Raw genomic sequence first — 576,716 nt, 5'->3', positions numbered from 1 at the left:
CAACCCCCATTGTTCTACAAAGTACTGAATGACGCAGCTAACAACACACTCTTTAAGTTTCCCACCCAACAATCTTAGGAAATATTAAAATGTAATGGGAGAGTAACATCAAGGGTGGAGAGTTAAGATTCAAGTTACTATCTAGCTTAGGGCTGAATTTGTGTAAGATGTCCCTGTGTGGTGCAAACGGTTAAGGCCTTGACTACAGGCCAGAAGGCTAGAAGTGTGAACTCACCTACACTGCGTGGCAATCTGCTTCAGGAAGGTCACTGCCTTGAAAACCCCACCGAGGAATGCCACTCTACCAACATGGGTTTGCCATGATGGCGACTAACTACAACAAATCCATGGGTAAGCACCGACTGTCAACCACTGCTATGTAATGGTGAATGCTGGGGTGCGGATGCATCTTGGGCCTCTGAAACCTGGGAGAAGCCTTTGGGACCCGAGAGTCTGTTGAGAGTGTAACTGTTAATTCCCCCTGTGAGCAATCATATATGACACAACACACTGCCCTAAGGAGCCCTGGCGGCGTATTGGGGTAAGAGTTGGGCTGCTGACTGCAAGGCGGGCAGCCTGAAACCATGGGCGAAAGATGATGTTGTAGCTTCCTTAAAGATTTACAGCAACGCTCTACATATAAACCCCTCCAGGGGGACGGACAACAGTAAAGTGGGTGAAGGGAGACACCAGTGAGTATAGGACATGAAAAAATAATAATAATTTATAAATTATCAAAGGTTCATGAGGGAGGGTGAAAGAGGGAGGGGGAAAATGAGGAGCTGAGACCAAGGACTCAAGTGGTAAGAAAATATTTTGAAAATGATGGTGGTAACAAATGTACAGGGCACAATCGGCGTAGGTATGGATTGTGATTAAGAGCTGTATAAACCCCCAGTAAAATAATTAAAAAAAAAAAACCCAAACCATAGCTCTACTCTGTCCTATAGCATCGTTGTCAGAATCAACTTGATGACAGAGAACTTGATTTCTGATATAGGGTTTCCCAAGTTGGAATTTTTTTGGGGTTAATATTAACTTTTTTTTAAATTAAAAGATCATTTTATTGGGGGCCCTTACAGGTCTTATAACAACAATCCATACATCAAGTGTATCAAGCATAAGTTGAAATCTTTATAGGAACAGACCAGGCTTTTTCTCCTGCAGAGCAGGTGGTTGGTTTAAATTGACATCTTGGTTAGCCATCAAGTGCTTAATCACTGCACCACCAGGGATCCTCATAGAGATAGGGCTCCTAATAAAGCAAACAACTCTCTGGGTGCTTCTCTGGTTGTTCACAATAGGAGCGGGCTTAACCCAGGTGTCAGAAAGGTATGCTGACTAGGTCCAGGGAGTGCAGCCTGGTTCTTTATAGACGCCTTTCTGGCCCTGGGTTGTAGTTCTGCCAGAATGATTTGCTAAACCACAAACTTGCAAAGTGACTCGACAGTTTCCTATGCAAACAGGCACAAAAAACCTTTGCAGGGATTGGTTGATTACCAAGCAAATTAGGTGACTGTGGCCTACTAAGTGGACTGGTCAGTTTGTGGTCTTGGTGGAAGTAGGGAAATGTCATGCTATTGGAGTGGGACCTTGCTACCATCAAGACAAAGAGCTGTTCACACTGGTGCCATCTGTCTCCAGCTGGTGAGGCAGCAAGAGATGGCATAGAGATGGCAGGAACATGAGTGGCAGCAGTGAGGAGACTGCCAGGAGACTGTGAGATGACTGTGGTGGGCTTCTGAGTCCATAGGGGAGATAGTTAAGCATGCCTTTATGCAAGAATGGAGTGCCTCTCAGCACATGTTAGTGGCACCACCGAGTTCTAACAATTGCCTGAGCCCGGCAGAGGCTGAGTAGGCTAACCTGGCAGAGACATGATTTGCCTGCATGCACAGCCAAGAAGGAGCTGAGAGCTGTCTTGATTGGAAGTTGTCCTAATTGACAAACTGATCATGTCCTAGTAATCCTGATGCTGAATAGTAGCCTGCTATTTTTCTAACAAACCTTAAAATTGTGAGAATTGTCTGAGTTGTGTGTGGCCATTGCAACAGTGATTAAACACAGCGGGAAGTAGAGCATACAGGGTGGTCGTGGTGGTGTGGTTGGTGTCTGAATTGGTAAAGAGGTTGCCAGTTCATCTTATAGGAATTAACCTGGAGCTGGTGGTGATTCTCCTCATTCCACTTAAAGTTAGAGGACCTCTGAATCTGTTAGGTTATAGCCCTGCTCCAGGTATAATATGTTCAGTGATTAGACTATGTTGTTTTAGAGAGCTGCTTATGTCTGTGAATGTTGGTAAATAAAATTTGCCAAAATGTGTATTGATAGCTGCATTGTGAAGCATTTTCAGATGATGCCAAATGTACATAGCATGTGGAAGTAGATTGCTATGGGGGATTTGAGGGTTCACATATGAGCAAGAAGTCAAGGTGTTGGAAGAATTAAGCACCTAAACATTAAAAATTGACAGGTGTTAGGAGTAAAGTTTTTTTTAAAAAGTTCTTTAGGAATCTGTGTCTTGCAGTAGGCTGTGAATTCTTTGTGGGCTGGGATATTGTTTTGCTTAGTGTTGTATCACTCGGGCTTTGGCACCTAGAATGAGAAACTGTGTGACTAAGTGAAACTGCATCCACAATCAGTGCTCATGGAAGAAGCAGTTAAGAAATCAAGTGATGCATTGCATTGGGCAAATCTGCTGCACAGATCTCTTTGGAGTATTGAAGGTGTGCCTGTCTCATGTTATAGTATTTTAATCACCTGATATGCATGTGACAGTGACAATGGATAAGGAAGGCTGGAGGATTGATGCCAGTGACAAGGAATAAGGAAGGCTGGAGGATTATGGTGCTGGAGAAGAATTCTGGAAGTTCAGCGGGCTGCCGGAAGAACTAACAAAACTGTCTAGAAGGCAAGATGGTGAGATTTTCTCACATACCGTGGACATGTCAGGAGAGAAGAGTCCTTGGAAAAGGACATCATGCTTGGTAGAGTCAATGAAAACGAGAAAGATCCTCAAAGGGATGAATTGGTGCAGTGGCTGCAACAATGGGCTCAAACACACAGTTGGGAGGATGGTGCTGGGTTTCCGTCCTTTGTACACTGGGCGCTAGGAGTCGGAACCGACTCAAAGGCACACAACAACAACAACACAGTAACGGTGTAGGACAGAATAAAGGAAGGTGTAAAGAGTGTATGGCTGTCCCTGGCATGCAACATCTGGACCTGGGAGGCTGTTTACGGCACTTCCTGAGCCCCCCCCCCGCTACACCCCCCACGAACAGCTAGAATATTAAGCACTAAAGATACAGAATCGCAATCAGAAATACTTAACAAAAGCACCTCAAGTTCGCTCAACTCCATCCTCCCACCACGGACGCTCACGCACGCAGGTCTTCGCTAAGTGTCTGGTAGCTCGGTCGACCTCAACCGAAGCGCCGGAGCCCAGGTAAGCCCTCGGCCGGTGAGCTCGAGGCCACCTGCGCGCCGCAGGGTGCACCTCCGAATCCCAACGAGTTCAAGCCCAGCACGCCACCTCCACGTCCGCCGTTCCCCGTAGGCTCCGCTACGCCCTCAGCGCGCATGCGCCGGCCGCGTCCCGGCGCTTGTCCCCAACGGCACTCCGTAGAGCGCCCCGGGCGAGCTCCACGTCGGCCGCGCAGGCGCCTTGGAGCGAACTGTTCACCTGCTACCGTTGTCGCCGCCGCCGCCGCCGCCGCGGCTGGATGGGGGGCCGAGGCCAGCCAGTGGCACCTGGAAGCAAGAGACGCGGCGGCGGCGACGCACACTCCTGCAGGACAAGTGTCCGGAGCTGCCGGCGAGCCCAGAGAGGAGGCGACGAGGCCCGGCCCCTGCAGTCCCTGGCGTAGGGAAGGCGCCGCGGGCGCGCCAGTGACTCCCTGGACACCCGCCCCTCAGGTTTCATTCACACTCAGGACCCAGGGCTGCGCCATGTTTAAGAAACTGAAGCAGAAGATCAGCGAGGAGCAGCAGCAGCTGGCGCTGCCTTTTCCTCAGGTAGGAAGACTGTCGCTCGCCCTCCCCATTTCCCGACACCCTCGCGGGAGAAGAGAAGTTCCACCGTGACCCTTGACCTCGAACCTTCGGACTTGGTCCCGCCCCGGACCCAGAGTGAGCTCTTGGAGGCCCGGGTCCTCGCCGCGCCTGACCCCGGCGCCGCCCCAGAACGCGTGGCTTGGGGTGGGGTGTGTGCGTGTGGGCGGATCCTTCGTGCATCTACCTACGTGAGAGTGACCCGCGGGCGTCCCACCCCAGTCTGAGATGGGGGACAGCCTCTCGGAGCTTCCTCGAGTGGGAGGATCTCCCGATCCCTCCGAGTGTGCCACCCGTGGAAGCGGGTGGGAAGTCCCTGGTAATCTTTGACATCTGATGAGTTCCCCGTACCCACCTTGGACCCAAAGTTGTGTTCGGAGGGGCGAGGGTCCAACCGGACCGCAGACCCATGCAGATCGGAGGTCGCTTAATTGCAAACCTGGACTCCTGGGTGAGGCCCAGGGGTCGCGCCCTCTGGGGCAGGCTCTGCACCGGCGCGACGGGGCGGCGTGGCTGGCCGGCCTCCAGCTTCCGAGCCCGTCACGAGTTAGTCACTTCGCATACCTTAGTTGATCCCGAAGACGCGAGGGGCCGATTATCGGAGGCCTGGCCAGCCCGGTGCCCTGTCCACAGCATTTCTCCTCTTGTTTCTACAAGCTTGCCGTGCTGCACGCTCCGGTTATATTTGCGTGTCGCTCCGAGAAATGTCGGTTCCTAGGGGAAAGGGGGCGTGTTAATTTAAAGAAACGGTCTTCAAAGTGCTCCGTGAACATAGTTTGACGCTACGAACGCCTTGTCTGCGAAGATTAGTGCTCCTGTTGTATATTCTCCCCAGTCTTCTTTAGTCTCAAGAGGTTTCGCAAACCTTTTTCTAATTTTAGAGTTTCTAGTCTTTGCATGCTGTTACAGTGAAGTGGGAGTTTTGACATACTCAGGAACATTTCTCATTTTTTTAAGCATACACGTTTACCTTGTGTTTAAACAATCAGTACGCTGAGTTTATTCAAATCCACATTTTACAGTTGCCCTCTTTAAAATTTAGTTTGTGTAGAGTAAATGAGCTGCTCACTGCAAGGCCATCCATTCGAATCGACCAGGTACCCTGTGGGAGAAAGGTGAGGCTGTCTGTCTCAGTCAGTATGTCAGGCTGCAGAAATCCAAAGCTCACTCCTATAGGATCGCCCCACAGTGAGTCGGAATCGAGTCGTGGGCATTAGGTAGTACTTGAGAAAAACACTGCAAATCGACATGGAGAGTTTGTTCATTTTTCTAAGTAAAGTGAAATGATCAAAATTTAAGTAGTAAAAGATAGCAATTTTTATATGTTCTGTTGTAGTCTTTTTAACCTTACAAATGGGAAGATCAAAGTGAGGCAGGCCTGGGCCTGCTAGGGAATGTAAGGCATTTTCATGTATAAAAGGTCATTGATCCAGGCTTTCCAATCTAGGAAAGAAAGAAATTTAGGATGTATGAAAAACATAGCTACATGGATTTTCATTTCACCACTAAAATAGGGAAGAACTGACTAGAAGTGTTGAACAGCAGGGAATTGGTAAAATGGTATCAGGCATTGGATTAATTATACAGTCTTAACAAATGCAAATATTTATTGAATCCTTAACTATGTGCCAGGCAAATATTTTACCCAAATTATTTAATCCTCACATCAATCTACGGGGTAGATAATAACTGTTACTTCACTTTTATACACGAGAAAGCGAGGCTCAAATAAGAAGCTTGCCTAGTGCTCTTCACCTGTTCTCACAGGAAACTTATTAACACAGAAATAAGTTTGTGTTAAAAGATTAAAAAGCATGTGACATGTGATAAGAATTTTGTGGGGAAATAGGTATCTTTCTTATGTGATCATGGTCAAAGTGATTTAGGAGGAGCTCTCGCGGCATCATCGTGGGTTGTAGATGTGGTTAGGAGTTGACTCAGAGGGAGGAAACTGAGACCTGTTCCAGTGAAGATTTACAGCCTTGGGAACCACGAGGGCTGTTCTACTCTGTTGCTATGAGTAGGAATCAACCTGGTCGCGGTGAGTTTGATTTTAATTTGGATAGTCTTTAGGTGTTGGTGAGAATAAAGCGTTCTCTTTCTGATCAGTGATGACGTGTGTGCATTATGAAAAGGCATTGTTTTTGTGCAGTAAGAAAGATTGTGTTTAGAAATGCACCAATATCAGAGCGAGTCAGAGGCGTCGGGAGTCCACAGCCTAGCCCTGCTGCAGTGATCTAGTCTTTGGTGAGACATTCCTCCGTATCAAATAAAACACTCCGTGTACAGAAGATTGACAACAACCCTCTGATAAATACACCTGTTTGACTACAAAAATTTATCAAGAAGAGAAAAAGAAGTTGTTAGTTATTACATACTAGTGGCAACTTACCTGCTCTAGTCCTAGCTTCCCAGCTATTCTGAGCCCTCTGGGAATGGTAACTTGCGGATATTTGTTCTCAGAGCATTAAATTGTTCTCTCAAGAGTTCATTAAAACAGAAGACTGTAGTTTCAGGGGGCATATCTGTAGTTTGTTACTAGAGAAGTTTCTCTGACCATGAAGAGTTAATTAAAACAAAACCTTTTTGATGACAATTAAATTGCATGTGTTCCTATTTTCCTAAGCAAAGGGTCTTGAGTGTGTGTACTGTGGCCTCATTTTGACACAGGGTCAACGTTTTTGAAGACACAGCCTCTGTTTAGGCAGCATATTCTTGGTCTGCTTTTTGTAGTTGTTTTGTAACCTCCTTGACTGTGTGCCCTATATTTTTCTTTTCCCTTTTTCTGAGATGGTTAGGGCTTAAAACAAGAGACACAAATATATATTACTTTGTGTAAAATAAAGTCAAGTGAGGGATTCTGTAGTGCACATTAGTGCTTTAACAACATTTTTGGTGTTCGAGTCTTTGAAAGCTTATTTGTGCATTTCTCATTCTTAGTTTGTTTTCCATAGCTGAGCTTGCCTGATAGGTATGGTTCAAGTAGTGTAAGTTGTCAAGTGTAGATAATTGTGCAATAAATGAACTCAACATCACAACCATAAAAATTTCCAGTAATAACGCAGACATCGAATATAATTGTCTAAAGTTTTGAAAACATAGCCCAAACAAGACAGCCTCCCAGTAGTGTCCAGAAATAGATGTTGGTTCATACTAATATCATTTGTATTTGTTCAGCTCTGATGACTAAAACTAAAGTTTAAATCAAGATTCACTTAACTCTTTTGTAGCAGCAAAATATCTACTTTAGAGTTTCTAATTTCTTGCAGAGATAATTCAATTAAAAATTAGATGATAATGTATACACTATAAAAATACATGTTACATGAGCGAACGCTGAAAATGAAGTCAGCCTTTTAAAAATACTGCTGAAATTTGAAAACATTTAGTCTTTTTTGGTTCATGGAGATAAAAATTCAAATAACATAGATGGGTATAAGATAATTTTTGCTTGTCTTGCCTGATTTCTATTTATTAGAAATAAACTCTTTTGACCATTTCTAATTTCTGTTTTTTAATGATTCTCTTTGTAAATATTTTAATTTCTAAATGCTTAATCTCTACTTTGCTTTGTCAACTGTCAGCATTTGTCATGAGCCTGAAAACTTTGAGTCTTCAAATGCTATATACACATATATACACACATAAACACATGTATACATACACACATATATTCATCTTTTATTCTTGATTTATCTACATTAGGCACCATGTCTTGACTTGCAATTTGTAAAATGGAGAAATTAATAGACTTTAAGTTTCTCTAGCTCTCATTAATGCTTCCATTTTCCACACTAAGTTACATAATTTAAATTGTCACTGTGTATATTGCTTTTTTCTCCGTTTTTAGGATGCTTTGCCACTTAGTTTATAGGTTGAGTCTGAAAATCAAAAGCCAGGGAACAATATTTAAATATTCTATAGATAATAATTCTCTATAAATTAGGAAGTATATTTAGAGTTATAGAAAAAGTGATGGAATTTCTATGTTAATCATGCAAAGGGACTTAAAGAAGTTTGTGGAAAAATAGAATGAAAAGATACTGTTTTCATTACTTTTAACAGACGTTCAGTGCCCTCCAAAGTACTTGCTGTCCCATCGCTGGTGCTCACTAATGGTCTTGTCTCTACACATTTACCTCTGAGCTTCTTTATGTAAGTGGTATCATGCAATATTTGCCCTTTGGTGACTGACTTAATGTTTTCAAAGTTCTTCCACGTGTGTAGCATGTATTAGGACTTTGTTTCTTTTTATGACCGAGTAGTATTTTGTTGTATGTATGTTGTCACATTTTATTTCTTCATTTGTTGATGGACATTTAGATTGTACCCGCCTTGTGGCTATTATGAATGGTGGAAATTGATGCTTTTAACTATAATGCTGTGCTTGTTACTTTATTTTAGATTTCAGTAGCAACTTGTGTTTCAGAAGTACATTGTTTGAAAGCTGGTTTCTCAAAATTCTGAGAGGATAGGAACTATCTAGACTTTCTCTGTTCTGTTGTTTTACTTGTTTTTTTTCCCTGTAGTCCCTTGTTATATATTTATTCATCTTGGTCTCTTCTTATTTTTTTTCTTTTAGAAATACAGACTCAGGATATTATTGGTTGCTAATTTATGTGTTTGAAGAAGTAGGGGCTGATATATTTAGATAGTTGGTATAGGTTTCCTCTGCTCTTAGCTGTTACTCCCGTGTGGGAGGTCTAACTGTGAATGTGAGTCGGGAGTATGTGGGACCAGGCAAGCAGGCTTCTCTCCTCTGCCAGCCCAAATAAAAAGGGTCCTACTTTGAAAGGTGGCTCCAGAGGTACATCGTGAGAGTTAAAGGGCGTGCTACTTATAATTATTTAGAACATAAATCATTGTAACTTGGAACTGCCTTGGACAACCTGGAGTGTATAGTCACTCTACTGCTCTATGGCATTTACTTAGCCCTGCTGGTGGAGCTCCATCTCCCCCAGGCAAATTGCTCCCTCTATTTGGCAGATAGTTCTTTTTTCATCCTGGGGATGTGTTTGGGTTAACCCCAAATCCCTGTTTGGCATGCAAACTCTTAATGAACCCCGTGAGAGCAATAATGGGAACAATACTCTTTCAGGCCTAGTATTCTGAACCTGTGATCTTTTTTTGTCTTTCCCTGTTGGAAAAAGTGGCTGCTGCTTACCATGTTTGGAATCATGGCTATTTTTGCGCTAATTTTCCACCAACTTGGATCCCTTTGCCTTTGATTCCTTAAATAATTGTCATTTTCTTTCTTTCTGACCAATTTGAATATTTACCCTCCAACTTTGGATTTACCAATTAGTCTTCATGGCATGATGCACTTATGATTTTTACCTTTTTATTTTTAAAGGTTTTCAGAGCAGATCAGTTTTCCGTTTAGTAATCCCTACACGTTTTGTTTCATTCATTGGTTGCAACCCCCACGTGTAGCTTCACTCTGTGCACTTCCTTTTTGTGTTTTAGTTCCATTCCTTTGGATCTCAAAGGGCTGGTTGTTCTAATGTACTTCCCTAGTGTTGTTGATCACCCGTAGGCATGTCTCTCCTTTGGCTGAAAACTGACTCATGAGTGTGAGTTACTTTCCAGACTTGAAGAGTGACTGAGCAACTTAGTGTTGGGGGTTCCACCAAGTGTCTTTGGGGCCTTTTGCTTTTAAATGATTTTTGTTTGACCTTTTTCTTCCACTCTACCCAGGATCTTCTAACTTAATCCCTTCTAGAAGTGCTGGTAGTGGTAGCTGGGAACCATCTAGTTCTTCTGGTCTCATGATTGTGGACATTTATGTTTGTGTGGTTTATTAATCCTTTGGTAATTGTTTCCATACATCCTCAGTTTTTTAAAACTCTTCTTTCCTTCAAATATGGAGAGACTGTAGTTGCGCTTTAAGACTATAGTTCTTTTTACTGTAGATATTTTCTCTCCTCTTAAAAAGAGTTTTTACTAATTTGTTCTTTGTTTATACTTTTTAATTGTATTGGTGGTTTGGGGGAGACGGAGGAAACAAACAATAGTGTTCAGTTTATATTGAAATAGAAACCTAACTATCATCATGTAACTCTGAAATATTTGACTTAGGTAATAGCTGCTCAACAAACATGTATGTCTTAGATCAGCGGTTCTCAACCTGTGGGTTGCAACCCCTTTGGGGGAGTCAAACAACCCTTTCACAGGGGTCACTCGATTCATAACAGTAGCAAAATGACAGTTATGAAGTAGCAAGGAAAGTAATTTTATGGTTGGGGGTGTCACCACAACATGAGGAACTGTATGAAAGGGTCATGGCATTAGGAAGGTTGAGAACCACTGTCTTAGATTAAACTCACTGTCATTGGGTAGATTTTGACTCATAGCAGTCTTTAGGACAGAGAAGAATTGTCCTTTTGGAGTTTCAGAACTTTAAATCTTTGTGGGTGCAGACAGCCTCATCTTTCTCCCTTGGATTGACTGATGGGTTGAAACAACTTAGTAGCTCAGAGTGTAGCCCACTACATCAGCAGACTTTATTTTTCAGATTAGAAAAAGTGTTATCTGATTTTTCCATCTTACTTTGCAGAAACTGTTTAGGTGAACATTTACCACTGTGCCTGAACTTTAACAATAGCCAGTGTTGAGAATAATACTCCACACATTAAGGAGCCCTGGTAGTGCAATGGTTAAGTACTCAGCTGCTGAGTGAAAGATCAACAGTTCAAATTCACCAGCCATTCCTTGGGGAAAGATGTGGCAGTCTCTTTTCATAAAGATTAGCGCTTTGACAGTTTGTAAGTTCTACTCTGTTTTATAGAGGCACCATGCATCAGAATTGGCTTGATAACAGTGTTACTCTCTTAATTTTAATATTTTTATTGACAAATAACTCACATATCATACAATTAAATAGTTTAAACATATTAAAGAGTTGTGCATATATCACAACTTTTTGTACTCATTATTTATTTCTTTAAAAAAATCATTTTATTGGGGGCTTATACAACTCTTATCACAATCCATACATACATCCAGTGTGTCAAACACATTTGTACATTTTTTGCCATCATCATTCTCAAAACATTTTCTTTCTACTCATGACCCTTGATAATTTATAAATTATTATTATTTTGACATATCTTACACTGTCCACCATCTCCCTTCACCTACTTTTCTGTTGTCCTTCCTCTAGGGAGGGGGCTATATGGAGATCCTTGTAATTGGTTCCCCCTTTCTACTCCCGCTTCCCTCCTCCCTCCTGGTATGGCCACTCTCACCACTGGGCCTGAGGGGTTCATCTGTCCTGGATTCCCTGTGTTTCCCATTCTTAGCTGCACCAGTTGTACTCGTTAGTAGTTCCTCATTTTCCCCCAACCTCTCCCACCATAACCCCAAGAAGCTATTAATCCACTTATTGTCTCTAGAGATTTACCTGTCCTGGGTTTCATAGAAAGAAAAATGCACCAACCCTTCCCCTCCAAAGAAACACACCCTTGTCCCCCCCACCCCCAAACAACAGTAACAAAATATTGCCAAACCTCAATGGAATACTGTTTTCAACAGAAAATGATTAAATCTGTAACAAATTGAGAATGAGTCAAAAGAGAACAAATTGTAAAAGTGATAGAATTGAGCTGGGTTGCATGTATGTTATGTTAGCTCATTTGCCAGTGTGCTTAGTTCTTAGCAAGGCTGTTCACATGCGTGAGCAGCAGTCAGAGGGCAGTCCCTGACTGGGGCTTAATCCACGTGGAGACCCTACAAGAGGATGTTGGGCTTCCTTTGTCATCCGTAGCCTTCGCTACTGGGTGCTCAGAATTTAAGCTCTAGAACTATTTCTGCTTCAGTCTTGGCATTTATTATTGTAAATCTCTGGATGACACAGGCTGGCGTACTTCTATTTGGACTTAGTTGATGAAAACATTTTTTCTTTACTTAGCATCAACTGTTAGATGAGATTTAGCATGAGAAATAGCTAATTTTTTATCTATGTAATATACGTTTACATTTTATTGGATACTTTGTACCAAGCAAATAAGAAATCATGATTTTTAATGCGGTTCTTAGATAAACTTTTGTTTTCATTTTATTAAAGTGATGCATTACATTATATGGAAAGGCCAGGTACTGCTAAAAAACCATAATGTCAAAACAAAACAAATCATACATTATTTGCCTTAACCTTCCTGTTCCTTCTGGGTTCTTGTTTCTCTAGATATTTAACTCCATATTTCCAAATATTAAGCTTTAGTTACTATTTGGTTATTTTATACATTTGAAAGACTATTTCTTAACATGGTAGATAATTTTGAAAACATTGCTTCATTGTTATCCATTTGCATTGTTGCTGTTCAGAAATCTGCTACTGTAGTTCTCTCTGGAGGCTTTAGGGTTTTTCTTAAATGTTTGTCTGAAATTTCATTGTAAATGTGCGTTTTGTTGTTGTAGTGGACCTTCACTTGACCCTTTGACTATGGAAAGTTTTTTACAGTTAAATCCTTGAGAGTTTTTAGATATAGTTTCTTTCCTTTGTGTTCACTTTTCTCTCCTGGAACTCTAGTTAATTACATGTTATGCTTGCTAGATTTATAATTTTCTTTCATGTCCTATTTCTGTGTTTGTTAAGAAAATAAATCATTTTATTGGGGGCCCTTATAGCTCTTGCATCAGTTGTATCAAGTACATTTGTACATATGTTGCCATCATCATTTTAAAAACATTTTCTTTCTACTTAAGCCCTTGGTAGCAGCTCCTCCTGCCCTCCAACCCTCACGAAACCTTGATAAATTATGAATTATTATTGTTTTCATATCTTATACCATCCGCTGTCTTCCTTCATCCATGTTTCCATTGTTTGTCCCTCTGGAGGTTGGGGTGTGTGTCGAGCATTGATTGTGGATTCAAGGAAGATCGAATCCCTGACAACTTCAATCTTTTCTCTGTTTAGCAAGATGTTACCTATTGGTCCAGTTGTGAAGGTTTGGGTATGTGAGTAGTAAAATCCTCAGCCCTGCTTCCTGAGAGTTGACAATTAAGACCTACTGTATATACTAGAGTTTCAGTCGACCCGAATATCAGCCGAGACACCTAATTTTACCACAAAAACATTCTGAATGTTACTTTGAGGACTAAGGTGTACCTGCCCCAAGTCATGGTATCTTCAAATATCTCATATGCTTGTGAAAGTTGAATATTGAATAAGGAGTATCAATACATTTGAATAATGGTGCTGGCAAAGAATAGTGAAAATACCGTGGAACAAAAAAACAAATAGATCAGTGGTGAAAACATACATTCTGGGTTGTTAATAGATTGAATTGTGTTTTCCCAAAATATATTTTGTAATTACAAAACTTTATATCTTTGATTAAAATCCCTTTTGGGAGTGGGTTTTCTTGGTATGTTAATGAGACATTAGGGTGTGTCATGAGTCACTCTTTTCAGATCTGAAAGGAGATGAATGAAGCAGAGATGGGATGGTAAGTGCTAAGCCATATGAAGTCACCAAGCAACCAGTGAACACAGACAGAGCTTCTTTTAGAGCTGACAGAGAAAGCCTGACTCAAAGCTGGTGCCCCGAATTTGGACTTCTAGCTTCCTAAATTTAGAAGAAAGTAAATTTCTGTTCATTTAAACCTCCTGCTTGTGGTGGGTCTGTCATAGCAAAGCTGGATAACTACACAGAATTTATCCGTGGTGTGGGAAGGGACAGAGTAAAAAGAAGTCACGTGCTTGCTGTGCTTGTGCCGGAGCAACGCTTCATCCATTTGGGACATACCTGAGAACTGGGAAATCAACGAGAACACCTGAACAGCCAAAATGTCAAGGTCACCAAGCTCACATTCTTTAGCTAATAAATTACCAATAAGAAGAAACCAACACTAATTTCTTCATTAGAACCTCATTTAGAGCTTACTTTGTAGATAATTCCAGTAAAAGTTATCTAGTTTTTGAACTAGTAACAGGCTAAAATAGGTGTAAGAAATGTTATTATGTAGCACGTTGACGGGTGACAGCTGACCGATAAATATATAACATAAACATTTTTATATTCAAACCCAATCCACTCTGTTGCTGTTAATTGATCCCAACTCAAGAGCAATCCTATGGATCAAGTAGAACTGCACCACCGAGTTTCCAAGGCTGTAATATATAGGAAGCAGACTTGTCCCATCTTTCTCCCTTGGAGCTGCTGGTAGGTTTGAACTGCCATCCTTTCAGTTAGCAGCAAAATTTAACCTTATGTTAATTTTGTCCCAAAAAATGGAATTAGTTGATTTTGTAAAGCTAGTTTCAAGACAAACCTCATTGGTACCCGAGGAGGTTGTATATAAAAGGAGTTTGTAACGTTCATGGAAAATGCATGTTTTGAAAAATTATGCATGAATCTCAAGCTTCTTTTTTTACACCCAAATAAACTCATACTAGTTATAAGGTGTTTGAGCAGAATCTAGTTGGAAGCACTAATAAAGCAATTTGAAAGGTGCAGCTCCTATGAGAGCAACATGAACTCTGCTAAAATTGAACAAAAACAAATAATCAAATTTATGATGAAGTTTGAGTGGAAGAATGGTGTAATTATTGATGCTCTGCAAAAAGTTTATGTTGACAGTGCCCCAGAGAAATCAACAGTTTGCCCCTCCCCACCAGAAGAATTTAGTTCAAAGGACAGCACTGAGTATGCAGCTCCAGGAGAGGGACATATCTGATTGGAGCACACAGGAGCAGATGAAAGGGGAGGAGGAGAGAGCAGAGCACATCCTGAGCCACCAAGCCTTGAGGACAATGTTCCCGATTAGAGCAGCCAGTCCACAGACAGGACCACATGGCTGGCTCCACTATGCGACACGACATCCCTCATTGACCCTTAGCAGCCTTATAGGGGACAACACCAGAGACACAGTGTGGGAATTGTATCTGATCTGATCCGCCACATCAAGGCAAAACACTAAGGGGTGCAACAGAACAGCAGGAGAACAAAGCGGTGAGGTTCCCAGGGAATGACAAAGGTGGACTTTGGGGCTAGGGCTTGGTGCCCCAACAGACTGGACTGGAAAACACTCCTAAAGGCCAACAAGGCTTGAACTAAGTACAAGCTTTTCTTTCTTGTTTTGTTTTGTCATTGGCTTGTTGTTTTGTTGTATATTGTGGCTTGGTTTTGCTCTGTCTTGTTTTTGTGCATGTTATTATCTCTGCAGGTCTGTCTAAATAAGATAGGCTGGATGATCAATCTGGAGGAGAAAACAATGGGACCGACAGTTCCGGGGGGTCTAGGGAGAGGGGGGAAGTGGGGGGAAAGGTAGTGGTGTGAACAAACCCAGGGACAGTGGAACAACAAGTGATCCAAATCAGTGGTGAGGAGGGTGTAGTAGGGCATGAACAAGGGTAATGTAACTAAGAGGAATTACTGAAACCCACATGAAGACTGAGCATGATAGTGGGACAAGAGGAAAGTCAAAAGAAATAGAGGAAAGAGCTTGGAGGCAAAGGGCATTTATAGAGGTCTAAATAAAAGCATGTCCATATGTAAATATATTTATATATGAGGATGGGGAATAGATCTATGTGCTTAACATAAATATATATATATAAATATATACACATAGACCTATTTCCTTATTATATATAAATATATTTACATATGTACATGCCTGTATTTAGACGTGTACACATGCCCATTTGCTACCTAGTTTTTTTCCTCTATTTCTTTTTACTTTCCTCTTGTCCCAGTATCATGTTCGGCCTTCATGCAGGTTCCAGTAATTCCTCTTGTTTACACTGCCCTTGATTAAGCCCTACCAGGCCTCCTACATACACCCTCCTCACCATCCGTTTTAGACCACTTGTTTCCCTGAGTTTGTTAACACCATCTGAAAGCAATTTTTAAAGCTATTGGTTGAAGCCCATTTAAAGGTTGTGAAATCATTTTACTGCATTGGGAGCAGTATTTTTTATTTTTCTCCCTCTCCCTCCCCCACAATTTTTTATTTTTCAAATAAAAGAATAAGTTAGAAAATCTCTTGTCACAAAGGTTAAGATTACTCTATAAAACAGTGACTTAGCTATGTGAAATGGATTTTTGTTTGTTGTTGGTTTTGATTTTTTCTTGCTGTGGACCCTAGCCCCAAACCAAACAAAAACAAAAATAACAAAGAAACACTGTTCTGAAGAACGCTGAGGAAGTGTGTGCTTAACCCAGTTCTTGCAGTGCGTAACCTGGGCAAACTGCGTAAGCATTCTAAGCTTCTTATTTTCTCATCAGGAAATTGGAAATGATATCACCTGTCCTGCTTACCTTTCAGGTTGGTTGAGAGAATCAAAAGAGATAAAGTATTGAAAGCACTTTGTAATTGTAGCCCATTTATTTATTTAGCAGTGTCTGCTAACTGCCAGGTGCTGTGCTGGGTATTGCATTTGTTTTGAAAGGTAGTTGCAACCCCTGTAGCACAGGGTTTGAAAGATAAGTACTCCCAAGGTGAGAGTATTGTGGTTACACACAGGAAGGTTTTCTGCATAGAGTCAGGGTGAAACCTGAGTAGTTTTGAATGATAGTTAAAAGTCATAGTAGGGGACAAGACATTCAAGGCTTACTATTTGTATTTGTTTTCCACTGTTGCATGATATATTACCACACATTTAGTACCTTAACTCAGTGTATTATTTCACAATTCTGTAGCTCGTAAGTCTGGAGTGGAGCAATTGATTTCTCTGTTCAAGGCCCCACAAAACAAGGTGTTGTGGAGGCTCTGCTCTCATCTGGAGCTCAGCGACCTCTCCTAGCTACTTGGCCGTGGTGGAATTCAGTTCCTTTAGGTGTGGGACTGAGGCCACAGCCTGTTTACCAGGAACTATTCACAGCTCTTAAGAGAATGCCATAATTATTTTTGTCACATGGTCCCCAAAGAATTTTTGCTTTTTTTCCAGGCCAGTAAGAATGCATTTCTTGGCCAGAGGCTCAGGTGATAAAGTTGGATCGACCCAGATAATCTCCTTTGGATTAATTAAAAGATCAATTTATTAGTAAGATGAAACACATCTGCAAAATCCCTTTTGCTATAAAATGGTGACTTCTCTAGGGGAGGGATATCTCATCATATTCACAGGACAGGGGATCTTGGGGGAGGTCATCTTGGAATTCTGTCTGTAACACAGACTAAAGTGGCTTATCTCATTCTGAAATTGAGACCCATGGTCAGTTAGTAATTAGTTGGTGGGTAATACAATATTAATTGTGAGCCTGGATCTAGCCATCAGGCTTCCTGAAAAAGAGTTTAGAAATTTGTTCTCAGAATGACTGTGAGAATTAATCAGCACAAATTTGGATAAACTTAAATTCCTTTATATTCTTGAATGAAGGATAGCTCATTAAAGACTAGGCATCTGGGACAGGTGTTCAATGTACAGTTAGTTCTTTCTGCAGTGTTTATATACTTTATAATATCACTTCCATCACCTCATGAGGTTCTTACTGTTACATCTTCAGAGGAAGACCAACAGGTCAGTCAGGTCTCACCACGTCCTGTTACTGTTCTGACTAGGACGTACCCTTCAATTTAAAACATTCATTTGTTATTTTTAGATTACTATTATAAACTACAAAATTTGATTTTGTCAGTTTACCCACAGCTGATGAAGCTCTTAGTATGGATTAGACTCATTTTACGTGAAGGTGTAAGGCATAGGCTGAGTTAAAAAATGTACAGTGAGAATATATTTTCTAAGGATGGAAACATTACTGTTTCAGGCAGCCTTTCCTGCTACCTGGGTATTTTGGATAACTAAATCAGCAATCAGAAGAGTTCTTCAAGGTGATTAGGTTACAGAAGGAAGGGTTGGTTTGTAAAAGGCTATTTCCTCTAGTCTAGCACTTTTCTAATTATTAAAAAAAAATTCCCCCTCGGTGCCCGTTTTCCTAGAAACTCATTTTGTAATCATAGATATAAATGGAGCTCTTCTTCCTGCCTTCTTCCCCAGAGTGGCATCCTTTGAGGCATCTGCAGTTGGAACCTAAGGACTAGCTAGCAATATTTGAACACTGTGGCTGTGAGTTTTAGGTGGATTTGCTGAATTTGCCTCAACTAAAGTGAAAGCTATTTTAAAAATCCTCTACACAGTTCTAATTCATCTCAGTCCTGGATAAATACTGGACTGTTTCTGTCTTTTGACTACTGTGAATACTGCTGCAATAAACACTGGTGTCTAAGTAGCTGAGTGAGTCCCTCTCCTGACGGCTCTCGTGGTACAGATGACAGAAGCGAGGATGGCCTTGACGGAACTAAATTAACTGGCATCTCAGTAACCAACTGGGGATTTGAGAAGTGGGGAGGTGCTCTTTACACATATGAATTTCATGGTATTGGATGTTAGAGCCTTTAAAATGTGAACGGAAAACATTAAAAAATAAATCTTTGATTTTAGAATTAATTTTGATTTATAGAGAAGTTATAAAGATGGTTAAAAGAGATTCCATACATTCCCTCACCCAGTGCCATTATCCCTAATGTTATCACTGTAACATTACACGTAACAACCCTGTTTTATAGTTCAGAGCACACTGCCTTCACAAAGGAAGTGTGAGCTGAAATCATGGTTGTGGTTTGTCACAGAGGCAGCCCAGGGGTCCAGTACATAGCCTGGTTGATTATGTTTTCGTGATCTATTTCTTCTTCTCATGTGTGCTCTTTCCTTTTTCATATCTTTGAACTTGGACTGAGAGAAGGACCCAAATGAAATAGTCAATGTAGTCTTTCTAATTTGTACAATTATTTTAAAATCTAGGCATCCTCCAATTCATCAACACCAACAAGAAGTAGAAGCAGGACATCTTCAATTACAGAGCAACTTGATGATGGTACACCCGATAGAGAGGTAAGATTGGAGTTTCTCTAATATTTATTCTAAAATGTGATAATTGATAATACAATAGGAAATTATTTTTACAGATCAGTAATTTAATTCCTAGGTATTGTTTTTATTAATAACATTTTTAAAAAACAGGAGTTATGGTTCTGTAAAGTGTGTGTGTGTGTGTGTGTGTGTTTTAAGAACCTTAATTTGAGAGGATAAATACTCTGCACTTAGTATATCAAGTTTTGTAATCTGCTAACAATAAATTTGTGTGTTCAACCTAGCATATAGGAAAGAGCCCTGCATTTTCAACGTAGTAAATGGAAACTCATGAGTAAAGGAAGTGGTTCTGTATAACTAGCCACTGCCATTGAGGTTAGGTATTTGCAACGCCCAGTGCCCCTGCCCTGTGACGGACAACAGAGATATGGGAAAGTGGACACAGCACACATTTTCAAATCAGTGAATTATTCCAAAGTAAGTCTAGGGAAACGATGCCCTAGGTCAATACTATATGCTCCCTCCTCCCCCTCTCTTCAAAAGATCACCACCAGCCTTTGCTGTACTGACTTCTTTTTCTTTATAATTTTCCACTTCAGTGTGGGTTCTAAGTGTGAACATAGTTATACATTCAGGTGGCTTATTGCACTGAAAGCCAAACTGCCTTTGAGCCAATTTTGACTCACAGCCACCTCTATAGGGCATTTGAGACTGTAAATCTCTCAGGAGCAGACTCATCTTTCTTTGTTTTTTTCACATTAGACAGGGTGGTTAGGAATCCAGGGCCTCACCCACTGCCGCCAGGCCTCCAGGGGTTGCTTCATAACTGTTTTGGCACACAAATGCCTGCACTTTTGATAAATACTAAGGAGTAGTATAATTGGGAAAAGCTTGTAAATAGTTTGACTTATAGAAGATAATGCTGACTGTTTTCTGGAGTGGTTGTACAAATTTACCTTACCACAAAGAGTTTATAAGAATGTGTAGTAGTTTTTTATAATTTGAATTTGAATGTCTCATGCCTAATAAATAGATTGATCATTTTTCACTTATTGGCCTTTTTCCAACTATTATACTCCTTTGTACAGTACTTGTTGAAGTGTCGAGCCATTTAAAATAAATAAATATTTTTATTGGGGACTCTTACAGCTCTTATAACAATCTGTACATCCATTTGTATCAAGCACATTTGTACATATGCTGCCATCATCCTTTTCAAAACATTTTTATTCTACTTGTGCCCTTACTATCAGCTCCCCTTCCCCCCCTTCCTCTACCTTTTCACCCTTGATAAAATATAAATTATTATTATTGGATACTGTTGTTTATCACATTGCCTTTCTTACTGATTTTTAGGAGATTTTAAAAATGTAATGCATTTTTCATTGATATATATTTGGCAGCACTTTTCAACTCTGTGACTTGCCTTTTTATCTTCTTAATGGTGACTTCTGATGAAAAGAAGTTCTTCATTTTAATGTACTCCAATTTATTAAAAAATTATAAAATATTTTATTTTATGACTAGTGTTTTTTGTTTCTTGTGAAAATTCTTTTACTACCCTGAGAATATTTTTCTGTATTATCTTGTTTGCTTTTTATATTTAAATATATACTTGGAAATTATTTTCCAAGTGGACATTAAGTTTCATCCACCGCCCACCCCTTAGCTCCCCGAGTCTTGTACAGGTGTCCTGTTCTTTCCATGCTCCTCTTTGTGTTACCTTTTCAGAAATTAAGTGTTCATATTTGAATGAACTTGTTTCTGGACCCTGTTCTAGTCTTTGGTTTGCTTTATTTTTAATCCAATACCACACTGTCTTAAAAATATAGCTGTCTATTAAAAACCCTGTTTTCAGTAGAGAAGATCCTTCTACCTTGTTCTTCTTTAAAGTCTTGATAGTTCCATACACATTTTAGAATCAAATCCTTAGGCTCCACAAAATTAACTCGAAATGAAACACAGATATTTACAGCAACAAAATAAACCTAAAGGAATTTTGATTGAGATTGCAGTGGATTTACGGATTAATTTAGAGAGTTTCAAAATTACAAATAATTAAGGAATCTTCTCAGCATTACAAATTGAGCTGCAGTGCATTGTAGGATGAATTTCTAGGAATGAGATAACTGGGTCAAAAAGTGTGTGTACATTTAAAAACTTAATAGATACAAGAGGGCTTTAAAGGGTTCATGAAAAGTATAAAAATAATAAATTTCAGGTAATTGATAGGTCTTACTCTTTTTTAGTAGGTGTTCATATTTACCTTATGCCTTTTTACTTTTCTAGGATAGCAGGATCACAGGATTCTCACCCTCACCTACTGTCTTAGTTATCTAGTGTTGCACAAATGAACAGCCTTAACAAATACGTGTTTCTTTTTTACTGTTTGGGAGGCTGGAAATCCAAATTCCGCATGCTGGCTCTAGGGAAAGGCTTTCTCGGTTGGCTCTGAAGGAAAGAAAGCCATTATGTCTCTAGGTTCTTTTCTTGGGCGATCTTCATGCAGCTGGGCATTTTTCTGCCCCCATCTTAGATTCTTGGTTTTTCTGTCTAATCACTTTTATATCTCAAAAGAGATTGACTTAAGATATGTCCTACACTCCTGCAACTTTAACATAACAAAGATACCATATCCCCAAGTGATTTTATAACCACAAGCATAGAGGTTAGGATTGACAGTACATATTTGCTCGTAGAGCTGGTGGTGGGGAATGATGACACAGTTCAGTCCTTACCTTCCACTCTGTGACTTTAGGCAACTTACTTTACTTCCAAAAGCCTCAGTTTCCTCATCTTTAGAATTGTGAGTATTATACATATCTACTCTCAGGGTTGTTATGAGGAACATGAAAATACTATGATGTGTGAAGCACATACAAATTGTAGTTATTATTAAATAGAAAAAAAAACACACTTGAGCATCACAGAAATTAAGCTTTGTGGGGAGGCTAACACCTTCTTCAAAATACACCTGTAAATGGAAATTTGAAAACAAATGCTGTGAAGGCAGCCAATAAAATAAAATTTTTATCCCCAGGTAAAATTAAGGGATATAAATTTACTTCAAGTAAAATGAAAGATAACAGCAACCTGGAAAAGGTTTTAAAGCAACTGTCTTCAGTAAGACAAATGAAGGAATCATTTATTTAAGAACATAAAGTTGTGATGACAAAACAGAATACCCCAAACTGTTCCAAAAAACCAAAGCTAAAATAGATAGCTCTGAGAAAGAATCCATGAGAAATTCCAGAAGTAAAATAATGGAAATCAGAATAAAATTCAGACTGTTGCTACCCCCAAGGAAAACTAGAGAATTTGAGAAGAATGCTGAGCGAGTCTACCCAGAACAGAGACAAGATTAAGTCCCCCCAAAGACAAAGCTCTATGGATGTAGATCTGCCTCTCTCTCTCGCTCTGTATGTGTATTATAAGACAAGGTGGGTAGATTGAAAGTTTTCAACACGTGGAATTTTAAGTGGTCCTCTTGAATGTTCAAACACATAGCCAGCATGTTTCAGTGAGGGCCTAGGCCAAAGAAGTAGATTAAATTCTGCTTTAACTTGGGACCAAATTACGTTTTTGAAGGTTTTATTTGGAAATAATTATAAATTTGTGGAAGTTAAAAATAATGTATATCTATAAGGAGGCCTCTGTAACCCTTCAACTAATTTCCCCCAAATATGACATTTTGCACAACTGCAGTACTCTATCAGCAGAAGGAAATTGACATTGGTAAACTCTGATATCCTCAGTTTATTCAGATTTCACCAGACTTAAGTGCATTTTGTATGTGTGGTCTGTGTAATTTTATCACATTTATATATTTAGGTAGCCACTACCATATAAAAGTGTATTTTATTATAATTTTATAAGTGCAATTCAGAATTGTATGTACAGGAAATAATATATATATAAAGACTAGTATAAAGGAGCGTCCAAAAGTTTGTGAAAAAACTCCATTATTTTTCAATTCTATTTTCTATGAATTTTTGAAGTTCCTATGTACTGTAGAATTTGTCCTTAAAACTTACTATAACTTTCAATTACAAAAGTTTATTCCATATATAATTTATATATGTATGCATGTTTAAATAATGATTATTAATAGTTTTATGTGTTTTATTTTCCCTGTAAATCTCCATGCTTTCTTTTTAAATATATGAAAATGAATGGCTTAACATTTATGGAAGTTATGTGAAGGCTTTGTGTTCTTTACCATGCTTTTCTTTTTTTGGTCGGGGTGGGTATGGATTCTTATACCAAATTGCCAGAGAAGTTGTGTGTTATGGTGCCTATTTACATAAGTCATTTGCATGTCAGTAAGCAAGTTATTGTAAATTGAACTTTGAGGTCCTCTGCTGACCCACACGTCTTCCTTTCTGACCTTCCCCACCGATGCAGCATTTTACTTTAGGTGGGGCAGTGGGCAGGGGCGGGTGGCTCATGGTAGCCTCAGTCCACAAGGCTGTTTACACAGTGTTGTGCATGCTGAGTGGTGAGAACACTTTGCAACATGCTGTTACTTGTTTTTTATGGTTTGTTTTATTTTTATGCCCCTGCTTATTACACTGAATGAGACAGCTACTAGCCGGGATGATAGCAGAGCCTGCTTTTCTCTCTGAATATACTATTTTTGCTTTGGATCCCTCCAAACAGCTTAAAACACAGAGTGACAGTGTGGTGAGTTCTTCCACCGCTTTCTGCCTTCCCATTGTGGGGAAGCAAAGTCATTTGGTAATTCTAGACGCAAATTTTTAATGTTGCTTGCTGTTTACCATCACTTAAACCAACTTCAATGTCCTGTTGCTAACACTGCACTAAAAAAAATTAAGAAAAAGATGCTGAATTCTGATGGCTGGTGTGCTTCTTGCTCATTTTTTAACAGCAGCAAAATTACCAGTTTTCGTTAACGTAGTAAAGACTGCCTTCACTTGGTCTGAACGCATACGTTTTCCTCATACGGGAGCGTCTTGCTCATTACTTTTACGTGCATTGTTAGGCATCCATGTTGTGGTGTTGGCGGGAGGCCTAGAATGTTTGGAGACCTAACACACATTAAGGGAAAAAATGTGTCGCTATGTAAATGCACAATTAAACGACACTAAATAGGTAAGAAGATTCTACTGTGACAAATAATTTTCTTCTGGTAGAGTAGTAGTTTTCTGTGTATTAAAAATATGAAAGGACATACTTAATAACTACTTGCCTTCTTGCTTAACTGGTTAAAGTTATAAAATTTTGAATCTTGTTTTATATAATTTTATCTCTGGAAAGTAGATGCTCCCCCCCCCCTATTTTAATGTAGCCTATAAGATCTTAATTTAGTACAATTTAGAAATTTAGAGATGTTTTATTGTCTAGTAAGGGTAACTTTTGGTCACAGTGGACACTGAACCCTCCATTAATTGTAAAAGTAATTTGTATTGTCAAAAAGTGCTATAATAATTAGTGGAGGCATTATAACTGATTAAAATAAGTACTCAAAGAAAATTAAAGATCTCTAAGCTTATTTACCATATGTACTCGAGTATAAGTGCAGCTGAATATCAGCTGAGGCACCTAATTTTACCACAAAAACTGCATAAAATGTGCTGAAAAACTCAGTGTACACATGAGTATATATGGTCCTTTTTGTTTTTGTTCAGATAAGAGCTCAATTTTCTGCTAGGAGTAGAGGGAACCCATAACAGTACTTAGACCACAATAAAAATTCAGTGAGGGGTAATTTCATTATGCGTTTACCGACTGCTAATGCTGCCTTAATTCCGAGTTTTAAAAACTGAATCTCTACTTCACAACCCAAGATTTGCCATATCTCTAGTGCTCAATGGTTCTTGAAAGATTGGATAAATGTAACTGAAGACAAATTTGGCGGAGACCTGCGTATGCTTTTAAGTTAAATATGTGCAAATATCCTGTGAGCTCAGTGTTGCCTCTGGGACACCAACTGAACCTTGATAAAGGTTACGCTAGTTCCTCAGGCTTCTTTCTGGGAGAAGGCCCGAAGAGCTTCTTTACTGAAGCAGTGATTCCCGAAGGATTTAATAACCATTCATTGAGTCCCTACTACCAACCGAAATGTTAGCTCCTGGGGCTGAAGGAGGAAAATGCTCTGCCAGAGTTAATAATTTAGTATAGAAACAAACAAGTCGAATATCTACTTGTGGTAGATAGAAATTAAGGCTGTGTTAGCCGTTCCAGGAAGCCACATGGAGTGTCACAAGTAAAGGGACACTTGAAAGTTGAAAGATGGATTGTGATAAGAGTTGTATGAGCCTCTAATAAGACGATTAAAAAAAGTATAAATAAAATGTGACCAAAAAAAAGAAAATTAAGAAAGTTGAAAGCTGTGCTGGGTTTTGCCAGGTGGAACTTGGGAGAAGGTCTTCCAGAGAGTGACAGAATCTCTCATTTTACTTCCAGAGATTCATGATTTAAATGTACAGTATATGTTAGGCTAAGACGGATCTGTAGTGTGCTAAGGCCTGCATTGATTCTGCTCCATGGAGTGATACATGAACTATGTATGAGGAGAGTTCAAAAAGGTTAAGGGAAAATAGGAGAAAGAGATAATGCAGCTTTTCAACAAATGTTTTTCAGCCCCTCTCTCATATGGATAGGGGAGTTTGTTTAATTACCATGTTTGATATGGTAACATGGAAAACAGTTTGTAGACTGTGTTTTTGCATGAATCACAATCATGTGCCAACTTATTTACTTTACACTGAGTATGGACTGTATTGCCCCCCTTCCCTATCTTAAAGGGGTGGGGAGATAAAGGAACTCTTTCATTTCCCTTCTTGTCAGTGTAAGTGCTGGTTACTTTTGAGTGTACTGACTGGTCAAGACCTGTTGATCTTAAAAAGTATATATTTTTATTTTCTTTTATGCAGTATGCTTTTAAGGAGCCATGGTGGTATAGTGGTTATGTGTAGATGTATTGGCTGCTAACCACAAGATCAGCCATTCAAAACCACCTTGGGAAAAAGACGAGGCTTTCTATGTAAAGAGTTAGTTTTGGAAACCCACAGGTGCAGTTTTACCTTGTCCTATAGGGTCACGGGTCACTATGAGTCAGAATCAACTCAGTGACAGTGAGTTTTTTTGTTTGGTTGTATAGTGGACGATGCATTGGGCTTCTAACCACACTGTCATCAGTTCAAAACCACCAGCTGCTCTGCAGCAGAAAGATGAGTCTGTCTGCTCCTGGAAAGATGTAAAGTCTCAGACACTCAAAAGGGTAATTCTTCTCTGTCCCATAGAGTCGGACGAGTTGAATTGACTCTATGACAGTGATTTGATTTTGGTTCTTAAGTATAGTATACTTTTAGGGCTGGAAAGCATTAATTGTGATACCACTCAAATATATTCTGTGTATATTTCTAATTCTTTAAATAGTAGGGAACAGGACGTTAAAAGGTAGTTCCTATATTTTCCAGTCTGTAACTTTAATTAATGTCTTGAATTGGTGAAATATGAGAACTTTAGAAGTTTTGTAAATTGGAAGGCCTGCTCTACTAATATTTAAGAATAACCAAGATTAAATATTTGTTCTTGGTCATTGTCGAGATGAGGGGAAATGTACTGGTGCTATTTTAACTACCACCATATTGAAACATGACTACAAGATGCTTCTGTTTGAAACTTGGAAATTACTTTATTGGGGCCACCTTTGTAGCTCTAATTTTTAGACAGATGGTTAGTAAACTATGAATGCTTTATAGAATTTTGAATCCCAAAGAATCTGATTCATTCCCATGGAATCAGTAGTAGAATGTTGCTTAATTTAGAACAATCCTCATATCAATGGACCTAAACACAAGGTTTACACATTATAAAGAAGATATTTTTAATTAGAAAATTTTCTGAAAATTGTCCTAACAGTTTCATTTAGACTTCTGCTTCAAAAGAACACAACATATTTTTCAGAGCTTAGCCCAAGTACTTTGGAGTATTGTGTCATTGTAGGGCACAATTGACCTTAGAGTTGTTTTCTGCATTCTCAACTTGAAAGAGCTTGCTAACTGAATCCGTGATATTAATTTTGTCATGAGGGGGGAAAACTGGGGACATCACAATGTGGAGAGGTATAGGATGCGCTTGAAATAAACTCACTACGTACTAATCTTTGCTCTATTTAGATAGATATACATACATACGTATAATACAATGAAGCAAATTTTCTAAAATACTACTATACTAGTTTTACCCTGCATGAAAATATTCTTATAAATGCAGTTACTAATTTTAATATCTAAATGTATCCAATTGGTCTTAACATTTTGTTCATAACAGTTTTCCGTTGTTAGTTTTGTGTTTCTCTACAATGAGCACCTCTTTCTTCTCCTCAGAGTGCATCTGTCCAAGCCCTGAAGTCTCCCGACAGTATAAATGGAAGTGAACCGGCTGCTCTCCTTCAGGTCTGCTACTAATGTGATTTTAAATGGCAAGTCATTTCAGAGCATTGATCAGTGTGTGTTAACTAGTAGTTTTGACTTGACCCTGCAATTATAATGTCCAGTCTTTTGATCCAATATATAATATATGGTCTGCTAATTGTTCTTTGGGAAATTAAGAAAATAAGATCTGTTCATGCTGTATGTGCATCATTTGTATATAATGTAAGAGTTTATATATATATATATATATTTTAAATAACATTTTGTGATTTTAGTGAAAGTTTACACAGCAAGATAGGGTCCCATATGACAATTTCTACATGAGTTGACTAGTGACATTAGTTACATTTTTACATTGTAAAAATCAGCTTTCTCTTTAATTGTTTGTGCTCTGGTTCTGCTTTCAGTACTCTCGTTTCCCTGCCCCCGTGTCATCTCATCATCTTTGTTCTTTGATTGAAATGTTGCCCTTTTCAACTAAAAACTGATGGTTTTTCATTAGAGCACTGATCTACAACATCCTTTGTCAATCTGCTTTTCTGCTCAAAGGTGATCTCAGGGATTGTATTGATTCATGCTTTAAAGCGTCTCCCAGGACGATCATCTCAGAGTCCTTTAGTTTCATTTGGTCCAGATAGTCTGCCCACCACCCCTCTTTTTTTTTTTTTTTTTTTTAAGAATTTGAGTGTTGTTTTATTTTTCTGTCCCATTCTAATAGCAAGGGCCATTTATGCGGTCCTGGTCAGATTGGTCAATGGCAGTAAGCATGCACCACCTGCTGTCGTGCTTTTGGTCTTGAGGTGCCCTAAAAGCATTCTTGGAAGGTGCTTGATTATATCTGAAGAATATCTGTAGTTGTGCCCACATATATCTGTATTTACACATACATTTGTGATTGTAGTTCCTAGGTCCTGTTGCGTCAGTTCTGACTGTGAATGATGATGTGAACAGCGGAACGAAGCACACCAATCCTGTGCCAGTCTTACAGTTGTTGCTGTGTTTGGACCCATTGTTGAAGCCACAGTTTCAGTCTGTCTCTTTGAGGGTCTTTCCCATTTTCACTGATCTACTCTATCAAGCACAGTGTCCTTCTACAGTGACCGAAAACCACAACAAACCACTGTCATCAAGTCAGTTTCAACTCGCAGCGACCCTGGATAGGATTTCTGAGGCTGTAGATCTTGATGGGCGCAGGGAGCCTCATTTCTCTCCCTTGGAACAGCTGTGGGTTTGAACTGCTGACTTTGTTGTTAGCATTAATTTTAACATTAATGGCAGTGAAGTGAAAAAAATTTCAATGAACGATGGCTTCATAGTTATAAAAGATTATAGAGGGAGTTATATTGCAGGATATATGTAGTTACATAATTTGGATGGAGGATTTGAAGGAAATGGGGTTTCTTTTAGAATTTGCTTTATTACAGACTGTTTTACTAATAGAGAATTTATCTTTGTTTTAAAATGTTTTTAGGAGAGTGGCACTCAAGTGACATTCTTTTGACCTCTTTCAAAAAGAAAGAAAATTTTCACTTGAAAAAATGAAATCAAATAAAGAAAGAAAACTTTTCAGTTAATTCCAGACATAGTGATAGCAATATTTAAGATGGGCATTTGCTTGTATTGCCCATAATTACTACCATTAGTCTGAATCTAATATAGAGCAATACCTGGGAAATGAATATTGACAATTTGATTTATAAGATAATGATTTATAAACTAAACATAGTCAAAAAGTTTTGTCTAGCAAATGTATGAATGAAAGCTTCCAAAATTCTGTAGGCTGACAGCCTTCAGCGGAGATCCTCTTAGGTTTCAGGAAGGGGGAGATCCAGGTTCTGAGAAAGCCTATATCCCTAGACCTGTTGCCCCCAGTCTTGATTCCAAGTGCTCTCCAACTGTATCATTTCTGTGAGTAGCATGCTGTTGTTATTAGCTGCCATTAGGTTGACTACTGACTCATGGTGACCTCAGGTGCCATGGACTTGACCACTGTGATCCCATAGGACTTTCACTGGCTGATTTTCTGCAGTGGATCCCCAGGACTTTCTTCCTAGCCTGTCTTTGTGGAAGCTTTGCTCACACATTCTCCGCATAATAGCAACATGTGTCTCCACTGAAAGATGGCTGGTAGCTTTGCATGAGGTTGGATTTGAGTCTCCCTCAAGGAAGGTATTAACTCTACCAGTGAATCCCCAAAGTTCCTATAGGTGTGAGGAAAGGCCAAAGCTAAGACAAAAGGCAGATTGCTTATTATCTTAACTTTACAAAGAGGTTTCGCTCGGTAGATTTTCAGTAGTGTAATACTGACCAAACTAAAGTTACATGATTTACTCCTGGCCCAAACATTCTGAGAGAAGCCATTGAAAACAAAACATCATAACATAAAATGTATATATATAAAATATAAAAACACATATGTGATGTGTTCATTATACAGTTTTCCAGATTCTCACCAACCAAACACAACTTTGTTAACCACACAAAATCAAACAACAAATTACTTACACCCCAGAGGTCCCTGTTACGTGTCCTTCCAGATTTTGTGCTCACCCTCATGGGTAACCACTATCCTAATTTTTAAGGAGAGAGGTTAATTTGACCTGTTTTTAACTTTATAAAATCAGAAGCCTCTTTTGTGTCAGGCTTCTTTTACTTACTAATCTGTTATTGTTGTGACTGTACATCATTCACTCTCATTGCTGTCTAACATTCCGTTAAACTACATATTTAGTGTTTATTTAATCTGTTCTGTTATTTATAGTATCAGCAGTAGGAGCTGTTTTGTATAGTGCTTAGCGCACTTTATAGTATAGATCTTTACTGAACTTATTTGCACATTTCCATTGTGTACATCAAGATAAATTGCTCGATATGTTTAACTTTAGTAAATACTAGTGTAAAGAAGAAGGAAACATTTGCTTTCAATTGATAGCTGATGTTTATTGAATGTCATAGCTAGGAATGATTTTAAGTACGTCATGTGTTTCAGTGTGTTACTTTTCATCATTACCCTGTGATGTGAGTGATGTGGTTATATCCACGTTTTACATATGATTAAATGGGCACAGAGAGGTTAAATAACTTTCCCAGAGTCATATACGAGGGAGTGCCCAAAAATAAAACAAAAGGAAAAAAAGTTCTGCTGGGTGGAGCTTTCATCTTATGCACTCCCCCTCCCCCGCCACGCTCCTGCCCCCTAGGTGAGCGCCTAGTAACTAACTCTGAGTTAGTGCACCTAGTGCCATCACCTCGGAAGGTTCTCTCTGGTAAATGAATTTTTTTATAAAAGGAGTTTCACTTGAACCTCATTTTTCATGATGGCCGATTTAAGAGAACAGTCTGTGACTGTGAAATTTCATTTCCTGCTCGAGAAATATGCCACAGAAACTGCTGTGATTTTTAACATAGCTTACACTATGGAAAAAACTCAAGTGTAGGAGTGGTTTTCTTGTTTCAACAAATGTGGAATGTCAATGGATGACAAACCTCGTCTGGATGTCCATCAAAATCCTGAATGGATAAAAATGTGCACAAAATTTGTTCACTTGGGCTGGAAGACAGACAGCAGACCATTGAAGAGCTGGGGGAATTATCTGGACTATCTTGGAGCTTGGTTCAGCGACTTTTAATGCAAGATTTGGGAATGAGAATGGTCACTGCGATATTTGTACCTCGGGTTCTGACTGACCAGGAAAAAGAGCTGTGCTTGCAAAGAACAGCTTTGAATTGACCCAGATTTTCCCCCCAAGGTCATTACTGGTGACAGACATGGTGCTATTCTTCTTTTTTAAAAAACATTTTATTAGGGGCTCATACAACTCCTATCACAATCCATACATACATCAATTATGTAAAACACATCTGTACATTCTTTGCCCTCATCAGTTTCAAAGCATTTGCTCTCCACTTAAGCCCTTTGCATCAGGTCCTCATTTTTGGTGCTATTCTTATGCTCCTGAAAGCAACATCAATCAAGCCAGTGGAAGACACCATCGTCATGTTTCCCCAAAAAAAGCTTGTCAAGTGAAATCACGGATCATGACATTGCTCATTTGTTTCTTTGATGTGAGGGGGGTAGGGCTTTTGGAGTTCATTCTACCAGGTCAGACTGTTAATCAAGCTTTCTATTTAGAGGTTTAAAAAGATTGCATAACAGTGTGTGATAAAAAAGGCTTGTTGTGTGGCAGATGGGGAACTAGTTTAGCCACCATGACAATACACTTGTTTATGCAGCCATTTCAGTGTGCCAATTTTTTGGCAAAAACAACATGGCTTTCTTGCCCAATGCACCTTACTCACCTGATTTCACTCTGTGCAACTTGTTTTTACTTCCATGAAAGAAGAGGGACATGAAAGGACAGCAATTTCATACCATAGAAGAGATGAAGAGTAAAATGAGGGAGGTCCTGTCATCCATCCAAACACATGAGTTTGAAAACTATTTTCAAGAATGAAATAGCAGATTTGACAAATGTATTATGCGTAATGAAAAGTACTTTGAAGGTGATAAGGTTGTTTTGGGGCTTGGGGAAAGATTTCAGGGATTTTTTGGGGGTACCCCTTCGTAATTAGTCAGTAAAACTAAGACTTGAGTTCAAAATGTCTGACTACAAAGCTAAGTATATGATATAAATATAGCACTAACATTATATGAAATGTGGGAATAAGCATGTATGTGGTATTGTTTAATTAGTAAAAGTAATTTTTAATGCATTTTATTAGGGGCTCATACAACTCATCATAATCCATACATACATCAATTGTGTAAAGCACATTTGTATATTTATTATCCTCATCATTCTGAAAATATTTGCTCTCCACTTAAACCCCTAGCATCAGCTCCCCATTTCCCCCCACCCTTCCCTCTGTCCCCTCCCTCATGAACCCTTGATAATTTATAAATTATTATTTTGTCATATCTTGCTCTGTCCAACATCTCCCTTCACACACTTTTCTGTTGTCCGACCCCCAGGGAGGAGGTTATATGTAGATTCTTGTAATCGGTTCCCCCTTTCCACACCAGCCCCCTCCACCCTCTGGGTATCGCCACTCTCACCACTGGTCCTGAAGGGATCATCTACCCTGGATTCCCTATGTTTCCAATTCCTAACTGTACCAGTGTACATCTTCTGGTCTAGCCAGATTTGTAAGGTAGAATTGGGAGCATAATAGTGGGGAGGGGAGAAAGCATTTAGGAACTAGAGGAAAGTTACATGTTTCATTGTTGCTACCCTGGCTGGTCTCTTCCCCGCGACCCTTCTCTAAGGAGATGTCCAATTGCCTACAGATGGGCTTTGAGTCTCCATTCCGCACTCCCCCTCATTCACAATGATATGATTTTTCTGATGATGCCTGATACCTGATCCCTTCGACACCCCATGATCACACAGGCTGGTGTGCTTCTTCCATGTGGGCTTTGTTGCTTCTGAGCTAGATGTCTGCTTGTTTATCTTCAAGCCTTAAGACACCAGACACTATATCTTTGGATAGTGAGCACCATCAGAATTCTTCACCACATTTGCTTACACATCTGCTTTGTCTTCAGCGATTGTGTTTGGAAGGCAAGCATTATGGAATGTCAGTTTAATAGAACAAAATATTCTTGCATTGAGGGAGTACTTGAGTGGAGGCCCAATGTCCATCTGCTACCTTAACTCTAAACCTATACGTATGTGCACATAGATCTATTTCCACATCCTCATATATAAATATATTTACATAGGTACATGCCTTTATTTAGACCTCTATATATGCCCTTTTGCCTCCTAGCTCTTTCCTATATTTCCTTTTACTTTCTTCTTGTCCCACTATCATGTTCAGCCTTCATTTGGGTTTCAGTAATTCCTCTCAGTTACATTACCCCTTGATCATGCCCTACCAGGCCTCCTATAGCCTCCTCACCACTGATTTGCATCACTTGTTGTTCCCTTGTCCCTGAGTTTGTTAACATCACTTCCTTTCACCCCACTTCCCCTTCGCCCATGTCAGTCCTGTTGTTTTCTTCTCCGGATTGTTCATCAAGCTTATCTTATTTAGACAGACATGCGGAGATAATAACATGCACCAAAACATGACAGAGCAAAACCAAGCAACAAAATAAAACAAAACAACACCAACAAGCCAATGACAAAAGAACAAAACAAACACAATAGGAAAGAAAAAATAATAGGAAATAAAAACTTGTAGTTAGTTCAAGGACTGTTCGTTGGCCTTTAGGTGCGTTTTCCAGTCCAGTCTGATGGGGCCCCAAGCCCTGGCCCCAAAGTCTATTTTTGGTATTCCCTGGGAATTTCATTGCTCTGTCCCCTTGCTGCTGTGTTCTGCGCTCTTAGTGTTTTGCCTCGGTGTGGTGGCATCAGATTGTGCACAATTCCCACACAGTTTCTCCAGTGTTGTCTCCCGTAGGGCTATGGATCAGTGACGGATGTCGTGTTTCATAGTGGAGCTGGCCATATGGTTTTTTCTGTGGATTGGCTGCTCTGAGCAGGAATCTTGTCATCAAGACTTGGTGGACCAGGATGTGCTCCACTCTCTTTTCCTCCCCCTTCGTTTGTTCCCGTGTGCTCTGATTAGACATGTCCCTCTCCCTGAGCTGTAGATTTCAGTGCTGTCCTCTGAAATAAATTCCCTGGGGGAAGGGGCAGGTGTACACGTAGTTGGGATTGGGCCCGGCCCCTCAGACCTCTCCACTGGTTCCCTACTCCACGCCGGCATGTTGCATTCACATCTTTGAGCACTGGGTTAAGTCAGGTCCGTCTTTCCCTGTGGAGATATAAACAATACCCTCCCCTTAGGTGAATTAGATATAAACAATAATCCTCCCCTTAGGTGAATTAGTGCCCTGTGCCCCTGCACCCATTTCTTTTTAGTAAAAGTAAAATTTTAAGAGTATCTATTTTAGTTTCCTTTCTTTAATAATAATGGCATCTGCTATTGTTTAATTGAAAGGAGCCCTGAATGAGTTGCTAACTGTGGGATTAGCAGTTCAAAAAATCCAGCCCCTGCCGGGGAAAGCCAAGAATTTTTTTTGACTTGCAGCGCTGTAAGCACTTTATACAAAAGACCTTCAAAAAGTTCTTGGAAAAATTCTATTTTTCCATTAATCTTTTCAAGCCCACGCCCCTTCAGCCATATGGAAATCTTACAAGATAGGTATTATAACCATAATTTTGATTAGCCCCATTTTACAGAGGGACAAAGAGGACTGGAGAGGTTAATTAATTTGCTGAAGGTTATATAGAACATGCTGAATCACATTTCTAAGCATAGATGTGCCAGTTAAATTTATTCGCTTCTGAGAATGTCTTTGGCATTATTCGCTAGCTTCTCACGTACCCGAAAACAATATAGCTATTTCTAGTGTTCTTCAGACTTGCTTTACTTGTTTGTCCTGGTCCAGGTTATAAGAAGTTTGTCTGCTATGAACTGAAAAGTAATTTCCCTTATGGGTCAGAAGAGACTGGCACTGGAGTGCTTTATCAGGAAGGTGATTCTGATGGTCCTCTCTTCCAAGGCTTCCCTTCCCCTCCCTACTCCGGATCATGAAGGCAAAGTTAGCACATTTGGAAAATAAACTCAAGTACAGTATCAAGATTAAGTTACTTGAATCTTACCACTGTGACACTGTTAACTTTTGATGTTTGTCCTACACAATCTAAGTGTAGAGGTGTTTGTCTAAACATGTATTAATTAGAAAAATACATATGATTACTTTAAATAGATATTGGTGTGTAGTATCAATATTATTTCATAACTTTATCACCTCTCATGTGATAATGTGTCTCTTTCCATGTACTATAATTTATAAATGCTTTCTTTAGTGGTGATCATTGGTTTGCTTCCAGTTTTACCATTATAAACAAGTTCTGATAAAGCTCTTTGTGCAGATGGAGGGGATGGGGTGAGGTATGATACCACATTATATTAATCTCATTTTGCCTCATATGATTATTAAATCTCTAAGATCTGAGTGAAAGTGTTTGCTTTTTAGACTTGTATAATAAAAAGGGTTTTTTTGGAGGTACCTTTTGTCTGTGTATGACCTCGGTCTCTTGTTAGTATTTCATGCCTGTCATCATTGGGACTCACAGGTGACCATGCTGTTGCTCTAATGAGAATGAGTTTCTAGGAAACTTCAGTTTAATGCTGTGTACTGTGACCTGAACACAAGAATTCTGCTTACAACAGTTTGTTGAATATTGCTGTATCTTAGGGTCATTGTTATGTGTCATCATTCAAACAAATTAACATTAAGCCTTTGGTGATCATGATTTTAAAACATCAATCTTACTGATCATTGCAGAAAGACACGAGTTGGACCTGTTACTACTTAATTTTCTTGTTAGGAGACACAGTAGACATACTGGCAGATAGGGCAGCGCTGGGTGTCACTGCTCTGCCAGTCTCACCAGATAAAGTCATTTGAGTTCACTCACATGCTTCCCAGTATAAAGGGCTTCAAGATTTTCATGGAAAATTGGAATAGAAACGTAATGGAATTTCCTCACAAACTATTTAAAGCCTCCTGTGTATAGATGGTCACTGCCCTCATAAACCTCACAGCTCACCTTGAGGTTGGCTGGATGGTATACTTTTCTTCTTTTTCATAGAAATGTGAACTGAAGTCAGTGACTTGTTGGTTTACCCCACTGCTAGATGGCAGCCCTGACACTACATCCCAGTCCTCTGACTCCTGGGTCAGCTATTTTTCGGAAACAAACGGAGTTCTTTTATTTTAAGGAAGCAACATAGTATGTAAAATGTCAGGAATATCATTGGAATTTGTTAATTTTAATAGGCCAAAGGGGATAATAGATGCGTAAGAGTAACAAGTACATCCTGTTTTGTTTTCGTTGTAGTCCAGTGACTCACAGTCTTTTGCACAGAAGCTTCAGCTCCGGGTACCTTCCATGGAGTCTTTGTTCCGAAGTCCCATAAAGGAATCCCTATTCCGATCTTCCTCCAAAGAATCCTTGGTACGAACGTCTTCCAGAGAGTCCCTGAATCGGCTTGACCTGGAATGTTCCCCCCCTTTTGATCCACCTTCCGATATGGAGAGTGAAGCGGAAGACTCACTAGGGAATTCAGACAGTCTCAGCAAAGAGCAGTTAATTCATCGTTTGAGAAGAATGGAACGAAGTTTAAGTAACTACAGAGGAAAGTATTCTGAGGTAAGAGCAAGACCCTTTTGCCGGTGGGAAAATAGCTTTGCTTTATTCTCTAATTCATAATAAATATCACAACTGCTCAGTTATCATCATACTAAGGTACTGAAGACCAAGTTGTTAGACCAAAATTAACATTTCAAAATGGAGGTTGACTGCATCAGGTCACAAAGTGGAGGATGATCATGTTATCACATAACTGCCACACTACATCTTTGTATAATATACAGTGATGTGAATTTTCCCTTAACTGCCAAACTATGGAGAATCTTAAGTATCACATCGAATCTTAAGAATCAGTGCCCACCTCAGTGTTTCTTATTTATAGACAAATGTCATTAGTGTGCAAGTAGTTGGATGGTAGATTTTTACTGTTGTTGTAAATGTTACATGTTGTATAATGAGAGAGTTGATAAATGAGGAGGACTCTATTGCTTTTACTCTTGTGGTTGGATAGACTATTTACTCCTTAGATACCCTGGTTACTAATGGTAGGTAGCCAGTGGCAGTATCTCGTTAAAGACTTTCTGTGGTCGTGGAGGGACCTTATAGAACGACTCTTGGTAAAATTGTAGGGACTGTTTCCTTCTAGTTCTCACTTTCTGTGCCCTGTCTTTCCTGGCCCTTCTCTTCAAGGTCTCAGTGCAGCTCATCGTCTTTCTTCCTCGTTCATGCCCTAACTGCCGGGTTTCCAAAACGAGTTCTCTTGGCCATATGTTTTCCCATTCTGACCTCATGTAGATTTTAGGTAGTGTGATTATCTGACGGGCTTGATTCACTTTCATCATACATACATTTAAACTTTTAGCTCTGTGATTCTTTTAACTTTTGATGCTGTATGTGTACCATCAAGGAGTTGGGAACTAGTGCTCTGCCATCTCCCTTTTCCTTCCTTAAGTAGCATAGAATACTTAACATTCATGGGGAATGACTGTAAGTGCCCTTTCTGAGCCCCCTCCCTGGCATGTCGAGTTACAAGGTACTCAGGAATGCCTTTCTGGAGTAAGTTGCCTATTTTTTGGTTGCATAAAGCCAAAAAAAAAAAAGTCTTTAAGGTTTTCATGTGCTTTGTAGCTTGTAAATTATTATAGGAACATTAAGTAATTTAATGTTCAGGGTTATTTGTAAGGTTGGACATATTTTATATTTCCAATTATGGCTAGAATATGGCTAGTTTTATCCTACAGCCCCAAACAGCAAATACATTTCAATAAAACATCTTTTTAAAACTATAAAATTCTAACAACATAGGAAGGGATTACTAGGCTGAAATTCACAGTCAGACTGGAGCCCAGAGATGTAAATGGAGACTTAAAACCACCTTTCTCATGAGGCACTTGCAGAACTTGGCAACTTTTTTCCTTTACATTTTTTTATATAATTGTTTTCACTAAAATTAATATTGATATGTTTAGTTAGATATATGCTATTTTCAATAACTTTTAAGTTTGAAGTAGGTGCTATATAATTTGAATTGAAGTGTGCTAATTCACTGCATTTTATACTTATAGTGCTATTTAATTTTGCACCGGCCCTGTGAAGTGGATGTTAATTAATTAGCTCTAGTTTGACGGAGACGCAGTCACTTGCATAAAGTCCCCTGGGGAGCAGCTGGCAATCGGGATTGGATTGTAGAACTGTGTGGTGTTTCTGCTTTTCTGTGTACCTCCGGAAGTGTCAGGCAGCTTGACTGGGGATGAAAGGCGCTCCTTTACCTTCGTCATGGAGCTGTGATGTAGTTGCCATAACCCTGTCTTCACCATTCCTTGCTACTGTAGTTCTGAATGTACAGAATTTTGTTCTTATAATACACTATGGTTCTTACAGTACAGAATTTTGCTGGAAGTATTGTGGTTGTCATTTGATTGATATCTTCCCCATGCCGCCCCCCGCCCCACATGCACACACATACACACTCCTCTTTTCAGTTCCATTTTCTTGGCTGTCCTTAGGTAATAGGAAAAGCAGCTCCTGCTCGTACAGGTTTGCCTTTAGTGTTGTTGTCTCCATTGCCGACCTCACCTTCCATGGCTGTCTGCCTTTTAACTGAAGACATTAGTGAAAATCCTTGGGGCGCACAGCAGCCATCCAAGAAAAAGCGTGGGGACAGCTTCTCTGTTGAAAAGGAGCCAGGATAGAACAGTGCTTTATGGTTGCCAACCTAACGCCTAGCACTTCAAACCCACCAACCGCGTCTTGGGAGAAAGATGTGCGATACCGTTTTGTAAGGAGGATTACAGCCTTGGAAGCCTCACGGGTTGTTCTACTTTGTCCTGCAGGAGAGCGATGAAGTGGAATTAAGTGATGGGAACAGCTTCCGTTTTTTCTTTCCTCTCACTGTGTACTTATTTCTTTACATTTATTCCTTCTTGCTCTTATTTTTAAAACAGTTTTTATTGGGACATAATCCGCACAGACAATTGAGCTGCTTGAACCACTGTGCCGCCAGGAAGCCTTTCAGACAACTAGAACTCCTAAACTTAACTCACTGCTACTCAGTGATTCATTTATAGGCTTAACAGGATTTGTTCATCTATAATTTTATCAAGTGCCAGAATGTACGATTAAACATTTCTTTAGGTTCTGAATGACCAGTTTTAACCCTTGATTATGAGTTGGCAACGTTAGAGATTTTCACAGGTCCTATAAGCAGTGAAAAGGAGCCCTGCTGGTGCTGTGGGCCAGATGTTGGGTCACTGCCCCCAAGGTCAGCGATTCAAACCTGCCTGTTCCTTCACGGGAGAATGTTCTCTCGGCCGTGAAGATTTACAGTCTTGTAACATTATATAGGATCACTGTAAATCAGAATTGAGCTGATGACAGTGTGTTATGATGAGAAGGAATTTTTAGAAATCAAACACATGGTCTGTTAAATCTCAATGCAAAAAACCACCTGGAGAACTTGTTAAAACACCATTTCTTGCCGCTGATCCCTCCTGCTAATTCTGATTCAGTAAATTTTGGGTGGTACTCATGAGTTACTTTTTAAAAGAAGCTTCCAGGTGTTGCTGGTTTGTGGTCTGTGGCAGCAGCTTGAGTAGGCTCTTGTCTTTAGGCAGATTGACTGTAATTCCCACTTATGAATTGGGCTACTGAAATTTAAAGAGCTATGTATGTAAAGTTAAGTCAGTTAGCATTTTTATGTAGAGAGTTAAATTACATTTTGTTTTCAGAAATGCATTCTTCTGTGTTACTTAGTTTCAATGATATATGCATCATCTAATTTGGTTGAATTGTCTATGAAAGAACACTTCTGATTTATTTTTGTATTTTCAGTAAGAGATGTTTTAGAAAGTTTAGAACAATTAACTGCATTTGTTTAGAAATGACTAATGTTATTGGTGACTTTTTCTTTATTTTAGCTTGTTACAGCTTATCAAACCCTTCATAGAGAGAAGAAAAAGCTACAAGTAAGTGATTCATTGGCTGTGATAGTGATTCATTTAATAATTGTAGAGTAATAATTTTAATATTAAAATGTCTTACATCTAAATATGATCATTTAACCTCACTTCACTGTGACTGGGGTTTTGATGAAGTGAGGAAGAACATACAACTTTCCTCTACTTCTTAAATGTTTCCTCCTCCCCCCACTATCATGATCCCAATTCTGCCTTACAAATCCAGCTAGACCGGAGGATGTACACTGGTACAGATAGGAACAGGAAACACAGGGAATCCAGGGCGGATGACCCCTTCAGGACCAGTGCTGAGAGTGGCGATACTGGGAGGGTGAAGGGAGGGTGGGGTGGAAAGGGGGAACCGATTACAAGGATCTGCATATAACCTCCTCCCTGGGGGATGGACAGCAGAAAAGTGGGTGAAGGGAGATGTCAGACAGTGTAAGATATGACAATAATAATTTATAAATTATCAAGGGTTCATGAAGGAGAGGGGAGTGGGGAAGGAAGGGGAAAATGAGCCAATTCCAAGGGCTCATGTAGAAAATGTTTTGAGAATGATGATGGAAACAGATGTACAAATGTGCTTGACACAATGTATGTATGTATGGATTGTAACAAGAGTTGTACAAGCCCACAATAAAATGATTTTTTAAATAAATAAAAAACCAAAAGGAAGTGAGGAAGTCTCAGGATTGTACCTCAGTCAGGGATGGGTTTGCTCCTGCAGTGTCTAACAGGCTTGGATTTAAAGCATGCTTGTCTATATCACGTGTTCCTGAATGTCCCAGTCTGCAGGTCTCTTCTTTATTTCAGTAGAAAGGGACACCCAACCTTCTAAGTTTTCCCTTTTACTTCATAAATACCTGCAGAAATCTCTATTTCTTATAATTATATTGAAGTCTAAACCCAACCATCCTCTCTTATAAAAAGAATTGTTTCCTAAGATTACTGCTTGTAAAGCTCTTGGTGAAGTGTGTGGGGAGAGGATGCTATTATGGTTTTCTGGACGACCTGCCTTAGTCCCACTGTGTGACCCAGTGACCAGGCCTCTAAAGTACCCAGAGCTCAGTGGGAATACCTACTGTGCTTCAAAGAATGCTATCAGTTTGATGTGTTATTTGTGAAGTATAGGTTTATTATTTTTAAATACAGCGTGTTTTAAAAGGAATATTTATTTAAAACACTTTAACATTTTAAAGGAGCTGTGGTAACAAGTTATTTATTACTGATTAACTTAATTTTTCTATAACAAATAAAAATTATATTACAAAAAATTTTAGATAGACAATATTTTTCTTATACATATGAAGTAAGTCTACATTCTAGTGTCTTGTCGATATTCTGTGACTTCATTCTCAAAGGGTAAATTTTTTTTTCCTTTTTTAAATTTTAACAATTTATTAGGGGCTCATACAATTCTTATCACAGTTCATACATACACATACATCAGTTGTATAAAGCACATCTGTACAGTCCCTTCCCTAGTCATTTTTTTCTCCTCTTTTCTTTTTTTACATTTTATTAGGGACCCATACAACTCTTATCACCATCCATACATATACATATATCAATTGTATAAAGCACATCCATACATTCCCTGCCCCAATCATTCTCAAAGCATTTGCTCTCCACTTAAGCCCCTTGCATCAGGTCCTCTTTTTTTTTTTTTTCCCATCCCTCCCCAAAAGGGTAAATTTTATAGGTCTGGTCTGGTATGTTTCTGTGATTTGTCTGTGGCTTTCATTTCTGCATGTACTTACGTAATACTGCCACTAAGAGGCGATAGAGAACTGTGCTTTCATTGTGGCAAGCTTTCTAATTCCAAGACTCACTGCCAGTGAATCTTTTCTGACTCACAGGGGCCCTTACAGGACAGGGTAGAACTGCCCTGTGGGTTTATGAGAGTAGAAAGCCTCTTCATTCTCCCACCAAACTCTAAGGATGTTAGAAATAAAATGCAAAAGATTAACATTCATTTCTTTCTATTTTTTAAAATCATTTTATTGGGGGTTTGTAAGCTCATCGCAATCCATCCATCCATCCATCCATGGTGTCAAGCACATTTGTTCATTTGTTGCCATTGTCATCCTTTTTTTTTCATTTTTTAAAAAGCCATCATCATTCTTAGAACATTTTATTTCTACTTGAGCCCTTGGTATCAGCTCCTCATTTTTTCCCCTTACTCCCTCACGAACCCTTGATAATTTATAAATTATTATTTTTTCATGTCTTACACTGTCCGACATCTCCCTTCCTCTACTTTTCTGTTGTCCGCCCCCCAGGGAGAGGGTTATATGTAGATCATTGCGACCGGTTCCCCCTTTCTACCCCAACATCCATTTCTATACATGTATATATGCCTCTGTGTGCACACCTAAAAACCTTATTATTAAATAAACATCTTTTCAATAGCTCCAATGAATTTTAAATGGTAAGTTTTGCCAACACAATTTACCAGTGTTGTTTGTATTAGCTACCATTCATTGATTTCTTATTGTATGCCAGGTATTTTGATGTATTTAGTCTTTACAGTTCTTTTGTAAAATAGCTGATAGTGCTGTCCTCACGTTGTCCAGGTGAGGAAGCTGAGAAGAGTGACTTATACGGTGTGTGAAAGGAAGGGAGGCAAGTCAGGATTCATTTCATGGCTGCTCGATTTCAGAGCACATGCTTTTATCCACTGTAGTGTGGTTTTCCTAGTTTTCAGCTTTGTGTCTTTTCTAATTTAAAAACCTGTATTAGAAAGCCTACAACAAAACCCTACATTTATGGCTTTAGGGAAAACACCTTTGTTTTAAATTTATTTATTGACCAGTTAGGAACCTGGTGGCCTAGTGGGTTAATCATCAGCCTGCTTAACCACAAGGCTGGAGGTGGAAACCTACTAGCTTTTCTGAGGGAGAAAGATGAGGCTGTCTGTACTTACAAAGATTTATTGTCTACAAAACCCTGGGAAGCAGGGTCCTTGGAGAGTTGCTATGAATCAGAATCAACTTGGTGGCAGTAGTTTTATGGTTATTGACCAGTTGACTGGTTGCTGTGCCAATTTATGGTGGCTCTGTGTGTGTTAGAGTAGAACTGGTATCCAAAGGTTTTCTCATTAACTGATTTTTTTATTAATAATTTTATTGGGCCACTCTTGAAAATCTTGTGACCATCCATTATTCATTTGTTTTAAGCACCGTGTACATATGTTGCCATCAACATTTCCAAAACATTTTCTTTCTATTTGAGCCCTTGGTATTAGCTCCTCTTTCCCCTCCACCTCCATCCCTCATGAATCATTGATCCATTATATATTATTGTTGTTATGTCGTGTCTTATACTGTCTGTTGTCTCCCTTCATCCACATTTCTGTTATTCGTTCTGCTTCAGGGGTGTGTGTGAGCTATATATCCAACCTTGTGCTCGCTTCCCCCTTTCTCCCCCTCTCCTCCTCCCCACCTTCCCCTGCCATTCCCACCATCCCTTACCCTCATGCTATGGCCACTCCCACTACTGTTCCTGAGGGCTTTGTCTGCCCTGAATTCCCTGTGTCGAGAGTTCTTATCTGTACCTACATATGTACTCTGGTCTACCCGGATTTGTAAGGTAGAACTGGGTCATGGTAGTGGGTGGTGGGGTGGGGGGGGGGGGAGGAAGCCTTGAAGAACTAGAGGAATGATGTGTGTTTCGTCGGTGCTATACTGCACCCTGGTTGAATTGTCCGTTCCTCGTAACCTGTGGGGGGGATGTCCAATTGGTCTAGGTAGCTAGATCTTTCCTCTGAAGCACCTATGGATGGACTAAAACTTCTAACTTTTTGATGACCAGAAAAGCACGTTAACCATTTGTACTACCCAGGGACTCAAATAAATATATAAATATGTTTGTGACCACAGTCAGTATACAAGATGGCTCAATGGCACCGTGGCTTCATTTTTGACTTTTTCAGCATAGTCATATCTGCAATATATGTAATCCTTTCTCAGGATATAGTAATTCCTCAGATGTAATACTTTAAAATAATACTTTTATTTGAGTGTTTTACCAATACTATGTTATACATTTGTTTGAACCAGTTTTTTCTTTCTTTGTAATTCAGGGCATATTAAGTCAGAGTCAGGATAAAGCACTTCGGAGAATTGGAGAATTAAGAGAGGTAAGTTTACATGATTAATGCTTTGAAAATAATAATTAAATCTCATATTTATCTTATTGTATAAGCTGTGGTAGTTTCATAGGAACTTCATGAGCTAGATAGTAATAATTTACTAACGTAGCTATTTCAGTTACCTTATGCTGCTATAAATAGAAATGCCACATTTAGTAAGCAGAAATGCATTTTCTCATAGTTTATAATCTAGAAGTCTGAGTTTATGGTATTAGATCTAGAGGAAAACTTTCTCTGTTGCCTGGAGGAAGGTACTTTTTCTGTGTTTCTGCTTCCTGCTTCCTTGATGGCCGGAACTGCTTCTTTTTGGGGTGCCACATGATGTAGCTGGTATTGATGATTTCTTAGGCCCAGTGTTCTCCACCCCTGATCTGGATGACCTCGGAGAACAGAGAATTATTTTTAAACCTTGAGCGCAGATGTAAGTTTTTTGCTGGACTTTGGACTTGGCTAGGTCCCCACTGTCTCTTACTTCTCCCCCTTGTAATGAGAATGGTTGTTACCTTGTGCTTTTTCCACCACTATACTTTGAAAATAGGTAATTTGTAATTTAGGTTTCATGGATTTTCAGATGAACAGGAGTTTCCCTCCAGTATTTAATACACTTAATGTTTCATCCTTTTTGATTTGGGTGATTTAGAAGATGAGATTTTATGCTTAAGGTTGATATAAGCCTTTTGGAGATAATATGATGGGGTGAATATGTTTTGCATGGGTGAAAGACATTAATTTTGGGGGCCAAAAAGGGATTATCATGGATTGAATTGTGTCTCCCCCAAATGTGTGTTGCAGTTCCCCACTTTTGTGTCTGGGTTTATATTCCTGTTTGGGAATGGATTGTATTTGTGATGTTAATGAGGCAGGATTGGTGATGGAGTAAGATAGGTGCCCAGACACATTAGATCTCCACGGAACTAGGAAATAGACTTTGAAGAGATAAGGATTTTCTTCCAGAGTGTGCAGAGAGCAAAAGCCTGCCCCTAGAGCCTGTCCTTGAATTTGGACTTCTAGTCTTCTAAACTGTGTGCAAATAAACTTCCGTTTATTAAAACCATCCACTTGTGGTATTTTTGCAGTATTAGGTAACTAAGAGATTAGCCTATAAGATTGGCACCAATTCTTACAGGCTTTTTTTTTTCCATTTTATTATACATAAGGTCGCTATAATTTGGAACTAATTTGATGGCAGCTAAGCACAATGACGTTCTCAGTTAGGCGGCAGGTTTGTGGTTATTTACAATGGTATCATAGCTGGAGATAAAGGAATACCTGTGTTGTTTCTTTTCTTTTGCTGCTTAGTCCTTCTCCACAATCGGTCTCTGAGGGAGCTATGCTGAAGACTGTGCTACTGGATAGGCAACAAGCTTCTGCTTTGTCAGTAGATGAGTAAGCACCCACGTGATTTTCCTCATTGCTGGCTTTCAGTAGAACTCTGTCTCTTATCCACCTTTACCCTAACCTAAATTACAGAAGCAGCATTCCATCAATAGGGAAAGAGAAAGGGCTGTCTGATAGTGGGCCCCACCTGGATTCATCTTCTCAGTTGCAGGTGTTGAATGAGTTAGAAGATTGAGAGACTAGAAGTTGACCTTTCAAAAAACGTAGTTCTCTGAATATCCCAGGTGTTGCCAATTAGATTTGCAAACTCCTCCGTCACCCGGCCTAGTGAGGGATTAAATAGAAAGGCAGTTGAAAGACAAGGTAGGTGTAAGTGGCCTTTCGGTTCTGCAGTATGTATCTGTTATTTCATTCAGTAATTTCATCTTTTTGTCTTGGGAACCACGAGAGGCACGGGTTGAGTTCTAGTTCTGTTCATGATCTGCATGCCTAGATTTGTTTTATCTTGCTGCTGTAATAGGTTAACATAAACTTCCAAACAACATAAATTTATTATCGTTCAATTCTGAGTTTTGAAGTTCTCCAGGGACGAAAATCAAGTTATCAATAGGACTGTGTTCCTTCCTGGAGGAGATTCTGTTCTCTTGCCTTTTCCAGCGTCTAGAAGCTGCCCACGTTGCCTAACTCATGGGGACCTTCCTTACATTTTCAAAGCCAGCAATCGTACATTACTCTGACCCTGAACTCAGGGAGTGTCTTTGCCTTTAAGGACCCTTGTGAATAGAGTGGGCCCACCTACACAATCCAGGAGAATCTCTCTAGTTCAGCGCCCTGATTGAACCTCATCTGCAAACTTTCCCCTGCCACATTCTCAGGTTTTGAGGAATAGGGCATAGACAGACTTCTTTGGGATGGATTTTTCTGCCTTTCCCAGCACTTTACTGAAGACTCTATTTAGTGAAGTGGCCCAAGAGACAACTAAGAAGTGAAGAGGAGAAACGGGGATACAGATAGAGGCCATAGAGTAAAGGCTTGGGTGGTACAACCTAGAACTGTCCCTTTGAATGTCTGAGGCAAGTCTTTCCGGGAACAGACTGCTTCATCTTTCTCCTGTGGAGGGATTGGTGGGTTCACACCACCCACCCTGCAGTTTTAATCTCCAGTGCTTGAACCTCTGAGCCAGCAGGACGCCATGCACAGTTTGCGATGTTTCCAGTCTTCCCCCAGATGCCATCTTTATAGGCAGTTGAGGTCTCAAAGCAAGCCTCAGGGAGGGAGAGTTCATATTTTGCCACCAGAGATCACCAGTGACCATGATGGATAACATAGGAGTTATATTAGAAATAATAAGTGAAATAGAGGTACAGATATTAGTTACCTTCCAGTCATCAGAATTTTTCTCTAAGGAAACATTCAGAAAGACCTTGCAAAAAAATCTAGAAATAAAAATGCTAATTCCAGGGATTGTGAAAAAGGGAATGTAATCCAAACGTTCAGCGTAGGAGAAATTTCAAATTAGTTGTTTTAATCCTAATATGTATTATTTTAGAGTCAATTATTATTGTAATAAAAAAGGATCAGGTAGGATAGAGAAGAGTATATGTTGAAGGCAAGTCTCTTTCTTAATCGGACCTGGTCTTACTCTGCTTCCCAGAGATTACCCTGAGCAATAATGTCTCACGTATTTATTCATAAAATTATATTTGTGTAGCCATTTTAGTCTATGGAAGATATTTCACAATTACTTTATACTGCAGTATACGTATTCCTTATAAAAAGCGGCCATCTAGCAAGGAAGCAACAAAGCTCACATGGAAGAAGCACACCAGCCTGTGATCACGAGGTGTCAACAAGATCAGGTATCAGGCATCAGAAGACCCAAAACAAAAAACCATATCATTGTGAATGTGGGGGAGTGAGGAGTGGAGACTCAAAGCCCACCTGTAGACAATTGGACATCCCCATACAGAAGAGTCACAAGGACGAGATGAACCAGGGTTCAGTGTAATACTGATGAAACATGCAACTTTCCTCTAGTTCTTTAATGCTTCCTCCCCCGCACTATTATGTCCAAGTTCTGCCTTACAAATCTGGCTAGGCTGGAGCATGTACACTGGTACAGATAAGAGTTCTTGACACGACACATGAAATCCAGGACAGATAAACCCCTCAGAACAATAATGGGAGTAGCAATACCCTAAGGGTAGGGGGAAGGTGGCAGGGAGAAAGGGGGAACCAATCACAATGATCAACGTACAAACTGCCCCCCACCCAGGGGGACAAATAACAGAAACGTGGGTGAAGGGAGACAGCGGACAGTTTAAGATATGAAAATAATTATAATTTATAATGGGTCACGAGGATGGGAGGGAAGGGAAGGGAGGGGGAAAAAGTGGAGCTGATACCAAGAGTTGAAGTAGAAGGAATATGTTTTGAAAATGATGATGGCAACATAAGTACAAATATACTTGACACAATGGATGTATGGATTGTTATATGAACTGTAAGCGCCCCAGTCAAATGATTTATCTATATAAAGCATGCCTTATCCTGTGTCCTAAAGAAGCCAGTTCTAATCAAGTTAACTGGAGGGGACATTATTGATAACATTCAAAAACAGGTAAATTAAATTGAAAATGTTTTCTAAATCATTGCTGATGTAAAGCTACACTAGAAATACAGTTTATGTAGATTTGTGAAAGAAAGTTCTATTTTCAGATTAAAGTTGTCAGAGATTTCATATTACTTGCATCCACATCAAATGCTCATGGAAGCAGTCATTAAGAAATCAAATAATACATTGAATTGGGTAAATCTGCCACACAGGATCTCTTTAAAGTATTGCAAAGCAAGGATGCCACTTTGAGGGCTAAAGTGTGCCTGACCAAATCAATGGTATTTTCAGTCATCTCACATGCATGTGTAAGTTGAACATTGAATATTGAAGACCACAGAAGAATCGATGCATTTGACTTAAGGCGCTGGTGAAGAATGTAGAAAGTACCATGGACGGCCCAAGGAACAAACACATCTGCCGTGCAAGAAGTACAGCCGGAATGCTCCTTAGAATCAAAGAGGGTGAGACTTCTTTGGACATGTCATCAAGAAGGATTAGTCTCCGGAAAGGACATCATGCTTGGTAAATTAGAGGGGCAGTGAAAAAGAGGAAGGACATCGAGGAGATGGATTGACACAGTGGCTGCAGTAATGGGCCCACTCTTAAAGAGCAATTGTGAAGATGGCACAGGACTTGGCAGTGTTTCTTTCAGTTGTCCATAGTCGGTCACTGTGAGGCTGAGGTAACTTGATGACACCTAATAACCATAACAATAATTGGCAATATGAACTGTGAATCTTTTTGATACCATTATGGCTGCGTGCTGATGACCTTCCCTCATCTGGAGGGTTTTTCTTTGTCTAGTTTAAGAATTAATAAAGGGATTTCTATTTTTTTCTTAAAGTTCTTTTTTTCAAAAAGATTTTTCTTCCATAGTGTTGCATTGTATCAAAATGATTACATAGTTGAAGTTGGCATTCAAACTCTTAGATGGTAGTAAAGCTTAAAACATTTTTCCCCTTAGAAAACACTAAATTTTAAGATTAAACTACTAGTTAGTATTTAGCATCACTTTTGAAAAACGGAAAAAAATTAGTTACCTTGTTGGATTGTATGTAAAACAGAAGGACCAGAATGGCGAAGGGACTTGACTTGAAATATGTCCTTTGAGTCGTTTGAAAAGCTTTGGTAATGTTACTTGAGAAGACCAGGGAATGTCATTATTTATTCAAGTATTTATTAAACCAAGCTGACTAAATAGCCACTTTGTATTTATACTTGTATATATGTTATTAGATATAGAATACATGAAGATATAGAAAGAAAATTCTTTGCCTAATGAAATTTATTTTCTTTAATGAGGAACACATATACAATAGGGCTTAAACAATTCCATTATCCTTCAATCCCATTTTCCTACAAACTTTTTAAAGCCCCCTTATGTGCACGCATGGCAAACATAGAAACTCCCACACATAGCACTAATATCATGTGGTGAAAAATTCCATGAAGAAAAAGAAAACAAGTGTGAAGGGATTACGAGTGACAGAGGGCTCAGCGATGGAGGGACGTTGGCTGCTCTGTGGACAGTGGGTCATGAGGAGGTGAGAATGGAGCTGAGATGGAAGAGTCTTGCAGCAGTCGTAATGGTAGTAATCGAAGGGGTGGGAAATGATCAGATTCTTGACCTGCTTTGAAGGTAGTGGCCACAGGATTTGCTAATGATTAGACCTGAGAGAAGAGAGGGGATCAGTTGATTATGACGTTTGGTCTGCGTGATAAGTGAAGAGTGATGCCATTTGTTGAGATGAGGTTTGTTGGAAGAAGAATAAGGATTTGATTAGTTTCAGAGTTTGGAAACGATATCATATGGAAAAGGGTGTAGGTTTATTTTTGAAGGCCATGAAGTTCTTATTTTTTAAATAAAGGATCATTTTATTGGGGGCTCTTACAACTCCATACATCAATTGTATCAAGCTTATTTGTACATATGTTGCCATCATTATTTTCTAAACATTTACTTGACCCTGACCTTCTCATGAATTTGAGAAAGAGCTGATTTTGTTTTGTGTTTTGAAAAAACAAAACAACCACAGAAGTGGGAAGTTGACTCTCAATAGGGAGGCCCCATTCTGGGTCTAGTGGAGCCCTGTTGTGAAGATGTAAACAATTGGTTAGCTACCCTCTGGCTCTGGTCAGATCTAAGCAGGCACTTGTTAGCATCCTCTGCAGCTGTAGTCATTGTTTACAGGGTGCTTGGCAGAATTGAGGTCCTCGGGTGGCATACATGGTTTGATCTCAACTACTAACTTGAAAGTTAGTGGTTTGGATTTACCTAGTGGCTTCATGTAAGAAAGGCGATGTACTTATGTCAATATTATAGCCAAGCAAATCCCAAGAAGTAAGTTGTACTCTGTAGCACAATGAGATCTTTGTGAGCTGGAATTGTCTTGACATAAGTATTGATTGGCAGAAAAGGGTACAAGGAGAGAGAAGGATATGGTTAAAAAGGACTGTGGCGAGGACTTGTCCACATGACGAGATGAAAACATGCAAAACCTGGAAACCATAATGTAAATTAAAAAGCTTTGTGGTCTGTTAGCCTTGCTTATAACAGAGTTCAGTATAATATGTTGTGGAAAATTATTTAGAAGAAATAAAAAGTCCTGAATTGTCATTAAGGAGATGTATTAAATGAAGGACAATGTTTCCCAGATGTTTAGATTTATAGACCAAAAGTTTCTTCCAGAAATATGGTTGCTCTTATTACCATCACTGCATGAAAGAAGGATCATATTAATATTAAAAGTTTTAGGGATGATATATTCTCATAAAATACACTTTTTTAAAATGAAAAAAACAAAAAAACAAAACAAACTCCAAAATGAAAACCCGCTACAGTAACCTTTTGGTTATATTTTATCATAAAAACTTGACTCTGGACCTGTCCTGATCTAGTGTGTGTCCATCCGTCCAGGTGTCTTTAGTGGGGGATGCAGTAAAGAATGTGCCTAGATACCATGGGCAGCGTGGGTGTGGAGGAGAGGGCAGCTAGTGCTAGACCGTCAGGCTTTTGAGAAGACATTTGAAACTATATAAGAGGGAGTTGCTGTAAATCCTGGAAAATATTGTTGATGAAACTTGTTCTAGCAAGTGTGAGAGACTGATTAGAGAGAAATAATTGAGGTAAGAAATCTCTCTAGAAGGCTATGGAAAGAAATTAGTCCTCTAAAACTATAGGTCTAGGATGTGGTTTTAGTTTGGCTTTGAAGAGGACTTAACCATTGAAGAGTAAATGATAAAAGGATTTAATTACATTCAGAGTTCAACAAAGAAAAGTAAAATGGGAATTTGAGTATTTTGAAGTCAGGCAATTAGAAAGGTTAGAATCTTGGGAAAACTGGAATTTTTTTAAAAAAACAATTTATTGGGGCTCATACAATTCTTATCACAGTTCATACATATACATACATCAGTTGTATAAAGCATATCTGTACAGTCTTTGCCCTAATCATTTTTTTCTCCTCTTTTCTTTTTTTACATTTTATTAGGGACTCATACAACTCCCATCACAATCCATACATATACATACATCAATTGTACAAAGCACATCCATACATTCCCTGCCCCAATCATTCTCAAAGCATCTGCTCTCCACCTAAGCCCCTTGCATCAGGTCCTCTTTTTTTTTCCCCTCCCTCCCCTTTCCCCCCTCCCTCATGTGCCCTTGGTAATTTATACATCGTTATTTTGTCATATCTTGCCCTATCCGGAGTCTCCCTTTCCCCCCTTCTCTGCTGTCCCTCCCCCAGGGAAGAGGTCACATGTGGATCCCTGCAATCAGTTCCCCCTTTCCAACCCACTCACCCTCCACTCCCCCAGCATCGTCCCTCACACCCTTGGTCCTGAAGGCATCATCCACCCTGGACTCCCCGTACCCCCAGCCCTCACATGCACCAGTGCACAGCCTCTGCCCCATCCAGCCCCGCAAGGTAGAATTGGGATCATGGTAGCTGCGGGGAGGAAGCTTCCAGGATCTAGGGTGGGGGAAACTGGAATTTTAATGGGATATCTAATGAACTGTGGTTAGTCATCTTTAGTGTTCTGAAAAAGGTAGGAATCCTTGCGGCATAGTGGTTGCATGCTGGGCCACACTCTGCAAGGTCAGCAGTTGAAAGCCACCGGCAGCTCTGAGGGAGAAAAGAGGGGCTTTGTACTCGCGCAAAGAGTTAGGGAAACTCGCAGGGACAGTTAGACTACTTTGTCCTATGGTCTTGCTATGAGTCAGCATCTACTTGAAGGCAGTGAGGTTTTTGACAGATTCTGAAGTACATGTAGGTAGAAGCCGAGAGGGCAACAGACTGCACTTGTAGGGATGGATTCCAGTAGAATCAGTGAAGGGCAGTAAGGAACTGTAAGTGAAGAGAACTATGTAACCAAGACCCCTGAAGCCATGGAATTCAGGTGCCTCAGGAATTAACCCTATCACCCAAAATTCCATCTTCTTGAGTCAATTCTGGAATTTAAGTGACCCTGTAGACCAAATAGGCAGAGACTAGCAGAGGTGCCTAGTCTAACGGAAAAGAAAAGCTTTTGATTTTACTTAGGAAAACCTTTAATGACATCAAGAAAGTCTTCAGGTATTTTCAGGAACTTGAAGTTTTATGGTTTGGAGATCAACTAGCTCAGCTTGTTCATTTTACAGATGAGGAAGCTTGTGATTTCAGCTATTACTGTCTGTTTTTAACAGCTGAGTTTTTAGTCAAGAGAATATAAAACAGTGGTGAGTCTCAAGTTGGATAAAGTTTTTGTCTTACATGTGATTAATTTTTATTTTTCCACATTATTATCAGCTCAGCAGAAACTGGAGTTTAAAAAATACCTTTCTTCTTGAGTGTTCATATTCTTTAAAGAACAAAAGTATCTTAAAAAATATTTTAGGTACTATTTATTTCCTAATTATAGCTCTTGAAAGTGTATCTTAAGATAAATGCATATCTGGTATTGATCCTGTTCTTAAACTTGGAAAATTTTAAGTTTGTGTTTTGTTTTGTTTTTTAATTTTTGTTTTAGGAGCTTCAAATGGACCAACAAGCAAAGAAACATCTCCAAGAGGAGTTCGATGCGTCCTTAGAGGAGAAAGATCAGTATATCAGTGTTCTTCAGACTCAGGTAAAGGTTAAGAGAAAAACTGGAATTTTTGGATAAAAAATTTTGATGGTATTTAATAGGTTCAAAATCATACCAAATATGACCTATTTTATAGCTGTCTTTTCTCAGTTAACTTTAAGTATATAACTTTTGATTTATTGTGTCTTTTGGCAGTCATATCATAGATAAAAGCAACTCTAAAAACCAGTTGCTTAGGGAATGAACTTCATCCCCCCCACCTCCACCCCCCGTAGCAAAAATGACCTAATTTATGCTGTTACCTTTTTGTTTAAGGAAAGCACCAATGTCCCAGTGCCACAGTTTATCATGATTTTTTTTTCTGACGAAGAGTATATTTCCTCTAGGTCTCTCTGCTAAAACATCGATTACAAAATGGCCCGTTGAATGCTGAGTCACCTAAACCCCTGCCCCAGATGGGGTCACAAACTGATGGGCTCCCCGAAGAAGAGAATGCTGCGCAAACTGCAGAGCCAGCAGGTATGTGCCATCTTGGCAAAAGTAACTTAGGAAACCCGAGGGGCGAGGGCTTGTGCTGATGGCCTTTGGCTGGTAGGAAAATACAGTGTCCTTGAGCATAACTTTTCCAGAAAAACGTTGTTTTTCAGTTCTTTGTTGTTATTCAAGATAAAGTAACTAAGTAACTTTTCTCCCCTAAATGTAGAATTTATTGTTTCTATATTATTCTCTGCTCACATATCTACAAATACAAATGTTATTTAAAATAATGTCTTCTAAGTAACTGTTTTAAGACTGCTTTATAGTCTGTAAGTAATACCACATTTTCATTGTAATTGAAATTCATTTGCTGTGTCCAAGATGATTGAAAATGCTATTTTTAGTAATTTGGATATTTTAGTTGGTAAGGAATATGACATACGCATTTCTACATTTGAAGGATCCTGTACACCAGCAGTTCTCAACCTGGGGGTCGCCACCCCTTTGGGGTCAAACAGCTGTTTCACCGGGGTCGCCTGATTGACAACAGCAGCAAAATGGCAGTGATGAGCTGGGAATGAAAGTGATGTTATGGTGGGAGGGGGGCCACCACACGAGGAACCGTATGAGAGGGTCACGGAATTAGGAAGGTTGACAACCACTGCTGTACAAGGAGGCTTCAAAAGTTCATTGTTTTTAATTCTATTTTTCCCACAGACTTTTTAAAACCCTCTATAGTTGCACTAATATTTGTCAATTATTTAGAAAAGAAGGAATGTTTAAAACTGTAGTGGTCCACCTGTCCCTCAAGATTTTGAGGTACAAATTCAGTAAAATTCTCATCAGCCCCCTTCCCCAATCTCTTTTTCTAAGATTTGTAGTGAATATATAGCCCAGTCAGATTAATGAACTTGGCAGCTATTCAGCTATTCTATAAAGGGCCCTGAAAGTCCCCTGGGGAATGAAAACATTACTCTTAAATGATGTAAAGGGACGGGGAAGTTATCAGTGCTTCTCTCCAGAAAGGATTCATGTGGTTGAAAGGAACACGTTCTTAATTCATTTGGTGTAAGGCCCTTAGGAGTACCTTCGAATGACAAAGGTTGGATTTTGCATTCTCTTTTAGGGAGTTTGAATTCAGGGGGTAGTGTTAGCCAGCTATGGAGTGTCCTTTGCATTTGGGGATGGCAGTGAGCTCACTCCCTACACTGCTTCTTCAGATAGTAAACCATGAGGAAGTAGAGGTCTGGAAGGGCGCCCTCTTCTGGCGCTGTCTGCAGACTGGGAAGTGCTGCCATACCAGAGCCCTCCTGTGCGCCACAGGCTGTTCTCAGCGAGGCCGCTTTTCCCTACCAACGGCCTCCACTTACGCCGCTTTATTATTAGCAGTGGGAGATGGAGCTTCTTCTAAAACACTGGAAACACTTCAGCAAAGAGTGAAGCGTCAAGAGAATCTCCTTCAGCGTTGTAAGGAAACAATTCAGTCACATAAGGAAAGATGTACACTGTTAACCAATGAAAAAGAAGCACTGCAAGAACAACTAGATGAAAGACTTCAGGAACTAGAAAAGATGAAGGTAAAGCTGTGCATGAGTTTTCTTCTAACTTGTTAAGCCCCGCAGATGTAGAGACACACGGGGGCTCAGCATTGCCCAGCCCCCCTTGGCCCCCGGATTCCTTCATAGATGATTGAGCACATGTCCGTCTTATCTTTTCTATTCTTTTTAAACAGCTTTAGTGACACATAGTTCATGTATCTTACAATTCACTGCTTTGAGTATATTAAGTTGTACAATCTTCATCACTGTCAATTTGAGAACATTTTCTTCATTTTTGTACTCATTGTTATAAGTGCCTCATTTCCCCCCAACCTCCCCTAAGAAACTTCTATTCTAGTTAATTTCTCTGTCCTGGATTTCATTTAAAAAAAAAAGTCATACAGACTTCCCTTCTTCCTCATTAATGAGCTTCTTTTCTTCAGAACATTTACCATACTTTTGAAACTTTCTGTGTATTTTTCTCTTAAAATAGACTAAGAACTATCTTTTCTATTATAATAGACTAAAAACTATCTAAATTAGATAAAATGTTAGAGTTCTCATAAGAGCAGAAGTATTGCTAGAGATGGAAATGAATTTTTAAAATCTTTTTAGGAGCTTCATATGGCTGAGAAGACTAAACTTATCACTCAGTTGCGTGATGCAAAGAACTTAATTGAACAGCTTGAACAAGATAAGGTAAAAAAAGCAAAAAAGATTTATAATACTACTAATTGTCAGGGGGCCTAAAATTTTACTTTTGAAAACAGTTGGAAGCATTTAAGCTTCTGCTTCCCAAAATTATCGCAGCTGCTTCCATGAACAATCTTTTTGATTAATTTCTAGGTTTACCTAACTGTTAACATTAGTGTTGTATCATGTGAGGCTGGTTTTCTCTGACTTTAAATCCTGGTTAGATTTATAGATTAAAATCCCTGCTGCCAAGGGAATGCATATGTATAATGCATTTTTACTTTTCAGAGAAAAGTTACTTACAGTCAAGGCATGTTGAATGCAAATGGTAATTGTTCTTTCAAATATAAAAGAAACAGACAACAGCACTCAAAGAACTTGTCTAAAACATAAAAAAATGATCATGGTTGATTAGCATAAACAGAAGTCTCTGTCAATGAAATTTCAGCTCTTTAGATGAGATTGGAAATTGGAAGCTTGAGCAAAGGATGAGTTTTACCCCTGACAGTTTGGAGTTGGAGCAGCAACTGTAGCTATGGCAGCAAAGACGACTGAAAAATTCACCAGCGAACAGTTTCGAATCCCTGTCATTCAGTCCCCAGTTCTAAGCAGCTGCCAGGTAGTTCCACTGCCTCCACCATTTTCTAGAATATACTGCTTTTTACCGTGGTGCTCTCAGTGGCCATTTAATTAGGAGTGTGTCAGAGTTATCTTCCTATTAAAATGAACAATTTTAAAATTCTCTATCTCTCTCTATATATTTAGACTTATTTGTTTGTTACGCTATAAAAAATTTAAAAGCCCACTTGAAATGTTTTCTTATTATCGAAAACTTTAAAAATCTACAAAAATAGAAGAAATTGGTACAATGAATTACTGTGAGCCTATCACTCAGCTTCAATAGTTACCATCTTATGGCCCATCTTGTTCCATTAATATATCCACAGACCCATTATTTTTCTCAAACCAGGATTGTTTTAGGATAAATCCAAGAAATCGAATAATTTCTTCCTTAATTATTTCAACAGACTTAAAATAAAGGACCTAAAAATGAAACAAAACAGAAATATATTATCATGATCATAGCTAAAATTGAACAAGAATTCTATAAGATGTTCTAGTAGCTAGTCAGTTTCAGATCTTCCTTATTGTTTTTCTCTTCTTCTCTCCCACTTTTTTCCTTTGTATGAATCAGGATCCAAAAAAAGCTTTTTCATTGTAATTAGGCTCTTCTTTTAATCTGTAGGTTCAACTGTCTTTTCTTTCTCTTTTTTTCCTTATAATTTGTTTGTTGCCTAGATTGAAGGCCACAGTCTTGTTTTGAAATGCTAACAATGTCCTGCTTTCCTGGATGTTATTTAGAAATTTTAGATATCTGGAAGAGTCAGACACTAAAGCAAGGGTCCACAAATACTGGACATAAGATAAAATCCTTCTTAAATTCACAAAATAAGTTTTTCTTAAAGGCATGAAATAATTGCCATAAAGCCTAAATAATTTTTTAAGATACTGGTAGAATAATTGACTTTTTTCCCCACTAGTCCCAAAATGACTGATTTAATGTCTAAATTTTAGTACCCCCAACTTCCTGGTACTCTTTATTTCTAGTTCAAATCATCCAGAGAGAGGTAAGGACATTAGCAGCCAGCAGCTTGGAGTAGGGGGATTTCATTGGCGTTAGTAAGGGAGTACTGAAGGACTAGAGACTGTCACAGAGAAGAGAGAAGCCAGGTGGAACTGTGCCATAGCCTTAGTGTGTCCCAAGCCCCTGAGGCTATCCCCATGTCACTGCACTGATGAATAGTTGTAGTTATGTTGGCCTTGAGCCAAGTACAAAAGATTACAATTCATTCTTTATAAACAGTTTAGTAAGGTAAGGAACATTATAGTATATTTTTCAAAGAATTATAAAATAAACCTTTTAACCAAAACATGTTATAAGCTATTACCCTTTAAATTAAAAAAATCTTATGCTACTGTGCCAAAAAACCAAAGCTATTATAGAATGAAGAACAGAGCACGGTTTGTGAAATATTGAAATCATTCCTAGTACTTTATTTAGTAAGCAGTATGCGTTTTCTGCCTTTTAAAATAAGTTGGATTTGTGACATCAGTGATACAGTTTTGTCATGCAAATACTGATGGAGCCTGCACTTTTGTTCAGGGAATGGTGATAGCAGAGACAAAACGGCAGATGCATGAAACTCTGGAGATGAAAGAAGAAGAAATTGCTCAACTTCGAACTCGTATCAAACAGATGACTACCCAGGGAGAGGAATTAAGGGAACAGAAAGAAAAGTCTGAGAGAGCTGGTAAGAATTCAGGAGTTACTGTGTTATGTTGAAGCGCAAAAGACATTTTAAATGCTTGATCAGTGTTTTAAAAATTGTTTCAATTTTATAAAATTAAAACCCTTTATAAGACCCTTTATAAAACACTGAACTACTCTTTAAAGGAGCCATGCAGAGTATGGTAAACTGTGGCCTTTGGACCAAATCTGACCCAAAGTGTGTTTCTATGTAGCCTTCAATCTAAGAATGACTTTTGCTCTGTTTTAAATAGTTGGAAAAGAAGAAGTGACAGATTGTAGGTGACCTGCAAAGCCTAAAATATTCTACCTAGCTCTGTACAGAAAAAACTTTGCTGACTGTGCATTTATAATTTTCAAATTCTCCAATTAAGTGACAGCATGCTAACTCACTTAACAAGTGCTACTTTGTAGCTACTGTTTGGCAAACAGCAAGTATAAGATAAAACGGAACCCACTAGTCAGTGTTAAGCCGACAGCGTTCTGTTCTGCCACGGTAAGTCATAAAATACAGGCAAAGGCAATGCTGTGTTGTGCTAGGAAGGGGAAAGTATCAGAAAGAGGAAACCGCACAGGAGCATTGGTGCCTCCATGCCATTAAGGATGTGAATCTTGAGGAAGCCCTCAAACAAGGAGTGTAGAATAGGTTTTAACAGAGCGGGGTAGAGACGCACACCTTTTAGAAGGTACAGACAGCACAGTGAGTGTGTGAAGCAACCTAAAATCCTGCTTGATGAAGTGGCCGACGCCGTTGGATTGTAAAGGAAGTAGCCATTGGATCTCTCACGTGGTTAGCTGAGTAAAAGAGAAATGAAATGGGAACTCAAACTTGGAAGCAAAGACAGCAACCCAAGTTCGAGGTGCTGAGAGCTTTAACAACTTTGATAAGGACGGGGATCCTGGAAGGAGCCGAAGGATAGACACTCCAGAATTTGGTATCTGATCAACTTGGAGAAGTCAGTATCTAATATGATTTCAAAGTGTTAAGCTTTAGAGACTGAATGAATCATGTTCGACAATAATTACAAAGTTGGAAGAGGAAAGCTAAATGGAAAGTTGAGTGTTGGAGTGGGAGGGATGAGGAGTTTGCTTACCTACTTTGCGCTGATTGTGAGCTTTGGGAATAAGAAACTGGAGAATCTCTCAGGAATTATTCATGAGACCCGAAGTCTATGGTTCGTTCATAGGAGAAGCTGCTTTCTCCCAATATTAGCTTCTCACTGATTACTAGTAATGGTAGCAGCAGTAGTGGCAGCACCGAGTAAGCCAAATATGTGAAGTTCTTACTACATTCTCTTAACTGACTCAACAGCACCAGGCTTCCAGTTACAACCACCATCATCGCTGTCAGCAGATTCTCACTAACCAACACTTTAAATAGCATTTGCTTTAGGCAAGGCACTGCAAAAATGCTTTAGTTGTATTTACTTGTTTACTTACAGTTCATCTCACCCTTTAATGAGATAATTACTATGCATGATTATTCCTATTTTATAAGTGAAAAATCCTAAAAACATAGAAGTTAAGTAACTTGCCTACATGTACACTCAGAGATGAGGGGAGCACATGAATCCAGGCATCTTGATTTTATAGTCTGATCTCCTAACTATCGAAGTCTTAATTTGACAGAGAACTACATGCAGAGTGGAGGGGGTGGGAAGAAGTCACCAAAGACATCCTAAGAATTATAGATGGCTAGGCTGTTATTGTTTTTTAAATCACTGTTTTAAGAAGTTGGGGAGGTAGAGGATGAAGATTCTGAAAAAGTTTTGAATATGGTGAGCTTAGATTTGAGGAATGCTGTTTCAGAAATGATTTTTTAAACCAGATTGTAAGATGTTAGGATAACAATAGGTAACATCTCCCTATTTCCTTGCAGTTGTTATTTATGTTGATAAAATGGTTGGGGAGCTTAGTTAATTTGTTTTAAGTAAACCTAAGAAGATTTCCCCTCAGAGAGAGTTGATCACATCTTTCAGAATGTAGTTGTCCAAGACTTGGTTGCCGCAGTTTGAGAGTGTGAGACACAGGTGCACTGGGGTGTTTCAGGAACCAGAAACCCTAATGTATGGTCTCAGCCTCTCAGATCAAGCGTTTCCATTCTGAGGCCTGCTTTCGTTGACTAATGTTGTGTAGGGATGAAGTTTCCTTTTAGAATTGGAGCATTCCTTGTGAGGAATTAAAACCCATGAGTAAATACCATGTCAAAAGAGGATATGATTAAAAAGTAGAAAAAATAAAACAGTTAATTCACACACAAGGTAAAATCTTTCCTGATAACGAATTCAGTCAAATCTTAGTAGGTCAGCTTTCGTTTCCTTTCTTCTCCAAAATATAGAAGTTATATATTTAGTCATTAACTGTGATTGACCTAATACTATATGTATATTTAATAGCCTCCACATATTTTTACAAACCAATAAATGTTACAATAAAAATAATACTTATTATTTAATAACTACTTTTTTTTTAAGTCATTGGACCATATGGTTATAAGTGCTGTCATAGATACTTTAAAAAGTGTACCTGTTGGGGGACAGGAGAGAAAAGAGGAGCTGATGGCAAGGGCCCAAGGAGAAAGAAATGTTTTGGAAATGTTGATGGCAACAAATGTACAAGTGTGCTGAATACAACTGAATGATTGTTATAAGATTTGTAAGAGCCCCCCCAATAAAATGATTAATGATAAAAAAGAAAACAAAAAAGTAAAATTAATTAATAACTTAAAAATATATACCTGTAGTCATAATTTGGAGAGAGAATGATGGAAATTGCAACAGTCTAGTTTCAAAGTGAAGATATAGTGCATTTTAAACCCAAAATGGAAAATAGTTTTGTACATGGTTTCATTTACCAAATGGTGTTGCATCTAAGCAGAGCTGTTTCAATACAAAATGGTAATTAAACAGCTGGTATACATATAACCAAGTAAGAGAAGAAATCCAAGAATAGTACTACAAGTAAGTAAAGGTCAATGCCAGGAAAGTAGGATTTCCATTAATATTCTCTGAACAACATATAGCTTTAAGAGAATTCAATTGCTTTGCTAAATATTTGCCTTTATTTAAAAATTAGATTTAAAATTCCAAGGTTAGAAACACAAGGATATGCAAGGAAACATAATGACGGTTGAAGAGGAAACATTACCATCCTTAACGCTTGCAGTCAATAGGAGTTATAAAAGTAAATGTAGCTACATAAAACAATTATCAAAGGTTATGCACTCTCCTGAGGAATTTTCAACTGTAGAAACTTTAGCTCCAATGTTGTTAGTATTTCTTGACATGTGGATATTAGCAGACAAATAACTTCTTCCTTTGGCTTGCTTATTCTGGACCACAGAATTGGCTCCAGTACATTCCCCACTATAACTCTTGGAAAATAATATATTGCACTGTTCCTCATAGCTTCTCTAGATGAGCTGATACCTACCATATGTTAAAGGACAAAGGACAGCTGAATATTTCTAATTTAGAAAGCATAATTTTATAATAAAATATGAAATGAGACTGAACATGCATGCATGCTTGCTCAGAATGCTGTATCAACCCGTGCAGTTGAATACTTTTCTGTCTAGTGTGTATACATATTAGGCATTTTTTTAAAGTGGGACACTATAACATTTTTGATTGTGTTAACATTATTTTAGTGGATAAAGATCAAAAAGTAAATGTTTGTTACAAAAACTTCACTGTAACTATTCATAGTATTCCTTTCTAGGTATTTACTTATAAATATGTGCAAATTGTCATATTTTCCAGGAACCAGATTTTAGAGAAGGCTGGTGATTTCAGTTTTAAGAGAGCAGCGCTCTGTGTCATGTGCTGGGTACTATGTAATTGTCTAGGAACAGACGCCCTCAGGGCAGCACGAAGGAGACTATTCATGCTATGGAATTATTCCACAAGTGTAAGGGTCTTTAAAGAAAAGAGGGAAAGAAAAAGTGCCCCCACAATTGGAAAGCAGAGAAAATGAAAACATGTCGCATCGTTTCAGTGCCTTATTAGTTTTTCTCCCAATCATCAGTTTCACATTATGGGGATCATGTTGTGCGTGCAGTTTGGTCTGCTGCGCCCTCACCCCGTGCAGCACTTCGTCAGGAGCACTCCTGCGTGCTGTTAAAGCACTAACACTAGCCACGGTGTCACGGTGCGTGCACATCGTTTCCTTACCCACTTCCCTGCTGGTCAACATCTAAATCATTTTCGCTATAATGAATACTTTGACAACTCTGTGAAATAGCTTTTTTCACATCTTTGATTCTTGTCTCAAAATAAATTCTGACCCATGGTCTTGTTTTGTTAGTGACTTTTAAGTTATTTAAATATAGCCATCGCAAACAACAAAAAATAAGAACCCATAGCTCCGCTGCCCCACTAAAAGGCCCTCGGCTCTGCTTACCCAAAATGAATAAATACATTATTCTGTTTGAATTAGGCACATTTCTGGAGTACACTGAGTTTTATAAACTCCGTCTTTGCTGATACTATCTGGTTTGTATGAGTGGCTGCATTTAAAAACTTGAATTAACTCATAACATTCTTTGCTTTTTTATTGCCATGTTGTGTTTGTGCAGGAAATATGTTTTTTATTCCTTTGTAATGTATAGGCCTGATCTATCAAGGACTTTCAGTGGACACACTTTCTGAGGTTTGCAGTGGCCCTCTAGAGAATTTATGTATTTAAATAATGTATAAAATTCACGCATATTTCTATAAGGCAAAACCAAAATCACTTATGTATTTTAGTGCTTTGCTAGCTGTTGATAGTTTATGTATAATGGAGTTTTCTTGTAGTCTTAAGTCTCACAAAACATCTTATTTTTGTGCATCCACACATGCCAATAAGTGAATCACGGTGCCTTTCCCAAGCCTTGTACGAACAGGACTGGGGTAAGGGCTGTTTCTTCTTGTCACAAGTACCTAGACTGCTTTACCAAGAAAATTCCATGTTTCTCAGGCAGTATAAATTTAAGAGTCAAAAAAACAATTTAAGAATGCTATGCTAGATCAACTGTCTGGTGGACAAATTCATTACTTTAAATGGAATTAAATTTTTACTCAGTGTAAGAATTGATGTAACAGTCACATTTATAGCTAGTTGTTTTGTTGGGTTTTTCTATGTTGTTATGGATTTAGTTCTGTCCCCAGCCAATGTCACTGTGTTTGGAAAACATCAACAAATAGAGGAGCACATTTCTTAACTATAGGGTCATACTTAATTAAATTCACTTAGATTTCACCTAATGTTTTTTAAGATCAACTTGATAGTCTCAAGATATTTGATAACTTTCATGGTTAATGTAAGTAATGCCATTTTCGACATAACTAAATGTTTTAAATGTTAAAGCTTAGTGTGTCTAGAAGGTGATTCTTGTTATCTACTTTGGAAAATAGTTTTAAAACGGAATCTCCATTGCAAACATACTTGCTAAGTTTCTGAAGGCCCAGATTTACACATAAGCACTGCACTAGCTGGTGTACGCCGCTGGGTGGTGGTGGGATTTTGCTTTTCTTTCTTCTGTTTTTAAAAATCATTTTATTGGGGGCTCGCACAACTCTTATCACAACCTATGCATCCATCCATTGTGTCAAGCACATTTGTTGCCATCATCATTTTCAAAACATTTTCTTTGTACTTGAGCCGCTTGTTTTTCTATATCTAAGCACAAACCGAAAGGAAAAAAAAATCTTACTACGACAAAGTAGTAAGTATAATGAGTAAGTATATTCTTACTCATTGCTAATTTATTTGGGAATCACAGGTCTAAATAGCATCAACTTTTTTCAGCAGAGCTGCTGGTGGGTCTGAACCACTGATCAAAATTTTGGTTATCAGCTCGACGCTTCCTTGACATTGCCACCAAGACACCACCGTGGTTTTCAGAATTTCTGATTGCGGGGAACTCTTTACTCTCTTAAAATGTATTGAAATGCCAAAGAGTTCTTGCTTATGTGCATTATATTTATTAGTAATTTATAGTATTAAAAATTAAAACAAGTTTTGACCTTTTTGTTTGATTCATTTAAAATAGCAGTCACAAGTTCCTTACATGCTAGTATAAATAACATTTTAATGTTAAATACCTACATTTTCCAAAACAAAAAAATACTGGAGTACCATTGTTTACATTTTTACCCATCTCACTGGGTGATGTAATGAGGAAAGGTAAATGTTCACGCCTGCTTCTGCATTCAATCTGTTGTGATGTGTTATTTTGTTTGAAATGCATGAAGAAAATCTCACCTCAGGCAGATAGGTATTTGTAATGGAGAAGACCTGGCAGACACCCTGGCAGACACCCTGAAAGGGTCTCTAGATCTCCAGGATCTTTGGGCCACACTCTGAGAACTTCTGCTTTAGACTTTTTATTCACATGAAAAGGAGTTTTGATTGGATGGGAGTTATTTTGCTGCTTTTTCTGTGATTTGAATTTCTTTAATTTGGTAGCCCGACCTATGTTTTTAGCAGTTTTTAACCCATGAGATGAAAATATAAATTTATTCTCAATACCCTTGACTTTACATTAGCAGTCTTTCCCTGCTTTGGCATCTTTTTTATTCCTAGTGGCCCTGGAGGTGGTTCTTCTTAGTGTAACAGTAGTAAAATGTTCTAGGTGAGTTCAAGGAGACCGGGGTACTAGTCAGAGCCTCTTTTGTTACTTGGTAAGGATGCTGAGAATGAGGAGAGGGAAAGTAATGGGGTGGCAAAAGCAAATCCCATATTCTTCCTAGATTTTCCTAAGCTTTGGTTCTTAACTCTGTCTCCTTTTACAACTTCAACTGCCTTTTTGTGAGGATTTCTTTATGCCACCCAGTGTCTGGCATACGATGGTCAACATCCAATAAATATTTGTGGATGACTGTTGGTTTGACTTTTAAGCTGTAGAATGCCAACCTTTCTGATCTAACTCTTGAAGTGAATATTTGTCTGTTTTTATAATGTCAGTGGATCTGAATGAAAAGTGAGGGAGTAACAAAGAAGGCCTGCCTGGGGTGGTTTACTTCACTGACAGAGAATCAGGCTTAAGATTCATAGTTTGTTCTTAGATATATTTTCAAAGTTTTGTGATGTTATTTCTCTTTTTAGTAAAAATTGCCTGAGATACATTGAATTTTGCTTTGGAAGAACACACGTGTTCTTGCAATATGCAGTAGCAGTTCGCAGTTCATGCTTAGGCTTCCTGTTGATGTGTGTTTTGTCCGTGGTTTTCTGCATATTCTTGCATGTTGGCAGAAGTCTTCTCAGCTGTGGCTGATGCACGCTCATTGCCCTTTGCTGCCCTCCACGTACCCTCAGTCGATCATTGAGAGATAAATTATGCAGACATTCAGAACATCTTTAATATTTACATTGAAGTCCTAGCATAGTTGTACTTTGCAAAGAGTGAGGAATTCACATTTAGAATATTACAGGCTTTGGATCCCATTTTACCGTGCTTGGTGATTTGAAGACCAGAGGTAAGTTTATTTCTGCTTAGCATAAACTCAGTCTATGCTCCCTAAACAGTCAAATGGGACTCACTGTTGGAGGCAGGATTCTTGTAAGAAAATGACTTTGTATAGAGTATAGAATCCAAAATGAATTGGAAATTGGTTGCTATATGTGGATATATGAGGGGGTGTACCCCTAAGACCCCAGAATTCACTCTCCCCCAACAAAAGCTACATATCTATCTATCTATCTATCTATTTATTTTTACAAAACAACCTTTTTACCTTCAAAGTACTCTCTCTATTACACTTCATACATTTGTCCATCTGCAATTCCATTCTTGGAAACATTTTTAAAACTCTTCTATTTGGATGGCTGACAACACTTCCCTCGTTTTTTCTTCACCTTTTCTGTGTCGTCAACTCATTGCCCTTTCATGTCCCTCTTCATTCATGAGGACAAAAAGAAGTTGCATGGAGTGAGGTCAGGTGAGTAAGGTCTGTAGGACAAAAGAGACATGCTGTTTTTTTTTACCAAAAATTGGTGCACTGAGATGTCTACATGAGCAGGTGCTCTGTCGTGGTGGCAAAGCCAGCCCCCCATCTGCCATAAATCAGTCCTCTTTTTTTGGTCACACACTGTTATGCCATCTTTTCTGAACCTCTAAATAGAAAACTTGATTACAGTCTGACCTGGTGGAACGAACTCCAAATGTACCACAAGTCGACATTTTCGTCTGTTTGGGAAGTTGATGGGCATCCAGAACGAGGTTTATAATCAATCAATGTTTCACCTTGTTGAAATGAGAAAAGCACTCCTACATCTGAGTTTTTCCAATAGCGCTGTCCTTGTAAGCTGCGTTCAACATCACAACAGTTTCTGCGGCATTTTTCCCGAGCAGTAAACAAAATTTCACAGCTGTACTTTTTTCTCTTACATCAGCCATCACAAAAAAATGAGGTTTCAGTGAAGCTGTTTTTACAAAAAATTCACTGTGACCAGAAAGAACCTTCCCAGGTGACACTACTGGGTGCACTAACTCAGAGCGTGTTGCTCGATGCGCATGTAGTGGGGAAAGGTGAGCTACATTTGGTTGTTTGTTGGGTACTTCCTCATATGCAATTAGTTTCACTGCTCTTTGTTTTAATTTTTTGTTACTTGAAATTTCCTTAAAGCAAGGTGGCGATGGGAAGCAATATGGGTTTTTGTAGGTCTTTCCAAAGTATAATGGATACTGCATTTTGTTGAGAGTTACAGGCCATCAGTAATTTAGAAATTCTTGTTTAGTAAGTTATTATTATTGATCAGATAATTTGAACCACTTCAACATTCTTAGTTTTAAGTAGTATTGCATGGTGTTGGTTGTTCCTTAAATCTGATTTTATAGGTCTACCATCAGATCTATATATTTATATTGACTTTACCATATGAGAGAAAATTTGGATTTCTCAGTTAATTGAACTTGAATGAAGATATTGAATTAAAAGAATGCAACCTGAAGCTGTAGGGTTCTCTGACTTGATGACAAAAAAATGGGAGAAAAATTAACTCAGATGAACAGAACTATGGAATCAGAGTTAGCCTACCTCAGTCCTATGTGGTGGAAACAGGTGAATTAGGAAAATGTTTTATATACTCTAGACTACATAAGAGAATATTTTAAATTTTGCTGACTGTGGTTTAAACTATGGCCTGAATATTATATCTAAGGGGAAATACTGGAATATGGATTTTTTACAGTCTGAGAAAGTGAGAGAATTGCCTACTTTTTGTGCTGTGCCAGATTCCGCAATTTTAAAAAGTGAAAACAAGGGAAATGCACTTGGTATTGATGATATCTAGTTTTGTTTATTCTACTTAATTGACAAAAGCTTTAAATTTAACTCTACTTTGTTGGAAAAGTGTCAAAGAATTATCTCAGGCTCTTCATAGCCTGATTTTAGATATTTCTGGGACTGCTTTGAGAAGTGCTAAGGCACTGTTCTACAGGCTGAATCAAAACAGAGCATGTTCAAATGGCACCCAGACATTCAAAATACAAGTAATTTCTTTTTCCTTCATTTTTTCTTTCCCAGATTTAAATGTTCAGCACAAACTAAGCTGTGAGCATTCTGTTGTATAAACTCTTCCATTTGATTAGACAGTTTACTTGACTAATTATATTTTTTAAGTGAGGAAACTAAATTATTGTTACTAGCTGGGGTTAGTGTTTTCTGTTTCCTGGATACTAGAATTTGGAGTAAAAGAATATCAGAGTAAAACAGAATGTTTAATTTTCCCGTATGTTTTATTTTCCAACGTATGTGTGTTTCAGGATTATCTTCTTAGCGTTTGTATGCAAATACTAGTGTTGCTTTTTAAAGTAAAATCTCTAAAAATAATTTCAGCTAAGTAATACATTCCTTTGAAATTTAGACTATCATTTGGTCAGAGAAAATGAGTAATATATTTTGTACTTATAAGGCTTGTTAAGTACATAAAAATATATATGATTTCCAGATTTTTTTCAATATTGGAGCAAAGTTGTATATCCTACTCATTACTAGAATTCAGTCTTTCTCATGCGTTTTTAATGGACCTAATGAAATTTACCGTTAAGAAAATGCTGTAGAACAGATGTTTATAATTCTTATACACAGACCACTGTTTGTGCAGCCAAGTTGTGGTTAATCAAAGGCCTTTTTTCTAAGATGCTATCGATTGGGGTTCCCACATCTCGTATACTGCTAGGACTGAAAACACTATCCAGACCTCAGCTTTGTTTGTCATTCAATTTTCCCTGGACAGAACATTTCACGATAGGATAAAAACCCACACGGAACTTGATGCTTCGTTTTTATTTTATCTGTATGGTAAAGGAAAGCCTGGAGTTTCTATTCTGTAAGTGATTAAAGGAAATGGTCTAGCTTAACAATAGTAGTAGGATTTTTACCATATATCATCATGCCTGTGTGTATGCCTGTGTGCTGTGCTGGTATGCACATATGCGTATGCACATGCACACACACATATACATACAAAAATACATACGTACACACATATATGGGTACCAAATGGCCCAGCTGCTATCTAATTGTGTTTGGCGCTCTGTCAGTTAGTTGGCCTCCTTAAAGACCTTGTTGCTGTCGCCTAGAGGATTCTATTGCAGTGCTTAAACTCTTAAGTTTTCTCACCCAAAAAACTCCCTGATGTATCAGCTAAAGGTTTCTTTGTAGTCAAATGAAAACTATCTTAGTTTGCAATTGTAGGTTTCATTTTAAGATACACTGCTTGACCAGTACCTTTTTTTCAAAAATCCAGTTTTGTATGATTAAGTTTTAAAAACAAGCTTTAGTAAATAATAAAATTTGTGTTGTTAAAAATACCTAAATGAAGAAACAGTAAACCAAAATTCATGGTCATCCAGTCAATTCTGAGTCAAAACCAAACGGAAGAAACCTCCTCAAACTCACTGCCACAGAGTTGGTTCTGACTCACGGAGACCTTGATGGCTCTGTGGCAGGGGTTCTCAACCTTCCCCGTGCCGTGACCCTTTCATACAGTTCATGTCGTGGCGACCCCCCAACCATACAATTGTTTTCATTGCTACTTCATCACTGTCATTTTGCTACTCTTATGAATTGGGTGACCCCTGTAAAAGGGTTGTTTGACCCCTCAGAGGGGTCGCGACCCACAGGTTGAGAACCACTGCTCTGTGGGACCAGATAGCCTCATCTTTCGCTCATAGAGTGGCTGTTGTGTTTGATAGTTGCAGTTAGCAATGCAGTGCTCAATCTATAATGAATGGAAAAGTCACTATATTGTACAGAAAGAGAGGTCATTTTTTCCTTTGAATTTAATATTTGTAAGGACAGTGGCAACGAATTTAATGTACCCTGCCAGTTTCTGAGTTTAGGTTCATGTCCAGCCCCAGTGCTCAACCATAAATTGATTTTAATGAACTTGAGCATTCCTTGTGAGTTTATTTAATAACTTAGAAATCTCTCTGACTCAAACCATGGAGTTTTTGTGTGTCCCCCTCTCCCGCCCCCCACTAGTCCTGCTACTGCTTCTCTTAGTTCCCACACCCTGAATGTAAAGTTCTTGGTCCAGAGATTGTATTTCTTGCAATCCTTGTCTTCTGTTTTCATTATAGCTTTTGAGGAACTTGAAAAAGCCTTGAGTGCAGCCCAAAAAACAGAAGAAGCACGGAAAAGAATGAAAGCAGAAATGGACGAGCAAATTAAAGCGATTGAGAAAACGAGCGAGGAGGAGCGCATCAGTCTCCAACAGGAATTAAGTCGGGTGAAGCAGGAAGCTGTGGACATTGTGAAAGTAAGAGAAAGTCTGGACTGAAGTGAACGATAGCAGTGTTTAAACTTATTTTTTATGTTTTCCTAATATGTATTGGCTGTAGAAAAAATTACAATAATTATTTGAGACCATGATGCTCAGGATGTAAGAAAAAATAACTTTGGTTATAGAAATGAATTTAATAGACAATTTATTGGGCTTTTAAAGCATTGCCTTTTATCTAGTGGGTCTCACTGAGCTGTGCCTTCATTGTGTTACAGCTTCTGTTCTGTGTCCTTAAAGCTGGGCTGACTCACTGCATCTGCAGATGCTCCGCAGAGCCTGACCACGAGGCACCTGCTTAACGTGTGCTTGAGGAGGTGCGGGAGGAAGTGAAGGAAGGGCTAGGCTGGCCCTTTCTAAAAAGCTCATTATCACTTGGTACTGGTGTCACTTTAAAAAATACAAATAGACCTCAATTTCAAAATTGACTTCTTGGAAAAGTTTAAAATTTTTTTAATTCTATACATTTGCATGCTTTAAGAAATGTGGCCCTCTCATTATCAGGGCCCTTCCCTGCCCCCATCTCTTCCCTACCCATGTTTTTCTGCTTTGGATTTTGTCTTTGTTTCTTCTTGCCATTTTGCCTTTGCTGACACTAAGCCCATTTTATCCTGTTCCTTTACTGATGCCTCACTGGATTTCCATCACTAACTTGGTCAAAGTCAATTCTAGATTTACACAGTTAAAGGTTTAGGTTTCAGAGCTGCAGTTTTTTTTTAATTGAACTTTAAACATAGTAGAAATTGTATAATAGAAATTATTTTTTTAACTAGTTATTGGATTTATAAAACCTTAACTCTAATTGTTTGACTAAATATATATATATTTCAAGTTAGTTATATGATATAATAAAGGGATCACCATGGATTCCTAACAACTTAATAAATTATTTTGAAAATCTATAATATAGGCATATGGTATTAAAAATCAGAAGGTAAAAGATTCTTTGTACTGTGCCATTGCTTTGTCTGACCATTGTTATTGTACTCTAGTTTAAAATTTTTTGTATTTTAACCACTTGATTGACATTTAAGTCATATCATGTAATTCAGTAATTTAAGCATATTGAAGAGTTATACAGTCATCACCATAGTGAATTCAGAACATTTTCATCATTCTTATACTCCTTATTATTAGCTCCTCATTTCCCACCAACTACCCTAGTCATAACCCCCCAAAACTCTTAATCTAGGCAGTTTTTAAAAAAATAAAGCAAAATTTTGGTTAATATTAGTCACTGCACAAGAAAACGTGAAATACTGTGAGATCAATAAAAGAAACAAATTTGACAACAAATCTAAAATTACACACTATTACCAATAGCATAGAAAAACCTAAAGAAAGTGTGTAAAAACAATAATTAAAAAAGTTATGCTAGAGATTGACTTTTTAAAAAAATAGTTGTATTGGCATATGCTTCCTATATCATACAATTCATTCATCATGTTAAAGTTTGTGCAACCGTCACCACAAGTTCAGAGCATTTTCTGATTGTGCTCGTTATTGTTTGTCTCCTCATCTCCCCAATCCTCCCTGCCCTACCCCTATCCAGTTACTGTCTCTATAGATCTACCTACCCAGATTTCATATACAGAAAAATCATACTCCACTGTACAAAACCATACAAAGAAAACAAACAGAAAGCGCCACAATAATTACTGGACCAAACATAGAAAAACCTCTCTCTAAAAGAAAGAACATTAAAAACGGAAACAACTTTTAAATGGGTCAAAATAGAGATCAAATGATGAGTCTTACATTGTAACCTAACTACATCTGCCATAGTAGACTTCCCAGTGCTTTCTCGGGATGCGAGCAAAAGCTGTTCATATCCCTCCACTGTGGTCAGAGCGGATTCAATGGAGACTGGTTGGGATCATGCAAGTGGATTTTTGGCTTCTACTGTCATCCAAAGCCTTTTGCAAACTGGGTGTTCACAATTTAAGCTCTGATGCTATTTCTTCCTTTGTTTGGCTTTTATTATTTGTAATCCTCGATCACACAGGCTGGCGTGCTTCTTCATGTTAACTTAGTAAACACTGTACTTAGGTGGCTGCTGTGTTTTGAGACAAGCCTTTAAGACTCCAGATGCTATTGTAGTACCATAGTGAGTTCATTTAACCTACCTGCAAGATTAATTAATAACCCTCTATTGGCCTGTGGTCAAGAGGCAGCTAATGCCTAATTCACTCTTGACTCTGAATGGTTAAAAATGGCAGGTGGCATCATGCTGTAAGAAAAAAAATGAAAACTTATAAAAATAAAATGGGAGTTTACAAGCAACATCAGCAATTTCCAAAGTAAATGGTCATGGGTCAGCAGTTACAGAGAGAGGTGAAGGCAAAGTGGCCATATGTGGGCCACTACAGAATGACTGCCCTCAGGAGGACTCATCCATTACGGCTACACCAGGGTGAATGGAGGTGGGTTACTACACTGTTGTTTCTGACAGCTGGCACCATCTGATTTCTCCTCCACACTTTACTTTGGCACCCATGTCTTCTGGCCGGGCCATGTCATAAGAACATATTGTTCTTAGATTGGGGTTAGAATTAAGTATGAGCCCCAAATGCATTCGTATATTTATGGTCTGTATATGATCTATATACTACTCTAGTTTTATAATAGGTTTTACTATCTGTAGCTAATTTCTAACAAGTCAGTTCTGAGTCATGTCCACACCTTCAGTGTCAGAGTAGAACTTTGCTCCATAGAGTTTTTAAAAGCTGATTTGCTTGGGGTGGAAACAAACCACGAATCTTTTGGTTGGCAGTTGAGTGTACTAACTATATAGGTGACTCCTACTATCTGTAACACCACCACTCACCGCCATTGAGTCAATTTTGACTCAATGGGCTCTATAAGACAGAGTAGGATGGGAGAGGGGAGGGGGGAAATGAGGAGCTGACGCCAGGGGCTTAGGTGGAGAGCAAATGTTTTGAGAATGATGAGGGCAATGAATGTACAGATGTGCTTCACACAATTGATATATTGATGGATTATGATAAGAGTTGTATGAGACCCTAATAAAACGATTGAAAAAAAAGACATAATAGAACTACTCCTTAGCGTTTCTGAAGCTATCTTTTTTATATATATACTCTTTTTATTGATAGATCTTACTCCAGTATATTCTTCTCTTCGCTTCCAGTTCTGTTGTTCAATCCCATTGGGTGGGGTTATACAATCATCAATGCTATCAACTCCCTCCCCCCACCACTTTCCATACCCTCAGGGAACTGTCGTCACTCCTGTCTGTCTTTGAGGGGTCGTCTATCTTGACTATCATGTACTGAGCAATCTTATATAGACAAATGCACATATGCACATTTGAAATGATTAATGAGTTATATCACATGTAGACCTTAATAGTAAGGGGAGGAAATCTTAAAGAACTAGAGGATAGTTATGTAGTTCATTGGTGCCATACTGAACCCTGGATGTATCTTCCGCTCCCTGTGGCACTTCTGAGAGGGACTCTTCAGTTGTCTTGTTGGAGTTAGAGTCTCCACATCCACTCCCCTTGACATTGATTTGGTTCCATGATTTTTGAACTTCTGACTTATTCCCATTGACACCTCATGATCACACAAGCTGGTGTGCTTCTTCCATGTGGGCTTTGTTGTGAAGCTATAAGTCTTTACAGGAGTAGACAGTCTTGTCCTTCTCCTGAGGAGCAGGTGTGGGTTTGAACCATTCACCTTGCAGCCTGATGCTTAGTCCACTCACTGTGCCACCAGGTCTCATTTACTATCTGGTAACCTCTGCTTCCTCTTTAGGAACGATCCGTACAAGAGTCTTCAGCTTCTGGGAATGAGAACTGCAGCTCTTCCTTTTTAAATGAGCTGTGAAACATTGCTTCTTTTTCTTTTAATTATTGAAACTGATGACTGATACATGTGGGGAATATGTCTTGGCTTTCCTCTTAAGTTATTAGTTAATAGCTAAAATGTTATAAAGTACTTATTGGATCATATGGATCAGTCGAAGAGCTATATATTTTATTCTGAGTGTTTTTATTTTGTACCGTTGATTGCTTATCAGAAATCCTCAGAGGAACAAATCACTAAGTTACAGAAGCTTCATGAAAAGGAGCTGGCCAGCAAGGAGCAGGAGCTGACCAACAGGTTTCAGGCTCAAGAAAGAGCATTTCAGGAACAAATGAAGGCAGCTCTGGTAAGTGTCTATGCTTTGTAAAGCGTCATAAAAGAGTTATCCTCTCATCCCTGCCTTCCTCCCTGCTGTGACCTCCTGCTGAGAATTTGCCTTTTCACCCCAGATATACTGAATCAGGGATATATGAGACATGTGTGTATGTATGTATCCTAGAGCGAGATACACAAATTGCCAGGGGATCATGTTAAAATAGAGATTGTGATTCAGGTTATTTGGATTTGAAATGCAAATTCTCAGTGGGGGTCATAACCAGAATGAACCAGTGCAAAGCCTTCCTTCAGTTTGAGATTGGGCCGCTGGAAGCCTTGACCTTCGGGAATGCAGAGAGGATTGGAAGTAGACCAGAAAGAGGCCCCCAAAGCTTGTTATTCGGTTATGTATGAAAACTAAATATCCTGACCAACCAGTTTTAATCAGTTTGTTTTCCTCTCTCTCAGTCCCACCCTAACAGTAAGTAATGATTAAGGAGAGAGTAGATAGGCTGATGAAATGGCCAACCAATGACTAGATAATTCAGGAAGCCTGTGTAAAAACTTCCTAATCTCACTGTACTCAGAACTCAAGACTCAGAAAGATTCCTCTAAAATGTATTTTAATGAAGAAAAAGATGGAAATAAGTAGTTTTCCTTTTAAGTAGAATAAGCACATTGGTGATCTTCAATCCATTCGTTGTTTAAAAAATTAAAAGAAAACATTGACCAAACTAAGTAAAACAGCCAAAGAAGCAAATATACTAAAGAATTATTAGAATAGTATGTGAAAGTTTAAAAAAAACCCTACTTCTTCAATTGTAGATACAAAGTTACCATTAATGTAAAAAATGTAGTTTGCTTATTTTTATAAGAAGTGTTCATAAAATCAGTAAAATAGTATACATGATTTAAAATGCTCCCAGTGTCAAAGGATGAGAAATTACTGTTTCAATTTCTGTTCTCCTATCTATTTTACCCACTCTCATTTAGCTCTGGGTTTCTGAGGTGTTCCAGTAGCACTCTCCCTTTAACGGAGTTAGCAGAGTTCACCAGTCTTCTCTTTGGGGCAAATAGGAATGTGGCCTTGCAATGGCAGTTGGGTGAGGTTAGAGGTTTAGTGTGTTGTCATTAAGTTTATATGTATATAGGTACCTATTTGTATATTGTGTTGGTCCAGAAGGGATTTAAAGCAGTTTACAAGAGTGCTTGGAAACATAATAAGAAAACAAAAATTAACCATGTCTTTAGCTGTCGATTCACTGACCCCACGCACGGCAGCTCTGAGTACAACAGAGCAAACACTACCTGGTGATGCGCTGTCCCCACAGTTACTTGCTAGAGAGACTGCTGTGATCCTTAAGATTTTTCATTACCTGACTTTTCACAGTCGGTTGCCTGGCCTTTTCCCCTAGCCCATCTCAGTCTGGAAGCTCCACGGACAGGTGTTCAGCATCAATTATTACAACACCCAAGCCTCCTCTGCCAGATGAGTGGTGGCTGTGCTTGAGATGCATCCACTAGGACTTAAGCCTGGCTTTCCTGATAAAAGGAGAAAATTCTACCTCTGAACTACCAATGCACCCATAAATCAAAAACCCCGTAGAGAAATTCAGAGTCAAATGGATATACCCGAACTAGAGAATGATTCTAAAAAAATATTTGTTAATGTATTATGAGGTTTTCATACTGAGGTAAAGGACCTTTTTAATAAAAGAAACTAAAACATTTGTTAATCCTGTGTCATAATAACTGATACATTCAGATATATTACAAAAAAAAAGAATAAGGTATACACCTATTTACCAACACATCCATACACATGGCCCTTCTGGCTTCCCTGTCTGCTTAGTTTCTTAAAAGAAGTTATCTTTGAGTTGATAGTCAAAGTCTCACAGACTGAGATTCCCTTCTTATTTTTATTGGCATCTAGGGGTGCATTGAAAATTTAGTATACATTAAACATAGTATGCTTAAATATTTTACAATGAATTTTTTCATATTCATCTACCTATTTATAACATGGTACAAAATATTTCCCTAAGGCAGCATGTCTCGCCAGAATGTAGCTCTCAGATGGTGATTGTTGGAGACTGAAAATATTGCTGTTGGCAACGTAAACCCTAAGCAGTAGGTGTAGATAAGTAAGCTCACTTTTTAAAATTGGAGTTCAAAGTCATCAAATGTTCAAAGTACTTTGTAGAGATTCTCTTCTCAAAACAGTAAACACTTATAATGTGAAAATTGATATATCACAAGGACTAGTGAAGGAGAAACTTTTGAGACTTTGATGAAGTTGTAGGGGAGCCCAAATCATTGAAAATAAGTTATGTAGGAAGCTGTGCATTAGGTCAGTAGTTCAAAACCACTACGAGCTCCTCAGGAGAACGATGAGGCTTTCTTCCTGCTTAAAGAGTTACAGTCTCAGAAACCCACTGGGGGGCGTGGGGGGGGCGGTTCTACCCTGAACTGTCGCTTTGCTGTGAGTTGACAACTCGGTGGCAGAGTTTTCTGAAAGATTTGTCATTTATTTCTTTAATCTATGTATTCACAAGTGATCTTCTGATTTTATATTTAATTTTCCTGGTGTAATGAAAATTTAACAGCCTATAACAATCTAGTTTCTAGACCTCACATTGAAATATGAAATTGTGAGTGTAGAAGACTAGGTGACCCTTCACATTCAGTGGTGTTTTGCAAAGTATTTTAAGTAATGGAAAAATAGCAGACATTAGTAGGGTTACTGGAACAAAAATTTTCATATAAATAGTAGTTGTGGCAAAGATTGGCCAGACCACACTGGAAAAATTACACTGCTTTTCTGCAGATTAGAGCATGGGAGGAGAGAGGGCGGGGGAGGGGAATACTGTCTCCTCACAGGGCCAGTGTGAAGATGAAATGAAATGATTCCCGTGGAAGTGCTTTGGGAACGGTGAAGCTTTATCTGGTCTAAGGTGGTATTATTGTTTTTGGCACAGGAAAAGAGTCAGTCAGACTATCTGAAGATCACCCAAGAAAAAGAACAGCAAGAATCTTTGGCCCTGGAAGAGCTAGAGTTGCAGAAAAAATCCATTCTTGCAGAAAGTGAAGATAAACTTAGGGAGCTTCGGCAAGTGGCGGAGACTTACAGAACTGTACGTATCTAGAGCTGGAGGTCCTTGTGTGTGAGGACCGTGGCTGCTGTCGTCAGAACAGTGTTGTAGAGAAGCTTTGGTTTTACTCGGTTAGGCGGACGCAGGCATGCACCTCGTTTTTAGTGAGCACTATTTACGGGAGTGGTTTGGGCTTTGGGCTCCCTGTTTGCTACATGGTGGTCCTGATTCTGCCTTCAGCTGGCTGATTTCCATTAGTCGTCCACTCTGCTGCTTTACCCGAGGCGCTGCCTCCTGATTTCCAGGAAACTGCCTCACTTTGTAGGCAGTACTTCCTCAGCCACCTTCCTGCCTGAGCAGCTTCATCTCATGCCACATCCTGAACAGAATCCATTCTCTGCTTATATAACAACTTAGCAATACCAATGCCCTCCTTCTGCACTTATATTTTCCCCAGTTTTTCCATGTTAAAAATTATTTTGAAATGAACATGTTTACATATATGACTCACTATGCTGTTTTAAGACCCTCTGACCTTTGCTTTTTGGAGCTACTTTGTACACTAGTTTCCCAGGGTCTGCATGTGTCATGTAGTGACGTTGATTGTAGTCTTCAAATTGTGCAACTGCCCTCACCGCCTTATTGTAGTTATTCTCCTCCCTTAGACAGATGCTCACTGCCCCTAATGTTCCTGTCTAATCTTTCAAGTTGCTGGTGTTTTTGATCGTACGTAGATTGTTCTTAAAAGAGCATAATGTTCAGGGCATACATTTTTAATTAGTAATGCTAAACTATTATTTAAGTGTTAAGATTTTTTTAAAACATTTTATTAGGGGCTCATACAACTCTTATCACAATCCATGCATATACATACGTCAATTGTATAAAGCACATCTGCACATTCTTTGCCCTAATCATTTTCTTTTTTTACATTTTATTAGGGGCTCATACAACTCTTATCACAATCCACACATATACATACATCAATTGTATAAAGCACATCCGTGCATTCTTTTCCCTAATCATTCTCAAAGCATTTGCTCTCCACTTAAGCCCTCTGCATCAGGTCTTCTTTTTTTTCCCCCTCCCTCATGAGCCCTTGACAATCCACAGATTAAGGGATATTTTTAGCTTAAGGCTGTAAGATTATCTCAGGGCAGTGACTTCAGAAGTTCATCTTAACTTCCTGGAAGTTTAGAGTCCATGAGAATTTGAAACTCTTGTCTACATTTCCCCCTTTTGATCAGGATTCTTTTATAAAGTTCCATCAAATTTTCAGCTATGGTAACTGGGTAACATCAGTTCTTTTGAGCTCATGGCAACAGAGGCAGCTGTTCATGGAAGGAATTATTCTCACATTCCATCCCCCTCCTGTTCCTGATGTGTCTCCTTCCTCTACTGCTCCAGATGAATAGACGCCAGGCGCTGCGCCTTGGAGTGCCGCTTGCAAGGAGCAGAGAGGTACAACAGACATGTCGTTAGACCTACCGACTGAGCTATCCTGTGAAACCATGATCCTAAACAACTCACAAACCAAGAAACCAAATCCCATAGAAGCTTTATGGTTGTACATACAACGTTTTGTCATACACTCTTTTTGGGAGGTGGCATTGTTGTAAATAAAGCTATTACAAAATTTATCAATTCGTTTTTTACAAGTGCTTTTTTAGTATTTTTGCATTGAACTAGGCAGTAAAACAATTAGATAAAACCTCTTATAGCTCTACACTGTTGTATTTTCCTATTGGTGACATGTGTGAAAGGTGGCATTGAAGAAAGTAGTGGGTACTTAGGAGACCTTATTCATCTACTTGCAAGCTTTGTAAATTATTATTAATAATTTAAATTCCTCACCTGTCACATGAAGAGAATGGATTTGGTAATTCCTTACGATCTTATTCTGATTACCACTGTTACAACCCCCAAGCCCCCCCAACCCCCAGGCCAATAAATGGTAGTTTTAAGTTTACAGAAACATTGTGGCGAACATATAGAGCAGGGGTCCTTAAATTTTTTAAATAGGGGGCCAGTTCACCATCCCTCAGACCCATTGGAGGGGCGGACTGTAGTTTTTTTTAAAAAAAATGTATGAACAAATTCCTATGCACACTGCACATATCTTATTTTGAAGTAAAAAACAAACAGGGAAGAAACACCCAGCGGACTGGATAATTGTCCTTGGCGGGCCACATGTGACCCGCAGGTTGTAGTTTGAGGACCCCCTGATATAGAGAGTACTGTATATTCCCTAGTCATTTATTAACATCTTATAGTGCTAAGGTAGGAGAGTAAGTAAAACAAATATTGCTATTAAAGTTCTAGTGTGTATATATATAGTTGATACCAAGCAAAACACGTTTAAACATACCACTGAGATCAGTGGGTAGTTGCAAGTGGTTGTTTGAATAATATACTTGCCTTACTTTCATTAAGGTGCCTTTAAAAAATATCGTCAAAACAGTAACTTCTGAAGGGGTCTACTGAGCCTGTTCAGTTCAAGGCAGAGCGGTCAGCTCAGAGGGCTACAGCAACTGTTTTGTTTTTGTTTTTAATTCTCAAGGGATAATGTTGATGGATTTTTTCCTCCCCATACTATGAATACATCTTAATCACATTGAAAATTGCACTGGTGAGAAAGACTGGGAGAGTTGTGCTGAGGAGTTTTTCCTCCTGGCAGTGCTCTCTTTGCGGCGAGCAAGGGCTGTCCTCTAAGAATTGTTTGGGAAGTCTTATCCTGTCCACTCAAAAGCCCTCATCTTGCCCCTCAGACAAAACAAACGAACAAAAACTCAACAGTATTGAAAAGGAACACAACTTGAGTCCCTTGTGATGCCCAATGGGGTAAACTGAAGAAAGAAGTATATGGGAAAGACGTGTAGAACTAGAACCACCAGCTTTGGGAAGTGTGTAGACCTGGATGGAGGCTATGTCAGGAAACATTTTGATACTTTGTAAAGATAATTATTTTATTTGGTTTTGTGCCAATACTTTTTAACATATCTGAATATCTTTGTTATCATTGATAAGCCCATATAGATACATTATTATAAACGAAATCCATATTTCATGTTAGGTTTTACCTTGGTTGTGTTATAATAACTCTGTGGGTTTTGAAAACTGCAACGCCAGGTGTCTAGCATAGTGGTATCATACAGAATAGTTGCGTTTTCCTAAAAATGCCCTGAGCTCTATCCTCCAGACTCTTTCCTGACTCCCTGGCAACCAGACGTAGGACTTTCTCTCTTTAACATTTTATGGTTCTGCCTTAACTTTTTTCTTTGAGAGTCATGATGGATAGTGTGTGAGATAATAGTAATCTTTGGTTAAACTTGTTTCTTTTAAAAAAAGCTATATTAAACAATTTTGGGGTATAAAATTAGATATATTATATCCCCTACCCCCAAAATTATGAAAGCAATAGAATACTACTGTACACTTTATAAAAAAAAACATCCTCTTCCTCCCAACAGTTACAGGAGCCCTAGTAGCTTAACAGTTACACGCTTGCTTGCTAACCCAAAGGTCAGCAGTGGAAGCTCACTGGTGGAACGGGGGAGGAAAGAGCAGATGCTCTGCTTTTCTAAGACACCCAGTAGAGCAGTTCTGCTCTATCCTAGAGGGTTGACTCAACAGCACACAGTAACCACAGGTAGCATATGCACTTTATGATTTATTTCTCTTTTCTTATCCATGTCTGCTCATTAAAATCATTACCAAAATATGCAGAGAGAGTGAAATTATGAGTAGAGTTCTGTTCTTTGCTATAGGAGTTCTTTATCAATTTAATATAGAGAAATTTTTGTCCTTATATTTGATGTGATATGTAGTTATTTATCAGAATTTAAATATTTAGGTGCTAGGCATCATGTCATGTATGCTACTGTTAATAAGTAAGTATATATTTTGATAACGTATCTGTTTTTATTAACAGAGAATTCTTGAATTGGAAAGTTCCTTGGACAAAAGCTTACAAGAAAGCAAAAATCAGTCAGAAGATTTAGCTATCCATTTGGAAGCTGAACAAAATAAGCACAATAAAGAAATCACAATTATGGTTGAAAAACACAAGACAGAATTGGAAAGTCTAAAGCAGCAGCAAGGTAACCTTTGGACTGGAAAACTCGAAGCCTTCAAGCAACAGCATCAGGCAGAAATAGAAAGCCTGAGAGAAAAGTATGAACAAGAAAAGGAAACATTGTTGAAAGACAAAGAGATTCTTTTCCAGGCCCACATAAAGGAGATGAATGAAAAAACTTTAGAAAAACTTGATGTGAAGCAAACAGAACTGGAATCATTATCTTCTGAACTGTCTGAAGTCTTAAACACCCGTCAGAAACTGGAAGAAGAACTTTCTGCACTAAAGGACCAGGCGGACAAAGGGAAGCAGGAGTTAGAGGCCAAACTGGATGAAGAGAGAAACCTTCACCAGCAAGAAGTTGGCAATATCCTTAAAGAACAAGAGGTGTCATTTCAGAAAACTGAGAAAGCATTGAAAGAAGAAATTAATCAACTTGGGCTTCTCTTAAAGGAAAAGGACCAACATTTGAAAGAGCATCAAGCTCATGTGGCCAACTTAGAGGCAGATATTAAAAGGTCTGAAGGGGAACTCCAGCAGACTTCTGCTAAGCTGGATCTTTTTCAGTCATACCAGAGTAGCTCTGATGACCAGGCAAAAGCATATGAGGAACACTTGGCCCAGTTGCAGAAAAGGTTGTTAGATTTAGAAACAGAAAGACTTCTTCTCACCAAACAGGTAGCTGAAATTGAAACACAGAAGAATGATGTTAGTACTGAGTTAGAAACTCACAAAACCCAGGTTCAGGAATTAATGCAGCAACTTGAAAACCAGAATAGTGAAATGGAGCAAAAACTAAAATCCCTAACCCAACTCTACGAGTCCAGACTGAAAGAGAGTAACACAGAGCAGGAACAGACAAAGCAAATCGTGATGGAAAAGGAAACTTTAATTTTACAAATGAGAGAAGGACAGAGCAAAGAGATTGAAATACTTAAACAGAAATTGTTAGCCAAGGAGGACAGTATTAGTATTTTGAACGAGGGATATGAAACCAAATTTAAAAACCAAGAGAAAAAGATGGAAAAAATTAAGCAGAAAGCCAAGGAGATGCAAGAAACATTAAAGAAGAAATTGGTGGATCAGGAAGCCAAACTTAAAAAAGAGCTCGAAAACACTGTTCTAGAACTTAGTCAGAAAGAAAAACAGTTCAATGCCAAAATGTTGGAAATGGCCCAGGCTAACTCAGCTGGAATCAATGATGTGGTGTCAAGACTGGAGACAAACCAGAAGGAGCAAATAGTAAGTCTAACTGAGGTGCACCAGCGAGAACTCAGGGAAGTCATCTTAAACTGGGAGAAGAGACTTAACCAGCAAGCTGAGGAACTTCAGGAAAAACATGAAGCCCAGTTACATGAAAAAGAGCAAGAGGTGGCAGATCTGAAACAAAAGATCCTCATATTTGGGTGTGAAAAAGAAGAGATGAACAAGGAAGTACTGTGGCTGAAGGAAGAAGGTGTGAAGCGGGTTACGGTATTAGATGAAGTACAGGAACAGTTAAAGCAGAAGTCTGCTCATTTGAATGCTCTCTCGCAAAATGAAAATAAACTGAAAGCACAACTTGAAAAACTAGAGGTTGACCTAAGTCATTCTCTGAAGGAGAATAGTCTTCTTCAGGAGCAGCTAACTGAACTAAAGACACTGGCAGAGCAAGATAAGCTGAAGGTTTCTCAGTTGACTGACAAGCTAAAAGCCACAGATGAAGAATTCCAGAATTTGAAATATTCCCATGAACAAAGCAAGAAAAATCTAGAGGACAAAAGCTTGGAATTCAAGAAGTTGTCAGAGGAACTAGAAATACAATTAGATATTCACTGTAAGAAAACGGAAGCCATGCTACAAATGAAAACAAATGAGCTTGTGGACATTAGCAATAGGAAAATTAATGCCATTCTTTCTAGAATTTCACATTGTCAACTCCACACAAGTAAAGTTAAGGAGACACTACTAATTCAAACTTGCAAAGTTTCTGAATTAGAAGCACAACTTAAACAGCTAACAGAAGAGCAGAATGCACTGCAGAGTTCTGTTCAACAGGCTACCTATCACTTAGAAGAGAAAGAAAATCAAATTAAGAGCCTGAAGGCTGACATTGATGGTCTTGTCTCAGAAAAAGAGGCCCTACAGAAGGAAGGAGGCAATCAGCAACAAGCCGCCTCCGAAAAGGAGTCTTGTATCACACAGCTAAAGAAAGAGCTCTCTGAAAACATCAATGCCGTCACCTTGATGAAAGAAGAACTTACGGGGAAAACATCTGAGATCAGCAGTCTGAATAAGCAACTCACTGACTTGAGTGATCAACTTCAGAAGAGCGTCAGCCTAACAGAAAAAGAAGCCGCCATTTCCTCACTGAGTAAGCAGTATGATGAAGAGCAACGGCAATTGCTGGAGCAGGTGCAGGATCTGTCTTTGAAAGTTGACACTCTGGACAAAGAGAAAGCCTCTGCTCTTGAGCAGGTAGATCAGCTGTCCGACAAATTTTCAGAGTGGAAGAAAAAAGCACAGTCAAGATTTACGCAGAATCAAAATACGATGAAAGAGTTGCAGATGCAGCTTGACTTAAAAACGAAGGAAGCCAGGGACAAGGATGAGCAGCTAAATGTATTAAAGGAAGACCTTGACCAGCAAAATAAAAGATTTGAGTCTTTAAAGGGTGAAATGGAAGATAAGAAGAGTAAGATGGAGAAAAAGAAGTGGAAGTTAGAGACTGAGTTAAAAACTCAAACAGCAAGAATTGTGGAGTTAGAAGAGCATATGACTCAGAAAACAATGGAAATTGAGTCCTTACGTGAAGTCCTTAAAAGTTGCAATCAACAAAAGGATATGGAACAGAAAGAACTGGTTCAGAAACTTCAACACATCCAAGAGTTAGGGGAAGAAAAGGACAATAGGGTTATAGAAGCTGAAGAAAAAGCATTAAGACTTGAAAAGCAACTCTCTTCTGTGAAGTCTGAACTTGAAACTCAGAATAAAGAATTGGAACGTGTGACTTTAGGTGTGCGGAGCAAAGAGGAAGAGTTAAAGGCACTTGAAGGTAGGCTTGAGGCAGAAAGTGCTGCAAAATTAGCAGAACTGAAGAAAAAGGCTGAACACAAACTTGCCGCCATCAAGAAACAGTTGTTATCTCAAATGGAAGACAAGGAGCAGCAATATAAAAAAGATACAGAAAGCCATTTAAGTGAGCTAAATACAAAATTACAAGAGAGAGAGAAGGACATTCTCATCTTGGAAGAAAAACTTAAATCAGTAGAACATTTACCACAGTCAGAAACACCAGTTGTTTCCAAGTCAGCAAAAGACGTGGCAGTGAGTGCCAGACAAGAAGCAGCAGATGCTGAAGGTGGTTTGCCTAAAGTACACGAAGAAACAATCCGGGATTTACAAAGGAGTTTAACGGAGAAAGAAAAGCTATTACAGAGGCTGGAGCAGGAAAAAGAGGAGACACTCTCTTCTCATTCTGAAGTTCTTTGTAAATACCAGGAACTCTTAATAAAGTTAGAACATGCTGAAACAAAGCAACATGAGGATCAAGTCATGATAAATCATCTGAAAGAAGAACTTGAAGAAAAAAACGCGAACTACGCCTTAGTAGTATCCCAGCATATGGAAGGAGGAGGGAAAAATAACACAGGAGCAAAGCAGTCCTTAGAAAATGTGGTTGATGATGTCCAGAAAACTCTCCAGGAGAAGGAGCTAACCTGTCAGAGCTTGGAGCAGAAGATAAAAGAGCTGGATTCGTGCTTAGCAAGAGAGAAGGAAAAACATAGAGTTGAAATGGAAGAGTTGGCCTCAAAATATGAAAAATTGCAGGCTTTTCAACAACACTTGGATGGAAAAGATAAATCCACAGAATTTCTAGAAGAAAGTGCTGAAAACACATCAAAATCACATGTGGTCCGAACTAACTTACATGGTAACATGGAGACCCAGCACAATGACCTGGAGTTTAAGTTAGCAGGGGCTGAGCAGGAGAAGCAGAGGCTGGGCAAGGAGATTGCTAAATTGCAGAAAGATTTTCGAATATTGCGGAAGGAGCATCAGCAAGAACTGGATATAGTAAAGAAAGAATGTGAGAAAGAAATGGAGGAGAGAATCAAGTAAGTTTGATTTTAGCACGAATACTGTAAAGGCCCCACCCAACCTACTGCTACCCAGTTGATGCGGAGTCAGCAACCTTCCGTAAGCTTTCTGAGGCTGTGGATCTTCATGGGACTAGATGGTCTCATCTTTCTCCTGGGGAGCACCGGGGTGGGTGGGGGTGGGGGTAGAACCTCAGACCTTGCAGTCTTCTTTGAGTTCCCCCCCCTTTTCTCCCCTAAGGTAGTACTGTACGCTCCTTCTATTCTGCCCTATAGGAAATGCCATTCCATAGCCATCAAGTGGGAAATCATTTTTTGCTTACAAGATTATGTTGTTAGATATATACCCACTAATTACTTTCTTTTAAAAAATTATTATTAGTATATAATATAGTGAAAATATAAAAGGGGAAAGAAAAAGTCTTCTAATCCCCAGGACCACTCCCTTGAGGTAATTGTTTTTATATCCCTCCAGAAATTTTCTGTGCCTGAGCATGCACATATATGTCTAAATGTGCATGTATGTCCTTAGAACTTTTTATACCAGTGAATTCAAATTGCATGCAGTTTTTTAAAATCATTTTATTGGGGGCTCATATAACTCTTATCACAATCCATACATCCTTCCATCGTGTTGAGCGCATTTGTACATTTGTTGCCCTCGTCATTCTCAAAACATTCGCTTTCCACTTGAGCTCCTGGTATCAAAGCTGCATACACGGTTTTTGAAGACCAAGTAGCCTTTCACATTTTGCTTCTTTGTGTGGTAGCAGTTAACTTTACAATTTTATTACTCAGACTGGAGCAAGAAGATCTCGAGTTGAAGCACAATTCCACATTAAAACAGCTGGTGAGGGAATTTAATACACAGCTAGCGCAAAAGGAGCAGGAGCTGGAAATGACCATCAAAGAAACCATTGGTAAGTAAGAATGTACAGTCAGTAAGGATGAAAAATCAGAATCAGCAGGGGCTATTTATAATTTAAACTTACTCTTTTTACGCTGTACTAAGTGCTTTAAGCAATTAAAGGCAGGAAAAAATTACTCTCTCTCTCCAGTTCTTATTTGGGTTGCCTAGCAGTCATCTACCTTAAGGGGAGGAGGAGTAGGTAAAAGAAACTGCAAAACATTCATTACCTTGTAAAGAAGCCTCTGCTCAGTGAAGGGGGATATTTGATCACTGTTGGCCTGGATGCCTCATTAAACATTTTATAATTATAAAAATGGATTTTTGTAAACATTAACTTGGAATGAGGCTTGGGACTGGTGGGAATATTGATACTCTTACCTAACATGTTTTCTTGTGTGTGCTCATTTTTTACTCAATAGGTAAGGCCCAAGAGGTGGAAGCTGAACTTTTGGAAAGTCACCAAGAAGAGACAAACCAGTTACATAAAAAGATTGCAGAGAAAGAAGATGATCTAAAAAGAACAGCCAAAAGATACGAAGAAATCCTTGATGTACATAATTTTTTTTTCACTCAATCCCCCCAAACCTACCTGTAATAGATTTCGTGGTAGTGCAAAAAAAAAAACCAAAACAAAACAAAAGGATGTGTCATCAGGGTTCCTGGTTTTCTAATGTAGAGGGCTTTGGGGTCAATATTTTTCAAATTAGTGCTTTTGTATTATACATAGAGTTCATAAAGAGTCTAATTGATGTCTGACTTCCATCAGGATTGTAGCCTTCTGATCAGATTCTGCTAACCAGGCAATGCAGTCTCTGCTGGCACTGAAGTAATAGTGAATCATTAAGGGCAAGAATAGCTTCCTGTTTCAAACTGAATTGTGAGAGACCCAGACCAGTTAAGAGTTGAGAGTTTGTGTGTTGACATCTATGTAATTAGTGTTTGTTTGAGTGTGACTGGTTATCTCAGCTGGGGTCTTGCAGGGAGTACCAGTTAAGGTTGACTTTATTACAGGGCCCTGTAACATAAGAGGAGGCCTGGTGTTGTAGTAGCTGTAAGTTGGGCAGCTAACTGCAAGGTCAGCAGTTTGAAACTACCAGCCCATCTGTGGGAGAAAGAGAGGGCATTCTATTCCTGTAAAGAGTTACAATCTTGGAAATTGATGGATAGTTTTTCCATGTCCTAGAGCAATGTCCTAGACCCCTTTCACAGGGGTTGCCCGATTCATACCAGTAGCCAAATTACAGTTATGAAATAGCAATGAAAATAATTTTATGGTTGGGAGGTCACCACAACATGAGGAACAGTATTAAAGGGTCGTGGCATTAGGAAGGTTGAGAAGCACTGTCCTAAAGGGTCCTGGTGACGTGATGACAATGAGTTTTGTTTTGTTTGTCTATTGGTTTATTTGGTGGGCTGTTAGCCACAAAGTCAGCATTTTGAATCCACCAGCCAGTCCATTGGAGAAAGGTGAGACTCTGTACACCCATACCATTTTACAGCTTCAGAAATCCAAAGGAATAGTTCTGTACCATCCATAATGTCCTATAGGGTCATTATGAGTAAGAAATGAGTTTGGTTTGGTGTACTCTGTCCCTTCCTAATTTTCAGATGGTTTTTGTTGGTTTCAAAGAGAAAAAAGATTGATGTTGTTGGAGAGTAGGGGGGCAATGGAATGTATCAGCTAAATCTTAATGTATTTACTGATAGTGGGTTGTTAATGTTATTCTTGTGTCTGAAGATAAGCCATGGATACTAGTGAGAGTGATTTCAAATGGAAAATGATTACATTCTTGATTAGCTTGCAGACTTTTTAGTTAGTCCTTATTTCATTATATGCTAAGAATGGTTTTATGACTAAGAATGTGCAAATCAAAAGAATCACGCCTCAACTAACTACGGTCATAATAGAACTCTGAAAAGGGAGCGGTTTCTAGTAATATTTCTAATAGAATTGCACTGTTTCAAATTCAGAATATGACACGTGCCTATAAATACCAGCCTTTATCCTTAAAAAATAATTGGTTTTTGTTGAGAATGTACTAAGCAAACACATAGCTAATCCAAGGTTGTATGTGTGCAGGGCAGTGGCTTTCATTCTTCACGCGGTGTGACCGTTCTCTTGTTCTTTTGCTAGGTGGTTCTTGCCCCAGTAACATAGTGTCTGTCTGACCCTCCAAGCTGCGATTGTCAGTTTGATCCCAGATTGAGGGATGCTCTAATGATTGATTGCTAGTGCATGATACCCAAGACAGGCATTCTTTGCTAGTTAAGCTAGACTATGTTTGGTTTTTAAGAAGCCTCTGGGAATATTTTTTTATTTAAGGTTGGAGCTTGACAGTGGGGTTGGAGGTTCATCAGTTTCCATTGCTCTGGAAACTCTGGAGTCCAGAGGAATTTGAAATTCTGTTCTGCATTTTCCACCGTTAGATCAGAATTCTTTTTTAAAAGATCATTTTAATGTGGTGAAGAAAGCTGATGGTGCCCAGCTGTCCATCATTCTTCCTTCCTCTGGACAGGGGAGACCAACAGTTGCTCTTTAGGTGACTACCCATGCGCTCTGAGACCTCAGTTGACACTCCTCAACATGAGAGAGAGCATAGCATTGTCTTTGTGGGCTGTATCTTACCACTTGACCTTTTGTGTTCCCCAAGACTATGGTCCTCCTGAGCCTTGAAGCCCAGCAACTCATTCCCAAAAAGCGTTTGATTGTGTCTGAGAAGTTTTCATATCTTTGCCCACTTTGCTCTACTCCATGTATTTGCAACTGAGGTAACTACCCATGACAAATAGATTCTGTCAGACCTACATCTTTTTGGATATAGTCCCATCCTCCCACACACATTGGAAATTGGTTTGTATTTTCGTGATTTGGTTTTTGGCATATTAGCTAGTCTTCAGAATCACTTTCTATGCATAAAGATTCAGTTTACCTAGCTTCTCATTTATTTATTTTTTATTCTAAAGTGGGACGGTTACCCTTTCTTCAAGGAACCCAGAAAGCGTTTCACAAAGAAAATTACAGGAATTTTTCTTAAATTAGAAATAGTGCTTTGAGGATTTTCTAATTCTTAGAGGGCCTGCTTTAGGATGGTATCATACAAAACCATCAGAAAACGCATCCAAACATAGCTAATTGTCATGCTACAGATCCGAATGAAGAGTCATAAAGAGCATTTGGATTGACACAGACACCCACATAGGAAATTCTGCGCTAGAATAAAAACAGTGACCAAGACTGTGGGCGGTAATGCATTCGCAGTTACTTCTAGATGGTATTTCAGGGCTGGAAGCCAGGTTAATGTGTGCCTCACTATAGAAATAGCCAAGGAGTCTATGCACCAGAGATGTTTGCTTTGATATGTTGAAGTTAGACTTTTCAAATATCCCATGGTTCATTGACTTACTTTGTACCATAGGGCTTAACTATCTGTTGTTGAGACTTAAATGTTTTGATGTTGTTAAGGCAAATCAGCATCAGATATCTATTTGTGGTGGTTTTCCCTGTTGAATCTCTTATTCAGCAAACACTTCTTCATTACTCAAATCTGATCAATACTCAAATTCTAAGTGTTCTTTTGGCATGTCGGGTACTGCAAGCTTTATAGATGAGAGGAGAGGTCTGCGTTGCACTGTCTAATAAATCACTGCAATTGCCAAGACAAAGAATGAGGAAATTGACCAATGGGCAGCAATATCTCGCTAGGACAATATGTATGTCAGTTTTTTAAGTAGGATCATTGAGCTAGTAAGTCACATACTGTTTCCTAATGCAGCCTTGTCTGTTTGGGGGAAGTTAAGAGGAATGGACATATAGTTGTTACTGAACACATTGGATAAAAATTAGTATTTTTTTTTCTCCCAAATAGCATTTACTTAAAACATTTTAAGCCAAAGAACCTCTGGGGCGACAGAGGCAGGAGATACAGGTCTTGCTGAAATCAATTTAAGAACCGTCCCATGATGTATAAGACTCATCCAGCTCATGGCTGTCATGTCAGTTCTGATTCATAACAACCTGAGGACTGTGTAGACCTGGAGTCCATCCAGAGGGGGTGACAAAAGTCCAGTCTTCTGTGAACAACAGGTTTCCAACTGATGGAGCAGTGCTGGCTCCGTAAATCTAGTCCTCTAAACCTCTAGTCCAGTGGGTCTCGGCCTGTGGGTCGCGACCCCATGGGAGTGGGGGTAGGTTGAATGATCCTTTCACGGGTCGCCAAAGACCATCATAAAACACTTATTTCCCATGATCTTAGGAACTGAGACACCGCTCTTCTTTCCGTCTCCAGGGAGGTCCTCCCTCATGCAAGTCCACCCATGTACATGTACCCGGCGTGAAGACTGACCCATACTACACCATGCTTCAAGACAAAATTTCATTTATTTGTCATTAGAAATAAGTATTTCAAAATATATAATTACATGTTGTTTTGTGGTTAATCACTATGCTTTAATTATGTTCAATTTATAACAATAAAAATACATCCTGCATATCAGATATTTACATTACAATTCATAACAGTAGCAAAATTACAGTTATGCAGTAGCAACGAAACTAATTTTATGGTTGGGGGTCACTACAACCTGAGGAACTGTATGAAAGGGTCGCAGCCTGAGGAAGGTTGAGAACCACTGCTCTAGTCTGTGATGATTTGAAATCAGCTCAATGACAGTGGATAGTTTATTATAATGAATAGTTTCTGGAAATCACATCCCAAGATAGGAAAGGCCAAAGTCCTTAAATACAGGTTCTATATTGTTTGCCGTGGTACTGATGTACACTTAATTGTTGCTGTGCCGAATCCTGGTAGTCCGAGTTCAGAAGTAAATTAAGTGCTGGCTAGTTGCCTGGGGTAGAAACTAACTGGAAGTGCATTTAGGAAAGTGGAGTCTTAGGCATCATCAATAGCATTAAAAAGACGTGGAATTAAAATTGTGGCATGAAAGATACTGTCTAGAGCACAATATTGAATGAAAAGAAAACCACTGAACTCATACACTTTTATTTTTCCCAACAGAGATAGTTTTGTCTGTACTCTCTTGACTCTTCAACGTTCCTTTGACAGATTTATTTATTAACACATTACCCTTTTTTTTTATCTTCAAGGCTCGGGAAGAAGAAATGACTGCCAAAGTCATGGCCCTACAGGCTCAAGTTGAGGAGCTGCAAAAGAAACACCAGCAAAGGCAACAGCAGGAGGAGAGCCCTGGCCATGATAAAGTGAGAGGACCTTGCGTTGGTTTCCCTCATTTCTTGAAAGCACTCACATTTTCATTCTTTGCCTTGCCTGCTCACATGTATACGTACTTTATTTCATCGTCACAAAAACCTTGCAAGAGAGAGATTCTGGCTTCCATCTTCTAGGCATGGGAGCTAAGGTTCAAAAGGTGAAATAAATGGTTGAAGTGCTCACAGTAAGTGTTCAGTGGGAATTTAGACCCCACCTGCTAGACTTCAGTACTTAGTCATTTTTGTTACACCAGTATTTCTCTTTTCCATGGAAAATAGAGAGGAGAGTGAACCATATAGACCTTGATAACTTATATATATATATATATATATATATATATATATATATATATATATATATACACACACACACACAGCGACGGATGTCTCTAACACCGACGGATGTCTCCCTTCACCCACTTTTCTGTTGTCCATCCCCTGGGAGGGGGTTTTATGTAGATCATTGTGATTGGTTCCCCCTTTCTCCCTCTATCATCCTTTACCCTCCTCTTATCTCTACTCTCATTTTTTTATCCTGCTCTAGATTCCCTGTGTTTCCAGCTCTTATTTGTACCTGTGTACATGCTCTGCTCTAGTCGGATTTGTAAGGTAGAATTGGGGTTATGATAGTGGCAGGGAGGAAGCATTAAAGAACCAGAGGAAAGTTTCATTGATGCTATAATGTACCTTGACTGGCTCTTCTCTTCCTGTGACCCTTCTGTAAGGGGCTATCCAATTGTCTACAGATGGACTTTGGGTTTCCACCCCGCTTTCCCCCTCACTCAAATTGATATGATTATTTGATCTGGGTCTTTGATGTCTGATACCTGATCCCATTAACACCTCATGATCACACAAGCTTATGTGCTTCTTCCATGTGGGCATTGTTGCGTCCCAGCTAGATGGCTGCTTGTTTATCTTCAAGTCTTTAAGACCCCAGATGCTATATCTTTTGATAGCCAGACACCATCAGCTTTTTCCCCCACATTTGCCTATGCACCCATTTTGTCTTCAGCAATCATGTCAGGAAGGTGAGCATCATAGAATGCTGGGTATTAGAACAAAGTGTTCTTTCATTGAGGGAGTACCATATTTACCCATGTATAAGAGTTTTTCAGCACATTTTTAATGCAGTTTTTGTGGTAAAATGAGGTGTCTCAGCTGATGTTCGGGTCGGCTTATACTTGAGTATGTAAGGTACTTGAGTGGAGGCCCAGTGTCTGTCTGCTACCTTAATACTTAACATATAAATATGTGCTCATAGATCTATTCCCCTATCATTATATATAAATATTTTTACATATTTACATGCCTGTATTTAGATGCCTCTATAAATGCCCATTTGCCTCCTAGTTCTTTCCGCTATTTTCTTTTGTCCCACTATCATGTTTGGTCTTCATTCAGGTTTCAGTAATTCCTCCACGCTATATTGCCCTTGATCACGCCCCCTCAGGCATCCTATACCCTCCTTGCCATAGATTTTAGATCACTTGTTTGTTCCCTTGTCCCTGTGTTGGTTAACACCCCTTTCTTTCTCCCGCCTCCCCCTCTCCAGTGTCCCCACCCCAACCCCCCAACCGTTGGTCCTGTTGTTTTCTCCTCCAGATTGTTTATCTTGCCTGTCTTATTTAAATAGACATGCAGAGACAATAAGCACAAAAACAAGACAGAGCAAAACAACAAGAAAACCAATGACATAAAAAGAAAAGCCTATAAAAGTCTGTTTGTTGACCTTTAGGAGTATTTCCCGGTTGAGTCTGATGGGTGCCACACCCTGGCCCCAAAGTCCATTTTTGGTATTCCCCAGGGACTTCATTGCTTTGCTCCCCTTTCTGCTCTGTTGAACGCCCTTAGTGTTTGGTGGCATCAGACTTGGCTCACGAAGCCCCGAGGGCAATATTCCTGCTCAGCAGCCAATACACCCACAGAAAGGACTGTAGGGTCGGCCCCACCATGAGACACAACGTCCCTCATTGACCCATAGCACTGTGGGGGCCAACACTGGAGACCCAGCGTGGGAATAAACTCTTCTTATCAAAGCATCAGCTAATAGCAACACATGAAAAGAATTTCCCTTTATTCTCTGCACAGCGTGCTTCCTTTTTCCATGCGGTTGCCATAGTTGGGAGTTTGGTGAAAGACCCTCATTTGTTTTTCTGTGTGTGTGCTTCTTAGACTATGATATTTTATGTAACAAAATGTACTAGATTTAAAAACAGATCTGGAGGTTGGTTTATCTCAAACCTGACCATGCCCTTAAGACTGTAACTATGGTTTCTGATTTCCTTACATTACTGTTTTGTGTTCATTGTTTATTTATTTTTAAAGTTGCACTCAATTTTTTTCCCCTTTTCATTTTTAGGTGACAATTGAGGAACTACAGGTGAGACATGTTTTTCACAGATCATGATTGAAGGTGGTATATTTTCAGGAGCATGCGGTGCTTTAACTTAAGCATAAAGGAACTATTTTTTAAAATCATTTTATTGGAGGCGCTTACAGTTCTTAGCACAATCCATACATCCATCCATTGTGTCAAGCACAGTTGTACATATGTTGTCATCATCATTCTCAAAACATTGTCTTTCTACTTTTAACAAGGAAAATAATTTCCAAGCAGTATAAAAATAGCGAGGCAATGAGGGAAACCCATGTACATTTCAGATTTAACGCTTTGTTTTTTCAGACACAACTAGCACAGAAGACTTCTCTTATCAGTGACTCAAAGTTGAAAGAGCAAGAGTTCAGAGAACAGGTACAGACTCATTGGTATCCTTTATTTTGAACTAGCTTCCTTAATTCATGTTAGGATGATTTTATATATCATTTACTTAATGTGTTAAAAACCGTTTATTTAGTAGATGGGTGCATAGCAGTACAGTTGGAGATGAATTTAATGGTTAAATCTTCAAGTTCTTTCTAAATACATAGAGATAAAAATCTTGATAATTGATGGGTGTATGAACATTAATTGTGCTATCCTTTTGAGAATGTTTGAAATTTTTCATAATCAATTTTAAGAAAAAAAATTAGTCTGTTAAATCCCAGTGTTGCCTTATTATTTATTTTCTGTCCTTCCCGTAGTGTGCGTTTTTCATTCACTCTCAAGATTGTCACTTTAATGTTCCCTTCTTTTCACAGCCTCACATCTTCAAAACTGTAGCTTAATAATTTTTGTTTTTATTGTGATAAACTACACATCACATACAAATTACTATTTGAACCCTTTTGAAGTGCCCTTTTCAGAGACATTTGGTGTATTCACAATGGTGTGCCATTACTGTCTAGTTCAAGAACATGTTCAGCAGAACAAGAGGAGCAAACCCCGTAGCTTCAACTAGCCACTCCTCATTATCGCCTTATTCCAGCTCCTGGCCGCTAGTACCTGTTAATTTGCCTTCTAGCACTCTGGATTTGCTTATTTTGAATATGTCATATAAATGGAAGCTTACAATTTGTGGCTGTTTTATGGCTGGCTTCTTTCATTTAGCATAATGTTTTAAAGGCTCATTTATCAGCATTTTATTCCTTTATATAGCTGAATAATATCCCATTATATGATTATTCTACCTTCTGATCGATTCACCAGTTGATGTTGACTTATTTTTATCTCCAGGCTGTTGTAAATAATGCTCCTGTGAAAATCTGTGAACATCTTTTCTTTGTTTGTTTTATTTGTTAGAACATTTGTGTTCACTTCTTTTTAATAGAATTGCTAGGTTACATGCCGCATCATTTTTTTTCACGTCCTTGCTTGTAGACATCATCTTCAAAACCATAACACACTCACTGGCTTTGAGTGGACGCCTACTCATAGTGACCTTTAGGACAGAGTGGGTTTCAGAGATTCTAACTCTTTCCAGGAGTAGAATGCCTCCTCGTTCTCCTGTGGTGGTTTCAAACTGCCGACCCTGCGGCTAACTGCCCGAAGTATAGCTTCCTATGACACCACGGCTCCTAGACACCACACTCGGGGGTGTGAGATGCTCCCTCAGCTGGGTTTTCATTGGCACCTCCTGATGGTGTTGAACACCTTGAACTGTGTCTGTTGGCCCTGTGTAGCTCTTCTTTGGTGTCATGTGTATCCGAGTGTTTTGCCTATGCCTTAATTGGGCAGTTTGTCCTCTTTTGTTGTGGAGTTATAAGAAATCTTTATATATCTGGATTGTAGACCTTTATCACCCATTTTGCCGGTTGTCTTTTTCCTTTCTTGCGAGTGTTCTTTATACAGGGTTTCAGATTTGATGAGGTCCAACTTGTCTCTGGTTGCTGCTTACCCTTTTGATGTCATCTGTAAGAAAAGTTAACATATTCATTCTGTCTCTAGCATTTAGATCATGGCTCCAGTAGTTTTTTCTTTCCTCCATATGGTTTCCATATAATCTTTTGATATTGTCTTTGTTATTTTTAGATTCATAATTTACAAGACCGTTTAAAGAAATATGAAAAGAATGTATATGCAACAAGTGTGGGAACACCTTATAAAGGTAAAAATGCTCTTATCTTGGTATCCGAAATTATCTCTTAAGTGCAGAGTTATAGATACATTTTATTTTTCTCTTTGTTTATCTATATTGTTTAGTGACTATATTTTACCTTTGAATTAACTAATAACATTGAGTTGTGGAGAAAGAATAATGGTACTCTAAAACAAAAAGTAATGCATGTTTGTAGTGGAAGAAGAAAATCACACCCGTGTAGCTAGCTGTATGTAAGTGAAAACTGCAAGTTTTCACTTGACTCTTCACTCTCCAGATGGACCCCGTTAGCAGTTCATGTATGTTTTTCAGACTCCCATGTATCTGTGTACCAGCATTCTTTAAAAACAATTTTTTATTAAATACTTTTTTGGGGGGCTCTTACATCTCATCACAATCCATGCATTCATCCAGTGTGTCAAGCACATTTGCACACATGCTGCCGTCATCATTTCGAAGCATTTTCTTTCTACTTGAGCCCTTGGTATCGCCTCCTCATTTCACCCCTCCCTCCCCTGCCCGCCTTTTCTCCCCCCCCCATGAACCCCTGAGAAGTTATAGATTATTGTTTTCATATCTTACATTGCCTTCTGTCGCCCTTCACCTACGTTTCTGTTGTTTGTCCCCCTGGGGGAGGGAGGGTTATATGTTGATCTTTGTGATCGATTCCCCCTTTCTATCCCCTACCTTATCCTCCTGGTATCTCTATTCTCATTGTTGACCCTGAGGGGTTTATTCCCAGTGTTCTGGGCTATTATCTATAACAGTGTGCACATTCTGGTCTGATCCGATTTGTAAGGTAGAATTGAGGTCATGATAGTGGGGGGAAGGAAACATTAGGGAACTAGATGTAAGTTTTGTATTTTGTCGGTACTATACTGCACCCTGACTGATTCATCTCTTCCTTGTGACCCTTCTGTGAGGGTATGTCCAATTGTCTACAGATGGGTTTTGGGTCTCCACTTCACACTCCCCCACCCCCTCCAATTCACATTTGGTATGATTTTGTTCTGGGTCTTAGATGCCTAATACCTGATCCCATCTTCACCTCATGATGATCACACAGGCTTGTACCAGCATTCTTAGGTAATCTTGTGCGTGTACTCACAGAGATTGATATCCTTGAGATGTTTCTAGGTTTTTTTAGATTGTTACAGTAAAGCTGTAGTTACTAATTTTATTTCTTCTTAAATATATTTTTGTTGTTATTGTTGTGCATATACCTAGCCCAAAAAAATACTAATTCAACTTTTTCTATGTCTTCAAATTAGTGGGTTTGATGATATTCTTTGTTTTTAATTTTTATTTATTTGCCTTTTAAAATCATTTTATTTGGGCTCTTATAGATCTTATAACATCAGCTGTGTCCAGCATATTTCTCTATATGTTGCCATCAGTTGATGATGTTCTCTATGTGTGTAGCCATCCTTCTTCTCTCGTTTGTTCCTCTCCATTCACATACACTTAGCTTCCGCTACGGCTCCCGTTCATCTTTCCAGTTGCTCTTGTTGGTTTGATTTTGTACAGATCTTAAAAGCGCAAAATGCTCCACGCAGACCATCTTTACTATTACAATATGTAATTTGAAATCATGATTTAAGGAGAAAATAATTTTAGAAGAGTCATATTTAAGATAGGGAAATTAATTGGAAATGGTTTTCCCTTGGTTCAAATAATGCATGGCACGCACACAGGAGTATAAAGATGAGCTGGGTTTTATTGTCTTCATGCATTAAGAATAGTTCCATTTTGCTAAGTGGTTTGTAACGCTTCCAGCTTTCACTTGGGAGGCACCTAGTGCCTCAGTCAAAGCCATTTAGCTTTCTTTTGTGTTTTTCAAAGCACTTACCATATATACTTGTGTATAAGCCGAGTTTTTCAGCACATTTTAATGCAGTTTTTGTGGTAAAATTAGGTGCCTCGGCTGATATTCAGGTCGGCTTATACTTGCTTATATATGGTACTTGTTATTAAGAAGTACATAAAATGTATAGAAATTCTAATCCAATTAAACAAGGACTTGCTTTGGATTCTTTCCAACCTTCTCTTTAAAAAGAAGAGAAAACCCACGAGCGTTGTAAAATTTCCTGTCATTGTAGGCAAGACCTGCCACTAAGATTCTACTCCAAAGCTAAGTCAACTGTGTGCCATCCTCAGTGTGCAACTCTGCTGAGTCGGGGCCCGCGGCACGTGGAGAGTAGTTCATTTCAACCTGAAGGTTTTCTGCACCATTTCTTACACTTTATGTGATCGCTAGCATACACCCCGCACTGAGTGTGCAGCACTGTTCTAAATATGTTTTGTGTATCAGCTTATTGAAGCCCCTTAGCAACTCAAGCAGCATGGCTCCATGCACGTACACTGCTCCTGTTACCATGTTGCTCTTTAAAGAGGCAGAAACCAGTTACTACCCGAGTCCTGACCCTGCAGTTGAAGGAACAAACTGGTTCCCGTTCTTTAGGAGTCCCTGTGTAAATAATATATTAGGTTTTTTTCTGCTTGCTTTTGAAGTATGTATGATGCAATCACAGTATAAGTGTTCTCGTGTGACTGGTTTGCATATTTTCGCTTAATAAAAGTTTGTGGTGTTCATAATGTAATTCGTGCCTGTGGTTCACTCATTTCTATTTTATTAATTTTAAACACTTTTAATTTTTTCTAACTTGTTCTGAGGAGCATGTTCCTCACAGATGTACCTGTTTATTTTCTAGGCCTGTATATTAGTTAGCTGAAAGGTGATTTCCAGGAGTGGATTCAGGTCCAGGTTTGAGGGTATCTAAAGGTCAGAGCCTCAGATTCTGCCTCTTTCTGTGAGGCCAGCACGGCTGGTCTTTTTTTTATGATTCTGAATTTTTGTCACATATTTTTCTCCCGCTCTGTGTCAAGAATCACCTGAGGATCTATTAGCAGCGCATGCTGATGACCGTGCAGGAGTGTCCTCTGCCAAACCCATCAGTGGGTGTGCTTCCATACTCCGTCCCCCATCTTTTCAACTAACCGACCTGTGTGTGTATTTACTCATCAGTTATTGTTGGTACTGTTTTTGCAGGATTGTGTATATAGTGTAATATGTATTTGCTATGATTGCCTTTTCTTGAGTGTCTGTGTATTCAATATGGGGGCTTTTTAAAAAATCATTTTATTGGGGACTCACTCAGCTCTTATCACAATCCATCCTCCATTGTGTCAAGCACATTTGTGCCTTTGTTGCCGTGGAGGCTTGTATCTAATGCTTTACTTCCGGTCATCATGACTGTGCTGAGTGAAGGTGCCTCCATCTTTCTTTACCTATTTTGATGCCAGCCGTTCCTCCCACAGCGCTCCCCTTGGATAATCCTTTGTGACAGTCACACACAGCACTCACGGACATACTTACGTTTAAGGGGCTTTAGTAAGGAAGTTGACAGGTTACCACAGGCAGGGTCAGTAAACGGAGAGGATACGTCTAGAGATCCACAACGGGGCCTCTCCTCCACTAGCAGCCACTCTCTTCTTTCGTCCCCAGCCTCTCGGCTATGTGGTCTCCTGATGCTGCCTCCACGAACCAGCAAGCCTGCCTGCATCTCTGCCTTAGAGTCTCCTCTGCTCAGTCTCATCGTCTCCTTGCCTCAGCCTTAGGTCTCTGCTTGGTTCCTTTGCTCTGTCCCAAGGTCTCTGTGTCGCAGCCTCTGGTGCCTCTGCCCTTAGCTGCTGCCACTTCACACGGAGATCTCAAATGTGTTCCACTGGTGGCCCTTCTTCCTCTGTAGCCCTGGGGTTTCTCTCCACGTGCGTGCCGTCACTGCGGTGGCTCATTCTTATATGAAGGTGGGTTTTTGTCTTTCAGCAGGTCTTACTTCCAAAGAACCAAAGGTGGCTATTTAAGTCACACCCCCTACTAAAATGGAAACTCAGGACATATCTCACCTTAATCCTGCTCCCCAGAACTTCCCCACCTAACTGGGATTATAACCACAGACAGAACGGCTAGAATGAACAGTACAGCAGAGAGGAATCGCGGCTAGAGAGGCGGTGTCAATTGACTCCATCTCAGTCGTCCTTTCCCTCGGTCATGTTTTCACACTTTGTAAAACATGTCTTCTGGTACACGTGGAAAGTTTTCTCTAGAGCCATGCAACTAAGAGTGCAATTGCTAGTTCAGAGGTTCTTAACTTTTTTACATATCCTTAGTATCGGTCACACTAAACTATTTTCTATGTTGTTGTATAACTTCTCCCTTAACTAGCAGTAGATGAGAGAACCCATCCCCTTGGAGATTTTTACTGTGTCAGTGATCTCAGGGGACGTGTAGTGGCGTCTCATTGTCGTCGTGCTTTCCATTATCTGTCTCTTAAGAGAAACCAATTAATCTAGAAAGATGTTAATATCAGTTATTACAAAAAGGTAGAAACAAAATGGAGAAAATGTGAGAAAAAGGGCAGAAAGCTTTGGAAGTTGACATCCACAAATACAACACCAAAAGATAAAGTTACCAACCTGTGATGGAAAGGAAGTCTTATTTTCTAGCTCATTTTGTGGCCAATCTCTTAGCTCTTTGTTGCCTTTGATGCCTCCATGGCCAGGAATGTATTTCCACCGACTCTCCATGACTTGGGAAGCTTGATCCATCTTCTCAGATTCACTTCGGTTGACTCCATCTCTTCCAAAGGCTGATTGTTATCCATTTTGTTTCCAGTTACTAACCCATTCTGTCACACCTTTGATGACAAACTTGCTTTCAGTTTTAATGACGAGTTTATTCATATTTGGCCGTTGGCTTGTTCAGTTGCTTTGTGAGCTGCCCTCAGTTCTGTTTGGTTAGTCCGTCGTGCAGAAGCCTCTCACTCACTCTCTGTGGGTTGCCGGTTCCCCAGCAAACTCTGCAACCAGCTCGTGCACCATTTCTCCCATTATGGCTGCAGCTGCCAGCAACCTCAACTGTGGGAATGTGCTCCCCACCCGGCCAGAGTCCTGTCCTTATGGGTCCCTGGAACTCATGTCAGATTTTCCACCAAGGTCACGACTCCCGTAGTCCCTGTGGTCTTCAGTTCCAGCAAGAATACTTCTTAAAGGGGCACTTTGTATTTCTTGGTGCCTGACGGGAAAGACTCTTTCCATAATCATGTAATTGTGTTACTCAGACCTAATCCGTCCTCTTCACTTATGGTTTTAACACCCTTGGTGACTCTCTTTTGTGTTTTAATTTTAATAAGGCATTTTATTGGAGGCTCTTACAATAATCCATGCATCAATTGTATCAAGTAAATTTAGTTCTATTATTTCATGAGCTGTCATGCAATGGTGATAGTCATATTTTATCATTTCTTGTACATGTGTTAGCTGGAATTATTCTATACATACAAAGTCTCACTTGCTACCAATTTGGTTACCTTGAACTACAGCTCATACAGGCAAATCAGAGTAAATGCTTGACTCTATTTCTTTATTTACTGGTTTTCAGAACATGGAGTTATGTCCTTATTTCATTTGGCTACTTTTAAATATTTTATTGTGTGGCAATAATAGTGTATTCAGCCATTCTTTAATTAATGCTCACTTGTGGTGTTTCCAGCTTACTGTGATCATAGAAAGTACTGCAATGAAGGGCATGCACATAGTCATCTTGTATTTTAAAAAACCCAATCTTGAATAATTCTTTGAAATGGAATTGCTGGATCAATTGGTAAAAAGATATTGGGTAGTTTTGTTAGATAAGCCCCAAATCTTCTCAGCTATTGTACCATTTTGCAGATTTATCAGTAATGTTTGAGAATGCCTGTTTCCCTATAGTTTTGCTAACATTGCTTTTTCACACTTTCTTTTTGACCCGTTTAATAAATGAGAAGTAGTATTTACTTTCTTTTTTTCCCATCTTTTTATTGGGGGCTCATACAGCTCTTATCACAATCCATACATACACCAATGTGTAAAGCATATCTGTACATTCGTTGCCCTCATCATTCTCAAAACATTTGCTCTCCACTTAAGCCCCTGGCATTAGCTCCTCATTTTTTACCCCTCCCTCTTTGCTTCCCCCTCCCTCATGAACCCTTTATAATTTGTAAATTATTATTTTGTCACATCTTATACTGTCTGACATCTCCCTTCACCCACTTTGCTGTTGTCCGTTCCCTAGAGAGGAAGTTATATGTAACCTCCTTGTAATTTGTTCCCCCTTTCCAACCCACCCTCCTTCACCCTCCCAGTATCGCCACTCTCAGCACTGGCCCTGAAGGGATCATCTGTCCTGAATTCCCTCTGTTTTTAGTTGCTATCTGTACCAGTGTACATCCTCTGGTCTAGCCAGATTTGTAAGGTAGAACTGGGATCATGCTAGTGGGGAGGAAGCATTTAGAAACTAGAGGAAAGTTGTATGTTTCATTGTTACTACACTTCACCCTGACTTGCTTGTCCCCTCCCGGTGACCCTTCTGTAAGGGGATGTCCAGTTGCCTACAGATGAGCTTTGGGTCCCCACTCTGCACTTCCCCTCATTCACAATGATTTGATTTTTTGTTCTTTGATGCCTGATACCTGATCCCTTCGACAGGCTGGTGTGCTTCTTCTATATGGGCTTTCTTGCTTCTCAGTTAGATGGCCGCTTGTTTACCTTCAAGTTTTTAAGACCCCAGATGCTATATCTTTTGATAGCCGGGCTCCATCAACTTTCTTCATATTTGCTTATGCACCTGCCTTGTCTTCAGTGATCGTGTCAGGAAGGTGAGCATCATGGAATGCCAGTTTAATACAACAAAGTATTCTTGCATTGAGGGAGTACTTGAGTGGAGATCCAATGTCCATCTGCTACCTTAATACTAAACCTATAAATATATGCACATAGATCTATTACCCCATCCTCATATATAAATATATTTACATATGTACATGCCTCTATTTAGACCTCTATAAATGCCCTTTGCCTCCTAGTTCTTTCCTCTATTACCTTTGACTTTCCTCTTGTCCCACTATCATGCTCAGTCTTCATTTGGGTTTCAGTAATTCCTCGGTTACATTACTCTTGGTCATACCCTTCCAGGCCTCCTACACCCTCCTCACCACCGATTTGGATCACTTTCATACAGTCAATTTTTACATGTTTTGTTATGGACAGAGTTGAGAACTGTGAGAAGCTTTTTATGTATTAGAGATAGTAACTCTTCATGATATAAAAAGCAAACCAAACCCTTTACCACTCAAACTCATTTCTACTCAGAGAAACTATAGGACAGAGTAGAATTACTCCATAGAATTTCCCATACTGTAAGTCTTTGGAGGAGCAGCTGGTGAATGTGAAATTTTTACACACACACCACCATCACCACTCCGACCCTGCAGAGAGGCTGTTGATTTTGAACCACTAACTGTAGTCAGCAGTCCAGTCCCGAACCTTCTGTTCCCCCAAGGTCACTTCTTCATCTTGTTCTCAATTTATCTGTCATTTTCTGTGTTACTACTGTCTTATGACACTGAACTCCCACGATGAACAGGGAAGTGTTCCATATTTTGTTGAATTTACAAATGAAACCATCTGAACTTAGACTTAAAAATATATGTATGTATATAGATAAATTGATAGATATTTTAAAATTTAGATTCCTTACACCTTTTTAATTTTATCTAAGATGTATTTAATTTTAATTTTGTTGTTTCTGCTTTTATATAGACTGTTTAATAGTCCTTTCTCAGATTACTTTTCGACTTGGACTCATAGTCTGGAAAGACTTCACCTTCATTTCTAGTACTTATTGTTTAATAGTGTTATGTTTACAGGTCTGATGCACTTGGCTTTTCTCCTGGTGTTAGTATTAGGGATAGCACCAACATTTGTGTTTTCCTTTTGGTTCTGTAGCTGTTTCAATACTACTTAGTATCTTTTCTCCATTTATTCAAGATGCTGATTTAGAGTAAATTTTGAGGAACCAGATATTCTTAATTTTAGCAGTCTTATTAATCAACATTTTCCTCTGTTTGTACATTTTTCTTGGCCTTTTTACTGAAAGTCTCCTCCAACCCCAGACCCATAGAAATGTTCCTTAATCCCCAGTGTTGTAGAAATAGTCTCCTGAATATTCTAAAAAATTTTTTAGTTGTTTTAGATAATTCAATATACCATTTAAGTATAATTGCAATTTGTGCTTGGTATGAGATGGGGGCGGGGAGTCATTTGTTTTTCATTTGAAATAAATTCCCCCATTAAGATAACTAGTTCTGAGGGGAGAGAGGGGGTAAAAAAGAGGAGCTGGGGCCAGGGGCTTAAGTGCAAAGCAGATGTTTTGAGAATGATGATGGCAACAAATGTGCAAATGTGCTTGACACAATGGATGGATGTATGGATTGTGATCGTCGTACGAGCCTCCAGTAAAATGATTTTTTTTAAAAAAGATAACTAGTTCTAAAAGTATAATTTATTGAAAAATTTATACTTTTCCTTCTGATCATTAGAAGTATATCACTTATTAAGTGTCTATTTTTAAGGTTCTTGTGGATATGATGTGGGGTCCACTTTTGGCTTCATTCAGCTGTGCAAGGGGGAAGGAGAATACAAGTCCCCACTAGTCCCAGGCCGATTGCTTCAACACAGATCTGACATGCCTGCATCCTCCTGTTTTACTTTACCCTATTCTGAGACTAGCTGGCTCTTCCATGTTACTCTACTTTGCTGCTGGGTTTGGTTATTCTTTTCAATGGCCACAGAGAACTCCCAGACAGTACTTAGGAATATGGTGGGTTTTAAGGAAATTAACCGGCTACAGGAAGTCAGGACCAGAAAACATTAAGGCTGCAGTTCTTTTATCCACCAGGCATCTTCTGAGCCATGCGAGTAGGCATGTCTCTCTCTGTGTCTGGTCTTCAGCATCTTACACACGCCTTTGGCCTCTGCTCTGCTCAGACAAGCGTTTCAAAGCTCCTTTAGCTTTGGTAGTGCTTGAGGGCACTCTGAAAGCCAGCCTTCCACCTCGTGCACTCAGCGTCCCGCATCCCAGGGCTAAGAAGCCCGTGGCTCCGCCTCTTGGTCTTGGCATTGATCCCCAGCAACCTCTTCTTGGAGGGATCTTGAACAAGGTCCACTGCCGGCTCATGTTTTCTGGTGAGTGTGAGATTATTCCTTCCTACTTCTGAGATGGCCTGCAGAATGATAAAACTCATCAAGCTCTGAGTTAGAGTCCTCTGCATTTTATTTACATGCTCCCATCCAGTCATTGGGTAACAGTTACAAAGACTACTGCTAGAAGAGCAATACTAAATCCTTTCACCTCACTCTAGGTCTGTTTCTGGGGCCTCTAATCGGTACTGTTGATCAGCTTGTCCAGGTATGCTCTGATGCCTTCTGTCTTAGAATTCTCTAGAGAAGCAGAACCAGTGGAATGTGTATATGTGCATGTAGAACCACACACAAAGAGAGATAGAAAGATAATTACTTCAAGGCTCGGGTGCTTTAATGAGTGTAGTACAATCTTTGCAGTTCCCGTTAAACGGCTGGGTAGGACTGTGCAAGTGCGAGGTGTCTGGCTTGCTAATAATATACAGAAGTACATGGCACCCGTGGGGGCTGAGCACGCAAATCGGGTCTTTTGAACTACAACAACAGAATTAGTATTGTCATCTCACTAGGTTGAAATTTAAGCCTTCTCAAAAGCAGGAATGACGAGCTCACAACCAGCAGGAAGGAAAAGCCAGAAGCAGAGCATGTCCTTTGGATCCAGAGATCCAGAAATCCCTGTATGTTGAACGCTCTCCATCCAGGAGCCAGAGAGCGGTGACATCAAAGGAGCAACAGAGGCAGCAGCAGGAAGGAAGAACCTGAGGAGAGTAGCAGCCTTCTTAGCCATAGGATGAGTGAGACAGCAGTATCTCTGGGCAAGAGACTCCCTTGCTTGTGGAATGAGGTGCCTCCTGTGCATTTATCTCAGAAGCTAGAGCTGCTGACTCAAGCCAGAGCTGAGCACCTTCTTCATGATGCTTCTGGTGAGGCAGAGTGCCTTTTAGGAATGTATTGGCACTGCCAAAAGAACTTTGTAACATTGCCCAAATGGGGTAGAAGCCAAGGTGCTAGAGACTGAGGACCAGAGAGAGGTGTGTGTCCGCATGCATGACCAAGAAGAGGTGCTCCTCTGACCTAGGAAGTACGTACCGAGCATTTCTGATCCTGATTTGTAAACCGTAGACTTCTCAAATAAATGCCACAATCATGAGTGTCTTCTGTAAATTTGGTGTGGTCATTACAACCCAGTGGCGAAGTAGCGAGAGCTGTAAGAGGGGCCCTGGGGTCAGCACTGGGAAAGAAGCTTGGAACCTCTGACTTCCACCTCCTAGAAATAGCCTTGGACTGCTGTTGAGTTTGATTCTTATGTTCTGTTGTGAAGTCAAGTCAGATGCTGCCCTTAGGACAGTGTTACAGAATACAACTCCCAAGTATGATGATTCGGGACAGCTTGGTGACTTTGGCAGTCTTGTATCCTAAGATCCGTATGTGAGATGACAGAAAGAGTATAGATTGAAGAGATTGAGTGAGTTCTGACAAATATCTGTTGCCTAGAAGCGAAACATACTCTAAAGGGTGGGATCTTTTTTTCTGTGAAAGATCATTTGGATGTTTATAACATCATTCATGGGCCTTGCTGGTCAACTAGTTAATTAACTCACCCCTGAGGTGTTGGCTGGAGCTGCTTCTCTTTGGTGAAGTTTGTGATATTAGCTGGTGTAGGTGATTTTTTCTAAGCCTTATATGGCAGTTTGGAGGCTCCCCAATCCTACCCTAAGGAAACTCTCTTTAGCAGATTAATTGACTGACTGTATTATATTAGATTGCATTATGAAATAGTCACTAGTCCAGTGCTTGGCACATATAATTAGCCTTCCCACTGTCTTATTTAATGGCTTCATGAAAGTCCCTCCTTGGCTTTTCTTTAAGAATGTCTTAACTCTTCTTAACTCTGGGAAGGTCTGCATATATTTTAGCATTTCATACATTTAGAATTAGTTTGGTAAATTACACACAGCTGGAAGAATTTTGATTAGGACTGCACTGAATTTATAGAAAACTTAGAAAGAGTTGGCATATTTATAATACCAGGTCTCCAGTCTATAATCCTGATATATTTCAACATTTACTTAGGTCTTGCTAGATTTCTGCCAATAGTGTTTATTGTTCTGAGTAGTCATTTTGCACCTCTCTTGTTACATGTAGTCATAACTGTAATTGCAAGTGTAGAAATTGGTTTATGTTTTCTTTTTTCTGGTTAAACAAGTGGATTTCTGTGAGGCATTCTTGTGTGTTTCTGAAGAAATTGAGTAAGCTCGCTTTAACTATATACATATCTATAACAGATTTAGTTGATTAAGGTTGTATTAACTATAATTAAGTGGCTTTTCCAGTTATAACTTTTGGAATTTGGCCCAGATGAAGTATGGTGTTAAAAATCTTGAATAATATCCAGATGAAGTTATTTGGAAAGCCTCCTTCATGGGGCCACTGGGTAAACAATTTGGCAAGAATCGTTATATGAACAATAACTAATTTCCACTCTAATTGCTGAAAACCCAACATAAGAACTATAAGAAGAGAAGGTTCTGTATGCCGCTATTTGGGAGAAGGCAACAAGAGATGTGTATTAGAAAGCAGAGTTAATTGATTTTCTAGGAAAATGGTTCTAAATGTATCATTTTTTTCCTTAAAAGTAGGAAACATTGGAAAGCCTTGTGTTTTGTGTAGACCTAGGAGAATAAAACAACTAAGTATCACATGCAGACTCATATTTTTGGAGAGGAAATACTAACATATATTGGCACATATACACATATATTATTTAGGTTTCTTGGAACTCTGTATTGCAAAGTATGATTTACGTGAATTAGGTGATCTGAAAGTACACCCATTCCTCTTATTTATTGACATGGTTAGGTTCCAAAGACCAGGTCGCTGTACGGAAATGGGCAGAACATGAAAATGGAGGATGGAGGATGATGGAGGATAGCCACATCAGGCCCCAGAATGAAGGGCAACTATGTCATTATTGTTAAATTACATAATTTCATAAAGCCAAACTGCTGCGAAGCACGAGAGAGCCATCCCAGCTGGAAATATTCATTGCTCACACCTTGACATCCCCAGCGCCAGCCACAGCCAAAATAGTCCTAGACTTTTTACCGCTGTCTACATGTGAAATGTCACATAGTGAGATAGTCAGTAAGGAGTGGGTGCATAGACTTTTATAAAATGAAATACTACAGATATATGTGATGTGAGCTTAAAGGATGAAGACCAAAGAGGCTCCTTTTTTTTCTTTTTTATTTCTAAGAAAACATACTTTCTTTTAAAAAAATTTTTTTTAACATTTTATTAGGGACTCATACAACTGTTATCACAATCCATACATACATCAATTGTGTAAAGCACATCTGTACATTCTTTGCCCTCATCATTTTCAAAGCATTTGCTCTCCACTTAAGTCCAAAGAGGCTTCCTTTGTCAACTTTTTTTTCCTTCAAAAAAGATATTTTTGTGTGGTGAAAATACATGTAACAATATATTCACCAATTCAGCAATTTCTCCAGGTATGAATCAATAGCATCGGTTATATTCTTAATGTTGTGAAACCATAACATAAACTCAATGGAAAATCTTACCCTTCCTTCCTCTGTCCCCCTCATAACTACTAAGCACCTCTGGATTCTGTATGTTTGCTTATTTCATACCCGTAAGATTGTACAGTGTTTGCCCTCCAAGACGGTTTTATTTTGCTCAGCATCATGTTTTCAAGGTTTATCAAATGTTTGTTCAGGTCGTGGGCTTTATTTATTTGTTTTGCTTATTCATGTTGTTGGCCTTTTTATTATTGAGTTGTGAGAGTTCTTTATGTAATGAAGTTCTAAAAAGTTTGTGGGAAAAAATGAAACTAAAAGATAAAGGAATTTTTTTCATGAAATTTTGAAGCCACCTCATATATAAGTCCCTTTAGAGATACAGTCGATCTTCATAGTTCACAATTCCATGTGTGGATTTCACTTGCTCACTAAAATATATATTTGTAACCCCAGAACCCGGTGCCTTTGGCCCTGTGTGGAGATGCAATGAGGGAAAATACATATTAGAAGGGAGAAAATGTTATGGTGGAGGGTACACTTTCCCCTCCTTTTCCTTAAACTTGTAAGTTCGTTCTCTGCTCTTTGAAATGATGTAAATCGTGTTAAAGGCTGCCTAACGCTCTTGCCAATTGCACAGCCTAGGAAAGTTTCCTCAATGATGTGGCAGCCCTCTTCCTGAAATGCAGTCCATCTCGGGAGATAGCATCCCACACCCAGATTCTTGCGTGGCCAGGCGTGTAACTGCAGCTGGCAGGCTTACCACGAGTCATAAAGATAGGAGAGATTTATTGATTTTCTTTAGAGAAAGGCAGTTAGCACACACAGGTAGCTATTTTACTTATCAGATGGTTCAGGGGCGGAATTCTTGCTTTCCCGGTCCTGGCTAATGTATCTCATGTGCAGCCCCCGGTGGCTGTCATTGGAGACTTGCGTACGGCTGGGATGCAGGTTTCTGAAGAGCACGTTCCAGACGAAGGGAGGTGAAAAGAACTTGCCGTGTGCTTTGAAAATCCGCTGATGGAAGCCCCCTGGAGCACAGCAGTCCAGTCCCACTGCCTGCGCAGTCGCATACATTCCAGGCGGAGTGACACAGCGCTGCACGTTCTCCTGCTGCCAGGCTCCTTCTTACTCGTGAGGACATCCATATGGGAAAGGGGTCACAAAAAGGATAAAGATCTGTCTTTGACATCTTTTTAGCAGATTGCCTGGGTTGCACGTTCTGGCATAATAAAACCGTTTTCTTTCTCTTTTACTTTTGTCAGGGGTAGTGGGGGATTTTTCTCTTTAAGTATGCCTCCTTGTCGATGCAAAAAGAAAAGTGAAAAATCTGAACTATTAAAATTGCTATACTAATTCTTGCATTCTCTCCTAAGAGAAAAACATCCATACATAATGTGATATAATAACACGATAGTATGTTCTGATTTAATGCTAATACAGAGTAAAGCCTCTCTTTGTTCCATCGGTTGCTTTTTAAGTGTCCAGTGTCTAAGTAATAAGTACTTTGTCTGGTTGTGTTTTACAATTGGGTCTGTTTTTTTCATTCGACAGGTGGCAATTTGTACCATGCCGATGTATCAGCTTTTGGAGAACCTACCGAGTTTGAGTATTTGCGAAAAGTGCTTTTTGAATATATGATGGGTCGTGAGACTAAGGTATAAAAATCATGTCTGGTGATTTGGCATGGGGCTTCATTTGATAGGAAATATGCCTTACTCTTAATATATCAATCGATACAAAATATTTCTTATCATCAGGCCATCAATTTTAATTGTAATAGGCAATAGGTAATAGTTATGTTATTGTTCTTCTTTGCTCCACAGATGTGAGTTGACAGATTTAACTTACATTTGTTACATTTATAAAATACTGTTGTAAAAAATGTTGTTTCATGATGCTAAATCCTGAAAATTTAAATTTCATTAACTCAAGAATAGTTTGGGGGAACATATGGTTATTTCTTTGCTTCAGATCTTGATGTTTAGGAGAATAGATTCCCTTTACAAAGAGACTATCGAATCGAGTGTATTCAAAATGGTCATAGTTAAGAATGACTACTTAAGAAGATTTAGAAATACTGTAATCATTTAAAAAAAACCCATCTCTTTGTATATAGAGAGGAATCATTTTAAAATTACCATACCATGTAAGTGATATTGTGTGGCTAACTTCTTTTCTTGAATGTTACATTTCTTGAATGTTACATTTCTTATAAGGTCCTTGAATGTAGGGGCTCTCCTGACTTATTTGTATCCTTTGTAGTATCTTAAACTCAGAGCCTTATCTATATTAGATGTTTGGTAATTGAATTGAATATTCTGAATTTAACTGAATACATTTAAGGAAATTGTTGAACCATTCTTCAGGAAAAAAGTTTCATTTAAAACAATTTATGGTGTTGACATTGTTTCAAGTTTTTTCCTTCATGGTATTTTACTTTGGCTAGGAAGGGGATAATTAATGGGTTTTGTATTCTTGGAAGCAATTCGTGATTTAAAATTATGTGTGTAAATATTACTGCTTTCTAGGATGGTTAACCAGTTCACACATCCATTTGGCAAACACACCTAAAACTTAACAAGAAAATCTCTTTAAAGAGCGATTATAAACTTACATAGATGGGAGAGGCTGATAAACCCCAGGAGTTGTAGGGTTAGAACTAACTTGGCTCTTTAATATCTAATTTATAGAAATATTATATTACATCAAGCAGAAAGTGGTGCCTAATATGATCCTAAATCTGAGAGGCATATATTCCTTTACAGTGCTTTAGTAGTTTTCCCTAATAGTTAGTTGTTGTTTTTAATTCAAAAGATAACTAAAACCAAGTTTGTCCTTATCTTTTTGAAACAAAATTAATATTTTGTGGAGTCTTTATTGGACACAGCCTGGATTTGAGGTAGGGTAGATAGTTTAAAGTTGCCTCGTTATTTCAGTCATACTTGGAAGCTTCCAAAAATTCATGGAAAAATAGAATTAAAAGATAATGAAAATTCTCCATGAACTTAAAAAAAAAATCCCAAACACTCCTCCTATCTTTAAACAAGAAAAAGAAAGCCACCATGGTCATTATTGAGTCTAAAGCTGCATTCCCGGTGTTATTACCCAATAAATTATTTAGCCACTGTTTTGATCTGTGAAATGAAGAGACTGACGGCCTTGGTCTGTGTCTTCTGGAGGTTGTGAGCTCTGTGGGATGAGATCTGTACAGGCTGTGAGTCCCCTGAAGAGAGGTCCAGCAAAAATGTACGACGTGTTTGGGGCTGTGCCAGTTCAGCCAAATCTAAGCTTCCCCTTTTAGAGTTCTTCGGTTATTTGGGGGGGTGCCTTTGTACCTCAGAGTGAGGGCAGCACCACTTACTACCTGACGGGCTCGTGCTGAGCAGCAGGGTCTTTTCTCTGGTGTTGATTTTCAGCCATCGCAGTATTTCGCTGGCAACTAATAACAACAGTTGTTGTTAGGTGCCATAAGTCCGTTCCGACCACCGTGACCCGATGCACATCAGAAGGAAACACTGCCTGGCCCTGCGCCATCCTCACTATTGTCCTGAGCCCATTGTTGCAGCCCCTGTGTCTGTCCATCTTGTGGAGGAGCTTCCTCTTTCTTGCTCCTCCACTATACCAAGCATGATGTCCTTCTCCTGGGATTGGTCTCTCCTGACAACATGTCCAAAGGATGTAAGACAACATAAAGAGTCGTCTGTCATTTTGCCAACACTTTTTACAGTAATGAAAATTGTCATCAGTATTCAGTTTGCTTTACTGCATATTTATGAAGCACTTCCTCCATGGGGCTCTTTATCGAGCATGATGATTGCTAGAAAGCTGAAACCTCACACTTTCCCTGACATCAAGGGTGAGACCTGGTGTGATGCAGACTCTCGGAAGAGAGGTACAGAGCCCTCACCCTTCTTTGTGGGAGGGCCACAGCGTCCATTATGGGGAGGTGGTGTATGCCCCGGGCTGTAAATGACAGGTTCAATTTGAAAGATGAGCTCGGTGAGAAGCCTTGCCCGGGCAGAAGGTTTAAAGCAGGGCATCGAGTGGGGGTTTTCGGAATGATTTGTCATATGGTTCAGATATACATCTGGTCCGTGATGTGGGCATGGCGCCTGATAGTGCTGCACAGAATGAGGACAACTGCTTTCAGAGCTGACCTGTAAACATGGAGGGCAGCCCTTACATTTGGAGTCAGGGCTGACAAGGTCAGAGTTGGTTTTCAGGCACAACTTTGTCTTTTCTTGTTTTACCCACTTTCTGAACATTATCAAAGAATTTGAACTGGAGACTACGTTGTGATTAGAATGAGCTAATGTTGTGCCTTCATGATTTGCTCACCACCTGCAGTTGTTTCTTGTCTGGCAGACTGTATATGTATCCTACCTGCGTTTCTCCGTCTGCTTTGTACATGGCGTCCTTATTGTATGAGGCAGATGACGTTTTTGAAGAAGAAGAAGACCACATATAGGACACACATTCTGACAGTGTGGTGTTGAGTGAGTTCCCTTCCGTTCTTCAGCCTCGGTGCTGCTTTTTCTTGGGGTTTGGTCATCTGTATTATTATTGATACTGACAGCCTGTGTTCCTCTTCAGTAAGAAGTCTTTTCTATCTTAAGCTTGACTGAAGGGGCCTCTTCTAAACCAGGTGGCTCACTTCACCTTTTTCCTCTCCCCAGGGCCTTAAGGTAGAGAAGACAGTTTGATTTCTTTTCCACATTGTAGTGAAGAGCCTGGGCTTCTCTACTAAAAGGGATTTTGGACAAGCCAGGAAAGAACTTTACTGGTAATCAGCTGTAAATTTGGACAGCCTATGAACTGGTCTGGAACTGTGTAGAGACCACTAGCCACAGGATTTTGTTTTCTGTTTTCAGACATGCCTGTGTGTGTACACACATGTGATTTTGTAGTCAACATAAACGGCCCTCTGGATTCTTCGAACTTTGTAAGCTATTGAACTTAGAGAAATGTTCTAGTTGTGAGCCCTTTAGGCTCCTTCCTAAAAATAATCGGTATAGATGATATTGTAGGAACTATTTTAAATTGTGTTAATTTTTAAAGTATATACTGACATATTTACAAGATCTCTGATCTCTTGTCATTTCATGTCACTGTGTGTCTGACTTTTAGACTTCTGTGTAATAAAGATTGTTTCCTATCTGGACAACAAAATGTGAAGGATGAGGGCTTCAGAGAAATGCTTCTGGAATTCTCCAAGAACTAAGTTGATTTGAGGGGATGTTTTCTGAGCACTGAAATAGTAGGGGCAGGGATAAAAGGAAAGGGAGGCTGAAATCTGTGCTGTGTGTGGCTTGTATGATTGAAGAAGAGTGTTAGTTGATCTAGTCATTGAAGTAAGCGCTAGTAATATGTACAGGACCTTGCCTAGACAGCATGTAGCGGGCATCTTTTACATGGTAAACAGTTTTGTCCTTCATGAAAATAGTCATAGTTTTTTCCCCCTAATGATAATGAGTTTCCAAATATTTTTATTCTTTTATGTCCTGTTTTCCTTGATTACTACCCCCAGCTCCTCAGGTGGTACCCCCTCTCGGTAGCCTTAGTGCACATGCATGCACTCCCATGCACACACACGACCATGAACAGAGAATGTTCACGGAGTCAGTTCACTCACTGGGTTGCCCTTCCATCCGATGTAGGAACCCCAGGAGAGCACTGCCACCTGATTTTATATGTAAAGCCTGAACTTGTTATCCTACTTATTTCATAAGCAATATCTTCTTTCCTCTTTGTCTTCCTCAAAACACCTCATCTTGATACAAAATAGGGAGTTTCAACCTTTGAGGAGAATTTTCCACGCACTTATGGGTGACAGTCTGACTTACGGTATCTTTACTTAGATCTGCACAATTTATGATCTTGTTTTGCAAGTTACCATGTGTAATGTTTTGATTCATCATGTTTTCTACCAAACAAAACATCTTGTGTTTATTTAAAATGTACTTTGTATTTCTATTAGGCTGATGTTCTGCATGTCTTGACAAATACCTACTGAGCATGTTCATGTTCATGCAGTAGCCCATGTTTATGAGATATATGATGTGATTTAGTTAAAGAGGAACTTGGGGGTATCTAATTCTGATTATATAGAGCTTATATCTTGGCAGTGTATCACTTATTAGATAGATATATACAAAGAAACCCCTTATGAAATGAACCAGTAATGAAGTTGCTTCTTACTAAGACCAAGAGCCAGAGAGTTAGAATTGTAGATGCTCTGTGCTATTGTAATTGCACTCTTTAAGACATATCGACCCAGACATCGTGAGGCGTCCTTTCAAATTGAACCCTGGTGCTGGCTGCCATTTTCTTGATGAATACCTTCACATCATACTTCTTTGGCCGTGGCTTCCATTGAAAGCACTACAGAACTCCACCAGCAGAACATGTCAGAATGGGCTGAGACTTCGCCTGCTTCCATGTCTACTAAGTGATTGTTTCATTTTTCTTTAGACCATGGCAAAAGTTATAACCACTGTTCTGAAGTTCCCTGATGACCAGACTCAGAAAATTTTAGAAAGAGAAGATGCTCGGCTAATGGTAAGCTTTAAAAGTAGGCTTCAGATCAAAGAAGATGTTATCTCATCTATTTACAATCTCCTTCACTCAACAAACACTTGGAGTTTGGTAAAACAAACTACAGGTTTTTGGGTTTTTTTTAATCCTTATTGTATCATGGCTTGAAATATGAGAGAGAATCTATATTGAGAACATGTAATCAAAGGAAATGTGACTGGTTACCCATAAGGGAAAGAACAGATGCATTTAATAGCATATCTGAGATTGATCCCCATGTATGCCATATGGGGTTTCCAGAACTTTGGGTGCTTCTGCAAAGTGCAGAGACAGCCATTCGCCCAGCGTACTCAATAGTCACGCCTTCCACCAACCTGGGTCTTGGGATCATTGCTTTATAGCTTGCAACTTACTACTCCATTTCAAGTGAGTTCTAAATACAGTAATTCTTGTTGGAAGGATGAAGCATATTTGAGCGTTGATACAGCCAACTATGGGAATGTAGCCAGAAGATGGAATTATTAAAAACCATTTGTGTAAAGTCAGCTATAAGTGAGAAATGCACTAATTCTCCATGCCTAACTCTTTGCCCTGCATCAGTACAAAATGATCCACTTTAGTCAGTATGAAACCCTTTGAAGTGTGTGCCCCGACTCTGGTTCTCTCCATGGCTTACTTAGCCTATGTGTGAGCATCACCAGTCATAAGGATTAAGCCACTCAATAGCTTTCCCCTGGAGTATTTCATTTTGCTTCTGACTGAATGTGTTGTTAAAGATGTTTAAATCTCCCTATTTGTTCTGCTTCTAACCCATTGAACTCAACCACATACTTGAAGTTAGCTCAGAGGAGGGTTTTCCCCCTTCAAGTGAATGATCCCCAGTATTTAACCATTGTGACACTGCTTCCCTCTGGCTGTTGCAGATGCTCCATCCTGAGGGGATCTGAGTGCCAGGCACCTTCTGGCAGCCTCTTTTTGCTTTTACTGTTGATTCACAATATCCCTGACCCCTGTCCCGGTACACTACTGGATAGTGTATTATATACTGATTGTGTACTTTCTGAGACAATTTGATTATTTTGATTAGCACTGAATCCTTTTTTTTTTAAATTGGTGTGATAAAATGTATAAAGCAAAAAGTTTGCCATTTTTACATGGACAATTAAGTGATACTGATTGTGCTCATCATGTTGGGCTACTATTACTATTTTAAGCATTTAATTTTATTTATTTATTTATCTATCTATCGATTTACTTATTTTAAAGGCTCTCCCCCTAACATCTTGCGGCCTAGGATGCATCGCTATACTACTGTATGGTTGCTTCTGGTCATTTATATAATTTATATTATAATATTATTGTAAAGAATTGTGTCACAATGACATACACCCTTGATTAATAAAGATATGGGGTTTGAATTATAGCACAGATCTAATTTTAGAGGAATATAGTCGCTGGGAGTAAGTAGAATTTATCGTCATCACAACTGTATATTTGTGAAAAATAAAAGTTTCCAAAGCAGTTTGAGCCTGTGCACCCTGTTCTGTTATTCTGGACCAGTGTAAGAAAGTAGTGTTAACTAGCAGAAGATAGCTTTTACGTATGTGTGTGTGCATGTGTGCACAGATACGTACATGCTCACTCTCCATGGGCTCTTCTTTAGCATGTTGGTGTGGGAGTGTGACACACTTTCCTTGCCGTGGTGCGGCACATTTATGAGGAGCTACTGCGTACTGCGGAGCCACAGTGAGGGTTTGGGTTTTGGACAGACACCCTGGGGAGCCCTGCAATGGCGCCTGTGATAGACGCACCCCTCACACACACACATGGCACCTCAGTTGGCTTTATTTGGAGGGCCGCTAATGGAACTGGTCAATGTAAATAATGAAACATGGAAGAAGCCTTTTAAAGCAGTTTGTTTTTTTTTTCAAGTTTAGCTTAAAAACATTTTTTAAAAACACTTTAAAAACATAAAGCTTAAAAAAAAAAGAAAAAAAAACATAAAGCTTTCCGATTCTGAATAAAGTGGTTCTTTGTTCTACTTAGGGGTAAAATGGTGGCTGACTGGATCTTGCGGAAATAATTCATTCTTTTCCTAGAGGCTGAGCTGCCCAGAAAGTCCTGTTCTCTCCACTCTTCTTTGACGTTGAGTCTCATTCATCTTTATTTTCTGCTTGTGAATGAACTCACTCGTTGATGACTTACTCTTCTAGATGCTATAGAGGATATCGGAAATTAAAAGACATGTTTTGTTAACTCCGTGGACCTTTAATTTAGGAACTTGGGAAAAATAACATCCATGAATGACATACATGAATTAAAGATATTCCTAAGGAATATAATTCATATAAGAATTAGATGCGTAGGAAATAGTTTATAAAGAATACGAAGTGGGAGGTGATTCCAAGAAAGTAAATTAATGTGAGTTGAGTTTTCTTAATCCGAGATTCTCGGTGCAGTGACTCGTGATGTTTTGTATTTGATCAGGCTTACTGGTGACTGAGGAAGTTGAGTCGAGAGTTACATTTGCTTTCAGATTGCCATCATAAAGTGAGCACTGAGAATCAAGCCTCTTGAATTTCAAATTATTCCATGTTCCTGAACAAAGAGCTATGTGTAATGCTCATTAGAATAAACCACTGCTAAACAGTGACTTCTCCTTATTAGAAAGTGTGCACAATAAGATTTAGGAAAACAAAGAGATTATTAAGTAATGATTTAACAGCTATTGTCTGTTAGCTTTAAATGTATGTTCCAGGTGGATGTTTTCTCTAATTTGTTGTCAATGTGCAGCCTCAGTTTCCTTTCTATTAAAATCGCAGCTTTGGGTGGGTTTTTGTTTGTTATTATTTTGTTTTTAATTTTGCCTGTGAAATGAAAAACTGGTATAAAAAATCTCCAGACACATTGAGGCTCTGGCTCCCCAGTCTGTTGGTATTCGGGATGCACATACTGAGAGACAGCTGGAACTGTGCTTGATACGGACACTCTGTAGCCCCACTAGCGTGTGCATTGTTTAGCAGGTATGGCCGGAGGAATACATTCTAAAATCTTTGCTTTGTGATTCAGATGCTTATACCTTGACTTTGTGGCATGATCAAGTTTTGTATGCCTGCTAGGTATTTTTCAATCTGTTTTCTGTTTATACCTTCCCTCCTCCAGTGAATCTTGTCTCCTTGTCTAAAAAAAAATCCCTTAGCAATTATTAGAGGTGTTTTCAAAGCTCAGCCTTATTTCATGAGCCCCTAGACGACCGCCTATGGTGTCTCGAGAAATAGACCTGAGAATCTACTTCTGAAAGGTCTTGAAAACCCTGCAGAGAAAGTCCACTCTGTCACGTGGGGTTGCCATGAGTCGATACTGACTGGACAGCAACTAACAAAAATAACAACTTCATCCCAAGAATATATTTCTTAAGTGAGACCCTGTCACCTATCATGTGAAATTTACAGAGCATGACATCTGGTCTGTTTGAAGATTGTGATGTGTAGAGAAGGTTTTAGTGCTTTGCTTTTAACGGAAAAGTTGGTGGTTTGAACCCCCTAGCTCCTCTGAAGAAGGAGGTGGCATTCTGCTTCTGTTAAGATTTACAGCCTCAGAAGCCATATGGGAGCAGCTCTGCAGTTTTTATAGGATTACTAGGAGGATAGAAATGCTAGCATTAACTTGTTAAGAAAGTTGAGGAACCAGAGAATAATGCCGGCACTGGGGTTTTTGGTCATAGGATAGCTGGTGGTGATAATGCTTAGGCACCGTGGCAAAGTGTCGAACTAGTCTCTGCTGGAGAATGAACTCCTCAGCAGGACAGGCAAGTCAGTGTAGAGGGGACGCCATCTCTACCTCAGCCTCCCGCAGCGTCACTGTGGTGAGAGCCTCGCTCTCATTTACTCAGCACAGCTGCGTGACTGGCCCGCTCGGTTTCATCTTTTTGATCCTCGTTAGTACAGTGAGGGTGTTAGTCTGTATTGTCCCTGAGATTGAGTTCCCTCTGTAGTATTAAGCTAATAGTAATTTTTTTCATGTTGAGATTTGTTACAAGTGAGAAAACATTTGCATTAAAATGTACAGTAGGCAGACTTTTTAAAAAAAAATGACCTTAGCAAATGTGCATACTTTCCCCTGGAGCAGCCTATCCTTCCTGTCAGTTTTTAGCCTCTTGTGGCTGGTCCTGCATCTGTGATGTGCTTTGGTGGTGTAGTGGACTACGAATTGAGCTACTAACCACAAGGTCTTCAGTTCAAACCCACCAGTGACTGTAGGAGAAAGGTAAGGCTATCTACTCCTGTGAAGATTTAAAGTCTCAGAAGCCCAAGGGGCACTTCTACTCTGTCCTACAGGGTTGCCGTGACACGATGCCCGGGTAGAGTGGACAGGACATTTGAGTAACAGGACAGGCAGGAGTGAATGCAAAGTCTTTGGCTTGTCAAATTGTTTTTTACTGACTAAAACTTCCATAGAATTATACCCATTTTTTAAAGGGCATTATTATTTCTTGTTTGGGATTATTTTATTAGAAAGCCTGACAGTAGTCAATAGATCATCTCTTAGAATTAAGATAATTTAATAGTTGCTAGCAATACCTTTTTCTCTCTAGATCTTTTCTGAAACTTATTTAAGCTAGAGAACTATATATTTCATGACTCCATTAAAAGATAACTTTCTTTTTTGATTAAATGTGTTGGCTACTTTTATTCTCACCCACTCAAGTTACTTTTAAAGGTTAGTCTTCTCTTGACTTTGATTCCAGCTGAATCTTGATCAGTCCCTGCCCCAGTCCAGTCTTATATTTTGTTAACTTTTACTCACTTTTCTCCTTTTGGTTGGAATTTTAGTAAACGCTCCCAAACTCTCAAGCCTGTTGGGTGTAGATGTTTTCCAGAGCAACGTGAGGCTTACCTTACTCTGTTTGTGGGCCCAGGAGATGCCTGCAAGGTGCACTCGGGAAACAAGTGCAAATGAAACTGATGCAGCTCCTGTCAGATATGTGTGTTTCCTGAGGGAAGTATGCACTATGTGGTCATCGTAAGCCGCATCACAAACACGTGTAGGAATAGGTTTCGTAGAAAGGGACGCCTCCATGAGCTTCAGCCTCCAGTCTGGTCCTGCCTTGCTCACATCGCATCTGTAAACAGTAGAAGGAATGTCCTGAGATTTCCAAACTTCATAAATCTGTACCTATCCCTTGATCACTACTTATTTTTGGAACTATGTGCTATCTAAGAGTTTGCTTAGTCCACTCGGTGTATTTTTATATTACCTCGCACACCTTGATCTACCTTATTTTTTTAATAGCTAACTGTATATGATAATGTGAATATTCTACAATTTAGTCCACCTATTTCCTATTTATGGACACATAGAATGTTTTCAGTTTTCCATTATTACAAGTTTAGATATAAAGGTACATCCTGATATATACATTTTTCTATATACTTCTGTACCTTTTCTAATATGATGTTTACTCTATTGTATTATGTGTTGCAAGTTTTGTTTTCCAGTTTGTCTTTTGATTTTGCTGCTTTGTACTAACCTCACATTAAGTGTAAAAGATAAATGAGGCTTCTGAGATTGGTCGCACCCTTCAAGCATAGATTCAGATTTTATAAGCAACCTCGATGTCTTGCTGTCCGAAAGCATACCATTAAGCTAGTAGATGACTTTGAATTATGACTGTCTCAAAATAAAACATAGGCTTTTTTGTTTAAGAAGGTTGGCTGTGGTGTGAACCATGAGATTGGGTCCCATGGCGGAGAAATTTCTGCTTATGTCATCATACCTGACCCCTACTGTTGAATCACAAACCTGTTCACTAGGGATAAAATTGCCCAAGTACGAGTGAGTGTTCAACATAAGACCAATTTCATTTCCAATTTGTCAGCATTTTCAACAAAACTTTTGGTGGTAAATTGAGATGATATTAATAAAATTTTAATTGATATTTTACTTTTATAAAGCAAGTCATCACTCCCCAATTTATCTAGTATATCAGTATAAATTAAAATGTGATGTGTACTTTTAATTACATTAAAATTTTAAAATTAAATTTTCAAATAAAATCTCAGCTACATAGTGTTCTATTTACTTCGGATAGCTAGAAGTATTACATATTCCTTAATACTTAGCCTTGACGCTCTGGATCTGGGGAGATTTGAGAAAAATTTAAGTACAGTCTGTTTAATCACATGTTATCTGCGTCACTTTAAGTTTTAAAACTAACCCAATCAGCTTTTTTCTTCCTGGCTTTGTAGTTACCTTCACCTCGCAGTGGTGTCTTCTGAGTGACCACCAGTCTGTGCTTAGTTAGCTTGTGGGTGAGTGAAGAAGAGTGTCTGTGTCTTTTGTACACAAATCAACTGTTTTGCATGTTATTAACCATTTTGCTTAAGTTCTTTTGCTTAATTAACACGTGATTATGCCCTGGGCTAATTGAGAATTATTTCCTGTGATAATGCTAATACATAGATTCTGATTTTCTGTTAATTCTGATAGCTTAACACTCACCAGGATTTTTATAATTACAAGAAATTACAGTAGTTGAAAGTTTTACGGGAGCTCCTAGAAACCTTGTTAAAGGTCCAAAAAAAGTATTGTGAGCTTTATGTGTTCTTTTGTTTTTGACTTTCCAAGAATGGTCTTTGAAGTTAATAATTTTCTAGATAAAAGATATGTGGTGCCTTCACAAAGTCAGAATTAAAAATACAGCAACACCTATTAGAGTCAAGGCTAGCCTGAAATAATGGAACTCTTAGGTTCTTCAAAATAGCTGCAATTTTTTTGCTTTTGTTTCTTGAACTTCCTGAGATGTTTCATATGTTTTGTTTTCTTCCTAAGATGGTTTTAACTTAAAAATCATACATTCATCCTGAGGACTCACTTAACTAGCCATCTTTCCTTGAATGTGGCTGCTTTTAACATGTTATTACGACTACACGGAGGCAACCACACAGTTGACTGTCTTTACCTTTCAAACACTCCTTCCCACTCACCCCCTCTCTGTCTCTTATCTCTTCTGTTCAAAATTTAGTCTCCTTAAGCCTACAGCAGTTCTCCTAATCAGTCCGACAATGTGCAGAATTATTAAATCAGACAGAAATGTCATTTCCTGCAACATCTCAACCTGAGGTTTCAACATAGTAACTGGCAAAGGAATTTAAACTTGACACAAATCTATTTCTTATCTTCAAGTATCTCGGCTCAACATGATTGTTGAATTAGTTTCACAGATACAGGCAGCCCCTGCGTCATGGACCTCCAACCTACAGACAATTTCTGCTTGTCCTTTAATGTTCTGTAAATTTGCCCTTCCTTTGAAATGATTGAATTGGCCCCTGTTCCCAGCAAATTCTTCGTCACAAGCACCTTCCCTTGCCGCATATGCAGCCCTTCCGTCATTGAAACGACTTGGAGCCTCTTCTCGAGCTTCCAGTGAGGCTAAATAAGACCCAGTTTACATCTGTTCTGACTCCCTGCTCGAAGCTCACAGACAAACGTAGGCACTGATCTAGTGTACAGTCCAGGGACGCCTGCACATCATGAGTGACTGGCTGCAGTGCTCATTTACAAATGGAGAAGGCTTTACATTTCTGTCTCTTTCCACTCAATATGTATGAACCATTTGTTTTTGTTACATAATCTTACTTGGTAATTTTAAAAGCAGAAATTTTTAACTTCATATTTGATCCGATTGACTACTGGGTTTTATAATTTTAATACAAGAAGCCTTCTTAAGAAGGTTTGGACTTTGTTTCTCATAGCAGTGTATGTTCATTAAATTCTGGTGAGGTTTAGCTACTGTTTGCCATGGGAGAACTGCAGTCGGTAGAAAAACTCCATCAGGCAAGCGCCTTCTCCTCCATAAATCAAGTCTGTAGAACTGCAGCATTACAAGATTTTGTCAAGTTTGCACGATTGCTTCGGAGTTTCTTACTGAGAACTTGGCAGCATTCGATGGAAAGGCTGCCGTTCCAAATTTCCTGTACAATTCCTGGTTCCAGAATGGCTGACTGTAGGTCAGTTTGACTCCTTCTAAGAACATTCATTTGCTAAGATTTTTTTAAGATTCAACATTTGTTGTTTCTTCTTTGCTGTAATCCATAAGTCACAAAATTTAAATGTCTCTTCATTTGAAAATGAAGTCTACCAAAATAACTGACTTTGGAAAAAATGTTTTTTCTTTAATTCTCTTTTCCTTTTTCTTTTTCAGTCATGGCTCTGATCTTCATCTTGAAGAAGTAGAGAGTGCTGCTGGGCAGAAGCCTGCTGCTTGGAGCCCTGTCCACATTTGTACTTTGTTGAGAAGGATGCTGTTTTTCAGGGCCTCGCATAGTCAAACGCCTCGCACAGAGCTGACGTTGGCCCACAGATCGATTTCAGACTTCCTTTAGAACAGATTTTTATCACGAGAGAAACGGTGACAGGACTTTTCTTTTTCCTTTGGTTTTCTGTTGGGAAGAGTTTTCTGTTGTTTAAAAGCTATTTTTAATAACTTGATTTATGAGCTCACTTAATATCCCTTCTATTCCTTTTGCCCTTTTTAGAGAACTGCTCGCTTTCCTATTTATTTTTAAGATGATTTAAAAAAGAGACTTGTGCAATACATTTTGAGGTAAAACTTAGTGGCTTTTTTTCTAATAAATTAGAGCATTTAATTGACTATTTTATCCAGATGGATTTGAATTTGATGGTTTTGAATATTGGCTGAATATTGGCTGAAGACTAGCTCTTTAAGCTATGACGTGATCAATTAAATGGCAGTACCTCATTGTTTACTTAGCTTTTGTACTACTTTTCAAAGGAAAAATTCTACTGTAAATTGTAAATAGTCACTACACACTTGTTTGATGCAGATCTGTGACGCTGTCAAAGTCACCTCCAAGGAACAGAGAAATAAAGTCTATTTACTGTACAGCTTTTGCTTAATGTGCTCCTTCCCAAGTTGAAAGTTATTTCAGACCGTCAAGAATCTGTGTTCTGTCTACATAAATGTAGTGATGTTCTATTTCCAGGATACCCAAATGCTGAACATTGGGAAGGATTTTTGTTTTGTTTTGTTTGAAATTTCAAAATCAGCATGAACAAGTGAGAACATGCATGGAAGTAAATTCTTTATGGTTTCTGTTTGAGCATGCTGCCATCCTGGGGCTGCCTTGTCTCTTAGAGCAGACGCACTTGGAACGTGTTTAAGCTCAGTGACGTGGGAACTGGTCAGGGTTCCACACACCTTTTATTGTCTAGGAGAAAATCTAGGTGTTACCTGCCCACCTCAAGGTGAAAGCTCAGTGTCCTGCACAGTCTGCACTGGAGGGCTGCTTGTGTACCTTGCGTTGTGAATGGTAGATGAGACTTCCAGGGAGCAGACGACTGAGGGGTTTTCCATAACCCATAGCCAACTCCTTTGGGAAGCAAGGGAAAGAGGATCTTAAAAAAGAAATTCCAAGTTTACTTCAATTTCCAAACTCATCCCACTGAAAGGTTTCAGACAGTGGCTATGTTTTCTTGCTCTTTCTCCTGCAGCCCCAGTGGTTACCCAGATGAGATGGACTTCTCCCTTGTGAATGGCGAGTGTCAGTGTGCTCCGGCTCTTCCATTGCTAGTGAGCGTGATTGTGTAGGACAGATGGCTCTGTCTTTTTAACCCACAAATCTCCAAGCGAAGTTTGAATCAAGATGCTCTCACGGTGGTGGAGATTTGGGCATGTTTTAGGGAGGAGGATATTTGTGTTTTGTGACCAAGCAAGAAGGCAATACAATATTATGATCCAGTGAGCACACTCTGGTGATTGACTTCTTGGTTCCTATTCTGCACTCCCTCCCGGCATTTGGCTTATGCCTCCTTATACTCTCCAGGTGACTTGGCAGGACTGCGTCCACGAGGGGCCAGTGTCTCTCCCCACTCAGCTGACATTGGCTGTTGGCTGTGTGACTTAGTTTTGGATGGGTATTGCAAATGCAAATGTGAGCGGGATCTTGGAGAGCCGGTACCCCCAAACACTGAGGTGGCAAAGCTGTTCTGGAAGAGACTTCACTAGAGGTGCACAGAGTAGTGTGGGAACGAGGAGGAGCATCTAACAAAACCTGGAGGGAAGGGCACCAGATCTGAGTCCCACAGGAGAAGCAGGAGGGAGCCTGCGAGGCCCCGGAGCAGCGCGGGCAGAAGGCACAGCAGAGGCATGGAGCGAGGAAGAGTCAAGCTTGTGAGAACCCGCAGTGAGGTGCTTGGCCGCCATGGTGCGTGGAACGCAGGTGTGGGAGGTGGGGCTAGAGGTTAAGGGTGACAGGCTCCTTGCCTAAGGTTCCTGTGTGGTACAAAAGGTTTGTACTTGACTGCTGTCCTAAAGGCCGGATGTTCAACCCCACCCAGCGCTGGAAGGAAAGATTGGTGATCTGCTTCCATCAAGGTTACAGTCCAAACCCCACGGAGCAGTTCTCCCCTGGGACACTTGGGATGACCACGAGGCAGAATCAATCGACTTAAAGGAAATGAACCACAGCCTCCCTTGCTATTTTCCTGATTTCATTCTAAGAGTAACCAGAGACAATTATAAGAGAGCCTTAGAGGTTTTCTGCTCAGTCACCCATCTCCGGCCCTGACAACAGTAGCGTTGGCCGGTGTGCACTGTGAAAAGTGAGGTGCCCGTGTGGTGTCCCGTGGCTCCGGCCCAGTGGGACAGGCAGAAGTAAGCCGGCCCTCAGAAGGAGAGGGGCCTCGTCAGACGTTTCTGTTGTGTACGGGACCTCGGGAAGCACCCCATGGCTTGCTCCCAGGCGGGCGAGATTGCAGCCAACTGACCTTTGCCCCGGACGCCTGCTGCCTAAACCTCTTCACAGGCCAGGATTCTGACCAGAGTCCTGGCCCCATGGCCCACTGCTCAGGCATCTGCAGGACCCATGTGCGGATACCACTCCTGAAGTGGGCCATCTGTAAATGAGTGTCCCCGAGGCAGCCGAATGACAGTATGCAGGAAAGCAGGGCCGAGGAACTCCCTGTCCACCAAAGGCCACCTGGACATGTACGATGTCATTCCCAGGCTGTGTTTGGTCAAGCATTGCATTAGCTCACCCCGAATGGGATGGCCAGAACGGCTTCTCTCTGGGGAGGCGTGTGACGTTAACTGTGGGCCGGACACTCCCCACCCCTCAACTAGACGGTGGGGGCTTTGTGCCTTTCATGAGTGCCGTGCACTCCCCCATGTCCCCTCTACCCATTTTGGATTGTGGAATGATTGCTGAGCAGCAGGAACCAACCGACTGTACCCCTGGCTTCTCCAGCATCTCACAGGAGGTACCTGAGGACCTGCACCTGGGCTCTTCCTCAGGACGGTTATAGGCAAATCCCTGCAGCAGAGAAATGGCTGGCATGTAATAGGAGTTCAGGAGCCCTGGAGGCATGGTGGTTACATGTTGGGCTCCTAACCACAAGGTCAGCAGTAAAACCACCAGCCACACCAAGCAAGGCTTTCTAGTTCCATAAAGGACAGTCAAGCAAACCCACAGGGGCAGTTCTACCCTGCCCTATACGGTCACTATGTCTGCTGCAACTGGGTGGCAGTGACCTTGGTTTTTAGTTGTAGGCTTTAATGGGTGTGAAGGCCAGGTATAGTGGGATGGAGCAGTTCATTGATTCCCCTAAAATGCCTAGTAGGGATTCAGCCACTCTGCTGTATCTTTGCCAGACATAACTAGTCAAGCTTGTATCAGTATCTATGGCCATAATAACTGCCTTCAAGCAAGCATTGATTTCACCTGAGAGTGAGACTGTGTCCGTGGTCTCCGCTGGACAACTGTAGTCTGCCACATTCGCTCACACCTTCTGAGGGGCGCACCCACTCAGGAGCTGAGCAGATTCAGGGTGGCTGCAGTCTGGGCACCCGGATCCACCTCAAGGTCTCTCTTACCCTTCGCTAGGCTGCTCAGCCCCATTCCCGGGGTGCAGCCAGAGGGGCAAGAGCCGACATGGAGCCCTGTAGACACCTTTGGGAACTTCTAGGTCACACGTAGCCAGTCTTGGAATTAAGCCCACTGCCATTGTGTGGACTCTGACTCAGAGAGTGTGCCCATGCTGCTAAGTGTCACCGACTTGTCCCGACTCCTGGTGACCTCCCAGGCTTCTTCCTCTCCTGAAGTTTCACAGTCCCGGACACCCAAATGGCAGTTCTCGGCCCTATTGAGTCACCAGAAGTCGATTATGCTTTGTGAATCTTTACAGGAGTGGGCAGCTGCAAGAAACTTGTGGGTTTGAACCACTGACCTGTGGTTAGCCATCCACAGCTTACCCAGCATCACCGCCCAGACTCTGTAAAATCAGAATCAAGGGCTGAGGAAACACCTGTTGACTTAGTGGAAGGAACCCCAAAATCACACCGTTGAGAGTGAACCCAGTGAAGGGTACAAATTTGGGGCACCTAAATCTGGATGCAATCAAGTTACCCAACCTTCTCAACTCCATAGTTACTTCCAATCTCTGAAGTGACCCAGGACATAAAACGCATTGACCATTCCCAGGGATGCGTACATGATTTTCTTTTTCTTTTATTTAAATCATTTTACTGGGGGCTCTCACAGAACTTATAACAATCCATACATCCAGTAGATAAATACATGATTCTCAGACTACATCCCATGGAGCTTGGGGTTCCCCAGAGGATGTATGAGGGAACCCTGGAGTTGCGGGGAGGGAGGGGTGGAGGAGGGCACAAAGGCAGGGCTCTCTCTTCACTTAACACTTGTTTCATGTGTCAGGATTCTACTTAGGCATTTTGCTCGATGATCGATTTTGCTATCCAAAACCACAGATTAAAGTTAGGAAGTTTCTCTCCTTGGATGTTTGCAGATCAACGGGGAGAGGAGGGTTCAGCGCATACGCCCGGGGTCCCTGCATCCCTGCTAGCTTCGCTGTACTTCTTTCAGGCTGCAACTTCAGCCTTCCTCAGTGGCCACGACCAGAAAGAACGCCAGCAAAGTGCTGATTTTATGATTCCTACAAGTGTCACCCATATGTGAGACATTTCTTTTACAGATGACTTCCAGGGAAAATGCAAGTATGGCTTTCTCCTTGGAAATGGAAACTTCAGGGCGAGTCACAAGAATTGCTACTCGGGCCCTGGTTCATACAGGCTCGGGTTGATCCGAGTACAGCATGTCGAAGCCGGTCTGCGACCAGCACGCGGCTTCAGACAAGTTCTCTCTGCCAGTCATGCTCTTGTCTTGGACTTGTTAAGGTGCCTTCCAAAAAAGAAGTACGAAACATTTTGTGCCCTGGGAAAAATACGTTTTTTGAGGTCAGATCTAATAGCTAATTTTTTGCAAAACTCAAGTGGCCATCTTCTAAAGCCACGAAAGCTTAGCAACAGCTGTCCGGGAAGCTTGCCCCACTTAACACGACAGTTTTTAGAAGAACCAAGGTTAGGAAGGCCTCAGATGAATTGAAGACAGAAAGCTCAGAAAGTTACAGTGACTCTTGTGGGGACTGCAAAGGAGGTCTTTGTGTTAGTCTGGGTGGACTAGAGAAACAAATCCAGGGACACTCATGTATGTATAAGAAAGAGCTTTATTTCGAAGAGTAAGTGTATATTAAGAAAACATCCCAGTCCAGATCAAGTCCAGAAGTCCGATATTAGCCCGTATGTCCAATACCAGTCTGTCAGTTCCTTTTCAGACCCATGCAACACATGCAATGATGCCAAATGCAGGAAGCTCACAGGCCGGTGGGTGGAAAGTCCTGTGGATCCGCTGGTGGTGGAAGCATCTCAGCACTGGCGCAGGTCTACATTTGGCTCCTCCAGCTCCAAGGCTCTGGCTTCCATCAGCATAGCTCCATGTGGCTTGTCCGCAGGAATGTGTAGCAGAGAGAGTGTGGTCCTCTTTCCAGGAGAAAAAGAGAAAGTTCATAGAATCCTCCTGGTGGGTGTTACCTTGTGACCTGATTGACAGGCTAGCCCCCACCCCTTCGCTCAAGTTGACAGGAGATGATGCAACTGCCACAGTATTTTTGATTGATTTCTCAAAAGACACAGGACGATCATAGGGCGTATGGCAACGTTTTAAGGAAGTTAACTGCATTGGGGAGAAGAGGGCCAGCAAGTTGTGTGGAGGAATTCAACCCCCGCTCCCCCTTCCCATTCCCAAACCCCAATCAGGCCAATGCACCCGCTGCTGCTTCCAGGGTAGCCAGCAAGGGCTGGTCGCAAGACTTGTTGGGGAGCCTTGCCCCCATTCACCTTACAGCTCTGCTCTTTCCCCTGAAGCCTTTTCATATTTGGTTTCGATCTCCCAAACTGGAAAAACATTGAACCTGATTTGAGCACCTCAGGGATGCCGGAGCTGCCACTGTGTTGGGGTATAAATCGGAGAGTGCCGAATTTTGGGGGGGCATAACTGATGCAATCATCACCTTTAGAGATACAGAAATCTAGATGAAGACGTCAAGAACAAAATAGCTTCATCGTTTGATGTTCTGGGTGGATGAGGATGTCTGTGATATTGACTTCTTCTAGTTTGTGGAATGAGTTTCTCTCTTCATCGGTCCTTCTAGGAACTAAGTACCACATTCAGGTCCCAGGAGGAGTAACCTCCTCATCCTCATCTGTCTGCAAGCATCTCAGGCCTCGGTGCCTTCTTTCAACCACTGCCCCACAATGCATGTGCCCAGAAAGGGCCAAGGAGGGAAGATGAGAGGCTGACAGTCCAGCCGTGATGAGAGACGTGGGTGCTTCTGTCTCCCCAGAAGCCTTCATCAGATACTAGCCCATCACTGGAAACAACTCAAATGCACACCAACAGGCGGATGAAGAAATTAATTGTGGGCTACTCATGCATTAGCTATCTAGCCCCCAAAAGAAAAAGAATGTACAATTGCTTCATGTGGACGTAATGTTGGGCAAAAGACCACCTCCAAGGATGACATCGTAAGGAAGGAGTCGTGTGAAGCTAAGATGGCTCGGGGCTGGCTGTGGCACCAGTCAGTACCTATCGACTGACCTCAAGGGTAGCCGTGGTAACAAAGCCCTGTTTCCACAACGATCAGCCAAGGAAATGCGATGGAACGGCACTGCTCTCTGCGCTCTGGCCCGTGGAGTCCCGTGAATTGGACATGACAGCTGGTTCCTGGGTTTTCAGCATGGCCTTTTTCTGTCCGCCAGGCTGGCATGGGTTGGTCAGTGGGGAGCCCTGTCAGAAAGCATGCCAGGCTTCTTGAGACCCACGCACAAACCACCCCATCCCTGCGCCATCACTTCGTCTGTGTCCTATCGGTCTGCAGCAGTGATGGGTGCACCAGGCCCTCTGTCCTCTGACCTTGGGCTAGCTAGCTGTGCTGGTGACCTCCGTGGCTCTGCTCCTGTCGGGCTTTACCTGGATTCTCACAGGTCTGTGTCTGCTTAAGAGCCTCCTGATCGTCCTGATCAGTGGTTAGAGCTGGAGCTTGTTGGCAGGCCTGTAGCCAGTCACATCTAATCCTGTTCGCTGATTGCTGGAGGTGGTTTTGTGTTTACGGTCCCTGGGTGGCAGCCTGTCTCCCCGGCGGCAGGCAGGAGCGGCTGGCATGTCGATGGCAGTGTGTGGGCCAAGCCAGAGCCCTGCTGTAGGGTTGGATGCTGCAGGGTGACTTTGGCCAAGTCACCAGCCCAGCCTCCACTCACTGCTGATCCACACACCTTTCCCCTCGGCTTCCCCGCTGACCATCATCAGTTCCCCTCTGTGGACCCCGGGGAAGCAGGCTTGTGCCAGCTTACACCGTGGCTGCACCACTGCACCTGGTGGAGTCCATGGGTGGCTTAAACGGTTAAGCACTAGACTACTAACCCCAAAGGTTGGTGCTTCAAACCCACCCACAGACATCTTGGAAGAATGACCTGGGGACCTGATTCCCCCCAAATCAGCCCCTGGAAGCTCTGATGCACATGCCGTCTCCATCATGAGTTGGAGACGGATGGCTGGATGTTGGTTATTGCTGGGGTGAATACTCAGGCTAATAGCCGCCACCACTGTCCCTCTCCTGGGCTTTCCCTTTATCTTGTGAGCCAGTTTGAGACGTGTGTGTGTGTGTGTTCTGTCTCATGTCTAAAAGAGCCCTCACTAATTGTGTGTGTGTGTGTTTTCTGTCTCATGTCTAAAAGAGCCCTCACTAATTGTGTGTGTGTGTGTTTTCTATCTCATGTCTAAAAGAGCCGTCACTAATTGTGTGTGTGTGTGTGTTTTCTGTCTCATGTCTAAAAGAGCCCTCACTAATGGCATGCTGCACAGACTAGCTGTGAGGTTTAAACACAGCAGCATAATCACACTTAAGCAAGTAATGCTCAGTGAATGGTAGCTAATTGTTACTAGGGTTTATTTGTTTAACAGCTTTCGGGGGTATTTTTTTTTAGGCTAATGTTTCTACTACTCCTTTTGTCACATTTATTTTCTACACCCACCGGAGAGGGGCTGAGGGGGCTGCCGGCCCAGGGCTCCAGTGGGCCAGCCGTGTCCCGGGTCCCCCCGGCACTGTTCCAGCCTGTGGGTGACAGCTCATTTTCTCTCTTTGCTGATAGTTGTCTGCATCCAGTTTACACACGGGCATTTCCAGCAAAGCATCCCAAAGGCCGCCATCCTCAGAAAGCCGAATCCACATGGAAACAATGGCAACCCCCGAAAACGATGGTGTCAGCTTTCCAGAGTGGGCCCAGAGTCTGAAAATGTGATAAAGGGGTTATTGTGCATCCCGGCTTTTCACACAAGCATCGGAGGAGATTTAACTCAAGGAATAATAAACAGAGGGAGGCCGGCTAATGCAGAGCAGATGGGCCAGCGCGGCTGCGCTAAGTGTTTCAACATCTTGCCTGTTGGACCTTTGGACTCAAGATGACTCCAGGCTGGTTTGTTTGACACACACGCGCGTGCACGCGCACACACACACACAGACACACACACACACAGTTGATGTCCTTGGGGAAGTGGTCAATGAAGCTGTTTGGTTTATGGAGCCGTTGTCCACGCAACTATTATGTGGCAGACTTTGGCATACACTGATTACATCTTGACCACAGTCCCATTCGAGAGGTGGGGAAACTGAGGCTCAATGAATGTAAGGCCCTTGCTGAAGGGGACACAGCTAGCAGGATAGCGGAACCAGGATTGGAACTAGGTCTGTTGTATTCCACATGCCAGGGGCAGGCCCACTGGGATGAGAGGGGAGCCGTAAGAAAGGTGAGTTAGGCCTTGGGCTGCTAACTGCAAAGTCAGTGGTTCAAGCCCACAGGCTGCTCCTCAGGAGATGGATGAGGCTAACTGTAAAGATTATAGTTGGAGTCTATAAAAATGTACAGCCTCATACACCTGACAAAGGGTCACAATGAGTCAAGATTGACTCGATGGCGGTGGTTTTGTGGTGTGCATGAATATATATATCTCAGTCGCCCCTCATCCTCAGTCAACCACTGTGTCAGTGTAATTTCCCATTGTTTTATGTTGTATATAAGTGGAATCATCACTCTGGCACATGTACATGTATGTGCGTGTATGTATATGTACATCTACTCAGAGAGCATGCTCTGGTGGCACAACGATTAAGTGCTTGGCTGTTACCTGAAAAGCTGATGGTTGGAACCCAGCCTCAGGAGAAAGATCCGGTAGACTGCTCCCATAAAGATGCCGGCCTGGGACTCCCCAGGGCTCTGACGCTCCGGGGCAGCCGGCGTTGGTGCAGACATGGCCAAGTCCAAGAACCGCACCACGCACAGCGAATCCTGAAAGTGGCACAGAAAGGACATCAAAAAACCCAGATCACAACGATAGAACTCTGTTGAAGGGGTGGACCCCGAGTTCCTGGGAAACATGTGCTTTGCCAAGAAGTGCAAGAAACTCGGCCATGGGTACTCGCGCCGAGGCTCTAGGCCCTTGTGAAGTCCATGGAGGCCAGGCTAAGATCCCTTGGGCGTCAACCGTAAGCTCAGATGATTGGTCTACACCACCCACCCCAAGCATGGCAAGCAGGCTTGGTCACATATTGGCAAGAGTCTGAGGCTCTGCCGGCTCAAGGACAAGGTGAAGGCCCAAGGCTTTGATTCCAACTCAAGCTCCCAAAGGTGCCAAGGCCCCACCAAGTACAGTTCTCCATGTGAGGCTGAGTGGGACTGCCATCTGCTTGCAGCTGGTATCCTGTGCTATTTGTACAGATAACCTAAGGTGGGCAACAACAAAAAAAAGAACCACCATCCCCCCCCGCACATTGGGCCCGACCCAGTTGCACTCTGTCCCACGGGGTTAGTGTGGATCGAAAATAGACTTAGTGGCACCTCAACAGCAACACCAAAGGGGTGTGAAGGCTAGATGGCCATATCGCTACATGTGTAAAGTGCACTAATGTCTCTACCTGGGAGGCAACGCCACCGTCAAAATAGTGAAGGTGTCTGTTACCCTCAGACGTTTCCTCCTGACTCTGTGTGTTTCTACCCTCCCACCCCTCATGCCCAGTCAACTACTGAAGTGCTTTTTGTCACCAGGATTTTCCAGTCTTACAGAACTGGAATCATAGAGTATGCACTAGACTCTGTCTGTCTTCTTTAACTCAACATAGTTACTTTGAAGTTCATGCAAGTCATTCCTTTACGTGTTGAGCAGCAATCCCGGGTAGAGTGCAATGCAGTGAATCGTACACGATGGCTTTTCTTGCCACCACCTCTGTTATACCCACCAAAGGACCTTCATTTTTCCTGCTGGGCCTGGGTAAGAAGATGGGAGAAGATATTGATGGAATTATATGAGTCAGCTATGAGTGATGGTTAGTAGCAGAGTTGCTTTTGAGCCCAGTTATGCTGGGAATAAAAAGAGCCACCTCAGAACGAGGTGGTGGGATGAATCTCACTCCCAGCGAGAGAGGAATGGAGCCTATAATCTGGACCCTGAGATCCCTGAGCATGAAACCTCCTAGGTGGAGGAGCTGGCTGTGACACCAGAGGCGCAGCAGCCACAGAACCAGGAGCCAGCACCTGAGCCAGAGCCGTGGACCTACGTACACACAGAACAAGTAGAGCCCAGTGCTTTGGGGCAGGAAGCTGGCTCATGGAGTGGGGTGCCTCTGGACAGTTAACTTGGGGAACTGGTCTCCTGACCACAGAGCTGGCGCTGAATGCCTTCAGCTTGAGGCTGGTAGTCAAGGGGCATGGCCGTTGGACATGTATCGGCAGTCCCAGAAGTGCTTCATAACATTGTCTGAGCATGGCAGAGACCAGGCCCAGAGGCAGAGGGTCAGAGCGAGGCCTGCCTGCGGGCACAACAGAGAAGAGACTGAGCAGCGGTACCTTGAGCGTTCGTTTCTCTTGGGAACTGTCAACTGCTACCTTCCCTAAGAGTCACGAGCATCCTCTGTGAGTTCTGTGTGGCCACTGCACTGAGTTGTAGACCCCTACTGGAAAACAGAGAGCGCTGTGAGAGGGACGCCTGATATCAGAACTATTAAGGTTGAAGGATGGAGGCAGGTTGGACCTCTGTCTTGTGGCAATCAGCCTTGGGAACTGGAGGAGGCCAGAAGCGCCCCCCCCCCCGCCACACACACACCATTTTTACACATCTGTCCTGTCCTATTCTCCTGTCAATGGGTATTTAGGCTGCTTTGAGTCTCTGGGAAATCAGCTTGCTATGAAACCTCGTGGACAAATTTTCTCATGGATCAGTGTTTTCTCTTCTCTAGGATAAATACCTAGCAGTGGAGTGGCTGTAGCATCAGACACATGCACGTTTAGAATTTCCAAAGCTGCCAGACAATGACCCAAAGGAATCGTGATCTGGCTTTCCATCCCCCAGCAATGTATGTGTTCCGATCCTCCGCATCCTCACTGGCACTTGACATAGTAGGTCTCCTTCGTTCGTGCCTTTTTTATGCATGTGCAGTGGTTTCTCGGAGCCCCCGGGAGTGTAACTGTTCACAAACTCGTTGGCCAACCAAAAGGTTGGGGGCTCAAGCCCACCCAAAAGAAAGGTCTGGTGATCGATTTTCAGAAAAATCAGCCTCTGGAAGCCTACTAGAGCACAGTTCCATGCGATGGAGTTGATTTGATAGCAACTGCCCTGATGACTCGGACAATTGAGCGCGTTTTCATTTGCTCATTTGCCATGTAACTGGATCCTTCCGTATGGATGAGTTCAAGTCCTTGGCCTATTTCTCAAATGGGTGGTTTCTTTTGCTTTATTACTGATTTTTGAGAGTTCTTTATATATATTGGATCTAAGCCCTTCCAGTTTTCTGCATGATCACAGATCCAAATCATGCTCAATCTCCCTGCTAGGTTTTGTAGTGAGAGGGGAGGCCGTACTGATGCTTACTCCTCTAGCCTGAGCCAGACCTGGCGGCAAGGTTTGCCATCTGACATCGGTTCTGAAGCTCTTGGTACTGAGAGACCCTCCTGGGCAGACACAGGAGAAAGACGGGCTTTGAACTCACACGAAGAGTGACGGTTTTGGAAAGCTACGGCGGCACTTGTCCCCTGTCCTATAGGGTCGCTATGAGTCGGAATCAACTCGATGGTGGTGTAGACCAAGGTGCCACATACTGTCCGGACCGTGGGGTTTGCTACTTCAGTGCTCATGTTTCCTTTGGCCAAGTTTATGGAGACTCCCCCACGCCCCCTGCAGAGAACATGCCCATAGTTGGAAATGAAAAGCTGAACATTTCTCCTCCCTGAGGCTCCCGTTGTCCTTAGGGTGGAATTTTCACGGACTGTACAGCCAGCTCGGCCTCAAGCGCATGTTCCTGCTCCCTAGCTCCTCCCTTTCCATGATCTCTCCTCCAGGCTCAAGAAATCTTTGTTTCCAGACTTAGGAAAGAACCCAAGGGTCATTCTGTATGTTTTCCAGAAGGTCACTGATGGGCGAAGGCCCCCAATGCCCACCTCTGAGACCTCAGTCATGTGCGGTTGGCTCCCCACTCCCGCCTGTGAGCAGACTTCTGCTTCCTGGGATGGCCTCCCAGGCCGACTGGCCCACCTTAAACATCAGCTCTGTGCTGGGAAAGGTGGGTTCTGAACCAGGTCACTGGCGGGGCTTACACCAAGTTAAAAACCCCACAACCACCAAAGGAGAGGAAGGAGAAAGGAACTAGGAAACCATCTTCAGGGCGGAAGGGATTGCTTCCAGGCCCCCACCCATGCTCAAGACACCGAGGTGCATGGGTTAGGATTTGCATCTAACCCCTCCCCCAACTCTCTCTCTCTCTTCTCTCTTCTCTCTTCTCTCTTCTCTCTTCTCTCTTCTCTCTTCTCTCTTCTCTCTTCTCTCTTCTCTCTTCTCTCTTCTCTCTTCTCTCTTCTCTCTTCTCTCTTCTCTCCTCTCTCCTCTCTCCTCTCTCCTCTCTCCTCTCTCCTCTCTCCTCTCTCCTCTCTCCTCTCTCCTCTCTCCTCTCTCCTCTCTCCTCTCTCCTCTCTCCTCTCTCCTCTCTCCTCTCTCCTCTCTCCTCTCTCCTCTCTCCTCTCTCCTCTCTCCTCTCTCCTCTCTCCTCTCTCCTCTCTCCTCTCTCCTCTCTCCTCTCTCTCTCTCTCTCTCTCTCTCTCTCTCTCTCTCTCTCTCTCTCTCTCTCCAGTACACGGAGAGCCTCTCCGCATGATTTGTAACACTTCGTGCAAGGTAATGCTGTGTACATTGCATCTTATGCTCCTTTTTAGCCTCTGGGGGATCGTTCTGACCACTTCCTTGCTTGTACAAACATTGTCCTCCCTGAATATCTTCAACCTGCGGTGGTTTGAGTCCGTGGAGAGGGGACCCACGGCTCCGGAGGGCCAATGGTACTCCCAGGAGGAAGGCACGTTCCTAAAGGATGAAATTAACCACCAGTCTGTCCATCTTCATCTACAGCAGCGGTTCCCACCTTCCTCAGGCCGCAGCTCCTCCTGTGGTGGTGACCCCCAACCATCAAATGATTGTCGTTGCTACTTCATCACTGTCATTTTGCTGCTCTTATGAATCAGGCGACCCCTGTGAAAGAGTTGTTCGACCCCCAAGGGGGTCGCGACCCAGAGGTTGAGACCCGCTGACATACTGGCGCACAGAGGTAGGAGAGGCTGTCCAGCTTCCTGTAGTGCTGGGAGACCATTGTTTCCCAAATGCTCCGCAGCCAGAGGCCACTGAACCGGCGACAGATAAGCAAGCTAACCACCAATTTTTAGGTAAATGTTTTCAGTGTCTCATCAAACATTTAGAATTGAGATGATATTCTGAATATTTATATGAGGGAAATATTATTTGTAGTTAATAATGTATAAGGTATCTACATCTGAGCCTATTATTTATGTCTGTTTCACAATGAGGCCTTTCCCACTTATTTCTGCTCATAACTGCAGATGGTTTTGATGAGCGCCCAGTGGTTATTGGCTCCCTGGGAAAGTAGAGCGAGCAGTGGGGCCGCGTGGTGGCCACCTCAGAGGAGAAGGAAGTCAGGCGGGCTTCAGACTTCCCTGTCATGCTGTTGGCCGTCAGATGCCATCAACTCTGACTAACCACGGCCCCAGGGGACAGAGCAGACCGGGCAGAGGGTCACCCAGGCTGTCACCTTTACAGGATTAGACGAGCAGGGCCTCCTACCGAAGAAGAGGTGGTTGGTAGGTTCAAACGCATGAGCTTTCAGGTAGCTGCCGAGCATTGACCCTTCAGACTTCCCCACCGCAGCCCGCAGGCCAGTATGACTGGCTCGGGATCCACACATCCTGGAGGAGAGAGCACGTGGCACTACGTTACATACCGCGCCAGCGAAGACTTGCTTACGTATAAAGACAGTGAGCTTATCTTGAGACCTACAAGGATTCGACGGTGATAACCAGCCAACGGAGAGAGGAGTCGAAGTGAGAACGAAAGGACAGAAGGGACGGGTGGAGAAGTGAGTCCTTTAAAGACGGAGGTAATGCGGTCGGCCCTGGGGACGTGCCTACACATGTATGCTCAAACGGGCTATACATGCACGCTCAAAGGGGTGACCTCTGCAACAGTCAGGAGGACGGGGAGGGGTGGGAGACACTGGGGCGCCCTTGTGTCTGTCCATCTTCGTATACAGCCCTGCTGGCACAGTGGGCAAGCACTCCGCTGCTAAGGGGAAGGTTGGCGGTTCACGCCCACCAGTCGTTCAAAAGCGTGCGGAGAGAGATGGCAGACTACTTCTTGGAAACCGAATGGGACAGGTTCTACTCTGTCATGTGGAGTGGAAATGGGTCAGAATTGACTCGACATCCATTACGGCATTCACCTTTCAGAGCAGAAAATCACTAGCTACTATATACTCTGAGCATCTATGATGAAAATAGAACGAGGCCAACAACATAAGAGTTTGAGAATGGAGACCTTAATGTGTTGGAAAGTAGCATCTTCCATGTTGACGATAACGTGGGTGCAGAAGCCATTGTGCTCACAGAACACGGGAATCCTGAGAGGTTTAGCATCAGGAAAGGGCGCAGCAGCCTTACATGCTTTCCCCATACTTCTTCATCCGTGTGCGGTGTTCAGTCATCAGAAGCTGGCGTATATGGAGAACAATGTGGCATCAGGACTGGAGGACGGCTGATTAAAAGTGCAGTATGCAGATGCCACAACCCTGCTCACCGAAAGCGCTGATGACGATCAAGGGTTGCGGCCTTCAGTACGCAGTACAACTCCGTGTCAAGAACAGCGGAATCTGCACAGCTGGCCAATAGGTAGCGTCGTGACAAGCAAATAAAAGACTGAGGTCACCAATGATTTTGTTTCGTTTGGATCCACAATCCAGGCTCATGGAAGCAACCATCAAGAGATCAAAAGACGTGTTGCATTAGGTAAATCTGCTGCACGAGACCTCTTTAGAATATTGAAAAGCAAGAATGTTACTTTGAGGGCTAAGGTGCACTTGACCCCAGTCATGGTGTGTTCAATTGCCTCATATGCATGTGAAAGTTGGACATTGAATAAAGAAGATGGAAGAAGAATCGATGCCTTTGAATGGTGGTGCTCGAGAAGAATGCTGAAAGCCCCCTGGGCTGCTACCAGGACAAACTGTCTTGGAAGAAGTCCGGCCAGAGTGCTCCTGAGAGGCAAGGATGACAAGACTGTCTTCCCTACTCTGGATGTGTCGTCAGCGTATTTGGAAAAGTAGAGGGGCAGCGAAAGGGAAGGTTTGACACCAGGGCTGGAACGATGGGCTCAAGCTGGAGTCCTCGCGAGGAAGGCTCGGGACATCACGTCCCTGTGGGCCAGCACCGACTCGATGGCCCCGAACAACAACGTTGATGACCTCGCTTATTGGAAGCTCAGCTCGTCCTCGGGTCCGTGGGCTTCTTTTCATTGTATTAAGTACAAAAATATCCATATATACGTAACCCTTTTCTATGATTAAAATAGCTTGTGTAGACAAAATAGCTTGTGTGATTCTATTTTTTAAAAAAATACTGTCTTTTCAGAGCGGTTTTAGGTTTAGCGAAAAAAAAAAAAATCAAGGAGAATGTAGAGTCCCCCTAAGCGCCCCTCGCCTCTCTGTTCATAGCTTCCTCTCTTATTCACCTCCCGCACTGAGGTGGCACATTTGTCAAATAATCGATAAGCCAATAGTGCTACATTCTTATTCACGACAGCTCTTAGTTTACTTTCTGGGCCACTCTGCGTTTAACCCTTTGTGCGGCCACTTGTGTTCACTCTCTGTTGTGCTGTCCTGTGGGTGTTCAGAAAAGCATCATATCACACAGGTCTGTCGTGACAAAATCATAGTGTCACTGCCCCCCCCTCCCCCAAAAAAGCCCTGCGCTCCACCTATTGATTCCTTCCCTCTCTCTTCCTGAGCTCCTGGTAGTAGATCTCATGATGGCCACTATTGTTTTGCCTTTGTCAGAGTGGTACATGGTGGAATCAGCCTTTTTGGAATGGCTTCTTTTACTGAGCAATATGCAGGGAAGGCTCCAGTATGCTTCTCTTTTCTATAAATATGTCTGTCTACATATCTGTCTCTAGGAGCATGTCTATTAGTAAGGTTTTTTGGAAATTTGCTCACCTAATAGAGTGAGCTTTGGTAATCAGTTTAAACGCACGTGTGTGCATGCACACACACACACACACACACACACACACTCGCCCCTTCTTTGGACTTTTGATCAAACTAAATAATTCACTGCCATCACGTGGCTTCTGATCCATGGTGTCCCACCCTTTGAGGGTTTCTGCGACGGCCAGTCTCAATGAGAGCAGACGGCCCATCGTTCTCCATGGAGCAGCTGCTGGGCTTGAACTACTGAGCGGTCCATCATTAGGTTACTTGGGCATATATTACTTGAGCGGGAAGAGGTGCTCTTGTGGTTTTGTTTTACGTGAAAGAGCTGACTGCCCTGTCTGGAACATCAGGATAGTTGGTTCCTATTCGACATGTAGCCGAGATGCTAAGATTTTAGTAGGAGATACCTGGGTGACGCATGGGGTTAGCTCATTGGTTGCTAACGGACAGGCTGGAGATGCCTGGGTGACGCATGGGGTTAGCTCATTGGTTGCTAACGGACGGGCTGGAGATGCCTGGGTGACGCATGGGGTTAGCTCATTGGTTGCTAATGGACGGGCTGGCACTCTGAACCCACCAGTCTCTCTGAGGGAGAAAACAAGACAGCCGGAATCCATCACGATTAACATTCTACCATGTCAACGGGTCAGTTCAGTCGACAGTTGAGAACACAGTTCCTTGTAAATACCACAAACAATACTCCATTCTGGGGACAAAGAGAAAAAGTTGCTGGAGAGACGGAATGAAAGAAAAAAGTATTACGAATTCCGCTTTGGGCAAGTTTCCCTAAGAGATGGTAGCTGAGTAGGAATTCAAAGGACGGACAGGAGTTTACCAGATGTTTTCCGCTCGCTGCCGGCAGTCACTGGTGGAGGTGCTCGGTTGGCGGACTTCTGTGTGTGAGCAGAGCGGGCACCAGCGGTCAGAGGCAAAGAAGGCTCACTGGGGCTGGCCTTTGGAAGCCGGGTGTTGTGCACACATCTGCTGAGACGGCGATGGCAGCGGTGACAGGCTTCTTTCCTGTGTGCCGTGTCTGGCATTTTCCTGCTTTCCCTTCGAAGTGTGGAAATCACAGAGGCAGCAAAGGGATGGTTCCCTTTGATGTGGGATCCTGGATGGTTCATCTCATGTATTTACACATTAACGTATCAGTGTATAGACCAAATTGCGTAAACTGCATGCCTTAAAAAAATTGCGTAAACTGCATGCCTTAAAAAAAAAACAACCTCCCCAGTCAAAATCCATAGTATTTTAGCACATCCACGGTTGAGAGGGGCAGGAACCTGTTCTCACTCTTTATCATGAGGTGGATGGAAGTCAGGGCAGAAAACCCTGGTGTCTGGCTGCCGCTCACACACACACTGTGGGCCCGCCGCGCATCCTGGGCACGGCTCGTGGGAGTTGTTGAGGGCAATTCACTACCATTTTCAGTAGCTTTCCGTTGGGGGCCTGGCCATTACCTTCTAGATGCGCAGGAAGTTAACTTCATGGGAGACTCAGCCTCTCGCTGCAGTTCTTCTGAGCAGTGTCACTGTGTGATTTATTGCAGTTGTTTAAGAATACGCATCAATGTTTGATGTCTTTGGTTGGAAAAGGGGCTGGCACATCCAAGGACAAGCGGTGTTTGTGTCTGCTTTGTTTCCTGAGATCGAAAGACTGTAGTTAATTACTAACCACTTTGACTTTACAGGAAGGCAGACAAAGTTTCCTGCCAACGCCACATTGCTTGGATTTCTACTGCTGGAATGGATTCCATTCTTTTATCAACAGGGGGGACCATCCTCTCAGTCCCCTTCCTGGTAGGCTAGACAGGTAGGGTCCTCTTGTAGCCATTAACCCCAGATGTTGATCAGAGCCAGGTGCTGTTGGGTTCGTCCTAACCCATGGCGACCCCGGGGGTCAGAGGAGGCCTGGACTCCTTAGGGTTTCCAATGGCTGCCTCTTTGGAAGTAGATCACCAGGCCTTTCTTCCGAGGTTCCTCTGGATGAGCTCCAACCTTTGGATTGGCAGTCAAATCTGTTCATAATTTATGATGCCTAAAATGCGGACAAGGCAGGTCTAGGCTCTACAGACCGCAGAGGGGAGATGCCTGGCTTGGGGGAGGGGCAAGGGAAAAGGTTCTGAAATGGACCAAATTCAGTAGGTGCACAAGAGCTAAAGACAGGAGTGAGGTTGAGTCGCAGGATGGAGAACAGGTTCAAGAGGACACGCTAAGATTCCAGGGCCCTGTGGGGGCCACAGAGAGGGGGTGCTTTCAGTGCGCGAAAGATGCCCAGATATGCTGGTTTCCGCACCTGTGTTTTAAGAGCGGGATGATTTCAGAAGTGCTCTCTTCTTGTCTCTCGTATGGAAAGAATGCGATTGGGGCAGAAGAAAATAGGAGGAAAGGAAATTTTGGGTGGAGAAGGAAATGAATATTTCTTTCTTTTTTAAAAATACATAATTTTATTAGGGGCTCATACTGCTCTTATAGTACATCCATCCATCCATCGTGTCAAGCACATTTGCACATTTGTTGCCATCATCATTCTCAGAACATTTTCTTTCTCCTTGAGCCCTTGGTATTAGCCCCACACTACCCCTCATTCACAATGATCAGACTTTTTGTTCTTTGATGTTTGATACCTAATCCCATTGACACCTTGTGATCACACAGGCTGGTGTGCTTCTTCCATGTGGGCTTCATTGCTTCTCAGCTAAATGGCTGCTTGTTTACCTTCAAGCCTTTTAGATGCCAGACGCTATATCTTTTGATAGCTGGGCACCATCAGCTTTCTTCGCTATATTTGCTTATGCCCCCATTTGTCTTCAGCGATTGTATCAGAGAGGTGAGCACACAATGATATGATTTTTTTTCTTTGATGTCTGATAACTGATCTCTTCGCACCTCATGATCACGCAGGCTGGTATGCTTTTTCCATGTGGGCTTTGTTGCTTCTCAGCTAGATGGCCGCTTGTTTACCTTCAAGTCTTTAAGACCCCAGATGCTAAATCTTTTTATAGCGAGGCACCATCAGTTTTCTTCACCACATCTGCTTATTCATCCGCTTTGTCTTCAGCGTTTGTGTTGGAAGGTGAGCATCATAGAATGCCAGTTTAATAGAAAAAATATTCTTGCATTGAGGGAGCACTTGAGTGGAGGCCCAATGTCCTTCTGCTACCTTAATACTAAACCTATAAATATATGCACATAGATCTATTTCCCCATCCTCATATGTAAATATATTTGCATGTGTACGTGCCTTTATTTAGACCTCTATAAATGCCCTTTGCCTCCTAGCTCTTTCCTCTATTTCCTTTGACTTTCCTCTTGTTCCACTATCATGCTCAGTCTTCATTTGGGTTTCAGTAATTCCTCTTGGCTACATTACCCTTGATCACGCCGTATGAGGCTTCCTACATCCTCCTCACCACCGATTTAGATCACTTGTTGTTCCCTTGTCCCTGGGTTTGTTAACACCACTACCTTTACCCCCACCTCCCCATCTCCTATGTCCCCTGGAACTGTTGGTCCCGTGTTTTCTCCTCCAGATTGTTCATCCAGCCCATCTTATTTAGACAGACCTGTGGGCTCATGCAACTCTTATCACAATCCATGCGTACATCCATTGTGTCAAGCACATTTGCACATTTGTTGGGAATGGACTTTTGTAAAGGCATTAGATCATTCACAGAATGTTCTGGAAGCTCTGCAAAGTGGCTTGGGGCAGCATGATGAATGAAGTCCCCATTTGCATGCTGCTACAGTGCTGGGCGTTGGACTCAAACAGGATGTCTGACACTGAGGTCTCTCAGCACAGCGGAGCCCTCCCCATGCTCCTGCCATGATGGATTCCGCATGAAGGCTGCTGCTTCCCCGCTCTGGAACCAGATTACCAGTCTCACATGACTCTGTCCGATTCGTGGAAACTAGTCACATGCCTGCACCTTAGCTGCAAGGGAGTCTGGGAAACGCTGGAGGGATTACGATGGTGATGGTCTACATAGCAAAGAGCTAGACAGCCAACACAAACGTCAAATACCCACCCTAGTTGTTTTCAAAATGAAGGGAGGGAGCCTCGGAGAGATGGAAAACACCCCCCATGCCTGCACGGTTCAAGGGCAGAGTTGGGATTTGAACTCCAGCCTCTGCCGTGCTCTTTTCCCAGGCTGTGACTCCCGGTGTGAGTGATGCCTGCTGCAGTTCGGGTACTTGTAGAACTCGGACACTTGAGGGAAAGGGAGGGGAGCTGGCAGGACAGGGATTGAGCCAGGGGACCAACCACATGGGAGGTCATCTGGAGACATCCCGGCAGACCACAGACTTCCTTTAAATCTCCTTCACCCTCATGCCTCTCGGGTGGCGGGAGGAGAAGTCTTTGTTTAAATGCTCTCTGGTGCAATTTGGGGGAGGAGCTGCTCCCAAGGTCAGACAGAGGGAGAGAAGAAGAATGGAAATATCAGTTGGGCTCGCAAGGTACTTTCCACCAAATGTTTTTCCATTCTCAGTTGACTCCGTCCGAGTTTATCTCTTGAGCATATTTGAAATATGGAAGTGACCTCGGCACCTCCTAATCTGGAAGGTCATTCAGACCAGCCAAGAGCCAGAGGGAAGGGGACACAGGCCTTGCCTCCCAGGCCAATGGAGGCCCTGCCTTCAGAAACTTCCTGGTACGTGTGGCTGGACTGGAGGTTCAACCATGGCTTTCGGTGTTCAGGGGTTACCTGTCTTTTCAATGTAACTCCCACTTGGGTTCTACCGATGGCTTGTCTGTTACTTTTATGAATTTGTTTCCATTCAGTCTGTAGATGAGGAAATCGAGCCCCTAATACATGTGAAGCAACTGGCCCGAAACTTGGCACCTGTTGAGTGGCAGAGACGGGCCAGAGCCAAGGCAGCACTGCCGCCACAGAGCCACCCTGATGGCAGGGAGCACTGCGACAATCCTGCCACCCCTGGGTGTGACTCAAGAGACGGGCTGTGGTGAGGGCACATCTTTTCTGTGGTTCTAGCCACACGAATGTGGCTATCTTTTCTGATCTCAGCATGGCAAAGGGGTGTGCATTCATTTCTCACTGGGTACCCGAATTGCCCAAACGGTTGTGGCTTGGCACAGAATTGCAGCCTAATCGTCGATGGTCAGGGATTTGCAAGTGGCTTGTCTCAATGGCTCTGGCTGCAGGTCTCTCATGAGGCCACAGAGAAGATGTTCCTGAGGACCAAAGTCACCATCAGGCTTGTCTGGCCTGGAAAGCCAGCTACTGAGTTGGCTCCCTCCCAGGGTTGGCGAGTTGGTGTGGCTTGTTGGTGGGAGGCTTCTGTTTCTTTCCAGGAAGGTCTCTCCACAGGGTCTTCCTGACATGTGCCCCGCCCCACTCCACAATCGACAAAAGTAGAAGAAACCAGGCCTTTTCTCGCCCGTCCCAGTGACACTCTATTCCTTAGACCAGACTGAGCAGGAAAGAATTCATCTCCGCAGTGTGAAGGGTGGTGTGTCAAAAAATGTGCGTCTGTATCTTACAGCAACCGCAGGGGTCGCCCTGTCTCCCAGACCCACTCCCCACGATGCTGCTGAGGCGCCCCTCATGGCTTCACCAGAGCCAGGCTTACCTTGTGCGGCGTCTCTTGTCGGTACCACAGGTGTGGATCCCATGGACAGATTGGGTCTCGAGGGAACAAAAAGAGAAAATTCTGTCTTAAAGACACTATTCAAGTAGAGACCAGGGGCCATGGGCCGAGTTGGGTGTAGGACCCTGTGAGGTGGGAAGGAGGGAGCACCCCATTCCCAATATATCCAGGTAGCCAGGACCCTGCTGCTTTATCTTGAGGCATAAAACAAGGGTGGGGGATTACCTTTTAATAACATCTCAGTGAATCGTCTTGAGGCTGCGTCTTGTCATCTTGGAGATGTTCTTTCTCTAGGCCTTGGGGTTTCCTCTGGTAAAAGAAGGCCCATATTCTTTCTTGCCATTCGGTGCCATCTAGTTGACTTCAACTCCTCGTGACCCCATGTGACAGTGTAGAAATGCCCCACAGGGTTTAGTGGACTGTCGCCTTTCCTGGGCCAGCCTGCCTGATCTTTCTACTGCAGAGCCCCTGGGTGGGTTGGTCCCACCAACCTTTCACTTTGCAGCAAGACACTTAGCTGTGGCACCATCGGGATTCTTAGTGGTACTCCAAATGTCTGTCCATTGGGTCTACTTTGCTTTGAGTATCAGAACCCCTGCCTTGAGGCCATAGGATGCTACACCTCCTGTGTGGGTCGTGCCCCTGGCATCCCAGGCAATGTGACAAGGCTCAGTGCCCTGCTCCTCTTGCCCCCACAGTCATGGTGGCCCCTCCTCACTGCCGTCAAATCGATTCCAACTCATAGTGACCTGGTAGAGCATGTCTGAGGCGGCCTATACTTACGGAAGCAGAGAGCCACCACTTTCTTCCACAGTGCTGCTGGGGGGGTCCCACTGAGAAGTCTGATGCTTACCCAACGGAGCTGCTGGGGGGTCCCACTGAGAACAGTCTGATGCTTACCCAACGGAGCCGGCAGGGCTTGTTCATAGTGGTCCCCAAGGTGAGAAAGGAAAAGCCGTTTTCTATTCCTCATGACACCTCATCCAGGGGTGCCCTGGTTCTTAATGTCACCCCCTTAGAGGCACCCCCCAGCCCAGGGTCCATTGGCTCCAGCAGGGATGGATGCAACAGGGCTGGCTCAGTTAGATCTCAACCCAAGCTTTCAGCAACGACTGAGTCAGCTTGTTTGCATCCCAGGGGCTTTGGGGCTTCCCAGTCAAGGGGTGTAGTGGCGGACAGTCCCAGTCTCGCTACTATTTTATTTTAAGCCCTCCCCACTCCAGTCTTCAAATCTTCGGTGAACCTCCTGGCATGTGAAATACCCCCGACATACCATCCACACAGTATACAAGCCACCGCAGTTCGACACACCGACATCGAGCGGTGAGCAGATCATCGAGACGCTGAGTTATAAGAAGAAGAGTGTGCCATCGGGATTGGGGGGGAGGCTTATTAACAACCTGCGGTGTACAGAGACACAACCTTCTTGCTGAAGGTGTGGAGGACTTGAAGCCCTTGCTGATGAAGATAAAGGGTCACAGCTTTCAGTGCGGCCATGACTCAGTGTCAAGAAGAAGTAAATCCTCACAACTGGACCCATAGGCAACATCATGATAAACGGAGAAAAGGTGGAAGTTGTCAAGGATTTCATCTCGCTTGGATTTTAATCACGGTGCTGGCGAAGGATATCGAAAGTGCCACGACTGCCAAAAGAACAAACGAGTTTGTCTTGGAAGACGCACAGCGAGAATGCTCCTTAGAGGCAAGGATGGCTAGACTCCGTCTCACGGACTTGGACATGTTAGGAGCGAGCAGTCCCTGGAGGAGGATATCGTACTTGGTAAAACAGAGAAGCAGCTAAAAAGAAGAAAGCCTTGCATGAGACGGATCGACGCTGCGGCTGCAGCAATGGGCTCAACCAGAAAGCAATCGTGAGGCTGGTGCAGGACCAGGCGGTGTTCCAGTCTGTTGTACATGGGCCTCCCCTGCGCATCAGAACCGACTCGACTGCACCCAACAGCAGCAGCAAGTCCAGCCGTTGAGTAAGTGTGATGAACACTGTGTCAGTCCAGGTAGACCAGAGAAACAAATTCATGGACATTCATTTGCATGTAAGAAAGAGCTTTGTATACAAGAGCAATTGAATATTGGGAAAACATCCCAGCCCAAATCAAGTCCATAAGTCTGATATTAGCCCATATGTCCGATACCAATCTACAAATTCCCCTTCAGATTCATGCAACACATGCAAGGATGCCAAATGCAGGAAGATCACAGGCCAGTGGGTGGGAAGTCTTGTGGATCCAGTGGTGGTGGAAGCACCTCAGTGCTGGCAGGGTTCTCCAGGTGGCTCCTTCAGCTCCAGGGCTCTAATGTAGCTCCATGTGTCTTTTCAACTAGAATATCTTGCTGGGAGTGAGCCAGTGTCCCGCCTCCAGCAAGCTATTTATCTCCTTAGCACCTCCAGATGGAGTCATCATACTGCGACCTGATTGACAGGCTAACCTCCACCCTTTCACAAGTTGACACCAGATTATGTAACAACCACAAACACGTATTCCTTGCAGCTTCAAGCACTCCCAGGACAAGAGGTTTTAGGCTTTAAAACTTTCTAGGTGAAGGAGCGAGATGGTTGTTCTCACGTGCATGTTACACAACAGACAGGAGCCAGCACCCAGCCCTTATTGTCTGAAGAGTAGAGTTGGAATCCTTGTTCAGCGACTTGTCCTTCTTTGCTGACATTTACATCTATTTAGAATTTGGGATACACTAAGGCCACCGTAAAGATGAAATGGAAAGAACTGTACCTGCCCTTAGATAGCTCCCAGCGCGTCATCCTGCCTGCAGCTCTCCATTGCTGCGTCCTAGACACCTGGCACTCAAGCAGCCAACCTCCGATGGACGGATGCAATTTGGGGTTCTTAGGTTGTAAGACTTCTGTTACTTCTGAAGGACAGTAAAGTGGATCTCTCTCTCCCTTTCCCCCCAAGTGATACGGATAAGTATATTCGAAGTTCTTTCTCAGCACCTACTGCACACAGAAGCAAGTAACCATGAGATTCCAGTTCAGGTGGACCGACAAAACGTAAGCTAGATGTAAAGTGCTGTCTTTAAAACACAGATTGTATTTTGAGGCAATTAAAATGATTTCATTTTTGAAAGCTCAAACTAAAAAGAACAAAAACCACATATAGGACCATTATTCTATAATTGTTCTGTTTATTCTAAGAAGTCTTTTTCCAGAGACAGATAGCAAGCTGGTCAAATTTATACTTGAGACGTTTATCTATATTCAACCAGAAATTTTACAGGCCCATCCATTAGTCTCAACTTTGATTAAACAAGAGCATTTTCCGGATACTCTGAAATCACACCTCTTCTATGTCCCTCCTTAAGAAATGCGTAGTCAACAAGCAGCAATAAACTGAGTTTGGCTCATGTGCATTCAGAATGGTGTTGCCAGCAGGCCAGCAAAGCATGACTCAATCTGAGAGCAAGCCTCACCAGCACAGGGTGAACATGTTCTTCCCAATACGAAAGCTAGTCCGAACAGAAAAGTGGGTGAAGGGAGACGTCAGAGAGTGTAAGACATGACAAAACAATAATCATTTATAAATTGTCAAGGATTCATGAGGGAGGGAAAAATGAGGAGCTGATACCAAGGGCTCAAATAGAAAGCAAATGTTTTGAGAACGTAAAATTTGCCTGACACAATGGATGGATTGTGATAAGAGTTGTATGAGCCCCCAATAAAATGACTTTAAAAAAAAGAAAGCTAGTCCCAAAAGGTCTCAAGACTCTGCAGATGTATCATTTCTAAATCACAGTGAAAGGAACTTAGTACCACTGACCGACCTTGCTTTTTACTCTTTGCCTGAGGGATTGATATCTCACTAAAAATTGGTATTGAAAGAACAGAATGACACCTGCAGAAGGAACGATTGTTGTAGGGACAGTACTGAGGTTGCTTGTTAGAGGCATATTAAGCTCTCTGAGTATGCAATGGTTGTACCTTATTTATATAGAACATTGCTCCAATACCATGGAAACGGAGAGCAGCCGCTGGGAAGATCTCTCACTCAATGTTCAGAGATGAAAAGGTTAACTATTCTTTCCATTGTTTTCTGTAGGTAAGTCTTTTCTCATATTGAAATCTGATGGCAATTAGTTTCTGGCGTTTTTACAAGCTACTGTGTGAACCGGAGGCTGAATGCCATCACTCTGCAACACACAGCGACATGGGGACTCTTCCACCCACCAGTTGTGGCGCACTTCCTAAATATACCCCACAGTCCCAGTTTTATTTCTGTCCAGGACCTGAGAGTCAAGGATCGAATATGAGCACAGGTACAAAGAAGCAGCAAGATGGCAGTCAACAGACTGTGAACTTGAAAACAGCAGACCCAGTGAGGCCGGTGAAGCCCAGCTACAGCCCCCTGCCAGCCCTGGGCGGAAAAGGCACACACGCCCCTCTGCCCATCTTGTTCTCTCCCACCATTGAGTCTCTCTTACACACACACACACACACACACACACACACACACACACACACTCCATAAAACCCCACTGCATTTAAACTATGGAAATGTGGAGAGAGCAGACTGGACGATGGTTGTCAGGGTCATGGTTTGTTTTGCTTTCCGCCAGCACCCACCAGGAGCTTTGGAAGCACCAAGAAACTCAAGAAGGTTTTTGCCAAGAAGGTTCTCAAATGACCCACGGGAGATTGAAGCCCTTTAATTTTTTCATTTTCCCCTCCTTTTTTACTCTTACGAGCAGCATCTGCCAACCCCACTGCCATCAAGTCAATTCTGAGTCCTAGTGATCCTACACAGGCTCCTGAGCCGGGAAATCATTGTGGCAGCAGACAGCCCCGTCTTGGCCACGAGATGCACTGGTGGGTCCGAATCACTCGCCTACATTGTGGTTACAGCAGCTCAATGCCTAACGCACGGCACCCCCACGGTCCCTTCAAATAGAAGTAGTGAATTAAGTAGCAAAATAATGTGTCAAACAGGGAGCATTTCTCAGGTGCTTCCCCTGCACAATGTACTTGACGGTGTGTTCACCCCAACAGCAGTCTCTGGGATGAGTCTCTCTATAAAAATGGGGAACTGAGGCTTCAAGAGGTTAAATGGCTTCTCAAGGCAACATGCCTGATAATGGACTGAACTGGAAGTCTGCGCCGCGGAGTCTGTGAGCTGCTTTCTAGAAACAGCATCCTTTTACATATTGTTATGTTTGGGCAAGGGGAATTCTATTTTCAATATTTAAGCTGAGGATGAGCACGCATCTTCCAAACGCACACCCCGGTGCACAGACCTGTCCTAGCCATATGGTGGGTACCGAAAGCCCTTTCACTCAATTCGGATGCCTGGCCAAAACCAACACGCACACATAAAAATTCGGTTTGAGCATGAAAACACGTCGGAAATATTGCGCCCAATAACAACAGTTGGACTTTTGGCTTATGAAATACTTCAGGGGGAAAGCATTTGCTTGAATCTTTGTCTGCTATTAGAGTTGGAGGTTTGGCTATAGTATTTGCCCTTCCCCTGAACTCTGGATTTCAAAAACACGTGGAAGTGTGGTTTGTCTCATGTATGAAAACGGAGGCCAAGCAGCTTGTGAAGAACTGACATCAAGCCGGCATGCAGCTCAGTGACTGTCACTCGGAGAACGCTCGCCAGAGAGACTGCGGACCCAGTGCTGTACGCAGCCGGCTGGCTGCCTGGGCCCCCTCACCTCTGCGCTCAGGCTGCTCTGTGCACAGAGGAGGGGCAGGGCTTTGTCGCTTGATCCACATCGATGTTGATGTGGGTTCCCCTTCTCTCCTTGTGGTCTGAATGCCGAGTTCCTTCCCCTTTGGGGGCTGAGGGCTTTGTGAGCCCTGCTCCCCATTCCCGTTTCCACCAGGCTTTCCCTCTGAGGCGCGACCTTGGCTTTCTGAGCTGCCATCTTCCATGTGGGACAAGCACGATGGACACAGCGGCGGCTCAAACATCAGAGCTGGAAACACAGGCAATCCAGGACAGTTAAGCCCCTCAGGACCAATAAGGAGAATAGTGATACTAGAAGGGGAAGGTGGGGGGAGAAAGGAGGAGCCAATCACAAGGATCTACATATAACCCCCTCCCTGGGGGACGGACAACAGAAAAGTGGGTGAAGTGAGTCAGTGGTCAGTGTAAGACATGAAAAAATTTAAAATAAATTACCAAGGGTTTACGAGGAAGGCCAGGGAGGAGGGAAATGAGCTGATACCAAGGGCTCAAGTAGAAAAAAATATTTTGAAAATGATGATGGCAACCTATGTCCAAAGGTGGTGGCCACAATGGATGGATGGATGAATTGTGATAAGAGCTGTAAGAGCCCCAGTAAAATGATTAAAAACAAACAAACAACAAGGGGCTCCAACCTCAGGACAGTTGTGAGGCGGCCCAGGACCGGCAGTGTCTGGTAGGTGGCCGTGCGTCGTCAGAACTGACTCGAAGTGCTCCACAGGGAATTCCAACAACCCAGAAGCACATGAAGAAGGTACAAACAGCGCCTGCTCTCAACCACACATGTCCCTGGGGGGGGGGGGGTGCACACTTCGAAGCGCTCAACTATAAACCCAACAGCCGCAAGTTCAAACCCACTCAGAAGCCCCGCTGAAGTCAGGCCCGCTGATCTTATCCCAGAAGGTCCCTCGCAGCCTTGGAAACCCGGGGAGCAGCTCTCCCTGCACACGTGGGGGGTCGCCATGAGTCAGAACCGCCCGCACAGCAACCCGAGACCTCAACCAGGACCTCGATCTGCCTGTGCAGGGAGCTTCCTGGTTTCATGCGCACGTGCACAGATTACCAGCAAAAGCACAAAGCGGTTGCCTTTCAGTGGACTGTGACTGATGGAGACTGATCCCCGGGCGTGTCACGGCCGACCTGTGTGCTGTGTGCTGGTCGATAGCTAATCTTTCTGAAGCGGATCGTGCGATCTTTCTTCTAAAGAGCCCTGGTGGATTTGAACCTTCAACTCTAAGGGCAGTGCCAGCCACGTCAACTGTGTGCACCACCCGTGGTCTCCTCGGGTAGCATATGTTGCACACACGAAGGTTTTCCCAAGTAAGCTCACGGAGAGTTGCCCTCCGTCTGCTCTGGGCACGTTCCGGGTGCGTGCGGCAAGTTGCGCGCCATCCTCTATAACTGGCTGTGTGAAGTGCCGACTTAAGCAAGTCATGGTGATAATCCAAGACTGTGCTTTGATAAGAACCAAGCCGTTAAGTTCTTCAGGGTTAATGCCAAGGAAGACACGGTCACGGTTGTTGGCAGATGTCCTGGGCCCCCGGAGTGACAGGAGGTGAACTGATTTTGTGGGCCTGTGCTTTGATGGATCAGGTCGCCCTGAGCTGGCGTGGACGGAAGGCCGTGAGTTAGTGGATCTGGTTCGGTTTGGGAGGGAGAAGTGCAATGTTCCTGAAGAGTCCCTCCTGTCCTCGTAGCCCCATGGGAGGACTCTTGCAAGCCTACGAGAGGGACCCTCAGGATAACTAGTGACAACGCTTGCGGTGACTACAGGATGGGGAACTGAGGTGTTGTTCAGCTCACTAAGCCACCAACTTGCTGACCTGTCTCGATGTTCCCAGCCCTGGGAATGGGGTGAAGAATGGGAATCAAAGGCGTAGGGGTGATCTGTTAGAGAGGGGCAAGCACTCCTTTAAGATTTCAGTCCCTGAGTAGTATGGGCTCTCTTCCACCTGACTGGACCCTGGCTGGGGTGGCAGAGGGAAGGAATGTAGGGCAGGGGGTGGTGATCACGGCAGACCATTATATGGTGATGCCACAGGTGTTCACGTCAGAGAAGTGTGGAGATTGGCCCCTGCTGGCGACAACAGAGAGATGGAGCCAATGTCTCCAGGTCTACTGGCACCTGTAAGCCGCTTGGGATTGGGTCCCTCAGCAGCAAAGTCTGTTGGGGCCTCCATTGGGTTCCATTGGGTCTGCACTGAGTCTGTGGACGACAAGGCACATGAGTGATGACAACCAACAGAAAGGGAGCAGCAACCACACTCGCTCCAGATGGTCACGTCGGGGGATGTCTTCTTCTCATGCATCCTTCTCTCTGCCCTGACCCTGAGGGGGGAGGGGAGGGGGGAGCTCGGCACAGGGAAAGGTGTGCATGGTGGGAAGTCAGTGGAACAACAAGAGCACACACACACACACACACACACACACAGCCTCTGAGCTTTTGTAGGAGTAACTCCTTTCTTACACACGTTTAGTAATTTCCAATGGTCTACTGTTATATAAAACAAAAAGGTTAGGAAAATCTGTATGCAAACATTTTGAACATGTATCTAATTGTTTTCTTATGATTAGTTCCTAGGGGGTGACTTCTGCGGGGAAGAAGGATTTAAAATAGAATCAAATCTTGAATACGTTGAGGCTAGCATTGTGGTATGTTGTTTGGTTCCAGCAAGTCAGTCCCCCTCCTAGCGACGTTATGCACAATGGCACGAAACACTGTCCATCCTGCGCTGTTCCCACCATTGTTCCTGTGCCTGAGCCCATGGTTGGCAGCCACTGTGTCAAACATTGCAGCATAGTAAACGGAGGAAGAGGCGATGTGTAAACTTGGATGGAAAGTCCAAGGACCTATCAACCGGCAAGGAAGTTAAAAGCAAACCCACTGCCCTTGTGCAGACCCAAGCCAAACTCCCAGTGAACCCGCAGGACAGAGCAGAACTGCCCTCTAGCATGTCTGAGACTATCGATCTTTATGGGAGCAGGAGCCTCTGGTGGATTTGAACTGTCGACCTCTCACTGCCGATGCTTCACCCACTACACCAGCAGAGCTCCCAATTCAGTAATAGGTATAATATGTTTGAAGAAAATGCATTCCTTAGGAGGTCCTCTGGCTGAATTTAATTAGATGTAAAAACTGTCACCTTACCAAATGAAGACCTTGCTGATGGAAGTTTACGAAGGAGTCCTCAGAAGCGGCCCTCTTGGTGGACGCCTGATAGAAACACCAATTCACCTAACCTTTTTGGAGGGCAGTTTAAGGAAGCCCTTCGCCAAGAGAATGCATGGGTCCCCAGACTCAGGAATTCTACTCGTTGGAATTTATTCTGCGGAGATTACAGAATTGCTTACTGATGGTCACAAAATACAGCAACTGGACAGTTCACACCAGAATGTTTTGACCTCCCGCAATGTCTGCCTACTGAGGGAGGTGCATGCTACACGCCCCTTCCCCACACAATGGAAACACAAGCAGCCATTAGCCAAATCAATTGTATCAATAGGGAACAGTTCTAGCACATATTACTAGTATATTTTTTCCTGTCTCAGCCTTGACTCTAGCTAGAATGAAAACAGTACCCCGAGAGCACTGAGCTATAAGCCTGTGTTAAGCTGCATATGGAGCGATGGTAAAAGCAAGGCCCGGCAGGGTGTGCGTGGCATGCTCATGCGTCTGAATGCACAGACTATTTCCAGAAGCCTGCTGAGAAAGTGGCTGCAACTATTGTTTCTAGGAGCAGGAGAATGAGAGGACATCGACTTGCTTTTCATTGTACACTTTGGAAACGTTTAAACTAATAAATGACTCAAATACGTATGAGCAGTTGAATAAATACAGGCATGTAGCTGTCATACTCTTCTGTCTTCTCGCCAACTTCCCTCCATTTGTCATCCCGATCCTGCGATGACAGAGAAGCCAGAGGCCAAGGAAGGAAAACCTCTTATTCCAAAGATTCTTGTCTAGAAGGCAAAGCTTTTTCTTGAGACAAACCTGGCCTTCCACTTTGAGAGTCCTACATTCCTTCAGGCTCCTCCTGAAAGATCTGAAGACATGAAGCCTTCTGGTAGACTAAGGGGTCAGGAGGCCTGGCTCACCGCCTTATCGATCAGTGAGGTGTCTTTTCTAGTGATACAGCCGAGTCAATGCCCACAGATTTGGAAACCTTAGCAGAACACTGAAAATTGCTGAATAAAATAAATGAATAATGGATGGCTGGGTTGGCAGGAAATAAAATAAACATTCAGAGGCTGGAACTAATGAAGAAAAAAACTCTACCAGGATAAGTGAGTGCTGGAGTTGGCCCTGGCCTCTAGAACCAACAGACAAAATTCATTAGGACTCAAACGTAGGTGCCGTCCTATTAAACAGAAACAAGTAAGCAAACAAACAACCCCCAACTCACTGCCACCGAGGCAAGTCTGACTCCTAAGGACCATCAAGGGCAGACTAGAACAACCTCTTTGGGTTTCTCAGGCTGTAACTCTTTAGGGGAGCAGAAAATGTCATCTTTCTCTCTCAGACCCATTAGTGGTGTTGAACCTGTGCCAGCGGGGCTCCTTGTAGTCAGTTCGGAGACCCGGACATAAAGCTGAGTCCCTTTAATGGGCGCATACAAAGAAAACTTGCTCCGTGGAGAAAGACTTCCTGCCTTGGCTTTAGCTCTGGGTGGGATGAAAAAAGGACCCCCCGGCGACTCGTGGACCGTAAACCTGTGTTGGGATCTATGCAGAGCATGAGACAGTCATGCTGCAACTGCAGGTTAAAGTAGGAATGGGTCCTTTCGCCACATTCATTCAATCTGTATGCTGAGAAACTCGTCAGAAAGCTGGCTCATCTGAAGAGAAGAGCGTGGCATCAGGACTGGGGGAAGGCTTGTTCACAACCATGCGATATGTGGGGACACGCCTTGCCTGCTGAAAATGAGAAGGCCGGAAGCCTTTGATATGGACGCCAATTCCATAGAAATAAAACCCAAATCCTCACCGTCGGACCTGTAGGTCACATCATGATAAATGGAGAAAATGCTGAAGCTGTTAAGGATTTCATTTTTCTTGGGTCCACAAGTCAAGGGAAGTCAAAGTAATCAAGAGATCAAAAGATGCATTCTGTAGAGTAAGTCTGCTGCACAAGACCTTGTTAGAGTGTTGAAATGCAAGGATGTTACTTTGAGGACTAAGGTGCGTCTGACCCAATGCTCCATTTCCTCATATGCATGTGGCCATGGAATAAGGCAGGCTGAAGGAAAAGGTGTGCATTTGAATTATGGTGCCGAGGAAGAATATTGAAGGCACCATGGTCTGCCAAAAGAACAAATACGCTTGTCTTGGAAAAAGCACAGTTAGAATGCTCCTTAGAGGCAGGGATAGCAAGACTTTGTCTTATATGCTTTGGACATGTTATCAGGCGAGATTAGTCCCTGGAAAAGGACATTGGCCTTGTTTGGTAGGATAGAGGGCAGTGAAAAAGAGACCTTTGATAAGATGGATTGACAGAGTGCCTGCAGTAGTGGGTTCAAACATAACAATGCTGTACAGAGGGTCAGTGTGGATCAGAACCGACTCAATGGCACCTAACAACAACAACAACAACAACAACGAATGGATTGGCTGTGTCCAGGCAATGTGCAGAAGCAAGCACAGATAATTTGTGGAGGAACATAGTTTAACAAAAGAACATTTCCAAATACACAAACTCATAACCCGAATTACAAAACACAGAAGGAACCAAGTTACAGCGAATGCCAACAAACAGAAACAGAACATTGCAGAAACAGGATGTTACAGAAGCAAGATAGAACTTTCAGAAACAGAATAGGCAATAAGGAAGTGCAATTTAGTCACAGAAAATAAGAGAAAGTTGAAGTGTGTTTAAGGAGCAAAAGGCTATCAAAATTAACAAAGAGATTAAAAAAAGAACTCAAAAGAGAATTTAGGTAAGAAATTAAAATATAATAAAAATTATAAATTTAAAGGACTGGTTAAACAACACATTATACACAACTGAAGAGTGGAATTAGTTACCCGAATGTAAACATGAAGAAATTACTCAGAATGCAGACTAAAGAAAAAGAGGGAGAGAGAGAGAACTTGAAAAGATTAAAGATGTAGAAGACAGAGCAAGAAGGTCTGAAATATGTTAAATTGGAATTCTAGAAAGATAGACGAGACCATAAATTGAAACCCACTGCCAATTGATTTACAACTCAGAGCGACTGATTTACATCCAATTGATTTACAACTCAGAGCGATTCTTACAGAGTTTCTAAGGCTATAGATCTTTACAAGAATAGATCGCCTTCACTTTCTCCCAAGAGGATTTGAACCACTGACCTTGCAGTTAGCAGTTCAGCACTGTTCTGCCTGCACTACCACAGCTCCCATAGAGAGACCCAAACAAAACATCAAACTCACTGCCATCGAGTGGATTCCAACTTAGAGCACCTCCACAGGGCTGGGGAGAGCTGCCCCTGGGGGCTTCCAGAATGGGAACATTTTAGGGGAGTAGAAAGCCTCATCTTCCTGAGCAGCCAGTGGTTTCGAACTGCTGGCTTTATGGTTATCAGTGCAACACATAACCACTTTGGCACCAAGCAAAATTATCTCTGAATGCTCCAGGATTGGAAAAAGATTCAGGCAGCCTAGTGAATTCCAGGCAGAACAAAAGAGTTAGAGAATGTATCATCAATCTTGTTCTGCATTTCTGTATATTGCGTTATAATAACTAAGATATTTATAATAGCTATCACCTTCTCAGTGGGCTCTCTTTAAGCATCTTATTTTAAAACCACTACCTCCTCCTCCACCCTCTCTGAAAACCTTCAGTGTTTTTCAAGCACTGCGTCCAGCTGATCTCCTTCCTATGTTGACTTATTTATCTTCCTCAGGGCCTTGTGGTTACATGTTGGACTGTTAACCCCAAAGCCAGAAGTTCGAAACCACTAGCAGCTCCTCGGGAGAAAGAAAAGGTTTTCTACTCCTTTAAAGAGTCATAGTCTCAGAAACCCACAGGGGCAGTTCTACCCTGTCCTATAGAGTCCCTATCAGTTGGCATTGACTCGATGGCAGTTAATTTGCTGTTTATCGTTATCAGTAAAAAGGAAGCTGAAGGGAAAACACAAATAAACATTGTTCAGTATTTTTCATCTCTGAAATCCCAAGAACCTCCAAGAGCGTCAAATATCCTAGGCACTCAGTAAACACTTATTGAAAGAGTGAGTGGCAAATAGCTAATATTTAAAATGATTTGCTGTGTTCCATAAATTGGGCTTTGTGCTCCACACAGTAGTTTTTACAATCATTACAGCAAGCTTATGAAATTACTATTATTCGTATATAGAAGAGATGGCTTCAAAAAGTTCATGGAATAATGGAATTAAAGACAATGGAATTTTCTCAGGAATTTTTTTGAAGTCCTTCCCTCTCACCCCATTCCCATAATTGTGTCTCTTCTCTTATGTATGAAGTGGGGTTGGGGGAAGGGTGGAAAAGGAGTCACAATTCCAAATAAAAAAGCCCTGACATCAAAGAACAAAAAAATCATATCATTGTGTGCTCACCTCCTCAATATGACCGCTGAAGACAAGCGGGTGCACAAGCAAATGTGGTGAAGAAAGCTGATGGTGCTTGGCTATCAAAAGATATAGCATGTGGGGTCTTAAAGGCTTGAAGGTAAATTAAGCAGCCATCTAGCTCAGAAGCAACAAAGCCCACATGGAAGAAGCACACCAGCCTGTGTGATCATGAGGTGTCCAAAAGATCAGGTATCAGGCATCATCAGAACAAAAAATCATATCGTGAATGAGGGGGAGTGGAGAGTGGAGACCCAAAGCCCATCAGTAGGTTAATTGGATATCCCCTTACGGAGTGTCATGGGAAGGAGATGAGCCAGCCAGGGTGCATTGTAGCAACGATGAAACATACAACTTTCCTTTAGTTCCTAAATGTTCCCTCCCCACCCTCCACTATCATGACCCTAATTCTACTTTACAAATATGGCTAGACCAGAAGATGTACACTGGTACAGATAGGAACTGGAAACACAGGGAATCCAGGGCGGATGATCCCTTCAGGACCAGTGGTGAGAATGGTGATACTGGGAGGGTGGAGGGAGGGTGGAATGAAAAGGGAGAACCGATTACAAGGATCTACATATAACCTCCTCCCTGGTGGACGGACAACAGAGAAGTAGGTGAAGGGAGATGTCGGACAGTGTAAGATATAGCAAAATAATAATTCATAAATTATCAAGGGTTCATGAGGGAGGGGGGATCAAGGAGAGAGGGAGAGAAATGAGGAGCTGATGCCACGGGCTTAAGTGGAGAGCAAATGTTTTGGGAATGATAAGGGCAATAAATGTATAAATGTGCTTTACACAATTGATGTATGTCTGGATTGTGATAAGAGTTGTATGAGCCCCTAATAAAAATGATTTTTTAAAAAGCCCTGAAAAAAGAAAGTCCCACAATAATCTAGCGACCACACTTGACCCAACCTAGGACATTATGACACTGTTGTTGTCGTTTCCAGGGGGCGCTGCGGTGCAGTGTGTTACAAGATGTGCTGATGAACCCCGGAGCTGCCCCACAGGGAGAGATGAGGTTTGTTTCTGTTCACACTGATAGCCTGGGGAATCCTCAGGGCAGTTCTTCCCTGACCTGTAGGGTCACTATGAGTCAGAATGAGCTAGATGGCACTGGGGGCGTATTAGTGTCCTCTGACTGCTGTGACAAAGTGTCACAAACTTGGAGGCTTGTCACCAATCTATTATTTCACAGTTCTGAAGACCAGACATCTAAAATGGGTTGGCAGGGTGAGCCTCTAGGCTCCTAGTTTCCCATTTCCTTGACTTTTCTATCTTCTAGAGGCCAAGCGAAGGTGTTCCTGGTGGAGTAGTTGGTTACACATTGAGCTGCTAGCCACCAGGTCAGCAGTTCGAACCCAGCAGCCGCTCCATGGGAGAATAAGGAGGCGATCTGGTCCAGTAAACATTTGGCGTCTTGTAAACTCAAGGGAGCAGTTCTTTTCTTCTTCATGGGTTGCTATGAGTCAGAATCAACCCAACAGCTGTTTTTCTTTCCGTTTTTAATGCTACGCACCTTGGTGGGACAAACGTGTTGCTAACTCCCAAGGGGAAACAACTCCGAGGGAGAAAGAGGAGGCTCTTGTTTCCTGAGTTGACTCAATGGCTGGAGGTCATGGCGTTCCTCGGCTCCTGGCTCCTCACGCTGGCCTGACTTCTGTCACGACCTCTCCTTTCCCTTACGAGGAGCCTGTGACTGTATTCCACCCACCTGACCATCCAGGAGCATCTCCACATCTCCAGCCTCTCACCTTCCTCACACGCACCACCTGTTTACAAACTCATAGGTTCTGGGAATAAACACAGAAATGTTTTTCGAGACTAGCATTCAGCCGATCACAGGTGCGAATACGTGCACAGTGTGCTATCTGCTTCGAGTTTTGTTTTATGGGATACATCGTAAAGGGTCAGGGCAAAGACCCTCAGGGAGATAAATGGATCGACACTGTGGCCGCGGCAATGGTCTCAAGCGTGACTTTGATTATGAGGACGGCGTAGGACAGGACTGTGTTTCAACCTCAGCCTGTATCTTCCTGATAGGATCGCTGTGAGGTTTACACGGAACAAAACAGGCTATAGAAACGTCTTGGTACAGGCAGGTGGTAATGGTCCTCCCTAAACTGCCCAGCCGAGGGGCGCCCATCGTCACTGACACGTGTCCCAACCCTCCCTTTCGAGGTCCTGCTGAGGCACCACCACGAGGAACAGCTGGGGGCTGGTCAAGGAAGAAGCAGCCCTTCCAGAGGAGAGCAGGCCACGGACCCTCCCCAAAGAGTCCAGATAGAGCCTGCACATGCTCCCTTCACCCCCTTCTCCCCGGAAAGAGCTGAGGGTGTTTCCCATTGCATGTTAAGGTGCTGATAAAGAATTGCAATCCGAACCTAATGAACACCGAGCCAAGCAGCCTGCCTTCAGAACCTTAGGTAACCACGAACCTATTGGTTGGACCTAGTCCTTGAGCATTCATGGGATAAAGAGATGCAGCCCCAAATGAGGAACAAATGTATAAGAAAAACAAAAGTTGGTAGAGAAAGGAGAAAGTGGGGTGGGGGAGGGGTGTGTGGACATGCCAACTGATCTTAAAACGTTGCCAAGCCTCATGCGATAGCCATGCTGTTTCTAAGGAGGCAGGTCACCCCCTCAGCATCGCTCTCTATGGGCGGGGGGGGGGGGGGCAGCCCGGGAAATAGCGCAGCACTATCTCTTGCCTTCTTAGGAACAATGCTTTCAATAGCTGTGTTTTTTCACCACAGGAAGGAAGTCAAGTTTGCCTCAGGGAAAAACCGATGGAAGATTCTAGCAAAGGCGGATGATAGGAAAGCCGATAGTGCCTGCTGTCTGGTCCGCAGCCAGTGCCGCGGTGGTGTCACTGGGAGTGTGGGGGTGGGGTGGGGGTGCGGATGGGGGTGGTTTGGTCACAGCCAGGTAACGCTATCAGAGGGTGACACCAAGATGCCTGTTTCTAATATTTCTTACAGTGTTTCCACAGGTTTTTGAGTAAATAGTTTTGAGTTAGTTATGACAGCATAATTTTTTTTGGGGGGGGCGGCGGGGGCTTAGTTTATATGTATGACTTTACCTATAAGGCTAACACTCCATGTGGATTGATTTACTTTTTGACTCTTCTATGCACACCGGTCGGAATTGTCGTTCTTGTCCACTCACTGCGGGTGTTGGTCACGGGTTTCATCTGTGGCTGTCCGTGTTTTTATGTAGTCACAGATTTGGTCAAGGTTTCTGGTGTTTTCATGGCAAAATCGTGGCAAGTAGCATTTGTGAGCCTGTATCAAGAACTTTTTTGGAGAATGAAGTTATGCTTAAAACAAAGAGCCAAATAAAAGGCTCCGCTTCTGATGATGCTGTATTCAATATAGATGGCTTTGACAATTTTATTGTTAGTATTAACTTAATCTAAGAAAGATTACATGTCGGCAATGAGCTATTATATTTATCTCATGTTATTCACTGGTTAAAATTGATTCTGATCATTGATAAGGACTGTCTATGGTCTGAGTCAGGAGGAGGCCCTTGGGTGTGGGGGTGTGACACCTGGAATTATTGCACCAACCCTGGTGATGCCCCTGTGTGGTATCAATAATGTTGTTCAATAATTTCTATATTATTTGAGTCACTTTCTTTGGAATGGGCACAAATATGGATCTTTTCCTGTCGGTTGGCCAACATTTTTTGGCATAGATGAGTGAACCCTTCCAGGGTTGCCTCTTCCACATATTCAATTGGAACAACTCAGTGCCACGGACCAATCCAAGCATCCCAGTTGGTGTTCCATCAGTTCCTGCGCCTGGCCTTTCACCGGGCCTTCGGTGTGCTGGAAGTTCCTCCTGTGCTACTCCTGAAATGGTTGAATGTCAACGAATTCCTTTTGGTACAGTGACTCTCTGTATTCCTGCCATCTTCGTTTGATATTTCCTGCATCAGGCAATATCTTGCACATAGACTCCTTCAACATTGCAACTTGAGGTTTGAATTATTTCTTCAGTTTTTCAGATTGAAAAACGCCAAATATGTTCTACCCCTTTGGTTGTCTACCTCCAGGTTTGTGTGTGTGTGTGCACATTTCATTACAATACTTTACTTTCTCTTCTTGGGCTGTTTACTGAGATTCCACACCTGGAAAGATCTGTGGTTTAAGCCCTTGTTAGCTGATGCCAAATTGTTCATTTCTCTACGACATCATATGGTCACATGCCCAGAAAATCCAATGCAGAAGTCCAAGTTTCTTCTACGGAGGGTGCTCCCCAGACCAGTCCGCCTAACAGTCTCCAAAAGAAGTATTTGGAAGGCAGATTCTGGGTGTGCACGCCTAGAAATTCTGACCCTGAGTGTTTGTGAATCTATGTTTTATAATAATTCTTTTAGGGGTCTGATGTACAACCAGGTTTGAAAAAAACATGTTTTGTTAAGTCGTGAGAAAAATGAGGCTTTCTACTCCCGTAAAGAGTTCCAGTCTTGGACACTCACAGGGGCAGTCTTACCCTGCTTTATCGGGTCCCTGTAAGTTGACATAGAGTTTGGTTTTGTTAAGCAAAATATTAGTGCTATCATTTTCACCTGGGGTTTTAGTTTATGGAGGTAGAAGTGAGTGAGTTTCAGATCAGTGGTTCTTATCTAACCCTTTTGGGGTCCGCCTTGCCATTTACCAGGAGCCCGAGGGCTGCAATGACTAAGTGCTCAGCTGCTAGCCAAAAGGTTGGTGGTTCGAACTCACAAATTGCTTTGATTACAGTCTTGTAATTCTAGGGAGTAGTTCTTCTCTTCCACAGGGTCACTGTGAGTCAGGATCGACTCAATGGCAATGGGTTTGCTTTTGGTTATTGTTTAAGAATCCATTGAAGTCAATGAATGGTTCCGTAATAAAGCCTACACACACATTTCATATACAATCCACGATAGGTCATATTAATCTTCCCTTGTTGCTCTGTAGGGCGTAGTGATTTATGAGCTGGGTTGCTAAAAGAGGAGGCTTTGACCCCCATGCAGAGTTACAGTCATGGAAAGATACCAGGTCAGGCCTACCCTGCCCTGTAGGCAGCAGTGAGTCAAAGTCAACTTGATGGCACTGAGTATTGGTCGCTACAACACTACCACAGATTCAGTGACTTAAACAAGCACACAGTTCTGAGAATGCCAGAGGTCAGAAATCTGACCAAGGTCTACCTGGTTTATAATCTGAGCACCAGCAGGATAAAATCCTTTCTGGAGGAGAATGTAGTTCTTTGCTTTTTTCTGGCTCCTAGAGATCACCTCTCATTCCTTGACTCCTGGATCCCTTCCGCCTTCTCAAAGCCAGCAGTGCAACATCTCCCCGACTCATCTTTCACCATCCAGTCTGGCTCACTGACTATAGCCAGAACGAAAGAAAGAACCCCTCCCCAAGGTTCCAGTCGACACTCCCTGCTGCCATCACGTTCTGGCTCACAGTGACCCCATAGGTCAGAGGAGAACTGTTCCCTAAGGTTTGGGAGTCTGTAACTCTTGACGGGAGCCGACAGTCTCAACTTTCTCCTGGGGAGCCGCTCATGGGTTCAAAGCGCTGACCTTGTGGTTAGCGGCCCAGTTTGCAATCCATTACACCACCAGGGCTCAGAAAACGTCCCCTGCATTTTTGAAGTCTCGTGATTAGGTTGGACCCAATTGGATAACCCGGGATAATCTCTGCCACGTTGAGGTCTTTAAGCTTAATCACACCTGCTAAGTGTCTTTTGCCCTGCAAAGAAACATAGTTGCAGGCTCTTGGGGATTAGGGTATTGACTTCATTGGGAAGGCTATCGCGCTGACCCGTAGGATTGATGCCCTAAATTAGAAGCCTCTGTCCTCAATTCTGTTCATTAGAAATGTTTTTATTGCTGAGGAATTGTATGTGGCTGCAGTGACTTCCACGTTAGGAGGGCCAATTTTCTCATGTCATACAAAGTCCCTGAGGTGGGTTCCCCAGGTGAGGCGGGGCAGCTGTGGGTGCTGGAGTAGAAGTCTGGGCAATCTTCTGGTCTGTCCTGCAAGGTAGCTCCCAAGATTGCTGCCACATCTCCAATGTTGTCTTCTGCTGTCCAGGCAAGAGGAGGAAAGGCCAAGGGTGAAAGTCTTAGACCAGCTGTGTCGACCCACTTGAAGAGCCTCCTTCAAGGCAAAACGAGGAAGGTTTCTTACACATAAGCAGACAACTTGTAGGACTGAGTCACTGGCTCTGGGGGATTGGAACCATGGTCTTGAAGGACACCAAGGTCAATTTATGTAATCTGGTTCACAAAGACCAGTCTCTATTCCCTCCTTTGGTGACGAGTAAGTGGGGTCTTAAAAGCTGGCGTTCATCCATCGATGGTGGAACGATTGGTCTCGCTGTATCTGGAGGAACGGAGAGTGGCGAATCTCGGAACACACACAGAAACAATGACTCTCGTGGACCCATGGGCCACGAGGCCATGCGTCTTCACAACCCCAGCACCAGAACTAGATGGTGCCCGGCTACCACAACCAACTTCTCTGGAAAGAATCACTCCAGAAGGTTTGGGATAGAGTGGGAGAAAAATGTGGACTAAAAAAAATCAAAATCCTTTTCCGGCGCTTACGACCGCTCCAGTGATCATGCCTCTCGCAAAGGATCTCCTTCATCCCTCTCCTGGAGAGGAGAAGAGGACAACACACAGGAAGAAGCGCCTGGGGCAGAGCCCCAATTCCTACTTCATGGGTGTCAAATGCCCAGGCTGCTATAAAATCACCACGGTCTTCAGCCATGCACAAACAGTAGGTTTGCGTGTCCTCTGTCAGCCTACAGGAGGGAAAGCAAGGCTCACAGAACGATGCTCCTTCAGACGGAAGCAGCGCTAAAAGACCCTGATCGAGATGAGTGGGAAACATCTAATAAACCCATTCTGGATACAAAACAACAACAACAACAATCAAAATCATATAAGGGTACAGGCTTACTGGTCAGTAAGAGGCTTGTGGTACCCCCCAAAATGATGGCCCTTAGTTCACCCCTCAGGCCCAGAACAGAACTCAGCCCAGGATTAGAATGATCAGTTGTTTAAGATCAAAAGAGCAGCATTTACCCCAGAACAAAGTTCAGAGGGTTGGGGAAGAAGGAGGAATGGGAACAGGAAACAGGGCAGAAGTAGGATGAGTGATGATACCAGAGGGAATTCCAGTCGATGAGTTGAAACAAAGGAACACACACACACACACACACACACACACACACACACACACACACATCTCCCTGAGAGCCCCTGCCCAAATAACATATGCTTATATCTCATTGGCTAGAACATTGTCACCTGGCAACTCTGTCTGCAAAAGACACCGGACAATGTAGTTTTGTTTATTTTTTAAGCTAGGCCCTCACACTGAATCCCTCACTCAGGGGTGTATCAGTAAGGACAAGGGCATACGTAGGAGCCACTAGCGGTGCCTACTGCCTACGGAAACTTGAGTTTCGTTTCCCACACTCTGAAAGCATCCTATTTCACTCTTATACAACCAAAAACTCAAAGAATGTTACAGTTTCCTTAACAGTGTGCTTCCAAACGGCCTTATTCTCTCACTAGGCTGCTTTTTCTTCAAGCACTTCTTTCTTTGAACAGACTTTAACCACTGACCCGGGCCTGGCCCTGAGCTGGGTCTGTGCCTGGCTCTTCATAGAGAGTGTTATAGGGACAGAGGGATCCTGCTCCCCATGAAAAGGTAAGTGCTGAGATACGGCAAGATATAGTGACCCGTGGACGGTTGAGTACAATTGGGCAGCTAACAGTCAGTTTCAAAGTTCAAACTCATCGCCTGCTCTTGGGGGAGAAAGAAAAGGCTATGGATCAGTCTCCTCCATGCAGCCCGGTAAACCCAGTATCAGGTCGCTATGAGCTGGAATCAACTTGCTGGCTTTGGGAATTCATGGGAGAAAGGGGCCCAGGAAGCAGAAGGGATGAGTTGAGAATTGTGGCAGAGACTAAGATCATGCCAGTTGGATCAGAGGGGCCAGGGCATCCCAGGAAGAAAGAACAGCACTGGAGATTAGGGGCCCTGTGGAAATCCCTGCTGAGCGAATTTAGGGAGTCACTGGAAGTTTGGGGGGAATGCAGCGTAACCTGTGTATTGTGTTTACCAGTAGCCAGGTAAGCATTTAAAAAAATCATTTTATTGGGGCACATACAACTCTTATCACAATCCATCCATTCATCCAAGGTAGCCACACATTTGTACATTTGTTGCCATCATCATTCTCAAAACATTTGCTTTCTGCTTGAGCCCTTGGTATCAGCTCCTCATTTCCCCCCTCCCTCCCTGCCACCCCTTCTCATGAACCCTTGATAATGTATACATTATTATTATTTTGTCATGTCTTGCCAGGTAAGCGTTTTACAGGTAATGACACAGCGGGAGGAAGGGGTCCAGATGGACAGGCTAGAGCCTGCGCGCGATCCTTCTGGCAGGTTTCTCCGGTTCTTGCTGAGGTCTGAAACCGAGGGGGAGAGAGACCGCCCGCGGGACCTTCGTGGGTCCCCAGTGTCCCAGGCCGGGCGGGAGCCGCGGCCGCCCGGGCCCTTCCCGGCACTAACTCGGGCCGGAGGGCGCAGTGGGCGCGCGCGGCCCGCAGAGGGCGCCGCCGCCCCGTCCCTCCGCGCGCCCGCCGCCGCCGCCCGGGCCGCCCACCCCGCGGGCGCGCCTCCCCGCAGTCGGAGCCGCCCGGCCCGGGACGCGCTCGCTCCCCGCGCGCCCACTCCTCAGCCGCAGAGCGACGCCGCCCGCTCCTCGCTCCCGCGCTCGCCCTCGGCCCCCGCGCGGTCGCTGTCCCCGCGGCATCGGGTCCAGCTCGCGCCCGAGCGCAGGGAGCCGGCCCGCGGAGCCTCGGGGCCGTCGGCGGACCGCCCGCGCGCTCGGCGCCCGGCTCCGGGCAGAGGGGAGGGCGGCGGTCGGCTGGGGATGGGCGGCCCGGCGGCGCGGCCGGGCGCCGGGGGGCTCTGCGCGCTGCTCCTGGCGCTGGTGGTCGCGGGGACCCCCGCGGGCGCCTACAACCTGGACCCGCAGCGCCCCGTGCGCTTCCAGGGTCCTGACGGCTCCTTCTTCGGCTACGCGGTGCTGGAGCATTTCCACGACAACACGCGCTGGTGAGTGTCCCCGCGGGGCCCGACCCCGGCCCGCTGTCCCCGGGCCCCCCGCCGCCGCCGCCTTTCCGGCCCCGGCCACGCCGCCGTCCCGAGGGGCCGATTTAAATGTCTCCGCGGCGCGCTGCTCGGCCGCGGGGGGAGGCGCGGAGGAGGCAGGGCGCCGGGAAGCCGGGTCTCCAGCTCGGAGTGCGACCCGGCCGGCCCAGCCGGGAGACCCGGGGGAATTGGCTCCGGGCCTGGCAGATCGACCCCGCTGAAGTCTCCCGCTGGCCGCCGAGGAACTCCGCCCCGCCGATCGGGGCCGTCCCGGGCCGGGTCAGCATCCTGACCACGCATCGGGTTTGACTTCTCTGGCCCCGCAGCGCACTGGAAGTGCAGTGGCCCCGGGAGTGGATGGGGTGGGTTAGGGCGCAGGGAGGCGAAGTGGGGCTCACAAGGACCCAGGGTTGGGGAGGCGGGGAGGTGCGTTGGAACTCAGAGAGCCCTCCATGCTATGGACGCAATGCTGAAGGGTGCTTTGGGGGAGCAGCCTGGCCTCATCTCATGGGGGACCCCAAACCTGGAGACACGTCCTAGAAGCGTTAGGAGAGGATTGGGTAGCTTTTTGAAGACGTCCTGGAGTCTAGTTGCTCCCGAGTTGAGCGCCCTCCCAAAGGGTGGCTCTGCAGAAAGCTAGCAGTAACTGAAGAAAGAGAAGCCCCGCTTCAGATGAAGGTGGTGACTTCCCGGAGCACCCCGCAGGACCAGAAGGAACGACCAGTTCCCACTGTCATTGTCCACTGCCTCTTCAGAGCGTTGGACTGGGTAGTTCCTCCATCCAAGCTCTCGCCCCAGTGGGAACACAGGTGACATCCAGTCCGGGCTTGGTTTTCTTCTGGAGGCAAGCAGCGGGCATTGCTGAGAGGGCTGGTTCTACCATTGGACAGAGGTCGATGGAAAAGGGTGGTTTGTGGAGCCCAGTACTGAAACATTCTCGGAAAAATAGTGGGGACTGCGTGGCCTGCCAGCCCATTAACAGTCATGGTGTTTAGGAGCGTCGCTCCAAGAGACCAGCTTTTAAAAGTCCCCCTGTTCTTACCATTTCTCTGGGTTGCTGAGCTTAATGCCAGACTGGTTTTGGCTTTTCCTATCACACTCAGGCCCCCAGGGGAGTGTGGACCTGGTAGGGAGCTCAACCTGGGCAGACCAGGCAGTGAACACAGCCCCCAGCCTTTCCCTGGGGGTTTCCAGACCAAGCACCCAGCACGTGGAAAGAACTGTCAAAAACAGAAAGGCTGCTTGGGCAGAGGGCTGCTGGTGCCCTCTGGGGTCGCCCACAGTGAAGCAAGCACTGGGATGGGGGGGCAGGGGCAACTGAGGGTGTCCAGGGTCCTTTACGTGCAGGAGGGAGAGGTGCCAGGACCTCCTCCCCTGGTCTGGATGGGTAGAGCCAAGAGGGAATCTAATGTTCAGGCTGCTTTGAGTCTCTCGCTCTTGTTTCTGTCTGTCTCGGTTCTCTCTCTCCACACTAGTTCAGGGGATTTGGCAAGTACAGGAACAGACTACCAGGCTTAAACACAGGGAGGGTTGTGGGACTGGGTAGTAGTATTGGTGCAGGGCCAGTGGGTGGAGGACAGGCATTCCAGGTGCCTTGGCTCCTCGCCAGTCCTCCCTGCTTCTGATAGACCCAGCGCCTCTTTGTAGTGGGGGCCCTTCCCCATGCCCTCTGAATGACCAACTACTCGCTACCGAAATCGCCCCAAAAGGAATCGTCCCCTCCCATCCATTGCTGTCAGTTTGACTTGTGATTAGCTGCTGTTAAGTTGGCCCCCAACCCATGGGGACCCCTGACTCATGGGGTCCTGAGACTCATGCTGATGCCCGCCCCTCGCTGTGGAACAAGATGCGGGGCTGCAGATTGGACCCCTGTGATCTCAGGGGTTTTATTGGCTGAGTTTTGGAGGTAGATTTTTTGGAAGTCGATTTAGAACCCAGACTTCTTAGTTTTCCCTCGTCTGGAAGGTTTCCTGAAACCTGCTCACCGTCAGAGCAACCTGCAAGCTCCCACTGACAGATGAACTGGGGCGGTGTGTGGGGGGGGCGGGGAGGTGTGGTGGTGGCGGCGGCGTATACATGAGGTGCACTGGCCGGAAAAGGGGTCTTGGGCATGGGAGGCAAGGATTCTGCCATTGGATCCTCAATGTCCTCTAGTTTTGTCTTTAAGTTTTCCTTTTCTTTGTGCTTTCTGTATCCTTCCATCTTTTGTTTCCAATCCCTGCCCCCTTTTTCTTCCCCGAATAACCCTTTCTTGCCTTTAGAACATGACTGTTCTTTCCTGCCGACTGTGTTGTTCAGTCTTGGAAAGGTGACCTTCCCAGGAAGAGACTTCCACCGTCTCCTTCAAACAAAACACTCATGGCCATCGAGTGGGTGCCGACTCATAGCAACTCTACAAGACAAGGACGGCTGCTGTGACTGTTTACGGGAGGAGAAAGCCCTGTCTTTCTCCTGAGGAGAAGCTGGTGGGTTTGAACTGCTGACCTTATGGTAGTGGCCTGATGCATAGCCACTGCACCACCAGGGTTCCTGATTCCCTCTTTCTTGACGTTCCCAGTGACTGACTTACTAGGAGGCTGATGAAGTTGAAGGAGCCCTGGTGGTGTAGTGGTTACTCATTGGGCTGCTAACCATAGGTCAGCAGTTCAAAACCACCAGCTGCTCCTCAGGAGAAAGACAGGGCTTTCTACTCCTGTGAAGAGTTAGAGCTGCCTTGGGAACACATGGAGACCGGTCTACCTTGCTGTGAGTCAGCACCAACTCGATGGTCGTGAGTGTTTTGCTTGAAGGAGACCGTGGAAGTCTTCCTGGGAAGGCCACACTGCTAAGTTCAAAGCCACCAGATGAGGCTTTCTTCTCCTGTAAAGAGTTAGTGTGAGAAACCCACAGGGCAGCTCTACCCTTCCCTCTAGGGTGGCTAGGAGTCAGAATCGAGTCCGTGGTCGTGAGTTTGAGACGAAGCTAAGGCAGGAGTTTGAAATGCAGCAAATCCCCTCAACTGCCTAGGTCCCTGCCAAGACGGTGTGCCTAATTTTGTACTCATCTGTTACATTTTTACTTTGATTAAACATAACCTCACCAAATTGATATGCTCCAGGCCCTCTGGAGTCTGGGTTACTTAGCTGTCAACTCTAGAGATGACTGATGGTCCTAGTGACCCATCATTCGTCTCCTCCTCCCAAAGACTACATAGGTTGTTTCGAGTTATTCACGATGATCAACAACAGCTGGAGTAAGCATCCTTCCAACTGGATCCTCACAGACATCCTTAATTATTTCCTTGAACTAAATCCCAAGGCTAAGGCTTGTTGGGTCAGAGAGGATGGGGCCTCTGGGGCATTTTCTCTGTGACACCAAAGTGCCCATAGAGCCAAAGTGGGCATGTTAGAGACATTCATGAACTCACTCGGCCCGAAGTCCGGGAGCCCCTTACCAAAGGGCTCTGGTACAAACCCACAGGACCCAGGCCCATGGCATCAACAAACTCACAGGGACCCAGTAGGCTGTGTGAGACTTTGTCCATCTTTCCAGTGAGGGAGCAGGCAGTCTCCTCTTTCATGAAGGCGAGCTGCAAACATCTAAATGAGAGCGGGAGGTATGGCAGGAAAGGGAAAAAGGATATGTTGAAACCTTGAAAGGAAAAGAGGACCAAGGTAATTAGACCTTGTACCTGTGCCTTTCTTCTTGAGGAGGAAGGACTCTTTGGCTCTTCAATTCAGAATTTTGTGGTTTCATTGTTTCATGCTGATCAATCACCCCTAATACATATGAGAGGTTGTGTTGATGAATGGCTAGGCCTGGAAGGAATGTGCTGGAAAGGTCAGGGTCAGACTCTGGCAGTGTGGAATACGAAGGTGGATGAACTGAGGGGACTCTGTGTTAAGGGAACTCCGGTGCCTACTCTGAAGCATATGTATGTTGTGTGTTTATGTGTGTGTGTGTGTGAAATTAGTACCTCCTCTCCATTCCCATAAGGGGCTCTGGTATCACTTTGGGTAATCATTGGACTGTTAACTAACCGCAAGGTCAGTGGTTTAAACTTACCAGCCGCTTCATGGGAGCAAGATGAGGCCATCTGCTCCCATAAAGAGTTACAGCATTAGAAACCCTATATAAGGTCGCTACGGAATAGACTCAATGGCAGTGGATTCAGGGGTGGGGTGGGGGAGGGCAGGGCACAATCTACTTTTATAATCTTGTTTCACCAAGCCTGGTGACTCTGAGTCCAGCTTCTGCAGTGGTATCACACTGAGAAGGGAGCCCTAGGCCAGCCTCTTTCAGCAGGCTAGGCTTGAGTTGTCCCTGTGGCCCCCTGGTCTGGGTGGACCAGAACATCCTGGGCAGGGTCACAGATAATGTTTTGCCAACTTGGATAGCCACAATCAAGTGACTCGGTTTCTTCTTTTCCATCAACCCAGAGGGTGTCTGCGGAGCTTCCTCTCCTCCCCTCCTCCCTCCCCGGGTCTTTGGGGTGTCTTTGAACCGCAGCGGTGGGTGCCAGGGACATGGACAAAGCTGATTTCTGTCCCCCTCCCATAGACACGGGCTGGTTTCTCAGCTGCAGGCTGACAGCTGTAACACCCTGTGTTATAAATAAATGCAGTGGCCGGCTGCTGTCCAGGCTCTCAAAGCTAGCTGCTTCCCACCGGTCCTCCCTGCCCCTCAGCACTGGGATCGGAAGTGCTTGGTGTATTGGCTTCCTCTCTGGTGATGCACTTCCTGCCCCATCTGGGAGATGGTCAGACACACATGCATGCATAAGTGCACACACACACACACACACACACACACACACACACACCACGGCTGTGCTCTCAGTCAGGTAAAGAGTAAATGCTCAGAAACGGAAGGGGCCCCAGGTGTCTGTCGTTGTCAAGGTTGTCCGAGCAGCCTTCAGGGAAGGGTAGGTTGCAGGGAGGCGCCCCACCCAGAGGGAGAGCAGTGTCTTCTGTTTGCATTAAGGCTGAGCCTGAAAAGAAGAAGCCACACCGTTTTGCTGCACAGCCTAGTCCTGTGGCGACTGATTAACCAGATGCATCGCGGTTGGCATCACCGTGAATAAACATGAACCGAGAGTGAGCGCACAGTTCCTCACACACACATTGCCCATGTTTTCCGTGCTTGAAGCTATACGTGGCTGGTGGTTTCCACGCTGGACGGCACCGAATGGTTCTGTTCTTGCGGAAGGTGTGGTTAAAGGGAGTATTTTAAGGGAAAGAGAAATACAAGAAGAAAAAGCCATCCTTAGCATAGATGAGTATTAAAACAGGGGCGGGGTGCTTAACCTTAACGAAAGTGTAATGATGGGCTCTCATTTCCTCTGGGAGCTCAAGAAGGAAACATTGGGTCCCAGTCTGAGACCAAGAAGGTTATTTCTTGCGGCCTCAGAAACCAAAGCCCTTGAGTGGATTCTGACTCTTAGTGACCCTCTAGAACAGAGACTGTCACTCTGTACAGGATAGGAAGCCCCATCTTTCTCCTGCAGAGAGCTGGTGGTTCTGAACTGCTGACCTCGCGGTTTGAAGGCCAGTGCATCAGGGAGAGAGGGGGATACTGTGGGTTCCTGTGTGGGAGAGGCTTGTCCTGGGGCAGCCACAGCTTGTTCAGAGGGGCAGGAGGAAAACCCTGTGGTGGTAGAAAGTTCTAGGTGGGGGAATCCTAAGATCACAAGAGTGTTCCAGGGGCTGGCCTTTTGTTGTCCTGACTGCTCATCTTTGAGCGCACACCCAGAAAGCGTGGTGGTGCCCCTGCCCCTTCTCAGAACCTTTATGGTGGGGGTCTTTGCTGACTCCTCCTGCCCCCTGCCAGGCTTTTTTTTGTGTGGGGGCGGGCATTGTCACTCCAACCCCCAGTCTGGATCTTCAGGACATGGTGCTGTCAGAACTCATTCCTGCTTCTCCCTTGCCCTGCCTTCTCAAGCTTTCTGGAAGGGATGCTTTGTTTGTAAGACCTGAGTTCAGAGGCGGTTGGTGTGGGAGGGCTTGGGGGTACCCTGAGGGCTGCTTCCAGCTATTCCTCTGAAGCTCTTTAGAAACTGGTGAGGGTGCTGTTTCCTGATCTACTGCTGCACACCCAGCTGAGGGCAGCGCCTGATCACTTGCCCACCCCAGGGAGCTTCCAGAGCAGAAGACAGCTCTGCTCAGCAGGTCCTTACTGGCCAGTGTGAGCCTGTGAAGGTCCAGGCTGCAGCCAGCCCCAATGCCCTGTGACGTGTTGCTGCATCTCCTCCAGATAACTTCTACTGTGATTTGTCTGGGGGTGGAAAATGTTGCTTTTACATTTCTCAAAGGCAGCCAAGATGGTCTCTGAAATAATTTGCTTTCAAAGGAGTTGCATGTAACTTAGAAGGAAGGAAAAAACAAAACAGAACAGCTAAATATGAAACCCAATCAGCCAGTCTTTGTCAGGGTGTTTCAGAACACAATATATATTCTGCAGTTGAGTCTTTGCACCAGCCTGGTGAGTGGTGCTCAGGTGTCAAGGAACCGAAGTTAAACAGGATTCTCTGCCTGGTCTGAAGTGGCCCTCTGACATAGGGGTCGGTGCCCATCTGAGTCTGTTCAAGCCAGAGAAGTGCTCCTGGCGGTGTTGGGGATGAATGGTGGTAAAGCACTCACTCACCTGCTAACCAGAAGGTGGGCAGTTTGAACCCACTACCTGCTCTTCGGGAGAAAGATGCCGCAGTCTGCACCCCTAAAGTTTTACAGCCTTGGAGAGCGAGTGGGGCAATCCTACCCTGTCTTACAGCACTGCTATAAATTGGAATAACCCGACATCTATAGGTTTGCTATTTCAGTTTAATGTCTGTGTCAGTCTGTCCTGCTGAGGTGGCTTGCATGTTGCCATGATGTTTGGATGTTATGTCACGATATTTCAAATACCAGGAGTGGTACCCAGGAAGGCAGGTCTCAGCAGTTTCCAAACTAAGACAGACTAGGAAGAAAGGCCTGGTGTTCTACTTCTAAAAATTCTAAAAATCTGTAAACTCAACTCACTGCTGTCTAGTCCTGGGGGTGGCAAACCTTTGAGGGGCAGAGCCAATCCTGTCCCTCAGAGCAATTTAAAAATTATTTGAGAGCCATAGTATATATTTACCAATCAAATCACTATTATCCAAATAATATCCTTTAAATGAAACCATGAGTTTTATTTCCATTTTCAATTTTACTTAAGAGCTGCAGGTATGTCCTGGAGGAGTCACATTATGGCTCAGGAGCCTCAATTTGCCCACCCCTGGTCTAATCGATTCTGACTCCCAGTGACCCTATAGGACAGGGTAGAACTGACCCTTGGGTTTCTGAGACTGTAACTCCTTATGGGAGTAGAAAGCCTCCTCTTTCTCCTGCAGAAAGGCTGGTGGTTTTGAACTGCCGACCTTGAGGTTAGCAGCCCAATGTGTAACCTGCTACACCACCCAATGAAAAGCCTATGGATCACAACAGGGTATGGTCTGATGTCCTGCTGGAAAAAGAGCGCTCTATTCAAGGAGGCACTCCGTGTACCCAGTGATCCAAATGTGCAGGTGAGCTCATTAACAGTCGTGAACATGGTGTAGGACTCAACATGTTAAGAGCCATGAACATGGCGTAGGACCGAACGTGTTAACGACCTTGAGCATGGCATAAGCCTGGGCCAAGTTTCCAGCTACTGTATGGAGGAAGCAGGACTGGGCAGGGAGGGAGGGGTGCACCCCCGGATGCAGATCGGACCCCATCTCAGCCCTCAAGGGAGGCAGGCAGTCTCCCCACTTTCCCTCCAGCTTCAGCGCTTTGCCGGGGCTGAGAGCCCCGCCAATGCAGCGGGTCCTGCAGGGGCTGCAGCAGGAGGCTGAGGCTGACTGCGCTGGGCGATGCAATGCAGCACCAGTGCCCCCCCTTGGAGCCCGGATGGACTGAGCTGCAGCCAGAGCTTGAGGCAGGCGGGGCCTCATTGTACCTTTGCTCCCCCTTGTTGCACTCAGCACATGGTTTTAGGGTCGCATGGGGGCTGTTGGAACGGACCCACTACAGCGGACCCCAGAGTGCTGGTATCAGCAGACTCAGAGGGTGTGGGAGTCCCAGGTGAGGGAGTGGCACCTGTCCAAGGGCCACCAGGTGCTGGTGAGCGCCCACTAGAGGGGCCAGCAAGATGGTGCACCGAACCCGGTGAACCATAAACTTTTTAAGCAAGCAAGTTTGGCGACCCCCCCCCCCCATACAGACTAGTCTTTTACTGTGATCTTCCTACTGGGATAGAAGGGAGACTTAAGAAGTGGAAGTGAGTCCAAGACCCAGGAAAATTCTAGAGCAGTGGTTCTCAACCTGTGGGTTGCGACCCCTTTGGGGGTTGAACGACCCGTTCACAGGGGTCACCTGATTCATAACAGTAGCAAAATGACAGTTATGAAGTAGCAACGAAAATAATTTTATGGGTGTGGGGGGCGGTTACCACAACGTGAGTAAAGGGCCTCAGTAATTTAAAGGTTGAGAACCGCTGCTGGATTCTAGAGTCTGAAACCACAAGCTTACTAGGTCCCCAGAACCTTTTCCTTCCCGCTCCCCACTTCCGCTTTCCATCAGTATCCTCTTCTTCCTCTCTCCTTTCTCCTCCCCCTCCTCTTCCTCTTGTCCCCCTTCCTCTCTTCCTCCCCCTCCTCTAACCCTCCCTCCACTCCATCCCTCTTTCCTTCCTTCCCTTCCCTCCCCCTCCCCTTCCTCATCTTTCTCCCTCCCCCTTTCTTTCCTTCCTTCAGTTTTGAGAGCAGAAAGCATTTTTGTTGTGAGTTTCCCGGGGTGGGGTAAACAGTTGCTGGACGTTCCCAGAGGTGCCTCAGTAGAAAGATCTGTCAGTCTGCGTCCGAAAAACCAGCCGTTGAAAACCCCCTTCTGCACAGTTCCACTGGGGCACATGAGAGGTCGTCGGGGGTCAGCAAGTCGAAAGAAAAAGCAGTGCGTTCCAGTCGGCAGAACAACAGTTAGCCAAGCCCCTCCGACTCACTCCCTGCTCGGTACTGTCCAACTCCCCACAATTCCCTCCTGTGGACCGACCCCGGGTCCCAGCAGCTCCCTGAGCCTCCTTTCCTTTGCCTTGCTAAGCAGAGTGGACGGCAGAGCCAGGCTTCATCCTCAGCTGGCGGGCCTTGGGCCTGGACCTTTGTCCCCCAAACTCGACTGCCTCTCAGATCAGGCATTTGAGTGTGGGGCTTGCATGCCCCCCAGAGCCCTGTCTTTGAGGTTCTGTCCTGCCCGGTTTTGCTGGAAAAGTTTTGGAACTCCCCCCCACCCCAGGCCATTCTTTGTAGGTGCTCTCTCGTGATTCACTTGCTACCTGTAGGGAATGTGAGAGGTCTTTCTGCTTTCTTGGTGGAGCCCCTTGATCCCTGTGTGGCCGGTGGACTCTCAGGGACATTTGCAGGGCCCCCTCCGACGTGTTAAGACAGAAGGGTCTAGGAGAGACAGGTATTCCTGAATATCCCGTGTGTCCACCCTAGCCTCTAGGGCCCACTTTTGCTCTCATTTCCCCATCCGTTTTGTTGCCCTGCCGTGCACCCCCACTTATTTAAGAAGCTCTGCTTGGAGAGCAGATGGCCGATGTAGCCCTGGTGGCCGCTCCTCGACTGTGTCTCTATGAAGCAGCCGTTGTCAGGCTCTCTGTGCCCGTGGCTGACAGGATGTGAGAGAGGAGCACAGATGTCTCCAGATATCTGAACATAAAAGGGCCCGGGTCTAATCTCCAGCTCAGTGCCTCCGTTGATGTGTTTAAGACTCTCCCACCCTTTCCCCCAGTGACTAGGGAAAAACTGCCTCACTGCGCACAAAGCCACCTTGCTGGTGTGTAGCAGACACCCAAAGGCAGGGCTGTGCAGGGTGGTGCAGGCTCTCGGCACCTCTTCTGTACCAGGGTGGGTCCCAGAGAGAAGTCCCAGCCTTGGGAATGGGCCTTTCCTGCCAGATCCGGGCTGTCCGTGGTGAGAGGCGGCCATATTGGGGGCTCCAACATCAGCCGCCCCTACCCCGCTAGCCTGCCTTCCTCACCCCCACTGAGGAGCTGTGGGCGCATGGCAAGTGACAATAGCTGTTCGCTCTTCTGTCAGAGGTAGTAAGAGTCGTTCTTCCACCAGGCGGGTGAGGACGGCTACGAAGATAACAGGCACTTGATGCATGTGAGGAGCCACTTCCATTGAAAGGAGCCCAGCGTTGTTGTGCTGCACTGGGCTGCTAACCACAAGGTCATCAGTTTGAAACCACCAGCTCCGAGAGAGAGAAAGGCAAGGCTTTCTGCACCTGTAAAGAGTGACAGTCTTGAAGACCTACCCTGTTCCTTCGGGTTTTTAGGAGTCGGAATCCACTTGATGGCAGTGAGTGAGTTTCCGTTTCTATCATTAAGGAACCTGGCGGCTCAGTAGTGGGTCACACGAACCTCCAACCACCCACAGGAGACAGTGAGACTTTCTGTTCCCATGGAGACGTACAGCCTCAGAAACCCACACGGGCAGGTCTGCCCTATCCCATAGTGGCCTGCTGAGTCTGAATCGCCTTGATGGCAGCGAGTTCTAGTATAACTTGGATCTGACTTTCAAACATCTGTCTCCTGATACTGATTATTCATTTTTATCTGGACTTGATCCGCTAAAAGAGTTTGCACTCACTTGTTCATTCGCTCATTTATCGAATGTTGGCGTGCCTGACTGAGTTCAAGGAGCCTAGTGGCACAGTGGTTAAGCACTTGCCTGAGAACGGAAAAGGCAGCCCTTTGAGTTGCTGTACAGGAGGAAAGACCTGACAGTCTGCTCTTGTCGAGGTGGCCAGGAAAGCCCCGGGGGAAGTTCTGCTCTGTTAGCTAGGTCACCAAGAGTCAAGATCAGCTTGGGGGCCCATGATGACATCAGCACAGACTACAGAGGTGATTGAACTCTTCTTTCAGATCAGGCCTTGAACACTTTACTCTCACCATACCTAAGTTGGCTCATTTAATCCGAGGCCATGGGGCGGTGGATGCTACATCTGTCCTGCTCTTCCTTCTGTTGGTTCTTGCAGAGGCTTGAGGTGGGTGTGAGGCCACCCAATTAAGGGAAGCTCTGGCTCCCATCTCAGGCTCTTGGTAAATCAGGAAGGCAGGTCTGTAGTTGAAAAGGGTGGTGATGTCTGTAAGGATTTAGACATCCTTACATCCTTAAGGAGGAGGAGATGGAGATGGGAGGATGGAGATGGGAGGATGGAGATGGAGATGGGATGAGATGCTGCAGGTGATGAAGATGAAGTAGTAAATGTAAAATACCAACTTATTTGTTATGGAGAAGACAATCCTAAGAAGCCAACAGCAAGCCTGGAAGGCTTTTCCTCGGGTATACCAGAGGAGAACTTGCCACCCTCTGGGTGAGACCATTCTTCCCTCAAGACTCCTCCCCACCCCTACCCCGACCTCGCCACCTGCATGTTGGACCCTGTTGAAAGCTTTTGTCCTGGTTGCTGGTGAGATTCCTCAGAGGGACAGAAAGGAGACTGGTTATCTTGTTCTGCTCCTGGGGGTTTCCTGTTCACTCCGTGCTCACAGTCCTTTTGCCACGCCTCCTCTAGCAGCTGCACCCCCTCAGTGCCTTTGCCAAGACCTGAGCCCCTGGGTAGAGCACTGACTTCTGAGGACCCTCTACTCCCTGACAGGGTGATGGCAGGGAGGGGCATGTTGCCTTTCCAAGGTGGGATGCAGTCTGCACCCCTGTTTCCTGGGTGGGCACGGAACTCCACAGTGTTTCCTGGATCACACCCCTTTCTTGACCCTTCTTTACTCCAGCCTAGGCTGCTGTGGTGGGTGATGGGCTGCTAACCGCAAGATCAGCAGTTCAAAACAACCAGCATCTCTGTGGGAGAAAGATGGGACTTTCTACTCCCATAAAGAGTTACAGTCTTGGAAACCCACAGGGGCAGCTCTCCCCTGTCCTATAGGTCGCTGTGAGTCAGCATTGACTCCAGGCTGAGTTTGAGGGACCCATGGTGCTGGTATGGGAGTGACGGGAAATGGCAGAAATAACAATGGCTGTCATCGTTTTGGGATGCCAGAAGTCGGCACAGCGAGTCCAAGTCATTGGCCAAGGTTATCCAGCAAGTGTATTGCAGGGGTTTGAACCCTAGAGGGTTGACTATGGAACCCCTGCCTTATGCACCATGGTGCAAGCTAATCTGGCTCCTGTCAGGTTGCTCTGCTGGCCCCCTCCAAGCTCTTGCCCCAGAGCCCTAGGGAGAAAGGAGAGACACCTGGATTCCTCCTGTTTGAGCTCTTCTCTCAGTTCTTGGGGGATGAAAGATCCTACCCTACTCTCTTGCAAGTCAGGTCCCCAAAGCACTTAGCTGTCTGCCCTTACCTTGTATGTCTCTCCCCAGCTACATGGTACATTTGTTTTTAGCTTTGTTTTAAAGACAACGAAACTGAGGTAGGGTTGGAAAACCTGGGGAACTTTCTCAAGGTCATACATTGAGAGAGAGGCTGTCCCAATGCTAGGTGTGAATGGTCTTTTAGGATTCTTTCTTCTATCCACTACAACTCTCTCATGTTAGAGCTCTCAGTAAGTTTGTGGACCGGGTATATCAGCAGAAAGGAAGGAGGAGAGTAGGTAGCTAGAGGAGTCATAGGAATAGTTCTCAGCTGTAGAGTTGGATTTTGGGATCGAACTTGGAAGCAATGAATGAGTGATGGTGGTACCACAGCCTGGTTCCTTTCAGAAGGGGCATGCCTCCTCTTAATGATGTGTCTACTGTCTGTTTCAACAATACTGATGGCCAACAAGCCACCCTAAAACCCTGTGCTCCAAACACCTCCTGTTTATTAGCTCATGGTTCTATGGTTGGCAGTTGGGTGGGTTCAGCCGGATGGTTCTTCTGCTCTCAGCTGGGCTCACTCATGCATCTGTAGGCAGCTTGAAGGTGGGGATGATGCACAATTACCACTGCTTCATGCGTCTCTCATCCTCTGCAGGTTAGCTTGGCCTTGTATACCTGACAGGCTGGGAAGGGTACCAAGAAAAATCTTCAAGGCTAGGCTTGAAAGCCAAATCTTGCTCTTTCTGCTATATTCTGTTGGTCAATGCAAGGTATAGGCTGAAGGAAGAGAGGGAAAAAGCACATTCTAGTTATTATTATTGATGGGAAAGGCTACCATTCACATTGAAAAGGGCGTGGATATAGGAGGATGGAGAATTGTGGCCACATTTGCAATCGTCTATTGGTGATACAAGCATCCTGGCCACCTCAGGATTCCGATACTCAGCTGAAGGTCTTCACAAATTTCTGTCCAGCACACCAAGAAAGGGTCCAGTGTTTTAAAGACCTGTGAGCTCTTGGCAAGGAGTGGAGCAGGGAGAAGTTGGGGCCGAGGCAGTTGACTTACTGCCCAGCATTCTAACAGCTTGTGAACACTTCCTTTGTACGGGGGACTGTGGTAGGTGCTTTATAAACATCACGTCTTCAAACCTTTCAAGAACCCCTGATTAGGTGTAGACTTTTCCCCTCCTGTTTCACGGAAGAGGAAAACCGAGGTTCAGAGTAGTTCAGGAACTTGTGCAGAGTCACACAAGCTTGTCAATCTTAGAAGCGGGATTTGAACTCAGTGTCCTTGTCAGTGTTCCTGATACTTCATCATCCGGATGATCTTGTCCTCCAAGTTAAGAATCTGGATGGAATTATTAATTCTAAAACCCTAGGAAGAAATACCTATCCGTGACTCAGCACCGGGAGCCTCAGTTTCTCCATATGTAGAATGAGAAGCCTTCCCGGTTCCCCATCTCCCATGAGCAAGTGTGGGGTTCCTCAGGCAGTGAGGTGTCCACCCTGTGCCATCGGAGGGGCTCCCCTGACACCAGCTGTCCCTCTGCTCAAGCCCTGCCCTTTCCTGCCCAGCCAGGAATGTGGGGCCATTCCTGGAGCTTCACCACAGGAGACACACAGTGATTGAATTCAGCTCTTGTAACCCAACTGTGGCTCCCAGGGGAAGCATTGGCTTCCGGATCAAATGCATGAAAGCAAATCTAATGGGCTTAAGGTTTTTAATCCCCAGTTGTTGTCCTGGGCCTGACTGTAATTTCGCTTGAGGAATCCTGGCTGTGGCTTAGGGGAGAGGGTGGGAGGGAGCCTTCCAGACATGGTCAGTTGAGAGCTTTCCTCCTGGAAGGCCACTGTGGGCCCACTCGCTCTAGCCCTGCTCTGTGGGAAATCGGAAATCTGCCTGCGGATTGTTCTCAGAACAGGAGAGCTAGGCTCAGAACAGGGAGGTGGCCAGAATGGAGGCTTTGCCTCCAGCTGCATGACACACAGGTCAACTGAGGAAATGACTGTATTGGAAAAAAAATGGTGCTATAAACAGCTCAACACAGGACATTTATATGTAGGACATTTAACCTGTCACAATAGGGACTGAACGGGCCAGGAAAGAGCACACCCTTGCACTTGGGCACCGAGTAACCTGCAGGGACACTCAGCACATTATCCAACACCTCTGGGTAAATGCAGACAGGGCTTCGAGCGTTTGCCGCTCCACCCCAGATGCACTGGGCACATACGAATCACCTGGGGTTCTTGCTAAATGTAAAGTTCGATTCAGTGTCTTTGGGGTAGACATGCAAATTCTCAGCCATCAGGGGACTGAACCAGATGGAGTTTGGGGTCAAAGACACACAAAACTGCCTGGCAGGATTGTCCCAAGAAAGAAATCAGATAACTCACGGACTTCCCACGTACCTTCAGTGGGCAAGGGACAGATTGCCCCTCCATTCCCAAATAGGCGAGTGAACTATTCATTAAAAGAGACCTCTGCTTAAGAAGCCGACTGCGATTCTTTTGGGGCTACTGGAGACTGATGGGGGTCAGTTCTAAACTGAAGCCTATCTTTTGACATAACGGAGCTTCCAAATCAGTCATAAGCTTTCAGGCTGCCCACTGCGTCTCCTGTCGGTTTCTTCAGGAGATAGCCTATTATGTACACTTTAGAGAGAGGATCCTCATTCCCCACTGGCCTCCTTTTCCTCCTCTTTAAAATGCAGGGTGTTGATTGGGATGGGCTTGGGTGAATGTGTACACAGTGGAAGTGTCAGTATCCCTCCTAGAGCTACTTACTGTGAAGATTAAATACTGCCTCACATGAGCGGAGCCTAGTCCCTGCCCACCGTTGAGTGCCTAAGCCATGCTGTGCTTCAGGTAGGCATTTGATTTGGGCATGAATTATGCCCTGCTCAACCTTGGCACTAGCTTTGGGGCGCAGTGCCTTGGAGGTAAGCTCTCTAGGGTCCACTGTTGACTTGATTGGCCTGCAGATTGTTGTCTCTGAACCTTGACCAGTGGTCCTGTCTGAAATTTCCAGATGGAGGATGCCAATTTGGGAGGCTCATTAGAGGAAGAGCGTGGAGTTTCTTGTGGCTATTTCCCTCCCTCTGTCCATCAGGAAGGGTGCCCTGCGGGTGCTGTGGATTAGGCGTCAGGCAGCTAACTGCAAGACAGGTGGGCAGTTCAAACCCACCAGCTGCTCCCAGGGAGAATGACGAGGCCGTCTGCCTGCTAAGGTGCCCAGCTTCGGAAACGCCACTTGATGTCAGAACTGACCCGATGGCAGTGAGCGCGGCTTGGCGAATATAACACGCTAAGAACTGCAGCGTTCTGAGTGAATGAGCAGATTCTAAATTGACCCTGAAGTTTTTATTCCCCCACCCACTTGGGTGGGATAGGAGAACCTCGCGTTCATACCGGCCCCCAAATGAGTATGATCCTTCTTCATCAGTGGAGGTACTTACTGCGCACGTTTGTCCTGGTGGCGCCGTGGTTACACTTTGGGCTGCCAACTGCAAGGTCAGCTCAAAGCCGTGCAGTGGGAGACGGACAACGCCTTCTACTCCCGTAAAGAGTTACAGCCTCGGGAATCCACAGGGGCCGCTCTACCCTGTTCAAGAGGGTCCGTGAGTCGGCATCGACTCGATGGCAGAGTTTGGTTTGGAGTCACCTGGGGCCTTATTAAAAGGTGGGTTGGGGATGGGGCAAGGGTCTGCCTTTCAGTCTTGCTCGTGGGTGTCCTCAATGCTGTTGGTCGGAGGACCACACTTGGCGCCCTCGGGACGGTAAGGCTCAGCTTGATGATTGATTGTAGGGGGCCTGCTGCTGCTGGGGCACCGGGGCCCTTTGATACAGACACCCTCGTGCTGCTGCCCAGAGCGGAGGAACCTCTTGTCAGGGTCTTGTTAGCAGTGAGAGGAGAGGCTGTGGGGGGGCGGGGGTGAGCTGTCGAAGTGGCTGTGATGTCTCTTTCCAACTCGGAGGATAAGGAGAAAGAAAGCAGATGGCATCTTTTCAGTGGCTTGGCTTGCCCTGCACCCTGAGCCCCTGCCTGGAATCTCGCTATCTCTAGGGATCCAACAGGCGAGCAGCCAGGCGAATTAACTTCAGATAGACATGCTCTTTGCACTCGTTAGCCGGCCCCAGGCTGCCTGGCCAGCGGCCTAGGTAAAGAGCTGCATGGGCTTCGGAGGAAGCCACCGTGTCCTGTCAACACACAGATGCTGCCCTGCTCCCAGGCCCCCCAGGAGCGCCCTGCACACGTGCACACACACGGCTGCCTGTCCAGTCCCCCGGCCCAGGATATGGGCAAAGCCCTCTTTTCTGACCACTGATTAGAAGTTTGGGGGGACGGGGGCGGGGGTGGGCAGCCATTGCTGTTAGAGTCATTGTATACCTTGGGTGAGGAAAGAAAAAAAATCACTCAGAAGATCTTGCTTCCACTTCAGGTTTTTTAATTAGTCCCCCCCCCCAAAAAAAAATCAGTGTTTCTACTCCTCTAAAGAGTTTCCATCTGGGAAACTCACGGGGCAGTTCCGCCCTGTCCTATAGGGTGGAGATGAGTCGAGTGGACTCAATGGCAGTGACTTTGAGTCTCGTGTTGACATTTCCGATCATCTGCACCTTTGTGTTGAACAGTTTACTCATCAACCACCCCCCACCCCACCCAAGAGCTGACCCTCCCCCTGTCTGGATTTCTCTTCTTGTGAATGCCTCTCTTCCAGCTTACCCCGTGCAGACCTGTCAACTGTCCAGCCCTTCCTTGATTCCGCCCCTCCCACCCCCCATGAGATTTGGATAGGAACCTGGGGTAGCGGCCCTGACTGAAGTGGCCAGAGCTCTGGTGCACACATAGGGCTCTGTAGAGGAATGGCTAGTGGCTTCTTGTGACCGTTGGCCTGCCCCGGTTGGTGTTTGTGGGATTCCCTTAGCATGAATTGCAAGTGCCTTTTATTCCTTGTGCCTGGAGCTGATGTGAGCGTTTGGAGCCGGTTTGGGGAGAGCTTGCGGACGGTTTCAGCAGTGGGGTGATGGCAAGCTGCTAATTCTTCTCACCTGTGAAAACAGGACTGCCGTTACAGAGAGCCACGCCGGGCTTGCCCCTGTCGGTCTAAAGCTCGGCCCTAGCAGCAAGGGGGACTCAGATCCCGCCATGTGGCTTTCTTCTCCTTCAAGCCGTACTTGGGGGGGGGGGGGTCCGTGGGTATTAAAGATGGTGAATTCGAGCAGCCGAGGACCAGCCTTGCTGCCCTGGGGTGGGTGGCAGAGGCACTGTGGTCTGTCGTGCTTCTGCTTGGGGCTTTTGTTGTGGCCCACCATGAGGACACCACAGAGGCACTAAGTGACCTGGGAGAGCCTGGAGGGATAGCTTCCAGACCATTCCTGAGAAGGGGCAGAGCATCCAGCTGCCCTCATGACGGTGGGGCAGGCTCTTTGGACACCCCGGCCAGGCTGCCTTCTCTGAGCTTCCACACACAGCCTTCAGGACTGACCAAAAGAGGAGCAGCTCCAGCAGGTGGGTCTCCCTGGCTCAAAGATCCCGTGTGTCATGGCGGGGCCCTGGAGGGCCCTTCCTCTGGAGTCCAGCACCACGGTGTGTCTGCAGCCAGATTCGTGTGGGTTCCCATGTGGGCATGGCCAGCCTTTTTGGAAGACCTGTTTGAAGCCTCAGGCTTCTGCCGTATGGCCTAGAGGGCCACCTTGTCTGTCCACTGCATTTAGCCAGCCAGAATGTTGGTAGGTGGCAAGGTCATTCTGAATCAAAGGTTGGGGTGACTGGGTGATTGATTGAGACCCCCCAGGTGCAGGTAGTTTTTGGAACAGGGTGAGGGGAGCCTGGGTGTGCTTCCCACACACCTGGGGGCAGCATAGGGTCATCTCACTGTTGCTGGTCACCTTTTCCAAGAGAACTCACTGGACAGGGCATTCTATTCCCAGGCACACGGAGGGGACATACTTTTCTGATGTGCCTCAGTCTTACTCTCTAGAGGTGTAGGTGTTTACTAATGGGTGACTATTTAGTCCCCCGCGCCTCTGTGTCTCTGCAGACAAAAGCGTTGCAAAATGACTGTTGTTGAACTATCTGGAGGAAAAACAACGGGACCAACAGTTCCGGGGGGACTTGGGGTGGGGGGGTTGAGGGAGTAAGGAAGTGGTGTTAACAAACACAGGGACAAGGGAGCAACATGGGACCCAAAATGGTAGAGAGGGGGGAGTGGCAGGCCTGGTGGGGAATGATCAAGGGTAAGGTTGTGTAGAGAAGAGGTATACTCTAGCCCAGGTGGTGACGAAGCATGGTAGTAGGGCAGGAGGAAAGTCAAGGGAGATGGAGGAAAGAGCTAAGAGTCAAAGGGAATTTATGGAGGTCTAGACAAAGACATGTACATGCAAATATATATAGGAGGATGGGGAAATAGATCTATGTGTCTATATTTATAGGTTAAATACTAAGGTGGCGGAAGGACCTTGGGCCTTTACTCAAACACTCCCTCAATGCATGAATACTATCTCTTAATAAATTGGAACTCTATGATGCTCACTCTCCCGACACAACTGCTGAAGCCAAAGTGGGTGAACAAATAAATGTGGTGAAGAAAGCTGATGGTGCCCGGCTATCAAAAGAGATAGTGACTGGGGTCTTAAAGGCTTGAAGATAAACAAGCGGCCATCTAGCTCAGAAGCAACAAAGTCCACATGGAAGAACACACCAGCCTGTGTGATCAAGTGGTCCTGAAGGGATCAGTTATCAGGCATCAAAGAGCAAAAAATCATATCATTGGCTGCACACCTCCATGATAGGATCGCTGAAGACAAATGGGTGCATAAGCAAATGTGACGAAGAAAGCTGATGGTGCCTGGCTATCAAAAGAGATAGTGTCTGGGGTCTTAAAGGCTTGAAGGTGAACAAGTGGCCATCTAGCTCAGAAGCAAAAAAGCCCACATGGAAGAAGCACACCAGCCATTGCGATCACGAGGTGCCAAAGGGACCAGGTATAAGGCATCATGCAAAAAAAATATATATGTGTGTATATGTATATATATGTGTGTATATATATATATGTATATATATATACCATATTGAATGAAGGGGGAAGTGCAGAGTGGAGACCCAAGGCCCAAGTGTCGGCCAATGGAGATCCCTCATAGAGGGGTTTAGGAGAGGAGATGGGTCAATCAGGGTGCGAGGTAGTACCGATGAAGAACACAGCTTTCCCCCAGATCCTGGATGCTTCCTCCCCCCAACTACCATAATCCAAATTCTACCTTGCAGGGCTGGATAGGGCAGAGGCTGTACACTAGTACATATGAGGGCTGGAGGCACAGGGAATCCAGGGTGGACAATACCTTCAGGACCAAGGGTGTGAGGGGCGATGCTGGGAGAGTGGAGGGTGAGTGGGTTGGAAAGGGGGAACTGATTACAATGATCCACATGTGACCTCCTCCCTGGGAGAGGGACGGCAGAGAAGGGTGGGGAAGGGAGACTCCAGATAGGGCAAGATATGACAAAATAACGATGTATAAATTACCAAGGGCACATGAGGGAGGGGGGAGCGGGGAGGGAGGGGAAAAAAAATGAGGACCTGATGCAAAGGGCTTAAGTGGAGAGCAAATGCTTTGAGAATGATTGGGGCAAGGAATGTATGGATGTGCTTTATACAATTGATGTATGTATATGTATGGATTGTGATAAGAGTTGTATGAGTCCCTAATAAAATGTAAAAAAAGAAAAGGAAAAAAAAAGAAAGAAAAGAAAATGATTAGGGCAAAGAATGTACAGATGTGTTTTATATAATTGATGTATGTATTATATGTATGGACTGTGATAAGAGTTGTATGAGCCCCTGGTAAATTGTTTTAAAAAAATGACTGTTGTTTGTGACTTTGCTGCTAAAAGCATTGAGGGATAACTCAGTTATTTAGGATCTCTTTGAGACTCTCTTGAATCTTGCACATCCCTGTGATTGTCCTTGAACCTAGTGCTTTTATTATTCTAAAGTTAAGAAACTGTGACTAGTTAAGTAACATTTGCATAGATAAGAGTTTAGGAAAGTTTAAGTTCTTTGATTTTTGTTTTTGTGACCAATTCCCTTGTGTAAGAAAAATATAAAATCCAAGCTTCAAATATACTTGGGACTTCAATCCATCAGATTGGAGTCCTCCCGATCCCATGCTTTGTACATAGCTCTTTCTTTTCCTTTCATCCGCACACCTCAGTTCGAACCCAGCTTGATTCAGGATAGCTGGTCTAATCCCCTGTATAGAGGTGAGTTGTGGTGTCCTCCTGGCAGGCAGCTAGCAGTTTGGGGCAGCTCACCTTCCCATTGGGCACCAGCTTAGGGGCTCCTGCTCTTTGAAAATCAGTGTGGATCCTGGGTGAAGTGTCTCCTTCCAAATGGTTCATAGCTCAGCACAAACGGTGCTTGAGGGGCGGTGGTTAGTGTTCTGTACTATAGATCTTCGGTTGACTACTTTCCGGAAACAACGCATAAAACTGTAGGTCAAAATTGTTTTTGTAACATTTGGAGGGGAATTTATTGCCGTCTGCACCCTCCCTCCCCCCAGTTCTGTACCCCACACAGACCAAAGTTATCATTTCCATCTTCTTGGCATGTTCTTGCTCCGTTCCTGGGGCGCCCACCCGCGAGGCAGCTTGAAGGCTGCAGAGTTTTGTTATGACTCCTGCTTATATGAAAACCCCAGGCCCCGGTGGTGGCGTCGTGGGTTCTGTGTTTGTCTGCTGACCAGGAAGTCAGCTGTTTGAAGCCACCAGGTCCCCCCCCCCCCCCCCCGAGGGAGAAAGAGGAGGCTGTTTACCTTTGTAAAGAGTTCCATTTTCAGAAACCCACAGTGGCCGCTCTACCCTGCCCTATAGGGTCGTGTTGAGTCAGGATCGACTCAATGGAAGTGAGTTTAATTTTATAGAAAAAACATCGATCCTTATTTGGGGTTGGGATATAGGATGCACTTTGTAATTCCATACTGCTGGTCAACGAAAAAACAACAATCCTCAGTGGTTGCCACTGAGCCGTCTGGAGGTGTTCCAGAGTAGAAATGCTCCAGAGGGTGTTCTGGGGTGTAATCCTTACAAAAGCCGATCACCAGGCCTTTCTTCCGTGGATCTGCTGGGTAGGTTTGAACTGCCCACCTTTTGGTTAGTCATTGAGTGTCAACGGTTTGCATCACCCATGGGTCTCTGGTGCCGCTCCTACTTAACTGTTTCCCTACTTAACTGTTTCCCTTAACTGTTTCCACCTGTGGGTTCACAGGGATCATAGTAAAATGACAGTTGCGAAGCAGCAGTGAAAGTAATTTTATGGTGGGGGGGGGTCCCCACCACAGGAGGAACTGTATGAAAGGGTTGCGCCATGAGGAAGGTTGAGAACCCCTGCGCTAGATGCACAGGCTGTGTGTGTGCTTCAGGTGAGGAAGGAGGGGAGACGGAAGAAAAATGACATTGTCAAATTTCTCATTTCTTTATTCACTTATTTTTTTTGTTTTACATGGGAGAATAACACAAATTTGAACAGGAACCCATATTAGAAGTATACAATGTAATGAATGGTTACAATTTGTGTAAATCCTCTCTGAAAAAGAGGACATTAGCGATAGCCCTACCTCCCGAATCCAAACCTCCTTTCCAAAGGTATCGGTTACCCTGACTTCTCCACATCGCAGTTAACGCGTGCCTGCTTGGAACGCTAGCTAGGTGAATTCTCACAGCGCGTGCACGATTGCACCTGTGCGGCTGCAGCTGAACGCAGCTTATTGGTTTGCACTGCTTAGCTAGAGTTCCGTGTGTGATTCTGCTGGTCCATACCCGCCATCCGAAACTAGAGCATGTCTATGCAACCTTTTGCACCCTGGAAGGACATGCAGGGAAAAAGCGATTAGCATAATTTATTTAGAAAAACTTTCGAGTGTTCCCAGACCCAGAAGCCAACCCACAGCCTCATTCCAAATAACACATAAAACCTACAATAACCCAGGCGCAGTTGACAGCAGTGGCAGGCAGCTCAGTGCTGAGCTGCTGGGCGGCGTCCGGGAGGGAGCTGGGAAGACACGACGCTCACGGCTAGGGGTGTGCACTGCGTCTTGAATAGCCCGCTGCAAAAGAGAAGCCAGTTTTGCTTTCTTCCTCCCAGCATAGCTAAAACCCTTTCCAGATTTCATTCCGCTGGTGAAAACCGTTACTGATGTCGCTCTTTTGGAAAAGCGATGCAGTGAAAAGCCAGCCTTTGAAAAGCAGCGGGGTACATGTATCGTGATTTAATTTCATTTCACATTGATGGGGCGTTGGCTTTCTTCTAGGTTTGGCTGTGACATATTCATCTGTGTATATTTCTGTATGTCTGCCGGCAGACACACGTATGCGTACATTTCTATCGGGTATATTCCGAGAAATGGCCTATGTCTGTAAGCCTACGTTCAGGGTTCTTAGCCACTGAGCAGTTTTTGAAGGTGGTTCTATGATGGTTCTACAGTGCAGGAAGTTCAAGTTGCTCCCTATCCATGGCATTTTCAATGTTTTTGCTCTTAGCCTTCTGATAAGTGTGAAGTGGTATACAATTTGGGTTTCCTTGAAAATGAATATGATTGAACACTTTCTCAAATGTTTATTGCCCACTTGTATTTGTGTGTGTGTATGTGTGTGTGCGCGCGCAGTACTTGTTTAAGGTTTGGGTCCATTATTCTATTGATTTGTCTTATCGATTTGTAGGAGTTTTATTTTTCTAGATTCTGGATGGGAACTCTTTGTTGGTTGTATGTTCCAACCACCCTTTAAGCTTTTAATGAGCATGGAGATGATATCACAGGTTCATGTAGGTGCTCTGTACCCACAAACCACACATACATACACAGACACACATAGACACAAACACAGACACACACATAGACACTAACACACATATGTACACACAGCCACACATATAGACACACATATAGGGACACAAACACATACACACACACACACACACACACACAAGCACCATGTATCGTGCTGATCTCTTTCCAGTGAGCATGCAAATAGAACCCCGTGGCAGGGTGAAGCTTTTTACCCTTCCTTCTCCTTCCAGGTGCTGCCCGTGACTGAGTGTGCTTTCTTTTTGACGTGCAGGGTCCTTGTGGGTGCCCCGAAGGCCGAGTCCAAGTACAGCACGTCCGTGAAGTCCCCCGGGGCTGTGTTTAAGTGCCGAGTCCATACCAACCCTGACCGGAGATGCACCGAACTGGACATGGCTCGAGGTGAGCGGAGCTTTGTGCTGACATCTGTGGGTGGATGTCACGACCAAGGTGGACTTGGTTTCTAAGCCCCTCACCCTTTCTTTTTCATACTCCGGTGGGTTCATCATCACTCACCCATCCATCCATCCATCCATCCATCCATCCATCCATCCATCCATCCATCCATCCATCCATCCAACCATCCATCCTGCCATCCTGCCATCTTCCCATCCATCCATCCATCCATCCATCCAACCATCCATCCTGCCATCCTGCCATCTTCCCATCCATTCATCCATCCATCCATTAAAAATATGTATCAAGTAATCATTACTTACTAAGTGGTGAGTTACAACAAAACAAACAAGGTTTCTACTATTCTGCATCTTGAATTTTAGTGGAAAGGAGAGACATTAAAATATACTGTATATACTCGTTTATAAGCTGAGTTTTTCAGTACATTTTTATTACATTTTTTGTGGTAAAATTAGGTGACTCAGCCAATATTCGGGTTGGCTTATACTTGAGTATATCCGGTAAGTAATTGAGGGAGAAGAGGCCCAGAGGGAATGTGGGTGTTGGGTCCAATGCAGATTAGAGGGTCAGGAAAGAAGTGACCTTTACACACCTGGGCAAGTAGGGAGGTAGCGCTTCCAAGCAGAGGAAGTGGTGTGACATTCTGAAGCATGGAATTCAGACAGTGCAAGTAGAACAGTGATCAGGGGGAGACTGGGTGCAGATGAGTTGGCAGAGGCAGACTGGGGCTGATTGTACAGGGCTTAGCCGATCAGAGTTAAGTGTTAGGGTTTTATTTTACATGCAACGGGAAGGCCATGAAAAACAACGGGAGATTTTGAATTTTAAATAGGGATAGCCACAATCTGGTGGATTTTAAAAAAATTCATCTTTTGCCCAGCTGGAAGTTAATCATTTTATTAATCAAACAGACCTGCCTGAGTTCAGAGCATAATCCTTCTAGTTGGGAGTACAACAGGTTTTACCTTGAGAAGATCAAGTTAATAGCAGTAAGTTCATCAGAGTATGCTTAGCACACAGTAGGCATTCAGTCCATAGAAGCAATTTTATTAATAATCACTTCAAACCCTCACTTTTTCCATAGTACTTTTTCATCATGATCTTCTAAAATAATTTTTTTAAATGAGTTACCGTGATTTTCTATAGTAGGATGCTTCTCACACTGACTGGTTTGATTAATAAATTCTAACACATAACACACTAAGAAGCTTGCTTTAGGACATCAGCCAGGGCCCTGCTTCCTTGATTGAGGAAGTCTTGCTGTGAGAACTTGCTTGAATCAAAGTGGACAGAGGGATGGAGTTGATTCATATTTGTTTGCAAACTTCTTAACTCTTCCTGGGTTGATACAAACCTTTGGGCTCGGGCCACCTCTTGCAAAGCGTTCAGCAAAACATTGATCCTTCACCCATGTCCGGTCTTCTCTTTTTCCTCCAGGGAAGAATCGGGGCACCCCCTGTGGAAAGACCTGCCGGGAAGATAGGACTGATGAGTGGATGGGTGTGAGCCTGGCTAGGCAGCCCAAGGCTGATGGCCGAGTGCTGGTAAGTCATGTACTGGGGGTCACCCTGGGGCAGGGGACACTCTGAGAAGGAATGGCTTTGGTCCAGTAGGAAGGTCACATGGCACAGGGACAAGGGTGTGATGTAGAGGCTGCCGATTCTGAGCCTACTCCTTGGACAGATGATTCATGTTTTTATTTTTCATCTGTCAAATGCCAGTAATGTGTGGCCCGGGGTGATGAGATGGTGCTATTCAAAAATGATGGATGAAATATACCAAGGCGCATCAGTCAGTCTGCGGAAGAGTTCTGTGATCCTTTAATTCTGTGTTACAAGCCCTGCTTGCATGTAAAGGGTGCTTTGTAAATCTCACTGATGACATGCATGTTTTGGGGCATGGTCTTTTAAAAATGAGGTTAATCTGCACAAAATACACCGATTCCTAGAACACAGGGTTGGGTTTTGGTGATTGTTTGCACCTGTGTGAGCAGCGTCCCATCAAGAGATAGAATGCTTCCATCACCCCCCAAAGTTCTCTTCTTCCTGTCAGCATCGCCCTCTGCGAGCAGCCACTGGGATGCTTTGTCTTACCACAGACGACTAAAGCTTTCCAGAACTTTCTAAGAAAGAACTCTCAAGGCTGCTTTGACTCCAGGTTGACGTTTCAGATGAAGCTAACTTGCTCTCGGCCGCAAGTAATTCATTTCTCTTGTTTATGAAACGACATTTTGTGAAGTATATGGAATCATCTTGAATTAGCCATTTGTCTCTCAAAGTGCATGTGTGACGTGGTGCTTGGGGGAAAGGCCAGGAAAGAGCCCAGGAGGATTTCCCATCTTCTCAAGCTGCCCCGCCCACAGGTGATCTTTCCATAGATCAAAATTCACCTGCATATGTGTGATGTAAATCATCTCAAAATAAATCATATCAAATTGATCAGAATGAGCTGGAAGTGGAATTCCTCAGTCACCCTGGCCACGTTCCGAATGTTCCACAGCCACCTGGGCTGGCGGCTGTGTGTGGGACAACCGGGAGGGAGGGTCAGCCCATCGCCACAGAGTGTTCTGGACACAACCCAAAGTGGACTTTCTAATCGTGCTGGAGGTGTTGTGTTTTTAAAGACGTTGTTGTTGTTGTTGGAGTCCAAAACTAAAGTGCTCCACTCGCTCAGCTGTGGGGGGACAGGGCGGGAGAAGTTTCTCCTCTGTGCATACTCATGCAGCTTCTCTGCTGCACCTGAAGCTTCCCGTCGGTCCTCCTCCTCCATGGCGATAACCAGGGCTCGGACTTTGTGGGCCTTCTCTTGCCATCCTTCGGCATATACGTGAAAGCCTGAGCCTGAGAAGAACAGAGCCACCGGCAGCCACTTCTTGTGGGCTTTCCTTAGAGGGCTTCGCAGGATGCTGTGCCGTGACCCAGTGGGCTGTGCGCCTATGAAGTATATCCCCAGGTTTGCCTTGATTATGCATCTAGGCAAAAATTCTTCCTTTACCTGTCTGAGGAGCCCACGCGGATGTGAAACCTCTCCATGGCAGACGCTGGTCACCCCCAATCCACCCTTCATTCCTGAGCACACATTCAGCATGTCCCAGGATGTGGGGGAGCAGGCCAGCCCCCCGGTGGGGGGCGAAGCAGCTGGAAGGGGTCTCACCGCCATTGCAGGGCCTCCCTTGGGGAGCTGCTGCAGGTCTTGTGGAGGTGGCCTCCTCCCACCCTCCGTGTGTCCCGTCCCGTTTCCACCCTGGAATCACTGCCACCCGCCCAGCCCTGGCGCCCCTCCAGCTCGCTGCATTCCTCCTGACCCTGGCTGGACGACTGAGTCCCAGGGGGCCAGACGCGCCTGCCCTTCTGCAGAAAGAACAGGGAGAGGCTGATTCACGTCTATAAATCAAAGGATGGCCTGTGGTTGTGATTCAGACCACCCCCCAAAACAGAACAAAAATGAGGAGACTGTGGCTGGCGGCCACAATCTTTCTAAGAGGCTGGAGTCTGGCAGCAGAGTGGGCTCCCCTCTCCAGGGATGCTGCGGCCGAGAACCTGGCACCAGAGGGCCTGGCAGAGGGTCCCCTGTGCCTGCAGAGGACCACAGCAAGGGGTGTGAGAGATTTAGCAAAGGGAACGCAGGAGGCCGAGCTGGAACACTGGCGGATGTTGGTGCTGGGGGTAATTTCACTCTAATTAATTCCACACTGAGCTGTTTTCCTCATGTTTTGCGCAATTCCCGAATCGCGTTTCGTAGGCGCTGCTCTGTGAGTGCTGCAGGAAGAGGCGGCACCTTGCACCGCCCACGTCCTGCCTTGCTCTGGACACACGTGCTCTCTTGGTCAGCAAGGTCTGTCTGAATGCCCCCTCTTCACCCCCCACTCCCCATTTGGGCTCTGCCCTCTTCATGAGGCCCAACCTGATGCCCCTGCCCTGCAACTTCATCCACAGGAGGAACCCAACTGACAGTACTTTGTATGGTGTTTCTGGTGTGTTTTGTGAGGGTGTCCTTTTTAAATGGGAGCCACTTGAGGGCAGAGACTTGAACTCTTTACCACTATTGGTGCCTGGGGCGAGCTCCCAAGGAGTGTTGTTCACAGGTTCGTGGCAGTGGTGGAGGTGGTCGTGGTCACGGTGCTGGTCGTGGTGGTAGTGATGGTGGTGGCGGCAGCGGTGGTTGTGGTGGTGGTCATGGTGGTCGTGGTAGTGATGGTGGTAATGGTGGTGGTTGTGGCGGTGGTGGTCGTGGTGGTCGTGCTGGTGGTGGTGGTGGTCGTGGTGGTCGTGGTGGTGGTGATGGTGGTTGTGGCGGCGGTGGTGGTGGTGGTGATGGTCATGGTCATGGTGGTGGTGGTGGTGGTCCTGGTGGTGGTGGTAGTGGTGGTGATGGTCATGGTCATGGTGGTGGTCGTGGTGGTGGTGATGGTGGTTGTGGCGGCGGTGGTGGTGGTGGTGGTGGTGGTGGTGGTGATGGTGGTGCTAGTGGTGGTGGTGATGGTCATGGTGGTGGTGGTGCTAGTGGTGGTGATGGTGGTCATGGTGGTGGTGATGGTCATGGTGGTGGAGGTGGTGGTGGTCGTGGTGGTGGTTGTGGCGGCGGCGGTGGTGGTGGTGGTGATGGTGGTGCTAGTGGTGGTGGTGATGGTCATGGTGGTGGTGGTGGTGGTGCTAGTGGTGGTGGTGATGGTCATGGTGGTGGTGATGGTGGTCGTGGTGGTGATGGTGGTCGTGGTGGTGGTGATGGTGGTTGTGGCGGCGGTGGTGGTGGTGGTGGTGGTGGTGGTGATGGTGGTGCTAGTGGTGATGGTGATGGTCATGGTGGTGGTGGTGGTGGTGCTAGTGGTGGTGATGGTGGTCGTGGTGGTGGTGATGGTCATGGTGGTGGAGGTGGAGGTGGTGGTGGTGGTGGTGGTGGTGGTGATGGTGGTTGTGGCAGCGGCGGTGGTGGTGGTGATGGTGGTCGTGGTCGTGGTGGTGGTCGTCGTGGTGACAGTTGTGGTGGTGAGGTCTTGTTGAATCGGTTCTGACCCACAGTGACCTCATGCACCATCCTCTGGATTGTTCCTCTGTTGGAGCCCATTGGTCCAGCCACAGCATCAGTCCATCTGATGGAGGCCCTCCCCGTTTTCACTGGCCACATTACCAAGCACAATGGCCTGCCATCCCCAGGGACATTTACTTCCTCCTCACACACGAGAGGAAGTTTCCAAGGACCATCCTTGCTTCCAGAGACCATGTGGCTGTCCTCCTTCTGAGACAGATTTGTTTCTTCTTTGGGCAGTCTGTGGGCAACCTGTTAGCATTCTTTGCTAACAACCAAGGAGTGATGTCTGAGAATGTGTTTGAATAACAAAGGGCTGCTCTGTCAAGGTTAATTCAATTAGAAATGGAACTGGGTGGCATCTTCTCTTGATCGTTGGTTCAAAGTGACTGATGGCAGTGACCACTGGCAACAAGGTCACAAACGTGGCCACCAGGTGTGCATTTCAGCCATGGAGGTTTCCTGTCAGCAATTAGCTGATGCTCTGGCCTCTCAAGTCTCCCCATCAAGAGCTGACTGGGAGGCAAGCATAACTTGTTCGAATTACAGTAGGCGGTTCTTTGTTTGGCAAACATGTTTCTGAGAACACGGGAGGTGCCCGGGGAGTGTGGTGCATTAGAGCTGTGTCCCCAAGGGTGGCCTTTTAGAAGTCCGGTGCCAGGCTTGGAGACGGCAAAGGGAGGGTGCATGCTTTTTGAAAAATGGCATCTGGCACTGATTCCAAGGGAAGAACAGCTGAGCACATTTGAAAGTTGTGCCGGGAGGGAAGTGTCTCCATGACCAAGGGTGTTTCCTGGACAAAGGACACAGCATCCACCTCCAGCAGGGCCCAGGGCAATGGCCGGCCGGGCAAACAGACATTGCCTTAGTATCTGCCAGTCTCAGCTCTTTGCCCATGGTGGCCCTTCCGGCCTTCTCTCAGGAAATGAGGACGCTGGCGTGAACAGACATTGGGAAGGGGGTCAAGCTGAGCTTCCTGAGTTCAGAGCCCGCGTCGGGACTTTTTGGAAATGTTCTCACCGCCTAACCCTGTGATTCTGGTGTGAAGATGACATTTTAATACACGGGGGGCGGTGGGGGGAAAATCACTCCTTACCAAGACCAACGACCAAACCCTGCCTGAACATGGCCTGCTTCTCTTTGGCCCGAGTGGGCAACTTCCAACGGTGACGTGCGATCTTCTACTTTTTCATCAGTCTCCCGGGCTCAGACCACACAGCCTACCAGCCTCGAGATGCTGGCTGGACGGAAGCCGTGCTCTCCAGCTCCATCTCCTTGTCATTTCCTTCCTCAGCATCAGGCTGCCCCTATCTCTCCCCCGCTTCCCATCTGCTGTTTGCAAAGTTGCAGGGTACGTGCTGCCTCCACTCCTGTTACTCATTTCCTGATCGTTGTGGCTTTAAGGCAACGTTTTACTGAATGATAACACACAGACACTTGTTCACCGGGGCAGTCTCACAACAATACCCCGAGCCCCACATGGTCCCCTCCGTGGCTCTCTCAGTCCCTGCTCCTCTCTTTGGAGGGGGAGTGTTCTGGGAGTCTGGGGACATCCCAGTCCTGACATCGGTCAATCTTGTTCCCAGCCTCCTCCCCATCAATCACCGCGCTCAGCAGCCAGAGCCTGGCCTGGGCTGTGTGGGGTGGTCCTGGAGACAGGATAAAAGCTCTGGCCAGTGTGTACCTGGGGGGAGCCGGGGGTGCCTCTGTGGTCCAGCCAACAGGAGGGGCTCAGTACCCACCCCTGCCCTCCCCAGGAGGGATGTGCTGTGTCTAAATCACAGAAAAAAGCCTTTTAAAATGAAGTGTTCCATTTTCTTCCTTTTTTATCCCCTTTCTTCTTTTCGGAGGTAAAACAATTCATAACCTGTAACGCGCCAGCTTCTCAGACTTGTGGTAAAGCTCCACCCTCTTCCTTAGAGCTGTCTATGAGCAGGTCTTGCTACTTTCAAAGGTTGCTCCCCATTTGCTGTCTGGCTTCCCAGCTCTGCCCCCTGTGTTTTTTCTTGCGCCAACTCATGTGGAGACATGGATGGAGTCGTTAGTGCTTGGAGACAGTCCTTAGGAGTCTTGTTTTATCCCCAGTGGATGTGTGTGTGTGTGTATCACGATCACTGGGGCTACGTACAGCCCTTTCTGTCAGTTATATTCGGGCCACTGTTCCTTGTTTCCCATTCGGCTCCTGCCTCTGGCACTCTGGTCCCTGACCTCACAGAACGCTGTCGGCTCAGCTTAGCATGAATTGCAGTCTGGATGCTGTAGGAATTCTCCGAGATTGCTCCTTAAACAGTTTATGGCCCTTAATAAAATGGGGAGACAATAAATTAGGCACGAAATGCAGCGAATCCTGCCTCATGGGCGCCTCGCATGCATCTGACTGTCAGAGACGGTGCCATGGTCAACATCCGCCTCTTGTTAGTGTCCCCAACACAGGAATACCACAGAGCACGGAGGCCCTAGCAGCCAGTAGCTTGGCTGCATCATAAAACCAGACCCATGGTCGTTGGGTGGGCTCTGACTCAGAGCCACCTTGCAAGACAGCAGAGAGCTGCCACAGCACCCCCCCTCCCCGCTCCCCAAGGGGTCCACAGCTGAGATCTTGACGGAAGCCGAAGGTCACGTCTTTCTCCCGCGGTGCCACTGGTGGGTTTGTACTGCTGTTCTTGTGGTTAGCAGCTGAACGCTCACCCACAGAGCCCCCGGCCTGCCTTGAACCCATGGACTAGAGCATAACGCATTGACCCACTAACTAGGTAATATTAAGTGGTTCCAATTTGTAAGCCCTCAGAATCGAGGCAGACCTGCATGTTTTTAAGAGACACATTTAACTGTGTAGCAGTGTGGAGTGATTTGGGTTCCTGGGAGGCACCAACATGTTCCCAGGGGCTGTTAGCCCAGAGGTAGGTGGTCTGTACTCTCCCACCAGCAGTAGCATGGAAGAAAGACCTGGTAACCTACCTGCATAAAGATTACCGTCAAGAAACCCTGCGGAGCTGTTCCACTCACTCACACTGGCTTGGCATGAGGCAGAATGGGTTTGGTTGTTTGTTTGCTTGTTTGAATGGACTAGTTATCTACTTAGTAAGATCTTGTAATAGGTTCCCCCCTCCCTAACTTTCTGCTTCTCAACTGATTGTGAAAGATGCTGTTTGGGCACACAACTATCCCTGGGGGGAGGCGCGAAGGTGGCTCTCAGTATAAAGCACCCCCCCCGCCCCCCCCGAGCCTGTTTTATGCAGTTTACTGTTGCCACAGGGGAAGAGGCAGAGTGTGTGTACTCTCAGGTGTTGAGGACCACTCTCAGGGAGGCCCCTTTTGTGGGAGGTGTGGGCCCTGCTGGCGGGGAGGTTGGTGGGCAGTGATTACATCGTGGAGTGTCATCAGGGATAGTGGGTGCTGGAGAGTCTTTCCCTCACTGGAGGCCCCTGGGTGCTCCCTTTGCCCCCAGAGTGATTATTTCAGGGGTCCTGGGACCTCTGGGAAGGGCTGGAGGCGCAGCAAGCAGTTTCCAGACCTACCTCAGGTGGTGGGTTTCCTTGGCTTCGCAGGAGGGGGTTGGAAGTTGTCTCTAAAGAGACAAGCCTCAGACCCCATGAAACCCCCCTGGCTGTACTAATGGGCTCTCTGGCATAGCACTTGCACCGTCTGATTCTCAGCCCCTTTCTGGAAAGTGAGTTCTAAGACAGGCCCCCCTGTTTCAGGGCTGCCTCGTGTGTCTAGGTCCGTTGGTGTTACACAGCCTGCAAAGACACACACTGACTTCAGGGCGTGGTGACTGAGATGGTAAAAACTTTCCAACAATGTAACCACCGATGCCATTGAACAAGTTGTATAGGAATTGTTAAATGAAAACCAAATCTGTTATATAAATTTCACTAAAACACAATAGAATTTTATTTTATTTTAATTTAATTTTTTAAGCAAAAGGGAAGAAATGTATTGGAGCCCATACAGGAAACCCTAGGGGGGCCCAGCATACCCTACTGTGTAGGCATGCCCAGCAAAGGATCCTACCATTCACTGTACCCCCATGTCCCAGAGGGAGTCCCCTTGAGCCAAGCCCCAACCCCCCAGGACTGGCTGTGGGTATGGATGAGAATTTCATTTTAAAAAAAGGTTTTGAGCTGCCATCTAAGATACAACTATTGATATGTGTCCTGGAGCAACAGAGAGTGAAGGAAATTAAAGATGTGAGGAAACAGTGACTACAAAGGACTAAGGGACCATGCATACTACCTGGAGACCAGTAAAACTAGATGGTGCCCGCCACCACCATTATGCACTTCAATCAGGATCACACTGGACAGAGGGGGGCAAAAGGTAGAAGGAAATAAAGAAACAAGGACCAGACTTACTGGTCTGATAGAGACTAAGTGGACCTCCTCAGACTGTGACCCTTAGACACCGTCAAGCCTGGAACTGAACCCACCACCTGGGAGCCAACTTCCAGAACAATCAGAGAGTCTATAAAGCAGACCCTATTAACACCCTCTAGGAAAGTCCTGCTCCGTACAATCAACCACACAAGACCAAAAGGGCAGCATTTGCTTCCAAAGGAAGCGCAGCAGGATCAGGAAAGAGACTAACAGATAGGAAGGGATCATTCTGAAGGGATCATAGCTAATGTCACAAAATAAAATCCATAGACATTGTCGAATGGAAAGTATTTGCTTTGTAAACCTTCACCTAAGGTCATTCTCCTCTGGAGCTGCGGGGTGGGTGCAAGCTGCCAGTCTTTAGCCACAATGCCACCAGGGATTCCTGGCATATCATTATCTAGAAGGAAATGTTGGTGATGGTTTTCTTTTCATATTTACATATGTCAAACTACACGCATCTCAAGGTATACCCATTGTGTTTGGCCGGGTTGACTAGAGAACCAAATCCAGTGACACTCACATATGTGTAAGAAAGAGCTTTCTATCAAGAAGTAATTATACATCCAGAAAACATCGCAGCCTAATACAACTCAAGCCCACAAGTCCGACACTAGTCCATCTGTCCCCCTTCAGATGCACAGAGTCACATGCAATGATGCAGAATGCAGGAAGATCACAGGCCTGGTCTGGGGGCCCAGGTACATGTTGGGTGATTGTTCTACACTCCTCCCTTTCCTGTCTCCTAGCCTTTCTACCTCCAGCGTGCATCCTGAAGTCCCCTTTCTTGTATCTCCACCACACTCCTCCAGCCCAGGCCAGCAGCATCTCTTGCCTTGACTCTTCTTTCCATCCCTGTCTACCTGTAGTCCCCACCCAACAGTTGAGTTCGCTTCTCAAACTGGTCATCAGATCATGCCACACATCTGCTTAAGGCTCGCCATTCACTTCCTTCTGCAGGTACCCTAAGTTTATCCTATGTACGGCTCACAGGGTCCCCCAGGTCCTCACCCTTGCTGACCTCACCTGTCTGACCTCAACCCCTCTGCTTCTACCATAGTCACACCAGCCCAGGTGCTCGCATTTCTTTTCAACCTGCTAATCTTTCTCACTGCAGCCCCCTGTAACGGAGAACCTCCCTCCCACGGAGCCAATGCCGACTCATAGTGACCCTAAAGGGCAGGGTAAAACTGTCCCTGCAGGTGTCCAAGATCATAACTTCACAGGAGTAGAAAGCCCTTTCTCCTAAGGAGGGGCTGGTGGTTTCGAACTGCGGACCTTGTAGATTGTAGTCAAACCCATAACCACTACGCCACCAATGCTGTTCTTATGGTCTCTCTCCTCCTGGTCACATCAAATCTGTATGAGGACACAGGGGCTTGCTGCTGTTCAGTAGTTTTTCAAAGCTCAGGGAAGCCCCAGTGTGCGCTGTGGCTGGGAGGGAGAGGGCGCGGGCCCCCGGCTTCTGCTGTTGATCCTCCTACAGAACAGCTTGGCACTACCATGTTCGCTTTGCTGCCTTGTGGGGCCATCTTTCTGCTCTGAAACCCAGTCTGTCTCTTCAGGCCTGTGCCCATCGCTGGAAAAACATCTACTATGAAACGGACCACATTCTGCCGCATGGCTTCTGTTACATCATCCCGTCCAACCTCCAGACCAAAGGCAGGACGCTGATCCCCTGCTACGAAGGTGAGTGCTGACGGATCCTCCCACCTGCTCCTCCTCCCTAAACCAATGTTTCCCATGGGAAGCAAGCACTACTACCTCCTTGGGCTGCTGGGACAATTGGGGAGAGGGGGGAGGGGGGACGGCTGCCAAAGCAGATACCTACACTTTACCCTGATCATGGGCTGTAATATGAAGTTTTTAGCTGCCAGAGCTGGCATTGAATAACACCCCCCCACCCACACCCCAGAAAAGGGGCAGCAGGCCAAATAAGTTTGGGGTAACATATGTCCTGAATGATCCTGAGCCCCCTCCACCTTTCTCTGCAACTTCATCTCTAACTAGTGGCTAGCACTGCTCCCTAATGGCCTTTGGGGAAGGCAGTGCCACTTGGTACCTGACGTCCTGCTTGAGCAGTGAGGCAGGCAGGAAGGGGACCATGGTTTCCGGCCCTGCCCAGCTCGCCCTTCTGTGCCGCAGATCCACAATCAGTTTCTATCAGCCCCCATGACCAGAATTTCGACTGTCAACCAACGACCAAACCAAACCCTTAGTTTCAGATGCTCCGGGGCCTTGGGGAAATTCCTGCATCCTCTCTGGACTTCAGAGAGAAAGAATTTTCCTTTGAAAGTCACTGGTTGAGCCAGCTGCTTTCTATCATCTCCTTCAGCCCCAAAGGACCATAGGCACCTGCATAGCTCCTGACCGCACCTGCAGCCATGTGCCCTGCGGCTGTGTAGAGAGATGACCCAGGAATCAAAAGCACAGGAGGCAGCCACCTCGACAGAAATGAACCCAAACCACCCAGTGTTCATACCCCAAGTCTGGCTTTCCTTCTCAGAACCCTGAGGGGTGCCTGGAGACAGGGCAGTGTGTTTGCCGTGTCGAGAGCTCCCCACCAAGGGGCTCCGAGTCTTGGAAGGAATCTGTTTTCTCAGGCTTTCTGCTTAGAACCATCCAAGGCCCGGGCACTGAGGACAATTGCGTCTATCCTGATTAGTCAGGCCAAGGGAGAGTGTAATGGACCAGAAAACGCAACTGCTTTCTCTTGCTTGACAGCTTATGCTTCCTGGTTTGCTCAGCCTAATCCTGAGTCAGCTGGAAACCGGCTCCAATTGCTGGGCTGTTGCCATTCTGATCTCTCCCAAATTGTGTATCTGCTTTGACATCCCTGTGTTGGCGTCATGCCCACGTTTCCTCGGGGCCGTGCTGGGGTTTCCTAGGGTTTGAATTCCATCATCACCGAATGGGACTTTGAGACATGCTCTCTGGACGCAGGCGCGTTTGTGTCTTGAGGTGACCCCTCCAGAGTGCAGGTGGAGGCTCCCAGGGCCAGAGCAGGGCTCTCTGCTAAATGGCCCCACAGACTGAAACTACCAGGAACCCCAGGGAGGCAGCAGAGGCCTTATGGAAGGACGAGCTGCCATCTGTCCTTTGTCTCTTCCGGCCTCCCGTGTCAGCATTTGGCAGCTCAGGAAACCGAGCTCCGGCCCTGTTTACGTTGGTCACCCTGGTCGGAAGGAAAAGAAACTCGTATCTTAACAGGGATGATAGTGTCATCCGTCAAGAGCGAAGGAGAGGTAACGGAGATTCACAACGTGTCAAGGCTGAAAGTTCAGCTTACTTCTGCTTTTCCTTCAGGAAGAACCAGTGGGGAGTTCGGGCCACCAGGCTGGGGGGAAAGGAGGCAGCCCCTGGATGGCCCACACTGGTCTGCAACGTGGGCGGCACCTCTGTTGCCTCAGGAGACAGCGCACGGGACGGGACAAGGGGAAAAAGCTGTCCCCAACGCTGCCTCCCCATACGGCCACTCGAACAGAGAGCCCAAGGGTGGCCCTGAAAGATGGGAGCGATACTGAGCGAGGCTTCGGGGTTAGCAGGAGGCCCGTGTGGATCTCATTTGATCCTTACAGAAATGGTTTGTTTGCTTGGGTTGGGAGGACACGCGGTCCATTTGGGAAACGATTACAGAAACCCCCAGGAGAGAGTTCTGGACATACGAGAGGGAAACGGCGGCAGCTCCCAAAGGGGGGGTGGTCAGGCAGGTCCCACTGTGGGCAGTTGGAGCTCAGTGCTGCCTCCCCGCCCAGGAGGGAGGGGGTGACCTCTGGGAGACAGGGCAGAACACACAGGTCAGAGGTCTCCTCCATGGGGGCAAGCGGGCTGGGGGGGGGGTGCTCTTTATCCTTAGGGCACTTTTGGCCTCGGTGGCCAGAGGAAGCCCCCAGGAAGGAGCTGTGGGTGCTGAGAGACACGGGAAGGACCCAGGGGATCGGAGAGGGCACTGGAGACCTGCTTCGTTCAGCGTGGCTGCTGTTCTTCCGTTCCAGACGAGGAAGCCGGCCCCGGAGTCAGTCGCTCAACAATGGACGAACAGAGCTTTCTCAATCGGCTGACCTCAGCAAATCCCTTGGCGCCCCAGTGGGGATTTCCGATCGTTTGTCTTTAGGGATTTCTGCCTTGAAAGAAAAGGAAAGAAAAGCCAGCCAGTGGCCCACCCCTCCTGTACAGAGTGCCAGGCTCAGGGGTAGTGGGCCCTGCCCTGCAGGGGGACTCTGAGGAGCCTGGGCTCTCGGCAGTGAGTCCGGTTTCTCCGTTTGTATTCTAAGCCAAATCTGCTTTTGCCCTTAAAACAGCCCCTTCACGTGGAAAGACTTGGTGATGCCAGAAACAAAGCTCCCTGCCTCCAGGTGGGGGCGGACCCTGTTGTGGTGACGGCCATGGAAGTACTCAGAGCTTGCAGGGGCTCTCGGATGCCACCAGCCTCCCCGCTTTCCTAAGTTCTGGAGAAGGTGGTGCGACTTTCCCAGGACTGAATTGACTTTTTACCCGGTTACTTGTGGGGCCTCGCATGGGAAAGATAGCGTAGCATGGCAGCTAAGAGCATAAACTTTGAACCCAGAGTTCCAATCCTGACTCTGCCACTTGTTGGCCGCATATCCAGAGATCATTTATTTAGCCATTTGTGCCCGACTCCCGTTTTGAAGAGGATTGTGAATACTTATAACCGCCCTTAGAACAGTGCTTGGCATTTAATAATTGGAAACACACACACACACACACATTAATGAATGGATGCACTACACCCTATCCGCCAGTTTCCTGTGAGCAGATTCTGGCTGGGGTGGCCTCATGAGGGTCAGCGCAGAGCTCTGCTCCATAGGGTTTTCAGGGGACGGGGTTTTGGAAAGGAAATCGCCAGGCTGTTCCCCAAGGTGCCTCTGGTTGGACTCAACTGCTGACTTTTCAGTTAGCCACTTCACACGTTTGCTTAGCATCTGACGCAGCAGATGGAATCCGTATCTGCGTACATATCTACTACATGCGAGGCAAGTAAGTCTTCATCGCTGTAGAGTGCTCCCTTTGTCCCTCAGGAATGACGCAGACGTGCTTAATCTTACTTGGTACCAGTCACACCAGTAGACAGAACCCAAGGGACATAGTTCCAATGCTCAGGAAGGGGAAAACGGAGAGGGAGCATGGTGTTTTAAAGTGGGAGAGCCTGTGGGGAGAGGCTTCCAGAGCCAGGGAAGGTGACATGAAGGCAGGATTGTCTCATTTCACAACTGGAACAACTTGGGCCCGCTCAGCGGCGGCGGCCTGTTGGGACCCACGGAAGGGAAGGCCGGTGGGAGGCCATCCATTGTTGGCCATGGCTGTGGGGCCCCTGCGGGGCGACAGGGCCTGCTTTCTCAGGATGCACTTCTGGTGGAGGTGGAGGGGTGGGAAGACCACGGGAGAGGGGCAGGGGGCCCATTTTGGCGCACGCTACAGGCCCCTGCCTCGTGGCTCCAGGCATGTGTGTCCCTAGCCCTCCAGAGGGGATGGAGCCTGCCCTGTCTCTGAAGTGGAGCATATCGGGCTAGTGTGAGCAGCTCATGAGAACACAAACACGGGGTGGGGGGAGCCTCTCAGAGGCCGCAGGTGGTTGTGTGGTTGTGGCCTTGTAGTGGGTGTCCAGAATGGGATGTTAACCACAAGGTCAGCAGTTTGAACTCACGTAGCTGCTCTGTGGGGGAAAGACGGAGCTTTCTGTGCCCACACAGGTTTAGAGTCTCAGAAACCCAAAGGGAACCGTGCCTTCTGTCCTACAGGGTCACTAGGAATTAGAATGGACTTGGTGGCAGTGGGTTTGGTTTTGGGCTTTAGGGGTCCCCATGAAGATCAGTTGAGTTCTCTTCGGAATGTCAGCAGGCTGGTTGAAATGTGTGGGCATCTTTTCAACATGTCACAAGCTTTCCCATCCTTGAAAAAGTTGGTCTTTGGTTTGGCACAAAGACGTTTTTCTCATGATTATCAGGTGTTTCCTGTTTCTGGGTGGGTGGGAAATGCTGCCAGCATGTCCTGTCCAGAACCAGGAAATGGAGAGGGAGTAGGAAACAGAGAGGAATCTGGGCTGTGTAGTGAGATAAACGAATGGCGTTTACCTCCAAGTCTAAACAGTTTATGTTCGCTATGGGAACAGCGCGGCTGCTGCCACATGCCGTTTGGTTTTGTAGGAACAACTGAGAAAATAAGGTTCCATACGACCACAGAAGGGGGAACGGTTTGTAAAATAAGGAGCAAGCACTATAAAACGGTTACTATTAACCGAGTCAGGAGAGTGAGGCCGCCCCAAAGCTAAGCGGGGAGATGTTAGAACACGAAGCAGAGCGATGACTTTCATCCTTTGCCCTGGAGCTCACAAAGGCAACTTTCATCCTTTGCCCTGGAGCTCACAAAGGCAAGCGCCCAGAGCTTGGCAAGCCGGAGGGAATCGATGGAGTCAGCTTTCTAGTGTGACTAAAAGCCCTCACTAGTGCAGGCTAAAGACTTCTCGGTAGTGTACTTAGTTAAAGCACTGGACTGCTAAGGGAAAGGTTGGCGGTTCAAACCCACCAGCGACTCCCGGGTGGCAAACTGGTGTCACTCGGTTTTTATAAAGATTTACAGCCTTGAAAACTCTGCAAGGCAGTTCTTCTTTCTCCTACAGGGTCGCTGTGATTTGGAGCCGGCAGGGGGGTGATGGGGAATGATTTGGGAACAGCTATATTAACAAAAAAGGGTTCAAGATAAAAGACTGATCTCGGAATGTGATTAGACGCAATTGTATGCTGAGCCTCATTTTCAAAATTGGTCCTACCAATCTCAGGTTAATCCTGCGGAGCCCCATGGTGGTGGCAATGGTTAGCACTCTTCTCTCATGTGTTACCTGCAAGGCTGGGGGTTCGCGTCTACTCAGAGGGGCCTCAGAAGAAAGACACGACGGTCTGCTTTGGCACAGCCAGCATCGAAAACCCTCGAGCACACATCTACTCTGACACCCGTGACACGAGGCAAGGGGGTGACAGCTGGCAATGGGCTCCCAACCGCCAGGTCAGCAGTTAGACACCGTCATCAATGGCTGTGAGTTTGGGGGTTTTTTTGGTGGGACCTAACCCAGTTCCCCGCTCAGAGTGAACACCTAACCATTGTGGGTTATCTGATGGGCTAAGGATGCCTCTGGGGACATCGTGGCTATGGATTGAGTTGCTAGCTGCAAGGTCAGCAGTTTGAAACCACTAGTGGACCACAGCAGCTGCTCCTCGGGAGAAAGCCGAGGCTTCTACTCCTGCCAAGACTCAGAGTCTCAGAAACTCAGAGGGGCAGCTCTGCCCCATCCCCGTCCTGTAGGGTCGCTGTGAGTCAGAATGGTCCTGATGGCCATGGGTGTGGCTTTTTGGATCTGGCTGACTTTCTGTAATGCTCACTGTCTTACGGGCTCCCAGAAGGTGGCCTGCAGATGCCTCTGCAGTGATCAGATGTTGGGTAGGAAGCTGAGCATCATGAAAATGATTTTTAGAGCCCTTGATAAAAGTATAATTTCTTAAATACCTTTGAAGACGTCATTTGCACAATTTTATTTGCTTGGCAGGCTCTCCTCCCCCAGCCCCCCCCCCCCCCACTTTGCAGCCGATCCAAAGCTTAACTCTTGCCATGCTTAAATGGTAAATTTGGAATTAATTACTGGAGTCTCAATTCATCAAATGTAAGTGTGCTTTAAAATTGCCCCTGGTATCCCAAGGATTCTCCATGACCTCCTTGATTATTTGGAGAGGGACGGATGGGACTGGTTTTTAATTGATATTTTTTTTATAGCTCTGCCCATCCTGGGTTTCATATACAGAAAAACATAGAGAACAAAATGCAGAAAAACAAAACAAAACAAAAACACACACACTGCATCCTGCGTGATGGCAGGTTATTCACATCCCTGGTCTGTGGTCAGGGGGATTCACTGGAGGCTTCAACCATGTGTGGACCCTGCGAATGGATTTTCGGTTCCCTCTGTCATCCATAGCCTCCCGAAAATGGCAAGTGTTCACTCTTTAAGCTCTGATACCATCCCCTCCTTCGGATTTGGATTTTATCATTCACAATCCTTGGGTCACACAAGCTGGTTGTACCTTTTCCCTGTGGGCTCAGTTGATGGTCTTTGATTTCTAATGTGCTTTTGCCTTTCCGAAGCCTGCGATAGATTTCTCAGGAATGAAACAGAGCATTCAGGCAAATGAGGGGAGTCTGCCTCCCTGCCCCTCCTCCCCTTCTTATGCTGGAGGAGGAGTGAGCCCTGGCGGTGTAGTGGTTAAGCACTGGGCTGAGAACCACCTGGTGCTCGATGGGCAGTCTGCTTCTGGACCTATGACAACCTTGGGTACCTATGGGGCAGGTAGGCTCCCCCCTGTTCTGCAGGCTCTCCATGAGTCGGAATCAACAGGCCGGCACACAGCAACCACTTTGAAGGCAGTGTCTCCATAGGGGGTGAAAATCAGTCCATAACTATTGCAAATGAAAAGCAATGGACTCATTTTGTTTTGTTTTTGTTTTGCTTTGGAGAAAACCATAAAAGGCTAAGTTGATCTGTTTAAAAATTCAACGACAAGCCCCATAAAGTTTTATTAAATAAAGAGCTCCACATTTCCATAGGACTTTATGGTTTCCAAAACACTTTCATAAACATTATCTCATTTAAGTAAATATAGCAAATTAAAAACACAAAAGCATATTCGGCTCTATATGATAGCCATTTATGGCAGAAAGACAAGGTGACGGAAGGCAAAGGCGGGTGGTCCAAGGAACCAGTCAGGGCTGGAAGGGGGAGGCCAAGGACTTCTACCCCAACCAAAGCCTGCCCCCCTTCAGAGTTAAGCATTGTTTTTTTAAATCTCAGGAAAAACCACATTTGATACTTCAATTGTGGAGCCTTGGTAGGTGGCATAGTTGTTGTTCATTGGGCTGTTAACCTCAAGGGCAGTAGTTCGAAACTACCAGGGGCTTCTTGGAAGAAATAGGAGGCTGTCTACTCTCTTGAAGAGTTATAATTTCAGGAACTTGGAAACCCACACTGTCCTATAGGATTGCTATGAGTCAGAATTGACTTGATGGCAGTTTGGTTTGTGTTGACAGCGAGTGAAGTGCTGAGAAGTCAGAATCCACCAGCTTCTCCTTCGGAGAAAGGTGAGGCTTTCCACTTCTGTAAGGACTTGCAGGCTCAGGAACCCCAGGGGGATGTTCTTCTCTGTCCCAAAGGGCTGCTGTAGCCATGGAAAGCCCATGGGAGAGTCTGCTTTGTCCTGCAGGGTCACTGAGAGTCAGAATTTCCCTGGCAGAATTGGCATTAAAGTCTTCATTTTGGCCACAAAAGGTAAAGTTCTGTTTAGATGGAGCTGGGGTTCTTTTTTCCTAAATTTTATTTATTTTCCCGTGGAGACTACCTATAACAACACAAACGGATTACACAACATCTGCCAGTACAGTGATATTGATCACACCGCCCCCCCCCCACTTTCTGAGTTGTTCCTCCTCCGTTTCACATAAACTCACTGCCCTCCCGCCCCAGGCTGCTGGCTGATCTCCTGAGGTGCTCTTGTCAATTGGATCCCACATGCACAGGTCGAAAAAGAGCATGCTGCTAAGGCAGACTAGTTCAGCGAAACTACTTTTGGTTGTAAGCTTTTTTTTTTTTTCAGGAGATATTTTTAGTTTAAAGAGTAAAGATGATCTCAGGGTGTTAGTTTCAGGGGTTCATCCACCATCCATGACCCCCCAAGCCCAGGATCCATGAGAACTTGAAATTCTGTGCTCGTTTTTCGGCCCTTCTGACCAGGATTCTTGTATGGAATCTTTGATCAAAATGTTCAGTAACAGCAATTGGGCACCATCCACTTCTCCTGGTCTGCCAAAGAAGGCACTTAGCCACACATACCAGATCCTCTTCCTCTTCCTGCCTCTCCTTCCTCCAGCGCCCGAAGGTGGAGAGAGACCAATCGGCATGTCCTGGGTAGTCATTTGCATGAGTTAGGGTTCTTGGTGGAATTGGACCGTCTCATGTGGGCGGTCACCTTCTTGGGAAGGATGAAAGATGATGCAGTGTCCTTACTGAAAGTGGAACTCATGCCTGCATGATTTCTTGCTTCTAAAGAGGGGAAGCAGGACTTCGCTGAGAGCTGGCAAGATGGGTCTCTAGATTCTCAGGTAAAAAGGAACTAGTTAAAGATGAAAAGAGAAAAAAGAAGTTTTAAGGACAAGAAAAGCGTCCCTGGAAACGTGCGTCGTGAGGGCGGCATGATAAGTGGCAGAAGGGTCAGGAACCTCCGCCGGGTCCTGGCTAAGGTTGCCGTGTGGCTTTCAAGAAACCACGCTCCTCTTTGAGCAAGAGAGTCCTTATCCGCCCAACGAGTGCACAAAATAACTTGGCTAGAATTTGTGAGATCACCTCTGAAGAGCTTTCTCTGCCTCAAACGCTACTTTCTACTTCATTGTAAGGTTCTGGCTCTAACGCAATTTTCTCTCCATGTTTGCTCTAGTCTAATTATGAATTACTTTTATAAAATCCACCCCTTCAAACGCTAAACCTTGTGATTAGATGCTGTTATGAATACAGTTATGTCCCACCAAATGTGTGTTGTACATCGTTACCCCTGTGCCTGGGGTTCTATCCTCCCATTTGGAATGTGTTGTCTTTGTGAGCTGACTGTTGGCGAGGTCAATGTTGAGCTATAAAAGAATGTGAGCCAATCAAGTAGAGAAGAGATGGGTTAGATCGGGAGCGAGGAAGCTTTTTTTCCTGCTGCGATCCATTGGGATATTTCTAACATTATTCTCGGACCATAAAGCTCCACCACGTAATTAACTCACTCCTGATGAGATGGATGGACACAGGGGCTACAATCATGGGCCCAAGCCTAGAAACAGTTGTGGGACTGGCCCAGGGCCGGAAGTGCTTCATTCTGCTGTGCTCAGAGTCACTGTGCATCAGGACCAATCAGAGGGCATCTAACAACAATGACAACAAGCAGCAACAGTAACCACGTGATGGCTGGAACGGCTTCTCCTTGGTAAGGCGAGTGATGTGAACTTGCATTAATGAGTTCTTGGGCTGTAGGCAGCCTTAGGGCGAGACCTTCCCCAATCCTGCATTATATACATGCCTTTCTATGTAAAATCTCCAGGGAACTAGGAAGCAGAAGCTGACCAAGAGGAAGCCTTCCCCTGGAGTTTGCGCTGGGTCACTCTGCGGGTTAGGTATTGGGCTACTAACTGCTAGGTCGTCAGTTCAAACCCTAGGGGGCAAGATGAGGCTGCCTGCTTCTGTACAGATGCATCATTTGCAAAACCCTGTCGAGCATCACTACGAGACAGAATCCACTTGATGGCAGAGGATAGTGGGAGAACCAGCACTCTGAATGCCCATTTCCACCCTCGTAAACAGGGAGAATATAAATTAGCTCGTGATAGCCATCCACTGTGGTATTTGTCACCTCAGGACTTTATGACCCGAAGGATGGAATGTGGGGGTGACCTCTGAGGAAGGGTATTTCCTTCGGTGTCAGCTGTCCAAGTTGATTCCATTGCTATGATGTCAGACAGGCCCACCCTCCAACGCTCCTACTCGTTCTGACACTAGCCGTCCCTCCCACTCTGTACGTTTCAGCTGGGCTCCGCAATGCGTTACACTGCCACACAAAACTAAAAGGCAGTATTCCCTATTATGGGGTCTGTTGAGGAAGTTAACCAGCTGTAAATGCGCAGGCTACAGCTATTTGGATAGGGTAGCCTCGTTTCTGCTGTGCCTAAAAGCAGGCCTCTCTCTGGACTTTGGCTTCTTAGCCACAAGACCCTCTGGCCTCTGCCCTGCTCATTCAGTGTTACAAAGCTCTTGTAGGGCTGCCAGTAATTTCCCAGAGGGAACACCACTCCACTTCACCATCAACTTCAGCCTGAAAGCAATCAGCTCTAACTCCACGGGTCAGCAAACTCAATTAAGTGCCAGGAGGCACCCCACTGCACAGGTCAGCTTCCTGCCCAAAGGCACTCAGCTTTACTTGGGAGACAGGGGAGTCCACTGCTCTGCCTCATGCGTTGACTCTTGGTTCTGTTACTGCCATTCCTCTGCCACTCCTCCATTGCTCCTTTGGTGTCAACGCTGCCTCCTGGCTCACGGAGGTGCAATGTGCTGAGATCCTGGGGTACGAAGGATATGCTCCACTTCTGCCTCTTCTTTCTTTCGGGTTGTGAGCTCCTCCCTTCCTGGTGTATGAGATGGTTCAGATACCCCACAGGAGGACACTCATGATTGATAATCACTCACAGCTGATTGACCCAATTCTTTCAGTAGCTTCTCCCACCTTGTTACCCATCCCATTGGGGACAGTCATCCTGAGGGTGTTGTAAGCACTAAGGATAGATGAGCCAAATTCAGCAATTCACTGCCCTGTAAGCTTGATGGCCGTGGCCCCTAAATTGTTGCTTGCTTATTATTTAGTCACACCTCTCTGGAAATTCAGAACTATTTTAAGATGGCTGGTAGTGTATGTTGGAGCCAATTCGGACCCCGGGGACCCCGGGTGTGCAGCGTGGCAATGCCTCCTGAGGTTTGAGGGCTGTGGGACCCCTCAGAAGCAGATGGCCTGACCTGTGTGCTGGGTGCCTCCACGGGGGCTCATAGCACCAACCTTTCAGCTGGTACTCGGGCTCTCTGTCCCCTAACGCTTTATGCCATGCCTGAGCTAAGGAACTACGGACTAGCCTTGAATAATGAAGCTTTCCCAAATGAGTAATCACTCACTCCTGCCATGGAGTTGATGCTGATTCATAGCGACCGCTGCCCCAGGAGCAGCTGGTAGTTTTGAACTGCCAACCATGAAGATTGAAGTCGAACACGTAACCACTAGGCCCCAGGGTTCCTAAATAAGTCATAGAATGAGAAATTATGACAACAAATCCCAGGAATTCTGCTGGCTCCATTCAATTCAAGGCAGAAAAATGAGCTCAGAAGGTTATGCGACCCCAAATGGGTCATTGCGATGCATTTTCTTGAAGGACGTGGGACAAACCGCGGGGACTAATGGTGAAGAAGTCTGAAGAAAATAAAAAACTGCACTGGAGAGAGAGAGGACCAGGATCGTGGAGTCGAGGAATTTTTTTCTATCTCAATCTTGCCGGTGCACCCTACAGCCTCAATCTCACCCCTTCAGACATCTTCCTGTTCCCCAAACTTGGAGAACACTTCCAAAGATACACCTTCCGAGCCCCTCGAGGAAGCCCACGCCATTGTTTCAGCAACCGTGGCATCAATTGAAGAGCATCTCGTTCCTGGAGCAGGGCCTAGAGCGATGGGGACACTATCTTCAGACCGGTGTAGACCGAGATGCAGAGTGTGTTGAGAAACAATAGCTTCACAGGTTGCTCTTGGTGATTTTGTAGAAACAGTTTTGTTTGTTTGGCTCGCTGTCTTTTCGGTGGAACAGCTTCATCTTTACTGAGGCTGGGCTTTGGGCAGGGGGCAGGAAGTGACCCACCCCATCTGCAGCCTTCTTGAATGAATTAAAAGTCCTCAGCGCAGGCTCCAAGCTTCTGAGTTGTGCATTGTGAACATTTGGAAACGAACGTGCCGTCCTCCCTGAATTGCCTCCTGTTTAGACAGGGTTTAGGAAAACCAGCAGCTGAACCAGGGAAAATACTACCATTTTTAGACTGGAGGAGCCATTCGGCCCAAATGCATTAAAGTCTGTGATGCAGGCCAGCTAATTCTGACCCACCCACAACAGAGTTTTCCAACCCGTTCCTGACTTGTCCGTGCCGCATCTCTGACTTCCTAGTCTCATCCTTCCCAAAGTCAACGGAGCTGGATTCATGACAGCATCTGTCATCCGCTGTCATGCCAAGCCCCCTCCTCCCCTGCTTCTCCGGGGTGGATAGAAGGTTTCTTCCAAAATGGAGAGGATGTGAGCACAGCACAGCCCTCTCGGGGCTGGCCCACTTCCTTGGGCCGATGGACATGCCCAGGGATGACAACCTGGGGCGCCTCACAGCCTTTGTGTTGGTGCAGAAGTTTTTCCTGGGAATGTAGGCGCCTGGAGGCCCCACCCTGGGTCCCTCCACCCTGTACTTCCTGGACTTTTCAATGGATGGGGTGGTGTGTGACCTGGCCTCTCTGGATGCTGGAGGGGGAGGGGGGGCGTGTCCTTGGGCTCTGCACTAACTCCCTTTACAAAGCTTGGTGGTGGAGGCTTCTTGCCATCTCAGCTCTGGGCAAGTGTTACCCCCACTCACAGAATGGGTAAGCCATGCTGGAGCCCGGTGCCTGGCCGCTGTCTCTTGGGCACAGTTTGGTTGGTTTGGAAAGGGGCAGGTTGTGCTGGGTGCTGAACTTGGGTTTTGGGAGACCTTGGCTCGCCAGACGCTGTTGCTGCGTCTCAAGGTGCCAGTGATCAGGAATGAGCTTGGCGCGTGTCTGTAGAGGGGCTCAGTTCAGTTTCCAGAGGGGTCAGGCTGCAGAAGAGGGGTGGACTTCAGCGCAGGCATAGTGACCTCATCTGCTGCGGCCAAAGGGCCTGGGTCTCCTGGGGTGACTGCTGTCATTTGTGGCTCCTCACAGGTCTCTAAGGACAGACCATGAAGGGTCAGGTTAGGGACCAGGCAGGGATTGGAGGACTGAATCCCAGCTTTCTACGCACCTCCTCCCGAAGTCCATGTCAGCATAGAATGGCTGAAAGTAGCATCAGGTAGTGCTCTGGTGGGAAAGCACCCATCTTGGAGTCTTTGTCCTTGTCTTGTACATTCCCTACCCACCCCCACCCCACCTCCCCACAGACCTCTGTGACTTGTGGGACCGTCAGGTCTGGAGCCCAGTTGTACCCAGAACACAACTCTTTTGCAAGTGGGGTTGGGATGCAGTTCAGGGAGCCAGCGGGTGAGAGGGAATCACGGGGCAGGAGTGGAAGGTCAGAGCAGGTCAAAGTTCAAAGGGCAGGGGCCCGGGAGCTCAGGGACTCATGGCAGGACATAGCCATAAAGCGCTCTCTCACAGAGGACAGGGTGCTGTGCTAGCTCAGAGGTCACGGGGAGGCTGCGTCTTTGGAGGCAGCCTCCGATCCGATCCCTGTAGCTGCACATGCTGAAGCCCCTGCCACCAAGAGACCTTGAGACCATTTGCTTCCAGAAGATGGAAGATCCCCAAGTCATTCTTCCTCGTGCGCTGCATTGAGGGGGCAGTACTGGGGCGCTCCGCCAGCTCCGGGGTGGGGTTGGGGGCCCATTTCCTTTGTCCTTTTTCAAGAGTTAACAAGAGTTAACAAGTGGGTGGTTGACAGAGTCCTTGGGGGGGGTGGATGTGCTCCCGCCCACTCCCCCCCCCCTTTTTGCTAGAACCTTCCAGCTTTATATTTAACATAACTGTTTGGGTTGGAACATTTTGATTCCATGTCGTTGAGGCGTGGCTGGCTTGTAACTGCACAAACCCTGCTCTCAGCGCCCCCACTCCCCCACCCCCGCCCCCTGCAAGGTTTTTTGCACACAAGAAGCTAGTGCCATTTGTCTCCGGCTGCTTGCTGGCAGGCCTGGGAGTTCCCCTTGTAGCAACAGGACCAGGCTCAGAGGGCTGTGCTAGCCCTCCCAGGGAAGAGGAGGACCGCAATTGACATTCCTTTGTAATTTAGCCTTCGGTTAATGGCCCCTGACTGGAAAACATTACCAGGCTGGGCTGGCGGTGAGGGTTGTTCCAGCAGAATCACTCCGCTTATTTCCCCAGAGCCCTTTCCCCCATCGCCGCAAGCAGACGCTCCAGGAAGTGGCACAGTGGGGCGATCGCGGCTTCCTCGCTCCCTTGTATTAATTATTGTGTTTTAGAAATAATCATCGTGCTTTCAGTGGTGGAAGATACCTGCCAAGAGCCCAGGGTTGGCGTGGGGGTCTCTGGGCTATTTGCTGGGTGGCCTCAGGAGGATGGTGCTGGGAAGCAGCCCAACATTCAGTGTCGAGCAGTGTGCATGTTGAAGGCAGTTGATTTGAGCCACTTGAGCTGAGCATCAAAGGTTCCCTGGTGGTGTAGTGGTTACGACTTGGGCTGCTAACCGTAAGGCCAGCAGTTCGAAACCACCAGCTGCCCCATGGAAGAATGATGGGGCTTTCTACTCCTCTAAAATGTCTGGGAAGCTCACAAAGGCAGTTCTGCCCTGCCCTATGGGTCCCTGTGAATATGAATTGGCTCACTGTGTTAGGTTTGAGTCGAGCATCCATCTGGCCCCCACAGCTGGTCCCTGCCCTAGGTGGTAGAGCCTTTGAACCTACTAGCTGCTCTGGGGGCAAAAGATGTAGCAATTTGTAGCAATTTGCTTCCTTAAAGATTCACAGCCTTCAAAACCCGATGGGGCTATGGAACCCCATGTCTGTTAAGACCCCTGGGATTTCCACTCGTACACTGTGGGCTTGGGCCTTTTTCCGGGAGATTCCACACTGGGGATGGCCGCATCCTTCCATCCCCGGGCGCCTTCTCCGCTCCGGGTCCTGTTAAGGATCCCCATCTTTTCTGAAGTCAGTGCAATGATGTTCACTAGCCTCCCACCGAATTCCCAGCATGAGCCTAGGCCGTGCGCTAGGGCACTGGGCAGCCTCTCCCAGGCCACCAGAGCCAGGAAGGCCCTCGGGGGCTCAGAGTGGTAGTCTCCCCTCAGCCACCCCCCCTCCACGCCTGTCCCCCTGACTTGGCTGCCCTGTGCTTCTCTCCCTTACGCCCCCTGCAGAGTACAAGAAGAAGTACGGCGAGGAACACGGCTCCTGCCAGGCCGGGATCTCGGGCTTCTTCACCGAGGTGGGTAGTGTTCCTGTTCCGCTTGGTGAGAGATGGTGATCCCCCTTGGGACTTGGGTTCCCCTGAGACTAGAGCAGTCAGTGGGTAGATTCATATCGTAACATCAAGGGGGATGTCAGAATGGATACTTAATTTGGAGGACACCCCCACCTTCATTTTTTAAAAAAGCATTTTATTGGGGGCTCTTACAGCTCTTATCACAATCCATACGTCAATCCATTGTGTCCAGCACATTTGTACATTTGTTGTCATCATCATTCTCAAAACATTTGCTTTCTACGGGAGCCCTTGGTATCAGCTTCTCATTTCCCCATCCTCCCTCCTCATGAAACCTTGATAATTTATATATATATATAAAATTTCTTTTTCATGTCTTACACTAACTGTCGTCTCCTTTCACCCATGTTTCTGTTGTTCGTCATGGTGGGGTGGGGGTGCATGTGTTATACATTGATAATTGCGATTGGTTCGCCCTTTCTGCCCCCACATTCCCCCTTCCCTCCTAGAATCACTACTCTCATGATTGGTCCCCAGGGGCTTATCTCTCCTGGAGCTCTTATCTGTGCCCGTGTGTGCGCATGCTCTGGTCTAGCAGGATTTGAAAGGTAGAACTGCCCAACCCCATTTTGCTTTGGGAAGCAGCTAATTCTGAAAATGGTGGGAGGAAGGGATTCAGAGGGGTGTGAGTGAAACCACATCGATGGTGCTGCATTGCGGGCTGCTGGTAAGATGTAGCAGGCATATGAGCTTCACCTCTCCTTAGAGGGGAGGGGTGTGCTTTTACATATAAGCCACCATTCTCTTCCCTACATCCTGACAGACCACACCGGGTGCTTCTGTGCCTAGCGCAGATGTAGTATGACCGTTGGCTGGTAGTGCCTGTAAGAGCTTCTTTTGTGATTCTCATCTGCTGTTACTCTTTATACTCAGTCTCCCTGGTGGCACAGGGGTTATGTGTTGGGCTTCGAAATGCAAGGTCAGCAGTTAGAGACCACTGGCTATCCCTGTGGAGAAAGATGGGGCTTCCTGCTCCCGTAAAGAGTCAGTTTCTGGAACTCGAATAGGCGAAGACACCTGGCTCGGCAGCCTCACGCTCAGGGCTACCCTGCCCGACAGGGTCTCCATGTGTTGGAATCGACATGATGGCAGTGAGTTTGCGCTTTGGTTTTCCACTTTGATGACCCCCGTCTGCCACTTGCAAAGTTCCCTGATAGGCCATGTCAGTGGCACCGCCATCCATCTAGTTGTTCCGATCCATCCCGCCACTGCCACTATTATTCCCCACTCCCACCCTCCTCCTAGAAAACCCACCTCCATGCCCTGGAGATACAGTGGCCCCACGTTGGTCTCCCTGTGCCCGTTTGGAACCCCCGACTGTGGGTTTTCTGCACAGCCGGCTGTAAATTCAACGGCATCATTCTTACTCCATGACTTCTTCCCATTGCTGGCGGACTCACACCTAAACTGCATGTCTTAGCCCAGGGACTGCCTGTGATGTCCTCTCCCGCCTTCACTCTCTTCATGAGAGCCGAGAGCTGCAGGAGGGGACAATGACCTTGAGAAAAGATAGCTGTGGTTTCCAGCATGTTCTGAGCAGTGTTTTTACTGAGTTGGGGTCAAAGCTGCCACCTTGGTCCCAGAGCCCGTTTAGCGTTGCAGGCCCCGGGAGGTGCAAACTGCACCCAGCGGCTCCTCAAGTTGGCTGATGGAGCCGCCCTGGCGGTGGCTAGCCCGCTGCTTCTCCCAAGGCCACAGCCATGAGCCCCGGGGTGCAGCACAGCTCAGCTCTGACCCGCACAGGGTTGCCGTGAGACGGCAGCTGGCTTCTTTAAAATGAAGAGAAAAGAGGGAGTTGGAATTGTGTCTCGTCCAGAAGAAAATTTAGAAATTTTATTACCCTTCACCCTGAACCAATAAATATGAAGTATGTCCTCCCCATTCCTAACTCTCTTTGTCTTTGGTGACTCTTATTATTTAGTCACGTGATTAAAATGTGTGTGCGTGTTTCTGTGTGTGCCTGTGTGTGTGCGTGTATGCCTGTGAGTATCTCTGTGTGTTGGCGTGTATGTCTCTGTGTGTGTATATCTATGTGTGACTATGAGTCTCTGTGTGTCTGTGTGTGTGCGCCACTGTGTGTCTATGTGTGTGTGTGACTATGTGTCTGTGTGTGTGATCTCTCTGTGTCTCTGTGTGTGTATGTCTCTGTGTCTCTGTATGTCTCTGTGAGTGTCTGTGTGACTGTGTGTTTGTGTGTGCGCGTGTCTGTGGCTTGGTGAGGGTTTGCACAGCAGGGCACGTGTCCGTTCAACAGTTTCCGCACAAGTCGTTCAGTGGCATCGGTTACATCCCGCCCAGCAAGTGACCGTTCTCATGATTTTGCTCTGGTTGTTCCGGTGAAAGTCCTTTTGAAGACCTTCCATTCCAGGCAGAGCTCCATGCCATGTTCCAAGAATGGCACCACCTATCTTAGTGTCCGGCAAAACAAAACAAATCTTGTCTTCTGACAGCCTCCTCACATCTAGCAGCCAGACCTTTCTTCCCCTGAACAGCGAGCCATTCCTCTCCACCGCCACTGCCACCCGTGAATGTGAGCTGCAGCCACCTCGCTCCAGCCCACGTCGGAAGGCTCTGCCTCCTGGCTGCGCGCTGGCTTCCTAGCCACCTATTTCCCACCCGCAGAACGACCTTTTCAATTTTTTAGAAGCATGAGAAATACCACGTGACTCCTTTGTTCAGCCCTTCCAGTGTCTTTCCATCATACTTAAATCGGATTCTTTCCCATGGTCTCCCAAACGCTACATAGTCTGGCACATTTCTACCTGTGAAAGAGAAGAAAGGACAGGGGTGTCACATCCGACCTCCGCTAACTTTACATGAAAACCCACGGCCATCAAGTTAGTGTGGATGTATAGTGACCCTATAGGAGAGGGGGGAACTTCCCCTGTGGGTTCCCTTTACCAAAGGAAGGGAGACTCAAACTCCCTAATAGCTGCTCCCAACGCAGACGTCTATGAGGCTGAGGTCAGACATGCTCCCCCCTCCCAATTCTGACACCAACTGCTACCCGCCCCCCCATCTGCTTTTCAGCTGGGTTTGATAAATTCATCCCAGTGACCACACACAACACTCCTGATTGTGGGTCTTGTTAAGGCAGTTAACAGAGTACAAATACTTAAGATACAATTAGACTGCCTCTTCTCAGCTGTGCCTAAAGGCAAGACTTTCCCTGGTCTTTGGTTTCTCAGCCACAGGGCCCAATGACCCCTCCCCTGGCTTGTGCAGGCTGACAAAACGCTTTTTAGAGCTGCCAGTCAATGCCTAAAGGGCACCCCATTTGCCATTAGTCTCAGCCAGCAGGTGCTCAGGTGTAGCTCCATGGGTCAGCAAACCCAACTTCCCCAATTAAGTGCCTGGAGGTACTCCACTCCACAAGCCACTCAGTTTTGCTTGCTCTGCGGGCTAGATGCCAGTCTGTCTGCCGCTCTGGATCTTGGATCTGCTCCTGCTGCTCCTTTGCTGTTCTTGCCGTGGCCAAGCTTTGGCCTGGGTGGAGGAGGGTCGATATGCAGGCATGCATGTGAAGTCCAAAGGGCGTGCTCCCCTCCTGGGCCTTCTCTCCCTGGTAGTGAGCTCCTCCTCCTGTGCGCTTCTGAGCCGGCTCCGTTGACACCCCAGCAGGATGGCCATCAGAATCAGTCCTGCTAGCAATCAGTCACTCACATCTGAATCCTATCAGTGTCTCCCCCTCTCCTCTTGGCAGAGACTGACTAGAAGAGCCACATTACATCATTCATCGCTCTACCTTTCCAGTCCTATTTATTATCGGGTGCCTTCCAGCTGCAGAGACTCTGCTTGGAACAGGCAAAACTCGTATGCAGTCTGGCACTGGAGGCTCGTAAGCGTGGCTCTGGGCACACAAGTGTGCATCTTTCTCGAGGAGACAAATGTATATCAAATCTGAATGTTGGTATGTGCTGACAATTGGACTGTAAAACAGTTTGCCAGGTGGCCTCTCCCCGTTGGTGGGTCCGACCCCACATCCTCTCACCCACATGTCACCTCTTGGCCATTTTATTTTGGAAATGAAGAAAGCATATTTTATTCTATTGTTCCTTGCTCTGCTTATCTGTGCAGCTTCATGGCCTTTTAAAATACTGGCCATTTGGATCCTCCCCGTGCCCCCCCCCCCCCGGAATCTTCCTGCTGCTCTGGGGAGAAAGACACGGCTTTCTACCCTCATAGAGAGTTACTGTCTTGGAAACTCACAGGGACGGGTCTACCCTGCCCTATGGGGTGGCTCTGAGTCAGAATCGACTTGATGAGAGTGTTTGGGGTTTTTTTTGTTCTTAGTACATGATATATATTTTTTGTTTCCTATGTTTTACTGATTTTTAGAAAGTTGGTACATATTTTTGACACTAATCTTTTGTCTATTATACAATTATACAACCCAACCCAAAAGTAAACCCACTGCCAGTGAATTGATTCGGACTCAGCTTGACCCTGCAGAACACAGTAAAACTGCTCCTGTGGGTTTCTGAGGCTGTAAGTCTTTACAAGAGCAGAGTCTCATAGTCCTCTCATGGAGCGGCTAGTAACTTTGAACTGCTGATTTTGTGGGCAGCCACCCAATTCACCACCAGGGTTCCTTGTTCCAGGCACACAGAGTTTTACAAAGTTTTTGGACAAATGGAATTACGAGGAAATGGCATTGTTCCATTGTTTAAAGTCTCCTAGTATATGTTGTAAAATTTTTCATCATTCTTTTATTTATCTTTTAAAGCCTATTTATTGTGTCTTCATCCAATTGACATTAGGTATTCAGATTTGGTCAAATCTATGTTTCCCCTCCCCCTGGACTATTATCTTGCCTTCTTTACCCCAAGGATATGAACATATCCACCTGTGTTCTAGTGCTTTCGTGTGTTTCTTTTAAAAGAAATATATTTAATACATTTGGAATAACATTTGCATAGATTACATGTAGTAGAAACCAGCTCCATCGTTTTCCTGAATGTCCAGCTGCTTGTTCTGAAACTGGTCTGTTAACCAGTGAGAGGAGGATTGAGAATACCATCCTACCCTCTGCCAAGCTCACTCCCTTCTGCCCTCTCAGTGACCATGTAGCTGTGCCACTCCGGTGGCTCTTGTTGTCCAGCGAGCTGCAGTCCAGTTTGACTCCATCCAATGGCACTGTGGAGCAGCCTGTGTGCGTGCGTGCAGAAGCAGGAATAACCGTGTTGGAAGAAAGGCTCTCTGGGCTGGGTGTGTCCGGTGGTTTGGAAGTGGGAGGGGCTGGAGGGAATCCAGGTTGGAGGCAGCCAGACTGGCGGAGGTGATGGCAGTAGGAATGAAATTGGCCAGGGGAGGCAGAGAATGTCAGGAAGCATCCGTGAACTGGGTAACCAGGGGACTGCTGGGTAGAGGAAGGAGGTGTTGGCCCAGGGTTCTGGGCAGTGGTGGTGCCCAGGGGCACTCACCTGAGAGGTCGACTGCTGAGTCTTGATTTTAGACCAGTGGTGTTCGAGGTTCATTGGACGCTCATGCTGCCGTTATTGGGAGATGCTTGGATGTGTGAGCTGGAACTCGGGTTGGGTAAGAAGCTCAGCTTTGGCCATTGCCAGTAACTCTGAGCGGGCTGAGTGTGTTTGAATGAGAAGACAGCATGGGGCTAGGGGGCGGGGTGGAGGGGATGCCCCAGGTTAGGTGGTAAGAAGAGAGAGGAGATTCACTTCCATGAGCAGTCAGCGGGAGGGCACGGGAAGAGGGTTTGGTTGGAGGCCCATGAGGGGAGGGAGTGTGGTGGGGACACCCAGGGTGCTGTGCAAGCTCAGGGTGACTGGACGGGGACGAGGACCCACTTCAACTCCAGGCTCTGGGACCCAGACCCCGAAGAATGGTGGTGCTCAGCGTGAGCCTGCCGGGCTCAGAACAAACGGAAATGGGCATGTTCTGTACAGGGAGTGGGAAGGCAGACCCTCTGACCCCTGGCTGCTCTGGGCTCCGGCCTCTGCTTTCGTTCCCAGGCTCTTGACCTCCTTACACAGGGGTTCCTTGAACTCATTACCTCCTTCCTATCTGGGACTCCAGCTGTTTGAGGCTGAGCAGGAAATGTGCATGAAGGGGTCGGTCAGACCCTGCTCCCCTCCCCTCTCCTCCCCTGCCCTCCTGCTGACCTCATCCCTTGGACCTTGCCTTGGTTGTGAGCTGGTCAGCTCTCCTCACAGGGCAGGCAGCTGCTTCCCGGGCTGGGCATGGTCCTGTGGCCTTCCTGACATGCCGTGTGGCCCTGGAATGTTCAGGCCCACAGGGCCGGCTTGACCTGAAGGTCAGTGACCCAGCGGCTATCAAAGCCCTTGAGTTATGGATACCGCATGAGCTTCAGCTCGTCATTGCGGATAAGGGAGACTTGCTTGGAAACTCTGTTTGTTTTTTTGTGTGGAATAGGATAACAGAGGTGGCAGATAGTTCACAGCAGCAAGAGAAGATTCTGTCCCCGGTCTCTTAGAGCATCCGCCTCGGGGTCCTGTCTGTATGTCTGCCGGGTAAACTGGACTCACCATGACAGGTTGAGAAGACATTTGGGTCGAAGTGTGACCTGCACAGTCGACTCTGGCAGATCCCAAGGATCTTTCTGGCCCCGGAATTCTTGCCGACTTGGTGTGCACAGAGAAAGGCCCGCGGGTTCTTGCAGGGCACACCCAGATAGCCTGGAACCTCGGGGGATTCTGGGCATAGTCCCTTGAGAAGTCCGCAAACGTGGTTTGGGCTGCAGGGACCTTTGACTTGTAGAGATGCACGTGCTGATGCTTGTGATGGTCGTGTTGGTTGTTCTTGGGAGGTGGGGAGCAAGGCTCCGGTAACGCTGTCTGGCACTGTGAGCGGTCCCCAAGGGCACACGCCTTTCGCATACTGGCAGAAGAAGCCACGCAGGGGCATTTTCAGGAGATCTCTTTTTCCTGGCCTGTGTCCACAGACTGGAGGGTCACAGCTTGGACTCTGTTTAAGGGGGAGGCAGCTTACTGTTAAGAGGGGAGGAGAGGAGATGGAGGAGGAAGAGGAGGAGGAGACGTAGAAGAAGAAAAAGGACAACTATTGGTTTTAAAGATTTTTGAGAAGAGGGATTACTTTGTTTGAGAGAGGAGATGGCAAGGGTCTGCTAGAGGCCCCCGCTTTAATTTTCACCCTGGATTAAGCCAGACCAGGAGGCAGGCAGGGGTGGGTAAGGTGTAGTGTCCTCATCTTCCATGCAGGAGACCTGGGGTTTGACTCCTGACCACTGCACCTCCTACACACCCACCATCCGACTCCGTCACTGAAAGCTTGTGTGCGGCGATGGCCCTTAACTGGTGTCGGCGGTGGTTCCAGACGAGGAAGAAAGGCCAGGTTATCTACTACTGATGATCGGCCAGAAAACCCTGTGGGAGACAGTGGTCCAGCCAGCATCCTGGGCATGGCACAAGACCGGACGGTTTTTCATTTCGTGGAGGTCATCGGGAACCAGGGCTAATTCGAGGGCAGAATACCAGCCACAGGGCCACTTATGGGGAAGCATGTAGAGAGAGCCTTCACAGGCCTGTGGAGATGTTTAGGCATCGGCCCGACAAACCCACAGAAGGAGAGAGCGCTGCACTGTGTACAGGACTGGTCCCGAGCATATCGCTCACCGTGCTGTCTGGTGCCCTCTGTGTTTGGACAGGGATTCCAAATTCCTTTCCAAGCTCAGGGCCAGGGGAACAGCCTCTGTCCTCTGATGAACTAACTGGTCACATGCCTGCCCGGCCACCGTATCTAGAGCAGGAGTCCTCAAACTTTTTAAACAGGGGGCCAGTTCACTGTCCCTCAGACCCGTTGGAGGGCCAGACTATAGTTTAAAAACTATGAACAAATTCCTATGCACACTGCACATATCTTATTTTGAAGTAAAAAACAAAACTGGGCAAAAACACCCGGTGGGCCAGATAAATGTCCTCAGTGGGCCGCATGTGGCCCGCGGCCATAGTTTGAGGACCCCTTATCAAGAGCTGGTGCGGGTGAGTGGAGGAGGGATGAGTGAATGGATGAAGGCGCCGCCGTGTTCTTCTTGGGATGAGTCCGGAGTGCAGGCAGTGATCGGTTTTTATAAAACAGCAGGCTGATCAACAGCTTCTTTCCAGGGGACGGGATCCCAGCAGCTCACGGCACAGTGCTCAGCCGTGCACATGCCTGGACCACGCCTTCCTGAGTGAACAAAAGCAAACCTTTCTGGCAGAAATCCCACCACCGTTTCTTCCCTGACACCCTTCTGCGTGTGCCCCTGCCCCTGGTTAAGGCTGTTCGCCAGGTTGACCACCAGGTAGGGGTTAGTTCAGAGGACGGTATCGCCATGCTAGCAGCCACCTTCTCGCTGGCTTGTGCTCTCTCTCTCTTCCTTCGCTCCCCTTTCCTCTTTACTTGTTTGTCAGGTTTTTTTTCTTGGCTTTTGCAGGCTCTTGTGCTCTGGGCATTGAATGATAACTTTATGACTTGTCATCAGGAACTCGGAGTTTTTGAGACAGGCCTTACCCTTCAGGGACTTGTCAGAAACCACTGCTTCTGACCATGTGAAGCTAGCTCTGCCTGGAAAGGTCTGATGGTCAAGGTTAGCAGTGTTCAGGGTCAGGGAGAGACCAGGCCGAAGGCAGCCCTGCTGTGTTCAGCAGTGAGAGGTGTGGCCCGTATAGCGCCCACCTCCATGAGCCTGTGTGACCTTCACCCTGGGGGCGGGTTTATGCACGCCAAGGGGTCTCCCACCGAAGCCATGTCCGCTTTAACCCTTTTCGATACTGTCTTTTCTGCTCTATCACGTCCATGCTGCTCCCCCTGACGCTGCTCTATCGAGGGACTTCATTTACTCCGTGTCTGGTGTTAACTCTCATATACTGTATCACCTTGGCTGGGGTTTTGAAAATACTTTTTACTACCTTGCTGCAGTGTGTGGGGTACCAGCCCCCACAATCGAATGGGTCCAAGGGGCGGTTGTGTAATTCAGGGGTAAAATTAAAGAGACATCAGAAAAGATAAGGCATGCAAGTGCTCACCTTTGGGACTGCCATGACTTCAGGTCCACGCAGAGAGAGAGAGAGAGAGAGAGAGAGAGAGAGAGAGAGAGAGAGAGAGAGAGAGAGAGAGAGAGAGAGAGAGAGAATATATTTCCAACCAAGGCTTATACACACTCTGGGGGTGTTCAAGCCCCCCTAATTACAGGTAACCACATACGTAACAAAGCGGGCTGCCCCCTAACCCTAAAGGTCCCCGAGTCCATAGGAGGGGTAGCCTAACACCAGTGTCGGGAACAGGTCAGGGGGAGCGGCTATGCACACGTCTGCCTTGATAGTTAAAGCTGCCGACTCGATGGCAGTCTGCCCCGTGCTTGTAAGAGGTAAGCATCAGGTAGCACTCATACAGGAGGATAAGTGGGGAACAATATTAATTATGAGAATGTGATTGAGACTCATCTCCAACTCACCTTGTGCTACCAGGACTTCTTTCATGAGTCCCATGCCCAGGAATCCCGTGTTCGGGATCAGGTTGGTTGTTTTCCGTTCCCTCCTTTGAGGCTGCTACAGCCTCATCTGTGGACAGAAAGGCAGGGACCTGGTGTTGGAAGCCTCCTGCCATCTTGTTCAGTATTGCCATGCCTTAACTCCCGGGCTCCCCCACTTGTACAATCAATCCCATAGTGCCCTGGGGCATGGACAAGTGTTTTTGTTTTGTTGTCACGGAACTGAAAAACAAACAAACAAAACAAGGGGGCTTGGTGGGATATTTCCAACCCAATACCGAGTTCTGTGCTGTGTCCATGGTTCTCACTGCACCCCTGCACCCCTCTAACCCTCCAACTTTCTTCCTGTAACATGGGTTTCTCTCTGGTAGGAGCTGGTGGTGATGGGTGCCCCAGGGTCCTTTTATTGGGCTGGGACGGTCAAAGTGCTGAACCTGACGGACAACACCTATTTCAAACTGAACGATGAAGTGATCATGAACAGGCGCTACACTTACCTGGGTGAGTACCTCGGGAGACAACAGGTCAGAAAGGGGGCACGGGCAGGGTGATCACTGTCAAGCTCCGAGTCATTGCTGTTTAGGTGGGAAGAAGGCTTTTTATCGGCTTGTTGTTCTAACTTGCTGCATTTTAATCACGGCACCTTCATTCTAGCTCCCTCCCTCTCCCCAAAAGGTAGGGAGAAAAAAATGCAGGGAGACAATCAGAACGGTGTGATTTAGCAGAAGAGCCAACAAGTGATCCACCCAGAGGAGCAGACCTTTTGTGTCCTAGACTGTAACTCATTTGCAGGGGTGGAAAGCCCCATCATTCTTCCTTGGAAAGGCTGGTGGTTTTGAACTATTGACCTCATGGTTAGCAGCCCCGCTTGTAACCATGACACCAGGGTCGTTGTCTTTTTTGTTTCCTTATTTTCAGTGAATGCTCAGGTGCCAGGAGATAGATGGGGAGTTCAACTCCTGTAATGTGTTGCCGTCTCGAAAACCCAAAGGGCCAGTCCTGCCTTGTCCTAGAGGGCCGTGACCAGTCCTATTGGGCATGGACTCGTTTAGTGTGTTTGCTTGGGTTCAGATGAAGAATGAGCACACGGGAGCACAGTGAGTCCCGGTTTGCCGTGGGCGTCCCTGTGCTGTGAGCGAAGGAGGGTCTGTTTCCTGTGGCTGCAAGTCGTAATAATAGGAACCAGAGATGATCATGACAGGGGGCCACCAAAGCTGAAGTTTAATTAAAGACCGAGGAAATTTTCTCTTGTTTTCTCAGCCTTTTAAATCTTCTAGAATGGAGATAGACACCGTTTCACATAGCAGCCCCCAGGCGATACACCAGAACCAGGCCGTTTCTGTTTAAGACTAGAGATCGGTCATTTTTCCTTGTGCAGATCACAATTAAAAGACTCTCTTTCTTTAATTCAGGCCCTACCTGCTGTAATTCAGGCCGGAAAATGAAGCTAAATTTGCAAGGTGTAATGATGAGGAAGGAGGAAGGAGTGGATCGGTGGTAGAATTCTTGCCTCCCAGGCAGGAGACCCGGGTTCAGTACCTGGTCAGTGCACTTCACGCCCAGCCACCCCCTGTCTGTCCGTGGAGGCTTGTGTGTGGCTAAACAGGAGTCGGTGGGACTCTCAGACCTAGGGAATGGACTAAGAAAGACTTGGCCACCTGCTTTCCAAAATCAGCAAGAGAAATCCTGTAGATGGGAATGGTCTTATCTGCTGGCCAATCATGGGGATGGAGTGGGACCAGACAATGCTTCATTCTGTTGTGCATAGGGTGTGACTTCACAACAGCTTCCAACAACACCAGTAACAAGAAAGAGAAAACAATAGGCCTTCACACTTCATTTGCATGATTTAAGAGACAATACATAATTATACTCTATCACTGGAATAGAGCTTCCTTGAAAAATGCTAGAGACACATAGGCCTCCCTATCGGGGGGATGTGCAGAGTCCCCGAGAATTGCTAAGTCATGTTCCCTCTTCTGTCTGGGTGTTGCTGTCATTGTTCGTTTGGCTCAGTCGCACAGGCCCAGAGATATTTTTGCTTGGAGACTTTGGGGTATGTACTACATTGCTTTCCCAGCTCCTCATTATCCGTATTTACTTAACATATGCCAGGCTCCTTATATTGATTTCTTTTAGTTCTTGAAACAACTTCATGACGTCATAGCTGTTGTCATCATCATCCCTACTTTATAGGCAAAGAAACTGAGGTACAGAGAAGTGATCTCGCTTGTCCAGGGCACAATGGCTTGCAAAGGTAGGGTTCAAGGTGGTGGTTCCTAAGCCCAGAGTCTAAGTGCCATGCTGCCACCCTGGCGTGTTGCTGAGCTCGATCGACTAGAAATGACTTCAAGATGGAGAGCATGTCTCACATTCCAAGACTTGGGTTAGTGCCTGGCATACGGGGACTGAACACATCAGTGTGAGTGTGTTAAATCAGAGCAAGAAGGGAAGGCAGAAGAGCGCACAGTGTGGATGGTGGCAGGCTCGGGGGTTCCTCCCTGTGTACAGAATGGAGCCCCTTACCTACCATATGGGTTAACAGGACCCTTTGAGGCTCTGCTACCACCCCTAATACTCTTAGGTGAGTGGGCCCCGGTCTGAAAGAAACCAGTGACCCGGGGAATAAGATGGATTGTAAACGTGCTGTCACCTCAACCCAAGATGGCTTATCGTCCCAGCCATCAGGGGTTGGCCAGGTCTGGGGAGCATACGACAGGCTGGACAGGCCTTGAGGGGTCTCTCGGTGCAGACGGCAAACATGTTTGCTGCTAACAGGAGGTTTTCATCAACATGTTGACATCACCCATTGGCTCTTTGAAAGAGAGGCCTGGCGAGCTACTTAAAAAGCAAACCGCCAGCTACTGAAAGATCTGCTCTGACCCACATGGGACCACGGCAGAGGAGAGCGCAGCGTGGACAGTGGCAGGCTCTGTGGTCGGTCCTGTGGTGGAACGGACTCCATGACGGCAGCACACGCACAAATGTGCCCGGTACAATGGATGCGTGGATTGTTACAAGAGATGTAAGAGTCCCCGGTAAAATGATTTATTAAAAGAAAAAAGAAAGAGGAAAAAGAATACACTCAACAGCGGCTGGCTGTTGGACAGTGTTTGTTGGCCGGCAGAGGACTTTCAGCCTGTCTGCAAGGTTCTCTGACGAGGCTCAGACAGCTTTCTCCTTTGTTTCAGATTCTTCATGTGTCTAGATTCTGTAACCTCCCACCCACTCATCATCCGCTTCTTTTGGTCTGGACAGGGAGTGTGGCGTAATGGTTAACAGTGGAGGCTGGGGAGACTCAGATTGGAGTCCCATCTTGCTGTGTGATCTTGGCCTTGTAGCTTACCCACTTGTCCCTGTTTCCACGTGGAAGTAATAATGGAGGGTGGACGTGAAAGAAGGATCATTATACTACTTTCCTCACAGAACTGTGAAATTAAAGAGAAAAGTATTTAAATACACTTACAAGATACCTAAAGACATTCACAAGAATGGTCCTAGTGGCTTTATTCATAATAACCCCAAACTGGAAGCAACCTGTGTTAGTCTGGGTAGACGAGAGAAACAAATCCTTAGAAACCCGCATGTATATAAGTGAGAGTTTTATATGAAGGGTAGATGCGCATTAAGAAAACACCTCATGCTTACCTGGCAGGGAGATACCCTGATCACAAAGCAAACATCCCCATCAGTCCAGTCCAAGCCCATAAGTCCGGTATTAGTCCACATGTCTGATGCCATTCTATAAGATCCTCTTTAGACTCACAAAGCACATGCAATGATACCGAATGCAGGACGACCACAGGCCAGTGGGTGGGAAGTCTTTGGATCCAGTGTCATTGTAAGCATCTCAGTGCTGGCAGGGGTCTCCACATGGCTTCTCCAGTTCCCAGGGCACAGGGCCTATCAGCGTAGCACTGTGTGTCTTGTCAGGTCTTTTCAGTAGAGCATCATCTCAGGGAGTGAGAAGAGAGAGACAGCGTCTCCCGCCTTCAAGGAGGAAATATAGGTGTTCCCAGAATTCTCAGAAGGCCATGCCCCCACAGAGACCTCATTGGTTTTATCTTGACTGACAGGCCAGGCTCCACCCTTCACTCATACTCCTCAAACTGACACCAGATTATATAACTACCACACAACCCAGTGCCTAAGAGCAACATACATGAAGATGTGATGCTGCACCCAGGCAATGGAACACCTCTTTAGCAGCTACTCCAGACACTGTATGGAGTGCCGTCTAGCGCAGACAGTGCTCGAGACTGGGAAGCAGTGATAGGAACTAGAGTGTGGCTACCTGTGGTGGGTATTGCCTGGGGAAGAACCTGAGGGAACCTGCTGCCGTTATGATTATATGCTTGTATTGACTTTCTTGGACTGGTTGATGGCTAAAGAGTATGTGTGTGTACACTTAGCAAGCTCTATATTTCATGTGTGTGTGCTTTATAAAAGTTATATCTTAAAAAGATAACAGGTGTGGCGCACTTCTTACCATACCTCCTCCATAGAGGACACTCAGAATGCCCTCTTTCTTGCTCGGATGTCCTTGCGAACATGTCTTTTGTGAGCTGGGCCATGTCCGCATGAGAAGACTGACAGCTGCCATTTGTTCTCTGTGTTCTTGGAGAGACCGGGAGGGAGCTGTCTCCTAGGGAGACATGTTGCAGAAACACGTTCCTCTAATGCAGAGGTTCTCAACCTCTGGGTTGTGACCCCTTTGGGGATCAAACGACCCTTTCACAGGGGTCGCCTAAGACCATCAGGAAATCTGTTTCCTGATGGTCTTAGGAACGGAGACACTGCTCCTCTATCTGTCTCCAGGTGGGTCCGCAGATATGCTGAGCTGGTGAGAAAGAAGCTGGCTCAAACTTTGCACTGAGGTTGGCTTTCTCCGCAGACTGTTGCAAAATGTAGCGAGGTAGTTTCCTGTTGTTATATTAAGACTGCTACCCATGCTACACCGTGCTTCAAGACAACATTTCATTTATTTGTAATTGGAAATAAATATTCCACAATATGTAATTATATATTGTTTGTGTGGTTAGTCACTGCTTTAATTATGTTCAGTTTGTAACAATGAAAATACATTCTGCCTATCAGAAATTTACATTATGATTCATAACAGTAGCAAAATTATAGTTTAATGAAGTAGCAACAAAAATAATTTTATGGTTGGGGGTCACCACAACAAGAAGAACTGTATTGAAGGGTTGCGGCATTAGGAAGGTTGAGAACCACTGGTTTAGACAATTTACTAAAACGTTGAATAAATGACAGAAAAGGAGGTTGAAGTGAAGTAAAACTAATTTGAAGGTGGGGGCCCTACCACATGAGGACCTGTATGGAAGGGTCTCGGCATGAGGAAGGGTGAGACCGCTGCTCTAATGGATTTTTAATTTTTGTTCCTTGTCCTCTCCCAACCCTCCTTCCCTCGGTTTCCCCGGCATCCTGTTCAGGCTATGCGGTGACCGCCGGCCACTTCTCTCTCCCATCCACCACCGACGTGGTAGCAGGTGCTCCACAGGATGAAGGCATCGGAAAGGTGAGGACAAAGTCAATGGACTGGCCCGGTTCAGACGGACAGAGGGTGGCATGTGCCGCTCTTATGGTAGAAGTTTGCTTGCTTAGACCCGAACATTCTCCTAGGTAACTGGCCAGTAAGTAAGAGCTGAAATTATGAGCAGCCCCCTGACTCACTTTTTGCAGCCACTGGGAAGATATTTTTTGTGGGTTAATCAGAGTGTAACTATTGCCCTGAGATCTCTTCAGTCTCAGTGCTTTCTTACCACATTCTCACGGAAGGTTTTCTACGCTTGATTTCTCAGTGTGGGGGCATGGGAGTGGGGTAGGGGGTGGGGCGTGTGCATGAGAGTTACAAGATTGACCCCTGACATCATGGCACCCACCAAGCAAATGACACCGAAGGCTTCCAACTTCAATGCCCCTTATACCAGTCCTAGTTTGACTTTACCCTCATTGATCTGGTCTACTCTCTGGTCTTTGGGGTTTTATGTTCCACCCAGAATCTCATATTTATTTTCCAAGTATTTTGGATTTTGAAGGCTGATTTAATGCAAAGGCTGGCATGGGACTATGTGGGTCTGGCTTTCCCTAAAGTATCCTTCCCAGAGTGTAAAGGACCTGATGGTGTGAGGACTGAGTCCCTTCTGGAATTGTGACTTCTAAGGGCCCGAAGTGTGAGCAGCTGTACCTGCGGCCTCTTTAGCTTCAGGGTATGCTGGAAATCCAGGACCAACTTCCTCCCCAGGAAGTCGCATTTTTAACAAACTCTCTGGGTTGTTTGATGGGAAAGACTGATCAGAGGAGTGATCTTTGGAGCTGAGCGCTCAGCGATGTTCTGTGGTGTAGTCTGGCCCTGCCTCCCAGGGCATGTTCCACGGTAGAGTCTGGATTCTGCAGAGGCAGGCCCACGTAGTCTGGGGCCCCCAGTGTTTGGAGCCTTCAGCCAGGACGTCAGGATGATAGAGGGGCTAAGGCCCCTCCAGCCGACTGCTAGACCCCAGCGTGCTCTTGACACCCAGTTCCCTGGATCCTCCTGGGCAGAGGTTACGTCCTCCTGCTCACATTTCTGGAGCAAATCCTCACTGGAGCAAACCATTAATGTGCTAAGCAAAAGGTCGAAGGTTCGCATCCGCCCAGGGAGACCTTGGAAGAGATGCCTGGTGTTCTCTTTCCATCAAAAGCTCCGTGGAGCAGAGTTCTCCTCTGACACACATGGGGTCACATGGGTTAGGGTGACCATGAGTTGGACTGAGCTTCTTGTCACCTCTGGCAGTGGTTCATGTTTCTGGAGCGGGTTCCTCCTACCCCTCCCCCCACCCCGCCCCATGCCGATGTTTTGGAGAAAGACTGCAAACACCACCAGACCCAGAGGCTTGGAGCCGGGTGGGCAGGGCGGGCAGGGGAGGGAGGGTGCATGTGAAGGAGGATAACTTCAGGACAGGGGTGGAACCTTTCCTAGTCGCATGACTGCCGCTGCAGGCTGAGAGAAAGCCGGCTGGTCATCTTGGGGAGGAACCGTAAGCAGCGAGGCCGGCCCTGCTGTAGTTCTGCTGAAAGTCGGGCTTACAGTTTGGCTCCCAGCAATGTGGATGGAAGCCTGAGAGCTGGCAATGTCAGCCTTGTCTCCTCATGAATAGCCGAGAACCCGCTCTAATTGTATTGTTTTCCCTCCGGGTGGCTGTCACGACTGGCTGATCTGTGTCAAGCTTTGGGATAAGAGCAGTGTTTATTGCTGACAGGGCCTGGCAGAGCCACTGCATCCAGCCAATTAAAAGAAGCATGGGAACGCGCCTTTGAGCTGGACCCCGGGGGAGGAGCTGGGAAACTAGCCGTCGTCGATCAAGGAGTTGACGCTGCTGAATTCCCAGGGACTGTGACTGGTACACACTCGATTCTCAAAGACCCCAGGATGGACCTCTGGCCACCACAGCTGTGATGGTCATTCATTTCTGGGGCCAGGGCACAAAAACTTCCTCATGAAGAGACAGCTCCCTTCCCTCATGGGAAAGTTCATGACCCGGTTCCCGTAAGATGTAACTTAGTAGATTCAGGAAGTTCAACCTAAATGGGAGTGGGTGGTATCAATGAACATATGTAAGGTCCTGAAAAGTCTCACAGTAAAGAAAGTGACCTAATATTGTAACATCCCCAAGACTAAAGGGACGTTTCCCCTCATAGATTCGATGCCTCAGGGATTCGGCGAGATCTCTCTGGCAGGACTGTCCTGTCCGACGCCCTGGTCTTGTGATATCTGTTAAAGTCCCAATGAGTAGAGACACGGACGGAAGTATGTCAAGAAAGGACAAAGTGACTGTTTCTAGGGGTTGAATGACTTGCTCACGAGTTGGAAGGTTCTTGAACCACACTGTGCCCTGGAGCCCCTCCAGGCTGCGGCTCAGAACAGTGGGGGTGATTCCCATCTCGGGATTGATGGGCACCGCCTTCAGTCGGGCTGGTTAAACAGAGTTCTTCTGTCTTGTTCATTGTCAGCAGCATGCATAAGCATGCCTGCCGTGGGCATGGTCCGGTGCGTCAACAGAATTTCCAGGAGGATGCCCTTAACTCTCTTTAATCATTATTGCGATCCTAATCATTTTCTTAAAACTTTTTTTTTATTTCACAGGTTTACATTTTTAGAGCTGACCGAAGATCAGGCACCTTAATTAAGATTTTTCAGGCATCGGGTAAAAAGGTGAGATCCTTGGTGTCAGTGGTGATTTTCTGTTTGAGAGATGTGACCGTTGGGAGTCAGTTTGTGATCTTGTAGGAAACTCATCTATAGGCCTTCCCTGCCCCTCTGTGGCCGTCGGTCCTCTGCGACCTTCTGTTCTCATCAGTGAGCGTCGTGTGCAGATCCGTGGCATGCACGCATGCTGGTTTGAGGAAACATTACGTAGTCAGGTGGGTTGGACGTGGCCAGGTGACAGCGCGGTTTCAAAGGTTGTCCATCCTCCAGACAGCGATCGGAACGACTGTCTGCTCTCTGCCTTGGTCCCACAGCATCCACTCGCTTGTGTCTCTCTCATACACATACACACCCCTACCTCCAGGGAGCGCGTACAAACCAATTCCTGGGGACGGCGACTTTCAAAGAGGTGTGCGAGTAAGTGGTTCTCCCTGCCCGTCTCACCTCTCCCTCTCCTCCCCTCTCCTCCCCTCTCCCCGGCCCTCCGGTCGCTGTGGCCATGGAGAAGGTTGTCAGAGACCAAGCACACACACTCACCCAGTTCCTCTCCGTACTTTACAATGTTGTCTCCCCAGGGAGGCTGCCCTGAAATGGGTCCCGGGCGAGGCTTCATCTGCCTGGATCGTCCCAGGCTCTCCTTTATTCTTGCCATTTCCTGCTGGCTCCCATGGGCTGCGCCCTAGTTGCTGCTCAGGTTAAGTCAGTTCAGGGCTCCTTGCCACAAACGACAGCATGTTTCCTGGGATTCTGGGCCACGGGCACCAGAGTGTGGCACCGTGGGCTTGTCCACACTTCTCGAGAGGGCTTTATGCCGTCACGTTCGGGGACTGAAGAGCTTGAATGTCTGCTCGGATTGCCCTGTGATGACGAGAAGTGTCTGGGGCTCCCCCAGGAAGGGACAGACGGACCCAGGGATCTGTGCTCCCAGATCTGGGGTGGGGCTGCCTTTCCCTTTCTGGAGGACGCTGCTAGCCCCCTCCTGGCACCATCCCGTGGCCGCCTCGCCATCCTGGCCTTACCTCATGGTCCTCCTGCCTCTGCTTCATTCTCTGCGAGCGCTGCCCGGTCACCGTCTTTCAGGTTGTGATGGAGTCCGCTCTCTCCCACAGTGTGTCTCATCCCACTCTTTGCCAGAGGAAACGAAAAACTGCTTTGTGATTGGTCGCTTATTGTCTTCCTAGGAAAGGTCATGACCCCAGGCTGTCCAAGGATGGGGTTAGCTCTCCCCCTCGGTCTGGAGTCCTGCGTCTAGAGGAAGGTTCTTACTGAGCCAACCACTGGTCTGCTTCTGCTCGGTAAACTACTTTTTCCGGCTAGAATCTGGTCAGAGAGTTGTGGCTTTTACCGTCAGGACAAAAAGAAAAAGAGAGGAATCAGTGCCGGTCTCCTTGGTCACGGTGCATCCGATCGAAAGTCCCAGTGAGCGTGCAGTTTGGAGGTTAGCGCAGACACGGGACCCGCCACACTCGTAGGCTGGTGGGAGGGCTCTGCTCTGGGAACACGCACCCCGAAGCGGGTCCTTGCCAACACTGAATTTGTGTTGCACCCACTGAGTTATGCGAAGCGCTTGCCTATCAGAATGTAGGAAGCTTCTTGAGCAGGAATTTCTGATATAACCTGAGGAAGACGCCAAGTTCAATAGCCACTGGAACGAAACAAATTGTCCCCCTGAGGCCCAGCCCGAGAGCCCTGCCTGCGGCTTTGCTCCCTGGGACCTTATTCACATGCACCAACTTCCCCCCTTTCTGAAGCACCCAGCATGGGGACGGGACGCTGCCAGGGACACTGGTCTAGTGACTGGCAACTTGCTGTTTGTTCTCCCCTGCCCCCCCTCCCCCCGTAGGAATCCACTCGACGCCTTCCCTGTGCCTTTCCGCCTTGCGAGGCAGGGTGGTGGTGAGGGTAGAGGGGTGGCTGGAGGGGAGGCGGCCTTGGCATGTGACTGGGGAAGGGTTCTGGGCAGCACTTCAAAGTCCTCCGCCCCAGGGTTCACTGCAGGAAGTGAGCTGGAGTGTCCACCTCTCAGACACCCGGGTCAGCCGCCAGCAACTCCGCAGCGGGTGGACATGCTGGTGTGCGCAAATCTAACCACAGGCAGCCCTTGGATTCGAAAACCATTCTTTTAAACGGTGTTTGCTTCTTACTATTGTTTTTTAAAGCGTTTACTTTAATTTTTTAAAACGGTTTTATTGGTGCTTCATCCATCCAATCATTCAGTCTCATCCAGAAGAGGTGTGCAACGATCACCGACCGCACAATCAATTGGAGAAGTTTTCTTCTTCCTCGTACTCAGGGAAGTTATTAGTTAGGAGTATAATGATTCTTACCGCTTTTCACTTGTCACAAAAATATATGTAGCAAAACATTCTCCAATTCAACACCTTCTACATGTTCCGTTCGGTGCGGCTGATTATACTCTGGGTCAGGCCACCGTTATTGAAATCTTCTTCCACATCATTCTACCACCGTTAGCACATCATTATGTTTTCACGTGGATAAGTGACCAACCTTGAAAGAAAATAAGCAATTCAAGTCCAGTCCTGCAGTTCTGACGTCTCTGAAATGTGGGAAGGGGACCCACTCTGGGTCAGCTTTCCTCAGGATGACCTTGGAGAAGCCAGTCCTTTCGCAGGATCTGTGAGCTCTGCTTTGCTACAGTCTCACTACTCCCTATTGCTGCACAGACACCGAGGTCGAGCATCACGTGCACGTGTCAGCACACTTAAGCTGTCACTCATTTCCTCTCCCACCTGTTATGTCTCCTGCCTGCATCGCTTAGATAATTGTGTTTGAGACCCCTGATTTCAAATCATGCACACTGAATTACATACTGATGATGGGTCAGTCAAGATCTATGTGGGTATTAAAGATGATTCAAGATCACCCACCTGCTCTGTCCTCTCATCTGTGGAAGCGTCTTGTGGCTTGTACCTGTCTCGGTCATTCCAGCTTAAGCAGCCTCAGGTTTCCACTGGAGTGGGAGAGGCGAACCTATCTCCCACAGTCACGGTTGCTTGTGTGCCTGGCTTGCCTCGTGACAGCTCCGATTCCATCTTGCTTGGCTTTATGGAATGCCTGATGCTCCAGGCACTTGTATTAATTAAGGCTACAACCTGCATTTGTAACCCTGGCTTGCATTTTTAGAAGCAGCGCCTCTTTCTTGGGGATTTTGTCCTCTCCTAGTCAGGGCTCCAGGGAAGGAGACCCAGAGCCAGTGAGCTCTGGGATCCTGTAGGTTGGGGCTCAGCACTGCTGCCAGAGACTCTGGGGAGGGAAGTTGGGGCTTTCACGGTGGGCCTGGGCATCTTGGCGTCTGGGCGTGAGGGCAAGTGTTTCTAAGGCCAGCAGCCGGAGGAGAGCAGGGCCCTGTGTGAGAGGCCAGACACTGAACACTTTGTTGCGACTGGGCTTGGTTGCAGATGGGCTCCTACTTCGGCTCCTCCTTATGCGCAGTGGACCTGAATGCTGATGGCCTCTCCGACCTGCTGGTGGGGGCCCCCATGTTTGCTGAGATCAGGGACGAGGGGCAGGTCACCACCTACATCAACAGAGGAAACGTGAGTAGGGTGGCAGGCAGGGTGGAGGCGCGGAGTGGGAGGGTGCCGGGTGGCTACTCGGGAGGCTACGAGACACATCTTCAAGAAGCGCAAAGCTCCCTGAGCGGAACATTCCAAGCAGTGTTGCAGACGCATTGCTCCAGGGGTCGGGAAGAGTCTTCGTGCGTGCCGTGTGCGTGCACCGGGGGCTGCTCCTCTTGCTTCCTGTGAATGATTTCAGTGTACTGTGCACCTGGTAGGAGGGACCCACATATTTCAAGTGATAAACTGAAGCCCCGGAATGAAATACCTAACCCACACAGCTAGCAAGTCGTGGGGCTGGGATTTGAACCCTAGCGGGCTGGTTTGGGAGCCTGCACTTATGCTACCTTTCTAGGAATGCCCCTCTGCCCAGGGAGGGAAGCAGAGTGTTTCTTCAGAAAACACACTGGCTGGGAGGACCCTGATGGAGGACGAGGCATTAGAGCCAGGCGGGAGGCCAGTTATAAGCATCTGGACGCTCATGTGCACTGTTAAGTTACTTTTCCTCCTTCCTGCCATGCACTCCCTTTGCCTGGATCCATACATTCCTGGGTTTGAGAGTCCTAGTGGTGCGGGGAGGAGTCCTGGTGGTGCAGTGGTTACCAGTTGGGCTGTGATCTTCAAGGCCAGCAGTTTGAAACTGCCAGCTGCTCCGCAGGAGAAAGACGGGGCTTGCTACTCCTGTAAGAGTCAGTCTTTGAAACTCACAGGGGCAGTTCTACCTTGTCCTGTAGGGTCGCTATGAGTCCACACCAACTTGCTGGCAGTGAGAGAGTTGAGGGGTGCTGGGGTGCAGTGTGACTGCCCAGCATGGAGGGGCTTTGGGCTGTGGGAAGATCGCTGAGGGAGTTATTGCTGTAACCCCGATAGCCCTCATTCTGTGGGCCCAGACCCTAAGAGGCAGACCTGTGAGCAGGATGTGAGGGGACCCAGGGCAGGTGAGTGGGGGTGGGCCGGAGAGCTGCCCACCCACAGAGCACAGAGTGGGGGGCGAGCAGGGAGAAAGCAGAAACTGTGCAGGTCCAAGAAGTCAGAGTGCTCAAGAAAGGGGGACATGGTTCAAAGGGTCCTGGCCCCGCCAGACTTCTAGCTAACACCAGACCCTGCTCACGAGGTCATCATTGGGAGAGTGAGCAGGATCTCAACTCACTGCAGTTCCACACGACACAGCAGCGCTGCACCCCCGCCCCACACCCCCGCCCCGCAGGGTTTCAGAGGGCGTGAATCTTTACAGGCGCAGACAACCTCAGCCTTCTCCTTCGGAGCAGTGGGTGGATTTGAACTGCCTGTCTTTTGGTTAGCAACCAATTGCTCTAACCTCTGTGCCACCAGGGCTTCTGTGAAGCACACAGAGGATGTTCACAATGGATCTGTCATGTTGGGACTTGGGTGGTTTCTAGTTTTCTCTTTATCCAAATTGGGGGGAAAAGAAATCAGTGAAAGTGATGCAAAGGGCTTAAGTGGAGAGAAAATGCTTTGAAAATGATTAGGGCAAAGAATGTACAGATGTGCTTTATGCAATTGATGTATGTATATGTATGGATTGTGATAAGAGTTGTATGAGCCCTAATAAAATGTTAAAAAAATAAAAAAGAAAGTATATTTTTAAGCAGGATTCTGGGTGCCCCGGTAGTGGGGAGGGGCGGGATGAGGGACATTTAATTCCAATGAGGGGAGCAGGTACCACAAAGAAGGAGAGATAGCTTCAAGAGGGGTCGGTGCACATGCACCAGAGCCCCATGTTTTCTGGGGTGCTTGCCAACCAGTGGGATGTTGGCGTCAAAGCCCAGAGAAGATGCTGCTTGGACCTGTTGCAGGGGCTCCTGGTACTTTCATGCCGACTTACATCCCCAACAGGGGACAGAGAGAGACATGGGGTGGGGGGCATTGTGTAGATGAGAACAAGGGCATTCAGTGCCACTGGCCTGTCCAGAGGCCACTAGCTGACCTTTCCTTTTGCAGGACATGGAACAGTTGTGGGAATGGATGTTAACTCTGCTCAGGCTGCAAGGTCACCAGCTCCACTTATGCACCCAAATCATGGGTGGCATTTTTGGAGAATTAAAATGTGCCCTAGACCTAGTGGACCCATGACGTCCATATACCTCCATGTCCTCCACCCCCCCCCCCCACCTTTCCCATCAATCTCGTTCATTTTTTTTAAAAAAATCATCATATTGGGGGCTCTTAGAGCTCTTATAACATTCTGTAATCAATTGTTTCAAGTACATTTGTACACATGTTGCCGTCATCATTTTCTAAACATTTACTTTCTATTTGAGCCTCTTTTTCCCCATCAATTTCTTAATTCTGAGTGGTTGCCACTCAAGAAGCTAAGAAAATGTACAGCCACTGAGATGATTCTGACTCATAGGGACCCCGTAGGACAGAGCCAAATTGCCCTTGTAGGTTTCTGAGACTGTCACTCTTCCCGGGAGTAGAAAACCTCGTCTGTCTCCACAAGGCGACGGGTGGTTTCGAACTGCTGACCTTGTGGTTAGCAACCCAACTCAGAACATGACAGGGTGTTCACATTTCTGCTGAGTTTCATTGTGTGATCAATGATTGCACCACAGCCTAGGGGAATGGAAAGGATGGAGACGTTGGTGCAGGTGGACCTGAGTTTGAATCTTGCTTCTGCCACTTTCTAGCCTGTGGGATAGGGACAACAGCTTGATGTTGGTGGCTCAGTCTTCTCATCTGTAAAATGGGGAGAGTCCTGAGGTTTTCTTCACCTTATGTGTTTTAAGTGAGGAGAGGGATATACAGGGCCTGGGATGCTCCCTCCCCCCACCACATTAATAGAAGGCCGACGCATGTATTTGTGTTGCGGAAAAGGGATTTCAAGAACCCATGGGATCTTTATTTACATCCTTATTGGTTTTAGGTTGCAAGTTGTTGGTGTTCCAGCAAAAACGCAAGAGTTGGTCATGACAAAAATCAAGACTCTGCTGGGATGGTTTGAGGGTGGCTGGTGGATTCCGATTGCCTCTACTCTGGGCAGGCCCTACCTCTAGGCTCTGAAGCATTCCATTGGTCACCTACTGTGACAGTCACATGTGAATGATTGGAGAGTAGGGTGGGGATGCTCGGGTGGGTTCACTGCCACCACGCACCGGGGAAGTACATGTGACAGCAGGCACAGTTATGTTCAGGGCCCCCAGATCCAGCCCCAGCCCCAGCTAAGAACTTGCGGGTGTTTGAGATTTCTGAGCCTTGACTCCCTCCCTCAAGACTATCAAGACCTCAGACCCATGAAGTTGAGCTGAGTCTGACTTAGAGCAGTCCTGACAAACACCTTTATAATCTTGAACCCAAGACACAGGAAGACAAACAAAGAAACAAAGCCACACATACCTTTTCCAAACAACTTCTCGGGGCACACGCTCTTCCGTAAGGAATGCTGAGCTGCTCCTGCTGACAGGCTGGTTGGTGTCATGACCCACTTGGCCCCGCTCCTCCCTGCTAAAGCGCATGGGAGCGTTTTGGCGGCTCTGGTTCTGGTTCTCGTTGTGCACCAGGAGAGAGAAGTTTGGCCCTGTGGTTCAGCCCAGGTATTTCCATGTCGATGGGTGTGAGCCGGGAGGGTGGTGCTCTGAACCCTGGCTTGTTAAAATTGTGCTTTTGGTTGGTTCTGCTTTTATTTTATTTTCTGTTTCCCCTTCATCCTGTTTCCCAGGGCGTCCTTGAGGAGCAGCCGGCCCTGACCGGGGACAGAGCCTACAACGCACACTTTGGCGAGAGCATCGCCAGCTTGGGCGACCTCGATGATGACGGCTTCCCAGGTCAGTGGGCACAGGGCACTGCCTCGCTGACCTCTCACCACACACACCCCAAACCGTGCACCTGGCTCAGCCCGCGTGCATCAGCCCCGTCAGCATGCTGGTGGGTGGGAGGAGGGGTACTCTCAGAGAAGTTGTTCTCCATCGGGGGACCCTTCGGGCTTCAGCCTGAGCTGCTCTGAGTTGTGCTGCTGAGCCATCATCCCTGCTGGTCGGCGTCCCGCTCTTTGCTGCGTGTGCGGGGTGGACGTGGACATTGGGAACGGTCCACTGGAGGTGAATGTGGCAGAGAGACTCAAACCAGCTTCCTCTCCCCACAGTCTTCTGCTTTGGGGCCTTTGTCCCTCCACCCGCCACCACCATATGTTAGTGAAATGAACGAGGGGTGAATTACACTTTATCTCCCTTCCTAATGAGAAGTGGCTGGGATGACGTTTGAAGCAGGGTGTGTATGTGTGTCTGTCCATCTGTGGAAAGCAGTATCCTTCTCGGCCTCTCTGCTCCTCCCTCTGGCCTCCATTGACACCATCTCTCGTGGTGGAGCCATGCGCAGACTGGGGCACTAATGTTGGGAAGGACTGAGGCGGGAGTCAGTGAGGCAGCTCTTGCCTCAGGTCAGGTCTTCTGGCTCTTTTATCCCTTCCAACCCTGGGCAGAGAGAGCTTCTTTCAGAGAGTGAGACCCCCATCTCCCCATCAACCTCACTTCTGCAAACACATGACAAAGGGGGAAGAAACGAGAGGGCATTAGGATGCTGGAAGCTTTGTTCTAGAAGTTGTTGGCTTGTGAGAGTGACCTTTTTTTTTTTTTTGATGAATTGAATGCCATTCTAGAAATTTCCTTGATCCAGGAATTGATTTGACTTCCTCAGTCATTTAATAATCATCACATACAGACTTTACCATTTGGACAAGACAGACATGAGTGTGGGCTTTATATTTGCAAGTCATTTGTGGTTGGGTCATTGATTTTACCTATGAGGAAGAGATAGGAACTTTTCTGCAAGTAGACTTCCTACCTCGCTAATTTTCTTTCTGCTCTGATGCTGTTGCTAAGGAGCCCTTTGGGCACTATCGGGTATCACATTGCATTCAAACAGCAAGGCCAACAGTGCAAACACATCAGCCATTCAAAGGGACAAAGATGAGGTTCTCTGCGCCCCGGGAAGATATACAGCCCCTGAATAAGATTGCCGTGAGTTGAAATTGACTTGGTGGCAGTGGATTTCAAGTGACTCTCCATTACCTAGTGATGCTGTAACTACAAAAGGGTGTTTTTAAAAAAAATCATTTTATTGGGTGCTCATACAACTCTTATCACAATCCATACATACATCAATTGTGTAAAGCACATTTGTACATTCGTTACCCTCATTATTCTCAAAACATTTGCTTTCCACGTAAGCCCTGGAATCATCTCATTTCCCCCCTCCCTCCCTGCTCCCCGCTCTCTTATGAACCTTTGATAATTTATAAATTATTATTTTTTGGGGAAAATATGTTTTACTTCTGAATAATAAATTTAATTTGTGGACCCAAGTAAATGAAGTGCATATAGATATGCTTTCCTTAAGAGCTCAAAGTAGATTTTATAATTTGTTCCTGCTTAAGGAACAAATGAAGTTATATATACATATTATATATATACATATATAAATCTTAGGCTTATGATCTCTTAAGCTACTTGCCAATGGTGAGAAAGGATTGTTATTTCTCAATCGTACATCTTAGAAAAATGACAGAACGTCTTGTAACAATTTTAATGTTATGCATAAAACTTTTAAGCATTATATTTTGAGATCTTTCCTCTTGTCTAAAGGTCCTTCCAAAATTATTAAAAATCATTATATTGGGGGCTCTTAAAGTTCTTTAAAAATTTTTTTAAAAACATTTTATTAGGGGCTCATACAACTCTTATCACAATCCATACATATACATACATCAATTGTATAAAGCACATCCGCACATTCCCTGCCCCAATCATTCTCAAAGCATTCATTCTCCACTTCAGCCCTTTGCATCAAAAGGGTGCCTTTAACAGACAGAATGGACTTTTATTCCATCACAGCTCGAAGTCTGAATTCAAGGTGTCAGCTCTCGGGGAAAGCTTTCCTTCTCTGTTGGTTCACAGATTGGGAGGAAGGCTCTGGTCTCCCTTTAGCATCTGTGGCCCTTGAGATCGCCACATGTCTCTGCATTAGTCTTCTCCTGGGTCTAGAAGGTCCTCAGCAGAGGGACCCCAGGCCCGAAGGACACTCTGTTCCCAGCTCTTCTTTCCTGGTGGATCTGCGGTCCCTCTGTCTGCTCCATTCCCTCCTTCCCTCTCTTGTAAGAGGAGCGGTGATGTCAGCTGCACCCCAGAGAAACTCCCCCGAGGTCAGATGGGACAGTGACCTGAGAAAGAGGACTGCAACCCAACGGAATCCTCTTAGAACTGAGGCGCCGATCCCACCAGATCTCATGGTGGGGGATGATTGCATCATCGCATGACTGCCAAACCACTCAGACAGACTCATGACCCTGCCGTTGGCACATATTTTTATTTTTTAGGGAGGGGGAAGGAGAGAGATACATTTCTCTCCATGACAGAGACCATGTGCCTACTTTAATGACTGAATAATCAACCAAGAATTTTCTGATACCGAGGGGCTTAGGCATGACAGCGGGAATTGGGAAACTGCCGCTATATTGTATCATTCTTCATGGCTCTACTCATCGTAGCGATTTCTCTCCTTTCAGATGTGGCCGTTGGTGCACCCAAGGAGGATGACTTTGCGGGGGCCGTGTATATCTATCATGGCGATGCCAGTGGGGTCATCCCTCACTACTCAATGGTAATTGATGAGCTAGTGATGTGAAAACTGTCCACCCAGTTGCCCGTCCATTAGTTCGTTCATTCATTCATTCAGCACGTAGCAAACCTTTGCTATGAGCAAGATGTTAACAGTACATAGAATTGTCCACGAGTTCTTAGGCTTCCCCCACTCTAGTGACGGGATAGAAACCATTGATACTGTTTATTAAATACAGAGCAGAGTCAGCAGATTCTTAGGTTTTCTCATGTTTAGGGACTCTGGAGTCTTGCTGTCTGCGTATAGATCGCAATGTCCAAATTTCTGCCAGTGGAGTAGAGCTATTTATTTAAGAGGGGGAGGACTTCCTGTCTTGGTTATTCCCAGAGGTCAGTCACCTATGTTAGGCCAGGGACTATGATTTGAGATAAAGTCTAGGGAGACAATGACCCAGAAAGGCCACGAGGCCTTTATCTCAGGGAGGTAGTCACACTTGGCATCAAACAAAAGAGCTAGTCAAAGCCCTGGCCTGGCGACCCAGGCTTGGGAACACGGAAGTGGTGAGTTGTGTTTTTTTGCCGTATCAGCATGGCGTTCAGTCTTGCTGATGGTGTCAAGCCCAGCCCCTGGGAAAAAAGGAAGTCACACTCCCCGCAGAAGCGCTGCCAGGATATCTGTGGACGTCTGTATCTAGAGCGGAACAAGCCAACGTCTTTCTCGCAAGTGACAAAAGAAGACGCTCAGCATCAACCGACGGCTGTGATCGCGAATGCTTACTTACGGAGCACGGATTGTGTGAGAGCCATGTCCCCACTCGTGTTCACAGATCTCATCACAGAGAAGCTTACTAAAATGAGTTCCTTAGCTTGACTATTGCTAAGGACACAGCACTTTTAACTGACTCTTCTCTTTGGGGCTATGACTTGAAATAGTAAAGTGTCAAAACCCTGCTCATATGGCGAAGGCTGTGGTCAAGGTAGAAGATTCACTTTGCAGTTTTAAGAGGCAGTGGGTCAGTGGTTCTCAACCTTCCTCATGCTGCGACCCTTTAATACAATTCCTCATGTTGTGGTGACCCCCCCACATAGGATTATTTTCATTGCTACTTCATAACTGTAATTTTGCTACTGTTATGAGTCATCATGTAAATATCTGATATGCAGGATACATTTTCATTGTTACAAATTGAACATAATTAAAGCATAGTGATTAGTCACAAAACAATGTGTAATTATATATTGTGAAATATTTATTTCTAATGGCAAAGGAATGAAATTTTGTCTTGAGGCATGGTATAGTGTGAATAGCAGTCTTCTCACTGGGTCCTTGTATGTGGGTGTATCTGCATGTGAGTGGACCCACCTGGAGACAGATAGAGGAGTGGTGTCTCGGTTCCTAAGACCTTCGGAAATAGGTGTTTTCTGAGGACCTTAGGCAACCCCTGTGAAAGGGTCGCTCGACCTCCGAAGGAGTTGCGATCCACAGGTTGAGAACCGCTGGAGTAGATAAACTTAAGCACAATATTTTACATTCTTGTTTTTCCCTGAAGAAGGTAGAACTTAGGGGGTTGGGTGGGTAGTCAGTTGCCAATGGACTTTTGGGCTCCATCTTGCGGTGCCTCCTGCTCAGCAACGTGGCAAGCCTGCCAGGTCTTAGTTCAGGAGCTGCTGGCCATGTTTCCCCTGCCCTGTCACTCAGCAGTCATGCGAGATGGATTTTCTGTCTCTCATCTCCCAGGCGACTACAGCACTTGTCCACGATCACCAACTAGTAAGCGACCCTATGGGCCTCGAGACTGTAGCCAGCTTACTCCCAAACCTGCTACTGTACCCACTATTCTCAACCCCACCTTGGACAAAGAAGCCCCTCCCCCAGCCCCACCCCACCCTCTGCCTCTGGAAGCCCAGTAGGCAAGTGTAGTCAGGAACGTGTAAACGGGATGCTGTTGGTAGTTCAGCGGTAGAATTCGTTCCTTCCATGCAGAAGACCTGTGTCCAGTTCCCACACCGTGCACGTCAAGGGCAGCCACCCCTCGCTGTCCTCAGTGGCTCGTTGCATGCAGCTATGGTGCTGAACATGGTAGCTTTCAGAAGACGCATTGGGGGGAAAGGCCTGGCTAGCTATAGCCCCAAATCAGTCCATGAGAGGTCGGAGGACCCCAGCGTTCTGCCCCCTACCTGACTGTGGAGACTGTGGAGGACGTTTGTTTGTGGTGTTGTGCTCTGGGTCCCCCTGAGGTGGGACCCACTTCATGGCACATAAGACAACAGATGTAAATGTATTTGGGTAGGAGGCATCCTCGGGGGAGGTGAGGGGTAGTGGGCTACGTTCGGTAGATAGAGCAAGGGGAGCAATGGCCTCTTAGGTGGCCATGGCCAAGGAAGAGGGCTCTGGCCACAGTTAGCTGTGAGAGCTGCCCTGGGCCGGGAACAGTCTCCCCAGGGTGGGGAGCTGCCAACCATTCCAGACCACCGCAGGGTTTTGTTCCAGGCTTCCTCCTGGAAGCTTGCTCCTGGACTTCGGAAGCAGATCACACTGCCGGGAGGCAATCTGGGAGGGCCCCTCTCTTTCCTCCTCCTGCCTGCCTGCCCAGGGCCTTCCAGTGTTTTGTTTTGTTGCTGGGTGGAATCCCTGCAGAGAACTGAAGTAGAAATGTTGTGGTTAGCATGGAGTGTCCTTAGTAGGAAGCAGGGCTCAACAGCTGGAGCCGTCCTGCCTTGGTCAGCATGCAGGCTGGCATGCTTGGCGTCGGCAACGAGAAGTGGGTTTGAGCTCTTACACGCACGCGCGCACACACATACACACACACACACCACCCCACCCCCAACGCCCCGCCCAAATCCCCCAAACCTGAAACCTCGATGAGTCTCCTTTTCGAAGCTGCTAATACGAATGTGTATGATACTGCCAGTGCTTGAGGGGAAAAAGAAGCCTTTCCTTCCTCGGGGCCCGGTCCTGGGACAGAGTGGGTATTGTGTGGGCGAACTGGAGGCTGGCTCTCTGGTTCCAAGAGAAACCCCGTGGGCACTGCCTTTGCTTTGCTTTGGCCCATGTGGGTATTATTTCTGTTGGGTAAACAGTGAGATCGGGCCTCGGCTTCTTCCCCGGTACTCCTTCACTCTCGCCCCTTTCCCAGTGGCCCGTGGGAAGTGTTGGTTTTCTCAGTCCCAACGCCCCTGGGCCTGCCTGCGCCTGCAGCGGCTGTGACCTGGGGCTTCACCGGACACTGCGTGTAAACCTGGTCAAGCGGAGGCTTTCTGAGGCGCCTGGTTTTCATTTAGGGTTATTAGCACTGAGCAGACTTATCTTCCTGGCTTTATAGCTTAATGGCCTGCAGATGTCTGTGGGCTAAACTAAACCTGCATCTCCCTCCCCCCAACCATCACTACCACAAATGGACCACCCCTTCACTCTTCTCCCTGTCCCGCCGCAGTCTTGCAGAGAAACGCAATCCCTGGGCAAGCTGCTGGGAGCATTCCTGGGCCGGCCTTCAGGGCTGCGCTGGCCAGCTTCCGTGTGCGGTTTTGAAGTCCCGGGCAGACACACGTGCATGTTTGTTTAGATGGAGCCATGTGGGTTGTGGGGCACTGCCTGCAAGCATGAAAGCCCTTCTGCAGTGTTCCCTGCAGCGCTCTGATTGGTCCTTGGATGCTCTGCCTGGTCTCTGTTGGAAGCTTCCCTACATGTCAAGCGACCCCTCAGATCATTACCAGGAGGGCTGTGGGGAGTGTGGCTCGGGCTTTTTCCTCTGTGGATCCTATGGAAAGCCCCGCCCACCCCCTCCCCCCATCACTTTTTGGCACGATGGCTTAGTAAGGAGAAGGGCAAGGAGAGCAGGGTTCCCAGCCTCTTCAATAGCTGTCCATTCTGGTTCTGACGTAGGAAAGTGAAGCATTTCTCTGGGCATCTGCAGGGCGGGCATCAGCGGTAAGTGTCCCTTGGAAGACCATAAAGAAAAAGGGGGGAAGGATGAGGTCAGCTGCCGGATGGTGGGGCTTTTCTGACTCTGGAATCTCGATGTTTCAGTGGTACCCTTTGTATGGGTGCCTCATGGTCCCCACTTCAGCTTGAGGAACCGGCGGCCACAGATAATTTTGAGCCGGGCCCGTGCAGCCTGTGTTCATGTGTGTTGAACTTAACTGGTGACTAGTCCTAAGCACCATATGGTTTGGCCCGGTGGAGCTGAGCTTCAAATGAGGCTGATCATCAGATTTTAAATACTTTCCTACAGCTGACAAACCTTTCAGGACCAGGGAGGCTGAGGTTGACTTGGCCAAGGTCTTTAATCCTCTTTACAGGAGAGAGTTGAGGCTGTGGAGAGTTACGGCTTAGAAACCCCCAAGGGAAGTTCTCCTCTGTCCACCAGGGTCTCTAGGAGTCAGAATCAACTCAATTGCAGTGTTTGCTTTGAGTTTTGATCTGTGGTTGGAACTCACCTGGCAGCTCCATGAAAGAAAGGCCTGGCGAACTGCTTCCATAAAGATTACACCGCCACGACCGCGACCACCGTCGCCACCCCCACCCTACCCCCACCCCCACAGCAACAACAAACTCTATGGAGCAGTTCTACTCTGTAACACACGAGGTTGTCTTGCCTTGGAATTCACTTGATGGAAGAGAGAGAGAGAGAGAGAGAGAGAGAGAGAGAGAGAGAGAGAGAGAGAGAGAGAGAGAGAGAGAGAGAATGAGAATGCTCAGAACCTGTAGATTCTCCTCTACTTGACTTGCTTGAGAGTTTCCCCATGGTCATCTCTTCCGGCTTGGTGGGTTAATTATTTGACTATCTAGGGAAGATCCTTCAAGAGTGCCTCTTAGGAGGGGTGTGTGAAATCTTTAGTAAATATTGGAGTTGCACGAGATCAGGCAAATATGTTCTTAGCATCCTAGTCAGAGACACAGGTGGTAGCTGTGACTAAACAGAGACCCTTCGCCCAAAACGGAAGAGACGCTGTGTTCACCTTGAACTTCAACATGTGACAAAACTTGATCCCACGAGTCTGGGTGGAACTTGGGACAATTTTTGAATGACACCACTGGGCAAAGGCGAAGAATGACAAAGGCATGTGTACTCTTTACCTGTCCACTAGAATGACCTCCCTCTTTTATTGATTGAGAGCTAAATCTGTCTTTCAGCACTTTCAATACCAAGTGTCCCAGGGAAGCTGGGATACAGGGGTCACGGGTTTTTATTTGTGCCTGTGACCTCTTCTGGCAACTGAATTTCCCTATGATCTGTTTCAGAAACTGTCTGGGCGGAAGATAAGTTCAGTTCTGCGGATGTTTGGCCAGTCCATATCCGGGGGCATTGATATGGATGGGAACGGCTACCCTGGTAAGCTGTTTTTCTTCAAGGTAACATGAGATACCCTAAGATAAATGCTGGAGGTAGAACAATGTCCAGTTTGTTCAGTCATTATTGCATTCATTGAAGGCTAGGAAAATTCCTATGCCAGTATAGGAGTGTGTTGCCCGGTGTTTGGTTTTAAGAGAAAATTACCAGGGCAAGTTTATCTGGGGATTTAAAATGATCTAGTGTGAAGGGCACTTCACAGAAAGTTCTGTGGCAGTAATTCTTTTTAATGAAGAAGAAGGTGTTGCCGTTTAAAAGGCACAGCTCAGAAGGAGGTGCAGGGCCCTTGGAACTCACTTCCCTGGTGTTTCACTATCGTTGAGGTGCCCCAATCTGGAGGGGTAAGAGGGGAAGTGGAGCTAAACCCCATTAGCCCCCAGAAAGTCGAGAGAGAGATCTGACAGGCAGGCAGATCTTAGGCAAGCAAGCTAACTGTCCCTTACCATTCGTGGCTGTCTGGCTTGTCCTCAGAGTTAATTAATGCCTGGTGGTCCTCGAGGTTAATTGAATAAAAATGTATGATCAAACCCCAAGCCGGAGTCACATCCGGTTTAGGTCAAGTTGCCCTGGCATCAGGGTGCTGGAGGTGTCTGGAGAGGTGGGGAGGGGAAACAGATCAGAATTTGAGAGAAGCTCAAAGTATTACAGAACTCGGAAAAAGAAACAATTTCTCGGAAAATAGAGGTCAACCTGCCTTTGTAGACAAACTCTCTTTCCACGGGAAATGCCATGGACCGGTCTGGGTAAACGAATGCCGTGCCGTGGAAGGACCTGAGTCTGCGTTGGTTAAGGCGTGAGTTTCCATCCCCCCTTTACAGGGCCAGGAGCAGGACTGGGGAGAGGGCGTTGGTGCTGGCGGATTAGTTCCAAGTTAGAGCCTCATGGGTCTTTTTGTGTTTGAGAAGGCAGTTCTGGGCCATTCACGGTCACCACGAAATAATACCTTATATTGGATTAGCGCTTTAATGTGTGCAAATTGCTTCCATCTGCAGTGCACATCTTACAGTCAACCTCGTAGGTAGGTAGGAACGGATGGGGCTATGGTCTCCCTTTATAGACAAGGGGAGCCGAGGGGAAAGGGGGCCGAGACCCACTGTGGTGGGCGTCCAGCCAGGCTTCTCAGTAGTCTGGCTGCTTCTCTGTGCATCGGGGACAGATCTGCTCATATCTGACATTCCTACCGTGCTTTGTCCATAAGGGGATCACAAATGAGTCAGGTTAAAAAGATTCAACTATCCAGTCCGTGTTGGAAGGTTGAAAAATAACCAGCACATCCACAATCAGAAGCTTTAGCAGCTGCACATCAGGGCCTCCTCTGTGAGCTCTCACTGCATGGCTGCGAAGTCAGTGCTGTGGATTCAGACGCTTGGTTCTGTGCAGGCGCAGTGGAGCCCCGGCACTGTCCGAGGGACTGATGTGTCGGGGAAGAAGGCAGGTGGTGGAGTCATGTGGCATGAAGAGTTTGCGCATCCGTAAGGCAGAGCTGACAGACATTTCTATGGCAGCTCTGCGGTCACTACTTCTGAAACGAAAGGGATCAAGGAATAAATATCACTGTTCCAGTTAACACGTATGCCCCTGGTTGATCGTTTACCAAGCGTTTTCACATATGGTAACCCGATTTAAATATCGGCTTTGGGAAAAGATGGCTGTTATGTGCTGTGGAATCAGTTCTGACTCACAGTCCCCCTGTGGGACAGAATAGAAGGCCCCTCATGGCTTTCTGCAGCAATTCTGGTGGCGTGGTGGGTTGGCTTCAGGCTGCTAGATGCCAAGTCAGTAGTTCCAAACCACCAGTAGCCAATGGGAGAAAGACTCTCCATTCCCATGAAGAGTTACAGTCTTGGAAACCCGCAGGGGCAGGTGTTGGCATCGACTCGATGGCAGTGATTTGAATGTTAAGGCTTTCTAGGGTTTCTCTTCACACACGAATCTGTCCTGGATGATGTGTAGCTGGGATGCTACTTAGCGAAGAACATTGTGAGACTGTCTTCCTTATTGACTCATAGGTAAGGGACATGTCCCTTAGGAGGGACATCATGCTTGGTAAAGTGGAAGGTCAAGGGAAAGCAGGCAGACCTCAATGAGACGGAGCGTAGCTCCAGCAATGAAGGGGCGCAGACACACAGACAGCGGTGGTGAGGATGACTCAGGACGGGCTGTGTCTAATTCTGGAGGGTCCCTGTGAGCTGGAACTGGCGCACGGCCCCTGACAACAACCCGCTTTTCTCTTGAGGACCCAGCAGTGGATGGGAAGCACTGGCCTTTCAGTCAGCAGCTGCATGCTTAGTTAACCATTGCACTGCCAGAGTGTCCTTGGACGAAACTGCGGGGGGGCGGGGAGGGGAATCATTATCCCCACTTTCCAGACAAGGAAGCTATGGGAGGCTGAGTGACTTTCAGGGTGCATCGGGTGAGTGGGGGAGCAACGAGGTGCTCTACAGAGCCTTGAGCTTTTCCCAGACGTCCTTCAATTCCAGTCTGCCTCTCTCCCATTCCGCACTGACCAAGAGAAAGACGGTGTGAGCCGTGCATGCGGTTTAAGTTCCTTGTACATGCACAGAGCAGTTCAAGGAAAGGGGTAAAATTAATTTTGATACTGCTTAATAATTCATTTCAATAATGCTTACATGGCCTAATGCTGATCAGGGAAGCCGATAGGTCACCTCAATGCACAGTCAGTATACAAATGATTCCCGAGAAAGTTAACTCTGGGGCACTCGATCATTGAGACCCAGTGTGCATTTTATACTTTGAATTGTCACAGGTGGGTGGCCAGCAGCCCGGTACACTGCACAGCTCTGATGCTTACTTATGTCGTATGTAGCCCAGAGAATGGCCGTCGGAGGCTCTGGGCAGGGCGCGCTCCCTTGCTGTGTGGTCCCTCACTGTGGGGTGGGTGGAGACAGGCGTCAGCGAGTCTCTGAATGCTGTGAATTCTTGTTTTCAGATGTAACGATCGGAGCCTTCATGTCCGACAGCGTGGTCCTTCTAAGGTGAGATGCTTCCCTTGTGCTTCTCGAATTACACCCTCCATGGCCGAGGGGTGGATGCCCAGGGGCAGTGGTCACCATCGGTCAGCTCTTCCATCTGTCCCGTGTCTTGCGGGCAGGAGGTAGGAGTGTGACTTTCATTTTCTCAGTTTTGTTTGCCATCCTCGATCCCAGAGGTGAACCTGATGGGCCTCACATGGTTTATGGGCAGGACATGATAGCATTGCTCAGGCTTCCAGGGACGGTGGGGGGGGGGAGGGGGGGCGGTCTGAGCCCTTGAGATTGCCCATTTGTCCATGGATAGCCCCTTGCATGAATGTCCTCTGCAAAGCGACCTTTGTAGGGGCCACAACACCAAAGGGGCAGAGAGATACCTCTCAGCTCTTCACCTGTCCCCACACCCTGTCTCCTCACGGTGAGTCGGTCCCCACGCACAGTGTCCAGTGGGGGTCCTGCGCTGTGGTTAGCCCACACCCCACAGACCTGGAGCGGCTGCCCATTCCCCCTCAGGCTTGATGGTCGTGAATGCAGCCTTGTTGAAGCTCAGGCATCCTGAGCTCTCTCCTGCAAAGGCTCTGGGGCTCGCCAAGCCCTCCAAGAACCATCTTCAAGCGTTTCCAACTGTGTGAGTCAGAGGCGGCAGAATTCCACTTGGAGCCAGCTCTTAGCTTTTGTTAATCACCTCATGGCAGAAGGTTCTGGAATGGAGCAGTCGGAGCGTAGAGCTGGAAGAGGAGGCCCCAGAGGCATGGGCTTCCACCCGCCAGATTCTCCTCATTCAGCAGTGCTTCCTCCTGGACCACCACTTTGGGGCTACGCAGCCTCACCTTGGTGGGGGTGATGCCCCTGTGGGTGGGGCTTTATAACCAGGGAAATGACTGGACTTCAGAGAACTCTACTACGACATGGAATGGTTGACGAGGCAGGACTGACCCCAGGAGGTGAAGAAAATGAGCTTTGGGCCAGTTGGCCTGGGTTCAAGCCACGGAGGGCCGTTTCTAGGCGCGCTTTCTGAGAAGTGCCCTGTGTCTGGACGCTCATGTGTTAAACAATTCTCCATTGGCTTCTCCTGAGAACTGAATGAGGAAACTCACATCACACATCTAGAACAGTACCCGTTTCAGCAACTCTGACACAAATTGGGTTAAGTTTGTCTCTTTAAATTCTGCTTGGAGTCTCCCCGCCCCCCCCCGGGGGGTGCCACAAACAGTTCCATGCTCAGGGAGAGGTTCTGGGGAGGGCCCCTTGCTAAGGTGACCAGATGTCCCGCTTTTGGTGGGACAGTCCCAATTTTTAACAATCTTTCCCACGTCCTACGGCGTTTTAAAAAAGTCCCGATATTTTGAAAGAATGCACAAGCTAAGGTATAGTTTTCGGCTACCATGTGGCTATTTCGCCAGGATATGAGTTTTATTCATGGTGTCCTGCTTTACCAATGTTAAAATCTGGTCACCTTACCCTTGGCACCCAGTTCAACTGAGACACCTCAGGGATGCCACCAGTGGGTGTCATCTCAAGGGCAGCTGGCGGGGTTCTGCTGTCTGTGTCCCCCAGGAGGTGACTTTGCTGCAGTGAAGCCTCCCTGGCCCTTCCTTTCTTCCTCCTGGTGCCTGGGGCCTTGCTTTCCTTACCATTTGCTCCCTTCCCGCAGGGAAGTAAGTCCGCCTTCTTGGCTCAGCGGGGTACAGTTCAGAGGTAAAGCGGGTGGTCCCTGCTGCTGACTTCACACTGCGCTTTGTAGAGGACTCACCACCCTGCGCACCTCACTCTGGTTTGCCGAGATCCCTCCTGAGCGGAAGCACATTCTTGGGCTTCCGTGGGTTGGGAACGGGCCCTGCTAAACCAGCGAGTAGTCCTTGGCTGGAATGAGCTCCAATCCAATGGGGCATTCTCGCCCCCCGCCCCTTCCCATGCTGACGAGGAACAGCCTTCTCAAGAACTTGGCTCTTGTGGTTGTTGGTCTGTGAAGACCCTTGCAGCTCATAACCACCCCAGGCCAGAGTCGAACTGCGCACAGAAGGGTTTTCAGCGGCTGGGCCCGATGGCCAGGCCTTGCTTTTGAGGCCCTGCTGGGAGTACTCGAGCCTCCAGCCTGACAGCGAGCAGGTGAACCTGTTAACCACTCGCCTCACCTGTGCGTGGGTGTAAGCATGCCAGGGAGTGAAAATGCCGGATGGGAGACCCCAGGTCCCAACCCGGGCAGGAGCAGAGCATTAACAGGGACGGAGAGATCTGTCCAGGACAGTGTTGGGGAGAGCATGTGTGGAGAGAAGAGGGGTTGGGGGAGAGCCAGGGCAGGTGCCCACACGAACAAGAAAGTGGAGAAGCGCGGTTGGGGCAGGAGCAGGGGGAGCGTGTCGCGGTTGTGTGGTCAGAGGGACCCATTCTGTCATGTATTAGGCCAATACTCACCCACAATTACCTGTTGAGATGCAGTAGGTGTCAGATCTTGGGGATACAGTGGAGAGTGTGCAGGCTTACTTCCTGGTTTTTATTCTAGCCAACCCCCCCGCCCCCCCCCGGCACCCCCAAGAAAATCACATGCCAGAGAATTGATTCGGCTTCTACAGACCCTCTGCAAGTTTTCTTGGCTGTTATTTGGATGGAAACGGATCTCCAGGCCTTTCTTACGCAGCACTTCTTACTGTGGGGGTTCAAACTGCTGACCTTTAGGCTGCCTCATCCAAGGCCCGGTATTTCAGGCCAGGGGAGATAAGTAAATTACAGTGTGACTGAAGTGTGGTGAGTGCCAGAACCTGTGTAAGGCACTTGATGTACGTTAACTCTGTTGTCTTTCTTTTTCCTTCCCCTGTTGTGTTGCGGTATGATTTACGTACAACAACACGCACCCCTTTCAGCATGGTTAGATGCATTTTGACCAGTCGCTGAGTAACTGCCCCGCCCATCAAGATAAAGAATGTTTGCTTTTATTACCCTAGAAAGCTTCCTTTGGTCTCTGTTTAACCATGCAGGCCAGCTCCATTCGTTTCGGTCACCGTGGGTCAGGTCTGCCGGTTCTAGTACTCCACGCAGATGGGATTGCTCAATATGCTCTCTTGTTTCTGGCTCCGCTCACATGCTAGCATGTGTCTCCGCTCACCCCTGCTGCTGTGTTCTTTGATATTATGACTGAGTAGGGGTCCAGGTAGCGACGGTCTGTACTGCGGTTGGTTCATCCATTCCCTTGTTCCCGGAACATAGGAGAGGCCTGGGGGAGAGTGTAAAACTAAAGGATGATGGAATACCAGCCCTTAATCTTCATAACCACCCTGCGACAGGGGCGTTTCTTACTGGTTGCCTTTGAGTTGATTCCGAGTCCCAGAGGCGCCCCTTGTGTGCAGAGGAGAACGATCCAGAGGACTCCCTCGGCTCTGACTTTCCGCAGCGGATCTCTGGCTTGTCTTCTCAGGCAGTCTGGGTGGGTTCCGACCGCCAACCTTCCTGTAGTCCAGTGTTTAACTGTACCACCCAGAGACATCATCATCCTCATTTATACATCCCCAATTGGATCTATAAGGAAATCAAGGCAGGTAGTTTTCTTCCCCACCCCCGCCCCAGATTGTGCTGAATGACATGAGGATGTGAAAGCAGGACCACGTGGTGCAGGACAGTGGCATCAAGCGCAGCTGAGAGGGGCCGGCAGGGTCGAGGGAAGGTCTTCTCCTTTGGTGGGAAGGTCTCTGGGCCGAGGGTGGCGGGGCTCTAGAGAAGTGGTGGGGCCAGAGGCAGACGCCTGTGGGCGGAGGAGAGGAGGAGGAACCAGAAAACATACTGTGGATCCTGACTGCCTTTCCAGAAGCTTGGCAGCTAGGGAGCAAATGGGACTGGCAGATGATTCAGGGCAGGCCCTCCAGGGAGGAGAGCTCGGGGACCACGGTGCAGATGAGGGGAAGGGGCACCTGAGGAGACATAGCGGGGATGGGATGCCGAAGGTGGGGTGTGTGGGATCTGGAGCAAAGATTAGGGGTGTGGAAGGGGCTTTCTCTCTGGAGCCCCATCTCAAGGGACAGGAATGCGGTCAGGGTGAGGCTTAGGCTGGAATGTGGATGAGGGGTGAAGCTGAGGGTGACCACATCTGAACCCTCCCATGAGGGCATTCTTGGAGAGTGGGGGTTGGGGTGGAGGAGTGGTTTTGGGGAGGGGGCATGGAGGAACCAGGGATGGGATGGCAGGGCAGATCTGCCAGGTGAGGCAGGTGGGATCATCAGTCAACAGGCTGCAGCCCACTAGCCTTCAGCTGATTGAGCTCCCTGCCAGCCCACAGCTGCGAGGCAGGCTAGTGTGAGTGTGCCCTATCTCGGTTTGGGTGGGATCGGATAAGTGAAGGTGAGACACGCACATGCACACCCACCTGTCCCTTCTGTACCGAGGAAGCGAGCCCCCAGTGAATGTGCAGGTTAGGAAGGTTTTGGGGCCTGCAGCTGAGAGACAATCTTCCAGAACCGAAAGCGGCTTTCGGTGCTACGGCCGTGACTTGGCTCCCTGGCAGTCGGTGACCCCGGAGGTGCTTCAACAGCCTAATGAAATCCCCAGAGGTCTAGGTCTTTTCTTCTGTCCCCATGTCTCTGGCCTGCAGGTGGCACCCACCTTGCAGGTGGCCAAAGTGACTCGAGAAACAGCAACATGTCAGGGGTTGAAAGGTCCCAGAGCCATCAGAAAGAAGTAGGCCAGCTACCGGCTTTTTTTTCAAACAAGCTTTAAAAGCACTTGCAGTCTGTCCTGTCCTTGGGCGCCCTTTGGCAGGTACATGTGGGGCTGTGGGACATGCAGGGGTGCGGCTGGCCCCAGCCCTGCCCACAGGAAGTGTGCTTGACTCAGCCACGGTCTGAGCTCAGCAGGGAGGGCCGTCCTGTGTTAGGTGACCGGTGCCTGATGCTCTGCTTTCGGAGGTCAAAGGAAGGGATGAGACAGGCCGATGAGAGATTTCTGGGCGTTTCCGGGCCAAGAGCAACACTCGGTGTTGAAGAGCTGGGGTTGAGGGCACTGACTTGGCAGATGTCAGAGAGAGGGGTGCCTGTGAGGGGCCCTGCTGACCATTCCAAAGGGTTCTATTTTAACACCTTCACGGGGGTGGTTTTGTCAGACTGCCTGCCTCTTTCTGCTCACCCCATCTTCTGCACATCCTTCCTTTGAGGAGAGAAACTGGGCGTCCTCTCCAGTGAGGTGGCCCCTGGGGTGATGTGACATGACAGGCTGGGCATGTCTTCTCAGCAGGCCAGGGACTGGGCAGGCGGGGGCTCTCTTAGGGTGGAAGTAGTGGGGGATGGTGGGTGGCATGGGTGACACAGAGACCAACTGCTTGGTATCTAAGCCTGTGAAACAGATCGGTGCTCCTGTGGGTCTCAGTCTTCAGGTCTGCTCTGGAAAGCACCCCTTTAGCAAGGATCTTGACCATCTCCTGGTTTCATGCTGGGCATCGATCCCCAAGGTTGGCAGTTCGAAACCACCAGCCACTCTGTGGGAAAAAGATGGGGCTCTCTGTTCCTGTGCAGAGTTACGGTCTCAGAAACCCACAGGGGCAGTTCTTCCCTGTCCTGTAGGGTCTCTGTGTCAGCATCAACTGCGTGGCAGCGAGAAAGCAGGAAGAAACTATCAGTATAAATGCGCTCTGATCTCAACTCCGGATGGGACTGCAGGCTGGCCGGGCAGATATGGAACTTGACCGTTGCTAGTCACCTTAGTAGGTGTAAGGAGCTCTGCCGTACTGTGAGCTCAGCGTTAACTGCTCAGCATGCAAGGTCAGCAGTTCAAGCCCATCAGAGGCTCCAAGAGAGACAGAAGAGGTTGTAAAATAAAGATGCCCAGTCTCAGAAACCACGCGTTGGAACAGACTCTCTGTTGCAGCGGGTTTCAGCGAGTGTGGGCTCAAGGGTCTCAGCCCTGCATTGACTGGGGGCAGACCATCCACTTCCTCACTTATTTCCTCTTCTCAAAGGGTGAATCCGAAGAGAATGTTTCAAGAACAGTGGTTCTCAACCTTTGTAATGCTGTGACTCTTTAATACAGTTCTTTGTGTTGTGGTGACCCCCAACCATATAATTATTTTCGTTGCTACTTTACCACTGTCATTTTGCTACTGTTATGAATCGGGCAACCCCTGTGAAAGGTCGTTTGACCCCCAAAGGGGTTGTGACCCACAGGTTGAGAACTGCTGGTCAAGACCAACCAGGATGTTGGACTTCTTTCAGGCACCACTACCCGGCTTCCTCTGGGTGCACAGCTGGGCTTGCTCGGAGACACCCAGGCTCCTGCCTACTTTCCACAGTCGCTCCAAGATCCACATCCCCAGCAGGGGTGGGAGTGGTGACCTCACCTAGCCCCATCTGTGTGGACTGTCCCCTCATTTCCTTCTCACCAAGGGTTTCCTCCCTGTCCTCTTCCCTGGCTGTCCATTGTCATTCCCATCTGTCCTGTCCTGTCCTGTCCTCCCTGAGGCTGCTCTTTGTGGGAGCAGCATACACAGAGAGGTCATTGTGCTCAGGCTGCTAATGCCCCTTAATCTCATTATGTACCCTCAGGGGTGTGAAGGCCAGGGGCCCTTAGAGGTGAAAGGATTTCATTGTGAGGGCAGGGGCAGGGGGAGCAGGTTGAGTCACAGCTTAGGTGAAACTTACCTGAGCAGGTGTTTGCAGTGGGAGCAAAGTGGTGCTATTTTCTGTCCCCTTGTGTTGGATGCCCGGGGGCAGCCCCTGGGAAGCCCTGGTCTTCATGGTGCCTGTCCAGCACACCCTGGGGAGGTGGCCCAAGTCAGGGACAAGTGTGTGGCTCTACATTTAGGTTCATTTGGTCCTAAGGCTGGGTGGTGGGGAGAGTTGATTTCTTCAGCTGTGAAATGCTCTGATGTGATCAATGGGGACTCAATTACCTAAGAGCATCCAGGCAGTTCAAACCAGTGGTTAGCTCACTCAGCCACTAACCCACAGGGTGGCAGTGGGAGTCCACCCAGAGGTGCTGTGAAAGGAAGGAAGGAAGGAAGGGCTAGCAGTCAACTTTTGAAAAAAAAAAAAAAAAGAGTCCCTGGAAACCCTAAGTGGGTTTCAGAACTGGCAACTTTGCTTAAGTCCAATGGATCAAGTTCTCCTGGAGAAAGACCAGGGACATTGTTAGCAGTATGTGACGGGAGGCATTGGACCCCTTCCATAGGCCTGGGACTTGGTTCATGCTCACAATGTCAATCCAGGCGTTGGCGCTTCTCTGAACGGGCATCTCTTTCTGGAATTGCGCTGTAGAGATTTCTCTTAAGCATATGCACATCTTCCTATTAAAATGGAACTGGGAACTTAATGGGGTGAAATTTTAAGCAACCCCCAACATCTGGTGGTTCATTTATGGCTACAGCCAGGTGGGCTTTTATTAACCACCGACTTTGGCTTTATGCTTGTGAAGTCGCACGTTCATTCTGCAGGAAACAGGCTACTTCCAAAACCAGGAGAAATATGCACGGAGCACATTGACCCTTCTCTGGGGGAGGTTCACGCCTTCCTGAGCTGGGGGGCTGCGGGGCTCTCGGCAAGGATCCTGCCAGTGAAGTCTGTGTTTGGTTCCACAAGCCGCCCCTCAGCACAGCTAACCTCCCCCCCCCCCCCACTTCTTCTCTTGACTCACAGGGCGAGGCCCGTCATTACCGTGGACGTCTCCATCTTCCTCCCGGCCTCCATCAATATCACGGCCCCTCAGTGTCAGGATGGGCTGCAGCCTGTGAACTGCCTGAACGTCACTGCCTGCTTTCGCTTCCACGGCAAGCACGTTCCGGGAGAAATCGGTAACGCACCTCGGAACCAGGGCTTGGGATGCTGCTGGCTGTGGCAGGGTGGGCGGGGTCCCGGGGTCCCCAGGGGGTTTCTGAAGGTCCCTCCTGTTGTGTGTCTGGGCTGGTTTGTGGGCAGCAGGCCTCTCCGGGTGTCTTGTGGCCTCTGCAGCTCCCTTACCTTCTCGCTTCTGACTGATCCACGTGTTCTCAATTTAACCTAACCTCCAACTCGAGGCTTATAGGGTGGGATCCAACAGCCTTTCTTCAGCTGTCTAGAGGCCACACTGACACCTCGCTGCTGCCTTGTGGACTAGTCCACGTGAGAAGCCATGGACTTGGGCGTCTCCTCTTGAGCTTTCAGTGTCAGCCAGATGCCAGGGGGCTGGACGCCCTGTGCTGTGAAGTGGGATGGAGTCCAAGGCTGGATGGGGAGCTGCCGAGTTTTCAAAAGACCTAGCTGGTTTGGCAGCCTCCGACTTTTGACAAGAGGCAGGCATTGCCCCAGCGCAGGAAGCCTTCCCTGCTATTTCCCTGCCTCACTAGCCCAGCTTCAGAGCCTGTAGGAAGCCCCAGAACCAGACAGGCTTGTGGTTGATCAGAGTGTAGAGCATGTGAGGGCCCCACGGAAATGAGTCCGGGGCAGTTGTGCATTGTAAGAGTGGCTTTGTTTTTACTTGAAAGACTGATTCAATGATAGAGAGTAGAATTTCAGGAAACCACATACCACCATGACCAAAATGGGGTTTGGCCACCCTAACATTTTAAAAACATGTTTAATATCATGAGTGACTTCTCGTGTGATCCTGGACCAGCAGTATCGGCATCACCTGGGAGTTTGTTAGACATGTAGACTCCTGGGAGCCGGCTCTGACCTGCAGAGGCAGAATCTACATCCTAACAGGATCCTGTCACCCCTGAGATTGGTGCACCTATTGAAACGTGAGAGGCCCTGAGGTGCAGTACACTCACACATGCCAGGTCAGTCCACAGCTCTTTCTTAGGGCTTTCACCATATTTAAAAATCTGCTAATCCTTCCAGGCTGTGCCACGGGCAGTGTATCGACCTCCACAGGAATTGAATAAGCTCACCAATGAAATCTTGTCCTGATTTACATAGACTGCCTTTAAGATGCACTTAGTATGCAAGAGTCAATGTAAACATACCTTCGTCTTGTCTTTGGAATCTCTTTGTGAGGGAGGATTAGCAAAATGTTTGTGCACAGCCCGGTGAGCAGAAAGAAAGATGCCCGAGGTCACACAGCTACCAGTGAAGCTGTGGGTCTCATAGGACTTCGTTTTTGATTTCTAACAGCTGCTCAACCACCCCTTAATTGTCTAAGAGTAGTTTCTAGGGAAAAAACAAACAAACACCTTTCAGGTGGTCCTGAGACTCGTGTGTTGGCCAGCTCATTAGAGGGCATGTGTCCTATCTAGGTTTAACTCATGATGTAGTCAGACCGCACTAAAAAAGACAAAAGAAAACCATGTAAAAAGAATGACAGAATTGCAAATTAATTCTGGGGCACATAGAAAGTTGCAGCACTGTTCTAGAACTTGAAATGGCTGCAAGCAAGCCCATGTTCCAGCAAGTGTGCATGTACCCACGATGTATCGCATGCCTCCAGGCCCAGGCCTAGGCCCATGGTGTCAATCCTGCCCCGCAGAGCGTCTTATGGGAGATGGAGAGAGTTTCTGTTCTTTGTGTGCATACAATCATGGGACTCTGCATTGTGAGCAACGTCATGGTGAAAGGATCAGATAAGCAGAGCAGCACTTCCCAGTTGCTGCCCATCTGACGCCGGCTCTTGGCCACCCTTGCATTGTCAGAGTAGAGCTGTGCTCTGTGGGGTCTTCAGTGGCTGGTTTGGGGGAAGCCAATCTCTAGATCTTTCTTCCAGGCACCTCCAGGGGAATGGGAACCTCCGACCTTGACCTTTCAGTTAGCACCTGAGCACGGGAATCTACATGTGCCACCCAGGGACAGAGCAGGGACTGGGGAGAAGGAGCCAAGAGGCAGTCTTGAGCAGGAGTTAGTTCAGAACAGGAGACACGTGCTAGAGCAAACAGCTGAGGTGGGTCTTCATGAGCTGGGTGAGGAGGAGGTCTGGTGTCTTCCCTTGCCATTGGTCCGGCACAAGCCTTGTGCTGACCAGTGAGCTGAATTCCAGTGAAGGTCAACCCTCAGCCATGACCTTGGGACTGTTGGTGTATAATTGAAGGGACATGCCAGTGGGTGACATGTAATACTGTAGCTCATAGTGAGATGGAGCAATCTGGTTAATAACGGATGGTAACTGCCATTGAGTTGGGCCTGGGGCATGCCAGCCTAGTGCATACTGGGATCAGACTGTTGTGATCCATCTGATTTTCATTGGCCGGTTTTGGTTCCAGGAGTAGACTGCCAGGGCCTTTCTGCTTAGTTGGGAAGCTTGTTGAAACCAGTTCAGCATCATAGCAATATGCAAGTCTCCACCAATGGACGTGCGATGCCTGTGCTTGAGATCCACTGGCCATGAACCAAATCCAGGTCTCTCACCTGGAGGGCAAGATGTCCATCACTGAACCACTGCTGCCTCCCTATATTAACCCAGGGGAGTTCATGCTCAGCACAAGTTCACAAGTCCACCCCCCACCTGTCACACAGGTTCCTAGATGAAATCAATCAGCCCTTTACATGTTCGAGAGGATGTTTCCCCACATTTACTTAGGATTCTAAAGGATGGCGTCAGGAGGGGCAGCACAAGAAAGTACCCGCAACTGCCATTTCTCTCTCTCTCTCCCACTGGCCTGCAGGGCAGGGCCTTCTTCCCCTAGTCTTCTCAGTAGAGGCAGAAATTGACCACAAACGAGCTAGTTGGAGGTGGGAAGAGAAATGGTGAATAGAGCCATGGGTGACCATGTGGAAATGTGACTGGCAATGAGGTGGAGGTGGAGGTGAAGGCTTGCTCATCCGGAAGCTGTATTGGTCTGGCTGTGGGTGAATTATTTGAGGGTTCAGCCAGCCTGGAAGGCAGCCCATTGGCTCTGCCAGGTTGAGAAGCTCAGACCCTCAGTCTCTAGGTGGGGCACCCCAAGGAGCACAGAGAAGCCTCCATTCTCTCCAGGCTCACCAGTTGGAGCTGGCCAGCTCAGTGTCACTTCTCAGGCCTTTGGGAAGCAGTGGCTGGTGCCTCAGGCTTTTGAGCCTTACCATTTCCATTGCTGTTGGCTGTGGAGGAGTGGTGGTGGTGGTAGTGGTGGTGGTGGTAATGGTGATGGTGATAGGTGGTGGTGATGGTGATGAGTGGTGGTAGTAATGGTAATGGTGATAGGTGGTAGTGATGGTGGTGTTCATGATGGTGGTGGTGGTGATGGTGATGGTGATAGGTGGTGATGGTGATGGTGATGAGTGGTGGTGGTAGTAATGGTAATGGTGATAGGTGGTGGAGGTGGTGGTGGTGGTAGTGGTGGTAGTGATGGTGGTGGTGATGGTGGTGGTCATGATGGTGGTGATGGTGATGGGTGGTTTTGGTGGTGGTGGTGATGGTGATGGGTGGTGGTGGTAATGGTAATGGTGATAGGTGGTGGTGATGGTGGTGGTAGTGATGGTGGTGGTGGTAGTGATGGTGATGGGTGGTGGTGGTGATGGTGATGGGTGGTGGTGGTGGTGGTAATGGTAATGGTGATGGAGATAGGTGGTAGTGATGGTGGTGGTGGTGATGGTGATGAGTGGTGGTAGTAATGGTAATGGTAATGGTGATAGGTGGTGGTGGTGGTGGTGGTAGTGATGGTGGTAGTGATGGTGGTGGTGGTGATGGTAATGGGTGGTGGTGGTGGTGGTAGTGATGGTGGTGGTGGTGGTGGTGGTGGTAGTGATGATGATGGTGATTGTGGTGGTGTCATCCACTGTATGCATGGTGAACAAGTGTCTGCATTTCCGGGGCTGGGACTGCCATCAGAAGGCTGTATTTGGGCCGTGCAGCTGGTGACTGTGGAACTTACAGGTGTCGGTAGGATGCTAGGTGCTTCTGAACGGCTCTAAGGTCCTGATGGAGGGCCAAGCTCTTCAGTTGCAGGACATGGTGGGTGGGCTGGCTTAGGGAACCACGAGCCATTAGACATTAGAGCCTGGCCCCTTTGGTTTCTTTCCCGCCCCCGGGAGGCCTGGGGGGGGATTTGAGCATCCACATAGAGAAAGAGTCCAATCACCTCTTCATTTCCAACTTCAGCAATGGGGACCCAGCTCCTGGGAGCCGTGTCATGGGAGTGAGCAGTGGAGATCACCATTTTCTTAGGATTGTCAGAACCTAGAGACGGGACCTCATAGGGATGGGTGGAACCTAAGCCTCTGAGAGGTTGGGAGGGTCAGGGTGTGTGTGTAGGGGGGCGGGGGTATAAACAAGAAGTAACTGCTGTTGGAACCAATTGCTGGGACACACTGATGCTGGGTTCAGATGATAAGAGTAGGAGGCGGGTAGGAAGGAATAAGCCCATCCCCTGCTCCCACCTTGCAACCTCCCCCGGATGGTCCATTTTGGTAGAGCCTCAGAGGGAGCCGCCGGCAGAGCAGGAATGAGGTCTACAGAGTCCCAGGCACACGGCTTGGCAGAGGAGAGACAAGGGTGGCTTTGGGGCTGAGAGGCACCGTTCACTTTTTTTTTTAAGTCATTTTACTGGGGACTCTTAGAGCTCTTATCACAATCCGTACATCCATCCATTGTGTCAAGCACATTTGTACATTTGTTGCCCTCATCTTTTTCAAAACGTTTTCTTTCTACTTGAGCCTTCAGTATCAGCACATTCACGCACATCTCACCCGCCCTTTCTCATGAACCCTTGATAATTTATAAATTATTATTTTTTTCATGTCTTACACTGACCGCTGTCTCCCTTCACCCACTTTTCTATTGTCTGTCCCCCTGGGGGGGGGCTATATGTAGATCATTGCGATTGGTTCCCCCTTTCTCCCTTCACCTTCCCCTTCTCCTCTTGGTATCACTACTCTCATGAGCGGTCCTAAGAGGTTTATCTGTCCTGGATTCCCTGTGTTTTCAGCTCCTATCTGTACCTCTGTACATGCTCTGGTCTAGCTGGATTTGTAAGGTAGAATTGGGGTCATGATAGTTGTGAGGAGGAAGTATTAAAGAACTAGAGGAAAGCTGTGTGTTTCATCGGTGCTACACTGCACCCTGACTGGCTCCTCTCTTCCTTGTGACCCTTCTGTAAGGGAATGTCCAATTGACTACAGATGGTCTTTGGGTCTCCACTCCTCCCTCCCCCCATCATTCACATCAATATCATTTTTTGTTCTGGGTCTTTGATGCCTGATACCTGATCCCATTGATACCCCGTGATCACACAGGCTGGACAATGTTTACCTAACAAGCCAGCAAAGCTCCGGGCCAGTGTTCATGGAGGGTCTGAAGTGCCTGGGGCTCACTCAGCCCCCAAGTGGTTATTAAGCTCCTACCACGTGCCAGATTATATGCTGGGAACTGGACAGAGCCCCTGGCCTCTGGAGCCGGCATTCCAGGGGAGGGAGGCCAATAGACCATGGGGACAAGAGTGAGTCAGGTGCCCCTCACTCACTTTTCTAGAAACGTGTGTGTTTCCTTCCAACAGTGGGGGGTCTTCCAAGCCAGTAGCCGGAATAAGATGGAAATGGCGAGACCTCGTCTCCAATGCCCTGCTGCTGCTCCCAAGAACATCCTAGACCGCATTTCATTAACCACCTGAAAACCCTGAATGTTACTATTCATCACCTCACTCATGACCTGGTGGGGGAGGCAACATGACAGTCCTCTGGTGGGGAATGCAGGCCCAGGCGGGCTCCACCCCTTACCCAGCCTGTATCCCCTCATTTAAACACAACACAGAACTCAAACTCGCTGTCAGCAAGTTAATTCTGACTCATAGTGACCCTGTAGAACAGAGTAGACCTGTCACTGGGTTTCCAGGGCTGCAGATCTTTACGGGAGTAGAAACCTGACCATTCTCCTGCATACTTACTTGCTGTTTTGCCAGCCAGGTGGACACTTAAGCTTGCCTGGTGTCCTCAGGAAGCTGCGGATGGAGCAGGCAGTTCCCAAGCAGCCTGGGCGCTGACTGTGTCCCCAAAAGGTTGAGCGCAGCAAGCCAGGAAGCTAAGAGTCCCGTGGGTCTGTGTGCTGCCCTCTCACTGCTCCCTCTGCCTGTGTTCCAGTGGCCACCTGGCAGCCTGGCAAATCTGTGAGCCAGCGGAGTCCAGGCCCCTGTCTCTGGACCAGCAGTTGAGCCCAGGTTCTGAGCCCAAGGTCTTCCAAGCCAGTAGCCGAAATAAGATGGAAATGGCGAGACCTTGTCTCCAACGCCCTGCTGCCACTCCAGGGCTGCTTTTCTGCCCTGGCAGTCTTTGCACACCAAGAACTTTCTCTGAGCAACTCAGGGTCTTGGGCGCAGCATGGCCATGGAAGATAAGGGACATCTCATGTTAAGTGAAGAGTGGGGTAATGAATAATGATCCTCATTTTTTGGGGGGGAGGATGTTGGGGACGGGGGAGATGCAGTAAAGCTCAAACTGCCACCTCGTCCAATCTGACTTACGGAGACCCAGTGGGGCAGGGTAGAGCTATCCCTGTTGATTGATTGCTGAGACTTTAACCTTTTAAGGGAGTAGAAAGCCTCATCTTTCTCCCACAGAGCAGTGGGTGGTCTGGAGCAGCTGACCCTGCTGTTAGCTGCCCAGTGCATTACAAAAATAGGCCCCCAGGGCTCCTTTCAGGATGGCTAGTGAAGTGGAATTGTTTCCCCACCCCTTCCTGGGGCACCTGTAAGGAAGCGCTGGAAGGAGAAGTTACTAGAACTTCACAGCTGAAGTCTCCTTCAACTGGAGAACGGGAATGAGTCAAAGCCCACTGGGAGGAGAGAGCAGAGCCAGAGTCGATGCCAGAGAGCATGTGCCCCGGCGGCGGCAGGGGGTGGGGGCCTGGAGAACCAGCTGGGGGCATTACTAGACATGACATCACTCGATGGGGGTGGACTCAGGCTGCAAGGAGGCAAACCTGGAGAAGCAAAGTGTGCTGTTGGGAGCAGGCCCGAGTCAGACCCGGCACTCTCCCCGGGCGGGTGGGCGGGATTGGCCGGCAGGAGGGGCTGCTGCCAGCCTGAGTTGGAATAGACCAGACAGCAGCAGGTCTGGTTTTTGGAGGTGTGGGTTTGCCGGCTCACATCATGCTGACTCAGGCGGCCCACCCTCCTGGGGTCCCCCAGCCAGCCCTGCTCTGAGTGATGGAGCAGAGCACTGAGGGGCTGCCTCCATTCTAGTCGGCGCCTGCCCCCACCCCTACCCCCCAGGGCTGCCTCCCTGAGCTGGAGGTGGGAGCGGTTCAAACCACAGGCCAGGCGCACTCCGCGCTTCCAAAGCTGCCCACCTCCTCTGGCTCGGGCACGATTCCACAGGCTGAGGGGCCTCATGGCTGTCATCTCAAAGAGGGAGCCAGATGTGGAGGGGACTGCTTCGTGGGTAATTTAAAATGTCAAAACAAATCGTCAAGGAGCCGGTCTCAAGTAGGCCGATCCCAGACGATTGCGCTTGGTGACTGGGGAGCGTCCCCTGGGCCTGGGGTTGCCTGTTTTCACAGTGAGGAGATGGACACTCATAGGGGAGTGTGGGGTGAGCCGGGCAGAGGCAGCCTCTGCTCTGCTCGGATTCTGTCACCTCGGAAGGGCTGGCCCTCCTCTAGGCCGGGAGGGGGGAGCCCTAATGGTGTAATGGTTGCCCATAGGGCTGCGATCCACAAGGTCAGCAGTTCAAAACCTCCAGCTTCTCCCAGGGAAGAAGACCAGACTTTCTACTCCCCATAAAGAGTTGCAATCCCTGAGACCCACAGGGGCAGTTCCCTGTCCTACAGGGTACTCGAGGACAGTGAGTGACTGAGGGAGGTTAGGGGGCAGCCCCTGGGTGGTGCCAAAAGACCACCTAGGTGTACCCTAGATTAGAAGAGAGGCCTGGTGACCCCAGAACAACCATTGAATACCTGTGGAGCACAGCCCTGCTCGGACCCACCAGGTCACCAGGTGCTGGGCATGTCGGGCGTGGGATGGACTGGGCCTCTAAGGAACTGAAGTTGAAACTTGAGAAGCTCTGACCCGGTGCTTGGCCCACACTGAAGGCCGGTTCCTTTCCCTCTTTCTGCTCTTAAAAATGACTTTTTTGGGACTTTCCCAGAAGCAGATCCTGCGTGGAACATGCATTTACCACCAGTCAGGCGGTGAGGGGGGGGGCGTCTGATGAGGGTCGTTCCATTGCAGAGTTACCCCAGCGGGCAGTGTCACGGGGAGCTGGGGGGCTCTGCGCAGGGTAGGATACACCTGGGCGTCAGCTCGCCCAGAGTCAAGGAAGCCAGGGCCCTGCACTGACTGAGGGCTACTTCGGGGACACTAGTTCCGGGCACACCTGACCAGCCTTGTGTGTGCTGGAGCCATTGAGGAAGCCCTGGGAGGGTGAGGCACCTGTTGGCCATGACACTTGAGCTGGAGAGTGCAGAGGGGGCGGCAGTGAGCATCTCTCTGCTTTGCCTCCTGTGTTCTTACATGCTCACCCCAGGCAAGATAGTCCAGCCCTACTGCTCTCCCCATGAGCCCCTCCTTGAGGGAGGGCGGGAGGGCATGGGCTGCAGAGGAGACCACGAGCAGGAGTTGGTCCTGTTGCTCCCACCCCAGTGGGTGTGCAACCCTTGTCCAGGCCCCCCCACCCCCCTGTTTGCTCTGGGAGCCCTTGCCTTCTAAAGGATACTTCCTGGGCTTGGCTCCTCCTGGTGACCAGCCTGCCTTTGGAAATCAGCTGTTGGCCGAAAGAAACAAGTTGGGGCAGACTTACCCCGGCTGACCAGAAATCGGCCAGCGCTGGCACAGACCCCGAGGATGGCAGAGGCCCAGGAAAGCCATTAGGTGCTGTAAAAATTCACTCCTGGGCAGTGGGACTGTGTCTGTCCCTCTCTCCTCATTCATGCCCCCCCCCCCCCCCCCCGGTGGTTAATCCCTTTGAAGTTACTAAAAGCCAGAGTCATCTCTGCCTCTGGCTTCACAGGCAGAGGCCTGGGCAGGAGCAGTGCTGGTGCAAGAACACGAACAACCCCCCCCCCCCCAGCCTGAGAGGCTGGTCTAGGGACGGGGTCACCTGTAGCTCAATAGCTTGGCAAGTTCGTGGGGGAGGGGAGGTGGGGGTGAGGGAAGGTTCTCATACTATCACTTGTAACAGCACTTTCCCCTTGGGTTCAAAAAGCGCTGTGGAGGGACTGGTCTCTGGAATGCTCTTCTGTGGCTGAGAAAAGCAATGATCTGGGCCTGCTGATGCTAAAGTCATCTTCCTAGTAAAACTCACGGTTAGGCATTTCCTAACCTTTCAGGGATATGCAGGGGACCAGATACATTCTACCTGTGGCTTTGTGTCTTCAAGTCCCAGTAGGCACTGCCGCCTGGCATTGCATATCAGGTCCAGGTGAGGTATGTCTCTCTCAGGAGTGACTCTTCCCCCAGGTCCTGGGGGGGGTGTGTGTGTGTGGTGTCACAATTTTGATAAAGCCATTGCCTTCAGATCACTGTGGCCTCATGGCGACTCCCTGACAGTGTGACAGCTGTCGGGTTTTCAATGGTTGGATTTTGGGGGACACAGTGCCAGGCCTTTCTTATGGGCACCACTGGGGGTTCTCCAATCTCCAACCTCATTGGCTTGGAACTGGGATTATGAATAGTCTCAGAGACTCCTGCTGAAATAATAGCCAAAAAAGCCAAGCCTGTTGCCAGTGAGTAGATTTGGATCCATGACCCCATATGACACAGAGTAGAACTCCGGAGAACATTTAAGCTTACCAGCTTTGTGGGAGTCACTATGTGGATTTGAACCACTAACCTATAGGTCAGTCACCCAGCTCGAACCCTTTGTGCTACCCGGGGACTTGCTGAAATAAGAAACATGATAGAGTGCCCGATGCCCAGAAGTACGTTCAACTTCAGCCTTCGTCTGTGACTTTCCGTGAGCATCAGCTCCGTGAAGTAGGTGGGCATGGATGGGCAGCAGCCGTGCCTGTCACATAGTGCTTGGCTAACTCTGGAGACGTGCCTGGCCCCGTGACCCCTGTGGCTAGAGAGCCTGACTCAAGATCCAGGAGATGAGTTTAGAATGACCCCAAGGAGTTGCTCCCGGTGTTGGACAGACATTGCTTTACACAAGGTACACAGCTTCTGGCAATATTCTGTGTGCTCATTGTCTTGTCTGCTTCTCGGAACACTAACCTGGGTTGGACCCAGCTAACTTTTGGTGCATGTTTTGGTGGCTTAGTTGATAAGCTATGAAGTTTAATGTCACATTGGCGTGAACCTGGAAGGCAGGTGACCTCGTGGGCTTCTCTGGAGTTTGTGAGCACCTTGGCCACCAAGCTGGGCTGCCTGGGTGGTGAGAACAGCAGCAGTCCCCCTAAGGGGTGGAAGGCCAGGGGTCTCATAAATTGGGGACATGGCCCTGGAGTCTGAGAACCCCTCTCAGGTGGGAGTAGAGGTGGCCTTGTCACCACCTGTCTGTCACTGCTCATGTTTCAACCTCTTGTCTGTTGGCAGGCCTGAATTATGTTCTGACGGCTGATGTGGCCAAGAAGGACAAGGGCCAGCCCCCCAGGGTCTACTTTGTGCTGCTGGGAGAGACCACGGGCCAGGTCGCAGAGAAGCTGCAGCTGGTCCACATGGAGGAGACGTGTCATCACTACGTGGCCCATGTCAAGGTCGGTCCTTTCTTCTGGGTCTTCAGACTTTGACCTTGACAGATGTGTACTGGGACAGGTGGGAACCTCTTTAACCGGGCATTCCCTAGCCTCTGGCTTGCACCGTTTTATTTGACAAGGCGCAGACTATTCTCTGTTCTTTTAAGAGCAGAGTCGGAGAGCTTTGTATTTATTCACGGAGCCAGCCCCAGCCCCTGGTGGGAGCTAGTTTCAGCCTCTGAAGCGAAAGCAGGAAGCCAGCGAAGGCCTCTAGCCTCTATTTTGGGAGGCGTTTTTTCCTCTCTGGCTATGAGGCTTGAGAGTCTTCTTAGAGGAGTATCCCAGAAGCGCTTTTCCCGGGGATGTGGTGGTGCTTGATCATACTGTACCTGATGCTTTCCCCAGTGGTCTGCTACATGTTTTAAAATGGATTTTCACCCTTGATTACTTTCCGTTTACTTTAAGAGTTCAGTCCTCTCCCCTGCCTGGCCTAAGTACGTTTTCGAATATCTTTCGCCTCTGGAGATTGGTTCTTAAATGCACTTGGCTGCGAATTTAGGTCAGCTTTGATTAGCCAGAGAGTGGCCTCTGCACAGGCGGGCACCCGTCTGCTGAGAGTCCCTGCCTGGGGTGGTGAGAATGCCAGCCGCTGACCCAGCAAGGAAGAACCTGTGTGGGCCATGCCACGTGGAGGGTGGGAGGCAGGCAGGCTGTGCCCGTATGTGCGTCTCCGTTTCTGCATCTCTGAAAGGGATCTCCACTTTGAGAGGTGGTCAGAGAATCCCATTCCACAATGCATATAGCACGAGGAAGCTCGCACGGTTCTGACATACCTAGCAGCAGCCACTCCGTAAGACGAGTGTTAGGTTGGGCCACGTGTAATTGCCAATATTCTAACATGTTTGACTAAGGAAAATGGCCATTTCATATAGTTGAACGTAATGGGATTAGCCAGTGGATCTCTGGCTGTTGGCAGAAATAGTCCGCAGATTGGAAATGAAGTATCGTTCTATTATGGGCTTGTTAGTGACTCAAGTAAGAGACCTAACAGCTGCTGCTGTGTGCTTCTGGGAGGCACAAAGAGAAATGCCCACACATCTGCGGGCACTTGGCCTGGCTGGCCTGAGATGATTTCAAGTGAGGCTGGGTCTCCCGCCAGGACGCGTGCTGGGGCTTGCCTGGCCCAGCAGCTGCCACGAGGCCCCAGGTGAAGGCCATTTATAAAGTTGCTAGTGCTCGTGTGAAGGCCCCCAGCCACTCACCACTCCAGGTCTTAGATGACGGCTTGTGGGTGCTCAGCACAGGCTCGCTTGTAAACATCCCCAGACCTTTCCAGACTTGCTGGGGACAGAGCGTCTTCCTTTGGGCCTTCTCCCACTCCCGTCTGTGCTACAAATGTGTCCCTTGAGACCACGTGGCAACCTTGGCCAAGAAGTTGCCCTGTGCTCCTTGTTGACTGTGAGAGAAGACTGCAGGGTCTGCAGGCCTTTGCTCAGTGCACAAGCGGAACAGGGCTGAGGGACAGGCCAGAGACTGGGCTGTGTCCGTTGTGGCCCCTATGGGTCACCTGAGGAAGAGCAGGGCTGCCTAAGCAGCCAGTGCTACTATGTACCCTGATAGCAGATAAAACTATAGGCCTCTCTGTTGGTGTAGTGGTTATGTATTGGGCTTTTAACTATGAGGTTTGCAGTTTGAAACCACCAGCCACTCCTTGGGAGAAAGACTCTCAGAAACCTGTAGGGGCAGTTCTCCTCTGCCCTGTAGTCGCATGAACTCAATGGCAGCAAGGTTTTTTTTTTTCTTTTTAAGTTAAATTAGAATTTCAGAGAAGCAACTAGAAGTTTTGTTAGAACAGTTCTGGCCTGTGTGAGCCAGAATACCTCAGGGCTGTCATGTTTTCCTCCTGTGACAGGGCACTGTCTCACGACTTTTCAGTCTCCCTTCTCGTGGATGATCCTTAAGTTCTCCTGTTCTGACAGACTCCCCCACTCTTCCATCATTTCTCTAGGTACAGTCCTGCTGGTGCACGTCTCCGGAGGCATCCTTGCTCTGGGGTGGTCCGAGGAGTGTGGCAGCAGAGGGCAGGACTCAGGGCAGGACGCCCAGTGTGGGCTTAGGGTGAGCAGGAGATCAGGCCTGGACTTAGCACAAGTGAGAGACAGTTGGCCATTTCCTCGTGCAAAGAGGTGGCAGCTTCTGCGACCTTAGCATCAATGAGGCAGTGTCCCTGTTAGTATCGAGGTAAGATACTTGGTAACCTGTGCTATCTTGTTGGGTGCCTTCCCATCTGTTACTGACTCTCCTACACCGTCCATCCTCACAGAAGGGCTTGGCTGCTAATCAAAAGATTGGCGGTTCAAACCCACCCAGAGGATGCACAGGAGAAGCCCGGGACCATCTGCTCTTTCTGACCATGTGATGAGGAGAACCACCCCTTGGGTGTCTAGGCTGTAACCTTGACACCAGCAAGTGGCCAGGTCTTTGATTCCATGCAGCCCGGAGAGCCTGCTGCTTAGAAGTGGGGCACTTGGCCATTAGGCCACCAGGGCTCCTTTTGAGACTCACGGCGCCTGGAGACAGAAGGACAGTCCTGCTTGGTAAGGTGGAGGGGCATCAGGAAAATGGATAGGCGCAGCGGGGCAGTAATTGGCTCCAATATGAAGCAGGCACAGGACCGGGCAGTGTTTCATTCTCTTGTGTGTGGTGTCGCTGTGGATCGGGACTGACCTGACAGTACCTCACAACAACTCCTACAGGGAGAGTCTCTTTCCTGGTAGTCTTGTGTGGGCTGTGTCAGAGGACCTGCGTGGGGCGATGGCTGAGCCGGTCCTCAATTGGGCCCAGCTGGGGCTCCCTCAGTGGCTGAGGCGGGCAGCCCGGATGGGGGTGGGGGTGGCCCCGGCTGGCTCCTGGGAGCAGGGCTGAGGGCCTGGGAGCTGCTAGCCAGGACAGTTTATAAAAGCACAGTGTCTACGCCACCAGGGCGATTTCTCCTTAGGACCTGGCTTGCCTTCCTTTATAGACAAGTCAGAGAAGATAAATAAAAGTGGGCTGGCTTATCGAGCACCATATGGCTTGCAGACAGGGCAGGCACTGAGGGGCGGGGTAAGCTTTGTTTAGGCTATCTTTAGGTCTTTTTCTTTAAGCCCAGTCCAATCGCCCCCACCCCCCTTTTCCCTAGAAGTTTTCAGCCCATATATGGCAATATGTATCTATATCGTAAAAGACTGCTTGGGCTCACACCTGCCTCCGGGGCTAGATATGACGCATACAGGACTCCATTCCACTCCCAGCCTCCAAGACCGGGGCCTCCAGGGGTACAGCTTTGTGATAAGCCACAGCCTCTCGGGGTGCCGTGTAAACCTTGCTGTGGCCAGTAGAGAGGAGGCAGCCTTGGCTGCTTCCTTAGCCTCTTTGCCTCAAACTTGACCCCCCTCCCAAATCAGGCCAATGCTGGGGGTTGCTCCCTTCTCCCAGGACCGTGGTTTGGAGACCTCTGGTCATAGGTGAGTCCAGGCAGCTCCATCTAGGCCAGAAGGTCCACTGTACCTGCCTTGCAGTTCACCGCCGCAGCACGTGTGCCCTGGGCTCTGGTCAGGCCCATGGTCTTCTCTGCTGGCTTCTTGTGTTGTCGGGAGGCCCGGTTTTGGTCCTGTCCATTACAGCCGTGTGCCGCCTGTGTGGTGTCGGCAAGTGTTTTGACTTCACCCCACACCTCCTGTGGTCTTTTATTTGACATTTACCATGATATCAATAGACCTTTTCCCTCACATAAACGAATTTAAAGCAGGGATTTTTATGCTCCGTTGGAAAAAGAAACCAAATGGTCGTGTGCCAAAACCAGAAAGTAAGTCTAAAAATAAAATTATCAGAGACACAACAGTGTCCGCAGACTCTCGCTGGATGCTCTCCCCATGTCATGTAAAGGGTGCTGTGGAGTGTTGGGGATGCGTTCAGGGCACCCAGGTACCACACTGGGGCTCCCTCTGGAGGCTGGCAGGACTGATAGGGGCTTGATCATGGATAGCTTTCCAAAGAGGATGGAGATTGGGTGCCATGGGAAACCATCTCATGATGGTGCTCAGCTTGAATTGGCGGGTGCACTCCTCACTCCATTGTGGTGAGCCTGGTGGCACGATGGTTAAGGGTTTGCCTGCTAACCAAGAGGTTGCTGGTTCAACACTCCTCAATAGCACCAAGAGCAAGACCTTGTAATCTGCTCTCATAAAGTTTACAGCCAAGAAAAACCCCTTGAAGCCATTCTGCACTGTGACACGGGGTCACTCCGAGTTAAATTCGACTCCACAGTGCCCACCAGGCCACCCCACCATGCCTGCAGACAATTCTAGCTGCTCTTCAGGACTCAGCCAGTCCGCGGGTATTGGATGTCCTCAGTGTCCTAGCCCCGGGGGAGGCTGCCACCAACTTGTTCTTTCTGTCTCTTGGAGCTCACTGTATGCTGTTCAACTCCTGATTGGAGGAAGCTGAAACCCAAAACAACAGAAATCCATTGCCATTGCGTTGCTGCCGACACACAGTGAGTTCTATATAACACAGAGGGCTGAGCTCCATCGGGCTGCCCTGCCTGTATGTCTCTTCCATGACAAACCCTTCAGGTAGTAGAGGAGTGCCAATGGTTTATGCCAACAGGGACTAGCCTGGGTGAGGTCCATACTAGGCCAAGCCTAGCTTGTCAGACTGGACCTTGTTGAAGGGACTGATTCTGTCAGCTGGACTGTGCGGTCCCTGAGGGCTTCCTGCTCTGTGGACCTGCTGAGGGGGAGTGACTGACAGCATGAGGCAATGGAGAAGCAATTGGTTAACACATGGCGTGTGCTAAAATCTAAACCCAAGCATGCCCATGACTGCGACTTTTATGTGCTTTCTTCACCTGGTGACCTCAGGGCCTCACCTCGGATACTTGACAGTACCTTGAGAAAACTGGCCCCTTCTGAGAACAGGTGTTTTGGGGCAAAAGAGTGCCTCTTCAGGAGCCGGAAGGCCATGGTGTCTGTTTTGAGTCCAATACAGGTAGAAGCCCAGGCAGCTGAGTAAGGGGTCCGTGACAAAAGTCATTCCCTAAGGTGAGGACCTGTGACACTTCTGGAGAGAGGCCTTCAGATAAGTTCTGCCGAGCAGACGCAGGTGCCAAGCAGCACCCCCCTCCGAAACCCCCCATGAGGATCCACACTGGACAAGGGACTAGGGGGACGTTGGCTTCTCCGAGCAGCTCCAGATATTCATGAGACGGTTCTTTCAAGTTCCTGGAAGAATTTTTTCAAGCGACTTCTAGTGGTAAGTTACTGCAGCCCCTTCACTGTTGGGGAGGACAGGCGCTCTTCCTGGCAAAGGACAGGATCGCACAGGTCACCAGTCTTTGCTGAGGTCTCTCACTGGGCTCTGCCCAGGCCTTTATTTCATTTCCATTTGCCCGCCCGGCAAAGGGCTTCCGTCGAGAGGACACCTGCTTCCCGCCCAGAGAGTGCTGTATATGTATATTCGCAAAGCGTCTGCACCTACTGGGAACCACCTTCCAGGGCTGCTGCTTGATTACGTTAGGGAAGCTGGGAGTTACAGAAGGCAGCATCTCACTGCCGCTGCCATCCAGTCGATTCCAACTCTTTGGAGTAAGCGAGCCATCTGAGTGAAGAGAAATGTAAGGAAACCTCCAGAGCTTCCTCTTTCACATGGAAATCTACATGCCAAACCTCCCGGGCACCTTGATCATCTAGAGGAAAACCTGGAAAAACCACGGGATGTGGGGGTGGTGGGATGAAAAAAGTAGTATATGCACATTGCACATTGTTAAAAAGATTTAAAGTGTATTGAAAGATACCCAAGGAGGGTTTCCATTCAAATACTCCCTCAATGCAAGAACACTTTGTTCTATTAACCTGGCATTCCATGATGCTCACCTTCCCGACACGATCGCCGAAGACAAAGTGGATGCAAAAGCAAATGTGGCGAAGAAAGCTGATGGCGCCCGGCTATCAAAAGATACAGCATCTGGGGTCTTACAGGCTTGAAGATAAATAAGCGGCCATCTAGCTGAGAAGCAACAAAGCCCACATGGAGGAAGGACACCAGCCTGTGTGGTCATGAGGTTCAGACATCAAAGAACAAAAAATCCTATCACTGTGAATGAGGGGAGTGCAGAGTGGGGACCCAAAGCTTATCTGTAGGCAACTGGACATCCCTTTACAGAAGGGTCATGGGGGAGGAGACGAGCCAGTCAGGGTGCAGTATAGCAATGATGAAACATACAACTTTCCTCTAGTTCTTTAATGCTTCCTCCCGCCACTCCCCTCCCACCCCCCACTCTCATGATCCCAATTCTACCTTACAAATCTGGCTAGACCAGAGGATGTACACTGGTACAGATAGGTACTCGGAACACAGGGACAGATGAACCCCTCAGGACCAGTGGCGATACTGGGAGTGGTGATACTGGGAGGGTGGAGGGAAGGTAGAGTAGAAAGGGAAACCGATCACAAGGATCTACATATAACCCCCTCCCTGGGGGACGGACAACAGAAAGGTGGATGAAGGGAGATATCAGACAGTGTAAAACATGATAAAATAATAATACTTTATAAATTATCAAGGGTTCATGAAGGATGGGATTGGGTCAGTAGGGGAAAATGAGCTGATACTAAGGGCTCAAGTAGAAAGCAAATGTTTTGAGAATGAGTGATTATGGCAACAAATGTACAAATGTGCTTGACACAATGGATTATGATGAGAGTTGTACGAGCCCCCAATAAAATTATTTTTTTAAAAGAAAGATACCCAAGGGAATCTTTCATTCATTCCATTCCTGTCTGAAAGTCAGGCAGTGGTTGGTGTCTCTTCGGAGTTTATTAATCAGGAAGACACAGTTGTAGTGTGTACATCACTTCCTGGTGTGCAAAGATGGTGACTATGTGCAGACTGCCGCACACCTTTTCATCTTTCTAAGTCTACCTGTAGAAAGGACACCCAGAATTTTGGTAAATCTGAACAATACAATTAGGCGCTTGTTGAATCGTTTCTGACTCACAGTGACCCTGTATACATACAACCCAACCAATCACTGCGTGGTCCCATGCTAACTTTGTGGTCTTTCCTAGGTTTGAGTTCATGGTTGGAATCACTGTACTAATCCATCTCGTTGAGAGTCTTCCTCTTTTGCATCGACCTTCTACTGGACCAAACATGATGGCCGTTTGTCCTGATCCCATGCCCAAAGTCCAGGAGACAAAGTCTTGCCATCCTTGGTTCTAAGGACAGGCGTTCTGGCTGTACTCCTTCCAAGACAGATTTGTTCTGAAATATTACCTAGCAATAAAATGCACTGGACTACTGTTATGTGCAACAACATGAATGCATCTCAATGGCCCTTGTTAGTGAAAGAACCCTGACATTAAAAAGGCAATACAGTATGATTTCAGGCATGTAACACTGGGAAGGACACAGTCGAGCGGCAGAAAGCAGCCAGTGGTTTCCAGGAGTCAGGGACCGAGGCAGCGAGTGGGAGTTGACCGCCAGGAGGCAGGTAGGAACTTTTTGTGGAGATGACAATATTCTAGATCCCGATTGTGGTGCTACCTGTGCCGCTGTGTGTACGTGTCCATGAGAATGTACGCTAACCTGTTGTATAGGAAACGTCTCGGTGAGCCGAGTGTTTCAACAAGTGCATCTTCTGGAGCTTGTTCCCTGTTGGTGAATGTTCGCGCTCTCTTTTTAAAATAGCTACAAGGCATCCTGCTGAAAAGCGATCCCCTGATTTGTTTAATGTGTCCAGGGAGTCTTTTAAATGTCAGTTCCAGTTCATCTGGATCTTGAAGAATTTTGTCCCCACTTTGCTGTGCATTGTTGGCAGGCAGCCTGCCTTGGGAAGGGGGACAGCCCCTCCTGAGCAGAGGAACTGAACATGAACAAAATGGCCCCTCCTGCTGTGGGCTTCCCCGCCTCACCATGGACCACAGTTGCCTTCCAGTGGATCACAACGCACGGAGGATAGGATGCACAGGATAGAATGGCTCCGTAGGTTTTTCAAGGTCTGTGATCTTTCAAAAGCAGGCACCGGTGGGTGAGTTCGAATCGGCAACCTTCAGTTGAGTGTTTAGCCCTTGGCACCGCCCAGGACACCTTTAACTGCCTTAGATCAGAGTGCCCTGGTTGTGAGTTTGTTAGGACTTCCAGTGGGGCAGCAGGGTGGAGCCCTGGTGGGCCCTGGAATGGCCTGGGGTCCTGTGTTCTCCAGGTGAGCTGCTCACTTAGAAGCAGCGACAGGGGCTCTGAGCCATGCGGTGTCCAAGGAAAACTGGGGAGTCCTTCATTCCTGCATGCAGTTCGCTTTGCTTCTTGGGCAGGTAGCACAGTTGCAGACCTGTTTGCTAAAGGGCTGCTGGAAACAAGGCAGGAGAAGGCTGGGCCATGTGGATTGAATATGGGGAAGCCATTGTAGATTGTACGCGGTGTGATGCGTTTGTGTTGCATGGGTGCCACTAAGGACTGGGCAGTGGGATTGGAGGCCACGCTGGAAATGGACCCACTAAGTTGCTTTGACAGCCTCCTCTGGAAGGGTGCGTGAGCTGGTGCCCCTCATGCCTTGGGGCACTGAGCTCTTTGTTGGGTGGCGTGAAGGACTCTTAGTCTCCTGGGTTCGGCAAAGGGAAGAACAGTAATTCTAAACCAATGGCTCTGCTCACCTCAATCCTTGTGTGAAACTAGATCACTATAAATGAGTAATGCACAGAGCCATGCAACGGAAATCAACATTAAATGATTTTATCAGAAATTTATGTGTACTTTGTATAGCGAGCATTATGGGCGGATTATCGTTTTTAAGAGGCCATTTTCAGTCTGTAGTTACTTCCATTGGGTTTGTCTGTATACTGCTAGTGCTGTTAAAACACCAGTATTCTTTGGAATGATAATTCTTTTGAATAATAATCAGGATACTCGGTAAAGTAGAGGGGCCGCAGAAAAGGAGGGAGACCCTCAATGAGATGGTCGACTCAGGGGCTGCAAATTCGGGCTCAAACACAGGAAGGACTGTGAGGATGGCACAGGCCAGGGCCATGTTTTGTCCTGTTGGTCATGAGTCAATTTTGACTTGATAATACTTAACAACTAATGATAATACTATCCCTTGATAATAGCTCTTATCATTTTGCTTTCATCTTTACTGCGAGTCATGGATATCTAAGTGTGACTATAAAAGATTACAAAGACACCCCTAAAACAAAACACAATGCAACAAGACCAAACCTCAGCTTAGGTATTCCTTATGGGAATGAGTCCCTTCAAAGCACTACGTTCTAGCAGTCCCTCTGGCAGACTTTCCTTTTCCCGAAAGCATTATGAACACCCTTGGGAACAGCACATTCTATCCTCGGAGTTGACTTGTTTTTTGGACTCCGTGTAGCTAGATTTCTCTGGTGATCCTCTCCAGTAGATACTCATGAACGTAGCGGGAAAATGAGGCGAAGAATACGGAAATAGGTAGTCAAGGATGTAGTACATAAACTCCCTTTGAAAGTGATTCTAACAGAAAAATTCCCACAACATTCAGCATCACGGCCGTGGAAGAGCTAAGGTAACCCCCGCACTTCAGGCCAGTCACTGCCAGTCATTCATGTTGCATTGTCTCCCAGCAGGAAACTGCACTGTCCTTAACCCTACCTCGCCCCCGGCCCCCATTTCACAGGTTAGAAGGCAGGCAACCTGCAGAGAAGCCGAGGAACTGCCTTGGTCCTGTAAAGCTCACCCGTGTCCAAGGTGGGCTGGTACCTGTGGCCGCATTTACCACGGCTGACCTTTACTCTCGCCTCCTTCTCAGGGTTCTCCGTTGCCTTGGTGATGTTGTGTTGGCTGTTCCATATTGTGGATTCGCCGGACTAAACACGCATGCCCTCTGTAGTTAGTGATCACCTCTCTCCTCCTCTTCCCTCCCTGGGAGCCACCAAGCGGCGTTTCATTCCGCGCGCGCAGGCTACTTGTGTACTTTTCACTTAATAGTGGTTTCATGCAATGTTTGTCTTGTGATTGACGTATTTCACTCAGCCGAATGGCCCGTGGATTCACGCGTGTCCTGAGAATCTTAGAGGATCCACGATTACTCTTTATCATGGCACAGTAACCCGCTGTATGTTGGTAGCACAGTTTGTGGCTTCAATCATGGGCACGTGGGTTGTTTCCAGTGTTTGGCTATTGTGAGTCACGCCGTAACGAAGGTGGGTGCACGTATGTCTGTTGTGTTACAGTACTTACCGCTCGGGGATTCATAGCTAGGATCGGGATGACTAGATCGTGTTTCTATTTCCAGTTTTGGAGGAAGTGCGTACTGTTTCTATAGTGGCTGTCCTGTCCTGCGGTCTTTCCAGAAGCGTCTTTGCATTTCCGTCTCCTCAGAGCCTCGCTGGCTCTTGTGGCTCTTCATTCTGATAAAGTGACGTCATTTTTGCCAGGGCAAAATGCTTCTCGCTAACAGCTTGTGATCATGAGCCTCTCCTCACGTGTGTGTTAGCTGCCCGCACCCTGCTTCTCGGGTCGAGTGTCTGTGTTCTTTGTCCACTTTAAACTAAATTGTCTGTTGTTGAGGCATTGCGATTGTCTCTAAAGTTTAGAGATTAGGCCCTTGTCAGATACGCTGTTGGCAAAATGCCCCCTGGTGTGTAGGTCTTTTTCTTCCCAGCGAAGCCGTTTGGCGCACGCAGGCGTGCACAGGTCTGCTAAGAAGTGGTGGCAGCACTCAGGCCACGCCTTGAGCTGCACACAGGTATTTGGTTGTTTCTCAAGCCTTGTTACCTTCCTGTTCTCTGGGCTTTTAAGTGGAAGAATAATGGGAAAGTCACATTGTGGGACCAGGGTAATCACTGGACCACGGCTTTCCAGTGTTCCCAGTTGATTTCGAGTCGTTCTGCATTTTGACCGAGTTCATTAGACGGCTCCATCGTTTCCGTTGAAAATAATGCAAGAGATTTCCATTCACTTGGGTCACATTCCTGCCCTCGTTTCCAGGTGTACACCTTGAGATTCTGTTCCCAACCCTGTAGGCACCGAAGAGCAATGAAGAGCCAACGGTTGCGTTGCTTGGGGAGCAGAGAGAGTTGATGAAGGGGAGAGTAATGCTTTCCACAGGACTTATAAACTGTTTAGACTGGCGACTTTTTCTTGGCTCTGGGGACCGAATTTGACCCAGCTCTGAATAATGTGGAATGGACTGTTTCCCAAGCCATTTTCCAGCTCTTTGATTTTCTTGTTTGGTGACTTGGTCAAGTAGGGCCTCAGGACTGCTCCTGCGCTACTTTTACCAATTGCTTTCCTGTCTATCAAGGTGGCCCGAAATCATATTCATATACACACATGTATATACATGCACACATACACATCTATATGTATGTGTGTGTATGTATATATATATATATATATATATACTTCTGCTTGTCCCCTCCACTCCTTCCCAGACAATCAATCAATCTCTAAAGTCATTTGGGGAATGATCTGGCCTAATTAGTGGCATGGTACAAGGTGTGACAGGCCATGAATCATCCTGTGTTATATCTGGTCCACCTCAGAACACTCCCTAGCACTGCCCCAGTCCGGCCTCTCCACCTCCTGGTCACATAGTCTCCAGCTTGGGAAGCAGACCTTTGCTGCCGTCTTCCTCCCCAGGAAAACCTTTGGACCTGAGCCCTGCCCTTCCCAGAGGCCCAGGGTGGCCTCAGGATGAAGATGAATGAATGTGAGAGCGGACTTAGCCAGGGCAGCTCCCTGCAAAAGCAGAGTGACACGACCCCAGCACCTGTGTCTCCGTGACTGGCAGTGGTAGGGCGGAGTGACTTTGAAGCCAGGCCTGAGAACGGAACCTTTTGTCGAGGTGGGATGGGAAGATGGGCAGTAGAGGACAGTAGGAGAGCTCTCCTTTGTGCTGTGCTCCATGTGAAGGTTGGTGTTGATAACGAATCGGTGAGAGGCGATCCCTCCGCCAGGTAAGGGAGGCGGCGCGTCTATTCAGAAAGCCGTTGTTCAGAGGAAGATGTCCAGGTAGCTGAAGATTTCCCGCCGAGCCCTGGTGGTGTATGGCTGTGTGCTGGCCCGCCAACTGCAAGGTCAGTAGTTTGAAACCATCCGCTGCTTCTCCTGCCATAAGGAGTTCCGGTCTCAGAACCCCCGGGCAGTTCTACCCTGTCTCTGAGGGTCGCGGTGGCAGTGAGCTTTGTTCGGGAGGTTTCCCGAGGGCCTGGCTTCCTCGGCTTTCCCTTTCCTTTCATCAGCGCTGTGTAGACACCTGCCGTCAAGGACGCAGACCAGCCCCTGGAGCCTTCCTGCCGAGGAGTCAGCTCGTTGTGCCCATTTCATTAAAGAAAAGCATTGTGTTGGTCAGTTTCCTTAAACAGATCCTCTTCACAGCTCTAGTCTCCAGCCACTTTCTCTGCAAGCATTGGCCAGGTCTGAAGCGGCTGGAAGTAAAACACATCACGATGACACTAGACCAACACGAGTTTGAACTGGAGTAGACATTTGACGACTGGCTCTCTCTCTGTGGACACACACACACACACACACACACACACACACACCAGTAAACATGCATTCATATATATGGATCGACACAGTAGCTGCCACGGTGGACTCATTTACCAAGGAGCCTCAATATGACACGGGACCAGGAGGCATTTTGCTCTATTACATATAAGGTATCTGTGAGTCAGGCCAACTTGATGGCAACCAGCAACTACATGCACACACACGTGCATAAACAAACATCTAGATTTCATACTAAAATATTTTAGCTTAAAATATTAGACTTACAAAGAGTTGCAAGAAGGAAACAAAGAAATCCCTTATATCCTTCACCCAGATTCTCCCAATGTTAATATTTGATCACACTCAGTTTGTCATTCTCTGCCTGTTCATATTTTAAAAACACAACCGAGAGTAAGTTGCAGATAGGACACTCTTACCCATAAATACATCAGTATATGTTTCCTAATCACCGAGACATGCTTCTACATAACCACAGCACGATTATGGAAATCAGGAAATGAACGGATGCCTTCCTGTCCGGAAGCTACAGACTCGTTCAAGTTTTGCCAGCTGTCCCCTTGATGTCCTTCCAGGAAAGGAGAGGCCTGGGTCACATGTGGTGTTTGGTTGTCATGTCTGTTTAGCCTCCCGTCGTTTGCAACACTTGCTTGGCCTCTGTCTTTTATGACCTTGAGGTTTGTGAAGACAAGAAGTCAGCTCTTTTATAGCATATTCTTCAGGATGGGTTTGTCTATGTCATCATAGGTCAATCCTGGGCATAAATTCTCTCTAGCAACACTATGAAATGTTTGTTTTAGCATATGTATGTGTATATACATATACATAATGTACTTGTCTATGCATTATAAAAATGCATATGCATAACTTATGTATGTGTATATTATATATATGCAGAGATGTGTGAATATGTATGTATATATGCATATATATATGAAGGGGCTTTGAAAGTTTGTGGAAATATTGCAATTGCTTTCTTTTTTAAACTTTTTTCCCCCAACAGTTTTATTGGCACGTAGTTTATGTATCATACAATTCAATATTTCAATCATATCAAGAATTGTACAATCATTACTAGATCCATTTTAGAGGATCCCCCCAGCCCCGCCCATGGTTACATCGCCTTTAAAATGAGTTATGCTATCAAAATCCACTCTAGAGATTCCTCCCCTTCCCCCTTCATTATTTACTCCTCAAATTCCTATCACCCCCCACCTCTTTATCCCCTATGTCCCCTTGTATCAGTTATTGTAATTATGCCTCCATTCCTCCTGTGCGTCACCGTTGGGTTTTGCCTTTGCACTGTTATGATTTTATCCTCACCACCTTAGTGCAATTTTGTTTTTTATTGTTTTCTTTGTAAACTTTCATTGTGACTTGGGTGAAGGTGTACAGAATGGATCACTCCTTTTCCCTTCAACAGCGCGCGCGCGCACACACACACACACACACACACACACATGCGCAGTTTCAGCTCATCCATTCCAGTCTCCTCAGTGCATCATCACTGATCCAGCTTCCCCCCCAGTGTGTCCTGTTTCCATTCCCTCTGCTTTCCTCTCCCTCAGTCCTTCGGTAGATGCTGCCCTTTGATCATCAGCGGTTTGCTTTTTCTACCACAGGGGTGAGTTCAGTTCTAGAGGTGGAGGGTGGTGAAGGGACCTAGTCTCAGATGTGTGTGGGAAGTGTCCCAGCAGTCTCTATATGACCAAGAAGCCTAGTCTCTTTTTTATGATTTTGATTTTCACATTTTTGCCCACTCTATCCAGAACCTTCTAAGGTGATCCTTTCCAGAACAGCTGGTCGTGGTGGCTAGGCCCCCCTCTAGATCTTCTGGTTCGGGGTCATGGAAATTGATGTCTATGTGGTCCATCAGTCCATTAGACGGACTGTTTCCATGTGTCTCTCCATTCCTATCACAGGCCAATATTTGCACCTTCGATGGCTGCTCAGCCTGTAAGGCCCCAGTCACGATTCACCAAAGCAGGATGTAGAGCACTGTCTTTGTGGACAACCCCATGCCAGTTGACCTTGGTATCCCCTGAGACTGTGGTCCTGAAGCCCCAGGCCCTGCATGACTCATTCCCTCCAGGAGTAAGATTATGTCAACGAGTTTTCATCACTTTGCCCCTGCATGTTCCTCCACACTCATGGGTATATTTGCAGCAAAGGTAAACATCTTCATACCACTGTTCTCTGTCCAACTTACACAAGTTCCTAGGGGAAAAAATTACATTGTCTTTCAATTCCATTTTTCCAAGCATTTTTTGAAGTCCTCTATAGACATACCACATATATGCGATAGCTATCAATAAAACTTGCAAAATTTTCCATTTAAATGTATGAAGTGGCATTGATTACATTCGCCATCATGTGCTACCATCATCACTATATGGATTTCCCACATCTAGTTCCCAAACAGAAAAGCACACCTCTTCAAGTAGAATTCCCCTTCCTCTAGCCTCTGGGATTAGCAATAAGCTTTGGTCTCTATGCGTTGCCTCTTCTAGATAGTTCATACAAGTGGGATCGCAAGATTTGTCCTTTGGTGACTAAGCCTGCCACTTAGGACAGTGTTTTCCAGGTACATCCATGTCATAACATGTGCCAAGACTGAATTTCTCTCTCGCTTAGCTATGCCACATGGTGTTTATCCAGTCATCTGTTGGTCCCCTTGGCTTCCGCAGAAGCATCAGTTCGGAATTCCATTCAGCTGTCAAAGGTGGAGCCCTGATGGGGCTTAAGCACCTGGCGATGGCATTTTCTCACATAAGGCTTCGGGAAAGTTGCTAGTGGCATGGTCCCGTGGCTCAAGTGTGTGGTTCTCTTAACCTTCCATTTATTCAAGAAGTCTGCTATTCCCCGGGAGCGTCCATTCTGGTGCCAGGAGACAGGCAACAGAGAGCATAAATGATGGTGTGCTAGGAGGCGATGGGAGCTATGGGAGGAGAGAAGGCAAATGGAGTAAGGGGAGGTGGATCTGAAATTGGGAGCAGGGGTGCTGGTGGTCGGGTGCCCTCACTGAAAAGATGAGACTCTAGCAGAGACTAGGAGGAGGGGTGGCGGGGTGGCAAAGCAGGTTCCGGGGAGGTGTTGGGATAGAGTTCTGCCGTGTCTGCTGTGTTTGAGGAAGAGGATGTGGCTGGAGCAGAGGAAGGGGAAGCAGCAGGCAGTGGTGAGAGGCCTGCGTGCTGGCCTTCCCAGGTCAGGGGGAGACTGTGGCTTTTGTTCTGAGTGAGATGGGAGCTCCCTATGTCACTCGCGAGCAGAGCGGTGACATTTCCATGGTCAAAGACCGCCCTCCCCCCTACTCTGTGGTTGTGTCGAAATGGACAGTAGAGAGCGAGGAGATAGAAGCAGGGGAAGGAATGGTTGGGAGATAATTAGGGGAAGAGATAGGTGTAGAAAAGGTGGTGTAGAGAAGGGGTTAATTCTGCATGTCTTTGAAGGTGAAGTGTAGGAAGGATTGCTTGTCAGGTATGAGAGAGACAGAGAAGCTGAAGGTGACCCCGAGGCTCCGTCTGAGCCACTTGAAGGATGAAGCTGTGATTTGAGCTGTCTTCAGTGCAACCACAAACCCTAAGGGCACAGTGGGTAACACATTGGGCCGCTCACTGCAGGGCCAGCCGTTCGAAACCCACCCCCACCCCCCCCCACACACACACCAGCTGCTCCGGGGGAGAAAGATGACTTTCTAGACATGAAATCAAAATAATGATGTATCCTTGATCAAGGATCCACGAGGGTGGGAAGGTGGGGGAGGGAGGGGAAAAAAGAGGAGCTGATACCAAGGGCTCAAGTAGAAAAAGATTGTCTTGGAAATGTTGATGGCAATATGTGTACAAGCGTGCTTAATTCTATTGAATGATGGATTGTTGGAAGAATTGTAAGGGCCCCCAATAAAATGATTAATTTAAAAAGAAAAAGAGGTCCAGCCGCGGCAGCCTGTAAGGGCGGTTGGACCTTGTGCTATAGGATTGCTATGCGCTGGAATTGCCTGGCTGGCAGTGAGTTGAAGTTTGAGCTTCAGTGGAGATGGGGCAGGCGATAGGAGGAGCAGGCTTTGAAGAGATGATTGAGAGTTTGTTGTTAGACTTGCTGAGTTTGAGGAATCCAGTAGACGTGGATGAACCCTGGGGGTGCACTGGGTTATGCCTTGGGCTGCTAACTGCAAGGTTAGCAGTTCGAAACCACCAGCTTCTCTGAGGGAGAAAATTAAGCTTTCTACTCCAGAAAAGAATTGTCTTGGTAACCCACAGGGGTAGTTCCACCCTGCCCTCTACGGTCGCTGTGAATTGGAATGGGGTCGATGGCAGTGAGTTTGGTTTTTGGAGTGTGGAATACATTTGGAAGGGATCCCTGGTGATGCAGTGGTTAAAGTGCCAAGCTGCTAACCAGAACATTGGCAGTGAGAACCCACCAGCGCTCCACAGGAGAAAGATGTGGCAGCCTACTTTTGTTGGGATTCCAGCCTCGGGAGAGCCGTAGGGGCGCATCTGCCCTGTGCTGCGGGGTCCTGATGGGTCAGGACAGTCTCAGTGGTGGTTGATCATGAGACATTGGATGGGGTGTGTGGGTATGAATGAGTCTATAGTTTGAATAGTGGTCTAAGCTGATGGTTCCATTTTGGGAATCATGAGGAAACAGATCACATTCAGAGCCATGATATCCTTAGGGAAGTGAGGGAGATAGGAAAGCGGAGAGGACCAAGAATGGGGGGAGGGGGCGAGCCCCAGCAACACGAGGAACATCTTGTCCTCCTGAGATCACCATGGCCGCCTTTGTGGAGCTCCAGAGCCAATGTCTCTTAGTTCCTACGGTGCGGGCAGAGGGGCAGGAGAAAGGGCTCCCACCAGCTGCTCCCTGCCTCTTTAGAGCTCCTTCTTGAAGTACAGTAAAGCCTGTGGAAGCCAGAACTTGCTCAAGGCTGAAACTTACCAGAGAAGGAAGGGACAAATATTTTCCATTAAAATAAGTGGAAGAACACTCCCAAGATTCCAACCCCGTCCGAGGCAAAATGACCTGCAAGCCCGGGTAGACAAGGCCCTCTCATCGAGTTCCACCCTCGCAGGTCTCGCTCTACCACCTGACTGGTTCCTACTTCCCACTCGTTGACCACCCGTGTCTTCATGCAGTGTGGAAGAGAGCGTTTTCTCTCGGAACCCCTGCAGTAGAGAGAAAGTCCAGGAGGACTTTCTGTGGCGGTGGAGATCAGCTAGCCGTTGTGGTTGGCCACAACCACGTGTGACTTTGGAACACCTGAAATTGCCCTAGTGCCCCCGAGGGGCTGAACGTTTGCTTTACATGTAAACCTAAACCGTCACTTGTGGTCAGCGGCTACTGAAGCTTGGCTCTGAAAGGAGACAGTGGAAGGGAACTAGGTTGTGGACACATCACACCACGTGCCGAAGGGATGAAGTCAAGTAGACCGTTCCATTTTGCAACTCACGGCATCACCGTAATCTGTAAAGATTCAAGGCATGGTACATCGTCTCTGTCGTTGGGAACATTCACACACAGACCTCTGTGTCTACACACAGACCACTCACAGGGGGGGGGGGTGGAGCGTCTTAGAACGAAGGTTGGCTTGTTCCCTTTGAGTTGACCATTCAAAAAAAACCACAGCCTATTCCCTGTTTCCTTCCCAGTGGCGTGAAGCTAGCAAAGAGCAGTAGCAAGGATGGAGGCAGTTGCCGCACACTCTCAGGTTGTAGACACATTATATCTTGCCGTATGCTGGGCCCCTTCCTCCAGGTGCGCTTAGCAGTGCTGCGGGGGGAGATTGCTGTCCCAGCTCAGTGTATGTGAGGCACATGAGCGGCAGCGCTGCCCCGTGCAAGAATGAACCGGGCTGGGCTGGGCTGGGCCTGTCCGAGCTCTGCCGTGTGGTTTTGGACAAGTTGCTTCCCCTTGTGAAGCTTCCGTTTCTCCAGCTGGAAGTGGAGGGACTCAGCGCTTAAAAACCTACAAGCTCTCCTGGCCGCTACTTCGGACTCGTGGTAACCACGTATGTTACGGAGTAGAACCACGCCGTGGGACTTCCTTGACTGGTCTGTATGGAAGCTGTTAGCCAGAGTCTCTCATTCTCACTCACTGACGTAGAGTTGGTTGTGCCTCATGGGGACCCTGAAGGACTGGGTAGAACTACCCCTGTGGGCAGTTCCGAGACTGTCATCCTTTATGAGAGTAGAAAGCCCCATTTGTCTCCCGAGGAGCAGCTGGTGGTTCTGAACTGATGACCTTGTAGTTCATAACTCAATGCGTCACCACTTCCCCACCAGGGCTCCTTCTGGGTGTGTTCAGATCAGCAGCCTGCACCACCCAGTACTGACTTCAACACGTCAATGCTGACGCATAATGACGCATCATAGGGGTCTGCTAAACATCGGGGCCCTTTCATCTCTCTTCCCCTCCCCCATAGCCTTTGTCTCCCTAATGACTGCTGTTTGAACCAGATTGAGAACTCGTTTCATAGGAGTATGGAGAATTTTTTTTGGGGGGGGGGTAATGATTAGAAACAGATGGGGAGAAGAAAATAGAAAGTCTGGAAGAAAGAAATAATTGGGATGAGAAGAAGGCAATTAATTGGTAAGGCATCCTCTCCATTTCCCTTCTCCACCGGGCACAGCAAGTACGGGGTTCTTGGCTGCCACCAGGTGCCCGGTTTTTGAGTGGGGACCCTGTCCAAATGCAGCTGGACTCCGCTGGTGGAAAGCCTGCAAGTGTAACTCACGCCCAGGGGTGCCACACTCAGTGGAGGAAAGATGGACAAGAAAAGGCCCCAGAAGTGACAGGTGAAGAGGCCAGGGGTGGAGACCATCAGCAGGGACTGAGTCAGGAGTCTGAGCAAGCAGACTGGCGGGACCTGCACCCACCCCCTCACGCTGACTGAAAAAACTGGATCAGAGCCGTGGACTCCTGTTGCCTGTCAGCGAACCGCTGATGTCACTGTGACCTGGTGCAGCTCCAAACCAAGCCATTTGCCATTGGCTTGGTTCTGACCCATGGTGACCCCCTGGGTGTCAGCACAGAACTGTGCTCCACTGGGTTTCTCTCTGTAATCACACATTGTTAGTGTCAATTCGGTGGGAGTTTATGTTCTGGATCATCCACTTTGCATTCAGCAGTTTAAAACCACCAGTCAATCCCCCAATACCGTTCACCTGTTCGTTCACCCGTCTCTCTTACCTGCCGTTTTACCCACGTTAACTACCACCTGGAAGCTGTCTGGACCATGGCTTTTGTCTTCCCTCCCTGACTCCCCTCACCTTGACAATCTCCAAAGTCTGTTCCCTTTGTATAATTTTTTCCCTTACCCCTCCCCACCCCCACTGCCTTAGAGCAGTGGTCTCATACAATATTTGCCCTCATATAATTGGCTGATTTCACTCAGCGCCATACTCCCCAAGCCCATGCATGCTGTGGGGTGCTCCATGGTTTCATCATTGTGTTTCTGCGATGCGTAGTACCCCGCTGTGTGTCTGCCCAGGGCCCTTTATCCGTGTTTCCACTAGGGAGGTTGTTTCCACCTTCTTGCTGTCGAGAGCAGGCTGCAGTGGAAGTGGGTGTGCATCTGTCTGTTGGTGCCACGACATCATGATTTCAGTGGCTGGTTTCTCTGAAGTAGTTCTTCAGGCCAGTTCTCCCCCTCCCCCACCCGGTGGTGCCTCTGGGTGCATTCGAACCCCCAATCTTTCAGTCGGGAACAAAATGCATTAACCATTTGTGCCACCCACGGACTCCCCAGTTCACTCAGCTGCTTGTTGGTAGAGGGCAAGGGCGTGGCGGCGGCAGGCTGGAGTTTGGGCTGTCATCTCTTCTACATTCACTGCCCATTGCTTGGAGGAGAGTGTCCTCAGCAATTCTGTTTCACTTCCCTGGAATGTTTGGGGTGTGGCCATGTCAGGAATCTATTTTCCTTCCCCCAACAATAGGAAGCTCTTAAAGGACAAGTTTTATTAAGGGGAATACTTGTAAGTGGGGCTCCGTCTCCTTCCCTGAGTATGTCCCCTCGATGCAGAGAACAGAAACCAGCTTATAGATTTGAGGCACTTTCTGGGAAGAAAATGATGATCACATTTTCTAAGTCACCATATTGAGCCTTCTTTCTACTTTCAAGGGTCCCCTTTTCGCCGCTGACAGTTGACCAGTGGGCACCAGCCTCCTGGGTGACGCCTACTTTCAGGGACAAGGAGCATCGGTTGTGTGGAGTGAGTGTGCTCCAGGTAGGGGAAGGGTAACCACCTTCCTAGAACCAGGGACCTGTGGGTGCTGACCACCCTTCCAAGCAATGCTCCCAGGTGGGGGCTGGTGTCTTTGCACAAGGCAGACTGCCTCCCCCACCCCCCTTAGAGATAGAGTACTGGTAGGTCCCAGGAACTGAAGGGGATCCAATGGGCTTCCCTGGGGATGTGTCCGGAATGGGATGGAAGCTGCTCCTTTATTGACATGTGTTAGGGCCTATGTGGATGAAAAGAAGAAAGCTAGTAGTAATGCGAACAACAATAGCGGTCATTTGATGAATGCTTACTTGTGCTGAAGGAGCCTTGGGGTGTAGTGGGTGTTGGGTTGGGCTGCTGTCTGCAAAGTTGGCAGTTTCAACCCACCAACTGCTGCATGGACGAAAGAGGAGGCTTTCTGTCCTGTAAAGACTTATAGGACTCAGAGAGCAGGGCTACCCTAGCCTACAGGGCCACTGTGGGAATCGACTTTATGGCTGTGTCTTTTGTCTGTTTGTTTGCTTGTTTTTGTTTGTACTGTGTGGTTTCTACAGGTGTTCTTTCCATTGTCATCCTTAGAAGATCCAGTTATATGTCATTTTGTTAATGTATGCACACAGCATATGTGCTACGGGATTGACCAGTTCGCTCAGCCTCGCGTCCTCTGGTTCATTACATTGTGAGGTGTTGTGCAGCTTCATCTTGGCTCTGTAAGGTTGCGCAGTGTTCCCCGGTGCATACATGCCCTAGCTTGTCTATCCGTTCTTCCACTGATGGGCATCTAGCTGGTTTCCGTCTCTGGCTGTGGGGAACATGAGTGTGCACGTTGTATTTGTGTCGTGGCTCATTTCTGTAGGATCGATAACCAAGGAGAGGGATGGCTGGGCAAGCGGTCTTGCTGTTTCCCTCTCTGCGACTGGTGGACAGCTTAGTGGCGGGGCAGCGCACCTAGGCAGGATAGTCCTGGGGAAGTGGGGGTTCTGCTTCCTTTTGTTTGCTCTTGATGAGCTGGTCCACCTCTTCCTGGTTTATCTTTGGGCATCGACTGGTAACAAAATAGTTGCCACTTAACTTTGAGAAAGTTGGAGACGCTATACTGACTAGCATGTGTGGAGCCCCCGTCGGGGACAGGGAGGCAAAGGTGGGAAACCCTGCCCTCGAGCAGGAGAAGCACAGGGGTGCTTCACATCCGCATGGTCTGATGTGGCCAGTTTTAGGATCAGCCTCTCCCCACCCCATGCTCTCTATTTTCAGTTCACTTCTACAGGTGCCACCGACAAAGTGAGCAGATGTCCAGGCATGCCCGGGGCTGCCCCAGTGTTTGCAGTTGTCCTAGCACCCTTATTAATAGCCACCCCTTCCTGTTTGGGTGAGAAATGATGTGTGCGCACTCAGTGAGGGGGCACCCACTGCATGTCCGACACTGCCTCCTGGTGTGAGAAAAAGATAGCCCGTGAGAGACCCAACCCTGCCTTCCAGGAGCCCTAGGGCTGCTGGGACTATGTACCGAACCTCGTAGCAGGTCGGGCATGCCCGCTCTTTCTCAGCTCCTCCATTTTTCCCATGTTGCTCCCTTCCCATCACTTCACCGGCTTCAACACTTACCTCTCTAGGTCCAGCTTCAGGATGATGGCTGCCCACCTGCCTGCTTCTGCTGCTCCTTCCCCCTTCCTCCCCCGCCCCCCCACAGGCTGTCTGTGGCACCAAGGGTCCAGGCTGCCTAGGACCTCTGCTGACCTTCCACCTGTATGTGTGGTACTTGGATGGAAGTTTAGAGTTGTCAGCTGCCTTCAAGCTGGCCCCAACTCACGGTGATTCCTTGCACCGTGAAATGAAAGGCTGCCCGGTCCTGCGCCATCCCCACAATGAGTTGCAGATCAGACTCTTGGACTCCACCGGGTTTTTATTGAGTGGTTTTCGTTGACTGGTCCGAAGGCCTTTTATCCTAGTTTGTCATAGTCTGAAACCTGCTCAGGAGCCTAGCAATACCTAAGCCTCCACTGAGGTGGGTGGTAATTTTACACACACACACACACACACACACACACACACACACACACACAGACACACACACACCTATAACCAGTGTGGACCCATGTCTAAATAAAGAAGTAATATATATAGACAGAGAAGTAATTGCTTTTCGGGCAACCTCTCCCCGTGGGTGTGACCTCAGCAGGGAGGAGGCAGGCGGCAGCATTTACTCCCCGGGGAGAGTGTGAGGCTAAAGGGAGCTGCTGCTTGCCAAGGCTAAGCTCAGCACCAAGGACATATGCAGAGACGTACAGGAAGGGCCGGCTGTGGATCCACTGGGTGGAATGTCTGAGCAGGTGTCCTTGCCAGCCCTTGGTGATTTTTGTTTGTGTTTTGAAGGGCAAAATAAAGACCCACCAGATGGTGAGTGTGGAGTCGCACATAAGCTCTGTGCCTCCCTCTGCTTGCCCCACAGCCTTGTATGGAAGGAGGGAGGGAGCTGAACAATGTCAGGAAATGGTCCAAGGCTGCCTCTTTAAGAAAAACCCAGGCTCAGCAATTGCCTTGCCTGGAAGCTCTGCTGTGGGACTGGTGGGGAGGTGGTGACCCCCTAGCAGGGAGTGAGACTTAAAGCGACTTGATTTATAATTGGGGGGGCGGGAATCAGGGACCACACAGCCCGGATTCTTAGGCAATGGTGCCTCCCCTCTTCTGCCGAGAACAAGAAGTTCTTCCTCTGGTAGAAACTCTTAGGGCAGTGCCTTCTAGTGGAAATGTCACACGAGCCACATTCAAAACAGAACAGAACAAACTCAGAGCTATTAAACAGATTCTGACTCACAACGATGCTCTAGGACAGGGTTTCTGAGACTGTAAACTCAATTCGGAAGTAGTCTGGGGAGTGACGGGTAGTTTCCAGCTGTTGACCTCGTGATTAGCAGCCCAAAGGTAAGCCACAAGGTCACTGAGGTTTCTAGAAGAGCCCCACGTAATTGTCAATTTTCTGGTAGCCACACTGAAACATAAAAAAAAAACAACAACCAAAAACAGGTAAAATTCACATTGATCATGTAGATGATTTATGTAACCCAGCGTATCAAAAATATGTTCAGTTCAAGATGCAGTTGATATAAAAACGACGAATGCAACGTCTACATTCTCTTTTGCCCTAGCTCTTTGGAATTCGGCGTGCACCTTAGCCACATTTTTCGAGCTCATTAGGCGTGTGTGGCACACTTGGTAGAGCGCTGGACCGCTTGCTGGAAGGCTGGTGTGTGTGCCCAGCCAGAGAGGCCTCAGGAGACAGGACTGGCCGTGTCCTTCTGAAAGGGCGCAGCCTTGACAGCAAAGGCAGGTGTGGGTGGGCACCAGTACCCACAGCCGCTGAATCCAGGCTCGCTCACGGCCGCCTGACCTACGGTTTCCGAAGCCACCCTCCCACTCAGTCTTTCACTTACCACCAATCTGCCAGCCGGGTCCACTCTGTCGACTTGCATGTGTCGACTTGCATGTGTCGACTTGCATGTGTCGACTTGCATGTGTCAACTTGCTGGAATCACGTCACTGACAATTCAGATGACAGTGGTGTCACCCATGGTGACCTGGTTTTGAATCGAGGCGGTGAATCTTCATGGGATCAGACCGCCTCTCATCTTTCTCCTTTGGGGGGGGGGTGGCTGGGGGTCCAAATGGCAGACCTTGAAGTTAGCAGCCCAATACCTACCCGACAGCAGGACCCCTGGGGCTCCTGACTATTGGCAAGCGGAGCTGCTGCAGGGGCCAGAGTGTGCTCATATGTACGGGCGTTTCCTTAATCATCAGCTGCTGGAAGTACAACTTCGGTCCCCTGAGGTTCTGAGAAAGATTTTGTTAGTCATAAAGGTTGCCTTCCTCCAGGGAGAAGAAGCGCTAACCCGAAGTTCATGGGAGTCCACCTGCCTGTGAAGTGTTCTCAGTTCTTCCAGAAGCTTGAGGTGGGCTGGGGGGCATCCAGTGGATGGAAATGCCAGCACCCCTACTTTCAGCCTGCACATTAGCGAATGCAGTTTGCTGGTGATCAAGCTTCCTGCTTGGTTTGGGGTGACAGAGTAGGAATTCAGAGGTCCAGATTAGCGGTGTTGGGGCTGAGCTCTCTGGGGCTGATAAGCGGTGCGGAGGAAAGAGCTCTCTGGGGCTAAAGAGGCCATGCTTCCTAGTGTCCGTTTCCCTCACCTGTGGGCTCAAGCACAACCCTTCCAGGGTCTCATTTGTCACCCTGTTGACACCCAGGAGGCCCGGAGGGCACAAAGGGCGGATGAAGAAGCCAGCCAGCACTGTTCCTGGGTAAGTGCTTCCTGTGTTTTCTTTGGGGGGAGCATTTCCTGTGAGTCCCGGAGCATGCTCACCACCTGTAAGGTTCGCCTGGGAAAGGCAGCCTGTGCCTTTCATGGGGAGTATCTTCCTGCAGCTGTTCTCCTGGTGGGATTCCTCCTAGTCTCAGAGCAGAGGGCCTCTCTGGGGTGCTGGCGGCAGCTTATCTCAGACAGCTGGTCACCATCCAGGGTAGGATGGTGCAGATGAGGATCTTCTTTAGGCTGAACCCCAGGGCCCTGGTGTCACAGTGGGGTGTGCATTGAGCTGCAGAGCCCACCAGGTGTTGCTAGGGAGAAAGAGGAGGCTGTGTGCTTCCACGGAGAGTTACGGCATAGGAAGCTGACCAGAGCTCTTCCATCCTATAGGGTGGCTGTGAGTTGAATCAAACTGATGACAGTGAGGTTGGTTTGGGGGATGCTGAACCACAGCCCAGCTCTGCTTGGCGACAGCCTCCACTCCTAGCTCTCTGCCTCTCAGCAGCCACAGACATCTGTCTCTCCATGGCCCCCCTCCCACCAACTTCCTGCTTCCTGAGGCAGCATCCTTTGCTCTTCAGTTTGTGATTCCATCCGGGAGTGATCCACACTCTTTGTTTCTATCCCTTTGGAAGGAGAAGAAGCTGAACCAGCCCTTTTCCCTCTTTATCAGCAGCAGGGGAAGGGGAGATGCCAACAACCAGGATGCCGTAATTCCTTCCTCTTTTACCCATTCCCCCAAGTTGCTTGTAATCACTCTCCCACCACATTGGAAATTCTGAGTTACACTGGGCTGCCACTCCACGAAGCCCTCCAACCCCATTGTTTCTCCCTCCTTCCATCTTCTGCTTCCCTTCTGCCAGCTCTGAAGAAAGATGCTGGCATGTAGCAGATCTGTATCCTGGTAAATTCACGAGCCAAAGAGTCCCATAGAAGTAGCTTCCACTAACGGAAGGCCAAGAAGTGTACATGGTATCAAAGAGGTGTGGGGTACTTTCACTGATGACAAAGCTGTAAAGAGCTCCTAAGAGATGACACGGCTCTGGCGTCAGGTACTGTCTCTTTGCTCACCCTGTCCCCAATGCCAAGCAGAGGCACTGACATTGACCAATTGCTGAATAAATGTCCATCAGACATTAAAAGAAGCTGGACTATGTCTAAGATGAACAAAAGCCCAGAATATTCTCCTAACGAACATTGACACTCAGGACAGTGATCCATTTTGAGTTATTTTAAAATTTTTATATTGTCCAAGATATTCTAGAACAGTTGTGAATAAAATGATTCTGTTTGGTTTGTCATCATAACATAGTCTAAGACCTGTCAGGGCATGTGAAACACATGGACACCTTGGAAAACCTACATTTTTTAGGCTCTGAGTTTCAAATGGGCAGGGATCCATCCCTGCCCCCCCGCAATGTGGGCTCATCAAAATGAAATTTTAGGCAAAGCTGGGCATTGTTGGCAAGCCCTCTCCAGGTCATGCTCAGCATGCACTCTGCTTACCCAGCGTAGTCTGTGGACAGAGAAGCCCGCTTCACCGTTCTCAGCACACACGCATTGTTCCTGCTCTTCAAATTACTGGGTCGTTCTCCTTCTCCCCTATTGCTCCCATGCAGCACTGGGTGTCATTTCTGGAGGGCGAAGCCCCAGAGGTGGCATTTCTGGGTCATCGTTACAGCCGCTGTGTTCCCTCTGGGTGGTGGCTTTGGTCATCGATACCAGTGGCTACAGTCAAGTCGACTTCATGTCATGGCAAGTCCATGCATGTCAGTAGTATCAAAAGCTGATTTCTGAGGAGAGTTTGGAGGAAGGCTTGTTTATTCCTCAGTGAAATGACATGAAGAGAAACCTGCTGAGTGCTTGATTACGCCTATTTTCCAATTGCCATCAAGTGAACCCCTGCCCCCAATCTGTGTCAGAGTGGAACTGTGTTCCATGAGATGTTCATTGGCAGATTTTTCAGAAATAGATTAGCATGTCCTTCTTCCCAAGCATCTCTGAGGGGACTTGAACCTCCTGCCTTTTGGTTGGCAGCCACGAGTGTTGCATCACCCAGGAGATCCCTTGGTTCTTGGTGCTGTTCTCTTATCCCATGACACCCACCTGGAAGTTTGGCCTTGTACTCAGCAGACCCTTGGCTTGGTGATGCTTCACGCACCCCTTTCTGCATGGTACCCATTCTCGCCTCGGTTCTCTGGAGGATCTAAACTAGTGCTGGGTCAATAGGCACATATACATGTAGAAAGACATTTACCTCAAGGAGATGGCTCACACAAATTGTGAACCAATGGTTCATGCATGTGGAGGGGCTGGCCCGTCACAAGTCCGTGGGGCAGGTGGCAGACTGGAGAATTCTGCCGGCCCATATCCCAACAACTGGGATCAAGAAGACCGAAGGGTTGAGGATGGAGGCCTTTGGCAGAGCTTCCGTGGATACACAACTCACTGCTTGCTCAGACCCGATCCCAATGTGGATGAGGAGGATGACACAGACTCTGTGAACCCGTTGGGAATCATAGCCTGGCCAAGCTGACACGTGACATGAACCCTCCCGATTCTTCCTTAGCTTGTGCTGCTGTAACAACAGTACCACTACTGGTTGCTTTAGCAAACAGAAATGCGTGTTTTGGAGAACGGCAGTCCGAATGTAGGGTGCTACCTGTAGGCTATCTGAGGGGAGGTCCTCGCTGCTTTTCTGCTGTTGTCTATTGGTTCCCCAGAGAGCTCATGTAGTGTGGCCTCTGTCTTCCCCATGTTGCCTGTTTCTCTGTGCCTACACTGTTCTTTTCGCTCGCAGAGATTGACGGAAGACATACCTTTCCTGAGTATACTTCACTTACAGTAACAAAACCCACTCCCAAATGAGATCATAGCCACAGGCATATGGGACAGGGCTTATAATTCTTATTTGGGGGGCACCATTCTGTGCACAGTGATTTCCCCAACCTGTCTGGCAGCGGCTGTTCTTATGGAAGTGATCGTGATGACAGCCAAGTGGCTGTTTAAGCCATGCAGACAGCATCGAGAATATGCTTCTCTACACCAGTCTTTCCCAGTGCCTTTTAAATGGATGATCACAGACTGTGCCCCAAACAGAAAGCAAGACAAAGTTTGTGCTCAAGTAAAATTTGGAATATGTTGCAGTTCACATGTGACAGGTTTCATCCATACTAGTAGGCATTTTCCAAAGGAAATCCCCTTTTCTCTTGAAGTTTAGACTTTACACCTCCATCTCTCCCTTTCCCGTAGACTTTCTTCTTTAACTTCACATTTTTGATAACTGGGAGAATTTAGAGCAATTTCAGATCTAAAGTTGTTTTCTAGCTTGTTCATTGATGAGGTCTATTGAGAGGAATGGCGGTTCTAGATCCAATCTCTAGGGTCCCCATTTATAGACTTTCATCAGTCCTGTGTGACTTCATTGTTTTTGCTGTATTTATAGTGAGTGACCTCCTACACTGGAAAACCTCTGTGAGCCCATATTTCAGGCTAAATTTAGCTGGACTTGATGCAGATTTGATTGATTGCTGGTCTTAATGGACAAAAACATGATACTCTCTCCTTCTCCCCTGTCATTAAATTGTTATTGATTCACGACCAACGGAAACAACCACTGGATATGTGGGTGTCTTTTTAAAAACCGTGATGCATCACCAAGATGGATAAGTTTTCCCCTCGAATTCAGTGGGCAGCTGTGAAATGACTAGCAGGTGCAAACGCTGGACTGGGTGTGGGCCCTGCTGGTCCTTGAACTTTGGGACTCAAAATAGGATTCCCAGGACCTGGCTCACCTCCCCAGACTTAATGAGGAGAAAGGGCCTAAAAGAAATGTACAGGATTAATAGCCATTTAGAAATGCCAGTCCTAAAGGGAAGAGTGGGAAATGGGAGTTGGGGTCAAGGCCTAAATGAAGTTAAGGAGCTTGAACAACGGGTTGGCTTAGGGCTCCCAAGAGCTTGCCCGATGTGATGGCTGACCAGACCTGAGGGTTGGATATCCTGCAGGGTTAAGACGACAGAGAGACATAAATGCACTGAAGCATGACTTTAGCTCTGCACTCTCCAGCCTGGTGACCTGAACATATTTATCCCCTCCTCGGTTCCCCAGTTTCCTCTTCTGTAAAATGGAGGTCACATGTAACTGTAGGGAGAATTAGCAGAGATCACAGGTTGCTGAGCAGCCTAGAGGGTGTAGTTGTGTTCCTTAGGGGTCCATTGACCCCTCCTTCTCTAATTTCCCAGGGAGTCGGAAGTGTTACTTTAAATTCTGGTTAAAGGACAGGTTGGCTAATGCCACCGGGGAGATGCTTCATAATGTGTATGGCTCCAGGCTGGGGTAGGGTTAGGGGAACTGGGGAGTAAACAGAAGTTTCGCTGTTCCCTTAAGACACTGTAACGTAATGGGCGAAAAGTCAGGCCACAGAGGTCAAAGACATAGGTCATTGCCAACAAGTCCCCGGGCTATGCTGGTCTTGCTGGGCTGAGGGTGACACTGTGGGACCTTGGAAATCATTATCTAGAAATGCAGGGGACCCATGAATAGTAATGGGGTTTGCCATATATTCTAGTAGTTCTTATCAATTACAAAAACAAAAAATGAAACTCGGTGCCATTTTTTGAGTTGATGCCATTAAGTTGATGCTAACTCATAGCAAACCTGTAAGGATGCTGGAAAAACCCTTTATGGTGGGTACATACCCTGAAGGTAGCAACTCTGGTCTCATAGCTACCTGTCACCTGTCTGTCTACCAATCTTATAACATACTTTTGAATTTTTGAGAGTTAAGATTTATGAGAAGATTCCAAACTAGTACATGTATATAACTTTTAAAAACCACATATATATATATTTTAAGCATTCAGCTAAAAACTAAGAATTTATCTGATTTCAACATGAATTAGTTGAATATCCTAGCGTTAGCTCCTTTTTGGCAAAGAGTAAATCAAAAAAGAACAAAAATAAAACCCCACACCCACTGCCATTAAGTTGATCCCTATTCTTGGCAATCCTGTGTAGAGTTTCTGAGACTACAAACCTTTAAGGGAACAAACAGCTTCTTCTTTATTCCAAGGAATGACTGGTGGGTTTGAACTTATGATCTTGCTGTTAGCAGACTAATGTCTAACAGTGTCACCTAAGTAGCTGGCTTAGGCTGGGTTCTCCAGAGAAGTAAAGCCAGTGACGCTTATATACTTTTGAGTGTACACAAAAAACCTCACTGCCATCCAGCCAGTGCTGATGGCTGAACTGTTGTTTTACAGGGGTAGATATGGGAGTAGAAAGCCCAGTCTTTTCTTGCAGAGCTCCTGGTGGTTGCGAACTGCTGACCATACAGATCACAGCCCAATGTGTGACCACTATACCACCAGGGCTCCTCTGTGTACATATAGAGAAATTTATATAAAGAAAGTGGCTCATTGAGGGAGGGGGGAGTGGGGAGGGAGGGAAAAAAAAGAGGACCTGATGCAAAGGGCTTAAGTGGAGAGCAAATGCTTTGAAAATGATTAGGGAAAAGAATGTACGGATGTGCTTTATACAATTGATGTATGTATATGTATGGATTGTGATAAGAGTTGTATGAGCCCCTAATAAAATGTAAAAAAAAATACCAACAAAAAAACAAAACAAAAAGAAAGTGGCTCACATAGTTGTAGAAGCAGGCAAGTCCAAGTCTGAGTCAGATGTCAGGTTGGAGGTTTCTCTTGGCTTAAGTAGTTGCAGGGGTTGATGAACCCAAGATTGATAAGAAGGCCATGGACTGGTCTGTGCAGAGGTGAATAATCCAAGGTTGACAGGTAAATTGACAGGCCACTGATGACTGCTAGGATTGGCAAGATGTCTTCCAGGCCATTAGCTCAAGTCCAAAGAACCAGAGGTCTATGAGCTAGATGCTGGATCCAGACCCCCCCAAAAATTAAGCAAACTTTTCCACAGTGTCCACTTTATATTGGGAGGATTAAGAAGACATCCTTTCAATTGATCGCATCAGGACTGTGATCTAAGTAAAGGTGTTGCATTCCACCCGAACCCTCTTACAACTGATTGCTCATAGCAAATCCCATTATAAAAATGATTACATATACCATGGCGGATTACTAGGTCTTAACTGCCATTCTGTGTATCTGCTAAAAGTCCCAGTCCAGCCACGTTGACACAAAACCTAACTATCACAGTGGAATAAATAGTGGGGGTCCCGGGGAGGTAACTAGTCTCCAGTAAAGGTTAGTTAGAGAAGACTCTGTAACGGGTGAGTTTCATCTATGTATCACTTATATCTATTGCTCATTCATTTTTGTAGATAAAAATTTGCTGTCTCATGAAGTTTCTAATCATCAGAGAGACAGATTTAAGCAGGAATCATCGGATTCCCTGGCACTAGCACTGAGAGGGCACTTCAACTAGATACTCTCTGAGTACCTTACGCCTTGAAAGTCCTGAGCTTCTCTTAATGGCCTTGACAGACTTTTTAGAGACCAGAGATTAGCTTATGAATGGTGTGAAGCTCCACTTTGACATAGTTGCCAAATGAGCATCTTCCTCCTAGTTCTCTCTCTCTCTCTCTCATTCACTGCCCTCAAATCAGTTCCAACTCAGTGACCCCGTAGGGCAGGGTACAACTACCCTGTGACGTTCTGAAATGGAAACTCGTTACAGGAGCAGAAAGCCTCATCTTTCTCCCATGGAGGGGGTGGTGAGTCTAAATTGCTGGCCTGTGGTTGGCAGCCCAGTGCATAATCTACTACACCACCAGGGCGAATCTAATGATTCCAGGTGAATGAAATCCTGGTCATATGTATGTACACAAGGCCCTGTTCCAGACTTTGGGGGGCCCTGGTGGAGCCTTGGTGCCATTGTAGGATAAGCACTAGACTACCAACTACAAAGTTGTTAGAAGACAGATGGGGTTGTCTGCTTTCTGGTAAGAGTGACAGTCTTAGAAGCGCTATAGAGGGCCGCTATGAGTCAAACTGTCTAGCTGGCAGTGATTTGGGGTAGCCCAGTGGTTCCGTGCTAGGCTGCTAATTTCACGCCTGGCACTTTGAACCCACTAATCACTCTGCAGGAGAGAGATGTGGAGATCTGCTTCCAGAAAGATTACCGTCTTGGAAGGAAATTCTACCCTGTTTAGAGGGTCACCGTGAGTCAGAAACAACCCAACAGCAACGGGTTTGGATGTCAACGAATAGGGTGATGTAGATGCTAAAGGAACATGCATGCAACATAAATAGCAAGGGCCTTGCAACTCAAAGGACAGTCGGGAGTTTTGTAACTATCTACGGAACTGGGAAGGGGAGGCTTGCCGCGGCCTGGGGTTTGCCAGATGGATGAGTTCAGGAGATGGCATTGAGGAGAGGGGAGGCCTTCCAGGGAGAGGAAACAGAACAGGCATGGCAGTGTGGGAGATGTTGGGACACCTGGACAGGACAGACCGTAGTTCCTGGGAGCCAGGTAGTGGCCGAGCCAGAGGCCAGATCTGACTTCATGAGAGAAGGCTGGGATTACAGAAAGCAGTTTTGTGAATGAGGATTCCCGAGTTAAACCAGTGAAAGTCCTGCATTCCTCTGAGGATCTCATGATTACAGAGAGAGCTCCTTCCAGAGTGGGGCTGGTCAGAGATTCTGCCGTGCCCTGTAGCAGCCCCCATGAGCCTTCAGAGCCTGTGCATGCTTGCCCTGGGCTTGGCCAGGCCTGACCTTGGCTGACCGCCTTCCCAAGAGCACAGCAAATACCCCAAAGGGCGCACCCCTCCAGTGCTTGGCAGCTTTCCCCAGAAAGCATTAGGGGCCTGTGGTCTATTCTGGCTACTGCTCTTACACGGAGAGTGTCTCTAAGACCGTGAACCAGATCACGGCTGGGCGGGACACGGGGGCAGGGCTGGGGCAATGGTGCAGTTGTGACTTGTGAAGCACCGAGCAGGCTTTTCTCCTAAACCACAGAGAGGCGTTGTGTTTGTGGAAGTGGACACATGGGTGTTGCCTCTGCCTCTCAGGTGGCTCTCTTCCTTGCCCCTTGCTATTCCGTTGTGAGCCCAACCCGGGAGGCCAGGAGCTTCCTAGAGGCTGCGGCTCCCCCTCTGGAACTGCTCTGAGGCAGATCCCTGGGAGCAGCCGTGCCTTCCTGCCAAGGCAAACGGTGGCACTGGGGAGCGCCCTCCAGGTTTCCTCAAATACAGAAGTTCTTGGTTGAATCTTATTTTAGTTTTAATTGTCAAGGGGAAATAAGGACGGAGTGGAACAGCTGCAGGGAGCACAGAGGTGAGAAGTGCTTTTGAAAATAACTCAGCAGTGGTTCTGGATGAGAATCCAAGTTATAAGAACCTACTGATGAGAGGTGGACAGAAATAAAAGGGCTGCTTAAACCCTCCAAATGCAGGCTCAGACAAGGCTGTCTGGGTTGGATGCCAGCAGTGTATCGGGGCACGAGCCTTTGGTAAATTACACCTATCACTCTCCAATTTCTCAAGAAACAGGGGCTTGCCGGGCCAGAAACACATGACCCACAGTCTCTGAGATGGAAATGTGGACATGGGGGTACAAGGGCAGGGGGGCTAATTTAAAACAGGAGAACCAGCCCAGCCATAGTCCCTGGGGGGTTGGTGGCAGGGAGGCATCTCGTAAGAGGGACTTGCTCAGGGGAACAAAGGATGAATCACAGTGTGGGTGCCCAGGGCTGCTACTCCCCTGCGTGTGGGGCATGGGGGGGGGGCTGCCAGGGCAGGCAGGTCAACTGCAAGCGCATCCCACCTGGGCATTGTCCAAGGCACTGCCAGAGGGCATGGGCAGAGCCATGGCTGTGTGGCGCTGTGGTCTCACAAGACTCCATCAGGCTGCCTGTGGTTTAGGTTCAATGAGTGAAATGATTAAGCGAGATCCAGTAATTGGTCCAGGTAGCTGAGCTCATCCATGCCTGCCTCACTCACAGGAGCGCCGGGTGTGAGGTTATTTCAGTGACTAGACGCCCTGCCTGGACCCGAGCCCGAGGTGGGGTCAGGACTTGGCCCAGGGGAACCGTAGCCCTATGGTTCTGTGATCCAGGTCTGTGGCTCATGTTATGAGGCCCGTGGTTCTCGTGTTTTAGTGTGCATCAGAAGCGCCCAAGAAAACAGATGGCCGGGCCCACCCACCGAGTAGGACGAGGGCGGGACCTGTAACTACTTGTCTGTCAGTTTGTCGTACTGTGGTGGCCTTGGTGTTGCTGTGGTGTTGGAAGGGATGCCACTGGCATTTCAAATGCCAGCAGGCTCACCCAAAGGGAACAGGTTTCAGCAGTGTTTCCAGGCTAGGAACAGACCGCAGAAGGAGCAGGCTGTCCACTTTGAGGAATTGCCACTGAAAACCTTCTGGATAGCATTGACACGGAATGTCCCTCGGAGGCAGGGACGGTGAGACTTTGTCTTATGGACCTTGCACATGTTATCAGGAGAGACCAGACCCATGAGAAGGACATCGTGCTTGGTTAAGGAAAGGGGCAGGGAAAAAGAGGAAGGCCCTTTACCAGATGGATGGGCCCAGTGGCTGGCTGCAATGGGCTCAAACAAAAACTGATTGTGAAGATGGGGCAGGACCAGGCGGGGTTTGTTCTGTTGCGCACAGGGTCGCTATGGGTCCTAACCAACTCGATGGCACCTCACACCACCAACCACAGGGTGCAATCGGGATGTGCATTTCTAGCCAGTTTCTGGTGATGCTGACGCCGCTGGTCTGAGAATCTCACACCGAGGGCCGTTGACGTGGGCTGCAGACGGGGCCTGGGGATGGGAGACCTGCTGGCAACTTCAGTCAGGACAGAGGAAGCCAAGTATGACCCCCGGGGCTGGAAGGTGGCAGAGTTAGGTGGAAGACCTTGCACGGCCATGCTGTCTCAGGCGAGGACTTGCCTGTCTTTGTTCCGTTTTGTGCCTTCGCCTTTGAGCATCTCAGATATTAAGAAGGGTGGCTTACCGCACGGCACCTCTGATTGGAGAAAGAGGGACCCCTGAACTGCCTGCCACGATAACTCGAGATCGTGGGGTTCATAACTGACTTGCACAGCTCATTGAGATCCACCTCAGAACTTCGCCCGCTTTCCCCTGGGTTCTATAATTCATCGAAAAAGCCACACAGAACTCACTGACCATAATCACTATTAAAGGGTTGATCAGGGAAGTCAACAAGTTACCAGCGCACTGTCCCGGGATACAGTTGTTCAGTCACAGCATGTTACAAAGTTCTCTTGGGGCTGCTAATAAATGTCCCCAAGGGACCCCACTCTGCTGTAAGCTTCAACCAAAGACACTCAGCTCCAGATCCCTGGGTCAGTGAAGCCAGCTTCCCGAATTAAGTGCCCAGAGGCACCCACTCCACAAGCCAGCTTTCTCCCCCGAAGTGTTTACTTAGCTCTGCTTACTCTGTGGCCTGGGAAGTCGACTCCACAGCTCACACTCTGACTCCGGGTTCCGCTCTTACTCTTCTGATGCCACAGCTGTCTTCTGCATCCAGGAGGTTCCCTGCACAGGAATCTCGGGGTCCATTGGATATGTTCCATTCCTGGCTTTGGCTGGTCGTGAGATCACCCCACCTGCTTCTCAGAGAGCTCATTTTATACCCAGCAGGATGTCCATCTCAATGTATTCTGTTAACAGCTACTCGCAGGTGAAAATATTCAGTGTCTTCACCTTATTACCCAGACCCATCAGGTGGGAGTTAGAGATTTTGGCTAAAAGAGTCACGTTAAGTAAGTTCCTGCCTCTGCCCCATCACTGCCTATAGCATTCAGTTAGAATCTGCTGGATTCTGTACTGTGAACAAGTCCAAGGGTCCCTGAGTCTCTGAGCATCTAATTGAAGCCAGTTGGAATGGGGCAGAAACCATTTCTTTTGTGTATTCCAATGAAGGTAGCTCTTATCTCACTCCTGTGTTTTTGCAGAAGAGCTTGAGTGGCAGAGTATTAATTACTAAGAGCGTTTTAAAGTTCTCAATACTTAGATAAGAAATGTACCGTGTGTAAGTTCCCACGTAAGAAGCTTACTTCAGGGAGAGTTTACAACGCAGCGTTTGACCATCGGCCTGGGTGTGGAATCCTGGTTTCCACTGGGTGCTTTTGAGCCAGGGATGTGACCTTCCTGTGCTTCGGTGTCCCCACCTATTAAATTGGAAGAGTATTCCAAAACCACAACTTACTGCCATCACATCAAATCCAACTCATAGCAACCCTATAGGACAGAGTAGAACTGCCCCTGTGGGTTTCTGAGACTGAAAGCCCCATCTTTCTTCCACTATGGCATGGCTGTGGTTTTGAACTGCTAACCTTGAGCTTTGCAGCCAAAGGTTTAACCCACTCTGCCACCAGGGCTCCTTGGGAGAGTAGTTAGAACCTAAGTAATAGGATTTCTGTATGAAATGACTAGGTTTTCCGATCATCGAAGATCATGTTTTCCATGGTCTTGGAAACCGTAAGGGGCAACGCAACCCTACCCTTTAGGGTTACCACGAGTCAGAACCACCTTGAGTTATAGTCTAGCGAAGCGGTCCTCAACCTGTGGGCCGAGACCCCTTTGGGGGGCGGGGTGGAACGACTTTCACAGGGGTCGCCTTATCGATAACAGTAAAAAAAATGACAGTTGCGAAGTAGCAGTGAAAACAATTTTATGATTAGGGGGGTCACCATAACATCAGGAACCACATTAAAGAGTCGCAGCATGAGGAAGGTTGAGAACCACTGTTGGAGGGAAAATGTACTAGAGGGAGGGAAAATGATAGCGTAATAAAATCCTTTAAGTTTCATAACACAGTCTACAAAGATCATGTTGTACCCCTACTTTGCAGTTGAGGTCTTGAAAGCTCATGAACAGCCAACTGGGGTGCAATTGTTGGTCTCGATCTGGCGGAAAGACGGAGTGAAGGACACTGAAAATACAATGCAGACAATTCGTCCAGTGGACGGAACGGACCAGGTGCACATCCACCTCCGTGACCCTGAGACTAGAAGAACTAGATCGTGCGTGGTTACCCCCAAAAGGCCCGGATAGCGTCAAAGAAAAGGTGTGGCACAAAACTCAAAGTCAGGAAAGAGAACAGGTTTGCTGGTCAGATTGGAACTGCTGACACTTCCGAGACCCTGCTGGCCCTTGGCCGCTCTTGCGATCTGGAACTGAATTCACCCTTGTTGCTCAACCTTCGGGCCCCAGATAGGCAGCTCTGTGCAGGGCACAGTAACACGACTGAGGTGCACACAGCTTAGAATCAGTCATCGGCCATTGGTTACCTAAGGACTAAGTTCAGAAGGATTAGGAAAGCGGGTGGGTGGGGGCGGCGGGAGGAGAGAGACAGGAAACCCAGCGAGGAAGTGAGATAAGCGGAGGTGCCTCGAGGGGATTGCAGTGGATGAGATGCATCCGCGAGCGCATGCATGTTGTATGCGTTGTTGGACATGGAATGATGGCCTCTTCGGTAAACCTCACTCCATCCACGGTAAGAAGTTTCCTGCGGATGGCTCCTTTCCTCACCCCCTCTTCTGCTGGCCTTCAACGCTTTGGGGGCGTACCATTTGGAGGCATTGATTTACATTCATCGCTCCACAAATATGTGTCCAGTGCAGCTCTGAGCCAACAGGGTGGGCAGAGGCCGGCATGGTGCTTCTGGGCCGTCGCAGGCACCTTCACCCTGTTGAAACCTCGGCTGCATCCAAGGCGGTGTTAAGATGTATTTATATTTGGCACAGGATTTACAAAGTCTCATTTAAGCCACTGTCTTACAAGTGAAAAGTTCATCCCTGTCCACATCCTGTCTCACTCATATCGCAGTCAGAGGGGATGGGGAAGGAAAAAAAAAAAACAACACCAGGAGAAGATTTGTTGTAAACGTTTATGTTCCATTTATGTGACGTTTGTTTTCAGTTCTGGTGTTTTTCATAAGGCGGTGTTTCTTTCAAGACTCTTAACAGTGTATTTCCTTCGCCTCTGCTGCGCCCCACCGACATTAAGCTCTCCTATTTTTAAATCATCTCCGTGTCCTCCGAAGAGCTAGCTTTAAATAATGGCTGGAGAGGCTCCAGGTTAAGTAGAGATTAAAATCCTATTGCTTTTTGACCTTTGGGCGAGGATCGAGCGTGGTGTAATAAAATATCAGTCCCAAGAGCCACCTTTACCCATTTTTTCCTATTATTCTTTCCTGTTATTCTGTATGCATGCAGCACCACAGCCAAGGATTGTTACATTAAGATCCAATCTCAAATTAAAGTTTAGGGCTTTAACCAATAAACTGTAGAGCGGCTGCCCTCCTGCTGAGATGGGTTCTCCTTTCTTCCTGAACTTCCTGAGCTGGCACTCGATGGTTCCACAGTCGATGTCTTATTGAGCCTCTGGAAAGTTCCCGATTCCTCCCTGCCCGTTTCCCCGCGGCATTGGGAGTGGTAACGGCAGGCCTCTTGGGGTCCCAGGCTCTGCAGCTGCATCCCTCCGGTGCAGAAGAGGAGCTCCCCACGGGGTGGGGGTGGGGGTTCCACTCGGTCCTCAGCCCTGCCAGGCAGTGCTGGGCTGCGGCTGCATTGGGACAGCGAGTCTATGCTGGCACTGGTCTCTGGCCAAGGGGATGGACTGCCGACATGATCTTCCCTAGCAAGGTGTGACCCGCTTGTCCAGGCTTAGGGAACTGGAGCACATTCTCAGAACCTTCCAGAGAACCCTTGAGTCAAGACTCGTCAGGAAGGCAGAGTTGCCTGCCATCCACAGTTGCGTTTGGGGTGTTTGGTAATTCAAGGACACCAGCTGTGAGCCTCCTGGTGAGAATCGAGCATGCTCTGGTAGACAGACTACCTCACCTCGAGGAGCCTGCCCGCTGTGAGCGAGCGTGGCTCAGCCCGGGGCTGCCCCTCTCTCACTCTGTCTTAGGTTTCCTGGTTCTCAGCAGCAGATTCGAGAGCACCCTGTTGGCTGAGGTGCTGACAGTGCTGGGCACTCTGAGGAGGTGGACAGGGACACCAAGTTGCTGTCTGCCTTCCCACTGCCATGGAGTTGGTCCCAGCTCATAGCGACCCTGTGGGACAGGGTGGACTGCGCCTGTGGAGTTCTGAGATGGTACAGATTTCTGAGACTGTAAATCTTTATCAGAGTAGAAACCTCCTCTTTCTTTAGAGGATCAGTGGTGGTTTCAAACTGCTGACCCTGCAGTTGGCAGCCCAACATGTAACCGCACCAGAGGTCCTTCAGTAGATATTAAATAGCACATGTCACCAGACCCACAACCTTACTAGTGCTTTTTTCAGGCCAGCTTTCTCTGTTGTCTCCTATTTAAGGGGACCAAGGTAGGGAGAGTCACCACACTGGCCCTGGCCTTAGTGACTAGTGCTAGCCGTGTGCCTCCCACACTTGCCACTATGCTAAGCTCTTCCCTCAAGTTCAGGCTACTGATCCCCACACACCTTTGTGAAACACGTGTGCTATCCCTATCGTGTTTTTATCCATGAGGCCATGTAGGGCCTTTGTGCAATGCTTTGTCACCAGAGAGCAGTTGAGGCAAAGTCTGAACCCAGCTACTGGGTTTAAATCGCTGACCTTTCACTTATGGCTCAATGCTTCACCTATGACTCCACCAAGGCTCCTGAAGAAGTTAATTGCATTCACCTGCAGAACGTTGAGAACACCATGTGATCCTAGGCAGTTACAACACTAAGAGAGTGGCCCGTGGAAGGTCCTTCCGGGATCATTAGGACAGAGAAAGGGGGAGGACGGCTTGGAGCCTGGTCGAGTGCTCATGCCTGCCAAAGCCAGGCACAGGCATGCCAACCACAGTTCGCGCCCATGAGCAAAGTGAAGTAGAAATTGCAGTGTTGGGGCAGCACGCTCCTTGCAGCAATAAAGGGGGCTGCTGATCATTGTTCTGAGCAGGATCTCAGGAACCCGTGTGCTGCTGGATGCTGTGTGGCCCTTTCTGACCTCCAGGCTGCCTCCTGCCCTCTAGGACCTCAGCGTTCAGGGAGGCCGCCAAGGGTACGGTTCCAACTTGGCACAGGTAGTCAGTATAGGCAGAGCTAACGGTGTGGCAAGAGCCACATCCAGAGAGCCACATCGAGTACCACCTACGATGTTGCTGTAACCCCCCTTATGCGTGAAGCAAAAATGTCCGTGTTCAACTCTACGTGCCCAAGCCCCTGCTTCTCCTTTCTTCCGTGGGTAGGAACGCCTTGAGCTGCAGTTAATTTCATTGCACATAAAAGGCTGCCTGGCTGGACATGGAGTGACTATAACCGTCAAAGCCAATCGATGGCTTTGGGACCCCCTGAGCCAAGGCTGGTGCGCACACCCGAGTGACTGACAGTTGCTGGAGCCGCCAGCCTTTCTGTGTCCTTCAAAGGCAAAGGGTAGTCTTGGGCTTCCCGGAGACCCTGAAGATGTGATTGCACAGAGCCCAGGACCAACAGTGGAACCAGCTATTTCTGCCCAAATGGGTCTGTCCCGCCCTTTCCTCCACGTAGAAGCACTCTTAAAATGGCATGGAGGAGAACTGGAAAGGGTGTAGGTCACTTCGGTGGCCTCTGATTGGGGAATAGCCCCAACCCCCCTTCTTTTTCTTTTTCTCTTCTGTTCGATGGAGGCTTCTTCTGCATTTTCTCTTTTAGCTCCGTTTTTAATTAGCTCTCGGGGCAAGAGGAGTAGTTGAGAAGCCTTCGGTTTCCACATCTGTGGAGCACTGCCATCCATCGATTCCTCTGGGAGGACGGCTGAGCGAGCAGAGCGTGCGGAATCTCAGCCAGTCTGTCGAGAGACGGACGCGCTTGGATTTACTCACCAGAGTCGCCGATCAGAGTGTGACTATGGAGTCCTCTGCGATTGGCTCATCGGTGGCCCCCCTGGAGAGCGTATCCCCGATTGTCTTGTGCTCTCGTTTTCACTTTGTATTGGAAAATTCTGGGATTCCTTTTTTGCTCGGTCATTATTGACGCTTTAAAGAAAAAATGTCGTTTTAAAGAATTCTTGCTATGTAAGCTCAAGCCCAAACATGGTTTCTCCGTGAGGAAAAGAGATCGAACAACCTCTGTTATTTTCAGTTGCCGGGGGAATCGGGAGAGGCAGCTAATGGAGGCAGAGAGGCTCTGTGGGGAAGGCAATGGTCGGCCTCCTCTCTGCCTCCGCTCTTGAAAAACGTGCGTCAGTGTGAGACACGTCTGCTGGGGCTGGGGAACTTTGAAGTGTATTCCTTGGTGTTGCTAAAAATTGTGATTTGTTGCTGGGGAGTTTGGCGTGAGCTCTTTACATCGGGATTTGCATGTCTTAAAGACCAAGAAACGGGCTTCTTTTAGAAGGGCCTGCGTCGTTAGATGGACAGGGAATGACCCGGGACTTTTTGGTGAAGTGAATCGGAACCCCCATCCCCAGATGGTCTACAGTTATAAATGGTTTCTTGGTAAACATTTTTAAAAAACATATAAACTGTAACTCAGACAATTTTTACATAATCACCAAATATAATATGTGTGAATAATAAAACCCCGAACACCAGACTGCCACTGAGTCGATTCCGGTTCATAGTGACCCTTTAGGACAGACTAGAACTTCCCCTGTGGGTTTCCAAGGCTGCAACTCTTGACAGGAATAGAAAGCCTCATTTTTGTCCTGAGGAGCAGCTGATGGCCTCAAACTGCTAACCTTCTGGTCCAGCACATAACCTATTACGCCACCATCAATAAATAATCAGTACATTGGGAAAATAATTCTAGGTCATGAAAATTGGCTGGGTTGGTACACAGGAAGCTGCATCGCCCTTTCCATTCCAAGGGTACCTTGATGGCTTAGTGGCTGCGAGTTGGATTGCGATCCACAAAGTCAGCAGTTCAAAACCACCAGCTGCCCCTCAGGAGAAAGACAGAGCTTTTTATTCCCATCTCAGAAACTCACAGGGGCAGGTCTACCCTGTCCTATAGGGTTGCTCTGGGTCGCCATCAACTTGACAGTAAGTTTGGCCTGTTGGTTTAACTCTATTCCAGATGCTAGAAAAATAAAAGATAAAGCATTGTACCTCTTATCAGTATCAGTTGAAAGTTAACGACCTGTCTCCATGAGAAATGCTGCATTTTATTGCCCTGTTTGAGCTGGGGCCGATGGTGCTGGGCGTCAGGAGAGGCCTGACATAACATGGATTAGTGCTTCCCATGTGTGACAGGGCAGGGAATCCTTCTGCAAACCAAGTTGTGTACTCTTTTATTCCACCCCAAGAAAAATAAGTGGATGGAAAAACCAGGATGGCTGGGAGGAAGGGCTTTCCCTTTTCCTCTAGGAGGGAAGGAAACTCTGACGGTGGCTACGCCTTGGTTGGGAAGTGTCTTTGGTGAGTCCTTACACGTGACTGGCTGATTCATTTGGTCCGCTGAGCCTCAGGCGAGGTGATGTAACCCGGGCCGTAACTCCTAGGGAGGGGGGAAAGGCAGTACTAGGCCAGGCCTCTGACGCTGCAAGATGAACAGTCTTGGCCGACAGCAGACGGCGGTTTGCAGCTCTGTGTTGTCATTCTGTTTTAAGGGTGCATGGAAGCATCCTCTCTTTCCTCTTCATCTCTTCCTTTGTCCCTCTCACGCTTTCCTCCCAGATGTGCTTCTCATTCTGCTCCCCGGATCAACTCCAGTCCGACTTTTGGAAATTCATGGGGTGGAGGGTGGGGGGGTGGCATGGGGGCTGCCTGACGCAGATTCAGGTTTCTCTTTTAGACTTTGAGGTTGGCAAGGCAGAGTCTACAGTGTGCCTCTCCCCTCTTCCCGCTCATCCCCCCTCCCCCAATCTTGGGTGTGTGACTTTGGGCAAGTTGTTTATCTTTCCTGGATCTCATCTGTGCCCTGAAGCTAATTCCTACTTCAGTGTGCTGTTTCAAAGCTAGAGATAGCAAATGCCGAATGCTGTTGGACAGCCCAGGCTGTGGAGAGATGGTTAGGTTTTATTTGAATGCTCTAGAAAGCAGGGGTGTGGCAGGAGATGATAGGCCTCTTGCTTTCTTTCTCAGCAGAGCAAAATACAGGCACACGATTTGCCATTTCAGTGGTGGTGTTCAACATACTCATCATGTCAGACATCACCATTTCCAATTTCTCCATCATCCCTTTTTGTTTCTTCGTTTTCCTTTTTAGTCATCGAATTATTTTTTCTCAATTGTGGCAAAATATATACACAACAAAACATTCTCCGGTTCAACTACTTTTACATGCATCATTCGGTGCAGCTGATCGCGCTCTTTGGGTTATACAACTGTTACTCACATCCTTTCCCAAATGACTCCTCCACCATTAACTTTAGACTCAAAGCCCTCTACGTGGCAACGCTTCTTCCTTCACCCATGGTAACCATTGGTCAAGTTTGATTTCTTTCTTGCTTTCTTTTTAGGAGTTTTCTTGATATACTTTTCACATGTCATACATCATCCTTGACCTACGTTCAGAGTCCCTGGCTACCTTTCTTTCTCCCTTTCTTCCACCCACTGATAAAGCGGAGTGGCGTTTTTGAAGCTCACGCTGGCTCTAGCAGAAGAGAGTGGATTGGGGACCGGAGGACGAGTGTGGGAGCAGGCAGCGCAGCCAGAGACTGGAGGCGGTGGGCACGATGCAGGGTCAGGGGCAATGGAGGGAAGGCCCTGGGAATGGAAACCTTAGGGAGGAACAGGTCCAGTTTGCGTAAGTTTAGATGGGAAGATGGGAAGCAAAGAGGACAGTTGAGGTTGAATCTCCATTTGGGAGCTTGGGCACAAGTGGACGGTGGTGCCTGGCACAGACAGTCAGGGGACTGTGCTCACAGGGCACTTCCTGGTTGGCCAGCGCGTGGGAAATTGGTAGAAAGAAGGGTGGGGTGTCAGGGGGGCCTGGAGAATGACGGGTACAGTAGGACCGGCCACATTTCACTTCTGTTCCAGCCTCGAAGGGATCGTGCTTTTTTGCCATCTACCTCCACGTCTATGGAGACTTCTGGAATCAGGGTGGGCAGCTGTGAATCATGTCTGTGAAACAACACAGTCTTGCAAAAGCATTATAGGTCCCTGATATAGTCACCTTGTTACCACCATAAAAGACACCAGTCCCTTCCCACCCTCCCAAGAGATGTCTGCTTTAACAGAGAGAACAAAGCAAAAGCTGAGCAGGAGTTGGGAGCCGGTGCTGATCGGGTTACAAGTCGGGATGCTAATAACCATAAGGTCAGTGGTTAGAAATCACCGCTCGCTCCTCAGGAGAAAGACGAGGCTTTCTAATCCCATAAAGAGTTGCCATCTGGGATACCCATGGGGGCAGTTCTACCCTGGGCTATAGACAGGGCCCCATGAGTTGGCATAGACTAGAGAGCACTATGTTTAATGTTCGGTTCTGAAGCAGGAGTTGAAGTTGGGACAAGCATTGGAATCTGGGCATGTTCTCAGAAATGAACGTGCTGTAGCCACATGACAACTAAAGGAGGCGGGGTTGGGACTCCCCCCGCCCCCCGATTCTGCCTTGGTAGGTAGTAGGGGTCAAGGCCACATGGAAATCTGTGATTTGGACCAGGTTGAGAGGCATGCTGACCCTGGAGGGTTTTCCTGCAATCAAGTCCCTTCTCTGCTTCTTTCCTCCCCATTTAAAAAAGAAAATCATATTGGTGACAGCGTTCCCATTTCCTGTTCACAATTCAGACTTGGGGGTGGGGGGACGGGATGAGAGGCCAGCAGCTTCCCCTCCAAAGAGAAAGAAATCCTTCACGTGTTTTATGAGTGTATGCTTAAAATAACTCCGATATCAGTAAACAAATGCCACAGTGACAACGACGTATTCCTGAAATTATTATCCAAGTTAGAGCCCAGATAAAAGCCTTTGGCAATTGTGTAAAGAATATTTCAGGGAGAGAAAGAGAGGCCAGAATTTATAGGGCCTAAAAATAGCAGCTGAAGTGCAGCTGTGTTTAGCTAGTCAGGGAACCTGTTGAGTCGAGACAGGCAGAGGGCTGTATTTCTCCGGCCCTGAGGTCACTTGTCTTGTTTAAGAAGGGGCAGCAAACATTTCCAAATAGGGCTTGATTTTTAAGGGAAGGAAGATGGCTGAGTATATATATATGGTAGTTCTTGTTGTCTTCGCTCGCTCTTCCCACCTCCTGTTCCGCCCCAGCCCCCTCCAAGGACAAGGGAGAAGCATCTGGTTTTCTTGGAAGCGTAAGCAGCGCCCTGGGTGGCAGACTTCTGGATGACCCCAGCGGTGGTGTTCGCTGACCTCACATTTGGTGGCAGCCAGTCTTTGGAGGTGGGGGTGGCAGCCATTATTTGGTCTTAGTGGGTTCTGCAGAAACCTTACAGGCCAGTGTCTTTTACTAATATAGATCATAATCTGCAAACCTATTTGATTCCCTTTTAGAAAAAACAAGCTACTTGGAGCCTTCTGGCAATTAAACTATTTTGTATTATTGCCCCAATGCTGGATAAAGTCTAGGTATCTTGGGTGTAGGGTCATAATCTCATGGGTTATCTTAGTTAATTGGCCTAATAACATGTTTGACACTTCTGCTTTAATTCCCAGTACAGTGGGTAGTGCCTGGGGTCTCAAAAGGCATGAAAACAGCCTATGTTTGACCTCTGTTCACCTGGAGCTGCAGAGGGAACGGAAGCCTCAGGGGTAGGAGTAGAATCTGGACTGTCTGACTAATCCCACGAACAGCCGCCTCCTTCCCCAGGAGACCAGAAGACCTGGATGGTGCCCGGCTACCATGATGGAACATTTTGATCCAAGACTCTTTGAAGAATCCTGATCAGAAGGGAGGTGGGGCAGCAGAAAGAATGAACAATTCTCCAATTCCAGCCATGGAGGCTGGAACCTATTGCTCTGAGATAATTTTAAACCTTGGATCAGAGTATCTCTTGATTTCATCTTAAAACAATAGCTTAACTTATAAGAAAGGCCTACCTTGAGCATTATACTCTTCTAAGAGCTATAACTCAGGGATCCAGTTGGCCACAACATCTTGAAAGCTTCGATAGAAACCTTAGGGGCCAGAGATTTATGCTCAAGGGGTGGGGTTGGGGAGAAACAACTCAAACGAGTAGGGTAAGAGTGGTTGCATAAATGGAAGAATGTAATCAGTGCCTCACTAAATCAGGCAAGTAGAAATTATTGAATGTGTGTGTATCTTGTTGCGCATATTCTCAACCCCAGAGCAAAATTTAGAAAAACAAGAGAATATCATTTCAACTTTTATAAACAATTCTGCAGAAGCTCCTTGCCTAGGAAATTTATAATTATTCTGAAACCAATGGACTTAGCAGTCCTTGGTGTACAGTGCATTGTGATTGTGCTCCGAGCTATTGGGGGAAGGGAATTAAAGTTGTATTAATTAATATATTGGGGGAATCAGTTGGTTATTTTGATTTGCTGGAGTAACCAGGCATCCTGTGCAGGGTATCAGGTCCCTTCTGGTTTTTTTCTTCTGTGACCCACGGAGGGAAGAAGCACCTGGCTGGCAAAGTTGAGTTCTCAGGGTGTCGACTGTTCTGTTTTGCTGTTGCACACCTGCTTGTGACATTCGCTCCCATGCTTCCTCTCCAGCCCCAACCCACACCATTTCTCCTGCCTTTCTCAGAAGCTGTTGTGGTGTCGAGTGACTCACCCATGGCGCGGGGGGTGGAGAGATGAGGAGGTGCCATACCCAGGGCTCAACATGGGCACATTTTCCTCTTCCATGAGGACACCTTGGGCTGAAGATACCGTATCGGCACCCTCAACTTAGCACATGTCACATGGTGCACCTGGGACAATGTCTAAAGATGGCGTTGGCTGAGGTTTGAACAGCAATGAACTAATCTGATGCTTCTGATACTGAGGATGGCCTCTCTGTCCCAGGTTCAATCTTGGCCCGTGGTGGGTATTTGCAACCCTTGGCCCAAGCACTCTGAACCGGGCATTTGTGGGACTTGAGCTTGCGACTCAATGCCCGGGAGCCTGGACTACCGCTTGGGGAGAGGACCTGTAAATCCCAGCGCAGAGTTCAATGATGGGCGCTGTTCATTTATGATAAAGAGGAGTTTGAGGCTCGGGTATTTGAGGTTCAATCCAAGGGCCATGTTGGATCATTGTTCCATTACCCACTACACCACCACAAAACCCCAACCAAACCAAACCAAACCAAAATCACTGCCATCAAATTGATGCCAATTCATAGTGACTCTAGAGCAGGGGTCCTCAAACTTTTTAAACAGGGGGCCAGGCCAGTTCACTGACCCTCAGACCATTGGAGGGTGGGACTATAGTTTAAAAAATACTATGAACTAATTCTTGTGGGCCCAGGATGAGTCCGCTGCTAAGCAGGACAGGAAGTGGTGGGAAAAACACCCAGCGGGCTGGATAAGTGTCCTCGACGGGTCGCATGTGGCCCGCGGGCCATAGTTTGAGGACCCCTGCTCTATAGGGTAGAACTACAGGGTAGAACTTCAGACCTAGTATGTCCCAGATAATCTTTAATCTTCAAAGTAGCTTTGTGAGGTAAGAATTGTATCCCCAAGTTATGAGAGAAAGGAAGCTCAGCCCTCCCCCCCCCCGCCCCCCGATTACCTAGCCAATCACAGTAGAGCAGGCTGAGCATATTTGTGATTTAGGGCCAAGCAGATTCTCCTTCCTTTATGGTAATTGTGTTCTTCTAGGCTATTAAAAGATATAGCATCTGGGGTCTTAAAGGCTTGAAGATAAATAAGTGGCCATCTGGCTGGAAAGCAGCAAAGCCCACATGGAAGAAGCACACCAGCCTGTGTGGTCATGAGGTGTCGAAGGGATCAGGTATCAGGCATCAGAGGACCCAAAACAAACAATCATATCTATGAGAATGAGGGAGGTGGGGGTGGAGTGGAGTCCCAAAGCCCATCTGTAGACACAGGAGGGTCACAGGAAGGAATGAGCAGACAGGGTGCAATATAGCACCGACAAAATGTACAACATTCCTCTAATGCTTCCTACCCCCCCCCCCATTATCATGGACCCCATTCTACCTTACAAATGCGGCTCAGCTGGAGCATGTATACAGCTACAGATAAGAGCTTTGGACACACCGAATCCCTCAGGAACAGTAATGAGAGTAGTGATACCGTGAAGGTAGGGGGCAAGTGGGAGAGAAAGGGGGAACTGATTGCAATGATCGACATATAGCCGCCACCCCCCACACCCAGGGGATGGCCAACAGAAACTTGGGTGAAGGGAGACAGTGGACGTGTAAGATATGAAAATAATAATAATTTATAATTTATCAAGGGTTCATGAGGGTGGGACGGTGATGGAGGGAAGGGAAAATGAGCTGATACCAAGGGCTCAAGTAGAAAGCAAATGTTTCAAAAAGGATGATGGCAACATAGGCCCAAATGTGCCTGACACAGTGGATGTATGGATTATTATAAGAGCTGTAAGAGTCCCCAATAAAATGATTTTTTTAAAATAAAATAAAACAGATGGGGGGGGGGAGGGTGTTCTTCTCTCAGTCAGAGCCTGAGGCTGAGTCCCAGCCTGAGAAATCCCTCTTAGACCCAGTTTCTCCCGAGGAGACTAGTCCTACTCTTCGTGAATCATGGGGGTGTCCTTAAGACAGATCTCACTCCCAGGCCCATCAGCTGTCATATCTCTGCCCAGCCCTTAGAACCCGTGGAAGCTTGAGGTCCTGTTCAGGCTCATGCTGCCATTTGTGGGGCTGCCACGAGAGCACAAATAGAGGACCACTTAGCAAATAGATAAATATTTTGTTAAAGTAACGTGTCAGGATAGCAGTTAAGTAAACTCTGTTCTAAGCCTTGGCAAAATTGCCGTCCTAACAAACTGGCCGGTCAAGATCAAGCTTAGATCCCACCCCCCAGCCCCCCACTCTTCACTCCTCAGAGTGTAGTACAGAAATGGGTGGCTTGGGGAGAACTGGCCACTGACCCACCACCTCCTCTCTGGCATTCCATCTGGCTTGGGCCGTGTTGCAGCGGGCCTCCTGTGGATGAATGTGAACAGCCAAGCCAGGACCATCATGCAGGTGTGTGGACCTGCATCCAGACTCCACCCATTGTCAACAAAGGGCTGCCCCCTGGGTGTAGTCACCCCTGGGGAGATGGGGCTGGGCAGGGAGACCCGCCTCCAACCTACCCTCTAAGAGCAGATGCAGGCCTGTTTGGGCAGGAGATGGGGGGAGGGGTGTTGGTGTTCAACGATTGGAAACCCTCTGGAGCTCACAGTTCTCCTTGGACACAGGGGGCCCCCAGGAGTCAGTCTCCGTGGGAGCAACTAGAGTTTGGACTGGGGACCTGGAGAAGGGAGGGTGTGGGCTTATGCCCGCTACCCACAGGCCCTACCAGAGAAGGGGTAGAGTGTGCTCCTCCTGAGCCTGCCCCCTTGTTCTGGGGTCTTCTGACCCAGGTGTCAGGCTGGACCAGTCCGAACACCTAGTGGGTGGAAGGGACTGCAGAGGTCAGGTTGGCTGTCCCTCTCACCTTACAGAGGCTGATCCTGGAGAGTCAAGCCCCACTGCCCACCTGGGCCTGGAGTCTTGGCCCCCTGAGTCCCCATCCCACCTGGGGAGCCTGCCACGTGCACACCGGCTCTGCAAGCTGAGCTTTTCTGAATAAACCCCAGGGGCATTCTGAAGTGGTAGCTTCTGAGGTCGGGCCTGAGTGGGTGACTGGCTTGTGTGGGCTCTGCTGCACGGATATCATTTCAGGGCACAGTTTATACAAAGCTGTATGCTTTGAGGATGGATTTCTAGCGTTCAAGTCTCCAAAGCATTCCTCACCAGCTTATCTGTGTTTCTGAAACTCCTAGATCCTCAGTTTTCTCAACTAGAAACAGACTGGGGGTGGGGCAGGGTGGGTGTGAACTGCTGGTTGAAAATGCCATACTGCCCCAACTCCTCCCACAGCGACTCGCTTTGCCTATGGTGCGGTTCCCCACGCTCACGAGGCCCCCTTGAGAAAGGGTTGCCACTCATTCAGTAAATATGGACAAGAGTACCAGCCAATGGTGTGCTGAGAGCTGGGGATTCACCGGTGAATGAGAGGTGGAGATTCCTGCCCTGGTGAAGCAGGCATGGCCTAATGAGATCCATGGCAGGCATAAGACATGTAGGCATCGCGCCCAAACAGATATGCGTTCTGAAAAGAAAAAAGTCAATAGGAGGAATGATGGGGTCATGCCAGGGTGAGTGGTCGTGTGAAGCAGTGCAGGCAGGACACACACCTCAAGCAATGGGAGCACAGACATGAAGGAGCTGAGGGAGGGAGCCAGGTGCCAAGGTCTAGGGCAGGGGCGGGGGCTTTGTTCTGCCAAGGGCCATTGGATTTTGTTAATGCCATTCTGACCCAACATTTCATTAACTCACCCCTAGTGTGATGGCCGGAACTGCCTCTCTTGGATGAGGCACCTGATGCTAGCTGGTGTTGATTCCCTGCGACTTACACAGCCCTGGGCCCCGCATTCCCACCCCCTGCTCTAGGGGACAGCAGAAGGAATAGCCAGTGCAGAGGCCCCGGTGGAAGTTCCCAGTGACCCAGGGACAGCCGGGACCAGGGCAGCTGGAGCAGAGCGAGGCAGCGGAGTGGTGACAGCTTGTTGGCTCCTGGAAGGCACGAGGTGGCAAGTGACGTGGCCCTCCATACCTCATTCCCATGTCTCCTTGGGCCCTCAGATGGCCTCTGTCTTGTCAGGTGTCTCTACCCTGAGCCCCAGACCTCTTAACCTCCCACATAGGCTCCACCCCCACTGCCTGCCCTGAGCACCTTGTATGCCCTGCTTTGCATTTTCCTCTGGGTCCAGGTGCCCGTCTCGTACCTGCCGGGACACATGGCCTTCTGCAGCCCCCTTAACAAAGGGAGTGATGATCCTGCCAACCTTTCAAGCAGGGGCCAGGGTCGTGGGCAGCCCATTTCTGAGTGGGACTGGCTGTGGCCATCCTGCCTTCCCTTCTTGGTATGCCTGGACCTCCCCTCCCTATCACCCCACCCAATGGATGGAACCTTGGACCTGTCCCCAGGCCACTTCAGGCCCCTAGTCCTCCTGACTAGCCATGTCCCGTCTTCAGCAGCCATAGAGGCCAGGAGAGGAGAACAACTCTTCCAGGGCAGGGTGGAGGGCCAGGGTGGAGGCCAGCTGGGTGAGGGTGGGGGCTAGGGAGCCAACAGGAAGGAGGGAGGGCTGGGCTTTGGTTCCCAGTCATGATCTCTCTCCCCTGGGGGTTCTGGGTTCAGTCCGGAGACGCATTGTTCCTGTGGACGGGGCAGCTGGAGTCTAAACATTTAGCTACGGCCATACCAGCCCTTGTTCGTAGAAGCGTGGTACAGACACAAGTCAGGCACTCTCCAAGTGACCTCCAGCCTGCTCCTGGGCATCAGCCTAGACAGCCTGCTGGGTGGGTGGGTGGGGAGAGCTCTTGCCAAGGTGTGCAGATGTCCCCCTTTGCGGCTCAGTGGATGGGCCCGAGGAAGTTGGGGAAGTGCGAGAGGAGGCTCTGCATCAGAGTGTTTCCTAGTGAGTCAGAACACCCCCCCTCCCACCTAACGTACCCCCACCCCCCGCTACTGCTCCCCCACAGCTTGGTTCCAGGAAGGCTCTGTCTCGGGAACACTGTCTCCCTTTGTGCCCCACGGGTTATCGGGGAGGCTCAGAGGAAGGCCTCACCCTCCTGCCTGCCCTGCTCGGCCCCACCCAGTGCTGCCAAGGGAGGCTCTGGTGCTGGGAGAGTTTGCTTGGCATCCCCTTAGCCCTGCCTCCCGGGTCTGCGATTTAGGGGCAATGCGGAGACCCTGTGCCCTGCTGAGGGTGAGCGTGTCCATCTGGGAAGGATCCATTTTTGTGCCCCCCGCCCCCCACTCACCTCCTTTTTCTCGTGTGTCTGTGTGAAAGCTCTGTGTATTTTAAAAGGCTATTTGCCTAATGGCCCTGGAATTTATTTGCTGGAAACCTCTTCCATTTTCATATTCAGTTCAGACCTTGGCTGCAGTGGGGCGGGGGGGGGGGCGGGGGGGAGGGGAGGGGTTATGTAACCCGGTGTGGAATGAAGCCCATTGGCATCTGGGGTCTTTCCTCTGCACCCCACCCAGAGCTGTTCCTGTGAGGGGGTGAGGGAGCCCCCTGGAGAAGGCACACCACTGGTCCATAAGCTGAGCTTCTAACAAAGACCCACGTCCCTTCGTCCCTTCCGCTTACTTTCCATTGCTGAGAATGAGTCCTGGCCACACCTGGCTTCAGAGGCTGGCCCCAGGCAGAGTGGTCCCCTCAGTGATCAGGCCGTGCAATGCTAGTGATTGGAGATGGTGGGGAGGGGCGCACAGGAGAGGCAGAAGTGAACTCAGCAGGAAGGAAGGCCTGAGGGGCAGTGTTGACAAGTCGCCTCCATGCGAAGTGGGTGCTGGAGGGATGTCAGGGACTGCAGCAACGAGAAGAGATGGGAGAGCATGAACTTGGGTTCTTTCCATCCCATCCGCGCCAGGAAGATGTGGTTGAGCAAAACTGCCTGGTGGTCTCACTCCACAGCCTGAACACACCGTGGCTGGTGGGAATCGAGCACTCCGTCTGCAAAGGCAAAGCGAGTCAGAAGAAAAGCATCATTGGTGATGCACGGAGGAGGTGGCTGGGGCACCGCTTCCTGTGTTCAGGGCAGGGCAGGGCAGGCTCCGTCTGGGCACAGCCAACTCCGATGAGGAGCCTCCTTGCTTTGGGTCAACCAGGGTTCCCTTGCTTCGGAAGCAAGGTAAGCACAGGCTGACTTGTGCTTACTTACCAACCCATAGTGAAAATACCCTTTTTTTTAAACTGCATCAAAGATTCTGCTTCTTTAATGTTAAAAATCCAGTACTTGAGAGAAATATGCTTCAACTACCAGTTGTTTTTTTGTGGCAACGTTTGCAAACACATGGAAAATGTGAAATCAGAGGCGTGGGATAATGTCATAGCTGCTGCTAATTATGTCCTCCTAAGTGTGAAAGCTCTTTGCTATATTATTGTCATCTTGCATTTTATTAAATAGTCGTTGCTTTTGAAGAACCTTAGTGTACTGATAAAAGGTTGGGCAATAGTATCACATTTATATTTTCAAAAGTTTTACATTAAATATTGCTATGAAATTACAAAAAAAAAAGATTCTGCTTTAGCTAAAGGAAGGGTTGAGAGAGAGAGAGAGAGAGAGAGAGAGAGAGAGAGAGAGAGAGAGACGACTATTGCTCACCACATCCAAGATCTGGTGGTGAAATTATTCACCACACGTTAGCAGATTCAAGTAAGCCTGAGCCAGAAAGACTGGGAGCTGGTGTTACTCAAGCATCTGATCAGAAGCCAGGAATAAACCGCCCTCTCTTCCCCTCACCGGAAATGGGGAGCCAGCTCAGGGCCAAGGCCAGGCCACTGGGCCCCCAGTCTGACCAAGGCTGCTACTGCCATACATGGAACCACGGGTGCCACGAAGCCTGGGAACAGACCTTGGGGCCATTGGTGCTGAGTCACCTGCAGGCCCCTGGAGCAGGCACTTGAGGAGGTAGAGCAGAGGTGGGTGGAGACAGGGCCTTGGCTCCACTCCTGCCTAAGAGGCCAGGCTGCTGCTTCCTGTGCGGTCCCATCCTGGGAGTGAGAAGAGGGCCCCCCTGAGGAGTAGGGAGTTGGAAGGAGATGAAGGACACCCTCTGTCGGAGGGCACCTGAGCAGAGCGAGGGGACAGCGCACAGCTAATGCCGTCCACTGTTCTCATCAACCTCCTGCAGCTTTTCTCCTGCCGACCTTTCTTGGGTAAAGAACCCACAGGTTCCCAAGCTTCTTTGACTTACCACTGCTTTACAGAAAAAAGAAAAAAAATTACTCAGTGCCCTCCCCAGCCCTGGGCAATTAAGAACTCTTGGGTTGTAGCCCACTGTGTTGGTCTGGGTAGACTAGAGAAGCAAATCCAGAGACACTCATGTGTTTAAGAAAGGGCTTCATTTACAAGAGAAATTGAATATTGAGAAAATATCCCAGCCCAGTCCAGATCAAGTCTGTAAGTCTGATATTAGCCCATATGTCTGATACCAATCCCTAAAGTTTTCTCCAAACTCACAAAACACAGGCAATGATGCCAAATGCAGGGAGATCACAGGCCAGTGGGTGGAAAGTCTTGTGGATCCAGTGGTAGTAGAGGCATTCTCAGCACTGGCGTGGGTCTCCACGTGGCTCCTCCAGCTCCAGGGCTCCAGCGTAGCTCCATGTGTCTAGTCCACAGGAATGTCTCATAGGGAGTGAGCATGTGTCCTGCCCTCAGCAAGTTATTTGTCTCTTTAGCACCTCCAGATGTGGTCATCAAGTGGCGACCTGATTGACAGGCTACATTCCACCCCTTCACTCACAAGTCTCAAATTGACAACAGATTATGTAACAACCATACCCATAATCCAGGATAAAGTGTAGGTATCTGCTTTTGCAGGCCCCCTGGATCGTCCTAGTGCCCCTCCCCACCGAGCAATAGTACCTGCTTTGGGAAAGCAGAAGGAGAGAACTCGAGTAAAACTTAAGAGCAGAGCAGAGAAGCCACAGTGAAAGCCAGTCTTTTTGTTTTTAGCTTCTGAGTGAAGCACAAAAGGAGGCGTTTGAGGGCCTGCGTATCGGGCATAAGGGCACAGTCGTGGCAGCCAGACAACCTGGATTTGAAGCCGAGGAGCTCTGCCAGTCTTGGCGTCTCAGGCTTCCCTTCTGTGACAGGATGGCCACACGCCAACCACCTAAGGTTCTAACGAGGACTAATGCACGGACACTTACAAAATACTTAGAACAGTCCCTGGCATATGGGAAGCACCATGTACAGGTGGGTTAAGTTTGACCCCAAAACCAAAACCGATGCAGCTGAGGGTGCGCACCGGAGAGAGGGTGGCTCTGAGTGCTCAGACTTCCCCTTTAAGAATATCCCGGTTCCTTCTCTGGGAAGGTCTCCTTGGTGGTTTCTTTCCCTCCTCCTTTCTTCTCCAACTACGCTTCCTGCCCCTCTTCTTCTTCCTCTTCATCACCATCTCCTCTAGGTAGCTAAAGGAGCATGATCCCAATGTCGAATCCTAGATCTGGACTTTCCAGTGTCCTGTGCTGCTTCCTGGGGCGGGGAACAGATAGAAACAAAAAACTGCCCTGGACACGCCATACTGGACCGTTTGTATAAATTTCATATAATCTTAAAACATGAAACCCCGAGGGTGGGTGTTATTCCGTTTCACAGATGAGCAGAATGAGCCTCACAGTAGGTTGAGTGAGTCGTTCCTGGGTCCAGGATTCAAACCCGGTCTGTCCGAGGCCTGGCTGTTTCCCCAGTCCCAGGCCGGCCTTCCCCTCCCACGCTCCGAATGCTGCTGCTTCCATTGCCCTGTAAGTGTTGACTGTCCTTAATTCAGATGAATTTATCATCGCACTGTTCACCGAGAGCCTGCTGAGTGTTGACTATTCTTAGAAAACAAAAGGTGGTTTAGGAGTCAATGGTGCCCTGAACACACTGTTTGATTCGGATGACGTTGCTGTTGCTTCCTGCCGGCAGTGGGGGAGGCTTCCTCACGGGGATGTGCAGCGTAGGCTGTGCCCTGAGAGCCCGGGTAGGAAGGGTGAAGGTCACCACGATGGGGCTTCACACTGCAGCAGCTGAAGCCAAGCAGACCCACCATCTCCGGGCTAATCCGGATCTGCACCGATTTGCTGGAGGACTTTGTTTGCCGTCTGCTCTGCCCACTGGGCAGGTTGCAAGTGGCAGGGAGGTACCCTGGAGGCAGCGGCGGGTCCATCCTACAAATCCCACAGTTTAGCAGCAGACCCCCTGTGATCCGCGGGCACAGCACAGTTGCGGCCTGTCTGGCCGTGAGGCTTGATGCTGTCGCTACGCTGCTGAACGGGTTTCAGCAGCGCTCCCAGATTAAGCAGCACCGGGATGGTGGGGATGGCACAGGGCCGGGCAGGGCTCTGCTCCCTGGCACACGGGGTCACCGGGATTTGACCTATGCAAGGAAAGCTAAGGATCAGGAGCCGCGCTCAGCCAACAGCTGGCAGGAGTCGGAGGGTAAATACCTTTCCCTGAAGAAGAAAACACAGTGAGAAAGGCCAGAGGAGCGAGACGTGCAGGGAATGTGGATGGCGTGTGACCAAGCCGGGGCCCAGAAACCACATAGCAAAAACAGCCGACATGGAAAACAAACAGACTTTGCCTTGAGAAACGTTCCTCCCTGTCCAGAGTGCGCACGTCAGAGAGTGTCAGCAGGGCATAAACAGTGCCAAGCAGGTCCAGCCTCTTAATCCCTTCTCTCAGTAATCAGCGGTGGCACGGAGAAGGCTGCTACCAGCGGAGTTTAAACAGGGGCCCCTTGGCCTCGCTTTTGGCCGCTCCTGTCTGAACAATTTGTTACATCCCGGTCTCCGTTCCACTCCTTTCCTGGCTTGCTGTTTGGGTTACCAGCAGGCCTGGCAGAAGCTGCGCGCTGGTTGCCTGCCACCCGCTTTTCTAAAGCCCTCTGTTTCGGTGTGCTCTCGTGGGTCACTGGGCCAGCCCTCAGCTAGGAAGGGACCCCCCACCCCCACCTCTAGAGCTTGCTAGGGGCTCCTCCAGGGTGTTTAGTGGCACACAGGTGAATGTTGGAGACACAGCTTACAGGTGAGTTTGGGGAGCCCTGAGCATGCCCAGTTCTCCCAAGAGGAGGCTGTGGGGCGGCCCAGAGGGACCAAGCTCCTCCAGAGACAGTTAAATGGGATTTTACCTTAGGTGACCTGTGGACGTGGCGATGGACCAGTCAGGGGAGACCTTATTCCTCTCAGGAGCTGCAGGGGTGGACATGCCAGAGAGCCCCTGAGAAAGGGGGAACTGATCACCATGATGGACATATCACCCCTTCCCAGGGTGATGGACCACAGAAAAGTGGGAAGGGAGACAGTGGTCGGTGTAAGACATGAAAGAAAAAAAATGATCAAGGGTTCATGAGGGAGGGAAGGTAAGGGGGGAATGAGTTGATACCAAGGGTTCAAGTAGAAAGGAAGTGTTTTGGAAATGACAGTGGCAACATATGTATAAATGTGCTTGACACAATGGATGGATGGATGGATTGTGATAAGAGCTGTAAGAGCCCCCAGTAAAATGATTTTTTTAAAAAGGTGTGCCTGGCCAAAGGCCAGCCTGGAACACTCACCAAGCCTAGAGAAGTCAGTCTGCAGAGCTGCCCACCCAGAGAAGCATCTAGAGAGATTCTGCTGTCGTCTCCGCCATGGCCGGAAGATGACCCAGGCTCCAGCCAGGCGTGCGGTGGCTTCTCCACGTTTCCTCTACCACCCTGACCCAGCTGCCCCACCCTGGAAGACAGGCGAATGGAGGAGAAAGGGGGTGGGCACAGCCTTTCCATCCTTTGCACCCCACCACCTGTGAAGCGGGCTTCCACCAGGAGAGGAGACACTGCGACTTCAAATGAAATGTCGGGGCTTTGTTTTCAAAAACATGGTGGCTTGGGTGAAAGTTTACGGAACAAAATAGTTTCCCATTCAGCAATGTCTCACACACTTTTTTGTGTCGTTAGTTACCCTTCCTTCCGTGTCACAGCAGTCTTCACATTTCTTTCCGGGGTCCCGTGAATCCTTCTTTTTTCCAAGCTGTAGTTTGGGAGAAATGCTGCTCTTTTGGTCCTGGAGGAGGGAGCTTGAAACATGGAGTTTTCTCCTTTCTTTATTTTAAAATCATTTTATTGGGGGTTCGTATAGCTCTTATTACAATCCAGACATCCATTGTGTCAAGCACATTTGTGCATTTGTTGCCATCATCATTTTCAAAACATTTTCTTTCTACTGGGGCCCTTGGTATGGGCTCCTCTGAAAAATGGGATTTTCCCATGAGCTTTTGGAAGCCACCTCATAGTTAATTGTTCTGTGGAGCGTGTTCCTCCCGAGTGGCTTTGTGCATTTCATCGGTGGCCCTAAGGGGTAAGTTCAGTGTCAGGATTGAAGGGTGTCTAAGGGTCACAGACCTGAGCGTTCCACCAGTCTCTGACAGACCAGTTAGTCCGGTCACTTTTATGATTTGGAAGTTTGTTCTCCATTTTCCTCCTCATCTGTCTGAAATCGTCTGTGGTCCCACCCAATCAGAACAGGGATAGGGGTAATGGTAGCTGGGTACTGTCTTGTCCTTCTGGTCTCTGGGTTGTAGAAGCTGCGATTCATATGATCTGTTAGCCCTTTGGACTAATTGGTTCCTTGAGACTTTGATTTTCTTCACTCTTTCCTCCAGACAGGGAGAGACCAAGAGTCGCATCTTATAGGCATTTGGAGTTTTTACTATTACATTGGACTAGTTATTTTAATACTGAAATTAGATTAGGACAAGATGTCCAGAATAGTGTCCCCACAAAATCCTACCTTTGTTCTTACATTCCATCTGTTTACTCACGTCATGTTCCTTGTGGGTCTCTTGAGAGTCAGTAACTACTATAGAAGTTGGAAGGCAAAACCGAGTGAAACTGGGAAGGTCCTTGCTTATCATTCTGCAAGCGTAGAGCACATCCCAGAGTGTTAATAAAGGTAGGCAACTAGGGACAGAGGAAGACTTCCTTTCCATTATTAAAGTTTATCAGGCAGAATTCTATAACAAGCCTTTTAAGCTGTAGTCAAATATAGAAATAACTTGCTTTATAGTAGGAAGGCATGCTTGCTATTGCCGCTATTGTCCATTGAAAGTTCTTGCCAGTGTAATAAAACAAGAAAAATAAAGATTTAAAAAGTCATTAATGATTGATAGCATTATCGACTACAAAATGTAGCAGAATAATTGATAAACTGTTCGATCAATAGGCCATTTCAGAATTTAGCTGGATCGATACACATAAAGAAACCAATAGTTTTCTCATACTCCTGTACTTGATGAGAAGTTGTAATTCTTTAAAAATTACAACTCACAATAGCAGAAAGATATAAAATGTATATGAGGAAAACTAAAAAAAGCTTTATAAAGGATTTGAAAGATTTGATGAAATGCCCCCAAATTCAATTTACCTTTAAAGGAAGCTTTTTTGTTTTTGTTTCAGAGACCTTGATGAGATAATTTTAGAACTCACATAGAGAAGAAAATGAACAAAAAAGAAAACATTAAAAAGAAAAAAACAGTGAACGAAGGAACTTGCTTCGTCAGATATAAAATATAGATTATGAAATAGTAATTAAAACCACATAGAATTAGTATAAAATATAAGAAATGGAACTGCTTCCATAAATATTTACAGTTACTTTCTCTGTAAATTAAAATTAGTTACCAAGACTTGTATTAATGCCAGCTAGTAAAGCTACCAAGTTGTATTTGTGTGTGTGTGTGTGTGTGTGTGTGTGTGTGTGTGTGTGTAAAAAGATGTATGACTTCTTTCTCCATCCACAAAAGAACCCACTGTTGTCAAAGTCAATTCCAACTCACAGCATCCTATAGGACAGGGTTGACCTGCTCCGGAGGGTTTCCCAGGCTGTCCATCTTTATGGAAGCAGACTGCCCATCTTTCTCTCCTGAAGCTGCGAGTGGATTCTAGCAGCTGGCCTTCCGGCTAGCAGCCCAACACATAAGCCCCTGCACCACCAGGGCAACGCTGTCTAACCCAGTCTTTGCAAATGCAGCATCCTTTTCACGTGCAGCTCAGTAACACTGAGCACATGAATCACTGTGTGGGTGTAGTCATCACCGCTCTCTGCGGCCAAGTTTTCCATTACCATTATCAAGGGCTTGGCGCTTCCTTCCTCCTCCCGGCCCTCGCCCTTGGTGACCACTAATCACCTTTGGTCCCCGTGCTGGGCCTAGTCTAGATGTTACCCATGGGAAGAGGGAGCTTCACACAGTTCACAGAAACACAGAATGAGAAGATCACAGAAGATGTTGACACCCCCTCACGGGGGATCTGATGGAATTAGTCTTTTTGTGACTGCTTTGCTTCAGTCTCAGCAGAATGTCTCTCAAAGTCAGTTCCTGCCTTTCTCTAAATATTTTCTTTCTTCCATGAGTGATAGAATTGGGGGAAAGATACAGATTTTCTTCTTTGTCATTTCCTCTTATTATGTTGTCAGGCATACTTTTCTAGTAATGGGCGTTTCCTGGTCATTTTGAAGTGAGGTCCACTCCAGAGTCAGTGGACTGAAGCCGTTGTTGTCAGTCATCGGTTTTTTAGTTTGTTTTTTTTCCACATTAGCATTTTGTACTCGGGTTGGTGCTGGTGCTTTGGGTGTGTTATCTTATTGAATCCTCATTCCCGATGTCACGAGTGCTGTCGTGACTAATTTTGCTGTAGAGGAAATGAAAGAGGGCGCCAGGAAGTTGCATAGTGCCGAACCCAAACCCCAGCACTTGCTGTCCAGGTGAGTCTGATTCAGGATGCTCTTCTAGTGGAATGTCCCCATGGGATCCCCAAGTCTGTATATCTGTATAACTGCCACAGCTTTCTCAATCGGAGCAACTGGTGGGCTTGAACTACTGACCTTTTGGTTAGCAGCCACGTGCTTGACCACATTGCCACTGGGGCTCTTTTATATAATACCAGGCGGTCATTATTTTGTAGAGTTGGGACAAAGGCCCATTCTACTCCAAAGCTTGTGATCTCAGACACAGCCCTATACTGTGCTCCTGTGAAACTCTCATCCTAGAATTTCTCTGTAACTGGCCTACCTCCCATGATGCATGCCTCAGATGCAGCCAGTCACTGTGTGCTCTCAGATGGACTGGGGCTTTCAGCTCCCTAGTGACGTAGGCGAGGATCGTATATTTATTCCAACCACTCAAGTGTCTTAAGTATGTTTAAGATTCATGACCTCATTACATGGTATTTGGGTGGTCCAACAGTTGTATGCTCAGCTGCAAACAGAAGATGGGTGGTTCAAACCCACCCAAGGTTCTGAAAGAAACAGAGGAGACCTGACCTGGTCCTGTAAAGACTATAGCCTCCACCATCCTGTGGGGCAGTCCCCCTCTGTGACACGAGATCACCAGCCGCCAGAGTCACCTTGACGACACGCAACCACAACACTTGTTGCCACTGGTGGTCAGTGGTAGGAGACCTGTGTTTAATTCCTGGTCAACAACAGCTCAACAGCAGTGAGTCAGAATCCAACACATGCCTCACCACCTGGGGGGTCCGTGGTAGGCGACCTAAGTGCCCCTGGTCATGAGCTCCATGCACAGCCTCCATCTGTCTGTCCGTAGAAGCTTGCCTGTTGTTAGCGCGAGTCACAGGTGTCAGCAGTGCTTCTGGACCGAGACCGATTAGAAAGGAAGAACTAGCTAATGATCGACTCCTGAAAATCGGTCCCTGGGAACCCTAGCCCTGTGGTCGGTCCACAATCACTCATGACCTGAGCAGCATGTTGTTTCAGTGTGCGTGGGGTGACCATGAGTTGGGGACCAACTAGATGGTGACCAAGGACAACAACAACATGTTTTTCAGTATCTCCCCAACCCCCACCCCAGTGCCAAGTGGTTCTCTGAGCCAGGCGATCTGAAGATGAAAGTGAGGTTTCCTGAGAAGTAAGAGGAGCTGTTAACATCTTGAAGACCTGTGTGAAACCTGCTGTGATTCTCTGTAACTGCCAAGGGGCCACACAGAAGGGACTTTGCGTCCCCAGATACACACTGTGCTGCCCCCTTCCTCCTGTGTAATGTGCCAGTGGGATGCGGCGGTTTCAGAGCCAGCTGGTTTCTGAAGAGAGGGGAATAAGTACCGTCAGCAACAGCACAGAGCAGGTTCCTGTGACCTGGAGGCCAAGCATGCTCCACTCTCCAGCTTTCTCAGCCTCCCTGACCCCAGCCCTCCTCGCTACAGCCTGCTGTGCTGCTCCATTGGGGTTGGTAACTCATTGCAGCGACCCCAAGGAACTCCCAGACCATGCTCACTTTAGTAGGGAAGTAACAGGTTATAATTGAAGATCAGGATCAACTTGAAAGTAACGGAATACACCTCAGGAAACGGCAATTTTCCAATCAGAAAAAGTTTCAGGCCAAGCTAACTCTCAGAGCATTCTCAGCTCTGCAACTGGAAGGCCGTTCTGTCCAGCCTCTGCCTCAGGCCCCTGCACAGGCCAGGCCTCGCCTGCCAGCCTCTGCCCGGCCTGAGAAAGTGTTATAGCTTGTTAGCTTCACTAATACATGTCCACAGGCACCTTATTCTACCAGCAAACTTCCCGACTGAAACACTGAGCTCTCTTACTCTGCAGGATTCTAGGTTCCCACTCGCTTACTCTGCTGCCGTTGGTGCCACTTTTGCTGCCTCTCACACACTCCATTGTTACAGCCCTCTGTCTTCTGCACCTAGGAAGTTCTTAGCACAGGGGCCCCAGGACCCAAAGATGTGTTCCATTCTCAACTCGTCTCATCAGTAGTGAAGTTCCCCCTCAATTTCTGTGGGGTTGGCTCTTGTAAGTCTAGCAGGATGGTGAGACTGACCAATCCCTTCAGTAGGCCACAGCCACTTAGTATGCATAGTAATTGACCAATCACTGCATTGGTTAATACAACTTATTTGCATAGTAAGCTAAACAATCACGGTGCAGAGTTGTGGCTCACCACCACAGCCCCTTAGCAAACCCAGGGACAGAATGGCCATTCAAAAGAGAAATCCATTGTCCTGCAGTCGGACCCTGAGAGATGGAGGCCCACGTTGTCATTTAATCCTTACAACATCTTCTTTGCCAGAGAAGGTTACCCAGGCTCAGATAAGCAGATTTCCCCAGTGCAAGTATTACAGCTGGGAGGTATTCAGAGCCAGGGTCTCAGACCCCAGAGCCCTGTCTGTCCACCACACCATAATTGTATCTTGGTGGGATGGGGATGGGAGTAGAGGACCAGTGCTGGATAAAAGAATCCAACATGTACCTGATCCCAGGTGTGACTGCTTCAAGTCTTCACTGGTCACGCTGCCTATGGGTCTTGTGCTGGACTTGAGCAGCAGGCTGCCAGTTTTGCCAGGACACAGACAAAGGAAACAGATGGGTAAGCGTTTCTATTGGATGCTGGTTCCTCTTTAAGATGTTTTCGATATATATTTTTTTCTTGCCCTCTCTCGCAGATCACACTATCCACTCAGTTCTTCAGCAGAGACAGGTACTGTTTAGCACACTGCCCTATTTATTTTTTGAATGCTGTCCCTAGAGTTTCTGAGATTTAAATGGACAAGGAGCAGGCAGGGCCTGGCAGCTGGATGAGGACATTATTTAAGGTTAGAGATACACTAACTGAAGAGTGTCAGGTCATCTTTTCTAGTTGTCTACAGTTTCTTTAGGCTCTGTCTTAAACTCAGCTCCAGAGCTAGAGAATTCATGCTTGCCAGATGCGCCCTAGAAGCAGGTCTATTAGATGCGAAGCCTCACCTTCTGGTATATTTTTTAAAAACCAGTCACTCCATCTACAGAATTTTCCTATTGCGTGTAACTGGGGGGAGGAGAAAGCAGGTTGTTCTGTGTGAGTCAGTAAGTGCCAGCCAACCACTGGGGGAAGTCCTGTTGATAGAAGCAACGTCTCTCCGGAGGGTCCCCACACTGAGGGCTTTGTGTCTCCTCGGGGAATGGTGCCGGAAGTATGTGTGACTCTGGTCTGCTCGGCCTTGACTGATGATTCGTCTTGGCTGAATATCCCCTCTCTTCTTCACGCACGGTCGGGCTGAAAGCTGAAAGAGGTAGCTCTTGGCAGATGCCCTCGGTAGAGCTCAGTTGCCAGAGCCTGGCAGGAGAGTTCATCTCAGGACGTGGAGGGAGGGCATGAAGACTCAGTGCTCAGGCACTCAGAGGGGCCCCTCCTCCTGTCTTCCATGGACGTGCTGGGGCCCTGGGGGGCGGGTGGGGGCTGAGAAAGCTTGCAGCCATTGCCTTAATTTTCTTGGCTCTTTAGCCGAGTTCACCTCTGAGCCGGGCACTCAGTCGATCGCCGTGGTTGCTCTTTGTAAAACTTTGCTGTTCGTTGTCGCTGGGTCGATTCCCACTGGTGGCGGCCCCATGTGTCCAGCGTGGACCTGCCCCACGGAGTTTTCAAGACTCTGACCTTGGAGCATCTGCTCTCCAGGCCTTCCTCCCGAGTTTGAATCACCACCTTTGCTGCCGGTCGTCAAGGGCTTAACCGTCCGTTCCACCCAAGGACATCTTCAGAGATCTCACCAAAATCCAGTGGCTGTACAGTGGACTCCCACCCCTGGGTCTCCGTGTGGGTCTGAGCTGAGTGTGCTCCAGAGGCTTCCCAGGGCTGGGCTTCCCGGAGTCGACTGCCCAGCCTTTCTTCCAGTGCACTCTGGGTGGACTTGAACTTCCGTGTCTTAGCCAAGCATGTGAACTCTTTGCAGGGTCTCTTACCATCCAATAGGTGTGGTACAGCATGTAAAAAATAATCAATCGGCAGTGCTTGGGTGTCACCGGTGTTCTAAGGGGACAACAGAAAGGTGTTCTAAGGTGGCCCAGTGGCTGTGCACTGGGCTGCTAAGGGCAAGGTCGGCTCAGTAGGCAGCTCAGGCTGTCCGCTCCCACAAAGATTTGAAGTTTCAGAAACCCGAAGGGGCAATTCTGATTTATCCTCTGGGGTTGCTGTGCATTGGAATGGGCATGACGGCACTCAGTATTAGTGGGAAGGGAAACAGACAGAGTGACACGTTGCTCACACTATGTATTGGGGAGAAGCATGATGGGCAGAGAGAACAACACATGTGATGTAGGGCAGGAAGGGGGATGAGTGGCAGGAGTATGGTGGAGGGGGGGAGTGGAGTGGGGCGGAGGAATTTGGTGGAGGAGAGGGGCAGTGGGAGGTGGTGTGATGGAGGAGGTGAAGGGGCGTGCGAGGTGGAGGAGGGGGACAGTGGGTGGTGGTGACCTGGGGGAGCTCAGTAGAGCCAGTTCATGGAGGGCTTGGGGGGCCCTGGGAGGCTGGCGAGCCCTGGGAGGCTGTTGAAGGGTGTTCAGCAATGAGTCTGGGGCGTGTTGATGTTTAAGAAGGTTACTTGGGGGCCTGCGTGGACATGGACTGGAGAGGAGTGGGGAGCCAGAGAGGAGATGTTTGTCCAGAAGCTGCCATGCCCGCGGTGGCCTGGCACGGGCTCTGCTGGGCCTTCCTTACCGAGCGACTCTGTTCCCTGCCGTTTACCTGCTCACCCCAATAAAACAGGGACAGGCATTTTCCCATGTGGCTTCTGGAAGCAATGCAAATGCAGAAAGCTCCACAGCTGGACCATATGCTTACCCGAGTTCTAATAGGGTCTATGTTGAAAGGAGGTCGACTCCTGCAATGTTGGCAAAATCACTCCGCTGCCCCCGCGGGCGAGACCGCGATGAGAAAGAGGTGCTTTTGTGACTGCCGCCCTCCGTGTCTCCCGCAAGGCTGGCGGCTGGGAGACACATCAGGTGGTGTGGGCCTGCACTGACAGGGTCCTCACTTGGAACGAGTGGGTTGTTGGGTTTTTTTCAGCGCCGTGTCTCTGCTGACCGTCTGTGAGTGGTGGCGAGAGTGGGGTTCAGTGCATGCGGGTGACGAGCTGAGCTGTGAGAGATGTGCTCCCGTGGGCAGGAGGCCACAGGTGCTAGAAGCCAGGGAGTGCTGGGAGCTTCACTCCTCCCTGGCCCAGCGATGGCTGCCATCTGCCCCCAAGTGCCTCAACTTCGTAAGGAGAGTGTCCCGGATCAGTGAAGTGTGGCTTCAACCAGAGGAATGCTGTCTTTCATCACGAGGTTGGGCCGTTTGGAATTCCGAGGAAATATCCTGTTTCAATTGTTGTTTACTGCCTGGCATGAAGCAGCTGCGGGGATTTGCTGCCCTCCAAGAAGGCCTCGCGTTTTCCAGGGAGGCCAACTTACAAATGCTTGCAGGGTGGCCCTGTCCACTAGAACGTTCTGCAGCGGTGGACATGCCCTCGATCCATGTTGTCACGGTCACCTAGCAATATGTGCCTTCTGGGCTCTTCAATGTGGCCGAGGGCACCAACCACCACCACCACCACAATCCTTACTCGCTGCTGCCCAGTGGATTCTGACTCACGGTGAGCCTGTGGGACCAGGGTTTCCAAAGCTGTCAGGCGTTATGGACACAGACGACCACATCGTTGTCCTGCAGAGCAGCTTTTGGGTTCAGGCTACGGGCCTTTTGGGTCGCAGCCGAGCTCTTTAACCAGCGCAGTTCCGGGGTTCTGAGTGCCCCTGAATTTTGGAATTTCTAATTTGACTTAGATTTCCGTGCCCGTAGGTACAGAGGCGGCCAGGAGCAGGCTTCGACAGCGCAGCTTGGAGGGATGCTCACCCCACCTCTGAGCTGCTCCCAGGGTTATGGACAGGCTGTGCTCCAACTCTCTGCCATGTCCCCTGGAGGTCATCCCCAGCCTGTCTGTCTCTTGAGGAATGCTGTCACGCATGCTCTTTGTTGGACTGCTCCAGAGGCTCTCCTTTGCCGTGCGCACCACTGACCGTGGGGGGAGAGGAGTGCCGTGCTGGACAGGGGTCGCTGCGAGGGCTACCCACAGCGGAAATGCGGTCTCCCCTTGAAATGCTGATGTTCAGACCTCTGGCTGTGCCCCACTTGACCTGAGCGGTCACTTTGCCTGTGGAGGACAGCAAGCTTGCAGTCAAGGAGTTTGTCCTTTTCTGCTCGTGGTGGCAAAAATTGCTCTCACTAGCATAGGCACTTGGATGCTGGTGGTTTCTGGGCAGGTGTCCAGCTCGGGGCCAGCGTGAGGGACTTCAATGGGCTTGGGACAGCAGTGCAGGGGCTGCGACAAAGAGCAGAGCTTGTGATTCCCTGGGTTCTTCAGTGCAGACCATGTGAGCCCTCGGCATCTACCATTTCCATCGGGACACAGCATTGGCAGGCCTTTGTTGCGTGACTGGGCAGGTGAGTGGGCTGACATTATGCCCCAGAACCAGGACATGCATTGGATTCCAGATGAGAGATTGGATGGCTAAGTTATCCATGGAGGAAGAACTTGACAATCATTCTAATGAGGGAGAAGTACAGGCCAAAAGGGGGGCAAGGAAGTGGGGAGATTGCCTTGTTCTCTTGAGTCTGTAGATAAAAAAAAGAAAGACCCAACCTAAGAGTGACGATGTGCCCAGCATGATGGTGGGCTGAGCATTAGTCATGAATACCGTCTAATTCTCTCCCGTGCTGGAACTCCATGTCTGGGCAGCCCAGCTCCCCAGCTGGTTTATGGCATCAGCATTCAGTGTGTGCAGCAAGAAGACACATTCAGTAGACCCTCGAAGGAGGGCAGATGAAGGTTTGGTGGCCAGCAGCTCAGTCCTGTGTACAGTCTGGATGTAGAATGGAGCCCTGGTGGCCTAGTGGGTTATGCACTGGTCTGCTCACCGCAAGACCAGCAGTTTGAAAACACTGGCACTCAGCAGGAGAAAGACGAGGCTTTTTGCTACTTTCAGAAAAGAGTTAGTCTCGAATCCCACAGATCTCCTGCATTATAGGGTAATTTTGAGTCAGAATGGACTCAGTTGCGATAAGTGTGTTTTTGTTTGAGAAGTAGAATATACCTTTCCCTAGGAAGAGAGGGTGAAGCTGCTCATTGCGGCCCACCAGAGTAATGGCACGTGCCGCCCCACGAATGAAGTTAGAGAGGCCAAGGTCTTGTGAAAATATGTTGTTGTTGTTGTTGTTTTAATCAACCTTAACAGGAAACACCGTTAATTTGGGGCTAGCACCGTTCTCCTCACTGGTGGTCAGTCCCCAAGGCTGCTTTTATCCCTAAGCAAGCAGAGGTTTGCAATGACGGTTTGCAATGATCTGAATTGCAGCCTTGGGTGTTTCTGCATGCCACACATCCGTTCCCCCTCCAGAACTGAGCTGGCCTGCTTCTAAACAGGTGGTCTGGCTCTATATGGGGTGTTTTTCATGGCTCTATTTCCAGAATGTGCTTTTAAAGATTACGGTCAAAGTTACCTTGATGTGAGATGGCAACCAACCAATTGCCACTGACTTAACTCTGCCTCCCAGTGGCCTTGTGTCAGAGGAGGACTGTACTTCATAGGCTTGTCAGGTCACTAATTTACTCACCTATTAAAAACAACAACAACAACAAAACTCACTACCATTGAGTCGGTGCTGACCCACAGAGGACAGGGTAGAACTATCCCTGTGCGGTTCCAAGACTGTAACTCTTTCCGGAAGTAGAAAGCCTTATTTTTCTCCCATGAGGTGGCTGGTGGATTTGAGCTGCTGACCTTGTGGTTTAGCAGCCCAATGTTTAACCTCTACGACACCAGGGCTCCTGCCCACTTAAAAGGAAAATGAAAGGAGATCATAAATGCAGCATGGAGACTACTCGCATTTTAGGAACATCGGTGTCTGCTCTTTTTACTCATAGGGTTTGGGACAATATCTCTGATGGTAAATATCAAATCGTGTTATCAGCAATTCTTGCTTTTTTTCAAGTCTGCCTTGTTCTAAATGCGCCTGTCTGAAATATAATGTAAGCAGGGAGAGATTTAGTTTAAAATTATTCCACCAACTAAGATTTAAGTAGGACACCAGGAAAAACTTTCAAATGACCTTTGACTCGCACTGTCTCCAGGATGATGCTCATGGATGCCAGCAGTGCCTAGGGAGTTGCCATCGGCAGATTTTCCCTTGGTGTAGGGACCCATCCCTTCTCCAGCCACACCATATGGGAGAAGGATGGGGCTGTCTGTCCTATCAGGATTTACAGACCCGGAGATCCTGAGGGGCAGTTCTCCTCTGCCCTGTGTGGTCACTCTGGGTTGGACTTGATGCAGTAGAAGTGGGCTTAATTTGGCTTCTTCTTGTTCTTGGTACAAATGGTGCTGCATTTAAAGTTTCTGGAAACAGTTTCCTCTTCTAGTAAGAGACTTTTACTGGGCTTTCCAGTGACATGAAGCTGACGCTGTAAATACAGTTTTATATAATCCGTGGGACCTTGTATAATACATTGACGCTGCTCTTTTAGAATTCAAAGGCATTTAAAGTGGCCAAGGCTGAAACACGGGGAGGATTTGAAAAGCAGCAACGAGGGGTGAGATAGAAACTCTAAAAGGGAAGAGCAGCAGAGAGCAGAAACACGGCTTCGGTGAGCGTGTAGTCCACCACGCATCCGCCCATTGGCCATTCTTCTGTGAGTCGCACGCTGCCGCGATGTTGGAAGCGGAGCCACCGGGGTGTCAGTGCCAGGGGGCCACCTGTGGCGGGCAGGCTTCCAAGGATCATAGACTAAGATGAAAAAGAGAGGGCTAGCCACCGCTTCCTGAAAAGGAGCCAGTGGGTCTGTACAGCAGAACCCCGTTCAACTTGCTCATGTTGGACTGGGCATCAGGGCTCGGTCACTGGAGGGGGACAGTATGTTGAGAGGCCCAGAAGGCCACTGAGGGTGAGGGACACTCTTGGTAAAATGAATTGGTCCAGTAATGAATTGGTCCATAATCAACTCAAACCTGCTGACAATGGTGAGGTTGATAGCGCACCCCGCTGTCAATGTTTCTCTGTGTTGTGTTTAAAGCGGAGTCAGCTCATCGGCACTTACCTCTCTCTCTGCCTGGAGGCGCCGTAGCATGTGACGATACATATTTTAAGATGTAGGCATGTTGTTGTTGTTAGGTACCCCAGTCGGTTCTGCCCCATAGCGAATCCCCACACAGCAGCATGAAACACCACATGGTCCCGGGCCCCGCCCTCACCACTGTGCCTCTGCCTGAGCCTGTTGTTGCAGCCGCCGTGCCCGTCCAGCTCATGGAAGGCCTTCCTCTTTGTCCCCGCCCCTTTGCACGTTGCCAGGCACGGTGACCGTCTCCAGGGACTGGTCTCTCCCGACAGTAGGTCCGCATGTGTAAGACGAAGTCTCACCCTCACCCTGGTTCCGTCTTCCAGGACGGATCCGCTTGTCCTTCTAGCGTTGCACAGTGCTTTCTGCATTCTTCACGAGCACCGCCATCCAACGCACCCTTTCTTCCTCAGCGTTCCTGACCCACACACAGCTGAGCCCATGGAAAATATTCTGCTGGGATCAGGTGCACGTCCGTCCTCCGAGTCACATCCTTGCTTCACAAACCCTGACGAAGTCTGTGTAGCAGATTTACCCAATGTAATGCGTCCTTTGATCTCTTGCCTGCTGCTTTCCAGAACATTGACTGTGGTTCCAAGCAAGACAAAATCCTGGACAACCCCAAACTGTATCATGATGTTACCCAATGGCCTAGTTGTGAGGATTTTGGTCTTTTTTACATTGAATTGCAATCCACACTGAAGGCTGTTTTGACTAAAACTGCCCCTTTTTTAGAGCAGTGCTTCTCAACCTATGGGCTGAGACCCCTTTGGGAGTCAAACGACCCTTTCACGGGTTGCCAGATACATAACACTAGCAAAATGAGAGTTATAAAATAGTAATGAAAATGATTTTATGGTTGGGGTCACCATAGCATGAGGAACTGTATGAAAGGGTCGCGGCATGAGGAAGGTTGAGAACCACTGGTTTGGAGCGAGGCATCTGAAACCCACTAATGTTCCTTCTGGATGAATGTTCATCCTTTTGCATGGATGTTCGTGTACATCTCGGCCAATGCATATTCTCTCTGTTCCATGCATTGTGCTAAAGGCTGGGCGCGCTGAGAAGAATGCGACATGACTTTTGCCCCGCCAAAGAGCTCATTCTAGTATTGGGGGAAAGAACTTCGTTAAAGAATAAAAGCTGTTTATTGATTTAGATGTCATCGTGGAAGGGCAGAGGGAGTCCTGGGGACAGGAAGAGGGAATTATCCACTGGGACAGCGGGGAAGGATGAGCTTCAAGAAGGAAAGATTCAGCACATGGAAGGCCTCGGGGATGCAGAAGAGGGTGGCATCCATTGGATCTAGCAATATGGTGGCCACCGAGATCGCAAAGCCAGTGGAAGCGGATTGGCAAGCATGAGAGTGGCTCATCTGCAGAGTGAACACATTGCGATAGCATCCACTGGAATTTGAATGGCCTTGCTTTATGACCGGGTCACGGGAGCTGCTTTCATCACTCACTCGGTGCACATCATTCAGAGCGATCATGCAGGTTCTCAGCCTCCACGCGGAGCAAAGGGGCCCACTGTGTTTCGAGTCACTTGGAAATCTTGTGGGGTCGACACTTTGACTCTTCAAAGTCTCGGTCACGGTTCAGGATTTTCACACACCATCAAGGTCTAAAGCAAGCTTCTAGAGACCCTCCCAGGGCCATGAAGCAGCAGGCCTGCCCCGGGAAGGTCAGGGCTCTTTTCGTGGAAGCACAGAGAACACCCATGGAGTCCAGAGAACCCAGTCTCCCTGCCGTCTGCCTCCAGGAGACCCCAGGCAAGCAGATGCTCTCCAATCACTCGCAGCTTGACCCTGCCTTGGCCGAAACGTCTATCTGGGACCAAAGTCTTAAAACCTCAGGGGTCCCAGAGTGATTTTGAGCCCAGGTCTTGAACCTGTCATAAAATGTAACGGACGGTATATTTTTAGCCGTTGGGAACAGGGAGTTCACGTGACTTATGGAGACTGAAACAAAATGATGTTTGTGTCTGCACTTCTTTTAAAGCAGAGTTGAAGTATTTCAGAACAGATCGTCGCTCCCACGGCACGCCGTATCGTTGGGGCGGGAGCTCTTTACCATTCCTGTGCTGTGGACCCCGTTAGCCCTTAGGAGGAGCCTCTGACTGCTTTACAAAATAATCTTCATAAGTGCCTGTGATAAAATATAGCACTACAAATAAAACCAATGATATCAGGATTCTGTTATCAAATATATATATACACACACATTTGTGACCTAGTAATAACCCAAAATTAAAGTTCTTAGCAATACTTGCGTAGTTTGTTGCCTACATTTGTCACAGAGAAACACGCTAAGACCCAGTTTGAGGATAATAAAAATAAAGATGTCAGTGGATCTCCTCACTGAAGCCCCAGCCGTTTTCTTCCTGTCTTTTGTCCTGATAAGTCTCAGTGCCTCGCGCACATGGGACAGAGGTGCTTCATAAGCAGCTCTGAGAAAATCTAGTTTACCCTGAGGAGGGCTTCCCCCGGCTGCTCTGAGCATTTAATCTGCCCCCCCACCCCCCCCACCCCCCCGAGCCCTAAGGCTTTGCCACTTGAGAGCCAGCTCCGCTCTTTCCAAGAAGAAACGAAGGAGCAAAGTCCAGCTCCTACAAGTGTTTGCAAAGTGGAGGATCGTGGTTAAAAAGAACATCTGCTTCAGGCGTCCCGGTGTGGCTCAGTCTGTGTTTTACCCAGACATGCACCCAGGGTCATCCGTCACCCTCTGTCTGACTCCCTTCACTCTTTGAGGATATTTAAACCCATGGATTCCGCATGAAACACATGATCTTCTATCTTACATCTGGCTCCCCAGAAGCTGAATCCGAGATGGAGATTTGGGCCAGAGATTTATTGGGGGAATGCTCTCCCGAGGAGGGAAGTGAGGGAGACAGGCTGGGAAGGGAAAGGAGTGGATTGAGGATGTGGTCTCGGGGTAAGTCTAGTCTCGGTGGAATCCCACAGGGAGCTCTGGAGCAAGAGTGATAGCTCAGAGCTCAGTCCACCCAGAGCCGAGTGGTGGTTGGAGTAGACCAGCTAGCCTGGGGAACGGGGCGGGTGTGGGTGCTCTGTGTAGTACACTATGTTACCACAAACTTAGCAGCCTACAGTGACATTATTAATTAGGTCATGGTTTTGCTGGTCAACAGTCTGGGTGTCCTGCTCAGGGTCTCACAAGGCTCCAAGCCAGGTGGCAGCCGGGTCTCCTCTAAGGCTCGGTTCTTCATCTGGGCTCACAGGGAGATTGGAAGAGTTCCTATCCTTGCAGCTGTAGAAATGCTGGTTGGCTGGCTTCTTCAAGGTCAGCAGGAGAGTCTCCCAGCTCAGGGAAGACCAGGCTCTTTATGAAAGGGCTCACCTGATTCAGTTAGGTCCACCTAGGTCACCTTCCTTTTGGTGAACTCCAAATTAACTGTTAGGGGCTCATTATAGCTGCAAAACTCTGTTACCATTGCCGTACAGTAACGCCTGCACAGAGGTGATACCCGTCAGATGTACAGCCCTTCCCACTCTCAAAGGGAGGGGACTACACAGGTGTTTGGGGTTCTCTGGATCACAGGGCATAAGGTTCCAGGCATCTCTGGGGGCATTGGCACCCATTGGTCCTGAGCTGCCCTCTCCTGTAGCAGCCGGTGGAGGTGATCTGGACAGGGCACCAACAGCTCTGTTAACACATGGACCTCTACCGACGTGAGTGCCTTTACATATAGAGGCCCAGACTGATGGAGCTGTCTTAGCAATCTGATTTCTGCCCCTGTGCGTCTTTGATTGCACAGTTTGGGGGAAGAGACAAATCCACACAGATGACATAGTCCTGAGGCAGCTTCCTCTGGTCACAAAGGCTGAGCAAAGAGGGGGTTGTCTCCTGCAGGCCGGCATCTCCCGGGAGCACTCAGGACCTGCTTGCCTCTCTGCCATGTTTCCTTCCTGCTGAGAAGCTGGAATTCTCATCTGTGGGGCTGGGAAGGTTTTCCTCCTCTCCTGGGATCGAAGCCTTTCCTGGCCCCGGCTTCCATCTCTGACCCTGCTTCATCTCAACTCACCAGCGTCCAAGGGGGAATGAAGAGGGGCGTTGGCTTTGTGATCCCATGGAGTTCACTTGGCCACCTAACCTCCCTTTGTAAAAACTCCCTACCTGCTGGAGTTCTTGAGTGAGGTTCAGTTCACTAGAAGCAGAATGTGAGGCAGGGATTCAGGTCCACACAATATACCAGGGGTGGGAGGGGGTTTCAGGAGACAGGGAATGAGGGAAGCAGGGTCAGGCAGGGAGGGAGCAGAACAAGACTGTGGTGCCATCTGGAGAGAGAGGCAGGACTCACCCCACAGGGAGCTCGGAGCATGCATTGTGTGCCAGAGTTGGTCCACCTGGAAACCTGGTCCGCCACATCCCAGTCAATCTACCTTTGGTGGTATAGGACGGGGTGGGGGGCGGGGCATAAAGCTCCTGAGTGGTCTGGCTGCCATTTAACCAAGGGCAGATCCTTGGTGGAAAAGGTGGTTGTGAACAGATAGCGACTTACATGAGCAACACCTGGCAGGTGGGTGCACCATTCCTCAATACCTCTGTGATCACCAAAGAAGATTCTGGATAAACAGTTATTTGATACGATATATTTCCAACCCCTCGTTAAGTAACTCACACTCCCAAAGGTCTTCGTAAGTGTCTGCTACACTAGGAGCGGCTCTTCAAACACAGCCAGACAGCATGTCACTGTGGGTCACCCCCATCCTCATCCCCAGAGACCCCATTCTGGATTAAGGACACTCTCATTCACACAGCGGCCCATTTGGAAGCGTCCACACCTGCCCCACCCTCCCCAGGCTCCTTCAAGGCTAGAATCTGGATGTCCTGATGTTGGGCAAGGCGGGTGGTTCAAAGTGACCAGCTGTTGCATGGGAGAAAGATGAGGCTGTCTGCACCTGTAAAGATGTACAGCCTTGGAAACCCTTTGTCGGGCGTCACTATGAGGCAGAATCCTCTCGTTGGCAATGGATTTGGTTTATGGTCGAGTCTATTTAATTGTCTTCTACTGTGTTCCCTATCTCCCCACCCTGCATGGTGCTGTTTATACCAGTCCTTCGTAACCTGGTTCTTATCCTAAAGCTAACTTTAAAAGTCCACAAGGGTCCCCATTGGTCAACAAAATGAACACAACCCCCCCCCCCCTCCAGAGACCCTGCGACATATCTCTCAGCTTCTTCCCAGCCCTGTCTGCAGCCCTTCTGCCACTCACTTCAGGCCCTTATCAAGTGGTGGTGGCAGTGATGAGGATGACTGGAGGGGGAGGAGAACACAGCTAACCTTTATTGAGTTCCTGGAGCTCTCCAAGGTGCTTGATACCTATTGTCTTATTTAATCTTCAAAGCAATATGCTGAGTTGATCCGATCATCTCATTTCACATCCGAGGAAATGGATGCAGTGAGATTGAGCGAAGTGACCAAAGTCACACAGTTTTAATAGACGGGTCTGAAACTCAGACCTAGGACCATCTGATGGCGATGCCCTTGTTTTCAGCCCCAGGTTCCCTCCCTCCTCAGACAGGCAGCTACCAAACTTTTGCGTTGCTTTTTGCCAGCGGCTATAGCTGCTCTCATTGCCATTCCCTTACCAGTGAGCCGTGCTCCTAGCTTTTCTTCCAGGGTCACATCCTCTCTAAAGATGCTTGGCATGCCCATTCCTACGTAACTTGGAAACTTGCACTCATTCACTCCTGGCTGATGAAGCCACTGGAACAATTCGTCCCCCATGGAGTCCCCACAGGTCTTCCTGTATGAGAGCACCTTCTCCTTAGCATGATTGGCACTTCAATTAAAAGTCAAGTTAATTCAGTTAAAATTCGATTCAATTCAAATTCCCAATGGTCAGTCAAGATGCTTGTTCACTCCTATGTCACAACCTCATTTGCGTGCATCTGCTGTCCCTAGGCTGGACTTGAGAACTGTGTCCTGGCACAGCACCCTTTCAGAGAAGGATATGCTCAGCGCTGCTCATGAAGCTCTGAGGGCCAAGACAGTGCCGAGATCCATCCCCACAGCCGCAGTTATCACCGTAGATCCGGAGCAAGGGCCGTGCTCCTCACTCCTACAGGCCACTCGATGCGACAGCAGCTCCTTAGGCAGGGTTGGGAGCTGGAGAAACACCCTACGTGATGCATGTGTTATTCCATACCAAGATGCAGCTCTGGTGCCACGCCTTTAGTGAGAGGCTGAGGGAAGTTCTTAGGCGAAGATCAGGCGAAGAGAGTAAAAACAAAAACAAACCAACAAACCAAAAGAATTAAGTGCCAAATTGTACGTAAGGACTCGGTTTCAGAAGGATGGTGACCAGAGGGTTAGCTTCATCCAGGGAAGCCATATCGAGGGGTTAGCCTTCAGCTGGGCCTTGAAGGGTGGCTTGAGGTCTGTGGGGAGAAGGGCACTTTAAAAGTGGGAGGCAGCAAGAGTGGAGGCAGGTGGGATCATGTGTCAGGCCACGGCAAATGCACCTGCTCTGTTGTGTTCTCCTCTGGAAGACTGCTGTAGGAGATCACGGTTTGCCCTCCCCTGGTTTTTCCTTCCAGGCCAGCCAGGTTGATCTCTGCCTTGCCTCCTCACTTCTCCTTCAGCTAACAGGCAGAGACCACTGAGTGGCAGGACAGAGGTCACTGTCACAGTTGTCTGGCCTTTGAGGAGCCTTCAGGGATGGCTCTGTGAGTCTTGTCATCATGGCTGAAGTTCTGTAGGTCTTTGGGAAGCACACAGACACCCATTGTCAATCCAGACAACTGGGCTCGCAGCGAGCAGCTATGTCCTGCTTCTCAATCGCTTCCTGTGCCTCTCTTCTCTTTATTCCTCGTCAGGATTCCCAGCACAGCCTACAGCCTCTGATACGTTTAACTGTGATGGTTTCCACTGTTACAGCCAAAACCGGTACTCTAATCATGGCATTCAAGGCCGAGCGACCAGGAAAAACAGTGAGGCGGTTGCTGGTTTCAGACAGGACTTGGGCTCATTCACTCAGGGCTGATGAAGCAACAGAACAAATCTGAGGTTTCTAGAAATGTGGGTAAACCAGAGTTGGAAAAGGATGGGCCGGAGCCTTTAGGGATGGCTCTGGCCTCCACGGCTGTGTGTGTCTGTTATCACAGCTGACGTTGTGGGGGTCTTTGTGTACACAACCAAATCGGCAGAGTCAAAAACAATGGTGCCCGGCTCCAAGATGGCAGCTGACTACGCTGCTTCGAGCATGTATGTTGCTCTTGACCGCATGGCAGTAATCCAGTGCTACCCAGCAGGCTCCTGAGAGGGCTCACCCTGCCTGGTCTGAGTCTCCCATATCAGGGCTTTGACCTGTAATTTTTTTCTGCTATTGTTTTAGGTCCCCCAATTTTAAAAATTTGGGGCCAATTCTATATTTGCTTTGTTGGCCATGACTGAACCAGCTCACATGTGGTTTCCATCGGCTACCTGATCCACGGGATTATCTGTGGGAGCCGGCTGGGAACCTCTCCCCTTCGTATGGACATAAACATGCATTCTTAGCCCAGAAACCTCATCATCGAGCACAGCAAAGGTTTGTCACTCCCTTCTGTGTGCCGGAACAGCTGGGATCCTTGACCTTAGGAGCCTTTTCCTTGTTTGCACTGGCCAGGACCATACTTCACACCTCCAACGAGACCAAAGTCCCAACCTTCTGCATGCAGCTCTCTGGATCCCTTTCCCCCCGTTTCCCATAGGACCAAGGTCATGGTCTGTGGAAATCCATCTTGGCCTCCAGTACAGGGCGTCTAGACCTCACGTTTACTCCAAAGTTCTGTATTATTTTGTTCCTCTAGTTCTTAAAATGCTTCCTTCCCCCCCCCCCACTATCATGATCCCAATTCTACCTTAAAAATCCGGCTAGACCAGAGGATGTACACTGGTACAGACAGGAACTGGAAACAGGGAATCCAGGACAGATGATCCCTTCAGGACCAGTGGTGAGAGGGGTGATACCAGAGGGTGGAGGGAAGGTGGGGTAGAAAGGGGGAACCGATTACAAGGCTCTACATATAACCCCCTTCTTAGGGTATGGACAACAGAAAAGTGGGTGAAGGGAGACATAAGACATAAAATATAATTTATAATAAGACAAAAATTTATAATGAGACATAATTTACAATAATTTATAAATTATCAAGGGTTCATGAGGGAGGGGGAAATGGAGAGGGAGGAGGAAAATGAGAAGCTGATACCAAGGGCTCAAGTAGAAAGCAAGTGTTTTGAAAATGATGATGGCAAAACAAACAAGCAAAAAAGAAAATGATGATGGCAACAAATGTACAAATGTGCTTGACATGATGGATGGATGTACGGATTGTGATAAACATATGAGCCCCCAATAAAATAATTTTAAAAATAAATAATTTAGGGATAAAATAGATCCTTAGAAGTATAGGTGTTTTAAAGCTTTATCTTACATCAGATATATCACAAACTAAGGATTTTTCATACTAAGTCACCTGGTTTTGCAAACACCCCAAACTAAGGCCTCTGTCAACCATGGGGGTCTCAGAACATCTATCCTAGTGTTGGAGACCACCAAGTCATTCAGACCGGCAGCTAAGACAATGTGGATGCAGGGCCACGGGACAGGAAAGCCTGCCTGATTCAGCTCTCTCCATCGTCCACCCTTGGGCTACAGTTTGGCATTTTCATTTGTGCTCATTTATTATGCACCCAGAAATGTTTTGGGGAAAGCCATGTTGGGGACATGTGCATAGGAGGTGGAAAGAGGAAATTAAGAGAGGAAGGAATGTGCACTCAGTTGGAAGTGGGAATTTCATTTCTCCTGGAAGAGACCCAGGCCAGATAATCTCCGTGTTGGTCCATGCCTGCCTGGCGTCATTTGGCTGACAAATGATGGTGGGTAATGATCTATAATGCATATTTTTGCTAAGAGTGTTTTACAAGGATGCCATGTGCTCTTAGAAAATTGTTTCCAAATTGTCAAAAGCTGTCATCTCTCACTAGCACATTTTAGAAATGATAAAGGAGAAAAATAATTTTTTTAAAACACCCAACTCTTAAAATACAGGAACACATACATCCCCTTAAACAAGCCCTCCCCTACTCCAAACACAGACTTTGAAACACATAAAGCAAACCATCTTCCACGTGCCCGGGGAGGTTTTTTTCTCTTTGAGGAGGAAAAAGCACCTATGTGGTTTCTCTGGGCAATCCAGGCACATGGATCCCTAGAAGAGAAACCGATGCTCTGTGGCCTTTCCTTAGCAACGACGCTTGTCAAAGGATCATACATTTCAGGCTAATGGTCTATCCATTACCAGAACACGATACTACATGTAAAGGAAGATGCAGTCATAATTAAAGACCATAATCTCATTGAGAATCGTTCGGAAACAAGTTACACTGATCCACTCACCCCTTTACGCTGCTCGCCTTACAAGATTTCTCCAGTTCTTGGCAGCCCGCTGTGTGTCAAACCCCTGTCTGTCTAGACAGTGTTTACGAAGTCCCCCAAAGAAAGCTTTGTCTCTTCTTATCTTCCCTCTGTTAATGGACACTTGGGCGGTTTCCGTTTGGGGGACTATTATAAATATTCTCCCTGAGAACATCTTCCTCTATGTCTTCTGATACACAAACAACTGCGTTTCGGTGCAGTATAAATCTCAGAGTGGACTTGTCAGGTCACGAAGAATGAGATAGTTCAGGAGAAACTTCCTAGAGCAGCAGTGTGTATGCCCATGAGAGTGTGTGAGAGCGTTCCGGCCCTTCCGCAGCCTCACCAACACTCAGGATTGTCTAGCTTTTCTACCTGTAACTGTTCTAGTAGATGTTTAATGGCTTCATGGTATTTGTTGTATTTTTTAAATTATCCATTTTTTCCCAGCCTTTCTTATTTTCTAATGGATGTGTATTAGAAGGATATAGAGTTCCTTCTAATAAGAGTTTCAGCAGTAACCCATAACTCAAAAAAGAAATCATTTTATTGGGGCCTCTTACAGTTCTGATAACAGTCCATGCAAAATTGTTTCAAGCATATTTGTACATATGTTGCTGTCATCATTTTCTAAACATTTACTTTCTATTTGAGCCTTTGGTATCAGCTCCTCTCCCCCCCCCCCCATGATCCAATAACTGTTGATATATATTTTTTGTAATTCTGATCAAAATATTCTCTAATTTCTATTATGATTGTTTCCTTTGACCCATGAGCTCTTTAGAAGAGCTTGTCTAATTTATTTGTAAAGTTGTCTTGTTAATCTTTTACTAGTGATTGTTAATCACTCTGTATGATTTCAACATTGACATTTATTGAAACTTGCTTTATGGAAATTCTGATAAATGTTTCATACTCATTTGGAAGGAATGAATTTTGCATTTGTTTGTTGAAATGTTTGTACTTGGGTACAATAATCATGTAGTTTGAATTTTGTGCATTCTTATCGATTTTTAATCTTATGAGATAATTGTGTTAAAATTTTATTATTATTTTTTTACTTAGTGCATTGACTCTTTTATCATCACAAAGTGACCTTTTTGATCTGGAATAATTGCTTCTTAAACTGAAATCTACTTTGTTTGGTATTAGTATGGTCATCAGTGTCTTCTTAGGATAATTTATTCATGACACATCTTTTTCCATTATTTTACTTTCAACCTGCAAGTGTTCTTATTTTTTATTGAGTGTGGAAATCTTGCTCTTTCAACTGGAGCATTTTGAATGTGTCTATTTTAAATTATGATTCCTCATATTCTTGAGTTTAAATGGACCATCATTCTACTTGTCTTCAATTTGTTCCATCTGTTTTTTGTACCCCACCCCGCCTTCTTGCTTTCTTTGAGATTTAGCAAGCATTTTTCATAGTCTGTTTTCCCTTTTGTTAGGTTAGTAATGGCACGTTCTTTGTCTTCCTTTAGGGTTACCCCAAACGTTACCTCATGCATACTTCACGTGGTCTCGTGTAATTAGTGCTTTGATAACATTCTGAATATTCGGGTGCTCCATCACCATTTGCGACCCTCTGCCTCTCTGTGTTATGATTGTCATGCGTTTTAATTTTACATGCACTGTAAACGCCATAACGTTCCCTATAACTTCTCGGTGACAGCCCTCTTCTCCCATTGTGACAACCACACATGTATTCAGACCTTGTCACATGTCACAAGGTGGGGGCCAAAGTCACCTGGTTGAGCAACACTCATTCATTTAGCCAATGTGTATCTCTCTTTTGCTTCGCTCTGGCCTCTGTCTCCATACTTCCATCTGATCTCACTTTCCTTTTGTCTGAAATATCCCTTTCTTATTTCTTTAGTGGGGATCTATGGGCGACAGGAAACTCCGTGTTATCTACAAGCATCTCTCATTTGCTTTAATGCTTGATGGTCTTTTTTCCTGGCCCTGGAATTCTAGGCTGGCAGTTAATTCATCTCAGCACTTTGAAAGTGTTAGTCCATTGTCTTCCGGCTTCCATTGTTTCAGTTGTAAGGTCTTTTTAAAGTCTTATTGAAGATTCCTTAAAACTATATTATTTTTGACTCTCTCAGACCTCCGTCTTTGATTGTCAGCAGTGTGACTCTTATATACTTATTAGGTGAATTAAAAAAAAAACTGTATGAAGTTCATAAGACATCTTGAATTTAGACTTCATTTTATTTATCAGTCCGGGCACGTTCCTGGCCAGGGTCACTTGAAATATTGAATCTAGTCCCTTCTCTTTCTTGAATTCCAATTCTACCTTTCACTGTGTCCTCTGCGTTTCTTATGTTCATTTCTGAAGTCCCGTCCTTCTTACTTTCCATGCATTAGTCAGGGTAATTTCTGTTGTCTCTGCTCCTGGGTCACTCCTTCGGCCGGGCCCAGTCTGTAGAGAACCAGACCTGCTCTGCTGCTCATGGCGGCTCTTCTTCTCCGCATCTCAACCCCTGCCTCTTGCTTTCTTCCTCTCTTTGTCCTGTGCTGTTGGGCAATCAGCAAAATACGTAAGGGTAACTGGGATATGAACTATACAACTCAACACAATCTCTTTTCCTTGTCTTGGTGACCATGGCCCCCCAAGTCTTAAGTTTGGTCCCTGCAGCATCCTGAGGCTGTGAGAGACTCAGCTCCGCAAGCAAGAATTGGGCCTTTTTTTCTCGCCAGCACGCCATCATCCACTGCTTAGCCCCTGTCCCACATTCCTTGCAGGTGAGTAAAAATGCTGAGTTTGGGGTTCCACTCAGCATACTGTCTAACCTTCTCTTTGGACTTCGCTCATATCTTTAAACAGGCACGCGTGTGTGCGTGTGTGTATTTTCCAGGTTGCCTGGTGGTTCTCATTGGCTGGAAATGTAAAATCCTCTGTTGACTTTCAAAAGACTCTTCAAGCTTAGGAGATTTTAAAAAATAGTGTGTGGCATTGAATTGCCATTATTAATCACTCTGACCACAGAGATAGAGGACAGGCAGTTCCACTGTTTAGGGCCCCAGTCACTTCTGGAAGTACCTCTTAGGAAGTTCTAGGCAGGCGTTTGGCTAAAGGGACACAGGATTGAGTAGAAACACACATACATATTCACACACGCACACACACAAATCCATGATTAGAAAATTGGCCGGGCGGGAGGGGAGGAGAAAAAGAGCCAAACTAAGGCTTTTTGACAAACCACCTAGGCTTCTTTGAAAATCACAGAGGGATTTCCCCAGACATGTATCTGGCTCCATGGTAGTGGCTGATTTGCTGGCCTTCTGTGTTATTTGCAAATGTGAAGTGAGACCAGCTCTTTCTGTTTGCATCCAGCTTCCACTGTAGCAGCTAGTTAGCTCAGGGAAAGAAAACCCCTTCGTTTCCCGTGGGGCAGGCAGTCCTGGGGTGGACTTCTAATGTGCATGCACAATGCCACAGTGCTCCAATCTATTTCCATAGGATCCTGGAGTGAGGTGGGAATCAGATCACCCTGGGCCTTTCGTCAGATGGGGACGTGCACCTTGTGTACTGGGTACATGGGGTCTTGCGATAGGATGTTACTTACTTATGCTCACTAGTTCACGTGTGCCACATGTCAAGTTCCACAAAGGGCTTCCAGGTGCCTGCCTGTCAACAGCCTAGACGCCCTAGGAGAACAGTAGTGCCCGCTCCTCTAGGAGGAAGCCCTGGGTCAATGACTCCTGCCTCCCATCCCTGACTGGATGGTCCCCGCAGGGATTTCTGTTTCATTTCCAAAGTGAGGTAATTTGGGTGAAAGGTCTGAAGAGCCAGGAGAGACATTGGCCTTGCACGTGTTCAGGATGGTGCCTCAGGCATGTTTCCGGCAGGTTCTCCCTCCTGCTCTGCAGACCCTGGGAGGTTCTGCAGTGCTTCTGGGGAGCGGAGGGGCCCTGTCCGAAGAGGAGGTCAGTCAAGGAGGGGATGAATGTAGGACAAACTGAGGGCCAAGCTGGTCCCCAGAAAATGGAGTGGAAGAACTCATTGCATAGGCAGGGGGGGGGTCCTGTGGTAGGTCTTCTCTAGCAGCGCCAGGGAGCCCCCCCTCAGCCCTGGGGCAGGAGGAGAGTGGTATGGAAGAGAAAAGAACAGGGTTTTAGGATCCAGCAAGATTCCATATGGAGTGAGGCAGAATGTGTCGTAACAAAACTCTGAACATCCCGTAGTTCACCTCACCCCGTGCCCGGCTCTCCCTTTCCTGGTTCCCCATGACAATGGGTGGCATCGGGATCCTCTCCAGCACCAAAGCCAAGTACCTGGGCATCTTCCATAACTGTTCTCTCTCGCTCCACATCCGATCACAAATCCTAAACCTCTCTTGCCACGCGCCCTTCTGTTTTCTGCATCTGCACTGCAGGGTCCTGCCTCCGGACCTCACTCTGTGCCTTCTTGCTTCCTTTTCCCCACTCCTGTCCCCATCAATCCACCTCCAAGCAGAGGACACTCTGCAGAAGACACCCGCTTCACTGATTCCCCCGCCTCCACTTTCCTCCCATCATTCCAAACTGCGCGATAGCGAGAGAGCTTCCCACGAAGAGTACACATCCAAGCTGCCCTTAGCTTGTAGGATACGGTTCACATCTCTGGACCTGATCCCTACTGGAGCCCCCGCCTACCACCACTCCTGTTCACCAGCCGGAGCTTGATAGTCACAGAGTCTATTGCATGCTCACGTCCACCCCATTTTGCTTGCTCCTTCCTGGGTCTCCACCTGCTTTCTGACAAATGTCATTTTGTCTTAAAACTCAGCCCAGGGCCACCTGTCATCTCTTGGAAGTCTACCCGTCATCAGTCTGAATCAGGTGTCGGTCATTTGTGTCCCCAAAGCATCCTCTGCTTTGAAGCATGTTGTGCTGGGTCATCATGGCTTGAGCTGTTTCCCTCGACACTAATTATTCCTTGCAGGTCTTTCATCTGTCTCTCAGGAGCCTGGCACAGTGCCTGGTATAAAGTAACCACCCAATAGATCTTAAATGGAGCACATGTAAAGTCCCCCGATAAAAGTCCAGTCACTGTACTTTCTACTACCAATCTGGGAGCTCTACCTTGGGGCTCTGTTTCAGAGACCGAAGACGCAGGTTTTTAGCAGGGGATGGTAGGTTCTTGCCTTTCAGCCCAACTGTTTGTTTGGCTTTTAGAAGCTTGATTTGTAGTGGCGGCTTTTTTCCATGACTGTGGTCCACGCCAGAATTCAAGGCCGCTACCTCTGTGACCCCCGCGCTTTCTTTACTTCGCTGCAGTGTTCAGCTGGGGAGAGCTGTGCTTCCAGAAGTGAGCAGGGCACCCCCCAAGGCCACGGCTGCTTTGTCTTTGCCGCTCAGCGAGGACACCCCGTGTGGGAAAGGGGCACGGTCTTTTGGGGGGTGTGGTGGGTTTCTAACCCCCATCAGGCCAGGCATTTCCACTCTGTGCTTTTGGGGAAGAGGATGACGGCCCATCCCTCGTCAGAGTGAATCCTGGCCAGGGTTGTTATTGTGGTGACTAGGTGCCAACTGACAGTGACCCGCGTACCACAAACGAAACACCGCCGCGCCCGCGCCCTCCTCTCTGTTGTTAACCCGTTGTGACAACCACTGAGGCAGCCAGTTCATCTCCATAAGCTTCTCCCTCTTTTTCATGCCCGTCTGCTTCACCACATGGGGTCCTTTTCCAGGAGGAACTCTGGAGGTATAGTGGGAACTCTGGGGGTATGGTGGTGACGGGTCAGGCTGCAACCCACAAGGTCAGCAGTTTGAAACCACCAGCCACTTACTGAGAGAAGGATGGGGATTTCTACTCCCTTTAAGAATTACGCTCAGGAACTCACAGGGCAGTTCTGCCCGGTCCTATAGGGTCGTTATGAGCAGGCATTGACTGGATAGCAGTGAGTTCGGTTGGGTGTCTCCTGATACATGTCCGAAATATATATCGGACAAAGTCTCACCACCCTCACTTCTAAGGAGCATTCTGGATGTACTTCTCCCAAGTCAGATTTGCTCATTCTTCTGCTAGTCCACTGTAATCTCCATATTCTTCGCCAACACTGTAATGCATGCCGTCAGTTCTTCTCCGGTCTTCCTGATTCATTGTCTAGCTTTTGAATACATATGAGGTCATCGAAGATACCATCGCTTGGCGCACCTGGTTCCTCAAAATGACATTTTTGGTCTTTACCATTTTAAAGAGTTTTTTTTTTAAAGCAGATTTGCCCAATGCAATCTGTGAAGAGGCCCTTTAGCACTTTTCTAAAGGCTGATTGAGCTGCTCAGATAATCACCTGACATTTTTTGCTCTACAATTTGAGGAGGAAACAATTGCTTTTCAATGGCAAGATTCCCCTTTCTTCCAAGTAGAATTTAGTTAACTTGAACTTCTAGAGCAGAAATGTGTATGTGGGTAATATGTAGTCAGATATGGGCAGTAGAGAGAGTAATAATAGATGCTATTGAGTCACCTCAATAGATGCTATTTATAGCCACCTTCTTTTGGATGAAACATTTTCTGGTCTTGCATCATCTTCACAATCATCAGTGTGCTCCAGTGTGCGCGCATGCACACACACACACACACACACACACGAGTACCACCCCCTGAAAATGGAATAAAGCTCCACTGGGCAGAGCTTTTGTAGTACACATTTTTCCTGCAAGCACCTAAACTCACTCTGAGTTAGTGCATCCAGTGGCATCACCTGGGAAGTTCTCTTTGGTCATAGTGAATTTTTTTCATGAAAGCAGTTTCTCTCAAATGTCATTTTTTTGTGATGGCTGATGTAAGAGACCAGCGTGCAGATGTGAAATTTTGTTTCTTGCTCAAGAAAAATGCCACAGAAGCTTCTATGGCATTTTTCCTGAGCAAGAAACAAAATGATGTTGAACACCGCTTACAAGGCTATGGGAACAACTCAAGTGTATGGGTGGTTTTCTTGTTTAAAAAAAGGTGAACTGTTGATTAATGACAGACCTCATTCTGGACATCCGTCAGCTTCCCAAACAGATGAAAATGTCAACAAAATCCGTGCACTTGTGCTCGAATATGGATGACGGACCACTGAAGAGATAGGGAAGTTATCGGCACTAGCTTGGAGCTCAGTACAGTGAATTTTAATGAAAGATTTGGGAGTGATAAGGGTCGCTATAAAATTTGTGCCTCAGATTCCGACTGACCAGGAAAAAGAGCATTGACTAAAAACATGCTGTGCTTTGAAAGAAGAGCCCCGAAGTGATGGGGGCTTTTTCCCAAGGTCATTACTGGTGAGAAGACACCAGTGGAAGATGCCATCATCACCTTGCCCAAACTAGCTTGTTAAATGAAATGAAAGATCAAGGTGATGCTCATTTTTTTTTTATGTGAGGCAGATAGTGCATTTGGAGTTTGTTCTACCAGGTCAGACTGTTAGTCAAGCTTTCTGTTTAGAGGTCTGAAAAGATTGTTGCCTACCAGTTGCAACAAAAAAAGGCCAGGCTTATGGCAGACAGGAAACTGGGTTTTCCACCACAACAATCCACTTGCTCATGCGCCTATCTCAGTGAGCCAGTTTTTGACAAAAAACAGAATGCCTCTCTTGCCCGATGCACCGTACTCACCCAACCTCACTCCATGTGACTTCTTTTTGTTTCTTCAAATGGGACATGAAGAGGGACATGAAAAGACAGTGATTTGATGACACAGAAGTGGTGAAGAAAAAAATGAGGGAGGTGCTGTTTGCCATCCAAACGGATGAGTTTGAAAAAATGTTTCCAATAATGGAATCACAGATTTCACAAATATATTAAATGTAATGGAGAGTACTTTGTAGGTGATAAGGTTGCTTTATAAAATAATTTTAATACATAGCTTTTAAAAATAGCAGGATTTTTTGGGGGATATGCCCTTATAGATAGATAATAGACAGATAGATAGATAGATAGATAGATAGATAGATAGATGGATATTAGCTATATCTTACACCATCTAAAGTATCCATTCACCTATAATTCTGTTATTCATTCCCCTCCAGTAGGGTTATACAGTCATCATTGTTATCAGCTCCCCCTGCCCCCTTCCTGTACCTGCAGGGAATCATTACTCCCATTACTGTTTCTGAAGGGTTATCTATCTTGGCTTTCATACATCAAAGGATCTTAATTATGCAAATGAACATATGCAGGTCCAATAAGACTAATGTGGTAAAACAATGACCATAATAGTAAGGGAAGTAAATATTAAAGAACTAGAGGATATTTATGTGTTTCATCATGGATATATCATCCCTTCTGTATGGCCCTACTGTGAGGGACTGTCCAATTATCTTGCAGGTGGGTTGTGGGTCTCCACTTTGTCCTTGCTCCTTCATGTCATTTTGATTGCTTGGTTTTGAACTTCTGATACCTATTCCCTTTGACACCTATGATCACACAGGCTGGTGTGATTCTTCCATGTGGACCTTGTTGCTTCCCTGCTTGATAGCTGCTTGTTTAAGACCCCAGATGCTGTATATTCTAATAGCCAGAAACCATCAGCTTTCTTCACCCCATTTGCTTTTGCACCCATTTTGTCTTCAGTGTTGTGTCAGGACGGTGAGTATCATACAGTGCCACATTATCAGAACAAACCATTCTTGTACTGAGGTAAGGTTTAAGTAGAGGCCCAAAGTCCATCTGCTGGAATGCTTTTTAAGTAGTAGAATTTAGTGGACTTGAAGTAGTTGTGTTTTGGGATTTAAGAAATATTCTGCTTTCACCATTTACTTTGGGGGAAAGAAAAAAACAAAAACAAACTCACTGCCATCCATTTGATGCTGCCTCATAGTAGCCCTATAGGAGAGGACATACTTGGGGGAGAGAACGTAATTTATTTGAGCTTTCCTTGAACTGTTTCCTTGTCTGTAGAATGAAGGTAATAATATATCAATTAGCTCAAATTGTATGACAATTAATTAAAATACTGTCTATGGAGAGCTTGACCCAGAATCTGGAATGGTTGAAGTAAGTGACTGAGTGAGTGAACAGTGAGGGAGGGAGGGAGGGAGTGACCCTTGATTGAGTCAACTCTAACTCTATATATATACAGAGGATTTCAAAGCTGTGACCTTTCAGAAACAGGTCATCAACCCTATCTTCTGAGGCGCTTCTGGATGCCTTTGAACTGATCACCTTTTAGCTGGTCGCTGAGCATTTAACTGTTTCGGCCATCCGGTGGAATCCCACTGCTGTGTTATGTCAGGGACCACCAAGGGAGTGAAACATTGCCCAGTCCTGTGCTAATCCTCACAATTGTTACGTCTGAGAGCATTGGTGCAGCCACTGTGTCGAGCAGTCTCATCAAGGCCCTTGCTCTTCTTCATTGCCCTTGTGCTCTGTGAGGCTCTTTCCCAGGGAACTGTCTTCCTAATTACATGTCCGAAGCACATAAGAGTCAGTCTCACCATCCTTGCCTCTACGGAGCATTCTGACTGTACTTCTTCCAAGCAGACCCATTTGTTCTTTTGGCAGTTCATGTAGCTCTCAGTATTCTTTGCCAACACCGTAGTTCAAGTGCATCGATTCTTCTTTAATCTTCTATATTGGAATATCATGGGTGACCAGGAAATGTTTATTTGTTTCTGTGTACATCCTCCACCCTTACCAAGAATAATAACTTGATATTTGGCTTACTTTGATGAGAAGGATTTAAATGAACAAACTTAAGATCGTTGAGATAAGTTTACAGAACCTCTAAAGAATCCACTGATAAAAACATAAAAATGTCATGCCTTTACTACTCTTGATCCAGGCTAGAGGCTTTACGTCCTGAGCAGCAAGTGGCTTCAGGTCCCAGGTAGGCAACTGTCTATTCCTGAAAGGACAGAACAGTCGAAGTTGATTCTTCACGTCTAGAGCTCAGGAATGTTTCATGACCACAGATTACCCAGACACCACCCCCCCCTCTTGAATTTACGCTCCGGCATAGAATCTCTTCCCCATTGAATGTTTCCCGAACACAAATGCGAATCATCTGTCAGTCCCTGGGCTCCTGGCTTGGAGCTGGGGTTTGCGGAGCTCTTGTGGGGGTACATGGCTGCAGGGTTGGTTAATGGCTACTGATCTGCTTCTGATAAGAGCTCTGAGTTTGGGTGTCCATCTGTAAGGGCATCCGGATGGTGTTGTTCCACGTTGGCAATTGAAAGAAGCTCATAGAGCTCTTTGGGCGGTCACAGAGCCTTCTCCTGGACGCAGGCTAAGCAAAACACAGCGTGTACTGAGCTGTCCTCTGTCTGCATCTGCCAAGGGTGGACAGTGACCGAGCCGGGTGGGTCTGCTCCTGGAGAGGGGGCTGGGCGTCAGGAAGAAGGGGCAGCAAACACTGCCCCAGATACCTTTAAAGCAGCGGTTCTCATCCTGGGGGTTGTGACCCTTTGGGGGTTCAAACGACCCTTTCACAGGGGTCACCCAATTCATAACAATAGCAAAATAATAGTGATGAAGTAGCAATGAAAATAACTTTATGGTTGGGGGCAGGGGTCGCCACCACGTGAGGAACTGTATGAAAGGGCCTTGTCATTAGGAAGGTTTAGAGGCTGTTAGAACTTTCGGTTGTTCGAAACACAAGATTCAAATGCCCCCTTTATTCCACCAGCCTGGCTCTTCACACAGAAATAAGGGCCTTGATTCCGTTCTCATGGGGTGTGGTGGCCTCTGCCCCCCTGCCCACCCCGCCTTCTCGCTCACTCCACTTCGTTGCTGGCCCCTCCCTGTCTCTCTGGAGAACAGTGGGTCGCAGTGGGGACCTGTCAGCGTGCCCTGCTCCATTGACAAGGCCTCGGAGAACTTGACTATGGGCGCATTTGGAGCAGTACATCCCAGGGAGGTGGCGGGTCCAGAGTTTGGTTCCCAGGTTTCTGACTCGTCTTTCTTGTGGAGGGTAGAAGCCCGGAGTCCTGAGGCGAAAGCCACACCTGTCTTGAGATGTCTGAACCTCTGGGCTTGAACAGATATCGCCCAAAGTCCTTATCAACCACATGCCTATTGAGATGTAGTACCTCGGTTGCCCTTTCCCACACAGTGAGGATGGTGAGGCCCAGCACACGGGGCCTGGAATGGGAGGGGGGGTAAGTTGGTGGAGGGGGGAGTGTTTCCCCTCCCTTGGGAAGACTTAGCACACGACTCAGTACAGCGTTTCTTCCTGCCCCCTCCTTTCCCAGTGACCTTCCTCCTTTCCTTCCCTTGGGTTCCAAAGGGACAAGGCTTCCAGCGATTGCCTCTGGGGAGGTGCAGAGCCCTTCCACGTCATTTGAGTGCCCTGAACTGATCATGGGGTTCCTATTTATTGATCTCAATGCAAAGGAGCTTTGATCATTGCGGAGCTACGCATGCGAGGGGCTAGCCTCGCAACATGAGTGCAGCAGCTCTCCTGCCTGCCAACTTAGAGGAATATTTGGAAGATGAGTAAAATAATGTCTTCCATATGCTAGGAAGAAGAAGATGCAGCCCCACGCACGGTGCAGTGGAAAAGCCCCCACTTCTTAACAGACTGGCCTAGGTCTGGACGTTCCCTGCTTTAGTCCTCAGTGACCTCATCAAACACAGGAGCAGAATAAAACCCCGCCGCACCTGGTGGCTGTGAGACCCGACGAGGCAGTTACTGGGGAAGGTTTTTGGCAACTGGGAGCTGCTCTGCTCATGCGCGTGTCTGTTTGTTATTTCAGAGGAGAGTGCAGGACGTCATCAGTCCGATTGTGTTCGAAGCAGCCTACAGCCTCGGCGAGCATGTGACCGGAACGGAGGAGAAGGAGCTGCCCGCCCTGATGCCAGTGCTCCGCTGGAAGAAGGGACAAAAGATCGCCCAGAAGAATCAGGTCAGAACAAAAAATCCTGTCGCTGTGAATGAGGGGGGTGGGCCAAGTGGAGACCCAAAGCCCATCTGTAGGCAAATGGACATTCCCTTATAGAAGGGTCACAAGGAAGAGACGAGGCGATCAGGGTGCAGTATAACACAGATGAATCATACAGCTTTCCTCTAGTTCTTTAATGCTTCCTGCCCCCCCCACTATCATGACCCTAATTCTACCTTACAAATCTGGCTAGGCGAGAGCATGTACACAGGTACAGATAAGATCTGGAAACACAGGGAATCCAGGACAGGTAAACACCTCAGAACCAATCATGAGAGTAGCAATACCAGGAGGGGAAGCAGAAGGTGGGAGGAGAAGGGAGGAACCAATCACAATGATTGACATGTAACCCCCCACTCAGATGAGATGGAAGAGTGCTGATGGGTGAAGCTCAGAGTGGCTGAGGGAGACCAGATTACCTCTACCCTTGGAACCAGAGACTTATTGGGACCAGTCAGGACAAAAGTGAGATGTGACACTGAAAATGAGGAGTGGTGATAGCGGACCTTAGGAAGGGAAGAGTTGACTCCCACCCTGTGCCACGCCTATGGCTTGCAGCACACAGAATGCCAAGCAGCCAGGCGTTTTCTCCTCTGAAGAACCCTCGGGAAGTTGATGACTTGTAGTTGAGTAAATGAGCGACATAGGATAGTGTAGGTCAGTGGTTCTCAGCCTTCCTAATGCCACCGCCCTTTCATACAGGTCCTCACGTGGTGGTGACTCCACCATAACATTATTTTCTTTGCTGCTTCATCACTGTCATTTTGCTACTGTTGTGTATCGTAATGTAACTATCTTATCTGCAGGATGTATTTTCATTGTTACAAATTGAACATGATTAAAGCAATAGTGATTAGAGCATTAATTAAAGAATTTACCCAGTAATTATAATTCATTAAGTGTCATTTTACCTCCAATACTGCTGCTTTCAACACAGTAGCTGCTTTTAATAGAGTAGCTGCTTTCAACACAGCAGCTGCTTTTAATAGAGTAGCTGCTTTCAACACAGCAGCTGCTTTCTACACATGTGACTGGTCCACATAAGCACATTATGGTGCCAACCCCATCACTTACACCTGTATTTGTACAGGGTGTATATGACGGGGTTGGCACAATGATGTCATCTTCATGTGGGTGGACCCACCCGGAGACGGATACAGGGGCGGGTATCTCATTCCTAAGACCATAGGAAATATGTATTTTCTGATGGTCTTAGGCGACCCTTGTGAAAGTGTCGTTCAACCCCCCCAAGGGGCCACGACCCACAGGTTGAGAACCGCTGGTGTTGGTAATCTGGTTCCCAGAGGAAAGCCTTCCTTCCAGCATTTGGAGCCTCCAGTAAGAGGGGTGGGGCTGGGGGTGGGAAGGGAGCTGGTGGTGTCATAGTTGCGAATTATACTGCGATCCTCAAGCTATGCCATTGGAAACCGCCAGCCGCTCCACAAGAGAAAGACGGGGCTTTCTACTTCCTAAAGAGTTGTGTTCTTGGAAACTCCCGGGAGTCCTACCCTGCCTGCAGGGCTTCTATGCATCAACAGGGACTCAATGGCCCGGAGTACAAAGGTGCTCTGTTGCCTACCACCCACCCAAACACATCCACATATTTCCTAATCTGCCTCTTCCCTCATTCGTACATACAAGTGGACAGTCCCAGAAACCTGTGTTTTGAAGGAAAATGCGGTGCATGAAAGAGAAAGACCAAGATAAAGTAACAGAATGATAACTCAGAAGGAAAAGTGATATTTCAGGGAGATAGAAGAGAAAAAAACATCTTCCATCCGTTAGAAAATTGTTTGTTCTTAGACTGAAGACTCCTAACATTAAGAAAGAGGTTCTTAAAAATTAAGGGTATGGTTACTGAGTCCAGTGGAAGAATTCAAAGATAAGGCTAAGAAATCTAGTGAGGAGTGTGGAAGGACAGAGACAAGTGAAAAGAACAGAGAGCCAAAGGATCGATCTAAGGTACCACCTCCAAATAAGAGCAATACCAGAAGAGAAGCAGGGGAGGGAATTGTAAGAGATGTAATAGGAGAAAATGTCCCTGTTTGTAAGAGAGAGAACTGTTTGCAGTTATAAAGTCTCCCTCATTTTGTCATCAAGTCAATGATGACTCATAGTAACGCCCTGTGGGTTTCCAAGATTGTAACTGTTTATGGGAGTAGAAAGCCCAGTCTTTCTCCTGCAGAGCTGCTGGTGGTTTCGAACTGCTGACCATGGGGATCGCAGCCCAACTGGTAACCTTACATCACCAGTGTTTCTAATGTTCAGTTATAAGGGCCCATCAGCTCACAAGCAGAATAATTCTGAAAGATCTTGAAATGTCCATGCTCCAAAGACTAAAGGAAAATTCCCAGTTGTCCTAGAAAACTCACTTGAGCTCATTATGGAATAAGAGACTGCGTAGCCCACTAACTTCCCACCATGGAGATTAGGAACAAGATGGTATGTAATAGGGTTCCAAAAGGTCTTGTTGAATGTATGTACCGTATATACTCGTGTATAAGCAAAGTTTTCTAGCACATTTTTATGCAATTTGTGTGATAAAATTAGGTCCTGCAGTTAATATTTGGGTTTGCCTATACTCGAGTATATATGGTAATTTTGAAATTGGGATTTTATTGAGGTTAAGTATGAGGTTGAAATGTGATATGTTTCTTTTTAACTTTGGGATATTTTCTTCTAGTACATCTCTTGTCATTTCCTCTTGTAACGTCAGTTTTTCAGAAAAACTAGGACTCACAGTTTACTGCCCTAGTAACCTCCCAAGAAATTTACCTGAGATGCAATTTCTGATAAAACAAGACTGGCAGCAATAAAGAGTGCAGTGTGATGTAGGAGAAACTGTGGAACTGACCCTCTAAACTCCAGTGTCAAGAAGTTCCAGGATCACAACTGCAGCAGGCGAGAAAAAAACGGATCCAACTGAGAACAGAAGATCAATGAGTAAGAAAAATGAAGTTAAGCAACTGGTGAATGAGTAGAAACTGAAAAAATACATAGGATACTGTGCAAACTTAATGCATTTTTTTCTGTGTGTGCAAAAAGAAAGGCAATCAAAAACTCCAGGAAAAATAGAAATATGTTCAATGTGTCATGTTTTACATGTAAAAGAAAACACAGTGGGATTGGATGAGTCTAAGGAAGTCGTGTTTATATGACCTTAGTCAAAGGAACATTCTCCCTGAAAGAGAAGAAGTTGAGCATTCTGGAATTTTAACTCTGGAACTGTGGAGAAGGGTACACAGTCCTGACCTCATTTAGGCGCTACTGTGACCAATAATTAGCAGCTGTGAGGATGAAAGCACAGTGCTGATTTTCAGCATTGCCAGCCAGGCCAGAACAGAGCTCTACTTAGGGTAGACTCCACATGGCATTAAATTGTACTATATGGAGGTAAAGGTAGAACTGGCAGGCGTTTTTGTGATATTTTTGTGTTTTAAATCGTTGAACCATACATATGGCTAAATTAACCAAAGGAAGAAGCTCTTTATTATTAAAATTGAGGTAGCCAACAAAAATAGTTTCTTCATGTGTAAGGCCCACACCAGCCGCATCAACATCAATGGAAACTTGATTTAAAAATACAGATTCTCAGGCTCTGCACCACACCCACTGAATCAGAAACTCTGGGAGTGGAACGGAGCAGTCTGTGTTTGAGCAAGCCCTGCAGGTGATTGTGATGCACTCCAGAACTGAGGACCATTCCGAAACTGAAACTAATGAGTTACCTGTCAAATAAAGAAATGAGGAAACCTTCATTTACTAAAAATAATATTTTACCTATCAAAATGGCACCAAGAGGAATGATTTAGGTGTCAAAATTAGGATTGAGAAGGGGCCACACCTAAGTGAGATTAAGTCTCCTGTATCCTGGCAGGAATTCAGCAGATAACGTCTAACTCTGCTACACTAAGGAGTAGCAGCATTGGCATGCGTGTAGGGATATGGAAGCAATCAGAGAGAGAAACGTAAGCAGGCATGGGGAAGCACGGTTGCCCTGCAGAACAGAGCACAGTGTGGGGAGTTGTACAGCAGGGGGCTATTATTTTTTTAACCATGTGATTACTGTGGTTGAAATTAAAATAAAAGGAAAATATTGCTCTTAGATTGCACAGATTTTCCAGGAGCCTGAGAAAAAAATCCGGGAGAGTGGTCTTTGCTTATCTCCTTTTCCTGATTTGGGGGCTAGGGGATGGGAGAGAGAATTTAACGATCGTCCCCCACGTGTCTTCCAGATGTTGGCTCAGTTTGCAGGAAAGCAAGACTGAGAGTTCAGGCTGCGCCAGGGAGCAGAGCAGACGGCTGACCCGTGTGTACACACAATAGTTCCACCAAGAGCAGCTCACTTCTTTCACAGGGGGAGAGGGACTCTTTAGGTCCCTTTAAGTCATGTTGCCGAGTAACCTTAGGATTGAACCCTTTGAAATGCCTTTAGCTCTTCAACAAAAAGACACCGGGGCTACCCATATTGGTGCACAGGATTGTGAAGGGATTGTGCCAAATCCCAGTGCAGTGGTCTGGCTCCAGAATAAATAGTCTAGCTATCAAACTCACTGCCATCAAGTCAGTGCCGACTCATAGTCACCCTGTAGGACCAGGTAGAAGGGCCGCGGTGAGATGCTGAGGCGGTTTCTCTTTACGAGAGTAGAAAGCCTCTCTCCCAAGGAGCACCTGGTGGTTTTAAACTCATAGCCCACTGTGCCACAGAAGTGCACCTCCCCCGGAGGCTGGCTGAGAGCATGTGCAGTACAGGCTTAGTGACGAAGCTTACACAGGAACCGGAGGGTGTCAGGGGCGGGCTGGAGGCTGTGTGAAGACCAGTCTTGGGAGGTGAGTTTGGGTGTTAGGCTCTGAGTGAAGGATGATGTTGCCACCCACACTGAGGAAGATTGGGATTGTTGGGTCCCCTGGGATGACAGCCCTAACACTATAGGCCTCTGTAGCACCCGGACTCCTCTAGCTGGGTGAGCTTACATCTCCCAGTGAAGATTTAAGGAAAGTGGAGACCTACTTACCTCTTCTCGGGGGATTTTTGAATGAATGGGTACATACAAAGGACCTTCAGAAAGCTCCTGGGAATGTTCAGCGATCTTTCAATGCTATCTGTCTATGAACTTTTGAATCCCCTCATGCAAACACACGTGCACACATAGTCTATATGTTGTGGTTGAATGCCAATTCTGACTCATGGTGACTAAAACCGTGCTGGAGGGTCCACGGCTGGAGGGAGCAGATTTCTAGATGTTCCCACCTGAGAGAGACTTGGTAGGTTCTGGCTGAGAACCCTTGTCCTTTGTGTGACCACAGGCAAAACGTTCCTGTGGAGAGAGGCTGGTGAGACCTCCTCTCACTGACTTCACCCGTGGCAGCAGTCAGGCCCAACCCCTGGAGAAGGGCATCATGCTTGGCAAACTAGAGGATGAACAAGGTGGATTTGCACAGTGCCTATAACCGTGCAGGGCTCAAACTGCAGTGATTGTGAGCCTGTGCAGGACAGGGCGGTGTTTCATTCTGTTATACTTGAGGTCACTCGGAGTCCGATCAAGTTCAGTATCTGCTCAGATGTCACTTCAGCGAGCCACTCCTCAACTCTGCTCTAATTCCTGACTTAGCCGCTTGTTGGATTCCTTCATCACACCCATCCCTGTTTGTTAACCTTTTGTCGAGTGGCTTTTCTGTCGACCTCAGCAGAATGGACAATCAATGAGAGAAGAGTTCAGTTTGTCTTATTGGCTCTTGGTCCCATGTTATGCCTGCCTGGTCCACAGTGGCTTCTCGGTCATATATCTGAGTTGAAAGAGTCCTTCTGAAGGGACACAAGCCTAGGTTGTCCTGCATCCTATCAGAACCTCATCCCTTAGCCAGCAAAGCTGACTCGTGAAATGGAGCAGGCTTTGCTAGCTCCCTGAGAATTCCTTGTGGCAGGCGAGCCTGGCTTGTGATTTAGGGCGGCTTCCCTACACTAGCATGTTGGTGCATGTGCGTGTAAGCTGATTATTGGAAACCCAATTTGGTGGAAATACTGCTGGAGAAAGAAGTTAACGGTTACGTTGAGACTACTGCTCACTTTGCCACCTTTTAGGGAAAAAGTAGACCCTTTAAGACTCATTTTCAACTGTGTTCTGCCCATAGCTTTGGGGCCCCTTGAGCAGGAAATTGTTGCTCTCCGCCCCTCCTACTCCCAAGACCCTTCAGTACTCTGCTCGCAGGAGCATTTGCAGGACAGAGCTCCGTGACTGTACGTGAAGCCCACCACTGTTTGTACAGCCTGGCCATTAGGTAATGCTTTTCCAGCCGAGGGGCCCAGCTGGCTTCGGCTGCGGTTAGTGACAGCTACCAGCTTTGTTTTCCTGGTCGTGCATAAGCGTCTCTGCAGAGGGGGTGGAAGGCCGAGGGGCTGCGAGGCCAGAGGAGGAGTGGGAACGGAACTCAGCCTGCCAGAGCCCCACAGGTTTTCTCGGTCAAGGCGGGGATTCCACATTGTGCGCCTGGATCCTGGGAGTGTTGGTCCCAGTGGAGTGGGGGAGGGTTGAGGAGATCCCACCCCAGCCCTATTTCAACCCTCCTCCTGTATTGTTCTAGGGAAGAAAGATGAGGCTTTCCAGACATCTGGGAAATCCAAAGAGGCAGCTCTGCCCTGCCCTGTAGGGTTGCGATGAGTCGGGTGGACTACTGGCAGGGAGCGTGAGCGCGTTTATACTCTTTTGCCACGAGCTTTTGTGTAAGGGTCTTGTCAGAAAGGACATTGTGGTGAAATGTGTGTGAAAGCGGTCGGGGTTCAAGTTGCCGTTGTGAGCTGCTGGGGAGCCGTCTCCTGACTCGCGGCTACTCGCGGTGTCCAGCGCCATCTGACCCTTGAGATGCATTGGGTTCTTCAGGCGCTGGTCTTGGGATGTAGCGTGTCCGGCTGTCCTTCCTGCCTCATCTTGGTGTGGAAGCCCGCGGAAATGTTCATCACAGCACATCGGCTTCCACGGGCAGACAGGGAGCGGCTGTGCTTGGGGTACAGCAGGTGGGGACCAACCCGCATCTCCCACGTGGAAGGCAGGAGTCCTACCCCTGAGCCACCCCTCCCCGCTGACTTTTGAGAACAAAAAAACTCCGTTTCCTCATAGTCCAGAGCTGGGGAAATCTGGCTATGTCGCGTGGCTCAAGCCTCCCCCTGAAAACAAAGGGACATCAGTGTCTCCTAATCCCAGATTGATCCGTCACACCTGTCACATTTCCACTTTCGTGCGACACGTGATCCTTGTGATGGATCAGAAAGTTGTTGTATCGTCCTCCCCAACTTTTTTTTTTTAAGGAAAATCACAATGGTTTTCCCCCAGGTCCTCCAGTCCAGCGGGCTTGCGTCTGTAAGATCCCACTGTATGGAACATGTCGCCTGCAGGCATGTGGGCTGGAATATGGTGCGGCTATGTGAATAAGGAAACTCGTGGGTGCTGGTCTCGGGCTAGGAAAGAAAAGTACCGGTAGGATCTCGGAATCTTCTGAGGTTATTTACGAAACCCAATGCAAAGATGGTTGCTAGTTGAAGTCATCCTGGCTCTACTGAGGGGCTGTCCTTGCGGATGGGTGTGGAGAAGCCCACCGGCCTGGAAAAACACTCGAGGTGCCTTACCCTCTCCAGTTTTCAGTCCATCTTCTGCGCGCCCATAGCTCACCTGTGTCTGGCAGAGCCGCTGTTACAAAGACAGGCGTGCTTCCAGCACTTGGACGGCACCAGCCCCGTTATTTGGGCTTTTTCTTTCTGCTTCCTGCTTGTGACTGACTAACAGCAAGGGAAATAAATACACCGTTGGAGTGTAGCGAACACAGGATTCCAGGAGGCAGTCGCCTCAGAAGAGAGTTTTTCACCAATATTAAAAGTTAGGGGTCATAAAATCAAAAGAAGAAGAAGAGGAAGAAGAAGACCCCAAACTCCTCAACTTCCATCAAGAGAATTCCTAATTATAGTGACCCAACAGGACAGACTGGAATTGCCTCTGTAGGTTTCTGAGACTGTAATTCTTTATGGGGGTAGATAGACTCATCTTTCTCCTGAGGTGGTTTTGAACTGCTGACCTTGTAGGTAGCAGTCCAACCATGAACCCATGAGCCTACCAGGGTTCCACAGGAGGTGCAGAGAGCCCTGAGCTATGATCTGTCACAGCAAATGTGTAAAAGGCACTGGGGGGCAGTCCCGAGGTCAGAGCGGGTGCCTGCTGGGCCAGGACTACTCTGGCAGCCTCAGCCTCCTGCTCACTTCTGCAGAGGGGCTGAAATGGGTGACCTGAGCCATGCCGAGCCGTGGAGTTAACCTTGGACATCCAAAGTCAGAGTTTAACACTTTAGGTTTCTCACAGAGGACTGAACAAAACTGGGGCCGTGTTTGTGCCGAGAGGGAGACCAACAGAGCCATTTTTCCTCCCCCGATTCAAACTGTGAAAAGAAGTTCATGCAGATCCTGGATGAGGGGGGTTTTCAGCTTCACGTTCACAGAGCCCTTGTCTTTCATGTCACCCTGTGAGTGGGAGACTTCTGAAAGTAGCAATGGCCCCGTAACCAGAGTTGAGACACCAGACTCCAAGCCCTCTTCCTCCTTGTCCAAGAGTCACTTGGACAACAGACTAAAGAGCTGAGCATCCCAGGGACCCACCCTGCGCTCTCATAATGCTCTCAAAACACTGGGGACAGTGTTTGGTAAAAAGAGCACACTGCTGCAATGAAGCTGAGAGGTCGAGGCCCGTGAAGGCTGTGTTAGGTGCCGGTGAGCTGCACAGGGCTGGGGCTTTGGGATACGGTGTGGACTGTGCCCCTCGACCATCCAGGCAGAATGCTGCCACTGGGCCACAGAGCTTCAGGAAAGTCACGCTGCACATCCGGAGACTTCTCACTCCTGTTAGCTTCCCTCTAATCAGTGTTTCATCCAGGTTAACCCTTGTGTTTTAAAAATAAGCAAATATCCATAAGTCAAAGAAACTGACCCTCCTCTGAATGCAATATGGCTGGAATAGGCAAAGAAACTTACTATTTCATATGAGACCAGGGAAGAATATTATTTTCCATTTCAGATTTGGATCTGCAAACTGGGAGCCCCACTATCTAAGAGCCCTGGGTGACTTCCTCTCTGAAGAAGAGCTATCCTTGAATTACATCGTCCCAAGGCCAAAAAATCAAATGTCGTGTTGCATCGGGCAAACCTGCTACACAAGACCTCTCTACAGTGTTACAGAGCCAGGACGCAACTCTGGGGACCACAGTGCTCCTGACACAGCCGTGGTATTGCTAATCTCCTACAAGTGTGAAGGTTAGCTAGTGAGTACGGGCGGCTGAAGAAGAATCGGTGCCCTTTAATTACAGTGTGGGGGAAGAAATGTCAAAGTACTGTGGGATGCCAGAAGAACAACCAAATCCGTGTTGGAAGAAGCAGCACCAGAAAGTTCCTTAGAAACAATTATGGCAAGCCACGTGTTCTTTGGACATGCGAATCCGGAGACGCCAGCCCCTGGAGAAGGACATCATGCTTGGTCAATCAGAGGGGCAGAGGAGAGGGAGGCCTTCCGTGTGCTGCAGCGACACAGCAGTGACAGCAATGGGTTCAAGGCTAACGGCTGGAGGAAGGCACAGGACCCGGCACTGTTTCCGTCTGTTGTCCCCGGGGTTGCCGTGAGAGAGCACTGACTTCACAGCCCCTCATCACAGCAGAGGTCACTCTGACCTTGGTGGCCGTGGCATTGTGAGGGAGCACAGTCCACCCGAGCCTCTGGACTCTGGCTCAGAGCAATGTGCAACTTGGGCTGGGTCAATGTGATAGTTTCTTCCAGCCGGCAGGGAAAGACCGACCTACCGACCGACCAACCAAACAACCAACCAACAGCCAAATATCCTAGAATGGAGGTCACCCCAGGGCTAGAGCTGATCTGCCACCCATTGAACACAGCCGCACCCATGCCTCTATGTCTTGTCGATGGCTTCTTTCACGCCACAGCAGCACAGTTGTGGTAGAGATGCCGTGGCCCACAAAGCCTAAACAATTTACTCTCTGGCCCTTTAGAGATCATGAAAAAGAAAAAGATGTCAGCCCTCTTCTAAAAGAAGTAGATGGAGGACTTGGGGAGCAGCTGATAGAAGGATCCTGTATGTTCCAGGGAGATTTAAAGGTGAGGACTGTGGCAGTCCCCTAATCTGGTGTCAATTTAAGGATTAAGAGTGTAGGGGTGGAGTCTAGGCTGTCAGTCTGGAGATAGCCAATGAGACTTCTGTGTGGGTATGGCCTTCTGAGAATTCTGGGAAATCTGGGACTTCCTCCTTGGAGGCGGAAGACAACTCTCTCTCTCTGCTACTCCCTGGGAGACATGGCAGAAGACAAGCCACATGGATGCAACCAGACCTCGGAAGCAGGAGAAGCCACAGAGAGATCCCTGACAACGCTGAGATGCTTACAACGCCACTGGACCCGCCAAAGACTTTCCACCCACTGGCTTGCGATCATCCTGCATTTGGCATCATTGCATGTGCTTTGTGAGTCTGAAGAGGTCTTTGTAGATTGGTATCAGACAGATGAGCTAATTCAGACATAAGGACTTGATCTGGACTGGGCTGGGATGTTTTCTCAATGTCCAATTGCTCTTGTATACAAACCTCTCCCATATATACATATGTGTGTCCCTGGATTTGTTTCTCTAGTCTACCCAGACTAACACAAGGACCAAGGTGAGGGACACCATCTTGCAAATGCTGTCTGGGAGGCTGCGGCTGCGGCTGCCCTGGGTGTCTAAGCCTGAATCCCGAGGGAGGAAATAATTGTCTTCAAAGAGAACACTTTGTCTTCCCGTTAACCAGAGAGAAGTCAGACACAATGGCTTCTTGGATTTCTTTCCATTTCCGGAAAGGTGTCTTCCAGGCCATTCAGTTGATGGGACTTGTGCCAACTTGCAAGCAGGGGGGTGGGGGTGGGGGTGTCGACGCTGGAGGACAGTGGGAGAGACGGCTTCCAAGCGGGCCTCAGAGTTGTCTGATGTCAGGCAGCCAAGCTTGTGTTTGCCCGGAGCACTGGGAGGATGTGGGTACAGCAGGCAGGGAAATTTTCAGAGGCACAGGTTGGAGCTGCTGGTATGGTTTCCTGAGAAGCCAATCAGGGAGTTGGCCCCTGGGCTCCGGGAAGAACCTGCCCTCTTTGTACTTTGTAGGGGAAGCAGTTTGTACTTGCTCTTGGCACCTCTGTTTCCACCTGCCATTCTGTGGCTTCACGCTGCCCACCTGCCTTTTCCAGAGAGATTTTTTTTCCCTAGTTCCTTAGGAAAAAGATGACCATTTACCCAGAGAGACTAGTCCAGGACCAGAGCACGGGCCTCTGAGTTTCAACCTCAGCCTCTCCCAGGCATAGGCTGAGTCTCCTGATCCCTTGATGTCTTGCTTTTTTATCTGAAAACAACTGCATTTCCAGCTTGGGAAGGACCTTGATTGAGTCATGGCTTGGAATATACAACCTACTCTGATTTGTTAGCATTGCCAAGTTGGGGGAAGGCTGTCCGGCTGGTGGAATATTCCCTAACATATCTCTGTGGAACAAATCACCCCAAAACTCAGTGGGGCTGGGGTGGGGGGTCCACTTGGAGAGGGCGTCCTTCTTCAGCGTGCAAGTTGATGCTGGCTCTCAGTGCGGCCCCCCCAAGCCCCATCCTGTGTGGCCTCCCTCACAGCACAGCGGCTGCGTGCCAAGAACAACGGTCCCAAAAGAGCTAGGAGGAAACGGAATTGCTGTTCATGCCCTGGACTCCGAGATCACCAAATGTCACGTCTGCCCCACGTCCAGATTCCAGGGTGGGGCCACATCCATCACATTGAAAAGAGTGCTCCGGGAGATGTTGAATTTCTCTGGGGAGAATACGGTCTGTCACACGGAGTTCAATTCCTGCTGCCCCTGCCTCCACCCTCCCGGTATCGCCACTCTCACCACTGGTCCTGAAGGAATTATCTGTCCTGGATTCCCTGTGTTTCCAGTTCCTATCTGTACCAGTGTACAGCCTCTGGTCTAGCCAGATTTATAAGGTAGAATTGAGATCATGATAGTGGGGGTGGGGGAAGGAAACATTTAAGAACTAGAGGAAAGTTGTATGTTTCCTCATTGCTTCACTGCACCCTGACTGGCTCATCTCCCCCCTGCGACTCTTCTGTAAGGGGATGTCCAGTTGCACACAGATGGGCTTTGGGTCCCCAATCTGTACCGCCCCTCATTCACAATGATAGGATTTTTTTTCCTCTTGATGCTTGAAACCTGATCCCTTCAACACCTCGTGATCGCACAGGCTGGAGTGCTTCTTCCATGTGGGCTTTGCTGCTTCTGAGATAGATGGTCGCTTGTTTACCTTCAAGCCTTCAAGACCCCAGATGTTATATCTTTTGATAGCCGGGCACTATCAGCTTTTTTTCACATCTGCTTATGCACCCTTTTGTCTTCAGCAATAATGTGGGGAAGGTGAGCGTCATGGAATGTCAATTTAATAGAACAAAGTGTTCTTATGTTGAGGGAGTACTTGAGTGGAGGCTCAATGTCCATCTGCTACCTTAATACTAAATGTATACATTTATGCACATAGATCTATTTCCCCATCATCTTTCAACTTTAACATAAATGAGGACGAGTGCTGGTGTTCGCTCCGACCCGCCGTATTTGTCTCTCAACTAGCACGCAGGTGCAGACCGCCTTTTAGTACAAGGGCTACAACCGGAAAAGTATCATGACTGCAAACCCCCCACCCCTGTCCTGTCCCTTAATTCTGCATAGCACATGATCAGCAACTGGATGCCTGAGGACGGCAGAAATTTGTTTTCTCCCAGAGAGAGAGCCCCGAGTCTGAAATGAAAGCACTGGGAGGGCTGGGCTCCCTTTGAAAGCGCTAGAAAGGCATCCTTCCAGGCTTCTTTCAGCTTCTGGCCCTCCTTGGGGCTCCTTGGTTTGTAGCTGCATCGCTCCAGTCTCTGCCTCTGCCTTCATGTGACCACCTTTAAAATGTGACCATCCCTGGGTCTTCAATGGGGTCTTCTGATTGGCCCACCTCATCCCGCAGGACCTCACCTGAATGCACTGAATTGCATTTGCAAAGACCCTACTTCCCAATAAGGTCACATTTTGAGATTCTGGGTGGACGTGGGTTTGGAGGTGGGGGGTGCAGTAGTGGGGGGAGGGGAGGGTGGAGAGGCATTATTCAACGCCCCAGTACAGTCATGGTGATTTTCACTTTCGTTTTACAAATGAGGAAACTGAGTCTTGGAGAGAAGGAAAGTCCCTGTTCTTAATATGACCCAATTAAACTAGGGCTGGACTTTATATTGTCCCCTTTCTACGCTTAGTTGCTCTATCTTCTCACTATAGTTTGTACTAACTGGAGCTGATCCCTTGGAAGACTGGAGAAGAATCTTTCCTCGCTTCTCCCACCTTCTAGCAGTTGTGTCTGTGTGTGTTCACATATATCTATACGAGTATGTATGTATGTACACATATGCATATACATGCATATGCATATTTGAGAGCTTACTGTTGGACTGATTCTGACTTAAAGCGACCGAGAAATCAGAGAACTTCCCCACAGGGTTTCCAAGGCAATTCATCTTTACAGACGCGGACTGCCCCACTTTTCTCCTGCAGAAAGATCAATGGGCTTGAACCACCAACCTTGGGGTCTTTTGGCTAGCAAGAGATCGTATTAATCACTACCACCACCAGCCCCCTCAGGTATCCAAATCCAATTACAGCAATACCAGAGTCAGTACTCTTGGATAGAAATTCAGCAGCACTAGAGAACTTAAAAGCTGGATCAGCCAGTTTCAGAGGCAGGAAGGCTACAAGGGAAAGACAGACCAAAGGAAATGAACTTTTACAAAAGCAACTGGTTCCATATCAGGGGGCTTTGTGCTTGCATGTAGTGGAGGGACAGGCGCATGAGGGACATGATGGATGGAAGTCTGATTTTAATGGGCAGTGTGCTACATTGACCCTAAGATGAAGCTTCCATCATTGAGCTCCCCCTTTTCAGTGGTCACCCCATCTCTCATAGCACTCTGGTCTTTCATTGTGAGCGGCTAAGTGCCGTCTTAGATGGCAGACACAGAAGTGAACAGGACTGGTATAATCCCTGCCCTTCCGGAGCATAACAGGAAATGGATTGTAGACGTGGTTAATCAGATCAGGATTTCCCCCCCCCCCCAGTAGTTTTGCTGAGATTTAGTTCAAATATCATACACTCTCATAGTTCAGTCGTTTTTGAAAAAAGTTAATATTCATCACCACATCAGTTCTAGTGCATCCTCTCCACTCCTGTATTCATTATTTGCTCCCCAATTCCCCTCAGCATCCTTGCCCCTCTCCACCCCTAATAAACAATGACACTAATTATTGTCTCCCTTATGTGCTTCATAACTGGGACACATACAGGAAAAAAGGAAGAAAATAAGTCAGAGAGGAAGCCTCTGTTGAGAAATAAGCAAGAAATATTTAAACCTGGAACAAATGCAGGATGGGTTGAGAGGGAGATCAGATGATGAGGTACTTGTTATACCGTCGTTCTATCTACCACAATCAAGCTCACAATATTCTCTGTCCTATAGCCAGGGTCAGAGGGGATCTTCCAGAGGTACGACCGTGTAGGTACTCTGTAGATGGATTGGGGGCTCCCCTGCCCTCCATATCCTTCTACTAACTGGGAGAATGGAATTGATGGGCTTTGCATTCAAGTAAGGAGAGATGCATGCACATGCCTGCAACACCCGAGTCTGCCCTCGGGTTCCCAGGGTCCCATGCACACTGCCCACCAGAAGGAAGGGCGTCCCCTGCATCTGGCAGAAGGTAGATGCCAGTACGAAATGGGCAGCCACACGATGGACCCAGAAGATTGAAACCAGAGAAAAGCAGGCCCAGGGTAACAGATGTGGGTAGTTTTTGAATCACAAAGGCCAAGAAAATGAGGAACCAAATTGCAAAGCCTGAAAGCTGAGCGGCTTCCAAGGGAGGGCAGCTCCACGGAGAGCTTCCCTCAAGAATAGAATGGCTGCAAAGGCTCCAGCAATGCAGGCGACACCCTGGGCAAGAAGGCCGTGCCCAGAAAACACCTGTACGAAGGCCCTGGGCAAGAAGACAAAAGCCACTGTTAAAGAAATAATAGTTTCTTTGGATACGTTGCCAGGGTGAGATGAAGAGCTTACAGCAGGGCCGAAGCTTGCCAAGGGACTCAGTTTTCTGTGCTTGTTGAATGGTGCGAGAACATGAGCAGAGGAAGCTGGGGCTGGGGACATGCAGGGATTGCCTTGGAGGGTGTGCTGATGTGGGATGTTGGGAAGCCAGTCTGAGATGAGGCAAGCACGAGGTAGGAGGAGGAGGAGGACAGGGTCGGCTCTCCTCCACCTGCTTGACACCTGATGAATTCAGGTCACATCCGTGTCTTCTGTTTTCACCCGCCTCCACCCCGAGGGCTCTGTGGCCACCACCTGCCTGTGAAACACGAAAGGCTAACACCTGTGAAGCCATCATCCAGGATGGGGCTGGGTTGGGTGGCCTGAAGCTCGCACCATCAGAGAGGAGGGTTCTTTTCATGAAAAAAAAAAAAAAGAGTACAATGGTCAATGCCGAGTTAAGTACCAGATCTGGACCGAGGCCATGTCAGTGAGGGGGCCTCACGGTTAGGTTTCCTTCGTCTTGTGGGAGAGCCCAACTGAGGTAGACTTTCTAAAACGCATAATGCCTTCCTTTCATGTCTCCTGAAGCTTTCACGCAGCCCCGCGCCCACTTCCTCCTGTTGACTCCCTGGTAGAGATGGCATAGAGCACGCACATGTCTTATGTTGAAAAAATCTCCTGGAAAGTTGGCTCTGTCCTGGCCCCCTGGAGTGTCCAAAAGAACATGTAAATTTCCTCCTTTGTTTGCCCAAACCTCTATGTGTGTCCCCCACCCACCTACCTCCCCCCCCACCCCCAGTTAAGGAAGGGAATGTTGGCTGGGACACTTTATTCTTTGGCAATGTGGCACGGAATATGAATTTCCATAGGCAAAATTACTCTGTCTGGTTGGGTCTAGACTGTTTGTTGGCCAAGAAGTTTGCTGGAGTCCATGTTGGCACTTCCAAGAAGCCTCTTGGAATTACTCTGTGGGGCGGGAACAAATCCACCTGGAACTAGATTCTGCGGGGAGGAGGGAAAAGGCAAACCAGAGGACTGACCTCTTGTTCAATGAATCATCATTTTTAAAGGACGCCAGGCTCTTCTCTCCAAATCAAAGTGAAGTGATCAAAGCCGTCTGATACTAGCTGAGTGTCTGTCCGTCTGGAACAGAGAGAAGCCTGCCACGCACAGGTTAGAAATACTGAAGAATGAGCAAACAAGAAGAAATACTGAAGAAGTTGAGCCCAGCCTGAGGGAAGGACTGAAGCCCGACGTGCACCCAAAGAAACCGATGGCATTTCTCTAACTGTCCCTTCTTTTTCCCAGGCGGACCGCCATGGAGAGGCGCAAGCTCAGCCACGTCTCACAGCCCTCTGGGAACAGATCAGGTTTTGGCATAGGGTGGTGCTTTGGCTGTTGAGGCTCCGTCTTGGTTAGAGAAAGCTCATTGTGTCCCTACTAAATGCTGCTGTCCCAGCCAGCCACACGGACAGACACACACCCACACGGTAACAGTCTGTCGCGGTGCCTCTCAGTAACAACCCAATTGCCGTAGGCCCTTCCTTTTGTGACTAAAATTTAGACTATGGTCCTGTTGTTAAGGAAGAACGGATCTTAACTATGGATTCTCCACCACCACCCTCCCCAAGGAAGCAATTGGAAGGAAATGATTTTACTCTAGTGGAAAAAAGATTTTACTCTAGGAGATCAGGGGTCTTTCCAGTCTGAGACCATCTCAGAGACATGCTCAGATGAGCCAAGGTCAAAAGGATGCTGACCGTATCCCTTGCTTGAAAAAACGACTTGGAAAATCACTTCCTCCGGGGAAGAAAGGGGCCCAGGGGAAGGACATTCTGATGCAGAGTGACACCATGTGACAGAGTACAATGGCCTTGGGAAGGCTTTCTAGGCTCTCAAGCAGCCAATCTTTGCGTTAGGAGTCAAGCACTCAACCCATGTGCCACCAGGGCTCCTTAAGGTCCCACACTCCTGAAAGCAAGACTGCCAGTGGCCTGGGTTTCCATGGAGGCCGTGGCCCCTCCCCATGCTGGGCCGTGGCTGCTTCTAGGGCTCACAGGGCACAGAGCAAGCATGGCCTGCTCTGCAGGAGCTCAGCTGGCTGTTGGTCCAGTGCTCACCTTCCTGTTGTCTTTCTCACAGACCGTTTTTGAAAGGAATTGCCGGTCCGAGGACTGCGCGGCTGACCTGCAGCTCCGGGGTAAACTGCTGCTCTCCAGGTAAGGCAGCTCTCACAGCAAGGCATGTGTTTCTCTTGACCCTGGGTCCCCGGACCCTTGACCCAGGGTTCAGCCAAGTGGACTAAGGGTGGGGGAAGTTGAAAAATGCATGTTGGAAAAAAATTATCTAGCCATAACAAACGGGTGCTACGTGGAGACATACATCAAGGCATTATTGTTTTTATTATTGAAAAATGTACTAGTGGATCTGGAAGTGTTTCTCTCGTGCCTTTGAAGCATAGAAAGGTACACTTTGTCCTAAGACAAACCCTTGGTCAAATGCCGTTGGATGTGAATGGCACCTCCCATTGACTTAGGTGCGAATCGACTTAGAGATGGATGTAGGAGTGGAACTCATTCAGAGTAGAAGAGAGTAGCCTGGGCCACTGCCTGGGCTGCCAGAGTCTGTGGTGGATTGGTGGGGTGGTGGCATTCTAGCTTTGCTCATTGCATTGCACTAAGCCTTAGGGAAGTGCTGATATTTGACCTGGCCAGTTTCGCAAGGTGCAACCTAGTATTATGGAAAGGTTCCTTTCTTTTTCGCTACAGTCAACGGCGGCCTTTACTTGACCAAAAAGTCATGTTTCTATGGCAGGACAGGGTACTGGAGAAGGGCAGGCTGATCGGAGCCCCGTGAACAAACAGAAGTCTCTTTATTGTTTCAGGGTTTCCTCCCACAATACACGAGTCCCCCGAGGCTAAAGGTGAACCGTGCAGAGGCCTCCGTTTCCTCTTTGCCACCCTTTCATCTTAGACTTCCTGTCGGATGAAGGTTCTGGTCCTTGATCCTTTAACTACATTGCAGACAATGGCTTCCTGTTGAAACAATTCCTTCTGGGAGTTTTGTTTTTTTTAAACCTTGTGCAAAAGATTTCTTGCTATTAATCAAGAAGCGGTTATCAGGTTCTGATAGCTCTTCTCTAGAATGCCCTAGAATGTGTTTTGCATTGGAAACTATGAGGGCGAAGTTTGGGGGGAAGGAAAGAAATGTCCCGTGATAAACAAATGTCTATGTGAGAACACTCATCCTTAGGATGATAAATAATTCTATTCCTCAAAAGAAAATGAGACTAACATGCGGTATCTCTTTTTCCGTCTTCAGTTCATTAGCGAGGTGATCTGACTCCCGCTCGCATGCATAGCAGGTGTACACGCTCTTCCAAACCACTTTAGTGCTCTTTAGTGTTGCTTTCACTGAGAACAGGAGCGGGAGCTTGAAGTCGCCTGTGCTTTGCCAGCTCAGAGCATCACTCCCTGGGTGTTGGGTCTTCTGAGGTTATTGGAGGAATTCATTCTTTAAATGTTCATAAGTTATACATTTTTATAAATTATTAACCCATCCATTTTAATTCAAATAGGTCTTAAATAATAAAACATAAGGACAAAGTAGCACAAAGCATAAATATATGGATTTATTTTATCTGGAGACTGACTTGAGATATTGGAAGTTTATTCTGGATCACAGAAAACCTCCCCAAGGTTAAATATTAAGTTAGAGAAGTCCTGATGGTCTAGCTGCCCATCAGCGATGGTCACACCCATCTCTATTGCAAGGTGCTTTTCATTCATTAGAATATTAAATTATTCAATGTTTAGGGCACTTTATGGTTGAAGCTCCCCTCCTTTCCCTATCTGGACTCCCAAGACTGCTGGTAGAACCGGTTCTACTCTATGTGGAGCTGGTAATCAATAATGCTGGAACAACTGGTGTGATTGGCTATCAGCTAGCTCTTGCCACGAAAGTGATGCATAGCGACCCCCTGCGAAACACAATGGCTTCAACCAGCAATCCACCATTCTCCTGCATCTTCAGATCCCTTGAAAGTTGACTGATTTAGGTTGGATTTAGCAAGCACTTGGTGACTAGCTGGGGTCTCTGGGTTCGGCAGAAGGTATGCTAATCTGGTCTAGGCCCAGGTGGTCCACTTCAGCTCCAGTACACCCTTGTCTTTCGTTGTCCTCCTGGGACCAATGGGTAGCAGCATGAGCATGTTTTTCTCAAGGCATGCTATAGATACAAAAGAACAAGTGGAAATGGACTCTTCAGATCACTTCAGCTGCATCTTATTGGTCACAGCAGGTCACCTGGCAAAATGCCACACCACCGACCCGTAGTGGCCCTATAGGACAGAGTGAAACTGCTCCACAGGCTTTCTGAGGCTGTAAATCGTGATGGACGCAGACGGCCTCCTCTCTCTCTTGCGGAGCAGCTGGTGAGGTCTAGTTGCCCAGTGGATAGCCAATGTGACACTAGGGCACCTACCCAAAGTCAGGGGACGGGAAACTGGCCTCAAGCCCTGTAGTAGAAGGAACGTCAAAATCGCCAAGGCCATGTCTATGAACACAGCGAGGGGCAAAGAACTGACACCACTAATTCATCTAACACACCACATCCAAAGCAAGGCGGCCTTGTCATCCTCATGCTTTATGGTTTTCAGCCCTTTGTCAGCCTTAACCTGAACCTGTACGTTAATAATGAAATCACCACATTTCTCCATTAAGTAAAGTCACCAGGATAAACCTGCATTGATTCCTGGGATGCCCTCGTGCGTCTTCATCAGGTACAGCCACGTTGTTTAAGAGGGAAATGTGTGTGAAAGGATCTGTACATGACACAAGGTGCAAGTGCGTCAGTGACGGTGCCAGATGTGGTTACACGGCATCCCTCTCCAGCACATGATGCTGCTGGAGCACTTCCAGCATCTGCTCGTCTTCCTCTCGTGTTTCTGCGATAGCGAACTGTTTGGCAATTGGTATTTGGCAGTCTTGCTTGTGTGTTGTGGTCAAAGTCTTCTCTTAAATTATCTAGATCCCCTGTAAATGACAGTTTGATAGCTCCTTTGTGTGGCTGGTCTTCGGCCAGTGTATTCTGAAGCATTTAGAATCTGAGTGTGCAATTCCAGGATTGCACTTGTTGCTACACCATCTGTGTCCCAAAGGGTGTTAGAAGGCATTTTAACATGCAATGATGGCCTACATATGTCCTAAGCCCTGCCCATCCGTGAGTAAAACTCACTGCCACCGAGTCGATGCCCACTCACAGCGGCCCTTACAGGGCTGGGTCTCACTGCCCCTGTGAGTTACTGAGACTGTCACTCTTCACGGGAGTAGAAAGCCCCACTTTTTCTCACCATCGCTGGGTAGAGGTGGCAAAACAAAACAAAACAAAATGGGTAGAGTGACCGACCAGTAGAAAAAGAAAATGAACGGTTTCGGGACAACAATCTGTGTCCTACTCGATTAAGGGAACATGGCTCCTGTGGTAAGAAACTAACATGTTCATTGTTTCACATTTCTTCTGTGTCAGCCCTCTGACACCCTGGCACGTTGGCAGTATTGCCATGGGACTAGCTTCTGCAGTTAGAAAAACCCATGGAGCAGGCTTCACGTGAAGAGCGAGGTACTTCATTTCTAATTTTTTACGGGAGCCCTAGTGGTGGCAGGGTTGTGCATCGGGCTGCTAACCACCAGGTCAGCATTTCGAAACCACCAGCTGCTCCCGGGAGACCAGTCTTGAAAACCCACAGGGCAGTTCAACCCTCTGCTCCCGGGAGACCAGTCTTGAAAACCCACAGGGCAGTTCAACCCTGTCCCAGAGGGGTGCTATGAGACGGAACCGACTCTATAGCAGCGCGTGGGTTATGACTTACGTTAACAAATACGATACATAGCTTGACCGTTCCTCTTTGTTGAGGATGCTTGTCTTAGAAGAGGTTGATCTGTAAGAAGAAGATGAACGGAATCTCTCAACACACTGAAACACGGAGCTTGTTTCCCTGCAAAGAGTCGCTCGGACGTTAGCATTACTGCTGTTAGGTGCTGTCAGGTCGGATCTTGCTCATAACCACCCCGTGTGCAACCGAAGGCAACACCCCCTGCCACTCCTGTGCCATCCTCGGCGTCCTGAGGGGTGAGCCCCGTTGTGGCAACCACTGTGCCAAGCCCCCTCCCACAGGTTCCTCCACTCTACCAAGCATGATGCCCTTTTCCAGAGAGCGATGCCATGGCTGTACTTCTTCAAGACAGATGTGTCTCTTCTGGCAGTCCATGGTAAAGGTGTTCTTCACCAACAGCATGATTCAAATGTCTCTGTCTTCTCCGGTCTTCCTTGTTTGTTGTCTAGCTTCACATGCTTGTGAGAGGCCATTGCAAATACGTTGGCTTGGCCCAGGTGTTCTTCCTGTGTTGCTTTAGACATATATAATGGGGTTGCCTCTTCTTGTGTTAACCATATTTTGAGATGCAACTTGTTTAAAATGGATCAGCAACAAGTTGGAGGAAACGCCCCAAAATTGCTATTTGGAGACTCACACACTTCACGTTGTCCTTGGATGGTCCACGTGCAACAATCGTTACAGTGGCGGCAGCAACACATTGTAAAACCGCTTTCCGATACCTATGTTCTTTATTAATTTGCAGGTCTACTTCATGAATTAGACCAAAGCTGTGCCTTTGCTTTAAATGTCGGTGACAATATACAGTCTATGTGAACTTAACTGTTTATAGGTTTATCGGTCACACTGGGATGTATTAATCACTAGATTCATTGCTTGTAAATTGAGATTTAATAATTTAGGACTGGGTGGTACAAATTGGGCTGCTAAACTACAAGGTTAGCAGTTCAAAACCCCCAACCACTCTGCGTGAGCAAGACAGGGCTTTCTACTCCTGCAAAGAGTGACAGTCTCAGAGACTCACCGGAGCAAGTCTACCCGTTTCTGTAGGCTTGCCATGAGCTGGCATCGCCTGGATGGTAGTAAGTTTGGTGTGTTTTTTTGAGTTCACAAATCAATACAAACCTCGATGATAGAAAATACAGTAGCCACTCCCTCTTATAATTTTTATCACTAGCTTTGAGCCATAGAAATATACTCAGGCTACAGAAACTTGTGTGCCTACCATTCAGAGTTTTTCTACATGAGTTTCCAAGTGGTCCACTGCGGTACTTGGCACTCTTTCAATCCAATATGTTACATCATTAGAAGAGAAATTGTTCCACAAAACCGTGTCTGTATTTCTAGTATTGATGATGTCTGCAAGTGCAACGATTTCAGGTTCTAAAATAGTTTTACTCTCTACATAATTCTTAATATCACTGCAGTAAGGAATGTATGCAGAATTGTGAGCGAATTCTGTTAAATTCTTTTTAAAAAGTATTTTACTGGCGGCTTGTACAACTCTTATCACAATCCATACATACACTATTGTCTCAAGCACTTTTGTACATCTGTCGCCATCATTGTTCTCAAAGCATTTTCTTTCTACTTGAGCCCTTGGTATCAGCTCAGCTCCTCAGTTTTTCCCATCCCATCCCTCCTCCTCCCTCCCGCATGAACCCTTGATAATTTACAATTTTTTTCATGTCTTGCACTGTTTGATGTCTCCCCCACCCCATTGTCTGCCCCCTGGGAGGGGGTTATAGATAAGTCATTGTGATCAGTTCCGCCTTTCTCCCCCCACCTTCCCTTTCCCCTCCTGGTATGGCCACCTTCAATATTGGTCCCGAGGAGTTTATCTGTCCTGGATTCCCTGTGTTTCCAGCTTTTATCTGTACCCATGTATATGCTCTGGTCTAGCCAGATTTGTAAAGCAGAATTAGGGTCATGATAGTTGGGGGGAGGAAGCATTAAAGAATCAGAGGAAAGCTTTATGTTTCATCAGTGCTACATTGCACCCTGACTGGCCCATCTTCTCCCTACGACCCTTATGTGAGGAGATGTTCGATTGCTTACAGATTGGCTTTGGGTCTCCACTCCACACTAGTCCCCTAATTCACATTATGATTTTTTTCTCTGGGTCTTTTATGCCTGATACCTGCTCTCATCGACACCTTATGATCACACAGGCTGGTGCGCTTCTTCCATGTGGGCTTTGTTGTTTCTGAGCTAGATGGCTACTTGTTTATCTTCAAGCCTTTAAGACTCCAGACGTTATATCTTTTGATAGCCGGGTGCCATCAGCTTTCTTCACCATATTTGCTTATGCACCTGCTTTGTCTTCAGTGAGCGTGTCGGGAAGGTGAGCATCTCAGAGCGCCGGATTCTTAGAACAAAGCGTTCTTGTGTTGAAGGAGTACTTGAGTAGAGGCCTGCTAAATTCTTATTGCTGTTAGTAATTTCTGCATTAGCGCGTGAGCAATGATTTGCACCTACTGACTCGAATGCTCCATGGAAGATGTGTGTTCTGATCCATCACATTTTAAAAAGGAAGTTTATTTTGGAGTTGCCTGTAGGAATTTACAAATCCTTTTTACCTCCTGTAAACTTTTATTTTTGCCCTCTACTTAGTTGTTGACACTTCACTTTACCCAGTTATACAATGAATCTAACTTTTAAAGTTTGGTTCCACTATAGCGAGTGAATTTGAACAATTAAAAAGAAATGAAATCTGCAAAAGAAGTAAAATGTATCCAATAAGTTTACATTTGAATTTGAACATTGGCCAAATTTATATTTGAAAATGACTGAAGTAACAAAAGTTTGGCTTGGAACATGTCATTTTGTTCTACAGATCTAAGGTGGTGCTGTCAGGGCCACCGGCCAGGTCCATTTCATTGGACCACCACACACAGCAGAAGGCGACCCCTCCAGGTCCTGCGCCCTCCTCACACCTGCTATGATGTCTCAGGCCATTGGTGCAGCCTCGGTGGCACGCTTTTTTATTGAGGGTCTTCCTTTTTGTTCACTCATTTCTCGAATAACTGCTCAATTTTCTTACATATTTATGACTTATACATATATATGACTTCATATAAAATATTAATGTGGTATTCTGACAAACTGTTACTTTCTTGGAAGATGGATTTATAAACACACTCATTACAAAACAAAAGCATGCTTTACATGATAAATAAGTACTGAATTTTGTGTCCGGTTAAGGCACTGAATACCTTGCTTATTAGCATCGATAGAGTAACATCAGACTCTGGGTCCTGTATAACTGACAGAAAGAAAGAACTCCCACGGCAAATAAAATCTTCTTGTGAATTAAATCATATTAGTATTTCTAGTATATTTTGGATGTTTTTGTTAGAACTAAAATATTATCCATATTAGTATTATTTAAATGCAAGCTAAATTGCATCCAGGTGTATGCTAAAGCAAATTTAACAGTATAAATATTATTGTTTTGCAGAACATAGGACCTAGCTCTGACGTGACTGCTATGCAGTTAAAAAGTAACTTAGTTGTGTTTGTGGCAAAAACATCGCCAGCTCTCCTGACTGGATTTGTGGGATCAGCAGACACACATAGATATACAGGGCGGTGCTCTCAGAATAGATAGAAGACATGCGATCTATTAATATTAGTCATCTTTGTCCAATAACCATTCCTGTTGGTTGCATATCAGGTGAACATAACAAGAGTTACACTCTACTTCTTAAAAAATAATATGTGCCTAAGAGATTCATTGAGATAAAGTGCCAGTTACATAGATGAAGGCCACAGGAGATATATGTTGAAGAGCTGGGGCCTCAAAGCTTTAAAAGCCTTGTGCATGGATGTCCTCATGTCCCTGGCACTTCCTCCTGCCTGCCAGTTCCCTTCCATCGTGTCAGGCACTTTCCCCTGTGTCCTGTCTGCTTGGCACCATTGGGTCTTGGCTTTGTCGGTGCCATAAGCACATGCTTACCTGGTGTGTTGGGAAATCCATCCTTGGTCCCATTTAACTCTCTTGATGATTGGCTGCTGTGTGCCACGCAGTCTTTCCTTCATTGGTCAAGCCAACCAGGACCGAGCAGCAAGCAGCAGAAATGGGCAGTATGTGATGTGGGCTCTGCTTTCTCCATGTTGCACCGTCTGGATGGGAGAAGGATCACGGACTGGATGATGGTGGCTCTACCTCCTGAGTCTAGAAAAGAGGTGGGTGGGTCATTACAGGACTATGGGGCAGCGGCCCAGAAGAGGTCTGAGGAGGAATGATGGGGTCCCAGACATTCTGGGAAGAGGGAAACCGTGAGCAGAAGTCCAGTCGTGTGGAGGGCAGGTGTCTGGAGTAAAGGGAGAACATGGTGAATGATGAGACAGGATCCATGGAGGAAGCAACCAGATTGCAATAGTGTGCAGCACATGTGCGTTTGCATCGCATCTTGAAGACGGTGACCGTACAGCATAGTTCCAGCTTGTGTGTTGGCCCCAGGAGAATGCAGGGAGGCGCACTCAGCAAGAGGGAGCGGCGGGGACGAGATGGTGTAGGGTATTTGATGCGCTATCCCAGTTTATCTTCCGTGCTGTCTTCGTAACCTTGAGTTAGCTCTTGAGTTAGCTCTTGCCTTAGCTGTGGCTCCACTGTCCTGAACGTTGATACAGGGACTGACAGAGAAAAGGCTCCTTGCATGACGGTGGGGACAGTGACGTGCAAGCAGGTGTGACTGGAAGCAGCGAAATACCCAGCAGACTGAGGAGCCTTTGTCTGGAGGGACCAGAGGAGAGGGGGAAGACATCTGGGAGTGTTTGGGTCACCCAAAAGGGCTGGGGGTCAAGCCAGGAAATCCTATCTGAGGCTGAGACTCTTGGATATTTTTATTTTTCTCTCCAGGGAGCATGCATTCTGGCTGGCCTGTTGTCTCTTAAAACATTCCACTCTTCAATTAAAAGACCATGATTTTTAATGGGCTTCAGCCTAGTTCCAAAACTCACTTTCTGAACATGTGCAGGAATAGAGATGAAGCTATTTAGTAATAAACAAATCGTGTCTATTAGACAGGACAGAAGACTACACTTGTAGAATGATGTGACTATGTTCTGTTTGTCTGAATACTCACAGCACACACCCACACCTCCTCCAAATTCACACGATTAAGACAAAGAAAAACAAAAGTAGACTGTGGCATTTGAACTGAAAATAAAAATTGAAAAGTTATGCATGCCACAGGATCCTGGGCCCTGGTAGTTCTGTCTGGTAAGTGTTGAACTGCTGGCCACAGGATTGTCTGGTGAAACGGATCACCTACTTCTGCAGAGTAAGATGAGACTATTTCACACCGTCTCAGAAACCCTTTATAGTGTCATAGGCATCGGAATCGACTCAGTGACAATAGTTTGGTTTTTTTGTTTGGTTTGTTTTTATATAGAAGATTAGAGGAGCATTTACATGCCTGCTAGCTAGCCATCTGCAGAAAGAGAAAACTTGGTAGGGAGATGGGAAAGGTACAGTGAAGTATTGGTGGCGGGAGAGCAGTTTAGTAGCCCAAGGTGATCACTGTATGGGTGTGGCTTTAGTGATGCGGTGGCACTGGAGGGGGAAGTACATTGTGAAGGACACACTCTGGGAGATCTGCAGCTTTATCATACAGAACCAGCCTTCTAGAGGAGGATCACTGTGGCTGGACAACTACTTAAAACAAATCATTGCTTCACAAAGGTAAAAGGGTACCCAGATTCATCACCTGCATACTGTAGGGCAGAGTGAAGGGGGTTTGGATTTTATGCTGGAAAAGAGAACCCTGGTTAGTGAGCTCCACGGAACCCTGGTAGCATGGGACTGCTAACCACAAGGTTGGCCATTTGAACCTACAGCCTCTCTGTGGGAGAAACACGAGGCATTCTGCTCCCTGGAAACCCACAGGGACAGTTCCACTCTGTCCCACTGGGTCGCTGTGCATTGGAATCGAGTAGATAGCAGTGAGTTGGAGACCAGGAACTGTGTTCTCTACAGAGGGCTCTGTATATGGAAGGGCACTCGAATATCTTTCACAACAGCATCTCACAACAAGTGGCTTACCTGCTGTATAACCTTGGGAACGTTGCTTAACAACTCTTTCCTCATCTGCAAAATATGGAAAATGTGAGCAAGATCTGTGTAGTCACTGTTTTGAGTACTTAATTAACTAATACAATAGCTATAATGATAGACTTGAACTTGCCAGTAATCATGGGGATGACATCAACTGGACCAGAGAGTGTTTCATTCTGTTGGACATATGGTACCATGACTCAGGGCAGTTCAATAGCATCTATCCGTCCATCCATCCATCATCCATCCATCCATCCATCCATCCATCCATCCATCCATCCATCCATCCATTCTTACATCCTTCCATCCATTCATCCACTGACTTCCAAAAGTGGTTGGCAATGTAGTAAGCATCCAGCAGAAAGGAGCTGGGAGCCCTGGTGGCATAGTGGGTCACACTTTGAGCTGCTTATGGCAGGTCAGCAGTTCAGGACCATCAGCTACTCTGAAGGGGAAGATGAGGTCTTCTGCTCCTGTACAGATAGTCTCAGAAACCCAAAGGACCAGTTCTGTTCTGTCCTGTGGGGTCCCTGTAAGTCGGAAACAACTCAATAAAATGAGGATTTGGGTTTTTTTGTTTGTTTTGGAGATAAAGGCTATTAATTTAATCAAAGAAACAACAGCAAAGGAGTAAATCATATCACGCTCTCTTTTAGTGAGGAAGACATAGAGGCTCAGGTCGGCTCGGTTACTTGTTCAACGATTCATGGAGGTGCGGGTTAGAGCCCCACATCCTGCTCGCTTCCTCCATTGTGGCCTCAGCTGCTGTCCGGTTCTGGTATCAGATGACTCAGATACAAAGTAGTAAGTCTGGAGAGCTTGTAGAAAAAGCCCTTCTTTGCGCAAAAGCCCCAATTCAGAGAGAAAGTAGATAGACCAGAAAACAATTCATTATCAAAGACGGCGGCCATCCGCCCCCACTGCCGTCCCGCACGTGCAGCCTGGCAGTCAGACACCTGTCCTGCTGTGGGCTGGCCGTTCCTGCCGTCAGCACGTTCTCTGGTGTGCTCCCGTGGACGGCCTCTGCTGCGACTGTGCGCGTCCAGCTGCATTTCAGCCATTTCCTCCAGGGCAACACGACGACTCTGCTTGTTACTGTTGTTGTTGTTCTCGTTACCGGGAAGGTGACTGGGGCCTGGTCAGAAACCTGCGAACCCTTGGCCCTTGCCAGCTCATTAGTCGTGTGGTTTATTATTATTCTTGTGTTTTCTTTCACTGTCCAGCTCTGAAGGGACAAAATATGAAAGTGGTTTATTGATTGGGAGCAACTGGGCTGTTGTAGTCACTGTTTCTGGAAGCTCTGGAGACAGGCACAGCTTGTTCAGTGGGGTGGTTTTTAAAAAGGCACAATGCTCTACTGGGCACACCTTCTTTGAATAAGAGTTGGAGACTGGCTTGCCCTTCCTCTCCCCGCTCAGAGTAGGTCTCCCTGGCTTCACGGGCTTCCTCTCCTCACGGTTCAGGAAGTCACCAGGAGGAATGGATGGGGCGGGGTGGTCTTTCTGTGGGAGTGACCCGGGGTGGTGGGCCTTAGGTACTTGCAAAGGTTCTCACCACATCTCACCTCCTGGAGGAGAGATGTGCAGGGAAACACCCTCTAGGAGTGCCCCGCTTCCACCAAGATGTGACTCGGTGCTAGTAGATTGATTATTTAATAGACTTGACTCATTCCATGAATACGCATCTCACAGATGTCTTTACGAAACACGAATGGAGCGCTGGCTGAGGGTGCTGGACTGCTCACCTCACAACCAAGGGCGCACAGAGTGGTCACTGTCAGCACTTCTTTCCGCGGAGCTCAACGATCGACGTCCGCGGAAGCAACCCCTGAGAGATCACATGGTGTCATGACATTGGACCAGTCGGCTGTAAAGTAACTCTTCCGAGTTTTAAATATCAAAGATGAAAATTAGATTGAAGAAAAATGTGACTTTGGTGGCTCAGGTATACCTAACCCAGTGGTTCTCCACCTTCCTAACGCCGCCACCCTTTCATACAGCTTCTCGTGTGGTGGTGACCCCCCCAACCATAAAATTATCTTTGTTGCTTCTTTGTCACTGTTATTTTGCTTCGGTTATAAATTGGGCGACCCCTGTGAAAGGGTCATTTGACCCCCAAAGAGGTCGCAACCACAGGTTGAGAAACGTTGACCTAACCCAAGCCACAGTCTTTTCAGTTGCCTCATGGGAGTGTGAAAGTTGGACGGGTTAAAAAGAAGAAGAATTGGTACCCTCAAATTGTGATGTTAGTGAAGAATGTTGAATATACTGTAAACCTCAGGAAGAATGAACAAATCAGTCTTTAGTAGAGACACAGCCAGAATGCTCCTTAGGCTTGAGGGTGGTGAGACGTTGGCTATCTTACTTTGAACATGTCCTCGGGAAAGACCAGTAGACAGATAAAGATGTCAGGTTGCTAAAGGCAAGCCAGCAAAAATGCTGGAGGACCTCGGTGAAGTGGATTGACACCATAGTTACCACCACGGGCTCCCATGTATTTGCAATCAGGAGGATGGCACGGGACCAGGCTACATTCTGTTCTGTTTGACATAGGGTCAGCATGAGGGGGGGTCAACTCAGTGGTCACTGACAACAGCAGTAGCTATGGAGGCCCCAGGCGTGGTGACAACAGAGAGGCAAGCTTCTGCATCCTGATGCTTTCAGTCTGCACGAGGGAACGCGGATGAACACGAATCATTCTAATTCAGCGAGATCCTTCTAGTGGGAAGAGGAAACACTTCCCTGAAAGCACAGGAGAAGCCATTGTCTGCCCGAGTTGGAGACCTTCCAGGAACAAGGCTTTGAGTGTGATTTGGAAAATGCAGCAGGAGAATGAGAGAGAGAGGAAGTACATAGAGAAGTCTACTAGTAGAGGCACACTCTGACACCAGACACCCAGGCTGTCAGTTACTACTGCGTCGCAAAGCACCAGAGGCTTCATGCCTTAAAATAACCATTGATTGAGCCCCGATTCTATTGTTTGGCTGTCCAGGCTGGGTTCAGCTATACACACCTTCTGGTCTCAGTTGAGCTCCCTCAGACACGGACAACCAGCTTCGCGTTGACTGGGCGCCCCTGTTTCTGGTGGTTGGCTGACTGGCCTCGTCGATGAGCGCAGGCACACTCGCTCAGTGCGGCAGGGGTCCAACAATGGAACACAAGTGCACACACCCCTGGTATACGCTCACGTTTGCCACCGCCTCTTGATCAAAGGAGAGTCACCACGCCATCAGAGTCGAAGTAGGGGAAAATAGGCTGTACTTCCAAACAGGAAGGGCTGCAAAGTCATACGCGAAAGAGCATGACCACAAAGAGGCTGTCACTTCGGTAAGCCTACCACAGTGGGTGACTGGAGCCTACCACGTAGGGAAACTGTAAATGGTGGAAAACACACCCGTCTAATTATTTCATGTGAGAGGTGGAGAATCTGGGACATTCATAAACCAGCTCCTGGAATGCATGGCTGCGGCCAACTCTGGGGATGGATAGATGGGTGGTGGGTGGGTGGGTGGCTCTGGTTGTGCTTGCCGTTGAGTCCACAGGGACTCACAGTGCCTCCGCGTGACAAAGTGGCTTCGCCCTCCACAGGATTGTCTTGGCCATCACCTTTCCAGAGGCAGATCTCCGGGTTTGCCTCTCGCAGAGCCTCTCAGTGGGTTGGAGCTGTCAACTGCCGATGCTACACCACGGTGGTCCCAGCGCCCCTGAGGGGACAGTTCCCTGCATTTGCAGCTACTGACAGATAGCAGTCTTCTCTGTTCTGGAAAAAAGACTCTCTGATGCCAAGATTCAGACCCCATAGCTGGAGGACAGGAGTCATCTTTGGAATGGTCAAGGGGTCTGGTGGGAGCCTGGGCAGTGTCTGCCACGCCTGCTATCTCTTAGTATCTCAGTGAATGAATTGATCCTGTCATCCAGCAGGAGCGTTAAGCCCCCTTTAAAGGCTTTTCCCCATTAACTCCTTGGGAATACTTCTGTTCCACATTGTGCTGAGCCCGGAGCATTCTGTTCCTGACGTCACTTTATTGCCCTCTTGGTTTGATCCCATGCTATTGCCTTCACTTATTTTCTCACTCTTTGAAGCAGAGCAACTTATCACTCGTATACTTCAGACAGTTGGTGGAAAAATGGAGTCGAAAGCTCATGGAAATTTCCCTTGAACTTCATGAAACCCTATTTGTCCTGAAGCATATTTGGCTTTATCACAAATCCATGAGGCCAAGTTCCGGGCAGGTGCTTTGTTCTCGTTTTCCTGAAGTTGACCCCAAAGACAGAAGGAGTGTGTCCACAGCAAGCCCCAGGCAGAGCGAGAGTGGGACCCTGACCCCTTACACCATCATCACCCCCACCACCATAGGCCCGAACGCTCTTTGCCGTTCGAAAGGGCCCTGACGCTAGCCCAGCCCAGGATGAGCACAGGTGGTGTCTGGGATGCGCCGTTGGTCATCTTACCGAGAAACTTGCGGTAGAATCAAACCCGGCGCATGTGCTCCTTGTGGCGGGCGGTTTTATGCAGGGGTGAGTTCCTCATAGGGAGTTCCAGTAAAACATGTGGAACTGTTCATTACACATTTAGGAAGCACGAGGCAGCCTGTGCTGACCTTGCTTACTGGGTGCCCTGTTCCTGTCAGGGACTGTACATTTAAAAAGAAGCCTGGAATCCGCAGGAAGGTACTGGGGGTCGTTTCTCGGCCTTTTGGCTAAGATCACGTGTAGGAAGGTGCTGGGGTTTGGCAGAAAGACAGATGCCAACCATATCTACAAGCAGAATCTTTGATGGGGTTTTTTTAAAAAGCGTTATTGTTTACTGCAGATTAGAGAGTAAGCACAGTAAGCCTCTGCTTGAACTTGCTCCTTGAGTAATTCCATGTTCTGAAGGGTCCACCAGCCACCCCAGTGTGAGGCTGGGGCCACCACCTGAGAAGTGGACTGATTTCCTTTTGTTGGACAGTTTTGAAAAATTAGGAGAACTCACTGTTAGGGGCCAACAATAACGCGCTGTGAGTTAGGCACTGGTCAGTAATTCGCACCCACCGCGGGAGAAAGATGGGGCTATCTAGTCTGCGAAGGTCTACGGTTTGGGAAACCCACTGCATGGCCGCTGTGAGTCCCAGTCAGCTGACGGTAGTGTGCTTGGGGCTTCTGCTTTCTGCAGAGGGCAGGCGTGGTTCCGTGGCAGTTTTTATCTTCCCCCTCTGGCCACTGTAACTCCCGTGCAGCCGCCGTCTATCAGTCTCAGTGCAGGGGTATTGCTACTGATTCTGGATAGGTTTCAGAACCAGCCAGCGGAAGCCCTATGGCTCGTGGAAGTCCAGTCCAGTGTGCCTGGGTGACCAACTGGACAGCTGCTAAGAACCCCAGCATGCAGAGCAGCCGGAGCCTCTCCCGGCTGAGCAGAGGCTCGTGGTGAGTTTCCAGCGCGGAGCCTGAAGGCTGGCCTGACGGAGTAGCTACAGCCTCAGAAGCGTCTGGGAAACTTGCTCATCATCGGCCTCCCGCCGGAGTGACCCAAGAAGTCTGGGTCTGCCTACCAAACTTTTTCTTGGTCATTTTTTCCTTCGTTTCCAAATATAGCCGGCCATTGGCGATCATAAGCGGATAAGCCTTTCCCTCAGGTGGAGGCGGTGATGTCTTGCTTACTGGACATGCCGCCTAAGGAAAGGACCTATCCAGAGCACGTAGCAGCTGGAGCCCTCCCCCTCCCAATTCCAGAGCGGCAGTGAGCCCCGCCAGCAGCGCCTCTGGGGAGGGTTTCTGGGTGACGGGCTGTGTTGGCTTCTTGCCTCCAATGCTGGACTCATCCATCCTGGAGCTAAACCCCTGAGATGAACAGGGGTTCTGTGTCCTGAGGAGAGTCTTCTCCAGCCCTTCCCCCCAAAGCACCCCCAGTTCCTACATTATAGTTGTTGCTTTGCACACAGCCTCTCATTAGCATCTATCTCTCCCAAGTTTGTTCTGCCGTACCTCGGAAGGCTGCCTTGCTAGCTCTCCACAGTGAAACCCCCCAGGCGGGACAGCGCTCTCTCTGCTTCGTCCCCAGTGGTCATTGCTCTCCCCATCCCCCAAGGCAGTGGTGACAGACACCCAGTCCTTTGCACAGCAGTAAGAGGGAGGCTCCCCTATAGGAAACATCTAGATTTTATGAGCCTTTGTGCCTGGCTGCATGCCAGGTGGTCTTGCTCCAAGAGTGAGGAGACTGGGTGGAGTGACAGCTGTGCAGGTGCGTCCCCAGCTGCACCAAGGGTCAAGGCCTCTGGCCTGAGAATGGTCCTTGCCGGGTGGGCGTCAACTTGCCTCGGAGGTTACACCCACCCCTGGCCCAGCCCTCAGCCAATAGCTTCCCTGCCTCCGGGGAGGCCCACACAGTGGTCCAGTTTAAGCCCCAGAAGGCTCTGTGAATCAGGCCAAGAGGAGATGTTCCCCATCCCGTGTCACAAACTTGCCTTCTTCCGGGGACACTGGTAAACTACAGAGCCCCTGTCCCAGACTCTGCTTCTAGGAAACCTGCCTCGAGATGCCATAGAGCTCAGAGCCACGTATTGTCTATCTGTCCACAGATCCCACAGGCAGGCAGGGTGGTTTTCTTTTCACACTCCGGTCTGTTTGATCAGATCTTGGTAGTGGTGGGGGGCAGGGGAGTGGGAGGTTCAGGTGGACCTACGGTTGTCTTGTGTATGGCTTGTTTCTCTGCCTTCTAAGAATTTAGAACCCATACCTGGGGAGTGGTGCAGTGGGGCCCTCTTCAGGCTGGGGAGCGGATTCTGTGTTTTGGGGGGATGGTCTCTGGGCACTTCTTTCTGGGGACGCTGTTTTTAGAGAGCACTGCTCGAACGTGAGGGGTTAAGGGATCAGGGAGGTGTCCTTGTAACAAAGTTCACTGTAAAATGCCCTTGCTTTATTCGTTGTCATGGAGTCACCCTGACGCCTGGCCAGCCTGTGGGCGTCAGTGTGGACCTGCGCTCCATAGAATTTTCAGTGGCTAAACTGTAGACTGTCGGAGCCTCCTCCTGAGTGTGTCTCAGTGGGCTCTGACTTCCAGTCTTGCAGGGAGCAGGTGAGCAGGCTGACCATCTCTACCACCTGGAGACTCTGGAAAATTGCCTTCCTTGGTGGGGACCAGCATCAGAGAGGATGTAATCTGCAGCTAGAACAATCGACTGTCTTCACCTAGAGCAGGGGGCTCCTGGTGAAGAATGTTTTCTATGGTGATGAGGTTTGAACAAGCTGGGGGGGGGATAACCCCCCAGTCAACAGTTTGTTTTTTTCAAGAAAAATATAAATATTAAAATATCTTCTGATGTGCAAGAACAATTTTCTCCTCTAAGCCAAGAGGGAGGAAGATTCTCACGCATGTACCCCATCTTCATTCTCCCGGGTTCCTCAGATTCCTAAGTCTTAGTCCTTAGGTGGACACCGATGAAGGGAGCCGGCAGCAGTTAGTGTTGTCATGGGCACCTTGCACACACGGACATCATACCTTGACTCTGGGTGCGACAATCCACCTCCCCCACATCTCACCACGGCCCTCCTGCCTCACCGGGCCAGCCCCTCGCTCGCCTTCCCTAAGGCCAGGGCTGGGGGTTGAGGTCGGGGGGTGGGGAGCAATGGTCCCTTTGGTGGTCGGTGTGCATATTGAACTCTCAAGATCCGTGAACCTGGGGAGGAAAACACCGGGTCTTTATCTTCGTTTAACTTCAAACTGAAGTTTGGCATTTTGTTCAGTTAGGAATGTGGACAACCGGCCACACGCAGTAAAGCGAGCGGGACTGTGAGTGACGTTGTCCGAGGGACCCTGCAGAGGTCTTTTCATATCCACTTGGAGTCGTCGCGGAGGCTCCACGAGTGTGCACCTGTATCCACACGTCAAATTGTCGACCTTGGTGTGTGACAAAAAGCACACGTGCTGCTCTACCACAAGTCTGTGTCCTCCTCCCTTCTCTTATCCTTCAGTGTAATTGACTCCTTCGTGTCCTCGTTTTCATTTTATGAGAAAAAGAGGGTCTGTTTACTAGGCTGCATGATATAAAAACAGGTTAAGAAGCCCTGCTCTAGAAACTTCCCTTGACTCTAGGGGAGTGGGAGAGGAGGGGAGTTTTGCTTTGCTTAAGTGATTTGACGAAACATTTCTATTGTAATCTTCAGAACTCAACTTTCATTATAAGACTTTTTTTTAAAACGTAGGATCCCTTAGAGGAAGTATTGCCCCTCCTTAGTGACCCCCACGCATGCGCTACACAGATTACGAAGTGAACCGTTGTGACGCATCTCCAGTTTTCCTTGAGTAGCGATCAGAAGTAATCACTAGAACTTTCTTCCCAGAATTAGCCTAAACCTGCCCACCATGGGTGGTCCTCGGGGTATTTGAGACACCTGTGGTATAGCTTCCAGCAGCATGGCAGACCCATCAGTGGGTGGTGGGCTGACATAACAGCTGTCACAACAGACTTGAGCTGACCAGTCATGTCAGAGGTGGCACGGGACTGGGCAGCGTCTCAGTCTTTCATGTGAGCTCGCTGCTGTGGGTCCGTGCCCCGTAAGCAGCACTCAAGCACAACAACATGTTACAAACCAACATTCCTGGTTCTTTGTCTATCAGAGACCGAGATTACTGTCAGAGTTTTGGTACGCTCAGGACAGCAAACGAGTAGAGGGATTTGGCGAGGTGGTTGGGGTGGGCGGGCATGTTGGGGGGCGGATGGGCACATCGGTGGATGCTCGTTTCAACCTTCTTGGTTGCCAGATGGGAGCAGCTACTGTTCTCCCCATGTCCTGCCTCACCTCAAAGCACAAAGGTTCAGATTGCAAGAAGGATTGCAGCTTCTGCAGGGGCTTTGTTGGTGACCATGTAGGTTCTCTGCCAGGGGCAGGGCAAGCTGTGGCCACCACAGTTACATGTCACAGGGCTGCCACAACCCGACCGGTCATGTGTAGCACAGGGTGGCACCGTGCACTGCTGGTTCAATTCATACATCGCCCCACACCGTCCCCACCACATGACATCAGACCGGGGAGCCATGCGCAGATATGTGGGGAATTTCCCTGCCCTTCCCCCAAGTATTCTTGGTCCTTAATCCAGTTGTTACAGTGAGTGGACCTGATTTGTTCCAGATGCCCTACGATTTAGTGATTCCGGAAACTGCTCCGAAAGTAAAGGCTGATGAGGATCTGAATTCCTCTGTTAGCTGAGCCCCAGCCGTGCTTTTCTCAGGTCGACAGATGGGGCAAGTGGAGGGAGCCTGGGCTATTTGGGGTGGGGGCCTGGGAGACAGGGAGGGCCCCTTGGCAGAGCTACATCTGCCTGCTCCGAAGGGGAATGACCTTTGAAGCAAATTCTGACTCTTTCACCCCCACGAGTTCTTCATTGGACCAGAGTTTGAGCCCATTCATGCACTCAGTCTGGGGGCCACCGCAGTGCATGCTTAAAAGTAAACACCAGTGTTTATCTTAATTACCTGACTGTTGCTAGGGAAACCCATCTCAGCTGGGATTCCCCTTGGCAATGGTTTTCTCTCATATTGTGAGCGCTGGCGGACCAGGTGGGTCCTTGTGAATGCAAGAGGTGGTAGAAAGACCCCTGGCTCCATGTAAGAGACTTACAGACCAGATTCAGCCTGGGAACCATCCACAACCTGTCACCTTCCATCCAGGAGCCTCCAGACCTCCAACTGGAGTCAGTCACCATGTGAACCCATTTTGCATGTTGAGATCTGATTTATAAATTTATATCAGGGAGATGTGAAATTATATGGCATAAGAATTCACTGTTGGCAAATGTGATGAAGAAAGCTGATGGTGCCTGGCTATCAAAAGCTATAGCATCTGGGGTCTTAAAGGTTTGAAGTTAAACAAGTGGCCATCTAGCTGAGAAGCAACAAAGATCACATAGAAGAAACCTGTGTGGACATGCGGTGTTGACAGGACCAGGTAACAGGCACCAGAAGACACAAAAACAAACAATAAAAACATATTGTTGAGAACAAGGGGCGTCAGAGCAGAGACCCATAACCCATCTACAGACAATGGGACATCCCCTCACAGGCCACAAGGAAGGGATGAGTTAACCAGGGCACAATATAGCACCGATGAAACAGACAGTATTCCTCTGGTTCTTTGAGGCTTCCTAACCCCCCACTTCCATGACTCCAGTCCTGCCTTTCAGTCCTGCCTTTACACCAGAGCATGTACACTGGCACAGATAAGAGCTGACAGCACATGAAATCCAAGTCAGAGAAACCCCTGAGGAACAGAAATGGGAGCAGTGATACCATGAGGGCAGGGACAAGGTGGAGGAGGAGGGGAGGAAGGAGGAACCAATTGCAATGATCAGTGCCTACACCCCACCCCCAGGGGGATGAACAACAGAAACTGATTGAAGGGAGACAGTGGATGGTGTAAGATAAAAAAAAAACAATAATAATTTATAATTTAGCAAGGGGTCACAAGGGTGGGAGGGCAGAAGGCGGGGAGGGAGCCAAAAAAAGAGGAGCTGATACCAAGGGCTCAAATAGAAAGTAAATGTTTAAAAAATGATGATGGCAACATATGTACAAATATGCTTGATATAATTGATGCATGGAACATTATAAGGACTGTAAGAGCCCCCAGTAAAATGATTAAAAAGAAAAGGATTCACTGTTGGAGAGGGTTGAAACACGCATGGGCATATAAAGTATGTTGTCTTTAAAGATAGTCCTCTGGCTTTTCCTAGGACTTGAGGATACAAACAATAGGGATGTTAACAATGAAGCAGAACGGAGTTCCCACGAGCAGTGGCTATTTGGAGTTTTAAAGTAAATTTGAACGTGGATGCACGTCCAGGTGCTGCTGGGGCTCTGGGACACACGGTATCACCATTAGCACCCAGGGACTTGACTGACGCCAGGCCAGACGACTGGGGTGAGGTGGCCAGGAAACCAGAAGCCAGAAGACAGTGTGAGCAGTGGTGAGGTGGGCACACCAGGGAAGCAGGCTGGTCCCAGATATGGCACCAGGCTTTGGAAAAGGGGAAACGGGTAAAAGGGTATGAAATTGGTGGAGTCTGGGAGTCAGGAGGAAGACCGGCACATAGGTTCGAGCCAGGGGGCGAGGGCTGAGGCAGTCAGCCAGAGAAGGACACGTATGTCCATTGCTGGATAGCCATCGGCCAGTGGTTCTCAACCTGTGGGTCACGACCCCTTTGGGGGTCAAATGACCTTTTCACGGGCTGCCTGATTCATAACAGTAGCAAAATGACAGTGATGAAGTAGCAACAAAAATAATTTTATGGTTGGGGGTCAACATGAGGAAATGCATGAAAGGGCCGCGGCATTAGGAAGGTTGAGACCACTGCCATAGGAGAAGACTAATGGGCAGAAAGAACAATTTTCATCAGTTTAGAGTTTGTGAAAATACAATTCTGTTTGACTTCTTAAATATTGTACTTTTTGATAGATTATCTTTTTTGGCTATTGCTGATTTTTAAAAAATTAGTGATTGTGTTTTCTTGGCACAAGGGGGGAAAACCCTTACATTTTTGCATGAGAACTTTATTTTTAATTGCAGTTGAGTCAGCTCCAACGCAAGGAGGCCTTATTATCAAGGGGGCTTGAGGAGTTTATGGAAGAGTGGAATTAGATAGCAGAGCTTACCCATGAACTCTTTGAAATCCCTTTGGGTAACATTGTCTGGGTCTCTGACATCCTCGTGGATATGTGAGGATTCCGTGCTTGCAATTAATTGTTGTGTGACTCTATTTCATGGCCCGGGGGTTGAGGATTGGTCCTCAATTTTGATGACCCTCCACTTTATCAAAAATATTAGCAATTTCTAGAGATTAGTCTTTTTCTGATGATGTGTCTAAAAGAGGCAAGATGGCGCCTCAGCACCCTTGCTCCTGAGTTGTGTTCCTTGTAGGGCTGGTTCGTGTGTTGTTCCAGCAGTCCATGGTGCAGCCAGCACCCTTCACCACACAATTCAAACGCGTCAGGGCTGCGACCCTCCTTTCTCACTGCCCAGCTTGGCATATGCATGTGAGACACTCGGAAGGTCATGGTGTGCGCGGTGAGGCTCACCTTAGTAATCAAATTTCCATCTCTGCTTTTTCACAGTGGAAGGAGCTCCTTAGAGGCAGATTTGCCCAATGTAATCCATTGCTTTGGTTTCTTGACTGCTTTGGTTTCTGTGGACGTTGGTTGTTGAAGAACGCAGGCCTTCATAGCTTCTGTTTCTTTGCCATGTAGCGTCATGCGTCTATTAGCCCAGCTGTGAGATTGTTTTTAATCTTCCGCGTATTCAGGCATAATCCGTATTGAAGGCGAGAGCCCTCGAATTGGAGCAGTAGGTGCTCAGAGCAGTGTTCACTTTTGGCAAGCAGGCCTGTGTCATCTGCTTACTAGAGGCTGTTAAGAGTCTTCTTCAGATCCTGATACTGGGTTTCCTGCAGAGTCCAGCTTTGGAAGCCACAATAGCTAACACCTCCAAAGGCAGGGGACTATTTCTTACCCAAATGTATCTTTATTTTATCTGGACCTCTACTTCACAAATACTATTAATCACACAAGCAAATATATAACATCGGCCTACCATATTTCATCCTCCTTGAAACACAATGTCCATGTTACACTTAATTCAGACTAGCAGCCTTTCAAGAGCACAGGCGCCCTATTTGACTAAAGTGCCGCCCACGTGGGCAGCATACACTTCAGAGTTGTCTCACCAAAATAAACAAAGGACTTGAGGTAATTACCATTTATACTTGGGTAAATGCCGAGTTTTTCAGCACATTTTTAATGCAGTTTTATGGTAAATTTAGGTGCCTCAGCTGATCTTCCGGTTAGCTTATACTGTATATACTCGAGTATATATGGTATCTATCGAATCCTGCTAGCCAGCTGTTGGGCTGCTGCGGGGTGGTGGGGGGGTTTCAAGGGTCTTAATTCACAAGTGTTTGCACTGGCTGCAGAGTAGACTCTAGCCAGAGAAAAGCCCTCCAGCAAAGATATGGGACTGTGGGCAGAGGGACTTGGACTGGTTACAATAAGCCCCCAGGGGACAGGGTGAAACCACCATCTCTCACTGCCAAGGAGTCCTCTGTGACTCATAGCGACCCTAGAGGACAGAGTAGAACTTCCCCTGTATATTTATGAGACTATAAATCCTTTTTCCCAACAGTTTTATTGGCATATCATTCATAGATGATACAATTCAATAGGTTAATCACATCAAGAACAGTTGTACGATCCTGACCACTATCAGTTTTTTCATTCTGTACTCATGGGCACTAGCTCCCCCTTTCCCCCCTGCCGCCTCTGCCTCCCCGTCCCCACCCCACCCAAGGAGCCATTCATTCAGTTACTGTCTCTAGATTCGCTGTTTCTGGATTTCATAGGCCGAAACATGTTAAAAATACACTAACAATGCTAACAAAGGAAATCAGGTCCATGAAAACCTCCACTGAAAAGAAAAAAAAATGCAAATACTAAACACTAGAACAAATGTAAATGGATCAGAAGGAAGTTCAATGGATAGCATGTTAAGTTTTAACCATACCAAGACTGAATCTCGATGGGAGTGGACAGCCTCATCTTTCCCCCATGGAGTGGCTGGTGGTTTCGAGAACGCATCGCCACTCCAACAGCAAGGTTTCAACTGTGTGTTATCTTCATTCTGGCTTCTTTTATTAACAATGGACTTGCAGTACATCTTGCACCGGGGACCAAAGATAACATGGTTACCTTCCCAGCCTAGAGATTCAAGCCCCAGCTCCTTTCCCTGCTATGCAAAGATCCATGGGCACCTAGACCCACCCGACAAATTCTTCTTACTTCCCACTAATCGTATTGCTGAGGACATCCTTTTCCTGCTCGTTCCCATGTTATTTCTGACCCACCTCCATCCCTTTGTTCATGTTTATTTTTTCCTCTGCCTGGAATGTGCTTCTCGTTGCTCTAACCCCTCATTTGCTCATCGTTCTTTAAGACAAGGCTTCATCCTGACCTCCCTCCAGGGACTGTAGTCTAAGTGATTGCTGGCCCCTGGGTTTCGCTTGTACCTTATTCGTAACTGCTGCTTTTCCACCATGGTGCCTTGGCCCCTGGGAGGCACATCACGGGGGGGAGGGGTGTTCATTTGCCAGCGTGCATTTAGGAGATGCCTCCCCGCCCCCCACCCCCTGTCCTTCATGTCTTCATCTGTTCATTTGGTGCATGTCTCTTGTAGGAAGATACCAAATAAACAATTGTTGTGTGATGGTTTTATTGGGCACTAAAAGTGGAAAAAGCTCGGATAACTGTCAGCCAGATGCCAAGAAGAGAGGCATCCCATTAGATGCCTGGAGGCATCTGGAATCATCCTGAAGGCCGCCACCAAAGTCAAGAAACACTGTCAAGGGGGAAAATAAGTATCCAATTACAGTACCTCAGCGAACTGTTATGACACCTCCCAAATGTTCCAATGCTAAGAAGACAAGCACAATTTCCTTTCTAATCTTCTGATTGTCAAGAACGTTTTATACACATTTTATGCTATTTGGTTGTATTTTTTATGTGCATTTGGAGCAATGGAAACCAGGAAAGATGCACTAGACTAGGATTAACAGGGCTGCCTGCCCCTGCCACTAGACGCTTATTGGTCTTGGGAAAGTCATTTAACTCCCGGCCTTCACTTGCAACCTGCTGACCCTGATAAACCCTTTCCAGCTGTCAAATGCCATGCCTGGTTGTGTTAGCCCTGCCCCTTTTTAAGAATGAGAAAGAGCATATATGATTTTACATTTCACCAGCTATGTATGTAAGTCAATTGTAACTTTTTTTTAAACTTGTGAATCAGGTTAAAGTTTACAGAGAAAATCCGTTTTCCAGCCAGCTGTTCATACACACTTTGTTTCATGTCATTGCTTGCATCCCCACAAGGTAGCAGCATCCCACCTCTTCCCGAGGTTCCCATCTCTATCCCTCCCTCTCCTAACTGCTCTGAACTTTGTCGTGGGTGGGTGCCCCGCTTTTCAGCCTCACTGGGTGATTACTCAAAGGTGTGCATACTTCCTTCATTCTCATTATTCCCCTTAGCGACCTGTCTGTCACTTGGCTGAAATTGGGCCATGAGTTCCATTCCAGACCAGAAGTGTGCATAAGGACCACAGTCTTACTAGTCTATCCAACTAGAAAATCTGGTCTTTTTTTCCCCCAATGATTTTGAGTTTTGTTTTACAGTTTTCTTCACTATCCAAGCAGGACCGACTGTCTGATATAATTCCCTTTTCAGCAGTTAGTAGTGGCCAAGCACCCTTCCAGTTCATTCTATCGCAGGGACATGGAGACTTAGGGTTCTCCATTGATCTGTGGGACTGATCATTTCCATGTGTTTTCAACTTTCATCCTTTGCCTTTCCTCTGGGCAGGGGCAGACTAACAGATGCACCTTTGATGGCTGCTTCTGAGCTTTGAAGACCACATCATACTCACCAACGTAGGATGTAGAACAACACTGCTTTTATGACATATCTTCAAAGGAGATTTGTGATTTGTTGAGTGCTGAATCCTCACCCAGGAAGGTGGCCCATAATGATCACAAATGTCACTTTTTATATGATTTCCAGGAATAGAAAAAAATCTGAATTGCCTATATTTGTGTGTACATATATGTTGAGTGTGCGTGTACAATCTAAGAAAAATGTTTGTGTATGAGGTTGTCATCCCAATAAATGTAGTATTCATGGTTTACCTGCCTGGTCCCCCCATGCCTCTCCCTAAGCCTGCCTGACACCACCGAATCAAGCCCTCCCTCCTTTGTACTTGTGTGGTGTTAGCCTCGCTCCCTCAGCTCAGCAGTTAGCACAGTGTTGACTTCAACATCTGCCTTACGTGTCCATCCCCTCCAGGAGACCATGCACTCTTTACGAACTGGAACTGTGTTACAATCATACCTGTATTCTTAGTGTCTAAGTCAAGAAGGTTTTTTGTTTTTTTAATGATGACTGACTGACTGGCTAAATAAATGACAGAGTATCGAAGAAGGCAGACAGGTGAAATGACTGGGTGGATTTGGCTTGTCTGTGATGTATTCATGATGCAGCTCTGCTGGTGCCATTGGATAGATATTGAATGGTTAGTGGTTCAACCCACCAGCTTCTCAAAGGGAGGAGTGGGGAGGCTATTTGTTCCTGAAAAGATTTACAGCCTCAAAAACCCTACGGGTTGCTATGAGTTGGAATCAACTCAGTGATGGTGGGGCTCCACAATGGCTCATTGGATTAGGCATTTGGACTGTTAATTACAAGATTAGTGGTTCAAATCCACCAACCACTCCAAGGAAGAAAAATGAAGCTGTCTGTTCCCATAAAGATTTGTAGTCTTGGACTGGTACAGATAGGAACTGGATGATCCCTTCAGGACCAGTAGTGAGAGTGGCAATACCAGAGGGTGGAGGGGAGGTGGAGTAGAAAGGGGGAACTGATTATAAGGATCTACATATAACCCCCTCCATGGGGAATGTACAACAGAAAAGTGGGTGAAGGGAGATGTCGGAGAGTGTAAGATATGACAATAATAATAATTTATAAATTATTAAGGGTTCATGAGGGAGGGGAAAATGAGGAGCTGATACCAAGGGCTCAGAGAGAAAGCAAATGTTTTGAGAATGATGACGGCAAGAAACGTACAAATGTGCTTGACACAATGGATGTATATATGGATTATACAATTCCCCGATAAAATGATTTTAAAAAAACAAGAACAAAATTTATAGTCTTGGAATTTCTAAGGATGAATTCTACTTGTGTTTAGGGTTACTATGACTTGGAATTGACTTGATAGCATTGGGTTGGGTTGATTATCCTGGTTGTCATTATTCCAATATAATTGTGGTTAATAAGTATAGTATCAAGACCAAAAATGATGATAGAACAGTCAGTTTTTAATACAAATATAATTGACCTGCTTACATTCCTGCTAATAGAAAAATAAAATGAAATTGTTACATAGTAATTACAGGCAAACTTTAAAAAAATCAAGTCATAGTTTATATAGTAAGACTTCAGGAGCCCGGTGGTCACTGGGAGTTGGGAACCGGTGGCCGCCGCTACTTAGGCCACGTGGATTCTTGCGCGCGTGAAAAGACTTCAGGAAACTCTAAAATGATTCACTAGAAAATTAATCAGGCTGATCATTTAGGTGCTGTAGCTTCATGCTTTAACATCTTCACAAGACATCTCGCCTGTATAAAATTGTTTCTAAGATGGTGGGGAAAGTAGAATTTGCATCAGTGCTGACTCAGCTTGTGGTGCCTGATATGGAAATGAGTTGCATTGACCCAATAAGAAGACGTGAATGACGGGTGCTGATAATGATATCTGGTTACATTGGACTTGTTCTCCAGAGCTCCTCAGGCACCACAGAGCTACCCACATGTCAGCAGTCATATCTCTCTCTCCAAGTCGCCAATGACCTTGTGCTAAGTTTAAATATAAATTAGATAATGTGTTCAGAATCAGCTCCTAGAAAGTAGATGCAGGCAAATAAAAAGGCATGGCTATGAGAGTTCCATTCATACATGCTTGGGGTTGGCCCAAACAAAACGTGTTTAAACATGTCTCTGTGATCAGCGTGGCTGCAGACAAGCTCTCTCAGTAATACACTTGTCTTAGTCTCATTAGGGTGGCCCCTCACCCCCAGAAAACGTCCAGTTGAATGTTAGACCAGGTAAATTCTAGGCAGAGGTGGACTCAGAAGGATATAGGCAAGCTTGATAGATTTTACTCAAAGGATATAGGATGATCATTGGGACTTGGTAGGAAGAGGTTTTTAAAAAGTTGAAAACTGCATGGGTGAGATAAAGGCCAGGAAGGTTATGCCAAGGAATTTTTGTCCATTTTGACAATGTACAAGTTCGTTGTTTTAGGGTAACAAGGATTATCCTACACGAATGCCCTTGGGGAACCTGACCCCACCTTCCTTAATGCTCTGATCTTGCCCCTTCGGACTTCTTTTTATTCCCAACAATCAAAGCGCATTGAAAAGGAGCATAATTTGAGCCTCTCGATGTCAGAGCTGTTGTTTGGATGTGCTGTAAACTGAAGAAGGCAGAATTCGTTAGAGAAGGGCCAGAGATGGAAACACCACCTTCAGAAGTATGTAGACCTAGATGGAGGATGTGTTAAGACATAATAGCATCATTCTTTGCTATTTTGGGAGTTCAATAAAGGTTTCTCTGGTTTTGGAGCAATACTTTTGGACTCAATCTCCTAGTTGCTTTTGAGGCAAGTGAGCAATTGTGAAGATTAATACAATTCCTCCTGAAATGAAAGCTCTGTTAGCTCTCCTTGTTCCTCAAAGCCTGAGAAGTACTCTTAATCATAGAAAAGCAAACAGAGGGACAGAAATAACCCATCAGTGGTTTAAAATTAAAATGGCCAACAATAATAAATAATTGCCACATAGCTTGAGGTCAGGGTCTTAATGTATTGGAAACCATTCAAGAATCTGAAACTCTTCTGGAAGTTAATTTTCACATCTTGTTGGGATCCTCAGGGCTCTTGCTTCCAGAGCAAGGCCATCAGAACTCTGGATGTGCCTGTTATTCTTGTGGGCCTGCCAGGCATCCAGGAAGTGAGGTCTGTGCTTCATGGATGGGTAATGGTGATTTCTACTCAAATAGCCCAGTTTCAAAGTATTGCAGCCTACTGAGATTTTGCATAGTTCTTTTCCCTTCCATGCTGTGTTAGCTGAAATGATGGTTACAAACAACCAAAACATAGTCTGGTTAATTTAAGCAGAGAAGGAATTTAATGGTAGGATAAAGACTTGCCTGTGGGATAGGCAGGAAGGCTAGAGAATCAGTGCAGGCAGGAAATGGGAAAGGGGAAACTCAGCCCAAGATGCCCCCCTCTGCATCTGGCTCAGGTGATCTCAGATGCTTCTGTGTCCTTGTGCCTCTCACAGGATTCATGGGTCTAGGCAGGCAAATCTCCTTGTAGTATGGCCCTGTGCCTATCCATGGGTCATGAAAAGTGCACCTACTTAGATGCCCACATTCTAGTGTCCATGAGCAGGAAAGAGGGGGAGAGTCTCCTTACTGCCCTTCCCACTTGTCTTGAGATTCCCCTAAATCAGGAAAGGTATTAGAATGCCAAGGAACCAAATATAACAGTTATCCTACGTTTAATCATATCTTATGCAACTAGTTGACTAGTTAAAGACTGGCCGATGACATCCGTTTGTTTTATCCCAAATGCAAATCACATCAGAATTATCATCAAGGGCATGTACATCTTCATCCTCCCTACCAATACCATCCCTGACCCATACCCTCCTCCCCTCTCCCGAGCTACTTCCTCATTCCATCTCTCCATCAATCACTCACCTTCCTTCTCTTCCCTCCCCCAACTTTCGACCGGACTCCTCTGCCATCTACAAAAGCAGAAGCAATAGCAAGGGCCCCTGTGCACTCTTTCAGAGTTGCCTGATGGTCCAAGAATCCATGACTGGTGAGAGAGCTTCCGGGGGCTTGCTGTTCTGATCCTGCTGTGCGCTCCACCTCCAACTCTCCCTTGAGGCGTTGACTGTGGTTTCTTTTTCATCGCAGCACTGATGAGAAAACCCCCTATCTGGCTCTGGGGGCTGTGAAGAATATCTCTTTAAATGTCTCCATCTCCAACCTCGGGGACGACGCCTATGACGCCAATGTGTCCTTCAACGTTTCCCGCGAGCTCTTCTTCATCAACATGTGGCAGAAGGTAAGTACGGAGAGCGCCCCTTCATCCCGCCGACTGCACTTGCTAAGAGACCAGACTGTGATGGTCGGTTAGATGTGCAAGGGCTCCGCAAAGACGGTCCCTTTCCCTAGAGTCCTATTTGGAGTTATTTGAATATTTCCTCCTGGACTCAGAAAACATGTTAACATGACCAAGGAGGCAGCCATGTTACCGAGGCAGACAGTGTCTGTGTTTCACTCCTCCTCCTTGACCCCTCCTTCGGCAGTTGCGTGCCTGGCCTCTCATCCTTGCTGGCAGATAGTCCGTCCCCAGCTGGCACACACGCTGCCAGCTGCAAGCCAGCTGCTGCGTAAACAAAGGCGGAGTTAAAGACAGGTCACTGCTGTTATCACCAAGCATGCACTTTATATCCATTAGAGAGCTGTGTGCTTCGTCCATCCACCATCCCTGTAATTTATTTATGATATATTTTGGTAAAGTGAGGGATGATTATATACATGGATTGCTTGAAATTCTTTAGCGAGAATGTCCCTGAGTAAGATGAGTTAGGAGCGTAACTCAGAGACTGTGCCGAGCCTTCTGGAGGGCTTGTCAACCAACTCCAATGGCTCATTCACTGGGACGCTCTGTAGGGCAGCGTTCTCAACCTGCAAGTCGTGACCCCTTTGGGGGTCGGACGAACCTTTCCTAGGGGTTGCCTAAGACCCATATTTCTGAGGATCTTAGGAACCGAGACACCACTCCTCTATTGTCTCCAGGCAGGTCCGCCCACATGCAGACACACCCACATAGGAGTACCTGGCATGAAGACTGTTACCTATGCTACACTCAAGACAAAATTTCATGTATTTGTAACTAGAAATAAATGTGTAATTACATATTGTTTTTGTGATGAATCCCTATGCTTAAAGTGTGTTCAGTTTGTAACAATGAAAATACATCTTGTATATCAGATATTGATTTACATTATGATTCATAACAGTAGAAAAATTACAGTTGTGAAGTAGCAACAAAAATAATGTTATAGTTGGGGTCACCACAACATGAGGAACTGTATGAAAGGGTCGTGGCATTAGGAAGGTTGAGAACCACTGGCCTACAAGGTAACTGTGTGTGTACAGGTGACCAGCCCTCTGCTCAGTCCTGGAAAATGTGGAGAAGGCACTGGCAGCGTTTACTACATTATCCTGAAATCTTCCTGGGGAAAGTGCTCATTTATTAAATCATTCAACGTCATACAAGTTACTAAATTTTAAAAGTGCATTAAATTAGAAGTATAGTAAACAGAGAATTAAACAGAAACCATTTCCAAGTATTTAAAATAGTAACCCAATGTGAAGAAAGAGTTATTACCACAGTAAACACCAAACGAAGCCTACTGCCATCTCGTCGATTCTGACGCTTGGCAGATCCACAGGGTAAGTGAGGCTGTACATCTTCACAGGAGCAGACAGCCTGGTCCTTTCCCCTTGGCCCTGCTGGTGAGTTTCAACCCACCGTACAGGTCAGATCCTTAACCCACTGTGCTCCCGGCACTTCTTACGATAGCAAATGTAGTGTTAAAATGATTAGTCATGAAATAAGTCTGAAATCTCAGCTATGCCAATAAAAAAATGGAGGGAAAATGGATATTGTCACTCCTCCTACTTCACAGTCTTCAAATTACAGTTCAGCCCCTCAGCTGTTCAAGCAGAGCCTGGCTCTCCCTGCCTCCTGTCTTCCCGACAGGTGCCTCACCATGCCTCCATAGCCACACGTGGTGTAAACCATCATTTATTAGCATAGATAGTTTTAGCCAGGAACCCCACCCCACCCCAACTTTCCCATTTTGTTAATGAATGAATCTGCCCTCACATCTCACCTATGTTGTCACCGATGCAGGCTTTTCATCTTGCTGCATAGGATGTCTTGGATGGATGGATGGATAGATGGATGGAAGGACGGATGATTGGTCATCTTTCTTGTCCAAAGTCACTGCAATTCATGGCTCAGGCCTCCAAAGGTGTCAGCATTCTCTGTCACTACCTAGTCAATTTATGGTAGCTGCTGACACTGCACACAAAAGTCCCCTGGGATTGATTTTCTATCTTTTCAGTATATGAGTGTGCTTTCATTCATTGATAGTGGTCCTTCCAATAAAGGGAGCTATTTATAGAATGTGGGGCACGCACGGACTGTTATCTGCGGATTCTCTCTGCCAACTTGAAGCCCTGTCATACATGGGGCTTAGTTTGCTGGTGTCTGTCCTGCTTCCTGGCGGCCATGTGCTGTTTGACCAGAGCCCCATGGGTACTGGCCAACATCTGGGTTTTGGCAGTGGACAGGCCCAATGGATGCCCCTGCTTCCTGCCAAGCAAGGATCTGGGGGTTTCCTTGGCAAGGTGTCACTACAGCGTGTGACGACTGTGGCTCTCCGGGGGAGCCAGCCATCTCCCTGGGCTGGTACGAAAAGAGAGAGCAAGAATGAAGAGAGCGAACACTGTTTGGAATTGAGTGGCACCACATCACACCGTGTCAGGGTTAGCACTCACACTGGACTCAGTGCACGAATGCCGCCGCCGCCGCCGCCGCCAGCACAAGTCCACAGAATATAACGTGTGTGAGGGCCCTGGAGTTGGATGGCCACAGGGCCCTGGTGTCGCAATAAAATCTAGTTTGTCTCCTGGCACAAAGGGCCTTGGCTTTTCTTGGCTCTGGAACAGGGTTTGGACAGCAGTTAATTGAGAACCTGCTAAGTGCCAGCCTCTTGGACAGTGGTTCTCAACCTTCCTAGGGCTGCAACCCTTTCATACAGTTCCTCATGTTGTGGGGACTCCCAACCATAAAATTATTTTCATTTTTACTTCATAACTGTCATTTTTCTACTGTTATGAATCAGGCGAGCCCTGTGAAAAGATCATTCAACCCCCAAAGGGGTCGCGACCCACAGGTTGAGAACCACTGGCCGAGAGGCTAGGATGGAACTGCCCTTGTGGGTTCCCAAGGCTTTGGTCTTTATGAGATTAGAAAGCTTCATTGTTCTCTCATGGGGCGACTGGTGGTTTCCAATGGCTGACCTTGCAGTTAGCAGCCCAGCATGTTACCAGGACACCGCCAGGGGTCCCTGTAGAGGAACAGAGGCAGTAAATTTGTTTTTTTACTTTGAGTTCAGGTGTACGTCTCCATGGTTTTGTCCATTGGGCCTGCCATCAAGTGCAGAGGTCCAGTCACTAGCAGCTGTAAATGGGCCAGAATGCCCAGGAAAGTGCCAGTGATGTGGCTGGGGACTCGGCACCATCTGCTAGAGGTGCCCCATCTCTACATTCTAGGCCACTAGACTTTGCAGCCTGGCTTGATAAGACCTCCTTAGGAGCCTAGTGTGAGAACTAATGTTCCACACCTCTTCAGGGGCCGGACAAGACAGGTGTTGTAGGTGGGCGGCGAGGGACAGTGGGACGCGGTGAAGAACATGGAAGGCTGGCGGGTGCCAGCCTCACCTACTTACTCGCTGCCATTGAGTCACAGCCACCGTAGGGCAGGGCAGAACTGCCTGTGTGCCTTTCTGAGCCGGTACGTCTTTGTGGGAGTAGGAAGCCCATCCTTCGCCCAGCCTCAGCCACAGGCTTGCCAGCTCCCATCAACAGCCAGTTGTTGACTGCTGGGGACGAGAACCAGTGCAGACAGGCTTCTTTTTCAATAAAAACCAGAAATCCACATTTTTATGTGAAATCTTATGACTTTGACAGCTAATTAAAATGTTTTCTGAACATCGTCTGGGCCAAACAAAACATGTCCTCTGACCGCATCCAGCCTGGAGGCCACTGACTGGTGGCCTCCAGCCGTAAGCGCCTTCCATATGTTCCTGCCTCGTCACGTGAGTCTGCATTTCGGATAGAAGTGTGTCTACATCCTTGACTGTTTCATATCCTTCCCTCAGCAACAAATAAGCTAGCCAAGCAAACTGGGTTTGGGGAGCCTTAAGCAGACGTAGTAGTTACACTCTGGGTTGTGATCCAAAAGCCATAGTTCAAAACCACCAGCCACTCCATGGGGGAAAGACGAGGCTCTCGACTCCCACAAAGAGTTACAGTCTCAGAAACCCACTGTGGAACTTTTACCCTCTTCTGTGGAGTCACTGGATTCAGAATTGACTAGATGGCAGTGAGTTTTTGGTTTTATGTGTTTGGAGAAAAGTGGGGGGTGAAGTAGTTCAACCCACATGTCATGTCCACTGAAATTTTTTTTTAATGTTTTATTATTTATTCTAAACATTTTATTGGGCGCTCATACAGCTCTTACCACAATCCATCCATCCATTCATTGTGTCAAGCACATTTGTATATTTGTTGCCGTCATCATTCTCAAAACATTTGCTTTCTACTTGAGCCCTTGGTATCAGCTCCTCATTTCCCCCCTCCCTCCCCGCTCCCCACATCCACTGAAATGTTTAAGCAAATGTTTTGGAAAATGGTTTGCAGGTAGAAATCATTGTACTTTTGGGTGATAGCAAAAAGCAGATAAGTTGGGGACTGAAACTTAAAGTTCTGAGGAGCGAGGCAAGCTAATAGGCAGCTGGGTGGAAGGTATAGAAGGGAAGTCTGGCTCTGGGGTGGTCACCCTCGGGTTTAGAGTCCAGCCCTGCTGCTTGGGATCAGTATGACCTTGGTCTTTTCTCCAGGGCTCCATCTTCTTCTCTGCTGAGGATGAAACAAACTGGCTGCTTGGGCATGAGAGTACCCACCCAGGGTAGTGCCTACTCATGGCAGGCACTCCTGCCAGCCAAGTCCACGCCGTATAGTTCCCTCATGTGCTCAGAGGATAGATATTGCCAAGAATTGGTACATCTTAGCAGGTCAGCAGTGAGAGGCTGGGTGTGCGTTTTGAGAGGAGGAGTGGCAGGAAGACGTTGGGTGGACCGAGAACATCAGATACCATGCGGTGGTTTCTGCCGCTGATGAAGGCTGCGGGTGTGAGGGCCTCGACTGGGAAAATGCACCGACAGGTGGCTGAGTGGCTGGAGCCCGCTGTTGAGTAGACCAGGTGCTGGGGACATCCTGGAGGAAAAGCCAGGAAACAGGACCAGGCCAGGAAAGAGTCCAGTGAGGAAGAGGAGCTGGCTTCAGAGATGACAGAATCCAGCATGGAGAACAGAGACCTCCCCTGGCAGTATGCTTTCCAGCCTTCGAGCACTCTCACGTTCATCCAGCGTGCGGTTAGTCAACGTGGGCTGGCTGCAAGTCTCTGGAATTTGGCTGACCGAGTTGTCACACCCCCTTCTCATGGAGTTGAGACCATTGACGTGGAGTGATGGGTCTTGAGTCTTTTCAATTCCTCCCCTGGCGTGGCCCATTGTTGCGGGGGCACGGGAGTGATGTGACGCTAGAAGCTTCTGGAATAAAAGTACACTCAAGTTTGCTATGCCTGGGGAGGGAGGGAGGGAGTGATTTGAGTTCTTTGTTGACTCAAGACTCCAAGTCGGCTTTCGAGGTGGTACAGCACCACGTTCGCTTGGGTGGCTTCCCGTGGCTTGTTCTTTGTGAGAAGAAGTATATGGAGCAGCTAAGTTTATCTTTCTTGCAAAGCATTTCTTCAAGGCCCCATCTACCTCCACGACAGACAGGGTAGCTAACTGTCCCTTTCTCTTCGGAGTTTCTGTCTTCTCACTTTCAAGGCAAACTGCTCACGGTGGCGCCAGGCGAAACCGCCGATCCAGTTTCTAATGCGGGGAGAGCCGGGAGGGCTTCCAAGCTTCTGTGTCTGTGCACCTTGATCTTGGAGGGCATCTTCTGGCCTGCTCCACACACAAGAACAGCCAGCAGAGCGTGGGAAGTCAAACCTTTGGCCTGGACGCAGTGTGCAAGCCAGCCTGCTCCTTAGTGTGCACGCAGATTACACGCGGCCCGATTCACTCTGCGGCTGCTGTCCTTCGCTGGCAGCCCAGTCCCATTGTGTTCTGTGTTCTCTGGTGTCTTTCGTCAAGTTAATAGTAGCCCCGAGTTAAACGCAACCCTCAGATGTTTATAGTCATCTTGGCCCGGCCATTAAGATGATGAATGAACTTGCTGCTTGCCCTCCTAAGGGAACCCCGAGGGTGGATATCGATACTCAGAAAATAATAAGTCATCCCCACCCCCTTCCTGCCTTTCATCTGGTACTGCAAGCCCCCTGGTGACTTTACCTTGAACTTCCTGCTTCATGCCAGGCAGAGAAACCTCACCTGGCTCCAAGCCCAGCAGCCAGCTCATTCATTCTTTCCCCTTGTTGGTCTCCCTCGTTCTGCCAAACACTATTGCCTCCAACTTGGTTCTGACTCCTGGCGCCCCCTTTAGGGCAGTGAGGGAAGAGCTGAGCCAGAGTCAGTGTTGCCAAGGCAGTCTGGGCAGAAGCAGCTTGCTCTCACAGAGCGGCTAGTGGATGTGTGCCACCAGCCTGCCAGTCGGCAGCCAAGTGAACCCCCATTCCCTATCAGTTCTGAGTTGCTTCTGCTGGCCCTGAACCCTGTGCCTCAAGAGGACACGAGTGAGTGCCAGGGAGCGAGGCCCACCGAAGCCAGGTTTGTTACCCTCACCTGGACCATGCTGACCATCACATTAGCTTTCCTTGACTCCACAGGCGATCGCGCCGCCCTGAGCGGAGCCGTGCACGGGGAGAGCGGCCGGGCCCTTCCTGTGGCTGTGCGGAAGTGGTGGAGGAGCCAGCTGTCCGTGGCAGATCACACTGTGGCCTCAGTGTTCCACAGTGGGGCTCAGTTTTCACATATATGAAAAGCTTCACTTGTGTATTCACTGCCTTTGGAAGGGAGGCCGCATTTTGCCGGAGAAATGTCAACAGAGCCATCGTGCAGACACTGATCAGTTAAGAGGGCTGTTTCCCAGAGCTGCAAGGCCTGGGTGAATCTGTGCAGGACGTTTACAAAACATGTGTTAAACCGCTGGGGTTCCGCCCACCCCCAACTAACTGCACAAGAGCAATTTAATAATTTCCTCCTTGAAAAGGGAAAGAGGGAGGCTTGCATCTGAAATCTTTTTCATGAAGCACATACCACCTCTTAAAAACCAAGCCATGAAGGCAGACAGCTAGCTAAGGCAAATAAAAGTCAACCTAAAACTCAGGAGAGGAACTTAGCCGCCTCAGGCTGGGTTTCCCCGAAACAGCCCCCAGTGAAGACGTCTGTTCTAGTGGTTTAGACTGGATGTGCTCCGCAAAGGCTGCAGGACAGGGGCCACCTCTGGTAGAGTTCAATCCTGAGGGTCAAGCCCCACAACACTGGCCCATCTCAAAGCCAGCAAACCGGGTTTTTGTTCTCTCTCAAGCACCAGTTGGGTAAGGCCCACTTTGGGGGACGGGGCTGTGGAGTCCATTCTGACCCACAGCAACCCCACCTTGAGGAGCAGAAGGGCCTCCTAGAGTTCCCTAGACTTGCTCCTTATGGCAATAAACTACCAGATCTGTCTCCCATGGAGCCATCGGGTGGGTTTGAACAGCCAACCTTTGGGATAGTGGCCAACTCCTTCCCCATTATGCCACCAGTGTTCCTTACCCATTCTAACTCATAGCAACCCTAGTCAGGGTTCTCACGCTGTAAATCTTTCTGTTAGAAAACAGCCCCATCTTTCTCCCTCAGAGTGACTCGTGGATTTGAACCACTGGCCTTGCGTTAGCAACTTATCGCCTAGACCACAGTACCATCAGGGAGGGATAAAAGTCCCAAGCATTTTCAACTTCTGTGGGTGAGAGGTAGTCGCACTGGCTCCGGAAGCCTGAGGACAGGCCACAGGCTTTGAGAAGTAAAGACAAGCTGAGGCAGAAATGGGAGGGAGGGAAGGTGCATCTACATCAGGTTGGAGAAGGCCCAGGTGGGGCAGTGAAGATACCTGCTAGGGTAGGTTTGTCTTTGGGCTCCAATCATCTTGACTCTTTTCTCACACCTCACATTTATTCCAGGAACAGCCTGTTGGCTGAATCTCCAGAGTACCTCCATAATCCATCACCTTCTTACCATCACCACTGCTTCCACTGCTGGTTCAAGTCACTCTCTTCTTTTTCCAGTAGCTTCCTTCAAATTGTACTTCCTCTTCCACCCTGGGCCCCCTCCCCTGCTCTGCTCAACACTCTCCCATGGTCTTTCATCTCACTGTCAATCTTAGGTCTTTATAAGACCTCGAAGTCCCTATCGATCTAAGCCAACTGCTGCCTCTCTGAATGCATCTCCTCCCACACCTCCTTAGCCTTGTTAAGCCACGGTGGCCTCCCTGTTCCTTCCAATCACCAAGCCTGCGCCTGACCCAGGGCCTTTCCCCTGGCTACCTGCATCACAGCCCCCCCCCGCCCCCATTATATTCACATAACACACTCTGGTACTTCTTTCTTGTCTCTACTCAAATGTCCCTTTAGGAATACACTCGCTCCCTGCCATCCAGTCTCTTCCAAGTCACGACAACCCTTTAGGACAGGGTAGAATTGCCCCCTGTGGGTTTTGGAGGCTTTATTCTTCATGGGTATAGAAAGCCTCATCTTTCTCCCATGGAGCAGCTGGTGGGTTTGAACTACTGACCTTACAGTTAGTAGCCCATTGTGTAACCACTATGCCACTAGGGCTCCTTAGGGATCATCTATGACCCTTCCATCCCCGTTACTCTGCATTTCCACGTAGAGCTTACTACTACTACCGGACATACTACTTGTTGATGGCTTCTTGTCTGGTGCCTCCCAGGGGATCATTAGCTCCATCTGCTGTAGGATGACTTTTCTATTCACTGATTTATCCCTAACAACTGCAGATAGAGTGTCGTTGTAAGGCTGCATCAAGTTGGTTCTGGCGCTGGTGACCCTGTGTACAACAGCGTGAAGGCTGTTCCATCCCGCCCCATCCTCACAATTGGGGTTCTGCTTGAGCCTATTGTTGTAGCCACTGGATTGGTTCAACTCCATGAAAGGCTTCCTCTTTTTCACTGGCTTTCTGCCAAGCATGGTGTTCTCCGGGGGCTGGCCCTTCCTGCCAACATGCCCAAAGTACATGAAATGAAGTCTTCATCTTCTTTTTTAAGGAACCACATGGCTCTACTTCCAAGGCAGACCTGTTGGTGTCTCTAGCCATCCGTGGTGTATTCTGTATTCTTTACCAAGACCATAATTCAACACTGGCATTGACTTTCCTCAGTGTCTCCTACCTATGGCCCAGCTTCCCCATGCAAAGCATGGTCGGAGCCAGGAGCACCTCAATTCTCCAAGGGACACCTTTGCTCCTGAACATTTTCAAAGAGGTCTTTCACATAAATGACATAGTTGCCAGTGAAATATGCCATTTGAGTTGACTGCTGCTTTTATGGGTGTGTTGAATACTCATTTCAACAACATGTATGCTAAAACTGTGTGATAGTCTGAGTTCTTTAGAGAAACAAATCCACAGAAACTCATGTATAAGAGAGAGTTTTATATGAAAGCTAAGTGCATATCAAGAAAACATCCCAACCCAGTGCTGCCCAAACCCACAAGTCCAACATTAACCCTTATGTCTGACATCGATCCTCAAAGTCCTCCTCCAACTTGAGAAACACACACTATGATGCCAACTGCAAGAGGAAATCTGAATCAGTAAATGTGTAAGCATCTCAGTGCTGGCAGGGGTCTCCACGTGGCTGCTCCAGCACCCAGGGCTGCATTGGGGTAGGTCTATGCAGCTTCTCCTCAGGAATGTCTCACAGGAAGTGAGCCTTGCAAGCTGAAGCAGGGAACTGGCTGAGGCAGCAGCACCCTGGTCCGACCATCAGAGAGGAAGAGACCAGAAAACTAGAAAGGCAAGGCTCACTGAGCCATTTATCTTTCTACCCTTCAATTAACCCCACATGTGCTTATCGGCCAGTTTGGCACAATGAACTAGCTACCTCTAACTGGGAATAAGAAAAATCAGACACGGATGATCGGCAGGTATACATAGGCTAGGTAAAGTGTGTTTCATCTCTGTTACCTTATCATTACTCTTCTGCTACCATTAAGTTTACATTACCCGGTTAGTTTTTGAGAATCAATGTTCTTCTTAAACAAAATAGTGGTTTGAAGAAGTCTTATCTCCTTGGGAAGGGAAACCACCCAGAACCAGAGAAATGGAGAAATGCTTCCCCCACCTGGCGACAGCTTTGCTGTAGAGACTGATGTCTGAGTTAGTTGACTCGTTTGGTGCTTAAACTTATCACTGCGGGGGCAGCTTTGGGTCTGTTCCATTAGAGGTGACAGGAGATGGACCAACTTTATCCCCCCCCCCCCAATAGATGTCCTAAAAAGATGTATTAAACACTCCATTACCCATGTGCCCGCCACTGGCTTGAAGTTACCATCTCTTTGTATATGAATTCCATTTCCCACTGGTGCTGTTTCTGGAGTTCTTTGTTCTCTTGCGCTGATGTGTCTAGCTCACTGTCAGGTCACGAAGTTTGAATTACTGAGACTCTGCCCAACAGTGTAATGTCTGAAATGAGTCCTTCTTTAGTTTTAATTTTTTTCTTAAGGTTTTTTAATGTGTCATGTGCTTAATCCTTCAAATGAATCATTCTTTCAAGTTGAAAAAAACACACATTGCAATGTTGTCAGAATTATTTTAAGTATGCTGATTGATTTGGCTGGAATCATATGTACATTTAAACTGTTTTCGGTTTCTCATCCAAGAATCTGCTCCATCTCTCTGTGTACTCTGCTCCCTTCCTATCTCTCTGAAAAGGGGCCTCCTGGACTACATATAAGTTCTGCAGACAGGCAGTCTTCTCATGCCTGTGTATTTTCTGTGGTAAAGGAGATCTTTTTCTGTTATATTTTATAACCGGCTGCTGTGTGTATATGTTAAAAAAGAACTTTCAATTTCAGTTTTTAGTGTAAGTCCAATCCAGTCATGTGTCACGTTGCCATTTTTCATCTTAATATATCTGTTGTCAAAGTGAGCACTCCATTTTTGTTAATCTAGGGCCTTCTAGGTAGAAATCAGAATCCTGATTTTGCCTCCTCTTTTCCCAGTGGTTCTCAACCTTCCTCATTTCATACAGTTCCTCATGTGGTGACCCCCCCAACCATAAAATTATTTCTGTTGCTACATCATCACTGTCATTTTGCTACTGTTATGAATTGGGCGACCCCTGTGAAAGGGTCATTCGACCCCCCAAAGGGGTTGCGACCCACAGGTTGAGAACTGCTGTCTTTTCCGATTGAAAGCCTCCCTCTGTCTGAAATACTACTCTGCCCCCCATGTCAATACCATGTTGAACAAGGGAGGGAGCAGCCTTCTCGTTCCCGCTCTCAGTGGGACGCAGTGCTGGTTGGAGGCCTGCGTGCTGCACTTTATTAATCACATTAAGGAAGGGCATTGATGTGGATGGACACTGACCTCTTGTCTCATGTGCTGCGGTGCCTATTTGTAAGATCCTTTCATATCTGTGGACTTTGTGTGCGTGGGGAGAAATGGTGTTCTCACTTAACAGGTGTCGAATGCCCACTTCTTTGTAATCTGATCTCCGATTCCTTTATTTTGCACCAGTCAAACATGTCCACACAGGGCTTCACACGGCTGTTAAACTGAAACGTATCCAAGAGGTTTAGCTTGAACCCCATGGAAGTGTTCATGTTGGGGGTCCGGAGTCAAATATTGGCAATTTCATATATGGCTCAGCCAAGTCGAATCTCACGTTTAGTTCTGAACACGAGCTAAACCAATTTAGCTTTGTCACCAGTCTCGTTGCCTTGAATGCTTTCAATGCCTTTAGAGGAAACCCCCATGAGCTGCTGCTCATTAGGCTGACATCAAAAAACAAACAGGTGCACCGTTGCTTGTCTCCAGCATTTAGATTTGCATGTTAGCTCTAATGGGATTCCAGTTCAGACTTTGGTCCTGAATTCTTCCTGGAGCAACTCCGGAACTGACAGACATTCCCAGACGAGTTCAGGTTACTGTCTCAAGTTTGCGGTTGAGAACCAGGGTTGGTGGCTGGAGATTCCACTTTAGTCCATCATCCAGTGGGCCAGTCCAACCATCAGTCTTGCTTTTCTAGCCTCATCCCACCTTGCCCTTCCTTCCCTTGTTACCCATCTCCCTACATACACACCCCTCTGTCTTTTACTGTGGGTCCACCCCCCCGTACCTGGGGCTCTGTGGAAGAGTGATCTCGGGCTACTAGAACCACTTTACCTGTAGTCAGGAGAAGCCAGAAGTGACCAGCTCCAAAAATCCTTTGACCAATGTCTGTGGCAGAGACACAGGAGAGCCCCCTGACCTCAGGTCAGGACCACTCTGAGGTGGTTGACATACACTCCAGAGCTCCCCTGTGGGCCAGGCCGAGACCACCCTCGGGGATGCTGCCTGGCCTCACATTCTTCCTTGCTCCTCCTCCTGGTCTTCTGGGAGCACTTCCTCTACACATCTTCTGCTCACGATTCCTCTTCTCGGCCTGTGTTTCTGGGCATCTGGACCTAATGCACCCGGTCTCCTTTTTCAGACACGGCTTTGCTCATTGGTGCGGATGCTTCCCAAATGACTGCCTCAAAACCAGTCCAATCGGTTTTCAGTTTTGTTTGTTTGTTTGTAACTTTTATCTATTCCTTCTAGTGACTCTTTTAGGAGAACTGTATCTACGTAGCACAACCTAAAGTCAAGTCCACTTTGCTAGTATTTGCTCTGAGTGTGTCTCTCGTCAATGAGGCCCAGTCAAGTTCTGTTCAATCTAAAGTGTTCGATCACTTGAGTGACTGAAATGACAGCCTTCTTGTGCATTAACAAGGAAGATTCTAAATGCTGCCGTAGTAAGCTGGGGGAGTGGACAGCCGTCTGCTCTGTTGAACATGGGCCTCTGTGAGTCAACACTGACTTGAGGGCACTAAACAACAACAACCTATGCTTGGAATGATAATCGACAGGTTCCAGCCCTTCTTCGGTCCTGTGTGCCATTCTTTTGATGTATTGCTGGATTCAGTTTGCTGGTGTTCTATTTAGTATTTTTGCCCCTAACTCACAACTCAGGTGCATTTATAGCCTTATTTCTTGTGTAGTCTTTGTAATGACCGGGTATCACGGTGTTGCCAGTTGTTTGCAAAAATTACGTCGGGAGGTTCCATTCCTCCTCTGTCCTATGGATGCTGTCGCAGAGCCCAGGCAGCGGGCACTTAACCCTCCGTGGGCATTGATGCACGGCCGACACCGTGCTCAGCACTTGGGTTTATTCACACACTTAGTCCTCTCAACAGCCCAGTGAGGTCCATGCCGTTATGATCTCTGTTTTCCTGATGAAGAAACTGAGGCTCAGCGGAGGGAATGCAGAGATGCAACTAGTCAATGGCCGAGTGGGGATTCCACCGCAGACAGGCTGACTCCTGTGTGTATTAATGCATCTTCTTTGCATAAAAGGGCTTATTTACATGTCTGATGAGAAGGGCTGGCTGCCCACTTGGCTTTGTGGACCTTCCCCTCTGGAATGCCAGGTGCTTCCTGAATTTGATCTTTCTCATTGCATCCACAGCAGTGTGTGTGTTTGTATGTGTGGTGGAGGGGGTAGGGGGGACGTGCAGGGGTGATGGGCAAGGACATTTGATGGATGCTCAGAGGCAGCTGCAATTTGTCTGAACAAGGCTCTCTTCAGTATCCCAAGGATCCTGGCAAACAGACCCAGACCCCTGACCAGTCTCCCTGTTGTGAGCTTTCCCGCCTGTTTCCACATTGGGGCCTGGAAAGCTGGCAGCAGTCTCACCGCTTGGTTTCCCTCCCAGGAGTGAACTTGTTCCCGAGTGAATTCAGAATAAAAGGATTAGACAAGAAAGCTCTGCCCTTAGATGACCTGGGAGAAGTGGAAACGGCTCCATCTATTTTCCTTTCATAATCACGTGTTCGCATTGCATGGTGGGAAGAAGAGGACCGGATGGGGCCCTGTGTCCTCTGAAAGTCAGAAGGCTTGGACTGTCTTCATCCTCTGTTTCAAACTCAACAAACATCCACCCCAGTCAGGTTCAAATATCATTAGGAAAAACTAGGCGCTTCCTAAATAAATTCAACATGAGTGAATTGTTTCACATGGTTGACTTTATGCTGCATGGCACAATGGGTCTAACGCTCTTTTAGATGCCAAGGAAATCAATAGACTATTAAACAGTTATGTAACCCTCAGAATCCTGTAATGGATTTCAATTTCCTGTGTTCAGTGGGGGTAATACCGGGTTTGTAGAAATATTCCAGTATGTCTTGGAATAAATGCCATTTTTTTGTTGTTTTACTCAAAAACCAACTTCTGCAACAAGAGAATGAGTGTACATAATCTAGAGAGCCCCTTTGTTGCAGGATTTAGAGCTGGGAACTGGGGAAGAACTGTTCACCCACACCCTAGAAGTCTGAAGGAACTAGTCTTCCTCTGCAAACACAAGGAGGCCTAGTATCCCAGTGGGCCCCCCTCGGCTGCTAATGGAAAGGTTGGCCATTGGAGCCCACCTGTCACTCCAGTGGGGAAAGAAGTGAGCGTTTGCTTCTGTAAAGATTTACAGCCTCAGAAGCCCTCTCGAGCAGTGGTTCTCAACCTTCCTAATGCAGCGACCCTTTCATACAGTCTCTCATGTTGTGGTGACACCTCCCCCCCATCATAGAATTATTTTTCTTGCTACTTCATAACTATAATTTTCTACTGTTATGAATCAGGAGACCCCTGTGAAAGGGTCGTTCGATCCCTCAAAGGGATCTAGACAATTCAACTCTGTCCTCTATAGTTGCAATGAGTCCGAATCCACTTGATGGCAGTGGGTTTGGTTTGGGGTTTGAGGTTCTACAAATACAGAGCTTACAGATAGGAAAGTGAACCTGGGAATGAGAGTTGGCTTGGCCATGCATATCATGCCATTCAGCCATCTATGTGAAGCGTCAGCCAAGTCCACGCAGGAGCACGCCAGCCCTGTCATCCTAGGATGGTAAATCATAAAATCCAGGCTCAGAGCAAGGAATTGCATTAAACCTTAAATTCTGAGCACCTGTTGGCAGAAGGCTATGGATTATGGAGAAAACCTAAAATCTATTTGCAGGGGTCCCATGCAGATTACCCTTCCATTGAATTTCCGTGGACCACTGACCAGGGGTGTGAACAATCTTGGTTTCAGGTTGCGTGCGTTAGAAAGTGTATTACTGTACCTATAGTTAGCCCTATAACGCCTGGATTTTTAATTTCAGGAAAATTTTTTTGTTTTTATTCTTTACTTTCATAGTTATCAATATATATTAATATGTAAATTTAATTAAATGTTACAAAAAGTCACGCTCGGCATTATAGGGTTAGGTAAAAATTTAACATCTTATCATTGATTTTCCCTTTTGACCCACTTTTAATTTGTTCTAATTTATGTCATCCTCTGTCTTCTTTTGGATTGAAGTGTCTCTGTGTTTTATTTTGTTGTCATTGTTGGAGGGTTTGGTATGATTTTCTTTCTATGAAATCCAGCCTGGGTCTATCCATAGAGACAATGACTAGATTAAAATTCCTTAGGGTTATGTCAGGGGAGGTTAGAGTTCACAGTAATGGGTACACGAGCAAAGAAAATGTTCTCAAATTGATTGTGGAGATGAGTTCACAACTCTTTTTAATATATTTAGATTACTGAATTATATGGCAGGTGAAATGTCTTTCACTCATCCAGCAAAAGATATACAAGACCAACACAAGCACAGCCCCCTCGCCCCCCCCCTCATTGCCCCCCCCCCACTACCACCCTCCCCACAGGCTCCATCTGCTAATATTCTAGTGAGCGAGCAGCCATCGGAGCAGGTCTTCACTCAATTGATTGTAATTTGGTCCATGAAACAGGCTTGAGTGTTGTGGAAGATTTGATGCAGGGTTTTTGGGCAATGCAAACATGGGGAAATGAGAGAGAACACAGGTCATTCACATCAATACAGGCCTGAAACACACTGAAGAACTGGGCAGGTGCCGGATGGCATGGGCCTTGTGGAGGTCCAGGGTGAGATGTCCACATACAGGTGGCAGGGAGGTGATGTGGGTGCTGAGATTTCTGTTTAGCCCGGAGGGCTGGAGCCTCCGAACACTTGTACAAAGCATCACTAAAATACGTGTGGAAATTTTTCTCAGAAAGCTCGAGTCTAATAATGAACTCTGGAGAAGAAAGCACATGCATTTCTATTTTCCTCACATTAAAAGACAATTTTAAAATGGCTTTAATGAACATGAAGCCTTTTAAACCAAGACCTGTATTGTCATCATGAAAGAACTATTTCTACCTTGGATCATTGCTGATGATCGTTAGTCAGTTGGTGGAGCTGAGATTTGAATCCAGACCGAGTGTAGGAGGCTGGAAATGCAAGTTGTAAAAGACCTTGGATATTTGTCAATGGAACAAGCCCCTGAAAGAGGAGAAAATGGTCTAGTGACCGTCACAAAGCCTGGCTTATCCATTTTTCATTTGTTTGGTCCTTGTTTAGGAAAAGCAAACTCTGGGATCAAAATGAGGGAGTTGTGGTTCCATGGTATAATTTTCACCTTCCACATGGGAGAAAGCCAGGTTCAGTTCCTGGCAAGTACATCTCGGGAGGAACCACGGCTGTTGGTTGGTGAAGGTGTAGATGTCTCTGTGATGCTAAACAGATTTCACGGCTACTCTGACTAGGAGGTAGACCCACTGATCTGCTTCTGGAAATGAGCCAGTACAAGACTGTCATCGTGCATGCGGCCACGATGGCCCCAGCTTGATGGCAACGAGCCACAGGGGTCAGAACCGCCCCTCCATTCTTCAGCCTGAGGCTGCAGCAGGGTCTAAGAGAGCCAACACACCCTCCGGGCCCTGCTGCCCGGCTCAGCGTCACTGAAACGCACTACCTGCTCGCTGTCTCAGTTTTCCAGAGGGTTTCAATGCACAATATTAGTTTTGGCTTTGGGAAATGAGGTTTCTTTTTCCTTGGCTCAGAGTATGTAACGACCATTTTCTGTCACTTGCGCCTCATGAATTAATTGGGTAAGGAGAGGAGAGAGTTTGCCTAGCGAGCATCTGGGGGGGTTTGTTTGTTTGTGTTTTGGAAGCCACGGCCCATCCAGTTTTCTCACAGGAGAGACCCCCTTGCGCCTAGCCAGAGTGGGCTCACCCGCCTTACGGGGTCCCCAGGGGACTTGCTCAGATGAAAGGAAGAAGTGTTCTCGCAGTGACAGCCCCAACGCAGCATCTTCCTTTCCGGATCCATTCGCTCTCTTCCTAATGGGGACCTAAGACCTAGGCATTGGAAAAGAAAGAGGTTTCGGAAGGCTGGTTTGTCTGTCTCCATGTGGTGGATATGCCCTCTGGGGCAGAGTGGGCATGTGGGGTGGAAGTAAGACTAGTGGACATCTGACTTGGCAAAGTGAGGGCTCAAGTTAATCTTTTAGCTGCTTGCAGCCTTCCCTTCCCTCTCTGCCTGCACAGAAAGGCTCTTTGCCCTTGAGAATCTGCTGGCTTGCTCTCCTGCCGTCAAAGCACCGCCTTCCCCCACCCCTCAGCTCTCCTTGGGAAATCTCTCTCAGCTTCAGTCAGACCACCTGGACTTCCTGATGCAGTTTCTTGCCCATTATGCTGTTTTTCAGACCATTTCCTTGCCTGCGATTTAATGACAGGGGCAAGTGGTGCCTGCCTTGTGGGCTTGGGAGCCAGAAAGCAAAGCCCGAGGTACAGGTGCGGATCTTGGGATCTTGTTGGTTTGACAACGGTTCTAGGAGTAGGAGAGGAGGCGGAAAAGCCAATATCCTGAGGGATTTGTTGTTGAGGGCCCTGCTTTTGGGGCGGGACCTCTGAACCACAGCAGGGAATGCCCTGAGGACGCATGCACCCCAAAGCCTGGAGCCTGCCCAGGGCATTCCTGCACCAGCTTCCATTCTGTCAGTGGAGTGCTCCCCCTGGATGAAGGGGCTCCCCGCTTTGACAGGGGGCACCATCAAGCGCGAGTGCCTGTGGCTGTCACCCAGGCACTGAGATCAGAGTTGCGTGGGAAGACCCTGACACCAGGGCCTCCGAGGCCTCTGCTGACCCCATGTCAGACCCAGACCCCAGCCCAGGCCTCCCCGGCATGCGGAGGGTTTTCTGCTATTTTGAACAAATGTGTAGGCTTGGTGCTTTGCTCCACCATAATCAGTTTACTGAAATGTTCTCTAATCCAGAAGGAGAGACTGTTTTTCTAAATGTAACTTTAGAAAGAATATAAATAAATTTATATTAATATATATATTTGTACACCCATGTTTATATTTCAAATTTAGAAAACCTTGATATTTGGTATTTGTATTCTAAATATAGATAAGCAGGGGAGAGTGAGTTTACCAGAGGAGGTGGGTGGGGCTTGATCCAGCAGCTTGCCCCTTCCCCGCCACGTGAGCTTGGGGACGTGGTGAGCTGTTCTGGGAGGATGGCAGAAGCTAAGCGGATCGTGGAAGACGGCCTCTGTTAGGCTCTGCGCACAGTGTGTGGAAGCAGGACAGTCAGTGTCCACAGTGGTGACAACGATGCTGGCGGCATCCCAAATTCCAGCCGGGTCCCCATCCCCTCAGGAGGACACTTATGAATTCCTTTGGAACTCTTTCATAAGAGCCCGAACTTACTCTAATCAGGAATCTGACCTGGCTAAGGATGGATGGCGGTTCTCCTAGCCAGCAGAGAAGTTTAGCCAGCAGGGCCGTTTGAGCCCTGCCTGAGACGGTCCAGGTGTGGGAGGAAGCTGGCCATCCCTCCTTCCCAGATAGTGTGAGATCACTAGATCCCAGCACACAGCGGAAGCGCTGCAGTCCTTCCATCCCCGACCCCAGGTCCACATGAGCCCCACAGCCAGCTCTTCCGAAGACGGAGACGTGATAAATTCCAGTGCTGATCCTCAGGCCCGAGAGGAGGCTTATGAGGACCCACCTAAGTGGTAACATCAGGGCAGGTTTCCTAGAGCTTCTGAGTGAACATACATTCGTGATATAGCCTGGCCCCGAGGCCACCTTTGTCATGTGGAGCCACCTGTGGTTAAGCGGGAATCCAGCGAACCCATCATAGTTACGTCACAGGGAGCAGTGGGACAGAGTCCAGCCTCTTTCATGAGTCCCCAGGGGATCCTGTCCAGAGTCCCTCAGGCCAAAGAAGAAAGTAGGTGGGTCTGATGTCTGGATGTAGCGTGGTCAGCCGGAGTGGGGTGGGCAATTGAGGTCAGACTGCTTCCTCTGGGAGTCTTGAGGGAGAGGACAAGGCATGTTTTTGGGGGGGCCTACCCTCAGCAGGTCCCTGGGACTGGATAGAGGCCTGGCCTGTGACGTTTGAGCAGGAGACTTGGAGGCAGTCCAGAAGGGCAAAGCAAGTGATGGTCTTGGACACAAGACACCCCTGGGTTTCATGCTGTATGTTCATGGCAAGTTATTTTAGATCTGATCTTTTTTTTAATCTGTAAAGCCATTTCGAGATTGCCCTCTGCACAGGGTTGGTCAAAGGGCTGGATACGACAACACCTCATGAGCGGGCTTCAGAAAATTCATGGAACACTTCCATTGTCTTGATTCCATTTTTCCCACATACTTCTGCGTAAGCCCCCTTCTGTAGGACATCCTAGCCCGGCATCTTGCCAGTATTAGAAGTTTAATTAATGTGGGGGCCTGAACTCCCTCACCAGACTCACGGTGCCTTAAGTGTGGTTCTGACTGTTAAAACGAGACAAGAAGCCATCAAATTCGCGGTCAGCGTTGCTGTGACTCAGCATTAACTTGATGGCAGGCAGTCAGAGGAAATATGGGTAATGCTTTGCAGATTTATGACCATACACCAAATGGGCAGGGGGAAACCTGCAATGCCCCCACTAAGCAGAAGGTGCAGGTTGCTATGATGTTAAAGAGGTTTCCGTGGAGCTTCCAGATTAAAACAGACTAGGAAGACAGTCAGCCAGGGAAAACTACGGCTCACAGCCAGGCCTCATCTGAAGCCAGCGCTGGGGAGGAGGAGGACCTGGCAGCAGTGGGTTCCCCCGGGGCCAACAGCAGAGGTCAAAGAGCTAGCCTGAGCCATTTGGGTTGGTCTTGATGGTCTAGAAGGAATGCTGAAAACAGCTTGAGAGGAAAAGAAGAGCTTTCTCTGCAGGCACAGAGGAGCCTGGTGGGCTAGCGGATTATGTGCTGGGATGCTAACTACAAGTGTCAGGTACGAAACCACGCTGCTCCTCGGGCGAAAGATGTGACTTCCCCCTGCAGTGAAGAGTGGCAATCTCAGAAACCCACAGGGCCAGTGCTACCCCGTCCAGCCTGCCCTAGAGGGGCATTATCAGTTGACACCAACTCAATGGCATTAAGGTTGGGGGGTCTTTTGTGGGGTATTTGTTGTGGTTGTTTCTAAATGAGGCTGAAACCACCAGTCGCTCCAAGGGCGAAAGACGAGGCTTTCTGCTCCCGTGGAGTCACAGGCTGGGAAACCCGCAGGCAGCCCTACTCTGACCTGTAGGGTCACTGTGAGTCAGTATTGACTTGATGGCAGTGAGGGACACTTGGAAAGTAACGGCAGGTCACCACTACCTGTGTGAGTAGCTGGGAAGCAGGTTATAAAATGAGGGAAAGGAGACCAACGGGGGGCATACGCAAGCCCTCATAAGAGCCAGGGTCAGGGATTGGGGTTCAGAAAGTAGCCCAGTGACCTTGTGCTGCCACTAGGCCGCCACCCAAAAAGCAAATAAAACCCCAATGGCAGCTTCACCCAGCCACCAGGATCTTGTTTGCCAGCTAAGAGCTTTTTAGATCCCTGGTCCCTGATACAAAGACTTTCATTTAATTCCCACTCGGCAGAGGAATGAACTCTCTACAGCAGCCGTGGCAGAGGGGTGGTGGGCGATCACTTCATGCCCACTTTCCATCTTTTTATATTTTCGCCAAACTGCCTATATCGAGAAGTCTTGTTTTTATGATGGAAAAAAGTGGAATACACTGAATATAAATGAAGGGGAAAATCAAATGTGGACACGCTGAAAATCCATGCCGTTTTAAGCTGCATTGCCTGAGAAAGCTCATTCTGAGCTGGAAAAGAAAAAGTAAACTATGAGAGCGCTTCAAAAAGTTTGTCGGGGGGCGGACGGGGGAGCCCATTATCTCTTAACTTCGTGGATCCACACTTTTTGAAGCCCCCCACCATACAACCCAAATCTTGATAAAACAGTGAAAGCATTGATTTATTCTCAATGCAGATCCCTTTTGCTTACAAAAGGGTTGATCCTGAAAGCTTGTGTCCGATGCACTTCCAATGTAAAATTAAGCATGCTTCAGCCATAGTTAGCCAAGGAACAACTTTACAAACACAGAATCTTCTGTTTCTGTGGGATCCCAGCAATTCCTTCAGTAGACAAGTGGGCCTGGGGAGGTAGGGGGTTGGTGGATTTTGTGAAGGATTTCATGAAACACCTCCCTGGCTGGTTCTTTGCCCCACCCCCCATGTTTGTGTTCTTCTCATATTTCTTTTTATTTGCAGTACCCGCGGGTACTTTGAAAGTCTGGGGACAGTAAATAAAATTGATGGCCCTTTTTTGTCATCCATCTTCTGGGCTGGTATGTTTTTATATGTGCAGAAGTTCATTCCTCAGCCCCCAGGGGGCCTGAGTACAAAGTGAACCAAGGTGATGTCAGACTTGTGGGCGCATTCCAGGGCTCCTCAGGCTCCCACTGTCTCCCTACTCACAGCAGACGGGGCGCCAACATGTGATCTCACACCCAGGGCCTCATTAAAGCCATATTACCATAGCAGTGCGTTTCTCAATTCTCCTCTTTCATCATGTTCTTACACCCCCCCCCCCACTGTCTCTGTGGTTTTACCAAAGAAAGAGGAGTGGGTTGACCTCTGCATCTCAGACAGTGGGGTGTCAACAAGCAAAGGCTTCCTCTGTCTTTGACAGCGAGGCGCAATGAGGTGCCAGGACAGGGCCACCCTATCATCATGCCCATCCCTTCTGAGTTTGGGGCAAATTACTCAACAAACAAGGGAGGCCTGGGCTGGCTTGTACGTACTTAACTAACCTGCAGTGAACCATTCCTCACACGACGTCAACACATCGTTACGTGGTGGGAAACCCCTGGCTGGCTACCACCTGAATAATCATGCCCACCTTGCCCTCCAGGTAAGCAGTTGACAGCAACAGCCACCGGGGGTTCAGCTCTTTCTATGGCCAAACTGAGGGACATTGGACAACACCCAGAGACATTTTTACTTTTCACGACTTTGGGAAGAAGGCATCTAAGATGCACAGGCCAGGGATCCTTCTCAACAGGCCTACAACACACAGAAGAGCCCCCGGTTCAAAACAGTAGTAGCGTCAAGATGGAGTGAGTGCTCTTTGACCAACCTCATCGTGCATGTTAGAGCACGGGGATGCTACAGGTTCCACTGTGGTTGAGTTCGGGTTTAACCCCACTTCCCTACCCCTACCCACTAACTCTGTGCACAGCCTGCTTGGGCCCATGGATCCATCAGACCCCATTTCCTGATGTCATTGCACAGCTAACTCATCGACAAGGCTTTGGCAAAGGTTTTCTTCCATCTCACGAGTCTCTTAGATCCAAGCAATATTAACTTGGGTGACACGTGGCACCTCTCAGGGAGGAGGGGAGTGAGGTAGCATCTCTTCCGAAACACATGCCCAGAAGGTGGCGAGGAGAGAGCTCCCCAGAGGAAGTTTGTAGTAGACATAAGAAGGACGGACGGACGTGGGTGCCAACACTGGGTTTGGGTTTGGCAGTAGCATCTGAATCACTGTCTACCAGTGAAGCAACAAGAGCTCAGAGCAGACAAGGAGCTCTGTGAAGGTCTGACAGCTGATCACAGATGAGGGGTCTTATCCTCATGGTCTCCTGCCTGCCTCTCGACGCTGAAGGAGAGGTTCACGCCCCCCAGCCTGTGCTCCAGAGCTTAAGTGTCCACTTAAAACGCTAGCGATGACGGGCTCTAGAGGGGACTGGGTGAAATCCAGAGACAGTGGTGTGGGGTGACGTGCCCACTGACAGCAGGTGGAGTTGTGGTTAGGAAAGATACTTTTCAGAGAGCCTTTAAAGCACATGGGCCCCTGGACAATAGACCTGAGAAAAGTGGAATGAAACATTTGGACATGTGAACTTTTGGACAGCAAACTCACACTAACTGTAAGGATTCAATGCAGACTTCTTTGCCCATGTGTCATTTTCGGCAGTTAAAAGTTCATCTGCCGAGAAGACTAGGAGTTGGAGTCCGTGAACGTGAGAGGCTCCCTCCTGCACACCCTCCTGTTGAAGGTTCCTGACTGAGAGACCCCCTTCAGTCTCCAAATGCAGAGTCAAATTGAGATGAGCAACAAGCCCCACCTGCCCCCCCCACTCCCCCCGCCAACAAGCAGGAAGTGGAGCCTGATGCCGAGGTGGTTGGAGTGGAGCTCGAGAGGTGCGTCCCGCACTGACTCCTAAGATCATGGAACTGGGCAGGAAAGCTGAACTTCGTGCCAAAGACAACTCTCGCTGCTCCCTATAAAAAGCCTGCTGAGCTTTCTTCATGAGGAGCTGCTGGTGGGGACTCCAGATTGGGGCTGTTGGCTGTCAGCACGGGGTCTCCTGACCCGCTCCAGAGGCCTGGGGCCCATCCGTTTGTGGTCCTATCTGGGCTCAGGGTGTGCTACAGATCTGCCAGGCGGCTCAGAGATGGTCCTATCTCTTCATCGTCTATTTCTGGTTGGAAAACCCCACACAGAGCAGCATCTGTTTTGTGGTTGAAATACCACCCCCCGGCAGAAAGCATCACGTCAGGCCATGGGCCTCTCTGGGCAGCCTGCTCAGTGCCAAGGCAAGGGTAGCTGTATCTGCCTCTGAGGCCAGTGTCTACCATTAACACCATCCCAAGGAGGCGGCCTGGGGTAGCGGAGATGGAGGGCCTCTGGAGTCAGACAGAACTGGGCTTGAATCTTGCATCAGCTGTTTAAATCTTGGCAAGATAGCCAGTTTCCCAGAACCACCTCCTCTTCCGCCATGAGGTCAGAATGTGAAGCCTAAATTAGCCAGGATTCTCCTCACTGGGCCAGGCAGGAAGAAGACACTTCACCAAGTTGGTCCACCTCTCCCCCTCACTTTGGGGGGCCTCAGTATTGGCATTTCCTCCCTGTAGCTCCATTTTGAAAGTTCTTTCGCTAGCCCCATTTGCCTGAAGGGGAGATGGAGGCAAGCTGGAGAAAGGTGGCATGTGGGTTCCACAGCGGCATCTGGTGGCCATATGTCCACAACAGGGAGCCCTGCAAACTCCCAGCATCCTCTACTCCACGTAGAAGGCTTATTCAGTGGCCAACTGTGAGTGCTTGGGGAACCTAGAGCCATGCTGCTCAACAGCTGGTTTCCTCTCCAACAGCAACCACACCACAAGGAAACAGATTAGGAGTATAAATTCAGGGCCCTGCCGTCAGACCTATCGGACCAGAAACAAGGTGAGGCCCAGTAGTCTGCATTTCAATGACCTCCAGGTGACTTTGCCACAAGAGGGTTTGAAATCCACCGGGCTACCAGAAGGTCATCACACAGCAAAGGAGAGAGAAAACTATGTACCAGATACTCTGCACTCTGCCACAGTGAGGCCTGTGGACTCGGGGTGGGGGGGGGTGGGGAGGGGTGGGCGAGACTATCTGCTTCCAAGGTTGCACTATTAGGCTCTGCCACATGATTGCTCCATGACCTTCAACAAGTTCCTTCACCTTCCCCGGGGCCTCTGTGCCCTCATGTTTAAAATGGGAGGAGGATGCTGATACTAACAATGTAGGCTTGCTGAGAACAGCTCCTTTGAACCAACTGCTTAGAACAGTGTCTGCTACCTGGTACAAGTGAGCGCTGTTAGCTTCATCTTCAGGCCACCTAATAAGATGGAGGGTCTTATTCTCGGGGTGACTTGGGACAGCCTAAGGATCTTGCACAGCTGTAGGCAGAAGGACAAAGACAGCACGTGACAGGCCCTTCAGTAGAACCTAATGCCACAGCAGCAACCATGGCAGCGGTCACCAAAGTAACAGTAACTATGAGGGGACGTCACAAGCTTGTTGGAAAAGTAGAATTGAAAGATGATGGAGTTTTCCCATGAACTTGTCTAAGCACCTCATATTTATAGCCCAGTTAAACCCAAGACCCACTGGCAGCCAGTCAACTCTGACTCATAGCAACCCCTTTACAGGGTTTCCAAGACTCTCAATGTTTACAGAAGCCGATAGCCTCACCTTTTGCCCACAGAGTGGCAGGGGGATTTGAACTACTAACCGTGTCCTTAGCAGTTCCACATTTACCCAGTGGTGCCACTGCATGGTTCAGACAAACTCACTGCTATCGAGTCAATTCTGACTCATGGTGACCCTGTAGGATGAAGTAGAACTGCCCTAGTGGTTTACCGAGATGGTAACTCTTTACAGGAGCAGACAGGGTAAGAATCACTACCTGCAGGGGCTACTTACGGGCACCCGCTGGTAAATAGCAGAGGTACGATGGTATTGCAAGTCACTCTGGCATTTCCAGGGTCACAGTTCCTTCTCCTGGGAAGCTCTGTGAAAAGGAGAGGGGTTTGAAACTGCCCTCCAGGCGCCCCCCCCCCCTCCTCGCCCCCTTCATTCCCTGGAGCTTGGATCCTGTACGAAGGAGGGCAGGAGGCGTCCTTCCTCAAACAGATAGAGAGAATGCTTAGGAGCCATAATTAAATGAGCCCATGTTTAAGAGGCACTTAAGCCACTTCAGATCAATACGTGAGCCTTTTATATCTCCGAGGCCGCCTTAGCTAGATATCTTTAGTGTTTGCTGGGGAGGTTTTTTTTTTTGTTTGAAAAGACCCTGATTTGCTTAGACCTGACAGTCCCAAGTGAAGCAGACTTTCCCTGCATGTGCATTAGGGAGAATGAGAGGTTTACAATACCAGGGGGTCATTGTCTCAGAGCCTTAAATGCTTATGCTGCCGCCTGAGGCCAGGGTCAGGGCCAGGGACCCCGAACCTGAGACTCAGGGCAAGGAAGGAAGCTGAAGGCTTCTCGGGTGGCCCAAAGATGTGTTCAGAGACGAAAAGCCTGGGACAAACTTCCCCTCCATGACTGACTCGGAAGTGTTCCCAGGAAGGAGCCCCTGGGTGGTGCAAGTAGTTGCCGTTTTCAGCAGCTGACTCAAAGGTTGCCGGTTCAAGTCCTGCAGAGCGCTTGGGAGAAAATTCATTCTGAAAACTCATCCCTGGGAAACCTGTGGAGCACGGTTTCACCCTGACAGACCCGGGGTGGCATGAGTCCCAGTCAACTGAATGGCAACTGTTGTTCTGGGTGTTTCGTCATCCATCCCGGGGGACACCCATCCAGGGAGACGGGGGAGGGATGGGGGGCTGTGAGGGGAAAAGGCAAAGCTCTCAAGGGAGTGGGAGAGGTGATGGGTGACTTTGGTCCAGCCCAAGGAGAGGTTTTAGACTTCCGTGTCCCATGCGGGGTACAAGGGAGTTTGGTTAAGAGTTGTTCTCCCCGTGGGATGTGGATTTCCAGGTCCTCCATCTCTGTATTTACAAGCAAGGCAGGGCCCCGGCAGCTTGAGGCCCTCCTCCAGCCAAAGCACAAATCTGACATTTGAGAGGCCGGGTGCAGGACGCTGGTGAGGGACTCCTCGGGAATACGTATGGCGCGCTGACAGCATTTGTGTGCCCTCCTCCCTCCCCCCTGCTAGGAAGAGGTGGTGTGTGGTCAGCCGAGCCATCTGCGGCAGAACTGAAAATCAGTGCGGAAAGCAAGACAAGTGAGAACATTCTCAAAAGGAGAATAAAGAATCCGCTCAACTGTCTTGTGGACGAGGAACACAGAAAACGTGGACTGGGGCCACACACGTCCATGAGTTACTTCTGTAGGGTCAGTGCATGGGAAGTAATACATAAACCAGCCCACTCATCTCTTCCCCACAGCCTGCTTCTAGCACAATCAGAAATTATATATATGGTTGCTTGAGCAATCTGATGCTCATGCAGCTCATCCTTTTGTATAAATTCAATTCAGAGAGCCAAGAACAAGTATTCGTTTTACACTAACAACTCCAGCAAAGTTATATTTGAAACCTAGCCACCTAGCCAACCAGACATAGCCTTTGCTACATTTGTGTGTGTTGATCCTTTTGAGCAAGAAGCCAATTAATGGAGAACGTGAAAACTGAGCCTCTAGGAGATAATTGTAATCTAGAAAACAAAGGCCATCTCCCTGTCGTGTCCTAGGGAGTTTAAAAGGGACACGTGCTTTGCTGTTTAATTATATTGAGTAGGGTTGTCTTGTTTCAATACTACAAATCCAGTTCCTGTAACATTGGCCTTGCACCCGGTCATCGAGGTTCATGACATCGGGCAGGCAGGCAGGCAGGCCCTGGACTCTCCCGTGATCTGGGCTTCCCTCTCTGTCCTTCTCATGAGCTTGCCCTGAAGCCTGAGCCCTGGCAGGTAGATGTTTCTCAGTAAAATCAGCCGCCAAGACGCTTGCTTTATGTCTGGTATGTAACAGAGAACTTGCTGAGGGCAGACACACCCTACGGCCCCTCCATGCCTAGTCCACCGATGCTCCGGGTCTTGCCTGCTAAACAAATGAATGCATGCTAGAGTGCAAATCCCACATGAGCTTGCTACAGGGACCTCTCCTCAGCCATCGTGAGTACTCAAGACAGTTTGGAATAAGCAGCCCTCAACTGGATCTTGGTCATTTTAAGCAATGACAGGGTTTTTTGTTTGGGGCGGAGGTGAGGGTGGGGTTGTCATTCCTAGTGACTTTTAACCTGTGTGTTCAGATGGTGAGCTAATGTTCCCAGCCCTGGTGTGACTTTCTGAAAGACCACCCACCAGGTCTTGGATGCCATAATTTAAAGAACTCATTGAGTTTTTAAGTTAGCTAAAAGGCAAGGTAAAAATAAAACAATGAGTCGACAACTCTGACGTATGGGAGTAGGGGCAGCCAGGGCTTCTCTTGATCAACGTCAGCCCCCTGCCACATCTCACCAGAGCTCGCCTGACAAGCATGAAGCTGTCTGCCCTCCCCTCCCCTCCCCTCCCCTCCCCACCAGTTAGTCTCCGCCTAGGCTGCAAACTCTGCAGAGGTAGCAGACAGCGTGTCACAAAGGCCTGTTGCCCAGCCCAGCGAAGGACAGCGAGGCTCACTCAATGAATAATTACTAAATGAGAGCATGCACAAAGGACTGCTCAGAGTAACAAAAAACACACGCCTCCCATACGTGAGAACTCTTCTGCCAAAGCTGTTTGCCATGTGAGGCAAAATCAGAAACATTCGTTGACTGGGCTTCCTCCAGGGCAGCAGGAGGGGCCCTCTGCTGGGGCCAGCCAGGCTCCATGGTGTTTAGCTCCCTGAGTCTCTGCCGGGGGCATGGTGGGCAGAGCAGATGTCTCGAGAGGCTCCAGTCTGCCACTCGGGCAGGGAGAGCACAATGCGGGGGGTGGGGATGAGGGGCGGGCTCGGCTTCTCCCCAGATTTAGAACCCATGGGAAGGCCATTTTCCCTGTACGCTGTGCATCTCCATTTCTTAACCTCCAAATGGCAGTGACTGTACTAACGCTGGGGGCCAAGGTTCCCAGAGTCTGGTGCAGAACACTTGCCCCCGATAATGTAATAAAATTAAAAATCAAAAAGCTTTCCTGGCCATGCTTCTGTAAAGGATCCTCCTCCACAGGGTGGGCCTGTGATATGCCTCTTTTATAAGCCTGTCAAAGGATTTTAACACAAAATAACATTTGAGGGCTCTTCTAGTGATTACAAATTGGGCTGCTAAACACAAGGTCAGCAGGTCAAAACCACCACCTGCTCCTCAGGAGAAAGGTGAGGCTTTCTACTCCCGTAAAGAGTTATAGTCTCAGAAATCCACAGGGCACTCTTACCCTGTCCTCCAGGGTCGCTGTGAGTCGGCGATGACTCAGTAGCATCGAGTTCGTTTTTTTGAGACCTGCCTCTGATGCTTCTTGATACCTGTCAGGTCAACGGCACGTGACCCTGCAAGCCACCTTCCAAAGTGTGGCCAAGGAAGTCAGCCGGGCGGCCCCACTCTCATAGGGCAGCAGCCACTGCGCCCCTGCTCATGCGCCACAGCTCTTCTTTGGATCACGTTGGGTGAGGTGTCCAGCTGCACAGAGCTGGCCTCAGTAGGGTGCTTGCCTATCTATTCCATGGAGAAGACCTCACTGTCTCAGCCATGCCTTGTGCTGGTTGTGATTCCAGGGCTGTCCGTGTCAGACCCTTAGCCAAGAACACAGTCTCCCTCTGAGCAGCCGCAGGGGACAGAGAGCTGTTGGAGTCTGGCACATGGACCATTGTGTCATGACAGCTCAGGTCTCAGATTTACAGGGTGTTCAGGGTCCCTTTCCTCAAAACCCATGTGGCTTCGGGGCCCTGCATTGTCTTCTATAGGGAGAACGATTGGCAGGGTGGGTCACGAGGAGGAGCTAGCTAACATTCAGATAGAACTGCCGGGGAGCCCCAGTGGTCTAGAGGTTACACACTAGGCTGTGGTCTGAAAGGTCAGCAGTTCGGAACTACAGCTGCTCTGCAGGAGAAAGGGTTTTCTATTCCTGAAAACAGTTACAGTCTTGGAAGCTCATGGAGCAGTTCTACTGTGCCCTCCCTATAGGGGCACTATGATTGGCATGGGCTGGATGGCACTGAGTCTGGTTTGGGTTGGATGGAGGAGCAGTTCAGAACAGGCTTTGGGAGTGAGTCCACCGAGCTCAGGTCACACGAGCTGTGAAAGCCAGGGCACAGCATTCGGTCTCTGTGCGTCAGTTCCCTCCTCTAAAGCGGGAATGAGAGCAGCAGAGAGCTCATAGATAATGGATGGAAAGCCCTGACTGCCTCATCATATGACGGGTCTTCCAAAAGTTGGTGGAAAAATGCAAGTACAAGATAACAGAAACGTTCCTTCCCCCTCTCGAACAAAGCCCCCCTCTCTCTACCTGTCAGTACTGGCGGCCCAGTAGCAGTACAATAAGACAGGACTCCGCACTTAATTCACAGGAGGGAAATGGAGATTTGTAGAAAGGATAGTTACTACACTCACAGTTCTGACTCACTGTGACCCCGTAACACAAGGTAGAACTACCCCTGTGGGTTTCCAAGATGGTAACTCTTTATGGGAATAGAAAGCCTCATCCTACTTCTGCAGAGTGGCTGGTAGTTTCAAACTGCTGACCTTGAGGTTAGCAGCCAGCACATAACCACGAGGGCTCTGCGAGGGCACATAGCTGCTGCGTATCTGTGCCAATCACCAAGCCTGGGCACTTCACGTGCTGCGAATCCATGCATTTTATTCCCTGGTAGGGACTGTATGGGTCCTGCCCTGAAGGAGGCCCTTTCTGGGAATAGGATGGTTATTTCTGGGGTGGCGCGGGCTGACTCACCACCAAGTGGGGCCAAGAAAGCATTTTCTGGAAATAAACTCTCACTCACTGGGTTGAGTGGTTGAGAGCCACTGAGTACCTGGGGCTGCTCAGCTGACCAAGGAACTCTGGGCTCAGTCTCCCCTAGTACTCCAGAATTCTCCATTAACGGAGTGAGTCCCAGGAGATCCCCGGGTGCATGGAGGAGCGCAGGAGGCCTTAGAGCAGCGCTTCTCAACCTGTGGGTCTCAACCCCTTTGGGGGTCGAATGACCATTTCCCACGGGTCACCTGATTAATAACAGTAGCACAATGACAGTGATGAAGTAGCAACAAAAATAATTTTATGGTTGGGGGTCACCACCACATGAGGAACTGTATGAAAGAGTTGCCACGTTAGGAAGGTTGAGAACCACTGCCTTAGAGCCTTAAGGCTGAGACAAAAACCAAGCTGCCACACTGGTGCAGGAAGACGTGGAGAGAGAGCTGCCCCGTGCCACCTGGCCTCACACAGTTCCAGAGCCCAGGGCCAGCTTCAGCTTGACCAATGTGTGTGCGAGCTGGAAAAGGGGAAGCTGAATTTCAGATGGAACCTGGGGATCTGTATGCAAGACCCTGCAGAGGGTCCATGTTGATTCTGATTCAGTACATCTGGGGTGGAGATGCAGATTGTCAGCAGGGGATCGAACTGGAATGAACCTGGACCTCACGGGGTGCCCACTCCTGACGAGCTGTGCTGATGGACCAGAGACTCACTGAACCGCTGTGGTTGAGTCAATAGCGACCCTTTAGGGTGGCATAGAATGTGCTCCTTAGGGTTTCTGAAACTATAAAGGTTTATGGGAACAGACAACCTCACCTTTCTCCCAAGGAGCATTTGAACTGCTAACCTTGGGATTATCAGTTCAAATTAGCAAACTGGGCCACCACGGCTCCTTAGATAAGACACTACATGAGAAGGAAAACAGATATTGGAAATACCGTATGGAGCAGGGCTTTCAAGCAGCTCATTCTGGTTTGAGCCTCTACTTAGAATGTCCATTTCCACTTCAGATGTGCTGGATCCGTCTACAGTTTAACACGCTCCCCAGGAGATGCTAATAGGTCCTCTAGGTGTACACATGTGAATCCCCTGGGGACTGTGGTTAAACTGTAGATTCCCATTCAGTCCAGCTGGACTGAAAGGCACATTCTCAACAGGCTGGGACCAGAATGAGCAGGTGCTCCCCTGGGATAGCGTCCTTGGGTGACAGAAATTAGAATGTAGTCAGTTGCTAACCAGAAGGTCAGAGCCCCAGATGCACTCAGGTACCTAAGAAGAAAGGCCTGGTGATTGCCTACCAGAAAATCAGTCCTGAGAACCCGTATGGAGTGCAGTTCTCCTCGGACACAGCCAGAGTCCTACATCAGGCTCAGCTCGATGCCAGTGATTTAGTTAAACGCTGCATACCCTCACTGACACGAACCATCTGGAGTAGGCAAATACATAGAGACCACCCCGCACCCGTGGTTACCAGGGACAGACAGGAAAGGGCTGAGTCATCGCTGAGAGGTCACTGAGCTCTTGTTCAGGGGGATGACTGTGCAACAAGGTGAATGTAACTCAGGCCCATGAAACGTACACCCGACAATGTTGAAGTGGCCACGGTTGTTATATGAGGCTTCGTCACAATAAATTTTTTTTTTTAAATCAAGTGCTGTAGGATGGGCAGGAAGGAGCCAAAGGTCAAAGGGCTTGCTAGCTTCACTATCCAAGTCTTCCTGCCAACCACTGCACATTGCAAACAGGGCCAGGGCTTGGCTCAGTCCAGCAGGCCCTGGGCTGGGACAGCAGGGTATGTCTGGAAATGGGAGGGACTCTGCTAATGGGAACATCTCCGTGCCAGGCAGACCAGCAAGTGAATTTCTTCTCCAAGTCTCCCAGGAGCCAAGGCCTGTTGATTTAATAAATACAAACGCAGTGGCGACTAAGTGCAGGCTTGGTGTCCGGCCCCAAGAACACAGAAGCTTCAGGAATAAAGCAGGCGGGCTTTTCATCACTGTGTTCTCAAGAAAGACTAGTGGGTACTTTCCTGATCCTGAGAGGAGTCTATGCTGGTAGAGCATTTGTGAAATCCAGGCAGCATCACTCATCAGCCTCAGCGAGAAGCCAGCTACACTCTGTAACCTCAGAGGACTCTGTTTGTAAAGAAAGGAACCTTTCTTTTACACCACTCTGGTGGTGAGGTGGTTAAGTGCCAACCAGAAGGTTGGTGGTTCAAACCCACTAACCAGCCACTTCAGGGAAAAAGATGTGGCCGCCTGCTTCTGTGAAGATGTGCAGCCCTCAAAACCCCAGGGAGCGATTCTCCCCTGACCTATCGACCCTGAATCAAAACCGACACCCCCACGGTGGGTTTGGTCAGCAAAAGAAAAGTGGAACCAATGGAAAAACCGATTGTGTGGCTCTCCTTAAAATGTCGTCTAAAGTTTCTTAGTAAAAATGTTTACAGATGTTCTGATAAGGGACTAGAAGACTAAATCCCTGTGATTTTCTTTCTCTAAGGGGCTGAAGGTTATTTTACCGCTCTCGCTCTAGTGGTTAAAGACGCTGGGTTAAGAGGTTGGTTTTAATTTCCTTTTTCTCGTGTGCGTATTTGTTGCTATGAATTGTTTTCTGGGTATTGATTTTGTTCTGTCCCCAAAGTTTTGGTATGTGGCATTTTCATTCTCATTTCAACAAATTCTTAAATTTCGTTCCCTGTTGTATCAGCTACCCAGTGGTTTTCAAGCAGTGCGGTGTTCATTTCCCATGTATTTGCTTTTGGTCTTTGCTCTGCCTCTTGTTGATTTCTAATGGTATAGTGCAGTCTCTGAAAATGGGTGATCAAATCTCCGTGTTTTAAAGTTGACTCAAGCTTGCTTTGTGCTTAACATAGAGAGCCTCTTTTCCATGCGTACTGGAAAAGAATGTGCACTGTGTTGGAGTTCAGTAGAATGATTGTTGTATGTCTAGGTGCCCAGCTAGATTAATTGTGCTGTTTAGTTCTTGTATGATTTTATTGCTTTTCTTTCCCAATGCTCTGCCCTTTGTTGAAAATAACAACACTGTTATTGTTAATTGCTCTCTTCATTCTACATGTGTTTGGTTAATGTACTTAGAGGGTCTTTTGTTGGGTGTATGTGTGCTAATTACAATGATGCCTTCTAGTTCAGTTGTCCCTTTAATCATTGCCCTTTATTGTCTCACAGGATGGATTTCGTCTTGAATTCTGTTTGATTTGAGATTAACATTGCCAAGCCTGCTTTTTTGTTGCCATTTTTAATATTATACTTGAAAACAAAAACTGAAATTGTTAAATTCAATTTATTTGATCCTACATTTAACAGAAATACATTGTAATTATAATTGTCAGTGTTATATTAGACTCGACAAAAATTTGCAGTATTCTCATTGGAGTAAGAGTTCATTAATACCTAGGGGAGGGGAGAATCAAATACTGTGTGACTTTGGGATGTGAAGTATTTTACTGAATCATCAAGTAACATCCTGGGCTTTATGAGGGGCTTCAAAAGGTTTTGGAAAAACACTGATATTAAACAAAACTGGAATTTTTCCAGCAAACTTCCTGAAGTTCCTTCATATGTTGATTCCCACCACCCTTACCCCCATCACAAAAGGGTCCCTTTCTGTGATGGCATCTTCATTCCAAAGGTTTCTCTTGATCTTTTAACATGTAAGTTCTTATCTTAAAGTATTAGTTATCATACAGGATTTTTTTTTCACTTCTTCAACAGTTAACTGACCTAACTCAGTCAGACCCAGGTTTCTTTGTAACTTTGCCGTGTTTTAGGCAGTTTTCAAGTATCGCTGTTGATTGATTTAATGAAATCAATGTGTCTTTGGCAGCAAGGTTTACATTTCACTCTGTTAGCCTTGTCTCTGTGTTGGGTAATCAGATGCCTGTCCCATCTGGAAAGAGCCCTGGTGGTGTAGCGGTTACTTGTTGGGCTGTGATCAACAAGGTTTGCAGTTCAGAACCACCAGCCACTCCCTGTAAGAAAGACAGGGTTTTCTACTCCCTGAACCAGTTCCAATCTCCGAAACTCACAGGAGCAGATCTTGCCTGTCCTATAGAGTTGCTATGAGTCAACATAATTAGATGGCATTGAGTTTGGGTTTTGTTTTGTTTGTTGTTTACCATCTGGCCATCAGGGACAATGGACAGGAATTTTGCTCCCTGATTCACATTCCTGTTCATCTGAGAGTTGCTCATCACAAGCCCCGGAAAAACACTAAGTTAAAGAGACTCTATGCTAAGGTCAATGTAAGCAGTATTGAAACTTCAAAGAAACCCAAACAAAAGAGAAGCCTGGTTCCCAGGATCTGACCTGTATACCTCCTGATGGGTACCAGCACATGCTGGAAGACATTGTAAGCAACCCCTCACCCAATTATCATCCAGTGCCTTGTTCCCTGACTAGCGGGTAGCTTAGCTAGGCAGCATAGTTGCAGAATTCACTTACTAAAAGCTTTCTGTGACTACAAGAAATGCCTGTCTGCCGACTACCAGGGGGTCCATGCTCTGTCATGGCCTGCGTGTTAAGGTTGTGCCCTGAGTGTGGTGTGAATCCAAGGAAACACAGCGAGGGATATTGACATTGCTTTGAAGTGGAGCTCTACCCTGATGGGGAGAACTGTGCAGGTTTGGGGAACCGCAGGCAGGATTTTTTCTTTAATGTGAAGTTAGGCAAGATTTATTAACATTAGGTATTCACTTTATCCCCCTTCTCCTGCCTCTTCCTACAGAGAGCAAATGCCCAGCACTTTCCAGGGCCTCAAAAGTGCCGGGATCGTTATCTGTAAAGAGTGCTTAGTCAAGTTGCCTAGATGGGAATTCTTGTGCAAGTGATATGTTAGGGATGTGCTCTGGAGAGCAGAGGGGTGAAGGAACAGGACAGGTGCTCAGCAGTTGTCAGCCTCCACCTGTTCCCACGCACCGGACCTCTGGAGATGCGTTGCACCACAGACGTCCTTCCCCTTGACTCTGAGGACATGACTTTTGTCCCCAGGTTCTCTGGGTGCAGAACAGGGAGTAGGAACAGAGGGGACTGCCATCCACAGAGAGTGATGCACCAGTTGAAAGGGATGTGAGTGGTGCATCAACTCCATCCACACAGGGAACCGTGGTATTCTGACATGACCCTTACCTCCTGGGAAGTCCCTGCTGTACTGGGAGATGAAGCCACCTTCCGGGGCTGCAGGAGGGCTGCGTGGTGCTGCCAGGAGGCTGGAGGGTGAGCCCCACAGGCTTAGCCATCTATCATGCCTAGAGGTGCTGAGTAACCTCTGCCTTTCACTCTTGCTGCGTCGCCTCCCCAAGATGACCAGAATTGTGAACGCTTTAGGTTAATGGGAAAAGGGGGCGGGGGCGGGGGCGGTGAGATTTAGACAAATAAAATCTAGCTGGAGGTTGCCGGCACCCTCAGCTTCTGAACACCCCACTTACAGGCAACAACTACTCGCCCTTTAATGGTATGTAAAACTCATTCCTCCAGAGTGATTTCACCAGTCTCAAATTCTTCTTCACAATCTCCTTCACTTGTGCCATGGGCAGCTCTTCAACCATCGACAAGGCTTGGAACCTTCTCTTGTACTAGAATCTGAACCAGCACAAAACGACTGCCATCGAGGAGATTGCAACTCAGAGCAGCACCCCTGTAGCACAGTGCAGAACTGTCCCTGAAGTAAGGTTTCCCAGGCGACGTTTTTACAGGAGCATTGGGCCAAATGAGAACCACACGCACCTGTTCTGACGTAATTACAGTCTGTGTGTGTGCATGTTGCTTTAATTTTTTGTGAATTGAGTGAAGATTTAGAGAGCAGATCATCAGTTTCACATTCAACAATTCACATGCATTTTGTTTCATCTCACTGACACAATGTACCATCACTTATCCTGACTCCTCCTGGGGGGGTGGGGGGGTTTCGATTTCTCCTTTCCCCTTTCTTAAACTTACCCTGAACGGTATCCTTGAGTAAATGCTGCCCTTTGATCACAAAGGGTTGATTATTCTTAAATATACACTTAGAAACAGATCTCTTTCATGACATGGGAACTGCTTGTATTTTTAAAAGATCTTAGAATGAACAAAAATAAGGCAATTTAGTAACTCTGGAATAATGAAAAGGCATTTTAGACTCACCGTAGATTCCAGAGTTAGTTTGTGGAGTCTAAATCCTTCATGTGCGCACTTGAAAACATTTTCAGAAATTGTCAGAACAATAAATCTTTACTTCCAGAATTGGTAGACCTTTCCCAACAGTCACCAATTGCTTTAAAGCAAAAGATAAGAATGCCAGGAGGCAGGGAAGCTAGATGAAGGAATATGGAACAACCAGAACAGAACTAATGAGACTGCTCATACATGTTGAATGTGTTCAATGACGCTGAACATGTGTAGAAAATGTTGAATGGGAACCCAGACTGTTATGTAAAACTTCCCCCACAGCTCAGATCAGGAAACAGGACCATCCCAGCATCTCTTTCACTTACTTCTTCCCAAATACCATCTTGACTTCTAATTTCATAGGTTACTTATCTTTTGTCATTGCACTGTCTTGTGTGGTTGATAATGACCATACTATACTTATATTAAGATAGTAGTCTATCGTGTGGTTTGTAACTAAATAGGCACATTGCGGTGATTAATATATAGATAGATATTATATATATATATATATTCCAGTCCCTTCATTGTCTAGAGCAGAGGCTGGCAAGCTCTTGAGCCATATGAGGCTCTTTGGGTACTTACTCTGAAGTAAAATGGAAACATTTTAAGGGATACTATTCAGATAATGGTGATTTCATTTGTTTGTAAAAATGTATGAATGACTCTGGAATCATTTTTAAGACGGTTTTGAGGGTCACGATTGAGTCTTCCATGTCAAAAGTTTGCTGGCCCCGTTCTCAAGAGGTGGGAGTGTTGGTCTAAATCAGTGGTTCTCAACCTTCCTCATGTCATGACCCTTTCATAAAGTTCATGTGGTGGTTATCCCTCCAACCATAACTTCATTTTTGTTGCTACGTCATCACTGTACTTTTGCTACTGTTATGAATTCGGCAGCCCCTGTGAAATGACCTATGAAAGGGTCATTTGACCCCAAGGGGGTCGCGGCCCACAGGTTGAGAACTGCTGGACTCTAAGCTAAGGCGTGGGTCTTGGAAGCAGGCGAGGGAGCATGGAAGATCCCAGAGAGCTGGAATCCATGCCAGGTGGTTCCTTTGCACTGCCACTGAGTCTCTTCCTGAGCCCATTTCCTCCAGAATGACCTTCAGCGTGGTGAAGGAGACAGGTTGGAGTATTGGCAAGTCTAGGTCCAAATTCCTTCTTCCCTCCAGCACATGAGTGACTTTGAGGAAGTCCCATGACCTTCGAGCACAGGGTCATTTCCATAAGAGTGTTTGCACCTGTTCTATACCAGCTGCTCCTCTGAGATCTGCACACACGCTTCCTTTCCCTTTGGACGGCCTGATGTGGCTTCCAGGAGCTGGAGAGAGCCCGAGTGCTTGGTGACTTCCTATGTGGATGGGAGCTGAGAGCTCTGCACCTTTGTGGCCTTTTCTCCCTGGCAATAGAGTCTAGCTGGGCAGTTACCCTAGGAAGACCCTCCTCGCCCTTGCACCCACCCACCCCCAACCTTGGAAGACTTGAAGAGAGGGCATTTCATGCCTCACCACTTCAGGCTCTTGAAAGAACCCTTTCTTTCCCCTGGTGTGACTTTTCCCAAGTGCGTTTTTTGCTGAAATAGGGAAACTTTGGAAAGGTAGAATGAAGATGTGGTCTAAGGAGAAAGGGCAGAAAGAACACAATGGGTGCATTTGAATCAAAACCTGAGGGGGCTTCCAGCTCACATGTGGCCCGGCCCAGCTCTTCAGAAGATCACCAGGGTTCAGTGCTTTGTTAGTCGGGTAGACTAGAGAAACAAATTCATAGACACACTCATATGTGTATAAGAAAGAGCTTTATATAAAAGAACAGTTGAACATTGAGAAAACATTCCCGCCCAGTTCAGATCAAGTCCATAAGTCTGATATTAGTGCCTATGTCCCATACCAATCTATAAAGTCACCTTCAGACTCGTGCAATGACACGGAGTGCAGGAAGATCACAGGCCAGTGGGTGGGAAGTCTTGTGGATCCAGTGGCAGTGGAAGAATCTCAGCACTGGCAGTGGTCTCCACATGGCTGCTCCAGCTCCAGAGGTCTGGCTTCATCAGCCTCTCTCCATGTGTCTTCTCCACAGGGATGTCTCGCAGGAGGAGAGCATGTGTCCCATCTCCAGCGAGCTATTGATCGCTGTGAGGTCATCAAGCTACCACCTGATTAACAGGCTAGACTCCACCCCTTCCATCTGAATCCTCAAATTGACACCAGATTACATAATTACCACAGGAGCCAATGCATTCATGAAGAATGAAGAGTGATCTTGCTGAAGTTTATCCTCTGCCCTGCCTTCCTAGGGAACAGCTGAGGGGGCAGCAGAGGAGGATGGGGCCATGGTCCTCCTCCCATCACAGCCAGCAGAGGCTGTTGTCTGGGACCTGCCTGAGAAAGACCTGGGTTTGCCCAAGCCCCCGTCTGCCCCTCCGAGGCCACATCCACACATCTGTGTCCATGCAGCCAGCCCACCTGTTGGTGCTTTCTCTCTCACAGGAGGAGATGGGCATTTCCTGTGAGCTGTTGGAACCGGACTTCCTCAAATGCAGCGTGGGATTTCCTTTCATGAGGTCAAAGTCAAAGGTAAGGGACAATGACAGGGCACTTCCTTGATGGCACACCACCCCCAGCCAAGCCTCCAGCCTGTGGCTCCTCCACTGCTTCCCCCTAAATTTCCCCCACACCCCTCCCTCCCACATCAGCTGTGGCCACCACCCAGGCCCTAACTGGAACCACCCTCTCTGGTCCACCTCTTTGTACTGCAAAGGGGCCGTAGTGACCTGCTGCCTCTCCTTAATCCACAAGACATGCCCCAAATGTGAGAAACACCCAGGGCCCAGCAGAACCTGGTGGGCCTTCCTAGAATGTTTGATTCGGAGAGGACTTTGCATGATGTTTTCAGCTCTCTAGACCATGGAGGAAGAACGTGTAGTCTGGAATAATGTCCCAGAATCCTGCCTCTGTCCCTCTGCCGGGTACTCTCAGTGTTATGAAGCAGCCTCTCAAAATTCTAAGGACATACATCATTGTATTCATTTTCAAAACAGAAAAACAAAAGAGATTAGTTAATGTATGATTGTGAGCGACCAAGGTTTCTAAGCTCAAGCATGAACCCAGCAGAGCACAGTCCTGTACTGGCAGAGCATCCTGTTCTGCACACATCATGAGGAGGTGCTACGGCTGCATGACAGACATGCTCTGAAAGACCAAGGAGGCCTTTGGAAAGGGAAACTCTTTCCTCTGCTGTGATTGGAAGGAAGTGTCATATTCCTTTGTCTACCTTCTTCCTCCAGGGTGTAAAGGCCGGATCCCCCTCTCCTGCCTGTGTCAAAGGGAGGCCATGTTAATCTCCGGTGTTGTGGTATCAGTATCTGGCAGCTGTTTTATAAACCGACCGTGAGAAGGTTCTCATGAGACAAGGATGTACCTGCCCAGAGTCGACAGTGGCTGTCACATCCATGACCCCTCAGCTTCTCTCCGGCTTCACTACCCCCCACCCACCGTGTCTTCATTCCCCAGCCTGTCCGCACTGGGCCCTTTCCTCTCAAAGGAGGAAACCTTACGAAGTGACTGGAGACACTCCCCCCCTGCACCCTCCCCCACAGTTGCCATTTCCTGGCAAAGTCTACTCTCCTTGACAAAACAAGCTCAGGTGTGGCTGTCTGTCTGCAGGGAAGTGTGTTTGGTCTAAAGCACCAACTCCCCAGTAGCCCTGGAGCTGGTAGAAGTACCAGTGTCAGACTTTGGTACTCGTCCACCACGCTTCCTCCCGACAGCGGGCACCACTGCCTTCCTCCCGTATGCAAATGTTAACAAGGAAGCCTGAGGAGGCCAGAGAATCATTCCCTGGGGAAGGCCAAAGGCGTTTGCCAACAGGGAGAGACATGTCCGTGGACTATAGCCAGCTTGCATCCCTCTGCCCTGCAGACCCTGTGGTTGTCCCGCCTCCAGTCCCCCTGCTGGGTCTGGAACCCGCATTAGGGCTTACCTCGGTATGGGCCTCCCTCTCGCAGCTAGCCCCCCAGCACCTGGCCCAGTCATTCACTCAGTCCACCCAACTCGCATTTAACTCTTGGGCTCAGTCCTTGGCTTCGCAGGTCCGCCTTTCGTGTGTAGAATTCCGACTGCCGACCTAGTTCTGACGTTTTGCTGAGATGAGACCCTTCACTTTCACTTCCCGTATCGTCCAGCCTTGCTTCCTTGTCCTGCCTCCATGCCTCCACCCTCCCTGTACGCTGGCAAGTCCCACTGAGAGATGTTTCTGTCTAGGGCTGGCTGAGTCCTCTGTCGCTGCCCAGTATCTTCAGACAGTTTCAGCACATCAGATTTCAGCTGCCGCTGTGGTTCTTCACCAGCGTTTGGCATTCTGGAGCTCGGTGGGATTTGAAGAGCCATTTTGCCCAACCTCCTCTTTATATTGAAATGCAACGAGGTTACGTGCCTCGGCCCAGAGCACACCGGTTGCAGAAGTCTTGATCTGGAAGTCCTAGCCCCGGCTCCTTCGACGTGTCTGGCCGGTGGCAAGTCTTACATCAGCGTGGTGAAAACCTTTGCTCACAGCAGTTTGCCCACATCACAGACTGCTTACCCATCAGGGGGAGCCCAAAATGACTCTCTCCCTTAAGATTATTTTTAGGTGCTACAGAGACCCAGCACTACACAACATGGGATCTCATAGTGAGCGGGTTATTAGCTTCTCCACACACTTTTTAAAAATCATTTTATTGGGGCTCATACAACTCTTATCACAATCCATACATACATCACTTGTGTAAAGCACACTTATACATTCGTTGCCCTCATCATTCTCAAAGTTCGTTTTCCGCTTAGGTTCCTGGAATCAGCTCCTCATTTTCCTTTTCCCCCTCCCCCTCCCTCCCCACGCCTCCCTCCCTCAAGAACCCTTAATAATTTATAAATTATTAATGTATCTTATCTTACACTGCCCAGCGTCTCCTCCATACTCTTAATCCCAACCACGTGGATGGGAAAGTCTGGGGGGACTGACCTTCTCTGTAACACCCCTGTTGCTTTCCCAACTCCCCTTTGCACAGAGACATTGTAGACTGTAGGCTCAGAGACAGTGTCAGGTTTACCCAATAAACAAGGTAAGCACAGGCTTACTGTGCTTACTTACTAATCAGTAGAGGACACTTTCACATGGGTCTCACCACACCAAAGTTTCCACTTCTAGGCAGAACAGGCATCTGCCCAGCTCCCAGCCCCGAAGCACCTCCATACAGAATTGAGGCCTCTCTTCAAATTGACAATCTCTGACACAGGACAATCTCTGACTTGTGCTTGTTCACTAATCTGCAGTGAACCGTGGACGTGGCGAGAAACGTGTGGAACTGTTTTCCCCAGATCGGTCAGTAAGCACCAGTCGGCCGGTACTGACCAGGCTTCCTGGGTCACCTGGCTGAAGGCTAGGAGCCGTCAGTGGACAACAGACTGCAACCTTGGTTTCCATGGTGCCTGTTTTAGGACCACCTATGGCTCCCACCTATGGAAGGGACCTCAGGGTTATTGAGAGAGGTAGCAACCACATGACTGAAAGATGCCATCGCAGGCGATATGCAGATGTGGCAGTAAATGAGGAAGATGATCTGGGAGGGAAATTGAGCCCCAAACCATGAGGGAAACCAGACGCCATCAACTCATGACGCCGCTGGGTACAATGGCGGCAGCCGTGGTCCACAGAGTGATGCTCCGCTTTCTCAACCAGCCCGGGACTGCAAAGGCCAGAGACGGCCTTGCACTGGGTTCTACTCTTAAAAGTGTGGTTTGAGTCTGCCAATCAGAAAGATAGTCATGCGCCTTCCAGCCTGTCCTGCAGAGATCATACACTCCGACGACTGCAGTCGCCCCCGGGGGAGCTGTGACAGACTGCTGACTCCCGCCCACATGACTCCTTGTTTCCACAGTATGACTTCAGCGTCATCTTTGACACGAGCCACCTGTCTGGGGAAGAGGAGGTTCTTACAGTCATCATCACAGCTCAGAGGTAAGGGGAGTGTTTTCTGTTATTAATGAAATGACTTTGCCCTGGTCCGCTTTGATGAGCCCCGAGACTGAGGAAGAGGAGAAGGGTTATTCTTGAATACAGCCTGAGCCAGTAGAGGCGGTTGTCTTTCTCTGGTTGCATGAGGCACTGCTTCCGACTGAGCTGGGAGGGACAGCAATCACGCCATCGACCCAGCTCGAGCTGAGGTAACAGCTCTGGGAGACCAGCCTTGCATGAGGGGGAGGGTTCTCCTTCAGGGTCACACGGTTGGTCAGCTCCCGTGGTGCTGTGTTTCTCAGATCCCTCAGCAATATGACCTCTGTGGCTTGTCAGGCAGGGCCAGTACTTCCCATGGGCATGGATGATAGATGGCCTGAGAGCCTGGTCCGCTGTTGGCAGAGACCTCTTGAGAGACTTCCCCTGAGAGAGAGACGCCAAGTGGACACATCTGGAAGGGGAAGGCCAGTGGCTGCCTCTCCCTTCAGGAGTGTAACCTGCTCCCTTTCATTTGAGCTGTGAGCACGTGGGAAGGTCTTTGGGAAATCAGGAGGCTTTTCCTTGAGTCAAATCTGTGTGTGCCTTAAAGTCACGGCTGGGCAGTGCTGACAGCTGGGCTGGAGAGGAAGACACACAGGTGACTGAAGAATCCGCAACCCCATTGCTTTCAAATTGGTACAAGGTCATGGTGACAGAGTAGAGCTGCCCGTAGGTGTGTGAGGCCATAAATCTTTACAGCGAAACAAACTGCCCCATCTTTCTCCCACATAGTGGTGGTGAGCTCCAACGCCACCCACCCCATCCTCTCGTGCACCTTGGGGCTCCTGAGGGTGAGCAAATAGGAGGATGTTTTTATGGTTAGCTCCTAAAGAGCTGGCCCCCACCTGTGTGGACCCGATGGGCTACTGAACAGAGCCCACCCAGGCATTCCTCAGCTGCAGTGTTCACAGACACGGCTGGCCAGGCTCCTCTTCCAAGGAGCCACGGGCTGAGTTAGAATAGCCAGATGTGGGGTTAGGTTGGCAGATGAGCCAAAGTGGCACTTGGATTCTCGGAGCAGCCTTTTTGATTAAATTTTCATTTGCAAATAGAAATTCCTATGGGAATCATTTTCACCCTCAAGCAGAATGGTCATCGCCCAGCAGTGGGCTTGTGTGTGGCCCAGCCTACCCTGTTACACCATGAGGGTGGTGGGGGCTGGGGTAAATTGGAAAACCTGAACCATCTAGAGGAAGTGTGGGAATGAGCAGGAGTAGTGGAAGCCAAAGCTCAGAGAGGAGATTGAGATGGGCGGGAGGGGGGGTGGGGGTGGGGCAGAGAAGGCTTGAAAGTATTCCAAAGGCAGTGGAGAGCCACAAACCCAGTGCCACAACATGCTTCCACAGACCAGGGGGCTGTTCCAGGAGGCTGTTGAATGTAACCGGAGTCACGTGCCATGTGCTTAGTCTGACCTTCTTGAACATATCCTTCTCAGGCTGCCATTTCTTGGAGCCCACCGAAGACTCCCATTGCTGGGCAGATTCACTCATGTGTCTGTTGTGGTCTTGACGCCGGGGCAGCCAATATTTGTTGTCATTAATGTTGGGCAGAAACAATGTGGCTTCATCCAAGGGTGGGAACTCTGTCTCGCAACCCCGTTCAGGGCTCCTCAGAGAGGAAGAGGGAGTGGGACATGGTGACAGCTTCGTTGGTGAGAATAACACACCCATTGGCCGGTGCTTCTCCGGTGTTGAATGTGCCTTGGAATCACTGGGGGAGCTTTCAGAACTGTGGGCGCCTGGTCTCAGCCTCCTTCTCCCCCAGAGGTTCGGTTCGTCCTACTCTGGAGTCAGACCTGCACCTTGGGATTATTTTCAAAAGGCTCCTCCAGGGATCGAATGAGCAGCCAACTGTTCTTTCTGCCACAGACAGCTCTCTGCTGTTCTGCTTCTGCTGGGTTCTCTGGTCATTGCTGTGGCCACACAGGACTCACAGACTGTGCTCACGATGATGGGGTTCATTATGGGGCTGAACCAGTCGCAGTTGAGGTGAGAATTGTTCAGGCAGGACATGTCACAGTGTTCTTTTAAGTACCCCAAAGCCTCAACAAGAAGGCTCTCAGCTCCAGCTCCATGGGTCGGCAATCCCAGCTCTCCAAATTAACTGCTCAGCGGCACCCCACTCCACAGCCAACCTCTTGACACAAAGCACTCACTTTTAGGGGCTCTGTGGGCTGGGGTATCCATTGCTCTGGCTTATGCTCTGGCCCCTGGTTCTGCTGCCGCTGCTCCTCTGCCCCTCCTGATATCACAGCTAGCTCCTGGGGTCCAGAGGACACGCTACACTCCTGGCTCATGCCGGTGGTGAGAGTCTCTCATTTCTGCTTCTGAGCTGGCTAACCCAGATGACCAGCTGTTAACAAGTACTCAACCACTGAAGCCTATCAGTACCTTCCCCCGCCTTCTCTTACCCAGACCCATCAAGACAGGGTCCTTTGGTAGAAGTTACAGAAGCTCCAGGAGCCATGTTAAATAATCCATTGCCCTGATGTGGACCAAACTGAGAACCACTATGCAAATCCCTGTGTGTGTGTGTGTGTGTGTGTGTGTGTGTGTGTGTGCGCGCGCGCGCGCGCAGGGGATGGTTTCCATCAGCATGCATCCACTGACCATAACCAGTTGCCATCAAGTCTATTTCAGCTCATAATGATCTCAAGTGCTTCAGAGTAGAACCGTGCCCTATAGGTTATTTATTTTTTTAAAGTTTCATTGGCATATAACTCCTATCATACAGTTCAATAGTTCAATCATATTAATAAGAGTTGTGCGATCACCACAATCAATTTTAGAATCGTAGCTATTCATCTAGTTCAGTGGTTCTGAGACCCCTTTGAAGGTCAAATGACCCTTTCACAGGAGTCATCCAATTCATAGCGGTAGCAAAAATGACAGTGATGAAGTAGCAATGAAAATAATTTTATGATTTTTTGTTCTTTGATGCCTGGTAACTGATCCCTTTGGGACCACTCGCTATCATTGACTGCACACCTCCATGATAGGATCGCTGAAGACAAATGGGTGCATAAGCAAATGTGGTGAAGAAAGCTGATGGTGCCCGGCTATCAAAAGAGATAGTGTCTGGGGTCTTAAAGGCTTGAAGGTGAACAAGCGGCCATCTAGCTCAGAAGCAAATAAGCCCACATGGAAGAAGCACACCGGCCAGTGCGATCACGAGGTACCCAAGGGACCAGGTATAAGGCATCATGCAAAAAAAAAAAAAAGATGTAAGTGTGTGTATGTATGTGTATATATGTGTATATGTATATATGTATGTATATATATGTATATATATCATATTAAATGAAGGGGGAAGTGCAGAGTGGAGACCCAAGGCCCAAGTGTCGACCAATGGAGATCCCCTCATAGAGGGGTTTAGGAGAGGAGATGGGTTAATTAGGGTGTGAGGTAGTATCGATGAAGAACACAGCTTTCCCCCGGATCCTGGATGCTTCCTCCCCCCAACTACCATGATCCGAATTCTACCTTGCAGGGCTGGATAGGACAGAGGCTGTACACTGGTGCATATGAGGGTTGGAGGTACAGGGAATCCAGGGTGGATGATACCTTCAGGACCAAGGGTGTGAGGGACGATGCTGGGAGAGTGGAGGGTGAGTGGATTGGAAAGGGGGAACTGATTACAAGGATCCACATGTGACCTCTTCCCTGGGAGAGGGACAGCAGAGAAGGGGGGAAGGGAGACTCCGGATAGGGCAAGATATGACAAAACAACGATGTATAAATTACCAAGGGCATATGAGGGAGGGGGGAATGGGGAGGGAGGAGGGGAAAAAAAAGAGGACCTGATGCAAGGGGCTTAAGTGGAGAGCAAATGCCTTGAGAATGATTGGGGCAGGGAATGTATGGATGTGCTTTATACAATTGATGTATGTATATGTATGGATTGTGGTAAGAGTTGTATGAGTCCCTAATAAAATGTAAAAGAAGAAAAGAGAAAAAAATGATTAGGGCAAAGACTGTACAGATGTGCTTTATACAATTGATGTATGTATATATATGAACTGTGAAAAGAATTGTATGAGCCCCAATAAATTGTTAAAATTTAAAAAAAAAAAGAAAGAAAATAATTTTATGGTTGGGGGGTCACCACAACATGAGGAACTGTATGAAAGGGTTGTGGCATAAGGAAGGTTAAGGATCACTGATCTAGTTACTGTCTATAGATTTACCTACCCTGGATTTCATACACAGAAAAGCATACAAAACAAAAACATGAAACAAAACACAGAAAAGCTTCAATAGAAAAGAAAGCAGAAATATTAAAAAGGGAAACAACTTTAAAATAGGTCAAAGGAAGATCAAATAGTTACAATGCTCTCTATTTATATCCCTAGATGATGGTCAGCGGGGGGAGGTGGCAGGGGGCTCACCAGAGGCTAATCCACATGGGGACCCTGCAAATGGGTTTTGGACTTCTGTCATCCATAACCTTCTGCCAACCAAGTGTTCACCATTTAAGCTCTAAAGCCATTCCCTCCTCCAGATGTGGATTTTATTAGTCCAATGCTTAGATCACACAGACTGCTGTGCTTCTTCCATGTGGACTTCATTGATGCCTCACCTAGATGGCTGTTGTTTAAAGACAAGTCTTTAAGATCCCAGACACCATTCTTTCTGATAGCCAGGCACCACCTGGTTTCTTCACCACACTTTGCTGTAGCACTCCTATCTTCAGGGATCTCTTCTTGGGAGCAAATATTGAGTAAGACCATGTCATAAGAACTAATCTTTCTTAGATTAGGGCCATGATTAAATAAAAGCCTCACACCCATTTGTACCTAAAGTTTATCTGGTTCACTTAGAGACATCACTATCAGTTTACTGGAGAACATTAAAAACCATCCCCATGGGGCATCAGGTAACGCTGTGCATGAGATCATTGGCTGAGCCAATGGTATAGAATTTCCGTCCTATTGAGAAATCCATAGCATGTTTAATGGCTGTGATCTTGTGAAAATAGATAGCAAGAGTTTCTTCTAAGGAGCCTCAGGTGATTTGAACCTTCAACCTCCAGGTAGTAGCTAAGCCCAGCGACTCCAAACATCACTTAAGCACATGCTAGGGGATTTCGCAGTCTCATTATGTGCCGACTACAGTGCTAAATGCCAGGCATGAAAATAAATTACAACAACTAGCCAAACTCTAAGGAAAAAACAAACCAACCCGCTTATATGTACCTCAGTATGGTTACGCAGCAGCAGGGAATGCCCAGTATTTGTAGTTTAAAGACTTAAATGTCAGAATCTTAAAATGCCTTGAGTCACCCATGCTAAGGCAGCCTTGTTGTCTGTTAAACACAACAGGCAGGAGACTATTCCAGGCATGTGTTCTGTTTTCTTTATAGGCTATGATGAAAATCTGGTCTCACTTCCCCCTCTCCCCTCCTTCCCCCTCCAAGGGTACCCAGAGCACTGGACTCCCCATTGTGATAGGAAGATCCCTAAGGCTCCCTATCTTGAAAGCCCAGTTAAATATCAATTGCGCCTTTCTTCCTGTCACCACTCTTTGAAGGCCTCTCTCCTGCCTGTGGGTTTAGGCAGCCATCTAGTTGAGGCTGAGCAGTTGCTGCTAAAAAGGGCCTTGCCAGCCAGTGGGCAAACCCTCCCTGCTCAGAGCCTGCAGGACGACCCTCAGGGAGGCAGTGGGCTGGGCCTCCTGTCTGGAGCAATCACTCTGATGACAGATGAGCCTGCTGGCCCCCCTTGCATCCCCGCCTCCCACACTGCCAGCAGCCACAAGTGGCTGGACAAATGGAAGTGTCCCTTTCATCAGGAACCCATTACTCAGATCTGGCAGGGTGCTGGGCATGGGGAGATGCCACCCCGGGGGTTGGGGGTTGCCTTGCCCCTTGCCCATTCAGGCTAGAGCCTTGCCCATGGTTGTTCCTCTGCGACTTGCTGTGTCCCACGGGGAAGGACAGGCACAGAAATTGCTATGCGAGCAGCTGTCCTGCTGTCCCTGCAAACTGTGGCTGCCCCTTGAGGGACAGATGCTACCCGTGGGTGGAAGACAGATGTGGAGAGGACAGAGGGGTGTGTCAGTCCCACAGACAATAGGAGACCTGGCGTGGTGGGGGTAGGGGGGGACTCTGAGTGCTATTTAAGTATCACCGCCTTTCAGCACACGCTGGGAGGGAGAGGAAGGCAGTGTGGGGTGGGGTGGAGAAGGGCCCTGAGGGCAGGGAGCAGACAGGGCTCCACAGATGTTCCAGGATGCTGGGGGGAGGGGGCAATGTGGGGGGTGTGGCTGGTGTGAGCCTGGCGTCCAGTGGTGCACACTGAGGTGGACAGTGAGTGCCCGGGTCAGCAGCAGGCACCAATCTCCCAGAGGCCTGTAGGGCCACAGGGAAGAGTCCACAATGAGTTATTGTCCTTGTTCTAGAGTAATGGTCACAGTTGGTGTTAAAATGTAACAAACTGGTAAAGAAGAGAGAAAGGAGGGGTTTCTCCCCTGGGTGTGTGTGTGTGTGTGTGTGTGTGTGTGTGTGTGTGTGTGTGTGTGTGTGTGTGTGTGTGTGTATTCTGCTCTCTATGCCTCCCCACTCCCCAGGCTGGTCCATCATGGGAATAATCCAGTGGGAAGAGTCCTGACTTGGGCCAGAGACCCTGCAGAGTTGGAATCTGAGCTCTGCGCAGCGGCTTGTGTTGGAGCCTGGGGGCCAATTACTTAAGCTGCCAGAGCTATTCCTTATCTGGATGGTTGGGCACCCCCTCTTCCTGGGGTCACTTCAGGACCCCCATGAGGTCATCCTCAGTGTGGTGCAAGGCGTGGGCTTGGCAAGCAGTGGGCACTCCACGTTCGAATCCCCGCATTTGCCTCTCTAGAGGATGCCCTCACAAAGCCTCCATTCGGTCCTTCCTCCCAAGAGCAGTGCCCCAATGAGCCTTCTGTCAGGTCAGAGTCGCCTGGCTTCTCGGTGGCTGATAAGGGATGTCCACACGTGGGCAGCCGCTGCTAGGCTCTAGCATACACCTGCCCGAACCTGGCTGCAGTTCCCTAACCTCACGGCTCCATCTGCGCTACCTGTGGAACCACAGCTTACCTGGAAATAACACCCGCGCTCAGGGCCCACCCAGCAGCCTTGGAACTCAGCATTCCCACACACCCAACCGGATGGCTTCTAACTCTGAGCCCCTCCAACTCTGTTCAGTCTTTCTCCCACCACCTGGGAGCACAGGCCAGACGAACAGGTCAGGAGCAGAGCCCCATGATCAACCAGCGGCTGCAGGCGTGGCTCTACGGGGTCAATGAACACAGGCCTGCCCCCAGCCCTCTGAGGTGCATATTGTGCACTGCGCCCGGAGGAGCCCACTACCCCAGTACTGACCTCTGGGATGTGTCGCCGTCATCATTGCTGCCATCAGCTCTTGGTGGCCCCAGGCTGGGTTACAGATCAGACTGTTGGGATCCACAGGGTCTTCCTTGGCTGTTTTCAGAAGTAGATCACCAGGCTTTTCTTCCTCCTCTTCGTTGGAAACTCTGCTACACCTGCTCAGGCACCTACCGCCCCACCCCAAACCTGGCAGGTGGATGGTGGTTCCACAGGGGGTGCCGTACCTGGGGATTGAACCTGGGTCTCCGCATGGAAGGCAAGGACAGTCCCACCAGGGCTCTCAGCATGCCTTGGCTGGCCTGAGGGGGGACATTGAGCAGAGGAGACCTGTTTGGTGCAGGCTGGCCAGCGCTCACTGCTCTCTCTCCCCTCGCAGTGGCAACGTGGAGCGCGTCGACTCCCTGCAGGACAACAGCCTGGCGCTGACGGTGCCACTGGTGCATGAAGTGGACACGTCCATCACTGGGTGAGTTGCCCACGCCTGGGCTTCTGGAACGCAGGGGTGCCCTCCAGTGGAAGCTGGAGCCTTTCTGGTGGTCCCACAGGGACCCAGGAGCCAGCCTCACCACCACCCCTCCTGCCCAGCCTCAGAAAGGGGTGTGAAGCTCTAGCTGTTGGGGTTCCCCCACTCCTGCCTCCTCTTCTCCACCTCCCCACCCGCCTGGGGCGAAACAGGAGAGATCTGATGGTAAGCGTGTGCCCCATAGGTCTCTGACCACTGCACACCTTGATATGCCTGTATTGCAGACCCCACCCTTCCAGAATACAATGGGGCCTCAGGCAGCGTGTTTCTGGAAACAAAATCTCAGCCTGCAGCTGCTGGGCCAGATGTGCCCCTGACTTTAGCTCGTGGAGGGTCCACCTGGGTGGTGAGCTTCACAGGCAAGCAGTGGGCACTGAGCTTCCATTAACCCCTTCAGCACAGAAGTCTGTGCTGTGACCAGCAGCCTGGGTGGGGGTGCTGCTCTGAGAACTGCAGACCCCTAAACCAGCTCTCATACGTTCGCAACCAGAGCCTGGGCCGCAAAGTCAAAACTCGGTTTGTAGATCTGGCTTCAGAACACAGCGCGCATACCTCTCCGAGAGTGGGAAAAGGACAGTACTGTGAGGGTAGCTCCAGTGAGGACCCATCGGGCCCGGCTCCCCAGTGCAAGCTGAGCTTTCTGCATGGTCAGCCTTTCTCTCCTCGCGGCCCCCTTGCTGTTGGTTTTTTCCAAGTGTGTTGGCTGTCTAGGGAATGTTACTACCTGGCAGGGGGGCCACTAGTGCAAGGAAGAGCCAGTGGGGTTGAGTTGAATGTTCCTGTTCCGAACTCTGCACTTTCCATCACGTTCCTCAGAGCGAAGCTGAACATTACCATATAGCTGCCTCTCTCCACAGCCATACTGTTAGCCCTATAGTTGATTGACTTGTCTCCTCAGAGACACAGAGAGCCCTGGCGGGGTAGTGGTGGTACATCAGTGCTGTTAACCAAAGGGTCGGCAGTTCAAAACCACCAGCTGCTCAGAGGGAGAGAGATGAGGCTTTCTACTCCTGTAAAGATTTACCATCTCAGAAACCCACAGGGGCAGTTCTACCCTGTCCTATAGGGTCCTTATGAGTTAGAATGGACTCAGTGGTAGTGAGTTCGGTTTGTTTTGGTTTTTGATGCCTGCCACCTTGATCTTGTCGTCTGTCCTCCAGTAGAGGGGCCTCCCCATGAGGTGTGCTGCAGCCCCTGGGGAAGCCATTCCTGTGACCCTTCCAGGAACCTCCAGCTCAGGGCTAGTTCTGGTGAGCCTGTCCCTGCCATGTTGATGATGCTGGAACCTCACTGCTTCCCAGTGAATGCACCAACCTCCAACACTAACCTGAAACGAGATGCATTGCTGTCTGTTTAGACTTAGCATCTGTATCAGACGTGGTTTCATTTAGGCAAGAGAGCAGCTGCCTCTACAATTGGCTATTTAGCTGGGAGCTTGCATGAGTCTGGGCCCAGTCTCATCCCTTGGGGGTTATTCCCATAAGAAATTGTGAAAACGGTGCTACACACGAATCTTTCATTGTCAGCTGGCTCCTTTCATTGTGAGCTGGCACCGGGCTGCTAACTGAAAGGCTGGAGGCTTGAGTCTCCCCAGGATGCCTCAGAAGAAAGGCCTGGTGATCCACTGCTGCAAAACCAGCTGTTGAGACATGCCCCTCCCCCCCACCCCCTAGTACACGGGTCTACCCTGACACACACCTCGCTGGTGACCTTGGGAAGAAGGACCGACTTCAGTTTCGACCATTGCATTTGTCACAGAGCGGGGGGTTTTGAATGCCAAATGCACAATTCACTTTGGGGTCTTAAAATGCTTACCATCATCATCCTTAACAGAATTTTGTGACAGAACAGAAAATGTGTCACTTAATCTCATTAAAAATCTATGAAAATCTGAGATGGCCCTCTTCCTCCATCCGAGAGCTGCCTTGTGGCTCACTGAGTTGACCTAACGTGTGAAGGCACTGCTGGGAGAGCCTGCTTCCAAGGCCGGCATGTCTGCCATGACGGTGTGCAGGGCAGAGAAGGGACAACGGGGAAAGCAGGGGTGGAAGACAACTCTCAGGAGATGAGGTTCAGAACGAAGCAGGCACCGAGTTGGGGTGTTCCGGGGTGCGAGGGCTTGACCGCGGGCAGGGACGGTGATATGCTTTCCTCTTTCAGAGTCACATCTCCAACCTCCTTTGTGTACGGCGAGTCTGTGGACCCCTCCCAATTCATTCAGCTGGAGGACCTGGAGTGCCATTTCCAGCCCCTCAACGTCACCCTCCAGGTACCCGCCCCTGCAACCTTGTCTGTCCCTGGGGGGCGGGGACCCTGGAAGAAACCCCAAGATGTGCCTCCTTACAGAAAGGCACCGAGGGGCCCTGGTTGTCCGGCCTGCGGTATGGGTGCATGGTGCATTCTAGAACCACATGGGACCTGGCTCCTTCCTCGTCCATGCGGACAGCTCTGCTATCAGGGCCTTGAAGGAAAGCTGCTCCATGGTGCCCACCAGCCCCAAGGGGACCCCTTTCTGGCCTCAGTCGTTCTACTCATGACAGGGGGGCAGCCTCAGAGGGTTTGCAACCTTTCCTTCCTCCTGGGGTGATCCATGTCAGCCCAGCCAAAGACTCTCCTTTCTCATGGGGGTGCCACCGAAACTCTGTGGAGCCCAGTTCTACCCCAACACACACGAGGTTGCTGGAACCCAGAATCGACTCAGTGGCAACTGGTTTGTTTTGGGGTAAGGTCCCAACACTATGGGAGGTGAGCCTGGGCCAGCGACCTGTCAGGCAGGCATGGATGGACCGGACACTGCTGATTTGGCCCAGTGCCCTTCCAGGAGTCAATGATGTGAAGGAGAGGAGATAAATGGAGCTGCCTGGCCCCTGTGCATTGCTGTTTGCAGGCCTGCTGCGGTTTCTGCTGTTGAAGCTCACAGTGCCCTGGTCCAGCCCGCCCCTGGAGAGGATGCTCGCAGTCTGGCATTCGCCACTGCGGCCAAATAATTATTACTTTCTTTCCCTGTGGCCTCTCCTAGGTAGACTGAGGGAATGACAAGTAATGACAGGGTGAGGGTCACAAGAATGAAGCAGTAAAACATTTGTGGGTTCTTGCAAACAATGGTCTTCCTCCCTCCAGAGAGTTCTCCAGGGCTGGAGACCTCCGGAACCCTGATGGATAACACATGTCCCCCACTCCGAGAGGATGCACCTCCCCAACCAGCTAAGGCCCAGCTGTCACCCCCTGGGTGCGATTTACAGCAGAGCAAGGGGAAGATGGGATGGGAGCTTGCTTTTGTGACTGCAGGGCGATTACCGTGACGAAGCCCTGTATTTCTGAACTGCTTCTCGGGAATTTTTCCCCCCACTACTTTTTTGGTAATTGAGCCGGAAGATAAAGAACAGACAGCTTTATTTCACTTTAATTGTTGATACACTTGTTACTGGTTGGGGAGTCTTTGAGGTGCCCTGTAATCAAAGGCATACTGAAGAAAATAGGTGACGAGGTTTCATGAAGCAGATCACACATGAAGAGGGTGCAGGGGTTAAAAGAGAAGCCAGGGGAGGAGTGAGGGAGGGAGGGAGGGAGGGGAAAATGAGGAGCTGATGCCAGGGCCTTAAGTGGAGAGCAAACGTTTTGAGAATGATGAGGGCAATGAATGTACAAATGTGCTTTACACAATTGATGTGTGTATGGATTGCGATAAGAGTTGTATGAGCCCCTAATAAAATGATTTTTAAAAAGAGAGAGAGAGGAGCCAGGAAGGGACCCGCAGTTCTACACCAGATGCAGAAATGTTCTTGTCACTCCCCAGGAGATAAGGGAAATCAGAGTGTGCGGGTTTCGTCATGTTTCTCTGAAGGCATTTTGACAGGGAGTACCAGGGTTGGGATTCCAGGCAAATTCTTTCCTCCCATGAGACTTGAAATGGGATACAGCCCAGAGAACGGGGGCCCCAGGGGAGGCGTGATAGGCATTCCCCCTAGATACACTTGTTAATTATCCAGTGCCTGAGGAAGTGTGTAGGATTCAGTTCAGGATTCATTAACAGCATTGGCTGGATCTAAAAGATTGATCGGATGTGTCATTGATTAGGAGGAGAAGCTTCTATGTTAACAAACCCTCCCGTATGTAGGCCAGCCATATCACTGCTGAAGTAGAACCCACGACTTCCCATCAGAAGCACGTTTTCGCTGTGTCCTGTCAAAGCTGTCACTCGGTCGCTGCATGCCTGTTCCTTTAGACCTCACTGCAGATGTAGACCGGAGGATGGTAGAAACACTTGCCTCGGGCCTGCTGCCTACATTTCGTCGTTGTTTTTGTAGCAGACACAATAATCTGCCCCCCCCGACCCCCCATTTCTGGATGAGGCTGGCTTTGCTTCAAGAGTCCCCCAACAAGAATGATTTCGGCGCGGTACAGAACACTTGCAGGACACAAAATGTTAATGGTGATTTTTGGGGAGGTGGTTTTAAGTAAATACTGTAACACAAGCTCTCCCATCTGTCTGGCTCCAATGAGCTAAAGCATGCACATCAAATTCGTTTTCCTCTTTTGCTTCCTCCCCTTCATGCCTTAATTGGGATTTCCCAGACAGGTCAGGAGGGCTCCTTTCAGCGCCGTCCTCTCGTGTTTCACTCCTCATTAGCGATTTCGATTGTGGTTAGAGACTTCTTCCTGCTCTTCTGTCTTAGGGCTGTTGTTTTTACTGCATCTTGTTCTTGCACAATCAAACCTTGGCAGCCTCCTCTCCTCTGCTTTGTCCAGTCTCGTGCAGAACCGATGACTGCAAGAAAGGGAAGACGTTTTGCAGGGGCGAGCCAACCGCCCCTTGGCGTGTGCACTCCACCGCCGCAGGTGACGGCCAGCTCGAGCCTCCCGCCCTTCTCCTGGCTTGCTCTTAGAACTCAAAGTCAGAGAGGCCTCGAGGGCCCTGCATCCTCCCGCTAGTCCCCGGGGTTTGGGAACAGGGTGCCATGTCCTGCCCTCCCTTTCTCCCATTTGCCTTTATTGAGCCTGGGTGGGTAGTGGTTACACGTTGGGCTACAAACGAAAAAGTCAGCAGTTCGGAACCACCAACCACCCCGAGGGACAAAGATGCAGCTGTCTGCTTCTTTCAAGTTACCATTTGAGAAAGCCACAGGGCCGTTCTACTCTGTCTCATGGGGTCACTGGGCCGGAATCAACTGCACGACAGCGCTGGGCTGGACAAGAGGGGTCAGCAGAGCTCTGGAGGCTCTATTAACGGGGAATTTGCATTCATGCCTTTTCCAGCGTTCAGAGGCTGCCTGAATCCCTGGCCCCACTGACCCCCTTCCATCCCCAGAGCCAACAGTGCTTGTCAAGTCTGTCTCAGGATGCCGTCTTTCTGCTCTGAATCGTCAGCCACCACTCCCCATTTAATGACCTCTGGGCGTTCATTAAGGAGCTCTGTGAGTTACACATTGGAGGAGAACCGATAGATAGGTCCGCAACTTGGACCCACCAGGTGCTCTGAGAGAGACAAACGAGGCTTTCTGTTCTGTAAAAAGCCAGAACTTCAGAAACCCAAAGGGCAGGACTTTGTGCTCTACGGTCACTGTGAATCAGAATCAGCTCCCTGGCCATGATTGGGGATACTTGAGGGGAGTCCCCTTAAGGGCAGTGGATTTATAACTTTAATTCCATCTGAAAATGGAATTTCTACTTGCTGTGTAATGTACCCTATTTGCAGATCCCAAGTGGATCTGGGCATTTTTGTCATGGGGGAGTGGGTAGCGTGGGAATACTGTTTAGCCTTCCACCAAACTCACTGCTGCCAAGTCCATTCTGAACCAGGGGGACTCTATAGGACAGATCAGAACTGCCCCCGTGGGTTTCTGAGACTACAAATGTTTACAAGAATCGAGAGCCTCATCTTTCTTCCTGGAGCAGCTGGTGGTTTCAAACTCCTGACCGTGCAGTTAGCAGCCACCACACAGAATCCAGTAGGCTGCCAGGGCTCTCTTAACCTTTTCCACGCCCCGTATTCCCAGCCCTAGGAAACTATTAATCTCCTTTCTGTCTCTGTGTATGTGTTCATCATCCCCCCACTAAATAGGTTCATTGGCTTATAATTCATGTGTCGTACATTTCAGTGGTTCAGTCGCCTCAGGAGGACTTGTACAACATCCCCACCATCAGTTTTAGAACATTTTCTTCATTCTTGTGCTCATTGTTCTTAGCTCCCTACTGCTCCTCGCAACCTCCCCTGCCATGCACCCAAGGCACATTAGTCCAGTTACTGCTGTCCCTACAAGTTTATCTTTCTTGGATTTCTATACATAAAAACAAAGCAAACAAAAAATAACAAGAATAAATAAAACAGATAAAAACCTGTATCAAAAAGAAATCAGAAAACAGCAAAAAAGTAGAATAAATGTAAGTGGACCATAAACGAGATAAAATGATAGGATGCCAAACTTTAATCTAATTGCATGTGCAACAATCCACTTTCGAACGCATTCTGCATGTTAGCAAGGTTATTCACATTCCTGGTCCTTGGTCAGAAGGGATTCACCAGTGGCTTAATCCGTATGTACTTATTTCCCCATCACTTACAAACAAACAAGCAAACTGAAACAGCTGTAGATGGATCAAAAGGGAGATAAACTGATTGATATTATAGTTTGACCTAACTACGTCTGCCAAAGTGGACTTCACAATGACCTTTGTCTGATAACACAGTTATTCATAGCCTTCAATTATGGCCAGAGGGGCTTCACAGGAAGCTCAATCCGTGTGTGAACCTGCAAATGGAGCTTGGGCTTCCACTGCCGTCCACACCCGTTTGCAAACTGGGTGTTCACAATTTAAGCTCTGATACCATTCCCTCCTGTAGACTTGGATTATAATATTTACACTCCTTGGATCACAGGCTTCCATGTGGACTTAATTGATTTCTCACTTAGGAGACTGCTTGTTTGAAAACAAGCCTTTAAGGCCCCAGGTAGTATTCTTTCTGATAGCTGGGCACCATCTAGTTTCTTGCTGTTGTTGTTCTTCATTTTCTCTCTTTTATTTTTGTAAATACTTTTATTGGTTGCTCTTACATCTCTTTATCACAATTCATACATTCCTCCACTGTGTCAAGCACATTTGCACATATACCGCCATGATCATTTTCAAAGCATTCTCTTCTCACTTGAGTCCCTGATATCAGCTCCCCATTTCTTCCCCCTCCCTCACCCACCCACCCACCCTAACGAACCATTGATAAGTTATAGATTATTTTTCCCATATCTTAAATTGTCCTCCGTCACCCCCACCCACTTTTCCATTATTCATCCCCCTGGGAGAGGTTTCTAGGTTGATCCTTGTGAACGATACTCTCTTTCTTCTCTGACTCTCCCCTAATCCTCCAATATCTCTACCCTCCTTGTTGGCCCCGTGCGGGTTTATCTATCCTGGATTTCCTGTGTTGTGGGCTCTTATCTGTAGCAGTGTGCATGTTCTGGTCTAACCTGATTTGTAAGGTAGAATTGAGGTCATGATAGTGGAGGGAAGGAAGCACCAAAGAGCTAGAGGAAAGTTATGCATTTCATTGGTGCTACATTGCACCCTGACTGGCTCATCTCTTCCTTGTGACCCCTCTGTGAGGGGATGTCCAATTGTCTACAGATGGGCATTGGGTCTCCACTCCATGCCCACCCCATTCCCCTTGAGTATGGTTTTATTCTGGGTCTATAGCACCCATATCTTTAATTATCTCTTTATGAGAGTATTGAGTATGATTGGGGTTAGAATTAAGTATAATTAAGTATTGTTCATAGATTGGGGTTAGAATTAAGTATAAGACCAAAATCCATTACTGTATCTGTGGTTTATATGTGTCTCTGGTCACCTTAAAGACATCATTGTTATTGATGTTAGAGAACAGCATCAATCATCCCCCTGGAGCATCACTTCCACTGCCCTCAACTCAATGCTACCCAAGCCTAACGGGCAGGGTGCACTGCCCCTGTGAGTGTCGGTGTGCTCGATGTTGTTGTTTTTATTTCCCTTCATACTCCATTTCTTCCATGAGATTTATGTTCCACCTCTTCTCCCTTTTTCGGTCTGTTTCTCGCATTGACTTTTCTCTTACTCCTCGAGAGATGACTAGCTTCTAGTGAAAAGAGAGATCAAATTTTAGAGGACCCTGAATTGGGACTGAAAATAAGTACACAGATACCATCAATAAATATGAGGGGTTTCCAAAATGGAATTAAAGATAAGGGACTTTTCCCATGAACTGTTTGAAGCCCCCTCATCTTAGTGATCTTGCCTCCAAACCAAGCAGCTAGATAGTGTGTGTGGTAAAACCAGCCCATCTGCAAGTTAGATCACTTGGTTTGAGGACAATCCACGTTGTCTTAGTGGATTTAAGTGACCTCAAACTGTAAAGGGAAGGGGCTAGACTATCTCAAGGGCTTGCAGGTGTGGCTTCTGGACCAGCATTATCAATGTCATGTGAGAACTTGTTAAATGCAAATCCTCCAGTCTTACCCCAGCTCCCCTGCCTCAGAAATGCTGAGCATGAGCCCCTTGCCCCATCTGTGTCTGAAAAGCCCTTTGAGTGACTGATGCATCATAATGTTGAAGAAACCCTGGCCTAGATTCTGTCTTAGCTCCCACCAAGTGGAGCAGTTGGTGAGTTAAATGTCTAGCTATGTAAAAAGGAAATAGAATTTTTAGTTGGTAGAAGATGCGAAAATGAGAAATATGGAATAATGTAATATTAAAGCTCTGGGGTTTTAATGCCTGTTAAGATCCCTGTTTCTTTTGAAAACCCTGTCATGTGAGATGTTTCACTTCAGTTCTAAGTATGACCTAGCTCACACCCCTGAGTGTCTGTGCATTGTTTCTAAGAAGCTGAGAGTATAAATTGCAGGATATAAAATGAAGTTCTGTTACTCACATTCCGTTTCTGTGTTTCCCACCCACAGGTCTACAACACGGGGCCAAGCACCCTGCCTGGGTCATCTGTCAGCATCTCTTTCCCTAACCGGCTGGCCTCTGGGGGTGCAGAGATGTTTCATGTGCAGGAGATGGTGGTGAGTTCTCCGTCTGTTGGCACCCTTGCTTTCAGACTTGAGCCAGCCCCTTCACATTGTGTGCTTACCCCGAGGCTGGTCTCCATCTACCCAAGGGCCCAGAAAACCTGACTCATTGAAACTTTAAACACCGACCTGGAGAAGTCAGGGGACCTTTGCCATCTGAATTTCTGCCCTGAGACTGTTTTGAGTCATGCCATAAGAAGGCCTCTGTGGATGGGGCAAGGGCTGCTTATGAGCCAGTCCCAAGGAGAGACATGACGGGCTCTGGGATGCTTCAGGCGTTGTGTACAGCCCAGTGTGTGTCTCTGTGTGCATTTTTCTGCAAAGATCCGCAGCATGCATAAAGATGTTCAGAGGACTCACTGCTGCCTGAAGGAGGAAGGATGGGCCCGTAGGACATCCGTGTAGGTTGGAACTCAGACTTACATAGGGAGGGTTTCTGCAATCTGTATGTCTTCTCATCCAAGGTGCCTAACAGCTGTGATCTAAAGGACCACCTAGCCAGACTGGCAAGTGAGCAAGAGATCAAGTAATTATTTGCATGGGTTACAAATGGCTCTTTTTAAAAAACAAAATCAAACGAACAACAACAAAAAGATGAAAACGGGAAATAGCAATAAAAAGGAGGCTAAATCTTGTCTGTAAATTTCAGAAACGTGAGATTTAACCCCACACAATGAACATCCGTGTCATGAAGATCAGAATTTGAGAACATGAATTTGATGTTACAATACTACATACTACAGAATTCATGCTATTTGACAATTATCTTTGTGGCTGCGGCTGATTTGATCTCGAGGAGGCTTGATCACTAACCTGGGATCATTTCTGTCCTTGAAACACTCTCCCTCCATGACTTGGAGGACATTACAGTCCCCTTGTTTCCCCTTTCTCATCCCCACCACCTTCCTTCCATCACCTTGCAGAGAGCTCTTATTGTAGCCTGTGCTTCTGACGTCAAATGCGGGTCACCAGCCCAGACTTCTCCCAGGAGCTCAGCCTTCTATCACCAGCCAAGGAGTCTTGGTGGTGTCCTGGGTTAAGCACTGGGCTGCTACCTGCTAGGTGAGGTTTCACCTAACCCCTCGGAGGGAGAAAGATGAAGCTGGCGGCCAGCTTACAGACTGACAGCCTTGGAAACCCTAAGCTTGTCCTCCAGGGATGCCGTGACATTGACTTGAAGGCAGTGGGTCATGGCCTGACCATGTCCACCGGGACGCCCAACAGGTTTCTCAGTTGTATTCAGGATAGAACTCCTGACCGTTTGCTCTCATGCCTGCTTCTCCCCCAATGACCCCATCTCAGCAAACGGCTCCTCCACCCTCCCCGTGGCTCTGTCTTCTTTCTTGACTCCTCTTTCTCCCGCATTTCACACCCAGTCCAGCAGCAAAGACCCTGCACCTCCACCTTCACAGCAGATCCCGAATGTAGCCGCTTTTGAATCCTCTTCCTGGTCCCAGGCACCAGCACCCATCACCTGGGTGATTGCAATAGTCTCCTATGTCTGCTTTGGCCCCTGCAGTCCAACCTTGATCCAGCTATAGAGCGCGGTGAATCTATAGGACAGGATGGAACTGCCTCCGTGGGTTTCTGAGACTAGCTCTTTGGGAGTAGGCAGCCCTGTGTTTCCCCCCAAGGAGCTGGCTGGTGGTTTTGAACTGCCAACCTTGAGGAATGCAGCCTCAGCACAACAAACATGTGGACATGTTACTGTGAGCCTATCTCTGTCCGTCAGCAGCCGTGCTGGAATGACCATGAGAGTAACAGAGACCGGAAGAGGGGCAGCATGACCCATTTTCAGGGTCATGTGAAGTGCCTCACCCACAGCGCTACTGGGCCTCCTTTAAGCAATTGTTCTCTATGTACTCTGCAAATCCTGGCTGAGCATATGCCTATTGCATACCAGGCTTGAGAGGAGGGATCATTCATTCCGCTGCTCCCAGATGTTCCCAGCCTTGTGCGAGACTGAGACCTCAAAGGGAATTGCCGTGCCATCTAACGAATGCACCAATGCGGGTGTGTCCAGGTTCAGAAAAGGTCCAAGGTTCTCCCTAGTGTCATGAAGCAGGCTCTCGAAATGGGGGCTCAGAGGGTGTGTGGGAGTTAGCCAGGGAGACAGATGAAGAGGAGAGCTTTCCAGACAGAGGGAAGCTCATTACCTAGGCGCATGTGATGGGGCCACATCTGTCGTGGCAGAAGCTAGGCCTGGCTCTGCATTCACTTTGCCTGGCTGTTACACAAACAGGCACAGGTAACTCTTCTCTACTCCCTCTCCAAAGCACATAGCACATAATTATGTTAGCAGTAAGACGGGGAGTGCTGAAGTCCTTCATTTCCTGCGGCGGTTGGTAAATTCATCTCTCCTTCTGGGCTGCATCATGTGTGGGTAGCCGTGGTCCTCCGCCTTCGTTTTCTAGCCTGTTACACTTGGGGGAGGCCAAGTGTCCTTCCAGTGACACCTGATGAACCTTGTCGCAAATTGTCCCCAGCTCATGCAGAGAGCAGTGGCTTCCGTGGGCCAGCCCTCCTTGGCCGCTGGTGCCTTGGCAGAGGCTCCTGCCTGAGCTGAGGCTGGACCTTTCCTCACACACCAAGCCTGCGCAGTGTCACGGTTTCCCTTCGTTGCAGAGATGGGCTGACTCGGGGTGCAGGGCTCAGAGCGGGCTGAGCACTGTGGCTGTCACAAGTTTTACGGCTCATGATGGGGGTAGAACATTTATTTAAATTTGGGTGGTGGTTCCACCCCAAAGTTAGGATGGTCCACAATGTGTGAAGATTCATAGGAAGGGCTGAGAGGTCTGTCCCAGGGCTCAAACTTCATCTGCTGCAGCTGAAGACTTCTCTAAGTAAGCAGCTTTCTAAGGCTGGAGGAGAAAGCTCTTTTTTTGTAGGCGGGAGACAGGGATGGCTTACAGAGATGAGCAACTGGAACTGACCTGCAGGTGAAAGTACCAGGTCTTTCAAAGCGCTACACTTTTAATCCAGAGCGCAGAACGAATGCCTTCACAGTCTTTCTTCCTCCAGCCGCACCATCTGCAAATGCTTCTCCCTGGCTTGCTGGGTCCTTGCTACTGGCGCAGCGATTCCCAAGAACTGACCTGATACCTACGAAGTAGATGAAAGTGGAGATGGTGGATGATTTTCCAAGGAGACAAACAAGTGGTTTTGCCATCAAACATCACTGGGATATATGTGCTCATGTGATATTTAAATCAACATCCACTAGCATAGTCCCAGTTGGTGCTGGGATTTATATTCTTGTTAATTAAACAATTCTCCTTTTCTGTTTCACACATACACAGCAAACAGGAGGTGTGTGTTTCTTACGTGCGCATGATCCAGTGTCTACCAAAATGAACCTGCTCCATATGGGAATATTAATTAATTAATATGTAACAACAGCAGCAACAACAAAAACCAACCCCATGGCTGTTGAGTCAATTCTGACTCACAGCGACCCTACAGGACAGGGCAGAATGACTCCTGTGGGTTTTCAAGATCACGACTTTGATGGGTGTAGAAGCCTCATCTTTGTCCAATGTGTGATAAGGGTGGTCGTATCCCTTTGAAGAAGAGATGAGCCTGGTACGCTAATGACCATGGCAGAGGCCGAATGTATTCAGACAGAAGCAGAGGGAGGACTGATGATGGGTTTACTGCAAGAATGGTCAGGGGGAGCTTATTAATTAGAATGATATTAGGGGCCAAGCCATTGAAAAGAATCAGCTACAATACAAAAACAAAGAATAAAAAATGTTTTGTGCTTGACAAAAGTTAATAGCATGTGTTGGCTGTCTAGAATCTTTGAAATTACTGACAGCCTCTTTCATGTGCTGCAATCTAATCCTCATAGCGCCTCCAGAAAATAAGGTCATGATCCCAACTGAGGAACCAAGACTGAGAAATATACCCAGCTTCACATAGGGCTAGGGCTAGGATTGTAGCTGGGCTGTCTGACCCCAAGGCTCATGTGGTTTCCATAGTGCTCTCCTTCACACCCCTCTGGTAATAGTGCCTACTCCCCAATTACCAGAGGCACCCTCGGTCAACATCCTAAAAGATGACTGGCCAGGCAGCCCTAAATCACCCATCAAATGTGGAGCACCAACGCAGGAACAGCCTCGCCAAATGCAATCAAAAGAAATAATTCTAGAGAATGCGATAACAAGACAAACAGTATTGACAACCAAGAGTGTCATCTTCTGAAAGATGGGGGAGGAGGGGAGGTAACCTGTTTTTCCATGAAACAAAATAAATCAGAGATTTGTAAATTGAAATTTTTGACTATCAAAATGAAAACTTTAATACCTGGGTTGTATTGTAAAGAGCCGAATCTCAACAGAACCGCCTTGGCTTTCGGCGTCTCAGAATCATTCTGCTTTTGACAGGGTGTCGCCCTTACCTCTTTTCTGTTGTTTCTTTTGGTGGAAAATACTTGAGTTTTTCTTTTCTGGTAGGTTTCTGACTTAGTTTCCACCCTTTACAGATTTTCTTTTTTTATCACATACACACACACCATGAGGGAGCTTTGAAAGTTTGTGGGGAAATTGAAGGTAATGGAAGATCTATTGAAAATAATGGAACGTTCCCACAAATGTTTTAAAGCCCTTTCGATGAAGCACTAGAACCACTTACTCATCCATACCAAGAAACGTGGAAAACCGCTACCTGGCCAACTGACTAGAAAAGATTCATATCTGTACCCATTCCCCAAAAAGGTGACCCAACAGAATGCTCAAATTATAGAACAATATCCTTAATATCACATGCAAGGAAAATGTTGCTAAAGAGCACCCAACAACGGCCGCAGCAGTACATTGACAAGGGACTCCCAGAGCTTCGGGCCAGATTCAGAAGAGAGTTTCATTGACTGAAGACATTGAATATCAGAACGACATTTACTTGTGTCTGGTTGACTATGCCAAGACACTTGACTGTGGGTCGTAACAGACCGTGGATAGCCGAGAGATGAATGGGAATACCAGAACACTTCATTATGCTCATGTGCTACATGGATCAAGGGGCGGTTGTGTGGACAGAACAAATGAATAGTACATGGGTTAAAATCAAGAAAGGGGTGTGTCAAGGTTGTACTCACCATACTTATTCAATCTGGATGCCAAGAAAATCATCAGCGAAGAACTTTAAAAGGTTATGGATTAGAGGAAGACTTATTGACAACCTGAAATATGCAGATGACACACCTTGCTTGCTGAAAATGAAGAGGTCTTGAGGGACTTGCTGATGACGATCAAAGATTGCAACCTTCAGTATGGATCACAACTCAATGGAAGGGAGACCAAAATCCTCACCACAGGGCAATAGGTAACAGGATACGTGGATAAAAGATTGAAGTTGTCAATTATTTCATCTTGCTTAGATCCACAATAAATGCTCATGAAGCAGCAATCAAGAAATCAAAGGGCACATTGCATTGGATAATTCTGCATGAGATCTCTTTAAAAGTGTTGAAAAGCAAGCTGTTACTTTAAAGACTCAGGTGTGCCTGACCCAAGCCATAGTGTGTTCAGTCACTCATATGCGTGAGGACGTTGGACCTTGGCTAAGGAAAACTAAAGAAGAACACATGCATTTGAATGGTGGTGCTGGTGAAGACTACTGAATGGACCATGGACTGCTAAAGGAACCAATGCATTTGTCTTGGAAGAAATCCCGCCAGAATGCTCCTTAGAAGCAAGGATGGTGAGACTTTGTCTCATGTACTTTGGACATGTCATCAGGAGAGAAGAGTGTCAATCACTAACTAAAGGACAGATCTATTCACTCGGGTGAAGGGAAAAACAAGATGCAATAAGAGGGAGGTCAGCACAAAACGATCCAAGCAAAAGGAGACCCTGGGACAGTCAACGTAAATGCTGTTACACGCCCAATCCTGCGATCACAGTCATGAAGAGTGGATACACAGACATGCAAGCTAAGCAGGTGTTGGGAGGATGGAACTATACCACAAATACATACAGGTTTCATAGAGGTTTTTTCTACATATGTAATTATACATACTACATATATATGTGTTAGTCTGGATACATTAGATAAACAAATCCACAGAAACTCATATGTATAAGAGAGTTTTCTATAAAGGGTAAGTGCACATCAAGAAAACATCCAAGTCAGTCCTGCCCAAGCCCTCAAGTCCAACATAAGCCCATATGTCTGATACCAATCCATAAAGTCCTCCTCCATCTCACAAAACATATGCAATGATGCTGACTGCAGGAGGAAAACCAAATCAGTGAGCATGTAACCATCTCAGCACTGGCAGGGGACTCCACACAGCTGCTCCAGCACCCAGGGCTGCATCAGGGTAGATCCATGTAGTTTTTCCTCAGGGCTGTCTTGTAGGAAGTGAGCCTTGTCAGCTGAAGCAGGGAACTGGCTGATGCAGCTACACCCTGGTCAAATCATCAGAAAGCAAGAGACCCAAGAATTAGAAAGGTGAGGCTCACCGAGCCATTTATCTCTCTGCCCTTCAATTAACCCCACATGTATTTATCGGCCAGGTTGGCACAATAAACTTTAACTATCTCAATCTATAAATGTGGCGTTGTATGTAAGGGGCTAAGTTATGAAAATCTGTAAGCCATAATCAAACACCTTGAAGGAATAAGTCACTGAGCTTGAGGGTGCAGGACCACAGCCTCAGGCACATCAAGGTCAATGGGCATAACATAGTGCACACATACTCTACATCCTTCTTTGTAAGTGGCACCTGGTGTCTCAAAGTTTATGAGCAGCCATTTTTGTGCAACTGCTGATCTCTCCTCGTCAGAAGCAAAGGAGAGTGAAGAAAATCAAAGATGTCAGGGCATAATTCGTCCAGGCCCTTAGCCATCTTTGAAGCCTGGAACTGAATTCGCCCCTGCAGTTCACTTTTCCATCAAACAATAGGCCAGTAAAGTGAACGGTAACAGCCAGTCAGCCATTTGAAATCACGGGGACAGCATTTACCCAAAGGCGAAGCTCAGAATTCAGGGAGGGATAAGAAAGGACCAAAGGGAACGGAGCGACAACCCCAGGAAGGACGTGGACGAGTGCTGTCACATGGTGGGCATTGCAGTGAGTGTCCGCAAACAGCACGCGGGCCCTCGTTGAGCAAAAGCCAATTGCCTCTGTCAACGTTAGCCCAAATCACAATGAAAATGGTTGTGGCTGTTGTTTTACAAACAGTAATACAAGCCACATTCTCTGACCACAATGCAATAAATTTTGAAGCGAACAACGAAAGATTACCTAAACAACCAACCGAAAACATGTCCCCTGGAGAAATGTAAAACTCTCGTCTCAGTGGCTTTTAAGATTAAAAAAAAAGAAGAGGTTGAAGAGATAAACAATTTATAAAGCAAAGTATGTTCATATTGAAACCAATAGCTCATGGCTAAAACCTACACAGAAGAAAGCATTGCCATTTACTGGTTGAAATCAGACAAGGTCAGAAATGACGGGGCTCTTGGACAGCGTCAACGCTAGAAACGCCTAGTCAAAAACATTCAAGGAAAGATGGAACTGAAGGCATTATTAAGCGTGTAAACATAGTCAAGATCGACAAAACCCACAGCTGGCTTTGCTTTGTCCAAACCGAGTGCGAGCTTGATCAAAAAATAAAACACAATGATACCAAACTACCACACTCAAAACAAACCGCTCAGCTCACTGCATTCAGTCGATTCCAACTCTCAGCAACCCTGTAGGACGGAACAGAGCTGCCCCTGTGGGTCCCCAGACTGCACAGCTTTATGGGAGTAGGAGAAAACTCATCTTCTCCTGTGGAGCAGCTGTTGGTTTCGAGCTTCTGACCTTGTGGTTAGCAGCCCAATGTCTAACCGGCTCTGCCACCAGGGATCCCAAACAAAGCATTGGAAATGATAACAAGAGCCACATCCATGTGGAGATTTTAAATGTTAAAGTATTTACACAAATTTATGTCCAAATAAATACCAAAAAAGCTAAAAGAAACGCAAGATAGAAATTGCAGCTAGACCGATTATTTGGAGGTGGGGGGTGGGGAGATAGATATATGTTTTTAATGTAGCCAAAGGTCTACTCGTTTTAAAAGCACCAGACCTAGGGAGCAGTACAGGCGAGTCCTTTCCAGCTGTCAAGGAGCAGATCATTTTTCTGTCGCCTGAGCTGTTCCAGGGAGGCCCAAAGGATTGAACCACTCATTCTAGGAGGCGACCATAACCCTGGTGTTGAGATGCGAAATGGGCATTTTGAAACAAGAAAGAAAAACACGTAGAACATACTCACTTGGAAAACAGAGACAAACATTCTGAGTAAATATTTACCATTTTATTCTTTTTAGGAGACTAGCATATTGTGAACAAAGGGTTGGATCCGGGCATGCTGTGTTGGATCTCTCTGAGTAAATTGTGTTTTAGATGAAGGGTCCACGAGGGTGGGCATCATGGAAGTCTTGCTTTTCCATGTGAGAGAGCAGCTTGGATTCCTGGCCAGGGCACCTCACGCACAGCCATCTGTCATGGCTATGATGCTGAACAGACTTCCGCAGGAATTTTCAGATTGAGACACTAGGAAGAAAGAAAGGTCTGACCATCTATATCACCAAACTCAGAAAGCACTGCCATCGAGTCGACTGCGAATGATAACGAGCTGATAGGATAGAGTAAGACTGCCCGGCCGGGCTGTAACTCTTCACGGCAGGAGGCAGGCTCATCAGGGGAGCAGCGCGTGGTTTCAAACTGTTGACCAATATGTAACCGCTGCCCCACCAGGGCTCCTTGACACTTGGCATGAAGAACCTGTGGTTCACAACGGTTGCGCCCTCGAGGATGGTGGGGAAGGTGGCAGCCTGCGCGGCAGTGTGCTGGTTTTCCATGGCTGATCATGAGTTGGACCCACTCAGCACGTAGCAATAATAACCTGTCACTGTTACAGGAAACTGCCACGATGGTTTCTCAAAAGGCAGCGATTAAAATCTACGTCCATCTATGATCTGTTTTTAATTCCCAGAAAGGACAAATATAGAAAGAAAAGACCTCAGCCCAACAAAGCCCATCTATCAGAAGCCTATAGCAAACTTCAATTTAATGCTGACATATTAGAGGTCGTTTGTTCTAAGCAAGGAACAAGGTGTAATCTTGTTTCCATGTATCTGTTCCTGCTACAATCTTGGTCTCGGGGATCATTTTTTTGATCTAATAGTATGGGAGGTTTTAACAACAAAAAGAAATTAATACCATTTATTGGAAACAAATAAAAGTCTAGTGAAAGCACTATTGTCTCCCTAGAAATTCCAAGACTGACTCAAATAGCTGAATGGGAGGTCATGCGAATGCAAATAGTGAAAGCTAAGGCTGACCATGGAAGGCGTTCCCACAAGCCATCCACAGACCCATCAGCTCAGATGGAAATCCTTACAGGCTCCCTGTGTTTAGGCCCATCTTGTGACCAATGACTGTCTGCCCAGTACGTTATACATACCCACGGGAACTCCCAGGAAGCCAAGCTTAGACAGAAAAGGGCAGCACAGAGGGGGAGCAGAGCTACCAAGAGCGAAACACTGCAGGGGAAACGGACCCCACGGGATTAGTTCAGGCACATAGCCACACAAAAGTAACAACGACGACAGTTACCACCCCAGGCGGTTGGCTCCGAATCGAGTGCTGCTATAATATTTGTATTACCTAAAATAATAGAGTTTCGTCAACAGCAAAATTGTGTGACCTACAGAGAAACAGCTGTGACCCAAGTTCAGAAAATGAAACCACCAAGACACTGTCCCCGAGGGGCCCAGATGCTGGAATGAGCCAACAAATACTTCAAAGCCGCCATTGTGTATCATTTAAGCAGCTAAAAGGCGTGGTGGTTCAAGTATTACAGGGAAGGGTGATCGCCGAAACTCAATAACTAGACACGATCAATCAGATGAAGTGATTAAAAAGGAGCCTTGTGCAAGTTCTGGAGTTGAAATGAAAAAATTCAATCGGATGTTTCAAGAGCAGACTGGAGCTGGCAAAGGAAAGGACTCATCAAACCTGAAAATAGGCCACTAAAGGTAATCCGGGGTGAAGAAGAGAAAGTAAAAAGAATAAAGAAATATGAGCAAAGTCTGATACTACCCTTGATCTTTGCCACAAGGCCGAGAAGCCGTGATGAGCCAAGCCTGAGAGAGAAGTGAGATTTCAAGAGCCCAGAGTCCGCCGCCGGGCACACAATGGGGATTCCAGAAGAAGATCAGAAAGCAAACCAACCAAACCCACCGCCATTGAGTGGATACCCACTCCCAGCGACCCGATAGGCCAGGGTAGGACTGCCCCAGTGGGTTTCTGAGGCTGCAACTTTACGGTAGCAGAGAGGCTCGTTCTCCCAGATCAAAGGAGGACAAAAGCACCATTTCATTACATGCTGGTCCAAACCACTGGAGGTGCTTGTCGCTGTCAAGTTGATTGTAGCTCATGGGGAATCCATGTGTCTGGGTGGGACTGCTCCAGAGGATTTTCAAGACACGGTTCTTGGAAACAGATCTCCAGGCCTGTGTGCCAGGATGCCTGGTGGGGGCAGAGCGGGGCAGGGGCAGGGGAGTCAAGAAATCAACCTTTTGGCTTGTAGCCAAGTGCTTCGTCATTGGTAGTACCCAGGGTCTCCCACGGAGGTCCATAGCCTATTCAGTAAATTATGTGGGGACAAATTACCCATTTGGGAAGACATTACGGAGTCGTCAAGTCCAAGAAACATTAAGAGAAAAGTTGACTTTCAATGAGAACTCAATACAGACCAGGCATTCTACCAAGCGCTTTAGCTGAATGAAGGCATGTAACATGTATATTAACTTGGTGAGGATGCACAGGCATGAAGAGTTAGGGAGACAGTCGAGTAGGGAAGTGACTTGGTTGCCCACTTGTAGCCCAGTGGCTGCAAATCCCCCTGCAAGGTCTCATGCCAACCTTGTCTCTGGGCATTCGCAGCATTGGCATCACCTGGGAGCTGCATGGAAATGCAGAATCTCAGGCTCCACCCAATCAAGCTGAACCAGAGTCTGCATTTTAGCAAGCTCCCCCAGGTTATTCATTTGCACATTAACATTTGAGAAGCTCTCGCCTAGTGCTGCTTGTTATTTTAAAACTCTCAGTGCTATTTCCTCATTTGAAAATGGTGGTGGCAGAGTCACCTTGCAGGAAGAAGCACTGGGTGAACTCCAGCAGATAAAATAACCATTGCCAGCCCGCACATACCTTAATTATCATGGGGCGAGACAGACGATTAAATAATAAGTTAAAACATATATATTACATTACGGTAAATGCTCTGGAGAAAAATAAAGCAAAGGGCTAATGAGTGGGAAGGTGAGGCGGGCAGTCCCTGGGTTATGAACAAGATCACTTCCTAAGTGTGTCTTTAAGTGAAATGTGTAGGTAAATTGGAACAGGTGCGCAAAGTTATTATTTAGTGTACTCTCATGCCAGAAAAGGAGCCTGCGGGTGTGATGGGTTATGCACTGAGCTGCTATCGGCAAGGTCAGTGGTTTGAACCCACTAATTGTTCTAAGGGAGAAAAGGGAGGCTGCCTACTGTTGCCCTATAAGGGTTGCCAACACTCGGAACGGGTCCTCAGGACCGACTTTGCCCTTGTGAAAATTATTAAATGCAGATAGGCATCAAAGTGCAGGGCATCTTCATCCCCTGTCAGGCCTGAGAGAGTGAGTGTATTTTCCAATGGGTCTATGTAATGGGGGCGTTCAGAGCTCTCTTAAGGCATGCACGCCATCTAGCTAAGCGGGTAACATAATAAACAAGCAATGAGGTGAGTCAGCGTTATTGTCTTGCCCTAGTGCTAGTTGACCTCCACCCCCTCCACCCCCCACCCCACCCCCGAGCCCTCCTCATGGGTAGTAATCTCTGGAAGAGATGTCAGAACAGAGTTTGTTACATTTTACAGGGGGTTGGTGATACAACCTGATTGCTCTTGGTTACAAATAATCCTCAAGCATAGTGAAGTAGCCAGCTACAGAAATGATTCATCAATTAATGGTAGCCCCTTTAAGACTGCTCCCTAAATGGAGGGCTCTTAGGGGGTTGGGGGGATGGGAGGTGGTGGCACACATTTTCAGCCTGGAGAAGGTGCATTTGAAAACATTTCTATCTCAGAATGGTGGAGATCTTTCTCAAAATCAGACTAGTTTTCGTTGCCCATGGTTGCGAATATAGCAATAAGGTCAAATACTCTCCACCAAGTCCTCAGTTTACCACAGTCTGCTCCTGTCATGATGTGTAAGTCTCCAAACCCAAATGGGCAGCTGAGCTGTATCCTGCAGGGTAGCTGTGAGCTGGAATCAACTTGATGACAGTAGGTTTGGGTTAAGTGCCTATGTCCCCAAACTTGTTTGGTCTACCACCAAAAAACTTAATGCCCCTCCCCAACTAAAAACCTTGGAACTATATCCCATAATCTAGAATAAAGTGTAGATCTCTACTTTTGCAGCACCCTGGATCATTCCAGCACCCCCAGGGGAGCAGTACTGCCACTTTGGGAAACATTGGGTTGCAGGAAAAAAGAAGAGCCCTAGAGTCGCAGTGGGTTTAGCATCTGACTGCTAGTCAGAGAGTCACCCACCAGCCGCTGCATAGGAGAAAGAAGAGGAAGTCTATTTCCATAGGGAGTTATAGCCTCAGAAACCCCAAGGAGTAATTCTACCGGGTTAAGCTGGAGGCTTTTCCTAACTCATGTAACTACCAAGGCTGGTAAACAGGAATCTGGAGGACCTCAGGCTGGTGGAGGCAGGGGTAGCTGAACCCAGGGCTAGAAGGTCATGCTCAAAGATGCAAAGTCAAATGAATCCCAGGTCAGCCAGCAATATGGAAGACTTCTGATAGCTCCCAGCACTGGGAGACAGTATGGCAGGCTGTTGGCTCAAGCCCCAAGAACCAGAGGTCGATGAGACAGGCAGGTTCCAGATGAGCACGGAGGGACGCTCGCTCTCTACAGTATGTACCTACATAGAAGTAGACTACGCCCCCCGAGGAACTTGTCTATTGCACACAACTCTAATCCTGCACCTGCTCACGGCTGATCCCATCATCGGCTGTTTTAGGTCAGTCATATCACAGGACAGGCCTCAACTGCCAAGCTACCGAGAATCCTGCCCCAGCCATGGTGACATAAAATCTATCACTGTCAGTTCTGTTATTTCAAAGTTAGGGCAACTATACCTATCATGAAACAGGAAGTGGGCATTTTCTGTAAATCAGGTATTCATAATCTAGGAACTGCCTAGAATTTTAAAGAAGAATGATCAAGGATGGTCGCCCTGAGGAAAGACTGCTAGGCTGTGAGGCCGTGCACAGGTATTGAGCTGGCACTTTTGAGAAACAAGTAGGAGTCCAGTGTGTCTGGATGGAATGAACGAGGGGGTCAGAGGGGCAGCAAGGAGCTGGATCGGTCACTTAGAGCAGGGGTCAGTAAACTATCACCCACAAGCCAAATCCATCCCACTGCCAACTTTTGTAAATAAAGTTTTATTGGCACTCAATCACTGGGGCGTGTTTCCTATGACTGCTTTCCCTCTCCATCATGACAGAGTAGCGTATTGTAACAAAATGCATGGCCTGGATATGTTTACTCTCTGCCTATTCGCAGAAAAAGTTTGAAGACCTGTGGTCTGGGCCTTGTAAGCCACTATAAGGAGTTTGTCTTTGGACAAGTAGGGAAGCCACTGGAGGGTTCGAAGCAGGCTGTGCTTTCTGGATTGAGACTAGACGAGAGCTGGGACCCGCTGGTAGACCACTGTAATATGTGGGTGAGCAAGACCAGCGTGGTGGCTCCGTCCAGGGTGGTCCTGTTGGAGGGAGGGGGAAGTGGTGGGACTGGAGGAAGCTCTTTCTTGGTAGTATCTAATGGAGCCCTGGGTCCAGAGGAGGAATAAGCCCTTGGTGATTTCAGACTGCTGACTTTGTGGATCACAGCCCAAAGCATAACCACTACTCCACCGGGGCGCCCTGGGCCCTGAGCTAGAGCCCAGGTCCCCGGTACCAGCGCTGTTCCTAACTGGCTGGATTCACTTTCCAGAACCTCAGCGCCCCTCTGAGGGAATGCACCAAAGGTCCCACCCCTCTGAGATTCTCTGTGTGGAAGTGCCTTACATACTGAGACTTTCAACAGTGGGGAGGTGGGGGTGGAGCAGACACACACCAGTCTGTAACGGGATCTTTTTCTCTCTGTGAAGAACCTGTCAAATCTTTGTTTCCTGGGAGTCCTGCCCCTTTTAATTTTAGCCCTATTTGGCTCTTCACTCTTCTGAAATGCCAGGCTGCCCCGTGTGGTGTCCAGGCCGGATGTCCAATCTCTCCCTGTGTGAGCTCATGAACATTCATGAAGGGGTGTTTCTGCCGCCAATGAAACCCGTGTGTAACTGGCAACAGTGACGTCAGTGGCACTGAGTCTTTTAAAGCTGGTTGGTTGTGAAGGCACATTTCGCACGAGGAAAGCCCTGCGTTTTATGGCCTCGTTGTGCTGGGGAGGTAATTGGAACAAGAAGTCTCCCTTCTGACAGGCTTGCCTGAGGCTAAGTCTTGTACACAAACCAGTCCTGGCACTTTAAGGCAATCCAGCAAATAACCAAAACAAAATTGAACAACTCACAGTTTTATTCCCCCCCACCCCCCGCCACCTCCTCTTCTCTACGACTCTCAACCTGCATGAGAGAGACACACGCTTCTACTTTGCCCTCCCCCCTGGCGCTCAGCGTGGCCTTTTCTGTGGCTCTCTGAGGGCTGGTCCTGTGCCAGGCCAGCTCCTCCTGAGTGAGTGGCTCCTTCAACAGGAAGGCGAGATTTACAACTCTCTCCAGCAGGAGGAGGAGAAGTGGCAATGCACGGGTTGAGGGTGGATTAAGGGATTATCGAATCCGACCCTCTGCCTTTGGACAGGCTGCACTTGAGACAGGACCACGCTTCCATCAAGGTTTCTTAATTAAGCTCAACTTGTATCCCTCAAATACCATTTTGTATGACGAGCTTCACTTCTGATGCTTATGATTTCCTTCCATCCAAATGGAAGACGGTGGCTTGGCGCCCACTGGCAAGAAGTTCAGCTCTTCCTCGATCACCCGTCCCCATGTCTTCCCAAAACAGATCCGAGTCTTTGTTTTCTTTGTCGCTTGCAAGACCATTCATTCTCTGCTCTCTCTCTTCTCCAAGTACAGATACCTTGACAACATCCCTTAACCCACACCCAAACCCCAAACTAGCCGGACACTTGATCTCTTTATCCAATGTGACCCCATTGCACGCCATTGTAACTGAGGCATTCTAGAGTATTCCATCGCCTAATCCTAATAAGTATAAGAATGTCACTCTCAGAGACAGCCCCCGGGGGCTGTCTGTCAAGAAGTCAAAAAGGAGACATGCATTCTCCACATCTGCATTCCCACCCACACACCGGCCCAGGGCAGGAGTCCATGGCCTCCCTGGCCTTGTGACTTAACGAATAGCGTCTCTCATACTTCTGACTGGAGAGAGCCCGCTTATTCCTCAAATCCCAGCCCACACACCCTCACTGTCCAGCGAGGCTTCCCACTTCCCAAATAGTCCTGACTCAGGGCTTTTGCACGCAGGTGTCATCTTCCCAACCGAGTCTTCCCTGGACCATCTTAGCTGGAGCGGCAAGCCCCTTCCGACGCCATTGCTATCCCAGTTCTCTGTGAGCTGTTTCCTTCCTCGCTTCCACACCAGTAAAACATCGGAGCGTCAAGGTCACGGCTGCCTTCTTGGCCTGTGTCCCAGGGTTTGGTGCCTGCGGTGGAGTTTGTACGCTGGCTGCTTCCGCTCTGCCGATATCTCCTTTATGATCCTTTCTTGTTGCCTTCTCCGTAGTGTGTCTCGAGCATCTCGTGGGTCTTGGGAACTCAGGACATTAGTGTTCGTCTGAAATCCCCCAGCTAGAGACATTCGATAACTTCCCTGAACCCACAGCGGAGGTGACTTAATGACAGTATGAAAATAATGAAATAGGGCAAACTTTACAATAAGCCAAATCACTTCTCAGAATGAAGACTTCTAAGAGCGAATGCCTCCTAACCTAAATTCCACAAACTTGTGGTCAGACGTACGTACGTAATCTTGTGTGCTTAAGCATCTTCATACCCATTCACCCCACCCTGCCCAAAATCTACTAGTCTCAGCAATTGTCCCACACCATCTTTTCCCTCTCTCTGTGCTATGTGACTCTGAGCTGAACAGCCCGGTTCCTGCTCAAGTTTGTCTTCATTTTCTCCCTCTCTCTCCACAGAAGCCAAATATTTAAATTCTGGAGCAGGAGTTGTGATCCTGACCCTTGGTCAACGTTAGTCAAGGCTGGAGAGGGCAAGTGTGTGTCTGTGCAGAAGTCAGCCTGGGGTCGGGGTGCGGGGTGGAGTGTGTGTGTGTGTGTGTGTGTGTGTGTGTGTGTGTGCGCGCGCCACGTGGCTGCTCCCCATCTGTGAGCACAGAGAAGATGAATCACACGGCCGTGGCTTCTAGGGACTGGCTGAAAGGCGCGCGGCCTTATCAAGAAGCTAGCTCACTGCTGCCGGGACATCTGGAAGCAGTAACACTGGCTTGCTGGCGCAGGGGCCCCTTGGAATGCCAGTGCTTGGGTGCCTGGTGTCTCCTGCTCTCCTTCAGGAGGAGACCTTAGGAGTGTGTGAGTCACCATTGTGACCCAGTCCATTCCTCCTCTCGTTCGTTTAAAGAGCAGACTCAGAGCCCCATCCGGGCCGGGTGATGGGCTGTCAGGGAAGCCGATCACAGGACACCTGATCGAGGGAGGATAAGCGGGTAAGCGGCGCATCAGCCTTGCCGAGGAGCACGTGGTTCTGGTGTAGCTAGCACGTGGCGGCTAATTGTGTTGGCCTCAGAAGCACAGACACGGGAAACGCGATTCTGACATCACTTTCCAACCTAAAGCCACCGCCTCAGGAATGTTGGACCCCGAGGAATAATCCCACCCCAGCTGCCAGCAAGCCAGCTTAGTTTCCTTCTGTCGGTAACCTAAACTTAGGACCAAAGAGCATATTCCCGGCCCCCATGAAGGGCTCGAACCTTTGCTTTCATGACCGACAGGCATCTCCGCTCCCCTTCTCCCTGCTCTGTTGTCTGGGTTCTGGGAGAGATCGCCTAAGGTAGTGGTGGTGACCCCCCCAACCATCAAGTTATTTTCGTTGCTACTTTATCACTGTCATTTTGCTACTGTTATGAATTGGGCAACCCCTGTGAAAGGGTCATTCATCCCCCAAAGGGGTCGTGACCCACAGGTTGAGAGCCGCTGGCCTAAGGGGTTTGACAGATGTGCCCGAGAAACAGCATCCGCAGCCATCGTGCTAAAGAGGCCATCACACACAGGACGATGACCAAGTAAGTGCAGAGATAAAGCAGCAGACCAATAGATGTGCTCCTTGACCTTTCATCCTGAGATGTGTTTGTTCTGCCAAGCCAGTGCTAACCCTTGGTGGCCCTACAGGACACAGTGCTAACCCTTGGTGACCCTACATTAGAACTGCTCCTGGGGCTTTTCCCAGGCTGCAATCCATACAGGAGCTCAATCTCTTTCTCCCATATGACGGCTCGGGGCTTCAACCTCCCAACCTGGCAATTCTCAGCCAAATCCCTAACTATCGCACAACTGGGTCTCCTTTTAACACAGTGGAGATGTGAGCAATTTCTTTACTGCAAAAGGTAGACCCAGAATTTAAATAAATTGATACCATTCCTAGTGGCATAGTGGTTATGTTGGGCTGCTAACTGCAAGGTCAGCAGTTCAGAATCACCAGCTGCTTCTTGGTAGAAAGATAGGCTTGCTACACTCCTAAGGAACCCTTATTGGTTGGGCTGCTAACTGGGGGCAGCAGTTCAAAACCACCAGCTGCGACTCAGGAGACAAATGGGGCTTTCTACTCTCATTCAGAGAGTCTCAGAAACCCGCGGGGCCAGTTCTACCCTGCCCAGCAGGGCTGCTATGAATCAGAATCGACTCGACAGTGACTTTGTTTGGATTTTGAGATTCACTTCCAAGGACTGCATGTGTGCCCTCTATGGCTTACTGATTACACAAATCATCAGACTGATAGGCATCCAAAAATGTTCATTATCTATGGAAGGGGCATTGTGTGCCCACATATTTGGGGGCATGGACGGCAAGTGCTCAGATAACCTACCTATCCCTTGTTTTTTACTAAAGAGAATCTGAGGACGTGGAAATTCTTTCGTGTCTCTTCTCTGATAGGGACACCCCATCTGTGTCCCTTTAACTCTAGCACAAGGCTGCCGCCATGCTGGTGGAATGGGTCTTAGCGGGCTGACCTGCCTCTCTCTGAGTAAATGTAAGGGGTTCTTCTCACTGGGCATCCCGGGGGTGGCCAGCATGGCTGACTTTACAGTAAATTAACTGGTCACGCTCATGGAGAGCCATTATTTGACTGTTTTTTTTTAATCATTTTATTGGGGATTCATACAACTCGTCACAATCCATACATACATGCATTGTGTCAAGCACATTTGTGCATTTGTTGCCATCATCATTCTCAAAACATTTTCTTTCTACTTGAGCCCTTGGTATCAGCTCTGCATTTTGTCCGCTCCCACCCCATTCTCCCTCCCTCATGAACTCTTGATAATTTATAAATTATTATCATTTTGTCATATCTTACACTGTCTCCCTTCACCCACTTTTCTGTTGTCCATCCCCAAGGGGGATGTTATATGTTGATCCTTGTAATCAGTTCCCTCTTTCCACCCCACCTTCCTTCCACCCTCCTGGTATCGCCTCTCAGCACTGGTCTTGAAGGGATCATCCATCCTGGATTCTGTGTTTCCAGTTCCTATCTGTACCAGTATACATCCTCTGATCTAACTAGATTTGTACGGTAGAATTGGCGTCATGAAGCTTTAACCAAACCCTACAGCTGGTGGGGATCAGGGGGGAGGACTTAGGCATTATTGTAAGCAGCCATCATTTCCATGCGATAGTAGCAGGCTTGTGTGGAAGTCAGAATTGTCCAGTGTCGGATACTTTCCCTCCCTTCCAGAGGGAGTATGCCTCTCTGCTTTCTGGTTCAGTTTTGGTCTTGTGGGGACTATCCAGGCATGTGGGAACTTACTGTCTACCGATAGCTTGGTTCAGCCAGTAGGCAGTAGTTGAATTAGCAAAGTTGGCATTCAAAATAGGCTCAGAGCTGTTGAGCTCAGGTGGCAGTTGAATTCACAGAAGCAGGTGGCAAGTCAGCGGGGCGGGGGGGGGTGTGTGTTGGTGGGGTCATGTTTATTCAGTTGCTATCAGCTGTGATTTGTGTAACATGATATGGAAAAGTGTCTCAGGAATGTATCGGACACCATAAGGTCATTGGTTAGCTGATAAATGCGAGTTAATTTGAAACTTATGTCCTCGAGGAGGGACCCTCTGTGTCCTTAGATCCAAGTCATGTCAACAAACAATTCCTAGCTCAGGACTCACGTTGGTGAAGAACATACGGTGCTTTTCAGGGACCCCGTGGGTCTATCTGTTGAATTCATCTTCATTTCTCTACTGTTGGACACGCACCATTCTCGAGGGCGTCAGCCAGGGACACCTTCTCAATGAAGACCCTCAGCGTCCCTGGAATCCTAGCCAGCTGTAGCAGAGCCGGGGACACCTGTGCCTCAGCCACTTGAAAATACACCAGCAAGATCACGTGCCTGAGCTGGAAAGTGCTTCCTTAAGGTTGAGACATGCTCACCCCGCTGAAATGAGGAGATCGTGTGCATCTCTTTGACAAGTGCGATGTACACGATAAACGTGTTAGGAAGGCATCACCTGGCTTTGCTCACCGTGTGTCCACTAGGTCTGCTCGCTAGGCACTCTGGCCTCCTCAAGGAAGAGAGATGCCTTATGGCTTGAATTGGATGCAACTAGTTCCTGACCTTTTCCAAGCATGCATGCTCAACTAAAGCAAAACCTACGGAAGTGCCTTCCTGGCCTGGGAAGGCTTCCTTTCCGACCCACATTTACGGCCTTAGTGTGTCTTCACACCCCGGCAAGCTTTGTTAATCACAGAGCTCAAAGCAAATGCCCGGCCCTCCTGCGCATGTATGCTCTCTGAGCTTCCCAGAGCAGGCTACCACTTGGTGGACAAGAAATGCCTGAAAGAAAGGATCCCCCACTTGGTCACGCGCTTTTATTTATTTATTTTCGCTTTTCGTTGTGGTTTGGGTCAGAGTTTGAAGCACTGGTTGGTTTTCCATTCAGAGACCCGACAGATACGGATGGTGGGAAGAGGACCCGGGCAGAGTCTGATGGAACACAATTCGGTGTGAAGAGCCGCGTTTTCCTTGTGTCAGCGAATGCAGTCTCACTCCTCCCCCTTCCTGTCGGTGCTCCCCATTCCCATCCTGCCTTCTAAGCTTTGTCTCTGGGCTAATGCTGTAGGTGGCTATTCCAGAAAGCGCTCACCTCTGTGGTGTTGACCCGGTAGGCCTGTGTACCGCATGATGGAAAGTTGAGCCCCAAGGATGAGTTTGGGTCGGCTTGAAGGGTGACTGACAGCCCTAATCTCTGGGGTTCCACTGGTTCCCCTCAGACTGCCGTTAATTTTCATTCAAAACAGGGTCCAAAGCCCCTCCCACTCCTGCCCCATTGTCACTTCTCTTGTAGCCTAAGTTTGCAAGGTTATATATCAGACCCCCTTCTACGTACCTTGTTTTTTAGAGGTAAACATCACTAATGAATCAAGGGTTCTGTAATGTGGTTTTTAAATCTATTTAGCACATGCCTAGACAATGTATGGGTCCATAGTGTCTTTTCCCCTTTGAAATATGGTGTGTTTTTATGTTTTTGCACATTCTGATATTGCTCCCTGTCACTTGTCTGTTAGTTGGTCAGACTGTGATCGCTTATATTGCCCTGTGATGCTGCTGGCTGAGAGCTCTTCACTGGAATTTCAAACACCAGCAGGGTCGCCCACAGTGAAAAGGTTTCGACAGAACTTCCAGACTAAGACAGAACAGGAAGAAGGAATAGGTGGTCCACTTCAGAGGGATTGGCCACTGAAAGCCTTGTGAGGAGGCGTGGGGCATTGTCTGATCCAGACCCAGAAGATGAGCCTCGCGGGCTAGAAAGCTTTCACATACCACTGGTGAAGAGTTGCCTTCCCAAACTAGAGTCGCACATGATGACGTAGGCAAAGCAAAGCTGCGAGACCTCCATTTGTGGATGTGGCACCATTAAAAGTGAGAGGACACATCCAGTGATAATCAGAATATGAAATGTACAAAGTATGAATCTAGGAAAATTTCAAGTCGTTGCAAATGAAACAGAATGCATAGAGATCAATATCCTAGGCTTTGGCGAGATGAGATGGACTGGTATTGGCCATTTTGATTCAGACAAAGACAATCATGTAGTTTTCTTTTTTTTAAAAATCACTTTATTAGGGCTCTTGCAACTCTTATCACAATCCATCCATCTATTGTGTCAAGCACATTTATATATTTGTTGCCATCATCATTTTCAAAATATTTTCTTTCTACTTAAGCCCTTGGTATCAACTTCTCATTTTTCCCCCTTCGTCCTCCACCCTCCCTCTGTCATGAACCCTTGATAATTTTTTTTCATATCTTACACTGACCGATATCTCTCTTCACCCACTTTTCTGTTTTCCGTCCCCCCATATGTAGATCATTGTGAGCAGTTCTCCCTTTCCCCCCCCACCTTCCATTTACCTTCCTGGTATCATTGCTCTCAATATTGGTCCTGATGGGTTTATCTGTCCTGGATTCCCTCTGTTTCCAGCTCTTATCTGTACCCATATATATCCTCTGATCCAGCTGGATTTTTAAGGTAGAATTGGGGTCACGATAATGAGGGAGGGAAGGAAGCATTAAAGAACTAAAGGAAAGTTGTATGTATTGTCGGTGCTACACTGCACCCTGACTGGCTCGTCATCTCCCAGCAACCCTTCTGTAAAGGGATGCCCAGTTGTCTACAAATGGGCTTTGGGTCTTCACTCCACATTCCCCCTTCATTCACAGTGATCTGATTTTTTTTTTGTTCTGGGTCTTTTATGCCTGATACCTGATCCCATCGACACATCATGATCACAGAGGCTGATGTGCTTCTTCAAATCCGGCAGTTTTCTATTTCAGGAACGAAAACTTTGAGGGAAATGGTATCACATCATCAGAAAAACATTTCAAGATGTATCTTGAAGTGTGCAATGCTGCTATGCCTACAAGGAAGTCTGGTTAATACAACTGTTCCTTCCATTTTTGCACCAGCCATTACAATCAATGATGAAGAAGCTGGAGAATTTTTACCATTGTCTTCAGTCTAACCCTGATCAAACATGCGATCAATGTTATTGATATTTATTGCTGATTGGCCTGCAAAAATAGAAAACAAAGAGGAAGAACCAGTCGTCGCAAAGTGAAGCTGGAGATCTCATGATAGAACTTTGTAAGTACAGGGACTTCCTCATTGCAAATACCTTTTTTAACAACATAAACCATGACTGTCCACATGGACCTCACCAGATGGTATAGATAGAAAGCAAACTGACTACACTTATGGGACAAGACAGTGGAGAAACTCAATATCATCAAGCCAAACAAGGCCAGGGGCTGACTGTGGAACAGCCCACTGGGCTCATGTGCAAAGGTGAAGCTGAAGGGAAGTAAGCAAGTTTGCAACACATGACCTGAACTTAGAGACCTTCTCAAGAACAAATTTGATACATTCAACACTAATGACCAAAGGCAGGCAAGCTGTGGGATGACATCAAGAACATTATGCACAAAGAAAGCAAAAGATGGTTAAAAAGACAGAAAGGGGAAAAATTATTTAATGATATCAGTATCACACACAAGTAACCCCTTGGGATAATTCAAAAACAATCGCAGCAGTACATTGACAAGGAGCTGCCAGAGAGTCCAAGCCAGATCCACAAGAAGATGCAGAACAAGAGATATCATTGCTAACATCAGCTGGGTCTTGGCTGAAAGCAGACAAAATACCAGAAAGCCGTTTACTTATTTTTATCAACTATGCAAAGGCGTATTCCACAGTGTGGATCATAACAAGCTATGAATAACATGGTGAAGAAGGGGGATTCCAAGAGCAGCCGTTTGACTGGAACAAGGGGATATGTTTTGATAGGTAGGTTTATTGTGCCAACCTGGCCAATAGGAACATGTGGGATTAATCCGGTCGCAGTTTGATTGGAGGGCAAAGAGATAAATGGCTCTGGAAGGCCCGCCCCCCGCTCTCTTTCTATCTGGTGATTGGAGCATGCTGGAACGTACATGCTGCTGCTGGAGCTAGTTCTCTACCTCAACCTGTGAACTACACTACCTGTGGGCCAGGCCAATCCGGGGATCGTGTCACTAGAGCTTGAGGCTCCTTGGAGACCTGGATCACCATTCCGCTGGTGTGTACATCACTTGAGCTGAGACTGGTGGCTTCCATTGCCTTGCATTTGATATCCCATTTGGGCCTGCTTAGCAGCTCCCGAGCTACTGACTGTTGGTGACCTCCCTGCTGCTTGCTTCCTGCTGCATGTGGGCACACTCTGCTTGTCTCACCCCAGGGAAGACTCTGCTGTCTGCTTTCCTAACTTTGGACCCGGCAGTCCAAATAAATAGAAGGACTTCCAATGTATTAACTGGTCCACAGAGGTGAGTGGAACTGAACCCTCTGTATTGCTGTGTGCACTACTTAGCTGTTATACATCTCTTATAAGTAAGCAGTGGGTCCAAGAAGCAATACAAAGAGGAACACAGCGCCAGGTGTGGAAGAAGGCTCATGAGCAACCTTCAATCTGCAGGCGGCACAACCATGCTTGCTGACAACAAGGAGGAGTTGGAATACTGATGAAGATCCAAGAATAAATCCTTCAGTGTGGACCACAACTCAATGGAAAGAAAACCCCAATCCTCACGCCGGGCCAATCGACGACACCGTGATGAACAAGAGAAACGAGTGAAGCTGTCAAGTTTCATTTTACATGGGGGCAGCAGACAAGTCAGACGGCGTAATGCAGCGGACGATCCCTTTAAACTGTTAAGGAGCAAATTGTCACGTGGGGATAACGCGTGGTGTACTTTGCTTCATGTGCGTGGGGAAGCTGGATGATGAATAAGGAAGGTTGGCAAAGTCTTGACGCATCTGGACTATGGCACTAAACTAAGAACTCACTGCCATTGAGCTGATTCCGACTTACAATGAGCCAACACATAACCCACTGTGCCCGCCGGGCTCCGATGATGGCATTGGTGACGAGTCTTGCAAGGACCGTGGACTGTCATAAGAACAAACAAATCTGTCTTTGAGGAAGTGTAACCAGAATGCTCCTTAGAAGTGAGGACGGCGAGACCGTCTCACGGACTGTGCACGTGCGATCAGGAGGAACCTAGTCCCTGGAAAAGGACCGCGTGCTTGGTAAGGTAGAGGGTCAGCGGAAAAGAGGAAGAGCCGCAACAAAATGAATCGACACAGTGGCTGCAACAGTGGACTCACCCAACAAGAGTGGTTCTTTTCAGACGCCCACCACCCAACCTGTTCCCCTGCCTGAGCTTCCTCCCCCTACAGCGGTTCTCAACCTGTGGGTCGTGAGCCCTTTGGGGGTCGAATGACCCTTTCACAGGGTTGCCCGATTCATAACTAGCAAAATTACAGTGGTGAAGTAGCAACGGAAGTAATTTTATGGCTGGGGGGTCACCACCACAGGAGGAACTGTATGAAAGGTTTGCGGCATGAGGCAGGTAGAGAACCACTGCTCTAGAAGTTCCCTGTTTCTTTTGAGATCCACCCAAAGTGTCTCTTCTCTGACAAGCCTTCCCTGACTGCCCTGATGAAGTAATCACTTTTTCTTGTGTGCCACGCATGGGCAGAGTTCTCCCCCACCCCAACCCCCCATTCATTCATTCATCTCACAAACCCAGGCCAGGTGCTGTGATAAGACAGCGGACACACAGACATGGTCCCTGCCCTCCTCGATCTCCCAGTCAGTGGATGGTCGGACCAATCAGATAGTCACCCACCCCCACCCCCCAGAGAAGGAAGATGACACCTTAGAGGAAGCACATAGTGTTGGGTAAGGGATTTGGCCTGGGTGGAAATTCAGACCAGCCTTCCTTAAGGAAGACAGAGAGGAACCGTGAAGAACAGAACAAAGGACACCATTATTCTAGGAGAAAGAAATGTCCGGTGCACAGCTCAGGGGTAACAGGGAGTCTGGGGCCATGAAGCCTAAAGCCCCCCACCCTTGAGCTCATTCTGACTCACAGTGACCCTCTAAGGCAGGGTGGACCTGCCCCTGTGAGTCGGAGAAGGGCACTGTAGCTGGTGTGGAAGCCATTCCCAGGCATGACCATGTCAAGGGTTTAGCCTTGATCCCAGAACCAATGGGAATACATGGGAAGGTTTAAAGTGAGGCACATGGCTCCGTGAACAAGCTCCTCCTGATCCCATGTCACATGGAGCAACCTCCCATGGTAGACGGAGTGCCTTGAAGATGGTTCTTGGTCATTACCATTATCTAGTGTAGAGAACATCCCATACATGACGAGGAGCTAACTAATGCCGGCTAGCTGACTGGATAGATGGAAGGAAGGATGGATGGCTGGGCAGGTGATTGGTCCTCCAGGTGCATACTAGTTAGCATCCTTCTTCCCTGTGTCTGGCTGCCCTCTGCCTGTTCTTTACTTCTCCAGCCCCTGAGGTTTCTCCCATCATCTGCTTGTCCTCCCTCCTGTTTGAGTCTGTTCCCTGAGTCGATTTACTGTTCTTCATGAAGTGCTTTGCCACAGCAGAGTCAAAATGCAGACCAGGAAGGGCTGACCTGCTGGTGGAGAGTCTCATTTGTAGACAAGATTTATGATCACAGTGCCTTAGGAGATCCTGGTCAGGGGAGCATCTGGGCTTCAGTGTGTGAAAGAACAGCTGTGCAGTCTGGTGCCGGGGTGGTGGTGGGGGGTGGTGGTGGTGGAGCTGGATGCTTCCAGCCAGGGACTTGGAGGGGGTGTTTCTCTAGTAGTCTGACCTACAGATCTGTGGCAGGTTACCCATCCCCTCTTGACTTCAGCTTCCCCGGTCACATGCAAGATGTATGTCCTGTCTAGCTTTTCTTGCAGATTGGCTGCCCCGCTTCCTTTGATGAATGCCAGACCTTCTAGAATAATTCCTAATGTAAGATTTCATGATTTCTACTCAGAGCTGAACTCAGGATAAAGACAGGGCCACATACACAATTGGAATTGGCTTTGGGAGTGCTGTGAGCCGGGTGTGGGATCTGGAAACAGATGGAAGGTCTTTCCCATGGCCTCAGGCTTGTGGCCTAGGGGAAGAGGGTATGTCAGAGCAGTCTGCTGTATGGGCTGGGGGTGGAGGTGGGGGACCTGGGTCCTCTTCCATGTCAGATCAGCAAACATCTCTTAGAGGTACCTTACGTGGGCCCCTCTTCTTGCATCCACACTATGGAAATGGACCGATCTTCTCCAGCCCCTCTATCAGCCCACCTCAGCCTGTGGGGTCTGTGGTAAGAGTTTTAGACGTTGCTGTTCCACCTCGGGGCTGGTGATAGTAATCTTCCAAACAAAGGGCTGACTCCTTTTCAGTGTCAGACCCACTTCGTGCTTCAAGCTCAGCACTCCATGAGCCAAAGTGCTGCCAGACCCCCGAGGTTGAATAGGAGACAGTTCATCTTCCAACAGGCCCAGGACCTTTGAGGTTGCTCGCTTCCTTGACCAAGGCGGGTCTCCCCCCACCACCGACTCTACCACCAAATCATTCCCACAGTTCCTTGGGCTCCAGATGTTTCCCACGTCACCTCTGGGTGTCAGGTTGCGCAGTGTTTTCCTTGGAGGAGGAAGGGAGGGAGAGAGAGGCCTGCCACCGAAAACCCTCAAAGCTGCTCGGGCAGAATTCAGCCTTGACATTTTGTTCCTCGCCCACTTGTCCTTTCTGGTGCGTGTGGGTAGGAAAGCCCCTTTGCTCAGATTCCAGTAGAAACTGGACCACCTGTAGTTCTGGGGTCCTGAGAAACGAGCAGCCGTGGCATGGGGAACATCCAGCTCCGATCGTCTGGAAAAGAAGTCAGAAGTGGACAGTGGGGAGCAGGGAGCAACGTCCAGAGAATCCTGGGGCGGCCAAGGCATCGGGGCTGCAGGACATTGGCTGGGCGGTGCTGGGATGTCTGCAGCCCCCACAGAGAGCATTGCTGCCCTCAGCATTTGAGCAAACAGCATGATTGAAAGCCAGCTGGGGAGGAAGTGGGGTTTCCGGTGGCCAGCAATTGCTTATCTACATGATGTGAGATGAGGGGCCCCCATCTGCTAATGGAAACGGGCAGATAGTCCCTGAATGTGGCATCAGCAGCCAAAGGTCATGTAGCCCAATGTCTTGATTTTACAGAGGAGGAACTTGAAGCCCTAGGTTGCCACCCTGGCACACAGCTATAAGGAGGCAGAGTGAGGGCTGGAGCCACGGACCCCTGAGTCTTCCTCCAGGGCATCTATGTCACCGAGCTCCTTGGATGAATGCCAGTCCTGTCAGCCACAACCACACAGCTCTGGACAAGTCACTGAACTCAAGGGCCTCTGGCTCCTGATGGGTCAGCCAAGGCCCTGGGACCACACAGTCTTGGAGATGTGGGCTTCCAGAAACAACATTCCATGGAGCGCTGCCCCCTCCAGCCCAAGGGACAGCCCAGCCTCTCACCCCACAGGCGCTTTTATCTCCTAGGGTTTGAGCAGACATTTGGGGGGGAGGGTTGTTTTTGTCTTTATGCCACAGACTGTCAAAAAGGGGTCAGCATCGAGGGCTGAGGTTCTCAGCTAGTGGTTCCTTCCCTTTGACTCGGGGGGTGAGGGGGGGAAGAACAGGAAGGGGTGATTTGTGTCCCCTCTACCCCTTCCCCATCCTGAGAGGCGATGCAGGAAGGGGATTATGGGTAACGTGCTGGGGCTGATTGGCCTGGGTTCTGGTGCCACTCCGCTGCCCACTAGCTGGGTGACTTCGGGTCATCGTCTCGCCTCCCCTCTCCTCTCCGTGAAAGCCCCTGAGAATCATAAAGCGCAGCTAGAAGTACCTGCCTCGTGCTGTTAGGACGGTCAAACAGGTTTACACGCGCAGGGAACCTGTAAGGTCTCTCTCTCCGGGCTACATTCCAACCCCAGTCCTTGGCTCCACACGAGAAAGAATTCACGCCGAAGCCGGGCTCGTGATCCAAGTAAATTTAATGAGAGTTAAAAGAAGCTTCAGGTTTTACGCGGCACCCATAGGATTCCTTTGACCATGCGGCCTGGCAGAGACTGCTCAGGGTCACGCAAAAATCCCTCTCCCAAGTTTTCCTCCCACAAAGACGACCAGACAAGCCAAGACCCTCTCCCTCTCAGTTCCTGCCTTTTCAAGGATTCCCGGGGTGGGGAGGGGTGGGGGTGGGGGATGTTGAACGACCCCAGTTCGCTCCCATTGGCTGAATTGCAATCACCTGGCCCAGGTGGGCTGATCCAGGTTTAACGCCCATCCGTGCCCATCAGCGTGAAAATCCAGCTTTGTCCTATGCTGACTCTCCTGGGCATGCATCAATGTACATCCCAATCCCTAGGCTAAACTACCTAACAAACCCAGCCTGGCCGCCTGAACCGAAATGCTACAGTAGCGACGGCCAAGTCCTGGCGGGCAACCCCACGTGTCGGGGTAGAACTGAGCGAGGCCAGGTTTTCTGGGCTGACCCTTTGGAAGTCGGTCGCCCAGCCTTTCACTGGACTCCTCTGGGCGGATTTGAATCACCAGCCTTTGGGTTAGAGGGAGCCCCGGGCGGCTGGCGGGCTCACAGGTTGGGCTGATCTTCTCAAGGCCAACAGTTCGAATTCACTAGCTGCTCCACGGAAGGAGAAAGCAAAACAGCAAACTCGCTGCTGTTGAGGGCGGGCTGAGTCACAGCGACCGTGCAGGTAGAACTGCCCCTGAGTTTCTGAGACCGTAACTGTGTATGGGAGCAGAATGCCCATCTCGGAAACCCAGCGGAGCAGTTCTCCCCTGTCCTGCAGGGTCGCTGTGAGTCAGCATCCATTCGATGGCAATGAGTTTATATTGTCCTTGTTTTCGCCGAGCACTTAACCCTTCACACACCTGGCACCTAGGAAGGGCTTCTGGGAAGTGGTAGGTGTGCTCTGGTGGCTATGACCTCCCCATCTGCCCAGCATGAACAGGAGAGCCCTCCCTCCCTTGGGCGGCCCTGCCCAGGGATGGAGTTGCTGAGCAGGCGCCGAAGGTGTATCTGCAGCAGGATTGACTGGTCTGAATCAGGGCCTGGTGCTGCCAAGCGAGCCTCCTCCTCTCCCTTTGCAGAAGGACCACCCTGAACCTCCCAGAAAAAAAGTAATAAAATGCCGTTTTCCCGACTGAAGCGATTCCCGCTGTAACCACAGCCGGGAGCACACTGCATTCTTCTCCTTCACCACAGACTCAGTCTCCCCTTCCGCCTCCCAGGGCCACTGGGGTGGATCCAGTGGCACCTCCCCGCCTCTTTCGAGAACTGGCTGCCTGGGAAACTGCTGGGGCAGGGGAGGAGAAGGACCTTCCCTGGGCTGACCCACTACTCCCCTTGTTCTCACCCCTCTCCCTGCCCTCTGTCCTCACGCTTGGTGGCCCGGGGACCCCAACAGGCTCCTCACAGCTGCCTGCTGGTGAGCGGAACAGACTCCTGGCCCCAGAGAGACCCGAGCACCCTTTGGCAGAGCCAGGAGGAGCTCTGCCCCCAGCTCTGATTTTAATTAGGGGCGGATGTGTCCTGGGAGACTCACAAGTTCTGTGTCTCCAAACCCAGACCAAATGTGCTTGAGTGGGCAGGCCTGGTAATCGGAGCCCAGGAATGTGCGCCCCTCCGGGCAGCCTGCCGATTGGAAGGACCTGTTTTCCCCACTGCGTCCGTCAGTCCCCTCCAGATGGCAGCCAAGGAAGGCAGAGCAAGCATGCTTCCTGCAGAGTCAAACAAGGGGCCAACTCAGACGAGGGGCTGAGTAGACTCGTTCCAAAGTGTGAGCATTTTCATCCACAATGTGCCGTGTGGTTGCTGGGGACCCCGACGCACAGGACAGAGAACCACTGCCCATGGCATGGGTCTGGGCTGCAACCCTTACGGGGATGCATCGCCAGGACTCTCCTCCTGCGCACCCACTGCTGGGGTCACAGTACTGAGCCTTCCGTTTGCACCTGGGCGCTTAGTACTGCATCATCAGGGTGCCCAAATATAGGGTGGCACCCAGTTGATACCACTTTCCACCTCCCTCACAAGATAAAAGTGGCAACATTTGAAGGGGGCGGGATCTACTGGGGCGGGGGGGGGACTGGGAGGGACTCGTACTCCAGGCCTTCAGTGGGGAGTGGGTGTCAGGATTCGTCTAAATGCACGCACCCTTCAGATCTGGGTGCACCTCAGCGGGTGCAAACTTGGCCTCAAGGACAAAGAAATGGCGCGCTCGACAGTCTGCTTGTAATCCGTAAGCTTCATTGTCCATCGTATGTTTTAAATTAGGCACGAATACTGTGTTCATTTTATAGCACGACGCTCCCCCATTCTCACGGCTGATGAAAGCATTGAATTCATCGTGCACCCCCATGATCATGGTCTATCATTTGACCCCAAGACTACACGCTCATTGCGACCAGGTCAATTCTGAGTCAGAACAGAACAGCCCCTGTGGGTCCCGGAGACCGCACATCCTTACAGGAGCAGAAACCCTGGTCTTTCTACCTCGGTGCCCCTGGTGGTTTCAGATTGCTCTACTTGTGGTGAGGAGCCCGGCACTAACCACTACACCGCCGGGAGGCCTCTTCTAGCAGGACCAAGTCAGTGTTGAGCCCCCAGCCTCTTGTATCACCTTTTACAACAATCGCAGCCCAGGAATAATCTCAGCGCCTCCTGCCCATCACTTCCTCCTGGTGACCTTCAAAAGCACCCAACACAACACTGACCCCAAGCCATGTCAGGTGCAAGTGCCTTCCCCAAATCATGTGCTTCAAACACAGGGAGGGAGCGCCCCAGTCCCCACCGTGCGAGCTTCGTCTGGTTTGTCAGTTTTGTGGGAAGCAAACTTGTATCCCACCAAAGGGCTGACGTATGTACGCGTCCTCTTCCCTTGTGAGCGACTTTCAAAGGGCAAGAGAACGCGACGTTCTCTTCTCTAAGAATTATCTCGGGGAGATACACCATCTAATCGCATGCTTTGGGGAGTAAAGCCCAGATGTGTGTGAACCAAAAATAAAATAGCAATTTTATTTCTCAAATTTGAGGGGGTGGGAAGGAGTGGTCTTATTTTCTAATACATCATTAAAAGTTTCTTCAAATATAATATTAAGGAAGCCTCATTCTCCCCACCATGAATGAGAAGCGGAGACATCTCCCACACAGACGCCCACACGGGCTCTTTGACTCAGGATCACCAAAGGCTGGAGAGTCTAGTTCAAACAGCTGATTCTGGTTAGACACGGGATGGGGAACTCCGCCCTCAGACAGGGATTACTAATTGTGAATGTTGTGACTCCTTCTAAAGCCCTGCCTGTGTCCACTGTGGGCCAGTGCCAGGGCCAGGAGCACCGGGCCTCGCTGAGGGGGGAGGTGAGCACGTTGGCCCGGTGCCTCCGACACCAGGAGGCACCAGCAAGGCCATGTCCTTCACTCTTCATGTTCTCGTCCCACCCTGCTTGTATCTGTTGTGCCATCGGTCTCAACTCTTCAGGGACCGAGGCCCTACATGTTCTGTTGTAGGCTACACTTCTGTGGGCGCTACACTTCTGCCTTCTAGTGTTCCAACAGCGTGTGTCCCCTGGAGAATGGACACACGGAAACAGTTCCTCCAGAGGAACAACCACTTCCATCGCAGGAATGCCAACGGTGCCCTGGCTAACAGCACTCAGCTGCTAACCAAGAGGTCAACCGTCCACACCCACCGGCCTGCTGCCGGGAAGATCCGAGCCAGCCTGCAAACCCGATAGGGCCTCAGTTCCACTCCATCCTGTTGGGTCTCTCTGAGTTAGAATCTATCCAACTGCGGTGGGTCTGGTTTGGCTGTGATTTCTACAACGAGGGAGCCCAGGCTCCTAGTGTGTGGTTGGGGCTGACCGTCTGACAACCCTCTTTTCATCTCCAGGTGAGCCAAGAGAAAGGAAACTGCTCTTTCCAGAGAAATCCAACCCCGTGCATCATCCCCCAAGAGCAAGAAAATATCTTCCACACAATATTTGCTTTTTTCACCAAGTCCGGGAGAAAGGTCTTGGTAAGAATTAGTGGTTGTGGCGACATGATGTGGGTGGTCCCCAATGGGAAGGCCAATCTGAGATGAGGGGTCGGGTTTCTATTTGGCATTTATGACTTCCCGATGTGGTTCTCATCAGTTGACTTATGTGAAATGATAAGGACTGTGGTGAACACCCGTCTGTCAGCCGGAGGTTTGATCTGTGTGGAATTTACAGCCCAAACCCCAGTGGCTGGAGAAGAAGGCTAACCCTTCGCAACCTGCCAGGCACAAAGTCAAGCCTATTCCTGCCAGTCTGGGTCTAAATGAGAAGGAAGTTTGCGGTGCTACCTTGTGGGAGACTGTTTCAGTGTCTTCTACAACTAACCATGTACCCTCTCTGATCCAGCCATCTCACGCCTGGGTTTCCTCACCAGAGAAGTGAGTTGATGTGTCCTCCCTCAAAAAACAAACAAACAAACAAAAACATGGATCAGAATGTTGATAACCATGTAAGTCAGGATAGCTCAAAGCTGGAAACAACCCAAAGGTTGATCGGAAAGAGAATGAGCCAATCATGGTATATCCAGGAACTGGAATAGTGCACAGCAATGAAAAATAACCAACTGCCACTACACACGCCAACATATGTTCAGCTCACAGATATAGCAGTGACTGAAAGAACACACTGATCAAAGGACACACACCATAAGATCTCACTTGTAGCGTCTTCCACAGGTGACAAACGTAATCTATAGCCATTGAGACTAGTGGGTACTTTGGAGACTATCAACTAGGGGAGGACACAAGCCTGCCTGCTCAGGGCTAGGAATGGTCTACATCTTGATTGGAACGATAGTTCCCAGTGTGAAAAAAAAGTGTGTGTATTTTAGCTTTTTCCTGTTTACTATATGTAACTTTAGTGACTGTATTAATAGACTCATGGTCCTCTTTCAAAGCCTCTTCACCCTTGAATTTTGGTTGTATTTCTTGCCCTCTAATTTTCCCTGCCTGGGGTTGGGGGCAATCCGGAAAATGCATTTCTCACTGCAAGGATTTTCTCAAACGGCATGTCTCTTTTTAGAATATTTTTTTCCCCTTGTGAAATCCAAATTTGGGGATAAAATTAAGCAAGAAGTGGCACTCAGCTGATTGGCTTTCCCTCTGAGACCAAGTAAGAAATCCCTAGAGTGCCCTCTGGTGACAGAAAGGACTGATTGCATCTCCCTATCCAGAGCTGACTTGATGGCAGCGTTTGAGAGCCCTGTTGGACTACTACATGCTAGGTTAGCAGTTCAAACCCACTAGCCGATCCACAGGAGAAAGTTGAGGCTGTCTGCCCTCATAAACAGTTACCACTTTGAAGCTGTGGGGTCAATATGAGTTGGAACGACTCAATGGCAGTGGGGTTGGGAAATGATGTGTTCAGGAGACTCGGTGGCGGAGTGGGTGACATATTGGCTGCTGGTTGGAGCCAACCCACCATTCCAAAGGAGAAACCTGAGGCTTTCTGCTCCTGGGAAGATGTGCAGAATTGAAAACCCGCAGAGGCAGTTCTACTCTGTCCCGTAAGGGGCTTTGAGCCAGAATCAATTCCATGGCAGTGGGAACATGGCCTTGGTGGCACGGCAGGATAAGCACCAGGCTGCTAATTTCAAGGACAATGGTTCAAACCCACCAGCCAAGCCATGGGGGAAAAAGAGGCTGTCTACTCTCAAAGATTTGAAGTCTCAGAAACCCCATGAAGCAGTTCCACTCTGCTCTGCATGATCCCTGTGAGTTAGCATCAGTTTGATTGCTTGCCTTAGTCAAAGGAGAATCAAAGCTCAATGGTGCTCACTGCTTAATAAAGGATGTCCCTGATATGTGCCAACTCTCTGGTCTTTCTTCTCAGGACTGTGAGAAACCAGGGATGTCTTGCCTGACAGTGCACTGTAACCTGAGTGCCCTCGCTAAAGAAGAGAGTCGGACGATAGACGTGTCCATGCTGCTGAACACAGAAATACTGAAGAAGGTAGGACCTGAGGAGCGGCCCTCATAGGGTCATGTAAAAGCATTCAAATTGCTTTTTCCATCCAGCCCTCGTTTCCCCCAACCCCATTTAAAGGTATATGGAATTGGCGTCTTCATCTTAACAAACTCCCCAGGTGTTTGGAGTGCACGTTGAGGTGCGTCTTCCTTGCGCTCGTATCAGAATCACCTGAAACTTGTCAGAACACACGTTCCAGGGGTGGTGTCTGAGGTTCTGCGTTTCTGATACCCTACCCCGTGCAGCTGCTGCTGCGGATTTAGAGACCACACTCTGGATCAGGGGACACGCCGTTCTCTAAAGGACACGGTAGTATATGTTTCTAAGTCGGGAGGTCACAGCACAATGCTATCTCTTTCACAACTGCCCAGGTAGCCCCAAGGCAGCTATAGACTACACGCTAACCAATGGGCACGCCTGTGTTCTAATAAGACTTTCTTTACAAAACAGGCAGGGGGCCAGAGTTGGCATGTGGATCTCGTTTGCCAATCCCCATCTTTCGACATCACCTGGGGTCAGTGACAGGGAGCCCCGGTCACTGTGCTATGGTGAAGCTCTCAAGTAGAGCCACAGAAGGAATGCCTCAGATAGTGGTATACACAATCACAGATTTACTGTGATGCATGGTTAAGATGAGAACATCTGACCACAAGAGGCCCCTTCCAAGAAGAGGCTATCAGAAGGTTTGCAGGTAAAGTTATATATCTACAGAAGATCTATTTATTTTCCTTTGAAAGATTTCATGTGGTCGTCCCTCCAAGCCCATCAGTGTGTGAATGAGTATACTCAGAAGCCATTTTGTGGTTGGTTTTTTTCAACAGTTTTATTGGCAAGTGATTTACACCTCATATCATTCCCTGGTTAAGTCATTCCATCAGTCAATGAGACAGTGTGCCTGTGTGGCTATTTTTTAGCGCCAGCTTGCTGGTCACACGCTGGCCTGAGCTCACACCACGGTGGGGATATGTGGGGTGTTCTGACCCACTCTTTGAGTACTGTTACACCCCCTCCCATCCAGGGAGACCTGGGCCCACTTAGGGTCGCCTCTGTGTTGGAGGAGTTCTGGTTTGGGGCAACACGACCACAGCAGTCTTCCTGTTGTACCTCCCCCTTTCAAAGGGGCAGTGCTACCGCTTGCTGGCCTCTGGGCGAAGATCAGGGGTAAGAAGGCTGTGTTGAGAGAGAACCAGGAATGAATGGGAGCAACACTGGCCTTGCTGGGACTCTGGAAAGGGGTTGGTCTGGGCTGGAAGCTCCACCCCCTCCTTCTCACCTGCGCAGGATGGGCCATCTGGAAGTGGATCCCCAGTCAGGTGGAAGGGACTGTGACTCCATATCCCATCCTGTCTTCCTTTTGGCAAAGGCCACTGCTGATCATTTTATCATCCTTGTCACCTTCAACACTGACCGAACTCTGATTTCTCCTTTTTCGCTTCGAACCACATGGCCGCTATTTGAGCACCTAGTCTCAAGGCCTCAGAACCTCCTAGTACACAGCTCTGACTCCCCCTCTCCCTCCTCCTCCCCTCCCCCTCCGCCCCCCCTTCTCCTTTCCTCTCCCCTCTGTCTCAGTCACCAGTGGCGGTCCTCTGCTAAGGGATGTGCCCTCCTGACTACTGTCCCCGTGGCTACACAGGGCACAGGGCCTCCAGGTGCAGAGGAGGGCCTCAAAGAAGGTTGACCTAAAGTCACATAGGGCCTGAGCTGTTCTGGAGGTTGGATTCCGACCTCCCTGTAACCGGCAGGGAAGATGGGGGTGGTGGTGGTGGTGGTGGTGTGTGTGTCGGGGGGAGGGTAGCGTGGTCTCAGGAGCCTCCTCCCTTGGCTGGGGCCAGTGGCAGCCTGGTGGTTTGCCTGGGCCTGCTGTGATGTTGATTTTTCCTTTTGACCCCAAGGTCTGGCCTCCAACAAGGGAATTGAGGTTTCATTGTTTTATCCTGAAGTTTTTGTTGGACGAGTAAGATGCGAATTTTTAAATCATCAAAAGGACTCAAGGGTTCTTCCCCACTAGAATCCTCTCTTTGCTGAGTCCGTAACTCCCAGCGCCTGTCCTGTGCCGTGCAGCCCGTCTGCTCTGCCTTTCCCTTGGAAACTTACCACCCCTGCCACCCCTGCCATTGCTGGACCTATCACCAACATCCAAGAGGATGGTGATTCATACGCAAGAGCGTGTCATCTTCAAATCACGAATGGACAGCTGGGTAAATCCCAAGACATCATCCGCATCCAAAATCGTGCCCTGCTCCAGGGGTGTCGGCTAGAGCAGTTCCCTTGAGGAACACGTTTCCGGAAGCACTTCCAACAGCTTGAATAGCGATTTTTAACAAGATCCTCAAGTCATGCAGAACTCCCAGGAAAAATATGCAAAGCGGGACACCCATATGTGTCGCCCGCCCTCAGAAGGTCCTTGGGGAGACCGGTGAAGGGACCCCTTGGGGAATGCATTTGTGGGGCGAGTCCTCTGCTTTCATCTTTTGTGGTAGGTTTCACCAGAAGTGGTCAGAGCTGAGTACAAACCTCCACGTCTGTCCACAGGTAGATGGAGTGGATGTGGCAAGCCCCTTGTCCACAGTGGAGCCCCAGATACCCATAGGGCAGAAGACTAATTGCAAAATGCCCCCAGTGCCAGCTTCCACGACCGCCACGGCCGCCAGGCAGCCCTGACCCTGGCTGCTCTGTCAAGGCAGCAGCATCTGTACCGCTGGCCCCAGGTTCTGGCACGCCTCTAGCCATAGTTTGGCTAGCCCTGGCCTCTTTCTAACTCCCTTCTCCATCCCTGCCTTGGGGTCATCTTCTGGTTATTGGGATGAGTGGCTTTGAACCTGAGCCTGTGGCAGGGCATCTGACCCCCGCTGGCTGGTGGGCTATTCCTGCATCTTCCACTGCCCTCAACCTACTTTGCTCTGACACGCTGACCCTGAGTGCCCACCTCCAGTTATGTTAGCTTCGGGTCTCAGGAGCTCTGGGGCACTCCAACCTCCATCCTTGTAGCTAGCAGCTGGGCACGTCTCACCATGTGCACCACCACATGCCCTCCCCCTGCCCTCGGGTGGGTTCCTCTCTCCCAGTGTTTCCCAAAGTGGGCAATCCTGCCCTCCCCCTCCCCCCTGCCCCAGAGGTGCTGGAACGATAGGGGCCTTGCAAAAGCAGAGACCCACACTTTATCCTGGATGATGGGCTACAGTCCACAATTTTTCAACTCCCAGAGGGGGTGCTGAGTAATTCCTTTTTTCTGAAAAGGGGGGTGGTAGGCCAGGTAAGTATAGGAACCTGTGCCCTCAGCCTGAGCTTCCACGTCTGTGATCTCTGAGTCGCGGGCATCTTCCGTCTCATCTCCCCATCAGATGCCCTCCCTGCAGCATCCGTACCTGTGACTCCACCACAGCTTCATTCAAGAGCAGCGAGTTCACAGCAGCACCTCGCGTGGGGCCTGTGAGTGTTGTGGTCAGGCCAGGGGGATGCCTGAAGAGTCTGAATCGGGCGCCTTCTGTGGCCGGCCGGGCCAGGCTTTGCTGGCCACAGTTAAGCAGCTTTATCTATTCTCCACTCTGTGAGTACATGGATATCCATAGCCAGATAGCTGGCTCTCCCCACGCAGAAGCCACAGCACACAAGCTGGCATGTGTTGGTGACTGGTGAGATCTGACAGTGATTTAGAACTCACCATGAAAGGATTCTTGATCCCCCCCCCCCAACAAGTTTTATTGGCATATAACTCACATAGTATACAATTCAATGGCTCAGTCGCATCAAGACGAGCTGTACGGTCATTGCCACAGTTCGTTTAGGACCTCTCTTCCTTCTTGTCCTCATCGTTATTAGCTCCCCGTTCCCCCGTGCCCCCCAAACTCCCCCGTCACACCCCCATGGAGCCGTTCATCCAGTTACTGCCTCTAGAGATTTACCCATCCTGCATTTCAGCGACAGGAAAACATTTCAAGATAAAACTAACAAGAACAAATGAAACAGACGAAAACCTCAGTGGAAAAGGAAGCAGAACACGTTTAAAAGTAAAGCAAACTTAAACAGATCGTAAGGGAAATCAAATGACAGGGTGCTAAGTGTCACCCTAATTGCAGCAGCAACAAGCCACTTTCCAATGCGTTCTGCGTGGTAGCAAGCCTGTTCACATCGCTGGCCCAGGCACAAGGGGATGGTGTGAAGTATTCTCGAGGGAAAAACTGGAAGTCTGTGCTTTAGTTAGGCTCTCTGCATGGTGCGAACCGACAACATGCTCAGCTGGGCACCCAGAGCGGAGCTTTACCCCAAAGTGCCTTCGAAGAAAGGCCTGGTGGCCTAATTCCCAGAAATCAGCCCTGGAAAATCCTACAGAGCACAACCCGACTCTGACACACACGGGCCTGCCTTGGGTCAGGATGACTCTACGGCTGTACTGGTTGGTACGCTCCATGAAGGTGCCCATGACGGAGAGGCATCTGGGTAAGCTGTGAAGTGTGTCTCTTCCTGTGGTCGTTCTGCATGGCATCCATGGCCGGGATGGGGACAGTCTCACAGCCAGTGGTTTGTCTCCTCCACAGGACAGTTCCTCTGTCATCCAGTTTATGACCCGAGCCAAGGTGAAGGTGGACCCTGCCTTCAGGGTGGTGGAAGTAGCCAACGGGAACCCGGAAGAGATGACGGTGAGTGGGACGCATCTGGGACAGCTCTCCGTGGGCGAGGAGAGCCAGGGCCCTTGGGTTTGAGAATGGAAATAGCTTCCAAGCCAAGCCAGCAGGTGCATGGTGAGCCCAACAAGCCGGGACTGTCTCAGCTTCCAGCCCCTACAGGGAGCAACTGCAGCTTGCTGCTGCTGTGAGAGCCTGGTTCCTTAGGACGCTTCCAGCTCCCTGGCTGCCTTGGCCATCCGGAAAGACCTTCGGCAGGAGTTGGCTTTCTACTCTGAGCCTGGGACGATCATCTTTATCTTCCCCAGACCTGTCCCCGAAACCCGCCTGGCCCTCCAGCCGCCCCGCACCATGGCTGATACACGCAGGGTGTTTCAACAAGTTGTTTGAATGCCTTGCCGTGGTCACGTCCACACAGCCAGGCTTAGAGGTGTCTCTTTCATTCTCTACCTACCCCTTCTCTCCTCTGAAGTCGAGCTGGGCACTTCTGCCTCAGGGGCAGGAGGGTGCCGCGAACCACAAGCCAGGGAGATGGCGTGGGGGGAGGCCGGGGTGGGAGTGGGGAAGGGTGACCCACCCGTGGAATTTCACTGCCACTCTTCGCTGGTTGGGGTTGGGTAGGGAAGGCTTGTCTTTGGTTTGACATCCCCGTGCACGTGCTCAGATCCTGGGTGTGTTGAAAGGGGAGAGAGCAATGTGAATGCCGCATTTGCCAAGGTGCCCAACCGCTAGCCATCTTGTGGCATCTCCATCCTAGGGATTGAGGAGCCCAGGTGGTGGTGTGGTTATGCATTGGCCTGCTAACCTTGTGGTTAGCAGTTCGAATCCACCAGCTTCTCCAGGGGAGAAAGATGAGGCCTTCTACTACCATAAAGAGTGACCGTCTTGGAAATGCACAGGGGCAGTTCCACCCTGTCCTTGAGGGGGCCAGGAGTCACAATCGACTCAGTGGCAGCTGAGTTTGGTTTTTGGTTTTCCCTGAAATTTGCTTTCCCTTGAGGGGATAGCTCACCCATTCTGGAAGAGCCAGTGCGATGGTTGCCATGAGATGCTTATAGCAGAAATGAATCAGTACAAATTCGTTACTCCCAAAGCTCGTTTTCTGAGTACAGCAGAGATGCGCGTCTACATGTCACCATGGACATCGCTCGGTGGCCCAATTGGCTTGTTTTCTGACTGCTAACTGGGAACTTGGCAGTTCAAACCCACCTCCAAAAACTGCAGAAGAAATGTCCTGAGTGCCTGCTACGGGTCAGCTGACTCCCGAGAAGGCAGCAATTCTCCTCTCTGGCAGCGCCGGCACCAGAAGTCGGAATTGACGGGGCAGCAACCGACCAGCTTGCCTCAAGTGATGAACCAGGACCTCATTGCCTTCGAGTCGGTGCTGACTCAGCCACCAGGCAGCACAGGGGAGAACTGCCCCCGGGACTTTCCGAGACGAACTCTTGATGGGAACAGAAAGCCCATCTGCCTCCCACCTAGAGTGATAGCATTGGAAATTTTAAGTGCCGGAGCTCACGCACGCTTCGAAGATTCCTGATTACGAAAGGTTTGCATGGAAGTCAAATCTTCAGGGACCTCAGTAGTATTTCAGCCTGGCTTCTATTTGGGGGTGAGCGAAGAGATGAGTGTGACCCCCCCTGAGTCGGTGAGGGCTGTGAAGCCGCATACGGGCTCGGGCATCCTGGACTCGGAGCAGCAAAGAAGGATTAGCCAGCCACCCCTCAGCCCTCGTATCACCTCTCTGAGTTGTCCAAGAAGCTGTTCTTCAATCACAGACACATGGCACAGGACGAGATGGAGCCATGCCACAGCTGGCACTGCTTGGGCTCGGTTCCCCTGGCAGGGAGCAACTCGGGAAGCATCTGCCTTTCCTCTCAGCATTTGGGCCGTGTAACTGCCAATTCAAACCTTCACCAGGGAGGCCAGAGAGAGAGCGGGTTGGCTATTCGTTGTCCTGGCTCTAGTTAAGAAGTTCCCAACAGGAAATGTTTGGAACGGCAGGTAATCTGCGGTGTTCCCACTTAAAAGCGAATGGAAATATGGGTAAAATGGGAGCGCTGCCTTCCAGTAGAAGACTACACTCTGGGATCCAGGAAGACATCCTTGGAGATCCTGTTTTTGAGTTCAGAGTCATCAGTACCTCCCAAAATACCACTTTCATCAATCACTGGTTCACGTCGGATACTCAAGCAATGTTTTCGTTATTGACGACAGGGCCTGGCAGCAGAAAGGTTACACGTTGGGCTGCTAGCCACAGGGTCAGCAGTTCAAAACCACCAGCTGCTCCTCAGGAGAAAGATGAGGCTTTCTACTCCCATGAAGAGTTACAGTCTCAGAAACCCACAGGGGCAGTTCTACCCTGTCTTATAGGGTCTCTGTGAGAGAAATTTGACTTGATGGGAATGGTTTAATTTCACCATTAAGGGTTCTTGGGAAAGAAACCCTGTTCCAATGGATGTCCCCTCACCCCCACCCTCAATCCCCTACACACCACCCCCGCCGTCATCCTGAGAGGAAAATGAACACACATCAGAATCCCAGAAATGTCCTCTTCACCCTTATCTCTATCCATATTTTTTCCCTTTTCAAAATCCCATACACGAAAATGAAATTCTCTAATCTGCTCTCAACTTTCAGAGGGAGGGGCCTAGCAACAACCTCTGTAAGGTGGTTTGCTTTTTCAGAACAAACACACTCTTCCCGGTGTGATTGTTCTCAGTGTCTGGCTCTCTGACAGGGGCCGTCCAAAGGAGACTTCCACAGAGGCTCGAGGCCACATTGAAGTTGGGCAACATTTCACAGGATTGTAGATTAGGCGTCTAATTGTTAAGGCCCTGGCCTTGGAATGCACAGGAAACGGGCTTGCGGCCTGACCCGAGCTGGGTGTGGGTGAGCAGAGGGAAACAATGCCCAGATGGGTAGCCACTTAAAGTGTAGGCGGCAATGACGTTCACAGGCAGGACCACCGACCTGTCCCCCTGTAGCTCTTCGTGTCTTCCAATCTTTCTGCTCTGATATAAGAAGTCTTGCAAACCCACTCTCTCTTGTCCTATAGCGTCGCTGTGAGTCAGAATCAACCTGATGGCAGTGGTTTGTTGTTTACTTACAGATCGTTTGGGTGAGTGCCCTGGGACTCTAGTCAATTCTTGAGGCACGAGCCTCATCTATCAGTGAGTATCTTCACGGTACTTACCAGGTAGTGTTCACGCATGGAGGTCCCGCTTGAGAGGGACTAAGAACATGTTGAATTTCCAATTGCAGCTCAAATCGTCTAGCTTTCAGTGAGAGGAGGTAGGTCGGGGAGGGAAAGGGAAGGACAGAAAGCATTGGCTGGGGCCCGCACAAGTCATAAAGACGAGGACCGGCACCACAGCAGATTGTGCCCGGGAAAGCGGACCCTTGTCAGGAAAAGGAATTTGCCTCTGAAAGGTACTTCAGGAAGAAAATACCAGCTGGCTCCCAAGACACTTGGGCCCATTTTATGCAGCCACAAATGTAGCACTGGGAGATGATGGGCACTTTCCCTGGTTCCCAAAGTGACCCCTGGGGCCAGCGAGGAAGACAGAAGCCCAGCAAGTTGCCCAGATTTTAAAGAGTGTGAGCCAACAGCCGCTGAGACCAGAGAGCAAACCCAGAACCATAGACTCTCCGTATTTTCCACATGACACTCTGTTACCCTGGGATCTCAAAGCCATGTTGTGATGTGGCACGAGGGACCTTCCTCCACAGCTACCACCCCACCTCCCCAACACACACACTGGGAGGGAGCGAGCAGCCAGAACTGGAGAAAACTCCCAGGACGGTGCCCCCCAGAGGAGTTCATTTAACGGCTATTGACTGCGGGTTTGTTGAGGGCCAAGCACTGTCCCAGGCACTGGAACAGCCAGTCCAGACCCAAGCTCACTGCCTCTGAGTTGATTCTGCCTGGGAACGACCCTGCAGGACAGGCTAGAGCAGCCTCCGGTGAGTTTCTGAGACTGAGCCTCATCTTGCTCCCCCAGAGCTGCTGGTGATGTTGAACTACAGCCTTTGTAGTGAGCCCCCCAACCAATTAGACACAGTCCAAATAGACACAGTTATGTCTGTCCACCCCCACCCCCAACACACACACACCTCATAGAGCTGGCTGTGGGGCAGCAAGCAAAGGAGCTAACAGGTGGTATGTCACTCAGACATGAATCCCATGGGAAAAGAGCGTCAGGGAGAACCTGCTCTTGGGCGAGGGGACTCTTGGGGAAGGGCCTCTCATCTCTGTGGTGGTGGGGAGATGGGGGAGCGACGGTGACCTCTCTGGTGCCCACCTACAGTGGGAGCATCATTCTGAGCAGGTGGTAGGAGCCACAGGCAGGGTGGTCTGCAGCTGGTGCTCTGGCTCAGGAGAGACCCTGGGCTTGCAAGGCTTCAGAAGCACATCCTGTTCAGACGTCAAGGTCAGTCGGTCCTGGACCGCTTCTCCTTGACGGGTCCTGCCCCAGATGCGAGGTGTCACATCCCCAGGGGGGCCCTCCTCCCCACTGTGAGGTCACAGAGTTACATTGTCCACCTCCCAGTGAGGATTCTCAGGGTCATGGGGGGAGGTGGGGGGCTACCAAAAGTGTGTGGAGAAATAGAACTGAAAGGCACAAGAGTTTTTCCCACCGACTTTTGGGAGCCCCTTCAGTGGACAGAAGCTGCTGAGAGCCACAACCTATGTGTGAGAGGAATCTGGCAGAGAGGGACGCCTCGGGGACCTTCCGTTCAGGGTGGATTGGCTGGAGGACGGCGCCCTCACACAGGCAGGCTCTCTCGAGGTCCCCCGACAGCCCTGTGAGATCTGGCTCTCGTGGGCTTCACTCTGGTTATAAAAGCTCCTCACGTGGTGCCCGGCACTTAGTAGGCGCACAAAAGATATCGTTCGGGGCTGTCGCGTCTCTACCCACTCACAGAACAAAGCACCACCTGGTCCTGCCCCGCCCTTAACGGCGATTCTTAGGTCCGAGTCCATGTTGCAGCCACGATGTTGGTCCACCTTGTCGGAAGTCGTCTTAATTTTAGCCGTCCCTCTACTTTACCAACGTGCTGTCCTTCCCTAAGGACCAGGCTCCCTGATCACGCGTCCCGCGCACGATAATGACATCTGGCCATCCTGGCTTCTAAGGAACCACCTGGCTGTTCTTCCGGGCCAGATCATCCTGTTGGCAGTCTGTGGTACTCCCAGTACCCTTCACCGGCACCCTACTTCATAGGCATCCTCTGGTCTTCCCTGTTCGGGGTCCGACTTGCCCATGCCTCGGAGGTGATTGAAGATCCCGTGCCTCGAGTCACACACCCCTTAGTCCTTAAAGCAGCAGCCGTACTTCCCAACGTTTCACAGAGGGCTTGGGCCGCAGACTGACCCAAGGCACTGTGCCGTTCTCCGCTTCCCTGAGCACTGACTGGATCCACGCAGGATGGACTCCTTGACAACAATGCTTGCCATGGTGTTGCCTCTGGGGGAGGGGGAGGGAGAGTTGGGTCTTCCTTACATTGAGTTGTAATCCAGACTGATGGCTGGAACCCATCATCTTCATCAGCAAGTGCTGCAGGTCCTCCTCGCTTCCTGCTCACAGTGACCCTGGACACAACACAGCCAAGCACTGCCCCGCCTGTGCCAGCCTGGCTATGGTTCTGTCAGAGCCCATTGTTGCAGCCACTGGGTCAGGCCATCTCGTTGAGGGTCCTTCCGCTTGTTCGCTGCCCCTGCCCGTCACCAGTTCAACAGCCGGGACCCATGATTAACCAGCCCCGCTCACTCCTCTGCACATTCTAACAGAACAAAGAGTTTCGGAAGCCTGGCACCTGGTAGGCGGGCATGTTTGAATCTCTGTGTATTGCTACAAAAAAATGCATTTCCTATGATGAATTGATGCCTAAATCATAACGACCCCATAGGGTCAGCATAGGCCTGCCTCAGCCTTCCCAAGACGGTCATGTTTACAGATGCAGACTGCCTCATCTGTCTCCCGTAGACGGGCTGTGGGGTTTGAACCCATGACCACCTGGGCTGACAGTTGAGTGTCTTAACCAAGGTGTCCCTAGGGCTCCCTGTGTACGTATCACGTCCGTCTTACCAGGCACACGGTTTGTCTTCCACTTGTTGATGTCATTTCCCCAATTCCCTCGACTGCTCCGCACAGACGTGCTTCCCACCTATTCCCTAAGGTGGCAGCGTCCTGGTTCCTCCTTCCCGTTGCTCTTTTTCTGTTGCTGCGTCAGTGTCGTGTGGATTGTGGGAGCACGTGCCCTTGTAACTGGGGTGTGGACTGAGTTGTTCCCCCAGCAGCAGCGGCAGGGAAGCCTTTCCCAGCAGAGGCTGGACCAGGTCATTTCCAGCATGTAGATTCCACTTATTTTCAGGGGCCAGAGCGTGGAAGCTTCCAGAAAGGCTCAAGGGAATTGTGTTGTGATTGAGGTGTGCCAGCTACCACAGGCTGAAAACTGGCTCGGGGATATTCCGGGCACCAGCGCTGCCAGTTACAGGCGCATCCAACTTTGCAGCAGCAGCAGCAGGCGGGAGCACCCGGTGTCGGGGTCAGCCATTGCCCCAGCCTGGGGCCTGCCTCCTTCAAAGGTGCTGTGAAGACAAATCCTCATGCTGCTCTTTGAGATTTGACTAGTTAATGTCCCCAACCCGCACCCTCCACATCAGGCCTCACCGTGCCTTCCCATCTCTCAACCGCCTCCTGCCCCGAGAACAACCCTTCCAGAACCAGCAGCTTTGCCCCCGTCACAATCTCATTTCTCCTTTTTATCTACCCCTTGCTGACTGGGAGCACCTCTCTCCTAGAAAAGCTACCTCCCTCTCTTGCTGGGACCATGTGTTCCCTTATAAGAAAGAGCCCTCACTCCCCCTGTGTGGTACAAATAGGTGACTGCTCACTGCTCACTGAAAGGTTGGAAGTTCAAGTCCACCCCAGGGCACCTTGGAAGAAAGACCTGGGGGTCGCCGTGCGTGGGAATCAACCGGAGGATGACTGGCTAGGATTGTTAAGTCACATTGTCCTCACGCACATAGAATTCCCCCTTTAACTGCAAGGCCAGCGTGCCAAGAGCGTCTCGGAAATCTCCAGGGGAAGTTTTACCCTGTGAGTCAGATTTAACTGCATGGTGGCGAAAACCTCTATTCATTTTGCAGCTACATTTAGTGGAACTGACTTTTTAGAGCAGTTTTAGGATTGCAGAGAATTGGTGTAGAATTTCTCTCCTGCTTACACACTGCTCTCCCCATGACTGATGCCTGGCCTTCCTGTCGAGGTACGCACCAGGCAGCTGACCACAAGTGGGGCAGGTCAGACCCACCAGCTGCTCCGAGGGAGAGAGCTGAAACTGTCAGTGCCCATTACTATGTACGGTCTTTAAAAAAAAAAAAGTCCTTATGGTCGGCAGTTCAAAACCACCAGCAGCTCCTCGGGAGAAAGACTGGGCTTTCTACTCCCGTAAACAGTCAACAGTTTTGGAAACCCACGGGGTGGGGTAGGTGGGGTACGCTAGGAGTCAGCACTGACTTGATGGCAGTGGGTTTGGGGTTTTTGCTGTCATTTGCAGGAGGTCCTGGGGGCACAAATGGCAAAGTACTCAAGTACTGGCCTAAACGCTGGGAGTGAAAACCCACCCCGAGACACGAAATGCATGTGAATTGGTAAATTTAAAACTGATGACCTGCTCTGTAAGCCTTCACCCCCATCACAAGCAAAGTGTAACACTCGCCCGCTGTATACTCCAGTACCCCTGACATGGATACCAGAGCGAAGGAAATATAAACCTAAACAAAGAGGGGAGTTAAAAAAGGAAAAGCGCTGGGGGCGCCCGTGGAGCCCGTCTGCCAGGTCCCGCCTGGCAGCGCCCGTGAAGCCCGTCTGCGCACACGGGACACCGTGAAGGGAGTCAGTAGCTCCTGACAGAGGTCATGGTTTCCACCAAGTTTTGTTCACACTGTTGTTGCGACTCCTGTGATCCTGACAGTGGCCTCCTGGCCTGTGGCCGCTGTTACAGTGTTTTCAGTGGCCTTAAAATGCCGTGTTCCACCCACCATAGCCCCGCCCTCTCCTCGAAGCCTTGGCAGCCGCTGACCTGTTTGCCGTCTCCTCTGTGGTTCTGCCTTCCCCCGCCCCCCCACCCCTCTCATTTCGTTGGAATCACACACATTGTAGCTTTTTCATTCCGGTTCTTTTACTTGTGGTGGCTGGGTGCCATCGGATCAGTTCGACGCACGGCGGCACCGTTTACGATGAGACGCGTGCCCCGGTCCTGCGCCACCCCCACCAGGGTTGCTGTGTTTGAGCCAGTTGCTCCAGCCATGGGGTCCGTCCACCTGATCAAGGACTCTTCTTCATGGACCTTCTACTTTACCCGGCATGATGCCCTTTTCTGGGGACTGGTCTCTCCTGACTCCGGGCCCCACTGAGAGATGAAGACTCACCATCCTGCATCTACGGAGCAGTCGGGCCGAACTTCCCCCGCGGAAGCTATTCCACCTGTGCAACCGGCAGCCTTTGCCGGCACCATCGAAATACATCAGGACTTCCTCAGTGTGCAGCTTGCTCCCGCACAGGAGGCGACTGGCAGTATCCTGACTTGGATTGGGTGCACCTTCATCCTCAAAGGGGCATCTTTACTTTCTAACACTTTGAAGAGCTCTTTTGTCACAGATTTGCCTAAGACAATACTCCTCACTTAGCAAATGCGCGCCAGATGGTACTTTTGTCATTGCATAGCTTGATAGCTCATTGCTTCATGTCATTCAGCGACACTCCCTTGGATGGCTGGACCACACTGTATCCGTCTGTTGTAGTTACAAGGAGTCCTGGCAGTGCCATGGAGTAAACTTGGGACTGCTAACCACAAGGTTAGCGGTTCAAACCCAGCAGCCACTCTATCAGAGAAAGATGAGGTTAGCTTCTCCTGTAAACATTTACAGCCACAGAAGCTCTGCATAAGATTGCTGCTAGTTGGAATTGATGTGATAGCAATAGGTAGTTCTTGGTTACCAAGTTGTTGTTGAGATGAAAATCATGCCCCTCCCCTGCTTGAGCCCCATGGGCTTCCCATTCCTCTTAAGATAAAGAAGACAATTTTTAACAGAGCCTCTGGCCCGTCCCCTTTCTCCAGCCTCATTCAAGCATCTTTCTTTGGTTTTCTGTTCATTCTGTTTGCTTCAGAATGAACTAGTGACAGTGCCTAATTCTTGCCCAGCTCCCTCCTATCACAGGGATGGTGCCCAGCCTATTCCTTCGCCTTGGAATGCTGGTTCTTCCCGATTTTGACTTCAGCTCTCTGTTCGAGCAGTTCCTCCGGAACTTGCTCCTGAACCCATGCCTTTCCAAGAGTCTTAAACAGTCGCAAGCCTGTCCCTTCTTGCACTTACACTTAACAGTTTTTCATGGGGACGATGGCCGGTATCTGCTCCCAGCTGGGAGCTCCAAGAGAGGAAATAACAGCTGCGTGATTGATTTACCAGTGAGACCCCACAGTGCTTAACATGGAATAGGTGTTACATACACATTTACTGGGTGGTGGACGATGGATAGATAGATAGATAGATCAAGTTTGACACTGGATAGAGAGATGGACAGAGAGCTAAATGGGTGGAGGGAGTGGATGGACAAGTGGCCAGGATTCCTCCCAAATGCCCATTGCTGTAAAATCCTCTCCAACTCACAGTGATCCCACGTGTTTGAGTAGAAAGTCAATGGCGACAATCTTACAGAAGTGCATCACCAGGCCTTTCTTCCTGGCACAACTGGGGTGGATTCAAACCACCAACCTTAGGTGAGCAACAACTATTCTCTGCCACCCAGGACAGCCTTAATATTTGCAAACGCCCCCTTAAAATAGAAGTGGAGCGCAGGCCGAGACTCCAGCTTAAACCCTCAGATCTGATGCAGCAGACAGAATCATGTTTGCACTTCCTCTAGTGTTATGGTGGAAGAACCACTGAATTCGTTCATTGTGCACTGAAGAGTCAAGTAACAAATCACTGCCTCGATTTAGACGACAGGGATACATACGCACAAGCCCTTGTCCTGTAAGAACCGCAGCTTCCTGGAGTCCGCAGAGGGGACGATGCAGCATGACCTTGCAGAAGAAGGACCTAGACTGGGTCTATGAAGTACCTACCAAGCTATGATTTTTAAATTGAACTGTGATTTTTAAATTGAACTCTGGTCCTCCAGAGGGGCTTGAGAGGCTGCTGGGCTGGGAGGGAGGAAGACTTGGAAAGGGAGACAGGTCAGGCAGGGTCCTGAATGTCCTCCTTTTCAACCTGAGAATCTCCACATTTTTCTGTTTTAAATGTTGGGGTGCTCTGGTGGACTTTCTCTGCTGTATGAGCCTGAAACCGATGGTGTCACCAATCACAGCTCAGAGAAAGAGGAATTCTGGTGCAAAAGGTGATGGGGTTGGGCTGCTTGGGGGAGGACACATTGGAGCAGGCCTCCTAAATTAAAAAAAAAAAGTTCATTTTAGGAAAGTCCAAAATTTTCAAAAGAGAAAAACTATCCATTATATATATATATATATATATATATATATATATATATATATATATATATATCAGGTAAATTCTTACCTTTCTTTCTTTTCTGCATAGCTGAAGAGTCCATTGACTGGATCATTGTTAAGGCCCTTTTTTTTTTTCCCTTAGCATGATAGCATTTACCATTTTTCACTTATCACTGTGTTTTCACAAGTAGGTAAAACTGGGAAGTCAGGCAAAAGGATGTCTGCCCTCTCAGAGATGTACTCCAGCGTGACCTCACCCCTAAAGTGCAAAGCCCGAGGACCAGCAACACTAGGGGTCCTGGGAGCTTGTGTTAGTCTGGATTGACCAGAGAAACAAATTTATAGATAATCATATGTATAAGAAAGAACTTTATATCAAACAGTAATTGTATGTTAAGAAAACAGCCCAGTCTAAATCAAGTCCATAAGTCTGATACTAGCCTATATGTCTGATACTAGTCAATAAATGCCTCTTCAGACTCATGCAGCACGTGCAATGACACCAAATGCAGGAAGATCACAGGCCAGTGGGTGGGAAGTCTTGTGGATCCAGTGGCAGTGAAGTATCTCCATGTGGTTCCTCCAGCTCTAAGGCTCTAGTTCCATCAGGGGTCTCCATGTGGTTTGTCAGCAGGAAGACAAAGCAGAGAGAGTCTGTGTGTACCTGGACTCCAGTGAGCTATTTATCTCCATGGCACCTCCAAATGAGGTCATCAAGCTGCAACCTGATTGACAGGCTAGACTCCACCCCTTCACAAGTTAACAGATTATGTAACTGCCACATAGCTTATTTGAAATAGCCTCAGGTTCCTGTCCCAGACTCATGATCCAGAATCTGCCTTTCAGCAAGCTGCCTCATACGATTCCGACACAGGTGAGATTTTAAAAGGTGCTGGTCTAACAGGCCTACCCAAGGATGACTCGCCTCTGATGTTACAGAAGGAGCCCTGGTGGCATAGTGGTCACGCATTGGGCTTCAAACTGCAGGGCCATCAGTTCAAAAGCAACAGCCACTCTGAGGGAGAAAGCTGGGGCTTTCTACTCCCATAAAGAGTTACCGCTTTAGAAACTCACAGGGGCAATTCTGCCCTGTCCGATGTGGCTGCTGCGAGTCAGCCTGTACTTGATGGCAGTGAGTTTGGTGATGTTACGCATTAATTTGTAAAAGACTGTAAACTCATAGAACGACTTTTGCCAATAAAGATGCACATGATTTCCGTCTGGTAGAGAATCTCAGTCTGATATTAGCCAGTCTCGTCTCTGAAGTGGAGTCTGATCCCAGCGTTCTTGCTTTTCTGCCTGGAATTGCTGCACATCCTGGCTTCACAACCCTGCTGATCCCCTCAATGAATTGAGAAATCTTGGACATGTGTTCACTCAGTATTTGTATGACAGTCATGCTTGTAACTTTCCAGAAATTATATTTTGAGGGTTAGCTTTATAACCATTGTTTTTGAGAGCTCTATAATACACCATGCTTAAACCAAACCAAACTCACTGCCACCAACCATAGTCCACTCCAACCCATAGCCATCCTAGAGGACAGAGTAGACCTGCCTCTGAGGGCTTCCAAGACTGTAAATCTTCATGGGAGTAGAAAGCCTCATCTCTCGCTCATGGAATGGCGGGTGGTTTCAAACAGCTGACTTTGGCAGTTAGCAGCCTGACTCATAACCTGTTATGCTATTTGGGGGTGACAGTTAATTTTCCTGATGATTCCCTCATGGTTTAGCGGGCCGGGTATTTCTGATTCTGTATCAATAGACAGTGTTTTGCAATGAACATCTCTGCGTATTGAACTCCTCTTCCGGTGTCTTATCTGCCTTACCTCAGAGTCAGTCCAGAGCTAATGGGTCAAAGAGCTTAATCATTTTTAAGATGTGCAGTAACAGAGCTATTGGAAGGGCGTTCCAGCTGGCAAAAGCAAGTGGGCGCAGGTGTCACTGGTCAGAGGACTCAAAGAGCCCCGAACATGAGTACATGTCAGGGGAGGAAGGAGGCCCATTGGAAAGACCTGGTATCCTGAGCTGCAGAGTGATGAGAAGCCACAGATGGTGTGAGCCGAGAAGGGGCATGACAAGACGTGTGTTTTAGACCACTGTACCCTCAGGTGGCATCTCCCTGTTGGCATCTGACTGGTCAGACCACTGGGCCCGGACAAGGGCAGTGAACGGGTGGAAACAAGAGGAGGGACTGGAGAGTATTTTGGAGGAAAACGGCCTTGAGCTAGATCACCCAGCGTGTTCGTGATGGTCAGTGTCCCGACTCTCCCAGGAGTCTGTGCTGCTGTTGGGCTGTTAAATAAGCTGCAGGGTGCTCAGATGACCCCTTATCCCCACCCAAGGGCTTGTTTATGATGGTTGTGATGTGAGGGAACGGGTTGGGCCAAAGCATAAAGCACATGTCCCAGCAGACGATGGCCCCACGAAAGTGATACAAGGTTCAGCACACATTCCAGGACATGACAAGGCCTGCTTGTAGGCTTTGCCAGACTAAACTGTCGCACACGCACTTTCTCTGTATCCAGAAAGCCAGCCCTCCAGCGGGGTTCTGCCAGGATGCAGGCTGCAGACACTCTGAGGCAGGCAGTGTCCCACAGAAGCTGTCTGTGTAGCCTCAACGGGCTGGACTTTACAAGAGGCTCCCACTGGGCTCATAGCCCACCTCGCGGACTCTCTGTGAACGAGAGGGCTGGGCAGGCCTTCCTGAAGCTATACCAGTCTCCTTCTTAGAGCTCGGTTCCTTGAGCAGGAATCGGCTCCTCCTGAGTTGCCAACAGCTGCCCCGATGAAACCTGGCTGGGCGGTGCAAACTGGTACCTCGAGGCCTTTCCTCCTGGCCACTGGGCCCCTCAGTTCACTTGTACAAAACACTGGCAGGGACTCTGAGTGTGGAAGGGGACTGGGTCCACAGCTTTGCACGGGGCAAGAGATCACCAAAAACAAACTCAACTGCCATAGAGTTGATTCCGACTCATGGCGACCCGCAGGACAGAGTAGAACTGCCTCTGTGGGTTTCTGAGACTGTAGTGCTTTACAGGAGTAAAAAGCCTCATCTTTCCCCCATGCAATGGCGGGTGGTTTCGAACTGCTGATCTTGTGGCTAGTGGCCCAATGTGTCCGCACTGCGCCATCCAGGGCCCTCCATCTTTAAAGATGTGACTCTCGTAGGAACCTCACAGGAGACTGGGAGCTTAAGAGAACTGATTTCAGTGCCCTGCTCTTGGGGTACTGATGGTATGAAGACCATCCCTGGTAACAGCCCCAAACTGGAAATGAACCTGGTGCCCAGCAGCAGCAGAGAGGACAGATAACTGTGGGGTGTTTGTTCCCTGTCCTGTGAGAATGGGCATGCCATAACGTGGATGGAGCGCTTGCACACACGTATAGCCAGCACTCCGATCGCCAGTGGGTGCCTGGTCCAGAACTGACCGCTTGTCCTCTCCAGGCCTCCTGTGTCCCTCGCTGGAGAATGGGTGCTGGAGTCCTACCGCCAGGGGTGGTGGTGAGGATTAGCAAAGCGCAGATTGTACAGTGCTCTCTCATCAAGCTGATTGTCGCCCAGTCAAGATTCAGGGCTTGGGTTTGTGTCTTAGTGATCTTGTGTTGCTATAGCATAGACCAATAAAGCCCTGGTCACAGGCTTTATTTGGTCCCAATTGAGGAGGCTAAAAGTCTGAGAAGAGGGCAAGGGACGAGTGCGAGCTCTCGCTCTCTCTCCAGTTTTGTACCTGGGCTCCATGGTGATCTTCATGCAGCATCTGCTTACTTACTTGCTAGTTTGATCTCTTTTAGAGCTCAAAAAAAAGGACTTACGACACCCCCCTGCATTCATGCCGTCTCATTTAGACAATAAAGAAAACCCTTCCAAAATGGGTCTGTCCCCACAGGTACAGGGGTTAGGATGTACCACGCAGCTTCGCAGGGTCACTGTTCAGTTCACAACAGATGACTGGTGCCTTCGAAGGGGTGGGTGGACATTGTAGTAGCCCTACTCCAGGAAAGCACCTGCCGTCGTCGTTCGCGGCCACCTGGGCGCTTCTCTTGGGCTTTCCCGAATGTCCAGGCCGGCTGGGCTGCGTCGTGCTGTGGGCGCTTCTGCTGTTTGGGACGCGTTTTCAGTCTCGCATTGCCTCGTAGGTGGTCTTTGAGGCCTTGCACAACCTGGAGCCGCGAGGTTACGTCGTGGGCTGGATCATCGCCATCAGTCTGCTGGTGGGGATCCTCATCTTCCTGCTGCTGGCCGTGCTGCTGTGGAAGGTGAGTCTGCGGCCACGGGCCCCACCCCCCACCCCCATCCATCCCCGTGGGAGCCCTGCTCTCCTGCTGCTGCCGGCTTAGAGCACCGTGGGAGAGGCGTCCTGCTCCAGGTTACCAGTACCAGGGAGCCACTATCCCATGCCGGAATTGAATCTTGGCTCCTTCAGAAGCCGAGAGAGAGAGAAAGAGAGAGAGAGAGAGAGGCATTATGCCTTGGGCTGCTAACCACAAGGTCAGCTGTTTGAAACCACCAGCTGCTCCAAGGAAGAAAGACGAGGCTTTCTCCTCCCATAAAGAGTCACAGTCCTGGAAACTCCAGGCAGATCTACCCTGTCGGGTAGAGATGCGATGGGTCAGGATTCCAGAAAGCAAGGCAGCCGTTCTCTTGGCTCCTTGCCCTCGCACTACATAGCTGGTCCCTCCCCTCCTCCGCACCCTGCTCTGGTCTTCTCTGTCCGTGGCTAGGGGGCACGCAGGGAGTGGCACGCACAGGATATGTAGACTGACCACTTCTGAAACTCGTTGCCACATCCCTGGCAAAAAGAACCCGATTGTCTCATTGGAACCAGTGCCTTCGCCTGTCAGTTGTGATGGGTGGCCACAGTGGGCAGGGAGACCCTCCAGCTGATCCATCTGGCCCACCTGCCTTTCATAGATCCAAACAGGTGTGGCTAAGGTAGGGGAGGAGCGGGTGGGACCTCCATAAAGGAGGAGGCAGGCAGGTGCCCGGAGCATCCGTTATAGTAAGATTTCACAGCCCTTAGTGGTTCTGCTGGCTAAATGGAAGGCTTTGTAGCTGTACCACAGAGCTCCTGAGGCATAAACCGAGTGCCTTAAACCAGCCGGGAGGCCGGGTCCGAGTTGTTGGTGGGATGGGAGTTCAGGAGGGGCTTGGCTGCCTGTGTTTCCTGCGCCCCGCGGGGCACTGCGTAAGATGATCGGGCCATCTTTTGCTGGTGCCCAACGGCCTACTGCATAACGTCTGGGCTGTATCGTCCTAAGGTCCAGCCTGGCATTTGGATTAGAGGGGAAGCTTGGATGGGTCTGGCTTTAGGTCCACACTCCACATAGCATGCCTTCCCCTCCTTTCAACAAGGCCGCCGAGAGGCACGCGAGCGCGCACCACTGCTAACCGGGGCGCGTTCACAGAGGACGACGCTCAAGTCCTCTTCCCTCTGCCAAGTGGCCCCAGCGCTGCACTTGTCCTGAGGGCAGCCCTTGGTAGCACTACCAACGATGCTGCCATGAGACAGGGCCTTCCGTGGATGTGCTCATGATGCTAGGTGTGCACATGCATGGTCAGGTATACACACAGTTGTGACTGTCTACCGAGTCATGCCACATGGCATGAGGTCGCACAGGGTGTGGACAGAGCACCTCAGAGGCTTATGGGCCAGCAGCTTTGTGCTGTCAAGGATGCCCGTGCCCTCATTCTTCAGGCAGTTGTCCCTTCTAGGCGATAGCTCTTGTGTAAGTGGACAGAGACCAGTGACAGTCACCAGGGGTGGAGCTAGGCTGAGCCCTGAGGGGCACGTGGAATGTGGCCAGGTGAGGGAGCCCTGTCTCACCAGCTCCCGGCCCCACTTCAGTGACTGAGCTGCCATAGGAAAACCCGTTTGCCATTGAGTCCATTCCAACGGATGGTGATGCCGTGGGTCAGCACAGAGCTGCTGCTGCACAGTTCTCCCCTGTCGGATGCTGATCTGCAGGCCTTTCTTCTGAGGCACCTCTGGGTGGGTTTGAACTGCCAGCTTGGCGGTTCGGATCCCAGTGCTTAACTGTGTGCACCACCTGAACTCATGCCCATCTGAACTGCTCATCGAAGACAGAAGCCCATATAAGGTCAGCAAAGGCCTTTCCCAGAGCTGAACTCCAGCCCAGCCTCCTCCCCGGGGACCTTCCAGAAGCCCGTCCACCGGCATCCCAGGCAGCCTCATGCTTAGCGCAGCAGGCCCTGGCTCCGGCGCAAAATTCACAGCGAGGGGCCCGGGCTAACCAGGCACTCCTTCAAGCCCTGAAATGGATCCGAATCAGTTTTCGCGAAGCCTGCATGTCAGCAGACACCGGGAGCCATAATTTAAACTGTATGTGCGAGACCTGCAGCTGCCTGCCAAGGCACCGCACAGGCCGAAAACGGGGAAACCCAAAGCCCTGGCTCCCTTCCTGCAGCTCCTGACCTGGTCTGAAGGTGCCAGCACCCCGCCACCCCCTCTTCAAGACAGCCCTGCAGACCTGTCTGTGAGGGGAAGACGGATGACAACGGGCACAGAAGGGATTCAAGCTTCGTGTTTGACTTGCACCTTTAAAAAATGCCTTCAGCTCCTTCAAGCCAGCCTTTGAGTCACGTGGAAAGAGTGAAGAGGCTGGGGTGGTTCCCCTTCAGAAGAGAGAAACCCCTCCACCATTTAGGGGCAGGGGTCTCTTGGAGTCTGCTCCACGCCACACACAGGCCAATGCCTATTCAGCTTAGCGAAGGAGGGACGCTCTCGGTCCTTGCTGATGACGTCCAACGTGGAGCCGCCTTCTTCTCCCCCCTTTGCCCCTTTGTAAGCCAACATGGTTTGGAGCAAAGGGACGTTTCGCTGCTTTTCCATCCTTTCCGCTGCTCTCTTCCCAGAAGGCCCCGGGCCTGTTTCCAGTCCCTTCTAGAAGGGATGTGGCAAACTGCAGAGAGTATTTAGTGCCCCCACCTCCACAACCACCACCCAAAATAACCCCGCCAACTGACTCCAACTGGGGCAGGGGCTTCCCAGAAGCTGCTGCTTGGGGGCTGGCTTTGTGCTCACGGCTCCTTTTATCTGCCACCATTGCATCTGACCTCAAGAAGGAATGTGTCGAATAACCTGTCAGAGACGTGGTCCCAGGAATGTGTACGGGTGAGCAGACCCTCCAGGAGCCACTGGGGTTATCGGCTCCCCTCCAGACCAGGCTGTGGAACCCCATCCCTGCTTCTCCAAAGAAAAGAAAGCTCAGGCATGCAGATGCACACACGGACACACACACACACACACACACACACACTTCACGCTGTCTCCGAATTAAAACCATGTGCCAGAGACATTCAGTGGGGGCTTGTTTATGTTTGGAAATAAATAGTGGGCTGATGTTGCACTGCTGACGTCTTGAGACAGAGACACACTATCTAAATAGTCGAGTAACCGAAGAGAGAGGCCCATAAACATGAGGCCCCGGCTTAGTCCAAGGGAGAGCGCATCCAACATCCAAGGGCCTTGGCATCACAGCCCAGGAAACAACCCAAAGGCCAGGGATCTCACAAGAAACCAGGCTCCACCGGCTGGTCTGGCCGGGTTGGTTCGGAAAAGCCACCGTCACTGCTGGGCAGGCCTCCTGTCCTCTCCCAGTACACAGCCTCTGCCTGACTGGCCGCCCTGGAAATCTGCTTCCCTCCGGAACACCAGGAAGGCACCCCGCCTTAGCACAAGCAGCCATCTTGAAAACAAAAAGGGGGGTGTTTGCCTGGAAAACTCGGAAAGCAGGAATGGGGGTGAGGGAGGAAGGGTGAATGCAAACAGGAGACACAGGGAGGGACTTTGTGGTGTTACACGGTGGGGACTGCAGTCAGTGTCGCAAAACCAAATGCTTAGGAACTGCTGGATGGAAAATGGATCTGCTCCGTCAAGTGAAAACTGGCCTGATCAGGTAAGAAAGCACTTGAGTGTGGCTAGGGCCAGCTAAGACTGCATGGCAACTTTGTAACTAGAGCCTCTTCCTCAAGACCTTTTCCACCCCTCAGGACCTAGTACTTCTGTTAGTTCAAGACACTCTGTTGCCATCTGCTGGAACCTAGTGGTAATAAACTTACAAAGCTCTGTTGTCGCTGAGGGGCCTTGGGAGCTGGCCTGAGCTGTCAGACTCAACAGCCCCAGCATGGATCTGCCCGCCATGCGAGTGGAGTCTGTTTTAAGAACCAGACTCCAAATGAGAAAGGCCAGCTGCAGTGGCAGCCCCTACTTCTCATGCAAGAAGGATTATACACACAGGTTGTAGTCAGGGTATATATAAAACTGTTGCTTTGAAAATAAGCACAGCAAAACAAACACCGATAGAGCAGTTTCTACTGAAAAAAATTTAAGCCTCACATTTCAATATGAGAAGATTTTATGGGCAGAAATACTGATCGATGAAGGAAGCATCGGAAGAAGAGGCAGGGAGTACACAGAATCACTGTACCAAGAAGACTAGTCGACATTCAGCCACTTCAAGAGGCAGAATATGATCAAGAGCCAATGGCACTGAAGGAAGAGAGAGGTCCAAGCTGCACTGAGGTCTTAGCAAAAAATAAGCTTTAGGAGTTGATGTAAGGTCAATTAAAATGTTTCAACAGGTTGATGAAGTACTCACATACCTATGCCAAGAAAAGTGGAAGGCAGTTACTTGAAGAGAGCTATATTTGTACCCACAGCAAACAAGGGTTGCCCAAGAGAACGTGGAAATGATCAGACAATAGCATTAATATCACGTACAAGTAAAATTTTGCCGAAGATCATTTCACAGTGATCTGTGGTAGCAGTACATTGACAGGGAGCTGCCAGGAAGTCAAAGGAGGACGCAGAACAAAGGATAGCAGTGCTGCTGTCCGATGGATCTTGGCTGGAGAGAGAGAGTACCAGAAAGGTGTTTGCCTGTTTCTTATTGACTGTGTAAAGCTTTCCACTGTGTGGCTCATCACAAGCCATGGACAGCCTTGAGAAGAATGGAGTTCCAGGACAATTCATTGTGCTCATGTAGAACTTATACTTGGATCAAAAGACAGTTGTTCGAACAGAGCAAAGGCCTGCTGCCTGGTTTCAAATCAGGAAAGGTGTATGGCAGGGTGGTAGCCTCTGCCCATACTTATTTAGTCTATATGCTAAGCAAGTAATCCCCAAAGTTGGTCTCTAGGAGGAAGAATGTGGCGTCAGGATGGGAGGAAGACTTATTAACAGCCTGTGATATGCAGATGACACCACCTTGCTTGCTGAAAGTGAGGAGGACTTGAAGCACTTACGGATGAAGCTCAAGGATTGCAGCCTTCGGTATGGATTGCAAGTCAATGTAAAGAAAAGCAAAATCCTCATAACTGGACCAATAGGTAACGCGATAAATGGAGGAAACACTGAAGTTGTCAGGGATTTCATCTCGCTTGGATCCACAAGCAGTGCCAATGGAAGCAGTAGTCACTCAATCAAAAGGTGCGTGGCACTGGGAAAGCCCACTGCACCAGACCTCTGTACAGTGTTGAAGAACAAGGGGGTCACTGAGGCCTCGGGTGCACTTGACCCAAACCCCAGTATTTCCACTGCACGTGAACGGTGGACGTATAGAATGTAAGGAGGAGCAAAGTAGAATGGATGCGTATGAATTTTGCTGGCACAAAATACCGAAAGTGCCGAAAGAATCCCACAGCTGGGTCTTGAAGCAGGCTAGCCAGAGTGCTCGCTCCTCAGAAGTAAGGATGGCGAGACTGCATGTCACAGACTTTGGACAAGTTCCTGCGAAGGGGCGTCGTGCTGGGTAAGGTAGAAGCCCCTAGACAAGGTGGCTGACGCAGGACCCGACAGCATCCCATCCTCTTGTGCATAGGGTCGCTGGGGCCCTAACAACCTGTCCAGCTGAGTGGGGTGATGGCCTCCTTTGGGTTGTGCAGCCATTTCCATCTCCCTTTTCTGAGTCGGTCTCCCTGTTAACAAACTCACCACCCCCTAAGGTGTCGATCTCATCTTCGAGTTGTTGTCCATTTGTCTCCCTGTGGGTAGTTCTTAAAGAGCCTGGGCAGACATTCTTTACTGTTACTTGGTTTCCAACCGATTTCACAGAATACATTTTGGACTTGTGGTTTAAAGATTGTCTCAGGTCTCAGGGTTCATCCAGCCTCCGTGGCTCCAGAAAGTCTGGAGTCCGTGAAGAGTCCAACTCTGCAGGACTAGAATGAGGGGTGATTTTCAGACCTCATGCTGACACCCAGTGGCCATGGTGACGGGCAGAGGCTGACCCACTTGGCATCAGGAAGCAGATCAGCGGTGGGTTCTAGGATAAGTGACAGGACCTGTACCTCAGGTGTCCTGTGTAGGCCACAACCCGGAGCAGAGCATGGCTGTGGATGTGTGTTAGTGTCACCTCTGGCCCATGCCAGGGAACCAAGGACACTTTCCCAGTGGTCCCTCGTCCCTCGTGGCAAGTCAAGGGTGTGCTAGCGGTGATGTTAGCACACCAGGAAGAGCAGACCAGATGGATGTATCCCTCCACAGTACGTGCTGGAATCTAAACCTGGTGGCATCATACGTTTTTGAAAGAGGGGGTGCTTTGTTATGTTAATGAGGTACGATGGCGTGTCTGGTGTCTCCTAAACCTAGTGACCTCTAAAAAGAGCAGATCAGATGTGGAAGCAAGTACAAATGGGGATAGATTTTTTTAATTCAAAGATCATTTTCTTGGGGGCTCCTACAGCTCTCAAAACAATCTATACATCAATTGGATCAAGCATATTTGTACATATGTTGCCATCATATTTCTCTAGACATTTACTGTCTATTTGACACCTTTGTTTCAGAGTTTTGAGCTGTGCTCTGTCAGGCAGGTTGGAGAAGGCACCCTAGCTAATACTGTCCTTTCCTATCTGCTTTCTGGAAGCGTTTTCTAATCAGCTCAGCAGTCACTGGTTTGTTGATTGGATTTGGGTCTCTGTGCCAGCCTCCCTGTTACCAAAATGGCTGATCTCCTCCAGCCCCAGCCCCAGCCCTCAGCCCTAGTTCCAGACCCCAGCCCCTGCCCCAGCCCCTGCCCCAGCCCCAGGATTTCAAACCTGATGTCTCCTCTTCCTGCCTTTCAGATGGGCTTCTTTCGCCGGAGGTACAAAGAGATCATCGAAGCGGAGAAGAACCGGAAAGAGAACGAGGACAGTTGGGACTGGGTCCAGAAAAACCAGTGACCTAGCCGCCCCCGTGGCATGACTCAGCACTCGCCCGTCGGCCTTGGTCTTTGTATCTTCCATATTTGGAAGAAAGAATCTTCTCCAGATTTTTCGGAGGCCCCACTGATGCTGTCCTCTTGCTCCTGAAATCCCGCCCGGGCGCCAGCCCGAGGCCGCCCACCGCGTCGGCCAGGTCACCAGACTGGAGCCACGACCACTTCCTGTCCGAGCAGCACCATGCACCCTGGACAGCGAGTGCGTGACGGGGCGCCGAGCAATATTTATGGAAGCAACGTGCGAGGTCAACCCTCAGGGGAAAGCTGTACCTAAAGTATTTTTATAAATATAAGCCTTTTATACTGATGACATCTTTATATATTTGTATCGATGTTCTATGATTTCTATTAAACAGTTATATAAATTCACTCAAGCACTGATAGCTGACCTGAACTCTTGGAGATACCTGTCCACGCTTCACGAAGTTTAAAAGGATAAAAGAAGAAAGCCCAGGCCTCGTTGTACTTTGGAACTTGAGATAAGGTGGAGAAGACGCATGCCGTGAGCCCACCAAGCCGCCAGCATCTGTGTGAACTGTGGACCCCTAAGACGGCGGGAGTCGCGGTGCCTGGACTCCAGCCTTTTGACGCGGGACACTAGGGAGCCAGCATTGGGTTTTCATAGTACCTCGCCTGGGAAGACGCCCAGCAGGAATTTGGGTGGGAAAACCTGATTCCTCACACATCTGTTCTGGGACTCCTTTCTGCAGCCGACACCACCCACCTGCATGCCACTCACAGTTGCCGCATGAAGCTCGGAGCAGCCCCAGCAGGCCATCTGGTAAACCACCGGATGGCAATCTCCCCTGGCTGTCGTGCAAGACAGTCCAGCATCGGCCAAGCAGAGCCCTGCAGAGAGTGCCTTTTCAGGGTGACTTGAAGCAGTGGTTGTTGTGGGGCTTCAGTCAACTGGATCTCAACTCATAGCCACCCCATGAGACAGAGCAGAACTGCTACACACGGGCTTTCCTCGGTTGTCATCTTACCGGGAGCTGAGGGCCCAGGCTTCCCGCCCGCAGGGTCACTGGGTGCATTCCAGCCTTTCAGTCAGCAGCCTGGGTGAGAGCCTAGTGCTTAACTGTATCACCCAAACCCGCTGTCACAACGTCAATTCTGACTCATAGTGACCTTATGTAGGATGGCCGAGGCTGTCAATCTTAACAGGAGCAGATCGCCTCACCCTTCTCCTGTGGAGTGGCTGGTGGATTTGAACCGCCGGCCTTTCAGTTAGCAGTCCGATGGTGACTCAGCGATACTACCAGGTCCTTTATTTCCAGTCTAGCATTCTCCACTACCCCCGTCGGGCATGCTCACCTCGTTAATGGTAACCATACCTTCCTTCCTACCTTAATTGTTTGTAAGGGTCTGAGATGGTGTTTCCAAGAAACAAACCACAGAGCTGCCAGTAAGAGAGGGGGTGGCGGGGGAAGCCAGGCAGGGTGCATTCTCAGGGAAATCCTGCGGAGGAAGGCAGCTGCAGCCTGATCCCACAGGGCGCTCTGGAGGGCAAGTGTCGCCTCAGAATTGGGCCAAGCCAAGAGAGGAGAGCTGGGCTTGCTTCTGCTGTGGAGAATGCTCTGTCCTCAGAGCCTGCCAGCAACACAGCTCCGTTGGTTAGCCCAGTCCCTGAAAGAAGAGCTGTGGGGGCAACCCCAACCCGGGGAGACACACCAATGGTATAGAGTGGTACCAATGGGTCTGGGCAGAGCACTGACACCCCAACCCTACCCTTGCCCTCCCCGACACCTGCCTGGATTGATGTTGAACAATGGCTTCTGATGGCCAAGCTCTCTGGGTGGCCCTGCTGACTTGTGCCTGTGCTGGGCTTTCCCAGTCTTGAGTGCCGGGTGACTTTGTAAAAGGGCAGTGGGATGATGGAGGTGACATGCTCAGCCCTGCGCTGGCTTGTGGCGAGCACTCGGTCTCTGTCCGCAGCTACAGCTGCAGTGGCCACTGCTGCACAGCCATCTACTGAGGGAGAGGACATCGGTCTTCGAGCCCCAAAGAGGTACTCACAGCTCATGGCAGCCTGCTGGAGCCCCGGGCACCCAGAGAGGCCATCTCACAGGCAGGAAAGGAGAACCGAGATTGAGCAGGCCGTGGTAATGCATTGGGCTGCTAACTGAGAAGTCATAGGTTCAAAACCATCGGGGCTCCATCAGATTTGCTACTTCTGTACAGAGTGACAGTCTCAGAACCCCAGAGAGGCCGCTCTGCTCTGTCCTCCAGGGTTGCTAGGAATCTACTTGACGGCTCTGAGTTTGGTTTGGGGGTTGGAACCGGCTGGCGGCCTGTGAGCATTGGGGATCGACTCAGAACTGGGCCTCAGAGGAGACAGGTGATCCTTGTGAAGCACTGAGGGCACCTGGCAGGAGCAGGCCTATGGTTGGCTTGGATGCAGGTAGCTAAGGAATGTGCCCCACTGCCCTGCCTGGTGGCCATGGGACTGGACAGCACAGGCCAGAGGCATGACCTCAGAGTGAAGTCAGGGTGTTCTTTCTCACTGATGGGGTGGGGGGCACTGAGCATCTCAATACAGAGGCAAAAAAAGAAAAGTCCCTCTTAGATTTTATGCATTTTATCAAAAGCCATAAGAAAGGAGTTCTGGGTGGGTTTAGTCACTTGCTAAACAAATTCTAAGGGGCAGGTGCTATATGTCAGGCCCAGTCTTGGGGTAAGAAGTTCCCCTCGGGGCACCTTTCCCCCTGGGACAACAGACAAATCACAATGGCCACCTAGCTGCCCTGGGCTCCAGTTGACACCTTTGTTTCAGAGTTTTGAGCTGTGCTCTGTCACGTCTTTCCTGAGCAGGATCTTCAAGATCAAGTCAATACCCTCCCCTGGAATAGAGTGTAGGGTGTGGGTGTCTTTCACTCCCTCCACCCCCCACCTTTGCAGCTATTCTTTGCTGGTCTGTTAATCCTGTCATGTTTTTGTCATAATTGTTGTGAATCCATAGGCCCAGGAAAACCCCATCAGCAGCCTTGACTAACTGCATCTATCGCACGAACTGGCCCCTGTGGGGTGGGGGAAGGTGCATCGGTGACCGCATACAAAGGTGATTGGCCGGCCCACCAAGGCAACCTTGAAGAAAACTGGCTGTACCTGGCACCACCCAGCACAGAGGGTGGCCACCCAGGAGCCCGCTGGTGAGAAAGAAGGTGCCTCTGATGGTCTGATTATGCTGGTGGTGGCCGGGGCTACAGGGTCCTGGTGCTGACTCTTCGGTACGGCGATGCGGAAAGGGACAGACGGCAGGCTTATCTTTGGCACGCTCTGCTCGGGCAGCCTCGCCAGCTTGGCCCCGGATCAGAAGCACTCAGTAAGCAGGCAGGCTAGTAGTGCCCGTAGGTTGGTGTGTCTGCGCTGCCTCTCCGGAATATTCCTGTAAAATTCCACGGGGTAGTAGTCTGACATTCATGCTCCTGCCCCCGGGGTGTGCTGGGGCATCCCACCTGCTCGTGTTTCGGGGGCTGTTGTTGCTGCCTGCCTCAGCTCTTTGTGGTGCATCCAGTAAGGCTTTAAGCGGCCGTCAGGAGAATCGAGATGCTTTTGCAACATGCAAAGGCTTGCTTGTTGTAGACCTGGAGTAAAATACTGCCCTTGAAATAAAAATATATATATACCCCGAAATAAACCCACGATCCCCTCATGCTTGATTTCCACAGCTGTCAAGAGAGTGTGGACTCTCCACAAAGTGGACCTTCCCAAAGAGGAAGCCCCGGCGTCTTAGGAACAAGCACAATTGGGCTGGGTCCCTTTGCATTAGTGTGATTCCGGGCACACCTCCCCGGTCACTCGCCACTGAAGTCACCGGGCGCTTCCTCAGGCAGTTTTTCAGGAATCGGAATTCGGGGACTTTGATGACCTTCGTAGAAAACCCCACAGAGAGTGCTCCTTTACCCCATCAGATGCCCTTACCGTGCCTGGGCTAGCAGCAGGGGTGTCGCCGCCACACGGGCGGGTGAGCAGCTGAGGCCCATTTTCAGTGTAGAAGACTAGTCAGCCGCCCCCCAGGAGATGTGTGTGCCCTTAGCTACCTGTGTCACCTAAGTCACTTTGTTTCTCAAGTGGATTCTACTGCTATTGCTTTTGAGGTGGCAGCAGGATGGCCAGGTAAGAGCAATAACAGATGAGGTCCCTGAAGAGTAAAAAGGTGAAATGGTCACTGAGATTTAGAGGTGCTACCAACGATGGTTATGGGGCGGGGGGAGGCAGTTTAGCAGAGAGATGGCAGACAGCCAGTGCCTGTCAGACATTCTCCAAGGACACGGTGCTATGGACAATGTGCTGTTCGGAGACTCAGTCATCCTGTTCACAAGACCATCTTTTTCTGAGACAGAGCCTGGTGGAAGGAGGATCCAGGCCCGTGGGGCCAAAATGAACTGACACTGCCTTCGGAGCCTGCACAGGAGGGGGGATGGGCACGGTCCTCACGGCGCAATGCTTTGCAGCACACTGATGGAGATTTCCGACTTTTACAATTTTTTGTAAACCTCATGCGCACGGTGTGACTGACAGAGTGAGTTTAAAAGCTTTCAGAGTGTTTCATTGCATGGCAGGCCCACCCACGCTGTCGCCACTTCCTGAATTGTACTGCTGCGTCGTTGTCCGGTCCCGGGGGAGGGTCTGGTGGGAGGACGGTCCCCCCTCACCACTTCACGTGTGTTAGAGTCTGCAGCCACTTCTACATCACTTGCACTGTTTGGGAAATGCCAGGTTTACAAAAATACATGTTTGGAATTAAAAAAAAAACAAAAAAAGGCTGCAAATGATTCAGGAGTCTGGTCTGTCATTTCATTGCTGGTGATGAATGTGAACCTGTCGTAGGAGGTTGATGATGATGGTTTCCGTGTCACACAGCATGAGCTTCAGTAGCATCCCAATGGTCATCGGATTCTACGTGAACAAGCCACTCCGTGTGGCTGGACTGCTGCTGTCCCTGGGCCTCCAGACCAGGGCCCATCATCATCACCCCCCCCCCCCCCCCCCCCCCGAGTGCCGCAGGGCCACACCAGAGACCTCGGCCTAGACTGCCACGGAGCCGGTTCTGACTCAGCGCCACTAGAGGACAGAGCAGGACTATCCCTGTGAGTTCCCAAGACGGCCAATCTACGGGAGTTGAATGCCTCACCTTTTCCCGATGGAACAGCTGGTGGTTTCAAACTGCCGACCTTGTGGTCGGTACTTAATTCATTATACCAGTCAAGGCAAGGTTAAACGAGGTCGATTCCTTATTAGCAGTGTAACTCTTCTTCCACATGCACCCACACGCAGGGTACCTTCTCTGCCTGCATCCAGGCATGTTTCCAGAAGCTTTTTGCTAGCATTCTTACATATCTGCTGTGTGCTACCCAGAAGATTTCTGCTCGTCATGACCCTCAGGACAGATGAGGGCTGTCCCCTTGGGTTTCCTAGGCTGTAATCCCTGCAGGTGTAGACCACCAGGTCTTTACTCCTGCATGACAGCTGACGGGTGTGAACAGCAACCGGTTAGCAGCTAAGCACTTTCACTGCTGCACCACCTGGGCTGTCCTCCATACCTGTGACTATTGGCTTAGATTTCTCATCGCCACCCACCTTGTTAGACGTTGTTTCGTGTCCCGGATGGTCATCTGTGGAGGGGACATTCCCCCTTCTCCCTCCCTAGATGAGACCAACAAAAATGTACTTGTTTAATTGGTTGTTTTTCAAGAACGTTCCTGTGACAATGTCCTTCAAGTCCACTGGCTCTTTTCCACTTCATTCACCACTGCTTTTGTATTCCGTAAGTGTCCTCCTGTCTTGATGGTGAGCGTTCACTCACGTGCCTGCCACACAGTGTGGCAGTGGTTATGAGGAGGTGCCCAGCCAGGCGTGAGCCACAGATGGGCTTAGCAGTGGTTTGGTTTTGTTGTCTTGCGTTGTCTCTACTAGTCTGAGTTTTCTTATTTGTCTGTAATAGCATGTACCTCTTTTGTAGCATGGAAACATGCGGGTGATTTTTCAAATAAAATGGCATCTGGAGGCATATGAATTTCTACACCGATAGGTCCCCCAAATTGTAGGTCTGAAAAGGAAGGGGTTTTTGTGACAAAGAGCCCTGATACACCTGATGCTTAGTAAGTGATTTCAAGCATCGGACCTCCAAATGCTTCCTGGCCTGCCAAGACCTGCCACCACGCTGATGGCAATTGAATATGCTTCTTCACATGGTTCCTGGCTAAAAAACACCCAAAAAGTTTAAGGAATAAAAACAAAATGCAGGGGGGGGGAATCCCTTACCAATGAATCAAATCTGCTTCTCAGTGAAGCAGTTTTCCACCTACCAGCTTCTCGCTCATCCTTCAAGTGTGACTGTTCGTGGGTCATTGTGTTCAGTAAAAAAGTGAGTGTCAGCCCTTGACTTAGAGCTCTGCCTACCCGAGCAGACCAAGTGACAGCTGTCAATGAGGCCACCTGTCCCTGAGGTGTCATGTCTGTTCACTTTACACAGAGAGCCAATTAAAGCGTATATGACACAGTTCCACCTCCGCCCTGCTGACATCTCCGTCTGTGCCCCCTGAGCCGCCTTCCACCTCTGCTTCCCCTCAAAGCGTGATCCAAATGATGCTTTATGCTTTCCATGATAAGATCTTTTAACAATTGGGAAAAGATCCTAAAAATATAAAGCAGTAGATCTCCATAGACATGTAATTGCTACCCCCTGGAGATCAGATGGATTGGGAAATAAAACGGAAAAAAGAAGCAGAAGATTTTCTTAGAAAAGGGGTCGCCAGGAGCCCATTCTTCAAAGAAGTGGCAGATTAGGGAAGACATTAAAATCTCTCCAGCTGTGCATGTGAATCTATTTAGAATCCACATTACTGGTCAGCAGAGTATTGGGCTGCACATAATTTCAAAGCCCCAAAGGACGATGGCTTTCCGCAGGAGAGGAGAAGTGTGTTCCAGATGTGGGCCAGCAGGATCTGGAGTGGCAGCTCTGTGATCAGTGGGATCCCAGGGTCAATCTTTCTCCTCCGCTTGTGGCGTCCATACTCAAGGTTGCCTCACGCTTCCAGGGGGGTGGGGGGGAGGGCAGTTACCCGGACACCAAACAGCACGTCCACAGTCCAGGCCAGCAATCGAGAAGGATAAGAGGGCAAATGTCTCCTCCCTTTCAGCTAGTCTCCCACAGAAGTTAGTCATCTCTACAAGGGGGCTTCAAAATGCTCATGGAAAATTTCTATTTAAAAAAGTTGTTTTTTGTTGATGGATTTGTTAAAGGTTTACAGAGCAGATCATCAGTTGTTACGTTCAATCATGGGATCACATTGTAAGGCTTTGGATAGAGTGGGGAGAAAAGGGTGGAATAAAACTCAAAATCATTAATGAGATCAGGCTTGCTGGATGGATAGAGACCTGTGGGACCCCCAAGACTTTGGCTCTTAGTCGCCCTTCAGGTCTGGGGAAAATTCCATTATCTTTTCATTCCATTTTTCCATGAGCTTTGGGGGCCCCTTTAAGCGTGCTGCTGTTAGTCGCTGTCAAGTCCGCCCCAGCTGTGATGGCCTCTGAAAAGCAGAAGGAAGCATTGTCGCCTTCGTGGTCATCGGTTTGAGCCCATTGCTGCGGCTAGCACGTCGGTCCATCTCAGTGAGGGCTGGCCACTCCATTTCTGTGACCCTTTGTGAGACCCGAGGCCCTTTATTATCAACTGGTCTTTCCTGGGGCCACGTTTCAAGTGCCCAAGCCCAAGTAGACCATCTGCACTTCTAAGCCACATGATGGTTGCATTTCTCCTGTGGTCACTAGCTCATCTCCTAGGACATTTGTTCTTGCAGCCCACCCTATACCGATCAGTCTTCGCCAATAAGATTCAAATGCATCCGGTCACCTGCCTTCCCTTCTATCGTGCAGCCACATCATCACGCATGTGAGGCAAATGGACCAACCATGGTTGGGTCAGGCACAGATGCGTCCATCCACAAAGTAGGTTGGGGAATGTAATCTTTGAGCCCCTGACAGTCATGTATATGCTGGAATTCTTTTTAAATCTGGAATTCTTTTTTTAAATCATTTTATTGGGAGCTTGTACAGCTCATCACAATCCATCTATCCATCCATTGTGTCAAGCACTTGTACATATGTTGCTATCATCATTTTCAAAACAGTTTCTTTGTACTTGAGCCCTTGGTATCAGCTCCTCATTTCCCCCCTCCCTCGTCCATCCTCCCTCTCTCATGAACCCTTGATAATTTATAGATTATTATTTTTTCATGTCTTACACTGACCGATGTCTCCCTTCACCCACTTTTCTGTTGTCTGTCCCCCTGGGAAGGGTTTATATGTAGATCATTGTGATCGGTTCCCCCTCTCTCCTCCCACCTTCCCCTTACCCTCCTGGTATCAGTACTCTCATTGTTGGTCCTGAGAGGTTTATCTGTCCTGGGTTCCCTGTGTTTCCAGTGTACATGCTCTGGTTAAAATCAAATTCAGTTACTGAGGAATACGAAGAAAGTCAATATTGGAGGCAGTTGGCACTTTCCACCCTATCTACCACATTGCAGGTAAGATATTCAGGCCCTACGGCCAGAGCTAAGCATATGCCCTTCAAATCCCTAAGTCTGCCCGAGTTTCAGCAGGAGAGCGTTTGTATTTGAGGTGAGGCTAGGGGAGCGGACTTCAGCTGTACAAGTTGGTTAATCATATTCACGCCCAAATGAAGATCTTTACATTATATACCACCCCAGCCCTACTCACCCAGCCCTCTCTAATCAGAAGCACCAAGTCTGATGAATCAATACATGTCCTTAGAAAGATTTGTATGGAGTGATATTTTATACGTTTCACTTAAATGGCCTGAGATATGTCCTGTTAAATCTTTCGGTATACATATCTACTCTGTATATATATCACTCCATGGAGTTTTCAAATGCATCATTAAATTACACACAGTGTTTCCCCTGCATTTAAGATCCTCCGCCCTCCTCTGATGGAGACCTTGGCTGCTTCTACCTGCCTTCTTCCGTGAACACCCTACCTATGTCCCTGTAGAGACTTGAACTAAACTCCTTTGGTCCATATTGTAAATAATACATCTTAAGGGGCTGACATCCTCACTAGGCCAAGTACTACCAGATTCTCTCTAAAATGACAGCTCAAAAACAACAACACTCTCTGCAGCAGTATACATCCCCACTTGGAATTATCTGATGCTATTTAGGCATCAACTCTGGCAATTAGTTCTGAGATTCAGGAGAGCACACCGTTCTTTCACAGTGGGCGCCTGTCAGCTTCTTTACTGGTTCCTGCTTGACTTAATGTTGGGAAAGCCCCAGCTTCCTCTCCATTTACTCTCCATGGGGACCCAATCCATGCTCCTGTCTTTAAATGCAACCTCCAAGCCCCAAGACATACATCTCCAGCCTGTTGCTCTCCCCTGAATCCTATGCTCAATGTACTTAACTGCATTCCTATCTTCACTCAGCTAGATTATGGGCATCTCAAGCTTAGCGTGTGCAGAAATGAACTGCCATCCCCATCTCAGGACACAGTAACTTTATTCTCCTGGTTGATTCAACAACAACAGCAATGAAAAAAAGAAAACAACTTTATAGTCCTTGACTCTTTCCTCCCTGATCTTCTATCCAACCCATCAGAAATCCCTGCCAAACAAAAGGACAACTGAATCAGAAAATGGGCCATGGACTTGAGCAAACGTTCCCCAAAGAAGATATACAAATGGTTAATCAGCACATAAGATGATGCTGTATCACTGGCCATAAGAAACCCCAAATCAAAACCACAATGAGCAATGACCTCTCACCACCCTTTAGAAGCGCTATTACCAAAAATCAAATACCACGGAAATTCACACGTGTTGGTGAGGAGATGGTGAAATTGAAAGTCCCGGGCGTGGCTAGTGGGGTGTGTAATGATGCAGGCATGGTGGCAAATAGTTTGGTGGTGCCTCCAAAAGTGTAAGCGCAAAATGATCACAGGACCCAGCAGTTCTGCTGGCAGGGGTGTACCCAAAAGAACGGAACGCCAGGATTCAGACAGATACTTGTCCTTCCGAGCACTGCTCACAATACCCATAAGATGGAAACCACCCAACTGCCCGGTAACAGATGGATAAAACACAGCACAGGCACATAGTAGGTTGTTATTCAGCTATAAAGAGAAATGAAGTTCAGACAGATGCTACAATAGGGATGAATCTTGAAAACATGCTGAGTGAAATAAGTCAAGTAACAGGGTGTGTGGTTGCACAGTTATGAATCATCCGGACGAGGCAAAGGCATGGAGGCCAATGTTGATTGGTGGTGACCAAGGCCTAGGCGGAGGGAGGAATGGAAGCCATTGCTTCCGGGGCACTGAATTTCTGTTTCGACTAATGTTAAATTTTTAGAAATGAGCAGGGAATGAGTATATCATTTCATTTTCGTATGCTCTCACTACTACTGTCGAGAAGTCAGCTGTCAGTCTGTTTCCCACTGCTTTCAGAGGAATCTGTTTTTTCTTGTAAGAAGGCCTGAAGGCACTGTGGGTGCCTGCTCCGCTGCTAAACAAAAGGTCAAGAGGTTTGAACCCCCCTTCCCCTCCATGGGACAAAGATGTGGCCCGTCTGCTCCCACAAAGATTCCAACCGAGGAACCCCCTGGGACAGTTGGCCCTGTGCTGCAGGTTTGCGCTGGGTTGGAGTCAGTTGGGTGGCAATGGAGAGCTTGGCTTTCTGTTTCCTCTTCTTCCCCTTGTAGCTTCTGTGAGGACGCTTGCTGTACTTGTTCTGAGTGCGTTGTGCTTCGACTCTGGTGGGTGAAGGGAGGTTTCATTTTTCTCAGGCTAGCTGGGTTTCACTGGGCTTTTGTCATCGGATGCCTATCATCAAGCCATTCTCCTTGACTCCAAATAGCACCCCCTTCCCGTTTCTGTCCTTCTCAAACTCCATTTTAAGGTTAACCCATCTTACACTTTTTAACCCTAGCCTTTTTAGCCACCTGGCCTATTTCCACGTCGTTCGCTGTCTGTGCGGAATTCTGGAATATCTCGCTGAGCCTGTTTTCCATGCAGTCGCTCCGCAGCTGTGTTCAATTTGAGTTTAGATGGGCCTATTGAGATTTTCATTTCAAGGATTACATTTTATATCCATAAGCGCTCTCTGGTTGCTCCTCAGATGTTATTGGGAAGTCTTTGTCATACTTCCTCCGCATGTGATTTCAAGGAGTCCTGGTGGCACCGTTGGTTAAGCATTGGGCCGCTAACCAAAAGACACGGCAGTCTGCTTCCTTGAAGAGCTGCAGCTTCAGAAACCCTTCGGGTGGTTCTTCTCTGACCCACAGGATTGCTGTGAGCCAAAATCACTCATCAGCGGTAGGTTTGCTTGGGCTGCTTGTGATCTAAAGCTGCTTGCATTTCCTGAAACACAATTTTCATAGTTCTATTTCGTGCCTGAGAAGGACATTGGTGTTTTGCGGGTCTATTTCTGCTTTCTGTGTTGTTGTTTTCAACTTGATTGCTCTCACTTGCGGTGCATTCTTTCCCGGTGTTAACTAGTGTTTGGGTTTTTTGTTTGTTTTATAATGAGATGCTTCTTTTCCTTCGAAATTTGTTAGAGGTAATTCTTTCAGGCCTAGAGTAACAAAACTGTCTGCCTATCGAGAGTGTGTGCTCTTGTTCTGCCAGGTACCTGGGGGTTCAACCAGCCTGTGATGTTTCATGGGTCATCCAAGTAACTTGAAATTGAGCAACAAACCCATGTGAAGGTTATCTTGTGTTTGCTTCTCAGAGATGGTATTTCCAGCACCATCCTCACCTCCACCTGTCCTCTGCTATGCAAAGTTCCTCGAAGTGTATTGGTCCTCTGGGAGCCCTGATGAGTGCTATTTCTATTTCTGCTTTACTCTGACATTGAGGCTATAACTCTCAGATCCCACTCTGTAGGCCTTGGAACACTGCAGAGTCATGACAGCCAAACCTCGGTTCTGTTAGTTTGGCAAATGCTTAGGACTGAAAAGAGTGCAGCTCTGTGTTACCACCGTCACCGGATTTTGGCTCGATCATGTCATACTTTTACCAAGTCTTCAAGAATACAATTTAATTACACCTTGCTTAACTATTTTATTCTTCATTTTTAGTTGTTCTTTTGGTTGGGAGGGCAGGTTCATTTATATTCTTAGATTAGCAGTCTAGATATCATCTTCTCAGTATCTCATTCCTCATAAGTCTCTCTCTGTGTGTGTGTGTGTGTGTGTGTGTGTGTGTGTGTGTGTGGCATTTCTCGTTACAAATTGAATGGAAAATTGAAATAGTGACCACCTGTACACCAACCATTTACATTTTCTTATCAGTATTGTTCTCCGTTTGGTTGGTCACCTCTCTCTCTCTCTCTCCCCACATCATTAACCTGTCTTATTTGTACGAATTTCAAAGGAAGGGGCAGGTATCACAGCCCTGGATGACAGGAACTAATTTTTGTCGGTTTGAGTTGTTAATTCAGTTGTATTTCCATTTCTTTGGACCCGGCTTGCTTCTTGTCTCACATGCTGGGCCATCCCTGCACACGTGTTGAAGGGTCTCCTCCACTCCTTGCAGCATGGGAGGCTCCATTGGGTTGCCATGGTGGTGCTTGCAGCCTGCGTGTTTCTGCTGCACCCCAGGCCGGGTGCCTTGTTTCCTTCATGGGCTCGACTTCTGACTATCCACCACTCCTTTCCCTTAGAACTGAGGATTTCCATTTGCTTCTGCAAAGTGCCCGAGAAAACAAACGAACCATTCAGACCATTTAAACTAAATATTTGCCATGATGACTTCAGGCCACCCCGCCTGCCGCAGAGCGTAGCCCATGTCATGATTCTCAGGGAGAGTTCGTACCTCCTCCTCTGTAGCACAGCAAGGATCTAGGCAGGCAAGTCTCTTTTCGCTCCTTGGGACTGAGACGGAGGTTTGTTTCTGGGGCTCCCTCACACGAACCACAGAGCCTTGAGTTTCCCGGCTCTGTGGGAAAGGGAGACTCCTTGAACAGTCTCTTCCTTGAGTGACTCCAGGACTGTGTCTTGTCCCCAGGCCCCATGACACTATATTGCCAAGTTCAGGAAACGTCTTCAAGAAGAAAGCCAGCCCCTGCATTCCCCTCCCACCCCCTACCCCCGTGGTTCCCACCTTAACTTAGTGTGTGGCTTCCGTATACCTTACAGTCTCAGCCAATGAAGAAAAGCAAACTTTCAGTTCAAATTTTTAAAAAAATCATTTCATTAGGAGCTCTTATCACAATCCACACATACATCAATTGTGTAAAGCACATGTGTACATTCATTGTCCTCATCATTCTCAAAACATTTGCTCTCCACTTAAACCCCTGGCATCAGCTCCTCATTTTCCCCTCCCTCCCCGCTCCCCCCTCCCCCCTCCCTCATAAACCCTTGATAATTTATAAATTATTATTTTGTCATTCAGTTCAAATTTTTGTTGCCAAATTCTAGTGTTGGTGGAGTTGCTGGCAGTCATTACATGTAGTCAAGTTTGTTTTATACTATACTTGCAATTAGTTGCATGTTGAAATTTACACGAACACATGAGCTGAAGGAAATGGTGCATAAATTAGAGTCCTACTTGTCAATGTGTAACATCAGCAGCAATAATCCTTAGGGTTTAATAATTTGATGCAAAAATAATGTATATAGTAAATTAGAACAAATATGATAAATCGACATTTACTGGAAATATCTAAAGAGTTTGGGATTTGAGAAGGCATATTACTTAACACAAATGTATGGTCTTTCATTAAACAAGACTAAGCAAATACACCCTACCAGAAGCCAAATACTTTCTTGAGTGTGCCTGAAAGCCTCTGAAGGCAATAAAAGAATACGTATGTAGTCTCATGAGACTGTCTCTGGGCCTCCGAGAATGAGGACATTCTTGAGAGAGCCCTCCTGACTTCACTTGTCTCTGGGTGGAATTCTTCTACAGCTGGTGGGCTGGAGCTGGATCTAGGAGGTGGTGTGCAAGGTCAGTAAGACATGCTTTCCATGGCTCTGCTTGCGTTCCTTAGAACTTCTTTGGTCTCTGCTCAGGTAGCTCTTTGGAATGAGAGCTTTTAATTTGGAAGGAATGAGTGGCTTCCTATAGGGGCTCTACTTTCCCAGACAAGACACTATGCACTAATCAGTAAAATAAGTCCTTCTCGCCCAAAGTACATGAGGTCCAAGAGCCCCCGGGGGGAGGAAATTCTAATCCAGCTCCCAGTTGGTGTTCATCTCTTTTCCTTCTTCAATGGCCTAGAAATGAGTCCCTGAAGGAAGGAAGAACCACTGAGAAAACTAGGACCTTTCAGAGTGAAAATAGATCCTCATGAATTCAGAGCTTTGAGGGGTCGGGCTTGACTAAGAAGTTGGGTCTGGAGGCAGCAGGAGCAGAGGTGACAAACCTAGGGTGAGGTTGAGCCTCTTTCCATTGGCCATCGCCACCATGACATGAGAGCCACCACACACAGACAAGGATAGCAGCAAATCTCTGGAATTCCAGAAACTTGTTGTGGGGAGCCTCCAAACACCTGGCAATGGGCAGGAGCTTCCCTCATAGGCAGTGAGGAAAAAGCGCAGCAGGCCAGTTGTGGGGCAAACACCCAGCTTGGGAGTGGTGTCCAGGAACAGCAGAGAGTCCCGTGGAAGACAGGTGGCAAGAACACTAGCCACTGGAGTGGCCATCTACCACCATCATTATCCCAGTGCACCCCCGGAACCAGCCCTTCAGGACCTCAGAAGGAACATCAGCTCATCTAGAAAGAAAAAGAGACCAGTGGACACAGGGGATAACCCCGCTGCTTATGAAGGGGAGTCAAAAAGTATCCATGCAGAATCTGCATGGTTGTTCTGGTTAAGTGCTGTCACATCAGTTCCAACTCACAGCAACCCTGTGGATACCAGAAGGATACACTGCCCAGGCCTGTTCCATCCTGGCCATTTTTCGTCTGTCTGAGACCATTGTTGCAGCCACGGTGTCAAACTTCTTTCTTGTTGCTCCTCTACTTTACCAACTATGATGTCCTTCTGCAGGGACTGGTGTCTCCTGATAACATGTCCAGCGTATCTGAGATAATGTCTGCTCATCCTTGCTTCTGAGGAGAATTCTGACTGTCCTTGTTCTAAGACAGATTTGTTGGTGTGGTGGTTACGTAATCTGTTGTCAACTTGAGACTGTTCAAAGTCGAGAGGTGGGGTTTATCTGGTCAATCAGGTTGCAGCTTGATGACTTCATTTGGAGGTCTAAGGAGATTAATAGTTCACTGGAGGAGGGACACACACTCACTCCCTCGAAGACATTCCTGTTGACAAGCCAATGGAGCTGTGCTGATGGCAGCCAGAGCTTTGAAGCTGGAGGATCCACATGGAGAACCACTTCAGCGCTCAGATGCTTCCACCACCACTGGATCCACAGACTTTCCACCCACTGGCCTGTGATCTTCCTGCACTCGGTGTCATTGCATGTGTTGCGTGAGTCTGAAGAGGAATTTACAGATCTATGGGCTAATATAGGACTAATGGACTTGATCTGGACTGGGCTGGGATGTTTTCTAAATGTACAATTGCTCTTTATAGAAAGCTTTTTCCTATACACACATGAGTGTCTATGGATTTGTTTCTCTAGCATACCCAGACACACACAGTTGGGGTTTTTGGCAGTCCACGGTATTTCCAATATCCTTTTCTAGCACCATAATTCAAATGCATCAGTTGTTCTTCAATCTTTCTTATTTATCATCCAACTTTCAAATGTGCATGAAGTGACTGAAAATACTATGGTCAGGTGTTCCTTAGTCCTCAAAGTAACATCTTTGCTTTTCAACACTTTAAAGAGATCTTCTGCAGCAGATTTACCCATTGCAAGGCATCGTTTGATCTCTCTCTCTCTTTTAAATTAAAAACTTTGGCCGGGGGGGCGGGGGGGGGTGGTTCTTACATCTCATCACAATCCACACAATCATCCGTTGTGTCGAGAACACTTGAACACATATTGCCAGCATCATTTTCAAAGTACTTTTCTTTCTACCTGAGTCCTTGGTATCAGCTCATTTCCCCCTCTCTCCCCCGTGCTCCCTCCCTCATGAACCCTTGATAAGTTATAGATTATTATTTCCATATCTAACATCATCTTCTGCCACCCTTCACCCACTTTTCCATTGTTCATCCCTTTGGGAGAGGGGTATAGGTTGATCCTTGTGATCAATTCCTCCTTTCTCCCCCCACCTTCCCCTTATCCTCCTGGTATCTCTATTCTCATTGTTGACCATGAGGGGTTTTATCTATGCTGGATTCCCTGTATTTAGGGCTTTTATCTGTAGCAGTGTGCATGTTCTGGTCTAATCTGATTTGTAAGGTAGAATTGAGGTCATGATAGTGGGGGGAAGGAAGCATTTAGGAACTAGAGGAAAGTTGTGTGTCTCATCGTTGCTACACTGTACCCTGACTGGCATATCACTTCCCTCTGATCCCTCTGTGAGGGGATGTCCAACTGTCTACAGATGGACTTTGGATCTCCACTCCACGCTCCAGCCCCCCAGTTCCCATTAGGTATGAGTTTGTTCTGGGTCTTAGATGCCTGATACCTGGTCCCATCGACATATCATGATCACACATGCTGGTGTGCTTCTTCCATGTGGGCTTTGTTGCTTCTCAGCTAGATGGCCGCTTGTTTATCTTCAAGCCTTTAAGATCCCAGATGCTATATTTTTTGATAGCCAGGCACCATCAGCTTTCTTCACCACATTTGCTTATGCACCCATTTTTGTCTTCAGCAATTGTGTCAGGAAGGTGAGCTTCACTGAATGCCAGATTGTTAGAACAAAGTGTTCTTGTGTTGAGGAAGTACTTGAGTTGAGGCCCAATGTCCATCTACAACCTTAATTCTTAACATATAGATAAAGTACATAGATAGGTTCCCCTCTCATTATATATAAATATATTTACATATGTACATGCCTGTATTTAGATATTCATAAATGTCCTTTGACCTGGTTCTTTCCTCTATTTCCTTTTACTTTCCTCTTGTCCCACCATCATGTTTGGCCTTCATTCGAGTTTAGTAATTACTCGTTATTAAATTGCCCTTGAGTAAGCCCCATTAGGCATCCTATGCTCTTCTCTCCATTGATTTTAGTTTACTTGTTGTTCCCTTGTCCCTGGGTTGGTTTCCTGCCCACTCCCTTTCTCCCACCTTCCTTTCCCCAGTATCCCCCAGAACTATCAGTTCCATTGTTTTCATCTCCGAATTGTTTATCCCGTTTAGCTTATCTAGATAGATATGCAGAGACATCAATAAAGCGTAAAAACCAGGCAAAGCCAAACAAAACAACAAAGGAAGACAAAACCAATGAAGCAATAACAACAACAACCAAGAAAAATGAAATGACAACAACAAAAATAAAGCAAATAATAATAAAAAAAGGAAAAGCCTATAAATAGCTCCAGGTCTGTTTTTTTACCTCTAGGAGAGTTTCCCAGTCAAGTCTGATGGGGTGCCACACTCTGTCTCCAAAGTACTTTTGGTATTCCCTGGGGATTTCATCACTTTGCTCCCCTTGCTGCTCTGTTGCACACCCTTAGCATTTCACCCTGGTGTGGTGGGGTCAGATGGGGCACAATTTCCACACTCTGTCTCCAGTATTGTCCCCTGTAGCGCTATGGTTCAGTGACAGAGATCGTGTCCAGTGGTGGGGCCAGCCTTATGGTCCTCTCTGTGCATTGTCTGCTCTAAGCAGGAATATCGTCCTCAGGGCTTGGTGGGCCAGGATGTGTTCCCCTCCCTCTCCATCCTTCTTTGTTTCTCCTGTGTGCTCTAATCAGATGTGTCCCTCTCCCTAAGCTGTAGCTTCAGTGCTGTCCTCGGAAGTGCATTTTTCTGAGACGGGGGAAGGATGGGTAGTGGTTTGATCTCTTGACTGCTGCTTCCATGAGCAATGATTGTAAATTCTAGTAAGATGAAATCGTTAACAACTTCAATCTTATCTCCATTTATCACACTGTTACCTATTAGTCCAATTGTGAGAATTTTTGTTTTCTTTATGTTGAGTTGCAATTGATACTGAAGGCTCCAATCCTTGATCTTCATCAGCAAGTGCGTCAAGTCCTCCTCACTTTCAGCAAGCAAGGCTGTGTCATCTGCATATTACAGGTTGCTTACAAGCCTTCCTTCTTCATATGATACAGTTTCTCTGATTCTCAGCATACAGATTAAATAAGTATGGTGAGAAAATATAACCCTGACACACACTTTTCCTGATTTTAAATCATGCAGTTTTCTCTTATTCTGTCCTCACAACAACGTCTCATTTCATATACAGGCTCCACATGAGCACACATGTAGTGTTCCGGAATTCCCATTCTTCCCATGGCAATGCATAGTTGGCTATAATTCATACACTCAAATCCCTTGCATTATCAATTAAACACAAGTAAACGTTTTCCTGGTATTCTCTGCTTCTAAGCAGAGATCCATCTGATGCTCCTACTCAACATACTGCTGCAATTATTTGATGGTTTTCAGCAAAATTTTACTTGCATATGATATCAGTGATATTGTTCTATAATTTGTGTCTTCTGGTTGGTCATCTTTCTTTGGAATGGATACATAGATGGATCTCTTCCAGTCAGATGGCCAAGTAGCTGTCTTCCAAATTTTTTGGCATAGGTGAGTGAGTGCATCCTGTGCTGCATCAGCTTGTTGAAACATTTTGATTGGCATTCCACCAAATCCTGGAACCTTGTTTTTGGCTAATGCCTTCAGTGCAACTTGGACTTCTTCCTTCAGTGCCATTGCTTCTGGATCATACGCTGCCAGTTGGAATGGTTGCCTGTTGACTAGTTCTTCTTTGGAGGTGAGTCTCTGTATTCTTTGCATCTTCTTTTGATGCTACTGCATCAGTCAATGTTTTGCCCATAGAATCTTTCAAGGTTGAAATCCAAGTCTTAAATAGTTTCTTAAGTTCTTTCAGTTTTAAAACATGCTGAGCTTGTGCATCCTTTTTGGTTTTCTAACTTTAGATCTTGGTACATTTCACTATCATATTTTACTTTGTCTTCTGAGCTGCCCTTTGAAAATTTCTGTTCAGCTCTTTGACTTCACCATTTCTTTCATTTGCTTTAACTACTCGATAATGAAGAGCAAGTTTCAAAGTCTCTTCTGACATTCTCTTTCACCTTTTCTCCCTTTCTTGTCTTCTTAATGAACTTTTGCTTTCTGCATGAATGACATTTTTAACGTATCCTTCCATAGCTCATAGGTGTTATGTCAATAGTGTTCAATATACCAAATTTGTCCTTGAGGTATTCTAAAAATTCAGGTGGGATATACTCAAGGTCATATGTTGGTTCTCATGGACTTGTTTTAATTTTCTTCCACTTCTTACCTATTATACAGTCAGCCCCTTGCCTGGTGTTAGTTGCTAATACTGAGCTTCTCCATCGTCTCTTCCCATGGATGCAGTCAGTTTGATATCTGTGTTCCATTTGGAGAAAAACATGTGTGTGCCTTTTGTGTTGTTGAAGAAAGGTATTTTCAATGAAGAAGTCACTGATCTTGCAAATTTCTGTCACATGAGATCTCCAGCTTCGTTTCTATCACCAAGGACATATTTTCCCAATTATTGTTATTTTCTCTTTGTACCAACTTTCAAGCACCGATAATTATCAATTTGAGTGCACGCTTAATCAATTTCAGACCAGAGAAGTTGGTAGAGTTCTTCAATGTCTGAGCCACTCTCTCTAGTGGTTGGTGCATACATGTGAGTAATAGTGTATTGAATGAATTTCCTTGTATGAAGCTAGATATTGTCCTAGCACAGGCAGCATGGTGCTTTAAGACAGATCTTGAAATGTCCTTTTTGACAATGAATGTGACCCCATTTCTTTCGAATCTGTCAGTCCCAGCATAGTAAACTGTATGATTCAAAACGGCCAATCTCAGTCCATTTCAACTCATGTATGCCAGGAATGTTGATCCTCATGTATTCCACTAATTTTTTATGACTTCTAATGTTCCTAGATTCACACTTTGTACATTCCAAGTTCCAGTTATTAATGGATGTTTTCAGCTGTTTCTTTTCATTTGGAGTCCTTCCTCGGCAGCAAATGAAGGTCCCGCCGGCTGTGCTCCTTCCCCATCACTGCGCCAACTCTACCCTGAGCAGGCAGCTCTTCCTCGGTCATGTCGCAGTGCCCTCAGAGCCGAGGGGCTCATCTTCTGCCCCTCTGATGATGCTCTTCCGCAGTCCATTAGGTTTTCCATTTGAAACAATGTTTGGCTGCTATCCATAAGGTTTGCAGCAGCTAATCCCTCATAAATGGACAGCCTATTCCTCCTTTGTAGTCTGGCCTTAGTCTGGAAGCTCTGCTGAAGCTGGTTCATTTTGGGTGTCCCTGCCAGTATTTGAAATACCAGTGGCATAGCTTCCAGCAACACACAAGCCAGCACAGTAAGACCAACTGACGGAAAGACAAGTGGTGGATTGATTATAGAGATGTTTATCCATGTTTTGTTAAAAGTGAATCCTTGCATGTACAAACTAGAATCTAGTTGCAATTCTCTTTGACTTAACCTTGCATGAGTGTGCCTGGGGAAGGAGTCTCAGGAGTGTTTGGTGGTTGGAGGGATTCAGGTTGGAGTGTGGACACTTGGATCTTCTGTGATTGGAGTGATGCTCACAGACTAGCAAAGCCTGGTACAACCCAGTGATGCCTAGCGTTCAAATCTTGGTGTCGGCACCCTCTATGGAGATAGATGCCTTGCTGTGCAGTTCTCCTCTCTAATCTCTGCTCCAACATTCCCACTGATGGAAGGGTCACCCCCTGCCTCCCAGAGGCTCCCACCCACCTCTCTCAAGTCTCTCTGCTTTTCTCTCTCTCTCTCTTTCAGAAACATAAGCATCTATTTTGTCTCCATGACAACAAAGTGGATTTTAAAAGGTGCTATCAAGTGTAGCATTTATTTTGCTTGAGATAATAGAAATCTCCAATTTCCAAAATTATTCTTTTTTCATGTTAATATGAGGGGAACCAGGGGACTCCAAAAATTTCTTGGAGAATAAAACTTTCCCATGAGCGGTGTGAAGCTATTTCGTGGACTTTATTTTCCACAGCAGTTTTCGTGGAACAGAAGTTGAATCGAGAGTTCTCCAAGAGCCCCCTATGCTGGCCCATCGATTCCCCCATTGTAAACATTCTGCACTCCGTGGAACAGTTATTACAAATGAGTAACCAACATTAATACAGTATCATTCACTAAAGTCCACGGCTTATATCACTGTTCACTCTGTGTGTTATACAACGGGGTTTTGCAACTGCGTATTGTGTCCTTCATGACAATACCCCACAGGAGAGTGTCACTGCCCTGAAATGCCCTGGTGCCACCTCTTCACCCTTTCTCACACTCTGGATCCTTGACCCCAAGCGATCCTTTACACTGTCACCACTACAGCTCTGTCTTTTCCAGAATGTCTTAGAGTTGGAATTATACCGGATACAGCCTTTCCAGACTGGCCTCTTGCCCTCAGCAGTGTGCACCGAAGGTTCCTCCAAGTGCTTTTGTAGCTTGATGGCACATTTCCTTTGTCACTAAGTAATAGTTCCCTGGAGGCACCCTGGTGGCATAGTAGTTGTGGCTGGGCTGCTAACCTCAATGTCAGCAGTTCAAACCCACCAGCTGCTCTGAGGGAGAAAAACACAGCTTTCTAATCCCGTAAGTAAGTTACAGTCTCAGAAACTCTTTGGAGTATATCTACCCTGTCCTATAGGGTTGATATAAGTCGGCATGGACTTGATGGCAGTGAGTTTGTTTGTTCGTTTGAATAGTCCATTGGATGGATGTGTCTCCCCATTCACCTTGAAGGACATTTTTTTTCCATTTTGAGTAATTAGAACTGCTGTAAATATCGGTGCACCCTATTTTAATATTTAAATATTGGTGCACCATATTCTTAATGACAATTTCCACGCCCTGCACCATCCTTGGCATAAGAAAACAACAAGCACCATCTATAAAACTATGCCTGCTATTTCCCTGCTTGCTCTGAAAGTAAATTCAGTAACTAGTAGTATCTCCAGTGTTTTATTTTGAGCTTGTGGGCAGCCTGGACACCTTGGAAATTATTTAATCAGCTGCTGGGGGCGGGTGGGGGTGGTCTTCATGGCACGTGTTTTAATTCTGAGAAATAGTTCAGAAAAGTGCATATCAGACTATAACAAATGCCTAGGAGCCCGCCACTTTGTCATTAGGCTTTCAAGTATTTAGGGTTTTCTCTTATCCCTTGTTTTACATTGAAATCGTTAAAGACTCCGGCTAATTGAAAAAAATAGTACAGAGGAATCTCATGTACCCTTCATCCATATTCCCCCAAATGATAATAGAACATAATTAGAGTACCCTATCCAAATCAGAAATCATGGGTAAGGAGCCCGGGTGGGGTGGTGGTTACCATTGGGCTGCTAACTACCAGGTCACAGTGGGAAACCAGCAGCTATCAGGAGAATGATGGGATTCTCTACTCCCAGTAAGAGTCACACCTTAGAAACTCACGGGGACAGTTCTAACCTGTCCTGTGGGCTGCAATGAGTTGGCATCAACTTGATGTCAGTACTATATTATAGTGCGTGTATATGTGTGTGTGTAGTCTTCTGCAAGTCAACCAGATTTGCAGTGTTGAAGAAACTGAAGTCTAGGATTTCATTGTACTTGGATCAATAATCGATGCCCTTGAAATAGCCATTAAGAACTCAAAGGACAGAAAATCTGCAAAATAATTGCTTTCAAGTGTTAAAAAGCAAAGGCATAATTTTGCCAACTAACGTGCACCTGATGCAAGCCACGGGTTTTTAATCCCTTCATTCCACAGAGAAGCTGATGATAGAAAAAGGAAGAACACTGGATTTACCACGAACAAGGTCCCCTTGTGTCACAAGAGTTAAGTGCCTGAGTGCTCAGCAGAGAGTAGGTGGTTCAAACCACCAGTCACACCACAGGAGAAAGATGTGACAGACTGCCATCAACACTGATGCATAGTGGCTAAATTCTATCTCTGTTCCGCACCTCGGTCTCCAACCTCCCATCTTGGTACCGAAACCCGGGACTGATAGGAGGGGCCTCTGTGCCACCCCAGCCTTCCTCTTGCCGGTGTGTAACCCCATTCTCCGTCTCCAACTCTCATCTTGGTTCCGAAACCCGAACTGACAGGAGGGGCCTCTGTGCCACCCCGGCCTTGGTCAGTGTGCAACCCCGTTCTCCGTCTCCAACTCTCATCTTGGTCCATGAAACCCGGGAGGAGTAAGAGGTGTCTTGACATGCCCCCGCCCACCCTTGGGTGAGTGCAGCACCCCTTTCTCCTCCATCACCCCTTCCCTTGAACCAGGAACTCTCAGTTGTCATACACTGCCACATCTACAAGTGAGTACCTAGCAGTCACTGTACCTTCTTACTGGACTAGTGTACAGAGTGCGTCTGAGCTTTTCCAACCTGTTTGTGTGTTTCGTGCTGGCAGTTCTGCGGTGACTGCTCTCAGATTTACTCTAAAATCTATTTCCTCCTTCTCCCTAGCAGTTCTGCAGTGCCTGCTCTCAGACCTTATCTAAAATCCACTCCCTCCTGAGCAAAGGCCTCCAACCTTCATTCAGCTGGCCAAAAAGCCAGGCTCCTCGCCCTCCCTAGCTTCCTGTGGTGTCTTTCACTGTCACTGACCCAAGGTCCCTGTCTGCTGGTTAAAGCCACAGGCCTGTGCCAGGGAACCTTCCTGTTTCAGGGAGTCCAGGACTTTCCCACTGGGCCCTTAGCTCTGACTGGATGCCTCTCAGGGTTACCAGGCCACCTCCTGACTGACGGGTGTGGATGGGGACCAGGAGACATCCTTCTCTGACCATACCCCTTACAGTTTAAGACACCACGGAAAGCTCGCTCTCTAAGCCTCCCAGGGACAGGCCCTTGGGATGCCTCCTGACCAATCTCACTGTACTGGGCCTGGCTCTGGATATTCACCCTAAGCACTCAGTCTTTTTCTGTAACCAAGTGTGGCCACAATCCCAATTGGACAATGAGCCGCACTGGCCAGGACTTTCAATTCCAACATTCTCTGTGACCTCAACAATTTTTGTCGCCAGACTCAAAAATGGTCGGAGGTTCTGTACATTCAGGTTTTACGTTTCCTCTGCTCCTGTCCTTCCTTCTGTGTCACCTGCCACCCAGCCCAGTTCTTACTTGCTCAATCACCCTCAGGTTCCTGCTAAACTCCAATTACCTTCCACCTCCACTCAACCCAAAATCACCCCTTCTGACTCCCTGCGAGCATTGTCCTGCCCACCTACCGGTCCTCCACCTTACTCCCTGCCACCCCCTTCAGGGCCGGAACCTAGCCAGACTCCTCCTCAATCTTCCCCTCCTCCTCAGCCTCCTCAACCTCCTCAACCTTCCCTGGCCCTCTACCTTCCCCTGTCGCTTCTCACTGTAGGTCACATCACGTTTGTCCCTCAGTGAGGTGGCTGGAGCTGAGGCCCCATCAGGGTCCATGCGCCATTTTCCCTCCCAGATCTCTCCAAGATAAAAAAAAGCACTTGGGAACATTTTCTATCGGCCCCACTCCATACATTAAGGAGTTCCGATATCGCACCCAGGTTTATGACTGCACCTGGCACGACCTTTATATAGTCCTCACTTCCACCCTCACCCCCGATGAGCAAGAGTGGGTTTTACAGCCGCTCAGCAACATGCAGATCAGCTCCATCTCACAGGCGCCACCATACCCATGGGTCCTCAGGCAGTTCCTAGGGAAGAGCCAGGTTAAACCTATCAAATAGGTACTCAAGCTGGACGCGAAGGTGGGGCCGGCTGAGACCGCATGATACAGTACTTGCTGGCCGGCTTACAAACCCTTTCTCACAAAGCAGTAGACTTTGACAAATTGCAGGAAATTACCCAGCAACCGGGTAAGAACCTGGCAGCTTTCCTCACTCGCCTAACTGAAGCCTTAACCCCCTATGCCCGGCTAGACCCACCTCTCCAACGGGGCTACTGTGCTAGCCACTCATTTTATAACACAGTCAGCCACCAACATTGAAAAGAAACTTTAAACATCTGAGGATGACCCTCAGACCCCTGTCCGTGACCTGGTCAACATGACATTTAAGGTTTTAATGCCAGAAGGGAACAGGTTGAGTCAGCTCATGAATCTAGGACCTACCAAGGGGCAGCTGGCAAACCCAAGTCTTGATTGCCGTCCTGAAGCCGGCTGGAGGGAGGGGTCAGAAGACTTCAGGAAATAGCAACTTCAACAGTAACTCTAACTTCCTGCCTCTGGGACCCTGCTTCACATGCAGCCAGGAAGGGCACTGGGCTAAGCATTGCCCACATCCCTGGCCACCCACCTAGCCTTGCTCATCGTGCAGTCAGCAGGGCCACTGGAGAAGTGACTGCCCCTCGGTGCCTACCTGCAGAGGGTCAGTCTCTCCAAACCTTGAACTGCCATTAACACTGCTTTACCTGGCCACCAACAATGACCGACGAAGCAGCCCCTCACTCAGCAACCTCAGTAACACTCCCCCCCGCCAACACACACACCGTGCGCAGGGTGGCGATCAAGGTGGTAGGTAAGCCAGTTTCATTTTAGTGGACATGGTACCACTATCTTTTCAGTCCTCCCCTCCTTCTCAGGTCCAATTTCCCCTTCCTGGCCTTGGCTATGGGAATTGATGGTCATACCTCCAAGCCTTTAGTCACCCCACCTTTAATGACGCCTTTTTTTTACCATCCCCCTTAATCCAGATTGTCAGCATTGGTTTGCCTTTACCAACCCTGGCCCCGAAACTTCCAACTCTTAATCCCCCACTTCTTCACCCTTATCTCAGTAGGATGTAGCTAAGACAGAACATGGCACCCATTACCACTACTGAGAGTTTGGGATGTTTGGGCTGGGTCCAGACCATGCAGCTGCTTTCCCCAGCTCTCCCCAAAAATAGCCTGCTGGACTGTGCAGCCCCTGCCCCCACCTCCCAAGGCCAGAGCTGGACTGTACAGTCCCTGTCTCCAGCATTCCAAGGATCTTATCTCTCCAGGCCAGCCGGGTCTGTACAGCCTCTTCCCTGAGTGTTCTGGAACAATTTACTGACAGCCCACATCCTGACTCAGACCCTGCAACTGCAGCACCAGAAGGCCCTCCTTCCCCTTCTCAGTACATACGTCCTTGACACAAGTCCTATATATGTCCCACTGCCTCACTGCCAGGCGCGACTTCCCTGACCTAACTCGTTGGGTCTCAGAACCTGCCCAGGGGCTCAAGATGTCCCTATCCCTTTCTCTGTTCTCCTTTCCCACCCAGAAGTCCTTTCCCTGCCCCAATAAAATCTTTCTCAATTTCACATTCCTGGCTAAATTCTATCTCTGTTCCATGCCTCTGTCTCCAACCTCTCACATATATTTAAATGTTAAAGATTAAGGTAGCAGATTGACAATGAATCTCTCTCTACTTAAATAGTCCCTCAATGCAAGAACACTTTGTTCTAATAATCCAGCATGCTGTGATACTCACCTTTCCGACTCAATCACTTAAGTTAAAATGGGTGCATAAGCAAATGTGGTGAATAAAGCTGATGGTGCCTGGCTATTAAAATATTAAAAGCAGATTGTGATAAGAGTTATATGAGCCCCCAATAAAATGTTTTTTTAAAATGCTGACTCATAACAATGCTATTGGACAAAGTGGAAATGTCCTTTTGGGTTTTTCCCAAGGAGTGGCTGGTCAGTTTGATCCCGTGACCTTGAGGTTAGCAGCAAAACACCTTAACCTGCTGCATCACCCACATTCATTCTGTAAAGATTACATCCTTGGAAACTGTGCAGGAGTTCTGCTCTGTCCTATCAGGGACTATGAGTCAAAATCAATAACACAGCAATGGTTTGGGTTCGCTAAAAGAGCAAACAACTGAGTTTGGGCAGAAAGATAACCAGAATGTTCCTTAAATTAAGGAGGGTGAGGCTTATATAAATGGGATCACAGCATGTTACCTCTAGAGACTGTTAGTTTTCCTCTTTAACAGGATCTGCCGCACAGCAAAATGTTTTTCATTTTCACGAAGCCCAAGTTCTCATTTTCACCTAACCATAGGCCATGATGTTTGTCTCCTATGTTTCTTTTCTAGAAGGGTTATGATTCTACAATCTATAAGTAAATCTATAACCCATTTTAATTTAATTTTTGTATGAAGCATGAAGTTGGAATTGAGGTCCATTTTTTATTATGTTTTGCCTATGAACATCCAATTGCTCTAGCAGGTCAACTGCTTTCTTCAGGACCATAATTTAATGAGATTTTGTTCGAGATATAAAGCAGAACATGGTGAGAAGTGGGTGCCATGCCACGGGTCATTCAAGCAGATCACCACTGCACAGATACAGCGTACTTTGTGGTCATCACAATGTGCCCGCTTTTTTGCTTACAGAATTGAGGTGTAGGATATTTTAAGTACTAGACTTTAAAGTTTTCTAAAATGCATTTTAGAAATACATAAGAATGATTTTTAATTGTGATCAAAATATAAATAACAGCATCTCTCAGGCCAACATCTTTTCACACATACAATTCAATGAGAGCTGTTAGAACCATCATGTCTTGGGTGCTGTGACCCATCACCAGAATTCTTCGCCAAATTTTCCATTCCCCCCCAAACTTCAACTATTTGTAGTATAAGCATAAAAGATTCCAGGCAATGTTGAAGCCAGCCCACTGTCTTCAGTCCTCAATCCTGCTTCCTTCTGATTCTTCTCACAGGGAACCACAGCCCTGAGCTCAGATCACATTTTCTTTTACTTCCCACTGTCACAGACACAGGAGTTGATGAACGATGCTGTGTTGTCTTAGATGTTTATAAGGTACACGTGTGCTATCCTGTTGAATGCATCCTTCCTTTGAAAAAAATGTAAACCTTTAACTTAAATGATGCTTAGGGTTTTTAGTTTATTTCTTTGTGTCTTTGTTTACTTAGTTAAGTAGAAAAGAGCTGGCTTGGAGGAAGGCATATTAACAACCTTCAATATGCAAATGGCACAACCTCCCTTGTTGAAAGTGACTAAGACTTGAAGCGCTTGCTGATGAAGATCAAGGATTGCAGAATTCAATATAGATTACAACAATATAGATTATAAAAGTAAACAGAGCCACAATCTTCACAACTGGACCCATAGGTAACGTTATGGTAAATGGAGGAAAAACTAAAGTTATTAAGGATTTCATCTTGCTTGGATCCACAGTCGATGCTCATGGAAGCAGCAATCAGGAACTCAAACAGTGCACAAGACTACTTGAAAGTGTTGAAGATCAGGGATGTTGCTTTCAGGACTAAGGTGCCACTGACCGAAACCATGATATTTTCAATCACTTCCTAAGCCTGTGAGAGTTGGACATTACAGAAGGAAGACTGCTGAGGAATCGATGCATTTGAATTGTGCTGGTGAAGAATCTTGAAAGTCCCCTGGACTGCCAAGAGAACACACAACCCTGTCTTAGAAGAAGTACGGCCAGAATGCTCCGTGGAATCAAGGATGGCGAGACTTCTTTGTCCACGTAATTTGGGCAGGTTACCAGGAGAGACCCGTCCTTGGAGGGAGTGGAGGGGTAATGAGGAAGAGGAAGACCTTCCACAAAATGGGCTGGCACAGTGGCTGAAACAATGGGCTCAACAGAACAACAGTGGTGAGGATGGTGTCCATAGGAGAGGCTCACTCTGAGTCGGACTCAATGCGATGGCACCTGAAGTACAGGGCAGGCTTTTACAAGCGGCTCATCTCCTCTTTCTAGTCATCCATGCAAATCGGTAGCGCACTCTGAATGTAGGACCCCACCCTCACCCCCTTCCTAATCTGGTCGAACGCACCGTTCACAGACTACAGTCGTTTGGAATCTCTAGACGGTGAGCATGACCAAATTCATGATGTCTGAAGAATTCTTACAAAGTACTTGGAGTTACAACTATATCCTCAAAAGGATCCACTTCAAACCATTTAAAAGGAAAAGGTGCATACACTCGGAGCTGATTTAACAGACATCTTTTGGAGGGGAGAATCAAATCGTAATTCCCTTTTCCAATTTTTCAATTATGACCTTTTTTTAAAGTTCCAAAAATAGAGTTTAATTGGTTTGTTTTTTAAAATGTGTTTATTTTTAAGAAAGCTTTACAGTATTCTTGTGCTCCGAGAATGCAGAATACCCAAGCGTGCCAGCACTGAAACACTGCCTTGTGTGGAGGTTCTCCATGAGGTAAAAAGAGCCTGCCAAGAGAGCAGCTGGCCTGTCCTAACAGCTTGCTTCCTCCAGCAAGACCTCATGATGTGAGTCACGCTGCCCTTGCAAACAGCTCCTGAGGTGGAAGCTTTCCCAGCGCTGAGAGGTGGGGCTCTGATCACGGAGGTCGGATGGAATCCGTATGCACACTGAGCTGTTTCTCGTTGTTGAGAACTTGAGTGAGCCGTTGCGCAGATGGAAGATGACCAGATTCCAGCTTAGACCCACACAGGTACCTTGTTGCAGGTGATCTCAAATGCACCTGGTGACCTACACTGGTTCTCAACCATGTTGCTCATAGAGAAAACCACCACACAAACAAGGACCTTCATTCTTGGCTGAGCTGACAGAAGCTAAGTGCTTGCATGTCAGCGTAAGCTAAAGGATCCTTGCCAATGATTACTACGTCTATTAATAATGGTTTGAAGACTGCCAGGAAAGATGCAAAGTGTCCATATATTGGCTGAGGGAGATAATTCTCTACTCTATCTAGGCGGGGTGGTTCTGGTACTGTTAGCTAACAACCCACACGTACTCCTCAAAGACCCCCCAGTGACCTTCAGGCACACAAGTCTGGGGTTTTGATAATCACTTGCTGGAGTCTGGCTAGACCAGAGGATGGACACTGGTGCAGATAGGAACTGGAAACACAGGGAATCCAGGGCGGATGAGCCCTTCAGGACCAGTGGTGTGGTGGCAATACTGGGAGCGAAGAGGGAGGGTGGGTTGGAAAGGGGGAATCAATTACAAGGATCTACATGTGATCTCCTCCCTGGGGGATGGACAATAGTAAAGTGGGTGAAGGGAGATGTCGGACAAGGCAAGATATGACAAAATAATAATTTATAAATTATCAAGGGTTCATGAGGAAGGGGAGAGTGAAGAGGGAAGGGAAAAAATGAGGACCTGATGCCAGGGGCTTAAGTGGAGAGCAAATGTTTTGAGAATGATGAGAGCAATGAATGCACAAATGTGCTTTGCATAATTGATGTATGTATGGATTGTGATAAGAGTTGTATGAGCCCCTAATAAAACGGTTTTAAAAAAAATCACTTGCTGGGCACACCACCCAGATTGGCCATGACTCACTAACGACACTTGTAAGAGAAGCAGCGAGAACCTCGTCTTCAACAAGGTGGCCACTTGGACTGCCCTTACACTGACTTGAATGCATCATTCTTACCTAGGGTTTTTGCCAAACTTTGTGTTTTCAACACTTTCTGTGAGACACTGGAATAGCTGGCTGTAACCACCTTGTCTCACTGAGGATATATTCTCAAGTCAACAACTCAACTCACTGCCCTCGAGTCAACTCAGACCCATAGGACAGGGGAGAGCTGCCCCTATGGGTGTCTGAGACTCTGAGTCTTTTATTGTTATTATTAAATCATTTTATTGGGGTCTCCTACAGCTCTTATTATAATCTTTACATCAATTGTATCAGACATATTTGTGCATAGGTTGCTACCGTCATTTTCAAAACATTTTCTTTCTGCTTGAGCCCTAGACTGTAACTCTTCATGGGAGCAAAGAGTCTCATCTTTCTTTCACGGAGTAGTTGGTGGTTTTGAACTGTTGACCTTGTGGTTAACAGCTCAGCGGGTAAGCCACTAATGCCACCATGGCTCCTAAGTGATAATATACTAGGGGTCTTCAGAAGCTTGTGGGGGTAAAAATCCATTATTTTCCATTCCATATGTCCATGAGTGTTTTGAAGCTTGTGTATATGTACATGTGTGTGTAATAACTGTATTTATTTTAAAAACAATTATAGTAGATGCCCTCATCTACTATAGGATAGGGCATCATCACCTGTTTATCTGTGCATTCAGTTAATAGCAGACATTGAAGTTGTGTTCAATCTTTATGCTGTAGTGCCACAATTGATATTTTTAACCCTTCTTCATGAATTCACGTGTAAGCACTTTTTCCCCCGCCTCCGGAGGAGCACTGGTGGCACAGTGGGTAGTGAGTTAGGCTGCTAAACACAAAGGAAGCAGTTCGAGCAAAAGCATATTTTGACTCTAAATTATTTCAGTGGAGTGTCCAAAAAACAGATGATGAGGAAGGAATAGACTGTCTGCTTCAGGGGAATTACGCACTGAAAACGTATAGACAACAGTAGAACATGGTGAGATGCTGAAAAACTAATGAGTCACAGCAGAATAATGTGAGAGATAGTGCCAGAGATAAGCCCCTCAGGACAGTAGACACTCAAATATAACTGAGGAAAAGCTGTCTTCTCAGAACAGGGTCAACCATAATGACATGGCTAGAGTAAACCCTACAGGACCTTCATTTTCTGCTGGAGCACAACCCAACATGAGAAGAAATAGCTGGAAACATCACTTAATAATTGGAACTTGGAATATAAGAAATATGAATCTAGGAAAACTGGAAGTCATAAAAAATGAAATTGAACACATTCTAGGCATTAGTGAGCTGAAGTAGACTGGGATTGGTCATGTTGAATAAGAAAGTCACATGGTTTACTGTGCCGGGAATCAGGAGGAATGGTGTTGCAGTCATTGTCAAAAGGGACAGTTCTAGATTAATCTTGGAGTCCAATGCTGTTTGTGATAAGATAATACCTATGCGCATACAAAGAAATCCAGCCAATACAACTATTATTCAAATTTATGCATGAACTAAAGATAGTGATGCATATATTGAGGATTTCTACCATCTTTAGTTGGTGGTTAATCAAACGTGCAAACAAGATGCGTTGATAACTACTGGCAATTGGAAAGAGCAGTAATTGTACAAAGATCTAAAGTTAGAAAACCAAAAAGGATGCACAAGCTCAGCATGTTTTAAAACTGAAAGAACTTAAGAAACTATTTAAGACTTGGATTTCAACCTTGAAAGATTCTATGGGCAAAACATTGACTGATGCAGTAGCATCAAAAGAAGATGCAAAGAATACAGAGACTCACCTCCAAAGAAGAACTAGTCAACAGGCAACCATTCCAACTGGCAGCGTATGATCCAGAAGCAATGGCACTGAAGGAAGAAGTCCAAGTTGCACTGAAGGCATTAGCCAAAAACAAGGTTCCAGGATTTGGTGGAATGCCAATCAAAATGTATCAACAAGCTGATGCAGCACAGGATGCACTCACTCACCTATCCCAAGAAATTTGGAAGACAGCTACTTGGTCAACTGACTGGAAGAGATCCATGTACCCATTCCAAAGAAAGATGACCAAACAGAAGACACAAATTATAGAACAATATCACTGATATCATATGCAAGTAAAATTTTGCTGAAAACCATCCAACAATGGCAGCAGTATGTTGAGAAGGAGCAGCCAGAAGTTCAGGCCAGATTCAGAAGAGGCCTTGGAAAGGGGATATCAGTGCTGACATCAGATGGATCTCTGCTTAGAAGCAGAGAATACCAGGAAAACGTTGACTTTTATTGACTATAAAAAGGAATCCAACTGTATGGACCAGCTGAACTATGGATAGCCTTGAGAAGAATCTGAATTCCAGAGCACTCCATTGTGCTCATGAGGGAGGAACCTGCACATGGACCAAGCATCAGTCGTGTGACCGGAACAAGAGAATACGGCATGGTTTAAAATCAGGAAAGGCATGCATTGAGGTGGCATCTTCTCACTATGCTGATTCTGTTTTTGAGCTGAGCAAATAATCAGAGAAGTTGGGTTGTATGAAGAAGAATGTGGCATCAGGATTGGAGGAAGGTATATTAACAACCTGTAATATGCACATGGCACATCCTTGCTTGAGGAAAGACTTAAAGCACTTGCTAATGATCAAGGAGTGATGCCTTCAATATAGATGACAACCCAGTGTAAAGAAAACCCAAATCTTCCCTAGACCGGTAGGTAACATCGTGATAAACAGAAAAACAGATCGAGGTTGCCAAGGATTTTGTCTTGCTTGGATCCACAATCAGTGCTCATGGAAGCAGCAGGCAAAAGACAAACAGTGCTTTGCACTGGGCAAATAATGTGCTGCACAAGACCTCTTTGCAGTTTGGAAAAGCAAGGATGTTACTGTAAGGACTAAGGTTCCCCTATCCCAAGTCATGGTGTTTTCAATCACCTTATATGCATGTGAAGAAAGTTGGACACTGAATAAGGAAGACTGAGGCAGAATCGATGCATTTGAATTGTGGTGCTGGAGAAGAATCTTGAACGCACCATGGACTGACAAAAGAACAAACAGATCTGTCTTGGAAGAAGTGCAACCAGAATGCTCCTTAGAGGTAGAATGGGGAGACTTCGTCTCACATACTTTGGGCATGTCATCAAGAGAGACTAGTCCCTAGAAAAGGACATCATGCTCAGTAAAGTCGGAGGGTATGGAAGACAAGAATGACCTTGGCAGAGATGGATTGACACAGTGGCTGCAACAATGGGCTCAGACATCCGAACAGTTGTGAGGACGGCACAGGACTGGGCAGCGTTTTGTTCTGTTGGACATAGAGTCTCTATGAGGCAAACCCCAATAACAACAAGAAGCAATAGCCTTTGAGCTGATATGCTTTTCATTACATTTACAATTCAGGTAGTTTACCCTAACGTTGTTGCCGGTGTTGTTTTAAAATTAATATTATTCTATTTCGATGATATGAGCCTGAGTTATGCTGTGACACATTAAAAATACTAGTATGTGCTTTATACAATCGATGTATGTATATGTATGGACTGTGATAAGAGTCGTATGAGCCCCTAATAAAATGTAAAAAAAGAAAAGGAAAAAAAAAAGAAAATGATTAGGGCAAAGAATGTACAGATGTGCTTTATACAATTGATGTATGTAAATGTATGGACTGTGATAAGAGTTGTATGAGTCCCTAATAAAATGGTTTTAAAAAATACTAGTATGTAGAATACAAAAAAAATGTTCATTTTGGGGGGGAGTGGGGGTTACATTCACAAGGGTAGAAAACAGAATAACTTGCCATTTGAAAATTTAAAATGAAGCAACTAAGCCGTAGCATTCTGAAGGGAAAAAACTAAACCATAAACCAAATGGGGCAAATGAGGGGTTGTTGAGGCACACTAGAATAATACATCTAAAATATCATCTGCTGAAATATGAGTTCTAATGACTCTCTGGGCTTCTCAGTTTAAAGTATTTTTATGTATGCTATGACAGATCCAGATTCATCCACTTGATTTGAGTAAGAGCATTCTGTTTAATAAATTTTCTGTTTCTAAAATTCATTTCACATTGATCATATCCCACATGCCAGAGCCTCTACCAGTATAATAGAGAAAGATCTGCATGATTCTCTGGGGGTCTCCTGAATGTGCTTTTTAGTATTTTAGGAGGTGTTGCCCTCTACTGTCCTAGAACTACGGTTACTTGGTCACAGCTCTCTTTGCTAACCCCAGTGAAGATCTCATTGGGTGAGAGAGTTCACTGTTTTATTAGCAAGTATTTGGGGCAGAGCTACCATCATTCCATCTTGGAATGCACTATATTTCTCCTCTGGGTAAAGTGGTTTGTTGACTGTCAATCTGTAAAGTGCTCTCTAGGGTTATCGGAAAATTAGATGATTGGAATGGATATATATGTTAGTACATTTTGGTCAAACTAGGATCAACACATATAACAATTCATCATCTTCTAGCAATGATGGATGACAATTTAGTGAGTGTCCTTGAATGTCCATCAGAGTTGACCATTGAGTCTGTCCTGGCTGACCAGTTGTAGTCTCCCGAGTCTGATGCCCTCTTCTCCTGTCACTTTAGTTTTATAGTTGTTATTGTGTATTTTTTAAATCTTTTAACTTTGAAACTGACTCCTCAGATTCATGAATGGATAGATTAACAGACATCGGCATAGAGAGTCTCCCTCCCCCACCCCATCCTCATCTGCCCAATTTCTTCATCTTGTCTCTCTCACCCACCCACCCCAAACTAACTACTCTCATTTGTTTCTAATGTACTTCTAGATTTCCTTTGTCAACTCAGGAGAAAATATCAATATGGATTTTTTTCTTTTGTTTTAGGCTGGGTTCTCTAAAGAAGCAAATCCATTGAAATGTATATCCATATATAGAGAGATGCATTTATAGCTAGAAGACTCCTCACACAGTTGTGAAAGTGGGCAAGTTCCAAGTCTATGGGTCAGATGGTAAGCTGGCGATTTCTCCTTACACACATAGCGGTGGGGACTGATGAATACAAGACAATCAAGAAGACAACTGGCTTGTGGCTGCAGAGGTGGACATGCCTGAGGTCAGCAGTGAAGATGACAGGTTGCTGGTGACAACCAGGATAGGTAAGCAATACTCCAGGCCACTGGCTCAAGTCCAAAGAACCAGAAGTCAGAGGATGGGCCAGATGCAGGATCCAGACCCAGCAAATATAAAAAAAAAAACCTTTCCCACAGCATTGACTGGTTTTAGAAGCAGACCACAACCTCCCAAGGGAATTTCCTTTCAGTGGTTTGCAACAGGGCTATGATCAGAGTAAAGGGTGTTATACCGCACAGTAGTCTTCTTACAACTGATTGGCTGTTCATAACAGATCCCATTGTAGAGGTTATTATATTGTGTTAGATCACAGCATGAGGGAGTACTCGGTCTTAACTGCCAAACCACTGAGAATCCTGACCCAGTCAAGTTGACACAAAACTTGAACCATCATAGTCCACCCCTTGTCCACATGGTATTTGGACACATCTCCTTAAGCCATATTTACTTTCTAAATTAAGAAAATGACAGTCACATTTGTACCTTACATGATGCAACTAACAGAGTCAACTAAAACACACTAACTCCATTTACATCTTATAGTTTGTTAGTGAATGAAACAAAATTATTACTGCATACATACTCATCACAATTACAGTCCTCGTGTCTGGAACTGATCATGTGGTCATAGCTGGTACTTAGAACTTTCTTCCACCACCCAATCTCTATTGTCCTAGCCCTCCACTAGGGCCTCAGCTGGTCCTGGTTCTTTGGGGGTGACCCAAGCCTTCATTTCAGAAGGGTCTGGACCATTAGTCATCACATCCAAATTGGACAACTGTAGTTTACCATTGACTTTAATGGTGGACATGAGTGTTGTATTCTGAACCTTGGGCTTTTCCCCTCATAAGTCATAGAAAGCATCCTCCTTCTTGCTTCATTTCTTTCTTTTTTAAAAAGAAATCATTTTATTGGGGACTCATAAAACTCTTATCACAATCCATACATCCATCCGTTGTGTAAAGCATATTTGCATATTTGTTGCCCTCAACATTTCTAATGTATGGATAAACTATTAGATGACTAGTTCATACCAAGAGAAATTTAGGTTCATCCCAATAGTCTATTAGTATTGCAACAAATATCCCTGTAAATTTGTTATTTTACTTCTGTGCAAGTATATCTCAGGATAAATTTCCAGACGTAGAACTGCGTTACAACTGGCCTGCGCATTTATAATTTTGATAAATATTCCCAGGTGGCCCCTGGGAGGGTTGTGCCGATTGACTCTCATTTGCAATGTGCTGACTTCAGGACGGGGCCAAAGAAAGATACGCCAATCCTGAGACACTTTGTTGTACCAGAAAGCAAGGAAGAATCCAAAGAACAACAGGGTCGTGCCAAAGGCACACAAAACCCACTTTAAACCAATTCACTCTGACCAAGGTGGGAAAATCCCACCATAATAATGGATTCAGGCAATAATTTTTTAAAAGATAATTTTATTGAGGGCTCTTACAGCTCTTATAACAATCCACATATCAAGCATGTTTGTACATATGTTGTCATCATCATTTTCTGACCATTTAGTTTCTATTTGAGCCCTTGGTATCAGCTTCTCTTTTTTCCCCTCCTTCCCCCATGCTCATGAACCCTTGATAAATGACAAATTATTATTATTTTCGTTTCTTACACCAATCTCCCTCTCTCGATGTTTCTGTTGCTTGTCCCCCTTAGGGGTGGGGGTCAGGGTTATATATTGATAATCACACCCCCTCCCCAAAACCTTACGTCTACCCTCCTGGCATCACTACTCCCATTTCTGTTCCTGAGGGATTCATCTGAGCTGGATTCCGTGTGTCCTGAGCTCTTATCTGTACCAGTGCACATGCTCTGGTTCAGCCAGAACTGAAAGGTAGAACTGGCGTCATGATATAGGGCATGAAGAAGCCTCAAAGAACCAGAGGAATATTGTGTGTTTCATCAGAGCTATACTGCACCCTGGTTGACTCATCCCTTCCTGTGACCCTTCTGTGAGGGGATGTCCTATTATCTACAGATAGGTTTTGGATCTCTTCTCCAAGCCCCTTGTTCTCAACAATATGTTGTTTGTTTGGGGTCTTCTGATGCCTGTTATCTGATCCTGTCGATGCTTCATGATTGCATAGGCTGGTGTGCTTCTTCCATGTGGGCTTGTTGCTTCCCTGCTAGATGGCCGTTTGTTTAACTTCAAGCCTTAGCTGGTCACCATCTTCTTTCTTTACCACATTTGCTTATGTACCCATTTTGTCTTCAGCAATTGTGCCGGGAGGGTGAGCATCACAGAATGCCAGTTTGTTCATCTACCACCTCAGTGTATTGCCATATAAATATATGTACATAGGCCAATACCTCTATGTTATGAATTAATGTATTTACATACATCCACACCTGTGTTTATCTCTCTATACATAGCTTTGCTTCCTAGCTCATTCTTCTGTTTCCTTTCACGTTCCTCCTGCCCCACCATCATACTCACCCTTCTTCTGCCTCTTAGTAATTACTCTCAGCGATATTGCTGTTGCTCCAACACCCCCAGGATCTCTCCATCCTCATCTTTGTTGATTTTAATTCCCTAGTTGTTCCCCTGTCTGTGGCACTGTTTGCCCACTGCTCCTTTCCCCCTCTTCCTCCTCCCCCCAAGACCCTCTGGAACTGTTGGCATGTTAGTCTGGGTAGACTAGAGAAACAAATCCACAGAAACTCATATGTATATAAGAGTGAATTTTTTATAAAGAGTAAGTATACATTAAGAAAGCATCCTGACCCAGTCCAGTCCAAGCCCATAAGTCCGACATTAGCCCACATGTCCGACACTGATCTACAAAGTCCACCTCAAGCTCAGAAAACACAAACAATGACACCAAATGCAGGAGGAAAGATGAATCAGTGAGCATGTAAGCATCTCAGTGCTGGCAGGGTCTCCATGAGGCTTCTCCAGCACCCAAGACTGCAGCAGGGTCCATGTGGCTTCTCCTCAGGGATGTCTCCCAGGAAGTGAGCCTTGCCAGCTGAGGCAAAGAACTAGCTAAGACAGCCACACACTGGTCTGACAATCAGAGAACAAGAGACCAGAGAACAAGAAAGGTGAGGCTCACCGAGCCATTTATTTCTCTGCCCCTCAATTAATCCCACATGTGTTTATTGGCCAGCTTGGCACAATAAGCCTTAACTATCACAGTCAGGCCCATGGCTTTCTCCTCAGGCTTGCTTCCCAGGCCTTTCTTATATAGGTAGGCAAAACCACAATGATGGAGACAAAAAAAAAAAAAAAAGAAAGAAAACAAAAGATGGAAGAAAAAGAGAGAGAAAAAAGAAGAGCAAAAAACCCTGAAAACACATACATAATTCCAGGTTGGTGACTTTAAAGCTATCTCCCCACCAGTTCTGGAGGTGGGTGTGTGGGTGGGGTTCCAGAAACTGCCCCCTCCTAGTCAGGCAAGAATGTTGATGCTACCACTGCAGGGTGGAGGCGTTACTGCTCCAAGAATGCTTACCTGGTCTCAACGCGCCTCCACACACATACGACAACGTATAAAGGGAGAAACCTTTGCTGCATGGCCTTGACCAAGTGCCTAAGCGAGCATCACCAGTCGTGACCCAACTCAGCGTCACGGGGCTCCTCATAGGATGCACCATGGGGGCACACATCCCTCCTGGGGTGTCCCTGCCAAGCATGCATCACGTGACTCTCTCCTTCAGGTGACAACAGACAAACTCAAAGGAAAGCATGTTCTGCAAAGTAACTGGCCACACGCGTCAAACCTTCCCGATCATGAAAGACAAAGACTGATGACGCTGCTCCAGATATGGTACGAACGTTAAGAAACAACACGATCCCACATTGCAGCCTACATTCCAACCTGTGCCGCTTCACCGTAAAGGCCCCAGCCAAGCTAACAACACACTGCCAACGCGTCAATGCTGACACATCGCGACCCTATAGGACAGGGTAGAACTGCCTCTGTGGGTTTCCGAGACTGATGCTCTCCCGGAGTAGAAAGCCCCTTCCTTCTCCAGAGGAGTGGTGGGTGGTTTCAGACTGCCCACCTTGAGAGTAGCAGCCCAACACACGTAACCACTACGCCACCAGGGCTCTCAAATACAGATGGCAGAACGGGTCAGCTGGTGAGATTTGAATAAGCTTCTAGAGATGAGATAATAAGATTATACCGATATTACTCTCCAGCGTGCTAATTGCATTTCATTAAAATGAGGATATCCTTGCCTGTGCTTTGTTTTGTTTGTGTGTTTGTCTTTGGAAAACACTGAAACATTTAGCGGTAAGATTGCAGCATATTCTCAACGGGTTCAAATAATACTGTGGGGAGGGAGGTGGAAAAAGCTACCATGGGAAGAGTCTGGTTGGAGGATGCGTGGGAACTCACGTTTCTTCCAACGTTTCTGTAAGTCTGTGTGCTTTCCTGTTTCAGTAACTCATTGTGAAGGTCTGCACTACAGAGGCAGACAGCACCCAGCAGGCACCCTGTGGTGGCCACCACCATGGGCCTGTGGGCTAGTGTGGGGTCAGGTTAGGAGCTGATCAGCAGGGTGGGTTTCCTGTGGCCGCCGTGGCCAGTGTCGGCGAATGTTTCGCCGCATCTAGAACTTTTAACCAGCTTCACCCCGCGGAGGGAGTTGAAGAGACAGCCTGTATAATAAATAATCAATTGGATAACAACACAGCTTAAATCCGAATGCAGCCCGATCCTCCAAGAGGAATCACAGTGGCTGTGGGCCAAGCCATCTCCCCACCACAGGAGCCCGGCGTTTCTTTCTGAGCTGCCTTTGCACAGAGGGGCAAGCCAATGAGCTTCCTGGCTTCTGTCTCAGCCATGCACAGTGCAGGAGGGGCTCTCATCAACCGTCAGAATCCCACCCTTGACGAAGAAACGAGCTTCCCCCAACGAAGGAGGGACAGAAAGAAGCTTTCAAGTGGAATGAGGAAAGATAATGTGTTTCAGTACTGGAAAGGGAACCGTTGTTCCAGGCATGCCAGATTCTCTGCGTGGGCAGGAGAGTGCGAGTGACTGCACATCTCCTTCAGTGCCCACTCCGCCGGAGCCTGGAGATGGGAAATCAGGCAGCCAGACGGACCCAGAGGCATGTGTGCCCCCTCCTGAGCCATCACCTAGAGGACCAAGGGGAGAACTAGGCAGAGAAGGAGGCCGTCTGGCCAGGGAGTCTTGGGAGCCAGGCCAGGTTTCTCCAAGGGAAAGGCAAGGAAGGAACAGCAAATTGCAGGGGGGAAGAGCAGGACTCGATATGGTTGGCATACGGTGGGGATGGGTCTCACTCTCTTACGACCCCTCACCATCTCTTCACACCTCTCTGAGCGCAGTCCCACCGGCTTCCTGGGAGTGTGACGGCCCAGGGATTGAGTGGGATATAGCATTTGGCCCTCGCCGCGTCCAGGATGCAGGAACCCTCTCACATCCTAAGATGGGTCAACCCTAGGATGTGATTGGAATGCCAGGCTGAAGAACCACACTGGGATGAGACGGGCCGTATCACCTTTGGGCAGCCCAAAGAATGAGGCGACTTTCCATGCGGAGCTTGGCCCAGAAAGGGTGGTTACCACAGAGCGTGTCTGCTCGCATGCTGAAGGGGTCCCCTCCCGCTGAACTAGGTGAGGCTCTGTGATGGCGCTGGTGAACAGTGCTCAGGAACAGCTGAGACTGGATCATAAAATCTGACTCTCTGATGAGGCTCCTTCCTGGAAGCCCAGCCAGCTGCAGAGACCGCGGGCAGGTGTTTGGGCCAACAGCGGCAGATGAGGCAGCCAGCAGCCCGCGGCCACTACCAACACCTGAGACAGTTAACCTTAAGATCCCAGCCCCTCCTTCAAGCAGCCCAGGAGACACCAAATAAGGTAGAGTCAAGCCATCAGGCCAAGCCCTGCCCAAACTGGGGATTCCTGAGCTATATAGAGATTTTCGTTTGCCTGTTTTGAAGCCACTAGGCTTTAGGGTAATTTTTTACCTAACCAAAAATAACTTGAGCAATGGTCATAAACTAAGCCACACGTATCCTCTCCCCTCTCCTCCCCTCCCCTCCCCCTCCAGAATTTTAAACTGGGTCTGATGACAATGAGCAAGTTGCTAGCAGGAGGGCCTGTGGTTATCCTCAAAGAAAAGCAGGGGTGGAAGGTGCAGCTGGGTCCCATTCACGACAAATAACTTGTCTTTGGGAAACAGGAGTGTCCGCCTAAAGTGGCCCTGGTCTGGAATGACTTAAAGTTCCAATGCAGTGGGGCCTGGTTAGTGCTGAAGAGCTGAAGGGCTGGAGGCTGGGCTTCTCAGGGTCTGAGCTTGCTTCCTGTGGGGCCAAGGCTGCAGCAGAGACTCTGTCTCTGGGGTCCCCCCCACAGTGAATCTCCCTTGAGAGAGTCCCTGCTTCTTCACCCTCGGGGATGTAGCCAGAGCTTGGTGTGCAGTCAGGAGGCAGAATGACTAAGCCTCTGCTTCATTCCTTCCATCCTGAGCCCTGGGGACCCACAGAGAGCCAATAAAATGCAGGACCTCCTTCCGGGCTGGTCAGACCCGTGGGGGTCATTTCTTCAAGGCTCCAACATGTTTCGCTGTTCGCATTTTAAAGATCATTTTTTAAACTACCTGGGCAGCAGGCCACCATCTACATGTTCCTCGCTGGAAAGGCAAGGCTCAGAGAGAAGAAGTCACTTGCCAGGTGCCTCTTTCAGCTGAGCTCAGACCCACTGCATGCCTTCCCCTCCACCTACCCCAGCCCAGCACTCAGCTCCGAATCACAGACAGTGAGGATTTCCCAGGGCCAGGTTAAGGTGGGAGACAGCAGCAGCTCACTAGGGTTATACCCCCTTTTGGAGATTTGGGTTTAGCAGTGTATGTGGGGAGTGTGCATCAGGTGCACTAAGCGTGTGTGTGTTTGTGTGTGTGTGACCATGTGAGCTGGGGGGCTCTAAGGAGGAATGTACAAGGGATCTTGGGGGGAGGGAAGACCGATGGACCCAGATATTGTTTTCTCTCTCTCCATTTCTCAGTAAGAGAGCCACGCCATCACTGGACCTAGGTCTCAGGGGGAGCTTGTAGGAAGGGAACCATTGCCTGCAGGTGCTCCTGAGTGAGCACTTGCCTGAAGGAGGCTCAGAGGGGCCATCTGGGAATCCCCGGAGTGTATACAGCAGGGTCTGAGGGGAGTGGGAGTAGCACAGTGCTTCTCAGGGCTGGGGCCTGGAGGGCCGCAGGGCAAGGGCGGCAGGGAGAAACAGGCAGTGCCAACGTGGGAGAAACCAGCCTGGACAGACAGCCGTGTCATCACGCGCGCACTCTGTCCTGGCACATATTTGAGGCTGTGTACAAATGAGCACGTATTAGTGTGTGCCAAGATGTGCGGCTGTGGTCAGACCTGCTGGGGGAATAGCTCCCCTACCTGGCCAAGAGCCAGCCCCTGGGAGTGCAGCCAACGGAGGTGCTGCCCTGGGCGGCCCCTGGCTAAGCCAGTGCTGAGAGTAGCTGAGCGTGTAGCAGCCTTTCTGGGTGGGGCTACACACACACACACACACACACACACACACACACACACACACCACCCCCCACTTCTCACATCTGCCCTGAGTCACGCACACTCAGCCTCTTTATCGACAGCCAGGGGTTACTGAGGGGGCAAAGAACTCATCCAGGGGACTGTATCCTCAGCTCCAACACAGCCTGGGCAGGTATGCATCTGGGAATGAAAGGGGTGCCCATGGCCCAGCCCAAGGTCTCAGCCCAAGGCGCCTGGGTTAGCTCTGCCCATAGGGCCAAGGCAGCTCATCACCTGCCAGCCGATGCCTGATGTCCTCCTCAGATTGAAGGGACAGACAGTCGGGTGGAAGGACTGCTAGAAGTGTGAGGGCCCTTCCTGAGGGACTCAACCTGGCACTCTATCCCTTCAAGCAACACACTGCCAGTGGGGGGGGGGGTGCACATAGGCCCAGCATGACCACCCGACTCCCGGGCTGTTCCTTTGTGATAGGTTGCAGGACCAGGCTGTGTCCGCCCCCACACTCGGGGCCCCCAGGAAGAACCTGAGGTGGGGGCTGTGTCCCCTCCTCCACCCCAAACACTCTGGGCTGTGAGCATCAGGAAACGTGGAGGCAGAGGAGGGCGGCGGCATCCTCCTGTAGGAAGCCCTAAGATGTTTCATCTCGGTTCTAACACCCACGGATCTTTCAGACCACCTGTGTCTGCCTCAATTTTCCCAGACGCTCCCTAGCACCAACTGAAGGTCAAAGGTGCCCTCTCTGTGTGCTCAGGACCCCTATGCGGACACCCAGCATCCTTTCTGCCTTTTCACCTCCCTCCTGCAAGGTTGGCTGCCAAGTGGTGTGTACCACCCCAACTCCCTGGCTCTCCATTCCCCCTCTGGACCGCTCACAGGTTCTCTCCCCCTCGGAGGGCCTTCCTGCTGATCCTGGTGGGGCCTGAGTTGCTGTGCAGCCAGGCAAGGTGGAGCCCTGGAGATGAGCCTGGTGGTTACGCATTGAGCTGCTAACTACCAGCTGCTCTGCGGGAGAACGATGGGCCTTTCCCCTCCCCTAACCAGTGGCAGTCTCTAAACTCACAGGCAGTGGTGGGATTCAGACCGTCTACACTGGTTCGTCAGAACTGATACATATATATATATTGTTGTTGCTGCTGATTTCGGTAAAACGAGTTGTTAAAAATGGCACTTGTAATCAGGGTTCTCTCTAAGGCGGAACTCACAAATTTGCATTCCTTACTTGTGTGTGCGTGTTTAACTTTCTTTGTCCACCCCACTCCCACAGTTGTTTCATTGAGATACATAGTGCATATCACACACGTCCATAATTCAGTCATATTTTAAGAGATGTACATACCTCATCACAATCAGCCCAAGAGCATCTCCTTACTTTTGTTTCTTGAATGTTCTTCTGAGCAGCAGCATCATATTCTAAGCACCCACAGAAATGTTCCTTCTGTCCACAGGTGTAAAAAATTTGATGGAAGGATGCTTGTATGATTTATTCGTTTCATAAAACTCATGATACTTTTGATGGACTTCTGCATGTTCATTCCCTTGCGTGTGGTTCTTCAGTAAACCGGCCGAGAACATCAAAAGAAACAGTGCCAAATAACCAGCGGATGACAGGCTGGCCTTCGTTCCAGCTTGGTGTTATGCTGCAAATTCCCATGAGACGTCCTGAGTGAATTATAAAATTCCTCACAGTGTCCACAGAGCTGAAAACATTGTCAGAATGGCTGTCTGTTTAGCAGAAGCAAAAAGGGGTTTTGTGAGGATGAACATAATATGTCCAGTTAAGAGAAGGACCCTATTTCTAATATGTCAAACGTAATGACGACTGCCAAACTAACCTACCTAAAAAAGGGGGATTCTGCTCCTGCTGTACACGCTGGTGAAAGAAAACCACACAGCGGATGATGGTCGGATAAAAGCCGAAACTATTGCAAGTGTGGACGCCACCCAAGATATCTTAACAAACAGTTCAAGACCGTTTTTTTGGGTCTTTTTGGTCAGGTATCATTTAATTTTTTATGAATATTTAAAAACTCATAACATAATCTACCTTTGTTCACTTCTCTTATTGTCCTTAAGTATTAACTGTGTGAAATAGTAAACTACCTTTCAGTATATAATTTTTCTATTCTCAAAACGGTCACGAGGACCATGAACTGGTTTTTATTTGAATCGCACCACGGCTTCCGGGACCAGTTCAACCCTCTACTGTGGGGTTGCTATGCGTCAGCATTCATTCAGTGGCAATGAGTTTGGTTGGTGCTCTAGGCTGGTCTTGTTTGGAGTGGTGAGCAAGGACAAAGCTGGGGGGGGGGTTGGGCGCAACATGAAGGGCCTCATCACATCGGAGCCACCAGGGGGCAGACTGCACCTGCTGGACCATGGGCGGGTGTGGGGGTTGCCTTTACTCTTGGGCGTGAATGTCTGTAGGTGGGCAGGATGCTGGGCAGCAGCCAGACCTGGGTACCCGTGGAGAGCACACCCCTGGGGGCGGGGTCAGTGGGGAAGGCTAGGGAGCGCCCAGGATCAGGGAGCAGGAGCATTTGACTGGAAGCATCTCTGTGTGGTGGGGGAGAGGGGTCTTAGCAAAGAGGACCAGAGTCTGGAGAGTGGGTGTTGAAGACAGAAGGCTATGTTACTGGAAGCCCTAGGAAAGGTGTCTCCAGGCAATCATATAGGGAAGGCAGGGTGTTTGGGGCTATAGTAACACCCCCCCCCCCCAGCTTTCCTACTAGCCACGTGATCAGCCTGCTCACAGAGGGGAGGAGCTGAAGTCTGCTCATGCCCTCTGGGATCTCTCTTCCTCCTTATTTCAGGGATGCTGGCCCCAGACCAGGCCAGTCAGTGCAGCCCTCCAGTGGGTCATGGGTCAGGTATACAAGCTCTAAGATCCAACCCTCTTGCTTAAGCTGCTTTGAGGTTTTCACTTCAACTGACAGGTGGGATTTCTTCAACGGTGCCTGCTCCCCATTCAAGAAGTTACGCACAAGTCAATACCCAAGCTCAACCTGGCCTTCAGAACCCTGACTTTTTCCTTTATCATTAAGCCTTACTGCTCCTTTGGTTGTAGTCTTCTCTGGGGGCACTATGGGTGGAAAAATCCCCTCATTTAGGAAAAGGGGCTCTGGTAGATTTCGTTAGCATCTTTTCCACTCCAGAGACCCTGGACGGCTGGGGAGATTGAATCAGCTGTCTTGCCACGACCCTGTGATTCTTAGATCTCCTCCAGCAGGTGGCGAGCCCCTGGTAGGTGCTTTCCTTATTGCATCTGACCCAAGCCTCGCACGCTGAAGGCATTTGATACCTACTTGGAGAATGCATAAAAGGCTCTCTCTGGGCACGTCTTGGCCTGCCTGTACTGAGCAGGCCTCTTCGGGGCCGATTTCATGCACTAGGCCTGGTTCCCAGTAGCATGGCTGCTGCCTGGAGGAGCCTCACCCAGGCCTCCCAGTGACCTCAAGAGGGGGACTTGTGGGTTGGCTCAGGCTTGTATCTACTGACCACTAGAATTCTCTGCTCAGAACCCACTTCTACCCACCCCACCGGAAGTCCTGCCATGCTCAGGCCCAGCTCTTGATACAAGAAACAGAAAAGACTGAGGCAGAGAGAGTCTGAGTAACACACACACACACACTTAAGAGGCCCACAAGATGGGAGTAGGCCAACCTAGAAGCAGGGTCGGGAGGGCAGAGATTGAAAGACAATTGGTGGACGGGAGGAGCAGGGTAGACTGGGTAGACCCAGAGATAAC

The 576,716-nt window shown here is 47.5% G+C and overlaps 2 protein-coding genes across 7 annotated transcripts; both read left to right on the top strand.

Annotated features, from left to right (window-relative positions):
• The first annotated feature begins 3,561 nt into the window (after positions 1-3,561).
• GOLGA4 (golgin A4) lies at positions 3,562-123,811 on the top strand. 6 transcript variants are annotated; one of them, XM_075547056.1, is made up of 25 exons: positions 3,562-4,017; positions 18,802-18,891; positions 23,455-23,553; positions 27,225-27,293; positions 36,131-36,442; positions 39,799-39,846; positions 43,925-43,981; positions 52,962-53,060; positions 53,405-53,537; positions 54,885-55,072; positions 55,649-55,732; positions 57,891-58,038; positions 69,604-69,782; positions 73,848-73,979; positions 76,927-77,082; positions 80,972-85,212; positions 85,993-86,114; positions 86,524-86,654; positions 91,209-91,322; positions 93,694-93,714; positions 94,018-94,086; positions 95,743-95,818; positions 109,924-110,027; positions 114,844-114,930; positions 123,110-123,811. In XM_075547056.1, the coding sequence occupies exons 1-25, from the start codon at positions 3,583-3,585 to the stop codon at positions 123,119-123,121; spliced, it is 7,206 nt and encodes a 2,401-aa protein (XP_075403171.1). In that variant the 5' UTR covers positions 3,562-3,582; the 3' UTR covers positions 123,122-123,811. The 6 variants fall into 6 exon arrangements, with proteins under 6 accessions (XP_075403171.1, XP_075403170.1, XP_075403174.1 ...); XM_075547055.1 differs by having other exon boundaries at positions 54,882-55,072; XM_075547059.1 differs by lacking the exon at positions 23,455-23,553.
• Positions 123,812-167,483: 43,672 nt separating this feature from the next.
• Positions 167,484-534,745, top strand: ITGA9 (integrin subunit alpha 9). Its single transcript, XM_075547054.1, has 28 exons — positions 167,484-167,897; positions 191,337-191,464; positions 192,917-193,023; positions 202,446-202,569; positions 217,587-217,654; positions 227,549-227,678; positions 232,631-232,716; positions 235,321-235,389; positions 238,803-238,940; positions 242,641-242,746; positions 245,482-245,576; positions 250,776-250,866; positions 253,835-253,880; positions 261,485-261,639; positions 272,200-272,360; positions 362,906-363,055; positions 380,387-380,463; positions 409,754-409,904; positions 448,900-448,986; positions 452,328-452,407; positions 460,170-460,259; positions 462,477-462,585; positions 469,244-469,351; positions 501,487-501,612; positions 503,465-503,584; positions 508,138-508,239; positions 522,885-523,004; positions 529,834-534,745. Exons 1-28 carry the CDS (start codon positions 167,713-167,715, stop codon positions 529,930-529,932), a joined length of 3,108 nt encoding a protein of 1,035 aa, XP_075403169.1. The 5' UTR covers positions 167,484-167,712; the 3' UTR covers positions 529,933-534,745.
• The last annotated feature ends 41,971 nt before the right edge of the window (positions 534,746-576,716 follow it).

This window comes from Tenrec ecaudatus, chromosome 4, assembly GCF_050624435.1.
Source record: "Tenrec ecaudatus isolate mTenEca1 chromosome 4, mTenEca1.hap1, whole genome shotgun sequence".
NCBI lineage: Eukaryota > Metazoa > Chordata > Mammalia > Afrosoricida > Tenrecidae > Tenrec > Tenrec ecaudatus.
The sequence above is the reverse complement of the archived record's forward strand: the minus strand, read 5'-3'. Positions and strand labels throughout refer to the sequence as shown.

What these genes read in the sequence shown, in the direction of transcription:
- GOLGA4 (XM_075547055.1), top strand. Translation starts at nt 3,583, where the DNA reads ATGCGCCGGCCGCGTCCCGGCGCTTGTCCCCAACGGCACTCCGTAGAG. An exon ending in AGAAAAGTCTGAGAGAGCTG is followed by an intron (nt 58,039 to 69,603) that starts GTAAGAATTCAG and finishes TTTTCATTATAG; the next exon opens with CTTTTGAGGAACTTGAAAAA. An exon ending in TGTGGGAACACCTTATAAAG is followed by an intron (nt 95,819 to 109,923) that starts GTAAAAATGCTC and finishes TTCATTCGACAG; the next exon opens with GTGGCAATTTGTACCATGCC.
- ITGA9 (XM_075547054.1), top strand. Translation starts at nt 167,713, where the DNA reads ATGGGCGGCCCGGCGGCGCGGCCGGGCGCCGGGGGGCTCTGCGCGCTG. An exon ending in CCTACATCAACAGAGGAAAC is followed by an intron (nt 238,941 to 242,640) that starts GTGAGTAGGGTG and finishes CCTGTTTCCCAG; the next exon opens with GGCGTCCTTGAGGAGCAGCC. An exon ending in GCACGTTCCGGGAGAAATCG is followed by an intron (nt 261,640 to 272,199) that starts GTAACGCACCTC and finishes GTCTGTTGGCAG; the next exon opens with GCCTGAATTATGTTCTGACG.